Source organism: Panthera onca, chromosome B2 (assembly GCF_046562875.1).
Source record: "Panthera onca isolate mPanOnc1 chromosome B2, mPanOnc1 haplotype 2, whole genome shotgun sequence".
Lineage (NCBI taxonomy): Eukaryota > Metazoa > Chordata > Mammalia > Carnivora > Felidae > Panthera > Panthera onca.
The window spans coordinates 96,001,433-96,427,041 of NC_138343.1; the positions used below are offsets into that span (position 1 = coordinate 96,001,433).

A 425,609-nucleotide genomic window follows, 5' to 3' on the forward strand; every position below is an offset into this window, starting at 1 on the left:
ACATTGGACCACTATCCTCATAGAAGAAGCAGACACATTTTGTTCTTACTGAATAGACACTTATTCTGGATAAGGATTTGCCTTCCCTGCAGATGTTCTTGCCAAAATTACCATCTGTGGATTTACAGAATACCTTATCCACCCTCATGGTGATCCACATATTATTTCTGATCACGGAACTTGGCCAATGGTGTGTGGCAATGGGCCTATGTCCATGCAATTCACTGGTCTTACCATTTTCTCTGCCATCCTGAACCAATTGGATTTAGAATGATGGCCTTTTGAAAACTCCAGTTACAGCTCCAGCTAAGTGGCAGTATCTTCAGGGCTAGGACTTTGAATTCCAGGAGGCTTTATAGGCTGTAACTATGGTGCTATTTCTCCCATAGCCACGATTCACAGATCCAGGAATCAAGAAGTGAAGATAGGAGTGGCACTGCTCACTATTATCTCTAATATATGACCCACTAACAAAATACACGCTTCCTGTCCCTGAGCCCTTATGCCCTGCTGGCCTAGAGATCTTAGTTTCTTTTTTTTTTTTTTTTTAATTTTTTTTTTTAACGTTTATTTATTTTTGAGACAGAGAGAGACAGAACATGAACAGAGGAGGGGCAGAGAGAGAGGGAGACACAGAATCGGAAACAGGCTCCAGGCTCCGAGCTGTCAGCACAGAGCCCGACGCGGGGCTCGAACTCACAGACCGCGAGATCTGTCCTGAGCCGAAGTCGGCGGCTCAACTGACTGAGCCACCCAGGCACCCCATAGAGATCTTAGTTTCAAAGGGAGGCGTGCTTCCGCCAGAAGACAGAGCAAGAATTCCATTGAACCAGAAGTTGAGATTGCCACCCAACCACTTTGAGCTCCACAAGCCTCTGAATCAACAGAGTAGGGAGTTATTGTACTGGTTGGAGTGGTTGATCCTGACTACCAAGGGACAATTCAGCTGCTACCACACCATGAAGGTTAAGAGGATGTCTAGAATACAGATCTGTTGGGACATCTCTTAGTACTATCGTGTCCTGTGATTGAAGTCAGTAGAAAACCACAACCAAATTCAAGCAAAGGTTTGGGTCACCTCTCCAGGTTGAAATACTTGCTGAGGGCAAAGGAAATATGGAATGGATGATGGAAGGCAGCTATAAATAACAGCTATAGCCATGTGACAAGTTGCTGAAATGGGGACTGTTAAGTTATAGTTCCTTATGTTTGTATACACACACACACCTACACACACACACACACACACACACACACACACATTCACACAAATAGCAAATTTTTCTTCCCTCTTGTTCCATTATCTAGCATACGTACTAACAGTTTACTTTATATCACAGAATTTATGTGAGTTATCGAGAGTGAGCATGACCAGTTTGCATCCTCTTATAAAGGGTTATTTTGGGTCGTAGGCAGGACAGGCCTATCACGTTAGACTTAGGACGTAGCTATTGCCCTTATTTGGGGATTAAGTATAGTTCAGAGCGCAGTACGAGTGCAAGGTTGACCAGGTGGACTGTATAATGGTCAGTTCATGGGTCAAGTTGGGTAGTCCCATTACTCAACCAAACACCATTAACCTAGCTGCTATATTTTGTAAATGTTTTTAATATCTTTTATCACTTGAGTTTAGACTATCCTACTTTGGTGGACCTGATTCCATCAGCCGAACTGCCTTGATTCCTTGAAGAAATTGCACCTGTGGACTAGCTCCCACTTATTCCCAAATCCCATCCTGTCTTCTCTGGTGGTTCCTGACAGCAATAAAGATGCTAGAGCTAGTAGTCCAAGAATACACTTGAAGGGTCAAAGAATCCTAGAGTATGAAATGAGCAGATAGAAGTGACAACTTGGGAAAACAAAGTGACCTGTGGATCTCAGCACACGTATGAAAACAGTGGCAGTAGTTAAACAGATTCAGGGACTTAGCACATATTCCCTCCATCAGAAATGGTCCTCCAGATCCTCCAGATCTCAACTCAAGTGCTCAAGACCATCCATAACCTTTCAGCACATGGACCATGACTCACCACCCTGGCGGGTTTTCACAGCACTACGTGACCATATACTGCCTGTCTGTCATTACGTACATACTCTTTCCCAACCGAAGTGAAATAACTTGCCCGGCAAGTTCAGTATTCAATCTTCAAGCAAGTTCAGCATTCAGTCTTCAGTACCCTCGAATACAGCTGGCGCTCAATAGTTGTTGAATAACTAGGAGTGCTCCCTTCCTTAAAAGCTTTAAAGATGTCAACATTTAGATGAATTCTTTGGTCAAAACCTTCTACTAGTTAGTAATGCCAAATAGTTTACCTATAATGTTCTGGTTAATAGGAAAATATTGACCTATTCTTAATGGCTTACGTAGACTCCTACAACCCTGATAACCCACAAAATATTCCCTGTATCAGAAAAACTTAAAATTCAACAGATTGCTTTTTCAGCCATTTCTTTTTATTTACAGTTTGTGTTCAATGCAAATCAATTCCATAACATGAGAAGTTACTATGAATCAAAGCATAAATACACAAACACAATATACAATCCAAAATAGATGTACAGCATTCAGGTATGAAACAAAACGGAATGTTCATTCACACACACAGTAGCTTGAGATCTGCTGGATACAGTTTTTCTGGTGTGGGTTCCTAAAGATGGGAAAAAAGGACCTTGGTTATCAGGACTACTGTGGCCATATTAGATAGCGGAACATCTAAGCATCGGTGTGTGACCATGCGAACAAAAGACCTTAGAGTGTCTATTTTTAAAAAGCTTTCTGTGCATCGAGGCAGTTGTGAAAAGATTTACTTTCCAGAATCAAGCCCACTTTAGGCTTAGGACCAGGTTCTACCTATCTAAAAATATTGACTAACAGAAAGCGTTCCAAATGTGGCTATTCTGATTCAGAGTTAAAAAAAAAAAAAAAGTATTTACAGAAAGAGTATAAAAGTTTTTCCGAATTTAATGTAAGCAAGCTTCCAATCTTCACTTCCCAAATACTTGATTTACAATTTTGGCTCTGGCACATATTTTGCCTTTTTAATTTCAAGATTTGTCAATTTTACCTTCAAAACAGATCATTTTTTAAATCGTAAAAAGTATTCAACATATGCAGAAATACAAAGCATTCTTAAATTAGTTGAGGTCAATGTACTTCTTCTACTCTTTGGAATCAGTTTAGCTAAATGAATCTGGCACTCTTGTTGAACAGGACTAAGTGATAGTATGTAAGCAAAATTTACTCATTATGCTTCGATCCGGGGTAGATTCCAATCCATCACTGCCCTGGCACATGTCAATTACTATATAAAAAAATCAAATGCAATGTCAAATCCAAAGCCTCAGAGGAAAGAGTTCAGTTCCCAAGAAACAGTGATAGCTTAACAATGTAAAACTTTATCTAGAGTACATAGGCATTAAATTAGTACTGCTGAGACAATGCATTGAGGATTTACAGTGACACCTGGAAGTTCCTTCTAATGTACATATAAATAGAATCATGAAAGCTTTTTGTGTTACCTAACTGTTTTATGGCCATAAAGATTTAATGAGCCAAATGAAAACGGATTCTGTTTACATCCCATCCTTTGTATCTAGGTAAGATAAAATCTATTCTCATTTTCAAGGTGGAATTTTAGGTGTCCATACTTCTTAAGCCACATTTAAAGAAATCATCTCTTAACTAATCTTGGATGTTGTCTCTTCATCTTGGACATGAAACTCCAGTAGATTTAACAGACATTCATCATCTAGTCAAACCCTTCACATGTTCGTCAAACCAATCAAATTTGGGATCCTCAACATTTTCTGTGTCGATAAAATAAGGTGTGGAATTAGCAGATTCACTGAAGACCTGTTTTTTTCCTTGTCACACCAGATGTCTAGACGCCATTTGGATTAGGTTTAGAAGATGGGGAAGTATAGATGTTTCTTGGCCTGAGTCTCTTAACAGTAGAGATGTAGAAGGGAGAGTGAGATCACGAAGAGACTGGCTGTTGACTGGAGAGCACCGCCAGTTGCCGTGGTGGTGGTGGCATTAGCTGTATTTGGGGCAGTCGAGGTATTCTGGGAGGGGTTACTTGAAAGCGTTACAACAGTTGTTTGATTTGAATAAATCTAAAATACATAAAAAGTTACACTGATAAATTTCCACACGTCACAGCTGCCTCCACGTACACGTAATATACAATTCAGATAGAGGATATATTCTTAGATTGCTCTTTCCCCATTATTTCCTTACTCCATCACTTAATTCTGAATTCTTGCTTAGTCTAAGATCATTCTTTCAGCTTCCAAGCAAACTACCTACAGATGCCTAAATGACTGCAAATAGTAACGACCAAAAACAAACAGAAATGTTCCTCAGTAACTATAACTCCCAAGAGTGGGACTTTATTTTTAATTCTTTTTAAAGTAATAAAGGACCAAGTCTAGTTTTTGTGACTATACTGACTTACTGGCATTGCAAAAAGATTTCCTGTATTTTCCTAGGAAGGGGAAGATTTTCGAGTTGCATGAATAACTTGGATTCTACAATATTGGAAAATGTGACTTAAAACATTAGAATTGAGTCACTGTATACCCTAGATTTGCTAGGTAACTTCCACATACCCATTTAACACAGCTTTGGATTTAACTTAAGGGGTCAAGGGACATCTTCTCGGCTCCCTTACAATCTCAAAAGAGCCCTTCTCAAAAACAGCCACATTTGTTTTAAATTGAAAAATAGGAGTCCTTTGTTTGAAGCAAAATTATTTCTCCCCAAACACCATGAAGGCAGAATGACTTCACAAAAGATGCCGAGGGTTTGGTGTTAAATTTTCACCAGCAGCAGCCTCCCTGTCTGGTCATTAAGCCCATTGCTGTGGCCAACAACCAAGGTTCCTCCAGTGTCCCAGGGCCTGAGTGGCATCATTCGCCACGCTGATTTTTTCAAGTCACCAAATGCACAGTCCATCGGAGCACGTGATAATCTCTCCTTTGTCACAGAACAAAGGCAGATGGGAGATTTCAGCTCTCACTGCGAGGGAGGGTTTACAAGGGCTTCTGATTACAGGCAGGAGGGAGGATGTGGCACCAAGCAGGTCTGGGCCACATGTACATTTAGTTGCCTGTGATCCAAAGATAAATCCATTCTATATCAGCATCAGCGCCCTTTGTTGTAAAACCCGTCGCTAAGCAAATGTAGACTTAAAAATGCATAAATCCTATACAAAATAAACTAAAGAAAAATCTTGATCAAGTCCAACACATTTATTGGGCACCTACTGTGTGCAAGAATCTGCTTGTCCTACCAGGAAACAGCACTCTTACCAAAAGAAAGGCATTAATATGGCAAATTATTTAAAGCAGGCTGCTGTCTGGGGACAAGACCTGGTTTCGGATGCCTGACGGGTTATCTCTTCTCATTCATACAAAGAGCTTTAGTGCAGCAGGTGACCTTTGTCAGAGCCTAGTGCAGCAATGGAGAATCTAAGGGTCCTCTACACCAACAAAAGAAACTAATGTTACTGTATTAAATTGACGTTAAACAAAGATTTTCCCTACCAAATTAAATCTGCTTAACTAAACCCCCCTGTTGAAATTTCTGGGGGGAAAAGCTGGTTAGAAAGGGTGCGGGTAGGGGAGATCATTTCGTTTCCTGCGGCCGCGCCCCTCCCCCACCGACGAATTGTAAAAACCTCCGGAGCGCAGCCGACCCGCAAGACAATAGAGTACAGTTACGCGGCCCGCGGAGGGGAAGCCGAGGAGCGCTCCTCTCTCCGGCTGCGCTCCCAGGTGAGCACGGCGGCTGGGTGTCTGGGGACCAAAGACCCGTCGCACCCAACTTCTCGGAGGAAAAACTCAGAGGAGACACTCCTCAAAAAGCTCCAGCTGAAAGCGGTGGGGAGACCCCCGTTCCCACCCGTGCCCTCCGAGCTCGAGCTGCTGGAGAGAAATGGCCCTTCTCGCCCCCCAGCGCCCTCCCGCTCGGGTCTCCCAGGCTCAGCCCCTAGCCTCCCTCGAGGCCGCCGCGCACCCACCTGCGGGGCAGCGCAGTCCTCGTAACCGCGCTGACACGAGGCGGTTCCCTGGATAGAGGCTCTGGGGAGGGGGCGGCGGAGACGGAGACAAAGCCTGGCGCGGACTTGGGACGCAAACGTCCCACCCGTCGCCTGCCCAGAGGTAGCCGATGGGAGCTACTATGGGATAACGAGGTGACAAGAGGTGGACGTGTCATGTAAGGTCGTACCCGGGAGAGCGCAGGGTCCGGAGCCGGTCCCCGCCCAGGCTTCAGCCAGACCCACGCGGGACTGGGGTGGGTTAACAGGGCCAGAAAGCCAGGACTTCCTCGGCATCCCCGAACCAGGGAAGTGGAGGATGGGAGTGAGAGCGGCGTCCCCGAAAGGGATCGTCCCCTCTTTGTGTGTGCGCAAGGGGCGCGAAGACACTCCTAGAGGGACGCGGGACACCCTCCCGGAACGGCCTGGGGTCTGCGGGCGCTCCAGAGGTGGGAAGGGTTCATTCTCTCCGCTAGTGCCTCGGACCTCTGGGCAAAAGCGGGTGGCAGGCGCCAGTCGGCCTCGGAAGGCGCTGCCTGGGACTTAGGGCAGGGCAGGGTAGGGGCCTCCCGGCCCACGCGCGGAGGTGCATTGTTCCCGGGGCCGTGGGAGGGTGGGGGCAGCCCGCCAGGGAGCGGAAAGCGGGCTCCACGCTGTCCTCCCCCAGGCCAGATTATGCGGGATTCTCTCTCTGCGCCCCAGTCCGCGGCCCGCGGTGGGGGCGCAGCCGGTCCCCTGGGGGCGGCTCCCCCCCCCCCCGTCAGGCGCGGCCCCCGAGCCCCGCGGGCGCCAGCGCCTCACCTGCGTGGGTAGGAGCAGCGCCAGAAGCAGCAGCCCCAGTCCGAGCCTGGCCACCATCGCTCTGCCCATGTCCGCTCCGTCGGCGTCGGTGCGCGGCGCGTCTCACTGGATGCGGGGTAAGTGGAGAACCGCTGGCTTGGGGCGGGCGCAGGCAAGGTGGGGAGGGCGCCCGGCCGGCGGGACCTTATATACCGGGACAGCCACAATAGCCGTGACGTGGCGCCGCCCACCCACCCGCGCTCCCCTCCTCCGCCGCCACCGCCCCCCGCGCGCGTCGGCCGCTTCCCCGCCCCCTCCCCCGTCGCGCTCCCTGTCGCCCCCTCCCTCCGCCGCCGCCCGGGCCCTCGGCGGCCGGGAGACCCCAGGGCTGCCGGGCCGCGGCAGGTGGGCGGCCAGGAGCCCCCGGCTGCTGGCGTGCTGCTTTGTGTTTCCCCGCGCCGACTGCGTGCAGGCTGGCACAGGCGCCCGGCGACTCCCACACAGGACCCGGGGCGAACTCGCGAACCACACACGCCGCGCCGGGGCCGGGTCCAAGTTTCCTTTGTTTCCCGGACCTGCCATCTTCCCCCCCACCCCCCTGCCCAGAAGGAAAAGTCTCAGGCTCCTGCTTGGCGGGCAGCCTTTACTCCCGGCTCGGACCGCGGTGGGGGGGCCCGGGGCCGGGGGGCTTCTCTCCCCTTACGGTTTCTCAAATCCCCACCCCAGAGGAAAGGGGGCTGCGGGGGCTTTGTGGGTACCCGGGCTGGCTGGCGGCGCCTGGGCTCGGAACGACGCGTGCGCTCGGCCCCGCGCCCACCGCGCCGGCCCCTTCCCCCAGCCACTCGCTTTGTTTTTTGTTTTTTGTTTTTTTTGAGCTCCTGCATAGGCCAGGCTGTGTGCGGTCTGGGGCGCATCTGGGACGTATCCGGGGTCCGCATCCTCCAGAGCGTGGAGGAGCCGCCCGCGGACTCGCTGCCCAGACGCTGCGAACGACTGGGTTTCGATCCCGGGGCTCCTCTCGGCCGCGGCCGGCGGACCGGAGCGGGGAGGCGACAGCCCCACTCTGAGGGGCGACCCATCCCCTCCATCCCCAAAAGCCCCGCTGGCCTTTTGCTCCCGAGTCCTACACCGGGAACAGGAACCCATTAGAAAGGGGTCCCATTAGAATTCGTTGCCCCTCTGCAATTCCTGGGGACAGGCTTCTTTGGTCTCTGTTGGAAAGCACTTGCTTGTCGTTCGTTTAAAGCAAAAGCTTTGGGGACAAGGTATTTACTTTTCCGTAGTTGCCATTAGCAATTTAATGAACAGGCGCAAATAGATTAGTCATCATTCTGCAGATTTTAGTGGAAAATATTTTCCAGCCATTCCACTGAGAAAACTTTAAAGCAGACAGCAAAAGTAGAAATAATTTTACTAGTGGAATATTTTCGGCTTCACTTTTTATTGCAGGACTTAATACTTCTATTTAAAGTTTGCTTGAGTGTTTTTGCGGTCTTTAAAGCAAACAACAGAGACCAAAACCTAGTAGGGTTGTGAATTTGTTTAAATTTCACTTTTCCAGAACAGTCTTGTACAAACAAGATTAGTTTTATAGAAGCAGAGTGACAATGGACTCCACAATAGTTGGTCTTTGACTGAATCAGTCTGTGCCTTAATGGTCAGCCACTTTAACTCAGTAACTTTCCACGTTTGGTATGTGCTTGGGAACACAGGAATCTCTGTCGCGCACCAGTGGACTTTCCTGTTCCACAGTGTTACCACATTGTATAGAAAAAACCTGTTCAGCTTCTCCACACCTCTTGCAGAGTGTGAAGCAGCTGTGCTGTGGCTCAGGAGTGCCTAGTTCCAAGGCAGGGCTCCTGTCAGGTTCTTCAGAAGCTGCTTATTGAACTAAGTGGTGGTATTCATAGGGTCCATTTATTGTCTTTTTTTTTTTTTCCTATTCCTCCTCCCGCTGTGCCTGTTCCTTATTAATTTAAGAAGATGGAATAATGGAATGTTAAGAATACAGACTCTAGAACCAGACTGCCTGGGTTCAAATCCTGGTTGTGCCATTTCTGCTTAAGACAAAAAGCTTCAATTTCTTCATCTGTAAAATGGATATAATAGAACCATTATTTATTAGTTATTAAAGGGGCGCCTGGGGGGGGGCTCAGTCAGTTGGGCGCCCGACTTCGACTCAGGTCACGTCTTGCAGTCTGTGAGTTCAAGCCCTGCGTCGGGCTCTGTGCTGACAGCTCGGAGCCTGGAGCCTGTTTCAGATTCTGTGTCTCCCTCTCTCTGACCCTCCCCCATTCATGCTCTGTCTCTCTGTCTCAAAAATAAATAAACGTTAAAAAAAATTTTTTTTTAATTTAAAAACAAATAAAATAAAGGGGCGCCTGGGTGGCACAGTCGGTTAGGCATCAAACTCTCGATATTGGCCCAGATCATGATCTCACGGTCATGAGATTGAGCCCTGTGTGGGGCTCTACACTAATAGCAAGGAGCCTGCTTGGGATTCTCTCTCTTTCTCTCTGTCTGTCTCTCTCTGCTCCTTCCCCATTCTTGCGTGCATGCTTTCTCTCTCTTAAACATTTTTTTTTAATTAGTTATTAAAGGGCTATTGTATATGAAGTCTTAGAACAGTGCCTGTCTTATACTGGGAGCTGCCAGATGATAGATAATTGCTCTTGCACTGAAGGTCCCAGGAACCGAAAAGCACTTACCTTCTTTGTGGCTGTGTGACTTGTGAAAAAAATAACAAGCATCAAATAGTACCAAACTTGGTAAGGCACTTGGGATCTATGCTTTGTGAGCCACTTCATCACCAGCTAATGAGACTGCATAATTCACAAAGCAAGACCCTTCACATCTGCTAGCAGTTCCCCTGGGCATCCTGTACGGGGTGTGGCCCAGGGCTTCGGCAGTCTATGCCCAGGAGGCTTAGCCTTCCTGGGAAGTCCTCTTTATAAATCCCCACCACACCCGATTTCCTATAGGGCAGGAAACTCAAGAAACCTGCCTGGACCTTTCCTCTAGGATTCTTTTTGTTGATTCCTTCTTTGTGTTTTTTCTCCTCCTGGTTTCCTGTAGTTATTTGTCTGCTTTTCCCTTAGCCAATAAGAGCTCCTGCTACTAAATTGTGACTCTCATCAGTTATCCTAGAATTTTTCCTAAGACACAAGTCCAATTTCCATTTTTCTTTTTTTTTCAGTAGGCTCCACACCCAGTGTGGGACTTGAACTCCCAAACCGCAAGATCAAGAATGGCATACTGTACTGACTGAGCTAGCCAGGTGCCCCATTTTCACAGAGAAATTATTTCATGGAATGGTCTTGAAACCAACTGCTTCCGTAAATTGAGGTGTGGAAAATCATAACTTTACATTTTAGAATTTTTTCAGGAGATGGCACGTGACCTAACTGCTGGTTCTCTTTCGAGTAAATTTAAGGGAGCAAGACCTACAATGTCTAAGTGCAGAACTGTGAGGAATGATAGAGAACCAGACTGGCACACCTCATTGTGGACTCTGGAGGCCGACCTGGATTTGAATCCTGCTCCACCACAGTCTGACTTTGAGGGAGCTTCCCAAGGTCCCCACACCTTGAATTCCTCACCTGGAAAATGATCCCCACCTCACAAGGGCATGATCTCAACTGAGATCACGTGTCTGTGGAGCACGGTGCCCAACACATAGTCAGGACTCACTACGTTGCCACTTCTGTTGCCACAGGGCATATTCATTATCGTGTGGGTTTTAAAATACTTCGTTTGTAGAGCACTGGCTCTTTTTTTCAGGCATCTTTGCATGTGGCATTTCATATGTGTACCTATGAGGTCAATGAGGTAGGTGGCATTAGTTTCACTTACATTTCTGGGACACAGAGAAGTTAAGTAACTTGCCTAAGGCCACAACCCCAGTTATGGTGCCTCACCTAAAGCTGGAACCTCAGCTTCCTGACCCGGGTTCCAAGCGTTTTCTGCTTTGCCAGCAAGAGCAGAGGCCCATGTCTTCTCTACCCCATATCCTCTGCACCTGGCTTTCAATCAGTATTTGCTGGTTGAATAGCCTCATATTAAGGGAGCAGATTAATTTGCTTGTTAAGGTGAAATAACAACTCCTGCATCTAGGGGATAGAAGATATTATTTGACTTTTTTTCGGTCTTCTCAGAAAGTACCAAATTTCATTGATGTCTGAAATATATTAATCCAATAAAGGATATTCTTTCTGTGCTTTATACCAGAAATGGTGGCTGGAATAATCAAATATTTAAATTCTATTCTGCCAATATGGTGCTATTCTTATTTATTGCTCACAATATTCTTCCCCCTTATTCCATGCCACCCTGGATTTGGCTGGCATTTAACATTGTAATTTATCCTGGTTTTTTCGCGAAGCCTTGTTCCGTACTCAGGAACTCCAGTCTGTTTTCAACCATGGGATGACAGTGAAGGTAACAAAGTGAATTAGAGCTTTAGACTGAACAGGTTCTAAGTCCCGGGCCTGGAGCGTGTTCAGTTGGCTAATGGAGGCTCAGCCTTGACTCTCTATGGGGACATGCTGCCCCCTGCTGGCCATAAGGACCCCCCTCAGCTAAAACTGTCAGACAATAAAAACTCCTTTGTGCTGATTTTAAAAGCCCTGAAATTTTGAAGCCTTATAAAGCTAATAAACCACAATGAACTTCTTTAACTTTTAGTTTCTTTTTTCCCCTCTAGAGTCTCTCAAAGAAACTCTCTCAGATCTTAAACTTCATCCAAATAAGAAAACAAATGTAAAGTGAAAGAATTGTGTGCACAGAATTGCATCCCTGCATTTTCAGATGTAAATTGGGAGTAGAAAGCCTACCTCTTAGCATCCGGGGATTTTTTTTCTTAAGGAAATGGGGGGGGGGGGGGGAGAAAGAAGCAACTCTTAATCTCCAGGGCCAGAATTTAAATTCAGTGTCTCCATTGTGTTGGCAAGGATGTGAGAAATCAGGCCCCCTCATCAATGATGGGATTATGGAAAATAATTTTACATCTGTTAGTATTAAAAATACACGTCCCCTTAGACCTAGCAGTTCTAATTTTAGGAATTTACCCTACACATACACTTGCAGAGATGCAAAAGAATACATGTTCAAGGATTTGTTGCAGCACTGTTTATAACCACAAAGGATTGGAAATCAACTGATTAATCCAAAGACTGAGGCCCAGCTATAGAAATGATAGCATATCCATATCATGAAATATTATAAATCATTTAAAAGAGAAAAAGATCGGGCGCCTGGGTGGCTCAGTTGATTAAGCGTCCAACTCTTGATCTCTGCTCGTGACATCGCAGAGCCTGCTTGGGATTATCTCTCCCTTTCTCTGCCCCTTCCTCAGTTGTACACTCTTTCTTTCAAAATAAATAAACTTTAAAAATGTTTAAAAAGAGAGAGAGAAAGATCATTATATGTACTACAAAGAAAACTCTTCAAGATAAATTCTCATGTGAATAAAAGGTACAGAACAGTATGTATACTATGATATCTGAGTTAAAAAAAAAAAACTGGACAGGAAAAGAGTATTTCCAAAGGGATACATAAGAAATAGGTGGCAAGCAAGCAGGGAACGGGCTGGACAGGGCAGAAGAGTAAGACCCATTTTTCATTGCATACTGGTTTTTTACTTTTTCAATTTTGCATCACTATTCATTCACAAATAGATAAAATCACTTAAATAAATTAAATAAATAATTTTAAATAAATTAATATTAAATTAAATAATTATAAATAATAATTATAGATAATAATTATAAATAATAATTAAATTGAATTAATAAATTTAAATAAATTAAACACCCAGTACATTCTGTGGCCTTCCCTCCCTGACTCTCACAAAGCAAGTGAGTGGAAAGCCAACCTTCTCTGGGTCCAGGGGCCTCAGAATTACCTCCCCCCTCCTCAGGAGCCCCCCTTTCATCATCCACAGGCTAAGAGAAATTACAGTATAGCTTCAGTTCATCCATCCTATGACAACTGCGAGACCAGTTCTCTTGGGTCCAGATGGCACACGCGAAAAAAGCTCCCAGGAAAGATGAAGAAAAATGAAGAACTGAGCTGTAGAAAAAATGAGAAATCCCCTGGCAAAGCTTCGATTTCCTCATTTTGTTCTCCCTGCTAAGCATCCAGTTAGGGAGTCTGAAGGGAAAGAAAAGCATGGGGTTGGGCCTCACTTGTCCCAGAGAGAGGCCTGTGCTGTGTGGACTCATTACCTTTAAGGGATCTTTTTAAGATTCCCCTTCCACTCCTGGGCAGGAGGCGGGGTCAAGGCCTAATAAGGTCATTAAATTCTAGCGTAAATAATTGAAATCCCACTGCCTCTTCACAGAAAAGAATCTCCAGGCCACAAAAGTGCTACATCGTTTGCCATTTACTTGTGGACCCTAAATGATCCTTTGCTTGGAAATAATGCAGTTGGAAGAATGGGAAAGTATGTGTATTTTTCATACCCCTATGACTTCCAGTCTTATTTCCATGTCTCTTGGTTTTTCCAGGTCTTTCACTTTATGTCAGGTTTAAAGCAAGAGGGTCCCTTATGCTGCAAGAGATCACTAAAATTTTAAATGGCCAAGAAAATTGGATTAAATATTTTTATTAACCAAAAGAATGTTGTAACATTTAATAAAATGGTACATTTATAAAATGTTACACTAAGCTTGAAACAGGGACCATATTTTCAGACCTTGTGAAATCCTTTCCAAAAATGTGAACGCGGTTGTTCAAGATTCCACTCGACAGTATCTAAAGCAGATGCTGCTTACATCTTTATATCCAATAGAGTTTTAAGATATTACGCTAAGGAAGAAGCATTCTGTAATAGTCAGCCATTAAAACAAGGCCGGATAAATTTAATTAGCTAGATTGAAAATCGATTTCTCTATGAAGAGCCATATATTCACAAACAGATCTTTGGGTTAGAAAAAAAAAAGTTTCCCTCAGTAAGATTTTAAGTAACCTCTACACTCAGCATGGGGCTCCAACTTATAACCCCAAGATCAAATTCACATGCTCTATACCAACTGAGCCAGCCAGGCACCTCTCCTCTCTCTCTCTCTCTCTCTCTCTCTCTCTCTCTCTCTATATATATATATATATATAGATTCCTCAGTTTGAGCCCCGTGTTGGGGGGGGCTTTGCACTGACAGTGTGGGAGCCTGCTTGGGATCCTCCCTCTCTCTTTGCCCCTCTCCTGCTTGTGCACTCAGTCGCTCTCAAAATAAACTTAAAAAAATTTTTGGAAAATATAGGAAAGTATAATATAGAGTACCATTATATTGTACACCTGAAACTAATATAACACTATATGTTAATGATAGTTGAATTTTTAAAAAAGGATATTAAAATTACCCATAGCTCACTAATCAGAAGTAACCACTAATAATTTTTTTAATATTTTATTTTTGTTTGTGTATATCTGTATATTTAGAGTTTACTTATTTGTTTTGCTGAATTAGGAGCAAAGGTGCATAAAGTTTTCTATCTTGCTTTTTCCACTCAATGGAAAACAGTAAAGAATTTAGCCACAAAATCTGAGGTCACATTACTATAAGGTTAATGAAATAATTGGGATGACCTGTGCAGGTGGCCAGTCAAATCTAAACCCACCCAAGTCCTGGCTTCAGTTTGGTGCACCTGGTGGCATTTATCTGCTCCAAATATCGATGGGGAGGATTCTGGCTTCAGGGGTTGACAGGACTTCCAGGACAGCGATGGTAATTTCTGGAGTCTTTTGGAGGTACAAGAACACTGGAGCAAAACTCTCCACTTCCCTGCTTTCCAACAAGGGATGCCTGTTGTTTCCCTACCCAGCCTTGTCTCCCCTCTACATCCCCCACACCCCAGAAGATAAGGACTTTAGTGTATCCCAGTAGAGAAGGGGAGCTGATGGGGGGAGGTGCAGTTACTTTGAATCTGTGTTATCTCAGAACATATTTTTGGCAGGTTTTACTAAACTTTTGTCGTTACATATTCTTCAAAACATTATTCATGACTGTACAATAGTCTTCCTAATTGGACATTTGTTTCTGTTATAGATAACCTTACAAACATCCTTATACATGTGTTTTGTTTTCATTTCTGGTTATTTTCTTATGATATATTCCTAAAAGTAGGAGTTTAGGTCTTGAAATAGACTGCCAAATTGTCCTCTGGAAAATTACACTTACAGCAGTAGTGTGTGAGATTGCCTAATTCACAAACCTAAGCTAAATGTGAGACTTATAATGTAAAATACATTTTTTCATTTCATCAGAGAAAAGGATGTCTTTTTTTTTAAGTTTATTTATGTATTTAGACTTTTTTTTTTTTAATTTAAATCCAAGTTGGTTAACATGTAATGTAGTATTGGTTTCAGGAGAATTTAGTGATTCATCACTAATAATACCCAGTGCTCACCCCAAGAAGGGCCCTCCTTAATGCCCATCACCCTCTTAGCCCATCCCCTTACCTAGGTCTCCTCCCGCAGCCCTCAGTTTGTTCTCTGTATTTAAGAGTCTCTTAGGTTTTGCCTCCCTCTTTGTTTTTATCTTATTTTTCCCTCCCTTCCCCGTGTTCATGTTTTGTTTCTTAAATTCCACATCTAAGTGAAATCATATGATATTTGTCTTTCTCTGACTTATTTCATTTAGCATAATCACTCTAGTTCCATCCATGTTGTTGCAAATGGCATGATTTCATTCATTTTGATTGCCGAGTAATATTCCATTGTGTATATATACCACATCTTCTTTAATTCATTGGTCGATGGACATTTGGGCTCCTTCCATAATTTGACTATTGTTAAATTTTTTCTTAAGTTTTACTTATTTAATTTTTAAGAAAGAGAGAGAGCATGAGCAAGGGAGGGGCACAGAGAGGGAGAGAGAGAATCTCAAGCAGGCTCCGCACTGTCAGCACAGAGCCCGACTCAGGGCTTGAACTCAGGAACAGTGAGATCATGACCTGAGCTGACACCAAGAATTGGATGCTTAACTGACAGAGCCACTCAGGTGCCCCTGGCTATTGTTGATAGTGTTGCTATAAACAGGGATGTCATTTTTATTTGTTTTATTGTCCCTGAGATTAAACTTTTTCTTTTAGCCATTTATTAACCATTTGGAATTCTCCTTTTATGAGTTGTTCTTTATACATTCTTCCTGTCCACAGAAGTGACATGTCAGGAGTGTGCTCAGGGTGAGGAGACACTAAACTAAGATGTCACTCGGTTAGATCAAATAGAGTCCATTATTGAAAGGATACAGAAGCATGTCAGTGCAGTCAGGCTTCAAAGCAGAGAATTACAGTATTTTCCGGGATAGTCAGAACATGTTTCTAGATCCTGAAATCCTCCTTGGGGGTGCACAATTACAGATGAGAAAACCTGGGTGAATGTGGGTGAAATCACACCTTCAAGAAGCTTAATGGTCTCTCTGAACACCCAGTCATATACATAAGGCTAAAACAGTTTGGCACATTAACTCCTCTGAACATGTACTAGAGGCCACCTCCACTGATCCTGGAGTACTTCTTCAATCTTGGAGTTATACTACACACAGTATTATTACAAGATATGATGCCCTGAGGTGTGAACTTGGTCCCCTAATCACCTTCAGCCTCAACAGGGCAACACATCCTGGTTCAAGTACATTTTTGAAATTAGAATATTTATGATAGCTGTTAGTTTTCCACATATCTTTGGGTATCAAGCTAATAAGTCCTTGAATCAGCTGAGAGGCTCATCCTGTTTTGTTCTCACGTTATTGTTAGCACTTTTCATATATTAAAAAAGCATCTGCTCACTAGAGATTCATTTGAGTGAGGTTCATTCATATATGCTTATGACTGACCGGAGTCAAATTAAGGGCGAGGACTGCCAAACAGTGCCAAGTGCACCAATCTACAAGGGACTCTACTGCATCACCAATAGTATAATGAGAAAGAAAATATTTTATTTAAAACCCTCCTCTCCAGAGAATTCTGTATGTGGTTTGAAGAAGTATTTGATAGACACTTGGGGAACTACTTGAATGAATTAATATCAAAACTGTTAACCTGTTTTGATGTTTGTTTTGTTTTGCTTTGCTGGTTAATTTGCTTAAGATAACTGAGGACATGTTGAATGGTGCTGCTACAGGAAGCTCCTCACTCTTCCCTGAATTTCTCAAACTCTCCTCTAAAAGATACAAATATCTTAATATATTTATATAATTACATATAATTATATTATATATATTATATTAATATAATATATTAAGTTTAAAGTTACAACAATTAGTTAGTCTACGCAATGTCTTGGTTACCTCCTAGCTATTCTCAGCAACCTACGTATTTTATTTTCCAGCACACTGGAGGGTTATAAAAACCTACATTCACATCAAGAGCTCTGGACAGCAGCAATTTCCTGGGGAGTGGGCACATAGGCCTGGAGGAAATCAGACCCTCCAGAGGGGGTATATCAGACTCACTAGTCATAGCATTTTAGCTAATTTTTCTTTTTCTTTTTTTTTTTTTAATGTTTATTTTTGAGTGAGAGAGAAACACTGAGTGTGAGCTGGGGAGGGGCAGAGAAAGAGGGAGACACAGAATCCAAAGCAGGCTCTAGGCTCTGAGCTGTCAGCACATCATGACCTAAGCCAAAGTCGGAAGCCTAACCGACTGAGCCACCAAGGCGCCCCTGTTGTTTGTTTGTTTGTTTGTTTAAAGTAGGCTCCATGTCCAAGGTAGGGCTTGAACTCATGATCCTGAGATCAAGAGTCACATGATCTACTGACTGAGCCAGCTAGGGACCCCACATTTTAGCTTTATTAATTAGCAATAAAGGATGTGGCATAAGTAGTAAAGCATTAATCAGTAAATGGCACACATATGACACAATGAGTAAACAAATAATTCAAAATAATTAGCATTTATTCCCTGAATGTGTTGCTGCCATTGCAAATAAGTTTTAAAAATCGTGCTTAATTTGCAATTGTTTTCTTCCCTTTAATTGCATCTGCCACCTGCTCTTAATTGGAAACAAATTAAACCCTGAAGGCAGCATCCAAAAGTAAGAAGACTAAGCAGATTTCACCTCTGGGCAAAAATTATACAACAGCTTCCCCCATCTTCAAAGAGGGTGAATCAATCTTTTCCAGAAGTGGCAGACTATTTTCTGTTTCAGTAGCATGCCCCAGGAAGTGACAGGGTGATGCTAAGGATGTAACAACCAACTCCCTCCAGGATGCTGGGCTGCATAAACTACAGGAAGTTCTTGTCTCCTTGGAGTTCTATGCCAGTGCTGTCCAATGTAAATATAATGCAAGCCACGGATTTAGATTTTCTAGTACCCACATTAAAAAAGTAAAAAAAAAAAAAAAAAAGGTAAAATTTTGGTAAAATATTCTATTTGGCCCAATATATTCCAAAACCTGTAATCAATTCAACCTGTATCATTTCAACCTGTAATCAATATTAAACAATTAACAATGAGATAGTTGACATTCTTTGGTTCTGTATTAGTTATCTACTGAAGTACAATAAATTACTACAAACTTAGCAGTTTACCAGAACACATTATCTCATAATTTCTGTAGGTCAGAAAATCTGTGCCTAACTTAGTGGGTCCTCTGCTTTAAGATCTCTTATGACACTGCAATCCAGATGTCAGCCAGGACTGGGGTCTCATGTGAGGCTTGAATGGGGATGTATCCACTTCCGGGCTCACAAAATTATTGGCAGGATTTAGTTCCTTGTGGGCTACCAGACTCAGGGGCTCATCTTGCTGCTGGCTGCCAGCTGGAGGTTTTCCTGAGTTCCTCGCCAGACAGGTCTCTCCAAAGGGTGGGTTACTTCACCAAAGCCAGCAAAGGAGAGTTAACAGAAATAGTCTGCTAGCAAGATGGAAATTACAATCTATGTAACATAATTGTGGAAGTGACATCCCATCACTTTTGCCATATTCTGTTAGAAGGAAGATACAGGCCCTTCCCACATTCAAAGAAGAGGGGATTCCATACAGGTGCGAAGCAAGGGTTATTGAGAGCTATCTTAGAATCTACTACATTTTTGAGATGCACTGTGTATTTTACACTTAGAATACATCTCAAGTCAGATCAGTCACATTTCAAGTTCTCAGTAGCCGCTTACTAGTGGCCACCATATTGGACATCGCTTTTCTTTCTTTTTTTTTGGGGGGGGGTGTGGGGGTAGACATCACTTTTCTGTAACAACTACACCCAGAGATATAAGAATTACAGGGTACTCAGACACTGGTGTAAGCAATCATGAGTTTGTATAGAGAATTCAAACTCAAAAGGATTGGAAGCACAAAGATAGAGAAGGTTAAAAATATTTTGTTATTGTTTTCAATAGGCAAAGAATTTATTACTATCATTTAAATCTGGATTGTCTGGGGCAAAGCTACCATCTGTGGGATTGTGATTCCACACCTCTAAGTCAGAATCCGGCCCAAGCAGAATTGATAACCCGCAGTGCTGGGGGACTTCTGTTGGCCAGGGATAGCGGGTGCCCAGCCATCCCTCCCGGGTGTGCCCCATCGTGATCAATGCAGAGAGCCCCTCCACCCGGGAAAGGGGAGCAGCTGGAAGGGGGCCACCCCCTCACCTGCCAGGCAACAGGGGGTTTGTGGGGAGCCTGGTGCTAAGCCATGCATAGAAGACCTGCTTATGGGCAGAAGGGGTTTCCTACATAGCAGAGCAGCTCCCTCGCTGTGATCTATTGAAAGTCAGCCCTGGACACAAGGGTTTGTAAGAAAGAATAATAAGGAAAATTAAAAACAAAAGAAAAAAATAAAAGAAAAAACAAATCTGGATCCTCAAAGCAAGTAGAGGCTAGAAAATAGGTTTTGCATTTGTTTTTACAACTTTATCCTTCACACTTGCCCTGGCTTATTGGGAAAGTCCTATTGGCAGAGAGAATTAAAGGCAATTTACAGAAGGGTTAGGTGATCATAATACCAGAGGGCTCCCAGGAAGATATCTTGGTAAGTAATCTTATATTCTTGCCCTCAGCTCCTAGCAGGAGACCACTTTAGCCAGTCAAAACAAAGACCCCGTCCTTTCCTTGCATGACATTTTACCAGAGCAGGAGGCTCAAAGGAAGGTGGAAGATGGGAGTATTTTCCAAGAAACTCTCCAGTTTCTCACTTGACCGCTGCATGAAGAGGATCCGTTCCCTGTTAAATTAATTAAAGGAGTCCATTAAACTGAGGTGGCTTTAATGCCTTGGCAGCCTACCACAAGCAAACCAAAACCTAAGCCTATTAAATGCCTCAAGGTTATGAAATTGAAATCTAAAGGCAACCAATCACAAACAGCCAATTAATCTTTCCCAAATGAGGCAACTGCTTAAGCTATAATAGCCAATCAAATAATTTCCCTGCTTCTGCACCTGTTCTATATAAGTCTTGCCCCTAGCTCCTATCAGTGGAGCTCTCATCACTTCCGGTTTAGTGTTGCTCATTTGGAATGGATGTTTGCTCAACTAAATGCTTCATAATTTTAATGTGCCTTCCTTTATTTTGTAACACCCCTGAGTGTGAGCTGCAGTCCAAAGAGTAGTCTGCAGATGGACAGTTTCTTCACTAAAGCCCGGGCTTTCCACATTCAGACCAATGGGCTCACTCAGATCCTCCCCACTCTCTCTGTCCTACATAGCACTCAGTTCAAACATAAATTATATATGCAAACATGCATGTGCTTCAGTCGTTCACATGATATGTTCATGCACGTGTTCTCGTGCCTTCCCCTTTGTCACCTAAGGGCAGCCCCAAACCTGTCCCGGTGTTTTGCTAAAATTTCCAGTCCCATCTGCCTCCTCGAAGTTTCTCTCTGAATATTACCCTTTCGTTTTCAACTCAACCTATCAAATAGCAAATGTTAAATGTTAGGTGCTGGGTCATGGGCTAGTCAGCCCCATCAGGGGCTGGAGGCACTCCGCAGAACAGAAGCCCGGGACATCAAAGGCAAGCAATACATGGACCCTGTGAATTTCAAACATGTGGTTTAATCTTCTCAATGTACATAATCATATATAGAGGCATGAATTAATCGGCTATTTTCCCTTTTCAGATCCAAAAAAAAAAAAAAAAAAAATACCTTGACTCTGGGATGGGAGGTACTTTTCTGTTAGTGTGCCTCAGGCAGTCCAAGGTACCCCCTCAAACCGCCCCCCCATCTCATAGCAAGACTATAGAGACATCCCCACTCCTGCTGAAATGGAACCAAGAAGCTTCCAAGTCATGGTTCCCCCAGTGACCATAACTGGTAGTACAAAAATCATGCCCTAAATCTATATCAGTGACTCATGCTCAGATGAAATATAAGATTCATAAAATATATATTGGAACCAGGGTGGAGAAATGATAGTGCCTAATTTGATTTTATGTGTCAGGTAGGTAGTGGGAAGGGCAGTGTACTTACAAAAACGTCCTCATTCATTAAATTCCTGTAGTAGAAAGAGTAACATCATTTTAAAATATGTGTAATACAGAGTATCATGATGTTATGACACCATCATTCTCCCCTACACACTCATCCATTACAAACAATCCTAAGAGGCCAAGGTCTCATTTATCACCTAAATCTGAGGTAATAGGTTTGTAATAAAGAAAATTCCAGACCCAGAGGGTTATAGGCTGTGTCTCCTCCAAAATTCATATTGTAGAAGAGGGAAAATATGTTTTTCCTCTATTGTTGTAAATTCTTGGCTAGGGCCCTTGGAACAAAATACAGATTAACAAGAGAAAAACAAAAAAAAAAAAGTTTTTTAAACATGTATACTTCATGTACACATGGGAGACACCCAAAGAAAAATCAGTAACACTCAAGGAGGTGGCTTAGAATTCAGGTTTAAATGGTATCTTCGACTAAGTATTTAAAAAAAAAAAAAAAAAAAAAAGGGTGTCAGGGAGACCAATTATGGGTAGGCACCTTCTCCATTGGCAAGAGTCTTGTGATTTAGAGACAACCTTCTCTTCCTCGTACAGAGAGGGAGACACCCTTACAACTGGGATTTCCTGTATAAATGTCAACTTCCCTTACAAAAGCCTAATTTCTACTCCATTTTCAGAGCTTCTCCTGTATCTGCTGTTTCTTAAAATAATCACCTCAAAATAATCTTTATGCCCAAGAGGCCTATTTTGGAGTGGAATATTCTGTCATTCTTCCATAAGCTGAAACGTAATCCCTAATTTGATGGTATTTGGAGATAGGGCCTTTGGGAGGTGATCAGATGAGGGATTAGTTTCCTCATGAAAGAGACTCCACAGAGCTCCCTCACCCCTTCTACCATGTGAGGACGCAGCAGGAGGGCTATCTACATATTAGGAAGCATCCTCACTAGACACGTAGTGTCTAGTGTCTGCAGTTGCTTTGACTCTGAACTTCCCAGCCTCCAAAACTACGAAAAACAAATTTGTTTATAAACCGCAGCCTATGATATTGTCATAACAACCCAAATGGACCAAGACACAGAGTGTAGACATATCCAGGCCTGCCCTTAGACCCAGGTCAGCGGGGTTTCTGGCCTGGGTGTTACTTAGCACCTGCGTACCTACTCTGATCAGGCCCCAGGGAAATGCTTCTCCAACCTCTCTTGTCCTTTGCTCTTGAGACAAAGGCACCTGAGTACAAATGCCAGGATGGCTAGTGGGTTGTGTCACTGCCAAAGTCAAAGACAGACGTTGCTTTGGGTTGTGGGAAGGCTATGAATGGCGCAAACAGGTGGGAGAGAAAGAAAACGAATTAACTTGTCAACCTTTCCTGAGATACTGTGAGTGCGCTAGGTTCTTGCATGACAGATCGTAATCTCCCAGGAGGCTGAAGGTCCATTTTCTTGTTTCATCTTCATGTTCTACTTTGTGGTTCTGGAGGTTCTCATGACTTAGGGTGGTATTCAACACAATTGCCCATAACTGCTAAGGAACATCTTGCGATATTAAATATAAATTTGCATACTTGTGAATTTGCTCTAACAGGCATGGAGCATTTCCTTACACTGGACACCAAACACAAGAGTTTAAAGTGCTTTATTTTTACTAAACTATTCAATAGCATTTAAATTTTCAAAAAAATAAATTTAAAATGTCATCTTTATTTAAAGATTTTTTATTAAAATGTTGGTATTTGTTAATAATTTGCTGTTTACTTTTTAGTAGATAAAAGTCACTTAATTTCTATTGTTTATATCTATTTTAATAAGCACTTGAATGTAAGCATATTCAAATGGTATTTGGACACAATTATATTTCCTTTTTTTAAACGTTTATTTACTAATTTTGAGTGAGAGGCAGGGGCACCTGGGTGGCTCAGTTGGTTAGGTGTCCGACTTCAGCTCAAGTCATGATCTCACAGTTCATGAGTTCGAGCCCCGTAACAGGCTCTGTGCTGATAGATTAGAGCTTGGAGCCTGCTTGGGATTCTGTGTCTCCCTCTCTCTCTACCCCTCCCCTGCTCACACTGTCTCTCTCTCCCTCTCTTAAAAATAAATAAACATTAAAAAAATTATTTTTAATTATTTTGAAAGAGAGAGAGCATGAGCAGGGGAGGAGGAGGGGGAGAGGGAGAGGGAGAGAGAGAATCCCCAGCAGGCTCCACTCTGTCAGCGCAGAGCCCCATGTGGGGCTCGAACTCACGAACTGTGCTGTTCGTGACCTGAGCTGAAATCAAGAGTGGGATGTTTAAACAACTGAGCCACCCAGGCACCCCTCATTTTCTTAATCCCTTAGATCGTTGCCAAAAATCTTGATAACATAGTGATTTTGCTGAAGTAAAAGAAAAAGATCTACAGAAACATTTATGAATTATGTATGTCTCTTTTGGTCTTACCACAAAAATCAGTAGCTCATCAAAAGGACATTCAGATATGTGCAATCATCATTAGATTTAATTGTATTTCACCAACTTTCTGTCACATACAAGCTATTGCTTGAAACATGTTTTATTTTTTTTTGTCATTATGAGGGTTTATTTATCAATGTAGAAAGATAAAGCAAATTTTACTTACCAGTTGTTAGCTTGATTTATAGTTTTTAAATACTTAGACGCTTGGAATGTGCCTCCATTTGTATGCTTGCCCTGCATGCCAGTGACCTAGGATGAATTAGGTGCCTGTTATTAATACATCAAAATTAAGAGCAGTATCCGCCTGGCACATTTACTTGCAATGAAACCCCTGTAGTCATTCAAATATAAGAGATGCCCTTTTAAAAATGAAGCTCTTCCTGAAAGTTCTCCATTTATAACACTGTCTTATGATAGGATGTCAGGGGCAGTAATAGATAGACCAAAGACATTTTTTGTAAAGTTATATGCAGAAAGGTCATATATCATAATGGAAAGAGAAAAATTTAGCAGGAGAAAGAAAGCAGATAAATTGAAGCAGACATTTTAACTGTTGTCGAAAGGACCATATCAATGAGCCCATAATAGATAGGAGGATGAGATTTTGTTAGACTTAACATCCAGGGAAATGAGAAATCATTCACTTCCAGGGACTTAGAAGCACTGTGGAAGGGCAGGTAAGAAGCAGCTGCTTGTTAAGAGAAAACAGGTGCAAACGTGCTCGGGAAGGGGCAGGAGCGAAGACGTGTTGAGTACTCACCATGTGCTAAGCCCAGTGTGAAGCACATAATGTACCTTGATGCCTTCAACTGCATGAGCTGTCAGCCCTTTTCAAAAAATGTTTATTTATTTAGAGAGAGAGGGAGAAAGACAGAATGAGTGGGGAGTTGGCAGAGAGAGAAAGAGAGAATCCCAAGCAGGCTCCACACTCAGTGCAGAGCCTGACACAGGGCTCCATCTCATGACCACAAAATCATGACCTGAGCCAAAATCAAGAGTCAGGGGCTTAACTGACTGAGCCACCCAGGCACCTAGGCTTTTTTTTTTTTTTTTTTTTAAGTAAACTCTACATCCAATATGGGGCTCAAGCTCACAACCCTGAGATCAAGAATCTTCATGCTCTACTGACTGAGCCAGCCAGGTGCCCCCACCCACTAGCCTCTTTATTAGGATTTACTACATTAAAGCTGGACAAAGGGGACTACTTAAAATAAGTGCTCATGCCTAGAGGACAAAGTTCCAACTTGTTAGAAAGGCAGGTACCACCTGTGCCCACCTGGCCCTAATTACTCCCCCCCACCCCCCACCCCATCCCAGCATATTGCATTTCTCACTGTCCCCAGCACAGCAGCCATTTCATGCCTCTGTGCCTTTGCATATGCTTTCCTGTAGCTGGGCGCCTCAGTCCACTGGCAAACTCCTACCCATGCTTCAAGCCTCAGCTCAAATATCACCCACTCTGAGAAGTCTTATCTAATTCTGCCAGGCCCAGCGAGTTTATTTCCTCTTTTTGCTTCTTTAAAGCGCTTCATATCATTATACATATTAAAACATACCATGCTGTATTACAATGATCTGTTCTTTCGTCTGTCTCTTCTGGACAGCAGCTTCTTACGGGCAAGGCAATATGCTAGTACCTATGCTATGTCCAAAATATGGTAGTGATGTAATAAAGGCACACCAACTGAAAGAATAACTGAGTGGACAAATATACACAGGTACTATATACCAAACAATGACATGTAAACAACAGACAGGTAAGCAACTAACTGAAATACCTCAGGGTATCTTACTTTTGTATTAGTTCAGTCTGCTGGAGGTCGGAGCGTTACCCTCTTTTTCTTGGCAATATCTTTTGAGACAAAGGAAACAAGCGACTGATTCAAACGACTTATGTAGGACATATATCAATTTACAACAACAATCACTTTAGACCAGTGCATCCAATAGAACATTCTGCAGTGATGGAAATATTCTGTATGGCACTTTCTGATAGGGTAGCTACTAGCCACATGCAGCTACTGAGCCCTTAAAAAGTGGCTAAGTGCAAATAAAAAACTGAATTTTGTTTTATTTATCTTGTGAGAGAGCACAAGCAAGGGAAGGGCAGAGAGAGCGGGGAACAGAGGATCCAAAGAGGGCTCTGCTCGGACTGTGTGACAGCAGTGAGCCCGACATAGGCCTCAAACTCACAAACCTCGAGATCATGACCTGAGCCGAAGTCAGACGCTCAACCAGGTGAGCCCCCCCCACCCCCCCGCCGGAACTGAATTTTTAAATTTTAATTAATTTAAGATAACTACATGTGGCTGGTAGCTACTATGTTGGACATCATTAACCCACAAGATAGTAGGAAAGTTCTACCTTATTATAATTTTCCTGTATAAAAAACAAAAACTCAGCCACTGACAAACTGGGTAATCAAGAACCTTCCTTAACCATTCCGTATCTCATTTCATTCATCTATCAACTCATCGGGAGAACTAGAGAAGACTGACAGCTCAAAGCTCCAGGAATGTACACTTCTGGGCTCAGCCCTTTTTTTGCCACAGCAAGCCCTCTGGAGGGGCAGCTGAAGGGAACACCCCTTTACCCTTCCCAAAGTGGGAGGCCAGACGGATGTTTGGGCACCCGTGCCCGTGGGTTCCGTGGGTTTCCTCCACAGAATTATAGATGATAGGTTCACGTCAAACTATGTGTCAAAGGATCACACCTAAGGTCTCTGGGGGAAATCCTAGGTGCTAAATCTTATAGAAGAATGGAAAAAGGTCTCACTGGTTCAAAGCAATGCATCTTCAAGCCCTTTCAGTTCTTTAGTTGGGGCAATCTGGGCTAGCCTCCTTCATCAGGGATAAACCACTCAGCTTCTTTCCCTTAGGCTTTTTTGTGCCTGGAGAGAATGAGGCTTATAAAGCCTGCTGGGCTTCTAAATGAAGCCTGATTATCTAATTTTCACCTGCAGAAAGAAAGCGGTTTTGCAATCTCTCATCTCCAAGGAGAGAAAATGCCAAATCCCCTCTCCTGGTTCTCTGAGGGCTCACGTAGGCATAATAGCTTGGAAAGATCTAATCAGTCCCTTTTTTCTTAAAAGGGATGTTGGGTGTGTGGTAAGGGGGACAATGACCAAGACACTGACACCATGAGGATGGAGAGAAACAGAGATGGAGAGTGGGGGGAGGGGCACAGCTATTGTAGCTCTAGGCCTGGGCTTCTCAAACTTGAGTTGAGTATCACAATCACCAGGAAGGCTTGTTAAAACAGATTCCTAAGTAAGCAGTGTGGAGGTTCCTCAGAAAATTAAAAATAGACCTACCCTATGACCCAGCAATAGCACTGCTAGGAATTTATCCAAGGGATACAGGAGTACTGATGCATAGGGGCACCTGTACCCCAATGTTTATAGCGGCACTTTCAACAACAGCCAAATTATGGAAAGAGCCTAAATGTCCATCAACTGATGAGTGGATAAAGAAATTGTGGTTTATATACACAATGGAGTACTACGTGGCAATGAGAAAAAATGAAATATGGCCTTTTGTAGCAACATGGATGGAACTGGAGAGTGTGATGCTAAGTGAAATAAGCCATACAGAGAAAGACAGATACCATATGGTTTCACTCTTATGTGGATCCTGAGAAACGTAACAGAAACCCATGGGGGAAGGGAAGGAAAAAAAAAAAAAAAGAGGTTAGAGTGGGAGAGAGCCAAAGCATAAGAGACGCTTAAAAACTGAGAACAAACTGAGGGTTGATGGGGGGTGGGAGGGAGGGCAGGGTGGGTGATGGGTATTGAGGAGGGCACCTTTTGGGATGAGCACTGGGTGTTGTATGGAAACCAATTTGACAGTAAATTTCATATATTAAAAAATAAAAAAACAAAACAAAACAAAAAAAACAGATTCCTAAGTGATGCCAGTGCAGATAATGATCCCGCTATCACACTTTGAAAACCACTGCTGCAAGTCACTGCTTCAGCCCTTAGCTATTTTTCTTGTAGTTCCTTACAGAGTTCCAGTCAACTCCTCAAAATGAAAAGCTGTGTAAGTGTGTGTGCTTACAGACAGGGGGCTCAGTTGTATGTTTCCCCATCATCCTCCCGCCAGCCTCCACTTCCGCCCAGACCAATGTGCAGCGATGCAGACTGGATGCACGGTGGCTGCTGCTGGTAGCACGGTCCAGTGGAAACGTCTGGAAGATCTTTCAGGTGATTCCAGTCACGTGGCCAGCACCCTTGGCTGCAGAGCATGCTGGCCAAGAGCATACTTGGCACAGGGGGACTGCTTTCTCCTCAGAGGATCGGAGCCCTCCCGCAGAACACTTGTTTTCCCACCATCTCTTGTCAAAAAAAGAAGAAAATTCATAAATGTGTAAGGGATTTTGACAAAGGTCTGCCGTGGCCTCGTGCAGGACGGAAGGCTTAGGGAAGGATGGCTAAACTGTCCAGTTTACTGAAGGGTGTCAGAGAGATACCCTGTCCATGAGCAAAAATCCAGAGCTCATATTTTCTTTTTCTTTCTTCTCTTTCTTTCTTTCTTTTTCTTTTTTTGTTAACATTTACATATTACTTACCACATGTCATGCACTGTCCTAAATACTTTACATATATTAATTCATTTAATCCTCAACATCCTTTAAGGTAGATATACTTTTTAAAAACTTTTTTTTTTAACATTTATTTATTTTTGAAAGACAGAGCATGAATGAGGGAAAGGCAGAGAGAGAAGGAGACACAGAATCCGAAGCAGGCTCCAGGGTCTGAGCTGCCAGCACAGAGCCCAACGTGGCGTTCGAACCCACGAACCGTGAGATCATGACCTGAGCCAAAGTCAGATGTTTAACCGACTGAGCCACCCAGGAGACCCATTAGATAGGTATACTGTTATTCCCATTTTACAGCTATGGAAACTGAGGCATGGGGTTAAATGACATGGCCAAAGTCACCCTGCTAATAAGTCGTAGAGCCAAGATTTGAATCCAAGGCCATGTCATTTCTGATTTGTTTCCACCAATGGCCAATCTTGTGCATGTTACGTTGGTAATTACCATCACCTGTTTCACTGAATCCCATTTTCTGACTTTGTTCTCACATTATCAGAGTATACCCCATTCACTGACCAACATGCAAAGCTCTGGCTCCTGCTTTTCAGAGTTAAAAAAAAAAGAGAGAGAGACTCAAGCATTAAGTAAAGGGAAGATAGGGATAGCATTTCCTCACTGTGAAAAACTCAGATCTATAATTTCTAAGAAGGTGTGTCTTAGTGTGATACCCAAAGGGAAGGCAGAGCAGATGCTGGGACCACGTGATGCCAGAGGACAAGACTACAGCAGCTCAAAAACAAAACTGTTCTGGGGGACACATGGCATTAACAGCATGCACTCTGGAACATCTGAGTTTGAGATTCTTCAAACAGCAATAGCCTTATTTCTTTGTATGACAGTGAAAACTGCCTGACAGTGAATTAGTGAATTTAGCTTGGCTCTTTGTAATAATTGATTCTTTCAGCTTTGCTTCTGACTCCCCTTTTCAGTCATTTTCCCTCAGCTGTTAAAAAAAGGAAACAAAGCAGAGCTCCTGGATGGCTCAGTAGATTAAGCCTCCAGCTTCGGCTCAGGTCATGATCTTGCGGTTTAGGAGTTCAAGACTTGCACTGGGCTCTTCACTGACAGCACAGAGCCTGCTTTAGATCCTCTGTCTCCCTCTCTGCTCTTCCCCTGCTCGCTCACTCTCAAAAATAAGTAAGCATTAAAAAAATTTTAAAAACTTTTTAAAAAGGAAACAAAGCCCATTTACTAGTGTGCCAAAGCATTGGAAACACCACTGATCTTCCCCTTTAGACTGAAAGCAAAGAAAAGGCTTTTTTCACAGTCAGACTTGAATGGCTTCTCAAAAGTTCAACATTAAGTTAGTTAGTAGCATTCAATGTTACGGTTACTAACATATGACACAATTACTTATGGTGGCTCTTTAATTTTCTCCAATTTTTTTTTTTTTTGTCCCTTAGTATAAAAAGGAACTTTTATGACCATGCCATAAGTCTGCTTCTATTCAAGCTCTAATTATACAGGATTGAGCCATATGAAATTGCTATCTTTGTAGGTTAAGGGGCATCTGGGTGGCTCAGTCAGTTAACTGTCTGACTTTGGCTTGGGTCATGATCTCGCGGTCCGCGGGTTCGAGCCCCATGTCACACTCTGTGCTGACAGCTTGGAGCCTGGAGCTTGCTTTGGATTCTGTGTCTCCCTCTCTCTCTGACCCTTCTCAGCTTATGTCTCTCTCTCAAAAAAAAAAAAAAAAAAAAAAATTGCTATCTTTGTAGGTTAAAAATGATCAAATATCAGCAATCTCATATGGTTTAACCTAATATAAATACACATGATAATATCTGCCATGTGCAACATTATACTAAATGAGATAAGCCAAACAGAGAAGGAAAAGTATACAATCTCACTTGTACAGGAATATAAAAAAGTTAAACATATAGCATAGAAGCAGAGAGTATAACAGTGGTTACCAGGAGCAGGAAGGTGGGGAAATGGGGAGATATTCAGAACAAAGTTGCAGTTATGTATAATGAATAAGTCTAGAGAGCTAATGTACAGCATGATGACCATAATTAATAATACTGTATTGAATAATGGGAATTTACTGCAAAAGGTGCTGTCCTCACACACACAGAAATAGTAACCATGTGAGGAGATGATGTGTGAATTAGCTTGACTGTAGTCATCATTTCATTAGGTATATTGCATCTTCATGCTGTGCACTTCATTTTTGTGTGTTGTACACTTTAGATACAATTTTTATTTTAAAATAAAATTCTTAAAAATACGTGACTTTTTTAAGATTAAATAAATACATATGATCTATAAGTCAATACAATCCTCTTTCATTTTTCCTGGTCATTGTAACAATAACAGAAAATTCTCTAAAGGTTTGTAGTTACCCATATAATATGCATCTAATACAGATCTTAGGAATTGTGGGACAGCAGAGAATAAGTGGTGGCAAGGGAGGGGCACCTGGGTGACTCAGTCACTTGAGCGTCTGACTCTTGATTTTGGCTCAGGTCATGATCTCATGGTTCGTGGGATCAAGGCCCGCGTTGAGCTCTGTACTGACAGTGCAGAACCTGCTTGGAATTCTCTCTCTCTCTCTCACTCTCTGCCCCTCTCCTCGCCCCACTCATGCTCTCTCTCTTTCTTCCTCTCAAATAAACTTTTTTTAAAATGGTGGCAAGGGAGTGTTCATAGAAAATTAGAACAAATTATAGATTCAGAGCTTGAACATAATTACACAAAACATGAATAGCTGCCCCTGTTATTCCAAAACACATGTTCAAAGAACTGAGGGTACTCTTGGCCAGAGAACTTGTCCTTTTCATTTTACTTACTAGTAAGCTATAATTTTTGGTTTGTCCTTCAGGCTAGAGTAGAGAACAAATACGAAACACGTTTATTTAAAAAACTGCCATGTCCCCCAATATAATCTTGGTACTTAAGTGTATTTGTGGTGGGCTGATAGTATTTCTCTCTGGTTTCATGTTCTCTATGACTTGCTTCCTTGCATGTTATTGGCACTTTCATCATCCCTATTGGCTCTAAGATCCTTTCAAAGGGGAAAATTACTAGGTTTGTGCAACTTTGAGGGAATAAGTCATAACTAAAATATGCAATACATGTACTTGATGTTATAGGCAGAAGGAAAGAAGCCAGCAGTATTCTTACCATAGGGGTCTATATTTAGATATTTAGTAAGCGTTCAACACATTGAATTTATCCTCCATAAATCAATCTAGACCAGTAATCCCAACTGTGGTCCAAAGAATGCTAAAATTGAAAATACTTGTGGGATACAGTTAAGCCAGTCCTTAGAGGAAAATGTATACCTTTAAATGCTTGTATGAGAAAACAAGAGAAGCTAAAAGTTGTTGACCTAAGCATCTAGCTAAAGAAATTAGAAAAAATACAACAACAACAACAAAGTAAGAAAAGAAAAAAAAATACAACAAAGTAAACACAAAGAAAGTAGAAGGAAGTGATAAAGAAAAAATAAATCAATTAACTAGAAAACACAAATATAATCAAAGGAACTTCTTAAAAGCCAAAAGTTGGGTATTTAAAAACACTATTAGAATTGACAACCTCTGAAAAGATGGATTAAGGAAAAGAAAAAAATAAAGAAGATAGATGTAAATAAATAACATTTTACAAGATAAAATATTATAAGCAATTGTATGCCATTTAATTAGGAAACATATAATGAAATAATTCATGGAAAATTTAACTTAAAACTAATTTAAGAAGAAATAAAATGTTTGGGCAGTCCTATTTTTAAAAAATAATGTAATCAGTAGATTAAAATATCTTCACACACACAGGCCAAGATATACAGATATAATCTTCCAGACTTTAAAGAACCAAAGTTATTCCAATCTTATACAAATTCTTCCAGTTATAAAAAGAGAGGCAACATTCTCTTACCCACTTAATGCAGCTGATATATTTGAGACTCTAAAGCTATACAAGGACAGTATAAGAAAGGAAAAATAAGAGACTAATCTTGCCCATAAACATAGACACAAAAATACTAAGCAAAATATTAGCAAACAAAATTCATAAGAGTGTCAAGAGTGGACCAAAATATACAACTCAATTATGTTGTTTGCAAGAACCCCAGTTTATTTATTTATTTTTATTATTTTTTAAAAAGATTTTTAAGTAATCCCCACACCCAATGTGGGACGTGAACTGACAACCCTGAGGTCAAGAGTCACTTGCTCCATTGACTGAGCACCCCAGGCACCCCAAGAAACTTTAAAAATAAATAAATAAATAAATAAATAAATAAATATTTCATAAGGGAATTTTTTTTAATGACCAAGTTGGGTTTATACAAGAATGGTTTAATATTAGGTTTAATATTAGAAAATCCAGGGGCTCCTGGGTGGCTCAGTTGGTTGAGCGTCCAACTTTGGGTCAGGTCACGATCTCACAATTCAAGAGTTAAAGCCCACATCGGGCTCTGTGCTAACAGCTTGGAGCCTGGAGCCCACTTCAGATTCTGTGTCTTCCTCTCTCTCTGCCCCTACCCCACTTGTGCACTCTCTCTCTCTCTCTCAAAAATGACTAAATATTAAAAAAAAAAAGAAAGAAAGAAAATCCATGCACACAGTTTATCACATTAACATATTAAAGGAGAAAAACCGTGTGATCTTCCCAATACATGCAGAAATGGTATTTGAGGGGCATCTGGCTAGCTCAGTTGGTAGAGTATGTGACTCTTGATCTCTGGGTTGTAAACTCAAGTCCCACGTTGGGTGCAGAGATTACTTAAAAATAAAGTCTTAAGAAAAAAAAAAGATAAATTATTGAAAAACATTAAAGAAGCTCTAAACAAAAGGGAACATATGTCATATTCATTTTAGTTTAGTTTAGTTATTTATTTTTATTTTAGAGAGAGAAAGTACGTGTGAGCAGGGGAGAGGCAGAGGGAAAGAGAGAAAGAGTCTCAAGCAGGAGTGGCGCCTGGGTGACAGTTAAGGGTCCAACTTTGGCTAAGGTCATGGACTGCAAGTTTTTTTTTTCAAAAAAAAAGATGAAATTGAATTCTTCCCTCACACCACACATAAAAAAATTTGAGTCCCACATCAGGCAGCCGGCACTGCAGAGACTGCTTTGGGTCCTCTGTATCCCTCTCTCTCTGCCCCTTCCCCCACTCACTCTCTCTCAAAAATAAACAAACATAAAAAAAAAAAAAAAAAATCTCAAGCAGGTTCTACTCCCAGTGTAGAGCCCAATGCAGGGCTTAATCCTGTGACCGAGATCATGACCTGAGCTGAAATCGAGTCAGACGCTCAACTGACTGAGATACCCAAGCACCCCTGTCATGTTCATTTTAATGGAAAACTCAAGATTATAAAAATACTGACTAGTTATAAACTAACTCAAATTGAAGAAGTCAGATAAGGTAGTGTTCAAAGATAAAGTGAGGCATATTAAAAATTTGTACAGTTTATTTGAGCAAAAATTGATGTGAATCAGACAACACCAAAATGCAAGTGGTTATAAACACTCCATTGACAGTAGCTCAGGGAAAGACTTGTAGAGGAAATGGAGATGCAAAGTAAGGAAATAATTGATGGGGTATAGCTTAAAGCCTAGTTGGCTGTTGGTGACTGGTTGTCCTTAGTGTTTTGATTTCATAACCATGAGGCATTTACAGACTTAGATTTTGTTTTGCTCATGTAAGCTGCAATGGCATTAGACCCAAATGGCCTCTCCATTTAATTAATCTAACAGTAAGTGATGCAGTACAGGGCAGGGGGGAAGGGAGGAATTATCCTACCAAATATCAAAACTTATCACACAGCTATTATATTCAGATTGTAGAAAAAGGAAAAAAAAAAAAGATCGCGTAGTATTGGTAGAGAGACCAATAGAATGTAACAGAGAACTTACCAACACACACATACACGCATAAATACTTGACATATGACAGAGGTGTCATTCAGGTCACTGATAAAAGACTATCTAGATAACTGGTAATCTTTATGGGGGGAAAAAAAGATGAAATTGAATTCTTCCCTGACACCACACATAAAAAAATTCCAAATGGAATAGGCTTAAATATGGAAGATAAAACTCTAGAACATTGGAAGAAATTTTAAGAGGACACTTTCATGACTTTCAACATTGGGAAAGACTTCTTTTTCTTTTTTTTTTTTTAGAAAAAAATTTTTATTATTTTTTTGGGGGGGAAGCTCTGTGCCCAATGTGGGGCTTTAACTCACGACCCCGAGATCAAGAGTTGTACATGCCACAAACTGAGCCAGCCAGGTGGCCCGGGAAAGATGTCTTAAACAAAAACTACAATGTGTTAACCATTAATAATAAGACTGCTGGATTCATCAGAGTATGCCACCTCAAAATGTGCCACTTTGACATAAGCGTTATTTTGGTCAGAAGGCAACTGAGAAATAGCAGACACAGGCAGAGCTTTCCACCCTCCTGCTTTCTGCCTAAAAACAGGGTATAAATTTTCCTTTATTAATGCACTCCCCTTCTCTTCTCCCATGCCAGGAAAAAGAGAACTGTCAGAGACACTCTTATCACCCCAAGACTGCATGAGACTAAGTCTGTATAACGGACATTACCAAAATAACCCTTCTCTTCCATTAGTTTCCCCCATGTGTTTCCCTTCCTACAATTTACCACCCCTAGAAGCCCAATGCCATTTTCCTTCTCTACAACTTACCGCCCTTTGTTAAGATGGTGTATGATCCCTTGATTTCTAACCTTTGAGCTGCTCATCACTGAGTTCTACTGTGTGCATGCACTTTGCACACATAAACTCTAGGTTTTTTCTCCTATTAATCTGTCTTTTGTAACTTTAATTTGCAAGATCCCAGTTACTGAACATAAGAGGATAAAGGAAAGAAGTTTTTTTCCTCCCCTATAATTAAATTAAGAATAAGAAGTTCTTGGGGGCGCCTGTCTGGCTTAGTCGGGGGAGCATACAACTCTTGATCTCAGGGTTGTAAATTTGAGCCTCAAGTTGGGTGTAGAGATCACTTAAAAATCACAACCTTTAAAAAAAAAACTGGACAAAGCAGATGAAGAGGAAACAAAAATTGCTAACAAGCAAGTGAAAAAATGCTCAACTTCATGAGTAATCTGAGAAATGCAGATTCACAGCACAACAAGATACCCTTCCACACCACTAGATTAGTAAAAATTAAGCAGCATGACAGTGTAAAGATGTACTTGCTGGCAAGAATATGAGCCAAATGGAAAGTCTCACATACTGCTTGGTCAAATAATCATTTTGGAAAACAGTTTGGCTTATCTTATAAGGCTGGACACATGCATACTCAAAATTACAGTAATTTTACTCCTTAATTGATACCCTCTGAGAAATTTTGGCTTAAATATATTTGAAAGATAGTTCCAATATAGTAAAAAACATTGATGTATATATATAGTATGTGTATATATATATATATATATATATATATATATATGATAGTATATAATATAAATAATATAACATATAACATATACCATATAATTATTATATATACTCTATATAACATATAATTATTATATTGATATAATATATACTATATATATAACTATATTATATATGTGTATATACATATAGTCAAAACAAAAACAAGGGCGCCTGGGTGGCTCAGTCAGTTAAGCATCCAGCTCTTGATTTCAGCTCAGTTCATGATCTCATAGTTCATGAGATTGAGCCCCACATCCAGCTCTGCACTGACAGCACGGAGCCTGCTTGGGATTCTCTCTCTCCCTCTCTCTGCCCCTCCCCTGCTTGTACACACTTGCTCTCTCACTCTCTCAAAAATAAATAACCTAAAAAAATTAAACACATACATACATATATATGTTAAGCTATATATATGTGTATATATAATGTATATAATATATATGTTATATATGTATATATAATGTATATAATATATATGTTATATATATGTTAAATTAAATACACACACACACACACACACACACAAACATACATACACATAGGCAGGTCAGCTGCAAGTTTTAAAGATGCCACCCAAAGGAAAAAGTGGTTCTGGGAAAGGTGGGGAGGGGAAGCAGCCTCTGGGAGTGGCCATTCTGACAAGAAGGCTCAGGGTCCCAAAGGTGGTGGCAGTGCAGTAAAGGTCAGACACGTTCTATATGACAAACATGCAAAATCATGGGAGCCGAGGAAAAATTAAAGTCTGGAAAGAGATTCAGTGAAGTGGCTGCACAGTATCGCTGAGATAAAGCCAAGCAGGGGGGTGACACCGGTTGGATGACCAGAGGTTCCATGGTGGAACCATTTCAAGAAGCAGTATTTGCCTTGCCTGAAAGTGGGCTGGATAAGCCTGTGTTTATGGACCCTCCGATTAAAACAAAATTTGGATATCATATTATGATTGAAGGGAGAAAATAAAATTGTACAAAAGACTGAAAAAGTATACATATTGGCAAAAAAATAAAATTGTTAAAAAAAGACAAAATAAAATCATTTTTCTTCTGAAAGAAAAAAACAATAAATTATGGTATGCCTACACTATGGAATATTACGAGCAGTAAAAGAAACAGATGAACTATAACTCACCAGCTACAGATAACTGAATCTTAGAACTCTATCTTTGAGTGAAAGCATGAGTTATCAACAGAAACTGTACTGATGACTTACAGTCATCATCGGTATGACCTATAACATGACATCATTTATACACATTTCAAGAACAAAATAAGCCAATATATTATTTAGGGAAACGTGCATGTGATTTTTTTTTAAACTATGTTATAAGAATGCAAGGGCATCCATCATAAACGCAAATTGGGAGCATGATTAAACTGGCAAATTAAAGAAGAGAAAAATCTGGGGTGCCTGGGTGGCTTAGTAGGTTGAGCGTCCGACTTCAGCTCAGGTCATGATCTCGCGGTTTGTGGGTTCCAGCCCTGCGTCAGGCTCTGGCTGATGGCTTAGAGCCTGGAGACTGCTTTGGATTCTATATCTCCTTCTCTCTCTGCCCCTCCCCCACTTGTGCAGGAGTGCATGCGTGCTCTCTCTCTCTCTCTCTCTCTCTCTCAAAAATAGATAAATATAAAAAATAAAAAAATAAAGAAGAGAAAAATCTGAATAGTCAACAAATATATAAAAAAATACTCAATCTCACTACCATCAGGGAAAGTTTAAAATTAAAACAAGGTGTATTTTCCATCCATACAACTGACAATATTTAAAAATCTGATAATATGAACTATTAAGAATGGGGGGAAATATGGCTTTCATGAGCTTGTGCAAATGTAAATTAGTAATGTGAATGTAAACTAGGCCATTTTTAGTAAGACTGAAGAAAAACACACTTACACTAGGTCCCAGAGATTCCTATTCTAAGTAAACACCCCAGAGAAACTTTCACACAGTGATATACTCCCTACCCCAAGAAGTGCCCATGGCTGCAGTGTTTGACAGAACCTAATTGTTCTTTAGGAAGGAAACAAATAAACTGTGAATAATTTATATATGAATGGTATGAAGAAGCCCAAAAGTATGTATAAACATGGGATGAATCTTGAAAATAAAATGAAGTGAAAAAAAGTATCACATTATATCTATTAATTTTTAAAATAAAAAAATGTCATATCTCATGTATGTGAGATAAGAACTTGTGACTGGTGTGTATTGTTTGCATGTAGACAGGAATGATCTGGAAGAGTGAGAAAGGTTGATGATTCAGGAAAGAGCAGAGCCTAAAGAATGAGCGCCTGGAGAAGGTGCAGAGTGAAGGGGCGGGGCTTTGTAATGGATTGTTCCCTTTTTTTGTTTTTAGAAAGTTTTTTTTTTTAAGTTTTATTTATTTATTTGAGGGTAGGGGAGAAGAAGAGAGAGTGGGAGAGAGAGCACTGTCAGCGCAGAGCCCAACCCGGGGCTCCATCTCACCGTGAGATCACAACCTGAGCCAAACTCAAGAGTTGGACACTTAACTGACTGAGCCACCCAGGCGCCGCACGTAATGGATTGTTCTTAAAATATATTTGGTGACTAACCTTGAGGTTTGGGATATGCAAGATGAGGCAGTGGAAAGGCGACTTTCTGCTCCAGCTCATTTGTCTCAACTTAAACAAATAAGCAGTAAATAAGTTGGAAGAGAAATTATAAGAAAATCCAGCCCATAATAACAATGTTTAGAGTGAGGCTGCTCCTCCTGCATTAAAAAAATAACTTTAAATTCATCTACAGGCCCCAAACAAAGGCACCATCTGATTTACTCATCTCTTTATGTAAGATTAAGTATTAGAGCTAAATTAAAATTCTCCTTTGTGATTTGAAGTAGTGTATCACTGTTGACTGATGGGAACCTAATCCACCCCAATGTCTAACCTCATGAAAACTACCATCCCTGTAAAGCACTACAGCAGGAGCTCCTGCCCAGGGGGAAAAAGAATAGGATGTTTCTTTTCTTCTTTTTTCTTTTCTTTTCTTTCTTTTTTTTTTCTTTCTTTGTTTAAGTAGGCTCCACACCCAAAGCTGGGCTTGAACTCACCACCTTGAGATCTCAAGAGTCACATGCCCTACTGACTGAGCCAGCCAGGTGCCCCAAGAATTGGGTGTTTCTGTGAAAAAAATTACAAATCACAAATATGTGTATCTCCCAACCCCCACATACTACTTACTTGTTAATCTCACAGCAGTTTTTTTATATTAATTAGCATTTTATGTTAAATACTAACTTGATTCATCTAATGAAATGTTTCTTTTTTAAAGGCCAGTGGCCAAGTTGATTCTATGTAACCCATTATCACTGTATTCTTTTATCTCCTCCTATAATCATGCATAATCATACAGTAATTTTGTCAGTTTATAATAATACTGATTAACCCCTATTACTGGCAGATTTAACAATTTATCTGTAATCTTCTACAAATGACTTAAACTAGAAAATGCAACTATATATCACCCAAAATGTCAACATTATAAACTGAATTGATAGATGTATGAAGTTGTATCATTTCAACATTTGACACAATTGTAACTGCTTTTTCTTATTGCTCAAATGCAACCAAACAGCCACTGTGAATCAGTGAGGAAGCAGTAGAATTTATAGTGTAAGAAACCTAGAGCTGGTGAGGAAGGGAAAGAGAAGGGAGGATGATCCGAAAACAAGGGGGAAAAACTTACTATTTTTAATTTAACAGAGTATGTATCCCCATAACATTAATGTGTCCACATGTAAAACAGGCTGTCCCTTGGAAGTTCTTTAGTTTCTGGTTCATCTTTTTGCATCGCAAAAGAGCTGTTTCTACAAGGCCCACGGCTAAGCAGTATTTTCAGACTTTTTTTTTTTTTTCCATCTAATCACCTACTGCATGACAGGTAAGCCTGACAGTTATGACCAGTTACCTTTTAATCACTTTAGTCTTGAAAAGATGTTCTGCACTTACCTTACTTTATGAGTAAATTTTGGAGGGTACTTACATTTTTCTGGAGACAACGTTATATCTCTCAAAGATGTTCAAAGGGGTTTGTGACCGCAGAAAATCCAAAGACACTACATTAAGATAAGCTCTCTTTTCGGGCCACGTGAAAATAAACACGCGGCGCTGCCTCCTCGGCTCCACTCTGCCCGGCCTGTTCTCCGCGCAGTCCGCCGAAGAGCGACCTCCAGCAGGGGTCGCTGCGCCGCCGCCGCCGCTCCCGTGCGCCCCGCCCGGCCCGCTCTCGCCGCGGCGGCGCTGACGGAAGGGGCGGGGCAAGGCAGGGCGGGGCCTGGAGGCCCCGTCCGCAAGGCCACGGGGAGGGATCGACGGGGGGGAGGAGCTGCCCTGACTTGCAGGTAACTGCGCCCCTGTCGGGCGTGCTGTGCCCCCGCCTGGCGCCCACTCTGTTGCTTCCTGGCGCGCACTCGTGAAGTAGGGGCGCGGCGAACGCCTCTACCCAGCCTGCGCTCCTGCCAGGACTCCGCGTGAGTCTGCCGCGTCCTGCCTGCCCCGGCCCGGCCAGCCTCAGGACGCCCGGTGGACCCAGGGGTTGCGGGGTCGTGGGCACTCGGCGCGCCGAGGCACGCCGCCTTTGGGCCCGGCAGCTACTGCTGGCTTCAAACGCAGACCCGGAGCTCGAGGACGCAGGTGTCCAGTTTCCTTTGACCTTGAGGACCCGGGAAGGTGCGCAGTCCGCGGGGGTGGGGAGTATGCCAGGGAACGCGACCCCGTTTCGGTGCTCAGTCTGAGGTCTCCAGGAGAAGGGAGGATTTGCAGTTGCAGTAGACCGCAAAGCAGTTAGGACAGGTTCTTAATGGAGTAGTGAACAGGCTCAGAACGTGGAGCGATTCCCAGTGTCCCGCAGGTCAAGGGTAACGTTGCCTCTCCCAGACGTTGATTTCGTACTGCCTTCGACTAATTCACGTATCTTATATCTCTCCTGAAGATCTCACCACAAACCTCCGGGATGCCTGCCGTTTTCATCCTCGCAACTCACGTCCACGTGATTAGCAATAATAATAATAATAATCTTTTGAAATGTACTTCTATCGGGTCACTTCCCTGCTTAAGATCTTTCTATGGTTCACGTGCTCTCTGGGTCAATTCCAAACTTCTATGGGCAGGGTCTTTCGAAATCTAGCCTTTTGCACTTCAATCGAGCCCCAACTTTGTGGGATCTTTTCTGGGTTCATTCTGATGCTCCAATTCTCCTGATCTACTTTCGTTTCACGGTGGCTAATTAAGCACACCCACCATGTGCCAGGCACTCTTCTGAGGCCCTTAGGATTCAGCAGAGGTAAACAAATTCAGATGAAGATTTCTACCCTGGTAGAGTTTATATTCTATTAGGGGAAACAGTCCCAAAAAAGGAAAAAAGAGAAAGAAACACCCAGTAAATTATGTATGATATGATAGGTGATAAGTGCTATAGAGGAGAAAAGTAGAGCGGAGTAAGGGATGATTGGGAGGGCAAAAAGCTTATTAAATAGAATTGGAATGAGTAGACAGGATTGAGGTGACATTTGAGTTAAGAGTTGAAGAGAGGTGCCTGGGTGTCTCAATCAGTTAAGCATCCTATTTCAGCTCAGGTCATGAACTCACCGTCCATGGGTTCGAGCCCCACATCAGGCTCTGTGCCAGAGCTTGGAGCCTACTTCGGATTCTTGTCTGCCTCTCTCTGCCCCTCCCGCACTCATGTTCTGTCTGTCTTCCTTTCTCAAAAATGAATAAACGTTAAAAAAAAAAAAGTTTAAGAAAATAAGTTACTTATGCAGGTGTGTGGGGTAAGAGTTCTGGGTGCAGCTGGGACAGAGACCTTAACCAGAAATGTCCCTGTTGTATGTGAGGAGCATCAGGAAGGTCAGTGTGGCTGGAGCTGAGAGAGCAAAGGTAAGAGTGGCAAGAGATGAGGTCAGAGAGGGAACGGAGGGACGAGATCACATGGAGCCTGTTAGCTACAGTAGGGACCTTCCTCTTCTCCATGCTTTTGTAGGAGTGATAAAGTATAAATTATTTTTGGTTTTTTTTTTTTTTTTTTTTTTTTTTTTAATTTTTTTTTTTTTTCAACGTTTTTTTATTTATTTTTGGGACAGAGAGAGACAGAGCATGAACGGGGGAGGGTCAGAGAGAGAGGGAGACACAGAATCGGAAACAGGCTCCAGGCTCCGAGCCATCAGCCCAGAGCCTGACGCGGGGCTCGAACTCACGGACTGCGAGATCGTGACCTGGCTGAAGTCGGACGCTTAACCGACTGCGCCACCCAGGCGCCCCATGTATAAATTATTTTTGGAAGAATGACTGGTCTGTGGAAAATAGACTCTACTGGAGCCTTTGTAGTATCCCTGGTGATGAAGCAGTGGAAGTGGTGAGAGGTGATGGGATACGGACCGTGTTTTGAAGATTCAGCCAGCATAATAACCTCTTGGCATATTGGGTATGGGTATGAGGGAGAATCAAGAATTACCGGAAGCTTTTGTTCTCAGCACCTACAAGGGTGGAGTTATCATGTACTGACATGGGGAAGGCTACAGGTGAAACAGATTTGGGGTTGGAGACGTGTCAGGAGTTTGTTTTGGGACCAGTATAGCTTGAGATACCTGTTACACACCCAAAGTAACAGGGATGTCAAATAAGCGTTTGGATATTGTGTCAATATCCCAAGACCACCCCTAGGTTCACTGATTCACTAGGAAGATTCAACAGGACTTGGCTCTGGGTCAGGGCTAGGGTTTATCACAGCAGAAAGATACAAAGCACAGTAGCAAAGGGAGAAGATGCACGGGACAAAATCTGGAGGAAACCAGGTGCAGTCCTTTAAGAGTCCTCTCCCAGTGGACTCAATAGGACAGGCTTAAATCCCCAGCAACAAACTGTGACATGTGAAATACTATCTATCAGGGAAGCTCGTTAGGGACTTTGCCCAGGGTGTTTATAGGCTTTTGTCATATAGGCACTCTCTGCCTAGCATGTACCAAAATTCAAGACTCCCAGAAGGAAAGCAGGTGTTCATCATAAGAAATTGTACAAACAGTTTACAGCGGTGAGCTACTCCTGTCAGTTCTGAGAGTGGTGAGAGTCCTGAAATCCCAAGTTTCCAGATGCCAGCTGGGGGCCCACCTTGTAAGCAGGCCTTTCTAAGGATAGCAGTCTCAGGCCTGCTATATTAAATCTTTTCTGCACAGATATACATGTCTGGAATTTGGGAGAAAGATCTGGAATGGGGATGTAGACTGGGGAGTAGTTGGCATATAGACGGCATTTAAAACCATGGAAATGTTTGGTGTCTTGATACGCATTTGTCAAAACTGATGAATCACGTAGAAGAGATGCAGGCCAAAGATTGAGCCCAGGGGCCCACCAGCGTTAAGATGTCTGGGAGAAGGGAGGACAGCAGGGACGGTACACCAGGAGGAGTACCAAGAGCAAGGTGTCCCGGAAGCCAAGTGAAGAAGAAGGGAGTGATCACTGGTTTCAGATGTGCTGAGAGGTCAGACAAGAGGAGGACTCATAAATGACCTTTTGGAGTTAGAAAATGAGAGGCGTTGAGGAGAGCATAGACAACACTTTTGACTTTTGTTATAAAGATGAACAAAAGTTGTAGCTGGGAGTTAGTGGCATTAAGAGAAGGTTGGTTGGCTTTTTAGTGAGAGAAGTCACAGCATGCTGATGAGAATGGTCCATTAGAAAGCGAAAAATTATGGTTGTAACTTGCTGTTCCCCCCAAGTTCTGTTTCAGGCCACCTTTGCAGTTAGAACTCTTCACAGGCGTCCCTGCTCCAGGCATTAGCCTATATAGGGTCCCGCCTCCTTTGGACCTTAGCTTTCACTTAAGTTCTCTGACAGCCAATTTGCCCACATTCCCCTTGAATAGCAGTTCCTTGAGGGCAAGGGCTGTGTTTTATCCCCTATCCCCAAGCCTAGCCTAGCTGGCTACCTAGCATATACAGGCAAATGAGTGAGTGTAGGGTGGATGTGATAATGGGTAGGATGCTCCTTTCATTTCTAGAAAATGAGTCTGCAAGTATTCACTGGTGTTTGTGTGTGCCAAGCTAATGGGGATGGGAGTGAGGAATGAGACACAATTCTTGCCCTGTCACTACCCATAGAGCTTAGAAGATAATAACAGTACAAAGACACATAGCATTGGTGCAACATGAATTTGGAAAAGGGAAGGGGAGGGTGGAGAGGGAGAGTGGCTCTTGTGTGGAGCCTGGAAGAGGGGGGAAGCCATGCTAAAAGGACATTTTTTTTTTCCCATTAGTAGAATCCTTTTTCCAAGTGAAATACAAGGGACCTCAGTATTTTCCAGCACTGCTGCTCTGGTCGAAGAGGGGTTGGGGCCTGGTTAGCACTCTGCTCCATTACTCCTCCTCTGACCAGTGATCAGCTCTGTGATAGAACTTGGGTTCTCAGGCTCTACCCCGTGGCCCTGGGTGTCCATTGCTACAAATGGTCATCATCTCCAGCAAAAATTAGGTTAATGTGTTTTCTCAATTTTATGTTCATAATTTGTTTAATCTTTTTTTAAAATGTTTTTTAAATGTTTATTTTTGAGAGAGAGCAGGGAAGGGGCAGAGAGAGAGGGAGACACAGAATCCGAAGCAGGCTCCAGGCTCTGAGGCTGTCAGCACAGAGCCTGACATGGGACTCAAACTCACGAACCACGAGATCATGACCTGAGCCTAAGTCGGATGCTTAAACCATTGAGCCACCCAAGGGCCCCCGTAGTTTGTTTTTTTTTTTAAGTAGGCTCCGCGCTTAGCATGAAGCCTAACACAGGGCTTAAACTTAGAATCCTGAGATTAAGAGCTGAGCTGAGATCAAGAATCAGATGCTTAACTGACTGAGCCACCTAGGCGCCCCTTATGTTCATAAATTTTATCTAAACTTCCAGCATTTACTGACATTTGCATGCTAGAGAATAAGCAGATCACAAAGAGGGAGTAGTAGCTAATAAACATGAAGGTAATACTTGGCTTGACATTTTGGTTATGTTTATTGTATTTCCATGTGAGTACAATCTTAAAATTCTTGTTTTGTGCTAGTAAAAGTTTCCTAGTGTAGGTAAATGAGATCTATTTGTGATATATACAAAGAGCAATATCCTATCCAAGCATTCCTCACAAGACACAACAGTGTGATATAAAGGTGGGGCTTCAGCACAGAAATGTGGGAGTCCAGGGACTGACAGACAGGACTTCCCTCCCCGAGGATGTCTCCTCTTAGGATTTCTTCTTCTTCTTCTTCTTCTTCTTCTTCTTCTTCTTCTTCTTCCTCTTCCTCTTCCTCTTCCTCTTCCTCTTCGTCTTTTTCTTCCTCTTCCTCTTCTTCTTCCTCCTCCTCCCCTTCTTCTTCTTCTTCTTCTTCTTCTTCTTCTTCTTCTTCTTCTTCTCCTTCTTTTTAAGATTCTATTTTTAAGTAATCTGTACACCAAACGTGGGGCTCGAACTCAACCATGAGATCAAGTCACACTCTTCACCACCCAAGTCAGCCAGGCACCCCTTAGGATTTCTCCTAAGTCGGGGTGACAGTTCCTGCCACTCCTCTGCTCCTGAAACTATTCATTCTCTCTAGTATTGCAGTTGGTGAAAGTTGGTTTTTGTTCAAGAGAAAACGAGACAATAAATGTCATGGCGTAGCAGAAAGAACAGTGGACTTAGAGTCAGAAGACAGGCACTTCAGCATGGAGCCTTGACTTAGCCAGGGAGCCTGGGTTTGAATCCACTGAGTATTTGTCTGACCCTGTAACTGAGATGGGCTTGTTGGAAGGAATAAATGAGTTAATAGAGGAGCGCCTGACCCATAGTAAACAGTGAGTGTCAAGACTTGTCATTGGAATCCTGACTGGATTGTTTACTAGCTGTATGACTTAGTGGGTTGTTAAATTGTTCCGAGTCTCATTTGTACTCATATGTAAAATGAGGACTCTGCACAAAGTTATCCCTGAGAGGGTGCCCTTTCCATTTCTGCAAACCCTATGGCTCTGGGGCTATTGTTAATTGAGGGGAACAGGCAGGTGGGTTCTCAGCTTCCAGGCATACATATGGCCTTTGGCATTATACCTAATAGCAAAAAACACTTTGCTAAAGTCACTTAGATCAGCGTTTTCAATTTTTTTTTAACGTTTATTTATTTATTTCAAGAGAAGCGTGAGCAGGTGAGGGGCAGAGAGAGGAGGAGAGAGAATCCCAGACAAGCTCCTCACTATCAACTTGGAGCCTGACAAGGGGCTCAAATTCACAAACTATGAGTTCATGACCTGATGCTTAATTGAGCCACCCAGGCACCCCATACTTTTTCTTAAGTTTGTATTGGGGCACCTGGGTGGCTCAGTTGGTTGGGCATTCGACTTTGGCTCAGGTCATGATCTCATGGCTCATGAGTTTGAGCCCCACGTCAGGCTCTGTGCTGACAGCTCAGAGCCTATATCCTGCTTTGGGTTCTGTGTCTCCCTCTCTCTTTGCCCCTCCCTCCCTCCCTCTCTCACGCACGCGCTCTCTCTTTCTCAAAAATAAACATTAAAAAACAGTTAAAGTTTTTATTTTTTTTATTTTGAGAGAGAGAGCCAGGGCGGGGCAGAGAGAGAATCCCAAGCAGGCTCCTTACTGCCAGCACGGAGCCCAATGCAGGGCTCAAACCCACAAACCTTGAGATCATGACCTGAGCTGAAATGAAGAGTCAGACACTTAACCGACTGAGCCACCCAGGTGCCCCTGACTTTTTTTTATTATTATTATCTACAGTAAATACATTTTACATGATGACCCAGTGTGTGTGTGTATATTCTTATATATGTATGTGTAATTGTAATGGAAGTTTCATAAAGCAGTATTTACTATGTGATGCGCTGTAATATTTTCTGTACTCTTCAGTGTTCTTAAAAAGTAAAAATTAGGGGCGCCTGGGTGGCTCAGTCGGTTAAGCGTCCAATTTCGGCTCAGGTCATGATCTCACAGTCCGTGAGTTCGAGCCCCGTGTCGGGCTCTGTGCTGACAGCTCAGAGCCTGGAGCTGCTTCGGATTCTGTGTCTCCCTCTCTCTCTCTGACCCTCCCCGTTCATGCTCTGTCTCTCTCTGTCTCAAAAATAAATAAACGTTAAAAAAAAATTAAAAAAAAAATAAAAATTAATAATGGCTCATGGCTCACAGTTTGAAAAATACCTAAAGATAGGCAGATTATCATCATTAATGCCAATCTTCATCTTCTGTATTACAAGAGCATCTTATTAACTGATCTGGTCTAGGCCCAACAGTTAGTGGTGATTTCAGCCAGGGCTGTTAGGCCTATAACTTGGACATCACCTGGATAAATTCTAACAAGTCTACAACTTAGGCCCAACATAGAATTTCTGAGGCTGATAGAGAGCTCTGGCTACTTAAGGTTAACCTTCCTGTGTGTTTTTGGTGGGTGGGAAGGTATGAAAGGCTCTGCATATGAGAGAATTACTTTTCTTAACATTTTACACTGTAAGGAATATATGTTAAAATGTTAACAGTGATTGTCATAGAGTGGATTCGGGTGGTTTGAATTTTCTTAATATTTTTTTCAAATTTTCTGCCATGAAAATATGTTTCATATATAATCATTGAAATCTTTCTCTTAAATTATGGTATAAGAGTAGCAATTACTACCTTAAAAAATATCTTTACTTGGAAAAATAAAAAGTCCACCATTAGGTAACTTAAAATTTTTTTAAGATTTTATTTTTAGGGGCGCCTGGGTGGCTCAATTGGTTAAGCATCCGACTTCGGCTCAGGTCATGATCTCACGGTCCGTGAGTTCGAGCCCCGCGTCAGGCTCTGTGCTGACAGCTCAGAGCCTGGAGCCTGCTTCAGATTCTGTGTCTCCCTTTCTCTCTGACCCTCCCCCGTTCATGCTCTGTCTCTCTCTGTCTGAAAAATAAATAAACGTTAAAAAAAAATTTTTTTTTTTAAAGATTTTATTTTTAAATAATCTCTATACCCAACGTGGGGCTCGAACACACAACTGGAGATCAAGAGTCAAATGCTCCACTGACTGAGCTAGCCAGGCACCCCTTAATTTTTTATTGTAGCAATCCATGAAATACAAAGTTTAGGAACTACTGAAATATACTATTTTCTTTCTTTATCCCTGCTTCTAGAAAACTTAAGGCTTTTTCTATGCATCGTTATTATTGATTCTCTACTAAATTAGATAAAATGTGTATAAAAATGATTTTTCTCAATGTTTCTCTTTAAGGTGCTTCAAATAGTTTCCATTCAGTATTTTAGAGTATTCTGTGGATTTTTATAGCATTTAAAAATTATTTTAGGGGCACGTGGGGCTGGCTTGGTCAGCTAAATTTCCGACTCTTGATTTCTGGTCAGGTCATGATCTCACGGTTCATGAGTTCGAGCCCCGCATCAGGCTCTGAGTTGATAATGCTGAGGCTGGTTGGGATTCTCTCTCTCTCTCTCTCTCTCTCTCTCTCTCTCTCTGCGCCCCTCCCCTTTACGTGTGCAGATGTGCTCTCTCAAAAAAAAAAAAAAAAAGCTTAAAAAAAATTATTTCAAATTCTAGTTGTGTTGAAAAACAACCCTTAATTTATGCCTGCTTTACTTCTCAGTTAAGACTCAGATTGGGGTCCCAAGAACAGTGAGATACAGACTTGAGCTTGTGTTGTCTGCCTCATTCATGCCAACAAAAATAAGGCCCAAAATGTTAACAAATACAACTTGGAAGTAGCTAGCTATGTGGTTTTGAGTGGGTTTACAGGTAATTGCTGTTGTCAGTTTTGTGATGAATGGAAAGTAGGAAGGAAAAATCCTTCAAACCATCATCAAAGAAATCTGTCTGAAAGTATAGCGTTGGCACCATGGAAAGTCATTCTCAGACTTAAGGTATGGGAATATTGACCATATGGCAACCCTTCTCAAATCACTAAATCATGGTCTCTAAAACCATCTTGATGTACTTGGGAAGGTTTGTTACCATCATAATGAGATGGTTTCTGCTGTCTTTGGGGTAATACAGGAATTGACTACTCTCTGGCATGTCAGCACCTCGGTGCCTCAGGAAACAATTACCTACTTTGTGGGTCTCTAGGCCCCTTCCTTCTCTGCTAGCTAATGCCTCTGTTAAACGGTAGGAGGAAGATGTAAAAGGAGGTAAAATGCAGATCTGTCCAATTTGCTCATCCCTACCTCTGATTTGGTAGGGTTGGAGGTTGAAACAAAGCTGAGATTCACTCTGGGTTTTGTGAAGTCATGACCTGGTGTCTTTCCTTAGCAAAGTCATTATTGTAGAGATGTAACGTATGCCAATAAATACTTTTTCTCTCCGTGAGACCTTTTCTTTTTCTTAATATTAACTTGGTGGATACAAGTTTTTTAATGTTTTATTTTTATTTTAGAGACAGAGACAGAGTGTGAGCAGGGGAGAGACAGAGAGAGAGGGAGACACAGAACTCGAAATAGGCTCCAGGCGCTGTGCTGTCAGCTCAGAGCCTGATGTGGGACTCGAGCTCATGAACTTCCTGAGCCAAAGTCGGAAGCTTAACCGACTGAGCCACCAGGCACCATGAGATCTTTTCTTTTTTTAATATCATTAAGAACTATTGTTAATATTTTTCAGTAGCAATAAGTATCCAAGTTAATTTGGGGGATGGAGAAGAGAAGCAGTGTTTTCACACACAGTATCTAGTTCCACCCTCACGAGCACCCTGTGAGGTAAGCACAGCTAGAAGACTCACCACGGTGCAGTGCGTGGCCCTCAGTACGTGCAGACCAATATGGTCTTTTGTAGGGGAGCCTAAGTATAGTGCTGGATATTAAGTGTTCATGGTATGTATGGTTTGTGTTGTAAGAATGCCAGGACGCTGCACTCGTGAAATAAAACTGAATTATCATCTGTTTCAGGTTCTGTGTGCCATGGCTATGACCAGTGTCAGATTGCCTGCCAGCGTTTTGAGAAAGCCAGATGCCTGGATTGGACTCTGGGGAGCACTACAAGGGACACCTTCGTACAAACTCTGTGCTTCCTGGAATCGATACTTATATTTTTCTAGTACCAAGTTAAACACATCAAATTATAAAACATTTTTCCATAACGTTTTCTCACGGAGACTCCCCAGGCTTTTCATATCCCCAGAATACATTTTCCCATTTTCCATAAGACTCAAAAGTAATACAGGCTCTAAAAAATCCACTGAAAAGACTCTGCAGAAAGCCGCAGCTGAAGAGGACTCTGATGAGGAGAGCCACGGCGAGATGAGTGAGCGGGAGGAGGAGCTGGAGGACGACCCTAGCGTGGTCAGAGACTATAAAGACCTGGAGAAAGTAGTGCAGTCTTTTCGGTACGATGTTATCCTAAAGACAGGCCTAGATGTTGGAAGAAAGTAAGTACGATGCGCGTTTTATTACAAAATCCTTTGTCTTTTTGTTATGTTAATGCACCGTTTCCAGCCACTCAGCCCATATCATGGTGAGGAGGAACCACAGTTAGGAAAGGACTTCTAGGAACCTGTTCGGTTACTTCATTCTACAGGTGAGAAAACTGATTTCCAGAGGAGTCAAGTGACTGCCTGCACATCCCAGGTGCCACCTCTCCCTGATCTAAGACACAGTTGACTCTAAGGTGAACCACTGATTACTTCTTGAGGAGGGAAGTAATGACTATGTTAGGTGTGTATAGTAAGAAGAAGCCGTACATGGGTTTCACAAATGCCACAGTGTGAGAAGGTCCCTTTTAGAAGCAACAGAAGCAGGAGAATGTGGTGGTTAAGAATGCAGGCTCCGCAGCTAGACTCCTGGGGTTTCAGTCCTGGTTTGCTGTGTGACCTTGGGCAAGTTACTTAAATTCTCTAAGTGTCCGTTTTCTCATCTGTATAATGTAAAATAACACCTTAGAAGCTGGTTGCTAGGATTAAATGAGTATCTCTCTCCTCCATCTAAAGCATTTTAACAGTGCCTAACACATGGTAGGTACTCAATATATGTTAGCTATTATGAAGAAAGTACTGTGTGTGTTCACATATAGTGCCCAGAGATATTAAGTGTAACTTTCACGATTTCTCTAGTATTCTTGTTCTCTCTGCTAGACTAATTCTATAATAGTGACCCTCATTGTTCATTCATTCCTTTAGCACTCATTGTGTGCATACTGCATACAAGGTAAGAATCACGGTATGGATAATATATTCAGAAAGGTCTCCATGTGTAATTTATACCTGTATGACCTAATTTAATGGCATGGTTTAATTTTTTAATCCATGAAGTTTAAGGATTTACAAGGGTGACCAATCCCATAGGGACCCTTGTCGGGATTTACTGAGTATTCTCTAAAATCTGGCAAACTTGTAAGGGATCCTCTCTCTCTTCCCCAGAGTAGTAGCTGGTGCTGTTATCATGAAGCAGAAACCCACCCAGATAGAACTCCCCTGGAGTCAGAGCAGCAAGAGAAAATGGCACTGATTTTTGTCGGCACCGGCTCCTGGTCCGGTTGCCCTGGTGATTAAGACAGACCGCAGCTGCTGGATTGGAATTTCCCCAACCTCAGCTCGGACTAGCAGAGGATTTTTTAATAGCCCCAACATTCGTGTTGTGCCTGGTTTGTCTCGCAGAGCCCTTTGGTGGTCGTGAATCACAGGTGCTCCTGCTTTGCAGAAGTCCGGTGAGGTAGTGCCGGCCCTCGCAGAGCCCCGTCAGAGTTTTGATTACCTGCCGATGATTCGAGCCTATCTGTGCTGATGTGCGAGCATACGTGGGCGTCTATTCAGGAGAACCCCTTGATCTCGCTGTCGTGTGTACATACGGGAGCAGTTGACTTTCATTTTCCCAGCACCCAGAACGGAGACTTTTGTGAAGAGGCTGGTGACTATCAGAATAAAACATTAATGGCAGATGTTTTTCTCAGACCTCTATAATTGTTTTGAATATATTTCTATTTCAAAGCATTTGGTTTTTTTTGTTGTTTTTGTGTGTGTGTTTTTTTTTAAAGCAAAGTGGAAGATGCGTTCTACAAAGGCGAACTCAGGCTGAATGGGGAAAAATTATGGAAGAAAAGCAGAACGGTGAGATATTATGACAGCCAGATATTTTTGTCTGTTGCTCTGCCAGTACTCAGTGCCTCCCTAGTTTCCCCTCAGGCTCCTTACTTGGGGTTTCAGCGTCTCCTGTGTGTGTCTGTGTTACCCTCTCTGCGATTCCCTGTGGGCCTGATCAGGCTAATGAGACTCACCAGCCAACTTCACACAAACTACCTGCTCTTTTGCAGCCTAAGTGACTTCAAGATGAATCTTTCCCTTCGTCTTTAAAATTTTAAGACACACCACTATCAGAATTGGCAAGAATCCATTAGTTAAACTTCCAAGTCATTAGTCCCATAAAATCGTTATAGGCTAAAAAGAACAGTTGGTCCATGTAGAGGTAACTCTGGACTACGGGACTTCTGCAGATGTGGAATTTTGTTCATTTCGGCAGTTACCCGCCAGCACTTGCTGGGTGCCCTGCTCTGTGTGCACAGCGGCTGTCAAAACCGAGACTCCCAGTTTTCTGACAGCCCCACATCAATACTATTGTTCAGAGTCTAGAGTGCTAACCATTATACTATGGAACTTCAATACTATTGTTATGTGAAAGAAGTCAGTTACAAGAAAATGTATTTCCAGTATCCAGTGTTGTTACAATATACTGTGAAAGTTACATATTTTTGTAAAAAGTTACATTTTACATATATCTGGAATTAAAATATCAATATTACTAGTATTTATCTCTGGGGCATTATGGGTTATATTTTCTTCATTCTTTTTATTTTCTGAATTTTTTACAAGTATATATCACTTTCCTAATTGGGAAAATAATACGATAGTTAAAGTCAACAAAACACAATCAAAAAGTGTATGACAGAAACCCTTAAAAAGTTTGGAAGACACTGACATATGAGGCATTGGCAGACATAATCTAACTCTTAGTATCTAGGGAACTAATGTTCCAGGGAAGGTACACACACTTTTGTAGGTTACTATTAGGCTTGTTTCATGTTTCAGAACCCCCCCCTGGGGCTGGGGGACCTGAGCTACATCCTTTTGCCCTTCGACAAGGGAGGGTGTGAGCTGTTGGCCATGGACCTGGGTGAGCACCGAGGCTTTCTTCAGAGACCTTGTTCCCTGGGATCATACAGGTTCTTGCGGCTGAATGGACAGTGCCTGTCTCAGCTGCCAGGTCACAAGGTCCTCGATCTCTGATGGCACCTGACCCGGCAGGTTCGGCATGTCAGTCATTGCTCTGTGAGCTTCAGGAAATCAGGCACTCCAGACATGCATCTGGAGATTAGGCTCTTGTCCCATAATTGCTTTTTCCTGGTTGTAGCCCTGCCCCCTCCCCTTGGCCACAGCGTTCCTAAGACCTGTTCTTGGTGCACCGGCCTCTGTACCAGGGCCTCATTTACAAATGCCCCAAGTCTATTTTTCTCCCCCTGCTTTGAGATAGTATTAACTACAGTCTAATTGCTGCTTCTTCATCCTGCCTTGGGTGTTCTGTTTTCTCAGCTGCTTTCCAGATTTCTCCTGAGGGTCAGCAGAGGGAAGGGGCCAGTGTTAGCACTCGGGCTGCCTTGTTACTAGGAGGCCTGTAGCCATAGTAACTGCAGCTAAGGGAAGATTTGAAATGTAGATATTTGGAACAGCCCGTAATCCCATCCGCTTTTGCTTTATGTCTGGTGTGCTGTCTCCCACATTAGAAAGGACTGGCTGTTGCAGAGAATAAAGGACACCTCCCTTACCATGACCTGCTGCATGGGGCTGTGCCTGGCTGCTGGCCTTGAAGGGTCAGGCAGTTTTCTGATGCTGCATCTATAAAGCTGGCTGCCTGTAGCTGAGCAAACCTTTTCTGTTAGCTGCAAACCAGGTGGGGCCCAGAGTACTGGAGGTGCTGCTGGGTCCCTGTTGACTTAAACAAAGGGTGTTTAGAGCCGGACTATGGTGATTGAAGCCTTCCTAAACTCATTCTCTCCCTGAGAAATATTCCTTCCCTTTTCTCTGCCTTAGAAGTAAGCTACCAAAGGGATCTGCTGCTCAGCCACACACGAGCCTGCTCTTTTAAGGGACAGACATTATGCACAGTATATCTGTGAAGGGGTACACAATAAGGGTTGTCTTTTTCTCTGTGTATCCTTTTATACTTTGTATATTTTGTGTCACGTGCATATGTTACTAAAAAGTGAATTTTAATGAAATAAAGTTATGCTGAAAAATGTAAAGCAGAGTTCTCAAGCCTTGTATTTCTGGACGTTGATTTTAAATGTCCATATAGTTGGGCCAAATGGTCTTCTTTTTTTTTTAATATTTTAATTTTTTTTTTTATTTTGAGAGCACATGCAAGCAGGGGAGGGGCAGAGAGAGGGAGAGACAGAATCCAGAGCAGGCTCCACACTGCCAGCACAGAGCCCGACGTGGGGTTTGATCCCACAAACTGCAAGATCCTGACCTGAGTGGAAATCAAGAGTCGGACGCCCAACCGACTGAGCCACCCAAGCGCCCCAATGGTTATTTATTATTTATTTTTAAGTTTTTTAGATTTATTTTGAGATAGAGCACAAGCAGATAAGAGGCACAGAGAAAGACAGAATCCCAAGCAGGCTCCATGCCGTCAGCACAGAGTCCAATGCAGGGCTCGAACCCACAAACTGTGAGATCATGACCTGAGCAGAGATCAAGAATCTGATGCTTAACCGACTGAGCCACCCAGGTGCCCCAATGGTCATTTATTTTCAATTAAACGCATAAGAACTACAGGAGGACAGATCCCTTAGATGATGCCTATGTCAGCCCAACCTTCAAGCCCAGGGGAGAAGCAGTCTTCATGCCTGCTTGTGGTGTGAGCCCTTCTGCTTCCTAGCCCAGAGAGGAGAATGTTAAGGTTTATCATCAGCTCCTGTGTGAGTTCCCATCTAGCTGCTCTAAGCTGTCTGGGTTGACCAGTATGGCATTGTGGCTAACAGGTGTGTGTTCCCATGTTTTGGACTGAATATTGGGCCCTTGAATGGGTGGGAGAACAAACATGAGCTTGCCCTGGTGAGGTACACATGTTTGCTGCCTCAGAGAGCATTAACTGAAAATAAAGTAAAAGTGGCAATACTTCTTAAATAGAAAACCTCCAGTCAGCTTTTAAACAGCCATGTGTTCTCCAGCTCACCTGGCTCTAAATAAATGAATGGCCGTGCGTACCCACTTAGAGTCCATGGCCCACACACGGAGTTGCTTCCCACCTCCTTGGAAGCAGTGGTGAGAGGTCGGAGATGGCCCCAGTCATCCCTGGCTTATGTTACAGTAGAAGCAGCATCTGGCACCTGGGTCACTTTAGCTCCTTCCTGAGTCACTGGGCAGATCCTCTGGAATCCTGGGCTGCCAGGACCAGGTATCCACCATAGGCTGTCCCCAGCAACACTGATAGGACTGCCCTAGGACATGGCCCTGAAGTACTCAACTCAAGGCTCCCATCTGGGCAAGAATGGGTCTGACCTCAGCCTTTTTAACCTACTGAGTCTGCATCCAACCCTACCCTCTTTTCTGTGGCATTCTGTCTTGGTGAATTGAGTCCTATCTTCTTGATGATGTGGCATCACTAGGGCTAATCAGTGTTAGGCCTTTTCTTTACCATTTCTCTAAGCGATACGCTGACTGTTCCACAGTGACTAATTTTCAACAAACTGCCCCGTCCCCAATTATGTAGCTCATCTGGGTTGAAATCAGTGAAAAGTTACACTGGAAATGGTTGTCTCAGTGCTGGTAGTAATTACTATGCACATATTCTCTAAGATTGTGCCCCACTCTCTTTGTTTCTTGTCATTGTTACCAAAACAAATGCCTCCGTGTGTCTCCTTCAATCATCTAGTAGAGGTATTTGAGCCACACCACCCGGGCTGCCCGTAGGAAGCCATCCAAGTCTGAAGGAAGGACGTGGACAGGATCGGGCACGTGTGTCTGGGGCATCCTGTGAGTGAGGCCCTTTCACCTGGAGGCACTAGGGATGAGGGACAGCCTCAGAGGAATCACTGCCTTTCCTCACCTGCCCCTCTAGGGAGTGGTCACCTGGTGAAACTCAAACCAAGGATGTTTGTGGGGTGCCTGGTTGGGGGAGCTTTCGACTCGATCCCAGGGTCATGAGTTCAAGCCACACATTGGGTGTAGAGACTACTAAAAAAAGAAAAAATAAAAGGACATTTGCATTGGCCTATGTTTCCCAAAATGCAGTAAAGGCTGAGTTTTCTTTTAATTTTCAGGTGAAAGTGGGAGATACATTGGATCTTCTAATTGGAGAGGATAAAGAAGCAGAAACAGAGACAGTGATGAGGGTTCTCCTGAAAAAAGTGTTGGGAGAGAAAACTGAAAGCGAGAAGTACAGAGTGGTGTTACGCCGGTGGAAAAAGTTAAAGTTGCCTAAAAAGAGTATGTCTAAATAAATGAATTGCTTTCTATCAATAAAGCTACTTTCGAGTGATGGGGAAAGGGCCAGCTTAAAAAGAGGGCATTTGTATTAAAGTTCTCTTGCCCTTAGTGGAAACTGCTGAGCTGTTTTGTGGAAATTGGGATCCATAGCTTGGAGACACTTCCCATGGCCTGGATTCCTCTCCAGGGCTTGATTTGTGCTCATTTTGACCTCGTTTTAGCCCCATGAGCATGAATGAGATGTGTGCTGAATGAATTAAGCCCAGAGAGGGTTTTAATGACTAGCCTGCTGTTCCCACATTAAATACGTCGGGAGTCCATGTAAAATAAACGGGCCTTGTTGTTTGTGCTTTCATTTCCATTTTATCCCTTTTGGCCAGCTTCCCTGGGTGCAGGCTTCTTAAGGCAAAATCAAGTAATGTCAAGGTCACCCTTCATATCCTCGAGGGAGAACACTGGGGGACCCCCTTTCACCACCAGCCCTTCTGAATTACCAACATGTGAGCTTTAATTCCCTTCAGAGGTTTGCCTTCAGAAGTATGGATAAGTTGTTCTAACTCATTCTAAAGGGGCTAGTTAGGGCCCATCTAAAATTAATTGTTTAGGTCAGGGGCAGCCAGAGGCCTTTTTATGGCACTCAGGAATGGTTTTTACATTTTTAAAGCACTGTTAAAAGAAAAGAAGGAAGGAATATATCACAGAGACCTTATGTAGCCCACGAAACTTAAAGTATTTACTATCTGACCTTTGACAGAAGAATATGTGATGACCCTTCCCCCCTGCCCCAGTAAGCTGAGGGTTTGATTTTCAGATGAAAGTTGTTTTTAGTAGTAGGTTTCAGCTGAAACAGATTTTACCAATGAAGAGAACAAAGAATCAGAGAATCTAGTTCTCAAGAAGGTGTCATAAAAGGGGCCAAGCCTTAAAAAAAAAATACAGTATTAGAAGGGACACAGGGGCACCTTGGTGGCTCAGTTGGTTGAGTGTCCGACTCTTGATTTCAGCTCAGGTCGTGATCCCAGGGTCATGAGTGGAGCCTGCTTAAGATCCTCTCCCTCTGCCCCCCTCTCTAAAATAAACATTTTTAAAATGTTTAAAAACTACAAGGGACACATACGTAATACACATGATCTAAGAAAAGGGCATCTGCAGAAATACTAGTTTGTAGTCTTCCAGGAATGGTTTCCTGGCACCAGAAGGTCAGCTCACTTAGAGACTTTATTAGACTGTGTCATGTAAAAGAGACTGGCTGTGTCTGGGTCTTTTTATTTGCCCTCCAGGAATTCTTAGGAATTCAGGTTAACTGACAGTGAAGAGAAACCTCTGTGGCCCAAAACAGTGGGATGTTTGGGCCCATGAGTCTGGAAGTCTTTACCACCTTGGATTTCTGAAGACTCAGGAAAATCGATTTTTATTTGAAAGCTCAAGCTCTCAGGAAGAAATATTACATACTGTCCAGTGTAATAGGGAATTTTTCTATCTTACCACTTGTTAACTGGACTTTGCTGACTTATTAGTAAAAACATGTTCGATTTCAACATGAGTTAGTTATGAATTGTAATTTAAGAGATAAATGTCCATAGTTTTTCCCATTTCCTTTACCTCTCTCTGTCCCTGTCTCCCTCTCCCTCTCTTCTCCAGACTTCTCTTGGGAAAGTTCTAGATATAGAAAGCCTAATTAGTATGGTGCAAGGCGGCATGATCTTGTGATGTGTCAGGGGTCCTGGTTTTTAGGCTCAGCCTTATCATCAGCAAGTTGGGTTACCTTGGTCATAGGTTGACCTTAGTCTCTCAGAGCTTCAGCTTCCTCATTGGTCAAATAAGGATCAGGATACTAACTGCCTTACCTTGTCCTGTGTTCGAATGAGGGAGAAAGTCAAGATGCGTTGTATAAGGTAAGAGGAGTTGCTACACAGTGGGAAGAGCCACTCACTAGCGAGGCTTTTAGAAGCCCTGTGGGTAATCACCATCTCACCCAGCTGCTTGCAGTGTTTGGTTCACTCCAGACGTCTCTGTTTTAAAAAATCAAACTAAGAAAAAAAAGAAAAAAAAAACCCTGATGGGAGAATGTTGGTTTGGTGACAACACGTGGCAAAAACTGATCTCTCGCAGCTGTCTGCAGTACAAGGGACTTCAAACATATCTATGAAATCGCAGAAACAAAAGCAGTTCGTAAAGATTTGTAGAACTCTTGCAAGTTCACTCCATACTTGACCCCAAATGACGGTTGCTTTATAGTGCTACCCTGGAGAGGCCTCCTCAGTGAAAATTAAAGAAAATTTGAAAAGACTATGATGAAAGGATTAAAGATGTATATGTTTCCACTGCAATGGTTCTCGACCAGGGTATTTCACACACACACCCCCCTCCCCCCGGGGACATTTGGTACTGTCTAGAGACGTTGGGGAGGGGGCAATAAGGGCATCGAGTGGATAGAGACCAGTGATGCCTCTAAACCCCTACAGTGTAGGACACCCTCACAACAGAGTTCTCTGACCCCAACTGTCGGGAGAGATGAGCTCAAGATACCTGCTCTCATGGGATGACAAGGAAGAATTTTTTTTTTTTTTTAAGTTGTGACTATTTTGGTGGAGGCTGATCTAGCGCTTATACCAGTAATGATGGTTAATTCTTTCAAAGAAATGGCACTCCTTTAGGAAATATGATGGTAATTGCATTTCTCTGCCAGACAGCATTTAAGGTCTTTCCCGGAAAATTACATAGATGGCCAGGCAATCGTTTCATTATCTTTTTAGCATTTTGGAGAGAAAAGTAGACATTTGGGGGATACTCCTTCCTTAAGTCACAGTTTATTTGGTCAATGATAATTGAGATGGGAACATAACTAGCGTTTTCTAAGAAGCTAAAAAGGGAGCAGATGTCAGTTGGGTGGTGGTGATGTTCCGTGAACCATCTAAAGGATGCAGGGTACAGGCAAGTAGATTCACACTCTACTGAAGTTCTGCCTTATCTTGCTCCTATGTATTTGAGCTTTCAAAAAGTTACTGTCGGGTTCTCAGCTTACTGACACTCTCAAGGGAGTAGTGAAGGAAATTGAACACTGCACGGAGCAGACGCAGTGAGCACAGTATGCATCTCCAAAACCTCGGCAGGTCCCACAGCAAGCCGGCAAGCAGCCACGGCAGTGTACTCACCTTGGAGATCAGCAGTCACCCCAAAACAGAATTGATGTTTCCCTTGGAGAGTCATTTGTTAAACATTTACCAGCACCTCAGGGGGTGGGCGGGGGCACAGGCCCGGAAGTTTTTCCATTGGGAAATGCCCTAGCACCGGTACCCACCCCCCAAGCTATTCTTTCACATTTCTTTTTGCTCCTCTCTCGTTCTAGTTTATTTCCCTGTCCTCCTCTCATACTTTAGCCAAACACGCTGATGTGTTTAATGTGTATCATTTTGTTTGCATGCTTTCTTGTAAAATGTGCTGTTCTTTTCATTTTGTATCTTTTTCTACTCCGTGGTTTTGAAGCTCCATCCATGGCGCATCAATCTGTGGCTTCTCACTGCCGCGTGATACCAAAGCGCATCCACCACATTTTGCCTGCCCCTTCTCCCAGACTCTCCCCACCTCCCCTCACCGCAAATAACAGTGCTGCTTACTCGCCAGAACAGCTGAGCAAGGCTGCCTCCCACCAGCAACACGTGAAAGTGCCTGCAGACGTAGCCTCATCCAGCCCCGGCATGATCCAGCTTTCTAACTTTTGCCCGACTAATGTAGGAGTAAAGAGTTATTTTTAACACGCATTCCTCATAAGTTCTCTTTTCCTGCACAGGAAAGCCCCCCCCCCCCCCCCCAGCCTGTTGCTTCTGCCTTTGGTAGCTGCTGCTGCCTCATCTGAGGGCTCTGAAATTGGATGCAGCTTTCTGAGACTGCCGCTTTCCTGTTCCTCCCAAAGACCTGCTTGTTTGCCTAAGTTCATTATTTAATAGACCAGGTATATCAAAAGCAGACTGGTCAAAGTGTGATTTTTGCATGGTCTTGACATGGATCACTCACGATGCACTTCTTGATTCTTGATGTGTAGAGATGGCAATTCTTCCCAATGGGCTTTCTATCCTGGGACTTTATTCTTTTTTTTTTTTTTTTTTTTTTTTTTTTTTTTTAATTTTTTTTTTTTCAACGTTTTTTATTTATTTTTGCGACAGAGAGAGACAGAGCATGAACGGGGGAGGGGCAGAGAGAGAGGGAGACACAGAATCTGAAACAGGCTCCAGGCTCCGAGCCATCAGCCCAGAGCCCGACGCGGGGCTCGAACTAACGGACCGCGAGATCGTGACCTGGCTGAAGTCGGACGCTTAACCGACTGCGCCACCCAGGCACCCCCCTGGGACTTTATTCTTAAAGCTGGTGAGACCTTCCCCAAGGCAGGTAAGTGAAGCCCCAAGAACTGCAGTCAGGGTAGAACAGCAAGTATCTAAAATGGGCAATTTCTGTTGAGAGGCCTGGACAGGTAACGCCCACTTCCAGAGCCCCACTCAGAGGGGTTACTACCAGATACTTCCTTCCCCATGCCATGTGTAGAATTTTCTTTAGGATTGTAGGGGAGATCCCTTAACCCTTGATTCTGAGACAGATACACAAAAGGTGAGGCTAAAACGAAGTCAGCTCTGCGTTCAAGCAACACAAGCAGTATGAACCCGAAAAGAAGGCACCCATATACCGAAGTGTATGCCCCATCATGCCTGAACTGTGTCTGTGCTGAGACTTCTGCTTGTCCAAACCCAGGAGGAGACTTCAGTTGAACACCTTGTGTCAGCAAATAACGGGGACTGAACACCAGGAAGACCAAGGCCGTCCGGTCCTGCAGCCAGCATTCACAGCATCTTAGCAATGTTTCAGTCTGTGAGAAGCAGGAGAGTCAGGAAACTGGGCCTGCAGGTGCCTCGGGCCAGACTCCAGCCTTGTTCCATCTGCATTGGCCTCAGCTGTCTACACCGAGCCAGGGAGCCAAGCTTCCCAGTCTGCTTATACCCACCGTGCATCTTGAAAGTCTGTTTCAGGCAAGAGATGTTAGGTTTTGTGTTTACTATCAGAGCCTTCTCTCTCCAAGGCCTCTTAGCTACCAACAAGTGAGTTTGGGACTTGTCAGTCATGGAACAGTGCCTAGGAGATAACAGACATTACAAATATTTTTGCAGAAGGAATGAACTTCCTTTAGAAGCAGACATGGTTCTTACCGCATCCCTTGTTCTGTTTCCTGCATTGACAGGTTTCCTGAGTCAAACACGCACTCAGGCAGATCCAGAAACTGTGGACAGTCAGCAAAACCCCGAATTCAATGGTAGGAGACCCCTAGGCAGAAAGATGGGGAAATTTACTGCACTCAGCCACACTAGCGGCAGTGCAGAAATTAGGAACACAGACTTTGGAGTCAGACTGGTCATCACTGGCACCCCCCAGCTCTGCCAGCTTTATGACCTTGACCTCTGGAAGCATCCCCATCTGTAAAATGGGGCATGGAAATATCTACCCCACAGGGTTTCTGTGAGGACTGAATGACATGTCAAATCCCTAGCATGTTCCTCACCTATTACAGGGCTCAGAAAAATGGGAGCTCTTACAAAAACATCAACTCCGTGTAATTTAATAAGCCCACTGTCACTTTTGACTACACAGTCATCACACTGTAGGAGCTTCTGGAAGGACCGGGCTGTGGCATTAATGTCTCAACATCTGTCAAGGATACAGTTCACCATGAGGACTACAAACTGTATTTAGAACCAATCAATTCTTACTCCTTAAAATCAATGAACAGGCTTCCTCCTGCAAAAGTGCTCTGGCAAAAGCCATCACATTTGGCCACTGCCCCTAAGCCTTGATGTATTTGTGAACCTGCTTCTTCCCACTGACCTAAAAGCTAAGATTTAGTTTATCGCTAGTTAAGAAGCAGTTTTATTGCAACAGGAAACCACTTACTTCAGATCTATTTCTAATGATCAGGAAAGTGCTAAGCCTTCAGTTTCCTTGATATTCACAGCATGTTTTGTGAGGTCACTAGCGCAGTTCTGGGTGTGCCGTGGACCAGCAGGACAAGCATCACCTGGGAACTTATTAGAAATGCAAATGCTTGGGTGCCATCCAGACCTGCTGCGGCAGAATCCCTGGGGATGGAGTCCACTGATCTGGTTTGACATGCCCTCTGGTGGTTCTGACCCTACCCGATGCTGATAGAATATTACCCAGATCCCTTACCAGTGCGTCCAACCCCTAGCCGCTGAGGGCCAGCTAACCGCTCACGGCAGCCCTTCTGGAGCGGGCCCTTGGCCATTCTGGGCGAGCTACCCTTTTCCCTGGGAAACACCTCTGACAATAACCAGCCAGCCCCTCTGCCTCAGCTGGGTCTAATTACGCCAAATAACCCATATTCTAGGTCTTCCCTGTATGGGGATGAAGCTGGACTGCAGTGGAGACTACACTCTTGCTCCTGGCCTTCCCTGCCCCTCCCCCCCCCCCCCCCCCCCCCGCCCCTTCTCCTGAGGGCACACCCACAACCAATCTCTCAGGGATGCCCTCAGGCTCCACCCCTAGAGAACCTGACCCTCGGCAATTACTTTCACAAATTCTCCCCAAATTTGCTATTACCAGAACAGGGGTCTCCACAATCGCCAGTGATTTCACACACGGCAATTCTAAAACCAGCACACCCATATCTAAGATCAAGTTGGGGCTTAGAGGATGTGGGTGATAAAGGACACCACTGACTTGCATTTGTTTTTGGATCTGAATCTTTGTGTGTTGTGACTCAGGGATGCTTTAGTACCCGGGATGGTGTGGTATCGTAGGAATGGACATACGGGTTTAAACCCTGACACCGCCATCTGCCAGCTGTGTGAACTTGGGCAAGAAACATACTTCTTTCTGCTTCCTTACCACAAAACAGATAATAACAGTACCCAAGACACTGAGTTTTTGTGAGAATCAAATGAGATAGTACGTACACCATTCAGGGCCATACCTTTCTTAACAGGCACAATTATGGGACTTACCTCACAGGGTTCTTGAGAGGATCATAAGGTACGGTTCTTGGTGTGCCTGGCATGTGGCTTATACTCAGTGAACTTTAGGTGCCATTACAGCGAGTAGGCAGTGAATGTTCATTCCTTTCCCACCACTGGCGGGGGGGCTGTAACTTATTTAGAAGCTCCCTGAGCATCGATTGCACCTCACCATCCCAATGATCGTAATAATTTAGTGTGCAGTTCTTACCTCTGAGAACTAGATTTGTTAAGTAAACTCCCACATATTGAAATTCTGTGACTTTCTTTTTGGTAGAAAATGAACATACCTACAGCCAGAATGAAAGAATTTAGTCTTCCTTCACGTCTTGCTTAAACTTGCTACTCCAGCCCCTGACCCACCCTAGCCTGCTGAGGAGGCTTACACACACACACAAACACACACACACACACACACACACACACACACACACACGTCAGGATTCACAACTGAGCACAAAGCGGCTGTAGGAAAAGTGTTCCAATCACAAGCCACAACTTCCTTTGTATCTTTGTGACCCCTGGGCCAAAAACAACGTTTCTCTGACAGCTTGAGATACTATTGTTACTACGAATATTAAAGTTAGTAATTTGTCATTAGCCAAACAGAAGAGGTGAGAGGAAACACGCATCCTTCCTTTTGTTATCAGGTAATCATATTAGTTTTGAGGAACCAAATCCCATTTGATCCAAAAAAAAAAGTGCCATGAAGCTCTGCTACCTTGGCAGCAGGGCTGGTCTGGCACCTGACCAGGAAAGGTATGAAAAGGTCAAATGTACCTCCCACTGTGTGGCCAGGAAGTGGTTTGTGTAGAAAAGGGCTAGGACTTATTTGGTGACCTCTCATTCAGCGGTGGCCAACTGCAATCCTCTGTGGGCTGCAGCCCTACAGGCAGTGTGGCAGCCCCAGAGGCTGGGATCCCCCCTGAGCGGTCACGCCCTCCCCTGGGAGGGGGGAAGACAAACCAACAAACCGACCGACACAGGTTCTGGCAGACCTGTGCCCTAAGAAAACAAGATGTTGCAAACACCATATTTTTTTCTAGTTTTATAAATTTTATATAACTCATAAAACAGTGCTTGTATAAAAATTCACACACAGTTGCTAGAGAGCATACAATTTCCAAAAATGTCCTGGGTTTTTGTTACATTCAGTTTTCTAAGGATGCACTCAAATCAATGGTAAAATGCAGACATTATGTGGTATTTCATTATCTTTGGTAAAACTATTCCCATTATTTTGTCTCCTCACAGTATTAACTCTGATATCCACTTTGTGCAGGGTCTGCTATCACTAGGATGTCAGAAAAACATTAAGGCTGGATCTACACGAGGCAAGTATTTCCAAACGCCAGGAACAGCCCCTTGGCCCCCACGTCCACCTCACGCCACTCTCCACACAGCCAGGCAGGGTGAGAGGTCGCAGTGACTTCTCCCCGGGGGTCTCAGGACCCCATCCCAATCAGACAAGAAGCAAACATTTGGGGGGGGGGGGAAGGGGTGGAAACTGAGGCCATCTCTGTAGGAACGCAAGTGGCCATGCTGCGGTGTGTGGTCAGGCCAGTGATTCTTACCATTGAAACAGCTAATCCTTTCACCACTAAGTAGATCCCATTGGTTGGTTGATGATTGCTGCTGATGCGGCACCCCCTCCACCCAAACTTAAGAAGAAAGGAAGATTTGGGGCCAACGCTGAAGGGGGAGGGGCACACTTTTGCCCATGACACTAGACAACTTTATTCCCTGTCAAACATTTGTTGTCATGTAGACACAGCCAAAGTGAACTGAAGCAGGATTAGAACACTTAGTACATTCATGACTACCTTCATACATTCTTTTAAAACTTACTAACAGAGAAAACGAGGGACACTACCACCTACTGTGACTGGCTATTTTACTTACCATCAGAATGTGTCTGTGCTAATTCTTTAGTTCTCCAGATACGAAGAAAAAAATAACCCCAGAACAAACAAGTAAAAACCCATGAATTTAGATGGGGAGGGGGACGGGGTTTACCAACACATTTTATGGAAAACATTAAATTTTGAAAAAAGTTAAGTATTTTGTACTTCTATTGCTTCGTGTAAAAAACTGCCCTGGAGCCTTGGAGCCCACCTGTATGGCTGGAGAACGAGGACACCATACAGACAGACACCTGCAGGTGTTTCCCGGTGAGACAGTCCAGAGGGACAGGAAACAACTTCCCAGAGTGCGTCCACCTCTCTTCTCTAAAAGGGACTCTAAGATTTGGGGCGGGGGTGGGGTGGGGAGGAGAAGCCCTACGCAGGAAAGGTATTAAGGAAACCACCAAAATAACAGCTTCCAAAAACTGAACATGCTCTAGGCTGTGAAGAAACACATTTCATTCCTAGAACCTGTTGATTTCTCTAACGTGGGTAGATAGGACTTTGCTTTATTAATAAATGATTGTGCTTCTGAAGTTGCAGGGTCAGAGTCCACCCTCTAGAAAGCAGGGCAATTTTCGCATGGCTTGGAATCCTCTTGGACACCTCCTAGAGACCAGAACAAATTCCATGGCACTCTCCAACCAACAGGGCTGGCGGGCGAGAGCGCCACCGCCATCTTTGGGTAGGGCGCGTGCACGCGCACACGCGCACGTGTGTGTTGGAGAGACTAAGGCATAGAGAAAGGCCCAAGTGAGGAGGAAAAAGTGAGTTTCCTGGATGCTCTAGTCCCTTCTTTCCAGGCACAAAGAGGCTGAGCTTGTTATTCCTATAGGCCCCCTTCATCCCACTTAAGTTGTTTCGTAGGAAGAAAATGTATGTGCACGTGTGGGTGGGTGTGGGTGTAGGTGAGAGAGTCCTTAAGTCCCTGTGCATTTCTAAATTGCAATAATTTAGGGCTGCAGTTTCAACAGAAATAATCTGTAAGTGACATTTAAAAGCGAATTTACTAAAGTTAGATCAGCAACTTTACATTGCTCAAAATCTTGTCATTAAAAAAAAAAAAAAAAAAAAGCCCTCCGGGTGTAGGCAAAATTACGTCAAATAGCCACCGGAACTGAAGTCCTTATCGGTTGTATAAAGAAAATTCACAGATTGTTTCGATTACTTCTGCATTTTAAGGTAGCAAAACATTAAGCCACTAGGCTATTCAATCAGCAACATCCCACAAGGGTTTTATGACTACCCTGTGTGATTCAGTTCATTTTCCGAGTTTCTGGTAGGATGTATTCAGCTTGGGTTACATTGTCTCCTTTCCCTCGTAGGGATTGGGACCCCAAAGTCAGGTAGGTAAAGGTATTGTTTTTCAGGACTTTACGTGCTGGGGAATTTCCCGATTGGTAGTCCTGGAGAGTATGCCACTGGCCCGGAGCCGTCTGGCCTTCCCAACCAGTGAGGAGAGGAGATGTCTTACTCCGAGGCCAAGTGACTGGCCAGGTGTAGGGCGGCAGAGCTCCTAGGGGGTCCGAGGGGACAACTGAGTGGACTCTGGCAAGGGACAGGGGAGCCCCATTTGAATGACCTGTGACCTTCCAATGCCAAATATCCCCAAGAGGGCCCGAGGCCTGGGCTTGCCCTGAGGAACAAGGATGTGCTACCAACCGGAGGGGCTAACACTGAGGTGTGGTGAGACCACCAGACAGCTCCCAGAACCTGGGTGTCACACAGATACATACACGGAAAGTAAACAGCTTTGGTGAGCCCAAAGGGGCCCATCCTTAAACAAGAAGCTAAACACCCACACAGACTGTTTTCCAAGGAAATGTGTCTGCCCCTCCAAACAGCATCCTTGTGTAGAGAGGGAAGGGGGCAGTGGAAGGACACAGCTCAAATGACATTGTGTACGTGTTTCCACGTCTATCTACATTCATATCATCATCATCATCATCATCATCCAGTGTTCTCGTCTACAGAGAGTGAGCACGACATTCTACCCACATGGCAACTACAAACAGGCCAGGCCGTGTGAGGCCCCTTCCTCAGCACCACAGTGGAAGGGAGAACACAACCATGGTGGGAAAGGACATCACACTATTCCATCCCTTCTACTGCCATCCAGGGGGCATCTTGATCCTTCTAAAATCAGATGTAAAAGACAAGGTCAGGAAAATTGGTCTCTGTGCCACCTGAAGCTATTATTGGCCATCATGCATGAACATGGCACTTGTAAAAATTTCATAAATCTGAAACCATCTTAAAAAAAAAAAAAAAAATCCCAGCAACTGAAGTCATCTTACAGTACTTCATCTCAAATATTTAAAAGATATTTTTTCTAAGTAAAATGGCCCCCAAAGAGCCCAATGATTTTTTTTTTAAAAGGGTTTCTTTTTAATTAAAAAAATTGTTTGATAAAAATGGAAGATGTAAAATGTGGGCAGAGGAACAAGAGAGTTGCTGAATATGCATCTGAAATTGCAGGGGGGTGGGGGGACACAGCCCAGGAGAGAACCACTCCTGAGGCCTCTCTACTCTCACGGCTCAGCTCTCCCCAACTCCTGCGGCACCACTGGGGCACAAGACAAAAGTCGTGAGCAGGAGAGACCGAACGCAAGGCTTCTTTCCTGTGGTTGGGTGGTGTTTACGTGTGCAAATGTAGTAAGCCACTCCCCACTGACATAAGGTGCGTGTCTGTGGATACCATTCACTGCTCCAAAAGAACGCTCAGTCCCCGGGGCGCCCGTCACTTCTCCACTTTCTTGGCTTTCTTCAGGATGTCGCACTTTTTCCTGTTGGGGCGGCGGCACCGCTCGTCGATGCTGGGGATACACTCGTAGTGCCACACCTCCTCCATCTTCTCCACCGGGTAGACGGCCTCCACGTAATGCCGGATGAGCCGCAGCCGCGTCGGATCCAGCTGCTTCTTGTTGCAGGCGCCGGAGTGGTTGTACTGCAGCCGGAGGTTCTCGGCGGTGAAGAGTTCCGGAAAGAGCCTGACCAGGAGCCGGGCGGCGAAGTTGCCCACGGAGAGGCTCTGCTGCACGATCTCACGCACCTCCTTGTCCGACAGCAGGTACGGTGAAGGCACCGGGAAGTCGGGCGAGGGGACCACCAGCTCGTCCAGGGGGATCTTGCAGAAGTCCTTGCTGCTTCTCTCGGGCGGCAGCGGGGGCCCCTCAAACTCCTCTCGGAACCTCTCGGGGTTGATTGCATAGCTCGCCAGGTCCCTGCACTCGGGGCCCGGCACGTGCACCTTGCGCTGCTGCTGGTAGGAGCGCCGCTGCTCAGTGTCCCGGCGCCGGCAGCGCTCGTCCAGCTTGCCCACGAACTCCAGCGTCCACACGCGGTCGTTCTTGGCACGGGGGTAGAGCAGCTGCACGTAGTGGCGGATGAGCTTGATGCGCGACGGGTCCAGCTGCTTCTTGCCCAGCGAGCCGCTGCAGTTGTACTGCTTGCGCAGGTTCTCGTGCGTGAAGAGCTCGGGGAAGAGGTGCACCAGCAGGCGCGAGGCGAAGTTGCCGATGGACAGGCTGCTCTCGTAGATGCTGCGCAGCTGCTCCTTGCTGAGCAGGCAGTCGGCGCCCGGCACCTCGAAGTCGGGCTGCGGGATCTCCAGCTTGTCGAAGTCGATGGGCACCAGCCAGATCTTCTTGGAGCGCCGGCCGGGCCGCTCGCCCTCGAAGCTGTCTTCCACCTTGACCACGGAGATGTCGTCCGGCAGGCTGGAGGAGTCGTAGCAGTCATCCCGCGCGGGCTCGCCCTCGCTGCCCCCATCCAGCGCCAGGCCCTCGAGCTCATCGTTGAGGCGCTGGGCGCACTGCTGCAGCCAGGCCTCCTCCTCCTGCATGTCGGGGAAGTAGATCTCCGTGTAGTTGCGGATGATCTGCAGCCTCTGCGGGTCCAGCTCCTGCTTGCCCCCGTCCCCGTAGCAGCTGTACTGCTCGCCCAGCTTCCGGTGGTCGAAGAGCTCGGGGAAGAGCCGGTGGAGAAGGAAGACAGCGAACTCGCCGGGGGACGACGCTTCGTCCAGGAACTCGGTGAGGTCCTGCGTGTCCACCACATGGTCGGAGGCGATGGTGCTGCTCCGGTCCAGGGACAGGGCCTCCTCCTGGTCCTTGTTGTCCAGGAAGTGGCCGGCGTCCACCTGCTCGGCCTCAAAGAAGCCGGGGACCTGGCCGCCGGGCTGGCTGTCCTCCATCTCCCGCTGCGCCCAGAAGCGGCTGAAGAAGTCGTTCAGCTGGGGCAGACACTCGGCCTGCCACACGGCCGTGTCCTTCACCGAGGGGTAGTAGACCTCCACGTAGTTGCGGATGAGCTGCAGGTGCAGCGACTCCAGCTTCCGCTTGGCCGCGAAGCCGCAGGCACTGCAGCCGCGGGAGAAGTCCACGTCGCTGAACAGCTCGGGGAAGAGCTGCACCAGCAGGCGGCAGGCCAGGTCACCGCCCGACAGGCTCTGGTCCACGATCTGCTTGAGCTCGGCTGCCGTGAGCTGGTACTCCGGGGGCGGCTGGAACTTGGCCACCACCTCGGAGGGGCTCACCTGCTTCTTGATGCGGCTCACCTCCAGGGAGAGCAGGTCCACCTTGCTGTGCAACTGGGACATGTTGGAGGACAGCGTGTTGAGCATGTAGAACATCTTCTGGATCAGAAAGTAGATGTTGGGGTCACCGTCGGTGGCCGCTGCGGCGCTGCCACAGTCCCGCTTCTGCGGCTCGTTCAGGAGCCGCAGCGGCGAGGGGCTGTTGCTGGAGTTTGCCTTCTCGAAGAGCTCGTACGTGTTGAGCATGTCCCCGGCGGGAGGGTTCTTCTTCTCCATGATCTTGTGCGAGATGCCATACAGAGGCTTCTTGTAAGAGGGGGTGGTCACCTCGCCACAGGGCTCCTCCTCGCCGGGCCACACGGAGCCCAAGTTCTTGCCCCTGCTGGCCTGCTCTCCGTTGCCCTGGCAGGGCGAGCAGTTCTCCCGGTTCCGCATGCCTGCTAGGAGCGCCTGGAAAACAAACACCGTGTTAGGGTGTTCCGGTTTACTACATGAAACGCAGGTCTCGGTCACACGGAGGTGCCAAGGTCAGTCTTGGAAGCACGCGAGAAAGCACCGCCCTCGCCCCTATTCACTCTGCTGGTCCGGGAACACACAGCTAACACAAACCTGCACCCCTGTGCCAAAACAGCTCGCTCTTCCTGCTTCCTAAGAGAGGCTCGGGCTGGACCTGGAAAAAGTCAGCTTCCTGCAGGACTCCGGTGCTGCACTTCCTGCACACAGGGCCTGAGGGGCAACAGTGCTGCTGGGGGCAGGAGATGCCACAAGGACTAGAGAAGCCCCTGAGGTCACCTCACTGACCCGGGCCTCCATCTGCTCTCAGGCAGGCATAAGGACTCCTGCCCACAGCAGCTCCAGAAGGCAGCGGCATGTCTTCCAGTCCACAGCCTCTAGGAGAACAGGTGTCTCCACTCCAGATGGCTCCCGAGGTGCACAGTGGTATGTATGCACAGGAGAACTGGGGTCTGCTGCAACTCTACCACCGCCTGGAATGACATCTTATCTCAGACCGGAAAAGGGCTGGCCCAGAACTGTCCCGGGGCCTGTGCAACTGTGGATTCCATGACGTGATGGGCTCTCCCAGGTTTCTAAGTCACCGTCTCCCGTTGGTCCAGCGGCCCTTCTCAAGCAGATTGCAGGAGACAAGTAAGCCCCGATGTCTTAAGGCAGCCACCGCACATAATGAATTAATGCCTCTCCTATGTATCTACAAGGGTACTTGCCATGTACTATCCAGCCTTGCTCAGCAAAGGACAGTGAGAGAATTAAACCCTACCAAATTGACTTTCAGGGATGATTTCCTCAACTCACCCAAGGATAGCAGGGACACTCGTCAAGTCCACTGTTACAGGACTCCCAGGGCAAGCTCCAGATACCCTTTAAAGACCCCAAAGCCTGAGTCCAACCTCCACGGCCAGACAGCCATCACCCTGGCCATCTGGGAACCCAGAGTGCTTGCTGCTTTCACTGGTGGTCTCCCCTGCTGCCAGGCCCTGGACAGGCCAAGAGGCTTATTTACGTATATGTGGACAAGTGATTTTCAACACAGGCCCCAAGGAGATTCAGGAGAGGAAGCACAGTCTTTCAACAAATGATGCTGAACAGCTGGACATACATATGCCAAAACAAACAAAAACTACCAGCCTACATGCACCATGTAAAAAAAAATTAACTTAAAGTGGATTGTGGGTGTAAATGTAAAACCTAATTTAAAATTCAAACACTTCTAGAAGAAGACATAAGAGAAATCCTTTATGACCTTGGTTTAGGCAAATATTTCTTAGACATGACACCACAAGCACAATCCGTAAGAGAAGAAAATTGACAAACTGGACTTCATCAAAACCACAAAAACTTTTGCTCCTTAAAAGACAATATTAAAAGAAAGAAAAACAGCTCACATTGGAAGAAGTATTGGCAAGCCATCTATCTGATAAAGGAGCTTAATCCAGAATCCATAAAGAACTCTCACTCAATGACATACAACTCAATTAATGATTTCAATAGCCACTTCGAACAACATATATAAATAGCAAATAAGCGTGTAAAAAGATGCTTATTAGTAGCAGGCAAGTTAAAACCCACTCGGAGATACCTCATCACTCCTACCAAAATGGGTACAAACAAAAAGACAATACCAAGCGCTGGAAAATGTAAAGGAACTGAAGCCCTCCCATACTGCTGGTGGGGGGTATGATATGGCATAACAATTGGTAGTTTCTTAAAAAGATAAATATACATGGCCCATACGACTTGGGTATTTCATTCCTAGATATTTATTTACCAAGGAAAAAGAAAGCAGTTAATCACACAGAGATTTGTACACAAATGTTCATGGCAGCCCTATTTGTAAAGAGTCCAAAGCTGGAAACCCAAAATTTTATCAACAAGTATACAGATAAACAAACTGTGCTATATTCATAGGATGGAATACTACTCAGCAACAGAACTCATACATGTACTACTACTCATGAGGAGTCTCAAAATAATTATGCTAAAAGAAGCCAGGCAGGGGAGCCTGGGTAGCTCTGTCAGTTAACTATCTGATTCTTGATTTTGGCTCAGGTCACGGTCTCATGGTTTGTGAGCTTGAGCCCCACATAGGGCTTTATACTGACAGTGCGGAGCCTGCTTGGGATTCTCTCTCTCTCCTCTCTCTCTGCCCCTGCCTCGCTCGTTTGCAGTCTGTGTGTGCACGCATGTGCGCTCTCTCGCTGTCTCTCTCTCTCTCAAAATAAGTATTTTTTTAAAAAAGAAAACAGTTAAAAAAAAAAAAAAAGCTAAACAAAAGAGGCCATGCTGTAGGATTCCATTTGGAATCATGTGTTCAGAAACACAAACTTACCTACCAGTGATGACAGAAAGCAGATTAGTGGTCACCTGGGGGTGAAGGAAAGATGCAAAGTGGCACATCGAAACTTTAAGGTATTGGGTGATTCCTGTTTATTATCTTGATCATGGTGATAGCCTCACTGGCATACACATATGTCAGAAAGTATCAAATGGGTAGGCTTTATGTATTGTGCCATTCGTTGTAGTTCATTCCCAACTTAACCTGTTTTCGACAAATGTTAAACTTGACCCCCAAACTTACTGGAATACATTTTTGAGGGTTTAATCGAGCAGAAGAGCTAACTGGTGAACACTGGTAGGTGTCACAGGAACACGCAGGGCCGAAGCACAAAGTGTTTGCTGTTACTGACAGATGTGTGCCCCCAGCAACTGCAGAACTGAGAAGAACAAAGTCCATCCTTTGGATGCTTCACACCCAGGGAAAAATATGGTTGGTGTAGGGTGGCCTAGGCCAGGGCTTCAGAAACTCTAATATACATGTGAATCACCCGGGACCTTGTTACAATGCAGATTCTGGTCCCTGAACCTGCATTTCCTCTAATTTTTTTTTTTTAAGTTTATTTATTGTTTTAGTAATCTCTACATCCAATGTGGGGCTCGAACTCATGACCCCGAGATCAAGAGTTGCGTGCTCTTCTGACCAAGCCAGCCAGGCTCCCCTGGGCCTGCCTTTCTAACAAGCTCCCAGGTACTGTTGGTCCTCTCTGAGTAGCAGAGGCCTGGAAGACCGTGTCTGCTCTCAGTTTGTCTCACCCAGGCAGATTCAATGTCATTTGTAGGACTTCAAATAACTAATGCCAGCACAAAACAGTACATGATGTGTTTTTCTCTTGTAGCCTGAAAAGGGTAGGGAAAAGAGACAATCTCAAACAGTACATGATGTGTTTTTCTCTTGTAGCCTGAAAAGGGTAGGGAAAAGAGACAATCTCGAGAGGCTAGATTTGCAATGGCATGTGGGCAATAAATAGGTAGGTAGGTCTAAGGTGAAAAGAGAGCAATGAGGCCACATGAACATATAAAACTTTGATCCTTCTAAGCCACCCACAAGTTATATTTCATTTAAATATATGGATCTTCTCTTGTGGATAATGGAATAATCTGACTCACATTACAGTAAGTAAGATTCATTTTTTGCCTGCCTCTGTTGATAACAACAATGCAAAAGAAAAGCTACTCTACTCTGTAAGAACCTGAAGATAGAAAAATTCTTTTTTTTTTTAAGTTTATTTAATTTTGAGAGAGAGAGAGAGAGAGAGAGAGAGAGAGAGAGAGAGAGAGAGGGAGAGGCAGAATCCGTACTGCCAGCACAGAGCCGGACTCGGAGGCTCCATCTCAAGAACCGTGAGCTCATGACCTGAGCCGAGATCAAGAGTCAGACTCTTAACTGACTGAGCCACCCAGGAGCCCCTGAAGATAGAGGAATTCTTATAAGGGTTATAATTATCCCATGGAGCTGGCCAATACTTTCTTCAAGGTTTGTTTGCATAATGTAATGAAGGGTCAAAGGCACCTGGCCTGGCCCTCCTCCTCCAACCCATGCTTCTCAGGAACAGAGGACCAGGAGCCACTGGGGTGGGAGAAGCCTACCGTGAAGGACCTGCCGCCTGCCCCTCTCCCTGCTGGGGTCTCTTCACCAAGCTGCCCCCCATCGTCATCACACTGTATGATTGTTACATGATAGGACCATGTCATTCCTGAGTCTACCCCCACCCAGTGCCTTGCAAAATGCCTGGGACACAGAATTGCTCAATGAATGTTTGTCAGCCACAAGCACGGACGGTTAAAACAGGGCAAGGTGTTCTAAGATTCTCAAATACGTGCTTTCAAAAAAGGAGCTGTTCAGATAGGCCACTAGCTTTATGAATAACATGTCTGTAGAGAGATATAAAAGCGTGGATAAGATCTCGGCTTGCGCTGTCCTCTGTGACCTTGGCCAAATCAAATGATTTTTCATGTCTCAGCTTCTAGTACCTCAGGGATAAATAATGGTATGTCTCACAGGGTAGTTATGAAGACTTAACGAGATAATGTACAGAAAGCACTGAGCCCTGTCTGAATCACAGTAAGTGCTTAATAAATATTCACTGTTAGAATATAATTATTATTAAGCAGTGATATTCCCAAACCAGAGCAGAGGTAACACAGTGGGCTTTTTATTAAACTAGTTGTAATGATTACTCTCAAGCAGTAAACAAAAGGAGGACTTTCCTATAATGCATCAGGGTTAGTCACTCATGGAAGGCACTTCTTAGAGGTCTGTTTGTCCTAAAGACTGGGGGCGGGGGAGGAGCACAGGACATCAGAGCTGAAGGTGGGGTCTGAAGCTCTTTACAGCAATTTTGCTCTGCTATCAGACAGAGAGCAAAGGATTCTGAAGGGAGGGAGGCAGGGAGGAAGCCACACACACACATCATAAACTTGAAGAAAGGAAGAGATGGAGAGGAAAGTGTTCACTCCAACACTGGAGTGGAATTGAAACTGTGGGTCATGACCCATTAGTTAAATGATGAAGTTCTTTTGGTGGGTCATGACCAGCATAAGAAGGGAGAAAGATTGAGGAAAGGCAGAAGAAAAAAAAAAAAAAAAAAAAAAAAGGAAGGGAGGAGGGAAAAAAAAGAAAATAGAATAGAAAATATCAGAGCGCACTGCACATAGTAAGTAAATTCGGGAAAGTTTTGCTTTGTTTCTGTGTCTGTACATTTACATACAAATCCATGTACGTGAGTTCTGTTTCTCAACAAGGTGAATTTATTTACAACTGCACACCGCTGAAAAGCACGGCCCTAATAAATTCAAACTGCCTTATTTGCTAATTCCTGTAGGCTGTAAATTAGATTTTAGCAACTTATTCACCATTAAATTCAATTACACCAAAATAATTTTGGAGGTCCTATGGATCATGAAATTACCATGAGGTTTAACCAATATAGAGGAATTTGAGTTTCTAATGGTAATCATTAAAAAAATCATAAATACGTTAGGAGTGATTTTAGAAAAAGGGTCTTTGCTTTACAAGTGATCCCACTAATACATTTAAAATAGGATTTTGGGGGCACCTGGGTGGCTCAGTTGGTTGAGCATCCAACTCTTGATTTTGGCTCAGGTGCTTAAGATTCTCTCTCTCCATCTCTCGTTCTCCCTCCCTCTGCTCCTCTCCCCTGCTCATACACTCTCTCTCTCTTTAATAAAAAAAATAAAGTAAGATTCTGTGCAGAGATCACCAGAAACTCACATGCCATGCAGCAAAAGTACCCACGTTCTAGAGAGAGATCTCCGTAATTAACACCCAGTGTAGAAAGTAAGTACAAGGGAAATTTTCTGGGTGAATTGCCTGAATACCAATAACAAATAGAAGTCATTGGACTCCCCCACATTCCTACACAGGCAGAAGGCCAAAGTGTATCAGAACTGGAAATCCCCTCTATAGCTCTCACTGTTCAGGATCATTAATAAAAATATTGCAGTTTCTACTAAGCATGATAGAAACACTGCAATCAGTAGAAACATTTTTGGCTAACTTGCCTGAATAAAAAAATTAAGTTAGAGTCCCAGTAGAGGGCAACATTCCTCACTCCCAGGGACCTTAGATACACAATTCAACACAAAACACAACACAAGCACTAAAGACAACGTTCTTAGATATCCCCACACTGGTGTCCTGTCAGCTCAGTGTCCCAATTAATTCCACAAATGCTGCCAAGGCGACAACGGGCTGGCCGCATTTGCCGCTGATGATAAAATCTCTGCTCAGCTGTCTAGGAGTATCAAGAAATCTTTAAATCTGTGCTACTTGGCACTGGGTGTCTGGCTGACACGTCCCCAATTCTCTGAGGCTCATCTTCCAGCCATATGGGAACTCTGTGCGCAGCTCGGCTTGGCAGTGCCAGCATCTCCTGGATGCGGTCGGGGCATTTCATTCCACGGCTAATACCCTCAGACTCCAGCGGGAAGGCCCAAATCCCTTGCTGGAGAATATAAGCAAAAAGAGGATGATATTGGGCTCCAAGAGAGCGTTAAGTAGACCATTTAGGGGAGATTCCACGTGTCCGTGTCCAGCTACACCCCAGGGACTGGGTCACCGTGGAGATCCTTCAAGCATTAAACTTCTTCCCCATATGACTCCGAATCTGAAGGCCGTCACTGAATTCAGGCTGACAAATGATGAGTGGCCAACCGGTGCCCAGAGAGTCAGCAAACTGGAACACCAAGAAAGCAGCACGCCTTCCAGAGAGTAGAGAGTAGAGAATCAATATGGCATCAAGGGTAGACCATGTGAATCAACTCCTAGGGGGCCGGGCATGAATAACCAAGGCAGAGGTGGAGCTTACCTTTTTCATTTTCAACAGAACTTTCCTCTTCATCATCACCATCACCATTAAATGACCAGATACCATGAAGTCATAAGGTCTGGCAGACCTCTCTGCCACACAGAGCCAGTCAGCAAAGAGCACTGAGTACCTAGCATCCGGCAGGCACCGTGCAAGGCTCTGGGGACACAGGAAACAAGCTAGACAGTCTCTGACCTCATGGCTTTTACCCTTCGGGTCATCCTTATACTGTTAGCGGATGAAGAAATTGCTGTGATGCCTGAAGAAATAAGAACCTGGGAGATGAAGCAATCACAATGGAGAAGAGACAGGCCAGGGGGGTGGCAAACTGTCAGGGCAGGTCATTTTCAAAGGCTTCTCACAACATCTTAAAAATACCCCACAGCCCCTTAACTGTGGCGTTCAACTGCACAGGTCCAAATCAAGCAGGCTTGAGAGCACTGACTTCTCGGAGCCTCATTAAAATGGGAATGCACGGTACCTATCTGCGACGGGTGCTGCAGAAATGACTTTGAATCTCCAGCTGGTACCACAGTCTCCACCACTCAGGAGGTAAGCGGTAAATGTGCACTGAATGAAATGACATTTCCATTCTCCGATTGAAAAACAAAACGCAGTGGTGCTTTAGAATTAAAAACAAACAAAGAAACAAAAACCCGCAGCAGAACAAAGCTAACGCCTGCCTGGCATACAGAGCTTGAATATCACCCCCACTTCCGTGAACAAAAGGATGATTACCAATAAAAATGTTGGCTACTCACCTCCCACATCTGCTGTATTTGGCTATGAAGCCTTTTCCAGTGGAGGTGCCAAATAAGTCTTTATACAGTCTTTTGTTAGGTTTTTTGAGGGAGGTTTTACATTTCTTCTAAGTACTGTACTAAATGTCACTTACGAGTCACCAGCACTGACGGGAGTCTGGATATGACGTACCTCTGGCACCAGGGCTACCGCTCAAATCCTACCCCCACCCTTCGTCCTCCTCCCTTCTTTGAGGTTGGGGGACAAGATGGAAGGTGGTCTATGTTCTGACTTGGATGGTGTTCAGAATCAAGGGTGCTCAGCCTGGGGTGTCCTAAAGGATGTCAGATGGTCTCCCTTGGCAATGCTGTGCCACTTTCGTTCCGATAAATGTGAAGGGAGGCAGAGGAAGACTGACCACAAGGAATGGGAGCTGGAGATGGGTGCTGGGAGGCAGCAAATATACAGTTCTGAAGGCTGACACGGGACAAGCCCTGCACTGGGCTCGCTCACACATAAGAAACCAATGAGATGAGCAGTATTATGCCTCATCACCATGGGGGACCCTGAGATGTGGGAGGTCACGTAATTGACCAAAGGCCACAGCGAACTCTCCCCGTCTGACTCCCGAGTTAACTATTTACTGTTCCTACGGGCTGGATCAGAGAAGGTGGGGCTCGCCTCCCAGACGCAGGGAGTGCGTCTAATCAGTCCTGGTATTTCATACCAGGAACAAGCCTGCCCCACTGGCATCTTGGCACTTTAACTTCTATGCCTGAGTTGACTCATCTGTCTAGTAGAGCTAGTAAATTCTCTCATCACTGGCCTGTCATTTGGATTAAATAATGAGTGGTGTATTTGTCAAGTGGGCACCGAGTAACTGTTGAACTTCCTTTCCACTTTTTTGGATTACCGCTTGTTTTGGCCTCCTGGCTCCTCTTGCCTCACTCGGTGGTAAAAAAAAAAAAAAAAAGCTGCATTTACTCCCCCCAGCAGCGATGACACTGTAAGCAGCGATGACATATGTAAGGAGGATCAGAGAAGGGGTGCCTGGGTGGCTCAGTCAGTTGAGTGTCCAACTTCGGTTCAGGTCATGATCTCACAGTTCGTGGGTTCAAGCCCCGCATCGGGCTCTGTGCTGACAGCTCAGAGCCTGGAGCCTGCTTCAGATTCTGTGTCTCCCTCTCTCTCTGCCCCTCCCCTGCTTACGCTCTCTCTCTCAAAAATAAATAAACATTAAAAAAAAAAAAAAGAAGGATCAGAGAAAATTCAGGGGGAGAAGCATAAAGCATTATTCACTCTGAACTAGGACTAGTGCCATTTTGAAAAATCAACATATGCTATAATTTCATAAAACTGATAGATTGTTTCAAATTCCCAAAGGTTCTAAGGCTATTGATTTACTGACACATCAACTTACACAGACTTTTAAAAGGAAATACAGAATTCACATGACACATTTCTGCAAGGAGCTCAAGAATTTCAAAAGGTTTATACCTACATATATTCTTTTTACAGAATAGGAAAGCGTGCACGGTATCAACCTCATCTTATGCACAGTAAGGAGAAGAAACAAAACTCGTAAAACACCCAAATAAAATCCAGGACTTAACAGGTCTTTTCCAATCTAAAATCTAACACGTCAGAACTTCACGCTATATCCAATCTATTGAAAAGTAAACATATATGCCCAATTAGAATATGTAAATTGAACAAGTCATATTAGAAATATTCAAATATATTTTGGTTCCCTTTTCTCCAAACATGTCTGAATTTGGGGTGATGCCCAAAACCCCATTGGAAGCCTGCTGCCTCGCCAAATCGAGAGGCATCTGAAACCTTCACGTCATTCGTGTGATGTCCAGGGAGGCCCCCCCACCATGAATCTCAATGGAGTCGCAGCCCAACGCCAAACCTTTTCTGACTTGCTTCCCACAGTAAGGATTCAACTAAAATACAGATCCTAAGAACCTTCTCCCTCCCTCTCTGCCCCCAAGAATTCGCAGACGCGCCCTGCTTCTCTGTGATGCCGCTCCAACAAAACTGGACGAAAGGATAAAGACTGACTCCACTTGTGCACGGAGACAATGGGACGACCTCGGACCGCCCATAAGGCCACAACCCAGCCTACACATGGTCAGAATTCCTTCCTGTTGTGAGCGCTTGTTGTTCCTTACTGGACTGAACTTTTCTAAAAACGGCCACAACACTTCCCCCATCCCTGTGAGTTTGCTGTGCCTACCGTCAGAAGTGGAGTCTATACTTACACCCTTGTGTCTCGACTGGCCCACGGGACTTTCTGGCCAGTGGGACACTAGCGTGCGTGGCGATGCAACCCGAGGTGTGAAAAGTGTCTGTGCTTCAGAGCTTGGCCTCTCTTGCTCCTGGGAACTCTTCCACACCACGTGCACAAGCCCGGACTAGCCTCCCAGTGGGTGGGACTGTGCAGAAAGGGAAGCTGCAGCCAGTGCAACCAGCCCTGCGGCCTTGGGGAAAGGGGGCGGGGGGTGAGGCCATCCCGGACCACCTAACCCCCCATCAGGTCAAACCAACTCAGAACCCCCAGCTGACCCACAGAACTGTGAACAAATATGGTGGTGGTGATTTTAAGCTGCTAAGATTTAAGGTGGTTTGTCACAAGGCAAGAGTGAACCAATACACTCAACTTTGTGTTTCATTTCTCGAACTCTGCCTTTACTGGCAAACTTGAAGTTGTGTACAGAATTGATCATAAGCAGAGATGTAGTGTGTCCCACAGAAGGAAGCGTCTTTGGCAGTTCCTTTAGGAACTGAACATAGTGCTTCTCAAACTTCTCGACACTTGCAGGACAACCTCTGGGCATCTAACCCACACGGAATCGCTCACAGAGGGTACTAGCTTTATGCATACGGAACGTATGCAGCACTACTTGTAAGAACAAGGAAGTAGAAAACACCTATCTAGCAATCGTTAGGGGAAAGGATAACAAATTACGGTGTAAAATACAACAGAAGAAAAAATGGTTACACGTTTCTCTAACAAGCTATGCTACTAACCATCTTACTACTGCTTCCACTCGCCCAGCACGGATCTCAGCAGTTAGGAGTCTGAGATTTCATCCTCAATCATTACGTACTCCTGGAAACTGCCATCCACACAAGGAACTTTCCCCCAGAGTCAAAAGGCATGCAATAAGTGACTGATTTGGGCAGCCAGAGTCAAGGGAGGGATATCTACATTAATCCTTTGTTTAAAATGCTCATATAGGAGTGCCTGGGTGGCTCAGTCGGTTAAGCATCCGATTCTTGATCTCGACTCAGGTCACCACCTCACGGTTCATGAGTTTGAGCCCCGAGTCGGGCTCTGCACTGACAGTGAGGAGCCTGCTTGGAATTCTCTCTCTCCCTCTCTCTCTGCTCCTCCCCTGTTTGTGCTCTTTCTTTCTTTCTTTCTCTCTTTCAAAATAAATAAATAAACTCAAAAAAAAAAAAAAAAAAAAAAGCTCATACAGGTATAAAAAAATCTCAACTAATCTCAACTTTTTTTCAGGGCATGATAGATTTTTAAAAATTTATTGTTGGAATATTATTCATGATAGTCAAAAAGGGGAAACAATCCAAATGTCCATCAAGTGCTAAATGGATAAACAAAATGTGGTACATCCACAAGGGGATATTATTTGGCCATAAAAAGGAGTGAAGAATTCATACATGCTACAGCATGGACGAACCTTGAAAACATGCTAAGTAAAAGAAGCCACACAAAAGGTCACGTATTCTATGATTCCATTTACATGAAATGCCCAGAACAGACAACCCTCTAGAGACAGAATGTAGATGAGTGGTTCCCAGGTGCTCGAGGAGGGGAAAGGGAAGGGACTGGTACAGAGGTTCTTTGTGGGATGATGAAAATATTCTAAACTTATTATAGTAAGAGCTGTACCACACTGTGAATATACACAAAAAACCCACTGAATTGTACAATTTAAATTGGTGAATTGCATAGTATGTGAATTATAGCTTAATAGAGCTGTTTTGGGCGGGGGGGGGGGGGTGCAAATAAATAAATAAATAAATAAATAAATAAATAAATAAATGTCTCATTCAGTGATCCATGATGTGGAGTGCAGGGTGGTATTCATTATAACATAAGCATTTACATTTAAATGCTGGAGAAAATCTTACTCTCATTGTTTTTGCTAATTATAGAAAAGCAAAGTTTTTACTTATTGAAAATTCATTACATCTCTACAATCCATACATTTCCAATTTATTTGGATTTGCCCTCACATCTAATAGAGCAAAATTAAAACAAAACAGTAACAACCCAAAGAGTCCCAGGCTGATGCCCCATGGTGTTCTGGCTAACGATAATAGGCTTTGAAAACGTGGGCTCTTTTGGACAGACATGCAGAACTTGAAATGCCTATTTGGGTCCCCCAAAGAGAGAGAGAGAGGAAGAAAGAGAGAGAGAGAGAGAGAGAGAGAGAGACTGTGTGTGTGTGTGTGTCCGTGTGCCTAGGTTGGAGAGCTTGGGAAAATGTCTAAGAATTTAAGGTATACTGTGCCAGTCCACGGGGAGGCACGGAGGTGAGGTGTCCTGGGCCAGACCCCTGATCTCCCAAAGCTGCTTCTCTCTCCTCAGTCTTAAGTATTCTGTGTATGTGTCTTGTCTCCCACCCAGACTGTAGACTGCTAGAGGGGGCCACCATGGCCAGTTTGATTTTCTCTCTCTCTCTTAGAATTCAGCCAGGTTCAATCTAACCAGCAGGTGATTTTTTAAAAAAAAAAAAAAAAGCAAATTCAGGGGCGCCTGGGTGGCTCAGTTGGTTAGGCATCCGATTTCAGCTCAGGTCATGATCTCACGGTTCATGGGTTCGAGCCCCACGTCGGGTTCTGTGCTGACAGCTCGGAGCCTGGAGCCTGCTTTGGATTCTGTGTCTCCCTCTCTCTCAAAAATAAACAAACATTTAAAAAAAATTTTTCTTTAAATAAAAAAAATAAATAAAGCAAATTCATAAAATTATAAGTTAGTGGGTAACAGGCATGTTACAAAAGAATTCTCTTCACAAAAAGATTCACCGGACACGTGCTCCTAACATAAAAGATCAGTTTGACTTGGGAAAAGACCTCCCAACCCTCAACTTTTCAAGGAATCTGTGTGCAGTGTATACTATGTAAAATGTGGTAGGCTTTAATGAACAGTCCTTGCTGTCAAGTGCTTATTTTCCCTGTAGAGCAAAGCAAAACAAAGAACTCAAAAGCAGGTGCATTGTGGAGACTCCCCTAGCCCCGTAAGGAATCCAGATGTAGGTAAGAATTGTAGTCGGAGAAGTCACCTTCTAGAAACCTAAGCCATCGAGGGGACAGCTGAGATGAAAGCCTTCTCGCGCCCAGGCATTCAGCAGTTGCCCGGACGCTCACAAGAAGAGAGACAGAGCATCTAGTCAGAGGGTCAGAGCCCAAGCGAACAGCGGAAGGAGCTGGGCCCTCACCTCGGGAATCAGCCGCCGCCTCTTCACGCTGGGGACAGAGTCAGGCTGGCCATCGCAGCCCGGCGGCTTTCGCTTGCTGGAATCCTGGAGGGCAGGGAAGACGCTGTCCAGAGGGTGCTTCTCGGAAGACCTGGAACTCACTGAGCAGTCCAGGGCAGCATCTTCGGCCTCTGTCTCCACTTTCACTGTGTTATTTTTTAGAACTGTGGCAGAGAAGAAATAGGGCTCAGTGGGAAAGACCACTGGGCCGCTGGGAGATTAGCAGGGTTCCCTGAGCGGCAGGGTGTTTGCGGGGTGCCCTCTGACACTAGCACCCAGGTAAGAAAGTCTAGTCACAGTAAAACTGCGCCTTCCAACCTAGCAGTTTTTATCTTACCACATTAGTGCTATACAATAAAATCACGATCCGAGAACATTTTGTTCAAAACTGGTTCTAAGGTCCTTTTTGGGGGGAAAGAGCCGAGACGGAGAGAAAGAAACAAATACTATCTTTTAAATGATACTTTTAAAAAAGTAATTCTGGAAAGATACATACGATACTTAGAGCAGGTGTACGGGCAGAGGGGGATAAGCAGGCGTGGGAGGAGACTTTCCACGGATTTTTCATTATGTATCTTTTTATATTTTGAACCATTTGAGTGTATGACCTAATAAAAAATATTAAAATTAAAAATATGTTTTAAAAAGAAGCTTTTTTTTTTACCTTCTTCTACATCTTCACTGAATTCAGCTGAGTTCATCTTCTATTCCACTAAATGAAAAGACAAAGACAAAGCCTTGATTTATTTCTTAATTTTCCGTCCCCATGAGAAATTCCCTTACCCTCCCAACCTGGCTCCGGGTAATGGAGGGTTAAGCCGAAACTGTTCCTCAACATCATGGAATGCATCCTCTTAGTGTTGTCCGCAGCTGCTCAGAAACAGCCAGGCCTTCTGAACACCCTCTGCAAGCACGTCCCCCAAACTTCATGTCGGCAGAATGCGTCTTAAAGCATGAGTTTTGCTTTAAGGGGCGGTGTTGTTTGAGAAAAGCAGGTCTTACAAAAAGACCTCAGTTCGGATGATCTCCTATTAGTCCCTGCTTTATCAATTCCAGCCACAGACTGCAAAGACCAAGATGCAGGCCATGGCTCCTCTGGGCACGAGTGGGTCTTAGACTCCAGGTGGTGCAGAAAGACCCGTGCTGCCCATGGTGCAGTCATCAGTCACACGGCCACCGAGGACTGGAAATGTGGCTGGTCGAAATGAAGACGTGCCGTAAGGGTAAAGTACACACTGGATTTCAAAGACTTAGCAGAGCAAAAAAACAGTGTAAAATATTTAATAATTTTTTATGTCAATTACACGGTGAAATGATGTCAGCTATCTTAAAATTAATTTCACCTTTTCTTTTAACGTAGCTACTCGAAAATTTTAAATCACACGTGTGGCCTGCATTCTATTCTTATTGGATGGTGTTAGTCTAGCCCTTCCTTCCAAAGCAACAAGAAGAGGCAGTGTGGGTTTCTAAAGTTCTTGAGCTCCACATAATCTGCTCCAAACCTTTCTTTTTCCTGATGAGGGAGCAAGGCAGGAGGGGGCGGGGGGGGGGGGGTGCACAGAAGAGCGAGGGGGACTGTATGGGCTGCCAGGTTTGGTGCAGAGCCCCCGACTCCCACTGCCCCAGCCAGAATGGAATGGAATGGAATGATTAAAAGCACCATTAATCTTTGAGATTCTCCGAACTACCCTAAATTACATAACAGCATCCGCAAATAGCATAAGGTGTGAATGAGGGAGTAGCGTTACAAAAGAATACACATGACAGTCTTTACTGTTGACACCGAGGAGTTGCGGTTCCCACAATTGATTAGGCTGCCTACAAACATGGAGTTCCCATTTTGGTTAAACATCAGAGGAGAGCAGAACTAAGAAGTATCTTTTAAGAAATTTCTAGAAGGAAGAGGGATGCCATCTACAAAGTCCAGTACACTATTCACCAAATAGCCACAGAATGGTGTGTGGTCCTCTGTTTTAGATGGGGGAAAGGGGGAGGGGAGGAGGTGTGCAAGAGACAGAGTCTAGGTCATCTATGCACACAGTAACAACTTCGAAATCCATTAATAATAGCAACACACATACAGTGCCTACGATGTGATGTGCTATCCTCAGAGCGTCACGAAAACTTTGACTTTCTTTTATGAAAGAAGAAGGATTCTTTCCATCACTATTTTATGAATTTTCAGAGAAATGAGTAAGAAAATATGAGATTTATTTGAAACTGAACTTACACTGAAAATACTTCCCATTCACCAATCTACTATCTGAAAAACATAACACACAAGATGATATTGAGGGAAAATAAGAAGTCAAATTCAAGGGTCAGAGAGTTGTTTTACCAGAGGTGAATTTTGGCCAATGCAATTTCCATTCTATTGCAAGGAAAAAACCCCACATCTGACAACATCACCCCACTGGCAGGGGGTGGGGAGTGGCATGGGGGGGGGCACCGGCAGGTAGGTGAACATCAGTAGTCTGAGGTGGGGAAGGTGGCCAATGCCAGGGGGAAGTTCAAGCCTCCCGACCCCCAGCCCAGGCAGGAGGCTTCATAACGAAGTGTACTCCAGGCCTCACGCAACTGCCTTGGAAACCTTGCCACACGGTCACAGAACGCAGTCCCTGAAATCAAGAGCACAGGGGAGAAGCAGCAGAATAGATGGGCAGAACTGAGCAAAGGTTGTCAGAGAGGGCACAGTGTACAAAACAAATTAGTCTCTGGGGAGGAGAGGTGGGAAAGGGAGGAGAAGGTGGATGGCTTATTTGGGGAAAGAAAAACCACAAAGGCTCGGATAAGGAGAAAGCATTAAAGGACAAGCAAATCCTAGAAGAAAACAGGTGTCGGAGAAGAAACACAGCAGACAGAACCACAGTGCAGAGCAAGGGCAGCATGGTTATCTAGTATTTTATCTGCCCAACTGTGTTCTTCCAGGGAGCAGCGGGGAGCCGAGGAGGAGGCACTGCGGCAGGCTGGGGCCGAGCGCACCGGCCCAGCAGGCCCGTGGCGCAGTGCCGGGCGCACACTCTGCAGGGACTGGGGGCTCGGTGGACAGGAAGGGTATTTTCTGAATCGCACCATGGGACACTACATACGGCAGGCGACGCAGCACCTGAATTCTGAGCAGCCCAAGTCAAAAAACGGTGCAGTTAGAGCACACACCTGAGCTCTGTGGGTGGGCAGAAAGCCAGAGGGAGAGCTAGGAAGGCTCCCAGGGGCCGGCTTCCCCGGCATTCAAGACACGGGACGGCATCTGCTTTTGTGTGCATTTCTACACCAGTGACAGATGCTAGGCTAGCACAGAAGTAACCCAGGCCACAGCACGGTGGGCCCCTTCCCTCCCAGCCAGCAAAGCAGCCCCGCTCCTTGGGAAGCTGGGAGATTTCCTGTTGGCGAGGCCTGGAGAACCCACAACTGCATCTGATTTCATGGTAGGGGCAGAAGTGAGGGTCCCCAGTAACACCCGCGGCCCACAAACCACGGGCCGGATGCACCAGCCACTTTCACCTCACCTGGAGCTATTTTATTCCCAATTTTACCAATAAAGAAACTGATACGGGGCACCTGAGTGGCTCAGTTGGTTAAGCATCTGACTTCGGCTCAGGTCATGATCTTACAGTTCATGAGTGCGAGCCCCACACTGGGCTTTGTGCTGACAGCTCAGACCCTGGAGCCTGCTTCGGGCTCTGTCTGTCTGTCTGTCTCTCTCTCTCTCTCTCTCTCTGTCCCTCCTCCACTCACATTCTCTCTCTCTCCTCTCTCTCAAAAATAAACATTAAAAAAAATTAAAAAATAAAAAGAAACCGAGGGCATTTACCTTAAATATAAACAATTCATTTGTCAACTGTACCCCAATGAAGATAGAAAAAATTATTTTTATAATATCATTTTATGGAAACAAAATATTTGAATATTGAAAGGGAGGAAAAAGGGAACAGAGGGCAGGTAACTTGCCCAGTGTCACACAGCCAGTAAGGAGAAGTAGGATTCAAACCTAGTCTATGTGTATCTCTGGTCAGCCACCCACAGAGGAAATCACAGAATCCTCCTTCTTCTATTAACGTTCTTCTGAAGAACACAGGGGCCAGTTTCCAGCCTTGGACCCTTCTGTCCCACAGCCACTGGAGCACCCAAATCTCCTTTTGTCTGCATGTAGCTACTTGGAAAACCAGTCTATTCCATGCCTATAAATACGGACTCTACTCCACAGTACAATAGAGATTCTACAAGAGGGATGTGTGGGTCACTTCCTGGCATCCTGGAGCTGACATGATGACCGCACATCAATGGTCAGGGCTGGGTAGAAAGGGGAGGGGCATCACATACCTGCCTCCACACGTTGCTACCTCCATTTCCTGGTCATCTGCCCAGATGATGGTCACAAGGTTGCTCATCCTGGGTGGACACGAGCGGCTGGATGCCGAGCATGCCACAGAAATTCCGATCCTTACATGACTCTAGGTCATGTAGGACTTGCCAACTCCCACAGCCCCTGCCCACCTGGGCTTGCTAGGATTACCGTCTCCTCTGCCTGCTGGACCTTCTCATTTTAATGTCCTCTCCTTCTCAAAATCCTCCTAGTCCTCTCACCACGACTCACAGATTGTGAGACATTCTAACTACGCATCCCCAGGTCCCTGAGAATCAGCTTTCGCCCCAAGACATGGCTGTTGCATGTCCCTCAGAATTGCCTGGCCAAGCCCAAAGGAACGTTTAAACAAATGAAGGGGACAAGTGTCAACGAGACCTGTGTAGCCTGATGCCACCTCTCGCTAAAAAACACAGGTTCTAACACATCAATGACCTATTAGAGGGAAACTCTCAAACAGGACCAATTTCCAGTGGTAAATGCTCTTTTTTTTTTTTTTTTTTTAAACCAAATAGCCTAGGAAGCCTCAGGCTAAGTGGCCGTCATTGGTACGGAAAGGTTTAAATGTTGCAGAGCTCATAAGAGTGTATGTAATTTTATTAAAATGCCTAATAGTCTCTATCCTCCTGCTCAGATCGAGATGGACAATGTTCAACTTTCCATGCAGGGCACATGGGTGGGGGAAGATTACAGTGTCATCGGAAAAGCCTTCCGTTTACAAAAAGCACAAAAGGGAAGGTAATCCCGAACGTTCAAAAATAACACGATGCTTTAGCCACTCAAATATCAAATTACAAAGGCTAAGTTGCTTAAATTGGCTACATAAATGCAATAACTGGTGGGGCTACCTCGCCTCATGCTGAAACACCAGCTGAATCTGATGCCTGAGTATCAGCCAGCTCCTGCCTCTGGCGGGAAGGAAGTCTGTGAAGACAGACAAGGGGGAGGCAGAGAAGCGAGAACCATTCACTTGTGCTTAGAAAAAAATCCATTCTAAGAGATGCCACAAAGAAATGGAAACGCTGAAAAGATTTACAAATTATAGGTCACTGTCTATTTTTGGAGTTCATTTTTAAGAATGGAAGATGCTTAAAGTCTTTTTTTTTCCTTTTTCTTTTTTACTAGATAATACATGCATATGAAATAAAGTTCGAAAGTGTAAAAGAGGGGGTAGCTCAGGGATAGAGCATTTGACCGCAAAAAGTATAAAGGGGTATTTGGTTTAAAAGTCCACTGTCCTCCAGTCACTGGGTTACTCTCTCAGAAGCAAGAATGTCCGTTCTCTTGTGCATCCTTCCAGAGATGTTCTGGGTCGGTGGTTCTCAAGGTGTAATCCCTATGCAGAGGTGCACCACAGCTAGCTCATTCTGGCTCGCACGCAGCGTGTCTCTCCCCAACTCAACTTTAGAGGAGGCGAGTTGGTAGCTAGAAATGGACCGCAGTGGGCATATTCACACCACAGAAATGGACATTTTTAAAAACAGCTTTTTCTTCTTTCTTGAGAGCCATTTTACCAGTATTGAACATTCAAAGCCTTTCAAGGGGTCCACGAGATGAAAACTATGTTCATAACACTGAGATGTTATTGCCCCTTTTCTCTTACCGGTGTGCAGGAGAGTATTCCAGAAGCTACGTGATATGTCATTTTCCAAAAGACTGAATACAGAGGCAGACAGGAAGATGCAGTTGCCTTCTATTAAGTCAGATGTTAAAGAGAGTTGCAAGAATGTAAACAACACAAGGGCAGCCTGGCTGGCTCAGTTGGTAGAGTGTGTGACTCTGGATCTCAGGGTTGGGAGTTCAAGCCCAACACCGGGTGTAGGGATTACTTAAAAATAAAATCTTTTCCAAAAAATGGAGGGGAGGGAAGACACCTGGGTGGCTCAGTCGGTTAAGCGTCGACTCTTGATTTCAGCTCAGGTCACGATCTCCTGGGTGTGACATCAATCGCCGAGTTGGGCTCTAAGCTGAGCATGGAGTCTGCTTGGGATTTGTTTCTCTCCCTCTCTCTGCCCTCCCTTGTCATGTGTATGCTCTCCCCCCACCCCCCCGCCAAAAAAAGTAATGTAAACATTCTTTTCACTAAGATTTTCAAAATGCTTATTTATTTTGAGGAGGGAGGGGTAGAAAGGGGGAGAGAGAGAATCCCAAGCAGGCTCCGTGCTCAGCTCGGAGCCCAACTTGTAGATCGATCTCATGACCACGAGATCATGACTTGATCCAGTATCAAGAGTCAAACGTTTAACTGACTGAGCCACCCAGGTGCCCCCATTAAACTATTACCGACGTTACCTTGTAATGGATTTACTATGGTTTTTAAATGAGTTAACAAATATTTAAACGTTTTTCCATTTTAATTTCTAACACAGTAAATATTGACAGATATAACCTATATAAACAAAGGCTCTTTGGGGTCTTCAGTAATTTTTTAAAAAATTTTTTTTAATGTTTATTTTTGAGAGAGAAAAAGAGACAGAGAGAGACAGAGCATGAGCGGGGGAGGGGCAAAGAGAGAGGGAGACACAGAATCCGAAGGAGGCTCCAGGCTCCAAGCTGTCAGCACAGAGCCCGACGCGGGGCTTGAACTCACGAATCGTGAAATCATGACCTGAGCCAAAGTCTGACGCTTAACCAACTGAGCCACCCAGGCGCTCCAAGGGGTCTTCAGTAATTTTTAAGCATATGAACACATGCAAAAACTGGAAGAGTGAAGATCCTGATCCTCGTTTTTCTCACTTAATAAATATATCATGTAAATTTCTCTATCACTTCTTTTTTAGCTTGAGTTCCCCCCAGAAGCAGATTCGGAGACAAGGATCTGGAGTGAGTAGTTTCTCTGGGAGGAGAGGGTCAGGAGCAATGTAATGAGCTTCCTTCCGTGGCGTAGGAGCTCCCTGGCTACGGGCAGTGCTGAGGGCACTAAGGGAGGGGTCCAACAGGGCCGACCCCCCCACTGAGCAAGCTCCTGGAAAGCAGAAACTGCTGTGCATTCTCTTCTGACTCCTCACCTCACTGCCCAGTGCTTTGCATACTCGGTGAGAATCAATAGCAGCAAGGGCCTACTCTGTAGAAGGAGCTTCACAGTAAACTAACGTCACCTAACAATCCTGTGAGGGAGAAACTCCTGTCAGTCTCGTTTTATGAGTCGGGAAACCGAGGCGCAGTTTTAGAGACACAACAGACCTCAGAGATGATCTCCTTTTATAGGTATGGGATCCAAGGCCCAGAAAGGTTTGGGAATATGCTCAAGCCTGCCTGATCAGTGCTTTGGGGGCTACACCCCCCACGGCGTGACGGGAGCTGCTGGTGTCAGTGGGGCGACTGTCCTCTGCGCAGGGGATGACGGACCACACAGCCTATTTACTGGGACTGATCACAACCAACACAAGTCAAGACGGAGGGCCTGGAGAATGAAGACGGAACTGTGGAGCCTCTGTCAGAGGGGAGGTTGGGTAAACGGCGTCAGATAAAAGTCACAGGAAGGAAAGAGCACTCAGAACCCCAAGGTTAGGAGATACTACATTAGGGTTTCCATAACAACCGTAACTCACATCTAGTAAACACAGGCTGCCTGCCACAGCTGTGCAGGAGACCACCAATGCTTGCAATTTTGTGACCTGGATACAAATAATTTTAGGCTCTGGTACATGCCCACCAGACTTTTCTTCCTTTGGAGAGGGAGAGAAATAACATTAAAGCAAATTCTAGGTGGAAGAAAAGTCTACTTTGAAAAGAACTTTGTCAGTGCTTAAATGGGCAAATCTTGATCTTCCTTCTCGCTTTCAGCTTCTAAGGACCTGTAACCAAATCCCTGTGTCACTTACAGAGCCTCACACACTTGAAAGTTATGCTATGCAGTCGCCTCTATGAGCAGAGGCCAGAGAGCAGAGAACCAGAGCTCTGTTACCTTACAGGGGATCTTAGGCTAAGCACGGGCAGGAACGGAGCATCGGAATGAGGGTGGAAATCCCGGTGCAGAAGCCCTCCACAGCCCTTAGCTGTTATTATTTACTGATAAATTCCACTAAAACATGCTGACAAAATGGGAGAGACAACAAACTGAATGTGACCTGCACTGAGATCCCCTTTGATCACTATTGTTATTTCCATGAGACAACGTTAGGAAGTGAACTTCGACACATTTTTCTCAACACATGGATCCAAAACCTCTACTGACAGGAAGAGCCGAGCATTAAATTATGTGTAAAGATTCAAAATCAATTGTTCATTACAGGGCTACCCAGTCAATAACAACATACTTCAAAGTTCACTGGGGAGATGTCAACAGTATAATTAAAAAAATGCCATAAAGCAGCTGGAAGGAAATATGCCACAATGTTAATTACCTCCAATTAGGAGATTATGGATGATTTTTTTTTCCCCCCGAATATTTCCTTCTACTTTCCAAATATTCTACAGCGGACATGGAATTCTTTGAAAATAAAAAAGAAATGTTTAAAAACGGGAAAAAAAAAGAAGTATTACAATATGAATATAGAATATAGCCACGCCATATTCTAACCTAGGCCCACAAACAGCAACACGCTAATTATGTACAATCAAATCATTTAACTTTTAAACATTTAAAATGTCGATAGTTTAAGAATCAATATACAACTGACAAACCAGTAAAGACCTTTCATTTCATAACTGCCTCTGAGTTACTGCCGCTGAAGGTATATCAGTGTGGGGAGAGAGAGAGATGAGAAAAAACTGTTAGCTCATAAACCTGGGTGTGAATGAGAAGGAAAGGAGATCAGTTTTGAACCGTAAGGAAATGTCATCTCCTGGTGGATACATTACAGGCTCTAACAACGCATTTGCCTGATACTTGAAAGATTTTTCAAAATAAGGCAAATTTCATGGGAGGAAAAAATAAAACAAGACAAAACTCAAAAAGCCAGAGCAAGTCTTCTGGATCAGGGCTCAAAGGCCAGGTCACTGGAGAGTTCGTGGCTGGCTGGAGAAATGAATGGACTGGCCAGCAGCTCAGCAATTCACCAGGCAGGGGCCTAACTTGCTGGGTTCCTATACTCTGGATGACAACTGTTAAAATGTAGTCCTTTCAGGGCACCTGGGTGGCTCAGACTGTTGAGTGTCCAACTCTTTTTTTTTTTTTTTTTTAACATTTATTTATTTTTGAGACAGGGAGAGACAGCACACGAACAGGGGAGGGTCAGAGAGAGGGAGACACAGAATATGAAGCAGGCTCCAGGCTCCGAGCCGTCAGCACAGAGCCCGACGCGGGGCTAGAACTCACGGACCGCAAGATCATGACCTGAGCCGAAGTCGGCCGCCCAACCGACTGAGCCACCCAGGCGCCCCGAGTGTCCAACTCTTGATTTCGGTTCAGGTCTTGATCCCAGGGTCAGGCTCTGCGCTGTGTGGAGTCTGCTTAAGACTCTCCCTCTCTTTAAAAAAATTAAATTGGGGCGCCTGGGTGGCTCAGCAGGTTAAGCATCTGACTTCGGCTCAGGTCATGATCTCACAGTTTGTGAGTTTGAGCCCTGCAACAGGCTTTGTGCTGATAACTTGGAGCCTGGAGCCTGCTTCGGATTTTGTGTCTCCCTCTCTCTGTGCCCCTCCCCTGCTCATGCTCTGTGTCTCTCTGTCCCTCAATAATAAATAAATGTTAAAAAAATTTTTTTTAATTTAATTTTTAAAACAAAGAAAAAATGTGGTCTTTTCTACAAGGCTCTCTGGTGTCTAAGCACCACAGGAGATGTTCTGACGTGCTCTGGGGCCCTCCTTCCCTGAATCCTCAAAATTGGCCCAAACTAGGCGAGCAGAGGCCTGCTCTGAGGGCCTGGCCCCAGGGTGAAGCAGCAGGAGGAGCTGGGAGAGGGAAGGTCAGGAGGTCTGCAGAGCTGAGGAATGGCTGAACCACAGAAAAAGGAAGGTGTGGTGTGGTGACTGGTTGAAGTGGGTAATAAAGAGTCACACAGAACCTGACTTGGGGAATTCTTGCTGAGAGCTGAATGCAAGACCACAGAAAGGACAGCAGGGGTCAGCTGGGGTGGCCATTCCTTGCCAAAGCCCACTGCCTTCACAGGGTCCTGGGTCTCCTCCCTCAATGTCCCACAGGGGTCCAAAGGACAACATTCTCCAGTGCTTCTCCGCGGGGGGCTAGGAGTGGCCAGGGGTCCTCTCCATCCAGTTCTTTCCACAGAACCAGTGCTCCTTGAGAAAGCAACCAGCCCAGGCCCCTTGCGAGAGCAGCTCGTGGCTAATCCAAGGTGCCAAGGGCTTGTGGCTGGCCAGGACTCACACCAGGACCAGCAGCAGGCCTCGAAATGGGAAGTACTTGGGCTTCCTGAAACCTCGAGGTTCAAATCCCAGCCAGCTGACTCAGGATTCTGGCCCAGCTAAATCGGAAACGTCCACTGAACTTGGTGTTGGCCCCTGGGCTGAGGGGGCTGAGCTGCTGATCCTAGAAGGGGGGGGGGGGGGGGGGGCCTGCAGCCCTGACCTCAGGCCACTCAGGGGGGGCAGATCCTCCCAAGTCATGTTTTCAGATGTAAAGTGAGGCAAGCCCTCACCACAGGAAGGGCTGCTAGGGAATGTGAGCCCCAGGAGAGCAATGCGATTGGAACCCGTGTGTGGTGCTGCTGCATTCGAAGGCTAAAGCAGAGAAAAAACACCCGGGCCATTCTAAGGGTGCTATTAATAAAACGTACTCAGGATTTAAAAAGCTTGAGACCCAACCGAACCTCACTTCATCCTTTTCACAACTGATCTGGCTTCGTGATATCTGTCGCGTGGATTTTAAAAACTGAGCACGGTAAAGGAGGACAGCAGCTAACATTCCAGCTGCACGGTCTGTTTTCCATGCTAACCCACGCAGTCCCCACAAGAGCCCTCTTATTTTGCAGGGAGGGTGGCAGTCTGAGCCTCACTTGGGGTGGGGGGTATCACAGGGAGCATGAAGAGGGAAGGGACGGAGGTGGACTCGGGGGCGATGGTCTCATTCCAGCCTTTCAAGAAGAGCCGGGACCGAGTGGGACATGACCAGGCCACGCTTTCCTTTCTCCCTTTCCCTCTGTAGGCTGGGCTCTGCTGCAGAGCAAGTCAACTGGCCAGCTGGGCCCCTGGACCACCAGAGGGACTCGCGCCGCTGATCTCGAGAAAATGGGAATTCCCTATCGAAGTTTAGGGTCAGGAAGAATCAGGTGGAAACCCTGGCCCCACCTACGTCCAGCTTGTGACGCGGGCAAGTTGCTCACCCAACCTCGGTTGGTTCTTCTGTAAAATGGGGCTGCACACACTACCCCCACCTCAAGAGTTTCCGTGAAAATGACAAAGGAGAGCGTGACTGGCACACAGCACTTAGTGTTAACTGTTGCAGAGCCCTTAAAAAAAAAGATTTTCAAAGTGCATTTTAATAGTGAATTTTCTTTAAAACGGCAAAATTAAGTAATATGGTTTAAAGCTTTTAAAAGTTTTAGTAACTTTTCTACTTTTCTTTTAAATGAAAGAAACAACTGGAAGGGGATAAAATCAAATAAATTGCTCTCCCTAAGGACTAGAAGAATGTTCCCATGCCATATGCTCTTGCGGGGCTCGGGGCTCTGGGTTTACAGGAACGGCTGGGAGTCTCGGGGCTCTCAGAACCCGGCCCTCCTGGCAGTGGCATCCTGCCCAGGGGACTTGCAGGACATGTTTGCAATTTGTTTTTATTTTTAGACACATCTGCAAATGCAGTTTGAAAAATACCAGTCCTCACAAAAACCAGGGCAATTCCCGCCGCCACCCGGAGTCTTCTAAAGCTGTAACTGTTGCTGCCTTCCTTATTCAGAGTACGACGGCATCTTCCTGCAAAGCTCAGAGGCACAACCTCCTGACCCTGCCTGCCTGCGATTTGGGGTCTTACCCTTCAGACACGGTCTTGTCTGAATGTGACTAAATGTGATGTCTTCCTCAGCTAAGCCATTATAATTAAGCCCTTCATGAGGCCAAGAAGGGCTACCTCCTTGGACATCAGTAGTAAGACGCGCCAGACTTCTTTTTCTTTTTTGATTTATTTTTTAATTTACATCCAAGTTAGTTAGCATATAGTGCAACAATGATTTCAGGAGTAGATAGTAAGAGGTGCCAGACTTCTAACTTTAACCCTGGCACCCAGAAGCTGGGGCTCAAGGAGGAAAAGAGGGCCAGCACATCCCAGCAGTCACCCATGTGACTGACTGGACAATGGTGACTAATTTTCCTAGGAGGCATAAGCTGAGCTTCCTCTGTACTTCCCACTTTTTCAAGTGCATTGTCTTGTGACCACATGAGCTAATTAGAGTTGGGGCAGTCTTGTGTAAATACCCCTCCTCCCCCAAGCCTCCATCCTTCCATTCAGAGGCTCCATGCTCAAACCAACAGCCCCTTGCCTATAAGACCAGGGGCCCTTGGCTGACTCAGTTGGAAGAGCATGTGACTCCTGATCTTGGGGTTGTGAGTTTGAGCCCCGCACTGAGTGTAGAGGTTAAAGAAATAAATGCAAACTGATGCAGCCACTCTGGAGAACAGTGTGGAGGTGCCTCACAAAACTAAAAATAGAACTACCCTACCACCCAGCAATAGCCCTAGTAGGAATTTATCCAAAGGATACAGGAGTGCTGATTCAGAGGGGCACATGTACCCCGAAGTTTATAGCAGCGCTATTAACAATAGCCAAATCATGGAAAGAGCCCAAATGTCCATCAACTGATAAATGGATAAAGAAGATGTGTACACACACACACACACACACACACACACACACAGGAATACTATTCGGCAGTGAAAAAGAATGAAATCTTGCCATTTGTGACAACATGGATGGAACTGGAGGGCATTATGCTAAGTGAAATATGTCGGTCAGAAAAAGAGATCATGTATTTTCACTCATTTGTGGAATTTGAGAAACTTAAACAAAAAGCCATAGGGGAAGGGAAGGAAAAATAAGTTACACAGAGAGGGAAACCATAAAAAAATCTTAAATATAGAGAACAAATTGAGGGTTAATGGGGGTGGGGAGTTGGAGGGGTGGGAGAAAGTGGGAGATGGGCATTAGGAGGGCACTTGTTGGGATGAGCACTGGGTGTTGTATGTTAAGTGATGAATCACAGGAATCTACTCCCGAAGCCAAGAGTACACAGTATATGCTGTATGTTAGCTAACTTGACAATAAATTATTTAAAAAAAGAAAAAAGAAAAAAATCAAAAAAAAAAAAAGAAAGAAAGAAAAAAAGACCAGTAAGTAATTTATTCAAATTGAGCAATCAATGTCCTTATAGATCCTGATGCAACTGTTTCACTGGCCACTGAGAACTGAAAATGAGGTGAGAAGAGACAACCTAAGTAGACAACTGACTTTTAATACATGTATTTCAAGTTGGATTGAAAATGGTGAGCTGCTGAGAAAAACTCAGCTCTAAAACAATAGTTTGTAAAAGCTCTGATCATTCAGTGACTAACATGCCAGGCATTTACCACCCTCCAAGTGAAATAGCACCTCTCCCGTTTGACACACTGAAGGCCTGATGCCAGCATGGAGCGCTCTTAGCTTGGCGTTTGCCCGTCATGTGTGGCAGCTAAGTTCCAGAAACCACAAGTGCTCTGAGCTGAAATAATGTTGCAAGAGATACTGGAGCATCAGAAGGGGAAGAAGAGCAACTGTCCAATCTGGAAGGGGAAAGAAATAGCACAAGCAAGCTGACACTCACAAAGCACATAAAATACCCAATTTGGGGGCATGTGTGTTGTGTGTGTGTGTGTGTGTGTGTGTGTGTGTGTGTGTGTGTGTGACTTTAAAATTTTTTATTTTATCTTAATGTTTATTTATTATTGAGAGGGAAAGACAGCACGAGCAGGGGAGGGGCAGAGAGAGAGGGAGACAGAGGATACCAAGAGGGCTCAGCGCTGTCAGCAGAGAGGCCAGTACGGGGTTCGAACTCACTCATGAACCTTGATGTTATGACCTGAGCTGAAGTCAGATGCTCAACCAACCGAGCCACCCAGGCGCCCCCTTTAAATTTTATTTTAAAAAATTGGCGTACAGTAATTTACTCTCTGGGGGGGGGGAAGGGTGTGCAGTTCCATGAAAGATAGCACATATGTATACATCCCTGTAACCACCACTAAGGGGGCTGATACAGAAAAGTCCCATGAACCAGAAGATTAATTCTACGAATGAATCCCCCAAACTTACCTGAGCCAATAATGGACACAATGAATAACAAGGGTGGCAACCATAATTCACCACCTGTTATCACAATTGGGTGCCAGGAAAAAAATGCTAAACCCCAACCTCCCATACACTGACACCAAGTTATTTTTGCTGGTTGGCTAGCAATCTTCACGTGTTTCTACATTACAAAATTTGAGGTATTTAAAAGACACATCCCCAGAGTTTTCATCATGGTGTCAATTCAATTCATAAAAGCTTATTGTTTCCTTCTTCACTGTTTCAGGGGCTTTTCAGTCAGCTCTAAAAAGTGACAGGTGGGACATCTTTCAGATTACATTTTCACCTAATCAAACCTATGTCAGCATTGATTCTAATTCCTAATTATTATACATTCTGCAATTCCTTTGCTCATATAAGGCGTGCTCAGGAACCTAGAAGTGACCAAAAGGGATAGCATGAATAAGTGAATAAAAGTGGCACCCTAAATAGGTTATTGGGATGATCACCTTGTGTACTAGTCATAACTGGTCTATCTTCTTTGCTCTAGTGCTCTGTGTGTGGTGGGGGAAAGGAAGGACATAAAACTTGTCTGTTAAATTACTTCAGCAAAGGGATGAGTGTCTCTAGTAAAACTCACATTCAGTGGTGGAGTTTTTACATGACAGACGTTAAAGGCTCTGGTTTTATCCGTGAATTTCATTTCAAGGGCCCCACATACACCAGCTCCCCCACTGGTAGAAACAGGCTGCACTAACCCCACCTTTCTTCTGGAATCCAAGAGGGTCTCCATTCATTTAGCAAATATTTACTGAGCACCTACTACGTTATCAGACACTAGGTTGGTGGCTGGGGAGGAAAAAGTGTCAAGAAGATACAAGATCTTGCACACATCTCAGCAGGAAGGGTGAGAGAAGCTGCCAGAGTTCTGTACGGTGATACGAAACCATTAACTAGGGACGGATGATGAAACAAAACAAACAAAAACTGAGGGGATTGGGAGTGCAGATAACAAAAGAATCTCCTCCATCCCTCTCTCCTAGACCGAACAAGCCAGAGAGCTAACTTCCTTGCCTCAGTTTCCTGCAGCCGCAGCTTTCAGGCACGGTAAACATTCAAAAGTCACTTTAAGAAAGTGAAGTTGAACATTACCAACTCTGAAGCGCTTAGCCCTATTCCGTGCACCCTAGGCTGGTTATCCTTCGCGTGTAAAATTCTTCCAGACGTGCCACCTGAGCAAACTCTTTCACCCCTGTAAAAACACCTTGTAAAAAACGGTATGTCGCGGCACACAAGGCCATCACAAGCACTGCAGCACAGCTCACCGATAGGGGAGGGCAAAGTATGCGTGGGAAATCACGTTTACAATAAAAAGGGAAAGGGGGCGGGCGATCACGAGGAGCAACGGGCGCCCTGGGCTCCAGGTCCGCGGCTGACCGGGAAGGCCTCGCGCCAGACCGGGTGCACACCCAGGGCGCCGGGCCCGCCTCCAGCTCCCGGGCAGCGGGAACCGCGAACCGCGCCGTGGACGGCCGGGGAGGGAGCGCCGCGCCCCCTGGCGGCGGGGCCCGTCCCCGTCCGCTCCCGGCCGCCGCCGCCGCCGCCGCCGCCGCCGCCGGCCTGCCTGCCTGCCTGCCTGCCTGCCTTGCTCCTTTTGCAGACTCCGGAGGCAGCGTCCCTCCGAACGGCGGCTCCTCCGGCCTCCAGCTCCCCGCTCCGCATCACCCTCCAGTCCCCGCCCCCTGCTCCTGCTCTGACACCCCCTTCTACACGCCAAGCCGTGCCCCGCCGAAGCCCGGCCGAGCGCGAGCGCCGAGCCCACCGCGGGCTCCGCCGAGCCTTCCGGCAGCCCCGGCCGCTCCATCCCGGCGCCAGGCGGGGGTGCGGGGCCCGCGCACGGCGCGAGTGGGGCGGGCGGCGGCGGCGCGGACCGTTCCACTCCGCGTCCCCCCCCCCCGCCCCCGGGCGGCGCGCGTGCTCCCCGGAACGCCATGGAGCCGCCGCGTTCCGAGCGGGCACAAAGGGGCGCGCGGCACAATGGGCGCGGCGAGCCCGTGGGCGCCGGGCGCCCGCTCCGGCGACTCGGCCCTGCGCGGGGGTGGGCGCTCCTCCCGGCGGGCGCGCTCGGGGCAGCCCCCCTTCGCGTCCCCTCCCCTGCTCCCGCCCCCACCCCGGCATGGATGTTGCAGCCACTCGCCCGTCCGTCTGCCCCGGGGCCGCCACCGCGCGGCCGGCTTGATCCGCCCCGCACTTACCTGGGACGCGAGTTCTGTACTTTGCAGAGCGGGCCCGCGCCGAGTTTGGGCGCCACGTGGGGGGGTGGGGGAGCGCGGGGCCGGAGAGCGGGGGCCGCGCGCGGAGGGCCTGGCCGGGGCGGCCCGGGGAGTTGCTGGGGGCGGCGGGAGGGCGCCGTGTATTTTCCCCTCTCTTTGTGTGTGTCCGTGCGCTGCGCTCTCGCGTGACGTGACGGGACTCCGTGTGTCATTTCCGCACAAGGACACAGGAGCCCCCGCTGCAGTGGAACCACAACCCCTCCGCCCCCACCCCTGGCCCGCCCCTCCCCCTCAGCGGGGCACACGCGGGACCGGCGGCGGCGCTCGGGCGTGAACGGCCGCGGCGGGGAGCTGGGGCGCGCACTCCGGGGACCCGGGCGGCCCTGCGCGCTCGTCCAGCGCCGCGCCGCTCCACGTGGGCCCGCGCCGGCGGCCCGCGGTGGGGGCGGCGGCTGAGAAACCCACGGCGCGCCCGGGCAGCGCTGCCTAACAATGTCCCCTGCACACCGTGTGTTCTCCCCCCGCGAGTCATTGCTCTAAAACGTGGTTGCTCAAACCCGAGGAGTTTGACCTGAAAAGCCTCTTTTTCGACTTTTTTTTTTTTTTTTTTCCTCTGCGGGACGGCGACTCTGCGGGTCGTCTCCTCCCTTGGCGCCCGCGTCTCCCGAGTTTTTGGCATCCCGATCGTGGCCCTGGTCCCCTGGGCGGGTGTTCCCGCGCCGCGATCCGCACAAAGACCTCGGGGCGCCGGGACCCGGGTGGCCCCCGAGGCCCCGCGGAGCCGGCATGGAGTCAGGCGGGGCGCGGGAGAGCGACTCGGGCGCTGGGAAACGCTGGCTCTGGCCACTCCCCCAGCAGGGTGGCCGCCCTCTGTTGTAAGCCTGTGCTGAAAATCTGCCTTCTATTTGTAACCCGAAGTTTTGAGGTTTGAGGCTACGGAGCGAGAGATTTCAGAAGTGCGCGCGCTCGCAGACCCACAAGCCACGGGATATCTGCGCCGGGCGCTTAAAATAGAAAAACACGAGTCACCAATTCAATAAGGGCGGATTCTTTCTCCTCCTGACTCCCGGACTGTAGATTCCAAGTTGATTAATACGAAGCCTACCCCTAGAGTATTTTCTTAAGTCTTAGCGACTTGAAGGGGTGTGGCGTGAGGGTCAGGGAAGCCCAATCCAACAGTTAAACCACGACTATATTTTAGGCAAACGATGAGAATGTAGTTTTTTTTTTTTTTAATCCTTTAATTTGCCGGTCGGAGTAAATATAAAAAGAAAAATGCAAATGATCCCATCTGCTGCTCACAGCTGACTGGCTGCAAGAGAGGACCATGTGGCCCAGCCCTGCGCGGTCAGTGAATAGGTAGAATAGATTTTAAAAGAAGGCATATGCTGGCTCCTTGCTGGCCAGTCGCCGGGAGGGTTTGAATTAACGTATAGTTTTGGATTACCGTATCCTCCTCCGGACCACTCCAGTTGGGAATTTAGTAATTATGCAAGTTCCTTCCCTTCGGATTTGAAATCTAAAGGCACAGGGTTATCCAAGACCTTTGAGGAACTACGTGGAACATTCTGGAGCTGTATTTGGATAGCCCATTTTGAGAAGTCAGTACTAATTGCTATGCAAAATTAGCAAGCCTCCGGGAGAACTGAGCCCTGCATCCAGGGGGTGCTTTTATAAAAGAATCCATACGTGCTCAGTGTCATTCAAAACAGGATGATGAAAAGAATGGGGCCGAGATAGCAGCCCTTCAAATTCAAAAGACTTGAGACGCCCTATCTACATTTAAAATAGGGCGGAGGGAGGAAGGGAGGAGGACCGCTTGGGGCAGAATGGTTAATTTATACATTCCCAGAAGACCGAATGGAGGCACCTCGATTTCTGCCGGGAACTTGACTTTTACACTCACACATTAAATAACACGTATGATACAGTACATCGCTTGACTCACTTAAGAGATACAGCAGTTTTGGTTTCACCTTCAATTTAATGTGACAGTTATAATTAGAATTTAAAGAGTATAAATTGCATTTCATTAGTTCAGTTTTCTAGGATTTCCCAGTAGAAGAGTTAGGAAGAGTTAAGAGTAGCATTTAAGCTCACTTTGCATTTTTAAACCACTTTACAGAAGTGGTTTAAAAACGTAAAATGACCTTGTTATATTTTTACAAAGGGGACTAGATGAAATATGTATTGTGAAAATCTATATCCTAGCCAGCCCTTCACAGTAACAATTCAGGTATTTAAAGAGAAATTCAATAAAACCATAGAAATGAAATAATAGAAACCAACATTTTTGGTTATATTTGAAACCAGAGATTTTGTCAAATATAATTTTATTAATAAATAGCATCTAAGACAAGCAGCATGCTTACCTGAGCTTTTTAAAACATCTCTTAGGGAAGGACAAAGTGACCTTGAGTATTATTGTAAGTCATGCATCTTAATTTGCATAACTGGATCAATCTATTTAACAAAGTAAGCTGTCCATTCCAAATTATTAACAGAAATGGAAATCATTGCTATCTAGGAAATTACCTACCTTCAAATGGTTTTATAGGTTCTTTTTGTTTTGTTTAATAAGGAGTAAGGGAAAATAGTACATAAAGCTGAAAACAACCACTGCATTGGAATAGTTGTATCTCAAATGTACTTTGGAGCCTTTAAGAAATAATAGGTCTGGGGAAAAAATGATGTCTGAAAGTGCTACTGGATAAAAGTAATGCCTTCTGGAAAAAAATGTGAATAAACATGGAGTAAGATGGGTAGAGGAATGAGGATAAATAATACAATACCTGCCTAACACAACCCTAAGAAATCAGTGGGAGACTGTTCATGGTTCATAGGGATGTGTATAAAGACCTGGGGGGGGGGAACCCTGAGTTTTAGCTTTCTGCTTGATTGGAAATTTCTTAATTAGAAATGCATTTCTCAAGATTTCAAATGAAAGCTGTTGCAATTGATCTAATGAACTCATTTCCAATTTTACCTGAGTAAAATGCAGCAGGGGGGAATGGACTAGTTAGCCATATAAAGGATTCACATAAAGCACTAACTATAAAAACTCAAATGGAAAATTGCACAGCTTTTAATGAAGAATGGGATATATATACAATGTAAATATATATAATTAAGAGTGGCAGACAGACAGGCATTAGGTTTCAGATATCTTTGAACTGTTATTCTAAAGGTTTTTATCATCGCTAAAATATATTTATAGTTGCCAAGACAATATTTAGTAGGGCTTTTTTTTTCCCCCCTCAGTAGTTAAGTCTTAAAACAACGCAACAGATTTCACTGTTACTTGTGAGACATTTCCACTTTATTTCTTGCCTGCTGGATGTATAATTTTGCCAATTCTTCAACTTCAAACAGAAGTGGCTGACAGATCCAGATTCCGTGAATACTGACAACAAAAAAGGAAAAAAAGAAAGGAAGCAGGAACATGTATTAACTTTATTAAATAGAACTTATGGAAAGACACACCTTGAAAAATAACTTGCAAAACTGGCTTTTGTTTGGGAAATTAAGCTTGGGGAGTTAAGTTTAACCCCTTGTATTCCGGGGGCAGGGTGGGGAGGGGAAGGGATGTTGGGGGGAGGGGGACTACTTTTAGTGGAATCCGGAACCAGTAAATGACCCAATGTGGAGGTAAAAAATAAGTTTTGAATGAAAAAGCTGCAGAGAATTTGTGCCGGGTAGTTCTCCTTCGGTGTTGAAGAACTATTTAATAATTTATAGCGGCTTGAGATTTTAAGGACCCAACACAGCCATTAGTATCTGATTTTAGTTGAATATCTGGCTTGCACAATAGGATTCTGCGAGAAGAAATGTTAGGGAGAGTGAAAATTGCTGCGATCCCACTCTCGGTTTCAAGCCCTTGAGAAAACAAATGCCAATCCGAACTATAGCTCATTCTCAGCCCAGAGTGCTGGCTGGAGGCGTTGCAGCCACCAGGGCCCCCACGCCCAGAGGGCTGCCCAAGGGCCTGCAGTCAAGAGTCCCCACACTGATCAGACAGATGCAGCAACAGGCAGGAAGCAAGGAACTAGGCGAGGCTGGTTTCCCAGCCAATCAGAACCCATTAAAAAAAGAAGAAAAAGGAGACATACTACTCTAGTAACCAGCCAAGTTTTAAGAAATTATTTTATGCTGTGGGTCAAAAGATTCTTTAAATGAAATGGTATACACACACGCTTTTTTTGTTGTTGTTGTTCTTATTTGACCTAAAATATTTTCTGTACAATGAAACACCTCATAGAAATGAACTCGAGATCCAGTGATTCTACTTTCCCTGGGGAAACACTCAACCAAAGCTACATTTACAAGGATGTTCATTGCAGGATCATTCATGTCAGCAAGAAAATGGGAGAGAATTTGAAAAGTTGCTAAATGAATGACACATGCTATGGCATACTCTGTAGGCTTTAGAAAGAGGAAAAGTACTCTTTCTTATGGGTACAGAAGAATGTCTTTGCCATATTTATTGAGTAGAAGAAAATTAGAGATCTATTTGAAAGAGGACTTCGGCTGCCTCCATTTTGACGGAAGACTTTCCAGCTGGGTTCTTCCCAGTTTGTCTCCGGCTCAGGTAGCAGACCCTGAGGGCAAAGCATCCCCGGATGAGAACTGAAATGATCGCCTGAAGCAATAAGGGCTGCCCTGAGCCTACAAGACCCCACCCGTGATTGCTCCAGGACAATGGTCGATTTGACCTTCACTTCCTGCCTACAGTACCCGCACACTTTGCCCCACATTTTCCTTCTGTAAACCTGGAAGTATTTTCAGCACGTTGGAGACAGTCTTTGGGATGCAGTCCACTGTCTAACCGGCGTTGGCCTCACAGAAATAAATTCCTCTTGTTTCACCACTGCTAGTTTCTCTGCCTTTGAATTTTGTCAGCGGCGAGTGGCCGGACCTGGTCTGTTTGGGACCCCCTGGAGCCAAGTGCTCTTGTACCCCTGTGCCCCTACTACATAACATAACGTAATCCAATTTTTGTAAGAAAAAGAAAAACACGTACATATATTTCAGCGTAAATAGAAAAGACCTGGAAGACACAGGGGTAACAGTGGTTTCCCCTGAGGTAGAGGATGGTAGGGAGGAGAGGGATGTTTACTTTTTCACATGATACCTTTGTGTCATGTTGGATTTTATTTTTTCCCCCGTTATTGAGCATCTATTGCTTTTGTAGCTCTTTCTCCCTCCCACAGACTAAAACCTGAGTCGTCACCATGGCCTACAGAGCAAAAGTCACCCTGGAGTATCTGTGAGTCCTGCAGAGCTGGTGTGAAAGTCTGGATGTACTCCTGTCACCGGGCTCCCCTTCATCCACGTGTTCTTATGAAAAAAGAGATCATAATAACAATGCTCCAAAAGTAAATACAGCATTTGGCTATAGAACCCATGGCTCCGTTTCCCTAAGCCTCTGAATTGTCAACCCAGTATTTTAGAGAAGTAACTGAATACATCTAAGGATTTCCCTTGAATCATGGCACATTAAGGTCTGAGAAATAACCAATGTTGACTGCTTGATTCTACCAATAGAGAAGCTGAGGCAAAAAGGAAAGGTGGCTTGCCCAAGGTCCACTGGCCTCTGGAACTACAGTTTCGGGTTCCTCTTTGTTATTCCTACTAAAAGCCAAAGAGATTTTTAAAAAGTCAGAGAGGTCAGGGGCGCCTGGGTGGCTCAGTCAGTTAAGCATTCGACTTCAGCTCAGGTCAGGATCTTACAGCTCTTGAGTTCGAGCCCCACATCAGGCCTGGAGCCTGCTTCTGATTCTGTGTCTCCCTCTCTCTCTCTGCTCCTCCCCCTCTCACGCTCTCTCTCTCTCTTCCTAAAAAATAAACATTAAAAAAAAATTTTAAGTCAGAGGTCACCAAAGAGTGAAATATACAAGGTTTGTGTTTCACCAGCTGCATTTATTCAGAACAGCAGCCCCTGCCTCCAGCCTCAACCTTCAGTCTTATGCAGAGTAGATCTCCTAGAGAGGCCTCCTGGATTCCAAGTCTGGGCTAAAGGCCCCTGCTCTGTACTGACTTCCACGGCACCTTTTCTTTCTCTGTCACAGAGGCTGTTAGGAACTCAACCCTAACCGCTCCGCCCCACCCCAAATCCATGTGTTGAAGTCCTAACCCCCAGTGTACCCCAGAAAGTGACTGTATTTAGAGATAGAATCTCTAAAGAGGTGATTAATGTTAAACGAGGTGGGCCTCAGTCCATTGACTGCTATTCTTGAAAGAAGAGGGCGAGTCACCAGCGATGCACAGAGAAAAGGCTGTATGGGGACACAAAGAGAAGGTGGCAATCTGCAGGCCAAGGGGAGGGGCCTTAGGACAAACCAATGCTGCTGCACCCTGATCTGGACTGCTGGCATCCAGAATTGGGAAAGATAAATGTCCGTGGTTTAAGCTCCCATGTCTATGATGTCTTGTTAGGGCAGCCTGCGCTAACACACAGAACCTGCTCACAGGAAACTGGAATTACCTTTCCATAAACTCCTGGAGGGCAAGACCATGTTCAATTCAAACACTGTCTCCAAATACCTGGCTCTGTGCCTGAGACACAGTCGATGCTCAACAAATGTTTGCTGAGATCGAGTCAAACCTTAGAGGCAAAATGGGTCCTAGTCTCCATGAATGGTGCCTCCTGGAACTGTCCCTGTACCACCCATGCTGGTTGTTATAAAGGAAGAGCCCAGAGGCAAGCAGCTAATTTGTGGTAGGATCTGGGCCACAAGCCAGAACCCCACCCCCATGCCCACACCCCCTATCTGCTCCATCCACCCAGCACCCCAATTCTGGAATAATACCACAGCCATAAAGTGCCTTCCATTGTTGTCTTAGTCAGCTCAGGCCACCATAACAAAATACCAGACACTAGGGGGCTTAAAAAACAGAAATTTGCTTTCTCACAGTTCTGGAGATTGGAAGTCTGAGATCGGGACACCAGCATGGTCGGTTCTGGTAAGAGCGGTCTTCCTGATTTGCAGGCAGCCACCTCCCTGCTGTGTCCTCACAAGGCGGATAGAAAAGGCGCAAACCTCCTAGGGATCTCTTCTTATGAGGGCACTGATCCCATCCTGAGGGCCCCTCCCTTATGACCTCATCTAACCCTCATTACCTCCCAAAGGCCCCATCTCCAAATACTGTTACACTGGGGATTAGGGCTCAACCTCAACGTATGGATTTGTGAGAGACATAAGCATGTAGCCCATAACAAAAGTGTTTTCACATTTTGTCACCCTGTTTACCTTTGATCACAGATCTGAGAGAGATGGGACAGGTATATCACCTCCTCATACCAATCCATCCCATTTTTAAATAGACGAAAAAAGATAAAGTCCAGAGAGACTGCATGGTTTGTAACTCGTTCTTTCATTTAACAGAGAGTTCTTGCAGGCCTACTATGTGCCAGGCACTGTGCCAGGCTCCAGATGCATAACTAGCAATTGGCATGACCTGCATTATATGCTAAATACTAGTTTTTCTGCTGTTGCCCGGTTAAGTCTACTTATTTCCCAGTTCAGTGTTCAAAACAAAAACAATGCTGACCAGAATAGAATTTAATCTTTTTCTTTCAGAAAATTCCAGTCCACGCTAAGACACATAGGAGTGTGGAAGCACTCCTTTCCTGCTCAGGCTGGGCATTTCTGCCTCCTCTTTTGAGGCTTTTATAGTCCCCTTCCCAGCGCCTGTTCTCCCTTCAAAACCTTCTCTGTTGTGTTTTCACCACCTCCTTCGCCACCAGAGGTAGTGACACCCAGGTCTATGCTCCCACTTAAACCTCTTTGGCAGACAGACCTTATCTCAGCCTAACTGGTATTGCTTTTACTTTTTAAAGTTTATTTATTTATTTTGAGAGATAGAGAGCACACAAGTGGGGAGGGGGGCAGAGAGAGTGGGGGTGGGGGTGGGGGGAGAGAATCCCAAGCAGGCTCTACACCAGCAGTGCAGAGCCCAGTGCGGGGCTCGAACTCACGAACCACGAGATTGTGACCTGAGCAGAAGTCGGACGCCTAACCGACTGAGCCATCCAGGTGCCCCCTAACTGGTATTACTTGACTGTACTGTTATTCGTGTCTTCCATGATACTCTTGTACTGGACTCCGTGACATTTCAGAATGTGTGTCATACCTCCTGTTACCTTCTGCAATAAGTATCTCAAGTGGCTCTTCCCCGCTGTGACTCTGACACAGCGGCACTGGACGTTCCAGCTGACTGGACTAGGGGCTGAGGCTCCAAAAGTGGGTTCAAGGCTGCATGTGGACAATGCCAAGCCTTCCTGGCTTGATCCCAGATCTGCTCAGTAGAAGGTCTCTGAAGCGGATGATGACAAAGCCACACAACTGAATCTTCTCTTTTAAAAAGTATACAGGTTTACAGGGTGCCTGGGTAGCTCAGTCAGTTAGGTGTCTGACTTTGGCTCAGGTCATGATCTCACGGCTCGTGGGTTCGAGCCCACCTTGGGCTCTGTGCTGACAGCACAGAGCCTGGAGCCTGCTTCAGGTTCTGTCTCCTTCTCTCTCTGCCTCACTCTCTCTCTCTTAAAAATAAACATTAAAAAACAAATAAAATAAAAAATACAGGTTTGGGTGGTGTTTTTCTTTCCTATGGCTGCTGTAACAAAGTGGGCGGCTTAGAACATCAGAAATGTATTATCCCACAATTCTGGAATCAAGAAGTCCAAAATCAAGGTGTCAGCCAGGTTGGTTCTTTCTGAGGGTTATGAGCAAACATCTGTTCCAGGCCTTTCTCCCAGTTTCTGACAGCCTTAGGTTTTCCTTGGCTTCTAGATGGCATTCTCCCTATGTCTTCATATTGTCTTCCCTCTGTATGTGTCTTCCTCTGTGTCCAAAGTTCTCCTTTCTATAAGGACACCAGTCATATTGGATTAGAGTCATCCTAATGGCCTCACCTCAACTTGATCATCTGCAAAGACCCTACTTCCAAGTATGGTCACATTCGCAGATATCGAAGGTAAGGATTTCAATATCTTTTGTGGGGTACTGTTCAACTCATAAAAGGTGGGGAAAAGAGTAGCATGCTTACCTGGTCTCAGTCCTAGCATCCCAGAAGTACTGGGTCCCAGAGTGAATGGTCTGCTGACAAGGTGGCTTCCTCTGCTACAGCCCAAGTCCAAGCATTCTTGCAAAGCCTCTGTCACTGTAGGAACGTGCCTTCCCTTTTATTTCTAAAAAATGCGCCTAATTTAATTTTGCTGTTCCTTGGAGACTTGGCCATTGCATTCATATTTCCATCCCTCCGGTCCGATTATTGCCCTGGAAATAGCAAGTGGTAATAAATGCTGTTGCACTTGCTGGCTGTAGAGTGCAGAGCTTATAAAGTCAGACAGACCCGGATTTGAATCCAGATTCCAACATGTTCTAAGTGTGAGATTTTGGAAGCTTGCTTACGATTTTAGCTTCCGTTTCCTTATTCATGGCACGGGGCAACCCCACCGTACAGGGTGGTTATAAACAAGGCGGTTACGTGTAGCCCTGAAGTTACCTCAATCAAAGACAGCGGTTATTTTTATTGGTCATAAATGAGGTAAGTGAACTGTTGAGGTAACTAGCCCAGGCACATAACAGTTGGGGTTTTGAAAAACACATTTCGAGTTTAGCAGCAAAAACACAGAGGTTCGCATGACCAGCCTGAATGCTGTCTGGAAGACACTATAGAACCCCATTTCAAATCCAAACTCCACACAGAAAGGGAAAGAGACACCACCATACAATTTTAAAACATGTGATGGTCCCCAAACCACGATTCTGATGCTCATTCTCCTCCCATCCACAAGGAAAAGAACAAGGCGTCCTGCTATCTCCAAGCCAGCTTCCGGCAGCCTCTATCACGTGTGCACCCTGGTGCCACCAGAGCCCTGAGCTAAATAACCAAGCCCGTGAGGTAATAAAGGTATTGCATGCAAATCTCAGCCCATACATTTGTGTGTTTGAAATAGCTATGTTTATAATTTACTTTCTATTTTAAGCCCCATCCTTTTGGAGTCGTCCCCACCCTCAGCCGGCATCCAAGGACCTCTGCCCTCCAGGCATTTGCCCACTTCGGTTCTTGCCAAGCCATCCATCATTCTGCTCACCATGCCCTGCAGGCAGTGGCTCTGTCATGTCCAACCAGGGACATGGTCATCTCTCTGCAAGGCTGCCTAGAACAGGGATACGTGATGCAAATGCCTACAGGAAGCAGCAAGGGGAATTCATGAGTGAAGCCGGTGAACTGCCTATCAACACAGAAGCACATCTTCGCCTCTACCAAGAAGTGCACTAGCTCCCCTGTTTCTTTCAACGCCGTGAGCTCTCTTTATTCTATCTTTTGTTTCTCCATTTATGGAAAAAAATCTTGGGTAAAGAGGAACATCCTCTATTGTCTGGAACACAGCAGTGCAAAGCGTTATGATGAGCAACCCTTGGAGTAGGGATAAGGAAAGGACTGGTGGGGACTCTGACAACCTAGAGCGTTCATTCCTTATCTAAGGCAGGCAGCCATTTGATGCCATGAGAGACTGAATCCAGTGTAGCCAAATCTGCCAATTACTTATGAGAAACCTGAACCTGGAATCTTATGTGAAATGGCCCAGATTGTTAATGTGAATGACTGAAATTCACGCGGCCAAAGTCAGATCTAGCCCACAGGCCTTTAGTTTGTGGCCATGGCCCATGTCCACATCTTCTCAAGGGACAGGCCTGCCTCCCAGACAGCTTGCTGGAAAGCTCACGTGCCAGCTCTGCCCCTCCCCACCGCCCTGTTCAGGACCCTCCTGCTTCTGCTTAAGACATTTTGCCTATGGCTCGAATCTTCTCCTTGTTGGGGCTTAAGATTTTAGAAGCAAAAGCTGGAGGGTGATTTCTGCTTTCTGCTCCATCTCGTGCCTTCACCAAGACAATAAACCCAGACAGGAATTTCTGCTTGGAGGCAGGGAAGAGAAAGAGGGAAATACCAGGAGAATAAAAATATAGATTAATATCTCAAAAACATTATCTTGCCGAACAAATTTGATTTGAGGTTATCTATAAAGCAACTTCAGAATTTCTGTCCATGGATTCTAGGGAAGCACTAGGAAAATCTTTTAAGAAGGAAATCCCAATTCAGCCAATTAATCAGATTCCATTTTTCACAGTAAAATATAAGTGTCTAACATGGTGTATTCTTAATAATATATTATAATGTAACATTTATTTTTATCAGTATAGTACCTTGTTTTCCTGATTCTTCCATGGGCAATTTCTGAATTCAATAATAAGGTGTTTGAAAAAATACATGATAGGGGCAGCTGGGTGGCTCAGTTGGTTAAGCGTCCCACTTCGGCCCAGGTCATGATCTCGCCATTCCCAAGTTTGAGCCCCACGTCAGACTCTGTGCTGACAGCTCGGAGCCTGGAGCTTGCTTCAGATTCTGTGCCTCTGTCTCTGCCCCTCCCCAGCTCATGCTCACACTCTATCTCTGTCAAAAATAAATAAACTTAAAAAAAAATTTTTAATTATAAAAAAAAACAATACCTTGAAGGTTTATCCATTGAATTAATTTTTTTTCAACATTTATTTATTTTTGAGAGACAGAATGCAAGTGGGGTAGGGACAGAGAGAGAGGGAGACACAGAATCCAAAACAGGCTCCAGGCCCTGAGCTGTCAGCACAGACCCTGATGTGGTGCTCAAACTCACGAGCCATGAGACCATGGCCTGAGCTGAAGTGGGACGCTCAACTGACCGAGCCACCCAGGCGCCCTCCATTGAGTTAATAGTAAACACATGATTCTAGTTAGTACTGAGTCGTCATTGGCTTAAAGGACTAACATTATTACTGAGCCATTACTGATTTAAAAGACTAAAGCAATACAACCCTTGTTCTCTGGGAAGATGATAAATTTGGGAGCAGAAAGTTCAGACTCAAATCACCTTTGTTTCATCATTTTCTTCAGTGGTGGGAGAAGATGAGAGATGCTGGTCTCACAGTGATACTGATTTGAGTGGTCAGGAGTAGGGCAAGAATATTAGAAATACACCCGATGGAAATCCTTCACATAAACTACCTTATTACCCTCCTGACCTATATAATCAGCATGGAGCAAAGAAGAATAATTGCCCTTTGGAACTGGCATGTGTGAATTTAATGGAAAAGGTACCAGAGAAATCCAATAATCTACATTACCTGCTTCCCTCTGAATGTCTTATTAGAAATTAGACAGGCTTGGGGTGCCTGGGTGGCTCAGACGGTTGAGAGTCCAACTTTGGCTCAGGTCATGATCTTACAGTTCGCGGGTTTGAGCTCTGCATCAGGCTCTGTACTGACAGCACAGATCCTCAATCTCTCTCTCTGCCCTTCCCCTTTTTTTTTAATTTTTTTTTTTTTAACGTTTATTTATTTTTGAGACAGAGAGAGACAGAGCATGAACAGGGGAGAGGCAGAGAGAGAGAGGGAGACACAGAATCGGAAGCAGGCTCCAGGCTCTGAGCCATCAGCCCAGAGCCCGACACGGGGCTCGAACTCACGGACCATGAGATCGTGACCTGAGCTGAAGTCGGACGCTTAACCGACTGAGCCACCCAGGCGCCCCTGCCCTTCCCCCTTTTATACACTCTCTCTCAAAATAAATAAACGAACATTAAAAAAAAAAAGAAATTGGAGAAGTTTTGAGGTTACCTTTCTTCAATAAAATTCAAAACAGCTGGGGCACCTGGGTGGCTCAGTTGTTTAAATGTCCAACTTCAGCTCAGGCCATGATCTCATGGTGTGTGAGTTTGAGCCCCACATTGGGCTCTGCATTAACAGTGCTGAGCATGCTTGGGATTCTCTCTTTTTTCCTCTGTGCCCCTCTCCCACTAGTGCTTTTTCTTTGTCTCACAATAAACTTAAAAAAAAATTCAAATCATTTTTTTAAAAGAAAAGTATTAGCATCAGTAGAAATAAGTGCCATAGGTGGCAGGGAGAAACTCATAATAAGTTTTGGGACAGATAGAGCACCTATGTTGTGATTCTCTAAGATTCAACCATTTGGTATTTCCTGAATCTCTTTCTGGAGATCCTGAAGTTTTCAAATGGTATCTCTAATAAAATATGTTACATCCAAGTTGACATCCAATGATTTAATAACACTAGGCACAAAAGGTACAGCTTCTGTAGCCATGCGAATTCTTTGTAAGATGCTTGCTGCAATCCCAGCTTTGAGTAAGTAAACTTTGTACTTGCGGAAACTGCATTTATTCAGCCTTGACATTAGGTAAGTAAGTAAATTATTTCATTGCCAAAGGGATCTCTAGTCTAGGCTGGAGTAAGTGAATGTGTTTTCCCCATGGCTACATTCCCAGAGAATTTTTGCAGGGACAGAATTTGGCTGATATCAATTGTAGAGAGAGGTGGGGGAGGCCATTTAGTACCTAAATTAGGGTTGCACACCCATGTGGTTGGCAGAAGAAGGTGAGAACTCTTTGGAAGATGGCCTGACTGGTTTTAATGTGACAAAAGCTTTCACAATTAAACAAATATTTATTGAACACCTACAACTGCAAAGCTTTGAGTCCTTTGGGAAATTAAAAAAATGGGTAAGTAGGAGTGCCTGGCTGGCTCAGTCGGGTGAACGTGCAACTTTTGATCTTGGGGTTGTGGGTTCAAGCCCCATGTTGGGTGTAGAGATTACTTAAAAATAAAATCTTAAAAAAAAAAATGGATACATAAAGTCCCTGTCCCCACAGAGATTTCAGTCTACCCAACAAATCAACCGTGAACCCTAAGAACTGTAATAAAAGGCAGAAGGCGGCAGCAGTGGGGAGGCCCAGAGGAGGCACGAGTGAAGAGCTGGTTCAGGAAGCTTCCGTGAAGGAAGGGGCTGTCCTGGGAGGCTGCAGGAAGGCTGAGCAGGATTCTCACCCACAAAGGCTGGGTGAAGGGCATTTTGAGCAGACAAAACTGTGGGCAGCAGCTGGGCAGGAAGCTGCAGGCCATATTTGGAAAACTATAAATAGCCCCTTTGAATGAAAAACAGAGAGCCCTGAAGTTAGAGGGCAGGCAGAAATACGAGGTAAGTTCAGAACAATAGGTAGTGGGCAGATTAAGGCCTTTGCTGGTGTGTGCCCCAAATCTTCCGAAGTTCTTGACTCTCAGCTTGGTGCTTGACAATGTCATCAAAGACAAACGTGACCTCTTGACAACCACAAGCCAAGAGGAGCCTGATCTCAAACAGCTAGCTCTACTGCTCTGGGCAGTGTGGGTCTCTCGGACTGCCTATCTCTGACTCCATTTAAGCGACCCAGCTGTAACTCACAAGTGGAAGGATGCCAGGAAGAGTGATGGGGACAGAAACAAATGTAACCAATAACCGGTTGCTACCCCTTTTACAGTCTTGCACCTCCACTCAGATTCCGAGCAGCTCTCTTGGTGTGTTCAGGGAGCATACCTAAAATACTGGAGCAGGGCCACATGTTTATGTAAGGAAGGAAAAGCTGTCCCCCAAACCAAGATATTTAACAAAGAAATAACCAAACTAAGAAGTTCTCAGCCTGTTGGGTTACAGATCATCCACAAAAGGCAACTGTAAATTTAAATTTTCATGACATTCATATAATAGGGTTAACATTCTTCAGATGAAAATTTCCCCCTTTTCATGTCTTCCTTTTTTTTTCCTGTCCGAATTTCATGTCTCAACCTAATAGAGGCTTTTTATAGCCAACCAGAAACACTTGCAGTAATCAGAGGCTGTAAAAAAAAAAAAAAAAAAAAAAAAAAAAAAAAAAAAAAAAAAAATATATATATATATATATATATATATATATATATATATATATATATATATGGTGCTACTACATTGTAAGCATTCAGGGGATCCTTCATAAACACAGTAAAACCCCATGATGCACTCATCGAAAATATAATTTTAGATATAATGCAGAATTGGCAACTGGCTCCCATTCCCTGCCTAGCCTTGGTTTGACAACAGGACAGGAAGAGTCAGGGGTGGGGCTAAAGTTCTATGCTAGGGGTCTCGGAGTAGAGGCCAAAGTCATGAAGGTGAAGAAAAGGCATGTAAACTTGTTTTAGTAAAAGAGATGGGTGAAGAGTGAGTCTCTGGTCCTTAGTATTCTAGGTAAATCTCCGAATCTGACCAACTAACAGGGACATTTCTGGAATTACTGATGCTGTCCTGCTGCTTCTGGACTCAGAATTGTCCCCAACAATATTTAAATTGGAGACAACCACCACCACCAGGTGGCACCAAATCACAGCTTTGTCTGGCCAAATTTAGATATGGCAGCTTGGACTCCCAGAATTCCTCACCTGCTGGCTCCACACTGGCCATTTTGCTGTTAACCTTACAAAAAAACTGATCCTACAATTTCACATTGCCAAATTCTTTGGATCTCACTTACCAATTACAGTAGGGTTTTACTGAATTAATTTATGATAACCAATAATTGAGGCAAGTATTCTCTTAGTAGACTAAAGACCAAAGGAGACTAAGTTAGACATTGTGCTTATTGTTTTATACATATTAGCTAATTTAATCCCCTCAGCAACCTATTAGGTATATGTTGAATAATATGAAACTACCACTTTTATAGGCCAAAAATTGTCGACTATGGACATCTTCACATAGCTCAATCTTAAAGTTATTTTTAAACTATTCCTCGGGTGCTGAGTTCTATATATACCTCATAGCTTGAGCTTATTAACTAAATTATTCAAAATTTCAGTGTTTATGTCTGCTTGATCTATCAATTTCTGAAAGATGTGGTTAAAATCTTTTAACTATAACTTGATTTATTCATGGACATTTTTCCTCCTGGAAAAAATTTTAAGTTGTTTCTTTGTATATTTTGAGGTTGTATTGTTAGGTGCATACATGTTTTTTATGATTATAGCTTGTTGCTCTATTCCTTTAATCAGCATACACCATCTTTCTTTGTCCCTTATGTTTTTTTGCCCTATATTCTATATTGTCACATATTAAGAATCTTCCCCTTTTTTCTTTTAGTTTGTAATTTTTTCCACCTTCTACTTTCAAACTTTCTGTGTCTTTTAAATTTCTCTTTTAGACAACTTATTAATGGGTCTTGCTTTTTAACCCAATCTGAGTCTGTTTTTTAATTGGTCAATTTAATTTTTTTAAACTTTAACTCCAGTTGTAGTTAACATGCAGTGTTTTGTCAATTTAATTAATGTGTATTTATTATAATTCATTCCAAAATAACACTTATTTCTACCCTTTTATTCTATATTTTTCATTTACTGCACATTTTATACTTCTTTTCCTCTTTCTCTATTTTTTTTTTTTAAATCAAGGTATAAATACCACAATATTATTAACTTCAGGTGTACAACATAATGATTAGATATTTATGGTGGCACTTGGCTGGCTCAGTCAGTCAGCAGAGTATGCAATTCTTGATCTCAGGGCCATTAGTTTGAGTCCCACATTGGAGGGAGAGATTACTTAAAAAAAAAAGGGATTAGATATTTGTGTATACAGTTGATCCTTGAACAATGTTGGGGTTAGGAGCACTACCCACCATAATTGAAATTCCATGTATAACTTTTGACTCCCCCAAAACTTAACTATTAATAGCCTACTGTTGACCGGAAGCTGTACTGATAACATAAACAATTGATTAACACATATTTTATACATGTATTATATACTATATTCTTACAATAAGGTAAAATAGAAAAAAGGAAAAATCATAATGAAAATACATTTGCAGTATTGTATTTATGGGAAAAAATCTGCATATAAGTGGAGCCACACAGTTCAAATCTGTGTTGTTCAAGGGTCAACTGTATTGTGAGATGATCCCCACAATAAGTTTAGTTAGCATCCATCACCACACATAGCTATCAAGTTTTTTTTTTCTTGTGATGAGAACTTTTAAGATTTATTTTTAGCAATTTTGAAATATGTAATAGTTTTATTCACCATAGTTACCATACTGTACATTACATCCCCATGACATTTTTGTTATATAACTGCAGGTCTGTATCTTTTGACCCTCTTCATCCATCCTCCAAACCCCACCCCCACCAGCAGCCAGAAATCTAGTCTCTGTATCTAAGATCAGTTTTTGTTGTTGTTGTTAAGATTCCACATGCAAGTGAGATCATATGGTATTTGTTTTTCTTCGTGGATTTTTATTTTTCTGGCTTAAACGTTGAGCATTTATGATCTTCCGGGAATCTCTCTTACTTCAAAGCTCATGTTCTGTCTGTTGTACCATAGCAAGAATTAGCTATCAATGGAATCTTAAAAGTTGTCATCTACCCCACTGGATCCAAAACTGGTGTACGTGAGGATTACTTGGAAGCTTTTGAGAAATGTTATTCATGGACCTCACCTTCAGAGATTCTGGCTCAGTACGTCTGGGTAAAGCCCTGACACCAACACGAGCCCCAGATTTTGATGCAGGTGGTTCACATACCACACTGTGGGAATACTGTTACTATCTAACCCCATAACCTTCCAAATGACAAGCTTTATGCTTGTCTTTGAACTTTAATTACTGCTTTTTAAAAATGATTGTTTGTTTTGAGAGAGAGAGAGAGAGAGACAGAGTGCGAGTAGGGGAGGGGCAGAGAGAGAGGGAGACACAGAATCCAGAGCAAGGCTCCAGGCTCTGAGCTGTCAGCACAGAGCCCGACGTGAGGCTCAAACCCATGATTGTGAGATCATGACCTAAGTCAAAGTCTGATGCTCAACCGACTGAGCCACCCAGGTGCCCCTTTAATTACTTTTTAAAGACACACCACAGGGAGAAAAAACCAAAGATACATGCCTGGGTGGGTTCTAATCATCTCCATCTAGACCCTTTTTACCTTATATTGTCTTATATGCCTAATAAGTCTCTAAATCTACTCTGTTTCTTTTTGCAAGTTTTTATATAAATTCCAGTTAGTTAACATACAGTGTAATGTTAGTTTCAGGGGTTTCCATACATCATCCAGTGCTCATCACAAGTGTGCTCCTTAATCCCCATTACCTATTTAACCATGACCCCAATTTCTTCCCCTCTGGTAACCATTAGTTTGTTCTCTTGTATAATAAAGAGTCTGTTTCTTAATTTGTCTCTCTCTTATTTTTTCCTTTGCTTGTTTGTTTCTTAAATTCCACGAGTAAAATCATATAGGATTTGTCTTTCTTTGACTTATTTTGCTTAGCATAATACTCTCTAACTGCATCTGTGTCACTGCAAATGGCAAGATTTCATTCCTTTTTATGGCTGAATAGTATTCCTGTGTGCGTGCATGTGTGTGTGTGTGTGTGTGTACCATATCTTCTTTCAAAGATGGACACTTGGCTGTTTCCGTAATTTGGCTATTGTAGATAATGCTACTATAAACATAAGTGTGCGTGTATCCTTTTGAACTAGTATTTTGTATTCTTTGGGTAAATACCCAGTAGTGGGATTCCTGGATTGTAGGGTAGTTCTATTTTTAACTTTTTGAGGAATCTCCATACTCTTTTCCAGAGTAGCTGCACCACTTTGCATTCCCAACAATGTAAGAGGGTTCCCCTTTCTCCATATACTTGCCAATACCTGTTTCCTGCGTTGATTTTAGCCATTCTGACAGGTGTGAGGTGTTATTTTATTGTAGTTTTGATTTGCATTTCCCTGATAAGTGATGTTGAACATCTTTTCATGTGTCAGTTGGCCGTCTGTATGTTTTGTCTAGAACTACTTTCATAATCTATATTCTTCTAATTAGAATTTGCAGTCCACTGCTCCTTTACTATCACTCTATTTTACTTGCTTGTGTCATCATTATAAAAACATTATTTTCCTTTACTGAGCATTTATGAGTGTAGTGATAGGGCATTTGGGCACTCAGCAGCCATTTTACTAGTAAGCATGACTATCCTCATTTATATAAGAAAGCTAGAAGAAACCTGGGGAATTTGCCTGATACCACATTTAATGGAGAAGCTAGTATTTGAACGCAGATGTGTCTATTCTATTTTTTATATCCCACTGCCTTCAAAGAGAATGTGATCCCAAGAAGCCCACCTTACCGTGGGGAAGAAATAAATAATCTCACTCTCCGGCCATCTTTGTATCTAAGACAGTGCTTTACACATAGTAACACTTAGTAAATGTCCATGAAAATAAAGCATAAATGTATCTTGGTTTCTTACTTCTTTTTCTGTTTATGATTTCCAAGTCAGGAGACTCGCAGTCTGGTAAAACAAAAAAGAAGCAAAGAGCACTGTTTGGGAAAACACAAATTCGGAGACAAAACAGAAAGAAGAGAACAGCTACCATTACAGGTCATCAAAGTGATGGGTCCCCTTATGTGAAGAATGTCCATTACAAGCTAGGGTTACTTTCATTTTGCACTCTTTATTTTTCTGATTAATTCAGTAAAAGTTTGAAGCAATTCAAAAAATGTAAAATGTAATATTAGTACTATTTTCTACTTCCTGTGCTCAGTTTTAAAAGGCTGATGTTAAACATAATAGAACAAGCAACTATATGTAATTGTAGAAATTATTGCTGGGAATTTGCATATGAAACACACACCTTTTACTGCCTCTAGTTGGCATTGTTAACTAGGTTATAAATAGCACAGCTGACACACTGCAAACAGAAAGCGCTTTTTGATGGGCACTTGCTATGAATGGAAGAAGTGTTCAAACACAATGTTTAAGTTGGAAAGCTTTCATTAGAACTAGCCGAGGGGGAAAATGGTTTATTTCCTAATCATACCCTTGCTTAAGAATCCAATCATATAGAAAGACTTATGGTAAACCTTTCTAAAAACAGATATTTATGCTACTATTTGGGTAAATAAGTGATACATCCAGTCTATAAACATATTTTAATAGTGCTGATGGGCACTTTTAAGAAAATTGAGCTGCTCCCTTTGGCTTAAGTAATCTCTTAGTGTGTATATACGATGAGGCAAAGGAAGTAAAAAGACTAAGATACAAAATTGGAGAGTGCGATTTGTATTTATTTACACCACTAGGGCACTTGGCTGAAATCATTTACTGGAACTTGAAATTTTAAAAACTACTTGAAAAGCTTTAACTATGGAGACGGAACAGAAAGATGCCATTCATTTTGACTGACCATAAAAATGACAATTAATAGGGCAGTATTTTTGCTGATGTTTTATAATGCTTAAGGGCAAAAATTCAACCAAGTTACTATGAGGGCTGCTTCAATCATCACACGATGTAGGTACAGAAACTAGTGATGACTTCTGCAAGTGACAAAGCTAACATTTGCAGACATCATTCTATTTTTATGGACTGTGATCCTTTGGTTTTCAAAAGTTTTATTTTGTTTTGCTTTGTTATGGCTGTAAAGCAACTATGACACCAAATTTTGATGCTGAACTACTCATCCAGATGACAGGAGAGGTGAGGGGGCTAGGGACAAAATTTTCTTCCTACACATTTGTTTTTAGGCATCTATATTTGCCTTAGTGCCTTGATACCATGGTGATAGCTTAGCAACAGTAGATACAAAGTAATCTGTCAGGCCAGCTTCTGATCATAAAAAGTTGGCAGGTAGAGTACTGGGGGAAAAAACCATAAATGTTTAGGTGTTTAATAGTTTAATCAAAAAGAGATTTGCTTTCACTACTACCTGCTCTTGTCTAGCTTTTCATTATATATAGGAAGAGATGAGAATCTAAAAAAAAAAAAAAAGAAAGAAAAAATCCCAAACAAACCCCAGTGTTATAACTGAAAACACAAAATTTAAACGTTTTCTTTCTTTCTTTCTTTTTTTTTTATTTAAACCTTTCTTAAATAGGGAACAAAAACCCCCACATTTTAACCTTTTTTATCTAATTTTTTTTTAATTTTTTTTAATGTTTATTTATTTTTGAGACAGAGAGAGACAGAGCATGAACAGGGGAGGGTCAGAGAGAGAGGGAGACACAGAATCCAAAGCAGGCTCCCGGCTCTGAGCTGTCAGCACAGAGCCGACGCGGGGCTTGAACTCACGGACCGCGAGATCATGACCTGAGCTGAAGCTGGACGCTTAACTGACTGAGCCACCCAGGCGCCCCTTAACCTTTTTTAAAAAGAAACTAATGATGACAAAAGTACATGAAAAGTGTTTTGCAAAGACATTTCAAAAGGATTTTTTTCCTTTTTTTAATATTTTTAAGGTTTATTTATTTTTGAGAGAGACAGAGTGTGAGTGGGGGAGGGGCAGACAGAGAGGGAGACACAGAATCTGAGCTGTCAGCACAGAGCCCGATGTGGGGCTCGAACTCATGAACCTGAGATCATGACTTGAGCTGAAGTTGGATGCTTAACCGACTGAGCCACCCAGGCACCCTCAAAAGGATTTTTTATACTAACAGCCATTCAATTTCTGTCGATGGCCATTAGAAGAACAAAGTTACATAAACTATAAAGATCTTTGTGCCAGCAAACTTGGATGACCCAATAGATACTGCCATTTTTAAAGCCAACACACCACACGATGCCTTTCATTATCTTTACTATGATAATTTATATGTAAAGCAAAGAAATTAAAATCATCTGAAAGAATGTAAAACTTAGAAATGAGTAAATATAAAATCACCTTGATTTTCAGGGCTATTGATTTTTTTGTAAGTTTATTTATTACTTTTGAGATGGGGAAGGGGCAGAAAGAGAGGGAGAGAATCCCAAGCAGGCTCCATGCTGTCAGCACAAAGCCCGACGTGGGGCTTGAACTCAGGAACTGTGAGATCATGACCTGAGCGAAATCAAGAGTCAGACGCTTAACTGACTGAGCCACCCAGGCGCCCCAGGGTTATTGATTTTATTTCAAATACCCGCAAATGGTAAAATATAAGCAAATAGTTGTTAGCTGGTTGAACAGAGATGGCAAATAGACTTCAATTTGTGTGCTGGCTCTGATATATTAATAGTGGCTGCCTCGTGTGCTGTGTTAAGGAGGATTCTGAAGAGTCTGAGGTGGATGGGAGGGAGATCAGAGGGTAAAAGACTTACTAAGTGGAATGTGGGGTGTGGAAAAGAAGGAGGGTGAGCACAAAGCACTCAATACAAACTTTAAATTTAAGTCTTACATTTTCTTTCCTTTATTTATATATTTATGTATTTATTTTTTAAAGATTTTATTTTATAAGTAATCTCTATACCCAACGCGGGACTCAAATTCACAACCCTGAGATCAAGAATCACCTGCTCTACCGACTGAGCGAGCCATACACCCCTATTTATATATGTGTTTAAAGTAAGTTCTATGCTCAACACAAGGCTTGAGCTCACAACCCTGAGATCAAGAGTTGCATATTCTACCAACTGAGCCAGTAGGTGCCCCAAGTCTTACATTTTATACTAAAATAAATACAAACCTTACATTTAATTCCATAATACATGTATTTTGTATGCCATAAAAGTTTAATTTTTTTTGTTTTTATTTATTTTTGAGACACAGAGAGACAGAGTGCGAGTAGGGGAGGGGCAGAGAGAGAGGGAGACACAGAATCCAAAGCAGGCTCCAGGCTCTGAGCTGTCAGCACAGAGCCCGACGTGGGGCTCAAACTCACAGACTGTGAGATCATGACCTGAGCTGAAGTCGGATGCTTAACTGACTGAGCCACCCAGGCGCCCAGTATGCCATAAAAGTTTAAAAATTCATTTGTTGTTAAGCATTACTTAACTTTAACTTTGTGGGGAACAAAAAGTTCTTAGATAATATTATGCATGTTCATTCTGTGACTTCCCACAGTATCTGGCAAGCTGCTGAGTATCCTTGGGAGTCTCTGTACCCCACTTAGTGAAGCCCACATCTAGAAGATTGAGAGAAATAAAAATGTTTAAATTTGTACATGATAATGTAAAACTCAGAGAAGTTAAGTAACCTGCTTGTCAATGGCAGACATGGGATTTGAAGATTCTAAAGGCCAATTTCTTTTTTTTTTTTAATTTATTTTATTTTATTTTTTTAATATATGAAATTTATTGTCAAATTGGTTTCCATACAACACCCAGTGCTCATCCCAAAAGGTGCCCTCCTCAATACCCATCACCCACCCTCCCCTCCCTCCCACCCCCCATCAACCCTCAGTTTGTTCTCAGTTTTTAACAGTCTCTTATGCTTTGGCTCTCTCCCACTCTAACCTCTTTTTTTTTTTTTTTCCCTTCCCCTCCCCCATGGGTTTCTGTTAAGTTTCTCAGGATCCACATAAGAGTGAATACATATGGTATCTGTCTTTCTCTGTATGGCTTATTTCACTTAGCATCACACTCTCCAGTTCCATCCACGTTGCTACAAAAGGCCATATTTCATTCTTTCTCATTCCCATGTAGTATTCCATTGTGTATATAAACCACAATTTCTTTATCCATTCATCAGTTGATGGACATTTAGGCTCTTTCCATCATTTGGCTATTGTTGAGAGTGCTGCTATAAACATTGGGGTACAAGTGCCCCTATGCATCAGTACTCCTGTATCCCTTGGATAAATTCCTAGCAGTGCTATTGCTGGGTTATAGGGTAGGTCTATTTTTAATTTTCTGAGGAACCTCCACACTGCTTTCCAGAGCGGCTGCACCAATTTGCATTCCCACCAACAGTGCAAGAGGGTTCCCGTTTCTCCACATCCTCTCCAGCATCTATAGTCTCCTGATTTGTTCATTTTGGCCACTCTGACTGGCGTGAGGTGATATCTGAGTGTGGTTTTGATTTGTATTTCCCTGATAAGGAGCGACGTTGAACATCTTTTCATGTGCCTGTTGGCCATCCGGATGTCTTCTTTAGAGAAGTGTCTATTCATGTTTTCTGCCCATTTCTTCACTGGGTTATTTGTTTTTCGGGTGTGGAGTTTGGTGAGCTCTTTATAGATTTTGGATACTAGCCCTTTGTCCGATATGTCATTTGCAAATATCTTTTCCCATTCCGTTGGTTGCCTTTTAGTTTTGTTGGTTGTTTCCTTTGCTGTGCAGAAGCTTTTTATCTTCACAAGGTCCCAGTAATTCACTTTTGCTTTTAATTCCCTTGCCTTTGGGGATGTGCCGAGTAAGAGATTGCTACGGCTGAGGTCAGAGAGGTCTTTTCCTGCTTTTTCCTCTAAGGTTTTGATGGTTTCCTGTCTCACATTCAGGTCCTTTATCCATTTTGAGTTTATTTTTGTGAATGGTGTGAGAAAGTGGTCTAGTTTCAACCTTCTGCATGTTGCTGTCCAGTTCTCCCAGCACCATTTGTTAAAGAGACTGTCTTTTTTCCATTGGATGTTCTTTCCTGCTTTGTCAAAGATGAGTTGGCCATACGTTTGTGGGTCTAGTTCTGGGGTTTCTATTCTATGCCATTGGTCTATGTGTCTGTTTTTGTGCCAATACCATGCTGTCTTGATGATGACAGCTTTGTAGTAGAGGCTAAAGTCTGGGATTGTGATGCCTCCTGCTTTGGTCTTCTTCAAAATTACTTTGGCTATTCGGGGCCTTTTGTGGTTCCATATGAATTTTAGGATTGCTTGTTCTAGCTTCGAGAAGAATGCTGGTGCAATTTTGATTGGGATTGCATTGAATGTGTAGATAGCTTTGGGTAGTATTGACATTTTGACAATATTTATTCTTCCAATCCATGAGCAGGGAATGTCTTTCCATTTCTTTATACCTTCTTCAATTACCTTCATAAGCTTTCTATAGTTTTCAGCATACAGATCTTTTACATCTTTGGTTAGATTTATTCCTAGGTATTTTATGCTTCTTGGTGCAATTGTGAATGGGATCAGTTTCTTTATTTGTCTTTCTGTTGCTTCATTGTTAGTGTATAAGAATGCAACTGATTTCTGCACATTGATTTTGTATCCTGCAACTTTGCTGAATTCATGTATCAGTTCTAGCAGACTTTTGGTGGAGTCTGTCGGATTTTCCATGTATAATATCATGTCATCTGCAAAAAGCGAAAGCTTGACTTCATCTTTGCCAATTTTGATGCCTTTGATTTCCTTTTGTTGTCTGATTGCTGATGCTAGAACTTCCAGCACTATGTTAAACAACAGCGGTGAGAGTGGGCATCCCTGTCGTGTTCCTGATCTCAGGGAAAAAGCTCTGTTTTTCCCCATTGAGGATGATGTTAGCTGTGGGCTTTTCATAAATGGCTTTTATGATCTTTAAGTATGTTCCTTCTATCCCGACTTTCTCAAGGGTTTTTATTAAGAAAGGGTGCTGGATTTTGTCAAAGGCCTTTTCTGCATCGATTGACAGGATCATATGGTTCTTCTCTTTTTTTTTGTTAATGTGATGTATCACGTTGATTGATTTGCGAATGTTGAACCAGCCCTGTGTCTCAGGAATGAATCCCACTTGATCATGGTGAATAATTCTTTTTATATGCTGTTGAATTCGATTTGCTAGTATCTTATTGAGAATTTTTGCATCCATATTCATCAGGGATATTGGCCTGTAGTTCTCTTTTTTTACTGGGTCTCTGTCTGGTTTAGGAATCAAAGTAATACTGGCTTCATAGAATGAGTCTGGAAGTTTTCCTTCCCTTTCTATTTCTTGGAATAGCTTGAGAAGGATAGGTATTATCTCTTCTTTAAACGTCTGGTAGAACTCCCCTGGGAAGCCATCTGGTCCTGGACTCTTATTTTTGATAACCGATTCAATTTCTTCGCTGTTTATGGGTCTGTTCAAGCTTTCTATTTCCTCCTGATTGAGTTTTGGAAGAGTGTGGGTGTTTAGGAATTTGTCCATTTCTTCCAGGTTGTCCAATTTATTGGCATATAATTTTTCATAGTATTCCCTGATAATTGTTTGTATCTCTGAGGGATTGGTTGTAATAATTCCATTTTCATTCATGATTTTATTTGGGTCATCTCCCTTTTCTTTTTGAGAAGCCTGGCTAGAGGTTTGTCAATTTTGTTTATTTTTTCAAAAAACCAACTCTTGGTTTCGTTGATCTGCTCTCCAGTTTTTTTAGATTCTATATTGTTTATTTCTGCTCTGATCTTTATTATTTCTCTTCTTCTGCTGGGTTTAGGCTGCCTTTGCTGTTCTGCTTCTATTTCCTTTAGGTGTGCTGTTAGATTTTGTATTTGGAATTTTCCTTGTTTCTTGAGATAGGCCTGGATTGCAATGTATTTTCCTCTCAGGACTGCCTTCGCTGCGTCCCAAAGCGTTTGGATTGTTGTATTTTCATTTTCGTTTGTTTCCATATATTTTTTAATTTCTTCTCTAATTGTAAAGGCCAATTTCTTAACAAAGATTCTATCTATATTCCTCCAAAGACAAGTACCAGGATTCCTTGGGATTCAGGGTTTGGTATTAAATTACTATTCTGTAAAAACACTTTGGAGGCCACAAAAGACCATACAGTAACTAGTAAGTTGGCAATTTCACTATTGCTTTAAAAAAGACAGGCATGGTTTCTGTTTGGGGTAATGGAAAAGCTGTGGAAATAGATAGTGGGGTGTGTGTGTGTGTGTGTGCCTGGGCAGCTCAGTCAGTTGAGTGTCTGACTCTTGATTTCAACTCAGGTCATGATCTCACAGTTTGTGAGATCGAGCCTCACAGTGAGCACTGTGCTGACACTGCAGAGTCTGCTTGGGATCCTCTCTTTCTCTCTCACTGTCTGTGCAAACCCCCCCCCCCCCCCAATAAATAAATAAACATTAACAAAAGAAGAAAAAGAAAATCATGATTCACAGATTCAAGATTAATATTGCTATGATGGCAATTACCTAAAATTATATCTATATATTCAATGTAAGCTCTGTCGAAATCCCATCAGGTTCTTTTGTAGAAATGGATAAACTGCTCCTAAAACTTTTATGGAAATGCCAGAGTGGCCAAAACAATTATTAAAAAGAACTCAAGTATAAATGGGGAAATCTGAATAAGATTGATGGATTGTATCAATATCGTATCCTGGTACTGTATTATGGTTTTATAAGATGTGATCATTGGGGGAAATTGTAAAGGGTACATGGGATCTCTCTGTGTTATTTCCTATAACTGTGAAACTACAATTATCTTAAAAATAAAAAGTTTAATGAAAAAGAAAAGTTGGAGGACTTACATTTCCCAATTTAAAAACTTAATATAGAGCTATAGTAATCAAGACAGTGTGGTACTGCCTTAAAGACAGACATAGAAATCAATGGAACAGAATTAAGAGTTCAGAAACAAACCCTTATATTCATGGTCAAATGATTTTCTACAAAGTTGCCAAAGCAATTCAAAGAGAGAAAGAATAGTCTTTTCAACACATGGTTCTAGAACAGTTGGATATCCACATACAAAAAATTAATTTAATTCACTCGTTTTCAATGGGGTGATTTGGGGTTCCCAAAGGAAGAGTACATTTGGCAATGTCTGGAGACAATTTTTGTTATTACATGGGGGCAGGGGTGCTACTGACATTTTACATTTAGTAGAAACTAGAGATGCTGCTAAATATCAAACAATTCACAGGAAAGACCCCCCCACAACAAAGAAGGATCCAGCCCAATGTGTCAACAGTGCTGAGGGAGAAACCCTGATATAACTCATACCATACACAAAAACCAATTCAAAATTAGTCATAGACCTAAACTTAAGAGCTAAAGCTATAACACTTTTAGAAAAGAGTGTTGGAAACCATCTTTGCGACTTTGGGTTAGGCAAGGATTCCTTAGATATGACACCAAAACATGATCTACAAAAGAAAAAGCTGATAAATTGGACTTACCAAAATTAAAGACTTTTGTGTTTCAAAAGATACCATTTCAAAAATGAAGTCAAGTCATAGACTGGGAGTAAATACTTGCACATCATATATTTGATAAGGAGTTTGTGGGGTTCCTGGGTGGCTCAGTCAGTTAGGCATCTGACTCTTGATTTTGACTCAGGTCATGATCTCATGGTTCTGTGAGTTTGGGTCCTGTATCAGTGCAGAGCCTGCTTGGGATTCTCTGTCCCTCTCTCACTGCCCCTACTCTGCTCTCTCAAAATAAATAAATAAACTTAAAAAAAAAAAAAAGCTGTATCCATAATCCATCAAGAATGCTTAAACTCAACAAGAAGACAATAATGCAATTAAGAGACGGGTAAAATGTTTGAACAGACCTTTCATCAAAGAAATATGAATGGTTCATTTGCTCATGAGAAGATGCTTAACATCATTAGTCATAGGGAAATGCAAATAAAAAATCACAATGAGATACTATCTCAGTCCTACTAGAATAGTTATAATAAAAATGGAACACCAAGGGTTGGCAAAGATGTGAACAAACTGGAATCTACATGTGTTGCTGGTAGAAATGTAAACTGATACAACTAGTTTGGAAAATAGTTTAGCAATTTCTAAAATGTTAAACATAAATTTACCATAAATTTTACTCTTGAGAATCTACTCAAGAGAAATGAAAACTTAGGTCCACACAAAGACTTGTTCTTGAATATTCACAGCAGCATTATTCGTAATAGGTAACAAGTAGAAATAACCCAAATGCCAATCAACTGGTAAATAGATAAACAAATGTGGCACATCCCTATAATGGAACACTATTGAGCAATAAAAAGGAACAATGATTAATACTACCCCATGAATAAACCTCAAAAACATTATGCTAAATGATGGAACCAGTTAAGAATATTGTATAGTTTCATTTACACAAAATGTCCAGAGAAGGTAAATCTATAGAGACAGAGAGTGAATTCCTGTCTGCCCAGGGGTTGACCGCAAATGGGCAGAAAGGATCTTTAACACTGAATTGTGGTGACGCTTTTACAACTTTGTGAATTTACTAAAAGTCATTCTAATTGTATAACTAAACCAGGTGAATTTTATGGTATGCAAACTGTACTTCAATAAAGCTGTTTTTAAAAAAAGAATGCAATTAAAGCAGTTCTAATCTCCAAAAAAAGAAGGAAAGAAGGCTAAAAGGAAAGAGAAGCATGGTATAAAACTGCATAATTACGCAGCAATTACGAACTTCTCAATAAATTGATCATAATCTATTTACACAAGTGTAAGTTACAACGGAATTCATGATATAAGGTGGGGGACATCATCAAAATGCCTAGAAAGTGAGAAATAACGCAAACAGTAAAATTACAATGATTAATTTAAGGAAAGAAAGGTTGCAAGAGTAGCTTAATTCTTTGAGAATGATGTTCTCTAGGCTTAAAAAAAAAAAAAAAAAAAAAGACCCAAACAAAACAGTAACAAAATACAATAAGCTCATACTGTTACAGCATGAAAGATCTGAGTCAGATAAAAATTATTTTGTTTCCCTTTGAACAAACCCTAGGAGTTTCCTTCTCCCAAGGTCTTCTATAGGGGAAGAAAATTTTCCCTTCTTCTCTTCTAGGTTCTTTGGTTGGCCCAATAATGAAATTGGCATAAGGGAGATTAACAGGAGAAAAGCAAATTTAATTTCACATGTACAGGAGCCCATAAAAACTCAAATAACTGACCAAAGAAAGGAGCTCTTATACCTTTTAGACAAAGAAACAATGAATTTGTGAAGAACCGACAAGAAAAAGAGGTTTGAGGTTCAGGGTAGTAAGTTAGTAACAAGATTTGTTTATATAGCCTTCTCAGCCCTCAATTCCTCTCTCTAGTGATAAGGATGTCTCTCTTCCTCCTGGTAGAGGAAGGGTACCTTTCACAGGGGAGATGTATTTCCTGTTTTCAGGAGGACAAAGGAGGGTCAGAGGGTCCTTCTTGCACTGGCTGTTTCTCAAGTAGCTTTAATTCAAAATAATCAATACGCCAAAGTGGCACAGTTTTGGGTGGCTTATTTTTTATTTCCCTTCACTTTGAAGAAGCAAAGATGGCTTCTCATCTCCTATAAAATTGTTTCTCTGTCGTCTTTGCCAAGAGCACAAGGTATGACTGTTAGACTGAGGCCCTTCCCTTCTCTAAGAGACGGTGAACTTCAGTGGGAAGGAAGAAGTCATCATTTTGCAGGAATAGGAACCACCAAATGAAAAAAATTAATAGTTCAAGTTGAAGAATTTTAAAAGAATTTGTTACATAGTTTTTTGTTTTGTTTTGCTTTGTTTTTGTTCCACAGTTTTAACCTGCTGCTATGGAGAACTGGCCAGGGCATTATTTTTCCAAGTCAAAGACTTTCTTAGTAGAACATTAGGAGGCTTTCTTATGGAGTATTTACCACATTCCTATTCATACCAGAGAAACCAACCAGTAATAGAAATTCAGATACCTTGTTTAGAATTTAAGCTACTTATTAATAATGGTTGTGAAGACGGCAGTGTCATGGAGAAGTGTTTATGTTCTGTGAAAACAGCAGGACCGAAAGTTGAATTTATAATGAGAACTACGCCAAAAAAGATATGCCTGGTAGAAAAGGCTGAAAGATACATAAATGAAACGGTGAGATGATTATGTTGGCATGGTGAGATTTTGAATAATTTTTTTCTATTTTCTGAAATAAAAAAAAAAAACAACAGTGGTTATTTACTGAAATGTGTTCAAATCTCGCACTGGGTGTAGTGCTTACTTAAAAAAAAATTTCTTTTAAAGGTTGGGGGTGGGGGTACCTGGCTGGCTCAGTCTGTAGGGCATGTGAGTCTTGACCCTGGAGTTGAGTTCAGCCCCCACACTGGGTGTAGGGCTTACTTAAAAAACATTTAAAAAAATATGTTCAAAAAGTAAAATCTAAGCTACTCCAACAGTGAAGGCAGTGATGAGCCCACTTGTTTGCTGACAAGATGCACAGTGGTGGGTACTGTCAGTCTTGGAGATGAACAGATCAAGTTGAAGGAAAGCTGATGTAGCTTTTCCATGAAGATGGTCAGTGTCCCCAAAAAGAAAGGATAAAAGCCTGAAGAACCTTCTCTTTCTACAGAAAAGAAAGAAATAAGATTCCTCCAGCAGGGGAGGCTGAAAACTTAGCACTTCAGAGCCCCAAGGGCAGGCTGGGTGAGCTAAAGAAAGAGGTGGATCCCACCATCAGTTCTGGTCCCCCTGGACTCTTCCCAGGTGACCCTTATTTTTCAGTCATCTTTAGAAGTATGTTATCTCCCGGGCTCCTGGGTGGCTCTGTTGGTTAAGTGTTCAACTTCGGCTCAGGTCATGATCTCATGGTTCAGAAGTTCGAGCCCCACATCAGGCTCTGTGCTGACAGCTCAGAGCCTGGAGATTGCTTCAGATTCTGTGTCTCCTTATCTCTCTTCTCCTCCCCTGCTTGCACTCTCTCTTTCTCAAAACAAAATAAACATTTAAAGAAATAATTAAAAAAATAAAATAAAGTTGAAATCTATGGGGGGGAAAAAAAAAGAAGTACGTTATCTCCATAATGGAAACACAGGACCAATTCTGAAAGAATAAAACAGTTAATTTGAGGTCAGGACTGAAGGTAGGGAAAAGAAAGAGGCAAATGATTATTCTGTTAGATCGCTTTGTACTTTTAAAAGAGAGTGCAAATAACTTAATTATTACTAGAACAAGATTAACAATAATTGAAACTATTTATAATAATGGAATGACCATTATGTCCTCACAGTTAAAGGAATTAAAGAACCAACCCAATTCATTTCTGCCCTTTTGTACTTTAACAAAGGTGTGCCCTGTGTTCTCTACCTTGAGAGGCAGTCATTACGGATTATAAAGATAAATCCTAGAGCTTCCATTGGTCAGAAAGGTGATCTTAGCAATAGGATTTCAAAGTGGGAAAACAAATGAAGTGGCAGGAAAGTATCTTCCAGAAACTAAGAACTCTAGGAAGGAGCTTGACAACTGTTTTCTGGAAAACAAGGTTCTTCTTATCAGTGATGAACTGGCTGATTAGAGTCTTAAAAAAAAAAAAAAAAAAAGTATACTTTCACTTGTAATCAAATTGTTGATTACACACAATTCCCCCAAACTTGCTTGCCCAAAGAAGGCCATGTTACAGCAATTCGTCAGGTTTTGAAAAAAGATCATCATGGATTATTCTGACTACTTTCTGGTCACGAGTTTAATGTGTGGTAGATACTGAGCCTAAAAAAGCCCTCTATCTTTTTGGAGCATTTCGTACTAACGTATGTATACGTCTTTTACCTCAACTTGTAGTGTCACCCACATCCTGGGCCATAGCAATAATACTGTCATGGGTCAGATAAAGTCTCAAACATTAGAGAATGAGACTTGGGCCAGGCAAACAATGTCACTGATTATTTATTTTTAGGTGTGACCAGATAACCACATTATGTGAGCAAGAAAAGGTGAAGATTTAGTGTTATCATTAAGTAAAACTTACAACAAAGTTTAATGATCGTCATAAAACGAATCTTCTTTCAAAGAAGCATGATGGCAAAACGGTTCACTATTTAAATCGGTATCTCATTGATTCTGTTTTTTTTAATGCCAGAAAACAGTTTTTCTAAGTTGGAGAGTTTAAAAGAAAAAGACTTGGTGGGGCAGGAAACTGCTTTTAAGTTTCTGAGGAAATAGAATTTAAATGTTTATTGTTCTTTTTTTTTTTTTTTTTAATGTTTTATTTATTTTTTTTTCTTTCTTTTTTTTTTTTTTTTAAATGTTTTTATTTACTTTTGAGACAGAGAGAGACAGAGCATGAGCAGGGGAGGGGCAGAGAGAGAGGGCGACACAGAATCTGAAGCAGACTCCAGGCTCTGAGCTGTCAGCACAGAGCTGGATGCGGGGCTCAAACTCACAGACAGTGAGATCATGACCTGAGCTGAAGTCGGACGCTCAACGACTGAGCCACCCAGGTGCCCCATGTTTTATTTTTGAGAGCAAGTGTGAGCTGGGGAATGGCAGAGAGTAGGGGACAGAGGATCTGAAGTGGGCTCCTCACTGACAGCACCGAGCCCATGTGGGGCTTGAACTCACGATCCGTGAGATCATAACCTGAGCCGAAGTTGGATGCCCAACTCACTGAGCCACCCAGGTGCCCCTTAAATGTTCAGAAAAGAAAGTCTCTAGGGGTACAACTAAGAGATGTGTCAGGTATGGAGGACAGTCAGGGTGGGGGGAACAACCTACACAGAGGTGGGCCAAGGGCACCAAGGGAGCCGGGTGGTTGGGTTAGTGACATGGCATGCCATGGGAAAGTCTGTGCGTGGGGATACGGCTTGCAAACTTCACAGAAAGGCCACCTTCTGTCAGAAGTCTGTCTCAGTGTTGTGCAGTAAGAGACCTGATAATCTGTCCAACAGATATTCTCGGAGTGTCTAAAGCACTGGCACTGGTCTAGGTGGCGGGGACCTGGTAGTTAGTGCATGACCAGCTGCAAGGGTTCAGGAGTTAGCAGACTGTAAGAAGGTGTAGTTGGTAAAGTTAGGAGGAAAAAAGCGTAGGCAGAAGGATAAAGAACACGAAGGGAGGAATTTCATTTTAGGGGATAGGGGGGATTGAGCACATACAGCCAGCAGGGGAGACACTGACGATTTAAGAATGGGGCCATGAAGGAGGCAGGAAGGCTACAGGCTTGAGATCTTGGAAAGGAGGAAAGAGAGGCAGAGGAAGCAAGAAAGAGGCGCTACTTAGAAGACTCTGGTGGGGAGGCGGGGAGTGAGGGCAGGCCAGGTGGTCAGAGGCGGTCCCCTCGGCCTGCTTCTCCATTGGTAATGGGGGGTATGCTTAACTCCAGAGCGTGACTGTGGGACTCAAACAAGATGGCCTGCACTTGGGGCCCTCGCTATCGCAGCCTTTACACACTTAACAAAGACTGATAGGAAGGAGAGTGCGGGTGGTTTCAGGAGCCTGAAGTGAATGAGGTTTGGAGGGGCCAACTTGCAAGTTGGGGGGACCAGCACAATGCCCAATGAATGAATTCTTCCCTCTAACAAGAAACTGGGGATGGGAGGCGATGCAGAGGGGGTCGAGGGGACATTCCGAGGCCAGAGTCTTACCTAGTCAGCAGAGCCTGCACCCAGGAGACAGGCCAAGGGGAGTGATTAAAGCATGTCTTGGTGCCCCACATTTCTCCCTCAGCTGCCTGAAATTATAAGGACGTAAGAGTTAACAAATATCCCCGAAGAAGGGGCATGAAGAAAGAGTGTCAGTATTTAATACTGTAGGGTTAATGAACCAACCTGTTAGGTTTAACAAAAGCCTGCCAGGACGCTGGGAAGCGGGAACTCTGCTGAGTCTGAGTACAGAGGAAGGGCTGTCAATCAACGTTGGGGGCGGGACGCCCGAGCCAGGGAGATGAAAGGGAGGTAGGAAGGTCCCAAAGAAAGCAGAAAGGCAGGTGTGGAAACAGAAGAGTCCAGGATTACATGCCATACAAAGGAGAGCTAGGGATACTTTAGGCCCTAAGCTTTGAGGCAGTTTAGGAAGACGTTTGCCGTAAAGTTTTATACATTCCTTTATAGCCTCTCCCTGGGTTTCACCTTTCCTCCTCCCAGAACCTCACTTAGCATCCTTGTTATCCAGAGTCAGAAATGGCAGACTGTTGTTTTTTTTTTTTTTTTAAGTTTATTTATTTTTAAGGGGGGGTGGAGAGAGAATGTGTGTGTGTGTGTGTGTGTGTGTGTGTGTGTGTGCATGAGCAGGGGAGGGACAGAGAGAGGGAGAGAGAGAGAATCCCAAGCAGCCTCCACACTGTCAGCACAGAGCCTGACATGGGCTTGAACTCACAAACCATGAGATTATAACCTGAGTAGAAATCAAGAGTCAGAAGTCTAACTGACTGAGCCACCCAGGAACCCCAGAAACGGCAGGCTTTTAGAGAATAAAACAAAGCTGGAAGGGACTTCATACATTCTCTCATTTAATTTTATTTGACAGATGAGGAAGTGGAGGCTCAGAGGGAAGTGACTAACTCAAGGTCACACAGCAAAGCAGCTGCTAAACCAGAATGAGAAGAGCCCTCGGGTCCCGCCTTTTGGTACCTGACCAGCTGCTTAGTAAAACCTACCGCTGTGTAAGCTCCTGCACCTCCAGAGAACACTGAGCACGGCTCCTCCTTTGTGCAAGTTAATGATTAAAACCTACTCTATCTAAAGCATCTAACCATAGTTACTAATTAAGCCAATTTCTGTGAGAAAAGACCATTTCAGACAGAAGAATGTTCACTTTTGCTAAATCTACAGGCCTTCAAATTATAGTAGCATAAACAGTAATTACAACATTTTAAGAATATTAAAAAAAAATCATAATATGATACCTTAACCTCTGTCACTCACATTTTCTCTTCATTGCATACCACATGCGGGGTCCTGATAAAACGGTTTTGTAACTTCTAGAGGGAGGAATTAAACTAAAATAACTTCACTGGATGTTTCAGTGAATGAGGTAATAAAATCTGTTTGCTGTGTTCACTGTCTCCAGATAGGGCTGTGATTACACCACATACGGAAGAAAGGTAGCTCAGTCTCAATCTAGATCATTTATGTAAACTCAGCCTTCTTGTCAACGGTGTTCTCAGATTGCATGCACGCAAACCGCAAAAATCATCTCCTATGAACCACACAGAGACAGTGTCTGATTGCAGGCCTGGGAGGTTGCCTATATTTTCTCTGTAATTGGAGGTCTGTGGTTCAAGACCAAAATTTGACATTCTGAATTTAAAAAAAAAAAAAAAAAAAAAAAAAAAAAACCCACACCAGTATATTCCCCAGAACAATGGTTCTATATCTAATACTTGTAAAAGTTAAAGGTATTCTCTATACAAAAATATTACAAATGAATACAACATACTTAAAAAAAGTTTGGTTCTTTGAAATGTGTTTGAAGAATATTTGGTCTCCCAGAAGGAAACAGAAGCCTTCCTACTACAACCAAGTTAACATTCGAGAGCATTTTAATCTCCTAACTTCGAATATTTGGCATTATGTTTTTCAGCAATTTTTCCTAAAAAAATGTTACAAAAACCATGAAGCGCCAAGTATATCCATACTGTACTTACAAATGCAGAGACATAATTGCAAGAAGACAAAGCACGTTTTTTGTTTTTTTTTCTTAATTACTGAACGACCCTCCATTATGTCAGATTGGTCACTCGTTTTTGATCTGACAGTCCTCTCCGGCTGGCAGTGATAGTGTTTCTCTTGACACCTGCAGCTTCCAGCTTGCTCTGTCCTCTCTAGAAAGAAAACCACAGGCCACCGCCCTGGCGCCATCCCTGGCTCGGTCCAATCAATAAGGACTTATTTCCTGTCCATTTGCTGAGGTCACAGGAGCGAATCTCATTAATTATTTCTGCTACTGCGGCCTCAAGTGTGCTTCTGGCGTGACAAGTGAAAACTGCTTGACCTTTTTTTCTTCTAATTTTGTTTGTAGCAGTTCCAAAAAGAAGGCAGTATTCATTTAGCAATGTGATAAAAGGAAGGAAAAAAAATGTATTATGTTTTTAAAGTCATTAACACATTTAGTTATTTCATCATGAAAGCTCTCCCGATCACCTCATTCCCCAGTTTTTTTTCAGCTAACGAACAATAGTGCCTTTTTAATTTGGTGTCACGAAAATCTGGTCACAGCAAACACAATGTTTTCTAAAGCAGATCTGGCCTCCGAGGGAGGAAAGCTCTCCAGGGCCTCCAGTGCCTTGTTTCCATGGTAACGACACAGGTCAATAGCTGAAGTCACACCTTTGCCAGCTTTGATTGTTTCTCGCAACTGTTAAGAAACAAATGCACAATAAAAGTCAGTTTTCAAGGTACCACAACTAAATTGGGGAGGGGAGGTGGAAAACAAAGAAAGGGGGAAACAAAATAGATTCATTGTTTCTGCTGTGTTCTTTTGAGGTAAAGAGGACATCATTCCCCAATGATTCTGAGGCACTAACATTCCCTAAGGCTGCTAGGTGTCTCTGCTCCAGAGCAGCACAATAGGCTCCAATCAGCCTAATTACACCTCCTCCCTGACTCCCACCCCTTGATATCTTGAAATGTGCCCTGCTGGGGAATGGCGGTAATGAAGGCAGAGGGCATTTACATGTCTGGCATTTTGAATTCAGCAGCCTGATATTCTTATGTGAAGAAGGCTTCATTAACATCCTAGTTAGTAACTTTTTTTTTTCCACCCTGTATGCTGACACAATAGTTCATGTGAAAATTCAAGAAAGACACCTAGTTTAGATCTGAACACTCCATTTTTAAAACTAAAAGCCTTTATTTGACCGGTTAGAATGAACTGAAACACCTGTTTGTAAAGAATAAACTCTTGCCAACAACTGGAGTTGATTTCTAACCCCCCTCTTTGATGGGGAAGGACCAATAAAAGGGTTATACTTTAGAGCTGAAAAAGATTTATAATGATTTGGGCTGTCCCCTCCCCCTTCCCCAAATTCCATGTTCTCTTTCTCAATGAACACCTCTGCCTAACGCCCTAAATCAGAAGCCTGGGGGGGGGGGTCCCCCTTCACGCCCCATTTCTGGTCAGGTACCATGGCTGTAGCACTGCTGCTCACCCTTGACTTAACTTTCTGGCCCTGAGAGATTGGGTGGGGCCAAGGGACAAGTTCTAGTCCATGAATTACGAACGATGCACGTCACTTCTGGGCTGCAGCATTTAACCACCCACGTGAGTCCCTCCAGAGCTTTCCCTTGGTGGATCATCCAGCCATAGCGGAAGAAGCTCCTCATGTTGGATTACCAAGCAACCACGCCGAGCACCAACCACAGTGCCTCTCCAACCTGCACGGGACATGTAGTGTGGGCAAGAAACACATCTTTGTTGTCTGAAGCCACTGAGACTGTGAGGTTGTCTGTAGCCATCCTGACTGAAACAGCCACTAAGTCCTAGCCATTCTATGTCTTTTACAGCTCTCCAATGTACCCTCCGCTCTTGTCATTGCCACTACATTAGTTCAGGCTATCATCATCCCTCGTCTGGGCTGTTTTAGGCAAACCACCTCCTAAAGAGTCCTCCTACAACCAGTTCTTTGCCCTGAACTCCATCTGTCATGCTGCCAAGGAGTCTTTATAAAATGTGAATGTGATCAGCTTAAAACCCTTCACTACCTTCTGAAAGCCTTAAGAAAAAAGAGTCCAAACTCTTTCATGAGGCAATGGAAGTCCTTTCCTGATCTAGCTCTTGCCCAGCCAGTCCCTGCCCCACCCTCCCCAGCCTCTTCTCCCTTTTATCACTATTTAGGGAAATTGTTTGCAGTAATTTTCCCGTATCTGCTCCCCACCTTCAAACTTCCCAAAGTCCACTGAAGCAGAATACACTCAGCTAGGATGAGAGCCCTAAGGAGCTAGGTGGCCCTCTTCCTTGGGGCTCCCCAAGTACCCCATGCATATCTGGAATACAGCATAATTATACGGTGTTGTACTTCAATTCTCCATTCCCATATCTATCTCTTCATTAGACTCTAAGCTTCTGCACACTGCATGTAACATAAAGTCTGCTTTATTCCTATAATCACACACAGAAGAAAACAGAGGCCCAGAGAAGCTCAGCAGCTCACCCAAGATTATAGGCGGATAGTGGCACAGTTGTGGTCAGAAGCCACGGTTTCTAATACCCAGTCCAGCGTCACTGAATACTGTACTATCCCCTCCTTCCAGGGGAGGATCCCCCTCCCCCACCACCATTTGTAGCATTTGCAGATTTTTGTGGTATAAAAACTCCCATCATGGCTGATTTCAAGCTACCAAGGGCTGTGGAATCACAGAATTCTGAAATATTTAACAATAGGCTCTGAGCTGGTAGGACTCGGCTTGTACACATGTTGGGCTGCAGGATGCTTTACCCTTGTTTTGACATGCAGCTCCTAAGAACATTCTCATACATAACTAGAATATTATTATTATAACTAGGAAAGTTAACAATATCATTATCTAATATCTAGCCCATGTGCAAATTTCCCCAATTGGCTCTAAAATGTCTTCTGTACCCTATTTTCACCAACCCCCCCCCAAATCATGATGAATCTTGGTTTATGAATTGCATTCGTTATGACACTTTAGCATTTTCTTCCCTATGATATTACCATTTCTGAAGGACCAGGCTGTATTGTGCAATGTTTTACATTCTGCATTTCTCTGATAGCTTCATTTAGTTTGCTTTATAAACTTTATTCAGCTAGGCCCAACTGAATATTTGATGGTGACAATGAAGGGTAATTCAGATTAGGGCAAAAGAGTACCCAGGAGATATCACTGAACATTCCTCAAGCCCTAGAAGAGTTAATTTCTCTCACCAATGACTGCTGTATTTCCAATTAACACTCAAATCTTCTCTCTGCAGAGGCAGGCTTTGCATACCAAGGGACCTGATAGCTACCATGAGTAAAATGCCCATTTCATGATTCAGCAGTAATCTAATCCTTCATGGAAGGTATTACTCCTCACAGACATCTGTATACACTCCTACCAACTAAAACTAAACTATTGGCTCAAAAGTAATCCTTTAGTGGGGCACCTGGGTGGTTCAGATGGTTAAGCATCCGACTTTGTCGTGTTGGGCTCTGTGCTGACAGCTCAGAGCCTGGAGCCTGCTTCGGATTCTGTGTCTCCCTCTCTCTCTGACCCTCCCCCGCTCACACTAAGTCTCTCTCTCTCAAAAATAAATAAACATTAATAAAATTAAAAAAATTAATCCTTTAGATATAATTAATAGACCATAAATGAGACTTTTACCGTAAATTAGAATAGGCAATTGATCTATCCTGACAAAACAATCTCATCCTTTGTAAATAAATGTGACAAAAGACATATTAAACCAGAATTCCTAAACTTGGTTGACCAAAGATTCACCTGGGGAGCTTTAAAATGCAGGACCTGGGCCCCAATCCTAGAGGTGGGTTCAATAAGGCCAAAAAATACTTCTTAGGTCATTCCAACAATTAGCCAGATTTGGGACTAACTTACTTGCTGGGGTACGTATTTTGAGTGTTCTAAAATAGTTGTGTTGGGTTTATACTGTTTTAACCACACTTCCAAGTAGTCGTCTTTGCAATGATCAAATTCAACTCAGCCATCACGTACTGGGCACTGAATGGCCTAGGTATGAAGTAGGGGTGGGAGATACAGAGACAAACACAGTTGCTGCCTCCTAGGACCACCTGTCAGGGGGCTGCCCTAGGACTGAAGAAATGGAGGGGGCTGAAAGGAATACTGAGGAACCAGACCTATGGCCTTGGTTCTAATACCTGCAAGAGATAAGGCCACAATTAGGAAAATTCTTTCCACTTTTGCCCTCACCTACATTTTGACTGGGCAAATCCCCAACTAATGCATAGACAGAACTTTCCATATTAGGGTATGTCTAGAAGTGCTGGAATGCTCCCTCTGGCCTTTATGGCTTGAAACCCATTTCAGCCGCAGGAAAAGTGACACAATAAAATACAAAAAGGTGAATTACCAGTCTGCGTTTTACTTCTCTCATATAGCACTTTAGGGCACTAATATAATTAAATCTCTAATTAAGTCAACTGAATAATTGTATAAGTGCAGCATCACCTGCAATAAATTAAGTCCAAATCCCTTGCTAGAGGATCCAATTAAGGATATTAACACAGAGAGAAAAAGATGCAAAGTACTTAAAGTTAAGTGCGTTATTATTTAACATTTATTAAAGGTGTTATTAAACACCTTTCCAATGATAAATGTTGCTTTTATGAGACCCTTTTGAGAAACCATTGTATGCCTCTGAAAATTATTTGGGTCAAAAATCCTCTTAAATATTAAAGACAAGCCCCTGCCATGAGATCTAAGCAGCTTTAGCAGAATTGGACACAGCAGCCACTTCTCTCTAATGAAACCAAAGAAAAACTTTAAGACCCAGAAGAAACCCAAGCCCAATCTTATCTTCTCACCTTAGTTTGCAGGAGAAGATCTGGGATGAGATCGGTTAAGTGATGTGGACAAGAGGCACAGGCAAATTTGAGAAATGGCCTGGATTTCATTTCTGCAAATCAGAACCTTTACCCTCTATAGCACTAGAACAGATTCGGAGATAACCCCAAGTTTTCTTTTGCCCAAACAGAGTGCTTACAGAGAACAGGGATGCTAACACTTGTCTGGAACAGGGGGAGACCTTGTTCTGTAGAAACTGTAAAAGAGAGTAAGGAGTATAAGCGATATGTTAAAGGTTTTTTGTTTTTGTTTTTGTTTTTTTTTTGGTGGTTGAAAACACCTGGATAAGGATAAAAGGAAACAAATGGAAGCCATGCTCTTATGGGAAGAGACCGCATACCTCACCAAGTGAAGTGGACCACGCTTCCCTAGCAGGGATTATGAAACTGGAAGAACTGTAAGATGCTGCAGTGATAAATGTAAGGTGTACAGCTTTTGAACATTTAGTAAAACTCACATTCTAATAGTTGGTAAATTCTTGGTGAACCTGATTGATAATCTTAGGTATCAGAAGATAGAAGAAGCACATTTTGCTTAAGTATGCCAACATAATTGGATATAAAGGTGATAGAAATCTGGCACAAAAAAAAAAAAAAAAAAGGAATGCCATCCTAGTATTAGAATCGGTGAAAGAAAGAACCAGCAGGCATGGTTTTGGACACTCAGACTATAAATCAGAAAAGCACATTTAAAAATCAGCAGGAGCGCCCGGGTGGCTCAGGTGGTTGGGCGTCCGACTTCGGCTCAGGTCATGATCTCGCAGTTCATGAGGTCGAGCCCTGCACTGGGCTCTGTGCTGACAGCTCAGAGCTTGGTGCCTGCTTTGGATTCTGTGTCTTCCTCTCTCTCTGCCCCTCCCCAGCTCATGCTCTGTCTCTCTCTCTCCCAAAAATAAGTAAACATTAAAAAGACGTAAAAAAAAAAAAAAAATTGGTGTAAAGACTGCCATGATTCCAAGAGATCATAAAGAGAAACAGCTCAAGGGTGATGAGGGCCTCTGAAAAACTAAATTTCAACAACGATCATAATTAATTATGAAAGAGATTAAAATAAATGGCTACAGAATAAGCTCTCTTGGGGCTCAGATTTGAAAAGGTGTAAAAGGAGAAGCATATCGTCTCCTCCACTGCTGAGTCTCTGTTGAGCACCTGCTCTGCACAAAGGTCCACTGTGGAGATAGGATGCGATCCCTGATCTGAAGGAGCTGACAAAGGAGAGGCACAAAGCTATAAAAATTGTGTGGGAATCCACCCATAAGTCTGTATTGTCACCAAGACACTTGTCACACGTTTTTAAAGTGCCATTCCTCACAGAAACATGTTCAGACACAACCCTGTCAGAATTTGCTAAAGACTGATGGGGGTACATGGGGGAAGGAGATGATGACAAAAGTAAGGGGCATTAAAAGGTAAAGGCTGTATGTTGAATAAGAACAAGTAGGGGTGCCTGGGTGGCTCAGTTGGTTGAGCATCGACTTTGGTTCAGGTCATGATCTCACAGTTGGTGGGTTCAAGCCCTGAGTCGGACTTTGTGCTGACAGCTCAGTGCCTGGAGCTTGCTTTAGATTCTGTGTCTCCCTCCCCGCCTCCCCTCTCTCTCTCTGCCCCTCCCCTGCTCACGCTCTGTCTCTGTCTCTCAAAAATAAATAAAGATGTTGAAAAAAATTAAAGAAAAAAAAGAACAAGTATCCTCAAATAGTTGATAATGTATTATTAAGAGAAGACAGAGAAGAAAGAGAACTAAAAAATGAGTTAAAAATTGTAAAGATTAAAATGAATTCCCTGAAGAGGGGTCTTTAGGGATGAAACATGCATTCAAAAAGCCCACATGTTGTCGGGGAGCCTTGGAGGCAGCGACCATTCTGCCTTAGGTCTGGCTTCTGGTGTCGTTTGCATTTCAAGATGACCTACCACTCCCATTCCAAACATAGTATTATCGTCCAGGACAAATTATCGTGTAGCACCCCACTGAGTCTCCTCCAGTGAGAAAGCCGCTTGGTTTTCTCACTCACTTTGTCTGATGTGTCTGAGGGCACTTCCCTCCTCTGTCTTCCTCCTCACTCTGGAGACCTAGTTTCTAGTCTACGGCACCTTCACAGAGGCATCCACTCACCTCTGTCCTCTTCTTGCTTATAGTACACATAAATGTCCTTCCCAGCTACTGAAGGACTGTAAGAAATCTCAGAGATGAGAGATGCAACTGACAAATGTCTTCAAACACAGCACAAAAGAAAAAGATGAGGACAGAGTGTAGTACATCTGGAACAAAGACCAGTGAATTTATGGACAATGATGGCAAAATTCCAAAAATACGTTATCAAATAAGATGGTTTTTGAGCTCTAGAAAAAAGGCAGTGATGGTCGCAGCCCTAGGATAGGTGGGTCACAATGAGTAAGTCATTACAAAATATTCTCATTTTTCTTTTTTTTCTTTTTTTTTTTTTTTTAAATTTTTTTTTTCAACGTTTTTTATTTATTTTTGGGACAGAGAGAGACAGAGCATGAACGGGGGAGGGGCAGAGAGAGAGGGAGACACAGAATCGGAAACAGGCTCCAGGCTCCGAGCCATCAGCCCAGAGCCTGACGCGGGGCTCGAACTCACGGACCGCGAGATCGTGACCTGGCTGAAGTCGGACGCTTAACCGACTGCGCCACCCAGGCGCCCCTCATTTTTCTTTTTGATATGGGCACTCACTGTTAGCTTCAGAAATAGTAAAGATAGAGTATAAGTGGGTTTTAGAAACTTAGTCCTTTGTGGATAAGACAGAGAAATGGGGGTCTGGATGAGAGTATGGTAATATAGATTCAAATATGTAAAATAACTACTAGAAAATGTTTGGTAGTATTTTGACCAGAGTATTTATTGAGTATTTATTTTGAGCAGAAAAGTTATCTCTATCATTGTACTATAGGACTCAATATTCAATTTCATCTCTTCAATAAATGGTGTTGAAAAAAAATGGAGAACCATATGCAAAAGAATGAAACTGGACCACTTTCTTATAGCACATACAAAAATAAACTCAAAATGGATTAAGGACCTAAATGTGAGGGGTGCCTATATGGCTCAATAGGTTGACCATCCTACTCTTGATTTCGGCTCAGGTCATGATCTGAGGGTAGTGGGATAGAGCCTTGTGTCAGGCTCTGTGTTGAGCATGGAGCCTGCTTACCATTCTCTCTCTCTTTCCCTCTGCCCCTCTCCCCTGCTCACACACACTCTCTCTCTAAAATAATAATAATAATAATAATAATAAAAGATCTAAATGTGAGACATAAAATCATAAAACTCCTAGAAGAAAACATAGGCAGTAATTTCTTTGACACGGACCTTTTTTTTCTAGATATGTCTCCTCAGACAAGGGAAACAAAAGCAAAAATAAACTACTGGGACTATACCAAAAGAAAACAGTTTTTGCACAGTGAAGAAAACCATCCATAAAACAAAAAAGCAACCTACTGAAAGGGAGAGGATATTTGCAAATATATCCAATAAGGGGTTAATATACAAAATATATAAAGAACCTATACAATTAAGCTCAAAACACCCAAATAATCTGATTAAAATTGGGCAGAGGACCTGAACAGACGTTCTTCCAAAGAAGTCAGAGAGAGAAGGACCAATACCGTATGATTTCACTTACACGTAGAATCTAAAAAACAAAACAAATAAGTAAACAAATAGCAGAAACAGACCCATAAATACAGAGAACAAAGTGATGGTTGGGAAGGATTGGGGGATGGACAAAATGGGTGAAGGGGAGTGAATGATACAGGCTTCCATTTATGCAATGTATAATGGGGGCATAGAGATAAAATGTACATCACTGGGAATATGGTCAATGGTACTGTAATAGTGTTGTATGATGACTGATGGTGGCTACATTTGTGGTGAGCACAGCATAACATATAGACTTGTCAAATTACTATCTTGTACACGTGGAATAATGTAATACTATGTGTTGACTATACTTCAATAAAAAAAGAAAAACAAAAAAACCCCTCAACTTGGTTTTCTTTCCTTTATCACAGTTCTGTGGATTATATGAATGAAGATGGAGAAGAAATACATATTAAATTTTAATTTTCAGATGTCATGCAGCCAAGAAAGAAAGCTAACACACGGATAGCATCAAAGTCTTACTGGTTTTGACATGTTGAACCAAGACTGATACTAGTGAGGTGATATGTAATAGGGATACATGTGTATAGTTGTGCATTTAGGCTTCAAAAATTAACTGTAAAAGTGGAAGTCTCAGTTTTGGAGTGATTCATAAATAAGAGCTGAGAATCTTTGATAACCACATTTTTTACATAAGCCAAGACTGTGATACAGATGAAAAAAAAAAAAAAAAAAAACCAAACACAAACTTCGGCAGCATCTGAAGATGTACATGTCCAAAACATGGGCAGGAATGGTCATGCTGCAGTGTTTGATGGTCAATTGATGTTTAGAAAACTATGTTCAGTCCTGGATGCCATGGCCATGTGTCAAGAGGAGCATTCAAAATAGACTGGGTTTGGGAAATCTGCGTGGCTCAGTTGGTTAAGCATCCGACTCTTGATTTTGGCCCAGGTCATGATTTCATGGTACATGAGATTGAGCCCAGCGTCAGGCTCTGCATTGACTGTGAGGAGCCTGTTGGGATTCTTTCTCTCTCTTTCTCTGCCCCTCCCAGCTCACGATCTCTATCTCTTTCAAAATAAATAAACTAAAAACAAAAAACAAAAAAAACCCCAAAACAGACCAGGTTCAGTATTAGGATGAAGAAGTTATTTGAAAACATGTCATCTAAGGAATGTTTACCCTGGAGGAAAGAATTAAAGGAGATGAAAGCCATCTTCAAATATCTAAAGCAATTAAATGAAAGATGGGGCAGTCCTGTTCTATATTCTTCAGGACCCAGAACAAAGAGCAACAAGGTGAAATTTCTAGGAAGCAGATTTCAATTACAAATAAGAGAGAGCTTTCAAATAACTAGAGTTGTCTAACAACAGAAGAATTATTTTTGACAAGGTGTGAGCCCCCTGTTTTTGGAAGTCCTCAGCAACTGGATGACCACATCAGAGAAAGTATGAATAAAATTCTCAGGAGACATGGCAGGTGGGACAAGGCTGCCTCCGAAGTCCCACCCAACACAAGGATTTTAGCTGATAGTGCTTCAGTTGAAAAGTCTTCCCAACTTCTGAGTGGCAAGAACTGGTACAAAAGGAAAAGCTACGATGAAAACCTTTCTCTAGTATGATAAACATTATGCTAAACAAACTGCGAACAACAGAAAATGCATACCTTTTTACTTAGAACCATAAATTATTTGCAAAAGTCTACAGAAAAAAAAATCTACTGATTTTAATTAAGTATCTTACTTCAACCAAAGGAAAGGAAATGGAAACAAGAGAATTTTTAGTTATTTCCTCAATCACATGAACTCTTGGGTAAAATTAAAAGAATGGTACGCCTCCTGGTATTAAAGTGACACTACTACTACTACTACTACTACTACTACTAACAACAGCAGCAATAACAACAATCTCATAGTAATTATGTGTGCCCAGCACTAAGACATACATATCTTCAATCCTTACAACAGCACTATGAGGCAGATACTAATATTATTCTCATTTTATAGATGAATAAACTTAGGCAAGAGTAAGTTGCTCAAGGTAATGCAGAAGATAAGTGCTACAGTGAAGATTCAAGCAGTTCTTGTTCTTAAAGTTTATTATTTTGAGAGAGAGAGACAGCGCATGTGAAAATGGGGGAGGGGCAGACAGAGCGGGAGAGAAAGAATCCCTAGCAGGCTCTGCACTGTCAGTGTGGAGCTGGATGTGTGGCTCAAACTCACAAACTGCAAGATCATGACCTGAGCTGAAATCAAGAGTCAGATGCTTAACCAACTGAGCCACCCAGGTACCCCAAGTAGTTCTTGCTCTTAACTAGCATGGTATAATGCCTTTTCTTTCTCTTACACGAACTGGAAAGCATTTCAATTTCATTTGAGAAGAGAACACATATCTATGTCACAATATAATTTACAAGCCCGTGCACAAGGGCAAATTTTTTCATGATACATCACAGATTTAAAATAGTACATTAAGTCAAACAACTTTGGATAAAACCATATTTACAGAGACGACAGAAAATTGAAGCCATCATTATGTTAATCATGCACCTCTATTACAATATACACATTTTTAAAAACCATAACTAAAAGTGCCATATGGCTGCAGGACAAATGTCAGTAAGAATTAGAAGTAGAATATTTCTTGGCCAACTAATCTTTGACAAAGCAGGAAGAATATCCAATGGAATAAAGACAGTCTCTTCAGCAAGTGGTTCTGGGAAAACTGGACAGCAACATGCAGAAGAATGAACCTGGACCACTTTCTTACACCATACAAAAAAATAAACTCAAAATGGATGAAAGACCTCAATGTAAGACAGGAAGCCATCAAAATCCTCGAGGAGAAAGCAGGCAAAAACCTCTTTGATCTTGGCTGCAGCAACTTCTTTCTCAACACGTCTCAGGAGGCAAAGGAAACAAAAGCAAAAATGAACTATTGGGACCTCATCAAAATAAAAAGCTTCTGCACAGTGAAGGAAACAATCAGCAAAACTAAAAGACAACCAACAGAACGGGAGAAGATATTTGCATATGACATATCAGATAAAGGGTTAGTATCCAAAATCTATAAAGAACTTATCAAACTCAACACCCAAAAAACAGATAATGCAGTGAAGAAATGGGCAAAAGACATGAATGGACACTTCTCCAAAGAAGACATCTAGATGGCCAACCAACACATGAAAGAATGCTCAACATCACTCATCATCAGGGAAATACAAATCAAAACCACAATAAGATACCATCTTACACCTATCAGAATGACTAACATTAACAACTCAGGCAACAACAGATGTTGGCGAGGATGCAGAGAAAGAGGCTCTCTTTTGCATTGTTGGTAGGAATGCAAACTGGTCCAGCCACTCTGGAAAACAGTATGGAGGTTCCTCAAAAAACTAAAAATAGAACTACCCTATGACCCAGCAATTGCACTACTAGGCATTTATCCACAGGATACAGGTGTGCTGTTTTGAAGGGACACATGCACCCCCATGTTTATCGCAGCACTATCAACAATAGCCAAAGTATGGAAAGAGCCCAAATGTCCATCAATGGATGAATGGATAAAGAAGATGTGGTATGTACATACAATGGAGTATTACTTGGCAATCAAAAAGAATGAAATCTTGCCATTTGCAACTACGTGGATGGAACTGGAGGGTATTATGCTAAGTGAAATTAGTCAGAGAAAGACAAAAATCCTATGACTTCACTCATATGAGGACTTTAAGAGACAAAACAGATGAACATAAGGGAAGGGAAACAAAAATAATATAAAGACAGGGAGGGGGATAAAACAGAAGAGATTCATAAATATGGAGAACAAACTGAGGGTTACTGGAAGGGTTGTGGGGGGGGGATGGGCTAAATGGGTAAGGGGCACTAAGGAATCTTTGTTGCACTATATGCTAACTAATTTGGATGTAAATTAAAAAAAAAAAAAGAAGTGGAATATTTCTACATTTTATATTAAGAATAAAAGGCCAAAAATATTTTACTTGATTAAGTATATTCTTCAGGTCATACTTTTTTTTTTTTTAAACAAATAGGCACTGAATAAGACTCAGATGTTATCACATCCACTATTGAGTCAGAAAACAAAACTAATATACTAATATATTTTTACTTAAATCTTTAATGATGAAAACTTATTTTTACTAAAAATTTCAATGCAAAACTCTGACTGCAGTAACGGCATTTGGGGTTTCACACAATCAAAGGACACTATTACCTCACGTTGTTTCCACTATTTTTAAAAATCAGCCTCAGGGTTCATACTACTTTTAAGTCATTGGATAAACGATTAATGAGTTTAAAAAATTTTTTTAATGTTTTATTTTCGTGAGAGAGAGCGACAGAGTGCGAGCAGAGGAAGGGTAGAAAGACAGAGGGAGACACAGAATCTGAAGCAGGCTCCAGGTTCTGAGCTGTCAGGACAGAGCCTGATGCGGGGCTCAAACCCACAAACTGTGATATCATAACCTGAGCCAACGTCAGACACTTAACTGACTGAACCCCCAAGGTGCCCCAGGATTAGTGAGTTTAAAATGACAAATATAATTCAGCCCATGCTTTAACATTTTTACTGTTCCCTTATAAAATATCAGAGTAGTTTTCTTTCGTAAAACAGCCTGTAAAATTCCTGTAATATGTATTTGTATTGAGCTTTAAGATATTTTTAAATAAGATCTATTTATTCATTTGCAGGATTAAGATCATTCTGTATAATTATGCAAGCCTATGTGACACACATGACATTTGTTACACTGCTCTCCTTTTCCCTTGAGTCCCAGGACCTGAAGTCCATGGAGATGGGTGGTGAGGGAAGAGGTGGGCTCTAGGAGGGACAAAAATACAACTATTTCTACATATGGCAGTTTTTCAAGCACCCTGGAGCAGAATACCCCAGATGAAGCCACATAGGAACCTTTTTTAATCTAATAATGGGAGGAGATGTTCTCTTCCTAAGACTGGTTAATCCGTTTCTGCTGTTCCAATAATAATAAGAAAAACAATTGTAAAGAAGCAGCGAGCAAACATTAATAGGGAAACTCTGGACCTGGACATGTGTAACCTCGGGCTTCTCTAAGCCCACCTCACCTGTAAAATCAGGAAGATCATCTTTATGCCACATGACATTATTATGAAGAACAAATAAGATGATGTCTGGCAAATTACGCTGACATCAGTAAAATGTTACTAAGGGGTGCCTGGGTGGCTCAGTTGGTTGAGCATCTGACTTGTGATTCAGCTCAGGTCATGATCCCAGGAGTCATGGGCTCAAATCCCACATTGGGCTCCACACTGAGCATGGAGCCTGCTTAAGATTCTCTTTTTCTCCCTCAGCCCCTCTCCCCCACTAATACATGAGTGTGCACATTCTCTCTCTCTCTCTCAAACAAATAAATAGAAATTTAAAAAATGCCGTTCACATGCAAGACTTGAAGAGGAAGAGAGCATGGGAGTTCATTACAGAACTTAGATGTAATATTACATAATGCACCTGGCTTTAATTATAAATTCACAGACTATTTTACATAGATTCATGAAGTTGTTTTAAATATTTTAAATCTCCAGATTATTAGTGAATTGGAAACATGCTAACTTTTGAAAAATGAATTTCCAAATCATCTGGACCATTTAAAATTGAATCTATTCCTCTGGAAAGGAAAAAAAAAAAAAACATGATAAAGACAGATTTGGTACCATTTTTTTTGCCTTCTCCACACATTTCTATTAGGCTCAGTCTAGATGGTGTGTAGCCTGCTGTTGAGAGTGAGACTTCAGTTCGGCCACACCACCCTGAATGTGCCCGGTTGTTTCCAATCTTGGAAACAGGGCCCAACCTAAGCAGGGCTGGGCCTAGTGAGTCCTTGGGTGGAACAGTGAGGTTTCAGAACTGATTTCAAGGCTCAACACCTCAGCGAAGTACATTTACGAGTCCACAAATAGCTTCATAACTGAACAACTCGTTTCGCACAAATTATGATGTCTGATTATATATATCCCTGTTATATGTACAAATAACCCAAAACCAGACATACATACATACATACATACATACATACATACAATTTGGTACTCCTACATGTACATATATGTATGTATGTATGTATGTATGTATGTATGTATGTATGTATGTATATATGTATTTTAGAGATATTTTCACGCAGTTAAAAACATTTTGCTGGCATACTCAAAATTGATCTAAATTGTTGACCCCTTGGCAGAGAATTCAGGCAAAGTAGTCTTGTTCCTTAAGAAAGACAGGTTAGAGCACCTAGGTGACTCAGTCGGTTGAGCGACTGACTTCAGCTCAGGTCATGATCTCACGGTTTGTGAGTTCGAGTTCCGTGTCAGGCTCTGTGCTGACAGCTCAGAGCCTGGAGCCTGCTTCGGATTCTGTGTCTCCCTCTCTCTCCGCCCCTCCACTATTCTGTCTCTCTCTGTCTCAGAAATAAACATTAATAAAAATAAAAATTAAAAAAAAGAAAGACAGGTTGACTTACAGCTCAGGGTAGAAGCAGATGTATCTGATTTCAAAATATATTTATTTTTTTATTAAACATTTTTTTTTAATGTTTATTTTTGAGACAGAGAGATAGAGCATGGGCAGAGAGAGAAGGAGACATAGAATCCAAAGCAGGCTCCAGGCTCTGAGCTATCTGCACAGAGCCTGACGCGGGGCTCAAACTCACAGACTGCAAGACCACGACCTGAGCCAAAGTTGGGCGCTTAACCGACTGAGACACCCAGGCACCCCCAAGATGCATTTAAATGGAACAAAGTGTACAATTTAATTCTTAGTTTATGAACTTTCATTGGCATTTGATAGGATGGACATTTGAGGTTAGTAAAATGGAATTATATTAAATTGAGACTTAAATTGCATAGGAAGAACAATCATGTCTTCTGAAAGAAAATCCAACTATTTATAAATAATCTCAGATTTATCCATATTTTTGATTCAAAAGTCATTTTCAATTTAGTATCATATTCCAAAGAGGAACTTAATTCTACACACTGATATTCAAAAAGCAAAACATATCATAGGTTGTAGACTGCAGCAATGAGCCACTCTTTGTAGCTTTTTTAGGAGTAAATCAACAGCAAACTCTGTAATCTCATGACTAATACTATGCTGGTTATTTAATTAAAAAGAAAACTATGGGACAAGAGCAATCACATCATGTAGGTATCCAACAGTCCTAAGGGTTGAGGAATACATAAACTACTTGAGTCTGTATCTTACTTACACACTTCTTAAATCCTCCTCGTATCTCAATTGTTCATCTGCTTTAGTATTTGGATGCTGATACCTGGGGATCACTTGCCTCAAAACTACCACTGTTACCTACATGACCCTAGATTCCTAACATCCTAACATGTATCCTGATACAGCATGAGCTTGAAACACATTTCTGACTTCCATCACTAGAGTGCATGTCAAACAGCAGAAAAACTCTATCTATTGAGAGTTATGACAATGGCATATCTTCCAGGTGGCATCAGACTGGGGGCAAATGCAGGAATCAATGTATGGTGTGAAGAAGTTACCCTGTATTCCACATAAATATAACCACACCTGCAGGATTAATACCTCTTTCAGATACAGTTTTCTATTTTACGGTGTTACAGAAGGTAACCTAGATCTTTGCCTCCCTCAAGAGAATGGTAATGACAACTTATTTTAAATGGTTATATCCATAAAACCTTCTTGGAAGAGTGAAGAATGCTTGCTAGTTAAAAAAAAATCACAATAATTATTGCACTAGTTCAGCATAAATCCTAAGACAGACATTTACTAGACAATCACTATCTCTCTATAGAATGATGCATACCATTTCCTGGATGTTTGTAAAACCAAAGCCTGTATACAAATTCTCCCTTACTTCTTTTTGTAGTATGTCTAAAGCACCTTAAGAAGCAGTATGGTGGTGAAGAATACACAGAGTGGAGTTAGCAAACCTGGAGAAAATCATGACTCTGTGAGATAGTAACTGTGAACACTGTTAACGTTATTCGATCTCTTCTCCATAAAATGAAGGGATTCAAGGGTAGAATTTGATAGAACCATTTGATTGAAGTGCTTCATGTGTCTTGAGCAGACTGCACGATGAATGTATACTAGGGCATGAATACTAGGGCATAAATTTTAAAGAGAGCACAGCACGCAGAAAAGCTTACAACCTTTTCTAACAGGTGCACACAACTCTTGTTAGGAATGGATCAAAGATAAATGTTAGTGTAATTTCCTTAGATCTAGAATAGGGAGACCTTCCACAGGGGGCACCATTGCACTATGCAGGAATCCATCTTCAGAGGTATATCTCTGGCTTTATTATGATGTGGTGAATAGGTAAAATCTTTAAGCAAGCCAGGAAGTCAAAGACTTGGGGGAAAGGGACAGGATCCACTCATCCAAAATCTTTAGTAGCATCTTACACATCACTAACCAATGTTGCAGATCCTGTGATCTCTATTGTTATCTCAGTAATTCTGTTTGAACACTGAGGTGGCACAGCCACTTTGCTATTTCAGGAAAGGTAGTTAAGCACATCCAGGATTAGTACTCTGCCTTATGTAGTAAGTGGAGAAGCTGAGTAGTGCTTGCAGACACTGTTGAGGAAACATGGGGGGATGGCTTCAGATGTACCAACTAAACAGATTACACCTTTCTGATAGACTAATCATGTTGAAATCACAAAGCCCCTCAATTCTGTATAAAATTGGGCTGCAGAATTAGCGTATGAGCTTGGAAATATATCAATGTAGGTAATAACCAAGACTTCTAACTAACTAAAACCACAGTCAGCATCTACTTGGTGGTGCCTCCTTTTTTGTTCTCTTAAAAAACATAATTTTAGAAAGCCCATACCTCTCCACGGTTTTTATGATGGGGAGAGAGAGAATAGTGTTTCCTTCAGATCTAGTTAAAACAGTTTCAATGGATTAAATAGGCTCCTCTATGGGGACAGAAGGCTCTATCCTCTACATGAAGGCATATAGGCACTTCCTGTGCACAGGTGGCTCCTGATACCACAAACTGGGAGCAATAATTGAATCCAGCTACCCCACAGTGCAGAGCATTCACCCACAGAACCAGCCTGGAGGGCACTGTTAGTTAGCTTTCTAGACTAAGATTCAAAAGGTTACCCCAATTGAATCTTTGTTTCAACCCCAGGGAGTGCAAGGCATGGAGGATAAAACGATTTGCTTAAAAGTATACTTGGGAAGAAATAAGAAGAACAAAGGTAGAGTTAAATATGTCTTATAAATTAAAAGAACAGAATATAGGCACAAACATTTGGTTTATCTTGAGTCATTCATTCATTCATTCAACAAATATTTATTTGGTATGTAATATGTGCCAGGCACTGTGTTAGGCCTTCAGAGAACAATGATGAGCAAAACCAGACACAATTTCAGGCTTACAACTAAGAACTGGTCTTCACTAACAACCTAAGTCTTAGCCTCCTGATGAATGTTAGGTATTATGCAGATATGTAATTTTTAGAGGCCAGTAATTCAAAATGGTAATTTCAAGAATGAGAGAGATTGTCCCACTAAATATTATTGTTGCGAACCAATTTAGCAGTTTACATATACAATTAGAAACCCAAGATCAACAAGCTAGGAATATATGATTTGAAGAAAAATAAAAAAAGATTTACAACTGCATAGAGGATTGAGTTCAAATAATATCAATACTATTTGGGTTAACAACTGAGAGAATGGCATATTTTATGATGTCATAAAGAGGTTTATTATTGATAGTATTTAATAATATTATTCATGATCCACAAAGGAATAGAGATTATGATCATCAAATCTGTTGATGCCATGGAGGTATGTGGGAATGCTAACACCTCAGAAAGCAAGAATCTAATTTTAAAATAACATTAAGAAATTAAGGAATAGATCATCAAAGCAAGATGATAGTCACTGGGGACTTATGCAAAATAATATACTCAGAGATTTAAGGAGTAAAAACTAGCTTGATGACTGGGGATGAATGAACATCCAAAGGGCAACTGTTTTGCAAAAAAGACCTAAGGGCTCTACAACTCTGGTTCAAGATACTATTACATGTGTGATTAGAATTTATTTTTGATTAAGAGTTTCACATGGTAAAAAAAAGCCAAACATACAGAAATTAATGCTTGTTTTTCCATCAATAGTAATTGTATTTTATCTTAAAAAATGTTTTTAATGTTTATTTATTTGGGGGTAGTAAAAGAGGGAGAGAGAAAGAATTCCAAGACATGCGGCTTGAACTCAGGAACTGTGAGATCATGACCTGTGCCAAAATCAAGAGACAGTTAACCCACTGAGCCACCCAGGTACCCCGATAATTGTATTTTAAAGGAGATACAGAATCCAAGAGTAGCTGTAAAAACTGACTATGGTTAAGTTAATTGTTTTAAAAAAAGATTAAAGAAAACCTAGGGGCGTCTGGGTGGCTCAGTCTGTTGAGCATCTGACTCTTGATTTCAGTTCCGGTCATGATCCCAGGGCTGTGGGATCGAGCTCCACCTCCGACTCTGCGCTGTGGGGAGACTGCTTAAGATTCTCTCTCATTCCCTCTGCCCCTCTCCCCTGCTCACAGTCTCTCTCACTAAAATTATGAATAAATAAATAAATAAATATCCACTATTGCTGCAAGGAAAAACACCTGTCTGAAATATGATTGTCAAAAGAAAAATAACTGGTTTTATCTGACTTTTAAGGGAACAAGGAGGGGGATTTAAAACTTTCAGATGGCAGTCCTGGCGGTAGCTTCCGGCACCTTTCCCTGTGCTGTGGTTAGGTCATCGCATCAGCACTGGCAGTGCCTGTTCAGTGTGCTAGGCTTCTGTTCTCTTCAGTTGTCTTCCAGTGCTCCAACCACTGCTTGAGTCCCAGCACAAAAACTCACAGTGTACAAAAGTTACATTCTCCAGCTGTGCATTTCTGCCTGTTGCCAGAGAAGTATGTAGTTTTCAGGATTCTAAAATTAAATTCTGGTTATGTCACTAAAAACATGATTTCAGGCGAGGTATTTTTCAATTCTTAGTAGCGCAGGTCATATCTGAAAAAATTCTAATTCAAATTTGACCCTATATGTCAAAAACAGAAATCTTAAAAAAAAAATACAGCACATTTATTTTAAAACATGCTGAAATGTTACCACCTCAATGCCTGTATTTATATTTTTACATGCTTTCTTCCAGTCTTTATCAAGATTTTACATAACTGTACCCATATCATAATGGTATTTGGATTTTTTCCATTAAATTCTATTATAAACACTTCATTTAATTAGACCACAAGTCCTTTACGGGAAAAGATGGGAGAAGGGAATGATGATGCTTTTACATAGTCTTTGTTATTATCACTAAAACAGAAATCCTAAATGTAAAGACAACTTCAGGAGGTTAGAGGGAACAAGAGATTTAGCGCATACAGCAATGCCGTATGGAATACTTTACCAAAGGAGCTAATGTGAAGCCCCAGGGTAGGAGAAGCAGCATCTGCCCGAGAAAGGGGTACACGGAAGAGAAAACACAGTAACATCTGGTCTCTAAATGTGCCAATGTGAAAAATTCTCACAGCCAGTTAGCTAGGGTTATGAGAAAGAACGAGCAGGCAAAAAACTGCCTGCCAAAAAAAAAAAAAAAAAAAGAGTCTGGCTTTGTCAGTAAAGAAAGGACAATAATATTTACAGAAAATTTTCTATACTCAAGCTTCAAAAAAGTAGAATTTGGACTCAATATGCAGCAAAATGGTTGAAGCAATCTATGGCTAAAAGGGCAAACCTTGGAAAGGAGAACTGTGACATGAGAGGAAAGACTCTCTTTCTCTTCTTGAAGGGAAGTGATGATATGTGATCATGCAAATGCAAATGTCTGCGGACAGCACTGTTTGCTTGTGGGAAGAGAATTTTAATGTGTACCCTATGCAAATGCGTTTTATAATAAAACAGAATGTGCAAGGCCTTCTGAGGGTGGGGAGGGAAGCGGCAGCTCCAGACGCTGCACTTGAGAGTGGTGGGGACGCAGCCAGAAGCGTGTGCCACTCGCAACCCTGAACAGACTCCAGCAGAGAGGGCACGTCAAAACCCCACTCCTTAAAAAAAAAATCTCTCTTACGTTCCACCGAGAACTGGATGCCTAATGAATTAACACCTGCAAGATCTTTCTTTACCCAGTGCTTAACCTTGAACAACTCTGTGCTTCGAGTGAACCTCAGGAAGAAGACATTAAAAAAAACAACAACTCTTTTCTGTACTGAGTCATGGGGAAAATGGTAGGAACTGCACAGTAAAGACTAGAGATGACTATAAAGAAAGCTCCTGAAAACCATTTAGAGTCTTTGTGTCAAAATTAGCATGAATGTCAAAGCCCATTTAAGGCCCGGTCGGAAGCATTTGTGAAAGGGAGCAGGAGGCCATCACAGTGGTGACAGAGTCTGGTTTTGACCAAGTACTATTTATTGATATCTGTGTATCTGAAGCAGTTATTAAAAAGAAATTGGGGAAAAGTCTGCATCCCTACACTGGAGATATTTAAGCAAGCCATTTTGAAAGTGTTAAAAATTAAAATTGTAGAAAGCCGAACCATAGGTGCCATGTTTTGCCTGAAGTGGTAAAAATACCATCTGCCTCAGTCTTTTTAGCAGCAGGCTTATTTCGAGTAGCAGTAGGCTAAGCTGCAGGCATACGCTCAGCTCCAGCTGGGGAAAATACACAGACGTTTGTAGATGTTTTTCTAAGCAAGAGTAGTCAACATATTCGTTTTCTTTCAGACATATATATGTTACCATAGCAAACCAAGCATCAGTGTGGTCCGAGAAGCTTCTCCACCAGTCCCAACCCGTACCCATAAATTCCTACAATTCAATAGGTGGCACTCTTCCCCCTAGCACTGCACCGAATCAGCTGCACTTAACTGTGGGGCCAGAAGCCTGGGGAACGTGGAATAGTCTTGAGAAATACACACCCAGGGTTGCAGACCAACCACTGTAATTAGGATCCACACAGCATTGCATATAGGGGCTTAACTGTTAGCACTGGCTTTTTGGGTCACGATTCACTTCTGGTAATTATATTCTGTCTAATAAGACTTCTCCTGAAGTTTTAACTAGGTAAGTAAGACGTTCTTGTTTTTCTATTTTAGAAGCTACTGGGTACCATTGCCTTTCGGTTACTCGGCTCCCAGCCTTGCCCAGACCCCAGGTGGGTGAGTTCCAGCAGCAGGAAGGGAGCTCCCATGACTGTCTTAACCACGGTACAGAGGCAGGAGAGACAAAATGAATTAATGGTTGTCAAGTGCTTTGATATCTTAAGATGAAAGGCATTGTAGTACCGTGAAGCATTCATATCCAGACTCTATCGCAACAGGAACTCAATTAAAAAGTAATTCAATTTCTCATCTGAGGGTTTGAGTACAGACCACTGTTTTGCTGAATGTGACAGTCTCAATATCCAGCTGAAACTGATTTTGAAATGATCACCTCTTCCTTTGATTCCTCGCGATTCTGAGACTGACAAAATTTGAGAGCTGGCCTATAAGGCCACAAAGCACATAGCCAAAATAATCTCCTATGGTCCTCAAAACCTGACTTTTCAGATAAAATTTGGCTTTTGGGTAAATACTCACCACTTGGAAATAACAAAATTTCCAGCAACAAACACATTTCATGATGGTCTCCAAAAATGGCTCCTGAGTTTTTCAAATGTAGAGTTCCAGATAAACCCAAGGGCAGACCTAAGCTGCTAAGCATGGTGCCTGCATCAGTCAGCACGAGCACCATGCCCATGCAAAACAGAGATGCCTAGACCGTGGGTCATGACATGTGTTACTAAGGGCCCATGGTACACTGTGTAAGAGACAATATCACAAGCTACACCCTGCAGATATCTGCCCCATACCTGCTAGAGATGGACATAACCTTTTTTTCCCATGTCACTTGTGTTTAGGTCTGTGGAAGGACGATAAGCCTAGATGAATTGCTTAGATCAAGCTATGGCCCTTAAATGTCAGAACCGCACCACATATTCCCGAGGGGTGGGGTTCTGTTTACTGGCACAAGAAATATGATCACTACACACTTGTGAAGGCAACCAGAGGACTACTGAACATTGAGATGGACTATGTGACATAGTCAATATATTCTTTTTTTCCTTTTTAAATGTTTTTAAAAATTTATTTGGTGGGGGGGAGAGGGAGAGAATCCCAAGCAGGTTCCGCACTGTCATTGCAGAGCCTGACATGTGCCTCGATCTCACGAACTGTGAGATCACGACCTCAGCCAAAATCAAGAGTTGAATGCTTAACTGACTAAGCCACCCAGGTGCCCCTGTAGTCAATATATTCTTAAAATGGCTCTGTGAAGTCTACAATCCTCAATTCCAGACCTCCCAGAACCTCCTGCACTTCTAGGATAATACTAATGCAACTCATGTGCATACACTTGACAAGCCCTCCTGTACATAAAGCCTGTGCTGGGTACAAATGATGCGACCATGAGTAAGGTGCCTTCAGAGCTCTTACATTCCAATGGAAGAAAAAAACCAGAAGCAAGAAACTAAATGAAAATAATAATTTTAGATTATGATAAATGTTAAGAAGGAAAAATAGAGCAAAGGGGGAGGGGCGACTTTGGATAGGGAGGTCTAAGTCAAGGAAGCATGTGATGGCACAGCCTACATCAGCCTTGTTCATGGTGGCAGTCAGCACTAACACAGTGCTTTGCACATATTAAATATACAATAACTGGTGGTTGAGTGGATAAAGTAGATGAAGGAATGAATGTGGACCTCAGATATATAAGAATGCCCCCCACTGCCCAAGAAGAATATTTTCTCTCAAATTTGGAATTGGCCTAAAGAATAAACCAGCACTATTCTAAAACTGCTCGCTTTATACAAAGGAAAGTGAAGAAAGACCAGAGAGGTTAAGGGTTCTTAGATTTTGCAGTGAGTTGGTGGCTGAGCCACCGCTGGGTCCAGGAGTGTCCTTCTATCCATGCACCGTATTTTTTCCTTTTTTCTAAGCTCTTCAATTGCCATGTGCTTCTGCAATAAGAAACCCTGAAGGAGTTCTAGGAGTCAAAAATAAGCATCAAGGATCAACAGTTATTCTATTGCTAAATCGTGTTGACTTTTCCCTTACTTTTTTGTTCATAAGTTAGCTTTCCTTTACCCTAACACAGTGAAATCCCAGCCTTTATCTCCAAGCTAGTTTATTACAACCTTCCCAAACAATCTTTTTAGCTCTATTGATACCTGTAACATTTGTCGAAAGCATCTTTTCTCTCTGATTGATATAAGAAAACCTATACCAGATTTTCTCCTGCAATGGACTTCTTATGTCTTCTATTTTCTTACTCACGGCTTCACTCGCTCATTCACTTACCCATTTACTTCCTCCCTACCTCCTTCAGCACTATTTACCATGTGCCAAGCACTGTGTTAAGCACCAAGTATATAAAGACAAATATGACACTGTCCCTGCCCTCCAAGAGCTCACAGTCTATGGTCTGCCTCATAAATGGGTCATTATAATATTACAGAGTAAGTACAATGACTGAGAGATGTACCGTGTATTAAAGCACGAAGGAAAGCAAAAGTTTGTGAGACAGAGAAAAGGAGGGACTACATCTCAGTCAAGGCAAAGAGAGGACGGGCGTGGAGCCATGGGTGTGCAACTCAGGGCTGCCAGGAGAGCACAAGGTTCTGGATCGGCCCTGAAAGATCACCATGGGTTTCAGTTGTCCCACTGCGAGCAGAGCCCTTACACTTCATATTTCTTCCTCCTTGTCTTTGGGGTGCAGGTGTGCTCACACCCTGGATATTCCTGATGGTGGCATAAGCCAGACGGTTAGCATGTTTCTTTAGCCAAGCAGCTGTATGCATCCCACACACCTGCTAAAACGTTCCATTTGTCCCTGAGGGGAAAACCAAGTGTGACCCAAATGTGTTCAGAGGCTTCCACTGGTGCACTGAAATCTGAACTCCCACAGCACTTTTTAAACAAGGCCATGTATCAGAATGATCTCGGAGCCTTTTTCCAAATACTTCCGTCCTGCCCCTGCCCTGCTCTCCCCACCAGGGGATTTTGATCTTGGTGAAAGAGGGTGTGATGCTGTGGTAACCTAGGCATATGTGTTTTCAAAAGCTCCACAGATGATGTGAAAACTACTACCTTTAGGAGTCTGAGTCTGCTGTGTATGGTGCCTCTCAGGTATTATCTGATGGTGCTAAAAGCTGTTTTGCATCCAGAGGCCAAAGGCATCTTTCTAGCAATGGTTAGTTATCTTATCCAGTATATTTTTCTTCCTAGTACTTACTACCACATGACATTATACTATGTATCCATTTAGTTGTTGCCTCCCACACTGCATTGTATGTGTCTCAAAAGGAAAACACTTCATTTGGCTCACTGTTATAGTCTCAACACTTAACACAATGTCTGGAGTGAAGTAGTCACTCAATAAATACACTTACCTGCTAATATCTATTACCTAACAGGGAATGTCCCTCAGCTCTGAATGTGATGATTCTTTTTTGACCTTTTGATTATAAACAAAAGCCAAACACCAGATTGAAATGTAGAAAACTGTGTAGTATGTATAAAATCTACTTACCTTAGCATAGTCTAATCCTCCCTTCTCTTGAGCCTGAAGTAGAAAGAGGGGGAAATTAATTTGTTAGTTCTTTAAAAATTATGTAGTGCTTTTAAAACTTACTTCTCCAAGAATAAAAGCCAACTCTCTCTCCCTTGGTCCCCCATCGTTTATCTTTCTATGTATCTACATAGTTGTATCTCTATGCAACTATACACGTGTAACACTTTCAAGCATATTGAAAAGTTGAAAGAACTGCACAGTGAGCACATATATACACTCTATCTAGACAGGACAGTAGCAGACATCATGACTCTTCACCTCGCCATGTTTCAGCACACAAGTCTTATAAGCATAGGGTGTCTTGTACATAACCACATGACTGCTATCACATTTTATTTTTTTTTAACATTTATTTTTGAGGGACGGGGAGGGGCAGACAGACAGTAGGACAGAGGATCTGAAGCAGGCTCTATGCTGACAGCAGAGAGCCTGATGTGAGGCTCGAACTCATGAACTGTGAGATCATGACCTGAGCTGAAGTTGGACACTTAACCGACTGAGCCACCCACGTGCCCTTGTTATCTCATTTTAAAAACAACAATTCCATATTATCTAACATACAATCCATATTCAAAATGTTCCTATTGTCCCAAGAATATCCTTTATAGCTTTCTCCGTCCAACCAAAATTAAACAAGATTCACACATTACATATGGTTTCTACATCTCTGGTTAGCCTTTTAAATCTAGACTAGACCCTCCCCATATTTTAAGAAATGAAAAGAAAAACCATTAACTTTTTTTCCATGCATATCATTGACTTTTTGAAGAGACCAGGGCAGCTGTCTTATAAAATGTCTTTTTGGATTTGTCATATTGTTTCTTCGATGTGTCATTTAATTTGTCCCTGTTTTGCTCTCAAACTGAAAATTGGGTCTGAAAGAGCTTGCTTGAACATTTCTGGCAAGAGCACTTTATATAGGAAATTACGTACTTAATATTGCATCAATTCAGGAGGCACAAAATGTCAGCCTGTCCCACTCATAGTAATGCTATAAATTTGATCACTTGGTTGAGGTGGTGACTATCAGATGGTTCCACTGTAACGACATGTTTCCTCCCGTATAATCAGTTTGTAATCTCTGGGGTCAGTTTCTCCTCCACTTCCTTTGGCATAATTTTTTATCATGTTGTATTATGTTGAAAGATCCCCAGCTCGACCTCCCACCCCATCAGGGATGAGGACAGAGAAAAAGGTGGAGTTGAAAAAGATATCCTATATGGGGCTGTATTTAAAAAATATTTTTAGTTATAAAAAATTTAAAGTGAATACATACACTACTCAAATGTGTCATGTATAAAATCCTAACATGACAGAGATAACCAATGTTATTAACCTTTGTCGATATGCCAACTCAGTTTTTGTAGACTTCATTACAAACTTCTCTCGCCACCTCTGCACAGAATAAGAATCCTTCAATTTGCAAATAGGTTAGGTCCTGAGTCCAAAATGACACTATACAGATAATGAAGGTGGGCAGATTACTTTAATGAGATTAAAGATTTATAACATTGACTCTTCTTGCTTCTTCACAATCCTTTAAAAAAATTTATACAAAGATGCTTGCATTTTGTTTTTCTTATTTTCATTATAAGCAACTTAGAAGAAGACACTGCTCATGTATAGCTTTCGGCCCCATCACAAACCACTATAAGTGAAAATGGGGACTTGAATGTTTTCTATGACACTAAAGGCCCCTGCAATCAATGTACTGTGAAGAAGAATTTGGGGTTTTCAATCTGCTCTTGAAATTTTTTAGGGATGAACTAAGTAGAGTCAGAAGGTAGTCCTGAGATGCATTATATCATAAGGAATAGGAGTCAGTTCTTGCAGAAATTTAGAAACTAGGTTTCTTCTTTCTGCTCAGATATTTTATATTTACTTGTGTTTCCATGGACATATTCTCCCCAAATGTTTTGCCTATGTTGAAAATCCCTCTTTCTCCACCGTAACATCTATGGTTTACAGAGAACCCTTGAGCACGTCTGTCCAGGGCACTCATGACCCAGCTACTAAATTTTGTTACTGCGCAAATATCAACCGGCCTTGATCCAAGGAACAATCCATAGCTTGTGACCACAATTTCAGCAGCAGCATTTCACAGTTTTGCTTAGTCTTTAAGTTCTCAAACTTCCAGCTGTCCCTTGAATTCATTTTAGGTTAAGAGATCTCTGACACTGAGGCTGATCCTATGGTCACATGCTTTCCACCTTTTCAATTGTTCACCCTTTTTCACACCTCTTGCTGATTAGTATAGATGGCTCAAGTACGGTACTTTTCAAATGATGCACAAACTGTGGGAGCTCCGCAGAATTGTTCCTCTTGTCAAACAACCCATTCCTGCAACAAATTTGCCATTTTCTCACTACTTTCAGTTGTGTTCCTATTCCAACCGGCTCATCATTCTGTGTCTTTCAATATTCTTATCTTTCAGTGTTTCACAAAAAGAGTACAAGTGTTAAAAGTGGTATTTGTTGGAAGTTAGGAAGCTGAGGAGCTGCTGTATCTTGAGATTGCAAGGTAAAGTGCAGAGAAATGATACAATTTACGATGACTTAGGGTGGACTTTTCCTTTTGAAAGTAGTGAGCCACTTTTCAGTTTGTCTCATTAAAAAAAAAAAAAAAAAGAAAGAAAAATCAACAGCCATTTCCTTATGTAGGAAGAGTGACCATAACGCTGGTTACAGATAACATTATAGTGATCCTATCAGAAATTTCTGTACAACCATTTTTCTCATACTTTGATTATAAACTATCTTAGAGAATTCTATTATTTTGAAGTCCTTGGGCTTTATCAATCACAAGTTACCTTCAAACTCTGTCATTTCATGGTGTATTCCTGGCTTGGTTACCACTCTTTGACCCAGAAAAGATACACTCTGCTGGGGATGGTAGCACAGGAACGCCATGTATGTAATCCACATCTGTTCAGGATCAGCTCCTAAATGGTTTGAGAGCTGGGAGATCAGAAGGCTACATAAAATGACGGTACGATTACTGCAGCCATTTACAACCTGAATAGGCGTTAGCTGTTGATGTGGCTCACCTGAATGTCCTTTTTATTTTATTACAACAAACATTCCAGTTCTGTGAAACCACTTCATCCTGGACTGCCTAGTAAGCTTGTACAGAAAGCACCAGTTATCTGATAAGATAAATATTATAAATATTTAAGTCTTTATAGGATTTACAATATGTATTTCTAGCTGTTGCTGTGTGTTAGTATCTACGTAGGTCATATACGCACCTAAGAGTACACATTCTGATACATTTTTTTTTTCACAAGATGCTTTTAGAGCTTATGAAAATACAGCACATTAGAAACTGATGGAAATGAGATTTAATCCCCTATACAAGTAACATTTCTCATTACACTTTACCTATTCTATTTCTTTTTGCAAAATAGTTAATTTGGGAGAGGCTATAGTTTCTCTTTCACCTGATGGCTCGTTCACTAAATAATTATCCATTGTGTGCCTACTATGTGTCGGGCACTGCACTGGAGATGAAGCCATGAACAGAACAGATAAAAATCTCTGCCCTCGTGGAGCTTCTATTCCAGGGGTTACATAGTCTTGTTTTGGTTAGGCTTCACATACAATCTCCCTCTAGAACTTAGGTTCTATGAGAGGAGAGCAAAGTTCTCTCCTGCTCACAACTGTATTCCATGTTTAGACCAGTACTAGAATAGAGCACATGTGGCCAATAATATCTGGTGAATGGATGCATACGTGGATAAATGCTTTTTCCTTTATATGTGTTGGTTATGTACGGTCTATTTAAAACCTAAGAAGCAAAGTTCATTATACCCACTTCTATTTCTAGAAAAGCTGGGTTCTTCGATTCACAGCACCAGTATGTAGTTAATACGGAACCATCAGCTGATGTTTGGCAACTAATTTTTACCCGTATTTTCATTTTAGTGCTCAACTTCTATTTATAAGTATACCTAGAAGGGGAATCTAGAAAATAAATTCAAAGAATTCATGAAAATCAAACAACAAAAGGATAGAGCAGAGAAGAATGATCTAGTAGCCTTCCCATAGACATAGCGGTTTAGTGTAATTAAGCATCTCAACCTGAGGGGCACCTGTGTGGCTCAGTCGGTTAAGCATCTTGACTTCGGCCTAGGTCATGATCTCGCCGTTCCGGAGTTCAAGCCCCGCTTTGGGCTCTGTGCTGACAGCTCAGAGCCTGTAGTCTGCTTCAGATTCTGTGTCTCCCTCTCTTCCTCTGTCCCTCTCTCTCTCACAAAAATATATACACATTAAAAAAACAAAACATGCCTCAACGTTGAAAGCAGTGTGTTGAACTGAAAAGCGCCTGGAACGGAAACCTCAGGACAATCCAAGATGCATACCTCAAAGCTTACAGTGTTAAGTAGGCCTTGTCTATGGAGGAAAGCAAGTGGCCTAATATATTTTATTTAAAAATTTTTAATGTTTTTATTTTATTTTTGAGAGAGAGAGAGAGAGAGACAGAGAGAGAGGGAGATACAGAATCCGAAGCAGGCTCCAGGTTCTGAGCTGTCAGCACAGAGCCTGACACGGGGCTTGAATTCATGGGACTGTGAGATCATAACCTTAGCTGAAGTCAGACACTTAGCCAGCTGAGCCACCCAGATGCCCTACAAGTGCCCTAGTATCTTAACGGTGACCACTCCAAAAAGCACTGTGACCTCCTGGGAAGAGGCGTGTACTGGGTGTCAGAAAATATGGTTTTTAGCACACGATACATGAATAGGTCTAATAATTTTGAAATTTAAAAATTTTGGGTCTTCCTTTTCTTATTTGTAAAATAAGTACTGGACTGGACCACATGTTCCCAAATGTTGGGCTCTCACAAACGCTGCACTGGCTGTTGGAATCACCTGACTAGTTTGTTAAAAATGCACATCCTCAGTACTCTGGTCCTGAGTTTCTGACTCATTTGAAGATCACTGGTTTGGACCATGTCTAACGTCCTTTTCAATTTATGCTCCTGTATGCATTCGTGTTTACTTCAAAGGCTAAAAAAGAACAACTATAAAAACTCCTTAAGTCTCAAGGAGAATGGAGTGCTAGAACTTTCCCCTCTTTTTCTGACATCTGCCACTTATCATGTATATTTGTAGCAGAGCAAGATATTATTAAAATAACTTTCTCACTGGGGCCCAAAATAGGCTGATATAAAATAAATTCCAGACTGTATTTCAACAGCCAGCAGTCCTGAACCTCTTCCTGCCACACCGTTCATCTCCAGAAGCCACTGTAAATTCTACCATACACGGCAATTCTCTGAGGGCTTCATTACTACGGTCTTTAAAAGGGATTCACTCATCTTTTTGCCTCCTGTAGGTGTGCTTCTTGTCAATCCAGGTCATGAGAAAAGAAAGTAATTTTTCCCAGTCTTTAGCAGTTCACAGAGAATGTGTGGTTTGAACCTTGTTTTATCTTAAAAAAAAAAAGTGAAAACAGACAAGATAGTGTGCCAGTGCTCATGACACCAGAGGCCTCCTCAGACAGCTATAGTGAGCACTGTAAAACAATATTCTGTACAAAAGCAAAAAAAAAAAAAAAAAAAAAAAAAAAAAAGCCAGTATTCTGAGCGAGAGGATGCACAGAGGGATTAATTCCAAAGGTTTATATACCAGTCTCTGCAGACCAAAGGCAGATAGATCCCCTGTTGGTAAGTAATGGATGTACAATGTGGTCTTTTACTTTAAGAAACAAATGGCTTTCTTATAAGTCAGGTAACAAAGAAGGATTGGATGACATAAATGAACTGTTTCCAATTTTCAACTACTGTTATCTGGACTTGAAAGCTGGATATGGAGAAACCTTTTTCTAAAAGTAGAAAACTAATATTCCACAGCAGGGAGTCCAGAAATTGTTAGAGACTGATCATCTCTACTTATCATGTTATTCTTCCTGAATGCTAGCAGCTATATTTGGGAACAACAGTCGTTTTTAAAGAAATTCTCTTTTTAAAACTTCAAGGAAAACTACCTTCCTCCTCAAACTCTTTTTTTTTCTCCTCAAACTTTTTAGTGTAAAAAACATCATGAACACCCATCTGCTCTCCACTACATTAACCAATTGCTAACATTTTGTCCTCTTTGCTTTCTCTTTGGACAATCATTTGCTGATTATTTGAGAGTAAGGTATAGACATCCTGTCTCATCCCTGAATACTTCGGCAGCAATAATGTTCTCCTACAAAACCAACAAACCGTTATTACATCCAACAAGTTTAACGTTTCTTAAAGTGGTTAAGAAGTCCATATTCAAAGGTTTCCAGTTCAACCAATAGTGTTGTTTAGAACGGTTTGTTCCAAGATCAAATTAAAAATCATGCATTCTCTTCGGATGTCATGGATTTTAAGTCTCTTCTAATCTACAGGTGTTCCCATACCACACCTTTTCTTTCATAATAGTGACATTTTTTAAGAGTCCAGGTCAGTTGCCCTGGAGAATGTCCCTTATCCTGGATTTGTCTGATTGTTTCCTCATGATTAGATTAAAATAAAAAAAAATTTTTTTTGGCAACACAACTACATAAATGATGCTGTATACTTCTCTATTATATCAGGAGTCATACAATAATGATACAGTTTGTGTCATTATTGGTGAAACTAAGTTTGTTCACTGCTTCCCTTTGTATTTAATGAGTAATCTGTGGGGTACTTTGAATCCATGTGAATATTCAGTTCCCTTCTAACCATCCATCCAATTGGTTTAAGCCATCACCCATTAATAATCCTTGTGTGAATAAAAGATTACATTGCTGGCTGTGAAAAAAAATGACATTTTAAAGGTCTCTTGCCTTGGCACTGGCAAGAATATCATTTAGTTCCTTTAGAGAAGACAGGTTTTATTGAAAATAAACTCTCTGTACATCTGTATTGGTACAAAGAGGTAGAGTTTAGTATATACGTGAAAAGGCTTATTGGGGAACAGAGGAAGAGAGGAAGGGTAGGACCCCCATTGTCATCCTGCAACGGTATGGGTAGACTGTATGAGGATTTAGAAAGCTTATAAATCAGAAATCTATTAGATCTGCTAGCCCCAAAGTCGAAGCAGTTGATTTTCGGTTTGGTAGGAGAAGCAGGGCTTGTATCAACCCAACTTTCCAGTTACAAAGAAAGAAACAGGGCAGGCCTCTTTGTTATTTTGATCATTCTTGTCTATTAATAAGATAGCACAAAGGCATCTGTAAGGAAATCAATACCATTTAGAACTAGATTTCTCAAGTACCTGTTGTTACCATCTCTTTCACCTAGGAAAGCTAAATTTTGGAGAGAAATGTGAATGTCCCCGGATGAGATTTCTTGTATTCTCTTCCTTTGGTTAACTGGGAAAAGAAGAAGCAACAGATAGGTGCGTAGAAGGCTATGGTGTCCAATTAAAAAAAAGAGGAGGGGCTTGTATTATCTACATAACAAATTTCTCTTTATTCAGAAGTCTTGTCAATCTTTTTTTCTTGCTGTGCTCCCTTGGAATCTGGAAGAGACATGAAATTTAAAATTGCACACACACACAAAATCTACCCAGATTGCAGAAAGGCCATGAGTAAATAAAAAAGGCTGAAAATGGAACTGAGTTGTTTCCTCCAGTGGCCAGGTTCCAAGATGATGGTCACCAATCTTGATGGCGCACCTCAAGCTCATGATGTCAAAAACCAAATTTATACCACTTTTTTCACTTAACTTGCCTATTAATATTAATGGCACAATTCTTCCTCTAATCCAAGTTCAAAATCATGATTTTGGCCTCTGACTGCCCCTCCCCACTACACACCTGCCAGCTTCTATCATATTAGTCTTCAGGCCCTATACATTTTCTCTCTGAAATGAGTTAAAAAAATTAATGTTTATTTTTGAGAGAGACAGAGAGAAAGAGAGACAGACAGAGAGAGAGAGTGGGGGAGGGGCAGAGAGTGAGGGAGACACAGAATCCAATGCAGGCTCCAGGCTCTGGGCTGTTAGCACAGAGCCTGATGCAGGGATTGAACTCATGAACTGTGAGATCATGACCTGAGCTGAAGTTGGACGCTTAACTGACTGAGCCACCCAGATGCCTCTGAAATGAGTTTTTTTAAAAAAAAATTTACTTTAAGTAATCTCTATACCCAACATGGGGCTTGAACTCACAACCCTAAGATCAAGAGATGCATGCTCTCCTGACTGAGCCAGCCAGGAGTTCCTCTCTGAAGTGAGTTTTACACCTAACCTCCTTACCTTCCCATTCTTGTTGCCAATGCTCTGACTGGGATTTCTCCCCTGCGTGGATCAACAGGTTCCCCAAAACTTCCTAACTCATCTCTTTCTCTCTAGTATCTCCTTGCTCCTTTCATTCTGTTATGATATAGCCAGACATACCTCCCTAAAACACATTTCAGACCTTGGTACCATGTGGTTCAAAAACTGTCAATGTCTGCTCCATGACCTGAATCAAGTTCATTTTCTGCAAGCAAACATCCACAGTCTTTTTTTTTTTTCAATTGAAGTAAAATTCATATAACAAAAATTGCATCATTTTAACTATTTTAAAGAGTATATATAATTCAGGGGCACTTTAGCACATTCAGAATGTCGTACACCCATCACCTCTATCTAGTTTCAGAACATTTTTGTCATGTTGTAGCACATAATACTTCATGCCTTTTTACCGCTAGATAATATGCCATTGTATGGACATACCCCATTTTGTTTATCCATTCATCATTTGATGGACCTAGGCTGTTTCCACTTCTTGGTTATCGTAAACATTGCTAATCTGAATATTCACGTATATGTTTTTGTTTGAACCAAAGCCTTTAAATATAGGCATTGTGTACTATTTTGGAGCAATTCTTTGCCTATCTCTTACTATCTTATATTTTTCACATTTAAGCCAAACTATAATACTTTTATTTCTTTGAATACAATGCACTTGCCCATCTACGTCTCTTTTTTATGGCTTCTGTTGCCTAGAAAGCCTCTCATTCCCACCTTTGCTGTTAAGATCTTCTTCTTCAAGGACCCTCTCAGAGATCACTTATTTTACAAATCCTTTCTTGACTTTCCTCTGTGCTCTCTAAATGACGATACTACACTATTCCCATCATTACACAAACTATTTGTATGTTTTTTCTTATCTCCTCTTTATAAGGCAATAGACCTTTAGGCAACATACTGATGTATCTCCTGTAGTCAAGCCCTTTGTTTTTCCTGAAGTCTAACAGAAAAACTTAAGACATATTGTAATTCAGGAGATATCTAGAGCCATTTCAGAGTCTTTGTGGTCTCATATACAGTCCTTTCAAATGCCTACATTGTACACCCTCTGCAGTAGAGGATGTCAATATTATTCCTTTTGAAACAACTCAAAGTAAGTTAAGCAATTAGAGAGTATCAGGTAGCATTAAGGAAGAGTCTCTGAATGTGCATTGTCTCTTTTGTTTAAGAATATACATGTGTTATGTTCATGTACACCAGCCTTGACTAGCAATTTTTGCTTCACGTTTTGAATAAGTAGTAATAGTAGGATACCTACAGATAAGTGAGTTATAGCTTAGCATTGGTAAAATGTAGTTCACTTAAATAGTTTATGGCTGGTTATGACAGTGTCAGAATGTCACAAGCCTAAGTGACATTTCAGTACTTTCACAAATAGCCAGGAAAATATAATCATAATTCCTATCTCTTCAGTGTCTTATAATGGCAGCAGAAAACTAGAAAGATCATTAAAAATAAAGCTTGCTGACCTGCAATGGCCTCTGGACTCCCCCAGAGAGTCAGAGCTCTGTTGTTCTCTGAAGGGTTCTACTTTCTTTTATTAGGGATCAAAATGATAACTGAGTAATGACTTCACCTCCCTAGGGTGAATCACCCATTCACTCAGTATTTTTACCTGATCATTATTTTTCAGCAGCTATAAATTTAAATTTAAAATTAAGGTAGAATTTAGTATGGAAACACTGCTCAACAAATATTTTTCAGCCGTTTCAGATCTGGCCTGGTGCTCTTAACCGCCTCTTATAAAAGGGTATGTGTGCGTGGTGTGTGTGTGTGTGTGTGTGTGTGTGTACCTGTCTGCCTATGGGTGTGATGGATGACAGCTACCTAATCTTAAGACTTTGGGAGTTGAAGAGGAGGTAGCAGGGCCTGATACAAAAAATTCCAGAAGTTTCTTCTTCCTGGCTTTACAATGATATTGAATGGGCACTAAGGGGTATGTGATCTCTTCTTCACTTCTCTGTCTAGTCATTAATTCTCACTCTCCCCAAGCAGGAAATCAAAAGGGCAGATGGGACACAAACCTGTCTGAGTACAGCAGGGAAGTAATTTTACATGTGATATTAAGAAATCATAGGTGACTTCCATCATTGGGAGCAAGACTTTTCTATTTTTCAGTGTCAAAACTAGTATTAAGCTTCTAATAGAGATTAATATTTTTCTTATAATGCACCTCTTGCCTAAGAGACCTATTTCTTAGATTTATTTGAGAGCTGAAAGGGACCTCAGGAATGATCTAGTTCAACAGCATCCTTTGACATTAAATAATAATAAGGACATGAAAGAATGTGATTAAGTTTATACAGATGCTAGCAGAGTCCAAATTAGAATCCAGGTCTTCCAAAACCTTCACCTATGGGCCATTTCTGCTATACCAACTTGACTTTTTCTATTTAACAATACAGGGCTGCCATCAAATAGCCTAACTCTGTGAAGACCATACCACACATACTTTTTGACAAATACTAACTGGATGACTATTTCAAGTAATTCACTATGGCAGATGAATTCACTGTTATCCTTAGGGATCTTGAAATAAAATTCAAAACTTGGGGAGGAGGGGCCCCTGGGTGGCTTAGTTGGTAAAGTGTTCGGCTTCGGCTCAGGTCATGATCTCGCCATCAGTGAGTTTGAGCCCTGCTTTGGAGCCTGGAGCCTGCTTCAGATTCTGTGTCTCCCTCTTTCTCTGCCCCTCCCCGACTCACACTCTGTCTCTAAAAAATGAATAAAGGTTAAAAAAATTAAAAAAACAAAAAAACCTGGGAAGGAAAGGATCACAAAAAATGCAGTGGAGGCAAATAATCATGAAAAACTGTGAAGAGAGTACTAGAACTAATTTCAGGATTAATAAGCAACCTCCTTGAGATTTAGGATAGAATGTCTCTCTTGAGTATTATGCTAATTTTGTCCCCTAACTCTGTGTAGGAGGCATTCACAGAATAAGATTGTTATCTTATAGAGCTTTATATAAACATGAATATTATAATTTAGAAGATTAAAATAAACTCAACCAAGGAGTCTTTAATCTGAGGAATGTATCCCCTTGCATGACAAAAACTAACTTCTTATTTCTTATTTGTTTCAGATGAATTAATCTCTTCACCAGTGATCCTGTACATAACTCGAACATGGAGAAGGGTCTGAAGTCACTTGGAGCAAACCACAGCAGCCTGGCAGGTCCTTGAGATGGGCAATAGACTGCCAGTCTTTCTTGAAGGATGAAGATCTAGATAGCATCACAGGGAACCTAGGCTGAAGGACAGGATGTCACCTGCTCACAGCCATCATCCTGGCAGGATTTACTGACCTCTGGACAAGATATATTTTATTTATTTGAGTTACTGGCTAAGGCACTGGCTATTTGGAAAGGATATCCCTTTGAAAATGTAAAGTCGAGTTGGAGATAATGATTTGGAAGTATTTCACCAGCTGTTTAGGAAATCCTGGATTCTCATGTTGTCTACATTTACGACTTTGTATGCTTGCAAAGAAACTAAAAGTTAAATATGTCCCTCTTCTGTGAAGCTTCTTTAAAATTCAGATCTCTGCTACATATATATATATGAATATATGTAAATAGCCCAGGGAGAGTTGGTAGCTTCCATTCAACATATTTAGCTGGATCTTTTCAACCAAAATGTAAATCTGCAATGTATTCTAATGTAACCCAATTAGAGCTACTAACACCATCTGTATATATATTTTTGGTTCAGCTGTCAAAAAACACACAAATACACCCCAGTAATACAATATTGAATAGTTGTAGGATATTCATTGTACTATACTTCATTTAATTCTTTTTACTATTTTTAAATGAATCAACTTTCACTTTTTTCCTTTTAGAATTAGAATTTTAGTGCATATTCTAATATGTAATTCTTTGTTCACATCTGATATTTTTTGAGGATAGATTATTAGAAGTGGAATTACTATAACAAACTATATAAAATTTTTAAGAGACTACGTAAATGACTGTGCGTGTGACTTCTGAGGCTGGTCATAAAAGAAGATGCAATCTCTGCCTTGTTTGCTGGAACACTTGTGTTTGGAGCTCTGAACTGGCAAGTAAGAACTCTGACTATTCTCAGGCTGCCATGTTGCAAGGAAGCCAAGCTAAATGGAGGAACCACGTGTATGCACTCTGGTTGGTCAGTAATATGGTCTGACATCCCAGTCTAGCAGCCTAGCATGAGTTGAGTCTCTAGATGATTCCAGTGCCCAGCACTGCTGAGTCATCTCCAGCATCTGGGTCATTTCAGTTGAGGCCCCACATGTCATGGAGCAGTCATCTCTGTGCTCTGTCCAAATTCCTGACTCACAAAATGTTTAATAAACATGAACATAATCACATGGTTATTTTAAGCAGCTAAGTTTTGGGGGTAATTTGTTATGCAGCAACAGTAACTGGAACACTTAGTTTTCTATGCATCTATCATTAATTTGTCTTTAAATTCTCAATATTGTCAAGTATATTAGTTCCACTGATCTCCTTAAAGAAATTTCTCCTGGAGATCTCTGTCCTCTTGTCCCAATCTGGACTGGATACATAGCCATCAGCCTAGGACTTGCTTGGATGAGAGAGTGTAGCATGTTACTTATAACTTAAGGATGTGGGCCCTGGAGTCAGGCTGCCTGGGTTTAAATCCTGGATCTACTGCTTGCTAGCTGTGTGATTCTGCACAAGCTAATTTCTCTGTGCCTCAGTTTCCTCATTAGAAGAGTGCTTGACACATCGTAAGTGCTCTTATTGTTGGCATTATTATTGTTTATTATGCTTCCTTTCATGCTATCCCTGGAATTCCCACTGCCTCATGCCTATGTCTGATCCCCTAGTTCCTAGATTCCATGTCTTTCTCTCTCTTGGTTACTTGTCTTAATAAAACACAGCACCTGAAATACATCCCTTGAGAAAAGATGCTTGGGAAGTCAGTTTTTTGAGACCTTGTGTTTCCATTTTAAATTGTCTTTATTTAACATCACACTTGATAATGTGACAGTCACAAAAGTCTAAGTTGGCAACAATTTTCTCTTTAAATGTTGAAGATGTTAGTCCATTGTCCTGAAGCTTTCAATGCCACTACTGAGAGGCCTTTCTGAGTCTCGATCCTTTGTATGTAGGTTTTTCTTTCTCTTCCTGGAAGTATTAGGATCTCTTTTTATCCCCATTGTTTTAAGATGTAATAATGATGTGATTATTTAGAGCCCCATTTCAACTTGGAAATTTAGGTCCTTCAATTCTCAGGATTTTTCTTTTCTTTACATTTTTTAAAGTTTATTTATTTTTAGAGAGAGAGACAGGGAGAGAGAAAGAATCCCAAGCAGGCTGCACTGCCAGCGCAGAGCCCGACACAGGGTTTCAACCCACGAACTGTGAGACCATAACCTGAGCCAAAACCAAGAGTTGAACGCCTAACCGACTAAGCCACCCAGGCGCCTCTCTTTACAAGTTTTTGTTGCTGTTAATTTTCTTAACTCCATTTTCAGTTTTCTCTCTTTGGGACTCCTAAGAGTATATAGGATCTGTTGAATTGATCCTCAAAATTTTCTCATCTTTTCTATCTTCTATTGACTTTCTGTTCAACTTTCTAGGAGATTTTCTCATTTGTATCTTCTGTTCTCCTAATTTATAAAAATTCTGCTTTCATATTTTTATATTTTCTTGCCCAGAAAGGAATCCTCTCATCTTCTATCAGGTGAATATGAGGGATGTGAAGCTGGCTGATGGCATTTTGAAAGCCAGTGAGGGAAGAGGGTTAAGAGAGGGAAAATCTGCATTCCAAATGCAGATATGACTTAGGCTCTCTTTGCTTTAAGTACGGCAGCTGTCCCTGCCCTCAGCTCTGCCTACTTTCTCTTGTCTCACATTAACCCAATCAATTAGAACCACAAAGTTAAATACATTCAATGAGGCTTTGGGTAAAAGGGCAAGAATTTATCATTCCAGAGTTTCTGGATTAAAAGAAAAGCAAAAAAGTTCCCTTTCATCTTTTATACCTTTTTTCCTGCAAAAAAGTAAGAAATTCACCCAATTTAAGCCTCTGTACCCCTCCCACTTCACCATGCTTTTTTTTTTTTCCTTTGGTAATACCTCAGAATTTGAGTATTCAGGGTCCAAGTTTGTTTTAAAATAACCCAATGAGCTGACAGACGGAGCTTCTGGAATTCTGCAGCTTGTGCTAGAGTCTGCAGATGGGAAATTGCCGTCAGTTAAAGGGTGGTGCTATTACCATAGCCCAATTTTTGAAAGCCTTTAGAAAAAAAAAATTATCTGAGTTAATTAGCATCCACCACAGGCACTAGTTTTGTGTTGCAGTATTCTAAGAACTCAGATAATAACAGCAGTTCAATCTCTAAGTTTTAACTAACATTTGCCTTTTAAAAATGTGGATTATAAAGAATTTTACCTGTTATATGAAAATGCTCTTATATGGCTGTTCTATAATCTTAGATCATCATGAAATATGAATTATATTCTAAAATCAACTAAATACTACTCTACTGATGCCCAAAATAGGAATAATTTCATTTTACCTCTCTGATCTGCTTAATCCACAAGTCTCTTCCAAGAAACTCCTGATGTAAGACCACAGGAGCTGAGTTGAGATTAAAAGTTATGGAGTCACTGGTCTTTTCCTTAATAAAAGGCTGGAGGTCAGAATTTATCTAGGAGGAGTAGTCAAAAGAGTTAAATCAGTAAGATGCATACACACTACTATGTTTTAGTCCTTTCAGAAAGCACCAGTTAATGCAGGGAAAATGAAGCTTAAGGAATACAGCTTTTAGATGAACTTTACTAAGCAAAAGTACAGTTCATATGATTAAGAGCAATCTTTAAAATTCTTTAAGATAATTTTTTCCTGACATATTCCTTTTCTATTTGGCAGCAGACTTTGCTTCTACTCTTGAAATTAAAAACAAGAATTTTTTTTAAATTTTTTTTAACGTTTTTATTTATTTTTGAGACTGAGAGAGACAGAGCATGAATGGGGGAGGGGCAGAGAGAGAGGGAGACACAGAATCGGAAGCAGGCTCCAGGCTCTGAGCCATCAGCCCAGAGCTCGACGCGGGGCTCGAACTCACGGACCGCGAGATCGTGACCTGAGCTGAAGTCGGACGCTTAACTGACTGAGCCACCCAGGCGCCCCAAAAAACAAGAATTTAAATAAAGTTTTAATGAACATAATTGCTTAATAAAATTTAAGATTTAATAAAATATATAAAAACTCATCTGGAGATATTACATACATATATATACATGTATGTATATATATAACGTATATATCTATTTTCTCCTCTCTTATGAGCTATTTAAGTAACATCTAAGAAATATATATTAAATGGAATCTTTAAGTTACATATGTACAGAGGCAACAATATAACAGCTAACCTCAAGACTTTTTATATTTCAGTACGCCCATTCAAAAGGACCAAGTATTAGAATTAAGGCTTTCGATTTTACTCAGTATATTTTTAAATTTCATTAAATTTCCACAATTTGTTTTACATAAGGGAACTTTAAGGGAACTGTAACAAAAACGCAAATGATCTCCCATTCTGTAAAGGGCAACATTACAGGTTATTTAATAATTTGTAAGAGTTCTCTCAAGAACCCTTTCAGGTGGTAAGAAAAGACAAACATCACAAATATGGTTTAAGTAAGCTGTAGCTTTCTATCAAAATTACACAGTACTCACCACTCACACTGTTTATATTACATAACAATCACCATCTATGACTGACAGATTTTAAACACACAATAAACTTTTTTTTTTTTTTTGAGATATAAAAGCAGCTTATTAAATGGCAGGAGGTTTCTTATGTATCATTTTAGCTATTTAAGCACTGGAAAAAGAAAAAATGTGCAAATACCTTATGACTCATGGCCATGTGCTTCCCATACTGAAATGCCATATCCTGAACGTCAGCATCATGCTTTGCTAATTCCATTGCAGCCTGGCAGCTCTTTGCTAATAAGGCACCATGGGAGAGAAAAGTCTGTTCCTTCCAAGTTGATATTCCAATATCTTCTGTGATATGATTTTCCTAAAAAAATGCGACAAAGCCAGGATTTTAAAAAATGTTTTAGGAGTAATTGTTTTGGTTTTTGAAGAATATAAGAGTTAAGAAATGAAGTCCTCAAAACACTCAGGCTATTGCCACAAGACAGAACTAAAAGATGCAGAACCTTGGCTCTACCTACAGAGAACTAAGGGGTGGGAACTGTTGTTTTGGGGTAATGGTGGGAAAGATGAAAGAAATGCAGAAGCAAATTTTATTTTGAACTTGGAAACTTCTATTACAATTTATGTAGGATAAAGAAAAGTTAGAAACTTGGACCTCCAAACTAACTCCCTTCTATATTCACGTGAGCTCTTGAGTGCTGGTATGCCAAAACACAAGATGCCTATTACCTTTAACTTATGTGGAAATGTCAAGGGCATAATGAAGAAACTGCATTCTCTTAGAAACAGTTCAATAAAAAAAATCACAGAGGAGGTAACCCATTGTAACGGAGTATGATTAGATTGTATTATCATCCAAGTTTATTCCTATAAGGAGAAACAAGGAGAAAAGGGAGTATATATAAGTGTAGTTTATTTACTTTCATCTTTTTAAATTATGAAAACCATTGTAGTATTTATAAGTTCACACATACCTACTACCTCTAGACTAGTGATGTCCATTAAAAATATAATGTAAGCTGCATATGTAATTTAAGATTAGCTAGTAGTGGGGAGCCTAGGTGGCTCATTTTGGGTGTCCAGCTCTTGATTTCAGCTCAAGTCATGATTTCATGGTTTGTGGGATTGGCCCTGCATCAGGCTCTGTGCTGGGTGTGGAGCCTGCTTGGGATCCTCCCTCCCTCCCCCCCCCCCCCCTTCTCTCTCTCTCTCTCTCTCTCTCTCTCCATACCTCACTTGCAAGTGTGTGCATATGCACACACTCTCTTTCTCAAAATAAATAAATAAACTTTTAAAAAGGGTAAAATAAAATAAAATTTGCTAGTAGTTACATTAAAAAGTGAAAAGAAATAGGTGAAATTAATCTTACTGACATTTTATCTATCCTAATATATCCAAAATATTATTTCAACATATAAAATTATTGAGATATTATAGCGGCACCTGTGTGGCTCAGTTGGTTAAGTGTCTGACTTTGGCTTAGGTCATGATCTAACAGTCTGTGGGTTCAAGCCCTGTGTCAGACTCTGTGCTGACAGCTCAGAGATTGGAGCTTGCTTCAGATTCTGTGTCTCCCTCTCTCTCTGCCCCTCCCCTGCTCACACCCTGTCTGTCTCAAAAATAAACACTTTAAAAAAATGTTTTAAAATTATTGAGATATTTTATATTTTTTATGCTAAATTTTCAAAACCAGGGTGTATTTTACACTTACAACACATCACTAGCCACGTCTCAAGTACTCAGCAGGTACAAGGAGCTAGTGGCTGCCCTACTGGATGAAGCTGCTCTAGGCAGTGGGCTCTCTGAGGACAAAAATGATGAACCAAGTATATAAAACAATGTTCATTTATGGTATTTCTTTGAAACTTCAAACTAACTAGAACCCATCCAGAAGGATTAACTAAAACACTTTACTTCCTGCCACCCATACCATAATCCTTCTCTTTCCATCATTATTTGAGGATAAATATAAAAAATAATAAGAAAACGGGATCATGAAAAGGTCAGCTCAGATCCAGAAGGGAACCTTCCACCCACTGGTCAGATCAAATTGTCAGCTTTATTTTATTTATTGTGCCTTTAAACAAAGAGAAAGTTCCACTTGTGGCAAGAGTTACAAATGTGCAACATAACATTGTGTTATAATAAAAAAGGCCATCCAAGGGAGAAACAGTGAATAAAGTGCATTATAAAACATTAGGTATGAATCATAACATATTTAACTTTGGAAATTTGAGAATGTATTTTTAAATGTGCAAAGTTAACATACCATATTAATAAACTGAAGATAGAAACCATATTATCTCTCCATACAAACTAAATGAGCATTTGACAAAATTCAACTCCTATTCTCGATGGGAAAAAAAACCTAAATAAAAGAGGAACAGATGTATATTTCTTTAATATGATGTGTGTGTATGTGTGTGTATGTGTGTCAGCCCCAAAGACTGCAAATACTTTATGAAGGAACATGAGTCTTTCCTAATAAAGTCAGGAATAAGAGAGATGCACACCACTGTTATTTAACAGTGTAAAGGAAGAGGCAAGAAAAGAAGAGATGGATAAATATTAGAAAGGAAGCTTTTAACTATCGCTGTTTGAAGACAATGTAATTGTATACTGGGAAAAACTAGGAGACTCAACTACAAACTACTATAAACAAGAAGTTAATTCAATAAAGTAGCAGCATATATATACACACACACACACACATACGTATATATACACACAAAACTTATAGTTAATAGGATAAATGTATTAACCATAACTTTCATGCATAAAAAGTAATCAGAAAGTATTATAAATAGGATCTTTTCTTCCATTATATCTAATGAAAAGAAAGATTAAAGAGCTGGGAATAAACTCAGAAATGTGAAAAACTGATACGAATGAATTGCTAAAATACTAGTGAAGGAACACAAGTTACCTTAAAGAATATAAAAACATATATTTAAAGACGGTACAGTCCAACCTCATAAAGTTTACTCCAATTAAACTAAAAAGACCTTTCTTTCCTCCTGAAACCAGGGAAGCTGACTCTAAAGTTCACATGGAACAAACATAATAAAAGTAGGCAGGAAAACCATGAACAAGAATAGCCATGTGTATGGTTGGGGGAGGGTGGGGGGGTAGATGGGGACACCGATAGATGTCCAGCCCTACCAGATATTATAACTATAAAGATATCATGTATTATACTATAAAGCCTTAGTAATTTAAAAGAATGTGTACTTTTTAGACAGAAAGACAACTGGACCAAAAAGAAAGTCCAGAAATCAAACTATATACAAAAATTTACTAACTTGTAGGAAAAGTTGGACTTTTCAGTAAATGGTGCTGCTACAACCAAATAGCTATCTGGAAAAAAACAAACAAACAATAGACATATCTGCATTTACACCATTTTTTTTTTTATTATTATTTTTTTAACGTTTATTTATTTTTGAGACAGAGAGAGACAGAGCATGAACGGGGGAGGATCAGAGAGAGGGGGACACAGAATCTGAAACAGGCTCCAGGCTCTGAGCTGTCAGCACAGAGCCCGACACGGGGCTCGAACCCACGGACCGCGAGATCGTGACCTGAGCTGAAGTCGGCCGATTAACCAACTGAGCCACCCAGGTGCCCCATGCATTTACACCATTTATCAGGATAAACTCCAAATGGCAAAAGCAAAAGCAAAACAACCACAAAACCGTAAGCAATGTTAGAAGACAAAGGACAATGAGGAAAAGTATTTGCATTTCCTTTTTTTTAAAAGATGAAAACAATTTTTTTAAAGTTCATTTATTTTGAGACAGAGAGAACACATGTGTGTGGGGAGGGACAGAGAAAGAGAGAGAGAGAGAGAGAGAGAGAGAGATTGAGAATACCAAGCAGGATCTGTGCTGTCAGCACAGAGCCCAACTTAGGGCTAGACCTCACAAATCGGGAGATCATGACCTGAGCTAAAACCAAGAGTCATATGCTTAACCGACTGAGCCACCCAGGGGCCCCAAAGTATTTGCATTTTCTTTAAAAAAAAAATTTTTTTTAACGTTTATTCATTATGGAGAGATACAGAGAGACAGAGCATGAGCAGGGGAGGGGCAGAGAGAGGGGGAGACACAGAATCCGAAGCAGGCTCCAGGCTCTGAGCTGTCAGCACAGAGCTTGACGTGGGGCTCAAACTCACAAACCTTGAGATCATGACCTGAGCCGAAGTCAGACGCCCAACCGACTGAACCACCCAGGAGCCCCAGTATTTGCATTTTCTATCACAGACAACTGGCAAATCACCCTGTGGTAGGCTAATAATGTCTGTGTCCCCCACACCCCCTCTTCCCAAATGTTACCTTAACATGGCAAAAGGGATTCTGCAGATGTGACTGAATTCAGGATGTTGAGATGGAGGGATTATCCGAGATTAACCGGGTGGGCATAAGGTAATCACAAGGACCTTTCTAAGAGAAAAGCAGCAGGGTCTGGGGTCAGACAGGAGATATGATGACAGAAGGAGAGAGGGGTTGAAAGATGTTAAGCTCCCGAACTGGAATAGGGAGGCTGGGGTCAAGAGCTGAGGAATGAAGGCAGAAATTAGAAAAGACAATGAAATGGATGTCTCCTAGAGCTTCCCCAAGGAAAGTAACCTTACCAACATCTTGATTTTGGGTCTTCTGACTATTATATTAAAGAAAATTCCCACCTCTACAAAGCTTTACTAAGTATTGGTGAGGCTGTGAAGAAACAGGCATCTTGAGCATGGCTAGTGGAAGTGGAGACTGGATGGAAATTTCACAACTTATCCATGAAAATTACAAATGTATTTGCCCTGTGACCCAGAAATCCTACTTCCAGGAATTAATTCTACATATAAGCCCATGCACATGAGAAATGAAATACACACAAGTTTGCAATCTATTGTTCACCCAGCTGCGAGAGTGATCCTTTTACAACTTAAGTCAGGCAGGTTACATTGACCTTTGTGCTGTTTCTCTAACACTGCAGGCCTGCTCTTCTGAGGCCGCTGAACTTACTATTTTCAGTCAAGCAATCTCCCCAGATGTTTGCAGGGCTCAGTTCCTCATTACTTTGGGGTCTCTGCTCAAGTTTCAACTCATCTTTAATAGTCTACCTCCCACCCCATCATTTCCTATCTCCTTACTCTGCTTTAAATATTTTTTCCTTGATACTACTAAACTCTTCACATAGGTGTTGGTTTAATGGTTTAACTGCCTACCCCTTTCACTAGGATGTTGGCTACATGAAAGTAAGGACTTTCTTTTTTCTTGTCCTCTGCTGAATCATCATTCAATGTAGTACATTAGGTGTGCAATAAAAATATTTGCTGAATCTTTATCTTTCTTTTGGTATCTTTCTCTCATTTCCACCTTCCTCTGTCCTATTTGGAAATAATAAGGAATTGAAATAATTCTCCTTGAATGCCTTACTACTGCTCACAGAATCAAGATGAACTTCAGCATAACATTTAAGGCAAGGTCCTTTTTGGTACCAAGCAATACTTCTAGCCCCATCTCCTACCCAAAATATCCCCTTGAGGCCTGCATTCCAGCAACACAGAACAATCTGCTGTTTCTTGAACAAAATATACACTTTCACACTTGTGTGAATTTAAAAATATTATTCCCTTCAAAAAGAATATCATCTCCTCCTATCCCCTGCCTATTAAATTGAACATATCCCATTCAAACGTCACTTATGAGAAACATTGCCAAATACTCCCACAGATACTTTTCTCTTTAGACTAATGTTACTTTACTTATATTACAATATAGCACGTGTTCTTTCTGAATTGTATGCTTATTGTTTTTTATTGATTAGGTTGGACCCTGTCTTAGGCATCTTTGTATATTTTTAATCACTTAGGCCATATTTAATCTCCAAAAAATGTTCACTAAATGAATAGAATCATGTTTGTCTGTTGCATTTATCATTTATATGTTCTTTAAAAAATTGTTATATTTATTTATTTACTTATTTATTTATTTTAGAGAGAGAGAGAGAGCGAGTGTGTGAGTGGGGAAGAGGGGCAGATGGAGAGAGAGAGAGAGAGTCTTACTCAGGCTCCACGCTCAACATGGCGTCTGCCATGGGGTTCAATCCCATGACCCTGAGATCATGACCTGAGCTGAAATCAAGAGTCAGATGCTCAACTGACTGAGCCACCAGGTGCCCCAAAAAAATTTTTAAAAGCAAATGAGAGATATATTCATATAAGAATGCTGTTCAGCAACAAAAGAGAAGCAACTACTGACAGATGCTATGTAGTAGATGAACCTCAGAAACATGAAGCTAAGCGACAGAAGACAGGCACAAACGGCCACACATCATACGACTCCACTTACATGAAACGTGGATTAGTGGTTGCCTTGGCTGGGGGTGGGAGCTGTAAATGGGTATGAGGGACTTTATGAGGGTATGTGTGAAAATGTTCTAAAACTGATTCATGGTAATGGTTGCACAACTTGATACAGTTTCTAAAAAATCACTGAATTTTAGGCTAGACATGGGTTGATTTTATGTAAAATACAGCTCAATAAAGTTCTTAAAAACGAAAATAATGAATGAGTAATATTTTACATTTCTTGCTCTCATACTTAAATTGTTATTAAAAAAAAAACTTATGAGGGGTGCCTGGGTGGCTCAGTTGGTTGTGCATCTGACTCCTGATTTCAGCTTAGGTCATGGTCTTGTGGTTTGTGGGTTCGAGCCCCTCATGGGGCTCTGTGCTGACAGTATGGAGCCTAGTTGGGATTCTCTCTCTTCCTTTTTCTTTGCCCTTCCCCTACTCTCTCTCTCAAAAAATAAACTAAAAAAAAAGAAATTAAAAAAAAAAAGTCTGTCCTCAAAAAGCTCACAGTCCAGGGATGACATGGATAAATATATCTATATATGGATATAAACATATAGACAAACCAATGTAATTCTATTTCAGAATAATTTTTGCAGGATTTCCAATAAAAGATTCAGTTTGGCTCATTATATTTTCCTTATTGTGATTAAGACATTTTATTATTATTTCTACATTTTAAATTATGCAAGTGATACCTGATCACTGAAAAAAAATTAGAAAATTCAGAAAACCAAGAAAACAATTAATTTATAGTCCCTAGAAATCTACTATCAAAGTTAATAAGGGCATAAGTTAATCTGTTTCTAAGTTAATCAGGATATTAATTCCATGAACATTAAATTATTATATATTGTGAACTTGGTTACAAATGAAACAAATCCCTCCATTCATTTCCATCAGCTTGCCACGTATATGTTAAGAGAGCATGCTTTATTACAAAGGAAAAATAAATGTATAATTATAAAATACGAAGAAACTGGTTTGATAACCACTTTCAAATCAGCATCTTCACACATCAGAGATATAGAATTGGTGTGAAATGAATGAATGTAGTCAGAGTAAATGAGATTTAGATATTCTTATAGCATCAACTTACATATGTGCAGTTTTTACTGAAGATTTATTATCTATAAAAGGAAGATACAGTGAATGAATATTTACTATTGATGGGATTTCCTTTTTTTCCATAAAGGTAATATATGCCGACATGCCTATCGAATGACTGTCAGACAAAAGTACAATAATTTAAAAAATGCAGGTCTCTTATTCACTGTCACATGACCTTTTTGCTCAAGCAAGGCAGGTTCAGTAACACATGTACACAAAACTGAAGCCTGCAAGAAGATGTTTGCCTGAGATAGTGGCGCTGGTGGTTTTGCTCAGAGATAATATGCTGTTCTGCTAACTGAATTGTCTGGGGGAGTACTTTGAGTTGCTTTCCTGATGAAAGTAATACATTGGTACATAAATATTCACAGGAGACCAAAGTGTATTTATAAAGTGGCTGGTTGGGATTAAAGGTCTGGTCCGTGGCCACAGAACAAAAGCACATTAACTGACGCAGGAAAATGACAAAGCCCCAACTAGAACTTGCCAAGTTAAACTCCCACCTTTCACATTATCAGAAAAGGAGAGTTGGGGAGATTCAGACACTGGCTATCTGTCGAGATAAAAGCACTTTAAAGAAAGAATGCAAATGTCCTATTTTTCATGCTTCCTACTTCTGATAAATACTCTGAGCCACTATCTTTATAAATGCAGCATAAATTTGGGTTTAGTGAAAGACCAGATCCCTCTAATGCCACATCTCACTATTTTAAATGTTTGCTTTGAGTTGCTGTTTTCAGCTATCTCGAGAAGTTAAACAAGAGACAAAACAGTTTACCAGCCTTATTTAAAAAAATAAAAAAATAAATAAAATAAGCTCAGGAAATTTTTAGTAAAGACCCTCTAAATTTAGAGATAAGAATGAAGCAGGGAGAGAATGAAATCTAGTTATTTCCTGGGAACTAGCTAAGTGATGGCATTTTCACATTCACTGTTAGCTCTCAAAAACCCTATTATTATTCCCATTTAAAAGGTAAGGAGGTTTGAAGACTGTATTTTGACCCAAATCAGACACTAGTCAGAGACTAGGCAGAGATGGGTCTCAGACATACAGCGAGAGGATTCTATTTTGCTTAATACATAAAAGAAATACACACAAAATCTTTTATAGTTGGAAAAGTAGGCTGTATTTAAGAATGAATGACATGTTTTATCTATGTATCAAAAAAGTATTTTCAACCTATAAATTAAGTCTTGTAATAATACCCATTGGAGAAATCCAAGAGTCTAGAGCATAGGATGAGTAATGAGATTAGAAACAGTAGGCATCACAAGTATTTTTTCCGGAATCCCTAGGGAGGAAAAAATATATATAATATTTTATTTTATTTTACTTATTTATTTTTTTTAAACATTTATTTATTTTTGAGACAGAGAGAGACAGAGCATGAACGGGGGCAGGGTCAGAGAGAGGGAGACACAGAATCTGAAACAGGCTCCAGGCTCTGAGCTGTCAGCACAGAGCCCGACGCGGGGCTCGAACTCACGGACTGTGAGATCATGACCTGAGCCGAAGTCAGCCGCTTAACCGACTGAGCCACCCAGGCGCCCCTATATATAATATTTTAACAGACTCATCTAACAGGATGAAATAATCTGCTCAGATTTAAAATCCAATCACATGGGAAAGAGTAAAGTAGGTATCCTGGAAGCTTTATATCTATGTAAATCATGGGAGAGAAACTAGTAAGATCTGATACATGTGTATAACTGAATCCTATTTTTTAAAGAATACTTCTACAGAATAAAAAGCTACTAAAACTTTATTTAGAAATTAGAGAGAAGGGTTACTAGGGAATTTAAAAATTGAGAATTCTTTGGTTTAGAGTCAGGTAGTCCCTTCCTGCCCTCCCCTCTAGTCACTTGTTGCTGAGATATATGGGGCTGACCAAGCTGAAAAGGGATGGAGGAGGGAAGACTATTTTACAGCACAAATCCTTCAGCAGGTGGCATCCTTAGGAAGGGGGAAGCTCTGAACAGCTAGAGGGCAGCAGATAGTCTTCAGATGGGTTGTACAGTAGGGGCAGTAGGGAATACTGAATAATTCTTCAAGATGGACAGACTGGATGGCACCAAGGGGAAATGTGGCCTGCTCTCAAATGCACAGCCTATGCTGGTGTTTGGCGTCCCATGCAAATGCGCAGTAAATGCAGTTACCTGATTTTTCTGTGTGCTTACTACATGCCAAGCACTGTGGATTTGAACATTAGTCAGGCATTACTTCTCGACCATTAGAAGTTCAGCAGGGGAGAAACACAGTAAACGGAAAGTAGTTGAGTATGTGCAAAGGGAGCTATGCTTATAGTAGAGAGAAGGGAGCGAACCCTTCTGTTAAGAAAGATTAAAGAAGGCTTCAATGGGGGGATAGTTAAGAGTTGAGTTAGGTTCTGAATAATAAACTGGAATTAGGTAGAGGATGACTTTGGGGCATCAATATTAGTTCCATATTGTTGAAGCATACAGTGGGAGAGGTAGGTGAAGAAGGAGGAGACTAGTCAGGAAGGTAAGAGACCTAGAGGTTTGGATCTTATCATTTAGGTGCTAGAAAACTGTTTTTAGCGGGAAATGATATGATTATATGTGCAATTTAGATGGGTTGCTTCAGAAGCAGTTTACAAAGGAGGAGTAATAACTGAAGATCCATTAAAGGGTGAAGTGCTCTATTGTAGGTGAGCAGATGAGCTAAAGTGGTAGCTAATGGAGACTGAGAGGCAAGAACAAGATGAGCTGTTCAAAAAGTGAAACAAGATAGCTCCCTACTGTGGACAAGATGTTGCTCACCCAGGACCCACTCCCCTCTCCCTTCTTACTAACAAGACCTAATTTTGTTCAGGTACTCACTGCTCTGATATGTGAACAGACTAATGCCATTTTGGACAAATTGGCCATGATGATGGTTCTAGGACCTGAACTTCTTGAGTACAGACAGCCCCCTTCTCTTCCCACATTCTTTTTTTTTTTTTTTTTTTTTTTTTATAACCACACTCTTAAGTATGCTCTCAGGGTATAACACCTTTGATCTTCCCTGGAGATATGACTATGACACACACCTATTTTTTTTTTTTAATGTTTATTTATTTTTCAGAGAGAGAGAGAGAAACAGAGCATGAGTGGGGGAGGGGCAGAGAGAGAGAGGGAAACACAGAATCCAAAGTAGGCTCCAGGCTCTGAGCTGTCAGCACAGAGCCTGACGTGGGGCTTGAACCCACAAGCCATGAGATCATGACCTGAGCAGAAGTCAGACGATTAACTGACTGAGCCACCCAGGCGCCCCAACACACACCTATTCTTAAACATTCTCTTCTTGGTGGTTCCCTAGTATGTACTTCCAGCCCCTAGGCTATAAAAATAGGTCTCAAGGGAGGTGGGGTTGTATCTTGCTGCTGCCCTAGACATGCTTCTGTCCATAAGTCCCCTTAATAAGCCATTTCTCGTCAAACTGAACTTGTCTGCCCTCTTCTTTGGTCTAATAGCTCCTCTCGCCTCGGAGGTCATTTTGCATATATTTCCCTTTCATGGAACACTTGCCAATGATTAATTTAGGAAGGGGCATGTGGGCTAATTCTAGGTAATGAGATACATACAGTACAGAGGGAAGTCTAGGAGGAGGCTACTAGAAAGAGACCCAGTTGGAACTTGCAAATGTTTCCTCTGGATGTACTGTGTCTTGGACAGACACACCCAAATTGCCACCAGCCTGATAATAAATAGGACACAAGGAGGCAGAGCAGAGAGACGGTAAACCTTGATATGATGGAGCTGTCATGTTAACTGCTTGATGCCTGACTACCTTGGCATGTTTGGTTAGAGTAAAGTCTATTACCTTACTTTTGTAACTATTTAGTTGGATTTTCCATTTTTTGCAGCTAAAAGCATTCCAACGAATTCATCCCTTAATGAAAAATGTTCATGCTATATGAAGTCTACACATGCCAACATTAGCAAACTACTAAAACATTGTAGGACGAAATTTTCTTAGGATAGTGTATTAGTTATCTGTTGCTATATAACAAATGATCCCACAACACAGCATCTTAAAACAGTAGACATTTATTATCTTATAGTTTCTGAGGGTCAGGAGTCCAGGAATGACTTAGCTGGCTGGTTCTGGCTCAGGGTTTGTCATGAGGTTACACTCAAGCTGATAGCTGGGGCTAGAGCAATATAAAGGAGCTGGAGACTCCACTCCCAAACTTACTAAGGTGGCTTTTGGTAGTAGTTGTTAATTGCTTGCCACATCAGCCACTCCACAGGGCTACTCACATGACATGGCCACTGGCTTCCCCTAGACTAAATAATACAAAAGAGTGAGAGACAGTGAGAATACATTCAAGAGAAAGCTTTACAATCTTCCCTGATCTTGAAAGTGACAGGTCATTATATCAACTGTATGCTGTTTATCACACAGACCAACCTACAACAATATAGGAAGGAATTACACAGGAGTATCAGAAGGTGGGTTCACTGGAAGCTATCTTGGAGGCTGGCTACTACAGATGGAGTCTATGATTAAAATTTGTGGGTCGGAATATTTTAAAGTCTCTACAAACTTTCTGCCAAGTTGTTTTAAAGAAAGGTTCTTCTCCTCCTTCTCCTTCTCTTAAAATGGAAAACACTTAACAAAATTTTTTTAATGTTTATTTATTTTTGAGAGAGAGAAACAGAGTGCAAACAGGGGAGGGGCAGAGAGAGAGAGGGAGACACAGAATCCAAAGCAGGCTCCAGGCTCTGAGCTGTCAGCACAGGGCCCAACGTGGGGGTCGAACTCACAAACCGTGAGATCATGACCTGAGCTGAAGCCAGGCACGTAACGGACTAATCCACCCAGGCACCCCCCACACCTTTTTTTTTTTTTAAAGGAAGCTCTATGCCCAACATGGAGCTCAAACTCCATTGAAATCCAAGAGGCACAGAGAACTCCCTTCAGACGTAACTTGAATCTATCTTCTGCACGACATATCATAGTGAAACTGGCAAAATACAAGGATAAAGAGAAAATTCTGAAAGCACCTAGGGATAAACGTGCTCTAACATATAAAGGGAGACCGATAAGACTAGTGACGGATCTATCTACTGAAACTTGGCAGGCCAAAAAGGAATGGCAGGAAATCTTCCATGTGATGAACAGAAAAAATATGCAGCCAAGAATCCTTTATCCAGCAAGTCTGTCATTTAGAATAGAAGGAGAGATAAAGGTCTTCCCAAACAAACAAAAACTGAAGGAATTCATCACCACTAAACCAGCCCTACAAGAGATCCTAAGGGGGATCCTGTGAGACAAAGTACCAGAGACATCGCTACAAGCATGAAACCTACAGACATCACAATGAGTCTAAACCCATATCTTTCTATAATAACAATGAATGTAAATGGACCAAATGCGCCAACCAAAAGACATAGGGTATCAGAATGGATAAAAAAACAAGACCCATCTATTTGCTGTCTACAAGAGACTCATTTTAGACCTGAGGACATCTTCAGATTGAAAGTGAGGGGATGGATAACTATTTATCATGCTACTGGAAGTCAAAAGAAAGCTGGAGTAGCCATACTTAGACAAACTAGACTTTAAATTAAAGGCTGTAACAAGAGATGAAGAAGGGCATTATATAATAATTACAGGGTCTACCCATCAGGAAGAGCTAACAATTATAAATGTCTATGCGCCGAATACGGGAGCCCCCAAATATATAAAACAATTACTCACAAACATAAGCAACCTTATTGATAAGAATGTGGTAATTGCAGGGGACTTTAACACCCCATTTACAATAATGGATAGATCATCTAGACACACAGTCAATAAAGAAACAAGGGCCCTGAATGATACATTGGATCAGATGGACTTGACAGATATATTTAGAAATCTGCATCCCAAAGCAACAGAATATCCTTTCTTCTCAAGTGCACATGGAACATTCTCCAAGATAGATACCATACTGGGTCACAAAACAGCCCTTCATAAGTACACAAGAATTGAGATCATACCATGCATACTTTCAGACCACAATGCTATGAGGCTTGAAATCAACCACAGGAACAAGTCTGGAAAACCTCCAAAAGCATGGAGATTAAAGAACACTCTACTAACGAATGAATGGGTCAACCAGGCAATTAGAGAAGAAATTAAAAAAATATATGGAAACAAATGAAAATGAAAATACAACAATGCAAATACTTAGGGATGCAGCAAAGGCAGTCCTGAGAGGAAAATACATTGCAATCCAGGCCTATCTCAAGAAACAAGAAAAATCCCAAATACAAAATCTAACAGCACACCTAAAGGAAATAGAAGCAGAACAGCAAAGACACCCTAAACCCAGCAGAAGAAGAGAAATAATAAAGATCAGAGTAGAAATAAACAATATAGAATCTAAAAAAACTGGAGAGCAGATCAATGAAACCAAGAGTTGGTTTTTTGAAAAATTAAACAAAATTGATAAACCTCTAGCCAGGCTTCTCAAAAAGAAAAGGGAGATGACCCAAATAGATAAAATCATGAATGAAAATGGAATTATTACAACCAATCCCTCAGAAATACAAGCAATTATCAGGGAATATTATGAAAAATTATACGCCAACAAACTGGACAACCTGGAAGAAATGGACAAATTCCTAAATACCCACACACTTCCAAAACTCAATCAGAAGGAAATAGAAAGCTTGAACAGACCCATAGCCAGCAAAGAAATTGAATCAGTTATCAAAAATCTCCCAACAAATAAGAGTCCAGGACCAGATGGCTTCCCAGGGGAGTTCTACCAGACGTTTAAAGCAGAGATAATATCTATCCTTCTCAAGCTATTCCAAAGAATAGAAAGGGAAGGAAAACTTTCAGACTCATTCTATGAAGCCAGTATTACTTTGATTCCTAAACCGGACAGAGACCCAGTAAAAAAAGAGAACTACAGGCTAATATCCCTGATGAATATGGATGCAAAAATTCTCAATAAGATACTAACAAATTGAATTCAACAACATATAAAAAGAATTATTCACCATGATCAAGTGGGATTCATTCCTGGGACGCAGGGCTGGTTCAACATTCACAAATCAATGTGATACATCACAATAAAAGAAAAGATAAGAACCATATGATCCTGTCAATCGATGCAGAAAAAGCATTTGACAAAATTCAGCATCCTTTCTTAATAAAAACCCTTGAGAAAGTCGGGATAGAAGGAACATAGTTAAACCTCATAAAAGCCATTTATGAAAAGCCCACAGCTAACATCATCCTCAATGGGGAAAAACTGAGAGCTTTTTCCCTGAGATCAGGAACACGACAGGGATGCCCACTCTCACCGCTGTTGTTTAACATAGTGCTGGAAGTTCTAGCATCAGCAATCAGACAACAAAAGGAAATCAAAGGCATCAAAATTGGCAAAGATGAAGTCAAGCTTTCGCTTTTTGCAGATGACATGATATTATACATGGAAAATCCGACAGACTCCACCAAAAGTATGCTAGAACTGATACATGAATTCAGCAAAGTTGCAGGCTACAAAATCAATGTACAGAAATCAGTTGCATTATTATACACTAATAATGAAGCAACAGAAAGACAAATAAAGAAACTGATCCCATTCACAATTGCACCAAGAAGCATAAAATACCTAGAAATAAATCTAACCAAAGATGTAAAAGATCTGTATGCTGAAAACTATAGAAAGCTTATGAAGGAAATTGAAGAAGATAGAAAGAAATGGAAAAACATTCCGTGCTCATGGGCTGGAAGAATAAATATTGTCAAAATGTCAATACTACCCAAAGCTATCTACACATTCAATGCAATCCCAATCAAAATTGCACCAGCATTCTTCTCGAAGCTAGAACAAGCAATCCTAAAATTCATATGGAACCACAAAAGGCCCCGAATAGCCAAAGTAATTTTGAAGAAGACCAAAGCAGGAGGCATCACAATCCTAGACTTTAGCCTCTACTACAAAGCTGTAATCATCAAGATAGCATGGTATTGGCACAAAAACAGAAACATAGACCAATGGAATAGAATAGAAACCCAAGAACTAGACCCACAAAAGTATGGCCAACTAATCTTTGACAAAGCAGGAAAGAATATCCAATGGAAAAAAGACAGTCTCTTTAACAACTGGTGCTGGGAGAACTGGACAGCAACATGCAGAAGGTTGAAACTAGACCACTTTCTCACACCATTCACAAAAATAAACTCAAAATGGATAAAGGACCTGACTGTGAGACAGGAAACCGTCAAAACCCTAGAGGAGAAAGCAGGAAAAAACCTCTCTGACCTCAGCCGTAGCAATTTCTTACTTGACACATCCCCAAAGGCAAGGGAATTAAAAGCAAAAATGAACTATTGGGACCTCATGAAGATAAAAAGCTTCTGCACAGCAAAGGAAACAACCAACAAAACTAAAAGGCAACCAACGGAATGGGAAAAGATATTTGCAAATGACATATCGGACAAAGGGCTAGTATCCAAAATCTATAAAGAGCTCACCAAACTCCACACCCGAAAAACAAATAATCCAGTGAGGAAATGGGCAGAAAACATGAATAGACACTTCTCTAAAGAAGACATCCAGATGGCCAACAGGCACACGAAAAGATGCTCAACATCGCTCCTCATCAGGGAAATATAAATCAAAACCACACTCAGATATCACCTCACACCAGTCAGAGTGGCCAAAATGAACAAATCAGGAGACTATAGATGCTGGAGAGGATGTGGAGAAATGGGAACACTCTTGCACTGTTGGTGGGAATGCAAACTGGTGCAGCTACTCTGGAAAACAGTGTGGAGGTTCCTCAAAAATTAAAAATAGACCTACCCTATGACCCAGCAGTAGCACTGCTAGGAATTTACCCAAGGGATACAGGAGTACTGATGCATAGGGGCACTTGTACCCCAATGTTTATAGCAGCACTCTCAACAATAGCCAAATTATGGAAAGAGCCTAAATGTCCATCAAATGATGAATGGATAAAGAAATTGTGGTTTATATACACAATGGAGTACTACATGGGAATGAGAAAGAATGAAATATGGCCCTTTGTAGCAATGTGGATGGAACTGGAGAGTGTGATGCTAAGTGAAATAAGCCATACAGAGAAAGACAGATACCATATGTGTTCACTCTTATGTGGATCCTGAGAAACGTAACAGAAACCCATGGGGGAGGGGAAGGGAAAAAAAAAAAAAAAGAGGTTAGAGTGGGAGAGAGCCAAAGCATAAGAGACTCTTAAAAACTGAGAACAAAATGAGTGTTGATGGGGGTGGGAGGGTGGGGAGGGTGGGTGATGGGTATTGAAGAGGGCACCTTTTGGGATGAGCACTGGGTGTTGTATGGAAACCAATTTGACAATAAATTTCATATATTAAATAAATAAATAAATAAATAAATAAAAGGAAGTTCTACGTCCAACATGGAGCTCAAACTCTCGACCCAGAGATCAAGAGTCACATGCTGTACTGACTGATCCAGCCAGGTGCCCTCAAGTGGTTCTTCTGATGTGCACATGGACCAGCCAAGGTTGGGACTGCCTTGCTTTTCAGTAGAATTATTGTTTTACTTATGAATTTAATGGGTAAGAAGTGGGAAGTCATTTCATTGATTGGCCATTTGTATTTCCTTCATTTATTCATTTGTTAAAGCTTTACTGAGTACCTTCTTGGTACAAGGCATTGTTCCAGGTGCTCATGCCAGTGAGCAAAACCAGAGTCCTTGTACTCATTGTTCTTATAATGTAGTGAGGAACCCAGATAATTAGGTAACCAGACAAATAAATATGTAACAACAAACTGAGATACTTCCAAGGGGCGGGGGGCAATGAACACACTTCTGTGATCACATGTAATCAAAGAACTGGGGCTTTTGGGGATGGTTTCCCTGAGGAAGTGATACTCAAGATGATATAGGAAGGATGAATAAGGGGTAAATAGTAAAGAAGATGAAGAATCATGTTCTAGGCTATAAGGATTGTACATACAAAGGAGAATGGCATATCTGAACAGTCAGAGAAGGCCATCAGGGCTGATACGCAGACAGTGAGGGTGAGAACGAGTGGTACAAGGTCAGGCTGGAGGAACAGACTGGGGTCAGACTATACAGGGTCACTTTGAGGATTTTGGTTTTTATCCCAAGAGTGACAGGATGTCACTTCATCCAGTGACACAGAGCACAGGCACAGAATCTAGCATTCTGAGACCCCTGGGAAGGAGGAGAAAAGACTACAAGATGGGGGGATTGTATACAGGGAGGTGAAGGAGGAAGTTACCAGAGCAGCTCAGACAAGAGATGATGGCATCATGGACCATACAAAGGGGCAGCCAGGTTCTGGCAAAAGGGTGAAAATGTGTGGGGTAAAGCCAGGCTGTAGCCTGTGCTATGAATGGTGGGGAGTGAGGACATAAACAAGGTACTACTCCCGACTACTGTTATGGATTGAACAGATCCCTGCAAAATTCATGTGCTGAACCCTTAACCGCCACTGTGGCTATATTTAAAGAAGTAATTAAGGTTAAATGAAGTCATAAGGGGCGGGCCCTGATCTGATGCTTAGTGCTCTTATAAGAGATACCAGAGCCCTTGCCTGGCTCTCTCTCCTCCATGTGGGGACACAGAGAGAAGGTGGCCTCCTGCAAGTTAGGAAAAGAGCTCTCATGAGAAGCCAAATTGTCCAGAACCTTCACCTCAAACTTCTAGCTTCCAGAACTCTGCAAAAATAAATTTTTGTTGTTTAAGCCATCCAGTCTATGCTATTTTATTATAGCAGGTCAAGCTAACACAACCACCTTCTAGGTAAATTTTAGGTTTCAATCAGTGATGTTTTGAAAGCATATTTACACTGTCCCTCCCCATATCTTTTCAGCAGTCTTAACAATCATCATGCTAACATACTGTCTTAAAAAAACGTTGAAAAGTTCTATATTCTGATTATTTACTTCTGCATAACAATCCATGTGAAACCTTAGTCGCGTAAACACCACTGCCATTTTATTATGCCCACAGATTCTGTGGGTCAGGAATTCAGAAAGGGAACAGAAAAGATGGCTGGTCTCTGCCACATAGTTCCTGGGGCCTCACTGAGAAAGACCTGAAAAGCTGGGGATGATCTGACTGGCTAGGGGTTGGAACAGCGGAATCACCAGAGATCCACTTCCAATAAGACAGCTTATTTACCCACACGCACCTCAGTGAGGCCCTTCAGAGACTGAGGACTGGAGCGCCTCCCCGTGGTCTACTCATGTGACTTCTGACAGCAGGGTGGTTGAGCTGGTTGAGCTCAGAGAGGGACCAGACAGAGGGAGTGTTTCAAGACAGCCAACATCCTAAGAGCCTAAGAAGTCATGCAGTGTCATTTCTACAGTACTTTATTGGTTCAGGCTCTCACAAGCCCACTGAGATTCAAGGGAAAGGGACACAGATCCTCACTACTCGATGGGAGATGATGGGAGGAAAGTAAAAAACTTTGCGGCCTTTTTTCTTTTTAAACCACTACACTCTACTTCTGAAGAGTGTGCAGGAGAGCAACTGCGGTCTTTGCTTCCTTTCAGTTATGCTTCTGGCTAAGGTGATGATACAGAAGATGGAGTAAAGCGGCCGTGGGGGTAAGCCTGGTGAATGGAGGAAGTATTAAGGATGACTCCTATGTTTTTGACCCGAGAATCTGGATAAACAGTGGTTTGGAGGAAAAGTGGTTTGGAGTGGATTTGGAGGGAAATGGAAGGTCATATATCTGGTTTTATATGTACGGGGTCTCACATGCCTGTAAGAGCTCCAAGGAGAAATACTGAATAAGCAGCAAAATATTTAGCTTTAGAGCTCAGGAGTGGTCTGGGATAGAGATATAAATTGAGACTCACTGGCATGTAGACAGATGATAATTGAAGGCTTGGGCTTCATTTTCTGAAAGGTCTATTCTTATCCTGTGATCAGGATTGTATTCTTTTAAACAATTTACAGGCTTAATAGTCATGTTTTATCTCTCAGGCAAATAAACTGCCTTTTAAGATGCTTTGCTATGATAGCTATCAGTGAGTGACCTGAAGTACCTCTAAATGGTGTACAAATTCAATTTAAACACTGAACAAATAAAATCGTTCACCAACCAGACCCACTCTAAACTTGAGGGTTTATTTAATTGAAAGGATCATCATATGTACTAAGTTTTCTGTCACCAATAGCTTTTCTGCCTTCTCTGTAATTGTATCAAACTTCACTTCTCGCCTCTCTATATCTAACCTAATATTCTTACATTTGATTCTTTTTTTTTAATGTTCACTTATTTTTGAGAGAGAGAGAGAGAGAGAGAGAGAGAGAGTGAGAGTGTGTGTGAGCGGGGAGGGCAGAGAGAGAGGAAGACACAGAATCTGAAGCAGGTTCTAGGCTCTGAGCTGTCAGCACAGAGCCTGATGCAGGGCTTGAACTCATGAACCACGAGGTCATGACCTGAGCTGAAGTCGGACATTTAACTGACGGAGCCACCCAGGCATCCCATCTCCTACATTTGATTCTAATATGTTTACTTCATAATACATTTGCTGCTATTTCCTTTAAATAAAAACATTTTGTGGATTAAAATATATATACAGTACTACTGTTTAAATGTGATGGTGGGTACTTTTATTATTATTCTTTATGTATATCCGTTATATATACTCTTTTGTATGACTGATACATTTCATAATAAAAAAAATTTTAAACCACTCCCAATAGCCTTTAAATTGGAGTAAGTTCAACATTTTTATTTGCAATGAATGATTTAAGACTGTGTCTACTTTATGAAAAAAGGATGTTAGTAAAATTATAGGCATATATTGTCACCTCCACCAGCATCTTCAAAGTCTTAGATATGTGAGTGATATAAGCTTGAACAGATGCCCAGCAAACAATAAAACATGACATGGCATATTTTATTAGCTCATTAATACATGCCTTGGGTACAATGTGAGGGACAAGTTGTGAGTAAATGTAGCAATGAAATATACCCCAGAGTATCTTAATGCTTTTATACAACATTCACCGTTTCACTTTTAAATCTCTTAAAATATGTTTTCTTTTAAAGATCGTTTACACACACACACACACACACACACACACACACACACACACACACACGACAGTTTTAACTCCAAAGAAAGGGAAATAAGTTTTCCTTTTTCTAATCTATAAAAGAAAACTTCCAATATGAATTACCTTCTACTTGAAAAGGTTAATTAGCTTCTTTGAACTGAAACTCACTGATTCTCTCTTTCTAGTTAACCTCCCTTGCCCACCTTCATCCATTTTTATGGGAACAGATTACAAAACCCTGGATTTTCCACATTATTCTGTGCTTCTGCACAATGATGTCTCCATAATAAAAACACTGTATTCCTCTCGGGCTACCTGAGGATGACTGCCTTCATCATGGTAACTATCACAATGAAGAAGTTTATGACCAACCAACTACTTCGGTGGAAACAAATGGTCAGTGATGCCCTTCATCCTAGGAAGGCAACAGAAACTAAGAAATTTAGGAGAAACCTGCTAAAATGTGTAAGAACACACTGGATGCCATCTTTGTAATGGATTCAAAGCTCATTTTGGTGGCAGCAAGACAACTGGTTTGATTATGTAAATCAACATGATTTATGATTCATGAACCCAAATACACACCAGTAACATGTGGCCTGTACGAAAAAAAAAAAAAAAGACCTTGTGCAAACAGTGAAAGGAACACAAGAACAGATTGAAGAAAGTCAGGGGGGTTGCAGAGGCCAAAGGAGTGTTGGCAAAAAGAAGGAAGAGATTCTGCAGTGACTTTATCTGTGGTGATTGTGCAGATTTTTCATGAGGATTAACAAACTATAAAAACTACGAAAAGCACCAAAAACTACTGTAGATGCTTCACAAACAGCCCTGACATGGCCTTCCTGAAGTTCCAGATACCAAACCTCTGCTCTCTCCAGCTGGGGGAGGGTTGACACTGCAGTTACTCAGCAGTTTCTAGCCCTGAAAGGCAGGGCTTGGGTCCTTAGGCTAAAAGCCTCAAGTCAACTGCTCTAATCAAAACCCTAATGATAGGGTTGGCCTAGACCTCCAGGTCCCCATAGATTCCCTGACTCTTTCTGACTCCAATTTGTTATTGGTAACATTACTCCCAAACTCAGCGGCTTCAAACGGTAATCATTTGCACATGGGTCGATGGATCAGCCAGGATTCAGTTAATCTAGACTGGTAGTTCTGCTTTTCATTGCGCATTTCTAGGTTTCTCCTTCTTCTTGGACCAGCAGTCTAGCCAGAACATATTTTTCTCATAGTGATGGCAGAGGTCTAAGAGGGCCTCCTATTGGCCAAAGCAAGTCAAATGGCTGGGCAAAGAGTTAAAGGGCATGGAAGTACACCCTGCCCACAGTGACAGAAGATTGCAGTTCAATGGCAAAGGGCATGGATTATTTATTGCTGTAGAAGTAACTATCCCAAACTTAGTGGCTTAAAACAACAACAAACATGTATTGTGTTTCATAATTTCTTTAGTTCAGAATTCAGGAATGGCTCAGCTGGGTGGTTTTAGCTTGGGATCTCTCATGAAAGACTAGAAATACTATACCTGCAGACAAGAGACTGAAATGAACCTGTACAAATACTCTATATTTCTAATTACCGTCTATTACTTTTTAAAACATTTTTGTGCAGTGAGTAAACTTTATGGGAAAATGCTACGTAGAGTGTACTTAGCACTAAAACAAAAGACTGATACATAAACAACTGGTTAAAAGATGATGAATGTTGACTCAATTCCACCAAATACACAGTGAGATGGTAATAAAACAGGAGACATAAACTGTATATGACTTAATAAGTTGAGAGAGAGACTACCTTCTGAACTCCTGGGCCCTTGCCCAATACTTGCTTCCACTGCCAATAATCTTGTCTGGTGTTTCAACCTGTGTTATTTCAACACTCCTCCAGCTGGTCTCTCTGCTTCTAATTTCTTTGGCTTCCACTTTAACCTATTCACCACTTCTACAATAATCTTTGTCACATACCTCATTGTATAAGATCCTATGGTGCATTCCTCTTACTCTTTTAAATCTAAACTCCCCAATACAGATGTTCAAGGTCTACCCACTGAATCATGGATCCCTTTTAAAATGATCACCTTCCCTAACAAGACCCCTTTGCTGTAGCTCCAACTGCAACTTTGTCTCCATCTTAGTTCTCAATACACACACAGCTGATTTGTCTAGCACAGCTGCTAGCACACGATAGGTACTCAATGGCATTTGTTAAATGAACACGCCTAGAGCAGTAACTAGGTCACCCTAAAACAAAATGGTAAGTTTCTTAGTCTTAGTTGAACCTGTGTCCAAAGCACCTGCATGTCCATGTTGTATGTATTTTCATAATACCTGTCTGCCTCTCAGAACTTACCTCCAACTACTCTTCTATTCATCCACTATGTGCCAGCTGGGTAGACCTTCTTTCTATTTTGTGGATACATTAAGCTGGTTTCTCCTTTAGGCCTTTGCCTGAGTTGCTTCCCCTTCCTGGAATGCTTTTCCCCTCTGTTCTTTTTTCACATAGCTAGTTGCTTTTTGTCATTCAGATCTCAGCTTGAAAATTATTTCCTCAGAGAGGACTTTGATGAACATCCAGTCTAAAGGAACTCCCTTGGGGTATCTGGGTGGCTCAGTCGGTTGAGTGTCTGACTTCAGCTCAAGTCGTGATCTCATGGGTTGTGAGTTCAAGCCCCACATCGGGCTCGCTGTCAGCCCATCAGTGCAGAGCCTGCTTCAAATCCTGTCCCCCCTCTCTGCCCCTCACCTGCTTGCACTCTTTCAAAAATAAACAAACATTTAAATAAAAAATATAAAAATAAAGTAACTCCCTCGATCCCTATCCACTATCACTTCTTATTTAGTTCTTTGCTGTGCAATTATCACTATCAGTTATTTCTCTTGTTCATTTCTATGATTGGTTACAGTTGGCCTCTCCACTAAGATGTAAGCTCCTGAGCACTCCAATTGCTAATGTCTGCCACAGCAGATGCTCAAAAGATATATTAAATGAATGAATAAGCAATGTCAATACTCACAGCCAACTTCCTGATTCCAACAAACCTCAACAATTTCTAGTTCCTTTCTACTACAATTTCTAAGACTCAAAAGAAAATTCCTCCAAGAAGCTTCCCTGAAATATTAATCCTTAAAGCTGTACTTTCTCCTATATATTTATACTGTATCATATAATTTTACATGTGGTCTTCTGGGCAAATTGCTCTCCAGTGGTTGCATGTGCACATTTTTTCCTCTGAACTGTGTGTATCATCAGGTCCTTAAGGGCAGGCCTGTGTTTTTGGTTGTAGCTTTGTTTTGAATAATCCAGTAGTGCTCAGAGTGTTCTTGTGCACACAACAGCAATTCAATACAGGTTTACTAATAGGTACTGTATCAAAACTGCCCAATATAGTTCTATGGCTAATGTAGGATTCATGATGACAAACAGTTCAACCAGAATCCAATGTGAAACAATTTATCTAGATTTCCCAAATTCAATCTCTTTAATACATTAAAGTATCAGGAGATAGAATCTTACTCTCTCATTTTTCCCTCCAAAAGAAATATCTTCATCGAGGTATTTGAGTAGGTGTTGGAAGAATTGGCTGTTTTCAGTTGGATGCTGAAGCTATTATTCACCATATTCACCAATGTCCCCTACATATGGGCCCATCACATATATCCCTATTTGTTTGATTTCAGAAAAAAATTTCTGTACAAAAACTGTCTGTAGAATTAATCATCAAATAATGAAAAATTCAGAACACAACATATTTCTCTTTTAGTCTTAGTTGGGAAGAAACAGAGTCAAGTTCAAAATCTACTTATAGCGTATCCAGGTCGTATTGACTACAATTTCAACTTCCTTTCCAGTTCTCAATTTTTACTTTCCTAAACTTTGTTTCTTTGTCTACCCAAACTCATTTACCTATAAGTCTACAAAGAGGAATTCCCACAGGACCTCTCTGGAGCTCCTTAGTCTTTCATATGGAGAGTCTGCCATCAGCTCCCCATTAATCCGATTCATCTAAATACATCCACTTCTCTCTATAACCAAGCCTCTTGTATGTCAAATCTACCCTCATTTTTTCCCCAGTAAACCAGGTGTAAAACATTGGAGCCATTTTTGATTTCTTACTCTCATGGCACATGAGTACACAATACTCAATACAATACTTAGTACACAATAGACACACTAAAATAAGCATGTATTGTAGGGTATCGGCAACACAAAGATACCATAAAATTTATAGGAAGAAAATTTTGTATTTGTGATTATTTTAAGTCATTATAACACAAATCAAGCAATAAAGTCATGAGGACTGGCCCTTCCAGCAAGATGGAGCAGCAGACTGAATTTACTCCTCCACCTGAAACCACTAAAACACTGGACAAAATATATGAAACAAGAGCTTTAATGCATTTGAAATCAGGCAACAAATAACAGTGATCACTGAGAGATGGGAAATAAATAAATGTTCCAGTTTACTGTCTGGAGAAAATGCCAAGTCACAGAGCCTAGCAGTCTCCTCGAGTTGAGGAGATGGACTGGAGTGTCTACAGAGGCCAAAGGGGTTAGAATTAGGGGCTAGCATTCACAGGGCAGAGTACTCAAGATAGGTGAGCTGCACGAAGAGCTCTAGAGATGTACAAAGGGTTTTCCAGAAGTCTTCAGCTGAGCATTACCAATGCATGGATACAACATTATCAAAGTCTGAGGAGAGAATCATTCGGGAGGTAGAGAGGGAACAATCCTTAGAGCTCACACAGGGCTGGGAGTAGTTCCTGTTCCCACCAGCCAAAGTGGAAAACCTCATAATTCACAGGGTATCAGTAGAGTACTCAGAAGGGTTTTGCCTTTGAGGTGGGGAAAATTAGCTCTAGACTAAATACTATTCTGGTCTTGCCTATCAAAACTTAAATGTAAGACCTGAAAAAAATCAAACTGTTTCCAGTAACTTAACTGAATTCCAGAAGAAAGTTCAAGAATATTTATAGAGATACAAAAATATCTAGAATCCAATAAAATAAAATTCAGTGTCTGGCATCCAATCAAAAATAACCAAGCATGCAAAAAAAAAAAAAAAAAAAAGGCAGGAAAACACAATGCATAATGAGGAGAGAAATCAGTCAATTGAAGTCAACTCAGAAACAACACAGATGATTGAATTAGTAGACAGGGATATTAAAACAGCTTTCATAACTGTAGTGCATATGGTCTAGGAGCTAGAAGAAACCCTGAGCATGTTAATAGAAACACAGAAGATATAAATTGGTGAGCCTGAATGTGCACCAATAGAAATTATCCAAAATGAAATACAAAGAGAAAACAATAATACTAATTAAAAAAAAAAAAGAATACAAATCAGTGGGCTCTGGGTTAATGTTAAGCAGCCTATTATACATGTAATTTGAGTCCCAGTAAGAAGGAGAGAGAAGGCCAGAAAAAATATTTGAAGAAATAATGACCAAAATTTTCCCAAATTTGATAAAAACAAAACTCACAGATCTAAGAGACCCAATGAACCCCAAGCACAAGAAACATGAAAAATATGACACCAAGGCACATCATAATTCAAATGCTCAAAACCAGTGGTAAAAAGAAAATCACAAAAACAGCATCAGAAATTTAGCCACATAATATACAGAGGAACAAAACTAAGGATGACAGAAACTCCCTTGTTGGAAATAACATAAGACAACAATGAAGCAACATCTTGAAAACACTGAAAGAAAAAAATTCATCAATGTTGAATTTTATATCCAGTGAACATATCTTAAAAACAAAGTCAATATAAAGATTTTTCTCAGACACAAAAACTGGAAGAATTAATCACCAGCAGACCTGTACTTTAAGCAATGTTAAAAGAAGTCTTTTAGGAAGGAGGAAAATAATACCACTTGGAAATCTGGATGACTGACAAAAAGAAATGAAAAGCACTGAAGATGTGAATTATGGGGGTAAATATAAAAGCCTTGAAAAAATTAAGTCCCTTTAAAATGTAATTGAATATTTAAAGCAAACATAGTAACACTGTATTGTGAGATCTATAATATATATGGGAGCAAAATACATGAAAATAATACAAAGGCTGAGAAGGAAGTAGTAGAAATAAGCTTTTGTAAGCTTCTTATCCTATAAGTAAAGGTATATTATCACTTGGAACTAGACCGTGATAAATCAAAGATCTATATTATGAACTCAAGAGCAACTGCTAAAACCGTAGTAAAGAGTTATAGCTAACAAGTGAAAAAGGAGACAAAATGGCATTGTGAAAACTAATCTAAGAGAAGGCAGAAAAAGGAAAGGGAAAAACAAATGGGACAAATGGCAAACAAACAACAAGATGGCATTTAAACTCAACCATATCAATGAACACATCAAATATAAATGATCTAGACATACAAATTAAAAGGTAGAGATCATCAGACTGAATAAAAGAGCAAGATCCAACTAAATGCTGCATATAAGAACCCTACTTTAAATATAAAAACTGGGGAGCCTGGGTGGCTTAACTTCTGCTCAGATCATGGTTTCATTGTTCATGGGTTTGAATCCTGCATCAGGCTCTCTGCTTCCAGTGCAGAGCCCACTTCAGATCCTCTGTCCCCTCTCTCTCTGCCCCTCCCTGGCTCTTGCGCACTCCCTCCCTCTCTCCCTCAAAAATAAACATTAGGGGCGCCTGGGTGGCTCAGTTGGTTAAGCATCCGACTTCGGCTCAGGTCATGATCTAGCGGTTCGTGAGTTCAAGCCCCGTGTCGGGCTCTGTGCTGACAGCTCAGAGCCTGGAGCCTGTTTCAGATTCTGTGTCTCCCTCTCTCTCTCTCTCTCTCTGACCCTCCCCATTCATGCTCTGTCTCTCTCTGTCTCAAAAATAAATAAATGTAAAAAAAATTAAAAAAAAACATTAACAAATTGTAAATATAAAAACAGTACAAGGATGGAAAAAGATAACACCGTAATTCTAATCAAAACAAAGCTGGAATGATTATATTAGCATCAGATAAGGTATACATCAGGAAAAAAAAAACATAAAGCATATTACCAGAGCTAAAAAAGGTTATTAAAAAAAATAGGGGCGCCTGGGTGGCTCAGTCGGTTAAGCGTCTGACTTCAGCTCAGGTCACGATCTCACGGTCCAGTCCGTGGGTTTGAGTCCCGCGTCGGGCTCTGGGCTGATGGCTCAGAGCCTGGAGCCTGCTTCCAATTCTGTGTCTCCCTCTCTCTCTGCCCCTCCCCCGTTCATGCTCTGTCTCTGTCTCAAAAATAAATAAACGTTAAAAAAAAAAAAATTTTTTTTAAAAAATAATAAAGAGATAAAATCATCAAAATAGCACAATGACCTTAAGGGTTAATGTGCCTAAAGCAGAGATTTAAAATACATGAAGGAAAAACTGATAGAACTGTGAGGAGAAATAGAAAAATCCACAATTATAATCAGACACTTTAACACCCTTCTCTCAGTAACTCAGAAAATAAGCAGAATGAAAACAATTATAGATACATAAGACTTTAATGACACTATCAACCAATCTGACTTAATTGATATTTACATAACACTCCATAAACAACAGCAGAATACATATTCTTTTTAAGTGAACATTTACCAAGATAGATCATATCTGGGTCATAAAACAACTCTCAATACATTTAAAATAACTCAAACCATATAAAATATGTTCTCTAACCACAAAGGTATTTATTATAAATCAATGACAGGAAGACATCTGGAAAAATCTCAAAACACTCAGAAACTAAATAACAAGGTTTTAAATAATTTGAGTCAAAAAAAAAATCTTACTATTCCTTTCCAAAGAAATTAATAAGTGGTTTGAACTGAACGAAAATTTAAAAAGTAATGTAATGAAAACTTGTGGGATGTCGCTAAAGTAGCACTTAGAGAGGAATTCATTGCATTAAATGTCATATTAGAAAAGAAAACAGGTTTCAATTTATAAATGATTTCAGCTTAAAATGCTTTAAAAATGATGGAAATAAAGCCAAAGTAACCAGAAGAAAGAATACAGAAAGGTGAAAAAGAGAGAAAAGTGGTGAAGCCAAAAGCTGGTCCTTTGGAATCAGTAATATTGTTATGCTTCTTGGGGAAATAAAAAAGACACAAATTACAAATGTCAAAATGAGAGAGGTGACATCAATATACACTCTACATGTATTAAAAGGATAATATGGGGATATTATTAAGAACTTTATGCCAATAAATCTGACAACTTAGATGAAGTAAACAATTTCTTTAAAGGCTGTAACTACCAAAGGCGACTCACGAAGAAACACATAACCCTAAATAGTCCAACAGTTTTTAAAGCATTAAATTTGTAGTTTAAAAAAACCTCAACTTTCCCACAAAGAAAGGTTCCATGGTTTCACTAATGAATTCTATCAAATATTTAAGGAAGAAATAATACCAACTCTACCAAAAAAAATCTTTCAAAATAATAAAAAAGGAGTTAATACTTTCCAATTTATTATGCAATAATATAGATGCAAACATTAACAAACTTTAGCACATCAAATTCAACAACGTATAAAAAGGAGACGGGATCAGGATCACATGAGGTTTACTCCACGAATGCAAGGTTGGTTTAACATTAGATAATCAATTAATTTACCATATTAATAGCCTTAAAAAAAAGGAAAACCTAAAAGAAAAAAAAAATATGATCACCTCAATAGCTGTAGAAAAAAAATGTCAAAATCAACATTAATTCCTGATAAGAACTCTCAGGAAATTAGGAATACAAGGGAACTTCTTCACTAATCAAGAGCCTCTAAAAACAAAAACAAAAACCTCCAGTTAACATCACACTTAATGGTGAAATACTGAATGTCTTTCTGCTAGCATCGGGAGCATGTCAGGAATGTCCATTCTCACTACTTCAACATTGTGTTGGGAGGTCTAGCTCTTGGATCTGAGATTTTGCTTTACCTTACATACAAACTAATGAACTAGCTTGTGACTGTTTTAGTGATGCTAACAGAAGACACAAGACTGCTGGATCAGAGACAAAGGACTTTATTATTCATGGCACAGCAAAAAGCATGTGCATGAGCATATTTGTGTTGGCTGCCCTTGATCCCAAGTCCTGCAGGGGCAACAATGTGGGCTCAGATGGAGGCTAGCCTTCAGTGGATTTGTGTTACAGCTAAAATCAAACCAACAAACGAAACACTGAGTTTAGGGGATTGCTGCTTTTGTAGCAAGTAGTAAGCAAGCCTGCTCTTTGGTGGGAGTAATGGCTATGTTCATTATCTTGTGATGATAGTTTCAATGGTACACACAAATATCAAAACATCAGATTGTGCACTTGAAATATTTGCAGTTTGGGATGCGTGGGTGGCTCAGTCAGTTGAGCATCCAACTTTGGCTCAGGTCATGATCTTGTATTCATGGCTGTGAGCCCCGCATCAGGCTCTGTGCTGACAGCTCAGAGCCTAGAACCTGGAGCCTGCTTTGGGTTCTGTGTCTCCCTCTCTCTCTGCCCCTCCCCTGCTTGCTCTATGTCTCTCTCTCTCTCAAAAAACAAAATAAAACGTTGGAGTATTTGCAGCATACTATACATCAATAAAGCTATATCATTAATTTAACAACTATTTTTGGGCTACAGCTATTGTGCTAGGCACTGTTCTGGTATTAGGAATACAATGGTAAACAAAATCCCACCTCCCACAGAGTTTATATGCTTGTAGGAGAAACTGTAAGAGAAATATGAGAGGGTGACAACTGTGATTAAGATAAAGGGAATTAAGTATGGTGGCTACTTCAGATTCGGTGAGGGGCTGTCTTTGAAAAGATGATATTGATGTAGAGATATGAATATCAAGAAGGGGCCAACTACGTTAAATTGGAAGAAGAATACCCCTAGCCTTTATTGTTTTGGCTTTCTGTTTTCATATACCTCTAATTTCCAGTAAACCGTCATAATGACCACTGATGTATTAGGTTTCCCAAAGGTTAATTTGATCATGTAATTCCTTTGTGTAAAAATCTTCAATCCTGGGGCACCTAGGTGGCTCAGTCGGTTAGGTGTCCAACTTCAGCTCAGGTCATAATCTCATGGTTTGTGAGTTTGAGCCCCACAGCGGGCTCTGTGCTGACAGCTCAGAGCCTGGAGCCTGCTTCGGATTCTGGGTCTCCTTCTCTCTCTGCCCTTCCCATGCTCACGTTCTGTCTCTCTCTCTCAAAAATAAATAAACATTAAAAAAGAATTTTTTTTTTTAATCTTCAATCCCTCCCTTATCTCAAGTACTAAATATGGTTTTAGCTCTATATTCTGGCATTATAAGTCTTGAAGCATGTGACAAAACCTACCTTTCCAGTCTTCTTACTATTCCTTTATTCTAATGTGGATGAAGGCCTGATCTTAAATACGCCTACTTTTGATCATGCTGTTTCCTCTGCCTCAAATGGCATCCTTCTCCATCAACAGATGTCCTTCCCATCCTTAAATGTTCACCTCAAATATCACATTCTCCTTGAAGTCTTTTCTGATTTTCCCAACCAGATGTGACTTTTTGTTCAAATTTTCTCCCTGTTATTTTTTCAATGGACAAAGCTCCCCTTGCTAATCTTTTTATTGTATTTTAGAAGGTGGCATTGGGCTTTGCAGGTAGGCACCAATCTATAACTTCCTGGTGAATTGAATTATTCTTATATCTTACTTGAAAGATGCTAAGGGCTAAGGAAGATATGCTAAGGGGCTAAGGAAGATAGGCATAAAAAATAAAAAATAAATAAATGGACATAAGTGGTCTTATCTACTTCTCATAAGAGAATGATATACTGAAAGTATAATCTATGCTTGGAAAAAAATAGAATGGATCTTTGTAATTTTAGTAACTCTGTTAAAACCAGTTCCTTTCCAAGAGAAATGGATCCTCTTTAAAACCCTCTCGCTTTCCTGAGATCGGGGCCAAGTCAACATGAGCAGAATCTCTGAAGACAGGAAAGAGGTGTGCTGTTCCCCATTTTAAAACCAACATGAGTGTTGCAGAGGACCTTGATTAGTTCACAAGGAAGGAGTACGAGTGGGTAGAAATAATAAGGAATCAGAAAAACAGTGTTTAGGGGTCTCTAAGACCACCCCAAGATTTGATGGCCTTGTTAGGAGGACTCCTAGGACTCAACATATAGTCAAAGTCACAACTATGGTTTATTACAGCAAAGGATATAAAACAAAACCAGCAAAGGGAAAAAGGTGCATGAGATGAAGTCTACAGGAAACTGGGCACAAGCTTCCAAGAATCCTCTGCCAGTGGAGTCAAACAAGATGTGATTAATTCCTCTAAGAATGAACACATGTGATAACATATACAAAATACTGTCTGCCTGGGAAGTTCATTGGAGACTCAGTGCTCAGCGTTTCTGTAGGGGTTGGTCATCCTCTCTGCCTAGCATATACCAACATTCCAGACTCCCAGAAGGAAAGCAGATATTCAAAATAAACCACATTACTGGCAAAAACAGTTTGGCTACAGTGAGTTGCACTTACCAGTTAGATAATGGTAGAGACACTCCTAAAATCCAAGTTCCCAGATTCTAGCCAAGGGCCAACTTTAAAAGCAGGCTTTTCTAAGGATAGCAATCTTTTTCTACATATTGAAAATATTCTTACTTTTTTTTTTTTTTGAAGAATAGATTTTACTTTAACTTTTTTTAAAGTTTGAGAGAGAGAGAGAGAGAGAGAGAGAGAGACAGAAAAGGAGTAAATGCAGGCGAGCAGCAGAGAGAGAAAAAGAGAGAGAGAATCCCAAGCAGGCTCCATACTGTCAGTGCTGAGTCCAGTGTAGGGCTTGAACCCACGAACTATGAGATCATGACCTGATCCGAAATCAAGAGTTGGATGCTTAACTGACTGAGCCATCCAGGTACCCCTAAAGATATTCTAACTTTTTGATTAAAAAAAAAAATCTCACTTCTAGGGTTCTTTTTTTTTTTTTTAGCAAATAGTATAAAATAGAGCACTGTTATAAACACTAAGATGTTCATCATCACAATATTGTTTAAACTCATTAAAAAAAAAAAAGGAAACGGTAAGTATCTAAAAATTGTGGAATGGTTCAGTAAATTATAGTAGTATGGAGAAACATTAAATAGTCAGTAAAATTAAAATTTGAAGACTTTAAAAAAAATTTACTTTTAACGTTAATTTATTTTTGAGAGACAGATCATGAGTGGGGTAGGGGTAGAGAGAGGAGGAGACACAGAATCTGAAGCAGGTTCCAGGCTCTGAGATGACAGCACAGAGCCCAATGTGGGGCCCGAACCCACAAACGGTGAGATCATGACCTGAGCTAAAGTTGGACACTCAACCGGCTGAGCCACCCAGGTGCCCCTAACATTTGAAGACTTTTTTTTTTTAATTTTTTTAAATCTTTATTTATTTTTGAGAGAGTGAGAGAGAGAGAGACAGAGTGAGAGCAGGGGAGGAACAGAGAGACAGGGAGACACCATCTGAAGCAGGCTCCAGGCTCTGAGCTGTTAGCACAGAGCCCGATGCGGGGCTCGAACCCACGAACCGTGAGATCATGACCTGAGCTGAAGTTGGACACTCAACTGACTGAGCCACCCAAGCGCCCCATTTGAAGACTTTTAATAACAAATCCTAGGGAATCAATCGGAACAAAAAACGACATAGAATAATAACTATAAAATGGGAGAAATATAGAATGAAATCTAGAAGAAAATACATTAAGGTGTAATCATCATTCATTTCTGGGGATGGTTTATGTAAAATAATTTCTTTTTTCCTCTTGACCTTTTTCTGTGCTTTCAATTTTTATTACCAAATACGTAGTAACTTTTCTAATTAGAAACAAGTTATAAGATAATTATGCTATAAAGATTTTAGATATAAAGGTCTGGATTCAAAGCCAATTTTGCTAAAATGCAAAATATTTAGTGTGTACAGTGAGTAACATGAACACAATGTACAAGGCAGGACTTGGGAACTCTTAGAATGGTAAACAACAGCTGCATTTAAAATGCAATTTTGGGGGGGTGCCTGGGTGGCTCAGTTGGTTAAACATCTGAAACTTGATTTTGGCTCAGATCATGGTCTCATGGTTTGTGGGATAGAGCCCTGATTCGGGCTCTGTGCTGACAGCACAGAGCCAGCTTGGGATTCTCTGTCTTCCCACCCCACTACTGTGTGCTCCTCCCCCACCCCACTTGTACTCTCTCTCAACATAAAGAAACAAACTTAAAAAAACATAAAATGCAATTTTTCTACTTCATATACTTTTTTTTTTCCAATTAGCTAACAACAACACCAAACCAGGTAGACAGAGAGGAAATGCTATAAACACTAAAGAAAGCACAATGGCTAATTTTTATTATAAGGAAAAAATGGTTCATTCACTAACAAACACAAAAATAAAAATACTGTTTTTCAATGGCTAGATCAAAGGATGAATTTCCAAAATTACTTTGAATGTTTACATGATCACAATTTACATATGATCTGTCAAGTATTACTAACGTTAAGTCACATAAATTTTCATAGTTTAAAGGAGGATTAGGTAATTACTCTACAAACTTCTTCTGGAGAAGGTGATTTTGGACATATTCAATTGTAATTCTCCTCCATTTGCTTTTAGTGCATCTACCCTGGTCACATAGGCACTGCTCCACAGAAAGCTATTTTCGTACTACCCAGGTTCTCCATCACTGCATTAAGTAGCCATATAGAAAACAGACTGCATTGTATTCTCTTCTCCCTAGAGAGAATAAATGGTTTGCAGCTGATTTTAAATCACAAAGCAATTCTTTTGTGTACTGAATTGGCCCAAGGCTACGGAGGTTGTGCCACTCACTTCCCACATGACCTCCACTTGTGGCTGCTTCCCAATCGTGCCAGAACATGAAAACCTTGAAGGCACTCCATGTGGGGCAGTGCTCTCTCTGCCTCTGAAGGCATTTCTGGGCCAAGTTCGAAAACCCAAATTCTGAACTGCCATTGCAATGGCAAGCACACTTAGAGGAGGGGGGAGAAAGGCCAGGATTTTTCTGGTTAGGAACGGAAATGTGGTTAACCTAAATTGGACCTGGGACACAAATGGAGGCATCCAGAAGCACTCCCACAGCTTCAGTCCAACTATGCATTTTCCTTCCGTTATAAAAACAAAACAAAAGAAAACAAAACCAACCAAAACAGCTCTTTAAATGGTTTGGCTATATTCAGAAATGTAATTGCTTAAAGAAGGTCGCTAGTGCTTTAAAGGGCTGTGTTTGGGGAGACGGTAGGGAAACAGGGCAGATGGACAAAGCATTGCTACAGATTCTCTGAAGTAAAACTAGCCAATGAAAGTCAGCAATTAGTGCTTGCTAATTGGCAGTGCACGTATGATCAACAGTCCTTCAAAGACTTTCGTTGCTTCCTCTTTTCTCTTTCCCAGGAAGAAACAGATTATGTGGGACTTGGACTCAAAAAACCTGGGTTCAGATCATGCCACTGTGAAACATACATCAACAAAGAGTTTCCAGATAATAGGCTTTCCTGCCTTTTGTCATCCCTGAATCTCAGGCTTTTAATGTATAAAATGGGTGTACCAACAAATGTCCCCCTTTTTATGGGTGACTGTAGAGAAAGAAAGTATAAGCAAACTGTAAAGTGCTATCTAACCATTTACTGTTGTCGTTGCTGTTAGGTCTGCCTGATATACAGAAAGTATTTAATAAATGTTCACAAAATTATTAACAAACTAGGCTAATTATAGTGGACAAACAGTTAAGAGTGAATAAATCAAGAACCCTAAAACAGTAACACTTTCGCTTAAAAATTAAGGTATTTAACTGTAAGATATTAATATCTTACATGGAACTACGTTGAACACATTAGAACTATCCCAGGGGAAAACGATGCCTCAACTGCCAGAAGAGGTCACTGTCATCACCATATATGGTGGGATCTCAGGTATGGCAGAGGGAGGCGAGCAAATTGGGTTTCATTGAGGTATAGAGGTAGAAAACACACGGTTAAGAACCTGAGCTCTGGTGTTCAAATCTCAACTAGCAAGTTGTAGGACTGTGGGCAAATTATTTAAATCTTTTCTAAACCTCGGTTTTCCCATATGTCAAATGGGGATAGCAGTAGTATCTGCTAGCAGGCTTTCTGTGAAGATTAAATGAAGAAACATAGGTGAGTTACTTACCACAGTGTTACACGTTTAGCTACTATCATCTTCATTATACTATATATGAGGCAACTTATGAGTGGAACTAGACCAGGAATCTTCCATTCTACAATGTGCTATTAATCCTCAGCCATGGTAGTGAAGTATGGTATATTTTTGAAAAATGCAGCAAAGGGGGTCCCACTGTGGTCGTATATCCTGCCAGGTCCCCACATACCACTAGGCAACTTAGGTGAAGTTAGATATGCCTCCAGGGAACTGTGGTTCCTTGAACCAAATGTTAGCAGACGTCCAAGGTATAATTCTTCATATTTTACTAACTATTCTCTGAGCCATCCAGAGTCCCTGGGTTATACTTTTAAATTTCCTATGCAAGTTGCTCATGCCCTATGTTTCATTTTCCAGTAAAATCAGTCTTTCTTTTTTCAAATGGAAATGTCAAAAAGCCTAAAATGTGCATATGCGCATATTTTCTCTAATTTGCAGTGAGTGAAATCTTGCTAATACAGAAGCTAAAGAAGTTAGAATAATGAAACCCTAAGCTAGGAATCCCGTATAATAGCATATACCATGTTAAATGATGGCGGTGGTCAATGAGGCAACTGCTTCACATTCAATATCCTACTGAAATGAAATAACTGCATTTTAAAGAAATAAAACCTAACCCATAAGATGTCCTGTTAAATGAGTCAAAAAACCTTAATTCTAGATCTATATAATTAATCAGAATGATCCAACTGCACAACCATCCTACTTCTTATCACAGAGAATTTACAAACGCAGTAAATTCTGGATGTTGGACATAAAAGACATTCTTTCCTCATGCCCTCAAAAGTCATCCTCTTCAGATCATGTCCACTCTTCTGGGACATGGAAGACCCCTTCCTCTGGGGAAAGGCTGCGCCCAGCCACCTCAGCACAAGCTGTTTCTCCAGTCTGCCTGCCCTGTGACAGTGCTACCTGCCAGCCAGTAGACACAGAGCATCCTGGTGTCTACTGGGCTGCTGCAGACTGAACAGACTGTGAATCCAGCCAGAGGATAAGAGGTTGTTTTAATTGGCTAAATCTGCTATGTACTAAGCGTATGGCCATGGATTTGTAGCCAAAACACTAATCTAAAAAAAAATGTCATGTACAATTTAAACACAAAACAAAAATGACATTTTCGCTCGTCAATTCTAGTTTTGCCACGAGGGTTTTTAACCTAACATTTTATAATGAGTACCCAACCCTACCTTTGCTGAAGTAGAATTTTCATGGTATACTCCCTGCACCAAGTCCATAAGAGCACTTGCTAAAAGTTCCACAACCTAAAAAAACAAGAAAAAAAAATTAAAAGAAACAATTAAACATTTTTATGCCCATTTTTACCTCAGAAAGCCTCAGAAGGCTTAGCAGCAAGGCAGTATTTGTGCTTATGGGGTTATATACAAAGATCCTGGCAAATGGCATTGCCCACCTGGATATTAGAGCTGTAATCCAATTTTTTTCAGGCATAATTCAAGCAAAAAAAAAACAAAAAAAAAACTTACAAGCACAGCATTGAACTAATATACATGAAAATCCAGTAATAGCCATTTTGAACAGAAGCTTAAATTTCAGATACCTAATGAAATCTTAACTCAATTTATTTTCTGTATGTTTATTTCTGTCAGGTGGATACTTTTTCAATATCTCCATTCTGGGAGCCATTACAATGCTAATTTTCATACTTAATACAGAAAGAAAAGCAAAAGCAAAAGAATGGTTAACCTTTCAAATGTGTTCATTCTGTTATACTTAAAATGCACTGTGGATATATTTGGTGGAGGGCCCCTGGGTCAAATGTACCATAAATACTGAAAATTTTTATAGGACTGCAATATTGAAATCATATTCATCAAACCTGTATTACTTTCAAGACTCAGGCTGTTAAAAAAAAAAAAAATCAAGCAAAATCAAAAGCTTTGAACTTGTTCCAGAATGTAAAACAAGCAGAAAACAGTCTCTTTGGAACTACTGTACAATTTAGACTTGTTTGCATAAACCATCTTAATTCAAGAGGATAAAATAGTGGTATTTCAATGCAGCCGTTCCAAACAAGAATTCCTCAAAGCAGCCCCAACCGCTTCTTGCGAAGTCTTAATATCGTGTATATTTAGCTTCCTATATCATGCAGTACCGTATCTGATTCCCACTCTTTGCTTCCTAAAATTTAGTTCAGTTCTGATTGAATTAAAGGATTTTGTTTCAGCTTTTATCATTCTTGTAATTGAAGACATTATTAAGCCAAAGGATACAGACCCAAACAACAAGATACTTTAATCTCAGGTACGTTAGATTTAATAAACATTTTCTTAGACACAAATTACATTAATTTGTGGAAAGACTTGCTTTAAAATTTTAACACATGAGCATTCATCTCCAAATTTATATTTACGTTCATCCTGTGTAACACAGACAAGGCTGTTGATATGGAAATTTTGCTGATTAAAGCCATTTTTTTTCTAGCTCTGCAGATGGGTTAATTTGTAAGACCTATACAAAGTCTTTTTTTTTTTTTTTTAATCACATTGCCCTTTAGGTAACCAAATACTTAAGAAATATTGTAGCAATATGAGCTGCAGAGGAACTGGAAGGACAATGATCCTACAGTGTTACCAGATGTGTTGAGTTATTTAAGTGGGGAAGAAAGAAAATGAATGGATTTTTTTCCCCTGAAGGTATCAGATAAGCTCTATTCCCAAATCCAGGAGGATAGAGTATCACCAACAGGTCTATGAAAGACTGTAACTAAATGCACAGCATCAGATTGGATTACAGTTTATACAAGCAACATCCCAAGATCCCCCTGATGGCCGGACACGTAATACAGATCAATCACTCACTAAGAAATGTTATGGTTTTGAAACAGTTTGAGCTCTGAGACCAGCACTGGTAAAGTGAAGAGGGATTTATAAAGAGAAAGTCCACAACACTAAATGTCAAAATGATGGCATGAACTTTTAACAATGGATCTGGCTCTGGATAACTAGACTGTGCCTTTACTTCCCTGAGATTTCAGACCAGGCAGAGGCAACAGACATTTTATTGTCTCTTTTTCTTTTTAATGTAATTAACAAATATAGACAGACCTGTACTCATAAGTTCAAAATTTATAAAGGACCCATAGTTCCAAATAGCTATAGTTACTTGAGCAGAATACACCTGCATAGCCAATGATGATCATTGAGGAAAAAGCTTTGGACTTCCTTGGGTTAACAAATCAAGGAAGGTAAGAGATTATGAAAACCAGCAATAGCCTAGGGGAGCTGAAGTGTCCCAGGCAAGGGTGACTTACTCAATGCACATATAAATCTCTTTCTATTGCCTGAAATGTTTACTTAACCTTTATTTTTATTACCTTTTTTTTTTTTTTTTTTTTTTGAGAGGGAGAGCACACACATGAGCATGTGTGTAAGCAGGGGAGGAGCAGAAGGAGACGGAGAGAGAGAGAATCTCAAGCAGGCTCCATGCCCAGCACTGAGCCTGATGTGGAGCTCAATCTCATGACCATGAGATCATGACCTGAGCCGAAATCAAGAGTTGGACGCTTAACCAATGAGCCACCCAGGAGCCCCTAACATTTTAAATTATACCAAAGAGAGATATGTTTAAGTATCATCCTCCTTTAAAATTGTGGTATTTCTAGGAAGACCACAGGACTACCAGCTACACATATTTAATGAGACCATTTATTGATCTGATCTTTTTTCAATACATGGCTTACTACATAGGCACCTGTTTAGACACCTTTTGTACTTCAATATAAGAAAGTACCTGCTTCATGATACTTTTCTCCCTCAGATTCTTGTGGAATGATTTGTTCCAGCAACCCACAATGGTAGCAAGGATAATGGCAGTCAGAGAATCCAGAAGCCCAAATGCCAGATCTCCTGAGACTAAGAACCCAAGCCCTCCACTTCTTGGCACTCTTAATAAGGGCACCATGAGAAAGATTAAGGACTTTCATTCCTCAGGCCCAGGGGGGCAAGCAAACACTATCAACTACAAAAACATGACAGACTAAAAGAGCTTCAATGATAGCCACTCTTAGAAGCCCAACAATGAGAAGACCGTAATGAAATAGGGCAGAGCATTAGGAGCCAAAGGATCTAGACCCTACTTCAAGGTCTCCTAGTAATGTCATTGTGAGATCTGGGGTAGGACAATTAATTTTTCTCGACTATAAAATGAAGGAAGTTGTGAAACATAACTCTATAAGGTCCCTTCCAATTCTGATTCCAAGTTTCTAGAAATGCAAATCTTTTTTTTTTTTTTTTTCCCAACGTTTTTTATTTATTTTTGGGACAGAGAGAGACATAGCATGAACGGGGGAGGGGCAGAGAGAGAGGGAGACACAGAATCCGAAGCAGGCTCCAGGCTCCGAGCCATCAGCCCAGAGCCTGATGCGGGGCTCGAACTCACGGACCGCGAGATCGTGACCTGAGCTGAAGTCGGACGCTTAACCGACTGCGCCACCCAGGCGCCCCTCTAGAAATGCAAATCTTAATATTTATAGTTAGGCATGAAGATTTTAAAACTGCTTTTTTATAAAGCTTGGTAAGACACCTTTGCTCACCAAAGGTTTATTTATTTTTTAAAGGTTTTTTATTTATTATTTTTTTTAATGTTTATGTATTTTTGAGAGAGAGACAGGGAGACACAGGATCCGAAGCAGGCTCCAGGCTCTGAGCTGTCAGCACAGAGCCCGATGCAGGGCTCGAACTCACAGACCGTGAGATCATGACCTGAGTTGAAGTCGGATGCTCAACTGACTGAGCCACCCAGGTGCCCTGCTCAGATATTACTTTTATCTATTCTCTTCACACAGACTTTTCCCTCTGTCTGAACTCTCCTGATTACTTTCTTCATGAAAGTTTTTGTATCCAAGCCCCTTGGTTTCAAGACCTAGAATCCTAATTAAGCAATTTTCATTTTCTAAACCATTCTAAACCATTTCCATGTCCTAAACCATTAAGACTGATAGCCCACCCCTCCTACTGACAGAAACATCCTAGTTGGGTCAATTAAGGTCAACACTGCTGAGTTCTGGGTCTTGAATGGCTCTAATGCTTGGGAATAATTCATACAATCGGATTCAGAATGATATCAGGTTTAAGTGAAAAGTTGTGTCAAACAAATAATGGCTCTAGTTGGCCACATCACTTCCTCTCTAATGAGTAAATATGTAGAACACTTAGAAGAGAATCTGTCACCATTAATGTTATAAAGTTTACTTTGGCTGTCTAGACAGTAATCAAGCAGGAGATAAGCTAATTTCTGCATTTCTGGAGGTTGCAAGAATGGCAGAATTGCTTACCTACACATGCAATACAAAAATGCTTTTCTTTCTGATTTGTCATGTTGAAATCTGACTGCCTGGCGATGCCATATACTATTCCCACGTCTTCTGAGTAACACCCTAAATTTCAGTGAGCCAGAAGTGGTAACTGTTCAGACTGTCAATGTCATGAGCTAGCTTCTTGGGGGCACCTTGTTTGGAATAAATTTCTTTTATTATTATTTTTTTAATTGACGTATAACTGATGGAATGAATTTCTTAAATGGTTAATTTACAGGACAAATTTCGTCAGTCTCAGGGAAAATGTAATTGCCTCATTCTTTATCTTCTGGCAAGAGTAACTACAATTCGATGATTTTTCTTAACTGAAAAGCAAAAGTGATGCATATGCACTCGCAAAAGGTGTTGTGGTGATTACACCCTGAGCTATAATAAAATTCCTATCATAAAAAATAGAAATTAAGAGAAGTAGGGGTTGGTAAGAGAACAATAGTGACCAAATAACGTCTTCACGCTGCTATCCGAGGATGTCTGTAATATCTTCTTAAAAGAAAAAAGCTGGTTACAAAACAGAATAGCATGACAGATTATTTTTAAAACAAAGTGAGGTCAATCTCTGTGTTTATATATGCTGAGAGAAAAGTCGGAAAAGACAACAAAATATTAAAGGCGCCTGGGTGGTTCAGTCAGTTAAGCATCTGACTTTGGCTCAGGTCATGATCCCGCGGTTCATGGGTTCAAGCCCTGTGTCAGGTTCTATGCTGACAGCTCAGAGATTGGAACCTGCTTCGGATTCCGTGTCTCTCTCTGCGTGCCCCTCCCTGGCTTGTGCACGTGCTCTCTCTCTCTCTCAAAAATAAATAAATCAACAAAAAAAATTTTTTTAAATGAAAGGACAACAAAGTAGTAATAATGATAATGTGTAAATGGTAAGTAAGCATCTGGATGATTTTTAATGAAAAAATTTTCTTTTTCAACTTTTATAAATTGCTTAAATTTGTAATCAATAAATTTATAACTGCTTAAATTTACAATGTATTACATTTTTCTCCCCTCTTTTATTGTACTGCTTTTATAATCAGGTTAAAACAATAAACCTATCTCCATGGAGTGGGGCGGGAGCTGGGGAGCACACTCTCCTTTTAGCCTCAGAGAGGCTTCTGAAGCTGTGTCCACAAATTGATTTCTGGAATATATCAATCAAACAATAGTCCTCGGAGTAGCAAAAATAAGATCAGTAAGTGGTGGTAAGCATTCTGTGGAGACGAGCTGTGCCTGTCTCAACAGGCGTGATCCAGGAGTACTGTCAGTATTTGACAGATGGAATAGTTTCAGCTGAGTTGTAGAGAGCTAACCAGGAAACCAGACCACTTAATATGGGCAAAGGAGCACCCATCTCAAATAAAAAGTAAAATACAACTAAATCTTCAGAAAAATATTAACTATTAACTAATGTGGCTCAATAAAAGCTCGAGCCAGCAAAACCTGAGTTGGTGTAGTATGGTTGTGTTTTAACTTACTTAAAAAAGGTTGCTACAGAGGTGCCTGGGTGGCTCAGCTGGTTAAGCATCTGGCTCTTGATTTCATCTCAGGTCATGATCTACAGATCGTGAGGTTGAGTCCCATGTCTGGCTCTGTGCCTACAGTGCAGAGCCTGCTTGAGATTTTTTCTCTCTCTCCCTCTCTCTCAAAATAAATAAACTTGAAGGAAAAAAAAAAAAAGGTTGCCCCGCACTTAACTCATTGGTATATAGAAACTGTGGAGGCTATTACAGATTTATAATCGTCTTTCAAAAACTTGCGCTGGAAAGGTTATTTTAATGAGTTTTTACTACAGTGTAGAATGACAACGTGTGATCCATCACTCTATTTGGGAGGCAAACGAACACACAGCCCCTCAGCCTTTACTACTCTTAACAGCTGCTAGCAAAGGAAATAGTCATGTGTGTGCACGCATCTGCAGTGCTGATGGCATTAATTACACACAAATTTATTGCACTCCTTCCCCCACCTCTAGGAAGAAATAGCAATGCATGAAGCAGTTGCAAAGGTAAAACGCCCTTGGGGAAGAATTAATTCTCATATACATCTTGGGAGGAACAAAAGACAGATTTAGCATAAATATGTCCTTTCCAAAAAGCTTTGATATTTGAAGGGATAGTGTCAAGATTTTTTTTTAAGCCACAAAACCAATATTGTCAGTAAAAATGTCTTACAGAAAAATACTTTTAAAGATAAAGGATGCCGAACAGTCTGCTAATAGTAACCAGGGCAGTTAGCTTCACTCTTCAGTTCCTCTTCACAAAAAACAAAGCACGGAGTGTTTGAGAGATGCATTTAATGATGGAAAGATTTACTTACATTACACCAAGGTGAGGTAGAGGAACTGGCTAAGAAGTAGTGCTCTCCCACAGAGACCAATAATAACATCTAACATTTGTAAAGCACTTTATCATTTACAGACTGGGTTTAAGCAAACTATTCTGTTCCAGGTGGATTCAGTCCCCCAGTGCTCAGCCAGAGCTTTCAGGCTGGCAGCCTCAATGGAGAAGCGACCTCTAAAGAACACAGGGAGCAGCGGCAGTGGCCAAATAAGGGGTGAATCTACTCACCCACCACCTGGGCACAAACAACCCAGATGAGCCCTAATCTGCATGCTGATTAATATAAATGAGTTGTTTTAATAAAGCCATTGATGAAGTCTATGAAAGAATGGTTCTCCCCACTCCTTCCTATCAGACAAGGACCAGGTTTAATGACGACAATGATGAAAGGTCTGTTGCAATAAACACACCACTAACTCACAGGAGTTCTGGAGGAAGCTTCTAACTAGGCTTTTTGAAGGGAGCCTTTTCAATGCTGCCAAATGTGTAAGACCATGCTTATTTGTGGGAGGGATAGCAATCTGTTCTAGTGAGCTGGAAGTTCTTTCTGGCTAAGGGGGAAGAGCGGAGAGAGAAATGGCACAACCAGTAGGACAGGTGCAGCAAAAACTAAGCAAATTGATAATCTTAATTTTTAATTTAGAACAGCTGATACATTGGTTTATGGCCTCTAACTACTGGTAACATTTGTCAGAAAGGGCTCAGGAAAATTCAGCGAACTAAAGAAAAGTCTAAAAGAAAATCAAAACTGATAAAACTTAAAAGAAATGGGCCACAAGTTCAGGAAAATGGCTTGAATATGAAGTGCTGAAATTTAATATTATATTGGCTAATGCACTCATTCCATAAACATTTGCTGACAGCCTACCATGTTCCTGGCACTGTACTAATGAAACTAGTTATGACCTTATAAAGATAAAGGACATTACTTTGTTATTGACCACTTAGAAGGCTGCATGACTTTGGGCCATCCATATAACTTCTTGTTTTAAGTGTATTTATTTATTTGGGGGGGGGGGGAGGTGCAGAGAGGAAGGGAGAGAGAGAATCCCAAGCAGTCTCCATGCTGCCAGCGCCCTGTGAGATCATGATCTGAGTCAAAACCAAGAGTTGGATGCTTAACGGACTGAGCCATCCAGGCACTCCCTACGCCCTCCTCTCCCATAGCACTCCTTTGGGCCTCAGTTAGCTTATCTAAGTAAGAGGTATCTGCATTTTATCAACAGTTAGCCCCATGACCAGAAATGTGTAGCTGTATATGTTTTTTATTCATAACAATTGTAAGGATGATGCCAAAATATGGATTTCTTTCAGTAACAATAAAAAAGTGATCCAAAAATAAGTTCTTTTTTTTTTTTTTAAAGATTTTATTTTTAAGTAATCTCTACACCCAATGTGGGTCTCAAATTCACAACCCTGAGATCAAGAGTTGCATGCTCCACCGACCAAGCCAGCCAGGTACCCCCTGAGTTCACTTTTTGAATGACGGTGCATGGTTCTTGGTCTACTGTTCACCACTGAGTAATGATAATCATTTATTGATTTAAACAATGCTTAGATTCCTGAAAAAGTGGCTGATAATTTTTTTACAATTTAAAATGCTTACACCAAAATAAAACATTTGTAGGAAAAGGAGAAAAAGAGATGCTTTCCAGTAGGCTAAAAAAAAGTTGGTTAAGTATCTTGCATTACTACAAAAACTAAATAGTTGCTGGGAACTAAATGCTTAGTCGTGAAACAAAGTAATTCTGACATTATCGTACAGCAGTTAGTTGCTTTAGTTTTCACTTTCTCCAACATAAGAATTCCTTATGTATGTTGTCAAGTTTGTTGTACCCAGGATATTCCCCATTAGGATGCCCCACACTTAGTAGCTCTGTTACACCTTGCTCTGACAACCTCTCAGAGAGAATTATATCTGCGATCTCAGTGACGTGCCCACTTTTCCCCATGTGGCTGATAACCTCCACTCTGCTTTCACTGCTTCTTCCTTTGGTGGCACTCTCAGTGATGTTAAGTGATAGTTTCCAAGTGTGATTTTGCTTAAAGGTTAATCCCACCTTTGAAAAACACAAGTTCACAATGTGAAACTTCAGAACACCAGGATCAAGGTACCTTATTTCATTCAACGAAAGGATGCTGCTGGCTAGAACACTGCCTAATAGTATCAACTTTCAAAATTTTTAAATTGCAACCCACGATAAGAATTGTATTCTACATCATGACACACACAGTACATGCATACATGTGTATGTACAAAAATGAGTGAAATTTTTCATAAAACAAAAGTTTCATTATCCCTCTATTTTCTATTGTGATCCATTAAAGAAAAAGTGTTGACAGTCACTTACTAAAGGGATTTCACTATCCACCATAAACAGCATGTGATCTATAACTGAAATACTACCTTATACTGATATACGTCATGTATAACTCATACCTTGGTTAGCCATTTTAACTGCACACAGAGTCCCCAGATTTTTGACACACAGTTTACAGATTGTTATTCTGAAATATATTTATAAAGGTGTTAATTTCTTTATCACTTTATTCCAAAAACATGTAAATTAACGGAATAGAAACAGAGGCAGAAGGCAGGTTAAAACATAATCATTCTCGGGTACTATGGGGTATAATATTAGGGTGCATTTCCACCTTGGTTTATATACATCACTGATACTGACTCTTAGCTTTGATTTTACTAGATTCATAAAAAAAAAAAAATAAGTTTAGAACACATTTGGCCAAAGAGTTAAAAATTTCAGGATTTCTCTGAGATTCACACATACTCTTGCAAATTCCAGGAATCCCTTGTCTTTTGGATAACATGGTTCAATTTTTAGTTCAATTAGTTCCTCTTCTAATTGGGCTACACTAAAAGGCAGATGTTTGTAATTCAGAGACGTCCCGAGGTTTGCACTTCAAAGGCAACCACAGAAATAAAAGCATGACTCATATGCATTAAAATCCATGCATCTCGTCTAAAACTGTAATTGTATTTCTTCCAAATACCATTGCAGCTCTTCAAAATCTGTGAATCAATGGAATGCTAAAAATAACTGGCTCTATTGGTACTGCATTCTAGAAAATTAGGTAATCCTTTTTTCCCCTCAAAAAAAAAAAAAAGTAGTAGAAACTCGAGATTGGCTGTATTGTACCCTTGAATCAAACAATGGATATTCTTGGGTTAGAAATTCTCTAATCTGTAGAGATACAATTGGGTTGTTTTGTTTTTGTTTTTTGTTGTTTTTTTTTTTTTGGTTGATATAATTTACATGAAGACTGAAAACAGGTGATACAATTGTCTTTTAAGCTGGCATTTCTAATGCTTAACACAAGGCATGCAAAAATTTTATTGCATCACCAATACTTTTTCCAATATGTGAATTGTATAAATCATAACTTTCAAAATAAATTTGCAGTTATAATTGTTTAATCATTATTTTCAGAATTTTATATCTGCATATCATCTTATGGCTTTTAAAGTACTTGAACAAATTAAGCCGTATCATTTTCTCATCACAAACTGGCCATATAGGTGAGTTCATTAATTTAGAGTATTGTTTTAGATTGCTGAAATATGCATGTAAATCTCTAGATCTTAGACATTTATAAAAAAGATGGTCATTTCTCTATTACATCTCTGAGTTTATAAACAATTTTTTCTTGATTCCTTTGTTTTTCTTCCTATATCGTAACATCTTCAGGATCTGGATATATATATTTTAAGTTCAGACTCTCTCCTACAACACTCAGAATTGTAGAATTTTGCAACTGGTAAGGATACAGGAGATGGAAATAATGCTGTCTTTATTTTACAGATGAGGAAACTAAGAAAACAAGTTGCCTCTGCTTACTGGTTATTTCTCCAAAATGTTTCATAAAGCTCTAATGATGTTTGTATTGAAATACTTATTCCAATATTTTAAAACTACTAGTCGCTTAAGGTATTATAAATCCCAATACCGGTAACTGCAAAATTGCTGGCAAAAAAGGTATCATGGTTCTTGGTTTGTTAGTTTTCTACTTTAGCTAAGCTAGAGGATTCTGGAGCCAGATTGCCTATATTTAGATTTAGATAGCAGCTCTACCATTTCCTCAAGGAAATTACTTAACCCTTTCCTATGTCTCAGGAGAGATTAAATAAGTTAATACACATAAAGCACTTGCAATAGTGTCTAGCACAGGGCAAGCACTCAAAAATGTAAGTTGTTAATATTATCAAGTGCTTTGTACTAATTTTAATAAATATTAAATATTCTACATCATGAAGTTTCTAAGTTGACTTGAAAAATGGAGTATTAAGACATTAGAGGGATGCGCCTGGCTGGCTCAGTCCATAGAGTATGCGACTCTTGATCACAGGGTCATGAATTTAAGCCCCACATTGGGCATAGAGCTTAAAGAAAAAAAAAAAAGACAATAGATAAACAGTCTGGAGAAAAAGATAAATGATCTAAACTAGAATTCTGAGGGAGAAAACGAACTGTCCAATGTTAAATGGCTAATTAAAAAAAAAAGTCAGAGATAGAGAATAGGTCCACAGACTTCTACTTGAGGTCTTTCCACTTCTCTTATGTGGCTTTATAGGTCATCTCTGAGAAGTATAAAATAGGTAAGTGCTATATAACCCAACATATTATGAAAACACAAGTTATCCACAAAAGTGAAAGCTGAAGTTGCTTCGGAATGAAATAGTTAATGTGATATTCTAAACAGGGAAACTGTCATTTAAAAATCAAAGACTGGCCATACACTACAGTTTTGGTGTTTACTGATATCTGACTGACTTGCTGGGCACAGTGAAAATGGCCCCAGAACAAAGACAATTAAGCCATGTGAATAACAACAAACAGTGCATTTTCCAAAATGCTTAAAAAGAAACTTCCTTGACACAGCTGTACTTTCCAACAAGCCCACTTTAATGTTTTCACGGTTTCCGATATCAGAAATGACCTCAGGGTCAGGCATTTGTCAGTTAATGACCTGTTGGGCTAATGGCCTTCAGCTTTGCCTTGGGCACACAAGTCCTCCAGTAGGTCATTAGCTGCCAGGAAAGGGCTCTTCCCCAATCACTATTGCTAAATAAATAACATTTGCTCCTGGGTTAAGGCCCCATCAACCAACTTGGGCTTAGAGTGAATTTTTTCCATGAGTATTTACAACTCTGAGGAATCAGGAAAATGATAGAAATGCTAAAACCAAATTAAATCAACACAAATGAACTATCTGTAGCTACTAATGAAAAGCAGTCACATGGATCCTTTTGAATGCTCTTAACTGTTCTTTTGCTTATGGAGTTCAAATTCGGTATTAATCTAACACAACAGGCACGAAATTACAAATGCACTGCATTTTGGAATTTTATCTATAATTCAGTTGTTTGGAGTTCATACCTCAATGTCCCAATATTTGAGGTTATAAATGGTGGCTAGGTTCCCAGGGCAGCCGACTAAAGCTTGGTTAGCTCATAACATTAGAAATACCATATGCTTATAATTAAAAATAAAATAGAAAACCACAATCTTACAATACCTTCAATTAAATAAAGTAGGAAAACAAAACTAAATAGAAAGACATTTAAAAAATGTCTTTAAACATTGACAGTTTAAACCATTGACCTGGTTAAAGGAAAAAATGAGGGTAGAGACACTGGTTCTTTCTTACGCCTGTTTCATTTCTAATTATATAATTTTCCTTATTCTTTTGTAACTTTTTTTAATGTTTATTTCTGAGAGAGAGAGAAACAGAGCGGGGGGGGGGGGGGTAGAGAGAAAGGGAAACACAGAATCCAAAGCAGGTTCCAGGCTCTGAGCTGTCAGCACAGAGCCCGACATGGAGTTCGAACCCATAAACCGTGAGATCGTGACCTGAGCCGAAGTCGGACGCTTAACCGACTGAGCCACCCAGGTGCCCCAATTTTCCTTATTAACACAAGAGCATGCCAAGCCTTACTCTGATGTTTTTCAACTCCTAAGTAAAGTTTCTTAGCTTATTTTTTATTGAAAGGAGCAAGAAGAAGGCAAAAAGATGGATAACAATTTTTCTGAACTAACAAGGAAGAAAATAAAGAATGAAAGATGGGAAGAAAGGGGTTGGGGATAGCCTGAGATGGAATTAACTGATTTGTGAACAATAAAAGACAAAGAAAGAGGTATGGAGGATGTATCTATAGGATAAAGAAAGGATGAGTGAAGAGATGTGGGGTCAGCTAGCTGAGGATGCAGAGGAAGGAATCAGCTATTCATCTACCCAGTACTTTTGGTTAACTCCTAACTCAGGAAGTTCCTTGAGTAAAATCATTAGGCAAAAAGAAATGAATAGCTCAAGCTCAGAAGTGGATTTTTTTTCTCCCTCTGGCTTTGGAGAAATGGCAGTTTGTATCAGTGAAAATGAAGAGGAAAAAAAGCTGGCTTGATTAATTTTATTTCTGGAAAGTAGAAAAAGGGATTTACAAAATTGAGGTGGCTAGGTATACTATAAAATTACCCCAGGGATGCCTGGGTGGCTCAGTCGGTTGAGTGTCCAACTTTGGCTCAGGTCATGATCTTGCAGTCCATGAGTTGGAGCCCTGCATCCGGCTCTGTGCTGACAGCTCAGAGCTTGGAGCCGGCTTCGGATTCTGTGTCTCCCTCTCTCGACCCCTTCCCCGCTCATGCTCTGTTTGTCTCTCTCTCAAAAATAAATAAACATTTTAAAAAATCTGCCCTAGTCAACATATTTCTACCTCTCGTGGCCAACCATGGTATGGGGTTCAACTCTACCCATTTTAGAGAATATATTTTTGTAGAACACAGACTTTTTAAAATGGGCTTATTTGAAAGCTTAGGCATATGGAAGAAATTCCCTTCTTGGTTGTCAGCTTTCTGGTTGACAGACACTCAGAGTTTTGTCTATTTTTTGTATGATGGCATTTGATCTTTTTATGGCAAAAAGACACTTCATTCCATTGTTTTATGGCACCAAAAGGACAAAGTTTAAGGTTTTAATGAGACAATAAATTTTAAAAGGACATAATATTTGGCTTCTTGTTTCTAAGTACACTTCTCAAATACTAATCATTTACCACTTTTGCTTTAAAGATCAAGGAAGTGGCTCAGAAAATGGATATAGTGTCTGTTTAATGGGTAGCTTTGTTAGCACATGATGAAAAAAAACTGCAAAAATTTGGGGACTTTGAAATTGTAATTTTATGATAACATTTTGGCTTCTTTATTCAATTGATAGGGAGATAACTGCCTTTATTGTTAACAATATATGACACCCTACTTACCTTCTGCACACATTTAAGCTAGTCATGAAAATCTATACTTGAGAAGGGTTATATATAGAAAAGAACATTAATCTTGGGTGTCAGACTAAAGAGGCTAAAACATAATCAATAATTTCCACAAGTAAAATAGTGCTGACAAGACTATAAACACACAAGGTCACAATGTCTATTTTAAATGAATATGATAAAGAAAATCTCAAATTTCATATGATATAGCATGTTTCTAGGTTTCATTTTTTTTTTTTAAGGTAGGCTCTACACCCAACATGGTGCTTGAACTCATGACCACAAGAACAAGAGTTACATGCTCTACTTAACTGAGCCAGCCAAGTGAGCCTAGGTTTCACTTTTTAACATGAATTTGAAAGTAGAATTAATGTAACCGATAATACAAACATGGAATAACCAATAGCCCTCTCTTTATTAAAATATATAGATGGTATAAAAGGAGGAGATTTATATGCATAAATTGAGCATATTTATACAAACAAAATTCTTCCTTGTAAACAACATATTTATGCCTTTAGGAAAACAAAGTTAACATAAGGAAATACATCAGCTATGTAAAGAGTACATCTGTGCCCCTAATTACTTAGAAATATAAATCACTAATGCTTAATAGAACAGTCCCCAGGAATGACATCATGACAATGTTCTTGGGTACTCAGACAAGACCCAAGCTAAGGCACAGTTTCCCACCTGATGTATAGTGATAGGTCCATTAAATGAAAACGACTATAATGAGAAAAAAATAGCATGGTCAATTCATTTTTTTATTATTTTTTTAAAAGTTTATTTATTTATTTTGAGAGAGAGTGCACGTGCACGTGATCCCGGGAAGGACACAGTAGGGGAGAGAGAGAATCCCAAGCAGGCTCTGCACTGTCAGCACAGAGCCCAACACAGGGCTCAAACTCATGTACTCTAAGATTACGGCCTGAGCCGAAACCACAACTGAGCCATCCAGGTGCCCCTGAATTCAATTGTTCAAATACTAGGGTTATCACTATACATGTAAAATAAAAGACTTAGAGAAAAAAGATGACAAGCAGTAATCCAAACAGCCGTATTTGTACTGTGGCTTAATCCTAAAATAAAGATCTAGTCTACAAAATAAACAGGAACCAGAAAAAGCCTCTAATAGTCAGCCAGATTTCTAAATTATAGTGCTTCTCCACTTCATGTTTTTCCCCCAATTATTCAGCATGTCTCATTGATAGTTTGATGCTCAGATACTAAAATTTTAGATTCTGGTATGACCCCATCATTTCAGGATCCAGTGATGTTCTACATGAACACAATATAAAGCAATTTATTTCAATGGAGTCAGGGAATTTATGGCTTAACAAGAGGCATGCTAAAGTCTCCAAGTCTAGGGTCTGTGTACAATGAAGTACCAAAACAAAAAGCTGACCTTAGGTTCCATAACTGAAAATGAATGAAAACTCAAACACTACTCTTGAATTCAAAACTCACTCTTGAATTCCAAATTTTGTTAATTCACATTTATGTGACCAGAGCTAGAACGGTAAGAAGACAATTACCAGAGGATTAATATACCAATTTCTATACTTAGAGATATTTAAAAATCTAAATGTTACCTAAGGCAATTACCTTGAAGACCCCTAATATCTTCAGGGAAAAGCCAAAGGGAGAATAATTGACTTTGCTAATTTTACCCTTGGCAATTATAAAACAGCTCTGAATTTCTGATGACTGCAGAACCCTTCATCTTAATGGTCTGCCCCAGGAGAAGTACAGAGATAAACACATAATACAGAAATTCAGACAAGAATTCAGTAGCACAAGAAAATGGAACATTGGTAGAATGAATAAGTCATAAAAAATTAAAGTTGCTACAAATATGCTAACTTTAATTACCAAGTTAAATACACACCCTCCAAAAAAAGCTGTCACTGTGACAAAAGTGACATACTATATACAGAAATTCTGTATTAAGTTCTGTCTGCTCCCTCACTGCTGTGGTGTCTCTTTCATTGCTATTGCTGACAAATTTTTCTTCTCCTTTTTAAAATTAAAGTATAACTGACAAACAATATCCTGTTAGTTTTAGGTATATATCAGTGATTTCATATTTTTATATACTGTTAAATGATCCCTACAGTAAGTCTAGTTACCATCCATCACCATACAAAGTTATTATAATGTTATTGACTATGTTCTTTATGCTGTACATTACATCCTCGTGACTTATTTATAACTGGAAGTTTATACTTCTTAATCCCCTTCACCTATTTCACCCATCCCACCCACCCCAGACCCCCTGGCAACCAATAGTTTATTTCCTGTATGTAAAAGTGTTCCATTCTGTTTGTTCATTCGTTTTGTTTTTTAGATTCCACATATAAGTGACATTATATGACATTTGCTTTTCTGTGTATGACTTATTTCACTTAGCATAATACCCTCTAGGTCCATCCATGTTGTCACAAACGGCAAGATTTCATTCTTTTTTATGGCTGAGTAATATTCACACACACACACACACACACACACACACACACACACACCCCATATATAGCATATGGTATATATATTCATCTTCTTTATCTGTTTATCTATCAGCAAATTTTCTTTCTTGTAAGAGAACATTAAAATGTCAGTAAGGAGAAATCTAACTTTACTAAGACATTAACCATACGTAGAGAACTTTAAAAAACTTAATACTGTCCCAGAGAAACATTTATCACTACCTCCTCCTCCACACAAAAAATTCTTATTAATGATTAGTATTATCCTTAATCAATTTAAGTTTCTGGGAATTCATTTAATAAAATTAGTCTTCTTCTGAGATATAACTTTACTTTCTTTAAAAAAATAAACTGCCAGGGTGCCTGGGTGGCTCAGTCGGTTAAGCATCTGACTTCGGCTCAGGTCATGATCTCATGGTCCGTGAGTTCGAGCCCCGCGTCGGGCTCTGTGCCGACAGCTCAGAGCCTGGAGCCTGTTTCAGATTCTCTGTCTCCCTCTCTCTCTGCTCCTCCACCTCCACTCATGCTCTTTCTCTCTCAGAAAATAAACATTAAAAAAAAATTTTAAAAACCCTATTTATTTACTTACTTATTTATTTAGAGTGTGCAAGAGCATGAATAAGGGAGAGGGGCAGAAGGAAAGAGAGAGAAGTATCTCAAGCAGGCTTGAGACGTGGGCTCGATGCCATGACCCTGGGATCATGACCTGAGTCAAAATCAAGAGTGGGATGCTCAACCGACTGAGCCACTCAGGCTCCCCTAAACTGCCAAGTCTTTAAATAAAAGGAATTGATTCTCAATATGGAAGATTTGTTTTATCAAAGATAACTCTTGACTTTCAAGAACTTTACCCCCTATAATCAGTTTAAACTATTGTTCATATATATGGTTTGGAAATCATCTATTAGGATTAAAAGAGAGCTAGTAGAAGCCTAGAATGGCAGAAGATCAATTATAGACCCCTGGACATGGTATTCAAGATCTTTCACAAGAGCTGATGCAGTGAAGTGTCTTTTGAAATTGACCTTTGTAGAGCCTTCAAATTTTGAAGAACAAGGTGCAAAAGGTTCCTTTTTTTGATGAACAGAATGATTCATAGAATAAAGGCTTCAATCAAATACACAACTATCAAATTAAAAAAACAAAACAAAACAATATACCGTGGGCCTAAAAAGGAAAAAAACCTGCTCACCAGACAAAAGTCAATAAAATGAAAATCTAAAAGTACAAAACTGTGCAGAGACCATGAAGGTACAGGACTCACTGAGGAGGAAGGAAATACCTAATCATTCTTATTTCAACAGGCTTAACTGTTGCTTGGATATGCTAAGTTTTTGTTTTGTATTTTTTTCTTTTTTTTAATCAAATACTGCCACTGAAATCCAGTGCCTAATGGAGCAGATGGTGGAGGTCTTAGTCTCTGGAACATTTATAGTGATGCTTCTGAATGCAAAACACTAAGAGTGGATTTCACAAACCATGAATCTCAATTGATTTTGATGGGAGTAAAGCCTCCATTTTCCCTGAACTTGAACCACACTAAAAGAAAGCATGTGTGAATGATACAAGATAGTTAAGAAAAAGGAACACATTAAATATCATTCCCATAAAGTGAGTGGTTAAAGCAAGTGAATACTTGTTTGTGTCATTACAGCATAATTATATTTGTGCTAAATACCACCATCTTAACCTTATATAAGATTTCATCAGAATAGCTTAAAGTAAGTTAAAACGAATGATTAGAGAAAACAGAAATTTGTCTCAAGGCAGTAAGTCTTGTTTTAAGGTAGGGGCCAGGCTGAGAGCTACTTACAAAAATGTGGATCTAGTTACTGCATCCAGAATATCTCTTCTTCTTAGGTATGTGGGTCTAATCCATGAGTGGCCAGTGTATACGACTATAGCTAGTCATGTATAGTGCAAGACACCCAGAAACCACACGAGGCCTGTACCTTCTGAGGTCTTCTCCTTCCCTAAGACCCAAAGTTCATCAGACCACAGCAGGCATGGTCAAGAGGCAAGATGGACGATGCAGTCATAGAATGGCTTTCCAAGGCAGTGGATCAAACACCCTTCTGCTAACATGTGAATTCCAGTAAAGGAGAGAATTTAGTGAGACCCATCACAGTAGACTATACACACAGAAAACAGGGCAATTTGAGGGTAAATAAAAAGAATGCCCAAATGGTAATAAATCTCTGGTGGGAGATCTGAGATTCTCTATTATTCTATTTTATATAACCAATTCATTTCTTACTGGTTTCCTTTTCACATGAATATAAACTGTGTATTAGAGGTACCCTACCATTTTCTCCCTAAAAATCAGCAGATCGGTCTCATAAAAATATAGCCAAAAGTGTGATGGGGAGATAGGGCAAAATGCTATTTGTCTTCCAGTGTCTATTATCCATATCTTTCAGATTTTTGGCTGCGCATGTGGCTCCCCAAAATGAAGTTTATATTTCCTAGCCTCCCTTATAAGTAGGTGTGGCCATATAATTCAATTCTGGCCAGTAAGTAAGCAGAATGATCTTGAGCAACTTCTAGGAAATGTCTGTAAAGTGGTGATACTATAAAATTTATCAACCAAACTGGGACACTTGAGAGTAAAAGTGAGTGCTAAAAAATTAAAATTTTACACTTTTTGAAACATGTATTTATTTTTTAAAGTTTATTTATTTTGAGAGAGAGAGTGAGCGAGCACACATGCATTAGTTGGGCAGGGGCAGTGAGGGGGCAGGAAGACACCTGAGCAGGCTCTGTGACATTAGCACAGAGCCCTGTACTTAATAGGCTGAGGCACTCAGGTGCCCTGAAACACGTAGTTATTAACTAATAAATGATTTTATTATGTTGGTGGACTTGTTAACAAGTTCTACTCAAAAACTATTTTCAAAAATGAAATTTAAAAAGAAAGAAAAATATATCCATGTACATTACAACAAAATAAAAAAGAACTTTATATTGATCATCTGAGTATTAAAAAATAACCAGCAAAATAATTATTCTTGGTAAATATTCACATACTCTAATTCATTTCTAATCTTGTGTAACTGGCATTTTTCTGAAGAATGTGCTTTTATCTTATTTTTTTTGAAAGATTTTATTTTAAAGAAATCTCTACACCCAATGAAGGGCTCGAACCTACAACCCCGAGATCAACAATCACATGCCTCTACTGACTGAGCCAGCCAGATGTCCCTGAAGAATGTGCTTTTAAAAATACAGCATTTAGGGGCACCTGGGTGGTTCAGTCAGTTAAGCATCTGACTTCGGCTCAGGTCACGATCTCATGGTTCGTGAGTTTGGGTCCTGCATCGGGTGAGCACGAGCCCCAACTTCAGGTGAACATGAGCCTCACTTTAGATGAGCCCCACTTGTCTCTCTCTCTCCCTCTCTCTGCCCTTGCTCACTTGCTCCTTTTCTCTCTCACAAAAAAAAAATTACAAAGAAAATATGGCATTTAAAAATAAAACTGCCAGCAATATTCTTCACAGTTGCAGTTTATGACTAATATGAAATTATTGATATCTTCATTTGATTTTATTGGTAGACCATAATATTTTTAATTGAGAAAATGCTCATTCTACCAGTTCTGAGTTACCTGGTAAGCTCTAAGCAAATTTCCAAAGTGGAACAGAAACTCAATTCTAATTTAAAAAAAAATTTTTTTTAATGCTTATTTATTTTTGAGAGAGAGAGAGAGAAAGAGAGAGAGAGAGTATGAGTGGGCAAGGGGTAGAGAGAGGGAGACACAGAATCCACAGCAGGATCCAGGCTCTGAGCCGTCAGCACAGAGCCTGTCGCGGGGCTCGAACTCAAGAACCGTGAGGTCATGACCTGAGCTGAAGTCGGACACTTAACCTAGTGAGCCACCCAGGCGCCCCTAATTTTTTTTAAGTGGGCTTCATGCCCAGTGCAGAGCCCAACAGAGGGCTTGAACTCATGACCCTCAGATCGAAACCTGAGCTGAGATCAAGAGTTGGATGGTTACCCAACTGAGCCTGCCACCCAGGTGCCCCTCAATTCTGATTTTTTAAATATTGTAAAGTGTAACTCTTCTAGCCCAAATATTTTCAAGGTACTGTCTTTTTGCTTCCTTCAGAGTACCTTCTTTTGACAAATATTTTTATAAGACAAAGCTTGTCAAATAAATTGTCTCTACAATTCTTTTGAATGCTTTGCTAAAATTAGATGCTACAAAATCTAGGCCTTCTCAATTTCATTTCATTCATGTGTGTGTATAATTTATTCAAAATAGGCGCACTAACAAAAGATTCTTCCTGCAAGGTGAGATATTCCAAATCACAATTACATAATTTAAAATTTTAATCTTGGGTAGCATTTGAGTTCTTACTATTTATTTTGTTGTGCTCCTTCCTTGCTTTTGCAAAGAAAAAATCCAATGGGATTTTCATTAACTGTAATTCCTTGATTGTTTAGGGAATTCATTATAATTCCCTAAAAGTTTCATTTTGTGTTCTATTTGTTGAACCCTTGATTTCAGATTTCCAATTGATTCTGAACAAGATGTCATCAAAATTTATAAAAAAGTTCAATACCATTGTTGGGCATAAAGATTTTGAAAATCTGATGAATGACAGGCAACAAAGACAGAAGGAACATACTACAGTGCTGAACTATGTTTTGTACTCAACACCAAAATCCCCAAAATCATGTAGTTCAAAGACTTGAAGATAAAAATACTCGTAAATATTTATAACAATTCCATCTTTTGCAATTAGTAGAATGTGGACACTTGTTTGGATGCAATTATGAGTTACGGGTATGCCACAACCAGTTCCAAGTACTCCACAGGAATCTCAGTGTAGTAAGAACCTTGTTTTTACCACAACACTGTGTGTACCTCAGCAAAATGTGTACTTGTATTATTATTATAAACTAGTAATTTTATCTTCCATGTTGTATTTCAAGCTGAATTTCTGATCTTACTCATAATGGCTTAATCTCTGGTAGAATATACTTTCAGAAGCTTTACCTTGATTCCATGAATGGATGAAAAAAATAAAACATTTTTTGAATTAACTAAAATGATTTAATTATTTGAAGTACCTGATGACAGTCAACTAAAACTGGAATTATCTAACTGTTTGCAAAGTTTTTCTTTGGCCATTGGGGCCAAGAAATATAAAGTTATCGCTTCCCTTATTCCTATGTGCACATAAAAACTTGTAGTCGAAGGGTGCCTGGGTGTCTCAGTCAGTTAAGCATCTGACTCTTGATTTCGGCTCAGGTCATGATCTCATGGTTCACGAGTTCAAGCCCTGCATCGGGCTATGTGTTGATAGCGTGGAGCCTGCTTGTGATTCTCTCTTTCTCTCTGTCCTTCCCCTGCTTGCTCTCTCTCTCTCTCAAAATAAATAAATTTAAAAAAAGCCAGAAAACCCATAGTCGAAAATGAGTGGAATTAATTTAGAAAAATAGACATCTGTCTAAACAAAAGTTAGGCTTCACAGCGAGGTATGTGTATATACCTTCTGCAGTGGCATGTGTGAAACCCTCATCCTCAGGAAGTCTTCTTAAAGTAACTGCTAACTTTGGAAATAGATCCTGATACTTTTTCAGCAGATTTGATACTTCTTGTTTTCATGCGGTCAGTGATAACAAAATGGCCTCCAGAGTGGATAGTAAATGCCAACATTTTATGAGAATTACACATTCCTTACCAACTATCTTAGTACTTAAAAAAAAAAAATGAAATATATAGTTTTTAGCTTATTGTTGCCAGAAGGGTTCACTGCAAAAAACAAAGCATCGCCAAACAATCAAACAGTTACAGGTTAACACCGCACAAGCAAGGGTGCTCAGTCTACTCTCTACCGCCTCCCCCGATCAGCCTTGATTTTCCATACGTAACTCACAGATACCTAACTTCCACCTTACTCTGCTTCCCACTGAGCTTTTGGACTGGTGACTTGGTGACTCTCAAAGGCCATACATGGGCCGCAGTGCAGTTGGCTGATACATCAAGTGGCCCACTGCTGGGGCAGCAGTGCCAAAAACTTCCACACCTGATACAGGGAGAAGTTAACTGTTAACCTCGACATTCAGGACACTACGTTGTACCACCAACTGCCTTGTGTGCTATCCTTGATTGGGAGGTGTCTGGAAAGTTATTTCTGCTTGTCCTCCAGATTTAATATCACCTTACCATGAGAACACTCTCCACTGTACACGGTTCTCACATACTATAGCTTAGATGAGACAAAAACTGAGGCGGAGGTTGGAAGTATAAAGTAGACATCTATGAAAGCCATCCTGGCTCATTCTAATGTAATTATCAATCGTCCTCTGTTAAGACAAATGTTAAGTCAGATGGGATTCTGGGACAGCAGACATATACTGAGACTGTCCTTAGCAAACCAGGATGTACCCTCATTTGATCTTTAGGAGAAGGAGACCTGTCCTTCTCTGTCCTTCCTCCTCCTCCCTTCCTATTGACCGGAGTGAGAACATGATGACAGCTATTTGGGGCCATAAATAAAGTAGTAAGATAGGGATGGCAGAGGAGTAAGACAGAAAAAGCCCAGGTTCTTGACTTTGTAGACTCAATCCTGGACTGTTTAGTCCTGGATGTTTTTACATGAGAAAGAGTGATTCTGTCTTGTTTAGGCCACTGTTATTTTACAGCTAAGCCTGATTCAAATTCATATATAAGGAATAACTCTATAATCTTTCTAGAAAGCAGCTTGCCAATACGCTAAAAATGTTTAAGCCCTTTGAACCACTTTTAGGTATTTATCTTAACAAAATAATCTGGAATGAGGAAAATTGATATGTAAAGATGTTTACTGCATATCTATTTATGACAGTAAAAAATCAGAAGCAACTTAAATTCCAAAAATGAGAAATTTGTTAAAGAAGTGATATTACATCTAAATAACTGAATATTGGGGCGCCTGAGTGGTTCAGTCGGTTAAGCATCCGACTTTGGCTCAGATCATGATTTTGCAGTTCGTGAGTTCGAGCCCTGTGTCGAGCTCGGTGCTGACAGCTCAGAGCCTGGAGCCTGCTTTGGATTCTGTGTCTCCCTCTCTCTCTGCCCTTTCCCTGTTCATGCTCAGTCTCTGTCTCACAAAAATAAACCAACAAATAAATAAATAACTGAATATTACGCAACCATTAACAAGTTTGTGAAAAGTGTTAATAACATGGGAACGTGCCCACATCATAATATGAAGCAGGAAAAAATAGGCAGGATTAAAAAAACCTTATAATGTTAGTTCTCACCTATGTTACAACATGAAGGTAGGAGTAAGCAAACAAACAAAAAGCCTGAGAGGAAATACATCACAATATTAACTAACAGTGGTTGTCTCTGGATAGTGAGATAATAGGTAATATTTGTTTATAGATATACTTTGTGTTATTTAACCATACTGATATAGTTAACAATTAATTACAACCAGCAGAAAAAGAAGTTAATTTTAAAACTCTTTCTTGGCATTTGTGTTTTACCTGATGTGGACATTGCCACCACCATCATCCCAATTTTACTGAGCATCCACACGTGGGGGGCTGGGGCAGCAGGGCATACAGACCTCCACAGCTCCAGCAGTCAACCAAGAGCCACCTAAAGGTCACCCAGACATAAGCAAACCCTGCCCGGTATTACCTTGGTGTTCTGTAGCAGAGCTAGTCCGTTGCAGGCATTTGCTAGAAGAAAGTCTCCACTCAGGATAGCTATTTTATTTCCAAATTGCATGTCTTTCAGTGGTCCATCAGAGGATTGCAATTCACTTAAATTTACTATCCCACGATGTACGAGGAGAGCAGTGTGGATAAGTTCTGTGATCTCTGCCAAACTTCTTTGACTAAAACGTGAAAGTAAGACTTGTCTGAGTGTCAAGAAAACCATCATATCGGTAATGTCAGACTTCAGTTTTTAACAATAAAATATTTCAATGGCTAGTCTCTCTCTCTCTCTTTTAGATTATTCTTTTTTAATGCAGTTTTTTTTTTTTTTTTTTTTTTGGTCCAAAAATATCACGTGACCTTTATTTTTTATTTTTATTTTTTTTATTTTTTAATATATGAAATTTACTGTCAAATTGGTTTCCATACAACACCCAGTGCTCATCCCAAAAGGTGCCCTCCTCAATACCCATCACCCACCCTGCCCTCCCTCCCACCCCCCATCAACCCTCAGTTTGTTCTCAGTTTTTAACAGTCTCTTATGCTTTGACTCTCTCCCACTCTAACCTCTTTTTTTTTTTTTTTTTTCCTTCCCCTCCCCCATGGGTTTCTGTTACGTTTCTCAGGATCCACATAAGAGTGAAACCATATGGTATCTGTCTTTCTCTGTATGGCTTATTTCACTTAGCATCACACTCTCCAGTTCCATCCACGTTGCTACAAAAGGCCATATTTCATTCTTTCTCATTGCCACGTACTATTCCATTGTGTATATAAACCACAATTTCTTTATCCATTCATCAGTTGATGGACATTTAGGCTCTTTCCATAATTTGGCTATTGTTGAGAGTGCTGCTATAAACATTGGGGTACAAGTGCCCCTATGCATCAGTACTCCTGTATCCCTTGGATAAATTCCTAGCAGTGCTACTGCTGGGTCATAGGGTAGGTCTATTTTTAGTTTTCTGAGGAACCTCCACACTGCTTTCCAGAGCGGCTGCACCAATTTGCATTCCCACCAACAGTGCAAGAGGGTTCCTGTTTCTCCACATCCTCTCCAGCATCTATAGTCTCCTGATTTCTTCATTTTGGCCACTCTGACTGGCGTGAGGTGATATCTGAGTGTGGTTTTGATTTGTATTTCCCTGATAAGGAGCGATTTTAATGCAGTTTTTTTTTTTTTATACTTATTTATTTTTGAGATAGAGAGAGACAGAGCATGAACAGGGGAGGGCCAGAGAGAGAGGGAGACACAGAATCTGAAACAGGCTCCAGGCTCTGAGCTGTCAGCAGAGAGCCCGACGTGGGGCTCGAACTCACGGACCGTGAGATCATGACCTGAGCCGAAGTCGGATGCTCAACCGACTGAGCCACCCAGGCGCCCCAATGCAGTTTTTAACAGAGGCCTCTCTACTGATCACTTTGGCATCTATACTCAGATTTTTTTTTTTCAGTATTTACTTATTTTTGAGAGAGAGAGAGACAGAACATGAGTGGGGGAAGGTCAGAGAGAGAGGAATACACAGACTCCAACCCAGGCTCCAGGCTCTGAGCTGTCAGCACAGAGCCTGACATGGGGCTTGAACTCAGGAACTATGAGATCATGACCTGAGCCGAGATCAAGAATTGGACACTTAACCAACTGAGCCACCCAGGCACCCCTATAAGCAGATCTCGACATGTTCCTTCCCTGGAACATTCCTCACCCTCCATGCCATGAATAACCAGGATTCCTCAGAGAGAAGCTGGGCAGTGGAGGCCACCCTCCAGAGATCCATTTAGATGATCTGTTCTCAGCATACCTTTCCCACCTCTGTAATTTTAGGATATCTAAAAATCCTTACTAGGATCTAATGAAACTCCAATTTAAGGGGGGGAACATAACCTGTGTCAAGCATTAAGCCAAGCACTTCTACACATTATCTTTTTTAACCCTAATGCAAAGCTATGGGATTTACAGAGATGAATAAAATGTGGTCTCTTCCTTCAAAGACCTTACATTTCAGAATACAAAGCCAAGATATATAGCTACAGTAGTAAAGAAAATAGAGAAGGCCCTTGAGGAGCCTATAGTATAGTACTGTATCAGGTGGGATCTCAAGAAATGTTTCTTTTTTAATACTTTTCTATAGTTTGGACATTTTCTCCAATAACAAAAGCATTATTTTAAAATCATAAAAAAATTACCAAAATATTTAAATTTCACAACCATCCTATGATAGGTATTACTAATTCCTTTTTACAGGTGAGAAAATTGCTGCACACCGTTAAATGATTTTCCCAAAGGCACACAGTAACGTAGAGCTCGAAATCTGTTGGAATCTGTTACAAACAGCTTCATGTGAATAACACCTCTTGGCTTCCATGCCCCTGTGTTGTCCCATCCACACTAACGCTGGGTTTGGCCATATTAACTGACTTTGGCCAAAAAGACCTTAGCAAACATGACACAAGCAAGCCTAAAAAATGCTTCTGTATTAAGACTCGTCCAAAGCAGTCACATGAGTGACCCTAGGTAGAAGAACCATCTGGTCAATCCACAGAATGTGCAATAAAATGACTATTTCAAATTAGTAAATTATAGGGTAGTTTGCTAGGCAGCAACAGATATCTGATACAGAAACTAGTATATCTGGGATGGCGTGCTGTTCAACAAAAGCCTAAAATATGTGTCAGTGGCTTTGAGTCTGAATGGTGGGTTCTAAATGTGAAAGCTAAAGAGACAACAAATTCTTAGTGGAAGCTAGAAAGGCAGTGAAGAAATTGTTACTGGAGACTGAGAAGGGACATGTTATGTTAGAAGGTAGTGAAACAACTGGCAAAACTATTGCCTATGGTAACTTGAAAAATAGAAAACGTATAATAAAATTATGTATCTGGATAAGAGGATTACCAGGCAGAATGATGAAATGTCATCTGGATTATTTCAGCTGTGTACAAGGTACAAGAGAGATGAGCTAAAGGGAGAATTATGAGTTTGGAAGCAGTTTAGAGGACCTTGCTAGTTTGAAAAGAAAACCTTCATATTTCCAGTCTCTTCAGAAAAAAAGACTTCAAAGAAAGAAATGGTATTAGGAAAAAAAATCAAATCAAAACTACAGCTATAAGACCTTTTCTAAAGACCTAACAAATTTAAGTTGATGCCTGATTGACCCTTTGGCTAGACAAAAGGTCTCTAAGAATTTTAAGGGTATTGTCCCATAGGAGCCTTATACTCAACCTAAAGTAGACATGTATACCTCAAAAAAGAACTATGGATATGTCTTTTAGGGTACAGAATGAACATTAATGACATTCACAGAAATCCCAAAAAGCTTTTGAGGGAGTTGTATGAGCTTCAACTCAAGTGACAGTTGACAGTTCAAAAGGAAGAAAGGAAAAAGAAAAAAGAAAAAAAGGAGCTTCTAAACCAACTTTCCATGGACAAGCAATCAGGCTGAGACAGCTACTCAAATACAAGTATGAGTCATCTTTTTTTTTTTTTTTTTTAATGTTTATTTGAGAGACTTTGTGTGAGTGCACGAGTACACTAGTGGGAGAGGGGCAGAGACAGCGAGAGAGAATCCCAAGCAGTCTCCCCATTGTCAGCCCAGAGCCTGACACAGGGCTCAATCTCATAAACCATGAGATCATGACCTGAGCTGAAATCAAGAGTCAGACACTTAATTGACTGAACCACCCAGGCACCCCATCTTGTCTCTTTTTTTAATTGGAAGTATAGTTGACACATAGTGTTACATTAGTTTCAGGTGTATAACATAGTAATTTGACAAGTCTATATGTTATGCTATTTTACCACAAGTATAGCTATCTCTAAATCATTTCTTTCTGAAAATTTTCAGGGAAAATAGTTTGGAGGGCAAAGGATTCTGGAGTACAATGGTTGGGGAATCTCTCCCAGGAAACAGTCTGGGCCCTAGTCAAAAAATATTCTTCACTTCTAGAGTAGGAGGTCCTGATAATAGGTGCCCAGCTGGATTTCAGAATTACTATGGGCAAATGATTGTTATGTGCTTCCCAATTCTCCCTCTTTAAAAAAAATTTTTTTTAATGTTTATTTATTTTTGACAGAGAGAGAGAAATGGAACATGAGCCGGGGAGGGGCAGAGAGAGAGGGAGACACAGAATCCGAAGCAGGCTCCAGGCTCCGAGCTGTCAGCACAGAGCCCAACGTGGGGCTTAAACTCACAGACTGTGAGATCATGACCTGAGCCAAAATCAGACACTCCACTGACTGAGCCACCCAAGCGCCCCATTAATGGAAGTGACTATTGTGGTTGTCTTGTTCCTGACTCACTATTCCAAACTGGATGTGTAGTAATGGTAGGGGTAGTAACTTATCCTTTTAGTTCCTTGGACTGAGGAGCTGCACCCCTGGAGCCACATCCACATTTGGACCTAATGAAACTTATGAGATTATGAGATCACGGACCTTGAGCTCGATGCCATGAAATACACGAGACTTTGGGGCTTAGGGAGGTGGTAAGTATATTTTGCATAAGGAAGGAATGTGGATCATGGGGACCTGAAGGTGGACTGTGGCAGATGGTTATACCAATGTCCACCAATGAATCATACCTCCTGACATCCATGTCACATATCCTCCTTGATTAACTCTGAGTTGATTATATGACTTGTTTGGCCAATAGAAAACCAGCAAATGCAGGATAAAATCCAAAGGTCTTGTAAGTGTTTTGCACCAGGGATTACCCTCTCGGTATGCTATCCCAAGACTACTTGTGAAGAAACCTAATCTAGCCTCCTTAAGAATGAAAGACAACATGGAGAAAGGCCTACCTTTCCTAACCATGCCCACCCTCCAGTTGACCTACCAAGCAAATGCAGCCACATAAATAAACCCAGGAGAAACCAGCAGACGATGAGTTCAGCCAACCTACAGAACTATGAGAAATAAAATGGTTACAGTTTTAAGTCACCAAGTTTTGGGGCAGTTTGTTATGTAACAACATATAACCGATAGAGACTTCAAAGTTCAACCTGTTTCCACTATACCTAGGCTGCTTCCTAGATATGCCAGTTGAAAGATTCTTACTTGACATATCTTTGAAAGCCATGGAAAGAAAAGCAAAAACGAACTACTGGGACCTCATCAAGATAAAAAGTTTCTGCACAGAAAAGGAAACAATCAACAAAACTAAAAGGTAACTGACAGAATGGGAGAAGATATTTGCAAATGACATATAGAATAAAGGATTAGTATCCAAAATCTATAAAGAACTTACCAAACTCAACACCTGAAAAACAAATAATCCAGTGAAGAAATGAGAAGACATGAATAGACACTTTTCCAAAGAAGACATCCAGATGGCTAACAGACACATGAAAAGATGCTCAACATCGCTCATCATCAGGGAAACACAAATCAAAACACAATGAGATACCACCTCACACCTATCAGAAAGGCTAAAATTAACAACTTAGGAAACAACAGATGTTGGCAAGGATGTGGAGAAAGGGAACCCTATTGCACTGTTGGTGGAAATGCAAACCGGTGCAGCCACTCTAGAAAACAGTATGGAGGTTCCTCAAAAAATTAAAAATAGAACTACCCTAAAAAAAAAAAAAAAAAAAAAAAAAAACAACAACAACAACAACAAAAAAAACCCTACCGTACAATCCAGCAATTGCATTACTACAATTGGATACATTTGGTATCCAAAGGATACCAAAATGCTAATTCGAAGGGGCACATGCACCCCAATGTTTAGAGTAGTACTATCAACAACAACCAAATTATGGAAAGAGCCCAAATATTTATGAACTGATAAATGGATTACGATGTGGTGCGTGCGCACACGTAATGGAATATTACCCAGCGATGAAAAAGAAAATGAAATCTTGCCATTTTTAGCAATGTACATGGAACTGGAGGATATTCTGCTAAGTGAAATAAGTCAGTCAGAGAAAGGTATCACATGATTTCATTCATATGTGGAATTTGAGAAAATTAACAGATGAACATAGGGGAAGGGAAGGAAAAATAAGAAAAAAACAGAGAGGGAAGCAAACCGTAAGAGACTCTTAAATACAGAGAACAAACTGAGGGTTGATGGGGGTAGGGGTGGAGTGAGGGGTATGAGTTAATTGGGCAACGGGCATAAAGGAGGACACTTTGCAGGATGAGCACTGGGTGTTATATGTAAGAGATGAATCATTGGGTTCTACTCCTGAAGTCAAGACTACACTGTATGTTAACTTGAGAATAAAAATAATATATAAATAAATGAATAAATAAATAGGGCATTTCATTCAAATTTGAGAAAACTTAGAAACTAAGTATAAAGTATAAGAAAAAGTAGTTAAAAATATAAACAATTTTCTCTGAATAAGGTACATTTGTGCTGGGCCATGGGTGATAGGTATGATTTCTATGGCTGGAGATAAAGGGTAGAGAAAAGACAGTGATTAGGAATCCTAGAATAAGGGAGAAGAGAAATCAAGGCTTGGTAAAGGCAAGAGGAGAAAATGTGACCAGAGGGTGAGGAGGTGAGTTTGGCCAGAGTATAGGGTCTGTATGGATAAGTGACTAGGTTACATTAGGATAAAGGGTCTGTACTTTGTTACAAACGTAGTGCTTTTGAGAAGGAGGGATGATACATTTTTAAAAAATGATTTGGGAAAAATATTCTGAAGGTGATATGTAGAAGAATATGAAAAAGTAGATAATGAAAGTACAGAGATGGGGGGTGGGGGGAAAGAAGCTATTACAAAGATCCAAGGGAAATGTAACAAAAGGGCTTGACCTAAAGGTCAAATTTAAGCATTTGACTTAGGACAACCTTAAGATATGGAGACAAAAAAATACACAATAAACGGTACTAGATTAACAACTATGATACAATAATTACATAAAGACACAATTATATAAAATAAAGAAGCCAGACAACTAGGCATCTACAAAAAAAAAAAATATATATCACATTTTTAATTTCCTTTGTTAAAAAACAGTATTTGTAAAAATGACCCAGTGGACATTCTGCACTCGATTACAAATTGGGGAGTAGGAGAAAATGAACCAGTGAGTTAAGCAGCTTCTAAAGAAAGAATAAATTTGTGGTTTCAGTGAAAACCTCATTACATCCCAAAGAAAATCACCAGTGATGGAAGCTTAGAGGTCTACTGAGAAATTAACAGAAAACATTTAAAAACAAACAAACAAACATTTAAAATTATGTTGTAAAAAAGTAACTGAAGGAAAAATGTATTTTTATCCTGTTCTCCAGTTTACAATACCAATCACTGTAAAAATCCATATTGTCATATTTCACAAAAATTGCACAATGGGACTGTGGGCAAGTATATTAACTCAGGAAAGGTTAAGCACTGGGCAGCTGTCTCATTCAGTCAGCTTATGAAAGAACGTAATAAGCAGGCATGCAAAAACTTGTAGGTGTTCTGAATTACCCTGAGGATGAAACTAAGTGATTATGAGCTTTTAATAAAGACACTTCTTATCATAAAGCAGCATTCATTAAATAAATAGCAATCTTTAAATGCCACATGGTCAGAATCAACAAAAACATTGCAATAGTAAAAATGAAAAGCCATAATTTGTACAATAACCACAATTTACAAAGAACTTTCATTTATATTATCTACTTGTGATTCTAATTACAGCAGGTCTGGGGAGGTCAAATACTTGATCAAGAACATTTAGTTTGTAAAGGACAAAGTTGGAACTCAGAGCCACCTTGTCATAATGACCAGCGATAATTTAAAATGTTTATTTACATAATGAATAGTAAATGAGGAGGGAAAAAAAGGCCAAAGTTACCAATGTTACCAACATTGGTATATGCCCACCAAAACGTGTCCAATTTTCATCCCTAGTTCTAAGCACTACGGAAGAGAATTTTCTAGGAGAGAGTATATTATAAATAGATTTGACTCTTTTTGTTGATAATAACTGGGAAAAGTAATCAAGTTGTTTCCAACTCATTTGATCAGAACCATATATCAAGTGATGTAGTCCAGTCAGGAATCTGGATAACAGTGCTACTTCTGTCGGTAACATCACACAGTTCAGGGGCAAATTCCTTAAACTCTTAGGACCTGGGTCTTCTCATCACTGAAAGAGAAACAATTCTTTCCAGTTCCCAAATCCTAAGATTCAGGGCTTGAAAGTAAATAATTACCTAGACTGGCAGTTAACAGTTACAAAGAGACAAAAATATTACTAACACTACTTTGCTACAAAAAATAGAAATGAAATGATCTGTCATCTTTTAAATCTGTCCTGCAATTCCACTATCTGGTACTGTGCTCTCAATTTCTAAGATTTTATCATCAGATAAACAACTCTAGATCACATTATGCAAGAGTATAATTTAGTGTACAGCAGAGAAGTGACAGTATGAAAGAATTTGGGACATTTTTCTTCTCATTATCTTCTTCCTGTTTTAGCCACCCAAAGCAATCTAGTAAACTTTCAATGTACTGGATTTTAAAAATTATCTTAAATAAAAGTCTTCATGCCATTTTATGTACATATATTTTAGTACTCTTGGGTATTTTTCATGCTAAATCTTGATTGGAAAAGAGTCACAAATGAATACCACTTATGTTAAATAATCAGAGTAGGGAAGTAATTACCACATTGAATGAAACTGAGGATTAATCAATGTTTCTACAAAAATTTCCACCAAATCACTTTCTTTCAGTTATATTAAACAACTCCATCTGTTTTGATCCATTTTGCCCCAACATTTCTCCAAATTTTTTAGCATCCTAGTTTTAGACGTAAGGATGGAAGACATTGCTAGTTACCTTTCCATTCTTATGTTCCTCACTACCAATATCTGTTTGATTATATATAAAGTGACAATGTACTCACTTAAAAATACCTCTCCAAGATGTCTTGAGGCTAGTAGTAATCATGTTGCACCATCTGGCCAAAGAATGTAAGCAGAAACCTACTAGGTAGGATTTCTGAGAAATCTCCCAAGTTCCTGATGTTAGGGGACAGATTCAGCTGGTTCGCATCTTTGGCAATCTGGGTTTACCCCTTCTTTCTGTCTGGAAGATGGCACAGCTACCTGGGAGTGCAGAAGAGACTTAAGGATCCTAAAGAGGGCCCCCAACCTAAGGAGAGTAGGGCAGGAAGAACGGAGAAGTCTGAGGCCCTAATGACTTACTTCTTTGAGAGTTATACCAGCTCTGATGTGCCCACCTCTAGACTTCTTGTTAGCTGAGATAAACACTGCACTCTTTTAACCTACTGTTGTTAGAGTCCTGTTCTATGCAGCCAGATAGCTTCCTGAAAGATATGCTTAATGAAAACTACACCACAAAAGATGGTAAAGAGTTTATGTTCATACACCTACATTCTGGTTTTATTCACTTGATATTATCTCTTGTAGATAGTTCTACATCATCTACAAACAGAGAATCTCCTTGTTCTTCTTTTTTTTTTCTTTTTAAATAGAATCTCCTTGTTCTATTTAACATTTCTATAGAGGTCCACTGTGTAGTTGTGCCATACGACTTTTTTTATTCTTTGCCATACAACTTTTGCTGTCATAGGGTGAGTGATAAATAGATTTCTGTATAAGGAACTTTTAAGACTCGGCCCACGTGTCACTTCTGTGATGTTTTCCCATACTTTCCAGAGTTAACTCCACCTGTGCTTGAAAGTCTTTGAACATAGCTATCATTTATTGTACTATCCTGTAATTATTTCTTTAGCCCTCTATCTTCCTGCTCCCTCTCTCCCTCACTACACTGTAAATTACACTATCCTATTTCTCTAGGCTGGCTACAAATATTTGTTAAATGAATAACTCTTTAATTAGCAATCAATTTTATAAAGGTATAGGGGATTATTCTCATTCCTCCTTTCAAAAGGGAAGGATGATATAAACTAAAAAGTCAGGTTCATAGCATCAAAGTGACCCCAGAGGTCAATTAACCTCAATCACCCCTTTCAGGGATGGATGAGTGATAACTACCTCACAGGAGCCAGGTTTGCTGATAAATAGTTTTAATTATTAGACGCTGTTTTTTATATTTTTTTTTGTTTGTTTTTTTGTGTTTTTTTTTTTTTGTGTGTGTGTTCTTTATATTAATGTGAAGTCTCTTAAAATGTTTTACACTTTTAAGTTGGTGTTAAAACAGAAGGGTCAATTATGTTTCACTACATAGGCAAGGGAGATAAAAAACCAATGGAGTCTTCTCTTTCTTTCTTACTCTATTTTTTTTTCCTTTTTCTTCCTTCTTCCCTCCTTGCTTTCCTTCTTTTTGAGAGGATTAAGAAAACACAGAAAAGTACAGAAAATAATACAATAAATGACTAATATTCCATTTAGAAATAACAAATGTTTGGGGCACCTTGGTGGCTCAGTCGGTTAAGCATCCGACTTTGGCTCAGGTCATGATCTCAGCATTGGTGGGTTTGAGCCCCATGGTGGGCTCTGTGCTGACAGCTCAGAGCCTGGAGCCTCCTTCAGATTCTGTGTGTGTGTGTGTGTGTGTGTGTGTGTGTGTCTCTTTCTCCCCTCCCCTGCTCATGTTCTGTCTGTCTCTCTCTCTCTCAAAATAAACATCAAACACAACAACAACAAAGGTTTTACACTGTCATTGAGAACAGTTTTTAAAGACACATTTTAAAAAATGTTTATTTATTTTTGAGAGAGAGAGAGTGCACACATGCACGTGTGTGAGCAGGGGAGGAGCACAGAGTGAGAAGGAGAGAGAGAATCCCAGGCAGTCTCTGTGCTGTCAGCGCAGAGTCAGACGTAGGGATCAATCTCACGAACCATAAGATCATGACTTGAGTTGGGATCAAGAGTTGGATGCCTAACAGACACTTAAGTGAATGGAACAGAATAGAGAACCCAGAAATGGACCCAGGATGTATGGCCAACTAATCTCTGACAAAGCAGGAAAGAATATCCAATGGAATAAAGACAGTCTCTTCAGGAAAATTGTTGGGAAAATTGTACAGTGACATGCAGAAGAATGAACCTGATCCACTTTCTTATACCATACACAAAAATAAATTCAAAATGGATGAAACCCTAAATGTAAGACAGGAAGCCTTCAAAATCCTCGAGGAGAAAGCAGGCAAAAACCTCTTTGACCTCGACCGCAGCAACTTCTTACTCAACACATTTCCAGAGGCAAGGGAAACAAAAGCAAAAATGAACTACTGGGACCTCATCAAGATAAAAAGCTTTTGCATGGAGAAGGAAACAATAAGCAAAACTAAAAGGCAAGCAATGGAATGGGAGAAGATATTCAAATGACATATAAAATAAAGGGTTAGTATCCAAAATCTGTAAAGAACTTATCAAACTCAACACCGAAAAAACAAATAATCCAGTGAAGAAATGGGCAGAAGACATGAATAGACACTTCTCCAAAGAAGACATCCAGATGGTTAACAGACACATGAAAAAATGATCAACATCATTCATAATCAGGGAAATACAAATTAAAACCACAATGAGATACCACCTCACTCTAGTCAGAATGGCTAAAATTAACAACTCATGCAACAACAGATGTTGGCAAGGATGCAGAGAAAGAGGATCTCTTTTGCACTGCTGGTGGGAATGCAAGCTGGTGCAGCCACTATGGAAGAGTATGGAGGCGCCTCAAAAAATTAAAAATAGAACTACTCTGCGACCTAGCAATTGCACTACAAGGTATATACCCAAGGGATACAGGCATGCTGTTTTGAAGGGGCACATGCAACCCAATGTTTACAGAAGAGCTATTGTCAATAGCCAAATTATGGAAAGAACCCAAATGTCCTTTGACAGATGAATTGATAAAGAAGATGTGTGTGTGTGTGTGTGTGTGTGTGTGTGTGTACACACACACACACACACACACACACACACACACACACACAATGGAGTATTACTCAGCAATCAAAAAGAATGAAATCTTTCCATTTGTAACAACGTGGATGGAACTAGAGGGTATTATGCTAAGTGAAATAAGTTAGAGAAAGACAAGTATCATATGACTTCACTCATATGAGGAATTTAAGATACAGGATGAACATAAGGGAAGGGAAGTAAAAAGAATATAAAAACAGAGAGGGGGACAAAACAAAAGACTCTTAAATACAGAGAACAAACTGAGGGTTGCTGGAGGGGCTTTGGATGGGGGGATGGGCTAAATGAGTAAGAGACATTAAAGGAAGACACTTGTTGAGATGAGTACTGGGTGTTATACATAGGGGATGAATCAGTGAAATCTACTCCTGAAAACAATGTTGCACTGTATGCTAAATAACTTGGATGTAAATTAAAAGAGAAAAAACAAAGAGTCAGATGCCGGGTGACTGAGCCACCCGAGCACCTCAAATATGCATTTTTTAAAAAACCTTTTTGTCCTGGGAATTTTCAAATATACCAAAGTGGAAAATACAGCATAAGGAACCTGTGTGGACCCTAATTTTGTTTCAGCTGCACCTTTCACTCTTTTTTAGATTGTTTTGAAGTAAATGCACATATCATGTCATTTGACATGAAAATACTGAAAATACTTCAAATATCCAATTTTTAAAATGCCTAGAAGCAATTATGGTTCCCACTTACTAAATTATTTATTACTAAAAATGAAAAAGATCAGCAATTAATAACTAAATTAATTATTAATTACTTTGAGCCAATTAATTACTGTATGCTGAGTACTTTATGTAATACGATTTTGCAAGCATAACAATAATTCAATGAATAGATTAATAAATAAAATAAGGTAAAACTCACAACAGCTCTCTGAGGTAAGCATTATTATATCTACTGTGCAGAAAGGAGTTTGGCTGGCAGGCTAACTTGCTCAAGTTCACATAGTGAACTTGTGAACACTAGTGAAATGCAGAGCCACAAGCTTGGGGCTCTCTGAGTCTAAAGCCCTGGCTCCTTGCATATCAAAAGCAAACTAATAAAAATCCCAAATACAAAATGTACAAAATTCAGGGTTTTCTAAATATGTTAAGATGGTAGGCAAGAATCATTTATTAAAAATCATTTTCTTTGAAGGTGCAGGGGGTGCTCAGTTGTTTGAGTGTCCGACTCTTGATTTTGGCTGAGGTCATGACCCCAGGGTCATTGGATCGAGCTCCGTGCTGAGCGTGGAGCCTGCTTAAGATTCTCTCTCTCTCTGACTCTGAAAAAATGAGAACAAACTGAGGGCTGATGGGGGGTGGTAGCGAGAGGAGGGTGGGTAATGGGTATTAAAGAGGGCATCTTCTGGGATGAGCACTGGGTGTTGTATGGAAACCAACTTGACAATAAATTTCATATATTAAAAAAAAAAATTCTCTCTCTCTTTCTCTGCTCTTCTCCTCTGATCATGTACACTCTCTCTAAAGTAAAAATTTTGCGGGGGGCGCCTGAGTGTCAGTTAGTTAAGTTAAGTTAGTGTCAGTGAGTTAAGTGTCCAATTTTGGCTCAGGTCATGATCTCACAGTTTGTGGGTTTGAGCCCCGCATCGGGCTCTCTGCTGGCAGCTCAGAGCCTGGAGCCTGCTTTGGATTCTCTGTCTCCCTCTCTCTCTCTGCCCCTCCCCTGCTTGTGCATGCTCTCTCTCTAGCTCTCTTTAAAAAAATAAATAAAATAAAAAAAAATTTTTTTTTTTTTTAATTTTTTTTTCAACGTTTTTTATTTATTTTTGGGACAGAGAGAGACAGAGCATGAACGGGGGAGGGGCAGAGAGAGAGGGAGACACAGAATCGGAAACAGGCTCCAGGCTCCGAGCCATCAGCCCAGAGCCTGACGCGGGGCTCGAACTCACGGACCGCGAGATCGTGACCTGGCTGAAGTCGGACGCTTAACCGACTGCGCCACCCAGGCGCCCCTAAAATAAAAAAAATTTTAATGGTTAAAATCATTTTCTGAATCTTAAAATATTTTTTTAATTGGAAAGCTAACTTTTATGATGTCAGAATAAATTTGAAAATTTCAAAGAAAATTTTGGAAAAGAAAACAAGATGCCTGCCACTCTAGATTTTAAAACTTACTATTAAGTTATTGCAACTTCAAAACGTATAGTAATATCCCAAGAAAAAACTATTAGTGGAATGGAATCCAGAAAGAGATCTAAATATATTTGGAAAACTAATTATTTATGGTAAAGATAACATTTCATATTGTTATGGAAAAGATGGATTATTCCTACAAAAGATGTTAGGGCAAATGGCTATAGGTTCAGGGAAAGTTAGATCCCTACCTTGCACCATAGATAAGCATATATTTAGATAGATTAAAGATCTAAATGTGAAAAACTATGAATCTAGGAAAACATTTGTATGACCTTAGGGGGAGAAAGCCTTGTAAAATAAAATGGGAAGTCAGAAAGCCATAATAAAAATAATGGATAAATCTGAGTAGCTAAAATGTACAATAATGTTTATTAGTAAAATAAAACATAAAAAAGACTCAGGAAAATACAGACTTGGAATAGAGTAGTTGCAACACATACAATAGACAAAAGGGTGTATTCAAAATATGTGTGGAGCTTACTGGACAAGAAATTAATAAGAAAAAGATAAACAGCTCAAGCGCAGAATAGGAAAGGCTATGAAGACGTAATTCCAGAAGAAATACAAATAGCCAAAATCCATATAAAATGATGCTTAACCTCACTAGTAATTTGGAAAAGGAGTATTATAAAAATGAGACAATATTTGTAGTCCATTAGCTTTGCAAAAATGAAAAAGATCAGAAACGAGGCAAGCAGGAGATGAAGAAACATGTGGCCCATCACTCCTTCGCTAAAAAGTTAGCAATGGCTCCTCATCTCGCTGAAGTCCCTACAATGGACTCTAAGGTCCAACACAATCTGCCCCAGCTCTTCTACCCCCTTACCTCTCTGAATTCATTTGTTGCCTTCTTTCCTCCTCATTCGCTCTTCTCCGGCGACGACAGATCACGTGGCTTTCCTTGAACACACCAAACCTGTTCTTGCCACAGGGCCTCTGCCCTTTCCTCTGTCTGTCCCAGTCTTCCCTTATGTATCTAACAAGGCTTAGTCACCTGCTTCCTTCAGGTCCCCACAAAGTGCATCTGTTCAGTTAAGGCCTTCTCTGACCACTCCACTTACGATAGCAACCCTCCCATATCCACCAGCACTCCCTAGACCTGCTTCCTGCCTTTTCTCCCCCTCCAATGCACTCATTATCCTCTGACATGTGAGCATTTTATGTCTGTGTTTTGTTTCTCTCTCTACAGCCCCATAGAAAGCAAGTTCTTAAGGGTAAACGGAGGGGAGGATGGAGAAATGCAGATAAGAGAAAAAGAGTTCTTAAAATATACTTTAAAAACACCAAAATATCAAAATTATCGAGGCATAATAGAAAGGAAAAGTATATGCTTTTAATGTTGGGTAAGAGAATCTCTCTTGGTGACAACCTTTAACTGATCATAAGTGTCAAATACTAATTTTTGATAAATGGGCCAGATCCAAAGTTCCAAGAAATTCATTCAATTCAATGCAATGATTATGAATACATAACAGTTTTCTTATTCTGCCATTTATTCATGTTGATAACCTAAGTGCAGATGGAACTTTGAATTCTGAATTTATCATGATCACAGCATTCAAAACCAATGTCTCATTCCTACATTTGGAAACGAGAATTCTGACTAAAAACAGGCTACTCAAGCCAAAAATTTCAACCACTGAAAGCAAAATGAAAAGGCTATAGGGCATAGTAATAGTGAGGTCCAAATAGAGATTGAATCAGAGGTTCAAGGGCTGTAAAGTGTAACCAGGTCTTATTTCCAGCTCTGACCACACATACTAAGCAATCACTGACAGTACCGAGGGCTTGGTGTCTCTTCTAGAAAAGCTCACTCAACATTCTAAGTTAGAGTACACAGGAAAGAGGCTGGTCTCATTCAAGTAAATTCAATACCTGAATCCATGTTAAAATCTTGCCATGCCATGAAAACACAAAGTGTAGAAGCGAGGGGAAAAAAAAAGACAAAAATCCTTAATTAGTATTTCAACAGAAACCTTTAAAATCACATTCTTCCAATATTCAGTAGGTAATTTTGAATTACTGGTAGTTTTGCAGAAATATAATTTTAAAATAATTCCAGCTCAACACAAAGACTTCTCTCTCTCGATTTATTTCCAAAAAAACAAAGCTCAATAAATTTTATATTTTAAATAAAAATTGTAGATATATATTTTTTTTGAGAGAGAGAGAGAGAGAGAGAGAGAGAGACAGAGTACGAGCAGGTAAGGGGCAGAGAGAGAGGGAGACACAGAATCTGAAGCAGGCTCCAGGCTCTGAGCTAACAGCACAGAGCCCGACGCTTGAACTCACGAACCACGAGGTCATGACCTGAGCCGAAGTCGGCCCTTAACCGACTGAGCCACCCAGGCGCACCCTTAAATAAACACTATGTATTTAAGGTGTACAACATGTTTTGATAAACATATATACACTGAAATAATTACTATGGTCAAGCGAATTAACATAGCTATCTCCTCACACTTCCCCCCCCTTTTTTTAAAGAAAGCTCAGTATTGATGTGTTCTGTAATTAGTTCCCTCCATATCTGTCAACCAATCTACAAGGAAGTGAGCTGCCTTCAGAGGTGACAGTTATACCTGAGAAAGCAGAGGATGTTCAGTAAGGAGTCACCACAGTTATTACTAGAAATTAGCCAACCCAAACAAAAGCTGTAATGCATCTTCTCTTCATGCATGCACTAAATAAAGTTCTATTTAGTGCTCAACACACCTATGAAACTAGTAAAGCATAACCAAGCCAGGTAACCTACTGTATTTAAGAACCTTTTTAAAAACATCATTTTGAATAACTAGACACAAACTTGACGGTCAACACATAATTATCCTGCAGGTCAACGAGATGCTTATTATGAGCTGGGAGAGGGGGAGCTAACGAACAGTATCTGGTTTCTTAAAATAGTTTAAGGTGGGTTGTCTTCTGCCAGACATGCAAAGGGAAAGCCAAGCGAGGCTTCCTTGTCTAGGTCTCTAAAAGTACTTTTGGATTTGGGTATCACAAAAGGGGTTAAAAATACTTGAGACTCCCAAAAAAGCCTAACAAGACATCTGGGTGCTGCGGCTGTCACTGTCAGGGCAGCCCTTGGAGGGAATGCCCATATCAATTCAGTTTATCAGATGGACAGCTGATCAACATTAAACAGACTTGCTCTGGGCAGACTGAGCTGAGCTTCCTGACATGAATTCCAATGAGAGCCCTCTGCACTCTACCACTGAGCTCTGCCATTTTTTACTGTTGCAGCTCCCTGGACATATGGGAATCCCTAGTGATGAGCACATAAAGCTGCCTCTAACTCAAGTGACGGCTCATTTCCCCTGGCTGAAGGCAGACATTAATATCCTGAGGAGATCAGACCCGCCTCTCTGACCCCCATCTACCGAAGCAAAACGACTGTCCTATTTCTTCATTTAATAAGCTTTTAATGAAGAAAACCAAAACCCCCTCTCTGACTGCAGCACAGTTCTACATGAAAAGGTTATACAAATAGATCTGATTCTGTGTCAAAGTTTTCCAAAATATGTGTCTCCCTCCCCACTGGAGTGTAGACTGTCACTCGCCCGCCCACAGTGCTCATTCTTTCTGCTGTAGTCCAGGGCTTCAGTTCTCTGTGCCGATAATTATGAACCGTCTCCACGTTATGGCAGGTGGAGGATTAAAGAGCTGATTACAAAGAGCACGCCGGTGTTTCCATTTTTATGACAAACCTCTTTCTTCGAAGGTTCATCGTGGAGCTATGAAAACTGCTTCGGGCACAACCAGACTGGGAGAAATGGCAGTCCAATGACAACCCAGAGAGTACCCAAGGGAATGCTTCTGAGCACAATTAGAACACGAGAAAACTAACAATATTTGGTGAACTGGAGTTGGCATACACACTTTGATTTTAGGAGGGATAAAAGGAAGGGTACATGATGGCAAGTGAAGATGACAAGCAGATTTCCACCCGTGAATCATGGCTCCTGCTTAAAAATAAGGGGAAATCTGAATCATTATTGAAGTTCAGCGCTGAGCCCGCTGCCTATTGCCAGGGCTCTATGAGCTCTGAATTGCTTCACAAGAGGCTAAAGTTGGAATTTTCTCTCCTTTAGAAAGCAAGTAGGGGTGAGGAGAAATGTGAAGGCTGCATGTTAAATGGGACAGAGGAGGCACTGCAGGAGGTAAATGTCATTCTGCAAAGACCTCTCCAACTAAATAACAGGAAGCAGTGATGGGCTGAAAAGGGAACCTTGGTAGGTTTCACTTAGACTATGAAATGTGTCTGAGGCTGAAAAATGTGAAGGTGAGGTGAGCATCAAGGGCAAAGATTTCCTATGAAAAAATGTCAAGGAATAGACTGCATAGTGATATGCTTTAAATTAGATCACTTACACTGATATCAGATCAACTTAGGTATCAAGAGTCATAATAACAAATCCAAAATGTTCCCCAAAATATTTTACCAGATCTTTCTATGTATAAAGTAGAGTGGCTCCCCAGCACATTTAAACTACAGACAAGAAAAGAAAGCCATGGCAGGTACTCAGTGTGCAAACTAATGCACAGTTCACAACCTACTACATCCCAGATATTATAGTTTTTTTATATAGCATCTCATTTAATCTTCACCAAACTTAGTTATTAGCCCAATTTTATAGATGAGGAAATGGATTTCCACAGGGGAAAGAAATGTCAGGGAGTCTCTACAGAAAATATTATCCAGGAGAGGCAAAGACATACAATCTGAACATTAAAAGAGAAGAATATTTAAAATAAAATGACATTTCCAAATGCCTCCTTAAACAATCAGATCTTACAAAATATGCTTGTTACCAAGCATGAAACTTACTTTCTTTCTTTCTTTTCTTTCTATGTTTATTTTTGAGAGAGAGAGAGAAAGAGAGAGAGAGAGACAGAGAGAGAGAGAGAGAGAGAGTGTGTGTGTGTGTGTTTGAGCAGGGGAGGGGCAGAGAGAGAGGGAGACACAGAATCCAAAGCAGGCTCCAGGCTCTGAGCTGTCAGCACAGAGTCTGATGCGGGGTTCAAACCCATGAACCATGAGACCATGACCTGAGCTGAAGTCAGATGCTTAACCGACTGAGCCAGCCAAGTGCCCTGCATAAAACTACTTTCTATCTTTCTTTTTTTACTTTTAGTTTTTTTAAGTAGGCTCCATGCCCAGTGTGGAGCTCAACATGGAGCTTGAGCCCATGACCCTGAGATCAAACCCTGAGCTAAGATCAAGAGTCATATGCTTAACTGGCTGAGCCACCCAGGTACCCCAACACTATTTTCAAACTACAGATATAGCTATAAAAGTTCTGAATAGGGTCACTGAAGGCAATTTCATCTCTTTTTCCCCCAAACAGCTTTATTGAGATACAACTTACATCTCATAAAATCCACCTGTTTTGAGAGTACAATGCAATGAATTTTAGTATTTAAAAATTGTGCAACCATCACTACAATATAATTTTAAACTTTTCCCTCACTCTAAAAAAATAAACTCTATGCTTATTTAAGAGCCATTTATTTAGGCTATTTGTCTTGATTTTCATTTTAATGTTTTGAGTGCTTGGAATTTTTAAAGAAATTAATCATAAAGAACAACAATATAAAATGGAAATGTCAATATACTTTTACTGAAAAAAAAAATACAATCTGTGGTAAATACTGTAATGGCCACGTGATATGTATGTTCTTCAGAGCCCAAAAAATGACACATCTATTACGTGTCCGAAAGTAACACTTGTTTTTAAAAAATTGACGATAGGGGCGCCTGGGTGGCTCAGTCAGTTAAGCAGCCGACTTCGGCTCAGGTCATGATCTCCCGGTCCGCGAGTTCGAGCCCCGCGTCAGGCTCTGTGCTGACAGCTCAGAGCCTGGAGCCTGTTTCGGATTCTATGTCTCCCTCTCTCTGACCCTCCCCCGTTCATGCTTTGTCTCTCTCTGTCTCAAAAATAAATAAACGTTAAAAAAAAAAAATTTTTTTTTAATAAAATTAAAAAAAAAATTGACGATAAGGTATTTCAAAGGATCAATGCAGAAATGGTATCCATGTATAACTTTCAAGCAAATTACTTAAAAGGCAAATATATACCATTTTTTATTCACCAAAAAATAAACCTTATTATTTTATATTCACATCTCACCCCAGGCAGCCCTTAAGTTTTCATTTCTTCTTTAGTGTGTTTTTGTTTACAACCAGAGAAACAACAGAAAATATTCAAAAGGCTGCCATAGCCTTGCAAGGAGATACAGACATACAAAGTAATGAAAAAGTCTGTGAATCATAATTTAGATGCTATTAAAAGGTATCTCTATTCATTCTTTCAAATTATATCACTTTATTTAATTCCAATATGGACTTAATGTGTGTTCACTGGGATGGAAATCCACGACTACTGATGTCAAGTGAAATAAATGTGCCGTCTAAATTTCTTTTTCACAGAAAAGTGACATAGGAAGATTAGAAGGTGAGATTAAAACTCACCTTTTAAAAGCATCACAACTATTACATGGTCTACTTAGAAAAATATATCATATGAGTTCGATGACAGCATATCTTTACTGTAGAAAAAAATCAAAAGGACATAAAAGTATAAAGAGCTAAGCTGTTCAATATGATGGTCACTAACCATATGTAGCTATTAAGCACTTGAAACATTGCTAATCTGAATCCAGATGTTTTATAACTAATAAAAACTCTGTACAAAAAAATGTTTTAAAATATCTCAATACATGCTTTACGTTGATGACATGTTGAAATAATATTTTAGATATATTAGTTTAAATAAAACATACTATTAATATTAATTTTACTCTTGTATTTCCTCTTATATTTTTAGTGTGGCTACTGGCAAATTTAAAGTTGTATTTCTATGGGGCTCCACCAGGTTCGTCACCCCTCCATCCTGCTTCCTTTCTTAGAAATTCTCTCTCTTATAGCTTAACATATTCTTTCAGATTTTTGCTTTTAACATATGTTTATAAACATACAGCAAATGGATTTATAAACAGAGTAAATGCTATGCATTTGCCAATAAAAATGAGTTCAGAGTATACATACTGAACTATAACTTGCTTTATTTACTTCATATAGTTGGAAGAATTTTGTCACTATATATAGGACCACCCAAGTTTTTTTAATGCTGCGTATTTATTCACAGTATAGATGTACCACCATGTTCCCCAGACCCTATTAATAAATATTTAGGTTATTTCCTATTTTCTATTTGTGAGTGGGGGAGAGGGATAGTGGGAGAAAGAGAGAATCTTAAGCAGGCTCCAAGCTCAGTGCAGAGCCTGAGGCAGAGCTCGATCCCACAACCCTGGGCTCATGACCTGAATTGAAATCGAGAGCTGGGCGCTCAACTGACTGAGACACTCAGATGCCTCATAGGTCATTTCCTATTTTTTTTTTCATGTTTATTTATTTTTGAGAGACAGACTGTGCGCGGGGAAGGGGTAGAGAGAGCCAGAGACACAGAATCTGAAGCAGGTTCCAGGCTCTGAGTTGTCAGCACAAGAGCCCGATGTGGGGCTTGAACTCAAGAACTGTGAGACTGTGACCTGAGCTGAAGTAGGACGTTTAACCCACTAGCCACCCAGGCACCCCAGTCATTTCCTATTTTCTATTACTGTAAACAATGCTTCAATGAACATTCTCATACATGTATTTATGTGCATATGTGGGAGTATTTTTGTAGGATACACCCCTAGAAGTGAAGTTACACGGTCAAAGGGTATGTCGCTTAAAATTGTGTTATGTATTTCTAAATGGGCTATTCTATTTTCAAAACAAAAAGATAAATGATCTGGTTTGTGACAGTCTATAATTTCTCCTTTTCTCAGAAATGACTAGGATTAAGCTTCATGTCAGGGATTTGGTAAAGAAAAACAATTTTTAATTTATGTCCTGAAGTCAGCTCAGACTTAGGTAACTGATTATTGTGGTGGGTACCTTTGGGGTGATTGCCCTGATAATGGTTCCATTTCTTCTGGAAATGCCACTCACCATCTCCCCCTGAGATGTCTGTTCTATAGGCCCTCAGTTTTCCTCCCCTGGCTGAGTGACCCAGAGCTGAGTAACTGGCCCAATCAAGGGCACTCAGATTCTTTCTCCAGGAAATCTGAAATGCAGGCTTGTCAGGGAGTTGCTAAAGGCAATGCTCCAAAGCAGCATTTATAAACTTCAGGTATCTGTGTGCAGCTTTTGTCATTTCTGCATATACCACAGGTACTCTTACGTACTTAAGGTTTTTTTCTTTAAATCTTATCTTTAAATCTTCTTTTAGGATTTTGTCTGGAGACACCACACAGCAAAGAGCTAAAGAATGCAGATTCTGGAGCCGTACTGCCTAGATTCATATCCCAGCTCTGCCACTCATTAGCACTGTGATCGTAAACAATTTGCTCGACCACTTTCAGTGACCAGTGCTTTCATCTGTAAAATGCACATGTGTCAGTGTTGTGGGGTTGGTTAAATGACTGTATATATAGCTCTTAAAATGGTAACTTTACATTGTAAGTGCTCAATAAATACTATTACTGCTTTTAAATCAATTCAACTATTGACTGATTGATTGACTGAACAACTTTCTATTTAAATAAATCTTTAGAGGAAACTTTACATTCCAACTGTGGGGCTGGTAAAGGTCAGGAGTAAATTGCCTACAGAGTAGCAAGACAATAACCTGTGCTGACAGAGTCATTCGTTATACCACCATAGGCATTCTTTGTTTTCATTTTTTTAAATGTTTACTTATTTTTGAGGGAGAGAGAGAGACAGAAAGACAGAGAGACAGAGTGTGAGTGGGGGAGGGGCAGAGAGAAAGGGAGACAGAACCTGAAGCAGGCTCCAGGCTCCAAGCTGTCAGCACAGAGCCTGATGTGAGGCTCGAACTTATGAGTCGTGAGATCATCACCCAAGTGAAAGTTGGATGCTCAACAACTGAGCCACCCAAGCGCCCATATATATCACAGGCATTCTTCCAAGGGCATCCTGGGCTTGGCATAGACCACAAGTCTCTCGGAATTCTGGATGCCTCCCTTAGTAATGGGCAATTCTTTCCTGTGCCTCTAGTCCCATCCCCACACCCTACCCCTGACCAGCCCTTGAAGTTCTATAAATCTGTAAAAATTCGCTGATCTAGACTAAAACATCTATGTTACAGACGAGGAACCAGTAAATCAGAAAGGTCTACTGAATTACATAAGGTTCTATAGGTTGTAGATATAAAAACTAAAATCCAAATGCCCTAATTCTCATCCAGTGCTTTTTCCTCTACAGTCAATATATTTATTTACAAGCAAATACCTTTTTTTAATGTTTATTTATTTTTGAGAGAGAGAAAGAATGTGAGCAGGAGAGGGGCAGAGAGAGAGGGAGACAGAGAATCCCAAGCAGGCTCCGTGCCATAAGCACAAAGCTCAACATGGGGCTTGAACCCACAAACCCCGAGATCATGACCTGAGTCGAAATCAAGAGTTGGACACTTAACCAACTCAGCCGCCACCCAGGCACCCCTGAAAATACTTATTGTTTCATATTCGTACCTTCTCAAAAAAAAAAAAAAAATACCACCACCACAACAACACTTGATAAATATTTCAAATAATCTATGTCATTTATCCCCTTTTCAAATGACAGGAAACCAAGGTTAGGGCATGGGTGGGAGGAGACAAGGTAACTTGTAAGGTTCTTCAGCTCATTAGAAATAAAGCCAAAATTTAAAACCAGAGCTTTCAAGGGGTGCCTGGGTGGTTCAGTTGGTTAAGCGTCTGACTCTTGGTTTTGGCTCAGGTCATGATCTCATGGCTCATGGGTTTGAGTCCCTCATTGGGCTCTGTGCTGACAGTGTGGAGCCTGCTTGGGATTCTCTCTCTCCCTCTCCTTGTCCCTCCCTCTCTCTTTTTCTCTCAAAATAAATAGATGAACTTAAAAACAAAACCCAGAGCTTTCTGATAACAGAACTTACTGTTTAGATAAATTTAATTCACTCTAAAGTATAAATGATTCATGATTGTTCCCAAAGGTTCTAATGTGGAGAAGCAAGTTAAGAACAAAAGGGCAGCAGATACTTGAGGTGTTTGATGAGCAAGTGCTATGGGGAGATGGGGACTCAGAAAACAAATCTACCACCTTGCTACAGCTGAACTTGGCCCAACCACTGTGCCTTCTCCTTCCACACACTTATCTCCCTTCTCCTGTGTCTAATCATAGCTTCTCATCTTGGCCTTCTGGATCCACAGCGCTCATCTCTACTTCTTGGAGAGGTAAGTAATATCGCTTATTAAAACGTGCACAAAATATGCACACATTTAAAGAACATACATTTTTAAAAATAACTGACAAAATGCACTCTAAAAGGATGGTCAAATGTGTACAAGGTTCCGCCAATCCTGTATTTTGTGAGCTCCCATGATGTGCCAAGCACCATGTTTGATGCCACATTTACCCCACAGACCCATCAGAATCCTGCTCTCAAGGAGCTTAAAGCCTGGCATGGACTAAAAAAATAATAAACAGAGACATATGAAAAATGTTCCCTGTTCAACTCAGAAAACACATGAACTTTGTAAAGGGGTAAAACTACACATCCAGTCAGCAAACATTTTATTCCTTCATTCAACTGAAACACAACATAGCATCTTAATAAGTCTGGGTTTAAAGAATTAAATAGAGAACCTGAAGCTCATCTAATATAATTCCAACTCACAGACAGATACTTCTACTCCGTAAGACTCTTTGTGTTGTTTTGCTTTGAGACAGATGGAGACAGAGAGTGTGAGCAGGTGAGGGGCAGAGAGAGAGGGAGAGAGCGAATCCCAAGCAGGCTCTGCACTGACAGTGCAGAGCCCAATGTGGGGCTCAAACTCATGAACCGTGAGATCATGACCTGAGCCAAAACCAAGAGTCAGATGCTTAACTGACTAAGCCACCCAGGGGCCCCTATGGCTCCCTAAGACTTTTTTGTAAACAGGCAGTTGAGAGTGCGGCTCCCTACGCTGGTGTGCTCATTCTGACCAAACTGTGCAATGTCTTTAATTTTCTAAGTAATCTGATCTTTTTCCACTTCTTGTGGGTTTTATATTGCCATTCATGCCTTTTTACATTTCCACGTTTAATCATCTTGGCCTTTTGCTTCCATTATTGTCTTCTCTATGCATTGGTCTATTTAATTCTTATGTCCACGGTATGGTTTCTTTAAAGGAAACCAATTTCCTTTCACCTGTCTGCATTCTGAGACATTCTTCCAATCAAGTCTAATCATTGAAAAAGTATTCTAAGCCTATAGTAATTATTTAAAAAATATTGATGACTCCTTTCTTTACATGAATGCATCTGCAACTAAGCTTTAAAATGAGAAAGGCCACAAGGAATAATATAAACCCGAAATATCTGAGTATGAACCACCAACTTCCCTCATTAAAAACCTTTCTGATACTTGATGGCTCATAAGCCAATTTGAAAGTCAAAGATAAGCACACTAAGGAGAAAGAGTTATTTAATAAACATTCAGTTCAGATTATATACAGCTGTGTTACGACAACCTAAAATATGTTCATCTTAATTTAAAAAATTTCATAACCACGTGAAATAGCCCACTGAGATAATTTATGGGAAAAAAAGCTTTACAAACTAAGTATTTTGATTATTTCTAACTTAAAATTCAGAACAAGTGAAAAGAGAGAGAGAACTGTTAACCAGGATTATCTGATTATCATTAACATCAATAAAATTATTAATGTGTTATTATTTTTACGTGTTATATCCTAGAAATATAAAGTATAAAAGAAATGCTTTTGTTTTTATCAACGAACATATATCAAAGTGTGAGTGTTTATGTATTCTTTCCATAGAGTAGTCTAAGACATGGTTGGGGATATAGTACAATGGCACAGACTGGTCTGTAATCGCTGTAGGGATACACCATTATGATGACTGAGGATTTCGGGAGAGAAATGGGAAGGCTCCACAAGAGGTGACGGAGCGCTGGGCTTTACTTGGAAGAGGAACACTCAGCTCAATGAAAGCAGGATCCAGCTGCTCGCCCCCACCGGTGCCATGTGGGGCTGCCACGGCAGTGCTAGGGCGGGGCGGGGGGGCTCCCAAGTCAGCTCGCTGCCGCTGCCGCTGCTTCTGCTAGTCCCAACAGGGCCCACTGCCCCTGCCAGACAATGAACAGAGTCGACAGCTGCCCAGGAATGGTTCAAGAGTGGCAGCCAGCAGACAGAAACAGGAATATGGGCGGAGCATAGGTTTAGGACAAAGGCATGGGTGTCTCCTCTCAGACAGGGCCTGAGAGGAAAAGAAATGAGAGGGATACAAGAAAGAAGTCCAGGAACACCCTTCATCCTCTGGCCACAGCCCCAAATGATGTGGATAAATTAGGGAGAACAAAATGATTGAATCGCTACCATTTGCCAAAAACCCATTTTCACACAGAAACAAAAGAAAACTAGCATGCTTCTATTTATATTTTGTTGAAGTTAGGTTACCTATACCAAAGAAATGTGAATTAACAGTTGGGTATGAGATACCTAAGTCAAATATTCACTGCCAGTTACTTGTCAGAATGTCAAGTCATTACACCACCTAATTTCACCAGCATACTTTTATCTGGATGCAAGTGCCCTGCTGTGGCCCAAAACAGAGACCTACATACTAATCACAGTGGTCTGACAGAATTAACTCAGTCTGAAGAGAGCAGAGAAATGAATAAACTAACTTAGCTCTTTGTCTTCATCCTCATTCTAAAGAAAGAATACAGTGAAGACTTTACCAGGGGAGGTGATATAGAGAGATGCTGGCTCATCTTTTTAGCAAGTCCTTTTAAAAGATAAAAATGTACCCACAGTTCAGCCTTCCTAGGCCTTAGGTTTAGGTAATAATTTAAACAATTCGTAATTGAACTGGTCTCCACTGTAAAGGTCTTGCCCTATCATAAGCCATTTTCCACAGGAAAGTCTGTGGAGCCAGAAGTCCTGAGAGGAGAGATCTCTGGTGAAGCCTAGTGCCAGCACTCGGGGAAGAGAAGGATGCTGGGTTGGTCCTCGGGGAACTAAAGGTAGGTGGCTGGCATTCTGAAATCCCTGATAACACCAGCAGTTTGATTTCTTTGTATTTCTACAAAGACCTTATAATTATTCTAGCTGTATTATATTATTACACATATCGAGTTATTATATGGCATTACTCTTTGCTGGATATTATGTTATTAATTACAAACATTTCTTCATGTAATATTTGATCTAAACCCTAAAGCAAGAAGATCTACCCAGCACTATCTGTATATGATTTGTACAGTTTGATAACATATTAAGCCAAAAGAACATTACATTAAACTCTGCTCATTATAAAACACATTTAAAATTCAAGTGTGCTTAGCAAAAACAAGCATATTTTAATATTTGGTTTCTTCTCCGAAGCACAATTTTGATAGAATCGGGGCTAAAAAATAAATAAGACACAGTGAAGTCCTTGAAGGGTTTGTAATTTGATTAAGAGAAAGAAAAGCAGAGAATAGCAACAAAGTATGGTAAATATACTGCAGTTATTAAGAATATGTTTAGAGTCAGCAAGATCTGGTTTAAACCCCAGAGCTGCCACTTACTGGCCATGTGATCTTGGCTAAATTATTTCACACCTCCAAACTTTATTGTCTTCATCTATATAAAGGGGATATCACTACTGACCCTTTAATATTGTCACCAGATATGAATGAGATAACATGCACAATATCTGGCACATGGTCTGTGCTTAGTACATGGCAGCTATCACTGCTATCACTACCGCTGTTTGTACAGACTTACGCGCGGTGTGCTGTGGGAGCCCAGGAAAGGGGAAATTAGTTCAGCCCGGGGGTCAGGGAAGACCCTTGAACATTTCCCCAAGAAAAGATGAGGGTTGAGCTGTGTCTTAAGGAAGAGGAAAGAGCTCATGAGATGAAGAGCAGTAGAAATGATGTTCCATGCCAGAAAATACTTGGTACTTGCTGACAGGTCTAGTGGAAGAATGGTCATGACTCAGTTTCCCCTTTTCCTTAATATCCTACAGCATAGCTGCTTCTCCCTCCACATGGTTTACCATCTATCCTCCCTAGAAATAGTCACCCTTCCCTTCAAGGCTTTGTCCTTTTAAGGAAAATTTAGCCCTACAAAAAGAAAGGCAGACCAGGCCTCTACAGAACCCCACCTGCTCTTTCCCTTGTCTTAGTGACATGAGAAGAGGTGAACTGCAGACACAGTATATAGCTGGTGGCTAAGACTTGAGGCTCTGGAGTTAGACCATCTGGATTTAAATCCTCACCCCATCACTGTGTTGCTTTGGCAAGATGCTTCACCTCTGTATGCTTCAGTTTTTTCCATCTTTTAAATGGGTATGACAATCTCAGCATTGCTGTGAGGATTCAGTGAGCTTTTGCATGTAAGAAAATTAAACAGGGTCTGGATGCTAAGTATTAGCTGTTAATTATAACCTAACGAAATTAAAACTCTGTGTTTCATGGACAGGACACCCTTGAGAAAGTAGAGAACATACCAGATTAGAAATGTGATCTTCTGGGGGGAGGGGGGACAGAAGGAAGAAGCAAGAATAAAAGGGCAAAAAGAAGTATAATGTTTATTGAGTACCTACTTGATGCCAAAAGTACTGCATTCAGTGCTCTGTATGTTCTTTCAAATGATCCTTAGAACAGCCGTGCTAGGTAGGTGGTAGTGTCCCTATTTTTATGCATGAGTGCACGAGGGCTCGGGAAGGTCAAGAAATTTGCCTACACAAACCAAAGGGACCGCGATTTAAAACCATGCGTGTATGAATACAATCATGCTCTCCTAACACCGTCCTCTCTTTACCGGAATGGTGAAAATAGGACTCCATTTTCTTAGAATGTAAATTATGATCTCAAACGTCTCATTGCTGAGAAGAAACCCGAGAGCTGCTTAAGTTGTCACATGATTTTCTAGACCTACTCCAGGAAATAGAAACACTTGTTCACATTCTGATTTCATGTGCTATGCTGAAGGCTCTATTTCATAAAAACCATGAACTACAGTATATAAGGAGAACATTTCCTGGTCTCTAAGTTCAGAGTATGTTACGATTACACAATGTGTAACAAAAATATTATTCTCTAGAATTCCAATTCCACATTTTCAGACATAAACTGACTAGGCCTACGTTTGTTTTGTAACACGAGGTAGGCCCAAATCTAATCTCTGATTTACATTTTTTCGAACCTAAATATGATATAAGGTATTCCATGGGTCTTTGATATACTTGTGATTCGTATTTCACATTAATTTGGCTTCTTAGGTATCTTTTTTTCCTACCAAAAAACATACACTTCTTTTTTTTAAATTTTTTTTTTTTTAACGTTTATTTTTTTTTGAGACAGAGAGAGACACAGCATGAACGGGGGAGGGGCAGAGAGAGAGGGAGACACAGAATCGGAAGCAAGCTCCAGGCTCTGAGCCATCAGCCCAGAGCCCGATGCGGGGCTCGAACTCGCGGACCGCGAGATCGTGACCTGAGCTGAAGTCGGATGCTTAACCGACTGAGCCACCCAGGCGCCCCAAAACATACACTTCTTACAACAAAATGAGAATAAAGCTATAACAAAATAAAGTTAAAGAAAACTATGGGAAAGATGAATAATATGAGACCCTCTGGCTATATATAAAGCATTAACTTCATGAGTTGAATCCAGAAGTATGAACTATGGTCATAGGGACTTTTTACATACACAGAAGGCGCTTTTCATATTGTCATTTCTTTGTCCGTGGAAATGCTTTTCTTAAGTGTAGAGGAAAATCTCTTCCCTCTGTCTCTGACACACACACACACACACACACACACACACACACACACACACGGGTCTTGTCACATGTTGGACCTATACTGATAAAAGAGTACCAGTCCTCAGGGGAAGCTTCAAATACTCTAAGACAAGAAGCTGCAAAGGTGGGCGGGGGTGGGGTGGGGGGAGACAGACAATCTTCTATCGAGACATTTTATATATATACAGTATTTTTTAAACCTAAAATATATATAATTTTTTTCTTTAATTACAGTTTCCCATATAACCATTAGTAGGTTCCAGTGATGCGAGCCATATTTATTAGAGGCAGCATGTCAAATAGGAGTTGACAATTACAGTCTCTATCAATACATATTATGCCAGACGGTAATGAGCCATCCACAAAGGGCTAGCCATCCAAAATAATCACGCTGCTTTCCAGAGAAATGTCGAAGAGGTTATGGTTTATTACACAGTGCTCATTAGATATACAGTGGCAGCATTAGCAATTTTTCCTTCATTTGCGTCTCATTTAAGGATCTGCCCCCACAAGCACAGTCAAATTAGTACACAAGGTTAAAACCATTATGCCCAGAAAAAAATTAAGTTGTATTTTATTTTACAGTAATGGTGGATCAAAGGTCCTTGGAATCTATTATTTGCGAAACCATTATCTAACACAGAATATTAACAAAAGGGAAAAGAAAAGCAATGCCCGGCCAGCATGGCTTTGACAGGAACAAAGACAGACTGCTTGAAATAAGCAAACACCACATTACTTAATTAAATACCCCTAAAAAAAACTATTTTAAAAATAACACTAAGGTTGTGACATCAACTGACAAAAGTCACAAAATTAAAGTTAGTGATGAAGCACCAACCTATATTTTCAAATGCCTCATTTACATCAACTTATTTTTAAACATTTTTTTTACGTTGCCTTTGTGCACAATTTGGTTATAAGTTCACTTATTGCCACAAATACTTATTTTCTTAAAAAGATAACCTAGTTTCTCATCTTAGTGGCAAACCCACATTTATTGATATCTAATAAATTGGAATTTTGGCTATAACTTTTATAGAAAGGTCTGATCAAGAAGGGCAATCTTAGAGTAATTTTTTTAGTTACAAAAATTAAAATAGATACCGCTAAATAATAGCTACTTAATAGATTTTGTCAAATCATCTGGTAACTGATTAACAGCATCTTAATCACTGACAGGGTCAATAGTTATAGCAAAGAGATCTTCTGAAGAGATTCTAAAGTCCTGACTGGTTGTTAAGAAAATGTTAAAATTCATTACAATCAGAAGGATAATATTTCAGATAGTTTCCCCATATGTTATTAACAGTCTGCAGTCGTAGTGAATATTCAAGGATCCCTTGCTTTCGTTTAATGGACATTTATGGAGTGCCTGCCACATGTCAAACTCTGTGATAGGCTCTGAGAATTCATCCAAAAAAAAAAAAAAAGTTGGGGCGGTGGGGGCGGGGGGGGAGCGGGAATAAAACCACTGCTCAGTTCTCAAGAAGCTCATGAGCAGATTGGGAAGGTTTTAGACAGCAAACCAAATGATTTTAATGCCAGGTAATAATTGATATCCTAGAAGTAAACACAGGGTTCCAAGGGAGCCCAGTGGAAGGGAAACTCATCCCAATCTTGATGGAGTGACAGAAGAGGTCCCAAAGGAAGCACCACCTATAGTGGGATCTAAAGGATCATTCTGCCTGGGAGGGAGCTGTAGGGGAAAAATACATGGGGCATGGGGGGAAGTGGACAGCAAGGGGGCTGAGGTGGGACTGTTAACCTCAGATCATCAAGAATATATAATTTTAAAGAATCTCTTTGGCTTTTTAAAACTTTAAAAAATATATTTATTTATTTTTAAGAGAGAGAGAACAAGCAGGGGAGGGGCAAGAGGGAAAGAAAGAATCCCAAGCAGGCTCCACACTGTCCACACAGACATAGGACTCAAACCCATGAAACGTGAGATCATGACCTCAGTCGAAATCAAAAGTCAGACGCTTAACCAACTGAGCCACCCAGGCACCCCTTAAGGAATCTCTTTTAAAGGTTGGTCCAGATTAGAAGAAAGCATCCTAAGGTTGAAATAATGGACTTTATGAAATAAAGAAGGCAAAAAAGTTCCAGAACAGTTCAGATAACCATGTTTTAAATTTTGAAAAATAGTATCTTAAGGAAAACATTCCTGGGTCAGGTCCATGTATGGTAAATCAAATTTCAGAGTGGATGAATGTATTACCTGTTTAATATTAATTGAATGTAGCATATAAGTTTGACTGAGTAACTTGACATGACCAAAATTTCAATTTCATTGGCTATTCTAACTGACCTTTACCCCCACAAATGAGAGAATCATCCTTGTCTCTTTCCCCTTAAAATGAAGAAAGTGTGAACTGGATATGTTATATGTCTAATAAATGTGTGCCTATGATATACTGTATATATATTTTCAAAGTACATGTAAGAGATAATAACCTTTTAGAAGACAGAGAATAGACTGAATTTATTTCCTTTGGTATGGCACCCAGTACAGTTCAGGTGTGATCAGATACCTCCAAAGCATTTTTTTTTTAATGGAAATGCCATTATGTCTTAGCACAGTGATCATATACAGCTATAGTCTATGATATAGTGGATTCCCATGTTAACTTGGCATCATGATAGTAATATTTAACTTCTTTCAAAGTATGGCAGATTATCTCTTTTTGTGAATTTGTGGTATTTCTAAACTAGGTCTTACATGTCTATGCTCATTTAGTTTTTCACATAACCACTATTCCCTCTTCCTAACTAGTGTTCTAATTCAGCAGTATTTGACCTTCAAAGATTTTCATCTATTGAACAACAAATAAGTATAGATTCTAAAGATTTTTTAAAACTATACATAAAACTACATCCATAGCTCTGTACATATTATGTACACACAGCTTTGTAAAAATAGTTACAACATCACTCCTGACTTTAAATTTTTCTTGGTTCAATTTTTTTTCTATGAGGAAAAGCCCCCAAACATCAGAAGTCATAAAAGGTATAGAACATCATCTGATGGTAATTATAATACAAAAATAAGAAGTTATATTGTTGAACTTTAGACAAGGAAAAAGCAATGGGGCCCTATACTGGTCACCCACTGTTCCAAGTTCATTACTTTGTGTAATTATGAATTTCAAGGAAAACAAGAATAAGACTTTTGAAGGTGGACACAGAGAAGGGCATGGGTGGCCCACTTCACAAGGCCATCCAGACACCCTGCCAGAGCAGCCATTTTTGTCAGTGGTCTTTTTTTCTCTCCACTCTAAGGACCATAATCTATTCATCTGCCCTCACCTCTGCCTTATTCTATAGAGTTTAAGATGGTTTAGGTATTACTAGATGATGTTCAGTAACAGATAAAAGGGGAACAGATAAAATGGGGAAAACAAGGGACAAGAGTGTGACAAGGGATAAAGTATGACAAATTGAGAACAAAAGGCACAAAATGGAAGAGAGGGAGGAACCCACGGCAATAAACCAATAAGACTGAATGACAGGCTTTAATGGAGTCCCCAGAAATAAGGCCTTTTTCGCTGTGTGTGATAGACCTATTTTATCTCAAAATATAAAGATGTTGAATATTAGGTTTGATGACTATGCATTCTCCAAAGATAGTACACAGATTAAAACCTTGTCTGACCTCCCAGTTTTAGGAAAAAAGGGGAACTGTGTTAGAAAGCATCAGGGCTTTGGGTTACATCTCCACCACCTTATTTCATATGTAAAAAGAAAAGCTTCTGATACAATAATCATCATTTATGACAATAACAGAGGGGGTAACCTTTTCCTGTATGAAAATGGCACTAACTTAGTAATGGTCATCATTTCTATAAGCAAAAATATTTGAGCACATACTGCTTCACGATACTGTCTAGATCAGTGGCTCCCTGTCTGGAGTTCCTAGATCTTTAAGGATTCTTCATAGCAGGTGAAGAATTCTTCACAGAGATGCTGTTTCCCCCTTTCCAAAATGTCTAAGGAAAGTCATTCATTCATATCTGTTAATAAGCATTTCAATTTTCTTTAGTTTTGTACACATTAATAAGATGTGACAGCAGCAGTTATCTCATGGTCATCAGATGTTCAGATTGTCAGTTACAAGTGTATCTAATAAAAGAGAAAATCGAGTAATTATTTTACCTCTGAAGTGTGTTTGGTCAGCAGACTCTTTTTCACAGGAGGGTGGGGGAATAGCACAAGGAGCCGTGGGCAGTAAAGAGGTTAGGAGGCTATCATCACAAAGTCTACACTGACGAATTTCCCTCCACTTTTCCTTGGACATCCTCTTTTTCACCCAGGGATTCCGAGAGGGAGTTGCGGTCCAGGCCAAGGACACATCCAGCAGGAGGCCAGAAGAGGTCAGTGGAGAGCAGTGTTAGGCTCCTCACCCTGCCACCCACAGGGCTGGGCTCCAGCACACCTCAGCTCTCTGTCTACCCAAAAGGAAGAAGCCAAGGCAACAGAATAAACCATCCTGCCCAAATTTCTACTTTGCCACAATCACAGATGACTTGCAGGCTGTTGTAATGTTTAACTTAAAAAAGAAAAAAAAAGTCCAAAGTAGAAAACAAATTCTTCTGTGTGGTTGTAAAATATAGGTTTTTATATTAAAATGTTCCTTGAAGAAGACAATGACAATGAAAATGATCATGCCTTAATATTGACACAACAATCCTATTTTCTTTGACGTAATAATCCATTATTTTGAAAAAATACATGAGTTGCCAACATACAAAAATTCCCATTTAAATATACTCAATATCTGATTATTTGTATTATAGAAATAAAAGAGTATGTAATTAATAAGAACTACGAAGTCCCCAGCTTCTAAACTGATTTTAAAACAAACAGGAGAGGGGTGCCTGGGTGGCTCAGTCGGTTAAGCATCTGACTTTGGCTGAGGTCATGATCTCACAGTTTGTGGGTTTCAGCCCCGCATCAGGTTCTGTGGTGACAGCTCAGAGCCTGGAGCCTGTTTCAGATTCTGTGTCTCCCTCTTGCCCCTTCCCTGCTTGCTCACACACACACACTCTCTAAGATAATAAAATAAACATTAAAAAATAAATAAGTAAATAAATAAACAGGAGAACAGAAAAATTAAACATGCCGTTTGAACGTTTTAAATATTTAAATATAAATTTTTCTTCTCTTTTGATCTTCAAGGAAGTGTAAACTAAGTAGAAAGCTCTACCCCCTATTTATAGCTGAAGAATTAGAAGGAGAAAGGCTGCGGACTTCTAAAAAACAGTTCCTGTGTTTTTACTTGTCTCTCTCCAGAACTTTTTCACTAAAGCCCTACCTATAAGGTATGGCACCTGAAAGCGAGCCTTAGCTAATCCTTCACAGAGGAGCTACTTTCCTACCAAAATGGAGGTCATGGTCTGGGGCACATTTATTGAGGATAAATTTGCAATAGCATACCAGGCACAGAGAGACTATAAACCACAAAAGACCATGTGGTACCTGACTTTTGGGGTGTTGTGAATCTAAGAGGGGAATCAGTAAAAACGGGCAACTGCTAAGGAAGGAACTAAAATGGGTAGATATGTTCAACAAATTACAAAAAGGTCCAAGTTACCTTGCCTACCCCTCTAATTGTTCTTGAGGAAGATGAACTTCCAGCCAAAGTACTATAGACCATGTAATACCTAATTTGCATAAGGTACCTTTGAAAATAACAAGTTGACTAATAAACACTGCAGGTGTATCAAAAAGAACAGATTTTGTACAATTTAAACCATAAATTGAATTAAACGCTAATAATTTACTACAATTCCACTTAAATTCCCTGACAATTCTGTTTTCAGCTTATTGTTTTTTGTTAAATTAAAGCTGCTGTGACCTATCTACAAAGAAAGATAAAAAGTAAATTCCCATTAAAAATTTTTTTGAACTGAATGATACAAAATTAAATACAGAAATGCATTTTAAGTGCAAAGAATCCTTCCACTGTTGCCAGTAAACAACTAACAAAGGGGAGTTAAGTAATTTCACAGCCGTATTTTCTCACTCTCCTTCACTGAGAACACAGTCGTTTGCATGGCATAATAAGCTGTAAATTATAAACATTTTTACATAGCCTGCTGCAAAGAAAAGTCTGCCAGCTTTCTGCTATATTGGAAAGTGTTCAAGTGATTAACTATAGCTTTGGAAAGAAGGGGTGGAAACTTGTTTTGCGTCTCAGTTTGTTGGTTCTCTTATGCACAGCCTCTAAAAATCCGTTACATCATTATTTGCAATGAATATGTAAGTAATTATAGTAGAGCAATAGAAGCTCTGTATTTCTGCAGGATGTAAATTACCCATGGACAGCAGCAAATCTTGTAGGTGCATAATTATCCAAGTATTTCCTTGAAACAGTGTCTCCAATAAGTATGAAGACAGTGGTTTTCAATATCAAAATTTGTAGCACTGAGTACTGCAGGATTAATGACCACTGAAATACAGTTTGTACTTCTTCTACAGGAAAAGCTCATTAGACAGAACATCTTCTTACGGCACAAGTCTATTTTAAAAAGTGGTTTTGTGTATCAAGGAAAATATAGTTATCTGTATTTCCCAACAGATAAAGAATAAATTTGTGAAAGGAAATGCACAAAGAGACATGGCTTGTAAATGTAAAAGTTTTAATTTTTAAATTGTAGAGAGCCCTATCATGATCCACATTCAACCTCAAAAGAATATCCTCAAAAGAAAAGGATATTCTGTCTCCGTGAATCAACACTAATTCATGGAGCACGTGAGTGCCTACCATAATGATAGGGCTTTCGTGGTCAAAGACAACCTGGTTTTTCTAACTGCACAATTCACATTAGAACATAAAATGTTCTACTTATGTTATATTCACATAGAACACATGTTATATGTTATATTCACATAGAACATAAAAATCAGTGCTTAGTGCTGAGGATTTCAAGATAAGTAAGAAAATATGTTAGAACACCCTAATCCAGAGGCTATCTACAATAATGGAAAGAGCATGGATGCTGTGGCCAAATGGGGTTTCAATCCCAACTCTGCCATTTACTTACACTATAAACTTGATCAAGTTATTCAATTTCTCTACGTCTGTTTCCCAAGCAAAGCAATATTTTCTTAATGAATGTCATGAGGACTAAATAACTTAATATATATAAAGCACAAGAAAATGGTACCTGACATATTAAAAATGCAGTATGTGTTAGCATAGTAATAATTACTATATTTCTGTATTCACCACAGTCAGACTGGTACATAGCAAGGTGCTGGTTGTTGAATAAATGAATGAATCAGTCAATGAGTGAATGAACAAATCTAGGAGAGGGATAAAATAGGTATACAAATTAATACAAGACACACAAGAAGTGCCTCAAAGATACAAAATATAACAGAATGCTCAGTGGTGGGTTGGAAGATGACTAAAACGCAGGCCCTTACCTCTAGGAGGTACTGTCTAGTGGGAAAACATATACATATACATAAATTAGTCATTAGAAAACAATGTGTTAAGTGATCTAAAAATTCACAGAACATTCCCTCTAGGTTCTGGCTCTAATACAGCCATGGCTTTTCCTGGAGTACTGAAAGCCTTGTATCTTCATGAGTGGATATGCTTAACCATTTATAAGCCACAGGCTGAGGAGTTAAGAGGTGGGACCAGTGCTCTCATTATTTACCATCTTAAGAAAACCACTGTTCTTTTGACTACTTTCCACTGTCCTCCTCTCTTCTGTTACTCTGTGTTCATCAAAGTCCTTGGTGTCTCATTCAGTTCTGTTGTTCTCCTGGTTGACTTCAATCACATGAAATACCCATCTTGTAGTTTCTCAATCTACTCAATTCAATTTCCACTATATGCTGCCAACCTCACTTTCAGGCACAGATGAACTTACCGTTCAGAACTGTCCTACTTCTGAAATGTTCAATCTGAACCTCCTTTCTTTTTTTTTTTTTTAGTTTTTAAATTAAATTTTATTTTTTTTAAATTTACATCCAAATTAGTTAGCATATAGTGCAACAATGATTTCAGGAGTAGATTCCTTAGTGCCTCTTACCCATTTAGCCCATCCCCCCTCCCACAACCCCTCCAGTAACCCTCAGTTTGTTCTCCATATTTACGAGTCTCTTATGTTTTGTCCCCCTCCCTGTTTTTATATTATTTTTATTTCCTTTCCCTTATGTTCATCTGTTTTGTCTCTTAAAGTCCTCATATGAGTGAAGTCATATGACTTTTGTCTTTCTCTGACTGACTGATTTCACTTAGCAAAATACCCTCCAGTTCTATCCATGTAGTTGCAAATGGCAAGATTTCATTCTTTTTGATTGCCAAGTAATACTCCATTGTACATATATATATATACCACATTTTATTTACCCATTCATCCATAGATGGACATTTGGGCTCTCTCCATACTTTGGCTATTGTTGATAGTGCTGCTATAAACATGGGGGTGCATGTGTCCCTTCGAAACAGCACACCTGTATCCCTTGGATAAATGCCTAGTAGTGCAATTGCTGGGTTGTAGGGTAGTTTTGGTTTTTTTAAGTTTTTTGAGGAACCTCCATAGTGTTTTCCAGAGTGGCTGCACCAGCCTGTATTCCCACGAACCTCCTACTTTCTATCTACAACTTCCTAACCTTTGAGCTCTCTGACTGCATTACTACTCTAATCCAGAATACAAATCATCAAGACCTCCAGACCCTGGTCACTATTTTTTCCCTAATTTTGGACACCCCAGTCAAGCCTACATACCTTATTTTTATTTATTGACTGAGTAATCTCTACTCCCAGCGTGGGGTTTGAACTCATGACTCCGAGACCAAGAGTCGCAGCTTCCTCTAAGTCAGCCAGGAGCCCCAAGCTTAAATAATTTATTAGGTCAAGCATTCCTTTCCACATACCCTTTTCTTGGTCATGTTTTTACCTTCTTCACTTCTATTCTAGGGCCACTAGGAATTGTTGTGTTAAGGAATCTGTATTTAATTCTGTAGGGAATGAGACACCATTGAAGAATTAAGGATATTTTACTCCACTTACAAACTTAAAAGCTTGAGCAGAAGAGGAGGGAATAGGGGAATCTTAATAAAAGAAAATGAAGATCCAAGATACCAGTAACTATAGAGAAGAAGGATGCCAGGATTAGAGAAACTAACCTGATTATCTGCTCTTTTCCCTCTATTATCACTATCACCCAGCTACAGAGTCCAAGAGTGAGAAGAAAAGTCCAAGAACATATTGGAGAAGGAGTTCCTCAGGCACTGTAGATGCCAGTTCTCTAATAGCATCTTATGCAAGAAGTGTTAAGGATTATCTGTCTTGAATTATACAAATTCGATTTAATTAAATATGGAAGGGCTGTGGACCCATAGTGAATATGGTTATAGCTCAAAAAGTTAGGTTCCAGAAACAGAGGTCTAGAAATGAAACTGCATCAATAGTGTCAGAAGGCTACTGGATGCATAAATTATTTTCTTACTTGTCACTAGAGGTCAGAGACTATTTCTTATTAATATTTGCATTTCCCTCAATGCTCAGCCCCTGCCTTGCAGAAAGGAGGCAGTCAGGATGTGCCATATTGGACCACACACTACTTGAACCTAGCTGAATACGTGCCCTGTCAGTTGAGCTCCTTGACCTGAAGCCCATTTTTATCCCCATCTTACAGACAAGTAATCACAGAGTGATTAAGTGGCTTGCTTAGGTCAAATAGCTAATCAGTTACACATATGTGACAAGAACCCAGATCTCTAGAACTTGTACCCATGTCTCTGTTACACCACACTGTCTACCAGTGGGGGTGCCTTGAGCCTGGGTTCAAAGGATCAACATTAGGTCACGCAGCTATTAAGCAAACTTTGTCACTAAACATTTTAAGTGACTGCAAGTCTTCTACTACATAAAACTAACATTTTGCTATCACAAGTGTCAAGAATTAAGCCCTGTTTAGGGGCACCTGGGTGGCTCAGGTGTTTGAGCACCAACTTCGGCTCTGGTCATGATCTCACAGTTCATGGGTTCAAGCCCTGCATCGGGCTCTGTGCTGACAGCTCAGAGCCTGGAGCCTGCTTCGGATTCTGTGTCTCCTTCTCTCTCTGCCCCTCCCCCACTGGTGCTCTGTCTCTCTCTGTCCCTCAAAAATAAACATTAAAAACTTTTTAAATTAAGCCCTGTTTAAAATGCAAAATTAGACACTGGACATTGCCTTTGACTGTGGCTTCTTGCTAGTCAACACATAGCCCTTCTTTAAGGAAAAGATTTAAACAACTTCTTCACCAATACCAAAACAATTTATGCAGTGTGTTTTTTGCTGTGATTTAGCTAGGCAGGCTAATCTATAGCGAGATATTTATATACGATACACGAACTCTCCACTGAATAGATTAGTAGCTGTGCCCATCTACTTTTTGTGGTTAATTATACTTGTTTTGTAAGAGGCTGTTCTTATTTTGTGTTTTTCCAACAGCCTTGGTGAAGCAATGACTTGTGATGTACAGTACGCTGAACATAAAGAGCCTTCCCCTTTCTTGTTCAACATATAATTGCTGCATTTGTGCATGCTGTGTACGTTGAAAATAACAATAAAAAGTTAATGAAGAAAATAAGTACTAGTTGTAATGAATTAGTAATATTGCTAGATTTGTATCTTGAGTTTATTTTTATTGTTGTAAGTGGAGTACAATCAATAGGAATATGTAATCAAACTGCACATGCTTTTATCTCTTGAGATCTCTCTGAAAGGGAGCCGAGATATCTTTAGGAAATTATCTTCAAAAGCCTACTCTAAATTCAATTATTCAGCATAATCATTTTAAATCACTGTCAATAAGCACTCCTCATTTTCAAGGTTCTTGTAGTACAAAAAGATACATTTCTTAAATAGGTTTTTATTGCTTTGTAAGTATGAAATAGGACTTTCTTTTAATTTTCATGTTAATTTTAGTTATACAAAATAATACGAATAGATTCTCTTTATAAAAAAATTAAATGTTACAAACAAAGTCCCCTTTGATGACGTCCCTATAGCTGTTCCCAAACCTTCCCCCTCCCTACTTCTTCCAACCACTGTCACTATCAGGCAGGTGAGGTTTCTTCTAGACTCTTTACTAGCATTTACAAACGTCCTCTTAAAAAAATAATAACTCTTTCAATGCTACATATTTCAATATTGATTATTTCATGTTAATATGATTGAGCCCTAAATAAATAATATGATCAACACGTTCCCACTTAAGCCTCATTTCTTAAGGTGTTTTTTTGATTTGGTCATCCCCAAGATAAATACGGTTTCCTGTTTTTGTTAGGCATTTTTAAGTACTAGACAAACTGTAATGTGCAGTATGAAGGTGAAGATTGATAGTCACAGTCTACTGTTACCATAACTGGAAGTCATCAGAAATCAGTACCACATTAAAATGATAAGTTATGAACTACAATATTTTCAGGTGAGACCAAGACCAATTCTCTAAATTTAAAGATTTATAAAAACAGGGACACCTGGGTGGCTCAGTCGGTTGGGTGTCCAAATTCAGCTCAGGTCATGATCTCACAGCTCATGAGTTCAAGCCCTGCATCGGGCTCTGTGCTGACAGCTCAGAGCCTGGAGCCTGCTTTGGATTCTGTGTCTCCCTCTTTCTCTCTCCCCTCCTCCGTTCATGTTCTGTCTCTCTCTGTCTCAAAAATAAATAAACACTAAAAAAATAAAAAAAAATAAAGATTTATAAACAACAACAAAACTTGCTTCTTTCACAGTTTTTCTATTTCTCCACCTTCCTCCTTAAATTAAGATTTCGTTTAGGCCTCCAAATATTCTCCCACTCCTTCTGTGACAGCATCCCAAGTCTGACAAACTTTTCTCAGAGGAGAAAGCAATGCTAATATCATTTTATTGCCATGGTTTTCTAGATTTAACTTCTAGTTATGTTTATCATGCTTTCTTTATGATTAGTTCTTGGAGCCCAACAACGACTTTAGCATATGATCATTAATTAACCTTAATTACCTGAATAATACTGAGTTGAAAAAGAATTAGCATAGTTACCAAGAAATTATGGTGTCCATTTTAACATGGATGGTAAACCAAAAAGGTTCATCATTTTGCTTCACTCCTGGTTTCTTTATTTTAAAAAGCCAGAACTATACTTTATGCATTTTCATAGGTTATTTGATCTTGTCAAAAAGGGCAAAAAATAGAAGTCCAGGTCAGTCCAGGGTGCCTAAGGCCCTCATACTAATAGTAAGTTTAAGCTAACTACCCGCTTTTTACCAGTTTTTATGAAGTGTGTAAGTAAAACATGTATACAGTTAAAAAATAATTCAGACACTGAAGAGGGCATAAAATGAATAAAGTCTCTCGTCCCATTTCGCCCCCTACCAGTTGCCCCTCCCCAAAAGGACCACTATTAACAACTCTTTGTGTCTCCTTTAAAGCATTTTCCATGCATACAAAAATCTAATGCCCACCTACTCAAGCCCCAATGGGATCAAATTGTAATGTTTTTGCATCTTGCTTTCTTCTTGATTCTTTTGAGATCTTTCCAGATCAGACAAACAGACCTCCTTCATCCTTTTAAGCATTCATTTCATATTCCCTTGCATCCATAACAACATGTGCTCTACTGGTGGATGCTTTGATTGTTTCTTTTTTGGGGGTTGTTGTTGTTCTTGCAAACTATGCTACAAAGAGCATTCTTATATATACATCTTTGAGCATTTATGTTAACACATCAGCAATTTTGCTAAATCAAAGGGTGGTTGGATTAAAATAAAACTTATAACTAAAAATGCTATAGCTATCTCAAAGCAAGGCAATGTAGTTTAGCTGAATAGTCAGGAAGAAAAGAAACTATGTTTGGCAAACTTGTTTCAATCCCTTTTATCAGAGTTAATAAGAGGTGTTGAAAAATTTTGAAGGTAGAATGAAAATATGTGGTCTGTTTAATTTTTTTTAATGTTTATTTATTTTTGAGAGGGGGAGGGAGGAACAGAGAGAGAGAGGGAGGCACAGAATCCAAAGCAGGCTTCAGGCCCTGAGCTGTCAGTACAGAGACTGATGTGGGGCTTGAACCTACATACTGTGAGATCATAATCTGAGCTGAAGTTGGATGCTTCAGCGACTGAGCCACTCAGACGCCCCATATGTGGTCTGTTTATAACTGCTAGTTAACAAATCATTTTCTAAGTAACTAACTTTTTCCTACTAACAAACTTAAAAAAAATTTTTTTTAATGTTTATTTATTTTTGAGAGAGAGAGACAGAGACAGAGCACAAGTGGTGCAGGGAGCAGAGAGAGAGAGAGGGGGAGACACGAATCTGAAGCAGGCTCCAGGCTCTGAGGTGTCAGCACAGACCCTAGTGCGGGACTTGATCTCACGAACTGTGAGACCGTGCTCTGAGCTGAAGTCAGACGTTCAACTGACTGAGCCACCCAGGCTCCCAAAACTTTTTAATCTTTGCCAAACAGACCTCCTTAATCCTTTCAAGCATTCATTTCATATTCTCTTACATCCATAACAACATGTGATTTATTGGTAGATGCTTAGATTGTTTCTTACTAACAATTAACTAACAATTTAACTAACAAGCTAGTTAATGTTTGAAATAACAAACTTTTTAATCTTTGCCAATCTGACAGGGGAAAACAGTGATTTTTGTTTTAATTTGTCCACTATGATGAATTCCAGCCTTTTCCCCCTTTTATTTCTAACTATCTATAATTCTTCTTCACTGAATAGCCTGTTCATTTCCTTAGTCCATGTTTCCGTTGTATTATCTTCTTCTGATTTGTTTATTAAAAATTGGCCCTTTGGCACATATGTTGCAAATATTTTTGTAACTCTTGACATTTTCTTTTGACCTTATGGTTATTTTTTCCCACTGAAGAATTATCTTCTGTGCAGTCAAATGGGTTAATTTTTTTGTTTATAGTTTCAGAGTTCTGGAACCTTTTAGGAAGGTCTTTCTTGCTTAGACATTAAAGAATAATAAAAAAATTTAAAGTAATAATTTAAAATTGTTGTTATTATTAATCAGCCATGGTCAAATAGTCACTGACCATCATCTATGTGTTAGGAATATGTGTTACCCAGCTGAATGCTGGGTACCATGGAGAAAACAGAACATCTGAACTATGTTTAATAGCACACAGAGTACACAGTCTTCTGTTATCAGCATTACAAATAAATACAGAAAATGATCAGTCCATAATTTTCTTCTTATTCATCAGCTCACCTGCCACCAGGAAGGAACACTATCACTGCACTGGCTCCCCAGGAGCAGCTCACTGTCCTCCCCTCTGAACAGGGAGAATGGAGTTGAGGGCAACACAAACACAGAAGAGTGTAAAGCCTACCAGTAAAACTTTAAGCCATAGAGACACCAGGATGGAAGCTGTAGATAACAGAAGTGAGGAAATAAAATGCAGTAAAAGAAGGAATAGGTCACAATATGGAGAAAAACAAACTTTTCGATGGGATTTTCAAAATTTTAGTAGATATTCTGTAGCACTTCTTGTTATGTTTTATTTTTGTTTTTTTAAATGATTTTCTACTAATACGTTTCTTTTCTTCTTTGAAATGTCACTTTACCTCTTACTTTACCTAGTAGGTAAAATATAACTAGGTTAAATTTTTGAGACCTTTTTATGTTTCATGAAGAGTACTTTAGAGTCTGCTTTACAGCGTACATCCTGAATTACAGGTTGCAAAGGACATAACAGGTATAGGGGCTGTGAGACACAGTCCCTGTTAAACTACTCAAAGTCACATTCTGTAAAATGTGTGATTCCAATGTTTATTCCGATCTACTACATTTATGTTATACGGAAGTTCAGCCAGGCAAAGATTTAAGACAATGCTCTGGGGCACGTGGATGGCTCAGTCAGTTGAGCGTCTGACTTCGGCTCAGGTCATGATCTCGAGGTCCGTAAGTTCGAGCCCCACGTCAGGCTCTGTGCTGACAGCTCAGAGCCTGGAGCCTGCCTCCCATTCTCTGTCTCCCTCTTTCTCTGCCCCTCCCCTGCTTGGCACTCTCTCAAAAATAAACATTAAAACAATAAATACTCTGTCCAAGGAACTGGTGAGCTATAAAGATGTACCTGGGCAAGGTGGTCTAGCTGAATAGTCAGGGAGAAATGGGTTTGGCAAACTTGTTTCAATCTTGTCTGCCAGAGTTAACAAAAGATGCTGGGAAATTTTAGGCAATGAAGATAGAATGAAAATATGTGGTCTGGAGGTGCCTGGGTGGCTCAGTCATTTAAGCATCCGACTCTTGGTTTAGGCTCAGGTCATGATCTCATGGTTCATGGGCTCGAGCCCTGCGTCAGGCTCTGTGCCGATGGAACGGAGCCTGCTTCGGATTCTGTCTCCCTCTCTCTCTGCCCTTCCCGGGCTTGCGCTCGCATGCTCTCTCTCTCTCTCAAAAATAAAAAAACATTAAAAAAAAAAAAAGAAAATATGTGGTCTGTTTATATCTGTTAGATGAGAAATAATTGAATCAATTCTTGCTAAAACAACTGAGAGAGCTGAAGCATTAGTTAAAAAAAAAAATTCACCTGAATTTCTTTAAACTTAATAATCATGTTATATTACAGAAGTCCACAGTTTGTAATATCATGTTTTATGGATTATAATTTTTTTATACATAAAAGTAATCTATCATTAACAGTAACAGGAAGTTATAAACTTATTTTCTCAGGAGTGGCTAGGGGTACTTGTAAACTTAGTAATACTTTAATTATTTAATTAATTATTTATTTATTTATTTTGAGAGAGAGCATCTGAGCAGGGGAGTGGCAGAGAGAGAGGGGGGAGAGAGGGACAATTCCAAGCAGGCTCTGCACCAGCAGTATGGAGCCTGAGGTGGGGCTAAAACCCATGAACCATGAGGTCATGACCTGAGCTGAAACTAAGAGTTGGATGCTTAACCAATAGAGCCACTCAGGCACCCCAGTAATACTTCTAAAAAAATTAATTTTTTTATTATTGAAGTATAGTTGACATACAATGTTATATTAATTTCAGATGTACAATGAAGTGATGTGACAATTCCACACATTACTCAGTGCTCACCAGAATAAGTATAGTCACCACCTGTCATCATACAAAATTATAGTAATACGTTTTTGACTAATCACTTTTGCAACCAATTTTTTAAAGTCAGGATTGGTGGAATAACTAAAGTTCATTGCCTTGTTGGCAAAAGGCTATGGTAGATGTTTATAGTGCGTTTTTATAAATGTAGCTCTCTTAACTGTTTTTCAAAATGTAGCTATTACATTTTAGCCTAACTTCTGCCTCTTTTGGCCATTAAATGATAAGTTTACTAAACATATCCACAGGTTACATCCATCAGTTATATCCTTAGGCCAAACAAAAGAGGTCACCTAACTCACTTTTGGTCCCTTAGGTAATTTACTCAGGTCCCATTATCTGACCTCAAAGTCAAAGTTATGAGAGAAAAACACAATGTAAATCCCAGCAGTTTGGAGGTGAATTAAAAAGCTCCCAAGTCAGTACTTCCCTCAAATGTTAAATAATTCACTGTGGCATTATAGATACAAGCCTCCAGCAAAAGTTACACTTGAACAATTAAGGAAGCAGGAGCCAAACAAATGACTGCAGGGGTAGAGAAACAAATTAATGGTTTCTCATAGTACTGTGCTAAATTACATTTTCACATTAACAAGTATGTAAAACGCACAAGCATCACCAACGACTTACCAGATCAAGTTTGATTACAGAAAATAACCTAGAACAACCCACCAGGATTATTTGCTAAATGTAATTGTCGATTCTATACACTTGAATATGAAATCCATTTATATTATTTATAAAGTTTTTATACTCATAATGTACCACCTACTGTTTTGCAAAGTTCTTTTACAACTGTTCATATTACTATGACCATCTGCCAAATGTGCTCTGTTCCTGTAAAGGATCAGAAGGTGATGCAGCTGTTTCTTAGTTGCTAGATAAGAAATTCACAACACAAGGTCACATCACGGTGCACTGTGCGCATACAGATACCAGCACCTGCATAGTATAAAGAGTATACATTTTAGAGCAGAATCAGGATTTAAATCCCAACTCTATCACTTTCTAATTAGAAGATTTTAGACAAGTCTTAATCTCAGTATTAGATTATTTTTCTGTAAGATGGGAATGATTCATTTATGCAACAAATATTTATTGAACACCTATTACGCATCAAGTAGTACTTTCCAAGGCTTATTTTAGGATGAGAGAAAATAAAACATAGCTGGTGTTCATCAGAGGTATGTATGGTTAACCAATTTCAAGAGCAGAGGCCTGACCAATTAAATAGTCAGTCAGCAGACTGAAAAGCAACAGAATTCCTAAAGGCAACAGAGATACATGGGATACAAGGTGAAAATGAGGTCCATTTGCTTTCCAGAGACTAACAGGTTATTGGTACTTATTACAGATCTTTATGTATTTTCTCTAGTTAATTTAACTGATAAACTCAGTCAATAACTTTCTATAAAACTCATAGCATAATGTTTGAGCTCTAATTCAAACAGATTGGGGAAGGACATAGATGTATAAAAGATTTGCCAAGTTACTTTCCATTCAGAAGTTTTGCAAAGACATACAAGCATAAGACTGTTTTTGGTATACTAATTTAATGGATAGTCTAACCTATATGTGACATAAATTCTTCGAATTGGATGAGAAAAGCTGAATGGAGGGGCTCCTGGGTGGCTTAGTCAGTTAAGTGTCCGACTTCGGCTCAGGTCATGATCTCGCAGTTTGTGAGTTCGGGCCCCGCATCAGGCTCTGTGCTGACAGCATGGAGCCTGGAGCCTGCTTCGAATTCTGTGTCTCCCTCGCTCTCTATCCCTCCCGACCTTTCTCTCTCTCTCTCTCAAAAATAAACATTAAAAAATTAAAAGAAAAAGAGAAACTGAATAGAATCAAGAAAATAACATGAAACTTGGAAGAAAAAGTACTGTAGCTGGAGCCTCGACTTTTCTCATTTGCCAGTTGTGCCATCTTGAAAGTCTCAGGATGTGTGAATCTCAGTTTGCTCAAGAGTAAAATAAGTATAACGACATCTCTCATCTATAGCATTTTGTGAGGATCAAATGGGATAACCATCATAAAAATGATCAGGAACCTACAAAGCACTAAGCAAACATAAATTATTTCACAGTGAGTAGGAACTGAAAATGACACCAAGGTATCCCTTCCAGTAAAGATACTTGTATGGATAAATGGTAAAAGGTCTACAAAATTATCCTGACCCTGGAGGAGGGGTCATCTGTAGCCATGATATTAATAACTTTGCCTGCTTGCTTGTTAATGAGGAAGGATTATCAGACTTCTTAGCTGGTAAGCAATAGTCATCTCTGAATATTATATAAGAAAAAATGTATGGATAAGACTACTATAAGTCAAACTTCCTAGAAATGCTTCCTTTGGTGGGGAAATTTTCCTTGTCACCCATGTTTTTAGGATCGTTTTATTTATTTTCATTTGAGAGAGAGACAGAGAGAGAGGAAGAGAGGGGCAGAGGGAGAGAGAGAAAGAGAGAAAGAGAGGAAGAGAGAAAGAGAGAGAAAGAGAGAGAGAATCCCAAGCAGGCCCCGTGCTCAGAGACATGGGGCTCAATTCTATAATCCTGGGACCATGACCTGAGAGGAACTCAAGGGTTGGACACTCAGCCGAGTCACCCAGGCACTCCTGGAGTGGTTTTAATTTCACATGCCAAAGCCCACCTGCACAGGCTATCTAGAGGCTCTCTAGAGCCTTTTAATAGTGTCATGTACAATACTAAATTAAATAAAGTTATTGATGATACACTGTTACTAAAAATATGCAGTGATTTAAAAAAATAAAACTGAAAATTTTAAGTTTGTTTTATATGTAGCAAAAATGACTCATACTCATAAATTTTTTTTAATGTTTACTTATTTTTGAGAAAGAGAGAGAGAGAGAGAGAGCATGTACTCGTGTGAGCAGGGGAGGGGCAGAGAGAGAGAGATGGGGACAGAGGATCTGAAGCAGGCTCTGCACTGACAGCAGAGAGCCCAATGTGGGGCTTGAACTCACAAATGATGAGATCATAACCTGAGCTGAAGTCAGATGCTCAATCAACTAAGCCACCTGGGTGTCCTCTCATAGATTTATTGTTTAGTCTAAACATATGAGAGAAGAGAAAAAAATTTCCTTTTTTTTATTAAAAAAAATTTTTAAATGTTTATGTATTTTTGAGAGACAGAGACACAGAGCATGAGCAGGGGAGGGGCAGAGACCCAGAATTCGAAACAGGCTCCAGGCTCTGAGCCGTCAGCACAGAGCCCGACGCGGGGCTCGAACTCACAGACCGCGAGTTCATGACCTGAGCCGAAGTGAGATGCTTAACCGACTGAGCCACCCAGGTGCCCCAAGGAGAAAAAATTTCTTATCCTAAGTAACTTTAGTAAAAACCTCTTCACCATAAAAAGAAGCATAATAAAATAAATGATGCAGCATTTGAAGTATACTACTTCTCCTAAAATGATAGCTGCATCATTATTTTATAACTAGGTATCATTCTGAGTAGGTTTAAAATCGTAAATCCTAGAGTAAACCTCTATAAAAATACAATGATACAATGATAATCAAGGAGAGGTAGTCATGAATAGAAATTTATCTTTTTTAATTTTAGGGAGAGAGCACAAAGGGGGTTGAGGGGCAGAGAGAGAGAGAAAGAGAGTCTTAGGCAAGCTCTACCTCAGTGCAGAGCTCACGGCGGGGCTCAATCCCACGACTGTGACCTGAGCCGAAATCAAGAGTCAGATGTTTAATTGACTGAGTTACCCAGGCACCTCATGAATAGAAAACTATAAATGCCCAGAGTAGAAATGAAAGTTTTCAACACAAATGTACAGGGATTCCCCAGTTATGCATGGAGCTGCTAAGTCTGTCAGACTTGTTAAGAGCAATAAAATTACATTAATAAAAGGTGGGGATTCCTGGCTGGCTCAGTTGGAGGAAAATTCGACTCTTGATCTCGGGGTTTTGAGTTTGAGCCTCACACTGGGTGTACAGACTGCTTAAATAAATCAGTAAGTAAACTTTTAAAAAGAGAACAATAAAAATACATTTTTAACCTTATAAAATATTTTAATCTATCCTTGAATCAGAGAATGATAAAAAACTAAATAGTGATTTCCACTGACCGCTGTTCAGTAAGAGGAAACACAATTCAAAGAGCGATGTCAAAAGACTAAGTTCTTCTTACCATGAATAGATCCCACTGACCATATCATAGTTCTGACATGATGCATTCACGCTGCTGGGCCCAGCTGCTTTAGAAATAAGTAACACCACCAAGCCCCTCAACTGGAGGTTATGCCGGCTCTCATGTACAAGCCCCCTGCCAACAAAGAAAGAAGAGGATTAACATATTTTCACAGAATCAGTCAGATCAAGTTAGGAAATTGCTACCATTCACCTATACTTCCAAAGTCAGAGAATTGGACTTGTTCACAGAAACAGAACTGGGGGAAGAGCTAACAGGAGGAAGCAATGAGTTCAGGAATCAACTAGAGAAACCCAGGGCTGGTTTTAAAAGCGACAGTCTCCAATTGTGGGACCTAATGATCTGGCTTCCTCCTGTTTCTGGGTTTTCCTACGATCTGTACCCTACGTCTCACAATCTCAACCATCTGCTCAACCCACAGTTTTAAAGTGCTTTATGGTAGCTGACAGCAACTGAAATACAAATTGTATGGCTTAGATGAAGTGATGTTATTTGGTGATGATGGTGGTAAGGGAGAGGGGCAAAAAATGATTTCTGTCTTCACACGTAGAGAAGATACTCAGAGAATTAAAGTGACAAATTCAAATGACTTAAAAATTTATTTGGTAAGTAAAATGGAAATGTATGCCATCAGCAAGTGTTGCCATTTCCTATTATTTATGGAAAGCATTATCATTCTAGACAACAATATGGCTTTAACTTAGCATGTCATTTTATTTTTGCTATGAGTATTGAATTTCCATAATTTTTACTACAACTAAGGCCAGGAATACATGTTTTGGTTTTTTTTAATCTCCAAGTATTGCAAATGGGTGTCACACAAGAACTAAATGGCATCATCATCATCATCATCATCAGAAAGAAAGAAAGAAAGAAAGAAAGAAAGAAAGAGGAAGAAAGGGAAAGAACGAACGAACGAAAGATGGACAATATATTATAATAAATTAATATTTAGAACAAAGCTCATGAGCACTAATCAAATAGGTATTATGTACATGTTATGAACACAGTTCTTGAATGTAGTGAAAAAAACATTAAAAGTTTGTAATATAATATTCCATTAAATTATTAAGTCTTCCTTCGTAAATTCTGAACAAAGAACTAATTTAAATTAATATAGCCAAAATTAATGAGTTAGTTCATTACTTAAGGAAAATTTTTGCCCCTTTGCCTTGAAACAAATTTTTAAAAAGGTCCCCTTTGTACCCTCATTGGTTTCAAAATAAGGAAGAACTTCAGGTTCTCTGAAAAGGAATAGATATAGCTCCTTCTCTAATTATATTTCTCCTCAATGCAGTAAGTGATCATCAGCAAGTTTGAGGCATTAGTAATTTTTAAAAAGAAGTTCTAATTTCCTAGGAAAAAAAAGTTAATTTACAGCCATTGTTATATCACAAGAGCAACAAAGAATCATCAGAAATATCCAAAGCTCTTCATTATCATGTAGCTTTCTACTTAAAATCCTGTAGACCCGAAATGCAGGGAGGCTGGGAAGCACTCCATTTTGGAACAAGTAAATGTAAAATGGGAGCGCTTTCTAAGCTTTTTGCTTTGAATTACAAATTTTAACTTATGCTCTTAGATCCTTATTAATGTATTACCAAAGGTGAATTCTTCCCTTCTTAGATGATAATATTAAAGAGAAGGTCTGAATTGGCTCTTAATTCTAGAAAGGGAAAAGAGGAGGGTGATGCTGTGTGTGAGCCTGTGCTTATGTTCTGGGGGTTGAGTCTGGTTAGGGACGAAGATATGATGACGTGGTAAGAACTCTGAAAGGCTTACTTTTGAGAAAAGTTAGACTAAATCATGCTGATGAAACAGCTGTGGCAACACTTTTGACATCTTCAAAGTTCAGAGACAGGACCTTTCACAGGAGACACACACAAACAACACTTATACAGTGCTTCACATATGCCAAGAACTGTTCTAACAATTTACTACATATTAACTAAATTAATTCAGGACAACTTCAAGAGGAAGGCACCACAATTACCCTGATTTTGCAGATGAATAAGGAGAATGAGGCACACAAAGAGATCAAGCAACTTGCTCTTAGCTGGTAGGCGGTAGAGCCTTGATGAAGCAAAGACATGACCACCCGTGCCAACTGGCTCTACAATCTACATACACTCTTAACCATCATGCTATAATGACTCTCCAATCATCTTCAGCTCATATACAAAAACTACTTACTAAGTCAAATTAGAAGAGTGCAGCTTTAGAAACAAGTTTAACAAAAACTCTTCTCCCATTCATTAGCTGTAGGACTTGGAGACCATTACCTCTTCTATGAAACAAGGTTAGCAATGCTTACTTTCCATAGTCACTGTATGGAAGAGGCAACATGAGTAAAGCATAGAACATTGTGGAAGCACATGGTAGATGATCACATAATCAGAAAATTACATTCTCTGTCCTTATTACTTTTTTGCCACGTATTTTTTTCTCAGCTCGTATTTTTTCTTTCTTCTAGTCCATTTCTCCTCCTATCTCTCAAAGCCTAGCCCATTCTACCCACATACATAATCTCTTAGAAGTTTCCTTTCCTACCTCCCCAAATGACAGAAGTTAAGGAATTCTTCCCACACACCCCAACCCCTGCAAACATCATATATCCCTGAAACACTTGACACTTTCAGAACACATTCTGAAAAGGTCAGGAAGAGAACCTATAGTGGACTGGCTAATAGAAATCAAGAGAACAGTCAGAAAAGCACACCTTCTGACCACTAATTTTCATGCAAGTCAGTGGTTAACAACCAGAGAATAGATGAACAGCTTAAGTAAATTTAAAAACTGCTTTCAAACACTTCTATAAATTTACTTCATTAACACTCTTAATAAAACAGTACTAAGATAAACTGATAATGTCCACAGCTCAAAATTAGCTCACAACCAGAGAATAAGAAATTTTGCTCCTGAGCATAAAAAATCCCTAGGATTCTAACTTTACAGAGATAGTATGTTTCACATAGTCCAGGCCTGAAACAGCATGAGCTCTTAGTGCCTCTCTTCAGGATGGACACCAAACAGCTAGAACATGTCTAGAAGATGGTGAATCCTACACTACCACATGCATGCCTCAAGAAAAAGCTACAGATGCTAGCTGGGAGAACGGTAAAGTTGGCGTTCTCAAATTTATTGGGGCAAAAATGTAATGAATGCTTACTGCATGTTAGGCATAGTACTAAACAACAGTGGAGGGCATGATGATGAGCACTGGTGAGCTGTGGTCTCCCTTCTTGTGGATAATACAGTCTGGATTAATAATCCCAGTAAAATGTGGCATGAGCTACTCTAGGGGATGAGCAAGGACTGAGGGAGCAGAAAGAAGGGGCAACTAACATAACTGGGAGCAAAAGAGACCTGAGACCTAAAAGATGAAAAGGAGGTAGCCAGGGGAGGTAGAGCTGGGAGGGGAAGTGAAGGAAAAAAAAAGTGTTCCAAAGAAGAAACAATACGGGTGAAGGTTTGGAGGAAAGACAGGAGGACACAGCTATTTCCAGAACCAACATGGCAGGAGCACAGCATGCGAGGGGAAGAGCTAGGAGAACGAAAGCTAGAGGAACTCACGAGAGCTGTCTACTATCGGAAAGGGCTCCTTCTGTCTGTAGAGGAGACAGAATTACTGTAGAAACTGACATTACCGGATAGAAAATATGGCAGGACAATTTTGACTCGACATGAAGAAAACACCAAGTAGCCGCTGGTGATGCTGAGTCCCTCATTAACAGAGATGTTCAGGAAGCTGCACAGCCTCTGACGTATACCTTAGAGAGGAGCCTGGCCTATGTGACATCTGAAGTTTTTCCTTACTCTGGGTTCTTTATGGTCTCACCTCACTTATTTAATTATCCAATACTCTACAATATGTATAATAGGTGTAAAAGTTGGAAGAATCCTTTATTGTCATCAAAATTATAATGTCATGAATGAAAGCAGTATTTAGTACCTCATAATCTTTATCACTAAAGTTCTACAGAACTGTGTTCCTTTTAGCCAATGTAAACAAAAACTTCATCATTCATTCGTTCAACTAATACAGACTGAACCCTTTCCATACATCAGGCGCTATGCGAGGCAGAGGTGCAATGACAAGCTAAACCGGTCACAGAGCTTGTGGAACTTGCAAGTGAGCGGAAGAGACTGGAAATAATGAAAGAATCATGAATAAACATAAAATTACAACAGTACCAAATGCCACAAACGAAAAAGATGGTACTGTGAGGGCTTATAATAGGGGAACTGACTTAGCAAGCAAAGTCAGAGGCTTCCCTGAGGACACGATGACTGAGTTGATACCCAAAGGAAGAGCAAGGGATGTAAAAGGGGATGGTGGGAAGAGAACAGAACAGAGGAGTATATCTGCTGCACAAAAACAGGTATATGTGAGGCTGAGAGCACTGTACGAAATGAGGCTGGAGAGACAGGAGAGACCACACAGGTCAAACAGGCCATGGTAAGACTTTTGCTCTTTACCTAAAGAGCAATGTGAAGCCATGGCAGTATTTTATTAAGCACCTGGTGACATGATATTTAAAATCTAACAAACAAACAAACAACCCCAGAAAATCCTGTCATCAGTGGAGAAACAACTTGGTTGGAGGGGAAAGAAGGAAACAAAGTGGTATGAGGAAATCAGTTAGGAGGCTTTTGCAGTAGTCAATGAGAAATATGGCGGTAGCAGGGTGCCTGGGTAGCTCGGTCTGTTAAGCGTCTGACTGGCTGAGGTCATAATCTCACAGCTCATGAGTTCGAGCCCTGCGTCAGGCTCTGTGCTGACAGCTCAGAGACTGGAGCTTGCTTGGGATTCCATATCTCTGTTTCTCTCTGCCCCTTCCCCGCTCATGCTCTGTCTCTGTCTCTCTCTCAAAAATAAACATTTAAAAAACTTTTAAAAAAGAAAAAGAAATGTGGGAGTAGCATGGTTGACAAACTAGAGAAGTACCAAATCTCAAGTAATATTTCAATTCAATTTCAGTAGATGTTGGATACTATGTAGTCCTAGAAAATTAGCTAATTAATATAGGTATAGCAGTACTTTTAAATTATATTTAAAATATTTTATTTTTAAATTATGTTATAATAAATATAATTTACACCCAGAAAAGTCTGTACTTGAATTTTGGAGGTGGGGAGAAACTTGGCCTCCTCCAAAATTCTGCCCTAGATCTGTAACAGATGAACAGCAAACATACACTAATATTCTAATAGGTACACAATTTCAAGGAAATAAGGACTGAATATCGGGTGAAACTTTGTGCACCCCAGCTCTGTTTCCTTCTCACATTATGATTTCTATGGCTAACTGCGGTTTTCACCGCATCATTGAATCTTTCCATAACTACTGGCTAATTTCTCTTCCTTAACCCAATCCTGTAAATATTTCAAGTCCTCAAATCGCAGCTATGGCGCCTTTCCATATATCTTAAATTCCATTTCTTCAACACATTATGTACCAAACATGAGACGTATACAAAGAAATAAGTGGTGTAATACAAGAGCTATAATAATAGGTTCAAGATATGGTTAAATTGAATAATCCAAGGAACAGATATCAAAGATAGTAGAGTAACAAAAAGCTATCAGTACATGGAAGAAGAAAGAAAACTGCTTCTTGTTAGAGGTGCTCCTCTACCATTCAGACTGGTAGCATTCAGACTGAGGCCAAGAGGTGCTCAGATTTCCCTGAGCAGAGAATGGAGGTAGGAATGGGATAGGATTAATGGAATGGAAAGAGGGGTATTTTAGGAGAAACAGGTTATGCGTGACAAGAAAGTGGAAGAATGAGGAGCAGGTTTAGGAGCTGTGGGGCTACCCATCTGGGCACTATGTGAAGGTGAGCAAGCCCAGAAAAAAGACAGCCTAAAGAATGAAGGGCCTTGAAAGTCAGGTTTAGAGTTGCGACTTCATTCTGCAGGCCATCTGAAGGCAGGGATGGTTTGTCAGCAAGGGAGTAATGTGATCAGAGCTAAAGACTAAAACTGTTACTCTGGGCCTAATATTGTTACTCTGGCAGTAGCATGGCGGGTGCAGTGAAAGGGAGACAGAAGATTAGTTAGGAGTAGCTTCTTCCAATAGTCCAGGTGGGAGATAATGAGGGCCTAAATCAGGGCAGTGGCAGCAGGGATGGAAGAGAAGAGCTGAGCAATGGCAGCAGCATGGAGGTGGAACAGGCTAGTCTGGCCAGCCGACTGCATGAGGGTCTCCCCCCTCCTCATGCAGCGAAGGAAAGGTAAGGGCTGAATGTGAGGTTCAAACCTGTTTCCTGGAGATGATGATGCTAACATTCACGGGGATTGGAAGAAGAAGGAGAGTTAATGGGGAATTAATGAGCTCAGTTTTGGACATGTTAACTTTGAATGCAAGAAAGGCTTCCAGATGGAGATGCCCAGCAGGCAGCTGGAAATGCTGTGGCCAGAGATTTGGGAAGCATCTTCAAAGAGGTGGTGGCTGAACCAGTAGGAAGTGATGGATGAGTTTTTGAGGAGAGAAAAAAGAGAAAAGTAGGAAAGAGAAGAGAAAAGGAACCTCGGAGAATTCCTTTACTTTAGGGTACTGAGGAAGGATGAGTAACCAACATGAAGGAACAAAGTGTTTCCACGAACAAATGAGTCTCTACAGATACCCAGAAAGAAGTATGAACATGTATGCACAGTGGAGGCAAAGAACTATAACAGAGCAGTGTATAGGAACGAGGGCCAGTAGTTCCCCTTCCGTTGGCTTTTATGGTACTTACTACAAACCTCTAGTTTTACACTAAAAACACTGATAAAAGTGATAGAGATGACACAGACAAACAACAACAACTACAACATGCTATAATGCCAGGCCTGTGCTGTTTTCTGTGCATATGCTCTAATTCTCACAAAATCCATGCAAGGTGACTGGTAACATCTCTTCACAGATGAGGAAAATTAGAAAAAAAGGCTGAGAAAAGTGAAATAATTACTAGTCACACTAGTCAATTAGTCATGGAAGCGCCAAGATCTAGATGTAATTTGGAGCTCAGGGCCTAGGCTCACTAATGCTTTACGACCTAGCTATTTAATTATTTGCTCACAGGTACTACCTCACAAACCTGTGAGAACCTTGAAGGGACTCAGGCTCATCATCTCTGGATGCCCTGCACCTAGCAGAGTAACTGACATAGAATAGGACTCCAAAAAATACAAGATGAGAGAATAAATAGCTTCAAGAAGTAGAACAGCAGATTCTCCATCTCACACATCCCACCCAAACAGCCCCATTACTATTCCCGACTTTCCTCATCTCCCCTGCTCTCCATTTGCTACATTCAGGCATTCAGCTCCACGTATTGAGTCCCTCTTCCTAAATCAGAGTATATTCTTTAAGAGTGATAGCCACACAGGAGAAAAGCCCCCACATATTCTAAAAAACACGCTGAGATTTTAATGCTACACTGAAAAGTTACTATATTGGAGAATTATACCACATTGAAGGACTTACCCCTTAAGTTTTAAATAGAGAGAAATCAATATATTGGAGTGTTTATGTGTTTTGTTTCCTCATTTAGGAGAAGTGACTGAATTCACTGCTGCATCAGTGCCCATGAGAGAAGGCTGTCCTCACTTTGAACAGAAGGTAGGGATTAGTTCCAGATGGAGAGCTGAGGTAGGACGGCAGAATTGGGGCACAAGAGAAAACTTTTGAGATGTATGCTCACGAGTTCAGAATTCTCACTTATGCCATGATCCAAATCACAATCTTTTGGTATATTTACAGTCAAATATTAAGGAAACAATTTACTACCTACAAAGAAGGGACCAGCACCCTTGGGTCAGCTCAAAGCACCTCAAAATAAGGGAAAGATCAGCACTGCTCAGACCTCCACGAGAATAACTCCCTCCAATGCTAACTCCTAGAGGTATAGAGTTTTACTATGTTATTATCCCACTCTTAATATATCCAATTCCAGTAAGTCAATCCAAAAAATGTAAGCATCAAAGATAAATGTCAAATCTAACATACATGAAGTAGGTTGATTGAAAAGATTCCTAATAAGTCTTTAGGACTGTGACTGCAATCCCTAGTTAAAATTTTTTTAAGTTTATTTATACACAGATGACTGAAACAAAAGGATCAACTACAATGTGCAGAGTTTTTGCCAAAGAATCACAGAAATACTCTGATCTTTCCAATTTTTTTTAATGCTGATTACAACCTGCTAAATTGATTTTGCGACCCATTAATGAGTTGCAACCTGCAGTGTTTTGAAAAATAGCGTTTTAAGTCATGTAAAGTATGTGACATATAAAGTCAAAAGAACTGGAAATAAAATGTAAAATTAAGTAGAAATAGAAATATCACTGTTTAAAAACAAAAAAATCCGTCCATATACAAGAGCAAATTTAGTGTTACAAGAAAGCATTACAATTTTTTTAATGACATGGAAAAATACTTAAAATGTTAAATGAAGACAGAATATAAAACTGTATATATAATATTTCAACTATGTTTCAATATATGCACATACATATGCATATAAACAAGGCCAAGGACAAAAACTGGAAAAAAATATGGCAAAATTAATCTTTTAAATCTGGGTATCATTATATAGGTGTTCAATATAGAGAGCAGCCTTGTATTTTTCTGTATGTTATAACAGTTTGTTTAAAAAATGAAAAGAAACAAGATATGAAGCAAATACCCCTAAATGGTAACAAGCGTTAATCAACGGATTTTTAGGTTAAGGGTGATCTATTTCCTAAAATGCATAAGAGCACAGATCTCTTTTTAAGTCTGGAGAAAAAAGTACTATATTTTAAGAATAACAGAATTTTAGGAAGGCAGATGACTTACTACATTATAGTTGTGTTTCTCATTTCAAGAAAAAAATTTAACCCACGTTTAATGAACCCGAGTCCAATGTTGGGTGCCTTGTGGGTTCTCCTATTTCACCTTTAATTTCTCTAAGATTTAGACACAAGGCCAATGTTTAAATGGTATCAAAGAAGTGCTGTTAAAATATATATATATATATATATATATAATTAGCAATTCAATGACAGTAATATTACTCAGTTGTAAAAGAAAAAAATTAATACTCATGAAAATTGTTTTAAAGCACTATAATTTGAGGGAGACTAAAAATAGTCCACATGTCACAGATTTTTATGTAAAATTAGCAGAAGAACTGGAGGTTAATTTCCATTGACAAAATGACCCAAATTGTATTATTCCTGCCATATCTATCCTGAGACTAAACTGCCCTAGACTTGAAACAACTTTAGGGCCTGAGGTGACCAGCCCTTAGAATCTGGGAGCTGTAGCAGTCACTGACATGGCTCGAGGGCCACATGCACATCCCACCCGAATTAAATCCCTGAGGGACATCAGGGCCAAGGAACTGGCTTACCAAAGTCCTCCCAAAGCTGCAATTAGGTTTGATGGGCATGTGGCAGAAGTCAGGCGCTGGAAAAAAAGGAAGCAAGAGAGAAGAGAAAGTAGAATGGGGGTAGGGCACAGGGATTGTTGAGCAAGGGTAGAAATCAAGCCAGGAGCTTTTCAGAAATGATTACTGAACACCAGTAGTTTAATGATACGTGACTGAAATAAAAGAGAAGTATAAAATAATGCCATAATTGATCAAGTTTGCAATAAGATATAGGCTGGCCACCTTGGAATTAATTAAACATACCACCAGAAAAACAACAACAACGCACAAAGACTTTCCCACTCAGATGATAATTGGAGATTTATTTTAAAATACCAATGTAGAAAAATAGGGACATTTTAAAAAATAATATTTTGATCACACTGAAAGCTCTGTTAAAATGATCTCATAAAATAATTTTTACATGCAGACCCCTTTTGTTCACATTTTTAAACAGCAATTTAGTGTGGAAGCAAAGGAGTAGAAAAATCAAGTGCTGGAATACAGGCATCATTACACTACACAGACACAGGAGACTCACACTACCACTCAAGCAGTGACACCGGCTAAGAGCTAGCACTGTGAATTACACCTCCTACTACCACCATCCGTCTGCGCAGGGAATAAATCAACCAAACATGAATGAGTGTTCCCTTAATGCTCAGTGCTTTTCTCAACTTGCAGTCCTGATTAATCTTCCATAATTTTCTATGGTTTTACTCGGTTAGCACGTAAGCACATTTTTTATCAGAAAAGAATCTCTTTAGTAAAAAGAACATCTTAACGTAATATTCAATTTGTTTAGTACTTGGTACATCAGTCCTATTAGCTAATGAAGGTGGTTCAAGTGTGCAAAATTTAGAATATATGCATTAAAATAAGTTGGAAAAGAGAAAAAGGTAAAAGGTCATTCAATTGGCTTTTACATAACATTAAGAAGTGAAGCCAAAAGTAAAGATACAATAGCAGATGGTTGAAGCCAGTAAAAATAAGCAAGTTGGGGGAAAAAATGATGAAACACTTTATAGAGAAACAGATAATACCTTAAGGGAAAATTGGGGTGGGGGCTGGGATGCAGCAAAGTACATCCTGGATTTTGGCAAGAGAAATGAGTTTTTAAAAATTGAATAGAAAAACAACCAAGATCTAAAACCATATAGTTGCAACACGGTGGCTCAGAAATCAAGTGCATAATTTTTAGGGACATTTCTTTTATTTTTCCAAAATCAACACTGAAATCAAGGTACAGGAATCCAAAATATGGGAATTAGAAGTGACAGGTGGTGGGACACAGACTGCTTGTATTCATCTTTCACATAATCTCCACCAGAGAAAAGATCTCATGATTGACTGCCTGTGTTCAAAACTGTTAGCTCTCATAATCACAAATATTGCCACCCAATAACATTAAGACCTTATAAATATTTTAAAAAGCCACCTGGGGTGGTTGCCTGGGTGGGTCAGGTGGTCAATCTGACTTCAGCTCAGGTAGTGATCTAACGGTGTGTGGGTTTGAGCCCTGCATCAGCCTCTGTGCTGACAGCTCAGGGCCTGGAGCCTGCTTCAGATTCTGTGTCTCCCTCTCTTTCTACCCCTCCCCCACTCACGCTCTGCCTCTCTCTCTCAAAAATAAACATTAAAAAAGAAATTAAAAAAATAAAATAAAATAGGCACCCAGAACACCAGTCTGGCTCAGTTGGTGGAGTGTGCGACTTAGGGTCGTGAGTTTGAACCCCAGGTTGGGGGTAGAGATTACTTTAAAAAATAATAATAAGCAAACAAATAAATAAAATAGCCACCAACAGAGGTAGTAAAGGGGAAAGGTTATTATGATAGTGGCATCTCCCAAACTATGTGTGCCGATTTTTTATAGCTTCATTCACATGGTATTAATTAATAGGATGGCACCTACTGAACGAAGAGAGGGAAGCTTGGAATAAATTACACAGATTATTCTAGCCAATTTAATCCTCAAGTAACAGTAACACTTGCTGTACTCTACCACGTCACAAGGCTCTGGAAAGAAATCTCTCATTTACCAGACTGCCAGCAAGCTTCCTGGGGAGAGACGGGGGTAGAGGATAGACTGATGGTCTCATCCACCCTGGTACAGCCCCAAGCCTTCAGAGGTGTTAGCTCATCTAACCTGACAACCATCCTGTGAGGTGGCAGTTTTCCTCTTTTTATTGATGAGGATACTGAGGCTCATAGTTTATTTTCTCTGGATCAATGATTACCACTGATAAACTACATAGTTGTATTCATTTATTTTAGTTATTGTCTCCCTTGAGTAGAATGTAAGTGTGTTGCAACATATTTACTTGTCTACAGTTGTGTCTCTAGTGCTTAGAATAGTGCCTGGCACACACAGACATTCAATAAATACTTACTTGAATGAATTAATAAGGTAATCTGCCCAAGATTATATAACCAAGAAGTGAGAGACCTGGGGCTCAATTCAGTTGTCTGCCTCCAAAGCCCATGTTCACTCAAACTAGAGAAATGATGATCACAGCAGCATTAAAATACAGAGAGCAAAGATGAATGGTGGCTTAGAACGAGGGCTTAGAAAGTACCTTATAGGTAAGAAGTATGGAAAAAAATCTTAAAGTTAATTTCTCCTAAGTACCTTCTTGAAACTTCTCTTGATTATAGGTCTGGTGTATTGAGAGCTGGATGAGCAGCTGGGTGCAGCCTTCTCCTTATACTCAAGTTCAACAAGACTCACAGGCAGCACAGAGCCAGAGGATTTGCGGTCCATTAAACACAAGGCCACAGGAAGCCTTGAATAGCGCCCATTCACACAGAGGCTGAGCAAAGTTTGCACTGCAGTGAGAGTGCTGTCCAGGTTAGAAACCACAACTAAAAAACAACAACAAAAACCCTCACAGACTGAAGGAGTAGCCAGGGTCTACACCATACCCAAGGAATCTTATACCAAAATGAAGATCTGCATAGGCCTAGCTTGTGGCTTATGGCCCTGTGTGTGCCCTTTTGGTGGCCTGGGACAGTCGATCCTCTGAAACAGTCCATAAAATTACAACTTTTAGGGAAGGAACAGATGACATTTTTCACCATTTTCACTGAACACCTTGAATGCTTTCTTTGAAATCGGGTGGAATGTGAATTTCTCCATGAAAAGAGTTAATTGGATAATTTATATACATTCCAGTTTTATTTCTAGGAATATATTAAAATAAGACAGGAAATTTATGTTTAGAGATTTTTTGTTCCCATCCTAATAGCTGCATTTTGTCCTAATTCATACTAAAATAATTCATTAAAAAACATTTTTTAATATTTATTTTTAATATGAAATTTATTGTCAAATTGGTTTCCATACAACACCCAGTGCTCATCCCAACAGGTGCCTTCCTCAATACCCATCACCCACCCCCCCTCTCCCTCCCAGCTCCCATCAACCCTCAGTTTGTTCTCAGTTTTAAGAGTCTCTTATGTTTTGGCTCCCTCCCTCTCTAACCTTTTTTTTTTTCCTTCCCCTTCCCCATGGTCTTCTGTTAAGTTTCTCAGGATCCACATAAGAGTGAAAACATATGGTATCTGTCTTTCTCTGTATGACTTATTTCACTTAGCATAACACTCTCCAGTTCCATCCACGTTGCTACAAAAGGCCATATTTCATTCTTTCTCATTGCCACGTAGTATTCCATTGTGTATATAAACCACAATTTCTTTTTTTTTTTTTTTTTTTTTTTAAATTTTTTTTTTCAACGTTTTTCATTTATTTTTGGGACAGAGAGAGACAGAGCATGAACGGGGGAGGGGCAGTGAGAGAGGGAGACACAGAATCGGAAACAGGCTCCAGGCTCCGAGCCATCAGCCCAGAGCCCGACGCGGGGCTCGAACTCACGGACCGCGAGATCGTGACCTGGCTGAAGTCGGACGCCCAACCGACTGCGCCACCCAGGCGCCCCTCACAATTTCTTTATTCATTCATCAGTTGATGGACATTTAGGCTCTTTCCATAATTTGGCTATTGTTTATTTTTGAGAGAGAGAGAGAGAGAGCGTGTGTGCATGTGCACGTGCACAAGTGGGGGAGGGGCAAAAAGAGAGGGAGACATAGAATCCAAAGCAGGCTTCCGGCTGTGAGCTGTCAGCACAGAGCCCGACGATGTGGGGCTCAAACTCAGAGACCGCGAGTTCATGACCTGAACCGAAGTCGGACGCTGAACTGATTGAGCCAACCAGTTGCCCTAAAATAATTCATTTTTAAAAGGTAAAGGATAGCACTATAGCTCTAAAGTACCGTGAAATACCAAAAAAAAAAAAAAAAAAAAAAAAAAAAAAAAAAAAAAAAAAAAAAATTCTGTGGTCATGATTAGGCTTTGCTTCATAAGGATGCCAGTTCTCCCCCAAAGTTTTCCTTCCGGAAGAGTTTGGGGCATAAGCTAAGAATGACAGCCTTTAATTTCACAAGAAATAAGAAAAAACTAATGAGAAAAGTCATAGATTCTCATCTCCCCACAAATAAGGCAGTGGAGCCTATGGACAACCATCTGCCGGTCCTTGAGACTGACTTTTTGGGGACAAGAGCATGGGCAAGGGGAGTGGGAGGAGAGGGTGCAAGCGACCAGTTTTACAGTACCTACCTACTCTTCATGAAGTAGGTACTATACACTTCCCTCCATTTTACAGGTGAGAAAGCTGAGACCTTGTCCAAGGTCAAAAGTAAGTGGAGAGTCAGAATTCAAAGTTGGGCCTATTTGACTCCAAAGCTGCTCCCATAATTACTGGTTATTTGTTGAAGTTCTTTGGTTCCCAGGGACCAATAACATGGAGGCAAGGATATGATTCCAAAGTGGAAGGACAGAGGGAACTTAGGTGTAAAACAAACAAGCTAGGTTTTGTTTCCAGTTGGTGCAGAGCTGAAGAGCCTTTAAACAATCATTGGAATATAAAACCAAATTAAAATAGCTATTGTTAGTACTTTTTAAACCCTATAACTACTCAAAAAAATTAGCATCTACATTTCTTTCAATGTACAGCCTTGTAGCACAATGTTTACTTCACATTTCTAAACTGAAATGTTTCCACCAAGATAAAGGTCACTTTAGCACCACAAACAATAAAAAGTCCAAGATTCTAAACACTGCTTATTGATACACTAGAAACTCAATCTTGTCCACTTGATCCCAGAAATAAACCCAAATGCACGCAATACTCTTATTAGCACTTTATATGCATTCACTCACTTGAACCTCACACAATGTTGTAAGGTGCCATTTTCTATTCTGACTTTACAGATGAGGAAACTGAGACAAAGAAGTAATAAGTTAAGTGGTAGAGCCATGATTCTAACCCAGGCATTAGGATTCCAGGGCCTACATCTTTCCTCACCCTCCCTGCCCCCATTTAAAAAACAATATCAAATTAAAAAAAAAATTTTTTTAACGTTTATTTATTTTTGAGACAGAGAGAGACAGAGCATGAACGGGGGAGGGTCAGAGAAAGAGGGAGACACAGAATTGGAAGCAGGCTCCAGGCTCTGAGCTGTCAGCACAGAGCACGACGCGGGGCTCGAACTCACGGACCGCGAGATCACGACCTGAGCCGAAGTCGGATGCTTAACCAACTGAGCCACCCAGGCGCCCCAACAATATCAAATTTACAGAAAAGTTACAAGTACAGGACAAAGAAAATTTTTTTTCCTGAACCATTTAAAAGTGAGTAACACATCACTACCATCTAATTCTCAGAAGCCGTTTAAGTTTTGCCAATTATCTCAATCATATTCATTAGAGCAAAAGGATCCAATTCAGAATTACACATTGCACTTAGTTGCTCTGTCTCTGGTTTCCTTTAATCTAGAAGAGTTTCTTAGTTTTTCCTTGACTTTCAGCCTTGATGATTTTGAAGATCATAGGCGAGTTATTTTGTAGAAGTTCCCTCAGTGTGGGTTTGTCAGACATTTCTTCACGATTAGATTCAGGTTGTGCCTCTTTGGCAGGAATATTGCAGAAATGATGCTACGTTCTTCCCACCTCAATTTCAGTTTGTTTTCTCACAGCAGATTTTCACTTTGACCATTTGAGGAAGGTGATGTCTACCAGAGTTTTTCACGGTAAAGACACACTTTATCTCTTTACAATCAATAAGCTTGTAGGGAGGTATTTTGAAACTATATAAATACCCCATTCCCCATATATCAGAGCATGCCAGACATTGGTAAACACTTATAATCACTACTTCTCTTGAGCAAATATGTCCCATGAGCTCAATTAAAAAAAAAAAAAAAAAGATTTGGGAAGATAAAAATGTATTTCTGCTGACAAATTTTCTTAGATGAATATAAAGAAAATTTGAGGTTTAATTGATAAGCAAATGATTGAACAGCAAAAGTTTCAATATTTGAGATACATAGTCATTATCCTGACCCTGAAAAAAACTACACAGTTAGTAATAATGATGATGGAAAAGGTAAGGGAAAAGGTCACAAATAGAGAATTTGTTTTAAATAATGGCTTTTAAAAAGATACTGCAAAATAAATATGATCTCAAATTTACCAGAGAGAGAGAAACTAGGGATGACATAAAAGTTAAAGAGACAAAAATGTTTTATACCATATTAAAAAAATAAAATAAAATTGAAAAAAATGGGACGAAAGTAATTATTCTTTCCATACTGCCAATCATGTTCCAAACCTTATAATATGAGGACAATGATAAAAGTGTAAAATCTTTGCCTCTGAACACATCTGTCAAAAACCTAATGAATTTGGTACCCAAATGTACGCAATGATTTTCCTTGGTATAAAGTTCTAGTGTGGTTATGTTAACAAGAACTGTATTATTTGTATAATTTGATATCAAAAGTTTCTCCCTTATCCACAAAGTAGCCAGACTAATGCTAGGTTAAAAGACAGGTGAATCCTGTGGCCAACGTATTTCAGGATTATTTTGCTTTGTTATTCATACACAGGTTAAAACTAGAAAACTTATCGATAGATTAGTTAGGCCTACCAAAATGCTTGACTGTTTGCAATGTGTTCCTCACCTTCAGACAGTTTATATTTTAATTCATGTTTGCTGAATGGCTCTAACTGTTGCATAGTATTCAAGAACTGAAAAGTGATCTACAATACATAAGCACTGACAATCTTCATTCACTCTGTACTCTGGTCTCCCATTCACTCTGGTCTCCAAATGATATACTTTACAAGCTATTGCCTATATAAAAAATTAGTAAAAATTATAGTTAAAAAGCAAAATTATTTAAGATCATCTAGAAGGTCTAATGTTCTCCTCTTTCCAGAAATGCGTTATTCTATGTCTGCATTCTTCTAAAACATTAACTAACTACAGTGGGATCCAATACTTTCCTCCCAAACAGCATTAACAGAGCCTTGGATTGATATACACTTCTGAACAGTCTTTCAGATGATAAAAAAATATTTTCATATTTTTATGAGATTTTAGGGGAATGGGCTAATAAACTAAGACTTTCTGGTAAAGAAACTTTGTGAATCACAGAAACATGATTAAGTTTATCAATTCAGAGGCCTGCTAAGTCCCATTTCACAATACCACAATTTTAAAATGCTGCTAGGAAATGTATTTTTATGAAAGCAAACCTACATAAGAAAATACAGCAAAAATGTCATTTTTTTCCCTGCAAACATGCAGAAAAAGTCATGTTTCAAAAAAAGCAGAAAATTAACCTTAACTATTAGGTTAGTATTGCTATTATGAGTTTATCTTTATTGAACTTAAGGATGTGCCATGGTTATCTTTTAATTTTTCAATATCACAGAAAAGATTCACGGAGCTTAAGTGTACTAAATATTCCTAAATAAGTCAGTAGTAGGAAAAGCAAACAGAATAACCTTGGTTTGGCACTTAATAGTTGTATACATTGAAATAATAAGGATTTCCTTCCATTTTTTCCCCTCCCATTTTTAATATATAAAACTCAGTAGAAGGCTCTAAAATTCTATTATTAAAAATTCTCTTTTGGGACACCTGGGTGGCTCAGCCAGTAATTGTCAGGCTCTGCTGACAGTGTGGAGCCTGCTTGGGATTCTCCTCTCTCCCCCTCTCTCCCCCTCTCTCCGCCTCTTCCCTACTCGCTCTCTCAAAATAAATACTTAAAAAAATTCTCTTTTATAAATATGTAATTTTCGTGTAACTTACATTAATCACTCCATTTGTTTCAGTTTACCACAAAATAGTTCCTGTATTTATTATAACAGAGTATTTTTTAATAGCCACACTTTTTAAAGTCAAAACTAGTCTGTTTAAAGCCAAGTCCTTCCCTGCTGTAATTCTTCTCATATTAGCTAATATGACAGCAATAACTAAACATGGCTAGCCATTGTAATTATATTACAACTGCCTTTCCTCCCCGGATACCGTGTTATTATGTTACCTCTTCAGACTCCCTTTAACTGTTACATCAATAAAGTTTTTCTGAAGAAGCAAAGCCTTTACTTATAAAAAGAGGGGTGGCACCTCTCAATAGGACAGCATTAACATTTTGTCCCCAGTTTCTGAAAATGCTAGAGATTCTCAAATTAAGAGTCCCTCAATTTAATTTATGAAATCTTGAGGTAAAATAACAGCCTGGAAATAATAAATGAATTTTACAGAGAAATGACTTAGAAAATCAGTGGAAATTTTAAAATGTACTTTTCTATTCTTTTTCTCAGGAAAAAAGCTTATGATTTTAAAAGGTTGGAGATTTTAAGCAAACACTCAGTGGTTTTGGAAATGTAGTTTCCATGGCAACCAACATGGTCTTCTTTATATAGCATAAACAGATGGTAAAGAGTGGTCATGTTTGTTTCTTTGCCAGTATATCAATAAAACGGTTATAATACTGTACTGAATACACTTAAACTATTTAATAAATTTAATGTACCAACCACAAGATCTAGTAATTTAGACAGACAAATATAATTAACTAGTATCTGAGGTTTTTTTCTTTTTAATAAACACATGAAGATCTTGAACAGTGAAGTCACTATACTATACTCCACAGTCAACAGTCTTCCTTGGCAAGACTCTGTACAAATGTTTTCGCAGCACTTGCCATGCAGGGCCTATCACCACAAATATGACTCTCATGAGGAGAAAATAATGGACTGAAATAATAAAAGTGGAACCCTGTCTGTAAATATATTCCTTGGCCACCTTTTCTTAAAGAACAAATGAAAAATTAAGAAGCGCAAAGAGTTTCTTTACAATAAACAATAGGCTGTAAAGCAAAGGGCAACACTGTTATTTAAAAATGAGAATCCATTCCATGTACACAGCAGTGGCTTTCAGAAGTGCAGGTGCTCTGAATTCCACAGGTTTAACTGCGGTAACTTGCTAGGTACTATTTGCTAAAGAAGTAAAATAAGCCAAGAAACTATAAATGTGATTAGTCTGGCAGCGAAAGTTTGAAGAGCCAATTCCTGCATGTATGATCAACACACATCTGAAGCAGTAACCCTGTATCTGGAAGGCAGTCAGTCAGAAGAGGCTGTTCCTAAGCCGGTGGCTCAGCAGGGACACTGGCAACTGGCAACCTTTCTTAATAGGCCCAGCTTTGAGGCACTGACATATTTGCCAAGCTAGGCAACGAATGCTTACCTTAAAAAAAAAATGGGGAGCATATTTACTATTTTTAATTACATAAACAGCCATCTGATTACACTTATAAAACAGCATTCGGTAAATGGTACCTGTCCTATGGTCTCCCTCGCACGCATCTATCCTTAAATTTGCTGACTTTCATCGTTTATAAATTCTTTCTATGCTCGTCACATCAAAGCAAGTTCATCGGAAGTGAGGTACTTCATTTTGCAGAACAATCCATGATAAGAATACAGAAAAAGGGTATGCATATTTATGAAAGGAGTAAATTTGGATGATGTAAAGTATGTCATGGTTTAAATGAGAAACAAACAAAAAATTTCATTTAAAACATTTTAAGAGTAGAAGAGACCGTCCTAGATTTATATTTGACTCACTGGGAAGAAGATTTTTAATTATGTGTCTTGGATGAGCTACAGTGAACTCCACAGTCTACTAAAACTGCTGCCATGACACAATTTGGGGGAATTATTTAAACCTGGAGAAACTAGGAAAGCACCTCCTTTCTCACAAGAGGCTGGAGAGTCTCCAACAAGGTACTAAACTCATTCACCCAAAAAACCTACATGCCTACCTACAGTGACTGATCATTACCTGAGTGATCATGTAACCAGAAGCCCTTTTCAGGGAGTTTTCAGTGTATCTGAAACTACCTAGCAACCGACAGCCCCCAGCTTTGCTCAACTTCTGAGAGTGATTCTCAACCCTGGCAATAAAACGGAATCAATTAAAGAGCTTTAAATATAATGATACCAACATCCTAGGCATATTCCAAGTTAGGCAAAATCACATACCCCTCAATGTGTCAACTATACTTCAATTAAAAAAAAATTAAACAAAAAAACCCAAAAACCATTCTCCTCAGGTGTGATTTTAAAGTGCACCAGAGAGACTGTGATTCAGGTTTCTCTTTACCCCTGATGAGAAAGATCTCAAATCACCACTTTTCATCTTTTCAGGACACACAATTCAGTGTTAATTCAGTGTTAAGATTGCTTTTCCATTGCAGAGAGGCACAAGACTGTTGTCCTGAATTATATGGTATAGTTAATTTTACTATAAAGGAGTTCAACAAAATAAATATAAGACTGAGGTGTGAAAAAACTTCCCCTGTGAATTCTTCCAAATAGGAAGGTTTACCTCTTGAAGATTAACATAATCAGCAAGACCCCTGAATAGCGAATTTTCACTCCTCTTAGTCTCTACCTTCAGCAGTCACAAAATAAATGCAGCAGTGTGATTATCACTTATTACTTCACAAATATGATATTCTCTTCTTCAAGAATGACCTCTAAACTATCACCAACCGTAGTGAAAACTCAGGTGTTTGGAGAAGGAAAATCTGCAGAGGTAAGAAGGACACTTTTTATCACCTTCTGGAGCACACATATAAAAACAATTCTTAACAACCTGTATATACTGTCCCAAAGAGTAGATATGAACAACATGGATCAGAAATGTTACTTTGAACCACGTATTAGTAGCAGAATTCTACTATATAGAAGCTTGCAAATGTCTGGTAGATCGTGATAATAGTTCTTTATATACATGGTTTTCTCCACTCAAATTATTTGCAAGAAGACCAATGACGTTGTGCTTGATATGAAATAGCAAATACAAATGAAGTAACTATAAACTCTCCCAATTGTCAGCAATAGAGAATGGAGAGAAAAATATAGTTAAGTAATCTCAGAGGATAAAATGATGAAACTAGGACCTTGGAAATGATTGCTACATTTTTGTTTGTTTTCTTACATTTCCGCAGGCTATTAAAATTTCCACAAGTCATTTATTTTTTCCTTGAAAAACTTTATTTGGCTATTTGTGTGTCTGGTGCTATTAACTCATCATAATTTTATATCAAATCCTCATAACATTGCATGATTGAGGTTTAATTCTAAAAAAATTTCAAAACACACAAAACAGGAAAAATATCACTCTAATGCATTTGGGAAGAAACAACCTATTAAAGAGAATAATTGTGTCTGGCAGAATTCTAGAGATGACAGAAAACAAGAGGAAACAACATTTCTTAATGTTATTTAAATATGCACACAGGAGACAGGGAGATATGCTAGGACAGAGAATCAACAGGAACTCTAGTCTTCCTGCACATAAAATAGAGCTTCATTAACAATAAAGGAACAGGTGTCTTGGGACCCATTTATACAGGCTATTAACTATTATGAGCTGCTGGTATCCAAATTTATTTTAGTACCAGGCAACTGATTAAAAATAAATACAAATTTAAATTCCATCTATTAGCATGTGAAAGCAATGCCTAGCTTTCCAGAGCTTAATTTAATACAAAGGTATTTTTCTATGGTCCTGATCACAAAGGATACTGAAATTCATATATAATATCTCCTAGGTCCCAAAACAAAGATTTTCATATTAAAACACATTTGAATGTGAAAAATTGACAAGTGGCCTTTGTCTTGATCTGACAAGACCAAATAAGCTTTGTTTATTAAGAACTAAAATTTTTTATTTATTATTATTATTTTTTAATGTTTATTTAGTTTTGAGAGAGAAAGAGACAGAGACAGAGCGCGAGACACAGAATCTGAAGCAGGCTCCGGGCTCTGAGCTGTCAGCGCAGAGCAGGACGTAGGGCCCGGACCCACGAACCGTGAGATCACAATCTGAGCCGAAGTTGCACTCTTAACCGACTGAACCACCTAGGTACCCCTACTATGAATTAAATTTTTATTCAAACTTAAATAATTAAACAAACACATGTATATCTTTTAAAACTGGGGGAGGGAACCAATACATTCCTGCTCTAAATTCAGTACATTTTACATTTATTTTGAAAAACATGAGTGGGAATGGTTATCTTCTGATAATCTTCCTGTCTCATCTATAAATACTGATTAATAAATTAAACATTTGAACTTCTATGAGGAATCACCTGTACATCTTACTAAAAAATATTCAGAATGTTAGAGTTGACAGTGCATCAGGGATAACCTAGTTCAATACATTATTTTACAGAATAAGAAAATAAAGTTCAGTGAGGCTAAGTAATTTGCCTAAGGTAAACATAACAGCAATATGTCAACCACATAACTGTCCAAATACTATCATACTGTAAAATCAGTATGAGTATCTATGTTTCAAAGATGATGTGAAATTTCAATGTGCTAAGTGTTGTCGATGTTATTTCAAACTGTTACCTTTGACTGTGTCTACTTTTTTAAAAAATCATTTGGTTTATTCATTCATATGTGTTCTGATAGTGATATAATTTGTGCTTATTCCAATAACTGATTATGCTATGCTTTTTGTGCCATACTCTATGAAGAATAAAAATGGCACAATATGATCTACATCCATAAGTATCCAGTAAAAGCCACTGGATAAAATGGTGATAGTAGATAAAATGGTGAAGAATTTGAGAGATTGATGAGGAAGCCAAAGAGAGAATCATGCTGCTTTAAAATATGGTGATATTTTCAATGGTAATAATTTGATAAGACCAGGGTTTCTCAATCTCAGCACCTCAAGCTGGATAATTCTTTTTTGTAAGGATTTGTGCACTGCAGGCTGTGTAGTAGCATTCCTAACCTCCACCCAACTGATGCCAGGAGCATCAACTGTAACAAACAAAAATGTCTCCGGACATTGCCAAATATGTCTACAGGCTGCAAAATCATCTCTGAGAAATACTGGATAAGACAGACTAATATACATAATGATACATACTAAATATCACCTAGAGAGAAGCAAAGCAAATCTGGAGCTTTACTATGCTTTTAAAGATAGCTTTGGCTCTCAGGCATCAAGAATTAGGGTACAGAGTAGAGGAATGAAATCACAAATTCAGTACCAAGGTGTGGCTTAGGTTTTTGATTCTATGGTTTTCTGCCACTAACTGTCAAAAAGTTCAAAGACATATGAATCGGTTCATGTTCCTAATGAGAGATAGGCTGGCGTTCAGGAGCAAGCCATCCAGTCCAAGTGTAACATATCCAATGGCCTTGGAGGATTAAAACAATGTGGTTTTGTCCTCTGTATATGAATTCTGTGGCAAAAACAGTTATAAAACCAATCTCAAATATCACACTTCCCAAGGATATCAAAAATACTGAAGGTTTATCATACTAGAGATTTCTAAAATGTTAGGTTGAGAACCAAATAATTGAGATGGCAAACAAATGTCAGATCAATGTAATATAGCTGACCCTTGAACAACATAGGTATTAGGGATGCTGACTCCCTGCATCATTAAAAATCTATGTATAAGGAGGCCTGGCTGGCTCAGTCCAACTCTTGACTTGAACGTCCTAACTCTTGACTTTGGCTCAGGTCATGATCCCAGAGTCACGGGATTGAGCCCCATGTTGGGCTCCATGCTAAGCATGCAGCCTGCCTAAGAAGACCTCTTTCTCTCCCTCTGCCTCTCGCCCCTGCTCTCTCTCAAAAAAAAAAAAAAAAAAATCTATGTATAAAAAAAGTCTATGTAAAACTCTGACTCCCCCAAAACTTAATAGTCTACTGTTGCCTGGAAGCCTTACCAATAAATAGTCAATTTAACACATATTTTATATATTATATGTATTATATACTGTATTCTTACAATAAAGTAAGCTAGAGAAAAGAAAATGTTAATAAGAAAATCATAAGGAAGAGAAAGTACACTGACAGTACCGTATTGAAAAAAGTCCACTTATAAATGAATCTGAGCAGTTCAAACCCGTGCTGTTCAAGAGTCACCTGTATAGAAGGGGAAGAACTGACCTCCTCTGCCTCATGCATCTTCTCTTGCTCTCTTCTCTAGCTTTCACACCTACTACGTATGAATCTCTGAATAAGTGCTCAGTAATGGTAGCATCTCATTAAAAATCTGGGGCCTAGGGCAATGAAAGTAGAAGACCACCAAAAAAGATGGAAAGGAATGTTTGAGAATCAGTGACCAAATATAAGTTGGCTCAGGATCAATTTTACAAAGAATTAGGGCCACTGGAGGCATAGTCCACGAGACAGGCCTGCCTTTAGTGTCCCTCTGGTACAGTAAAGGCTCTGTACTGAAAACAAACAAAAAGTAGTCTGGGGGCACCTAGGTGGCTCAGTCAGTTAAGCGTCTGACTTACGTTTGAGTCATGATGTCATGGTTCTCAAGTTTGAGCCCCACGTTGTGCTCTCTGCTGTCAGCATGGAGCCCACTTTGGATCCTCTGCACCTCCCACCCATTCATGTGCTCTCTCTCTCTAAAAAATAAATTAAAAAAAAAGTAGTCTGGACAATCGATGAATTTGGGAATCATGATCATTAAGAGGACAGTGTTGTTCATTTTGGCTTTGCCTTCAATTGAAAAGTTACCAAATGGACTGAACTTATTGAAGGATGCAAGGCCACACAAAAGAGAAATAATCTGCCCCTGCCAGGAGGCTGGCAAGCTGCCAGACATGTGAGTGAGGCCATCTCAGTTCTTCCAGTCCAGTTGACCCACCCCACCAGCTGAATGGAGCCACATACGAAAACCTGGGTGATAAATTCACACATGCTACATAGCCATACACACACTTGGGAGAGCATACATGGGCTCTCTTGGCATGCAGGTGTTTGTGAGGTTGTGCCCTCATTCCACCTAGACTTTTCCCAGAGGCTGTTTCTTTTGGCAGTTTGCTGCATTCAGAGGCCCTATACCTCTCCTCTCCCATCTACATGACTGGGGACACCAAGTATGAAAGCAACTGGTGGTGGTGACGTGGCACCTGAGTTATGTGTGAGGGTTTTGGCCCCTTTACGACATCAGCTAAAGCTGCTGTCCACTGATGGCTATAGACTTGTTGTAATAATATACTGAATTAGGAAAAAAAATGTTACATGAGGTTGGGGTTCCCTTTTCCAATCCCATTAAGACACATTTGGTGCCTTTGAAGGACAGCCCTCCCACAAAATAAATTTTCAGTGAATGTGAAAAAAAAAGAAAAGTTACCAAATGGTCTTCATTTCTCATACTCAACACACTTTTGTTTCCTCAACATTGTGAAAGAGAGAGTGGTCTGTGTTTTCACAAAGGGATGCTTACAGGCTGAAAAGTTCTGTTAATACTGTTTTGTTTTGACTCTATGTATAGTGATATCTCCAACATTATAAAATTGGACATAATCTGCTAAATCTGAATTTACATACTGGGCAGTATTTCCTTTAACAAAGTCTAATTGGAACAACATTTTATGGTACACGAACATTTAATTTCAAATGTTAGAGATAAAGAGAAATTGATTTAGATAGAAGACAACTTATTTTTAGTTGCAAAAACTGCAATGCCAAAGTATTTTGCATTTAATGCTACGATTTACATATATTACAATATTCATGATACACGATAAATATCCAAATCCTATATGAAAACCTTCACCATGAAAAAAATCAGAATTTAAAACAAAGCGATGTTTCACATTTTAAAGAATGTTCTCATTAAAAAAAATAAACATACAATTTGACAAATGATATTAAACCTTTTACTAATAAATTTAGATTCCTTTGATATTTCTTGAATAATTTTAAATACTGAAGATAAACACTGGGTGCTAATAAATTTCTAAATCTATAAAATAAATAAACTAGCACCCTGCATTTTAAGAACATTTTATGGCTATTTCACACAGGTACAGAATTAATTTAACAAAGGATTCTTGAGCTTTAACAGGCAACATGCTGACACAAACTAAAGAGGAAAGGGCTCTGAAGTAATTGATGATCTTTGATTCATTTCATTTTCAATCTGTGTTTCAAAGAAAACTTTTAGGGTTGATATTTTCTCCTTGACACCACCAACATCTTTTCTCTAAAGTATTATTTCACTTGAGTAACAAATTATCTACCCAAAGGCTAATGAATGAGACATTATTTATACATAGTACCAACATAAAACATAAGATCACTAGTGCTTTTTAAAAAATATTTTTAATGTTTTTATTTGAGAGAGAGAGAGAGAGAGAGAGAGAGAGAGGAAAGTAGGGGGGAGGGGCAAAGAGAGAGGAAGACACAGAATCCGAATCAGGCTCCAGGCTCTGAGCTGTCAGCACAAAGCCAGATGCGGGTCTCAAACCCGTGAGCCACAAGACCAAGACCTGAGCCCAACCAACTGAGCCACACAGGTGTCCCACTAGTGCTTTAAAATGTATAGAGACTTCTGACTATATTATGATGGCATGAGGTGGTTAACAAATCCTCCCTCAAAAAGCAACTATAAAGCTGAACAGTCAAAAGCAATAATTTTAGCACTCTGCAATTCAAAGGCATGCACTTCCTGAAAATTATGGGACTTCAGGGAGAAACAGTGAGAGTCCACCATGTCTTTGCCAGGGGCTGCTCCCACCTCCACCTCTGGCTTTGTCAGTGCAGTAGTTCACTCAGGGTAGGGCAGGCTGTAAAAACAGGAAGCTCTATCACCTCTGCCATAGAGGATTACCCGATTTGAAGCAACTGCAGTGGTGATGTCTGTGGCAAGCACCAAGCTAGTGGACTAGCCTAGGATTTGACAGAGACTTCCAGCAGATAAGAAGGCCAGAGGAGACCTGACCCCACGTTTTGGGAATTAACCAGAGGCTATGTGCACTACTGCAGAGACAGAGAAGACCCATGTATCCCTGGCTAGTGGAGCCTGCAGGCATGTGCAGGTGAGACATGAGAAGGACCAACGGGACGTAAAAGCCAGGGCAGGATGAAGTTTGATTGTGCTTCCCAGCTCACACACAGATCCATCAAAAGAGATTAGAAGCCTTACTGGCTCAAGGTGTTTTAGTATAACTTCTGATTAAGCTTTGGCTGATCACTAAGCTATGTAGATATAGGGCAACCAACCCCTCAAAAGCCAGGTTTACAAATAAAAAAAAGGAAAAAATTGAGTAGAGACAGCAGCAACTGCACACTGTGAGGAATACAGACTTCAAAGGGTTATCCCACGCAAGTTATAAAACAAACAGCCAACATGACCAATAGAGCAGGGAAAATCATAAACTATAGTTGCTACAGTATATTATCTAAAATGTCCAGTATGCAACAGAAAGTTATGAGTCATGCAAGAAACAAGAAAATGTGATCTGTAAAAAAGAAGTCAATGGAAACTGTCTACAAATGTCTTTAGATCTTGTATTTAGCAAAGATTTCAAACAAGCTGTTATAATAAACACACTCAAAGAACTAAAGAAAGCATGTATAAAGAATTAAATGACTCTGACTACAGAATCTCAGTAAAAGTTTAGAACTTTTCTGGAGATAAAAGGTACAATAACTGCAATGAAAATTTCACTAGAGAGGCTCAACAGTAGATTTGAGATAGCAGTAAAGGAATCCATGAATTTGAAAACAGATCAGTAAAAATTATATAATCTGAAGAACACAGTAAAAAACCAAAGAAAAATAAACTGAGCCTCACAGACCTATGAGACAATATATGTGTACTAATATATGTGTAATAAGAGCCCCAGAAGGTGAGAAAAAGCAATAGGGCAGAAAAAAAAAAAAAAAACAAACCTGAAGATATACTGAGCAAAAACTTCCTAAATTTGATGAAAAACATTAACTTATAGCCAAGCTCCTCAATGAAACAACATGTAGGACAAAAACAAAACACCTAGACACATCACAGATTAACTATTAAAAGGCAAAGAAAAATACTAGAAATAGAGAAAATGACTCTTGTACAAAGAAACTACAATCAAATTAATGGTTGATTTCTCACCAGAAACAATGGAGGCCAGAAGGCAGTGGAATGATGTATGAAAAGTGCTGGAAGTAAAAAAGCTTGGCAACTAAAAATTCTTTATCCTGTAAAACCATCTTTTAAAAATAAAGTGAAATAAAAACACTCTGAGATAAACAAAAAAGAAAATTTGTTATCAGACTTGCCTTATAAAATACACTAAAGGAATCTAGTCCTTCAGACTGAATGGAAATGGTATCAGATACTAATCTGAATCCACATTAAGAAACAAAGAGCACTAGAAATGATGAATAAATCTGTATTTTTTTCCATTTCTTCTCTTAAATTTTATAAAAGATGTAAGATTATATAAAGCAAAAATTATAATACTGTATTGATGGGTTTATAACATATACAGACATAAAATATATACACAATAACACAAGCAAAGGGAAAAAGGAGCTATATTGGAGCAAGTTTCTATATTTTGCTGGAATTAAAGTTAGCATTATTCTGAAGCAGTCTATGATAAATTAAGATGCATACTGTAATCCCTACAACAACCACCAAGAAAACAACTCAAAATCAGATAATTAAAAACACCAGAGATAAATTAAAATGGTACATTAAAATATACTTATTTAACATAAAGGAGTAAAGGAGGAACACAGGGACAAAAGTGACATGAGACTAATACAAAACAAATAGAAAAATGAGAGACTTAAAACCAACCAGATCAATAATTAGATCAGATATGAGTGGACTAAATAACCTACTCAAAAGGCAGGGATAGTCAGACTAGATTAAAAAGCAAGGTCCAACTGTACGCTGCATGCAAAAGACACACTTTAGATAGGAAGACACAAATAGGTTACAAGTGGGGCTCCTGCGTGGCTAGGTTGGTTAAGCGTCCGACTGTGTCTCAGGTCATGATCTCACAGCTCGTGAGTTCGAGCCCTGTGTCAGGCTCTGTGCTGACAGCCTGCTTTGGATTCTCTCTCTCTGCCCCTCCCCTGCTCATGCTCTGTCTCTCTTTCCCAAAAATAAACAAACATTAAAAAAAAACACATAGGTTACTAGTAATCGAATAGAAAATGATAGGCCATGTACACAGTAACCATAAGACAGTGGAACTGCTATATTAGTATCACACAAAATACACTTTAAGATAAGAAATATTATTGGAGATGATGAAGGACATTTTATAACCACAAAAGCAACAGTGCATCATGAAGATATAACAATTATAAATGTATATACACCTAATAAAATGAAGGGAAAATGGAAAGCTGAAAGGGGAAACAGGCAATTCTGTAATATTTGAAATTCAGAGATTTCAATACTGCACTTTCAATAACTGATAGACCTACAAAGAAAACCAACAAGGATATAGACGATTTTAACAACACTACTAACAAACATGATATAATTGAGATTTATAGAGTACTCCACACAATGAGTGCAGAATTCAAAGCACACGTAGACATTTCTCCACATGTTGGACCATAAAACAAGTCTCAATAAATTTAAGAAGACTGAAATCATTAAAAGGGTGTTCTATGACCACAAGAGAGTTAAGTCAAAGATCTCAAATGGACAGGTATCTGGGAAAACCAACACATTTAGAAGTTAAACAATAGATTTCTAAATAGCTTGGGGTCAAAGATGAAATCATAAAGAAAACTTTAGAAATATTTTGAATGAACATGAAAACACAATATATCAAAATTTATAGACTGTAACTAAAGAAGTGTTAGAGGGATATCTATAGCTTGTAATCAGGAAAAGGTCTCAAGTCAATAATCTAAGCTTCTACCTTCAGAAACTAAACAAGGAAAGGCAAACTAAACCCCAAGAAAGCAGGGGGGAAAAAAAAAATCAATGAAACCAAAAAGTGGCTATTTGAAAAGATCAATAAAATTGGCAAACCCTTATCTAAACTGATCAAGAAAGTAAGAGAAGACACAAATTGCCTAATTCAAGAATGAAGAGACCTCACTGCTGACCCTGCAGGCATTAAAAGGACTATAAGGGGAATATTATGAACAACTATTGGGAACAACTTTATACCAATAAATTGAACAACTTAGAAAAAAATGGACAAACTCCTAGAAATAAATTTCCAAAACTGAATCATGAGGAAATAGAAAATATAAATAGACTTACAAGTAAATAAATTGAGTTATTATTTTTCTGACAAAGAAAATCCCAGGCCCAGCTGGCTTTGCTGGAAAAATCTATCAAATATTTAAAAAAGAAATGCCAATCCTTCACAAACTCCCTCAAAAAACTGAGGAAAGAAACTTCCCAATTCATTCTATGAGGCCAGCACTACTCTAACACCAAAGCCAGACAAAGACATCACAAGAAAACTACAGATTAATATCACTAATGAACATGAATAAAAATCTTCAACAAAATATTAGCAAACTTAATCCAGAAACTTATACATAAAAAGGCTCATACATGATGACCAAGAGGGATTTATTCCCAGGAATGCAAAGTTTAACATCCAAAAATCAAGCAATGTAATATATCATACTAATAGAATAAAGGACAAGGGGTGCCTGGGTGGCTCAGTTGGTGAAGCATCCGACTTCGGCTCAGGTCATGATCTCACGGTTCATGAGCTCAAGCCCTACATCAGGCTGTCAACACAGAGCCTGCCTGGGATCCTTTACACTCCACCCCCCACCCTTTGCATGCATGTGCCCCCCCTCCCCCCAAAACTAAATAAACATTAAAAAATAAAGGACAAAAAATAACCATTTCAATAGACACAGAAAAAGCATTTAACAAAATCTAACACCCGATTCATGAAAAAAACTTTCAATACGTGAGGAACTTAAGAGAACATCTTCCACCTAATAAAAGGCATCTAATGAAGAACCTACAGCTAACATCATAAAACAATTAAAGACTGAATTCTTCCCACCTAAGAAGGAAAATAAGGTGAGAACGGCAGCTCTTGCGACTTCTTTTCAATGCTGCACAGAAGTTTCCAGCCAGTGCGATCAAAAATTAAAATAAAAAATTAAATTCAGGGGCGCCTGGGTGGCTCAGTCGGTTGAGCGTCTGACTTCGGCTCAGGTCATGATCTCACAGCTCGTGAGTTCGAGCCCCGCGTTGGGCTCTGTGCTGACAGCTCGGAGCCTGGAGCCTGCTTTGGATTCTGTGTCTCCCTCTCTCTCTCTGCCCCTAACCCATTCGCATTCTATCTGTGTCTCTCAAAAATAAATAAACATTAAAAAAAAAATTAAATTCAGACTGAAAAGGAAGAAGAGAAAAATGTTTTTATCTGAGGATGATTATCCATATAGAAAATCCTAAGGAATCTATAATAAAACTACTAGAATTAGCAAGGTCTCGGGATATATCAATATACAAAAATAAATTGTATTTTTATACACTAGCAAAAAAATACAAAAATTAAAATTAAAAAACAATTCTATTCATAATAACATCAAGAAGAATACTAAAAAATAAACTTAACAAAAGAAGGGCAATATGTGACACTGAAAACTATAAAATTTTACTGAGAAAAATAAAAGACCTAAATAAACTGAGAATCATTCCATTTTTACAGATTGGAAACCTCAATTGTTAAGATGCTAATTCTACCCAAATTGATATGTAGATACAACAAAATCCTCATCAAAGTTCCAGCAAACTTTTTATAGAAATTGGTAAGATGATTCTAAAATTCATATGGAAATGTAAAGTGCCTGGAATAGCCAAAATGACTCTGAAAACCAAGAACAAAGTTGGAGGACTTCTATTACCTGCACTTATGGATAAAACGACAATGATTAAGGTGGTGTAGTATTACCCTAAAGCAGGCATGCAGATCAATGAAAACAGAGTTGAGAGTAAGAACTAAATCCTTATATTTATGGTCAATTATTTCTGACAAAAGTACCAAGACAATTCAATGGGGAAAGAGAGTCTCTTCAACCCATGGTGCTGGGGTAACTGAGTAGTCATACATATATATGACTCAAATAAAAACAGCTGTACTTTTTTCTTTCTAAGCTGGATACCTTTAATTTTCATTGCACTGACTAGAAACTTCAGTACAATGTTGAACAGAAGTGGCAAGAACTGGCATTTTTACTTTGTTCCCAATCTCAGGTGGAAGATGTGTGTAGGTACACATATATAAACTTAGACCCTTATCTTACCTCACACAATACACAAAAATCACAGAACTAAATATAAAGACAAATAAAAAATCACAGAACTAAATATATCTTTGTGACCGTGGGGCCAGAATTTGTAAACCACAGCATTACTGACATTTTGGGTCAAATAATTCTTTGTTGTGGGTGTTTGTCCTGTGCATTGTAAACGTTTAAGAGCATCCCTAGCTGACCTCTACCCACCAGGTACCAGGAGTACCCTCCACACACAATTGTGACAAACAGTCTCCAGACAGTACCAAATGTCCTCTGTGGGGTTAAATGGCTTTTAGTTGAGAGGTTCATACATGATGGGTTAGGCACTTTAGATACAACACCAAAAGCACAATCCTACAAAATAAATTGAGTTTCAACAAAATCAGGAAGTTCTCCTTGACAAACCCTAAAGTCAAGCTACAGACTGGGGAAAATGTTTGCAAATTATGTATCTGTTAAAGTACTAAGAAAACATGTAGAACTTTCACAACAAAACAGTGAGATGAACAATCCAATTAAAAAATAGGCAAGGGGAGCCTGGGTGGCTCAACTGGCTGAGCAGCTGAGTGTTGGACTTTGGCTCAGATCGTCTTCTTGCAGTTCATGAGTTTGAGCCCTACATTGGTCTTGCTGTTGTCAGCCTGTCAGCACGGAGACCAGTTAGGATCCTCTGTCCCTCCCCCTTCTGCCCCTCCCCTGCTTGCATGCTCTCTCTCAAAAAACAAATAAAACATTAAAAAAAAAAAAATAGCCAAAAGACCTGAATAGGTACTTCCTCAAAGAAGATGTATGAATGGTTAATAAGCACACAAAAAAGTGCCTAACATCATTAGTCATTAGGGAAACACAAAGTACAACCACAATGAAATCCTGTACCTCTTAACACTGGTTTAAAGTCAGAAGCTAGTGGCCAGGTAGTTCTAAACTCCTTTCATCCCAGCAATTTCCCTCTCTCAATTCAACATTTGTCAACCTATTTGTGTCATCTGGTTAAGTCTGTCAGTTCCATTAAATTATAAACTAAACTGAAGGGAAAGATTATGTTTTATTCATCTTTACGTCTCTTCTGTATCTATTATAGTGCTCTACACACTGTGGCTTTAATAAATGTTTAAAAAACTTCAATGTATCCTTTGTATGGTTTCCTATACCAAGATTTTTATACATTTGTTCTTAACAATTTACCTGTTGCTTGAGCAAAATGTCCTTTTCAATATCTATGCTTATCTTTTTCTTTTGTGACATAGCTTTTCCAGAAACACGTTAATAGAATGTTAAAACCCGAGGGTATCTCAGCTTAGAAAATATCTAATCCATTTTATTTCTAAGATACAAAAGGCAGTTATGGAATACATATAGAGCAATGGGTTTTAAATCAAGCAATCTGAGCTTAATATCAGTTTGCCCATTTTACTACCAGGAGAGTTCAGCACAAATCACTGAACTACAATCTTCAATATCCTTATGAGTAAAATCAGGACGAAATCTACTCACATGGTTTTGTGAAGACTATAGGACATAGTCTGGAAGCAAGCTCCTTTCACCAGCTTTCATGAATCTGAGCGTCAGTGATTAAATTGACTTAACCAAGAGCTCTGATCTCCTTCAGTGTTCTTTCTACTTAATTAAATGGAGACTACCACAAAGTAAATCATTGACAATCCATTCGGAGACTTCTCTTACACAGGAATAACAATATTTCATAAGTATGTGGTGCATCTTTGAGATAAAAAGAATATGTGCTTGTGACATTAAAAAACAATCAAATATCTCAGATCCAGCTTTTAAATGTTCTTTAGGCATTCAATTTGTTTTTAGGTTCAACTATCTCTTTAAGTAGATCAAGTGAATGTCATGGTACTGATTATTAATACATCACAATGTGTTTAAAGGTATTTTTTTAAAGGTTTTATCTTTAAGTAATCTCTACACTCAACACGGGGCTTGAACTCATAACCCCGAGATTAAGAGTCACATGCTCCACCAACTGAGCCAGCCAGGTGTCAATCCATTCAGAAACTTCTCTTACACAAGAATAGCCATATTTCATCAGCATGCCAGGTGCCTCTGAAGGTGTTTATCTTTTGTTTTCACACCAGATAAATGTACAGTATATACACACACACACATGCACACACACACACACACAACACTAAGGGATCCATGACAACAGGATTAATATCTATGGGATTATTCATAATTGAAAATTTGGAAAAAAGGTCAAATGAAAAGGAAATGGTTAGATTCAACTAGACAGAATGTTAGTCATTAAAAAAATGAACAAGACTACAGTAATATGGAAGACGGGCATATTTAGCCTAATGAAGAGTCAAATACAATTGCTGAATAAATTTGAAAGGAAACATATTGGTAGGCTGCCCTGAAATATATATACATATATGTGCATATGTGTAATACTATAATGATGGGGTTATAGGGAAATTTTTTTTCTTCCAGTGCTCATATGATAAATTCATCTCATGCATTTATTTTGGCCCTTGATAAAGCTGACAACATTTTTTATAAGTTTGTTTGTTTATTTTATTTATTTATTTATTTATTTATTTATTTTTGAGGACAGAGAGAGAGAGAGAGAGAGAGAGAGAGTGTGTTAGTGGGGGAGGGGGAGACAGCGAGGGAGACAGAATCAGAAGCAGGCTCCAGGCTCTGAGCTGACAGCACAGAGCCTGATGTGGGGCTCAAACTCACAGACAGTGAGATCATGACCTGAGCCGAAGCCAGAGGCTTAACTGACTGAGCCACCCAGGTGCCCCCTACACAACTTATTTAGTTATTTTAAAGAACTTAGTTCCTTCAGGCACCTGGGTGGCTCAGTCGGTTAAGCATCTGACTCTTGATTTCTGCTCAGGTCATGGTCTCACAGTCATGAGATCAAGCCTTACGTCAGGCTCCAGAGCTGGGCATGGAGCCTGCTTGAAATTCTTTTTATTCCTCTCCCTCTACCCTTTCCCTGCATGTGTGAGCACAAGCATACTCTCTCTCTCAAAAAAAAAAAAAAAAAAAAAAACCACAAAAAATAAAAAAAATAAAGGACTTAGTGTTGCTAACAAGCAATTTTAAAAATACAGACAAAATCCCATAAGACCTTCAACAATGAGAAACTGTTTTCTCAACTCTGAAAAATAAACCACAGCTTTGAACTTCTGAGTTGCAGAACTGCTAAAGAAGTGACTGATGAAGAAACAAGAGAGACTTTTGAGAACATCACTTAATATCCCACAGTTACAGTTAGCTCTGGACTGTGCTCAAGAGTTGTGGCAGGTCTGCTAAAACTTTACAGAATCAACATCCTGAGGTCCAGATATTTTTAGTACAAATTACTAGCAAGGTCTTGGGCAATTCAGAGAATATTCACCAGTGATCAGTGGGATGTGTTTAAATGAAAGTATGAGCAACTCTTCATTGGATCATTACACAAGATCACCTTCAAAAGTGGTCTCAATCTGAAGAAAACATGACCATGCAAACACGAGCATCACTACCAGACCGATTTCCACAAAAAAAATTAATCAGTAAAACAAAGCTTCTTGATCTGCAGTTTCCATTGGGAATTTTGCATTCAATAACATCTGCAAAATTAAAGAATCTCCAAAGATAGCATGGTGTGGTTTACAATGTTGAATTCTAAGTCTGCCATCTAAGCAAAACTGGAGTGTATTTCAAAGATAAGGGAGTACATATTAAAGAATAATGAAATTTTAATTTCTCCCTCTCTGGTTACAATGCAGTCAAGTATCAATTTTGTTCTTTCCCCATTTAGCAAACATCAATTCTACACCTACAGATAACAACTCTAGAATAATGTATTTTATTGCCTCCTATCAAGTGGCAGAAAGCAAGATAGTTCTTCATGATGCAAAGAAAATCTGAGTACCTCTGAGACTCCCATTTCCAGTTCATGAACAGAGCAATCCTCCTTTTTACCTCTTTAAATATAGATATAATAAATGTCTTAATATGTCAACTACCAGAAGCCAAATAAAAGCACAGCAAATAGGAGATTCCCTATAAAACACAATTAAGGAAGGTCTATTTATAAGTTACCACAGTTACTCAGAACAAATGGACCAACTCTTCTTACCAAAGGATTAGCGTACCCAAAATACAAGTATAATGGAAAAGGAAATAGAATATTAAATTTTCTTTCTAACCCCCCCTATTAAGGGGAAGAAAAAGGCTGAGATTAAACTGAATCTAGCAAGATTCAAAGACAGTCTAAAGTGGCAAAGAATTACCTGCAATTTACGTGTTCTCATATTTTCATTTATTTCAACTGACAGTTACCCTTGGATTCTACTCAATAATAATTCTAGATCTTTTTTCAAAGTAAATGTAAAATGCCCCCTGGTTAGTTGATTTCTGTTGTGTTAGAGTGAAAATACTCCTGTGGATTGCAAAATTGGTAACTATACATTAGTAAGAATTAATAAGAATGAAGGAAAACACACAACTCCAGAACTAAACAATTCACGTCTTAGGATTCATGATACTTTAGATACCAGTTTCTTAAGGAGGTATTTTCAAATTAAAAGATTTGTTAAAAGTTCTAACAAGGAGGAAACGGACCTAATATCTGTTGAGTCCTTAATCTGATGCAGGCACATGGTAGAAATACACATTATCTCATACAATCTTCGTAACAACCCCGACAGGCATTTCTTCCCCTGACTTACAGATAAGAAATCTGATATTCAGAAGAATTAAGTAACTTGTTTACAGGCAAAATTCAAACCAAGGACCTAGGCTCTTATTTTTTCTTTTGCATTTTACCACAACCATTTAAAACATTAGAGATTCTATTCTTTTAAAAGATACATTTAAGAATAAAGTAATAGCCACTTATCATTTTGTGACGTTACAGACTCTCTACATTCTCCTGGGCAGTCAGGAAGGTGGTCAACAAACAAGCTGAAGACTAGGCGCCCAGGCAAAAGTTTCAGCAGGCAGTAAGTTTCTTCTTCTCATCCTGCCTCTTGATTTCTCTCTTGTTGTAAACTGATTTAATAGTCAATAAGAAGGAGTGAATCACAAAGCTTGGTAGTACAGCTATTCTAAGAATTTCTAGATAGACTGCTTTTACAGAAAATTCCTAACAACTGGATTTTGTCTCAGGGCAAGGGGTGAAAGGGGCAAACAAATCTCTTCTTGGATGAAAGTGCAATTCTTCAATACCATATGATTCATGCCAAACCATTATCCTTCTACATTAGCGAGTAAAAAAAATTTGAACTACTGGGTTCCAATCAAATAAGTAATGAACTTAAAGAAAATTTCAAATGATCGCTTTCGAATTCTAGGCCTCAATTTTTCATGTGTCCCAATACATACAGGCAATTGTAAGAGTTCCAAAACTAAACCCATTCACTTGACTATTTTTTTTTTTCTGAATAAATCTAATAATCCATTTTACAAGTATGTTGAGTGATACTGAATAATTCCTATGAGGCTGAGTGAAAATGATAGGCCTTAAAAAGTTTAAAGAACTAGAACTCACTCAAGAAAATGAGTTTTTAACTCAAAGAAATAATTTCACTTATTTGTTGTAATATTTTTACACTATTCTGATTAATATTACCTGTAAACAAAAAAAAATGTGTTGAATTTACATTTAGGGCTTGTTATGAATCTAGAGATGGCTTACAGTCTTACTTTGTTCTCCAGTGTTCCTTGTATCTTCACATGATCAGCCAGGAATTCTCAAGGAATTCTCTATTTTTTCTTCAAAAGTGCCATCAAAAACTTTCATATAAAGCTGAAAGGAGAAAGAAGCAATCCTTCTAATCTGATGTCTCTCTACAAGGACCTGATAAGAATGATCCACAACTTTCTCTCTTCCAGAGACCATAGTTTGTTAAAGCACAGAAACTCTAGCTCTATGGATCAAGTCTACTGCTTTTTCTCACTCTGGTTGATGGCTAAAGTAGAAGTTTTAGCATGGCCCACTGCCTTCTTTCCATATCTGAATGACTACTTAGAACATGACAGAAACCCCTTTTCCCTTAAGCAAATGAGTAAGATTTTCTTTCCAAAAAGGAGGATCCTGTGAACACCTTATAAATTATCACCAATTAAAGCTACTAAAGTCATCTAATACTCTTAAATACTGCTGTCAAATGTTAATGCTGAATGTTAGGTATAAAAACTTGCTCAACTGATCAACTGAACTGATCTAATTTTTGGTTTTTATAATTTAATATAGAATTAGTAGTCTTTATTTAGTTAGAAAGTTACTCAGAACCTATATGTGCCATGTACTGTGCTAAGCTTTGGAAGTAAAAGACTAAAGTCCAGTGGCTACCAAATCCATGTGCTCGAGATTCAGACTGGTTGCAGGCATGGCGGCGGGGAGAGAGCTAGGGTATAAAATGTTAAAAAAGTATGTTAAATGCTGCAATAGTGACTTGCACAGCTTATCACAGAGTACAGGAAATACTTCCTAGAGGAGATGATGCTTGGACTTGAGCTTTTTTCATAGTATTTTTTATTTCCTTATTTTCTCTCTTTAATCATCTTAAACACTTATTTCACAGCCCCTTTCATATTTTCCCTGTCTCAGATTCATGAGATGCCAATTCTCCTGCTTCCTTTTACTTATGGTAGGTAATGTCTACAAATTTATCATTTCTGTTATGAATTCACTACCAAGTTTTATTTTCTTTGAGGTAATCTTATATGGCCTGGATTCCAAAAGTGATACTCCAAACTAGTTTTGCATTTGTTCACATTCAGTCCCAGCAGACTAAATTATGGTATGGTTACAATGGAAGCCCCATTCCTGATTCTGGGTTTGAGAATCCCATACCACAGGGATGGGATAAAATCAGACTTAAAACTTGCAGTAAGACACAAGTTTGGGGATGGTGGCAGACTATATTTTCCAGATTTGGCTGCAATTACACCTCCTACTTCAAATATTCTTCTTGCAAGACCCTGACATTCCTCTCATGAAGTGGTAGGATCTATATGCTCTCTCTCTTAAAACTAGACGGACCCTCGAGACTGCCTTGACAAACCAAAATATGGTAGAAGCGACCCTGACTCCAAAGGCGAGGTCATAAAAACGCCACACATCCTCCTTGTTCCTATAGGATGCTCATTCTTTTTTTTTTTTTTTTTTTAACGTTTTATTTATTTTTGAGAAAGGGAGAGACAGAGCATGAACAGGGGAGGGTCAGAGAGAGGGAGACACAGAATCTGAAACAGATCCAGGCTCTGAGCCATCAGCACAGAACCTGACGTGGGGCTCGAACTCACAGATCGAGAGATCATGACCTGAGCTGAATTCGGCCACTTAACCGACTGAGCCACCCAGGTGCCCCTAGGATGCTCATTCTTAAAATACAGTCAAATGCTGTGGGGAAATCTAATCAGGCCACGGAGAGGCTCAGGTGGAGAGGAACTGAGGCCCTGGTCAAACTCCTCACTGACTCTGCTGGAGGTAACATGCCAGCCATATGAGTGAGCCATCCTAAAAGTGAATCCTCCTGCCTTAGTCAAGCAACCCAATACCATCTGGGGCAGAGATGAGCTGTCTCTGTTGAGTTCTGCCAAATTTGTAGTTTTTTTGAGCTAAATAAATGACTGCTGTTTTAAATTACAAAGTTTTAGAGTGGTTTCTTATGCCACAATAGATAAATGGAACAAAATCTTACCTTTTCCTAGAACTATTTTTCAGAGTCTCAAGCAGATATTGTTGAAAAAAATATCGCTCTGTAATAAAATACTGCATGCCAATACAAAATGGAAAAGTTTTATTGGGCAAACAATATAACCGTCTTCAAGTGTATGGTTTCAGCACCATTGCTAAATTGCCTTTTTGAAACTGCTAACCTATGAACACAAACTTCAGCTGCCCCTTTCCTCATATATGTGGCAAGGTTTCATGTTCTCCACCTGAGCATCATAGGTTCACCCCTCCCCTGCTGACCACAATTCTTGGGGTGTAAGGAGAGTGTCTTCAATGGTACTTGTATATGACAAAAAGCCTATTATTTTGATGTATGAAGGAACCAGAGTACTGTGGTCTCCAGCCTCTGGCTGACAAGCTCTGTCTTCCTTCTTTCCTGAAATGCAGTCCTTATAATTGAAACTGGCCTTATTTTCTTCAAGAATACACCTTTTCTTGGCACAAGAACAGACACTCAGATCAATGGAACAAAATAGAGAACCCAGAAATGGACCCACAAACATATGGCCAACTAATCTTTGACAAAGCAGAAAAGAATATCCAGTGGAATAAAGACAGTCTCTTCAGTAAGTGGTGGTGGGAAAACGGTACAGTGACATGCAGAAGAATGACGCTGGACCACTTTCTTACACCATACACAAAAATAAACTCGAAATGGATGAAAGACCTAAATGTAAGACAGGAAGCCATCAAAATCCTCGAGGAGAAAGCAGGCAAAAACCTCTTTGATCTTGGCCACAGCAACTTCTTACACAACACGTCTCCGGAGGCAAGGGAAACAAAAGCAAAAATGAACTACTGGGACCTCATCAAAATAAAAAGCTTCTGCACAGTGAAGGAAACAATCAGCAAAACTAAAAGACAACCAACAGAATGGGAGAAGATATTTGCAAAAGACATTTCAGATAAAGGGTTAGTATCCAAAATCTATAAAGAACTTATTAAACTCAACACCCAAAAAAGAAGTAATCCAGTGAAGAAATGGGCAAAAGACATGAATACACACTTCTCCAAAGAAGACATTCGGATGGCCAACAGACACCTGAAAAAATGCTCAACATCACGCATCATCAGGGAAATACAAATCAAAACCACAATGAGATACCACCTCACACCTGTCAGAATGGCTAACATTAACAACTCAGGCAACAACAGATGCTGGCGAGGATGCAGAGAAAGAGGATCTCTTTGGCACTGCTGGTGGGAATGCAAACTGGTGCAGCCACTCTGGAAAACAGTTTGGAGGTTCCTCAAAAAACCAAAAATAGAACTACCCTACGACCCAGCAACTGCATTAGGAGGTATTTATCTAAGGGATACAGGTGTGCTGTTTCGAAGGGGCACATGCACCCCAATGTTTATAGCAGCACTATCAACAATAGCCAAAGTATGGAAAGAGCCCAAATGTCCATCAACAGATGAATGGATAAAGAAGATGTGGTATATATATATATATATATATATATATATATATATATATATATATACACACAATGGAGTATCACTTGGCAATCAAAAAGAATGAAATATTGCCATTTGCAACTATTTGGATGGAACTAGAGGGCATTATGCTAAGTGAAATCAGTCAGAGAAAGACAAAAATCATATGACTTCACTCATATGAGGAGTTTAAGACACAGAACAGATGAACATAAGGGAAGGGAAGCAAAAATAATATAAAAACAGAGAGGCGGACAAAACGTAAGAGACTCTTAAATATGGAGAACAAACAGAGGGTTACTGGAGGGGTTGTGGGAGGGGGGATGGGCTAAATAGATAAGGGGCATTAAGGAATCTACCCCTGAAATCATTGTTGCACTATATGCTAACTTGGATGTAAACTTAAAAAAGCAAAAAACCAAAAACACCTTTTCTTATAGTCTTCCTGAACCAGCGGAAAGATTCTCTAGCTCTCCTTTCTCTGCGAGTATAGCCCTTCAAAGGTTTTGGGTTTTATGCAGGGGTATGTAACTCTCCATATCCAAAGCCCCAGGGTTCATTTCCTATCCCTGAATGGACCTTAAAACTCAAGCCCCTATTCAAGAGGGTCTATTTCTGGTCTATTTCCCCCAAAGGTCATCACAACACTAGCTTATAAAATGCTTATTGCTGTGACTTTGAGGTATATTTTTCTTTCTGCAATCTTAAGATTTCCCCATTTTTCTTGTGAGCTAAGCTATATATGTAAACTACATTGTTGGTTGTTATATACTATGTGGTACCATTGGGTACCTGTAGCAATAGGGGATACATATTACATATTATCTTATTCTACCACGTTGCTAGAACAGCAAGTTCCTCAGTTAGCCAAGTAGGGAGAAGGAAAAACATTCTATATAGAGGAAATAGCATCTGCAAAGACTCAGAGTTGGACAACTTGGTACATCCTGGAACTCTTAGAAATCTGATCTTACAGGGCAAAGGTGATACAAGGTGATGAGTGGCAAGAAATGAGATGGAGAAGCAGACAGTTGCTAGTTTATAAGCACTTTGTAATATAAACTAAGAAGCTTGAATCTTTCCTGTAGGAAATAGGGAGCTACCAAAGAATATTAAGACATACTTCAACAGATCATTTCAGCAAATTATATGGATAATGGATTTAGGTTGGGGAGCGGGTGAGGGGGGCTGCTAATAGAAAGATCATTAGGTATCTTCTGGGTAAACAAACAAAGGCCAAAGAGGAAGATCTGAACTACTGCAGTAACAGCAGTGACTGAGAGGCAGGTAGAGATTTGAAATGTAAGGAGTTACAATGAATTGATATTGGAGGATCAAAGAGAAAAGAATCTAGGCTATCTTCCAGATTTGTAGTTTGAATAACCAAATGGGTAATGAGATCAATGGGAAGGCAGGAGATATAAAGAATTTAATTTTAGACACATGGTCAATATCCTGATATAGATGACCAGTGTGCAGTTAGATATCCTTGCCACAGGAGAACCACTGAAAATTGAATTTCCCATTTTTATTCTAGGAATTTGCATGCCCAACACTATCCAATTGACGTATTATTAATAGCATGAGGAGGCCAAGTGTGGTGGCTAGTAGCAGCTTATCCTAGCAACCCAGGAGAATGAACTTAAAGCCTCTGAATTCAGGTATCCAAGCTATAGCTATGGCAACCATATGTCTCAGATCTTTAGAGACATTCAATTTTTGGTTAGAAAAACACCTTTACTGAAGCTGTATCATTCCAAAACATGCACTAAGAAAGGCATTTAAACCTCATTTTCCCTGAAAACAAAAGGAGCACCAAATTCCCAACAAGAAAAAAAATATAGTCCAGTCAGAAATAAAATAGACCAGTTGAACAGCCTTATGTCCTTGTCAGATGATGACCCAGGGTAGTACTTTTTATTTTTAAAGCCTGTCCTTTCCTTCCCCCATAAGACTAAGAAACAAAAAGAAATTTATAAAACCCCCAAAGAAGATAGATATTAATTTTTTTTCAAGTGCCTTAGAGTAAAGCTCCTCTTCTGTTGAATAATTTTTTATTTTGGTTTTTCATTTTGACATAATCTTAAGCTTACAGAAAAGTCGCAGAACTAGTACAAAGAATCTCTATATACTCCTATCTCTATATACTCCTCACCCAGATTCTCCAAATGTTAACAGCTTACCAATTTAATCTATTATTTTCTCTCTATAAAATATTCATTTTTTTCCTAAACCATTTGAGAGCAAGCTGTTGACATGATACCCTTTTATCCCTAAATATTTCACTGTGTATTTCCTAAAAACAAGGACATTCTCTTACATAACTACAGTGTAAAAATAAATATCAGGAAATTAACAGTGATACAATATTATTATCTAATCAACAGACCTCATTTAACTTTGACAATTGTCCCAATAATGTCTCACAGCAGAAGAAAATCCCAGATCACACACTGCATTCAGTTGACATGTCTCCATAGTGTTTTTAATCTTTGTTTTTACTTTTGACAGTACCTTTTTTTTTAACTGAAGTACAGTTGACACACAATGTTACATTAGTTTCAGGTGTAGAACACAGTGATTCCACTTCTGTATACAAGAGTAGCTGCCATCTGCTACAAGGCTATTACAATACTATTGACTGTATTCCCTATGCTGCACTTTTATCCCCATGACTTATTCATTCCATAACTGGAAGCTTGTATCTCCAACTCCCTTTCACTCATTTTTCAAAAAAAAATTTTTAATGTTTATTTACTTTTGAGAGAGAGAGTATGTGTATGAGCAGGGGAGGGGGCAGAGAGGACAGAGGGAGACACAGAATCTGAAACAGACTCCAGGCTCTGAGCTGTCAGCACAGAGCCCGACGTGGGGCTCGAACTCATGAATTGAACCATGACATCATGACCTGAGCTGAAGTCGGACACTTAACTGACTGAGCCACCCAGGGCCCACCCCCTTCACTCATTTTGCCCATTCCCCCCACCCCCTCTGGCAACTAACAGTCTATTTTCTGTATTTATGGGGTTTTGTTTGTTTATTTGTTTTTTACATTCCACATATGAGTGGAATCATGTGGTATTTGTCTTTTCTCTGTCTTAGTTCACCTTACATAATACCCTCAAGGTCCATCCATGTTGTCACAAATGGCAAGATCCTATTCTTTTTTAATGGCTAAGTAATATTCCATTGTATATATACACCACACCTTTAAAAAAAAATTTTTTTTTTAAATGTTTATTTATAAGAGAGAGACAGAGCATGAGCAGGGGAGGGGCAGAGAGAGAGGGAGACACAGAATCCGAAGCAGGCTCCAAGTTCTGAGCTATCAGCACAAAGCCCGATGCGGGGCTTGAACCCATGAACTGGGAGATCATGACCTGAGCCAAAGTTGGACATTTAACCAACTAGCCACCCAGGTGTACCTACACCACACCTTCTTTTATCTGTTCATCTATCAATGGACAGTTGGAGTGTTTCCATATCTTGGCTATTGCAAACAATGCCACAATGTACACAGGGGTGCATATATCTTTTCAAATTAGTGCTTTCAATTTCTTTGGGTAAATACTCAGTGGAATTACTGGGTCATTTTCTATTTTTAACTTTTTGAGAACTTCCATACTATTTTCCACAGTGACTACACCCATTTACGTTCCAACAGGACATGAGGGTGTCTTTTTCTTCACATCTTCACTAATATTTGTTATTTTAGCCATTTTCACAGGTATAAGGTGGTATCTCACTATGGTTTTGATCTGATTCCACTGGTAATTAGTGATGTTGAGCATCTTTTCATGTGTCTCTTGGCTATCTTAGGAAAATGTCTATTCAGGTCCTCTGCCCTTTTTTAAAATCAGATTGTTTTTTTGGTGTTGAGTTGTGTAAGTCTTTACATATTTTGGATATTAATCATTTATTGGCTATATCATTTGCAAATACTTTTTCCTATTCAGTAGGTTGCCTTTTTGTTTTGTTGATGGTTTCCTTCGCTGTGCGAAAGATTTTATTTTGGTGTAGTCTCAATAGTTCATTTTTGCTTTTGTTTATTTCTCTTGCCCGAGGAGACATATCTAGAAAAATGCTGCCAGGGCTGAAGTCAAAGAAATTACTGCGTTTGTTTTCTTCTAGCAGTTTTGTGGTTTCAGGTCTCATATTTAAGTCCTTAATTAATTTTAAATTTATTTTTGTGTACATTGTAAGAAAATGGTCTTTTGCATGGAGCTATCCAGTGTGCCCAACATTCCTGATGACTCTTTTTCCCATTGCACATTCTTGCCTTCTTTAGTGAAGATTAATTGACTGCATAATCATGGGTTTACTCCTGGGCTTTCTATTCTGTTCCATTGACCTATGTGTCTGTTTTTGTGCCAGTACCATACTGTTTTTATTACCACAGCTTTGCAGTGTAACTTGAAATCTGGAATTGTGCTACCTCCAGCTTTGCTTTTCTTTGTCAAGATTGCTTTGACTATTTGAGGTCTTTTGTGTTTCCATACAATTTTAGGATTATTTGTTTCTAGCTCTGTGAAAAATGTTGGTGGTGGTTTCATAAGGACTGCATTAAATCTGTAGATTGGGAAGTATGAACATTTAATAATATTTTTTCTTCCAATCCATGAGCATGGAATATCTTTCCATTTGTTTGTGTTGTCTTCAATTCCTTTCATCAGTGTTTTATATTTTGGGTTTTTTAATTTATATAATGATTTCTGGCTTTATTACATTAAATTAGATCATGTAACTTGTAATATTTCCATATTATGACACTTACATTTACTTTTGTGACCTAATATACAATCAATTTGTGCAACTGTTTTGTGTGCACCTGAGAAAAATATTTTCCATTCTCAGAGCTTAAAGTTTGATATATATACACATACATACCTACCCACATTGTTTATTTGGTTATGTCATTTAGGCCTTCCCTATATTTACTTCCGTCTCCTACTGAAAGTCGTTTGCTAAATGTGCCCACTATAAATTGGCTTATGTCTCTTAGTATGCCCTGTATCTTTTGCTTTATAAATGTGCTTGCTGCATTATCTGTTGTACAGATCCTTGTAACTGTTATATCTTCATTTTGAGTTGTGGCTTTTTGTATTGAAATAGTTTCTTATTTTTAATGCTTTTCTGGCCAACTTCTACTTTGTCTGATATCAGGATTATGTAGCCCCTGCTTTTTAATCATTTTTCCATTTGTCTGATATTCCTTTACTCATCCCTTTATCTTTGGCTTTTCTGATTCATGTTGTTTTAGCTGTGTCCCTTGTATTCAGCATATAGTTGCTATTTTGGCCAAATTGAAAATACTTTTTTTGTTAACAGGTAAGGTGAGTTGAGGCTATTCACACTTATTACGATAACTTATATGTTTGGTTTGCACCATATTATTATTTTATAATTATCAAGTGTAATATGTTTATCTGCTATATTTTCTTTATATCTTTTTTTTTAATTGTAAGATTTCTTTTATATTTAGGAAAGATTCTTTTTCCTGTTCTAGTGATTGCCTTTGTGCTTTATATAAATAGATCATTAGTGTGAGTTTTGATATTTCACTGGCTAGGAGTTAGGCTGTGCTTAATTTTTGCATAGCTGTAGGTGTCAGAGGCTTTCATTTCCTCCAGTGTCCTTTTTCTTTTTTGTTTCCTCTGTTATCTTCAGGTTTCCCTAGAAACTCCTTCTTAAATATGGTCTGTGTCTTGCAGCTCTCAGTTGTAGCCCATCGTTAGTTTAGTCTACTAGAGCCCTGCTGACATCATGGGAAGGTAGTGTGGAGGGGAAGTGTTTATGTTCTTATGCTTAAATCTCAGTTTTTAGTCGGCCTGAGCCCCTGTGACTTTCAGAAGAGTTTCTTAATCTTTTTTTTTCCTTCCCTCATGTGAGACAAGAAGGCAAGAGGGGGCTGAGTTGTCTAATCGGCCGTTCCCTAGGTCAGACAAAGCTCTAATAGTTTCCTTCGAGGGCTGGCCTTCCTTGCTGAACATAGGACAATGGGAGCATTTCAAAATGGTTACTCTCCCCCTTGATCTGCCAGAAGCACAGGGGATTTTTCTCAGACCTTCCATTTGAAAGAAAGGTGGTGGGACATCTAGAGAGAAAACTCATGAAAGTATGGGAGCTTCCTTAAATTGGGTTCCCAGGAGTTTGTAAGTGTCAAGCTAGTCCACACTCAGTCTTTGGCAACCAGTCAATTATCATTTAAGTGATGCTACAGCTGCAGCAGCTGGTGCTCCTGCAAGCTGGAATTCTCTATGCTCATCCACCTCTAGTTTTCAGAGTGCTAGTGTGCCCTGTTACCTCAATTCTCTGAAAAATCTATGAAGAATTAGTGATTTTCAATTTTTGAGTTTTATCTTGTTATGAGAAGGGGAGTGACAATTTCCAAGCTCTTTACATGTCAGAGCTGAAACTGGAAGTCTCAAAAGAGATTTATTTTTCTACTATTTCTTTCTTTCCCCCAAAATAGTTAATAATCTGAATTAAAGAATGGAATGTGGGGCGCCTGGGTGGCTCAGATGGTCAGGCTTCTAACTCCTGATTTCAACTCAGGTCATGATTCATGGGATCTGGCCCTGCTTGGCAATCTCTCTCCTCTTTGCCCCTCCCCCCTGTTGACACGTTCTCCCTCCCTCCCTCCCTCCCTCCCTCTCTTTCTCTCGATCAGAATAAACTTTAAAAAAAATTAAATACTTGCCTTAAAAAAAAAAGAATGAAATGTGCTAGAAGAGGAAAAAGAAACACTTAAAAGTTCATTTTAGTGTGGGAAAAGCAGTACCCATTAGACTGTATTGTATGCCACTCTGTCATTTCTCTTTAGAGTCTACCCTTTCAACCCCTAACTTGTAAGCTCACTGATGGGAGGCACCTTGTTTGCCTTGGCCACACTTGCACATCCCCAGTGCCTACAACGGTGTATGGCACACGGTAGGCATTCAAAAAATATGTATTAGATTAACGAACCAAGAGAGAAGGTGCTTTTCTTAACTCTGAAGCCTTTATCTCCCATGTTTTTGTGCTCATCACCAATTAAGACAGAAGACGGTTTTAAATCAAGGAGTTTTTAAGCATATGTAAAGTACTATCAAATACTCAGTAACAACAGGGTTTCTTCATGGCAAAAGAAAATGGACTCACCCCCGTGGGGTCATTTTGGAAATGAGATTTTTTTTTTTTTACCTTGTTCATGGATATGTTCCATTTTCTTATGATGTTGCTTATGTTTACTTACTATATCCAAGAAATTGAAGTATTAAATTCATTAGGTGTTTAAATAAGCCCAACAGTTTGGTCAAAGGCAAAATTTAATATTTTACAACATTTGGCACATCAAAGACCACAATTAGACTATTCTGGTTAGATATGCTGTGATCTAGTTTCATGCAATGCAACTAGAATGCTTTTACTATGAAATAATTTTTGCAGCTGTACTTTTTGACTTCCATATTAGCATGTCAATATATTCATTTAATATATTTCATCCTTGTTACAAATATCTCATTAAAATTACAGCATTTAAAGTATATTCCAATATACAAGTCAATATTGGCAATATACAAGCCAATGTGTTAAGATATAAAGACTCTACTACAATTTTTTTACAGCTACAGGTGAATTTTTTGAATACTACTACACAGTTTTTTCTTTTTAATTATTTTTCAATGTTTATTTATTTTTGAGAGACAGAGAGAGACAGAATGTGAGCAGGGAAGGGACAGAGAGAGGGAGGGAGACACAGAATCTGAAGCAGGCTCCAGGCTCTGAGCTGTCAGCACAAAGCCCGACATGTGGCTTGAACCCACAAACTGTGAGACCATGACCTGAGCTGAAGTCAGATGCTTAACTGACTGAGCCACCTAGGTGCCCCACTACACAGTTTATACATAGTACTCACAAAGGAAGACAGCAGAGAACTAGAAACTAATGTTGAAAAAACTTCAAACTTAATTAGATGAGAAATTTGAAATCCATCCTGAAAGTAATGGGGAACCACTGAAGAATTTTAATTAGAAATGTCGCCAGATTACATTTATAGCTAAAAAAATTTTTTCTGAGGATTTCATTTTTAAGTAATCTCTACACCCAATGTGGGGTGAACCTACTGAGACTGCCAGGTGCTCCTACATTTATGTTTAATAAAGATTATTTTGCTTAATTCCCTTCCATTGCATCATCTAATTTTTTTCTTTATTTATTGTGTTTTCATAACTGGAATGTAAGATCCATAAGACCACAGATCTTATCTGACTTATTCAGTGTTACCTCCCAGTACTATGTAATGCAGGTGCAGCAGATAAGCAAACATGGCTAAATGAATTAATGTAAAGAATCAGTTAAGAAGCTGAGCCAACAATTTGTTAGTGGGGGCACAAATAAACCAGTTTGAGAAATATTAAAAAGTGAGACTTGAGAACTGGTGGCCATAAGCATTTAGGCAATGACAAAAAGCAGAAAGTAAAAAATCATTTGTGAAATTTCAAAACTTACCACAAAGCCACAATTATAAATACAGTGTGGTAATAGCATAAAGATAAACACTTAGCTCAATGGAATAGACTAGAGAGTCCAGAAATAAACTCTTACATGTATGGTCAATTGATTTTTAACAAGAGTGCTGAGGGCTGCCTAGGTGGCTCAGTCGGCTAAGCATCTGACTTTGGCTCAGGTAATGATCTCACAGTTCATGGGTTTGAGCCCCACATCGGGCTCTGTGCTGACAGCTCAGAGCCTGGAGCCTGCTTTGGATTCTGTGTCTCCCTCTCTCTGTCCCTCCCCAACTTGCACTCTGTCTCTCTCTCTCTCTCTCTCAAGAATGAATAAACATTAAAAAAAATTTTTTTTTAACAAGAGTGCTGAGTTTATTCAATGGGGGAAAGAAGAGTATCAGTGGTGCACAGACAACTGGGTAGCTACATATAAAAAACTGAAGTTGGACCCTATCTCACACTGCATACAAAAACTAAGTCAAATGTATCACAGACCTAAATATAAGAACTAAAACTATAAACTCTTAGAGGGAAACATACAAGTAAATCTGCATAACTTTGGATCAGGCAATGGTTTCTTAGATATGACTTGAGCAATAAAAGAAAAAAATCGATAAAATATACATCATAAAAATTAAAAACTTTTGTGCTTCTGGGCACCTGAGTGGCTCAGCAGGTTAAGCGTCCAACTTTGGCTCATGTCATGATCTCATGGTTCATGGGCTCGAGCCCCACATATGCCTCTGTGCTTCAGATTCTGTGTCTCCCTCCCTCTCTGCCGCTCCCTTGCTCCCACTCTGTCTCTCAAAAATAAATAAACATTAAAAAAAAAAAACAAAACTTTTCTACGTCAAAGGGCACTGTCAAGAAAAGTGAAGGTGGGGCACCTTGGGTGGCTCAGTCGGTTAAGCATCCAATTCTTGTTTTGGGCTCAGGTCATGATCTCACGGCTCGTGAGACTGAACCCCGAGTGGGGCTCTGTGCTGATAGAGCAGAACCTGCTTGGGATTCTCGCTCTTCCTCTCTCTCTGCACACCCCCTCTCAAAATTAAACATTAAAAAAAATTTAAAAATAGATAAATGCAACTTGAAGCAACAATAACATACCACTTCATACCCATTGGATGGCTGAAATAAAAAAGACAGACAATATCCAGTGTTGACAAAGATATGGAGAAACTGGAACCCTTATTCACGGATGGTAGAATTGTAAAATCATACAGCCACTCTGGAAAACCAATTTTCAAAGGTTAAACAAAGGTCCCATATGACCCAGTAATTCTATTCCTAGATATATATCTAAGAGAAATAAAAACATACATCTAGACAAAAACTTACATGCAAATGTACACGGCAGTATTATTTATAACAGCCAAAAAGTAGAGACAACTCAAATACCCATCAACTATCAACAAATAAACAAAATGTGGTAAATCCAGAATATCTGGCCATAAAACAGAATATTATTTGGCCATAAATAGGAATGAAATACTGATACATGCTACAACACAGATGAACCTTGAAAATACTATGCCAAGGGAAAAAGCGGGACACCAGATAACAAATATACCATAATTCTGTGTATATGAAATGTCCAGAATACCCAAATTCATAAAGATAGAAACCATATTAGTGGTTACCTAGGGCTGGGGGATGGTGTGTGTGAGGGGGGGAGATCACAAAAGAGTATAGTTCTTTTTGGGGTGATAAAAGTGTTTTATTTTTTTATATATATTTTAATGTTTATTTATTTTTAAAAGAGAGACAGAGACAGAGCACAGCAGGGGAGGGGCAGAGAGAGGGAGACACAGAATCCAAAGCAGGCTCCAGGCTCTGAGCTGTCAGCACAGAGCCTGATGCTCGAATCCACAAACTGTGAGATCATGACCTGAACCAAGTCGGACGCTTAACCAACTGAGCCACCTGTGGTAATAAAAGTGTTTCAAAAGTAGACACTGGTGATCACTGCACAACTCTGTGGATATACTAAAACCCACTAAACTACACTTTAAGAGGGTAAATGTTACAGAATATAAATTATATCTCAGTAAAGCTGTTATCAAAACACATACATACATTGTATGTGGATTTCTGACTAGACCATCCCATCCCTCCTCATTCTTCCCCCATGCTTTCCAGTTGATTGATACAAAATGCTCAGTTTCTACAAATAAAAACATGCCAAAACTCCTTCCAGTTTTACAAATATAGGCCTTAAAGCTAGTTTAAGGAACAGTCAGAATGTGACTGCTTGAAGGCCTCAGAAGTATCAGATCACAGTCTAGTTCCTCCCACTCTTGACCCTGTTACTTATCTCCTATCACAGTTTCTTACACATGCTCAATAAATGTTTGCTCAAATAAATCTTCAAAAAAGAGACTCAGTGGGGGTCAGGGCACCTGGGTGGCTCAGTTGGTTAAGCACCCAACTCTAGATTCTGGCTCAGGTCATGATCTCACGGTTCATGAGTTCAAGCCCCACATCAGGCTCTGTGAGGAGCCTGCTTAGGATTCTCTCTTTCTCTCTCTGCCCCTCCCCTGCTCTCCCTCTCTCTCAAAATAAATAAATAAACTGAAAAAAAATATGTATATGTATATACATATACACACCCATATATATGTATATGCATATACATATATACACATATATACATATACACACATATATATGTATATAGATGTGTGTGTGTATATATATACGTATATATATGTGTATATATACGTATATATATATATACGTATATATATGTGTATATATACGTATATATATATATACGTATATATATATATACGTATATATATATATATACGTATATATATGCTTTTTTTTTTTTTTAAAGAGACTCGGGAATCTGAATGGTTACAAAGAGGTACTGTTATAGTGAGGCTTTCCAGATGAACAGTAATTTCTGAATTTCATGTCTTTATTTAATCTTCAGCCAGTTTCTTTAGGAGGAGAGATTTCAGAAATCTTCAGAACATGACTTTAAAAAGGGACACTATCATTACCTGATTGAATGTTTTAATTAAAAACATCCTTCCTGGGTGGCTCAGTCAGTTAAGCGTCCAACTCTTCATATTGGCTCAGGTCATGATCTCATGGTTTGTGGGATTGAGCCCCGTATGGGGCTTCGTGCTGACAGTGCAGAGCCTGCTTGGGATTCTCTCCCCTTCTCTCTCTGTCCCTCCCCTGCTCATGCTCTTTCTCTCTCTCAAAATTAATAAATAAACCTAAAAAAAACCCCAACATTCTTCATGCAGAACATCTCTATAGCAGAATTGATGCAAACCACAAGAAACATCCCATTACCCCTTTGGATCAGGGAATGGGATATTTTGGTTAATACCAACTTACTATATATAAATTAGTACTTGTCAAATGAATTGGAACAAAATACACAACACACACAGTCTTAGAGTCACTGTTTTGACCAACTATCATTATTCTGCATGTTGGGCCATCGTTGCATTATGTATTCAGTGATGAAGTTTCAGTTCAATGAATGCTAGGTGGACCAACTTTTATTTTAGGACAGTGAAACCAAGAAAAGCGATAGCTCAAGCCTACAAGCTGAAACAACTTTAAAAGAAAGCACAACAGAAGAAAGAAAACGATGGGCAATTTACCATTAAGTTATGAAAGGAAACAAAGAAAAAGCTGAATGAAAGCTGAACTAAGAAAGCTTAACATCTGGGAATCCTTACAGATGGGGGGGTCAAGAAGGAAGTTTCATACAGCTCTTATAATAGGAAATGTTTGATTCTTGGTGGGATATAAAAAGAGGAGGGACAGAAGGAACTCTGCAAATACTGGTTTGATGAAGGCACAAAAAGAGAAAAGTCTGTTTATCTCTCTGTGCCTTTCAATGGCTTTCTCTGTGTCCATTCCAAGAAACAGACAACTACACTAGGCCAAACACACATGGATGCCGAGGTAGAATGCTCCTTAGGAGTAGGTACATAACAACAATTTTATGTGGCCTGGAACTTTCTTCAAATCTGTAAGTTTTTAAAAAGCACCACTGAACATCAGCACAAAATATATAAAAAGATGGCTCAGCAGACCAAGGGATACAGTTCCCTGAAAAGTATAGTAACAAGTCTACAGAAAATCATAGGTAAGGTTTAAAGATCTCACAAATTAACTGTTAAGTAAATACAACATCTATCATGGAACTTCATGTTCAGTGAAGTTTTTCCCATCATCTTCACTCTAGACTGAAAAGGCAGCTATAAATTTTTCTCCTCAAAAATCAACTCAAACACATTTTAAAAAATTAAGATTATGTTAGTTGTTAATAAATAGTGATGTGTGTTCATAGGAAAAAGAATCTGGCACTGGACTCACTGATCCATTTTTCTTCTGGGTTCTCATATTCTGGAATCAAAACAATTTATAAACGATATTTGTACAGTGAGGAATAGCAGACTTTAAATTTCAGACTTATTAAACTATTAATATTAAAAAGTAACTTCATGCATATTGGATACACACAGAAAGACTGTAATTTTAAAGAGTGTTATATTGGGGATGTAGGTTTAAAAACAATCAAGACTACAGAGTTGGAAGGTGTCCAAGAGCTCACTAGTCCAAATCTCATTTTACCAAAGAACAAAACAGGGCCAACGGAAGTAAACTGACTCATCCAAAATGGCTGGTAATCTCAAGATTAAGGCACAGCATAGTTACAATATTTTAACACTGAAGCTGACCGAATCCTGTTTAACCAGAAGAAATATCTTTCAAAGGCTTAATTAGCTGTGTTCCTTCATCATAAAGTGATCTTCGGAATTGGAAAGAGGACATGAAGATCAACCATTAATCACTTTCAGTAACAAAGGAAATCTTTACAGTATTTCCCTAAGATCTAAAGCAACAAAAATGTGAAAATAAACCAGGAAGTTCAAAGTTAGGGTTCTCCCTGCAAGAATCTTGCATCTGAATTTGATCTAAGAAAACCAAAATTACTAGTGGGACAATTTAATCCACAAGCAGCTGCCCCCTGAAATAAGTCTGACAGGTTTGTGAATTTTCTGCCAACCACTGCACTCTGCTTCTATAATCTGACCATTGAGGACTCGACATTCCCAAAGATGGTCTGACTTGACCTACTCAGACCCTGACGTCTGGACACTGCATTTCTACCCAGCTTCTCCCCACCACCTGTGAAAAAGACTAAGAAGGCTGTTCCTGAAGATGAGATGACAGGCCTGTCGATGCACCTGTGGCCTCTGACCTGCAAGCACAATTCTCACTTGCATGACTAAGTGAAGCAGCAGACTGCATTTCTAGAAATACTGGCAATTTTCAATTAAATGAACCATCTCTAGAAACCCTGGGTGGATAACATGAGTGAGCTGCTTAAAAATTTTTGCAAACCTTTAACTCTCACTTTTGCTTTCACCTTTAATTATACATAAATAAGGAAGGCTGATTACAGAGATGAGGAAGGAAGAAAATTTTTTAAGAAAGAAAAGCATCATTTGCTCTCTTTGGCTTCCAGATAAGGTAAAAATGGCACTTGCCCAAGGCTAATACAAGGCATGCCGAAGGTTTAACTGAAATATCTAACCCAAGAATCCAAAGAATAAATATGAAAATTAAGATAACACTGAAACATAAAGGTCCAAAGGCTAACAAGCACCCCCAGTTATTTGCAGGAGCTCCACAGACAAAAAGTGCTTTCTGGTCCTAGTGACCATCCCTATTGGCTTTAACTATGAGTCCGACATCAGAAGCTGCAGTGATTTCATTTTCTCCAACTCTTGTCTTGATATATTAAGAAAAGTGCAAATTACAGTTTAAGACCAAATGTTAAAAAATGTGCAGAACTACTTGTGGTGCCACCGAAGAAAGTGAGTAGACAACTAGAAGAGTGGTATTAAAATGAGTAAACTCACAAAGAGATTGGCACTCATTGCATGATGTCAATCCAATTTAATTAATTGAATTAGTTTACTCTAATTTCCTTTACCTATTTATTTCCTTAATCACCATTATTGAAATGAGATGATCTAAAATTACATTTCTCATGAGGAAAGTCCTACCTCTTAGAAAAATCCTCCAGGATTTTTCTAAGAAATCAAGTTCCTCACCAATGGGCACAAAACATGAGAAGGCAGATTATGTCAATGTTTACTTCATACAGCATAGTTTATCATCCAAACCAAGACACTACTGAAAGTGAAAGAAGGCACTATTAAAAATTATACTAAACACAGATGCAGAGCAAAAGGAACTCTCATTCAGTGAGCATGAAAATACAAAAATTGTGAACAGCCACTTCAGAAGACAATCTGATGGTTTCTTGCAAAGTCAGATACAGATTCATATACAACCTACCAGAAACACTCTTAGGTATTTAAAAAAATCAACGGAGACACTGGGGGTCTGGGATGGAATGCAGACTGTCAAAAGAATCCACCTGTATTATAAATGTATGACATAATCTCACTGAAGAGAGTGCAGGAAAAAAAAAACTTTGGAAAATTATGTTTAGACTAGAAACAGACTAGAGCAAAAGGAACTATACATAAACCTTGTTTCCTAGCTGGCAAGATGTCTCTCACAGGAGAAGGAGTTAAACTTTCTGAAACTGCTTGACATGTATAGTACAGGTGAACAAATAAATAAATGAATAAATAAATAAATGAATGATGGATGTGGAAGTCAGGTTATTCACAGTTGGAGAGGGAAGTTACAAATAAACAAAGGGGAAAGGTAAGAGAATGCTGTGGTAGTGGATTAGAATCAGCATCCTAAGTGGCTCAGTCGGTTATGCAGTTAAGCGCTGGACTCCTAGCTTTGGCTCAGGGTCATGATCTCACGGTTTGTGGGATAGAGCCCCACGTTGGGCTCTGTGCTAACAGCACAGAGTCTGCTTGGAATTCTCCCCCCCACCCCCGGCTTTGCTCCTCTCCCACTTGTGCACACATACACACACTCTATCAAAATAAATAAACTCAAAAAAAAAAAAATACAATTAGGGGCCCCTGGGTGGCTCAGTCAGTTGAGCAAAGGACTCTTGATTTTGGCTCAGGTCATGATCTCATGGTTTGTGAGATTGAGCCCCCTGCTGATAGCAGTGGAGCCTGTTTGGGATTCTCTCTCTCCCTCTTGTGTTCCTCTCCCGCTCAAGTGCGTGCTCTCTCTCTCCCTCAAAATAAACAAACATTTAAAACAATAAAGTATTTCAATAATTTAAAAAATAGTATCATCAGTATGAACTCATGTTTATAAAGATACAAAGATACAGAAGTAATTATGGATATGTGTGTATATATGGGTTAGTATAGATACATATATTTCCTTGTTCTGTCTGTTGAGAGGTCCCAGAAACGGGAACACACTCTAGTAGCAATGAGCACACTCACTGCCCAGACATTTGTTTCTAAATGCCATTATCCAAGGGCGCCTGGGTGGCTCAGTTGGTTAAGCATACAACTCTCTGTTTCTACTCAGATCATGATCTTGCAGTTTGTGAGTTTGAGCCCCACACCAAGCTCCATGCTGATGGTGTGGAGCTTGCTTGGGATTCTCTGTCTCCCTCTTTCTCTGCCCCTCCCCTGCTCACTCTCTCTCTCTCTCAAAATAAATAAATAAATAAACATTAAAAAAAAAATGCCACTTTCCAATAAAAATAACCAGAACTCCTTGGAGAAATGGCTGTTTCTAGAACTAGACTAGGTAAAATACAAAATGAGCACAAAGTATTTTATAAGTACCACAAAGTAAGGAAGTGTTCAAAAACAAAACAAAACAAAAAACAAAACAAAACGATGTTCCCAAACAAAAACTAAAGGAGTTCATGACCGCTACTCCAGTCCTGTAAGAAATATTAAAGGGGACTTTATGAGTGCAAAGGAGAGACCAAAAATGACAAAAACAGGAAAGGATCAGAGAAAATCTCCAGAAATAATGATAAAACAAGCCATATAATACCAATAAATACATTATCTATCAGTAATTACTTTGAATATGGACTAAATGCTCCAATCAAAAGACATAGTGTGTCAGAATGGATTAAAAAACCAAGACCCATCTACATGATGCCTACAAGAAACTCATTTTAGACCTAAAGACACCTGCAGATTGACAGCGAGGGGATGGAGAAATATTTACCATGCAAATGGATGGCAAAAGAAAGAGTAGCAATACTTACATCAGATAAACTAGACTTTTTTGTTCTTATCCTGGTGTCATGGTAGTACTGGCCTCATGGAATGATTTTGAATGTGTTCCCTCTATTTCATTATTTGTAAGATTTTGATAAAGATTGCCATTGTCTTTTGTTTGTTTGTTTGTTTTTAATGTTTGGTAGAATTCAACAATGAAATCATGTTGTCTTGGGTTTTTCTGTGCTGGGAGATTTTTGATTCCTAATTCAACTTTCATTCTTGTTATTGGTCTAAGATTTCCTATTTCTTCTTATTTTTTTTAATGTTTTTGTTTGTTTCTGTTTTTGTTTTTTTGAGAAAGACAGAGAGAGAGAGAGAGAGAGAGAGGGAATTCGAGCATGAGCAGGAGAGGAACAGAGAGGCGGGGTGGACAAAGGATCCAAAGCGGGCTCTGCGCTGACGACAGCCAGATGCAGGGCTCGAGCTCATGAACTATGGTATCATGACCTGAGCCGAAGTCAGACACTCAACTGACTGAGCCACCCAGGTGACCCGAAGATCTCCTGTTTCTTGGATTCAAGATTCATAATTCAATCTTGGTAACTTATGTGTCTTTAGAAGTTATCTTTGTTTTTTTCCTAAGTTATCAAATGTTAGTGTATAAGTGGTTTTTTTTAATGTTTTTATAACATATATTCATATTTTGAGAGACAGAACATGAGTGGGTGAGGGCAGAGAGAGAGGGAGACAGAATCCGAAGAAGGCTCCAGGCTCTGAACTGACAGCACAGAGCCCAAAGCTCGAACTCACAGACCATGAGATCATGACCTGAGCTGAAGTCGGATGCTTAACCGACTGAGCCACCCAGGTGTCCCTATAATTGTTTATAGTAATCTGTTATCACACTATGTATTTCTGTGACTATCTGTTGTACTGTTTTCTCTTCCATTTCTCATTTTGGTTTTTGAGTCTTCTTTTTTTCTTAATATAGGTAAAACACTGCCAATTTTGTTTATTTTTTTTTTGGAAAAACTTTCATTACTTTCAATATTACATTATTGTTTATTCTGTTCTCTGTTTTATTTACTTCTGATTTTTCTTTGTCATTTCCTTCCACTACTAAATTTCGGCTAAATTTCTTCTTTTTCTAGTTCCTTGTGATGTAATGTGAAGTTGTTTACTTGAAATTTTTTCTTAATACAAGAATTTATAGCACAAATTTCACTCTAACATCTGCTTTTGCTGAATCTTATAGGTTTTGGAATATTGTGTTTTCTTATTCTTTTGTTTTGAGACAAAACAAAAGTGTAGTAGTGTGTTAATATTTACATATTAAATATTTGATATTTAACTTGTAGATTTTCTAGCTTTTTTATTGTTGATCTTTAGTTTTGCACCATTGTGGTTGGAAAATATACTTATATGACTTTAGTCTTCCTTTTTTAAAAAATTTTATTTTTATTTTTTATTTGAGAGAGACAGAGAAAGCAAGAGGGGGAGAAGGGCAGAGGGAGACAGGGGGAGAGGGAGGGAGGGAGGGAGGGAGGGAGGGAGAGAGAAGAGAGAAGAGAGAAGAGAGAAGAGAGAAGAGAGAAGAGAGAAGAGAGAATCCCAAGCAGGTGCCACACTCAGCACAGAGCCCTACATGGGGATCAATCCCATGAGCCTGGAATCAGGATGGGAGCCGAAATCAAGAATTGGACACTCACCCAACCCAGGCAACCCTAGTCTTCCTAAATTTGTAACACATTATATCTCTTCTTATGTGATTTAACCAGGGGATTCTTTTGTGTAAAAACAAACAAAAAAGCACAAAAGGATGGGGCTATGTCAAAGGGACACAGGAGCCAACCTGACAGCATTCCTGATGACCAAAGCTGGAACCATTTGAGCAACAAAATAATGTACTAATAGATAACTCAAAGCATAAAATAAATATACATGACTATATTTACTGATAAAAATAAATGATTGAGGAAACAAATAAATGAGAAAAGACAGATCTTCCTTACAGAAGAATTCCAAATAATTTATGTAGTTATCTCCTTTTGAGAGTGGGCTGGACTTAGTGACTTGCAAAGAATAGAGTATGGGGGCTGTAGGTAACTTTACTGTGAGAAGTCTAGCAAATACTACCTTGGTCAGATGATAAAGGTTAACATCAAAAATGATAAGCCATACTGATAGAATGCATCCCTAATATAGGGATACGAAGGGGAATTCATCTCTAGGGTATCATTCCTAAAAATAAAAAAAATTCTAAAGGCTCAATCTATGTGAGAAAAATATTAGGCAAACCCAAACTGAAGAACACTCCACAAAATAGTTGACCAACGACCCTCAAAACTGTTAAAGTCATGAAAGATAATTAAAGACTGATGAACCATCTTAGAAAAGAGGAGACTAAGGCAACATGACATCTAAATGCAATGTAATATTCTTATGATTGAATCACAGAACAGAAAAATAACATTAGTGGAAGAACTAGCAGAATCTGCATAAAATCTGGAGTTTAGTTAATAGTAATGAATTACTTTTGATTTCTTAGTTTTGACAAATGTACCATGCTTGTGTAAGACATCAACAGCAGGGGAAACTGGCTAAGGGGTATACAGGAACTCTGTAGTATCTTTGCAACTTTTCTGTAAATCTCAAATTATTCCAAAATAAAGCATATATTTAAAAATTATGACAGGAAAACAGATATAAACCAGAACTGTCCTGGAAAAAAATGGGACATTATACTCATCTTATGTATTATCCAAGTCTACCTTCACTCTTAACATTCTTTGCTAAAAATCTAGAGGATAACAATCAATGGAAAATCTAACTGGATTCTACCACTACTAAAAAATTTTTTTTTAATTTTTTAAAACGATCTTTTGTAATTCCTAGCATCACAAAATACAAAACAATGCCTCAAATAAGGCTCCATGAACTGATATGGGGAGGGGGGAAATGCAGAAGAAAAGATAATTTATGATGAAAAGACTTTTTACTTAAAACTTTCTTTCCCTTCTAGTTTTGTATTTAGGGCTTAAATATTTTACTCTTGCAGAAGTGATAATGACAACATGGCTATTGGAAAAGAAATCCCATTACTCATAAGATCAGTGATGAACTGGGAGGCCCACACCACTATACCTATAGCTCAGGAGAGATAAGAAAGAAACAAATTGGTAGAGTTAAAAAAAAATAAAAAAAAAAAAGACCACTTTAAGGATAAGAAGGAGTAAAGGAAGATCCTGAAAACTGACTAACCACCTTCTATCCTGGCTGGTAGCAAACAGACTATATTTTTAAATTAACTCTTTGTACAACCCTGTCTGCTGTGGTAAGGACTAACACTCTCCTTGGAGAGTTCCCACTGCCAGAAATAGTTTCTATTCCGAGCAGGGGAGGTGGGGAGGATTACAGAGAGGGTACAGAAATCATGTGGAAGCAAATATTTTTCTTGATGCTCTTCCCCCTTCAGTAACTGTACCAGGAGGGTAGGTGTTTCAGGGAATTAAAAGTATTTCTAGTATACTAAAACAGCATAAATCCACATATTTATTTATGCCGAGCAACAAACTAGAATTATGCTGCCAAAATGACCTTCTAGAATGTCTAGTATAACAATGCATTTATAACTAAACCTAACATAATAGTAATATAATATATATTACCTTATTTTTTTCCCTACAAATTCCATTTTATTCATTCATTTATCAAATATATATTCACTTCATGTTTCTTATATGTTAGGCATTTTTTCAATAGCTCTATAGGTTTTGGAAAAATATACATGCTTCTTGTTTTAAAGTTCAAACAATTCAAATGCTTACAAAAAAGTACCGGGGGAAAAACCACCCTACAACCTACTACGCCGAATTTAACATCTGGTGAAAAAGAATCTAAACATCTCTCTTTGCCAGGCAAGTTAATAAATATTTTATACAAAACACTTCGGCCAATTTTCAAATAAGAAAAGCTTCTTTTAAAAAATAGATTAACCAGCTATGAAGTTTGAATTTTATACCAATATTAATCCTACCTCTTGTTAAAAATAATCTGAGAATTCAGCCTAATGATTTTCCTTCACCTAAAGTATACCTAATAAAATTTTTCTCTATTTCTACTTAGCCAGTAGTATATAAAACAGCTGCTATATGTAGCAGTAAAAAGGAATCATTAAAAAACAAAAACAAAACAAAACAGTAAAATATTGTTGAAAGTCACCTTAAAAGGGGGAGAGAGGACTACACAAGCAGTTGCATATTTCTCTTGATTTTCAGTTCCCTGTTCATCTTGAAAATTCTCAAAAGAAAAATTTTCAGGCAATACCTTGCTAACTGCAAGTAACTTGAGCATGATTAACTAGCTTAAATATGAGTGAAAAATAACATTTAAGGCTTTCACAGATCTGAATTTTTAATGGAGAAATAGAGCCAAAGAATTTTTCACAAGGGAAAAGGAAACATTATTCTCTTCCTCTCTCTTCCTTTCCATTCTCAGTTATGTCAATATCAATAGATGATTTGAAGTGTCTTCAGACTTCCCCATCCTGGTCTCCCTTCACTTTCTCTCCACCTCACTCCAAGCATCAGAAGTATAGGCACACCCAGGATTGATCTCAGAACAATTTCACCAAGACCTCAAACTTGGCACTCCCCTACTTGTGGAGTGCAGCCTCTATTTTGACTCCTTTCCTGCCCCATACCCAAGACACTGTTTTTATGCCCAGTGGGGAACTCCCCATGTCTACTTATGCTTCTTCTCAGTATCATTTCTGATATTGGTGGGGCTGCTGATCTTTTTAAAAACCAACACTTGGCTCTATTTATTTTTTTTGTTGTTTGCCCATTTTCTATTTCACTGATTTCAGTTCTTACTGCATTCCTTTTACTTACTTTGGGTTTACTTTGCTCTTCTTTTCTAATTCATTCAGGTAGATTAGACCACTGTTTTAAAATGATAGATTCCTTCTAAGCATTGCTTTAGCTGCATTCTACAAATTGGCATGCTTTCATTTTCATTCAAAATACAGTTGACCTTTGAACAGCACAGAGATGAGGGGTGCTGCCCCCACAGTCAAAATCCACCCATCACTTCTGACTCTTCCAAAACTTAATAGCCTACTGTTGACCACAAGCCTCATTGATAACATACACAGTTGATAAATATATATTTTAGTTTATTTAGAGAGAGCATGCATATGAGCAAGCACAAGCGGGGGAGGGGCAGAGAGAGAGGGAGAGAGAGAGAATCGCAAGCAGGCTCCACACTCCACGCTGAGCCCAACAGGGGGATCAATCTCACAACCATGAAATCATGACCTGAGTTGAAATTAAGAGTCAGATGCTTAACAGGACTGAGATACCCAGGCACCCCTAACATATATTTTGTATATGTATTATATACTTCATTCTTAAAATAAAGCTAGAGAAAAGCAAATGTTAATAAAATCATAAGTAAAATACATTCACAGTTCTGTACTATATTTACTGAAAAAAAAAATTAGCTTATAAGTGGATCCATGCAGTTCAAACCCATGTTGTTCCAGGATCCACTTGTATTTCTTTTCAAGTTTATTTATTTATTTTGGGGGGGGGGGGGGGCGGGTGAGAGAGAGAGAGAAGAGGGGGGAGGGGCAGAGAGAGAGAGGGAGTGAGGGAGAGAGGGAGTAAGGGAAGGAAGAAGTGAGGGAGAGGGAGAGAGGGAGAGGGAGAGAGAGAGAGACAGAGAGAGAGAGTATCCCAAGCAGGCTCTGTGCTATCAGCATGGAGCCCCATGTGGGGCTTGATCCCACAAACTGTGAGATCGTGACCTGAGCTGAAATCAAGAGTCAGACACTTAACTGACTGAGCCATCCAGTGGCCCCTAGTTCTCTCTTTTTTAAGTGGTTGTTCTAGGATTTGTAGTATGCATCTTTCACTTATGGTCTACCTTTAAATAGTACTATACCCTTTCACGCATGATAACTTTTCAACAATATACTTCCATTATCCCCCAACCTTTCTTCTGTTTTCATACATTTTACTTCTTCCTGTATTATAAACCCCACAATATATTGCTATTATGTTTGTTTAAGTGGTTATTTTTAAAATTATAAATGGGAAAAAAGAATTCCATTATATTCACTCACACAGTTAGCATTCCAGAGCTCTTCATTCTTTTGTATGGCTCAAAGTTTCCATCAGGTATCATTTTCCTTCTGCCTGAAAAATCCTGTTTAACATTTCTTTTTTTGTAGCAGTGGTCTGCTAGTGATGAGTTCTCTCAGCTGTAATTTGTCTGAAAAAGTATTTCGCCTCCCTTAATGAAAGATGTTTTCAGTGGGTATAGTAATCTTTTCCCCCCTTCAATACTTTGAAGATGTCATTCTATTATTTTCTGCTTTTTATACTTTCTGATAGAAGACTATCAGACTAATTGTCTTTTGTCCTTTGTACTTAATATTGCCCACTATTTTCCTACCTGAATTTAAGATTTCCTCTTTATCACCTTTTTAGCAATTTGATTATGATATATCCTGGTGTGATTTCTTTGATGATTATCCTACTTGGGGGTTGTTGAACTTCTTTGATACTTTCCAACAAATTTGGAAATTTGGGGACGTTATTTCTTCAAATATTTTTCCTGTCCCCACTTTCTGGTAGTCCGATTACTCCTATTTTAAACCAGTTTATATTGGCCTTAAATATTAATGAAGCTCTGTGAATTTTTTCAGTCTTTTTTCTATGTGCCATCTAGATAGTTGTTTTTCAACATCACTGATCTTTCCTTCTGCAGTATCTAACTTGTCTGTAATTCCATCAGGAAAAATTCATTTTATATATTTTATATTTCATGTCTATAAGCTCCATTTGGTTCTTTACATCTTTCATTTCTCTACAATGTGTGTTCATGTTTTCCTTTAGTTACTTGAACATATTGAACACATTCATTGTAGCTGCTTCCACACTGTCTGCTAATTCCATCATTTCTGCCATTATTGGGTCCATTTTTATTTCAGTTGTAAGTTATCTTCTCCCACTTCTTCACATGCTGAGTAGTTCCTTTATTGTATGCCAAATATTGCTGGTTTTATTTTGTTAAGTGTTAGATTTTGTTGTGTTCCTTGCAAGCAGGTTGGACTTCGTTCTAGGGGGCAGTTAAATTACATAATTGAACCAATTTGATCCACATGAGGTTTATGTTTAGGATGGGTCTAGAAATAGCTTTTATTCTTTCTAGAGTGACTTTAATCCTACTACAAAGGTATGACCCTTGTGAAGTATCCCCTAAATACCCCTTGTATTCAATGAGCTCTTTTTCACTCTGAAGATGGAAACTCAAACAATGTCTAGTTCTGTGTAAGTTGAGAATCATCTAGCTTGCAGCTCAATACCTTTTTTCCCAGAAGTTTCATCCTACCTGCGTACAGGACTGAAAGGGGCTCCTACACGGACTTTTAGAGCTTTCTCTGCATAACTCCTCCCTTTATGGTATATTGCATATAAAGTCTAGCCACCATGACTTCTCTAAACTCTCATCTTTTGTCTCACACCATTCAACAATACCACAGGGTTCTATCTGGGTTTCCCTTCCCTGCACCGTCATCTGCAAATTGGGTCCAAGCAGAAAGCCAAAACGTTTGTACAGTTCACATCTTTTACTTTCCTTCTTTTGGGAACACACATTACTGTGTTGCCTGTTGTCCAATATGTGAAGAGAATTGTTTCAAGTATCTTGTCCAGTTTTCTAGTTGTTTATAGAGACAAGGCAATTCTTGTCAAGAGAGATCCAGCTATTCTCTCCTGGTAGCAAGCAAAAGTCCTTTCTCATAATATTTTATTGTATGTCAAACACTACATACAAAATAACTGTAGAGACTACAGTTAATATTATTTTCCACAGAGGTTTTGCCCTTCCCTCTGTTAGGCAAAAAGAATTAAGCTGGGTCAGTACTGGAATATATTTAGCTAGACCCCACTCACCTCTATTTTCAAATGTCTAAGGGTGAAACTGTCAGGTATTTGTTGCAAGCCCCTTCTTCTAGATTAGTGGTTCTCAAAATATAGTGTGTGGACCGCCAGAGGTCACAGAATTTGGGGGGTGGAAGGGGGGGGTCATTATAATAATAGGATATTATCTGCTTTTCTCACTGTGTTGACATTGACACCAGTGGTGGAAAAGCAATAGTGGGTAAAACTGCTGCAGCCTTAGCACAAATCAAGGCAACAGACACCAACCATACAATTTATATTCTTCAGTGCCATGCACTCACACTAAGAGAAATACCAGTATTACTTAAAAACATCCTTGAGGTAACAGTAGTAGTTAATTTTATTAATTCTTTAAGCTTGAGGATTCATCTTTTTTATAATCCAAGTTACAAATTGGAAAGCAAACATAGAGCATTCTGTTGCATACCAAAATATGGTAGTTGTCTCAAGAAAAAGCAGTCATCTGATTCTTTGAATCATAAACCAAGTTAGTTGTTTTGTTTTGTTTTTTCACAAAACACCATTTTTCCTTGAAAGAACAACCAATAGACAAATTATGGTCTTTTGACTTAGCTGTTCAGCAGGTGTTTTCTCAAAAATGAATGCAGTGAGGCCGTTACTTTAAGGGATAAAAATAACAGCATTTGCTGCCAACAATAAAATTCGAACTTTTAGGCAAAAATTAGAATTGGGGAAAACTTGTATCAGCTACCACAACCTTGACAACTTTCCAATACTTACAACTTTTCTAATGAGATCAGTGGTGAATTTTCAACATATTTTATAATGAAACATGTCAACATTTAAAACATTTCCATACCTCAGCGAACCAATGTTTCCAAATGACTCATTTTTGATTCAAAATTATGGGTGAGTAAAAGATCCATTCAAAAACAAGACAGAACAGATTTTAATGTATTAAGTACAAAAGTTCACTGATATGGTTTTGGATTCCACACTGCAACTAACCTTTAAGAAACTACCACCTGTCAAATTTTGGCATAGGATCAAAGAAGAATATTCACAATTATCTGAAAAAGCTATTAAATTACTCCTGCCTTTTCCAACTACTTATCTGTATAAGGCCAGATTTTCTTCTTTTACTTCAACCAAAACAACACTTTGCAACAATGGAAGGCAGAAGCAGATATGAAAATTCAGCTGTCTGCTATTAAGCCAGAGATTTACAAAAATATGAAACAGTTTACTCTTCTCAATAATTTATTTTTGTTTTGGAAAATGTAATTATTTTTTTAATTGCTTATTAATGTTAACAGGTAGTGAGTTTATTACTTTATTAAATATTTCAAAATTTTCTTAATTTTAATTTCCAAATTTCTAATACAGTAAACATCAACTGATATAACCCCAAACAAAATCTCCTTGGGGTCTTCAATAAGGTTGATTGAAAAGGGATCCTAAAATGAAGAAGTCTGAGAACCTAACAAGTCTAAGCACCATGACACTGCAAGAGATTTTACTCCATTTTTCCAGGCTAACCCCCAGCTTCCTACACTGCCCCGACACTTAGCAAGTGTCTTGTGGGGGAACAACAGGCTGTGCATTTTGGGCTGGCCTAGATTTCCATCTGTCAAACCAGCCCACACAACTGTTAAAAGCTCTTCTGATTTCTCTTTTTCCCTGTGGACTCCCTCTGCCTGGACCAACCTAATCCTAGGAACATGCCTATACTTGGCAACTGCTCTCAGGAAAAAAACAGCTGGCCATCTCAGTTCACAGAAGAAGGGCTCTTGCCTCTCTAAAGTCTGAGTTTATCTCTTCCTCTTTGCTTACACAGCTCTCTTAGAACTTTCAAAGTAAGATTTTTGGAATTTATCCATTTCCTACAAAGGAGCTGTGTCCTGCCACTACTTACTACATACCACCCAGACATCCTTAAGTCCACTACCAAATAACAATAGCTAACACTTATACATGTATCATTTAATATGTGCCAAGCATTATTAAAATGCTTAGAACTCATTTAATTCTTAAGACAACATAATAAGACATCCTCACTAAAGTTACACAGCTCATAACTAGCGGAACCAGGATTCAAATTCAGGCAGTTTGGTTTTAAAGTCCATGCCTGTAGGGACGCCTGGGTGGCTCAGTTGGCTAAGAGTCTGACTCTTGATTTTGGCCCAGGTCATGATCTCAGAGTCATGAGATCGAGCCCTGAATCATGCTCCATGCTGGGAGAACCTGCTGAAAATTCTCTCCCTCTCTCTCTCTGCCCCTCTCTCAAAATGATTAATAAAAGTCTACCCCTGTAACTTCTAACAAGCTACTCTTTGCCTTATCAACTATATTCCCGCCCCTCCCCCCAAGAAACAGCCCATTTTCAAGATTGCTTTGTCATCTCAAGGTGGAAAATGTCTAAGTCCTTATCTCTAGGTCTAACTTGTTTAACTGCTTGCTTAACTTCAACCTGGATATTCATCACACCTAAAACCAATGCACCTTCTTCGGTCCCTGAAAACTTCTTTTCCCAAACTTGCCCTTTTACCGGCACTATCTCTTCCTTCATCCTTTCCATACCTCGTCAATCTAGGCAATTACGATTTCCCTTTCCTCTAAATTTCAAAAACATTTGTATGTATGCCAGTACTCCCTAGACAATGATTCACAACCAAGTTTATAATAATGCACAGAAAAATAGTAATATAATGTGCTGTTCTATTAAAACCCATCCTTAATTCTGATATAATTCCTACATTTTACTGTTAGAATGTTTTTCCTTTTAGGAAATAGTGATAATAGATAATAGATTTTTAAAAATATTTTTTCTTGGTAAACTAAAAAGTTGACAACACTATAATGATTCCCAAAGTTATCTGATTTGTTTTGAAAATTTACCAAAAAATTCACTAGCTTTATCAATTTATCAGGATCTGCCCCTGACTCTCCTACCTCTTCCCTAATATAGTGAGTTATAACAAGTCAGGTATCCTGTCCAGTCCCAAACAAAAGTAATAAAAGTTAGTAACTTCTGTGGCTGTATTAAAGAGTTATAAAATGTACTGAAATTGTTTCCAAGTCTTATCGGTTGGCCTTGCAAAATGCTCAAAAAAAGATACTGCTTTCTTACTGCTTTTAGACCCAATTACTCCTAAACTCATTCCCTTACGTGGATTTCCATCAATTTTTGCTTTTGCCCCAACGCTGATAGCAAGTATCATGTTTTGAATGATAGAATATGAAAGTTAGAACAAATCTGAAATATCCACTCCAAACTCTTCATTTCACAATTAAGAACAGTATAGCTTAAAATCAGTTAGTGAATCACACAGCTGAGACCAGAAAGTTAATAAGCCTTCCAGATATCTAGGGAGTTGCATGAAAGTCTGATTCACAAGAAAAGAACCAAAAGTCAAATAGAACCAAGTTAGAAATCACTATACTCCTAGAGTAAAGCAAGAAAGTGGGGTAGGATAAGGCAGGCATATACATAAACAGATTCACTAGTGGCTAAATGAGGCAGAATTGCTTTGGGTCCACAATAACTGAAAGACATGCTGATGTGTAAGGCTTCAGGGGAGATTAGAAAGGAGGAATACCAAGAAGCCAGTGTGGATGATGAACTGAAAAGAATCTATCCTCCTATTTAGCTGTGTACAGTGCAGCCAAAAGATTGGAGTTTTGGTCCATCAACAGATAAATGAATCAACAAAATATGGTATAGCTGTACTATATGGAGTATTTACTCAGCCATAAAATAGAATGAAATTCTGAGACACGCTACAACATGGATGAACCTTGAAAACATTATGCTAAGTAAGCCAAAAGGACAAACACTGTACAAATCCACTTACATGAGGTATCTATAGGCAAACTCATAAAGACAGGAAGCAGAACAAACATTACCAGGTCTGGGGCAAGGTGGGGGGGGAATGAGGAGTTCTTATTTAATGATCACAGATTTTCTATTTGAGATGATGAAAAAGTTCTGGAAATGGACAGTGGGGATGGTTGCACAGTATTGTAACATACTGAATGTCAGTGAATTGTACACATAAAAATAGTTATGAGTTTTATATTCTGTATATTTTACCACAATAAAAAACATAGAAAAAATTTACAGTTTTAGAGGTATGAGGAATTTTTAGTTTTCTCTGCCATTAATCAACTTGTCAACTTATTAGTTACAGGTTATTTTCCCTTTAAAAACTCTTCTTGAAAAAAAATAAAGTCAAACACCTTCATCAACAGGTAACATATTTCAACAAACTTAGAGAATTATAGGAAGCTCCAGAAACAGTAAAACCAGCCCTGATTGGGTGGTACTGCACTTCTTATTAAACAGTTACTTAACTGTCTTATACTGATTTCTATAAGACATCCACTGCCATTTAAAAAATCTCATTTGCCAGGAGAGAAGACCAAAGACTCCTTTGATCAGGATGGCACTGGGACTGTATACCTGAATTAGCTCAGCAGACCACGGATTTTTAGCCTCCATTACCCTTAACCATATAGTGTTCTTCCCACCCACCCCCCCCCCCCCCCACACACACACCTGGGATCACAATCTTAAATGCCTGAAGAATCCAGAAGCCAGGCAAGGAATATAAATTAATGAAGAGGGACGAATCTCGGATAACAGGGGAAGTCAGAAGCAGCTACGGCAGCCCGAAGTGCATCTGCCACACCAGCGAGTTGATGCCACATGATAATGCTCGTCCACTGTTGCTATGCCTTCTGGATTTTAAAAAAGGCTGGAAATTGATTTTTCAACTTACTCTACAAGCTGAGCAAAACAGATCTGAGATCCCCAAGTAGCCTACAGACCATCCACTTTCTGCTTTGGGCCTCCATGCACATTCTTCTCCAAGCCATGAAGGAAAACAAAGGGAGAAACAATACTTCCTAGTTATGTGTATCTCAGTTTGGATCTAAGGACTATAATTCCCTAACAGCAAGGCAGCAGGCAGCATTCAAGAAATATAAAATAAAGAAACCAAAAGAATAAAACAAAAAGGCAACATTTTTATAGAAGCATAAACCACTTGATTTATTTACTTGTAATGTGTTTATCGTGTGTAAATTGTATTTCAATAATTTTCATTTATTTTTTTAAAGTACAATTAACATACAATGTTATATTAGTTTCAGGTGTGCAATATTATGAGACAACAATTCTATACATTGCTCAGCGTTCACCACAATACGTGGAATCATCATCTGTCATCAAACATTACTGACCAGATTTGCTATGCTGTACTTTTCATCTCTGTGACTTATTTATTTTGTAACTGGAAGTTTGTACTTCTTAATTCTCTTTATCTACTTCACCCATCTTCCCACTCACCTCTCCTCTGGCAACCACCAGTTTGTTTATATTTAAGAGGTCTGGGTTTTTGTTTGTTTGTTCGTTTTGGTCTTGTTTTGTTTCTTAAATTCCACATATCAGTAAAATCATATGGTATTTGTCTTTTTCTGTTTGACTTATTTCACTCAGCACAATATCCTCTAGGTCCATCCATGTTGTTGTAAATCACAAGATCTCATTCTGTTTCATGGCTGAGTAATATTCTAATGTAAATATATACCATATCTTCTTTATCCATTCATCTATCATCTATCGACACTTGGGTTGCTTCCATATCTTGGCTACTGTAAATAATACTGCAGTAACACAGGGCTGCCTTTACCTCTTCAAATTAGTGTTTTCAAAAGATAACCACTAGTGGAATTACTGGGTATGGTATTTCTATTTTTAACTTTTTTGAGGAACCTCCATAGTGTTTTCCATAGTGACTGCACCAATTTGCATTTCCACCAACAAATGCACAAGGGTTCCTTTTTTTTCATAACCTCACCAACATTTGTCATTTCTTATCTGATTCTAGTTATTATGACAGTGTAAGGTGATATCTCACTGTGGTTTTAATTTGGATTTCAAAAAGGCAATTTTCTTAATGCTTACTTAATATATGAAAAGTAAAAACCTGGCATTTAAAGTATATGTTAAAATAATCTGCCAGCCTTGGGTGGCTCACTCGGTTAAGCTTCTGACTCTTGATTTCAGCTCAGGTCATGATCTCACGCTTTGTAAGTTCAAGCTCCGCGCTGGGCTCTGTGGAGACCGTGCGGGGCCTGCTTGGGATTCTCTCTCTCTCCCTCTCTCTCTCTGCCCCTACCCCACTCTCAAAATAAATAAGCATTAAATAAAATAAAATAAAATTAGTAAAAATAATAATTATAATAATAATAATAATAATCTACCAGCTTTCAAAAATGTGAAGAACTGAGATGAGGCCGTGACAATTGGAGAACACTGGAAGAAAATATGAAGGAGCTACAATATAATTTTTAAACTCTTCAAAGCCACCCTACAAATCACATGATAGAGAATATGACCCTAGTGATCGACAATAAGCTGTTCCCTTTGCCATAATGTGAAATGTCTATTGTATCATCTTGGCTCTCACTGTCTTGTATTCTACCTGAATTTTACAAGTTTGGTTAATACAACAAATATAGAACTGCAATTGTATATATTAATTCCCAGATTCCAACTGAAAATTTCATTTTTTTTTTTAGTTTATTTATTTTGAGAGAGAAAGTGTGCATGCGAGAGAGTGAGCAGGGGAAGGGCAGAGAGACAGGAAGACAAAGAATCCCAAGCAGTCTCTGCTCTGTCAGAGCAGAGCCCAACGTGGGGCTCAATCCCACAAACCATGAGATCATGACCTGAGCCAAAATCAAGAGTTGGACGCTTAACTGACTGAGCCATCCAGGCACCCCTCCAATTGAAAAATTCTATTTTGTATTTTTCTAATTAAAACTGCCAGCTATTTGATTAAAAAAAAAAAAAAGAACCGAACTGAACTGAAAAGATGAAAAAATATTTTGGCAAAAAAGCTGCTTTCTTGCAGTTTGTCTTAGATACAGTAACTAAGAATAGTAGAAGAATAAAAACTATTTTCTTTCTCTTTTCACAGACTAGTTACTCTTTTCCGAAGGTAACCCGTTCTCTTGCCAAGGAGAGTCAGAATTCTTCCTTAAATTTTATCCAGCTAATTCACAAACAGTTATCATTTCCTTCTATAAAAACAAGACAATACATAGCAGGATCTAGTTAGCATCATATGTTTATATGCTATCATGCTAAGCACATAATATGTATCATATTATTTAATGCTCACTACCCTAGGAAATAGGTACTTTTATCTCCAAACAAAGTGGACATGGTCCCTGCTCTCAAGAGGCTTACTTTCTAGTGGGAAAGACTAGAAACAATCCTAACAAAGAATGCACAACTGCATTTATAACCAGAATTAGAAAGGAGATGAACAAGGTGCTACTAATGAATGGAAAACTTGACCTTTGTCAAGGAGACTTCTCTGCAGAAGTAACATACTGTCAAGATCAAATGATAAACACATTTTAACTAGGTAAAGTCTCCCAGCTAGAGGAATAGCATGAGTAAAGGCCTTGTAAGAGAAGGAAACAATGAATTTGAGATAGGAAAAAAAAAGTCAAAGTGGCCAAAGCAGAGAGAACAAGGGGAAGCATGCTGTGTGGTAAGGCTGAAGAAACAAGCTATCTAGGGCCTTGCTATTCACATTAGAAGTTTCAATCCTCAGAGCAACAGAAACTGCTAAAGTTACGACGGGGCGAGAGGATGATCAGATTTGTATTTTTAAATCAAAAGAATATAAAATAAAAAGGTATACTGACACTACCAACCTGTCACACTATTTACCTTTCTCCACCCCCATAGGTAATCAGTCTTAGTCTTTCTTATGTGTTGCGTACATCCTGATATCAGTACACACACACACACACACACACACACACACACACACACTCTTCCCTCCTTTCTTACACAAAAGACAGTAGGCTATACATATTGTTCTGTACCTTGAGTTTTTTGTTTAATATATTCATTTCTTTAAAAAAATCTTTTTTAAAAAATGTTTATTCATTTTTGAGAGACAGAGCACAAGCAGGAGTGGGGTGGAGAGAGCAGGGGGACACAGAATCTGAAACAGGGCCCAGGCTCTGAGCTGTCAGCACAGAGCCCGACATGGGGCTCAAACCCACAAACTGCAAGATCATGACCTGAGCCGAAGTCAGAAGCTCAACCAACAGAGCCACTCAGGTGCCCCTAATGTATCCATTTCTTTTTTGCAACTCATAGCAGCATCCCACTGTTAGGATGTACTATGATTTATTTAACCAGTCCCCTGTGGATGAGAAGAAAAAGCCCAACAGCTACTATTGGATTTTGCTATTACAACCTCATAAGTAGGATTGCTGGGTTATAGGATAAATGCATTTGTAATTTGGAAAACATTGCTAAATTGTGCACTCCTATCAAAATGTATGAAAATGCCTGGACAACTGATTGATTTATCAAACTTGGATTTTTACCAATGTGTTAGGTAAGAAACTGTATTTTATTGACATTTTAATTTGCATTTCTCTTTTTTAGGTAAGTTTGAGCATTCTTCCATATGTTTAAGAGCCATCTATACTATCTGTTCATGTCCTTAGCCCATTTTTCTATTATGTTTCTATGAACTCTTAAAAAAAAGTTTTTTTTAAGTTTATTTATCTTGAGAGAGAGAGAGAGTACAAGAGAGAAAGTACAAGGGAGGGAGGCCAGAGAAAGAGGGAAAGAGAAAGAATCCTAAGCACGCTCTGCACTGACGGCACGGAGCACGATGTGGAGCTAGAACTCACAAACCATGAGATCATGACCTGAGCTGAGACCAAGAGTCAGTTGTTTAACCGACTAAGCCATCCAGATGCCCCTATGAGCTCCTAATACATATATATGACTGTAATATTAGTGGCAATTTTTTTTCAATTTCTATTTCTCTTTATTAAAAAGTTTTGAGATAACTAACATAAAACATTGTATTAGTTTTATATCAAATTAACAATTTGATATATGTGTATATTGCAAAATAATTACCACAATGAGACTAGTTAACATTCATTACCACACACTGTTACAATTAGTTTTTCTTTGATGGGAGCTTTGAAGATCTACTCTCTTAGCAACTTTCAAATATACAGTATTGTTAACATGTCATCATGCTATATACTACATTCCTAGAACTTAATTATTTTATAATTAGAAGTACATACATTTGGACTACCTTCATCCACTCTGCCCACCCCCTACCTCTCTGGAAACCACCCATCTGTTCTTTGTTCCCATGAGCTGGTTTGGTTTTGGCTTTGGTTTTTTGGTTTTTGTATTTTAGATTCCATGTATAAATGAGATTACACAGGATTTGTCTTTCACAGTCATATTTCACTTAGCATAATGCCCTCAAGGTCCACTCATATCATCACAAATAGGATTCCTTTTTTATGGCTGAATAATATTCCGTTATCTATACACCACATATTCTTTGCCCATTCATCCTTTGATGGGCACTTAGGTTGTTTCCATGTCTTGGCTATTGTAAATAATGCCGCAACAAACATGAGGGTACGGATATCTTTCTGAGATAGCGATTTCATTTACTTGAGATAAATACCCAGCAGTGGAATTGCTGAATCATATGGTAGTTATATTTTTAATCCTCTAAGAAACCTCTATATTGTTTTCCATAGTGGGATACACAAATTTACATTTCCAACAGTGCACAAGGATTCCATTTTCTCCACATCCTGACCAACACTTGTTATTTTCTGTATTTTTTATAATAGCTATTCTAACAGGTATGAGAGATCTTTTTGTGGTTTTGATTTACTTTTCCCTGATGATTAGTAATGTGGAGCACCTTTTCATGTACCTGATGGCCACTTGTATGTCTTCCTTGGAAGAATGTCTCATCAGGTCCTCTATCCATTTTTAAATCATATTTTTTTCTATTGAGTTGTGTAATTTCTTTATACATTTTAAATATCAATCCCTTATCAGATACATGATTTTGCAAATATTTTCTCCCATTCCCTTTTCATCGTGTTGACAGTTTCCTTTGTTGTACAAAAGCTTTTTAGTTTGATGTAGTCCCACTTGTTTATTTATTGTTTTTGTTGCCTTTGCTTTTGGTGTCAAATGCAAAAAAACTAATGCTAAGACCAATGTCAAGAACTAAGCTTCTCCTATGTTTTCTTCTAGGAGTTTTATGGTTTCAGGTTTTATGTTCAAGCCTTTATTTTGAGTTAATTTTTGTGTAATGGTGTAAGATGACTGTTCATTTTTCCCAGCACCATTTATTAAAGAGACTATCCTTTCCCCATTGTATATTCTTGGCTCCTTTGTTGTAAATTAATTGACCATGTATGCATGGGTTTATTTCTGGGCTCTCTATTCTGTTCCACTGATCAATGTCTATTTCTACCACACTGTTTTGATTACAGTAGTTCTGAAATGTAGTTTGAAATCAGGAATGGTGATGCCTCTAGCTTTGTTCTTCTTCTTTTAATGTTTATTTTTATTTTTGAGAGAGAGAGCATGAGCAGGGGAGGCACAAAGAGGGAGGGAGACAGAGGATCCAAAGCATGCTCCACAGTGACAGCAGCAAGCCTGATATAGGGCTCAAACTCACGAACCATGAATGAGATCATGACCTAAGCTAAAATCAAGAGTCGGATGCTCAATTGACTCAGCCACCCAGGTGCCCATAGCTTTGTTCTTCTTAAGACCGCTTAGCTATTTGGAGTCTTTGGTGGTTCCATACAAATTTTAGGATTGTTTTTAAATTTCTATAAAAATCCTATTGGAATTTTGATAGAGATTGCAATGAATCTTGTATTTTTCTTCTGACTTTGCTTATGGTGAATTTTGGCCATACTGATCTTTAACAGGAAAATTAGGGGCACCTGGCTGGCTCAGCTGGTAAAACATGCAACTCTTGATCTCAGGGTTGTGAGTTCAAGCCCCACGCTGGGTGTAGAGAGTACTTAAAAATAAAATCTTTAAAAATAAGGGGGTGCCTGGTGGCTCGGTTAAGCATCCAACTCTTGACTTTGGCTCAGGTCATAATCTTGCAGCTCATGAGATGGAGCCCCATGGATTCTCTCTCTGTCCCTCCCTCACATACACTCACTTCTCTCTCTCAAAATAAATAAACAAAAAAAATTTTTTTTAATCTTTAAAAATAAATAATAAAAAGACAAATTAACCAATCTTTTGACTTTGTGGTTTTGAGTCAGAATTTTAGAAAGGCTTTATAACTCTAACGTTATCATTAAATTCTCCCATGGTTTCATGTTTTATGTTTAGATCTCTGACCAATCTCGAGTTTATCCAAGTGCACAACATTAAGTAGGGACTTCACAATCTCTTTCTAGATGGCTACAGTTATAACAATACCATTTATTAGAATCCATCCTTCCACTGATATAAGATACTGTTTTTACCATACGTATCCTAAGTTGCTATATTTTCTAGTCTATTTCTGAATTTTCAATTCTACTCTATTAGTCTGTCAATTCATGCACCAGTACGACATTGCTTTAATTAAGAATTTATGGCATATTTTAACATCTGGAAGAGCTAGTCCCTCCTCATTGTTCTTCTTTTTCAAGGTTTTTCAGGGTCCAATATGCATCTTATAATTAGTTTCTCTAGTATTTTCATTGAGATCACTTTAGTTTACAAACTAAGTACGGGAAAATCAGCACTTTATGATGCTGAGACCTCCTATTCAAGAATAGGGCATGTTTTTCAGTATGATCACATCCACTTTTATGTTCTTTGGGAATATGGGGGGAAGGGAAGACTAGAAGGAGGCCAGGTGGGTGAGGTTAGACTGATGCAAATTGTTTCTGGTAACTGAAAGAAACAGAAGGAATAAACTGGGGACAGAACAGAGTAATAGTATGGCACGGCAACATTTAATCAGCTGGTGAAGCCTGCCATGGAGGCAGGGAAGGAATGGCCAAAAAGAAGAAAATCAAGTAAAAAGCACTTTTCAACAAAAAAGAAACTGTCAACAATACAAATAGAACAGGCACTAAAAGAAATTCATTAGATTTAGTGATATGGGGGTCATTAGTGATCTTGGTAAGATCTATTTGGGGGAGTATTTCATAACTTATAGGCTGGAAGCCAAAGTGGGACTTACATTCCAGTATGGTCAAATATAAGCAACTATTTTGCTCTGATTTGATCCTAAAAGGGTCTTGCTGAAAGTCAAAACGCCATGAAATTCAGAATATAACTGCATAGTTATTATTCCTAAAATGGAATTCAAACATAGTCATAAAAAGGGGTTCTTGAATAATTCATATAGTAACTGCTACAGAGTGAAGAGGATGGCAAACATGAAGTAAATTTTCTCCAAAACAAACTAGGCCACAGCTTCAGAGAAGGATTTGGCTTGGAGTGAGCCCTGCTAATACTCTCAAGCACAGCCGGAGAACCACATGAAATAGGTAGCGGCCTGAATAGGATGCACAAAACAAGCCCCTGGCTGCTCAGAACTACATACTTCCTTCTGCACCTTGTCAAGATCCCACTCTCTCCCTCCCCTCAATCTGATCTCAAAACACTAAATATGGTCTCTTTTGGGTTAGTTCCAACAGAAGCATCTAAGGCTTCCCTGGTAGAAAAGAGTAAAAATTATTACTAATTCCCTCCTAATATTCAGATAAGACAGCACACAGAATCTAGCTTTGAGGAGACAAGCAAGAGGGTTCCAGGAACAGAGGACCCCATAAAATAGTAACAATGCCTTGGTCAGATCCAAAGTGGGGTTGAACAGGCCCTAAGGAGAATATCCTATGGGAAACTCCAGAAACCTGGGTCTGTGTGAGGGTGGAGAACATACAGGGAAAAAAAGCAAGACATTTAAGGGACATAATCACAGAATCTTAAGAGTAGACCTTAAACATCACCTGGCTCAGAGAGAATACTTAAACAAAAAGTAAAGAAGAAAGGTGATTTTACCACTCATATTGAAGCCAAATAAAACTAAAACTCTCAAATGGAAGTGATTAAGCAATTTCCATGTAAAAAAAATTTTTTTAATTATATTTTCTGCAGAAATCTTCAGAACATAAAGAACTTCCAAGCCCCCTAAGTTGATTTGCATGCCAAAACAAATTCCCAATGTGGAAAAAGAGGGTAAGTAAAATCTTTTTACCTTCCTTTTTAATTCAAATTTGGTCCAAGAATGGAAACAAAAAATCACAGCACTGAAATGCAGAAATTCCAGGTCCCTTCTACCACTTATCAGCTGTACAATTATGGACACATTGGTTGTGAGCATTATACTAAAAGCACTAGTGAGGGGTCTTCTAGGTGTAAGATCCTTATTCATAAAAAAGGGGATACTCTCAGATAGGAATTATTATCATCTACTGTTAACAGCTACTGCTACAAACTTCTAAATTATTCTGTGGAAACAGTGCCAGAGGATGTTCATTCTTAAGTAGTAGAATTAAAGACAGTACTGCACCAGAAAACCCATGCCCAGATAAGAATCTCTGCGCAAGGTTGTCTCCAAAGAAAATAACAGGGGCTAGCTGTTGTTTCATCTTAATTTGCATACCTCCATTTTGGAACCAGGGGGAAGTAATACAGGATATTAAAGGATTTGGTGGCTATTCTGTGGGGCAAACTCTTTCTTTATAGAATTAGAATTGTGCTAGTTCTTATCGGGGTAGCAGGAAATAAATCACATATTAGTACGTTACGGTGACAGTTTATTCTATTTACTGTAACTGGAGAAAAATGCATTTTACTCCTATGGTAAAGTAACAGAACTCTGTTCCCAGGCATGAACCTAACACATATTTCAAGAGAAAGAATTGGTAAGCACAGGATGCCACCAACTTACAGCAGGCAGGGTAGGGGCATATAAGCCACGAAACAGGAGGCAAACAGAAAAGAAGCCCAGTGCAGGCATTTGAGCGTAATAAATATAATAGCAATCTAGAAGATGAACGGTTCATGTTGTTTATGATTACAGACTGATTATTCCTCTAAGTGCAAAGGCTATCCAATAAGTCATATCTGGGTTGATTTGTTAGCAAGGTACTTTCACTAGATAATAAATTAGAATGTAATTAAAATGCATTCTGTCTGTTTATCATAGACTAGGATAGCTTACTATAATTCTCAATTATCTGCATGAACACACAACATGACAGCATGGTGAATAAACCTTCTAGCAAAGGGCAATAAACATCTAAGGACTGTACTACAATTGCTAGATTTCTTCTCCAGTCCTTTTAAAAATTTGTTCCTAATTTTGATAAATTATACAAACAGAATCAAATTAATTTGGTACTTGCTTGGTACCGTAAGTCATATGGTAAGTCTGGACTCGTTAAGTCCCTGAACCTCTTAGCTTGCTAGCAATTTGCTAAGGGCAGTGACTAAATCATGAAATAAGTAAGAAAACAACTGAATACCACAAACCTTTGTCAGGTGAAAACGTAAACATAGCAAAATAAAAGAATCACAAAGGGAAAAACAGATCAGAACAGTTTAAAATTTTTAAATGTGTGTTTTAAAAAAGATGTGTAGCGGGGCACCTGGGTGGCTCAGTCGGTTGAGCATCCGACTTCGGCTCAGGTCATGATCTCACGGTCTGTGAGTTCGAGCCCCACGTCGGGCTCTGTGCCAACAGCTCAGAGCCTGGAGCCTGCTTCGGATTCTGTGTCTCCCTCTCTCTCTGCCCCTCCCCCGCTCATGCTCTGTCTCTCTCTGTCAAAAATAAACATTAAAAAAAATTTTTTTTAATTAAAAAAATAATAAAAAAGATTTGTAGCATGTAAGTCAGTAGTTCCACCATATAAAGTTGTCTTACAGATTTTTCTGTTGGTTTCAAATCTTTATTTAAATTCTAGTTAGTTAACATGCAGTATAATGTTGGTTTCAGGAGCAGAATTTATGATTCATCACTTACAAAAGATATCTTAAAGATTAATAAATAAATCATACTATAAGAAATAAATGAACAAAACATGCAAAGAGAAATAAACAGAAACATGGGGAAAATTTGCAAGTAGATTAAATTTAAATCAGGATAACACTTTTTCACCTATCTTTTTAGTAAAAAGTCTTTTTCTAATGATAATGACCAATATTGGCAAAGATATAAAGGCACCCATACTGTTCTCTTACATTGCTGATAGTGTTGCAAATCAATTAGAACTCTTCAAAAATACAACTTTGGAGTTTGAGTTAAACACTATAAAAAGGTTTATAATATTTAAGTACTTCCACCCACATCATGGGATCTATCTAATAAATAAAAACACTTATCACACTTGATCTATCAATAGGAGCCTGAAATAACATAAAAATCCAACAACAGGGTGAAGACAATGTAAAATATGGCATAATCATGGATGGACTATTATGCAGCTATTCAAAATGATGGTTATGAGGACTAAGCAGGAAAGAATAAAAACTGTATACGCAAGGTGATCACATTCTAATAAAAATATGCACATTAAAGACTAGTAAGGAAAAGACCAAAGTGACGATCTTTGTGTTAAGCTCTTATGGTAGGCCTAATAAATGCCCTCCTGTCCCAAAAGATGTCCAGGTCCTAATCCCTGGAAGCTGTGAATGTTACTTTACTTGGCAAAGGGACGTTACTGATGTGATTAAGTTAATGATCGTGAGATCAGGGGATTATCCTGGATTACCTGGATGGGCTCAATATAATCACAAGGATCCTCATAAGGGAGTCAGGAGGGTCAGAGTCAGAAAAGGAGATGTGACAACAGAGGCAGAGAGGTTGGAGTGATGTGGCCACAAGCCTTTCAAAAAAGGTGGGCAGCCTCTAGAAGTAGCAAAAGGCAAGGAATGGATTCTCTCTTGAGTATCCAGAAGGAATTCAGCTCTGTTGACATCCTGATTTCAGCCCCCTAAGACCCATTTAGGACTTCTGATCTCCAGGAAAGTAAGATAATAAACTTGTGTTGTTTAAAGCCAGTAAGTCTGTGGTAATTTGTTAAAACAGCAACAGGAAACTAACATAGATGGTAAGACTGACCTTTCTAAACTCTCTGCAATGTTCACATTACTTTTCTTAATGCATTCTAATATACAAATTCAGCTAAAATGTAAGATTCTAGATGAAAACTTACTCTGTTGCAGAGGTTCTCAATCCTGGTTGCATATTAGTATCAAGTATTCACTTTTCAAGAAGAAGAAGAAGAAAAAAAGAATACCAACGCCACAGTTTTTCATCATTCCCAGAGATTCTGATTTAGCTTTTGTTAGGCTCAAACATCAGTACTGTGTTAAAGCCCCACATGCTAATGTGCAGCCGGGGTTGAGAACTACTACTCTGGTATATCAACTCCTGGCTGACAAGTTTCTCTAACCCAAAGCAAAGATGTTTATCAGCCTACAACTACATTTCTTTCAAGAATTCTGCAAATGAGGACACTCAGCAACAGTCTCTCTTAGGTCTAGAACCTGTATTCTAGTTTAAGTAACACTATCAAAGGAAAAAAAAAATCACTTCCTCTTCCTCAATTGTTTCTCATTTCTGGAGTTCAAAGGACTCTTCAGAGGTAAAGTGCTCCAAGAAAAAGGTTCTTCCTAGCTGTTACCCAAGGCCCCATATTCAAATGAGAATAGTTCACAAGAAGAATTGCTTCCTTCCCTTTTTTACTGACAACTGACTTTATTATAAGCCCACTAAAATAATGTAAGTTATTTAGTCTTTGAATTTTTTTTTACAGTATACTGTTTAAATGAGATTGACTGGCCAAGAGGAGTCTATCAAATTCCTCTGACAATGTGTTCTCTGATGTCATATTTTCCCTCCACTTCCAGGTATCAAGCAAGCCATATGTTATTAAACACAAACACATACACAGACACTTTAGTATGTTTGTGAGCAAATGTCTAACTTAAAGTTTTCAAATGTGAGGTTCTCAGCTATAGAGAAATTATTGATAAAGTCTTCTACGTCTCTCGGTCAACTAATAGCACCACTTCATATTCTTTTAGCAGCAAAATCCACATATGAGAGACATCGTTATCAACCAAGTGTGTCCAAAGATTGATCTCCATAGCAACTGCAACTCTGCCACATGTAGTGTATAAGGCATCAGAGTTAACACCACATGCACACTATGTGTTGGAATTATGTAGTCCAGACTGTGGTTGCTGTAGAAACCTAAACCCAAGTCCCTGACAACAGTGGATAAAATGAAAACAACAACAGAAGGGTCCTTGAGTACTTAGCCATCTACTCCTTTGCTTTCAAACAGGATAGTGCCACTTTAAACACTGTACAATAGTCTTACTGATATCATGAAAGGAATATTTTCTACAAAAATAATGTTTAATGATGTCATGTTTCTGCTTAACATTAGGAACTATTTCCTATTCCCTAAAAAATCCTTTCTCCCACCCTGTGCTCAGCTGGGGTGCAGAAATGGTGTTTAACATTAGGAACTATTTCCTATTCCCTAAAAAAAATCCTTTCTCCCACCCTGTGCTCAGTTGGGGTGCAGAAGAGGTACAAGGTTCTGCTGCCACCACCACAACAACTATGACAGATACAAACCAGTTTATTCTAAAATAATCATGCAAAAGAAGAATAAAGTAGGAGAAGCCACTTTATCTGATGTTAAGTCCTACTACATAGCCATTGAAATCAAGACAGTGCGGTATTGGCAGAAGAGAAAGGTATAGATCAGTGAAATAGAGAATCCAGAAATGGATCAATACAAATACACCAAGTGAACTTTGACAGAGGTGCAACAGCAGTTCAGTGGAGGAAGGGTAGTCTTTTCAACAAATTGTGCTGGAATAACTAGACATTCACAGACAGGAAAAAGAAAATAAGAACCTTGACTTAAAATATGCTATATGCACAAAATCAATGCAAAATCAATCGTGGATTTAAATAAAAAACATGACACCTTTTGGGATGAGCACTGGGTGTTGTATGGAAACCAATTTGACAATAAATTTCATATATTGAAAAAAAAATAAAGTACTCTGAGCACAAAAAAAAAAATTCTAGTTTCAAAATTAAATAAATAAATAAATAAATAACATGAAACTATAAAACTTTTAGAAGAAAATATAGGAGAACATCTGTGGGACCTAGGGCTAGGGAAAGACATCACATCAAATTTAGGAGGACAAACATCCAACCAAACAGAATAATGAATCATATTATGGTATATCCACACAATGGAATACCATGTAGTTGTAAAAATTTAAAAGCAATTCTCTATATACTGCTACATAAACAAAAATACACACATGGGCAAACTCACTTTTATAGTCTTTAAAAAAAATATTTATTAGTTTATTTTTTTGAGAGAGAGAGAGAGAGAGAGAGAGAGAGCAGGAGAGGGGCAGAGAAAGAGGGAAGAGAGAGAATCCTAAGCAGGGTCCACACTGTCAGCGCAGAACCCGATGTGAGGCTTGAACTCAAGAACCGTGAGAGCCGAAATCAAGAGTCAGACGCTTAACCGACTGAGCCACCCAGGTGCCCCTTCACTTTTATAGTCTTGAAGGCTGTACACCCAAATAGTAATACTAGCTATCTCTGAGTGGTAAGATTATGGGTACTTTTTAAATGAATTTCTGGGGCGCCTGGGTGGCTCAGTCGGTTAAGCGTCCGACTTCGGCTCAGGTCATGATCTCGCGGTCCGTGAGTTCGAGCCCCGCGTCGGGCTCTGTGCTGACAGCTCAGAGCCTGGAGCCTGTTTCGGATTCTGTGTCTCCCTCTCTCTGACCCTCCCCCGTACATGCTCTGTCTCTCTCTGTCTCAAAAATAAATAAACGTTAAAAAATTTTTTTAAATGAATTTCTGTGCTATCTAACAGGGACATGTTTTATGTAAAAACGAGATTAAATTTTTAAAATCAAGTAACACACACCAAAGAAGGCTCTTTTCAACTAGAGATTTTTATATACAATAAAACCCACTTGATGATTTACTCTCCCAGGAAAAAATAAAACTACTCTCTCTGATATAGCAACATTTGCTTTTTCTCTCTGATTCCTCCAGGTTCCTGAAAAGATATTGTTCATTTCTAGTCTGAAAACAAAACTTGACCAGATTTGCTTGAAAAAACAATCCATGCAACCCAAGGACTGTGTATGCCCATTCACCATAAATTTGATAATCTCTACATTTCTATCATATCTACCTATAAATAGCCATGAGTACGGATTTAGATATTTTTAAATAGATAATTTATTAAAATGTACTCAACAAGTGTACTCTACAATAAAGGAAAGAGGGACAGGAAAAAGAGAAAAGACAATACAATGACAAGAATGATAATATTATCTTCCTTAACTTGGTCTTGAGAAAAATACAATCACTTTAGTTTTGAGGATAAGAGAGAAAGAAGGCATATAAAAAATCTCTTCCTCTTTATATTGGTAATTTGTATGAAGATCAGAATCTCTGAAAGCTTATTTGATGCTCTGTAGTTACCAGAGCTTTCTGAGCAGTTGGAAGTCAAGGTTTCTGAAGTAGAGACACATGACTCTTTGTGTGTGTTCTTTTCCTCAAACTGCTTAAAATGTCCAAATTTAATAATACAACACTGCTTCTTTCACAGTGAATATCCTGGATGGCATCACTTTCTCTATGCCTTCCAGAGCTTTAAAAACGTTTTGTTTCTGTTTTATAGGCCTGAATTAAGGGAACTTACAAAGATGGTGAAATCATCAAGAGGTTTTTTCAGGTTCATTAAGTTAAAAGTTCTCCAACATGGTTAACTGCTAATTTTGTCCCAAAATTAACATGATCCTAACTCTGCTCTTCCTGAATTCCCCATATGGTATTCCAGTGAAAAGGAAGGGCAGAAATATCTTCTTCCTATTTTCCATCAATCCAAAATTCTACCGATTCTTCAAGCAGCTGCTCAAAATTCTTCCACAAAGCCCTTCACTCAGAGTAGTCTATCTCTGACCTGAACTCCTGGAACACTTAACTAAATCTCCCATTTGGCAATTACTGACAAATACGATTAAATTATTTTTATCTTACATTACCACTGTAACTTCGTATGTTTACATCTAGTTTCCTCAAGAATACTCTATGTCCTTGGAGTATAGAAACCCTTTTTACCTCAATTATCTGTCACTGTGTTTTAATACACAGTTGATGGTCAATAAATATTGGTTGACTAATTGCAACACAGCTATACCTTTCAATTCCCTTCCTTAATTGATACGTGTGTGTGTGTATGTGTGTGTGTTTTCAAGGCTTTGCTATTATTCCTCCTCCCTACTTTATGTCTTACAGGGAGAGAACTACAAAGCAGAGGCTGAAGACATAGGCTTTGAAGGGCATTGTTTTCTCTTTGTTTCCCTGTAAGAAAACTTGTTTAAACTGTGAAAAGAGAATAAAACTAAATTTATACCTTCAGCACATTGCCTCCTAAGTGAAACAACCATCATTTAACAGGAAATCAGCTACCTTTCTAAGGGAAAAGATGAGAGAGTATCCCCTGTGCACTAATGGATTATTTTCCTCTTAAAACCTATTATGAACTCCATCAGTCTCAGTCTGCCATACTCCCAAACTCTCCACTCATGACTTGTGGGAGTCTTTATGAATTCAAAAATATTTTTACCCATCATGTGAACTCTATCTATCCAAACAAATCTTTCAGTGCCAGAAAGGCTTTATGATTAGGGGTCCATTCTTTTAAGAATATTTATACTGCCTAAATGACTCCAGATGTTTTCCTTTGGTTTTTGGTTAAGGGGGTGGGCAGGAGAGCAGAAATCAAAATGAGGACCCTCCCAATTAGAATGTTTGCCATTCCAGCCTAAATGAGCCCTTTCTTATATTTCTGCTTGGATGTTCCAGAATTTAAACTCATGACACTCATGTGTAATGCCAAAATATGAGGATTTAAGATAGGACTGCTACAAAAAAAAAAAGATTTGTGGATAGCTTACACCTAAATTATTTTTACAAATCACAATCATATGAAACAGGAATTGCTTCCTGCATTTGTAATGAATTTTCCAACAGTACAAAGCACTATTTGGAGACAGCTGTTTTTGATAGAGGAACATATTATGGAATAACAAATTCTACATTTTTTGCAGAAGTTGTACACCTGTTGATCACAATTTGTTCTCAAATTCTTAATCTGCAATATCTGGAAGCTAATATATATATGTGTGTGTGTGTGTGTGTGTGTGTGTGTGTGTGTGTGTGTGTGTGTATTTATTTATTTATATTTAATTTTTTAAATTTTTATATAGTTAAAATCAGTGTGCCAGGTTCATGTCAGCCCCTTGACTGCCAGACCTGGAGGCAGGGGCTACTTCAGTTTCTCTGCCTTCTCTTTGCCTGTGATGACCAAGGTCAAAGGGTATCTGCTGCATCGAACTTTAAACTTCACATTATACTTATTTTTCTTGATCTTGACAGATTTGGCATCCTTTCACCTGGCTATGAGCGGAAAGCCCTTGATTTCTTCAACTTTGTGAGGCATGGCTACAAGGGGCACAGGGGAGCTTGTGGCTGGCACAGCAAGTGGCAAGAAGCAAGGATGTTATGTTACTCTTCTCAGTGAAGGAAGAAAGAATGTTATGTTACTCTTCTCGGTGTTTTTAAGAAGGTGTATGCCAAGCCCATGGAAGATTTGAAAGTAAAAGAATGCAAAAGTGTCTCTGCAATCCATCCCTAATAAATGTTACAGCTAGGAAAAGTCCCCCCCCCCCCTAATTTTAATCAATCCTGCTACAATTTAAGTGCATTTTTTTCTTTCTCAGTCTTTGGGAAGAGTTGATCACTATCTCCAACCATGATGCCCTATACTATGAAGAATAATATGTAAGATAAATACCATGATCTAATTAAAGTAATGACTAAAGCAAAGGTCAGGAGAAAGGCAAAGTCCTCAGGTTAGGAAAGGTTTTACTCCATTCAATTAAATTCTGTGAGTACTTACTGAAGGTTTTCTATGTGTCAAGTATATGCTGGGCAATAGGAATAGAAAGACAAAATCATTTCTTTCAAAAAGATCACAGCGTTAGATACAGTTCTACTGAAATCAGAGGTCCAAAATAAAGGACACAGATAGGCCGATTAATTCATGAAGTGGTTAGCTATAACTGATGCATCTCAAAAGGTAAGCTGAAGAACATATGCCCAATCCTTTCTTCTCCCAGCTTTACTGAGGAATAACTGACAAATATAAATGTATACATTTAAAGTGTCAACATATGCCCAGTCTAATGGAAGCAGCCACCACTTGACACCAGCTGATGTAGACAGTGCAGAATGAAAGCTCAACGGTATATCCAATCTTCCGATGTTTTGAAGAGACAGACAGCTGGGAGAATGAGCAACTCAAACTGGAGAAATCAAGGAATATTTATCAAGAGTCTGTGACTCCACATCACAGGAGAACTTATCTATCTGCAGGAAACTTACTAAACTGCCATTCAGTGAGATTTCAAGACTTGCTAGGCATATAAAGAGCCATGCACCTTGCTTACAATCCATAAAACTAGACCGGGCATCACCATATCTAAACATGTGTCTTAGGCTCCTAACTACAGGGACATCTAAGTGCCCACGTGGTTCCAGTGGCAGTGATGCAGTAGCAGTTTACCCACGGAGAAGAGTATACCAGAGAATTTGGGGAGATCTACCACCCCCAGATGTTTTCCCTTTACTTCTGCCAAGGGTAAAAAGTGACAGTACCTTATTCATTGCTAAAATAACTTAAAGATTACAAAGCCTCTTGACATACATTATTCTCACCCATTTAAGAGACCCTGGGCTCCCTACTTTCAACTCTGTCTGGGTTTGTAACACATCGGTAGCAGCCAACTGTATTCATATTTTGAACTCCTTTATACTAAACCAACTTCAAGAGTTCTAAAATCTAATTCAGGACCACATGTTAACCAGCAACCACTACTTTCTTCATCCTCCTAAACCATTAGTCAATCCTATTTTACTTGCAATTCATTAATGAAAATATAATTTTTTACTTTGCTTCAGAAAGGTGTTTATTTTTGCCAAGGACATTTCCTATTCTCTAGTTAGGGAAGGAGAAATAAAACTATGTTGTCACCTAGACCTTTCATTCACGTATTATTATTCCCATTTTTGCTGATGACAAAACAGGTCTGAGTAGTTAACTTGCCCAAACAGCAGCTAGTAAATGACATAAGCCAGGACTGAACCCAGGTCAGTCATCTTGCAAAACTCTGTTCTTTCCACTATACCACACAGCTTCAACTGCTAATATTTCTCATGATAACAGTCATAATACTCCACTTCCACCTTATATTTGTACAGTGCAGCGTATCCTTCAAACTCCACTCCAGTTTTGTCCTCAGTTGGCCAGGTAAACGCAGGAGTACTTTTTTTTTTCCTTTCCTTTTCCTTTTCTTTTTAAGAGAAACAGAGAGCATGAGCTGGGTAGAGGGAGACAGAGAATCTTAAGCAGGCTCCACGCCCAGCACAGAGCCATACGCAGGGCTTGATCCCATGACCCTGGGAACATGACCTATGCTGGAAATCAAGAATCTGGAGTACTTTTAAACTTAGATTAAAATTCTAAGAGGCGCCTGGGTGGCTCAGTTGGTAAGCGTCTGACTTCCTGACTTTGGCGTAGGTCATGATCTCATGGTTTGTGAGTTCGAGCCCTGCATCAAGCGCTGCACTGACAGCGTGGAGGCTGTTTGGGATTTTCTCTCTTTTCCTCTCTCTGCCCCTCTTCACTCATGCTTTCTCTCTCAAAATAAATAAACTTTAAAAAAAATTCTAAGGCCAGGACTTCCAACTTCCAGATGTTCATTTCTGGAGATCCTTTCTATGTACTCACAAAATTATATCATGCACGCTCTATTGTCACTACTGTTTTTATTTATTTTTTAAGTTTACTTATTTATTTGGAGAGAGTGAAAGTGTGAGCAGGAGGGGGGCAGAGAGAGAGAGGGAGGGAGGGAGGGAGGGAGGGAGGGGGAGGGGGAGGGGGAGAGAGAGAGAGAGAGATAGAGAGAGAGAGAGAGAGAGAGAGAGAGAGAGAGAGAATTCAAAGCAGGCTCTGTGCTCTCAGAGCAAAGCCCAACATGGGGCTCAATCTCCTGAATGGTGAAATCATGATCTGAGCTGAAATCAAGAGCTGGATGCTTAACTGACTAAACCACCCAGCGCCCTGTCACTCTTGTTTTTGATCAAGGGAACTACAGAATAAAAAGTACGTGAGACAATACATAATATTTAAAAATAATAGTACTACATAAAAATCTTTTAATAAAAGCTTTGTATATACTATTAGTCCTGTGAAACTAAATGACATCCCTTTTAAATATACAGCAACATAGAAGAAATAACCTAGAGAGAAATGGTGAGGAAGTAGCTTTATGAAGCTATTTCTATTTTGAGGATAAAATAAATTTCACTTACTTGTTGATACTGAACACTGAGATATATAGAAAGCCCCTTGTAATTATTAAATGCTATAAAGAATACGTTCATGCAAATTATCAATGTTTGAAAAATTCCAAACACTACTAAGTTTTTAGACTACAGTATAGTATTTACTAGACCTAGCACTAACCTCACAACTCTGGATATAAAACCAATTCAGCTTATTTAAAAAAAAAAAAAAAAAAAAAATCTTTGGAGCAAATGAAATAAACTTCCAAGGAGACTCCAAAAGAATGGTAATTTTTAAAGCTATTTTTAAATATTTGTTAAAATGAAGCTTCAGTATACAAAAATAGAAAAAAATGAAAGGCTTTGAGTAGGCTTTGGTGAGTCATAGGAAGAAAAGAAATGCAGCTGCACTCCATAAACTAAAGATTTGTATCTAGAACTTCAAATAAGTATTAAATCAGAAATAAGTATTAAATCAGAAACGACTATCTGAATGGTTAACATCTAGTGCCCATTTAAAAAATCTACTCCAAGGTATCTATTTTTAGAAAAACAGTCATTATAGTCTTCAAACCACAAGCACAGATGAATATGTTTTGGTAACTAAAGGGCCTCTATGGTATTAAACACACACATGTAACACATGAAAATTCTGACTCCTGTAGAAGAATAAAGAAGGGACAATTATAGAATACAATAGTATTAATGAAAAGCAGTTGGCCATACAGTAGTAATGAGCAACACAAGGGAGAGATGTGGGCATCTGAATCCTAACTCATTAGAATCTAAGCACCAAGAATTAAATATTATAGCACTTCAAAACCTATGATCAACTTATCCTTACTAACTGGGCCCAGAAATAAGAACACAGAATTGTGAGTATCCCTCATCCTTGAGGGAACATTTTTAAGGGTAAAAACTCAGTCATCCCCCCCCCCCTGCCTTTTTTGAGAGAGAGAGAGAGAGAGAGAGAGAAAGAGAGTGCACAGAGGAGGGGCAGAGGGAGAGAGAGAATCAAGCAGGCTCTACATCCAGCATGGAGCCCAATGCGGGGCTTGATCTCAGGACTGTGAGATCATGACCTGAGCCGAAATCAAGAGTCAGACACTTAACCGACTGAACCACCCAGGTGCCCCATCAGTCATCCATTATTGCCTTAAATGATTTTTGTTAAAATATTATTTAAATATGTATGAATATAAAAATTATAAACATTGTATGGTTACAGTTCTTATACAATTAAAATAAATAAAATTGGGGTGCCTGGGTGGCTCAGTGGGTAAAGCATCCGACTTCAGCTCGGGTCATGATCTCACGATTTGTGGGTTTGGGCCCCACATCAGGCTCTGTGCTGACAGCTCAGAGCCTGGAGTCTGCTTCAGATTCTGTGCCTCCCCCTCTCTTTGCCCCTCCCATGCTCATGCTCTCTGTCTGTCAATAATAAACGTCAAAAATTTTTTTTAATAAATAAATAAAAATTACAAGTTGAATACAAAAGTTATTCAAGTTGTCATTAATTTACTATGACAGATGATGGTACTTGACCAGAACTAAGTTGCAATTCCCAATATGAAAATGGTTTTAACTGTCCTAGTAGGTTCTTTGGAAAAAAGGAAGCCTAAGGTAAAGATGTTATTCTCTCACTTTTCTCTATTCAAACTATAAACTTCTATTCATGTAAGATACTACTCTTATTGTGTCTCTGAATTGGGCCCAGAAGATTCTCCCTTCACTCTTGACACATGAGTAGGAGTGGTAAAGGGCACACCACAATCATTACTAACCACTTGAATGGCTCTTGCTAGGGCTAAGGATGACTTTTATCGAAAGACAAGAGATAAGTGTTGGTGAGGATATGGAGAAAAGGGAACTCTTGTGCACTGCTGGTAGGACTATAAATTGGTACAGCCATTATGGAAAACAGTATGGAGGGTCCTCAAAAAATTAAAAATGGAACTATCACATGATCCAAAAATCCCACTTCTAGGTATCTATCTGAAGGAAATGAAAACTATCTTAAAGTGATGTCTGCACTCCCATGTTCAGCATTATTCACAATAGCCAAGATATGGAAACAATTTAAGTGTTCATTGAGTGATAAATGATGAAGAATATCTGATACACACACACACACACACACACACACACACACACACACACACACACACACAGGAATATTATTCAGCCAAGAGAAAGAAGGAAATCCTGCCATTTCGAAAAACATGGATGAACCCACAGGACATTATGCTAAGTAAAATAAGCCAGAAAGAGAAAGACAAATACCGTATGATCTCACTTATATAAGGAATCTGGAAAAAAAAGGGAATAAGGGGGTCAAACTCAACCCATACAAAGAGACGGCAGAATGATGGTTACCAGGTACTAGGGGGTAGGAAAAATGGGGAGATGCTTGTCAAAGGGTAAAAGCTTTTAGTCACAAGAGAATAACTACTGAGGATTTATTGTACAGTATGGTGACTATACTTAATAACACTTTATTTTACACTTGAAATTTACTAAGAGAGTAGATCTTAAGCATTCTCACCACACACGTGTGCACACAACACATACGCACACAAAGGTAAGCTATGTTATATCAAACAATCATGTTGTACACTTTCACTATATATAATTTTACTTGACAATTCACCTCAATAAAGCTGGGCAGGGGGAGAAATGAATAGATTATAGCAATCTCCTGCCAGGCCTTCCTGCCTCCAGTTTTTCTTTTCTGCAACCCTCAACCTTCACAGCTGCCAAAAGTCAGCTTTCAAAAGACATATCTATTCAAGTTTCTCTACTACTTAACCTTTGTAGTCTCCACTGACCCCAAAATAAAATTAGATCTTAATACTATATACAAAGCTCCTCAAAATGTAGCTACAACTTTTCCTTTATTTTTTAAATCAGCTTTACTTATTTTGTAGCAGCTTTACACACAGTAGCCAAAAGCTAGAAACAGTCAAAATGTTCATTTAAGGTGAACAAATTGCTTTATAACCATGCAAAGGAACACTCTTGAGCAATAAAATGACAAACTCAGTAACATTTACTAACAATAAAATGTACCCATCTTAAATATACAGTATAATGTTTTGTCAAATGTATATATCTCTGTAACCACCACCATAATAAAGATATAATACATTTCTAGTACCCTAACATTTCCCTTGTTCCCCTTTACGGCCCCAAGCAAACAACCGAAGTGGATGTTTTACTACCATTTTACCTATTTTAGATTTTTCATGTAAATGAAATCATACTTTGTATCTGACTTCACTCAGCATAATGTTCTTGAGATCCATCCATGTTAGACTGAATCATTGATCAACTCGTTTTTCTTTCTGAAAAATATTCCATTCACCTTAGACATTTGGATAGTTTCTAGTTTATGGCTACAGTAAATATGCTCTGAATAACTGTGTTAAAATCTCTGAATGCACATTTGTTTGCATTCTCTATCATTTCAATACCCAGGAGTGGGATTGCCGTGTTTTAAGATAGAAGGATATGCTTAACTTTTTAAAAAATGACCGAATAGTTCTTTGAAGTGGTTGTACCATTTTACATTCCCACTAGCAATGTAGGACAGCTCCAGCTGCTACACGCCCTCGCCAACATTTACTATGGTCAGACTTCCTAAAGTTACCCATTCTCATTTCTATGTAGGGATTTCTCTTTCTGGTTTGACTTTGCATTTCCAGACAACTAATGACGTTGAGCATGTTTCACGTACTTACTGGCTAGATAACTTCTTCCATAAAACATCCAAATCTTTTCCAGTTTTTGAACTGGTTGTCTTCTTACTGAGAGGTAAGACTTCTTTATATGTTCTAGTCATTTGTCAGACATGTGTATATTTTCTTCCAGTCTGTGGCTTGCCATTTTGTTTTAACATTTTCAAAAGAGCAGTTTTAAATTTTGATGAACTCTAGTTTTTCTTTTTTCTTCTACACTTCATGCTTTCTAAGAAATCTTTGCTTACTTCAAAGTCACAAAATTTTTTCCTATGTTTTTAGAATTTTCAGTTTAGTTTTCATGTTTAAGTGTAAGATCCATTTCAAGGTTATTGTCCTTTACGGTATGAGGTAAGGATTAAAGTTCCTTTTCTCCCCCAGTACCATTTGTTGAAAATACTGTATTTTTCCCATTGACCTGCCTTGCAACCTCTGTCAAAAATTGATTACCATATCCATGTGAGTCCATTTCTGAACTGTATTTCATCATAGTGATGTATATGCCTATCTGTATACCAATCCCTCATAGTCTTGCTTATTGTAGCTTTCTAGGAAGTTCTGAAATCATGTGATGTTAGCATTACAGGGTTAGTTTTCAAAATTGTTTTGGTTATTCTGGATCTTTGCAATCACTGATTAATTTTAGGATCAACTTATCAATTTTGACCAAAAAAATTACCTGCAGAAATTGTCACTGAGATTATGCTAAATCTACAGATGAATTTGGGAAGAACTGACATTTTAACAATATTAACCCTTCCAATCCATGAACATGGTATGTTTAGGTCATCTTTGATTTCCTCATTTATGTTTTATAGTTCTCAATGTACAGACTTTGTATATATTTTGTTAAATTTATCCCTTCTCACTTCATGTTTTTGCTAATATTGTAAACATTTTGCAAATCCATTTTCCAACTGTTCATTGCTAATATAAGGAAGTACAATGATTTATATATTTTGACATTATATGCCTTATACTTGCCAAAATCACTTATCAGTTCTAGCAGCTTTTCTGTAAATTCTTAGGGATTTCTTAGCATGGGACGTTATTTAGATATAAAGACTAGCTTTTATTTTCTAATCCAATATGCCTTTAATTTCTTTTTCTTGACTGGCTAGAACTTTTGGCAAAATTTTGAACAGAAGGGTGAGGAAGAACATCCTATCCTAGGGAGAAAGCATTCAGTCTTTCACTATTAAGAATATTAGCTGTAATTTTTCATGGATCCTTTTATATCAGGATGAAAAGGGCACCTATTGCTATGTCTTTAATTCACTTATCTTTTCTTCTTTAGCATCAACTCTGCAATTGAGTCAATTCAGAGTAAGTTTTCCTTTTACATATTAAACTTTCAGTTACAGTTGTTACATTTGACATGTATTTTTTCCTTCATTTTTATCATTAGTCATGTTTTCTTTTAAACACTTGAACATATTTATAATAAGTCTTTGCTGATTCCATTATCTCTGTGTCTTATGGATCTGTTTCTACTGACTGATTTTTCTCCTGGGTACGGGTTATATTTTCCTGCTTCTTGAAATGTACTATAATTTGTAACTGGATGTTGGCTATTGTGATATTGTGTTGTTGAGTGTCTGGATTTTATAGTCTTCCTTTTAAGAGATTTGATATTCTTTCGCTGGCACTTCTATTACTTTTAGATCAGCACGATCCTTTTGAGACTTGCTGTTCAACAAAGTCTTTCCATACTGTCCAGTTAGAAATCAAATGTCTGCCAGTTTTGTGAGAACTCTGAGAATTGTACAGCTTATAGCTCCCCAGCCTCATGGAGTTTCATCCTAGTCATGTGTTGCTTATATTTCAACAATACACTCAAGTGTGCACCTTAGATTTCTGGAGCCTTTCTCTGTGTACTCCCTCCTCTTCCAGATTCTGCTCTGCAATTTCCAGCTGCCTCCACTTCCCCAAAATCTAATCTGTCTCCTCAAACTCAGCAATGCCACCATCCTCCACTGGAGTTCACCCTTTCTGTGTTGCTATTTGGAAAATACCTCCCAGGAGGAAGCCAGAGTGATAGTTCTCACCTCATCTGTTTACCTCTCACAGGAATCACAATCCTGTACTGCCTTGTACTCCAAGAATACAATTGTTTCTTTTTTTTTTTTTTATGCAGTTTTCTATTTGTTTACAGTGGAAGGTAAAGTCCAGCACTGGTTACTCTATCTTGGCAGAAGCAGACATACATATTCAACCTATCCTTTTTGTCTCATCCCATCCCCCATGTTCAGCCCACACCAAATGACTACTTCCCTACACCTCGCTAAGCAGTTTCTTGTGTTTTAATTTAGCTTCCTGCCTTGGTCATTTCCTTCTCATCCACCATGACCCAACCCTTAGGTCACCTCGCCTTTGAAAATCTTCAATTTTCTACAGAGATTTTTTTCTCCCTGTCTCCACAGCATATTGGTCACACATACTATAGCATGTATCCCAAGGTACTCTCACTATTTGCACATCTCCCCCACTAAAATGAACTTTCTAATAATAATGGAAATTGCTAACATTTGGATATTTTCTATGTGCCAGATACTGTTCTAAGCACTTTACCTATATTTACCCATTTAATCTCCATAAAACCCTAACATATAGGTACTGTTATCATCCTCATTTTACAAATGAAACTAAAGCACAAAGAGGTTAAGGAAATCACCTGAGATCACATAGCTTGGCAGTGGTAGAGCCAGAATATAAATCTAAAGAGTCGGATTCTAGAGCTCATGCTCATTATACTGTTTCTGATGAATTCCTGAAGGGCAGCAACTGTGTCTTTTTCTTGTTTGTACATCCCATGCCAAGAGCACCTCAAACATTTGTGGAATGAATTAAAAATTTTAATTTTCTCCTAGTCATACAAAAAAAAAAAAAAAAAGTCCTTCATAAGTAATGCAGGTTTGCAGTCAGTAATTACAGAACTGAATCTAGAAAGGGTCTTTTATAAACATGGAGGAGACTAAAATTCATTTTCTAATAATATGTTTAAAGATCTCTGAAGAATTTTAACATGCAGCAAAGACTAAGAAGGTTTTTTAGGTAGCCAAGTTAACTGTAGTGAACTCAGAAACAAAAAGTCTCTGCTAAGGAATCAACACCCCCTAAGAGAGAGATGAAATGCTGTAATTTGTCTCCACTAAATGCATACTAAATTAATCCCATCTATCTAAATGTGCAATAGAGATGGAGGCAAAAGTAAAAAGACAGGGTATTTAAACAAAAATTTAATCCTAAAAGCCAAATGTGTCAACAGTAATCAATGAAAACAAACAAAGCCACACTGCTCAATGAAGTTAACTATGTATAAACAACAAAAATTTAACTAATTCTGTATGAAAAGAGTATGTCATTACCTTGGAAACAATTAAGTGTCCATCATATGATTATTAAAAGCATTTAAGTTCTTGGGAATAAGTAGTATATAAAACTAAAAGTACTTTAAAAAAAGTAATACAAGCATCCCCTGCCTTTCAAAAGTTCAAGTTAAGCCACTTTGCTTTACAAAAGACATGAATTCACACATTTTCACCAAGCAAAAGAAATACGAAGAGGATTTTCTCTTCTATGAAAAAAAGCGAAAAGCAAACTTAGCATCCAGTGTTTGTTCTGCAGTGAGCCCTTACAGAGGCAGTGTGCACTGGAGCTATGGCTGAGCTCCTTCCCTAGGAGCCACACTCAACATCAAGCTGCCGCAGCTTTGAACCGTGTCTGTGAGCATCTGTGCTTTATCTTCACTTATTTTGTGCATTCGTTAGCAAGACGTGTCCTAAAGTGTCAAAAAAGCCTGAGGGAGATTATTCTTTGGGTCTGAGAACGCTTAAAAATTTTCCCATGTAAATTAATGGTAACTGCTTCTTTGCTTTACGCCATTTTGGCTTATGGAAGGTTTCATAACAGACGCTCTTCTTTCAGATAGCAGGGGAGAGCTGTAAAAATTTACACACAAATTTAAATGATTAAAAACAAAAATATATATATTGTGCACAAGCGGATAATTACATTTCATCAGCAAGATAGTAATGAACCACAGGGGGCGAGACGTACTGAGGGGAAGTGGGGGTTGATGCACCGTTGCTACTTTCAGCCTCTACCACATTACCAATCTACACAGTGTATCTGGGCTTCTACTCCAGCCTACATCGCACCGTCCAGCTTGGACAGGTCCACAGTCCCTCATCCAAAGTCCCTGAAACCAATTCGGAATTTTTCTGATTTTAGGAAGGTGCATTTTACCCAGCCCTCCAGCAGGATCTGGGGCTGCACCCTGTAATCAAACACATGAATATTTCTGCAGCAAAATGCATGAATATTCACATTAAGTGGAATAAAGAAAGACTATAAATAATCTCACATCAGTTCAGGTCAGATTTATAGGCCTGAAAAAACATCCTCTCTTCTGAGCTTTTAGGATTTTTAAATAGTAGGAAAAGGACTATAGATTTGTGTTACCACATTGCATCCAATCTGCTCACTCCCGCCTGAGAAATGACAATTGCTCCCTTATCTGCCATATTCAATTACAACACTAATTTCTATACTAGTCTAGAAATGGCAGCATCTTTGGAGATCATTTATTCAAACTCCTTATTTCATTGCTTAGGAAACTAAAGCCCAGAAAAGATGGAATAACTTGTGTAGGGTCATACCTACTGACAGAGCTGAAACCAGAACATGCAGGTCTCCTATCTCCCAGGCCGACTGCTTGTTTGTTGGTTCATTTGTTCGTTCGTTCATTCAATCATTCATTCTCTCTCTCAATTCAAAGTGATTCTTTTCAGTTTTTTCAAATAATTATAGGCTCGCAGAGACTTGCAAAAATAGTATAGTGTCCTATGTACCCTTCAACTGGCTTCCTTCAGTATATAGCTGTGGTACAATATGAAAACTAAAAATGAACATTGGTACATTAGTGTTAACAAAACTACAGATCTTATTCTATTCTCAGCACTTTTCTTAACCTGTATTCATTTGTGTGTATAGGTGTGTATAGTTCTAAGCACCTTTATCCCATGTACAGATTCACGTAACCACTATCAGAATAAAGATACTGAAATGTTCCATCACCACAAAATACCTCTTTGTATTTACACCCTCCCTGCTTCCCACACTGTCAGCATAAGTGCTGACTCTAGCAAGTGCTAATCTGTTTTCCATCTCCATAGTTTTGTCATTTTGAGAATGTTGTATAAAAGGAATCATATAAGGGCGCCTGGGTGGCTCAGTAGGTTTAGCATCTGACTTCGGCTCAGGTCAAGATCTCACAGTCGTCCGTGAGTTCGAGCGCCGTGTCAGGCTCTGTGCTGACAGCTCAGAACCTGGAGCCTCCTTCAGATTCTGTATCTCCCTCTCTATAACCCTCCCCAGCTCACGCTCTGTCTCTCTCTCTCTCTCTCTCTCAAAAACAAACAAACAAATAAATAAATAAATCATACAGTATTGTAGGGACCAAGGCCAGGCTATCCCAAAATGGGCTACTTTGGCATGAGCTTTAAAAGTTAAAAGGAAAAGAAACCCAGCAGATCAAGGAAAAGCTCTTCACCTTGACCTCAACTGCACACTCAAACCAGAAAGAAAGCTATTAACAGAGATTCCTCTTTACCTAAGAAACTTACCTGCATAACAGGGCAAGATTTGTTTTCCAAACATCTCCTTTAACCTTCCTGCTAATGGTCTTTCTCCCCTTTGTAATCTCTAGACCCCAACCCCTCTCAGCTCATATAACTATCTCCTTGCCTCATTGTCTTTGGAATTTCATGTCTATGTGGATTCCCCATACATATGCTATTAAGTTTTATTTTCTCCCATTAATCTGCCTCATGTCTTTTGATTCTTAGTCCAGCTAGAAGGATCTTGTAGGGCAGAGCAAATTCTTCCTTTCCAACAGCATATAAACTTGAGATTGATGTTTTCTTTAATTTTGGTAAAATTTACCATCTTAACCTTTTTTTTTTTTTTTTTTTTTTTTTTTTTGAGGGAAAGAGAGAGGGAGCACAACTGGGGGAAAGGGGCAGAGGGAGAGACAGAGAGAGAGAATCTTAAGCAGGGTCCATGCTTAGCACAGAGCCTGACATGGGCTCAATCTCACAACCATGAGATCAGGATCTGAGCCAAAATCAAGAGTTGGATGCTCAATCAACTAAGCCACCCAGGCACCCCCCCCCCCCCATCTTAACCATTTTTAAGTGTACAGTTCAGTATATTCACATTGCCATGTGACCAATCTCCAGAACATTTTCATCTTGCAAAACTGAAACACTACACCCATTAAATGACAACTTCCCATTACTCCCTCCTTCCAGCCCCTGGTAACCACCATATTACTTTGTTTCTCTTAATGAGACTACTCTAGATACCTCATATCAATGGAATAATATAGTATTTGTCTTTTGGTGACTGGCTTATTTCACTTAGCATAATGTCCTCAAGGTTCATCATGTTGTAATATGTACCAGAATTTCCTTTTTAAGGCTGAATAATATTCCATTAAATGTATATGGCATTTTGTTTATCCATTCACTTATTGATGGACATCTGGGTAGCTTCCACCTCTAGGCTACTGCAAATAATGATGCTATGAACATGAGTGAACAAGTATCTCTTTGAGACTCTGCTTTAAATTCTTTGGGATATATACCCAGAAGTGGAATTACTGGATCATATGGTAACTCTATTTTTAATTTTCTGAGGAACCACCATATTGTATTCTGTAGTGGCTTTTTATATTCCTACCAGTAGTGTGGAATGACTTATTTCATTCAGCATAATTCTTTCCAGATTCATTCAAATTGTTGTATGAATAAATAGTTCAGTTCTTTTCATTGTTGAGCAGCATTTCATTGCATGGATGTATCACCATTTGTTCAACAAGTCACCAGTGAATGACATTTAGGTTATTTCCAGTTGTTAGCTATTACATATAAAGTTGCTGTAAACATTTGTGTATGGGTTTTGACATAAGTTTTTACTTCTCTGGAATAAATTCTCTGGAGTGTGATTGTTGGGTTATATGGTAAATGTATGTTTAATTTCATAAGAAACTGCCAAGCTGTTTTTCAGTGTGGCTGTACTATTTTTACATTCCCATCAGCAATATAAAAGAAACCCAGTTTCTCTGCATCTTCACTAGTCTTTCATATTGTCAGTATTTTAAATTTTAGCCAGTCTATTTGGTATGTAGTAGTTATCTCATCATGGTTTTACATTTTTCTAATGACTAATGTTATACAAGCTTACTTATCTTTACAGGCTCTTTTTGTTCATTTTCTAATTGTACTGTTTACTTTCTCACCACTGAGTTTGGAGAGTTCTTTACATATTCTGGATACAAGTCCTTCAGATATTTGATTCGCAAATATTTTCTCCTAATCTGTGGCTAATCTTTTCATCTTATTAACCAGGTCTTTTACAGAGCACAGACTTTAATTTTAATGAAGTACATTAAATGAAGATTTTTTTCTCTTATGAAATGGGGTTTTGGTGTTATGTCTAGTAACTGTTTTCCTAGCCCTAGATCCTGGAGATGTTCTCGTGTTTTTTTTATAAAAGTTATATAGTTTTACATTTCACATTTAAATTCATTTTACATTGATCTCACAGGTATCCATTTTACTTTTTTTTTTTTTTTTTAGGTGTGAGGTTTAGGTCAGGGTTCATTTTTTTGTCAATGATGTCCAATCATTCCAGCACCATTTGTTGAAAAGACTATTCTCCTACTGAATTGCTTTTGTTACTTTGTCAAAAATCAATTGGGCATATTTGTGTTGATCTATTTCTGGGTTCTCTATTCTGTTCCATCGATCTGTCTACTACTCTGCCAATGCCACACTGTCTTGATCAATGAAATTATATCTAAGACTTAACATTATATAGAATGATTCCTCCCACTTTTTCTTCCCTAACATTGTTTTAGCTATTCTAGCTCCTTTCTTGCTGCTGATTTTACTTTACTACACTGCTTATTCTTGCTTTTAAGGTCTACCCTATACCTACTATGGGTATGAAAGCTTGGGGAAGAAAGGAGAAAAAAGAATCACAAAGGAAACAATATGTAATATACTACCACCACCCTAAAATATTACCTATGTAATTTCTGTCCACCAATCCTAATGACATCCCAATTTCTTCATGAGAGATTCTCTACTATTCCAGGACACTTCAGTATCTCTAAATGAAATAGCTAATATATCGCCACTACTCATTAGCCACAAGTCATTTACTTCCTTCTCGTAGATAGTTGTAAATATATTGTGTCCAACACAATGCCTGTTCATCAGGGAACACGGTCCATGTTTTAGACTTCTTTATTTTCCTCCATAAGCTTCAGTAAACATTGAGCTAATTAATTGAGGATTTCTTTTATCTAACTGGAACTTACAATATAAAGATCCTAGGATATCTAGAAGAACAAGGGTAAAAATTAGCTAATTGCTACACTGTTCCTAGTAATAAAGTCATTATTTCACCAAGTCTCAAGATTTTAAATTTAATCTCACTTCTGAATCTGTTAGAGTATACCTCTAGGCTCTTTTTCATTTTCTTGATGAGATGGCTTAGGTAAAGAAAGAGAAGGCAGTGAATAATAAATTATGGTGATTTGCTTTTTTTCTCCTGCTGTTTGCCCAAAATGCCACCCTTCACCCAAATTTTAAGGTTATTAGACATGATTCATCTCTAACATTCCATGAGGATTTAAACAAAAAGGAAAATGGTCCAAGGGGCTGGAATATCGATTTAAGTAAATCACAGAAACTCAAAATTTAAAATGAAACTGTAAAAGAATTTACCAAGTCCAGTTTCCTATAGTCCTACCTAAATCAACTACAAGGGGTCTTTGTGTTCTTGGCTAACATACTGAGAGCATTCTCCTCTTAATTATCAATACTTTGCTGATAAGATTTCAACAAAGTAAGGTGTACATCAATTGAAAAAATATAGTTGCTTAATCCACGTTTTCAACAATAATCATACAGTCTGGAGGTGCCTGGGTGGCTCAGTTGGTTAAGCGTCCGACTCTTGATTCTGGCTCAGGTCATGATCTCACAGTTCATGAGTTCAAGCCCCACAACCAGCTCTGCACTGATGGCATGGAGTTCACTTAGCATCCTCTCTCTCTCTTTCTTCCCCTCCCCTGCTCATGTTCTCTCTCTCAAAATAAATGAACTAAAAAAAAAAAAAAAAAAAAAAAAAATCACAGTCTGCCTACTCTATGATCAAATGCCTGCTCCACAGCTAAAACAAATAAATACAGGACTCCCTCCCTAAAAGTTGTTTGTTCACTGACTGCCTGTGAGTTCAGACTGTTTAAATAAATAATTTACAATACACTATCAAAGTAAATATAATAAAACTACACACACATTAGCTCTTTTCTTACAAAATAAAGCAATCCATGTATGTCACCACAACACCTTTGCCAAAACTTAATTATTTTGTTCCTCCCCATTTTTTTTTGCGGTGGTATGGTACGGGGCAGGCAGGGCAAGCTGTAACCAGGAAATTTTTAGAGCCACTAGTCTTACAAGCTTTCATCTAGTGTGTGTCTCTGGTGGCTTCAGGAGGGATCTTCTCCAACACCCTATGTGATGCTCTAGCAACTAAGTATATGAATTATAATTCTCAGAATATACACATTAATAACACTTTTTCTAGCTCTGCCCTTTTCACTTCAATGTTTTATTACAACGAGTATAATATGCACAATGCAATGTACTACTCCAACACCCACCACACACAGTGAAACCCACTATTTGATGACCAAAATAAGAAATTTCATAGTTGTAGTACTGCAAGAACATGGAATAATCTGAACTCAGACATTGCGCATAAGAGTGTCAGCTAGCACAATCACTTTGGAAAACAATTTGGTATTATTTACTAAAGCTGAACACGTGCATACATTCCTGCATCTATTCTTTCAAGACAAGTACACCAGGAGACATGTGCAAATACATTCACAGCAGCATTTTTCATAACAAAAATGCAAACCACCCAAATGCTGATTGAAAGAAGACTGTGGCATATTCACACGATAGGATTTCATACACCAGTGAAAAACTAATGAAGTACAATTAAACATGAAATGGATGAATCTTAGGAACAATTATGAATAAAAAACTACACATAGCAGACTCCATGCAACAAACTATCATATTTATAAATTTCAAAAGTGAGCAAAATTTAACATGGTATTATTTAGAGGAGCACTGATACAATTTTTAACAAGGAAAAATAAACACAAAATCCAGTACCCTGGGGCTCAGGGGCATGGACTGGGAAGTACAGACAGTTTCAAAAGGATTCATAAGTACAGTTTTAAAATTGGATGGAAAGCTCAATACTTTAATTATTAAGCTGTAAAACATGTAAGTGTGTGTGTGTGTTTTGAGTGTATAGCATCTAAAATCTCTGCAAAATTAATATTCCATCTATAGGACAAGTTTAGCGCAGTCATAAAATGACATTCCTGATCACTGGAGATAATGCCAACAAATAAAATCACTTTATTACAGCTATTCGGTAACTTTTGTAGTGACAAAGAAATGGCAGGTGTCTCATAAAAAATTATAGCAAGGGGGAAGGCAAGGGAAGTGGGAGTAGTTATAAAAGGGCAACGTAAGGGATCCTTCTAGTGACAGAAATGTTCTCCATCTTGACTATATCAATGCCATTAATCTACTTCTGATATTGTACTACAGTTGTACAAGATGTTACTATTGGGAAAACTGGATCTCTCTGTATTATTTCTCCCAACAGCAAGTGAATCTATAATTACCTCAAAATAAAACTTTAATTTAATAAAAGAAAATAGGAAAAGATATTTTTGTCTAAGGCTTCTCCACTTTGGTACTATTGACACTGGGGGACACATAATTCTTCATGGTGGGGACTGTTCTGGGAATTGCAGGGTGTTCAACAGCATCTCTGACTTCTACCCACTAAATGTCAGTAGCATGCCCCAGTTATGACATCTCCATATATTGCCAAATGTTCTCTAGCAGGCAAAACTGCCCCATTTAAGAACTACTGCTTTACTCACAAAAGCAAAGAACTGTGGAAATGTTCTCAACAGAAGGAGTCTCAAGAGACATGACAACTAACTGTAATATGTGAGGCTAGGCTAGTTCCTGTACTAGAGAAAAAAGCTATAAAGGACATTACTGAGTCAATTAGCAAAACTGGAATATCAATGGTAGATTAAATAAAAGTATTGTATCAATATGAAATGTGTTTAAATAATGTAAAGAATATTCCAATGCTTGGGAAATACACGATTGACTATTTAGGTGTAAAGGATCATGATGTATGCAATCTACTCTCAAATGATTCACTAGATACATATGTGTGTTTTACATATACATATAAATAGTGTGTATATATGTATAGATGAATTTGATTAAAAGGTATACAGATGTGTTCTTCGTACTATTTTTATTCTTGCAACTTTTCAGTATGTTTGAAATTATTTACAAATAAAAAAGGTTTTTGTTTGTTTTTACTGGAAGCAAAAGTTGTGGTCTTAACATCCTAATAGCAAGTTTCACAGTAGTAGTCCAGCCTAACTGATAAAAATCCCAAGAGGATCGTGACTCCTGAGTGAATAAATTCCTACCTTAAGCCTGGGACATTCCCTAGAAAGAACTCTCTACCTTCAGCATATCTCCTCCTCCCCATTCTTTCTGGAGGCGACCTCTTGAACAGCGCGGAACAGAGAATCAACCTATCCCGCTTTTAAAAGACCATTCCTAGAAAGGTGACTCAAACCCACATCCTTACTCGATTTCTCCATAATTCACTGAGGCATCTTTACCCTGAATAATTAAGAAACAAAAACACTAAAAAGGTAAGAAAACCACTTATCCGCTCATATGAGCAAAAGGAGGAAGAAAGTTACGATGAGTGGACTAGAGAAGATAAAACACCAAATGTCTAACAGGTCTGAGGAAAGGAAGGGGTAAAAAGAAATGAGCAGAGAGCCAGGCTGAGCGAGGCAGGAAGGGTGCATCGGCCAGGAAAAAGAACTCCAGTGGGTGGGAGTGCGTCAGGAGGAGAGGGAGTAGCTCACCTGGCCGTGGTAAGCAGAGGGTGTTGAGTCCCCACCAACTTCCGCACCTGCATAGCGATGTTGCTGAGTTCGTCGCTGAGCAGGCAGCGGAGGCTCATGAAGGACGTGGGATAGCCCACGATCTTCTCCGCCTCTGACACTACTTGGTTCCAGTGGGCCGGGGACCTGGAGGACTGACCACGCCAGGAGCCCACCGAAGAGACGGTATCGAGGAACGGGGACCACCACAAGCGTCGCGGGGAACCCGAGACCCCGAGATAACGGGGTAAGCGCAACAGCAGCCGCCGAAAGCTCATAGTTTGAGTCTGGGAGTGTCAGGGATTTTGGGGGTGTCCGGAGGTGGCGCAGGGAACAAACCAGGGGCAGAGGAAGAACTTGCAGGAACTAGAAGGAACCGGCAACTCCTGACCCTGAAAGACGGGAGAGTTCCTGGAACCGTGACTAGAAACGAACTTTAACTACAGCTTTCAGCACTTCAGGCTACACACGCAACAGCCCAAGCTCAGCACTGCCCCTGGCCACCTGAGTAGAAACTACTGCCGCTTCTGAAATGGGGGACGCCATGTTGGAGGCGTGGAATACGGCCTGTCGTAAAGACAGCGAGGCGGGCTGTTTGGGAGCAAAGAATGTTCCCTACTTTACGACACAGTCGTGAACGCCCCCAGAAGGGAGGGGGCCTTGGTAGTGAAACGCGGAAGACGAGGGGTAGGGCGAAAGTTTAGGCTCCTCCCACACCCTTCCTCACCCAAGGTTGAAGGATTTAGGTTGTCCTGGATTGGGGTGGGGCGTGGGGGGCTGCTGTGTGGTGCTCCAACGCTCGGAGCGGGGGCGGAGTCTGACCAGGGCGTGCCCAATTCCCAGCACAGAGAGGGCACACGTGAATATTTGTGTTATTAGCGAGGGTCTGTGTCTACCAAGTCTCTTTTCGCGGCTCCCAGCCCTCCCGGAAGGAGGGGCCTCGGGCGGGGATGCCGGCCCCTCTCGGAAGCCTCTCGCAGCTGTCCGCCCCCAGCCCCTGGCAGTGGTAGTGGAAGGGCAGGAGGGAGGGCCCCTAGGCCGGCGGGGCTTCTGGAGCTACCCGCCGCTACTCAGCATTGAGACGCAAAGTGAAGGCGCGCGGCTGAGACCTTTTTGCCCTCAGTTCCCAACCAGACAGAAGGTGGCGTGGCCTGGCAGAAAGGGTTCTTTTTCCCAAGGAAGGGTTCCTTCCCAAGGAAGGAGAAGGTAATTTCCTAATTACCAGCCTCCTCGCTGAGCCTCGGTTTCCCCCTGTGTATGACCCAGGCAGAAGCAGCCATGCCTCCACAAGGGTGCAGAGGCCCACGCCCAGCCTCTCGCCTTTCTCACCCGAAGGAAGCAACGTTCACCATCCAGGATTCAAAACTATTACTGGCCCTAGTACTTTTCACTTACAGCTCACGTATTCGCTCATTGAATGCTCAAAACAACTCTATTAAGTAGTGTTAGTATTCTCCATGTTTCGGTGAGAAAACAGGCACATCCAGACTGTGTGAATTGTCTAAGGCCACACTAGACAGGGATGTTATCTCAGCCAGTCAGGTATCTGAATCCATGCTCTTAACCACAGCATTACACAAAGTAACAAACTACCAACCATGCTTCTCTCTTCATTGCTGAGGGGAAGCAGTCGATGTGGTTATCCTTTAGGTAATGCTACCTTTTCTTTGTTCAGGTATGTCTAGCGTCCTGCCCCTTGTCACATCACCCAAAACAAGTGTTAACAAAACTCCTGTTAATGAAGAATATATTACCCAGTTTTACTCTCTTAAAAACGCTTTTAGGGATGCCTGTGTGGCTCAGCTGGTTAAGCATACGACTTGGGTTTTGGCTCAGGTCATGATCTCACCATCCACGGGTTAGAGCCCCACATCTGGCCCTGTGCTGACGAGACAAAGCCTGCTTGGGATTCTCTCTCTCCCTCTCTCTCTGCCCTTCCCCCTCTTGCTCTCTCTGTCTCTCTCTCTCTCTCAAACTAAATAAATCTTTAAAAAAACTTGTAAAACCTTCAACTTTCAAAATCCTTTCAAATTCATGATCGATATTTTAAAAATTAGTATCTTGCACAGTACTGGACTAGATTCTGGCTACATGTAAAAATTCAGATTTAAAAAAAGGCAAACTAAAGTAATTATTCACTTTGCAAAAAGATGCTTTTCTCTACAAATTAGCTTCAGACTCCCTTTAGCAATTATTCTTTGTGATTTAAAAATCTGATTTTATTTCCAAAAATTCAATTTAGGCATAACTTTTCAGGGATACATTTTAGATCAAGTGAATTGTGCTTGTAAGTGTTAAACACAGTCTACACCCGCAAAATAAGTAAGGCAAGCTGAAGTTCAAAATAATTCCTGTGGAAGAGATAACAAACTCCTGGCAATAAAATTCAGCTCTGTTCTAGATGAAAATAAATGTGGAGAGTGAGATACCTTACCGTTTCAAAAAGTTCCAAGGCCTGAGCTTCTGGGTTATCCAAGGTGAAAGAAGTCACGAAAAAATGAAGAGAGATAAAGACTGAATGCAATAGATTGTGCACCTGAGGCTGTTTCTTCAGAATCATAGAACCTTAAGACTAACTTTTCATGCAATTTCCTTAATACCAATTCACAGCATGTACTTTAATTTTTCCACAGAAGCCAAATGCATTATTCTCTGGTCATACTCTATTAACCAAGTTTTTGATTATTCATGGGACTCTTGGTCCCATTTACTTTAAATAATCAGCACTTTCCTTTATACTTATAGTTAAAAGGTTGCACTATACCTAATGATAATCAGTTTTTAGAAGGTTAAAATGGTATTTATTCTTTAATCTTCCACATAAATATATAACTCCTTTGAGTCTTTCTGACTAAAGAGATTTCTGAATTGCTAGCGGCTTTTGGAGGAGCAGGGGAAGAAATATCTGTGATTCTGACCTTCCTCTGCCACTGGTAATACTCATTTTGCAGATTTCTCAACTTTGGTACTATTGACATTTGGGGGCATGGGATTCTCTGTTATGGGGAGGAGGGCTCTTCTGTGCATGGTAGGATGTTTAGCATCATCCCTGGTCTCTACTTAAGCCCGCAGTACCCCTCTCGAAGTTGTGACAACCCGATGTGTCTCAGGACATCGTCCCTCGGGGCAGAATCAGCCATGAGAATATAGGAAAATGGGAGATGCTGAAAAAAACAAAAAAACAAACCAAAACAAACAAAGGCCATTGATGACATTTACTCCTACAAAGCAGCAAAAAAGAAGTCCCAGGTATGAGTAGCCCTGCAAGTTAAAGTGGTCACTCCACAATCTGTGGAAACTTCCTGCCATACACAGGGACTTCTCCAACTCCTTGGAACTTGGGGGTTGTTTGGAGACAGCAAGGTGGCAAAAGATGGTCATGGTTCCTCCTACACCTTTCTCAGGATCCTGAAATTGGTAAAGTACCAGTCCTCTCTGCCTTCTGCTGACCTTAGAAACAAGTGAAATTGTATTTGATGTCCTTTTCTTTGGCTGGAAACCTAAACCAGCCTTTGGAAGTACAAGGTCTTAGCAAGGATGGTGTATGCTTTGGGCTTTGGCCATTTCTATGATTAGGTGAGTGGAAATAGATAGGGACACTGCAGTCACCCTCCTTCTACCACCCTCAACACAGTCACTTATTGTTTATGCCAAGAGAGTGCTTTCCAAATCAGTTGAAAAGCATTGTGATATATTATGGGGCAGGATGATAAAAGGGGGCGAGTAATCAGACTAGCAACAACCCCAAAATTTGACTGTCTAGTGGGCTGCAGGCTGTAGAGACAGCACATATCGCCAGTGAGATTATAAAATAGTTTCACAGCATCTATGGAAGGGAATTTGATAATCCCTAGAAAAATTACATATGCATTTATCCTTTGACCCAGAAATCCCAGTTCTAGGAACCCTTTCCAAAATACAAAATAACATGCACAATTTTATTGCAGTATTATTTGCAATAGCAAGATTGGAAACAAACCAAACAACCACAAGTAGGGGAGTGGTTGAATAAACTGGAATAAATCCATGTAATGAAATACACTGTGTAACTCTGAAAAAGAACGAAGGCCATCTCTACACTGATGTAACATGAGCTCCAGAATATGGGTTAGCTTTAAAACAACAATAGCAACAAAAAACAAACCAAGATGCAGAACAACATAGTGTTCTTTTTTCTGTAAGATAGGTGCATGAGATGAATATACACTTGCATATGTATTTGGGTTGGGAAGAAACAGAAGGGACAGGCATGAAACAGACTACTCTTTACATACCTTGACTGTATAGTTTTGAATTTAAAATCATGTATAGGGGTGCCTGGGTGGCTCAGTTGGTTAAGCTTCTGACTTTTGAGCCCCATATCAGGCACTGTTGACAGTGCGGAGCCTGGAGCCTGCTTCAGATCCTGTGTCTCCCTCTCTCTCTGCCCCTTCCCTGCTCAAAGACTCTCTCTCTCTCTCATTCTCTCTCAAAAATAAACATTAAAAAAATTTTAATCATGTATATATTTGACATATCCAAAATAATTTTAAATTTTAAAGAAAAATGTAATTCCTAAAATTTGAAAACAAACTGAAGCAAATGATCTAAATGTATATTAAGTTGGTGACATAAACACATCAAGTAAATAATTAAATGATTTTAGAAAATAGTGTTTTTATAGTGCACTTATAGTGGAATATGTTCTCAGGATAAATAAACCTACAAAGAAATCTTAAACTTCAATCAGTAGTCTTACTGCTGATAGAAATATAGATATTATTTCCTTCAAACTATTCTTATATGTTATAGATAAAAGCAAATGTTAGAATTGTTAGGAATGATGAGTAAGTGGAATCCATGTAAAATTAAAGTTAAATTGGAAGTAGCATGAACTTAAAACTTGTCCTTTTCAAAAATGTTTCTTATGGGCCAATAAGAAAAGTTTATACAGACGCCTGGGTGGTTCAGTCGGTCGAGCATCTGACTTCAGCTCAAGTCATGAACTCGCAGTTCTTGAGTTCTCTGTGATGACAACTCGGAGCCTGGAACCTGCTTCAGATTCTGTGTCTCCCTCTCTCTCTGTTCTTCCCCCCTCCCCACCTCTCTCCTTCTCTCTCTCTCTCTCTCAAAAATAAACAAAGACTAAAAAAATTTTTAAAAAAGAAACAGAAGTTTTTACATTTATGGGGGGAAAGGGTGGGGAGGAGAAGCATTTATTTGTTTTGTCCCTTGAAAAGACCAGGAAATAACGATAATCCTATAGCAATGAGTACCTTTAGCATTCATATCATACTTCCAAAACAGCATTCCCTTTTAAAAGGGCTGAGTCCTTTAGAAGAATGGCAGATTTCAGGTCTGGGGCAAGAAATGTGTATGATGAGCCTGGGACACCCTGTTGTGCCAGAAATCAGGGAATCTATTATAAAGTCTAATGGGTCAGGTCAATGGAACAAAGGGATCAGCATAAAGGAGCTCCCACTAGCTGAAAAGGGGTCAATCTGAGCATCAAAATCGGGTAAGAACTACAACTGATTGTAATTCATTGATGACATATAAATCCTTGAGTTCATTATTAGACATAATTAGGGCAATACTCTGAATATTATCAATATCATGAAAGTATTGAACACTTATCCTGCCTTCCTTTATGAATTATATTTAGTGGTGTTTTAATCTGGTTTAGCCCCCTTGAAAGCTGAACCTGAAACAAGAGCTTACTTTTAGGTGGTTTATTTTGGATAGCAATCTCAGGAAGCAGCAGTGGATGACCAGGGAGAGTGAATCAGAGGAGGTCAATACAAGGATGTCTTCGAGTTAGTCACCACTGTGGGCGATGAGGCTTTGAGCCTTCTGGGACTCTTTGAGTTGTCATGTAGAATATACTTCATAATTGTCAGCCTGATGCAAGAGAGGAGCAGTTGACCAGCTCCCAACTCCCATTGGTCCAAATTTCCCCCTTGGGGCATTATTCCCCTCACATTTCTAGGCTGTCATGTGGCTGCCAGGCAGATATCCCACCCTTCGGAGTTAGAGGACCTGGGGGACAGAATGTGACATGCATGCGTATGTGGAGAAGTGCTGGCAGGTTACACCTGCAGGAAGCTGGTTGCTTTGGCAATGGCTGCAGGGAGAGGTGGACTGATGTGAAACAGGGAACAAGCCAGGAATAATCCAGGCTGATGAGGGAAAGTTCTTTATAACCTAATTCCATGTGATAAGAGAGGAAGAAAGGATAGATTTAAGAAATCACCATATAGGGGCGCCCGAGTGGCTCAGTCCCTTAAGCGCCCGACTTCGGCTCAGGTCATGATCTTGCAGTTCATGGGTTTGGGGCCCACATCGGGCTCTGTGCTGACAGCTCAGAGCCTGGAGCCTGCTTCAGATCCTCTGCCCCTCCCCCCCCACTCCCCCGTCTCTCTCTGCCCCTCCCCTGCTCTCATTTTGTCTCTCTCTCTTTCAAAAAATAAACATTAAAAAAAAAAAGAAATCACCATATTGTGATTGCTTATGAAATAACCTATTCAGGCAATAATCACTAAAAACACAAGGTTGATGAGAAACAACGGTGGTGCACTGGAGACCCCACTGGCAACCACTCACCAATCTGCATGGCTAGACGTGGGCTTCCGCACAACTGGGCAGGCATTGTGAAGTATACAGCACCATCTAGGAAATATTTTTGCCCAAAAGGTGGAATCAAAATCTCATCAAGCCTGTAGGTCTAACTTCCAGTTTTCTAGAAACATCGGAGGGAGTGGAACAAGTTAAAGAGCTTCACAAGGAAACAAACAGACCAATCCAGCATGTCAGATATTCTACAGCCAGCTGACTGGGTTCCTTCAACAAGAAAAGGGGCTAAGATGAGATGCGGGAAAGGACTCCTGTAGACTGAGATTTTGAGAGGCATAACAAACCAAGTGTAATGCGTGGACCTGATTTGGATCTTGATTCTAACAAACCAAGTGTACAAAGTAAATTAGGAGACAACTAAAGAAATTTGAATTATAGTTCTGGTATATTAGATATTACAAAGGAATTATTGACCTTATGTGTGTGTCTGTTAGAAAATTTCCATATTTTAAAGTAATGTATGCTAAAATATCTAGGAATGAAATAATACAGTCTCAAGAATTCTCTTTAAGACACTTCTGGAGGGAAACAAATAGATAAAAGCAAGTATGCTAAAATCTACAAAGTTGTTGATTCTGGATAATGAGTATATGGCATTTATTACACTATTTTGTATATGTATGAATATTTTTGTAATAAAATATTTTTAAAAGAAAGTAAATATCCTCATTAATTTTTTAATTAATTAATTAATTTATTTATTTATTTTGGAGAGAGAGAGTGTGAGCAGGGGAGAGGAGCAGAGGGAGAGAGAGAGAGAGGATCTTAAGCACCCTCCACACTCAGCAGGGAGCCCGATGTGGGGCTCAATTCTACAACCCTGGAATTACGACCTGTACCAAAATCAAGAGCCAGATGCTCAACTGACTCAACTGAATATCCTTATTCCTTTTTAAAAATGGAAGCAAGTCAGGGGCGCCTGGGTGGCTCAGTTGGTTAAGCATCCGACTTCGGCTCAGGTCATGATCTCACAGTTTGTGATTTTGAGCCCCTCGTCAGGCTCTGTGCTGACAGCTTGGAGCCTGGAGCCTGCTTCGGATTCTGTCTCCCTCTCTCTCTGCCCCTCCCCCACTCACTCTCTGTCTCTGTCTCTCAAAAATAAGTAAATGTAAAAAAAAAAAAAATTTAACGGAAGCAAGTCAAATGACTTGCCCAAAGTCATAAAGCTAGAAAGTGACAGAGGTAGAATTAAAGCTCCAACTCATCTCACTCTTTCCCCTGTATCTTGTTGTCTTCAGAACTGAATGTACTTACTTATTTATTCATTTACTTTCCAAGTTCAAGTGCACATACTTGCTCCTTGACACACTTTTATCGTTCGTCCATGCGTTGCACTTTTTTATTGTATTGTGGCAGTAGACGGCCTCCAGATGGTGCCCAGTGGTCCCTGCCTCCTGGTGGTCACACCTGTTGTGGTCCTCTTGCACATTGCCTTAGGGTTGGTCAGTGTGGTCAACAGTATCCAGCAGAAGTGATGTTGTGTCACTTCTAATATTAATTTTATAAAAGACGTTGCAATTTCCATCTTGGGCTCTCTTTCGTTCGTGTTTTCTCCCTCCCTCCTTCTCTCCCCACCCCTCCCCCCATTACTTGCTCCGAGAGAAGCTGTGTCAGGAGGAGTTCTATGGAAAGTCCCCTGTGGTGAGGAGCTGAGCTTCCTGCCAACAGTCATGAGAATGAGCCATATTGGAAGTGGACCCTCCGGTTCCTTCAGGGACTGCATCTGTGACTCACAGCTTGACTCTAACCTCATGAGAGGCCCTGAACCAAAAGCACCGAACTAAGATGCGTGCAGATTCCTGACTCTCAAAACTTTGTCAAATAACAAATGTTAATTGTGTTAAGTTGCTCAGTTATGGGATAATTTGTTATACTGTGATAAATAATTAATCCAATGATCTGTTGATCTTCATGTAATGCAATACATACAGGGAACCCACCACCAACACACGAACTAGAATATTGACAAAAGACTCCTGTATGTATGGACTTTTCTATCCCACGGCCCTTCCTCAACCCAAAGTTATCTTTATCTAGAATCTTGTACTTATCATTCTCATGATTTTTAAAAAATACGATTTAATAATACATGCATTTCTAAAAAGCATATTATTTATATATGTTATTTTGTAAAGTTTTATTTCTTTATTTTGAGGCAGAGAGAGAGAGAAAATGAGCCCAAGTTGGGGGAGGGGCAGAGAGAGAGGGAGAGAGAGAATCCCAAGCAAGCTCCGAGCCACCAGCACAGAGCCCCACACAGTGCTCAATCCCATGAATGGTGAGATTATGGCCTGAGCCGAAACCAAGAGTCAGATGCTCAACTAACCGAGCCACTCAGGTGCGCCTATATATTTGTTATTTTTATTTTGAAAAGAGGTTCCATGCTAAACGTAATTTCCTGTGACCTTTTTTATTTATCCAACATGATTTTATTGAGATTCACCCATACTGGTGTGTATAGTGGCAGTTTATTTGTTTTGACTGCAGTGTAATATCCACTTAGTCAATATATCACACTGTATCCATTCTCCTGTCAATAGACATTTGGATTGCTTCCAGACTTTTTTCTATTACAACAATGTTGTCATGAACAGATTTACAAATGCCTCCAGGTTCACATGTTGAGAGTTTATATCTAGCATTGGAATTACTAGGTCATAGGGTATGTGGATATTCAACTTTAATAGATAATGCCAAATAGCTTTCTGAAGTGGCTTTATCAACTCACATTTCTACCAGCTGTTTATGAGAGATCCCGTTGATCACACTCTCTCAACACTTGATATTGTCGGCCTCCTTAAAATTTCCAACAAACAGGTGTAAAATGGAATCTCTTTTACAGTGTGGATCAGCATTTCCCTCATCACCAGGAAGATTGCTGAATGCCCTTTCCATCTTACAGATTAGCCCTCAAAGGTGATGTGGGAAAGTATGTAATTCTTCATTGTAATTTTTCTTTTGGGCTTAATTTTTACTTCTTCCTTTCTTAGATCCTCACTCCCTATGTACACAGTAGTCCTTTCTTGCTATCTCCTTCTAATATTCCCAGTGTTTGGCCTTAGAACAACTGCAGTTAGGGAGGAAATAGACCAAGACCTACTCTCCATTTTCCCTAGTTTCTCTCCCAACAGGGCAGCAATGTGGAATTGACTAGCAATGCTGCTAGTTAATTTCACACTAGGATTAGCTCAACAGGGGAAGAACTTGGTCTTTTTCTTTTTCAAAGGCTCTTTCTAAGAGACTGTTTTCTTTTAGGAACTTGGAATGAGAAAAAAATCTGCTGAGAAGGTTTTTTCTTGACCATAGACAGCATTGTATAAGGTCAACAATCTGGGTTCTCCAGCTCTGTCCTGAAAAACTGTATGATCATTGGGTAGTCATTAACCCTTATAAGGTTAAAATTACTCATCTGTAAAACAAAAGTAGATGATCTTTTGGGTTCCATTAAGAACCGAAATGTTGTTATTCCACGAATGAATTTAACTAGTAGACTAATCCGGTCCTTATGGTCATTTCATTCTGTCTCTTTCATCCAACCAACCCAATTGATCTTGGCATTAACATAGATTGAAACTTGAGGCCCACAAGGAAGATTTCAGAGAGAGCTCTATTATTCTTCTTTAATTGTTTTCTTTGCCACTGCAACCCCCCTCTTAATAGAGTGCTGAATAGGCACCACATAGATATTTGTTGGTCAGTTGAATGAATATGAATGAATGTGCTAGATCTTTATTCTTCATTCCCATCTTTAATCCACTATCACACTCAAGTTCAGAAGTTATTTGAGTTGCATTTGATTTGTGATAAGATCAAGAAGCCCAGGGTAAAGAATGTCTCCATCACTGCAAGTTCAGCTAGCTCTCCATTGTGATTTAAGCATTTCTCCTGATGACGAAAAATTACCACAACTAACTGAATCAAAATCTCTGGGTTTGAGGACCAGGCATAAATACTCCTTGTATGTAGTATGTACATGTACTATGTAGTCACACTAATTCCTTTCTCAAATACTCCTTGGGGTATTCTAATATGCAGCCAGGGGTTGAGAATTACTTTTCTAGAAAAATTATAATCTAGTCTTTTCTCTGTTATTTCTTGTTGGTTCTCTGTCTCTCTTTTATTCCCCTTTTCTTTCTTCTCTTCCCCTTTTCTTTCTTTCTTTCTTTCTTTCTTTCTTTCTTTCTTTCTTTCTTTTCTTTCTTCCTTTCTTTCTTTCTTTCTTTCTTTCTTTCTTTCTCTTTAGAGGAAATACATACTTTCTTTCTCTTTAGAGGAAATACATAAGTCAGACTCCATTCCCTAGGGTTAGAGAAATTCTGATAGAATTGTATGTACAGAAAACCCCTTATTTTGTTGCATATAATGCATATACAGGTAACATCAGGTGAAAGGGAGTTAGGACATACTGCATTTATTATATATAAAGATTGACCACCTCAGACTATAGAGTTGGCAAAGCATTTTCTCAGTGACTGCTGCCCCATTGTAATAAGTACAACCCTAAACTACATGAAAATATTTCTTCTATCTTAAAATACAGGGGTTTTTTTCCTAAAATTAGACAATATTTCATTCAGAGATGGATGTATCTAAGGGCAAACAATCAAGTCAGCATGTCAGTTAATTCTAAGAAATCACTTTACACAAATGTACTGATAAAACTCAGTCAAGCCATTCTTTTCATAAGTTCAATGACCAGTTCAGTTAAATGAGTCAATTTAAAGCCCTATGTACACTCACACTAATTCCTTTCTGGAAATAGCTACTAAAAGTCCTTAAAATTAAAGTCACCATATTCAAAGGCTATTATGATGTTGCCCATAGGTATATTGGCTTTCATAAATTACTTTTTTGCCAAATAAAGACAATGGATCTCAAGAGAAAGAGACAGATTGAGAGACAGAGAGACCATTCCATTATTAACCCTGGCAATATGGAAGCTGAGATATCAACTTGCTGAGCTGAAAAGAATTTGCAAAATACCTTCTGAGAAGATCAGGTGATTAGGATAAATCATGTAAGGTCATTACATTTACTACTTTTGTGTCAAGTTTAACACTATAATAAAAAAGAAAAAGAAAAGAAAATACCCATTTAAAGACACCACAAAAAGATCACTGTAAGAGAAGTCTAACTCAGAAGATGTTTTCAACAGCGAATAGATTTCTAAAACAAAATGGTAAGTTGTAAGCCATATAACTTAGAAGCTGACACCCACATAAGAAAGATGACATTGTCAACTACTACAGTGTCAGAGTGGTTTCTCAAAATTATCCTGGTCTAAATCAATCCGAAGAGCTTGCTGTGACGTTTTCTGTTCTTTGAAATCATGCCATTACCATCTGTAATAAATATGCTTGAATATTATAGGGCTGTTCTGACTATGTTGGGAGTAATAGGTTTGAAGTGCGTGACAAAATAAAAGGAACGTGCTGATGTCAAAGGGAGCAAGAACTCTTGTATTTTGCTAAGAATAAGAGTCTCGGTCCCCAAAGTCTAAACAAAGAACAACTCTACGAAATACTTTTTCCATGGAGGGTGACAAAACTTGGCGATCAAGGGATCAGACACAGGGGCCAGATGCCCTGAATATGTATCCTAGCTTTGCTATTAACTAGTAGTGCAACATTGGGCAAATTATGTAATTTAGTCTCAGTACTTGGCTTTCTTGTGTGTAAAATGGGAAGAACAATAATACCTATATCAGTGGGTAATTTTTAACATTAGCATGAGTTTATAAAATCAAGTACTTAGATCAGTGCCTGACACATGGTACGCTTACAACATGAACACCTGTTATTCTCCCCTGTTCACCTGTCGGTCGTCTTCCCTTCAAATCAATAAAAAATACAGATATAGAGTCCTTGTGCTTCTTCTCCTTCTAGGAGAACAACTGTTTTAAATTCCAGAATAAATTATACTATGTACCTACTGAGGGTAAGCATGTACATACATACAAAAGACAACTGAAATGCTGTCTTGTTTGCTTATACTACTGGTGATGCTGTTTTAAGGACGTTCCAAGTTATACAGCTCACAACTTACCATTTTGTTTTAGAAGTCTATTCACTGTTGAAGACATACTCCAAGTTAGACTTCTCTTACAGTGGTCTTCTTTGTGGTGTTTTTAAATGGGTATTTTCTTTTCTTTTTCTTTTTCATTATAGTGTTTAAACTTGACACAAAAGTAGAAAAAATAGGGTCATGAACTCCTATACATGTATTATCCAGTTTTGGAAGTTATCAACATTTTGTACTCCCCTTTGCAACAATGCTAAAATATTTTGAAGCAAATCTCAGATACCGTAATGTTTTGTTCGTAAATATTTCAAAATTTATTTATATGAATAAAAACCTCCCTTTAAAAAAAAAGTAACCATAATGCAATTTGCACCTAACAAAATTACCAAAATTCTTTTTTTTATTAAAAAAAATTAAAAAGAAAATTTTTTTAACGTTTTATTTATTTTTGAGACAGAGAGAGACAGAGCATGAACAGGGGAGGGTCAGCGAGAGGGAGACACAGAATCTGAAACAGGCGCCAGGCTCTGAGCTGTCAGCACAGAGCCCGACGCGGGGCTCGAACTCACGGACCGCGAGATCATGACCTGAGCCGAATCGGCCGCCCAACCGACTGAGCCACCCAGGCGCCCCCCAAAAATTTTTTTAATGGTTATTTATTTTCGAGAGAAAAAGACGGAGCGTGAGCAGGGGAGGGGCAGAGAGCGAGGGAGACACAGAATCTGAAGCAGGCTCCAGACTCTGAGCTGTCAGCACAGAGCCCAACGCGGGGCTCAAACTCACAAACCGCAAGATCATGACCTGAGCCAAAGTCCGACGCTCAACTGACTGAGCCACCCAGGCGCCCCACCAAAATTCTTAATATTCAAATTGTCTCAAAAATGTTTATGTACAGTTGACTTGTTTATATCAAGATCCAAAAAGGTGAAATGCATTGCTTAAGTTGTAATTATTTGGTTTTATATTTTGTTGTTTTTAAAAGTTTTTTAAACGTTTATTTATTTTTATAACAGAGAGAGACAGAGCACGAGTGGGAGAGTGGCAGAGAGAAAGGGAGACACAGAGTCTGAAGCAGGCTCCAGGCTCTGAGCTGTCAGCAAAGAGCCCGATGTAGGCCTCGAACTCACTGAGTCACCCAGGTGCCCCTGGTTTTATATTTTAGCAGGCGCTTCAGCTTTCTACTTATTCTAAAAGGCAATGAATCACCACAGCTGCAACTTGAAATTGAAATCACCCTAACAGTAGAGAAAGCTAGAGCAAGAAATGGGACTCATACAGCACGTTTGGGTTTTACTTATAATAGTGACCTAGGGTCCTATTTCATGATCTTAGATTCTTTTGCTACTATAGAAAGAAGAAAAATAACCCTTTAAAGTACTTGTTTTATAGGAAGCATGTGAAGTTCAAAAACCATGGGCATTGCAAGATGCTGAAGCTGCATGAACTGGTCAACATCCCAATCTTGGAAGTTCACTGGATGAAGAACTCCCTCTTTTTTAAATGTTTATTTATTTATTTTGAGAGAGGGGTGGGAGAGAGAGGGAGAGAGAGAGAATCCCAAGCAGTCTCTGTACTGTCAGGACAGAGCCCAGCGCGGGGCCTGATCCCATGAACCGTGAAATCATGACCTGAGCAGAAACCAAGTGTCAGACGCTCAAGAGACCAAGCCACCCAGGTGCCCCATAGAACTTCCTCTTGCTTCTCATCTAGCCCAGACTCTCTCTTTTATCCTAACAAATATTTCCAAGGAATTTGTCTTCGATATTTGTACCTTAGTTCTCATATTTTGTAATCATGCCTCAGTTTTTTCTTTCTTTCTATGCAGAGTATTTGAATACCTTAACGTCTGAATCTAATGTTTTTATTGAACTTAATTCTTTTCAATATTGATTTAATGTGACTGCCACTGAAGTCCTAATTGTTTTTACAAGGAGATACTTTATAATCACTTTATAGGTTACTCATAATTATCAGAATAGATGAGATTTCCCTTTCAAAGTAGGTGGATAGGAATAAGTAACAAAGGTAGTATTTAGGTGGATAAAATTTTAACATACTTCTATGGTGAGGGGTTCTAAAAATAAATGAACCCACATCCTTCTGTGGATTCCTATGATGTAACCTCCTGCAGCTATGAAAGCTAATGAGAAAATCATCTTTATTGATTAGGATCTCAAAATAGTCAGAGTCTTTGATCTTGCACACTTTTTCTCCTCAGGCCCCATTTATTATTGTAAAATTACCACGGCTTCTATATTTCCCTTTGTAATACCTTCTGGAGTCTGGTTTGTTAAAACCATATAAAGTGATAGTTAACATTCTAGGTTCTGGAATTAGGCTGGTTTCAAATCTTGGCTTCTTCATTTCCTAGCTGTGTGGCTTTGGGTAAGCCATTTAACCTTTCTGTGCTTTGGTTCATTCATCTGTAAAGGGGTGTAAAATACCTATATACCCACCTTTTTATATAATATATTTGATTATAATTCAGAAATGTTCACTCCCATCTCTCTTGGGGTAGAGTATTTTCTCCTCCCGATTAATGCTGGTCTTGGTCATGGAATATGGGTAGGAGTGACAGTGTGCCGGTTCCAAACCTGGTTATCACGTGTTTTCACTTGCCCCTTGCACTCCTCCCATCACTGTGAGAAGAACATGCGTCAGGTAGAAGTTCTTCCCAGAATGACAAGAGGCATGTGGAGCAGATCTGAACCTAACACACACCCTGGAGCCAAGTCTCCCTTGTCCATAGACCGAAGCAGAGCTAGGCAGCAGATCTCAGCCTGCATCACCCAAACTAACAGTTGGCCTACGGACTGATGAAAAAGATAATGAATGCCTCTTGCTATAAGTTACTGGGTTTCAGGGTGGCTTGTTACAAAGTGTTTTGCAGCAATAGCTGACTAATACATAAGACTATTACGAAGAGCAAATGAGATCATTTATATAAGTCATTTAGTCTAGTGCTAGGCATATGGTCAATGCTAGGCTCAATTAATGTTTACTGTTATTATTATAATCGTTGTCATAACTATTATCATTATTTTGTGGGTTTTTTTGGGTAAAGATATCCAAGTTATATATTGTGATTAATTTATATCAGTGTTAGCCCATGTACGTGAGCAATGCTTTGAGCTGGCTTCTGCACAGCTCCTGATATTTACCATAGATGGTGTTTTATCTGGAAAATATCTGGAAAATGCTGACATCTCTCTAACTCTGCTTGTGCCTCAGGTGCCTGTCCCTCTTCCCTCCTTCAGCTAATTCAGCCTCTTATCTAGTTTAGGGTTGTGTGTAAAAAACTTGTTTCACAAGTACGTATTCAAACATTTTGTCTTATATTTATGCCAGTGGTTACTAAACTCCATTTTTGCTACCTTTGTTCTCTGGCTACTCCCCAAATAATAGAAGACTAATATCTAGCAGTATGGTCTATGGAGAAGGACAGATAGCGGAGAAAGTCCTTTGGAATTTAAGTCAAAAAATTATATGAAGTAGTAGGGGAGTAGGGTCAGGTGAGAGGTAATGAAAAGTCATAACTTAACCTTTTTCTTAGGTTTGAATTTTGCTTACTATATAAATTCTAGTCTCCATTACAGGCAATACCTGAGGTTATACTGTTACCTACAATATGCTAGAAAGAAAGTGTATTTATCAAGAAAATTCTCACTAAAAACATGAACTTCTCATCATGTACATAACATCAAGTCAACAAATATTTATTGGACAACTGATGTGTATCTTGTGCTAATATATGATAATATATATAATACATACCCTATTTTATTGATTCTAACATTTGTATTTGTTCACATTTTAACATGTCTGAAATAAAGATGCAGCTTACAGTTGGTGTCATGTAGCAGATTAATTGTCTTAGCTTTTGTTATAATTATCAACATCGCAGTGGCTTACGATGATATCTATTTCTTGTTCACATTATGTAGGGATATGGCTTGGCTTTGGCTCCACTGGCCTTACCTGTGCAGGGCTACATATGTTGTTCAAGAATCCAGGTGGAAGGACTAGCCACTATCTGGGATTATTCTACCATTAGCCTATGGTTGAGGAAGGAGCAAAAGTGAAATCTAATTTCACAAGCACATTTAAAGCTGCCTGGATATAGCCTTTGTCATGTCTACTCACATTTAATTGGCCAAAGCAAGCCACATGGCGAAAGCTGATAATGGAGTAGGAAAGAGTATTTCACCCACCAAGAGTCTGGGAAGGGACAGTGGGGACAGAAACTGGGAACAATAACACAATCTATTGCAACAGCATTTTTCCTTTTCTCATGGTACATGAAACAATGGTTTGTCTCACAATAGCTGGCATCTTAGAGTTAATGTAATACAACCATCTATATTAGGACTTAGGAGAATCTGTCCTTTAGGCATATTTTTATGAGCTTCTTTTTATTTTTTTTTCTGTTTTCAAAGGCCAAAAGAAGAGATTCATTTACTGTTTCTATCTTTATTTTTCCTCATTAAGTCACACTTCATAAGGTAAAGAGACTTGTTGACATTCTTTTGGTAATCCTGAGTAGCCATTATTGTTACTTAATTTACCCTAATTTCAGTGGGTAGAGAAGGCTAAATTATAAAAAAGTGATCTAAGGACTAGGTTCTTAGTATCATTTACTATTAATTCATTTGTTTATCTATCATACAAAAGATATTTACTTTTGTAAATACAAAAGAGTACCTACTATGTGCAGGCACTTTCTTGACACTGGAGATTCAGCAGGAAATAAGGCAGTCAAGTTTCTTGACCTTAGGGAGATTGTATTCCAGTGGAGAGTGACAGACAGGAAACAGATAGATGAGGAAATTTCAGGTGTTGATGAGTGCCAAGAGGAACAAAGTTCATGACTATGTAGTATAGAACAAATTAAAGGAGGATTTCTTTTTAATCTATTTTGAGAGAGAAAGGCGGGGGGGCGGGGAAGGGACAGAAAGAGGAGACAGTGAGAATCCCAAGCAGGCTCTGCACTGGCAGTGTGGAGCCTGATGTGGGGCTCAAACTCACAAACTATGAGATCATGACCACAGCTAAAGTCAGTCACTTAACCGACTGAGCCACCCAAGCACCCTGAGAGGAAGGTATTTTAGATGAAACAGTGAAGCCTGATAGCAAGGAGGCAGCCATGAGTACTCCTGGTGGAAAACCATTCCAAACAGAAGAAATAGCGAGTGTAAAGACCTCAGAGTAGCAGAAAACATGAAAGAGGACCAATGTGGCTAGAAGGTGGTAAACAAAGAGTATCAGTTAAGATACAGATTAGGCTGTTGTAATAAAGAGATAAAAAAAAATACAATCACTTAAAAACAAGATACAGCCTTATGTGTTGCTCATGTAAAAGACCAGACAGATATCTCTGGCTTGATGGTGTTGGGGATCTAGGTCTTTTCTGTCTTGTTGCTTTGCCATGCTTAACGTGTGACTTCAGCCTTGTTGCTTGAGATGGCTAGTCCAGCTTCTACCCTTTTACCATCATACTCACGTCTAGTCAGCAGGAATGAGGGAAACGGAAACAGAAGGCATATCCCTCCCACTTAAAGCCACAACCTGGAAGCTCCACACACCAAATCTGCTCACATCCCATTGGCTAGGATTTGCCATGTGACCAAGCCAGCTTAAGGAAGGCTAGGAAATGTGGTCATTAGCTTGAATTCGTGTAACTGAATACACTTTGGTGACTCTATTTCTTAACAAAACAAGAGACAAAAACAGTAAAACCTTCGTTTGTGAGCATAATTCATTCTGGAAACATGCTTGCAACCAAGAACACTTGTATAACAAAACAAATTTCAAGAACCATTGGCTCAGTTGTGATCATGTGACATCTGGCATCACATACCACTTGTATTGGAAGACAACGCTTGTTTATCAAGTTAAAATTTATCAGAAATGTTTGCTTGTCTTCTGGAACAGTGGCAGAACAAGTTACTCACAATCCAAGGTTTTACTGTAGTTGTTAAGCGACCACTGATAGTTTTCCACAAAGTCAGTGGTAGCTAATTTTAATAATATAGGCAGAATCCTGAGTATGTAGGGCCTTCCTGGGCATAGAAAGGAATTTTGATTATATTATAAGTATGTGTGGTATCTATTGTTGCTTTCCAGATTTCCCCCCAAATGTAGAAGTTTCAAACCAACATTTATTACATCATAGTTTCTTTGGGTCAGGAATTTGGATGCCACATAGCTGCGTGGTTCTGGCTCAGGGTGTCTCAGGTCATTGGAGTCAGGACATTGACTGGGGCTACAGTCATCTGAAGGTTTGACTGAAGCTGGAGGATCTATTCCCAAGATGGCTCATTCACATGGGTATTGGCAGAAAACCTTAGTTCCTTCCTGGCTGTTGGCAGGGGGCTTCGGTTCCTTTCCATATGGACCTCTCCACAGGATTGCTAGAATGTCATCATGACACAGTAGTTGGCTTCCCCCAAGCAAGTGATCCAAGAAAAGAGAGCAAGAAGGAAACCACAATGCCTTTTATGTTCTAATCTTGGACATATCATACACCATCATTTTGCCACATTCTATTTCTTTGAAGCAAGTCACTAAGTATAGCACATAATCAAGGGAAGGAGAATCTGGCTTTATTTTTCAAGGGAGAAGCATCAAAGAATTTATGGACATATTTTAAACCATCACAGTATGATAGGAAATCGCTGGAACATTTTAAGCAAAATCTGTTTTACATTTTTAAAGAATTGGTCTGGTTGCTATGTGGAGGATGGATTACACAGGGACAAGAGTGAAAGGAGCTCAAGTAGGTGGCAATCTTAGTTTTTGCAGTTGACAAATGGGCCTGAGATTAAGATGGGTGCAGTGGAGTTAGAAAGAAGTGGTGAGATTCAGAATGTTTCAGAGGGCATGGGGACAGGATGTGATAAGATATCGCTGGATCTAATGTTATTGTGTGTTACTTCCTTTTCACATCTTCAACTACAGACTGGCTGATCATCTGAATCCTTAAAGGGCTTTAAAAATATGAGTTACTGATCTTTGCATCCAGACAATCTACTTTAACAGGTTTAGGGATGGGGAGAAGAGAAATCAAAACAGGGATCTACTGCCCCACTTATTCACTGAGCTAATTAGGAGTGTAATCATTATTATTTTGCTGTTTTGCAACAGAGATAGTTATTATGCAATGGGCTCTGTTATCCAAATACTCATTTCTTCACACAAACACACTCTCCTGTTGAGTCAGATACCAATTCTTAAGGATTCTGTGTCTGAGGTAACTCTTAGAAAGAATTCCTCCCAATCACTACCACACTAACCTAAATAGTCATTTGTTTCATCTTGGACTATTGCAAACATCTCTTATGCAATCTCCTACCTCTGGTCTCTCCTTCTGCCTTTCATCTGTCATCCAGATGATCTTCCTATCCCACACTTATGATCCTATCACCTCCATATTTAAAAAAGATTCAGTGGCTTCCTAGGATTCTCAAAAAGAAGTCCATACTCCTTTAGGATGGTATTTGAGGCCATCGACAATCTGCTCCTATCCTACCTTTGGACTGACCTCATAGCTCCCTTTAACACGCTCATCCTAAGCACACCAAATCATTCACTCTTCCCTTATCTCTACTTGTACTTTGGTTTCTTGATGTCTTGCTTCATATTGTTTTTTTCTGTCTAGCATGCTCCTCTTCCTCCACCCTCACCTGACAACATCCAACTCGTCATTGTCAAAGCCCAACTCAGATGGTTGCCATTTCTATCTGCCTCACTTAGAATCAGTCATCCCCTTTTCTTAATTCCTGTCTCACTTTTAAAACACCTTTAGGGGCGCCTGGGTGGCTCAGTCGGTTAAGCGGCCGACTTCGGCTCAGGTCATGATCTCGCGGTCAGTGAGTTCAAGCCCCGCGTCGGGCTCTGTGCTGACAGCTCAGAGCCTGGAGCCTGTTTCAGATTCTGTGTCTCCCTCTCTCTGACCCTCCCCCGTTCATGCTGTCTCTCTGTCTCAAAAATAAATAAACGTTAAAAAAAAAAATTAAAAAAAAAAAAAACACCTTTATCATTTATGTTTGTGTTCCCAGCGCCTAGTAGTGTGCATGCCCTTAGTGGGCTCCAAAGAAAACATTTACATGCACAGAATTTATTTCCTCCTCTTTACCCAACTTATGCAATGGAGAAAACAAAAGGCAAACTCACATTAGAAGTTTGGTTAATGAAATATACATGGAACATCAACCCTGGGATCTGCACACATTTAGCACAGCCTATACCCACTGCACTTTACAACTTACACATGATGGCATTAATAATTCTGAGGCATTGCAAAATCTCAACAATCCAAATATTTTATTAAGAATTCCAGTGGCGGCGTCTGAAATATAAAGGTTTGTGGGTCTTTTTAGAGGCTTAATCACATTTAGTTAGAAATTTAAATTAACAAGAACATTCCATTCCCTAAACATTCTAATTAATTGATGTTTAGCATATGGGTTACCAAATTTGTCTTTTTAAAGTTTACATTTAGAGATTGCAAATAAATCTATTAGAATGAATTTCTAGGTCAGTCGGGTTTTGATTTGCAATATTTAATGTCTGCACAATTTCACCTATGCCTGACCTTTCAAAATTATTTTTAACAGACCTACATTTACTTTCCTAATGAAATGATTTGCTACAAAGTGGCTATGGTGGGTTGTCTGGAAGGACACTATAACATCCCTTTGGCTGTCAAAATCCATCTGTCCTTATGGTTGGGGAAATTCACGAGTGTGATGTTGGGATATAGGACCTTACCTCCCTGTGGAAGATGAAGAGTTTGAATCTCAGTCTCCCCACACCCCGGTATGTGAAACAGGGGCCCCAATACCTGGTAATGGACCCCCCACCCAGGCCTGTGCACCCCAGATGAAGAAAGAACCTCGGGTGCAGTTAGTGGGGGCATCGTGATGTCCAGTGGTGGTTTCTAAAAAAATTTTTTTTTAACGTTTATTTATTTTTGAGACAGAGAGAGACAGAGCATGAACAGGGGAGGGGCAGAGAGAGAGGGAGACACAGAATCTGAAACAGGCTCCAGGCTCTGAGCTGTCAGCACAGAGCCCGACGCGGGGCTCGAACTCACAGACCGCGAGATCATGACCTGAGTTGAAGTCGGCCGCTTAACCGACTGAGCCACCCAGGCGCCCCCAGCGGTGGTTTCTAGAAGGTGTTGTGTAACAGAAGCAGAGACAGTGGCATCTTGATAATCTTCCTATGACCTGGCCTCCTAAGGCCCTGGGCCCCTCCTTGTTTCCAAGCCTGTTCTCCCAGCCTCTTGAGCTCTATGAGTCCACTTTCCTCTAATACTCCTTTTTTCTTTAGACAGAGTTCACTTTTGTTCCTTGAAAGCAAGAATCCTCACCAGTACCATTGCTGCTGCTAGGCAGTAAAGAGAGTTTTAGACTCTGGAGTCAGACAGATGGCCCACTCAGTCCCTTTAGCCGTCCACTTCCTCATCTCTACAACAGGACCCAAACCAAATACTGGGTCAGCTGTAGAAGGATCGAATAAAATAATCTCTGTAAAGTATTTTGCACAGTCCCTGGGGAATAAAGTAGCATTCAATAAATAGTAGCTTTTGTATTACTAAATTCTAAGCAATTGTCCATGTGCTCGGGCCACAAAACTCTACTGCTCACCACATAAAAAGAGCGTGCCAGTGCACGCTCTGTGTTCGATATTGCACTTCATTTTTTCCCATGCTGGATTTTTGTTTTGGTTTGGTTTGTTTCCCAGTGTTGGACTTCAGTGCCTTCCCACAGCGCATATCCTGGGGATTTCTTGGGGAGTACAGCTTGCAGTCACCGTACCTGGATCTTCTGTCTTCTATCTGTCCCTGCCAGCATTCCCTCACTTCCAGGCCTTCACAAGGAGAGCAGCTGCACTAAAGACCCACTGACTTCAGATGGAAAGGACACAAGTGAGTTGAAGCAGCCCTTCTTCAGCATGTGGTAAACAAATTTTGTAGCTTTAGTGGACTTGTCTTTTAAAAAAACAAATGCACAGCTTATGTCCCAAGACTGATTATGGAATCCTTAATTTATCTACTTAGCTTTTGATGAATGTTTTTTTCTTCCACTGAAATGTATAATGTCCTCTCATAGTTAAACTGCAGAATCTTTTCCACTCAACTTCCTCCCTCTGGGATGTAATAAAGAGACAACTTATGGCCTAACAGCACATTGGAGACAAATTTTCTGTGAAAGAAAAATGTTTTTTACTACATGTAATGTTTCTCAAAGGAGGTGGGTCAAAACATAGATATCAATCCTCTTTAACCATTTACTGAATACCGTATTTGGTTTGAGAATATTAAAATGTGGTATGTTATTTCTGGAAGGTTGAGGGTTTTGTTATAGCTGTTTTAATTTTTGTAACAGCCATGCATAAATTAAAATAAAGAAGAAATGAAAATTACTGACCTAGCTGCATGCTCTATTTTCCCAAGAAAAGGTGATAAAAGGGCTGAGCAGAGAGGAACAGAGTGTAGTCTATGTGAAAGCATACCTCACTTGACTGGGCTTCCGCAGACTGGACTTTTATCCTCAATTGGCCACTTCCTAGTGTGACCTGTGCTCACCTTCACTGTCCTAAGATGTGAAACAGGGACAATTATACTCTCAAACGTGGTTGTGAGAGAGAAATGACATATTGTTCGCAAAATACTTGGCTCGCAGCAGGAATCACAATAGCTGATGATATCACTCAACAGGATTGTCAGAAGCCTAGTAAGTTTAATGACATTTGATTACTCATGTAAAGGAAATATATTATTATAAGTCTATATTAGCATCTATATAAATCAAATAAAGACAAGAGTCCTGATTTCATCAATGGATATCATTGAGGAAGGCAATGACAATTCAAGATAACTCAGATACTAAGTTAAGTTTTATATGTACCATAGTTTTGACTAATTATTGAAAATGTTTATGTTTAAGTTGGTCTTATTATGATATTAAGGCCATAACCCCAAAGAAACTATTTTTGTGTGGGTGATACTACTTATATGTTAAATAATTAGGCAGATAGTGCCCCAAATTTACTCCAGAAATGAGAAAACTCCATTTTGAAAAATTGCTTAAAAGCAAATTTGAGTTATAGAATAAATATCTATGTGAGTTATAAGTAATAATGTAAAAACCTCAGGTATTTGCTACTTGTAAACTTCTTCACTTCCATATACCTGAAATCAATCTCTGTTTTATACAGTACTATATCAGGAGGCAGAAATGAAACCTCCAGATAATCTAAGTTGGTATGGTCTTCTCTTGTACTTTTCTCACTGGGTTGTCATCTACATGGCAGGCGGGTGGGTGGGTGGCATTTACTCCTTAGATACAGTCACCTCTCCAGCTGACATCCTCAGAAGTGTTCATGGAGTCTCTAATCAAACATTTTGGGGGCAGGACTACTCTGATTCTGCAGTCTCTCAGGGCCACACCTGCTCCATTCTCAGCTATACATGCATCACACACATTATGAATGGCTACGCCAGGACTTTCTGCACAGGCTCCTTCATAGCACTGTGCCTATCCCACTGTGTCTGCCTGCTCTGTGTTGGGCTGGTTTGTTCTATAAGGCTTGCTGCTGTTTCAGCCTCTACCTTGAAGGGCTCTTCATATTTCCTCAAACCGAGCGACTCTTACAGTTGTTTGTGCCATTCACCAGGGCGCTGGGACCTGGTTGGGAATCTACAGTGAGGCTCCTTCTGTCATCTAAGCATCTTTGTTCCTTCTTTATCCCAACCACACAGAACTGTGATCTCTTTTTGGATTGGAAAAACTTCCTTTGGCTTGTCAACTTTTTTCTAAAGCTGCTTTTTATGGCATAAACTTTTAATCTAAATCCATCAGGTCATTGGGTCTTGATAGAAAGGATAGAAAGGAATTAGCGAGTATGAAGAAAACAAAACACTTCTTAATACATCAAAATATTATCTCACCACAAATGGAAGCTGCCTTAAACCTTGAGCTAGTTCCTTCTTAGTTGCCAGGCTTAAATTATTTTCTAGTTAATGGCTTGAGAGACTGACTATACAAATGTACAATAGCCAAGCCACATGACAATAGAACTCTGACCCATTACTTCAGAAGCAACAAACCAGAGAAGCCAAATCACCTTCTGTGCCACAAACAACCCAGAATGGTTAGGACTTGGGCAATGACTGCCAACTTTCCAGTTCCTTACTACACTTCCCCCTTCCAACTCAGGACCAACTAGAGAAAGCCAAATACTCTCCCCAAAATAATCACATAGGATGTCCTGCTTTTAGTTGGACCATCTTCTAGTTAGAGTCTAATTTCTCCATGCCAACCCCCCCCCCCTTCAGAATATAACTGAAGCTATTTGTTTTGTTTTGTTTTGTTTTTTCGCTATAAAGCTCTCCCATTCACACACCTGCCTTTGAGTCTCTGCCAAAAGCAGATGATGATGACTGACTTTCTTGCCCTATATAAACAGTCTTTGTTTTCATTTGGGTGGCCTTCTTTTATTTCCACTGGCTTAAATAAAGCTTTTATATGCAGACATACACATTGATAGTGGAGCTTAATGCTTTTTTTTTTTTTTTTGAGCACAGAAATGCTTGAAGTAAGTAAACACTGGGCTTTGATCTCTGCTTCAATGGATAAGAATGAAAAAATTATAACTCAGGGGTGCCTGGGTGGCTTAGTTGGTTAAGCGTCTGATTCTTGATTTTGGCTCAAGCCATGATCTTGTGGCTGGTGAGATTGAGCCCTGCATCAGGCTCTGCACCGACCGTGCAGAGCCTCCTTGGGGTTTTCTCTCTCCCTTTCTCTCAGCTCCACTCCCACTTACACTCTTTCTCTCTCTCAAAATAAAACATTAAAAAAATTATAACTCATATTATTCTTTCCTTGAATTTATAGGTATCAGTATGCTTGCCTCAATTGGTACAGTTGAAATGTTCTTGAAAGCAGATATGAAAATCTCATTTTTATAAATTAAAATTATAACATTCTAGTAAATTACTATTAAAAGGGACCCTGGTATATACATCATATTGAAAATGAACAACACTTTTATTTTTTTATTTAATTTAATTAATTTATTTATTTTGAGAGAGAGAGCATGAGCAGGGGAGGGGCAGAGAGAGAGAGGGAGACATAGAATCCAAAGCAGGCTCCAGTCTCTAAGCTGTCAGCAGAGCCCAACTCAGGGCTCGAACCCACAAACCGTGAAATCAAGACCCAAGCCAAAGTCCAATGCTCAACTGACTGAGCCACCCAGGTGCCCCAACACTCTTATTATATAGGTGATTATTCCTCATGTGTCAGGTTTTCTTAAATTGTCACATATTTCTATTAGTTGTATATATAAACCTAAGGCTATCATAAAACAATAATGATTTTCAGAAGAGCAGACAATACACATTTGTACATAGAAACTTGTGCAGTTTTATTTTTAGTTCACTTTAATAGATAATATGTGGTCATAACAATACTCCAAAATGTAGCTTAGTATTCTCTTTTCACATATGAGGAAATGAATATGAAGGTAAAATGACTTGCTCAAGGTCTCACTGAAGAATGAAGCCCTTTTATTTGCCTGCAAAGAACACTGAGTCTGTTTGAAGCTAATAGCTGAGGAGCTTCTTATATTCCTGTGACTGAAAGAAGGCCCCCAGTCTTCTGAGAAGGTCATGGTCTTCACTTTGACACCATGGCAAAGAGGACAAGAATGTTCTTGGAACAGCAAGGAGTAAGGGGATTCCCACTCCAAGGTGTGCATAGCTATGTTAACCTGGTCTTTAATGGCAGAGCTACTGATGGCCAGATGACCTGGCCCTGCTTCTCCTACTGCTCTTCTTGCTTGTTCTCTACACTCCAGATACCTTTCCATCTCTCAAACATGCTCAGTGCATACATTCTTCAAATTCTTAAAATTCTGACCAGAATATGGGTGCCTGGATGGCTTAGTCGGTTGAATGTCCAACTCCGACTCAGGTCATGATCTCACAGCTCGTGAGTTTGAGCCCCGTGTCAGGCTCTGTGCTGACAGCTCGGAGCCTGGAGCCTGCTTCAGATTCTGTGCCTCCCTCTCTCTCTGACCCTCCCCTGCTCACATGCTGCCTCTGTCTCTCTCAAAAATAAATAAAACATTAAAAAATTTTTTTAAAATAAATAAATAAGATTCTGACCAGAATACTTTTCTCCAGGATTCCAGGATCTCTGCCTAGGCAATTCCTTCACATCTTTCCCATTTCATGTGAAATTTCTTTTCATAAAGATCTTTTATGATCATTTTAGCTAAAGCAGACCTCTGACTCTTGCAGTCCCCTTAATCCAATTTCTTTTTATCACATTGTTCTTTGTCATCTCTCTGTATCTAAAATTCTCTTCTTTACTGCTTGTTTGTCTATTTATTGTCCCCTCTCTGGTCTATAAGCTTTCTGAAACTTGGGAACTTGTCTGTTGTGTTTGTGGTTAGATTCCAAGCACCCAGAACAGTGCCTGGATATATAAATATCTGTTGAATAAATAAGTTATGAATCTTAAGTGAAAACATAATGACACATATATGCCCATTGCCCAGGAAAAAAAAATGAACTGAATGTTCTGTATATGATCTTAGGAGTTTGCAAAGCTCTGGAAGCTCATCTGTAAGACACCTGGTTAAAGCACTTGCATTATGGTTCTGCTGTTTCATGATGTTCTATTTGAAATTGATTTTGAATTTCATCTTCTGAAATTAAACATGACCATGAACTTTGAAAGTATGCTTTAGATGGAATATCAGCAGGCCAATTGCTGCTCATTGGTTTTGAAGAAAAAAGATCCCTGATATTTACATTAATTGACCCTAATGACTAGATGTCATTGAATGAAGATGCCTTTGTGGTATAAATGTTAAATGCTCACCTATATCCAGTTATCCTCTCCTTTTGGGGGACTTAAATTTCCCAGCTTCCTTAGCAGTTGGGCAGAATCATATGATTAATTCTAGCCAATGGACCAGGGCAGAAGTGACATATGTCACTGCCAGGCTGGAGCATCTAATTGCTGGTGAGAGATCCTCCAGGGCTCCATCTTCTCCTGGAGTACTGACTGTGGACATGCTGGCCTGGAGCTGCAACACCAAGCCATCACATGGAAGACAGTTGCTCTGGAGAGTCACACAGATCTTCAGGAGACTTTGTCTGAACAAGGAGCATAAACGTTCATTGCTTTAAGTCCTGAGATTTTCTGTTTTGCCAATCGCAGCATAACCTGACATAGCCAAATACACCAATGACTGGAGAATATGCTACCATTTTATGTAGTATTGAGTGGGGTGGGGAAGCTGTCATTTATAATTGTAAGAATTCATTGTAAGATATATCACAATCTCAGAGGTGTTAAAATGTAAAAACAAACAAACCAAGGGTCTTAGATTTGATAAAATATAGATTATTAAAAGGAACTCATTAAATCAGGTTATCATGAATCAGGTGTCAAGAACTCCATATCTAGAGTTCAACAGGAAGTTATGGACTCAAATCCCAATACTTACTAGCTTGTGACTTAATAATTTGTGCAAGCCTTACTTTCCTCATTTGTGAAATGGGGATAACAGTAGAAGCTGCATCACCTACCGAATGGGAGAAGATATTTACAAATGACATATCTGATAAAGGATTAGTATCCAACACCTATGAAGAACTTATCAAACTCAACACCCCAAAAACAAATAATCCAATTAACAAGTGGGCAGAAGACATGAATAGACACTTTTCCAAAGAAGACATCCAGATGGCCAACAGACTCATGAAAATATGCTCAGCATCACTCATCATCAGGGAAATGCAAATCAAAACCACAATGAGATACCACCTCACACCTGTCAGAATGACTAAAATTAAGAACACAAGAAACAACAGGTATTGGCAAGGATGCAGAGAAAGGGGAACCCTCATGCACTGTTGGGAATGCAAACTGGGGCAGCCACTCTGAGAAACAGTATGGAGGTTCTTCAAAAGGTTAAAAATAGAACTACCCTAGGATCCAGCAATTGTACTACTAGCTATTTACCAAAAGGATACAAAAATACAGATTTGAAGGGATACATGCACCCTGCTGTTTATAACAGCATTATCAACAATAGCCAAACTATGGAGAGAGCCCAAATATCCATCGACTGATGAATGTATAAAGAAGATGTGGTATACATACATACATACACACACACACACACACACACACACACATATGTATGTATAAATATTACTGATCCATAAAAAAGAATGATATCTTGCCATTTGCAGCAACACGGATGGAGGTAGAGTGCATTATGCTAAGCAATATAAGTCAGACAAAGGTAAATACCATATGATTTCACTCATATGTGGAATTTAAGAAACAAAACAGATGAACATATGGGAGGGGGGCAAAGAGAGAGGGAAACAAACCATAAGAGACTCTTACAGATAGAGAACAAACTGAGGGTTGATGGAGGAGGTGGGTGGGGGATGGGCTAGATAGGTTATGGGTATTGAGGAAGGCAGTTATGATGAGCACTGGGTGTTATACATAAGTGATGAATCACTGAATTCTACTCCTGAAACTAATATTGCACTGTATGGTAACTGACTAGAATTTAAATAAAACATTGAAAAGGGAAAAAACCCACAAAAAGCGAAATAAAAAAACAATAGTAGAAGCTGCCTCATAAGATTTTGTAAATATTCAGTGATATAATTCTTACAATGTGTTTAGCATAGTAATTACTCCACATGTTTTAGTCCCCATATTTGGTTAGACCACAGAATTTGTTCGAGGTGAGCATCAATTTCAAACAATATACAGGAAAGTGTCTTTGTAAGTTTGTTGTTATGCCATAAAAATCAATCAGCAAATATTTATTAATTCATTACCAGGCATGAGGACTGGGCGTGTGAGTTGGGAGTTCTTAGAGATAACAAAGAAGCAGATCTAGAAGCTGAGGGCCCAAGGCACACCATCCTAGGTCCTTCATCTTCTCTCTGATGTGTTTTCCTAGGTGAATCTGGTTAGAATGAATATCAAAGAAGCCTTGAAGAGTAAAAGTCATAAAAATACATCCCAGGAATGTATGAAAGGTCAGTCCCATACTCATTTTGGTGACTGGCAGGGGTACAGTAAGGGGAATATTGAAGACTTTTTCTATGTCCAGGGTCATAGTAGCAAATGAGTGGCTCTTTCAAGATGTAGGCCATTGTTCCTTCCTACACAGGGTTATACTCTAACAAAGTGTATAAAGTTATCTAGGGAACATTATGAGACTCATGATATGTCCAAATTCATAAAGCAGCAACTCTTGTTACGATTGTCTTCATCTATAGTACATTTGAAGAAACCTAAAACTGGTCATTAATAAGGTGTAACAGTCATTAGTTCTGAAGTTCGTTCTGAACTAAAAGTTTCCTCACATACACTATCAGAGGTTTCATTCTGTCACTGAAGATAGGCATCGTGAATTCTAACACAACATTGCCACCTCCATTTGCTGGAAGACATGTGCCTGTGAAAGAACAGGTAGCTGATTAATATCATCATTTTTATTAAATGAGCCATTTCAGAGGAAGAGATTTCTTTAAAGGAAGTATAGCTACCACTACATATAACTCTGGGCTGCAATTCACCTTTTCTTTTTATTCTTAACTTGTGAAACTGTATCTTAGGACTTGGGGCATATAACTTGTTATTTGATATCAAGTGAACAACAGTGAATCAATTGTAATGCTTTTGGCACTGAAGGAAACAGAGAGGACTTAAATATGTTTCCAGAAGACAAAAAGCTTCCCTTTGTGCATACTTTATGACATATGTTTCCACACTTTTAGAATATTCGAAAGTAAAAAAAAAAAAAAAAAAAAGTTTCTCACTACTTCTCATTAAAGACCAAGAAGACAAAACAGAGAAAACAAACTACCTCCAACCCACATATTATTTACCAGATGTTTTGGACGAAATTCAGGTTGAAAAACCATAAAGATTCCCTCTTCATCTCTCCCTACTGGCAACAGCATCAGGATGCTATTCCTCACTGCGGAAAAACACTCACTTTCACACGTTCAGGAATGTTGTGTTATTGTTCTAGGAAAACGGGGCAGGGCGGGGGGGGGGGGGGGGGGAGGGGAGTGGGGGGGGGGTGTGGGTACGGCTAGTACAGTTCTGGGCTCCTCTCCTCACCCTTGCTGCCAGGGTCGTTGTAGGTTTCTTGTGGGCTACTCCCGGCTTCAACTTCGCCAGAGGACTTGGGCTCACACCTGTGCATCCCTGGGTACACTCCCAGAGGCTGCTAGAAAAATCTTGAATAGGGGATCCCTGGACGGCAGGGCGCTCCATAAAAACTCAGTAATCCTCCTCTCTCGACTTTTTCTGCCCCAGGTAACCGCCCCAGGATCTTAAACTTTTTTTCCCGGGCAAACGTTTTGCTTGGACCCCTTGCAGGAGCAGAGTCTGATTCGGCTTCTCTCGCTCTGGCGACCTGGCTCGCTCGGGATCCAGCGAGCCACGCAGAGAGGGGTGCGGTTTCCCTTCCTTCCCTCCACACAGGGAAGAGAAGAGGCGAGAGGAGGTGCTCAGCTTTCTTGGATATGCTCCCAAGTATTTGTAATTTGGCATTTACGAAACAAAATAATGCTAAAATGCAAAACAGCCACCGTAGAGGTGCTCAGCCCTCCCGAGTACGCTCCCAAATATCTCCAACTTGACGTTTAAGAAACAAAACAATGCTAAAATGCAAATTAGGCAATGTGATACCCAGAATGAGCCTTGTTTGACAGGCCAAACAGATTTTAATGGAAAGCTGACTCATATTCCCCAAGCCGATTCATTCAATCTTTAAGTACTTAAAAAAATTGTGTAATTTTAAGTTCCACCACGGTTATAATGAACACTCCACAATAACAAGCAGTGGAACAATGGACACCCCCATATCGCATTGTGTCAGGTAATTACGAAGTGTAGTGGCGCGGGAAAGCCAAGCAGCGAACGTCAATGTGTCACCCGCAGCGTGTACCAGCATTCGGGGCTGCGTGTCTCACGGAAGCCTCATCAAACCTCTCACGCCAATGCCTCAGCCCAGAGAGAGCCACAAACGCAACCAGAGCTTGGCCCCAGGCACGGACCTAGTGGGCCAAAGCGAAGGCGTGCGAGCGCAGGGGGAGAGAGCACGAATGGGGGAGAACAGCCGCGCGCAGGGAAGTCGTGGGGAAGAGTGTCCACCGGCGGTGGAGGGAGGGTCCTGCCAGGCGGGGCGAACGCAGCTGGCTCCCGGAGGACGAAACCTTATAAACGGGACCCCGCGCTCCCAGCAGCACCCAATGCCCTGAGGTTAAACCCAGGGCACTGGGACAAGGGTGCGCACGGGGTCACAGGGTAAAACTGTTACTTTGTAGTGAGACACCAGTGTGTGTGTGTGTGTGTGTGTGTGTGTGTGTGTGTGTGAGAGAGAGAGAGAGAGAGAGAGAGAGAGAGAACTGGAGGGGAAAGAAAGAACAGGGGGCTGAGGTCCGAGATGTCCTACTTCTAAGTGGTTCATTGAGAGGCAAAAACTGTCTTGCAAACGCAGTCGTAGCTCGCACCCGGTTGGGGACCGGCGGAGCTGGGCGCACGGACCTCTCCAAGGGGCCTCCCGCCTCCACACGCCCAGAGGTGGCCCCCGGACGGGGGGGATACTATCCTGGCAGCTGTGGGGGAGGTCAGGGCTGTGGTCTCCTTTCTCCCGAGACCCTGGCGCTGGAATCCGGAGGCAGCGAGCTCAGTCTGCCTTCCCCGGGGGTAAAGAAAGCGGCCCTCTTG

At 39.9% G+C, this 425,609-nt stretch overlaps 3 protein-coding genes, 1 long non-coding RNA gene and 2 pseudogenes across 11 annotated transcripts; 2 read left to right on the forward strand and 4 right to left on the reverse strand.

Moving 5' to 3' along the window:
* Positions 1-18,095: 18,095 nt before the first annotated feature.
* Positions 18,096-39,876, reverse strand: LOC132667459 (uncharacterized). 3 transcript variants are annotated; one of them, XR_013555702.1, is made up of 6 exons: positions 39,657-39,876; positions 25,444-25,502; positions 23,814-23,899; positions 21,230-21,254; positions 19,888-19,983; positions 18,096-18,676 (listed from the first exon to the last, which is right to left on the reverse strand). It is a non-coding gene; the product is annotated as an uncharacterized LOC132667459 (long non-coding RNA). The 3 variants fall into 3 exon arrangements; XR_009605164.2 differs by lacking the exon at positions 18,096-18,676 and having other exon boundaries at positions 18,718-19,983; XR_009605163.2 differs by lacking the exons at positions 18,096-18,676; positions 21,230-21,254 and having other exon boundaries at positions 18,718-19,983.
* Positions 35,833-39,054, forward strand: LOC144616405 (peptidyl-prolyl cis-trans isomerase NIMA-interacting 4 pseudogene; annotated as a pseudogene).
* Positions 39,877-39,935: 59 nt separating the features above from the next.
* On the forward strand, positions 39,936-56,394 carry MTRES1 (mitochondrial transcription rescue factor 1). 4 transcript variants are annotated; one of them, XM_060616306.2, is made up of 4 exons: positions 39,936-40,342; positions 49,537-50,015; positions 51,617-51,689; positions 53,357-53,875. In XM_060616306.2, the coding sequence occupies exons 2-4, from the start codon at positions 49,549-49,551 to the stop codon at positions 53,438-53,440; spliced, it is 624 nt and encodes a 207-aa protein (XP_060472289.2). In that variant the 5' UTR covers positions 39,936-40,342; positions 49,537-49,548; the 3' UTR covers positions 53,441-53,875. The 4 variants fall into 4 exon arrangements, with proteins under 4 accessions (XP_060472289.2, XP_060472285.2, XP_060472287.2 ...); XM_060616302.2 differs by lacking the exon at positions 53,357-53,875 and adding an exon at positions 55,898-56,394 and having other exon boundaries at positions 39,939-40,342; XM_060616304.2 differs by lacking the exon at positions 53,357-53,875 and adding an exon at positions 55,898-56,394 and having other exon boundaries at positions 39,952-40,014.
* A 10,239-nt stretch (positions 56,395-66,633) lies between these two features.
* On the reverse strand, positions 66,634-100,236 carry BEND3 (BEN domain containing 3). Its single transcript, XM_060616299.3, has 4 exons — positions 99,724-100,236; positions 83,617-83,664; positions 82,914-83,116; positions 66,634-69,967 (listed from the first exon to the last, which is right to left on the reverse strand). The coding sequence occupies exons 2-4, from the start codon at positions 83,651-83,653 to the stop codon at positions 67,721-67,723; spliced, it is 2,487 nt and encodes an 828-aa protein (XP_060472282.1). The 5' UTR covers positions 83,654-83,664; positions 99,724-100,236; the 3' UTR covers positions 66,634-67,720.
* Positions 100,237-108,328: 8,092 nt separating this feature from the next.
* PDSS2 (decaprenyl diphosphate synthase subunit 2) lies at positions 108,329-393,885 on the reverse strand. Of its 3 annotated transcripts, XR_013555704.2 has the most exons (9): positions 393,163-393,870; positions 287,491-287,625; positions 237,398-237,596; positions 213,525-213,599; positions 176,840-177,013; positions 175,502-175,633; positions 160,673-160,705; positions 135,522-136,231; positions 132,390-133,607 (listed from the first exon to the last, which is right to left on the reverse strand). XR_013555704.2 is itself a non-coding variant. In XM_060616310.3 (8 exons), exons 1-8 carry the CDS (start codon positions 393,456-393,458, stop codon positions 108,987-108,989), a joined length of 1,077 nt encoding a protein of 358 aa, XP_060472293.1. In that variant the 5' UTR covers positions 393,459-393,885; the 3' UTR covers positions 108,329-108,986. The 3 variants fall into 3 exon arrangements, 2 of the variants coding, with proteins under 2 accessions (XP_060472293.1, XP_060472290.1); XM_060616310.3 differs by lacking the exons at positions 132,390-133,607; positions 135,522-136,231 and adding an exon at positions 108,329-109,019 and having other exon boundaries at positions 393,163-393,885; XM_060616307.3 differs by lacking the exon at positions 132,390-133,607 and having other exon boundaries at positions 134,372-136,231.
* Positions 374,231-376,783, reverse strand: LOC132666532 (large ribosomal subunit protein eL38 pseudogene; annotated as a pseudogene).
* Positions 393,886-425,609: the final 31,724 nt, after the last annotated feature.

What these genes read in the sequence shown, in the direction of transcription:
- PDSS2 (XM_060616307.3), bottom strand. Translation starts at nt 393,458, where the DNA reads ATGAGCTTTCGGCGGCTGCTGTTGCGCTTACCCCGTTATCTCGGGGTC. An exon ending in GTCAGTGGGATCTATTCATG is followed by an intron (nt 237,597 to 287,490) that starts GTAAGAAGAACT and finishes TTCACGTTTTAG; the next exon opens with TCAAAGAAGTTTGGCAGAGA. An exon ending in AAAATTCTACTTCAGCAAAG is followed by an intron (nt 177,014 to 213,524) that starts GTAGGGTTGGGT and finishes GCATTTTTTTAG; the next exon opens with GAAAATCATATCACAGAAGA.
- MTRES1 (XM_060616302.2), top strand. Translation starts at nt 49,549, where the DNA reads ATGGCTATGACCAGTGTCAGATTGCCTGCCAGCGTTTTGAGAAAGCCA. An exon ending in GGCCTAGATGTTGGAAGAAA is followed by an intron (nt 50,016 to 51,616) that starts GTAAGTACGATG and finishes TTTTTTTTAAAG; the next exon opens with CAAAGTGGAAGATGCGTTCT. An exon ending in TATGGAAGAAAAGCAGAACG is followed by an intron (nt 51,690 to 55,897) that starts GTGAGATATTAT and finishes TTTAATTTTCAG; the next exon opens with GTGAAAGTGGGAGATACATT.
- BEND3 (XM_060616299.3), bottom strand. Translation starts at nt 83,653, where the DNA reads ATGAACTCAGCTGAATTCAGTGAAGATGTAGAAGAAG. An exon ending in CAGTGAAGATGTAGAAGAAG is followed by an intron (nt 83,117 to 83,616) that starts GTAAAAAAAAAA and finishes TCTCTGCCACAG; the next exon opens with TTCTAAAAAATAACACAGTG. An exon ending in GGCGGCGGCTGATTCCCGAG is followed by an intron (nt 69,968 to 82,913) that starts GTGAGGGCCCAG and finishes TTTGTTTTCCAG; the next exon opens with GCGCTCCTAGCAGGCATGCG.